A 523,948-nucleotide genomic window follows, 5' to 3' on the forward strand; every position below is an offset into this window, starting at 1 on the left:
ATTATATATTATTTCATTTTCTATACTTTTTAAATTGAAATATTGTCAATATAAATCATAAATATTGAAAGTTGTGATTATCTTTGCAGTATAAGTATGTAATGAACAGGCTTTTTAACATTTAAAGGCACAAGGTTACCATCTTTAATAGCTTTTCAATGTGACTTTCTTTTGTAGACTTCCACCGGGCCATATAAATACAGGCAAAGGGCTGCATGTGGCCCCCGGGCCGCACTCTGGCCATCTCAGTCCTAGAGTCTCACCTCTGCTTTCTCTCTGTCTCTGTGTTCACCTCGCTTTTGCATGAAACATAATCTCATCACTCTAAAGAGGAGGGATGAATCAGGTGTCTTTCACAAAGACACCAGCCCCAGGGAGGTGTAGAGGACAAAAGCTATTTACATTAAGGTTACAAGATACCAATGAGATTCCATTAAAAATGTATTAAACAGCCACCATTTAGTGTATCTATAATAAGCATTTTGTTTTCCTGTGCATTTCTAGCTGCCTCAGGCTAAAGATGAGGGACACCCTGGACAGGCAAGCAAATCCCTGGCACTTCAGCCTACAGACATCTAGTTTTTAAATTTGAGCTCTTGGGGGCCACATGAAATAAATGTTTGGTTTCACAGTGGCAAGGTTTCTCATCAGCCATTGCGTTTGTAACAAGGTGATTGAATGAGGCTGAAAAACCTGCTTTTGCGTGGTCAAACAAAAGCACCTCGCTCTTATGTGAGTGTATGTCTGTGAGTCCCAGACCATAGCAAAGGAAGACCACAGCAGAGGAAGACCACAGCCATTATCAAAGACTTTGCAGTGTTGTACACACACCACACACCACTGCTCTTATTGTGGTGGTCTTGTTTTGTATGAGATCAGTGAGAGTTTTGAGGGCTCAAAAGACACTGCAGCCTCATGACCACACCCAGGGATCAAGGCAGCAAAGCCACGGTGGCTAACCTGTGGTCCAGGGCCGAGTCACTCCTGTAAACATGGCTGTTAAATGGAGGCTGAAGCCTCCAACTAGTAAATGTCAATCAGCAGGAGAGGGACCTCGATCCTGGTGTACTCATGCAGTACACAAGCATTTATTCCAGTGGCTTAAAGGAACAATCCCACCTCTGACGCCACATTCTAAAGCGAATATATGCACCATGCAGACCTCAAACGTTGGTCTCCCATAGCTGAACCCTACAAGTCGCTTGACTCATCCATGATTTTAAACAACAGAGTCTGAGTCTACTGACACTGGTTTGACTTGTGTATCACGTTGCGTGTGTCGTCTCAGCCTGTAGCCACTCGCCCTCCTTGGTGAGCACTTCGGAAACAATCTGAAATGTTCTTCATGTTCCATGATTCAAGTGTCTTAAATAAGTTACTCATTTAAACTCAGCACATTTTCAGAGGCGATGGTCCGTACCTGCCCACACATGTCAAAATCACACCCTGCTTTGTCAGCGTGGATCGCTGCGCTGCCTCTCAGGTAAGTGCGAGATATGACAGGGAGGCTCCCGTTTGCTGGCAGCGATCTGGAATGTGTGTTTGGAAGAATCGTGAGGAATTATCAACATAGGTGGGAGATGAGTGATGAAAATAGTGGGGAACAGGGTTAAAATAATTCATGTTTCTTCAATAACGCCATACAATATCTCATCCAAAAGATTTCAGAGGCTCCCAGGTGAGGAAGGTGAAGCAAAAATAAGCCCCAACATGCAGAAAAAGACCAAGACTTTTTAGCTGAACATCAACCTGCCACTCCCTTCTTCTCCTGAAATCCTATACTCTTACCCACCCTCACTCCTCCCAAGATCCCCCTCCTCCCCCCCAAGTGAGTGCTGACAGAATTCTCCGGTAATTAAGAAAGAAAAACGTATTAAGGTGTGCATCACTGCTGACTGGACATGACCCTCCCTTATTTGCTATATGCTCCTGCCGCACCCTTTTGATTGGCAATGGGCACAATAGGAGGGAGCGGACACCCGCCCGCCAGATGGCCCGTGTCCACGATTCCAATTGTCAGTCAGTGCACAACCAGTCAGTCATACTGAAAATAGTAGCCGTTTCAAATAAATCATCATAAGCCATGTATATTATGTCAAAGCAAACACTCAAGTCATTTTAAAATGTCGTTCTAAAGTCGCTAAAATGACATGGAATATTCAGTTCTTAACTGAATCTTAAAATCATAACCTATTTACATAAAATTACTTTTGCATGGTCACTTAAAAAGCTATTGAACGTCTTCAACTGAAAAACAAAATGTTATTAAGGCCTATATTGTGGTTGGGGACGCGGGACATTGACGTTAGAAACGGCCTCTGCTGACATCTAGCGGACTATATCATTACTTCCCTATGTTTGTTGGACATTCACCCTCATTCGTTTGGGTACTTTTTCAGCTTTGTATGAGGGCGGTTGATGGAGAAAAAGTGACATATCTTGGACATCTTCGACTTCATAGTAGGTTAAAGTTGATTAAATATGGCCTGTATTGTTTGTTTTATTCGTTTTTTTGTTGGCAACCCTATGTGGTACATTACATTGGCACTTTTCTACCATTAATTCATAGTATTTTGTGGCTAAAAAAACTAGACAGGCTAGATCAAAACTGCATCACATTTACTTTTACACGTCCACTTAATTGTTATATGTCATATATGTCGGCAAAAAATATTTTCTCCCTAAAGCAAACAGAAACTACCTCAGAAATAACACTATTTTATTCAATATTTACAAAATATGCCACATTTCTTTTTATAAACAGTAGACAATTGCAGTGCATGGTTGCCATAAATAAAACCACAGTGGTTGAGGTTCATGTTGTAGCCTCAGCAAGTGAGAGACAGGTGTCTATGTGAACTTTCAGGTCACCGATCGTTCTCTTCTGGAAGTTTGGTGAGAATCTCCACACCGTCAGCTGTGATGACTACGGTGTGCTCAAACTGAGCAGATCTGAAGGAAAGAAGAGAATTGAACTTAGAGGACATAAGTGACTGTGTTGAGATTAGTTGGTCGGCTCCACAGTACCTTTTATCGTCTGCTGACACGGCAGTCCACTTGTCCCTCAAGATTCTGAACTCAGGTGAGCCCTCCATCAGTATAGGTTCTGTGAAAACTAGAGGATGTAGCCACTTCCATTTCATAAATATGTAGACTTGTTTTTACCTATTGTAAATGCCATCCCTTCCTCCATAGTCATGTTGTTGTCATTTGCTGCAAGGGAACACAAGACAAATGGAATCTGTCCAAACCAAAATTCAACTACACATTTTTATGTTGAGATTTTAAGACACGTGGAACTCACCATGGTGCCAAATCTCAGGATGGCAGTGAAAGTGGGAGCCGATTCCATGTCCAATAAAATAGGGACATATTTGGAACCCGCTAGCGTTAGCTATTTCACTGCAGAACATATTTGTTGTCAAAAATAGAGCCTGGAAATGTAACACAGGAGTTGGTTGTGTTTACCTGATAGTGTTTCCTATTACGCTGAGCGGTGCTCCTGGTTCACAAACAGCAATGGCCTCATCCCGGCAGCGCTGAGCCGTTTCCACCAGTTGCCTCCCAACGTCATCCACTTGGCCAATAAGGAACGTTTCTGAAGTGTCACCATGGTAACCATCCAAATACACCTAACACAGGAAGAGGATTGAATCAGTCTGTGCTAATGTTGCTTTGACTTCTTTTCTCTTAACTTACAGTGACATCAACATTGATGATGTCGCCGTCCTGGAGTTGCCGACTGCAAATAAGGAGAAGCCTCATTGACTCTATGATCGGAGCAAAACGTCGCTTTGCCATTTAGATTTCATCACCTGTCTGGGATACCATGACAAACAACATTGTTCACAGATGTGCACACGGATTTTGGGAAGCCACCGTATCTCAGAGGGGATGGATAAGCGCTGTGCTTGATTGTCTCCTGATGTACAATGAAATCTATTTCATCGGTCGTCATACCAACCTGGAAACAGAAGATAAACGTTTAGTGTGCTTCATCAGATACAACTGCTTCGTACTTCTTACTTTCAGACTGCTTCCAGCGAGCAGCAGTACATGTCGGGCAAGTTGACAGGCTCTGGCGAGGCCATCAACCTGCTCCTGGTCCTTGATCTCAATGTAGTCTGGCCATTCTGGGACCACACCAGTACCGACATAACCTGGTTTCACAATATGCTACAGTCAACAGAAGAGTTATTAACACCAAGGCCACAGATTCTGCAACAAGCCTTAATTGTTTATTTGTACCTTGGGTACCGGGTAAGCAGGTCTAACTGTAGCTGGTCGAACCACATGAGGAGAAGTGCTATTTATCCACTTCCCCCAGAAGTAACACCGATGTCGCTGATATAGTAACGTTGAGTTTGGAAGGCTACACCCTTTCTTCAGGAGACCACCAACACCTATACACAAAGAACGAATGGCATGCACAAAAATATTTGAGAGTGCAATCAAATAAATATTAAGGAAATATAATGGAATAATGACAAAAAAAATCAAAGTCAGAGTAAAAGGTCAACACCGAATGAAGCTTGCTGATCTCGTGTTAACGGATTAAATACAGACCACGAAGAAAACGTATGCACTCGATGAACCCGAATATATATCAATAAATATTAAATATATTCACAACAGTGTATAGTTGTGGATATATTTACGGTGTAAAGGTCGGTCCTCAAATGCACCTTGAGTTTACTTGTCAACAAGGGCTAACCAACTAGCATGCTAGCACAAGTGGCCAAAAAGAAGCTAAATATCGAACGGCAGTTATCACAAGTCGTGCAGGAACGTCAAGGTGTAGCGCTGTCATCCGTTGTCAGAAGTTGTGGATCCCGAAAAGTTGCTTCAGTACCTCTTCTAAACAGAAGAGACGCAGAGCGCCGCGCCGCCATGTCGCTTTATCACGTCATTATCACATGCTTGGCGCAACGTAATGACGTCACATCAATCTCTTCTCGTCTATATAAGGCAGTGGCTTTCACTGCGGCGCGTTCACATATTCTCTGGCACGGTGGGGTTTGGGAGGCGCTCGCAGATACATGCTGGGTCTACTTTTATGTTTAGCGCTGAGCATTTTAGTGACCAAGACTGTGAGGCTGATCAAGACCCTCTTAGCCTCAGCAGAGAATGAGGACGCTCCTCCTGCAGACACACTGCGTCCTCTAGAAGTCACAAACACCCAAGCACCCGGCCATGAGTCCTTCAGACAGTCCATCAGCGGCCACTCCTGCTGGGAGAACAGCTGGCTGAATGCCACTTTGCAAGCCATCAGTAACGTTGAGGTGGTGAATCAAAAACTGCGAGACCTCCCCCCGACGTCTCTCGCCAAAAAATCCTTGATGCCCCCCAAATTTGCCAAGGCATTCTCAACCGCGCTGCAGAACCCGACATGGAACATTTGCTCTCAGGAGCTGCAGGAGCTTTTGAATGAACTGGCCCAGAGACTGCCAACGCTGCAGGTCGGAGAGAAGAACCATCCGCTGGACTTGATCGGACCTTTGCTCTGTTGGCTGAACGACTGCGGGGTCCAAACTACCGCTGCGAGAAAAGACATAGGTCGATGCAGAAATTGCGATTATTTCTCAGACATCACCACAGGGTTGGGGAACATTTACTTTTTGAATTTGCCATTGAGTCAAAGCAGCGCAGCCAGCGGCGAAAGCTCTGGAGGGAAGGTCGAAGTTGTCCCGGAAAAATGCGTGGACTGTGGCTTGCAGTTAGCAGGAATGACCTATTTCACCTGCCCGGATGTTTTGACCGTGTACCTCCCTCGCGTGTCTGAGGACGGACTGATGCACACCAATGAAGTGAAACCATCCAAAGTCATTAAAATCCTCATTGGGAAGGAGAAGTTATCCTACAAACTCACTTCAGTCATCTGCCAGAACAACTGCGGCGAAGACCGAGTGTTCTCCTGCTTCGTCCAAACCTTGAGGGAGATCGACTGCCACGGCATCATATTCATCTATGAAAAGTTCTCAGAGAAAAAGTGCTGCAAAAAAGTGGAGAGGGAAACCGATTCCGGCGCCAGCACTCAGAAGGAAGACACAGAGACAGCTCAGCCCGGCAGCAGTGCTGATGCCGCGCCGTGAGATTCATCACACCTCTGACCTCACCTCATTCTTTAGTTTCACTGGACCTGTCACCGCACCATATTTAATCCACTGCACTTTTGCTGAAACAAAGTGAACGCAGAGAAAATCCAAGCTAGTGAGATGCAAATTTGAGGGCTGTCTCCTTCATATCAAAATGAAATGTCATTAAACTTTAAGAATGAATGTCCCCACACAAGTTAGCAACATTTGCATTGGCAACACAACCTCTACTCAAATGCCAGTACAGCACTTAACTGTACAGTTTACCAGCTAATTTCACTGCACTGTATGCATAAGTTTTAAGAGCAGTTCAAGACTGTATTGCAGCATTTCTAATGTTAGCGTTTATGATGATCCGAAAGTCAAACGTACACAAATGTCTAAAAATATCCCATATTTTGCCATTAAAAAGACATCTCCCTCTTTGTTCAAAGTCAAAAGGAGATGAATAATGGACAGACTGAGAGAATAAAAGGGCACAAAGATGCTTGTGGCAAAGAGTAGCTCAGGCACCAGCAGCAGAGATGATGAAGCAGCTCTTGGTTCAAACCATTGGGCCAGTTCAGTAACAGTCATGACTAGTTACTGGGCCAGCAGCTGTGCACTTTCACAGCAAACGTACCATGTACAGAAGGCCGCTTGTCCAACTCCATTGATCTTGTCTTTTTAATCCATTCAATTCTTTCTAATATGAATCAGTCCTGGTCATTTCCGGCCACTCGCCCACTACTTAATACATTTTCACACCTGTAAAAAAGAATGACATTGAAAGCAGCGATAAAAATAGTTACTCTGAAACACTATCTCATGAGTCCATGCTGAGAAAATACAGGAGATGTTGACAGTCATGCGGAAGACTAGGGAAGACTGGTAACCTCAGTAGCCAATGTTCATTTAATCCAGTTTCATCCCGGTTAAATAGGAAAGGTCATTGCAGGTGTGTACTCAGAATTGCTTACACATTCACGGACAATTTAGATAGACATCAATCAACCGGGCGGCTGTACAAATACCAAACAGAGCAGATACAATAGTCATTTGAGTCAATATTGCTGTGAAATAAAATAAAACAAATTAAAATAAAATGCTGAAAGCAGAGCTTGAAAATTCAGCGTGAAAAAAAAAACAATAAAAAAGATGCGGATTTCACCCTATAATAATATAATCGATGCGTTATAAATCCGTCCAGCAGGTGTCCTCAGTCACTCGTAAAGCCATTTCGTCCTGGTTCGTGGGGGAGGCAACTTTCCGACCCAAGACACCAGAGAAGTTCTCAGCCGTAACTCAACCAGTGCCACGGTTCATGCCCCAAATGTGAGGCTGGTGAGGTGAGGCGCTTGACACGTGAGGGGATTCTCCGATTGAGAAGCGTCGGAGCTCGACTTGTGTCCGGCGAATGAACTTCTCCGCTGCACCACGTCAGCCCACAGGTAAGCGGGATGGAGATTTACAGATGCGGCCGCTCAGAGGAAGTGATGACGGCTCTCTACCCTCCTCGCATGGGACGATCAGCGGAGTGACACCGGTGTTGCGCCGTCTCTTAACAGTCGCCTCAGTCGTAGGAAGGAATAAAGGTCACCATGTAGTGAAGGGTGTATGTGGTGACAAATACTTGAACGGTGAGAAAACCAGAAAGATAGTGTCAGAAAAAGACTGTAGCAAAGACAAGCGGAGGCTGTTTCCGGTGTGAAATGGTAAGAGGGTGAAATGGGAGGAAGGGAGCTGGAGGCAACAGGTAGGATGGTAGGTACATGCTGAAGTGTCACTGCCAGTAAAGAAGTGTGATGGAAGATGGAAGGGAAACAAAGTATTAAAGAAGGAAAATACTGCAAATGCAGGATGTAAAGGAGTAAGGCGTTTCTATGAGCTAGATAGATATGAAAAGCAATAGTTTGGCTGGAAGAGGGAAGTAAACAGACCAATGTTTGGGTCAGATGAAGGAAATAAAGGATGACTAAACATATACATTCTAGGCTCCGACTGGGGTGATGGAAGGATTAACAAGGGCGTGATGCACACCTGTTTATATATATATATATATATATAAACTAGCTCCACCTCCATCAGTGTTTTTGTTTACTGTAATCTAATCCTTGGAAAGTGATCCTCACTCTCTTTAGGTCCGTCACAATAGCTTTCAAATCTCGGCAGACAGGCTATTGTGACGCTACTTCAGGCATGCAAGAGAAACGCGGCCTTGATAAGTGCTTCTCTGGAGATAGTCAGCCGCGGAGGGAAACCTCGATGGTTAAAAGAGCGTGGGTGTGTTGAAGGACCCGCTCCCTCAAACAGAGGGGGATTGTGCTGTTTCTGCCCACTGCTCAGCAGAGCCACGGCATAAGGAGGTCAGTGTGTTGAACACACCCCTCCTCCAGTTCACACTTTCTAGCTTGCTATACTCTTGCTTTCTTCAGCTTAGTCGATAATATTGTGTCCGTCTGTGATGAACTGGTCGATTAATAGTTGACTTCTGAGGATAACAAGAATCTGAATAAAACTGGAGAATTCCATAGGTTTGTTGGCGACTAGGTCGCTGTAAAGAAGTTAATACTTAACTCACCTGTGTTAGAAAGGACTGTTACTTCCGGTCCAAGTCCATTTCAAAGCAGCAAATGGTTTGACCGTCAAGCAATTTCAACCCCCCCTAAAAAAAAAGACAGCGACTGGAGATGAGTATGAGCTCGCCTGGGACGACAAAAGTAAGGAGGGAAGATTGTACGTCTTTGGAAATTGGTGATGTTGAAGTTCTGAGTCTGGTAACCTGTTTTCAACACATGCAGAACTGTGTTGACAAATGGCTTTAGCTTTGTGTCAGTATTTGTGGTGAGCTATAAGGCGACGTTTAAAGACAGACAAACAAAGGTGGGGTAATGGATTAGAAAATCTGTATGATCTCGTGGTCTCTCTTGGAACTCATGGAACGAAGCTTTAAAAAATGATTTATTTATTTTATTTTTAAAAAGGTGCTGGATCTCCTGGAATTGTTTATAGATTCCTCTGGTCATGATCATTGTCCTAAAACGCAGCGACCCGAGGGAAGCTTGTGTGAAAACCTGAGCCGACACAAACGCCCCCCTGAGGCTGAGCCATCAACAACTTTCTAATGACAGACCAACATTCCATCATCAAAGTGTCGTCACGTCATTGTCTCCTTTATGGCTGCCATCACCCAAACAACCTTGTAGATGGCCCTGTTTGTGGACACCTGCCTGTAAATGATAGGAATCTTGCCTCTAACTCTCTCTATCTTGTCTCCCCCCGAAGGCTCCATTGATATCCTCTCCAGGAGAGTCAGCCACAATGGTGTCGGCACACCGGCTCAAGTACATGTCTCTGGTGGTGCTGGTGTTCCAGACCACCTCGCTGGTGCTCACCATGCGATACTCCCGCACCCTGAAAGAGGAAGGCCCTCGATACTTGGCCTCCTCGGCGGTGGTGTTTGCCGAGGTGCTGAAGATTGTCGCGTGCACCTTTCTGGTCTTGATGGAGAACAGTGAGTGACGGTCCTCTTCGGTCCTTCACCACTGATGTGTTTGATGATGTGCTGTTGGCCTTGGGGCAGATTTCAGTGTGCGGGCAATGAGCCAGGTGCTGAAGGAGGAGATGGTGAACAAGCCGAAGGAGACGCTGAAGCTGGCTGTTCCTGCGGGAATCTACACGCTGCAGAACAACCTGCTGTATGTGGCATTATCCAACCTGGATGCTGCCACCTATCAGGTTCGGTGTTTCTCTCCTTGCTACATTAGAGTCAGAGAGGAGACCAGAGAGACACACACATGAAATGAAATATATTTTTTAAGTTTGCACTTTGTATGAACTGTTTTATTTGTTTTTTTTCCCTGCTTTTCTTGTGAGATTACGAACCAAACAAGGTTCTACAAGCTTCTTTTTTTTCTCACCCGCTTTCCTGGAACCTGATCTTTTCTAAAACACCCCCTGCCACAAGTACTGCCGTGGATCACTTGATATCACTGGATTTTTTTTGTCATGGCAGCGTTATTAAAGCTGTTGGTGGAGGTGTCTGGCTGCAGACTCCACAGTTACCATTGCATTTGCATATTTTTAATGGCAGTATGTTTATCCACAACAAGATAATCCAGTTATCAAAGAGTAGTAAACCAGACACTGGTCTCCCCTGCAGGTTACGTATCAGTTAAAGATCCTCACCACTGCGCTGTTCTCCGTCTCCATGTTGGGGAAGAAATTGGGCATCTACCAGTGGCTCTCCCTGAAGCTCCTGATGGCAGGGGTCGCTCTCGTCCAGGTGAGTACCATAAAATAGTGAAGCCACTATAAACCTATCGCTCTCTTTCTCTTCCACAGTGGCCCACGGAGTCTGGACAAGAGTCCGAGCAGAAGGTCCTGTCTGCCGGGGTCCAGTTTGTGGGTCTGATGGCCGTGCTGATGGCCTGTTTGTCCAGCGGCTTTGCTGGGGTTTACTTTGAGAAAATCCTTAAGGAGACTAAACAGAGTGTTTGGGTCCGGAATATTCAGCTGGGTGAGTGACAGGTGACCCTGAAATGAAGCTCAAACATTGCTCTCTTTTTGTAGCCACCACTGCCATTTTAAAACCAGACACTGGTGCAATTTTAGAGAAGTTGTAGTACTGAGTCGGCAGCATCAGATAGATCTGCGTTTTCAACCGGCGTGTCGACGGTCAGGTGTGCCCATCCAGTTTCACCTCACAGAGGTGGGTCGTACGTGAGGGAATCACGTGGATTCAGTCACATTCTTTCTATACACTACAGATCTATGCTGTTGTGTTGAGCACTCCTCACACAATTATTTTTAAACCACATGCGCCTCTAACTCGACTGCACATGTCCACTACAGAATGACGGAGCGTTCCATGTCGATGCCAAAGACTGTCTGCACCGCAGTGCGAGCAGACGCTAAGATGACTTCTCAGCTCAAAACTTTATTGACACTCGTGGACTAGCAAAGTTTGCGTCATGGTTTAAAAGTTGGCGAAAAACTTAATGCAGAACCAAAGGAATGCGCTCCAAAATGTGAAGAGAGAACGAATCATTGTTGTTATGAAACTGAGACAAATTATGTTAAAAGATTTGTCTGGTAATTCCCCACACTGCAATAAAATCATGCAAAAATATTGTGATAAGATTAAAACAGTTATTTAAAATAAATAAATAAAAAGAATAAAATAAATTATGATATACTTTTGCTGTGTAACCCACCCCTCTCTGAAGACATGTTTAAACAAATTCATTATCTGTTTCTACAAATATCATGTAAAAAGTGTGGAAAAAAGCTGCATTTTTTCCCAAATTAAAAGGGATTTTCAGCAGGACTTTTGACTAAGCACAATTGCACTTTGGCTCAGGTACATTTGGTGGTTTTCCTCTGGATTTTTTTCAATGAACGAAGAGTGTGGCGGCTTAAAAAAGGTTGAAAAACACTGAGAAAGATGGCTTTGAGTAATTCTGCTGGAAACACATTTTTGAGGGTCAAGTTTGTGCCGTTGTAGCCTGAAGCTGAACAAGTACTTTCAAATATGTGACAGGCAGTTTCTCACAAAAGTCAGTTCGTCCCGCACATTTTTGATCAGATATGACCCTCGGATACAATGTAATGAAGTTGTGTCGTGGCCTATAAAGCAGTGACTTACTCATGATGACTCTGAAGAGAATCTATTCCTGTCTATCTCTGCAGCGTCATAAGTGTCAGAAATCTTTCTCCCATCAGGAGTATTCAGCTTTATTTTTGGTTCCATCGGTATGATCATCTACGACGGCGAGCGTGTGAAGCAGGCAGGAATGTTTCAAGGCTACAACACTATCACCTTCATCGTTGTTGTCTTACAGGTTTGACCCACCTCATCTAGATACCGTCCACTGTGTAAAATTCTTACCCTGTCTGTCACCATCTCTGCGCAGGCCTTCGGTGGCTTGGTGGTGGCCGTGGTCATCAAATATGCAGACAACATCCTCAAAGGATTCGCTACCTCTTTGTCCATCATCGTATCAACAGTCATCTCATATTTTCTCTTGAAAGACTTGGATCCAACCAGGTAAGAAGAAGAGAACTTGAGTCCCTAGATATAAGTTATGAATGGAAACCTGATATATTATTATAAACGCAGTTGCTTCTTATGCCTGTGTGGTGGACTCTACAACATCATGGCAGGTCTCACTACTGATTCTGATCTCCCCCTGTCAGTCGGCATTCCACCCTTCTTCCTCACCTCTCTTCATCTCTGCGGATCGTTCATGCCCCGCCCACTTCTTGACCACCTGTCTGTCTGTCAGCTATTTTTTTCTAGGAGCCGTGCTGGTGATAGCTGCTACATTTCTGTACGGCTGCGAGCGGAAACCTGCCAGTAGCAGCACCATCAAGGTGTAGAAGGAAGAGTCTGCTGCAGTGTGTGTGTGTGTGTGGAATCGATGAAGAGCAGCAGCCTGTTTGGTACCTGCCTCAAATGTGGAAGTGTTACTCAGAAACTCCGGCAAAAGACTGAGCTGACTTTTCTCTGGGAGGGATGTGTTGAATATTTTCTTCATGTCTTGGAGGAGACTTCCCATGTCAACACACAACTTTTGATTTGTGTGACTGAAACACAGGGGGAAAAAAGCAATCGCCTCACTTATGGTTTACATTTCATCTTTGAAATGTGTCGTTTTTATTTCTGTTATTTAATACGATTTAACTCAACTGAGCCTCCATCTAGTGGAGAACCGGAGAACTGCCTCGACGTCATGAGGGATTCTTCCACTCCAAGCTGTTGAATTGTCTTTATTTTGATAAGAAATGAGGGAAGACTGCTTTGACCTCGCTGCTTGCACTCGTATTTATTTCAAAGGGACAGGCTTGGCTGCTTTTTAAATGCAAAAACGACAGTCTTTGTGTTGAAGCTGATGAATAAATTCATGCATCTTTTGTGATGAAACAATTTGCTTTTCCTTGATCCTCTTTTTGACTTCAAAGTGAAATGAATGATAAGTAGAAGCTGTGTGTGTGTGTGTGTGTCCTTTATCGCTGTCTCTCACACACACTTGAATATTTTTACCATTTGTTGCAGTGTAGATCGACAAACCAACCCCGTCTCTATAGCAACAGATGTCCGATTGAGCGACAGACACGTTGAATTATTAAAACCAATTTGAACCTCTTCGGGCGTTGACATAGGAGTAACATCATTCAACAAGGAGACGCGCATCTCCACTGCATTCTTTGCATAGTTGTGAGTGGACAGACATGGAGGGGTGGGACGGAGGCAGATCGGAAGGTGAAGCATGAACCTGGAGAGAAGCGCAGATGGAGGATGAGTCACGTGACTTTGTTTGTCTGGAGTGACAGGCAAGGAACACTACAGTGTCACATTATAAAGACACGGCAATGTAAGAGACATTGACAAAACGACAAGTTAAGTAGTACAAAAAAATGGCACCTATCCAGATCCAAACACAGTCTCTTTAATTCCATGCTGTAGAAATCAAAAGGGGTACAATCTGATCCCTGATCAAAAAGTAAGCAACCTGGCCGGGCTACTTAAAAAACGGCCTGAATAAAAGCTACTCTAAATTTACACTTAGTACAGTTTGGCCTCATTCCATCGACAAGCCTCCCGTAAACTCTGGGTGTAAATCTGTTCCACAACATTTACATGCCTTTAAAACCTTCAAAGCAGCTGACACTGGCGGACCATTGTCTTTGTCTCTCAAGTAAAAATGCAGTCAGTTGCATCCCAATAAAGTTGGTGCATCATGTTTAGTGCACAGTTAGCAAAAACCCTTCGACAAGAAGCAGAGCTTGAGGAAGAACTACCGCAAAAATATTGTTTATCTTAATACAATCGGGTGGTTTTAATCTAATCGTGGCAGAGAGTTGCCGCATTTAAATAAATCCTTTAACTCTGAGGGCCACCGGCCTGCAGGAGTGTTCATGAACCAACCGTCAAACAGTTTTATAAAAACAAATGCTTCTCTTCAGCACCGTGAAAAGACATTATGCCTCTTACAATCTCATCTCATGCAACCAGATCTTCACACGGGTGCAGTATGGGGGTCTTATTGCCGGCTAAAATCCCCGTGGTGCATCCAAATTCAGTTCACAAAGCAAGATTTGCTGCAGCTTTGGTCACTTGATCCTGCTGGACTTAGTAGTTCTGGGGTTGATCACAGCCGCGATGCATCGATCGTTGTGCCGCCATGACCACAGGAGAACTTCATGGTCGCTTTGTTCCACACGGCTATTTGGGGGGAATGACCACTAGTGGTGCCCCTCTGCGTGGCCTCCACATAAGAACTTGTGCGTCGTTGGCGTTTGGCCGCCCAAGCGCATTGGGAGGGATGGGCTCCTGGTAGTTGAGAATGTGCGGCTGCTCCTGATAAGTCCGACCCACAAGAGAAGCCCGAGACCCAAGAGGCATATCTGGGTCCACGTCAATGTCCACTCGCATCCGCCACCGCACCGTCTGCAGCACAATGCGCTCCTGAAACAAGAGTAACTTGAATTGTGTGACTGTCTTTGAATCATTTTTAAATTTTGACAATGAACTTTTTTCATTTATTCATTTTATTCTGATGATGTCTCCAGACCAACATCTTCTTTTTCTTATTTCCCTTTCAGTTTCTCCCTTCAGGGGTGGTCACAGCGGATCATCTTCTTCCATCTCACCCTGTCCTCTGCTTCCTCTTCTCTCTCCATGTCCTCCTTCACCACCTCCATCAATCTCCTCTTTGACCTTCCTCTCCACCTTCTGCCTACCAGTTCCAACCTCAACATCTTCATCTACCAATGTACTGGCTCTCTCTCCTCTGTACATGTCCAAACCATCTCCATCTAGCCTCTCTGACTTTGTCTCCTAAACACCTGACATGTGCCGTCTCCAGACCAACATCCTGTAGTTAAACATTATTATGGTGAGGATGAATGTGCGTATTTTGAAACACTATTGACGTCATCATGAGCGCTACATTTCAGGTGTTGTTTTACCTTGGTGATGGAGTTCATTGCCACCAACCAGGTGATGAAGCTCTGGTCTCTTGTGATGTGTGTCAGCATGGGCGTGTTGCTGTTGCTGATGGGCACCGCCCAGGTCACACTGGGGTAAAAGTTGTCGTTCATGCTGACCGTCAAACGGGAGGGTTTCGATGTGGGCCCGGTCAGGGTGACCGTCTCCGTGGTGTTGCCGTACCAGGGGTAGCTGACCCCATCCGAGTCACTGATGGCTTTGACTCGACCCTCCCGCAGCTCGGGCAGCTCCCAACTTGACCTGAGAGGAGAAGAAGAGTCTGTGAGAGGCTTGTTTGTGGGATGGGAATCAAATATGCAGGCGGCACACGCACATGCCAATATCACCATATGTGTTGTAGAACTCCATCTGAGTGCAGGCTTGGATCCAGCCCACCACCCATGTTTCATTCCGGGGCACGGGCGGCATCACGACCCCCGCTGAGGCCCTGAAGTAAGGCGTCTTGTACCGAAGCACGATGGGTGAGTTCTCCTCGATGATGGTGGGACACTGGTCAATGGAGGCTGACACCTCATACACCACAATGTTCTCCCGTCGGATGCGGGGCTTGCACGCGATGCTCTGTAGACAGCCCATGGTGCAGGCGACCAACACGATGAGCAAATAAGAAGGGAGCAAATGACACCTGGCCAGTCTGCACATCAGTTCCAGCTAGGTTCCACCCTCGCCTTAAGAGCAGACCTGACTGACTGGCACATCCTCCGCGAGGCAACACATAAAAGAGAGAATGCCCAGATTATCATGTGGGTTTGAGGCGGCAGCGGGGACTAGAGGGGGAGCATCACAGATCCCTGCAGCCTCCTCCCCCCGGTCTGCCTGCTGACTGCCGCACTGCCCTTGGAGCTCGTCCCCACAAACTGCAATCGGGCCTCCCCGGGGCTGGTCCCGCTCCTCAGCTCCCCGTTTCCTGCTGAAGTCTAAATGTCCGGCTGCACGTCGGTGCCCCTTGGTCCAGCTCCTCTGCTCCCGGTGCTGAGCTGTCATGTCAGGAGGCGACAAGGCAGCCAGGTGCGTCGAAGGAGCCTTTTGTTGCTTTGCTTTTCCCTCCGCGGAGCAGCCGAAAGGCAAAACGTTAAACGCGATCCATCAAGCCAGGGGAGTTTTGAAAAGATGAGGCAAAAGCGGCGGTGTTCTTAGTGGAACGCGACCGTTCCTGGGGACGCGTGAATGGTGCATGATGAATGGAGGCAGCGGAGCGGGAGGAACCGTGACATCACCGCGCCGACTCTCCACTAACCGCGTCGTGGCTCTGTCGGGTTAAAGAGCATCTTTCTCCGGGCTCGGTTCGGCTCTGTAGAGGTGCTGATGCTGAAGCAGCAGAGAAGAGGCGTCACCTCTGCATTGAAAAAAAAAACAAAAAACACCACCCTACGTCATATCTCCGCGCCTTGCGATTGGTCGCCGAGCCTTAATGCGGAAGTAGTGTCGTCTCGTTCGGCTGACACGCATCCACCGGTCAGGCTTGTTGTCTCCACCCCGCCGAGTTACGTCTGTGGCGACTGGTGCTGGTGTATGATCGGCCGCCTGCTCTCGAAGGTCTCCTTCAAGGTGCCGAGTGTGTTGTACAGTATGTCGTCGAGGGAGATGCCGCAGGTCGTGTTCGTGCTCGGCGGGCCTGGCGCCGGCAAAGGGACACAGTGCGCCAAGATCGTGGAGGTAAAGCCACAATGCTTCTAAAAAAAGTGCATCCAAATCCTCGTTTTTTCTGTATTAGTCTAAACCGCAAACGCCAAAGACGTTGCCGAACTTTTCAAACATGCATTTTAAAATCGTCTTATCGTCATGTGAGCGCCCCCCGTGTGTCCTCCACAATGAATCAGTGTATTAGCTGCTAGCTTGTTAGCAGCTTGTTACGCTCTGGCATTTGTTTTACGCATATTCTGAACCGGAAGTTTACATTTTTTTCACTCATCCGTTTTCAATGTGCGCGAAGCTGGTGCAGTCACTCATTTCTGTTTGGCACAAAAAGAGCAAAAGTTGGCTGTGAGCGAGTGTAAAGCATCCAAAAGTACGCGGAACAGAGGGCGAATTGTACGCGTCAGATGTTAAACATGGGCGCAGGCGGTGCGTATTGTGCCCGCGCGTGTGTGTGTGACACGTCACTAGACAAGTATATGATTCTCATCATTACAATTATTACTTACAGAAAAAGTTTCTCTCTCATTTTTAACTGTACATCTAATGCCTTTCAATGAAATGTATGCTATTAAGAAATAAAAAAATGAATATTTAGTATTCCAGTAATGTGATGTTTTTTTATTATTTAAAAAGAAATAGCTCTATAAAACTACAACCGCCCGTGTTCCATCAATGAAATGTGTCAACTGTAGAAATTTTAATAAGTTGTGCTGATAAAATAAGAGAGATTTTGGCAGAGCACTTGACTCTTATTGTCCAATATTGAATTGTACCGTTGATGGTTAAGCCGGGTGAAATGCCGCTACTTTTGTTATTGCAAGGTTTGTTGCCTTGTAGGTTGCGTCTGAGCTGAGTTTCTAATGTTGAAAGTAAATGCAGCACACAGCGCCGGATTTGGAATGTAGTTGTTGGGCTGTTCTTTGAACGTCAATCCAGGTGAAAAAGCAACATCCTGCTAATCTGGAAGGCGTTGGCTGCCCTTTGTTTCCTCTGCTGGTTCGGCCTGAACGACCTGCCACGCAGTGCGACACTTCTGTAACTCGCTAGCAACAGAACCCATTCTTTCCTTATTCAAATGCTCATGAAAAGGCTTTCTTTCCCTCATGCTTCAATTCCATCATGAAAGCTTGTTTGACAAGATTACGCTGCATCAACGTTAGTTCTTCTGTCTTCCAGAATTACAGCTACACTCACCTGTCTGCCGGAGACCTTCTGAGGGAAGAGCGAGCCAGATCAGGATCCAAAGATGGACAACTCATTGCAAACTACATTAAAGAAGGCAAAATCGTACCAGTGGAGATCACCATCAGATTACTCAAAAAGGTGGGCGCTGTGCTTCACCTGTCCTCGGCCCTCAGAAAAGTGTCCAAAAAGGTTCTCTAATCGAAAGGAAAGGCCAAAACCACAGCTTGTTTTGTAGTCTTGGTCATTTTTATTTTGTCCTTGATCCCAAGGAATTATTTATGAGGTGTTTCCGCCTCTTATGTAAACCCCTCGCCCTGTGCAAGAACAGTCTTCTCCATATCAACAGTGTACTTTGGTAGTGTGGAAACAGCGTATGATGACTGATGAGAGAAGGATGTCGGCCAAGCTGAAATGTTTTTTTCTGCTCTAGATTTAGGAGAAACTCCACGGGTCAAAAGAATCAGCAGCAAATGGTCTATGGCAAAAATGATAGTTTTTATTTTCATGTTTTGATCATAGGTTTTAATTGAGATTATTTCAAAATAAAATATATATGTTATTGCTTTACTTAAAAAAGAACCGTTTGCAGTGAAAAAAGACACTTAAATGATTATTGAATAATAATAATGATAATAAATTCTATTTTACGGGTGGTGCAGAGCTGCTAGCCAATGGATCTGACCCAAAACACTTTGCTTGTTTCTGTCAGGCGATGGAAGAGACCATGCAGATGGACAAGTCAAAGTTCCGTTTCCTCATAGACGGCTTCCCCCGTAATGAGGACAACCTTCAGGGCTGGAACTCTGTCATGAAGGACTCAGCGGATGTGAAGTTTGTGCTTTTCTTCGACTGCAGCAGTGACGTACGTGGTGCGCTGCCCAACAGGCACCCTGGAACTTTTTAACACTGAAGCCCTCTTTCTGCAGATCTGTGTGCAGCGGTGCCTAGAGAGGGGCAAGGTTAGCGGGCGCACGGATGACAACAAAGAAAGCCTGGAGAAGAGGTACACACACCCCACGTACAGTAGCGCCAGCTCCTCGCTGGGTTTGCGTGAGACGACAGACATCGGTGCATGTGATCACATTTGGAAATCTCTGACCCATTTAGCCGTTGGTTGGATACCTGCAAAGATGTTATGACCTAATTCTCAAGTCACTTCCGTCCCGGGAGGTTTTTGACCCCAATAACCAGTCACGGTTTCCAACGCAGGATTCAAACCTATCTGCAGTCGACGCGACCAATCATAGAGCTGTACGAGAAGGATGGCAAAGTGCGGAGAGTGGACGCCTCGCCGGCTCCAGACGTGGTCAGTGAAAACAAACACTAAGAACAACCTCCTGCTTGCATCGTCTTTTAATTCAAACATTGATGTTAATAATAATGCGTTAAATTTATGGACTTGGACTCTTATTTCAGTTTACATAGGAGACATCAACATTTTAATCTGAAAAACATAAATATTTGAATTGAAACCATCTTTTTTGTAACCTGTGTTTAGCAGACACGACCACTAGGGGGCTCCTGCGGACCGCATATGATACATTGTGACGGCCAAGCTTGAAATGATTATGTGCGAATGACGCTATTTGATCTGTTTATAAACTGTTATCTGCTCTACCTCTCATTCATCTCTACTTTTAATTTGTTCACAGGTGTTTGACAAAGTGAAAGCAATCCTGGACCAGGAGGGTTGAGTCATCCTCCTCCCCCCACAACTTCAATTTTATCTTCCTTTTTTTATCATCTGCCTAATTGAATATCGGAATTTTTTTTCTTATTTTTGTTAAGTTTCTCCTTTTCCTGTCTCTTTTGTAAATGTTAAATTCTTAGTGTTTAAGGGGAAAAGTAGAGTACTTGGATCAGGTAAGATGGTTTGCTGTCGTGATCTGCCACTGGGTTCTATACAGCGTTTAAAATCTTCAAGGGATCCTTCCTGGCATCTGTCTTTATTTAATTGATATGAAATGTCTTTTACTATTGCTTTTGGAAGCAGCACTGATTGTCCTTATCATGAAGTAGGAGAGCAACAAGTAGAACCACGATGATGCGTGCGTGTAACTGATGCAGGAACTAACACCACACCAGGTCGGATGATGTCTAGAGGAAACTTTTACTCGCACGTTTGGTTAAATATGTACTGTATCTGCCTGCTGGCGGTTAATAAAAGCGGAAACACTGGCTTCTTGTGTTCGTCTAGTCCCTAACTTATTGCCATAGCGATAAACTAAAAGAGATGGAGATTTTATGTGCTTGAAGAACTAGCCACAAGATGGCGCTGCTTCTTCATCGGAGATCCGTCAGGGAATTGCGGCGACCCGTTGTTAAATTTATGTTATGTTGAATTATTAATGTGAATCAAGTTCGTCTTATGAAAGTGAGTGGATTTAAATTGATGGGAACCTTTTTTTTAATTTAAGGCAGCCTATAATGGGACATATTCTGAATAAATAAATCATAAACGATTGAGCCCTTTTTACTTTTAATACCTATAAACGAGATGTACAGTAAGACAGCGGCTCACGACAGGCCTCCAGGAGGAGCTTAGCTTAGTCCACTCCTCAGTGACAAAGCCCACCGGTGACTAATATTCTGCGGTTGGTGGGCAGCAATCCGCTTTTTCAAATCCCACCTGGATTTAATACAGTTTATGGTTCAACTCAGGTAAGGGTGATGACGTCATGAAGGTTTTCTATAGAAGTATGAAACATTTCAATATATTAAATGTTAAAAAATTACAAATGAATGTGAAATGCGAATAAATAAAGTAATTAAAAATGGAATACATAAGACGGAACAGATATTTAATAAACCAAAATTCAGTTGATTTAAGAGTATTAAGATGAATTTCCAGTTGAATCAATTCTGATCATCCAAGCATCCAGTAAAAAGTAATGAGTGTGTTTCCTCCTTTGGATCGTAGTGATCAGCTGGTGAGGAATCACAAAACATTTTCAGAGCTTGTGGTTTAAAAATGAATTCTGTTTAAAATACAGAGCACCATCTCTGTCATTCTTGCAGCAGAAGAACTCAGAGGCAACAAGTTTGGGGGATGCACATTTATTTTTTTTAATATATATATATATATATATATATTCTGTATTCACAAAGACATCTGCTTAAATATTTCTATCTTTCCTGAGCGTTTCAGCTTGAGGTCTGGTGATCAAAAAGCTTAATGATGAAAATCTGCATAATTCTTGACACATTTTTAAACATATCAAAACAAAGACGCGTTTAAAAAAAAAAAGAAAGAAAAGCAGTTGGTGTCTACATGTGGCTTCACATTGTCAGCATCGTAGCACATCATTAGTTTAAGTGGACAAGTGTGAATATAAGGCACTATATGTAAAGCAGGTTGTACAAATTCATAAAAGTTAATACCGTCTCTGTGGTGGGTTGCAGCACCAAAGCTGTCACAAAGTGCTGGGGATACTTTCAGGAATATTTGAAACCATTAAAGTGATCAGCTTTTATGTGCAAATGACCAACCAAAGCCTCTGTAATATGGAAAATATATACACTATAGACAGCTCTGTACAGTGCACCATGGCAAAAATAAAACCTTAATGACATTCAGTGAAGCCCACTGTAAGCAGTTAATACGTGAATCCCATGCTCTGCCAGCAGATGGCGCTCCGAGAATATATTATTTTATGAACAATTACGCTATTTAAAGCATCTTACAGTCACATTGAAACGTACATTCAGTTGTTAGACTTTCACAAAAAAGTATAAACTCTATAACTTTGAAATAGCAAAGACCTTATATATAATATAATGAGCTTTTTTTAAACAAGGATATATTTGCAAAATATAATTTTTTGTGTACATTTTCAGAAGAGGCTCAGCAAACCGGCGCCGTGGCGACCTCACTGGCGGCCCGCTGGTACTGCGTCTTGGTGTTGGTGACGGCGCCGTGCTTCTGTCGGAGGTGAAGCCTGAGCTGACTCTTGTGTCGAAAGTGTAGGTCGCATTTTTCGCACTGCGAATGACAAAAAAAAAGACTTTATGAAAGTGAAAAAATCCCCAGTGCTGGGATTACAGAGGGATAGCTGACAGCAGGGCGAGAGATTAGCGGGTTTAGCCGGTGGATAAGGAAGAGGGAAGCTTACATGATAAGGCTTCTCGCCGGTGTGAATGCGCATGTGACTCTTAAGGGTCTGCAGGTGGCGAAAGTGCGTCCCGCAGGTCTCACATGGGTATGGCTTTTCTCCAGTGTGAATTAGGACATGGGCACGAAGATGAGCCACCTGGACAAAGCGCGAGCCGCAGGTCTCGCACTTGTACGGCTTCTCCCCGGAGTGGATGCGGGTGTGGGTCTTCAGGTTGGCCGGTCGGTTGAACTGGGCCCCGCAGATGTTGCAGTGATACGGTTTAGCGCCTACAAGAGGAGAACCACGAGGCTTTTAACGGACATGCTAGCATGCTAAATGACACAAGGCGGCGAGGAGCGCACCAGTGTGGACCGTCTTGTGGCTGGCCAGGTTGCCCTTGTAGCGGAACGCGGCCTGGCAGCAGTCGCACTTGTACGGCTTGTCGCTGTGCACGTGGACCATGTGCTCCTTCAGGGAGTCCTCGTCTGGGAATTTGGAGTCACAGCTGTTGCAAAAGAAGTTGGTTCCTGGAAGACAAATGGTTTTTAGTTGCGAGCGAGCTGCCTTCAACATCTGGAGGAGGGGAACCTACCACAGCTGGAGGTGGAGAAGTCCAAGTGCCTCTTGTTGGCGGCGTCTCGGCTGTAGGCCTCAGGGGAGAGCGGGTTGGTCTCCAGGCAGCGGGGGCTGTCGCAGCCACAGGAGGAGCAGCGGCAGGGGCTGTGGATCAGGTTGGCACCTTCACATCTGAGCATCTTGGTGACGTGAGGGTGGTGGGAGAGTGACCTCACCTGACGCTGCTGCTGCCGTTGCTGCTGCTGCCGTTGCTGCTGCTGGCCCTGGACACGCAGGACTCCTCCCTCTGCTGGACGCTGGCATCCTCGCCCTGGACGTCGGCGCTGCGCGACACCTCCTCACTCTCTCCGCCAGCGTCCTTGGCCTCGTCGTGAAGACTTTGGTTCATGATGATGAACTTGTACTTCTTCCAGTTGCGGGCCTTGCTGTCTTTGGTGCAGTCGGACGATCGCTTGAGGCTGAGGGAGGCGTTTCTGCTGCTGCTGGACTCCGTCGGGGAGTTGGGCTGGCAGTCGGACCTGAGGGGGCTCTGAGGGCTGCAGATCACACCCTTGTTGAAACCTGGGGAGAACCTCAGGCAGCTGGGCTGAGGACGCTGAGCTGCTTCTTCCTCCACCGGGGCAGCAGAACCTTGAAGGTTCTGGTGAGGGCCTGACTGTCCGTTGTTGGGAAAACTGGGCACTGAGTAGAGCCTGTCGGGCACCTGGGAGCACATGTTCTGCGCTCTTCTCATGCTGTCCTCCAGCCTCGGGGAGGAGGAGATCTCAAGGTCACTGTAGACGTAGCAAGCACCGGTGGTATTGATTCCTCTGAAAACATTGAACGTCTGACTCTCCTGGCGCGTGGATGCCGCGTGCTTCTGGATGCAGTCTGCCTCCTTTAAATCGGGAGTTTTCTCATGTAGCACGCTCAACTGCAGCGGTTCCATGTTCACACAGGTCTCCCTGGAGAAACAGATGCGGTGGATGAGACTCAGTTCACCGCCGACTACTTCTTGGTTTTCCTCACCTGGATTTGATGAACCGGTGACAGGTGTCGGCGACATGATCCATCTGGAGATAGACGGCCGCCTTCATGATGCCGACGATCATGCTCTCCTTCAGGGTCAGGAAGGACGTGTACATGAAGTCCAGCAGGATGGAGAAGCTCTTGGAGTCAAGCTTCGGGTCCAAGGTGATGGCGTGAAGATTCGCATTCTTTGGCTCCATGAACACTGAGTAGAAGAAGCCACTGGAAGGACACGGATGACTTGACATGACTGTGGCAGGGAAAGACAACTGAACCCGGCTGAGATCGGTACCTGCAGGCCACCAGGACGGCTCTGTGGGCGTAGAAATGTTGTCTGTCCACCTGGATGGTGACGTCGGTCAGGATGTTCCTGCTGCGGAGACAGTTGAAGTTGTGCAGGACGTCGCCCGCGTGCCGCGTGAACTGAATGCAGCCGTTTGCAGTCGTGGCCATCATGTCCAAATCTGTGAAGAGTGAGAGTGAGAGGTGACATGGGGTTCTGAGATGCAACAGCTTGTCAGGTCAATGACCTGCAAATGTACCAAGACAAATCTCAAAAGATTGGACAAATACTCAGGTTATTAGTTGGTGACACACAAGTTATAAACAAAAATGTCACGGTAATGTAAAGTAAAATAAGATGTGTCTTCATTTCCTCTTAACTTTGTGGTTAGATTTGTGTCAACGATGGAAGTACAGTTCATAAACGCAATAACATACAACGTAATAACAGCGGACACCTGTCAGACCAACTGAAAAGACTTTCACCGAAAGAGGGCGCCATCGCAAAACTAAAAAAAACTTAAAGAGTTCTAAAGAAACTATTATACGCCAATTTCTTTTAACATTTAAATATCACGAATAAAGACGTGCTAATACTCATAAAATATGACGCTATAATACGTATATATTTGCATGTATATATGCAAACAATCCGGGGGGAAAATGGTGATTTTTGCGATAGCTAAAGATATTTCTAAATGTAACTACAATAAGCAGTTTGGGGAACCACGGCGGGTTTGCGAGCTCCGGGCTGAACATGAGCTCGTGGAGGCGGCTGGCAGCAACAGGCTGTCGGTTCTAAACCTGTTTGACGTTGAGCACATTCCGTCCTCGCCGCTCAGATTATGTTGCCAGCACAGAGGTTTCCCCCGACAGAACACCTCACCTACTTTGACCCACTTACATTAAACCCCCCTCTTAATCTCGCGGATTAAACCATTAATAATCCAGATATCAGCTATTTAACTTGTATTTGACCATTAATCCGACTTTAAACGTAGATGCACTTTACACTTCTGACTGATGTGAAACCAACGGGCAGTGACGCGCAAGCCGTGTCTGCTTTTGAAGAATCGAAAATACAATAATAATGCGCCACAACCGCGCCTGTTGCGCCACTTGTGCACGGCAGATACGCGCCGAGTGTCTTGCTGTCAGAGGCCCAAACATCACAAACTCAAGTCAAAGAAAGATCTGCGGCCATTTCAAAGCCCGTCGGCGCACGAAGCGACACTCGCAGCAACACCTCCAGACGGCAACAAACAAACTTCAGCTCCACGGCGCTCAAAGTTACGTGGTTTATCATAACGTATATCCATCCCCGGGGATGCCACGTGAACTCCAGCTCCCCTCCCCGTACTTCTGGTCTAACGCTGGGGAAAAGCAAGGCAAAAAAAAAGTCACCTTGTGAAAGTTTCCTCGAAACTCTGAGCATCTCCAGTTCTGTGAATCCAGTTCTAAGAAACGCAGCAGCTCAATTCTCGGAATTTCAACACCGGGCTGTACCATATTTGCAGTGACGGGGTGGACGCTCGTCATCAACCGACTCCTTTAGCTTATCAAGTTAAAAACAATAGAATACCCCAGTTACTAATTCATATACACTTAAAATACTTGCAATCGACTTACAATAATTTGTAATTCTACGTATAAGTGAAATCCGGCTACAAAAAGATTGAACCTACCCCCCCATGTGATGGTTTAGTCCAAGTGCACGGTCAGCTGACCGAGTTACTGCGTGGAATATGAGAACTTGTTGTCCCTGTAAACCAGCCGGAGGAGAAAAAAAAACTCACTAGTTGTTTGTTTGTAATATTTCCACCTCACGAGCTAATTTCACTGAAAAACTTCAGCCAAATTCCCGATCCGTTTGGACCAGTCATTCACCGAGTTACACGCTCCTTGCTTTTGCTTTCTTTTAACGACTAATTCGGCTGCGGCGGTAAATATGAGTCAAACGCGTATGTTTTTATTCAGTATCATTGTGTTGGTCTGGAGCGATGACTAGTGAGCAGAGTGATGCTGGGGAGGCAGGTGAGTCCAAGTGGATCAGAGCACTGGAGGGAGGCGAGGTTGTCACTGGGACTGGCAAGACAGGACACGGACATAACGGAGTATAGAGGAGAGGCTTGGAGACCAGATGAGTCATGAGGCAGGGAGACGGTGGGGATGGAGAGTCCAGGTCAGAGGGGCTCATGGATGAGAATAGGGGTGATGGGGAGGAGGATCAAGTAGGTGGAGGAGGACGTGACTACATTCATATATATATATATATGGCCGGAACTAGACAAACCAGGCTCAATGAGAGCCTCAGAAATGTGACGATTCAGCCATGCTGAGAAAAATAAACATCATATATTGTAGTGTAAAATTGTAAACAGAAGCTCAAAGAATTTAAGCTACATCTTTAACTATTTTTTTTAAATCCACATTTGTGTTATTATCCTATCATAGTTAATAATTGTGAGTTAAGTCATTTAAAACTATTTTAAATACGTAAATGTAAATATTGAATTTAAAAGTATATGATGTGAATATTGAGCCACAGCGCGAGTAATGCTACAGTATATTAGAGTTACCAAAATTCACAAATTTTAACATGTTCCACTGAACAGCTTGAATAAAACACATTTGTGGTATTCTAATGGAGAGAGAATATAAATATGAATGTGTTCCATCTAACTCTGCTTGCTATGTAATGCGGTTTGACCACATCCTGCTGTGATGAGTCAAAACTGGAGAAAATGCTGACTGAAGTTTAAAAAAAAAAAAAAAGAAAAAAAGAAACTGATATCAGGGTGATTACTTTATGGGAATACTGCATGAAAACTACATTAAATGATTATTATAATTATTATTACTGGTCATAATAGTTATATTATTTTTATCTCAGTAGAAACTGAGATTTGTAGTTTTTATTTTTATTTATATATATATTTTTTTTGCGATATATATATATATATATATATATATATATATATATATATACATATATATATGTTGTGAGGCTTTCATGGCTAATCTACAAGTGGTTGATACAGTATTAAACTGCACAAACATCATTTACTTACAAAATATCTTGACGACATGTCACAGTGAGCTTTAAAATGAATTGGTCTCCAAAGAGACATGTGCAGAGCCACTCTGCAGGTCGGAATTACTGCTGCTCAGGTGACTATGGCAACAAAGAATCTATTTCTAGTTAGTGTTTTTCTTGATGTTATTCCCCCTGTGGTTATCTCTGGTGGCTAAACTGTTTGTGGCTTCTCTCATCTCAACATCCGTTTGAAGAAAACGCTCTCTTCTGTTTCCACAAATCGTGTTCAGTTTACATGAATAGAGCGTCTGATGGTTTGGCTGGTTCATTCACATGCAGAAGACGACGGCTTTGATTGAACACTTGTAAGAAAAGAAAGTCGTCTGCGTTCACGGCGACAAATTGACAGCTGAGTTGCGCAATGGCCTGGTCTTTTCTTGTTGTCACAGATATGACTCCAGCTAAATGTAATGTGCAATGAAAACCACAGTTAAATGAATAATTTATGTACTACTTTAAAAACTCTCTGACATAAACAAGTCCCCCTTCTGGCTCCTTTAAAGAGCAGCGAAGGTGTCGGTCATCTGCCATGAAGTAAGAGGCGTGTAGTAACCCTGAGCTGACTGAAAAAAGTATTTGGCTAGTTTGACTTGGGCTCTGCCACTTTTAAAAAAAGACATGATTGAAATCTCACTGAGGGATTGGAACCCAAGGCACGCAGGACACTAATATTGGAAATGTGTGTCAGTCCCGCGAGGGAGGGGGAGATGTCTGGACTGAAACTCAGCGGGGGACAACAAATTATAAGTTCAACATCCGCTGCTCTTCAGACGCCGACACGTTTCATTTGCAGATTGGCCACACCTCTGCCACTCGCCTTGTTTGCAGGGAAAAACAAGGAGGATTTGCAGCAAGACCCCTTCTGTGGAAAATCACTTGCAGTTGTGCTGCTGAAAATGGAAGTTTCGGAGCAAGCGCTTCGAGAAGCCTTATCTTATCTGACAAAACAGTCACAAGCACTGACACCTTCCTGCTGAATTGATTGACATGTGGACCATTGACAACCTGCTGTAGTTTTTGAGCTTAAAAAAAAAAGTATCCAGGTCAGACGTGTTCAAAGTGTGGTTTATGTTTTTTTTACTGACCTTGAAAATACATTTTAAGATACTTTGATGATACTTTTGATAAAAAAATAAATTTTCCTTTATTTCAATTATTGTTTATTTAGGGTTGTCAATAGCTTTTTTAATCTAAATTAATCACACTAAAGCTGATTTAACTCGCGATGAATTGCAAATCATTCACACATGTTGAATCTACTGTAACTGTAACATAAACTAAAGATTTCATCACAAGAGGGACCATTAATGCTGACAATTATATGCTGTTGTCATGTTTTTAACCTTTTCAAAGCACCTGAGGTTATTCTCAATAATGTTCTTGATAATATGTGTTGTTTTGGGTTGTTGTTCTAACTTACATATAACAACTAAATCGGCGTGGAGATTTCAATATGACTGCATTGCAAGACTTTTGACTTGTCTTTTTTATTTGGTTTTACTTGTATAGGTTTCGGAATAAAAATAAATTCACGCAGAATTCTGATATATTTAAAAAAAAAAAAAATTATTTTAAATCTCACTGAAAACAAATTGGTTGAAGCCCGCACACTCATCAGCTGATTTCACACATGTACTTAAATATAGATTTATTGACTATTTAAATTCAAATTCAAATCATATCATTTTACTAAAGCTAACACAGAACAGCTAAGCACACTGCAGCTGAGTAAGAGTTGAGTTTTTGACCCCAATACAGACCGCCCAAAGCAAAATAGCTTGAAAAAGACATTTCTTTTAAAATATTTATTAAACAGCTTCCGGACTGTAAAATATTACTATAAAAATCTTGTTATAAAATCTTACATATTAGTAGTATGATGCAATAGATTTCACATTCCAGTGGTCATGTTTGTCACAATTAGGTGTCATTGTTGTTTCGGAACATTTTTGCTGTCGCTAATTTCAAGCTCCGTGACGGAGGATTAGTCACTTCCTTCCTGTTCAGAGCCGCGCTCAAAGACTCGCAGGTGCGATCGGGTCCATTTTTCTGCCGCTGCCGATCCTCAAATCTGCTCACTTCAAGTCGTCCGGACTCTCATTTTCATGTGCAAATGTGGCGGCGGTGTAATGAAGCCGAGGTGTCTGATGCGCAAGCAAAGGCGTATTTTGTTTCCCCTCATGCAAACTGCCGGTGCCTGAGACAGATTTTTTCATTCACTCTAAAGAATGTATTCAGTCCCCGAGCGTTGGACAGGCAGCCCTGGAAGACATTTGCTCTCCTGAGCGTCTCTGTGTTAATAAGCTCTTCCCTCCCCCCCCTCAGTGAACTCATCTGACCTGAGCCTGAGACACAGACGGATATCAGCGTGCCTGTCCCAAAACATGACCCAGGCATGGTTGCCTGACAGAGGTCAGAGGTCGTGTCGGTTAAATATGACTCTGAAACTAGCTCAGTCCTCAAAGACGTGCAGCCAGTGGGGGGAGAGGGTCACACTGGTTTCTGACTCACGTGGCACTTGCACTTGAATTCTGGCAGTATTGACTCGCTCAAGCCTTGACTCTTTCATTAATACAGGCGTTATCAGTTTCGCTCTTAATAACGCTGCGCTTTTTAAACTTTGAACGTCTCTGACGGCGGCTAAATGTATAGATTTTGGGCCGTCTGATAGTAGCTGAACTTCACATGACCCTGATGACTCAAGTGCACCGACGCCTCAAAGTGCCGCCGGCGTGTTGTTCTGCACAGGGAGTGAGGACCTTCGCCGTATGTTTAAAGAGAAATATGTGCGCTTGTGTGCGTGGAATTTAACCTGAAGGGACCTAAAGCAGCACAAGACGCAGGGCAAACATTTATCAGATTGGGATTAAATAGAATTCAGCTGACTGAGATGCTGGTTTTTTTTGTTTTTTTAGAAAAGCTCAAGTATTTTTACAGCACTGCCATTACGCAATACAATCTGATAACACCAGAGAAAAGAACAAGTGAAAAGCTTGTATTTTAATCCTGCATGGAATTTACATAAAACATTATGACCCGAGATGAAAGACATGTGAGCTAAATGTTAAACAAGAGCACTGTTATCTTACCATGTCGCTAATTCACTTACACTGTTCATAACATTGTAAATACTTTCCAAAAAGGAGCCGATACCATGCTGATATTTCTTTTCTAAAAACAAAAGTGAGTAAAAAAAGAAGAAAATCTGGAAGTGCCTGTCGTGTCTGTGGTGAGCAGCTCTTCTCCAGAGAAGGGAATGTGCTTCTGCATGCTACGTTTTGTAACACATCATCTGCTTTTCTTCTGGCTCTCACTTCCCCGGCGAACAATCGATCTGATTTCCTCTTCATAGTCTTCATTGAGTTTATCAGGATGTTGCAGGGAGACCTTTAACAGTTTGATTTATCTCGTCCTTTTAGGTCAACCGAGGACAACAGTGGTCATGAGTTAAGAATAAGATTGTCAGTGAGGGCGCAAGAATGAGGGCTTTGTGGCGCCAAAATAAAGCATTCACCCTCACTGGAAACTGGTTTGACCGATGATACCGAAGAATGGTTTGGCATCTAAGATCTAAATGTAGATATTGCTGTAAAGAAATCCATGTACGCACACGGTCCGGAGCGATTGCTACCTGTCCCCCCGTGGAAAATTACCAGGCTTCACTGTGTCAACCCGCTGGACCGGGCTGTTGTTTTACGGCAAAGCCTCCGGGATATGAGGGGCTTTGCTGTTGCCAGGACATTCTGAACAGTTTTTCTGGACCATATTTCTTTTTACACAACATGTGACAACATGCGGAACGGGAGTTGCCACTTGCCATTTTTCTATCAGCCATGGGTTCTGCCTCGTGCCATCAGCTCCAAGTCGCCGTGATGCTTGACTGATAGTCACACACGCTGCTTTTCTACCCTCCAGTATCCCTGCTAACATATTCAACAAAAACGCAGCGCTTGGTCAAAAACAAACATGGCGGTTAGGTATTAAGTATTAGTATAAAAGGCTGCATTTCAGTGACCGCTTTCTGATGCCCGATGGGCAAAAATCACAGGATAGACCATAGCAAATCTTGTAAACGCAGTGGTTGAGACAAGAATATGTTTTTTGTTTGGGAAGACTGGTTGCTTTTCTTCAAATCCCAGACCAGTCCTTTACTCCACAGCCACCATCTTCAGCTTCCCTTCCTGCCAGAAAGTCTGGAAGGCAATGTGTTTGACCAACTTCAATCCAGGATATCACATCAGAATCAGAATCAGAATCAGAATCAAATTTATTGCCATGGTCAGTGGGGAGCCCACTGACTAGGAAAGTGCCTTGGAATAAAGTGCAACAAAAAAAATAAAAAAAAATAAATAGAATAACATTACAACAAGGCTGTTCATGAATTTAACAGTCTGACGGCCGAGGGAAAGAAGCTGTTCCTGTGACGGGAGGTTCTGGTCTGGATGGACCGTAGCCTCCTGCCAGAGGGAAGAGGAACAAGCAGTCCATGTCCAGGGTGAGAAGGGTCGGCTCTGATCATCTGACATCGCATCCTTCTGACCTAGCGAGCTAGTTTCCATGAGCTAGCTATGATAGTATGATAACTAACTAGTTACCATAGCTAGGTTATGGTAACTACATAGTTATTATACAGTAAGCTAGCTATGGCTTATCGTAACTAGCTAGCTAGCTAAGCTCATAGTATTTCCTACTCTTGTCTTCAAAACTGCATCATCCAAAAATGAAAAATGATAGAGATATTTTTTTACACATGACATGTACTTTTAAAAATGCCACTGAATTACAGCCATATTATTATGTCGACTTGACCATGAGTTCATTGTCCATGAGCATTCTACGGGCTTGAGAAAGCAAGAAAGAGAAATGAAGGCTCGGACGTCCATCATTTCATATGACCACATGATGATTAGCTACAAGTGATGTAACTGAGTTAGATAACCTGCACCTCACAAGTCCGTCTCATGACTCACTCAGGGTGAGATTCACCTCAAAAATTGAAGAGCAACATGCCCTGATTTTTGTTTTTTAATTTAAAAAAGTACATTTATGAGTTGTGTTTGGCCCGGAAGCTTGAGAGAAATGTGTGCCCCAGTTGTCGTTCTCATCAGATAAAAATCTTTCCATTGAGCTCTTTATATTTTCTCCGGGGTAATAAATGAATGACTGAATCATTACCTTATTTTTATAGAGTGTAGAAAACAAGTCACAATAAGAAATACTATGGGGAAACTTTTGTCGATCAAGAGCAAAAAGCATCCTGGAACAAATGAAATAGTGAAGTAACTTTAAATATATATATACCTATACACTAAAAATGCAACATGGAGAGAAGCAAGGTTGGACGCACCAGCCTTGATATTTGATGTTGAATTTGTCCTACTAGACTAAATAGTCCGCTAACAGACGCACTGCTAAACAAAGACGCACTCGCTGGTTTTACGTCAACTTGAACTCAGTAGCCTCGCGGTAAACAAAAACAGGTCCACCTTGTTCACACCAATGGTTGACCTTTGAGCTCCAGAACGGGTTGCGCTTCAAGCAAACATCTCTGTGATAATTTGTTCTGAGCTTCAGCCCAAACTATGAGCGATTGTCTCCTGGAGCAGGGGGCAAGGCACGTGAGAGCCTCATAAAAGCTGTCTCTGCGCTGATATTTATGACAACTTCAAAACCGTCACGATGGTGCAAACGTATTTGTTTATTGTCATGGCACGATTCAGCTCAGACCTTCAAAGCCACGTCGATATGAAGGCACTAAAATCTGATTTGGCAACTGGAAAATCTGGCCCTTTAAAGGCATAAACCTCAAGACAGTCCAGCGAGGGAGAGACGCTAGCGTGAGATGCTAGCATGAGACAATAGGGCGCCAATTTCATAAATGCTTGCGATAATCGATGCTTTTCACTGGAACATAACGTCATGGACATGACGCAAACATTGCACAACTCCACTGAGAAAATGGGTGACGGCGTCAACCAAGTTGGTCACAGTTTCAGTTGCAGAGTCGAAGGTCTAATGGTCAAGTCGAGTCTGAGAACATGTGATGAAAGCGACCTGTCAAAATAGAATCAGCAACTACATTGTTTTGTTTGTGAAAATACTATTTTTGCCTTTTTTTTTGTAGCGTCTAGGGAGCATTTTTTTCAGTGGGGTGTTGCTCCTTGCTTTGAACATTTTTTCAGCCTCCCAAATATCAGATGATTAATTGAAGCAAAACATCTGTCGCTGATCTGTTTGTGAGTCCAAGCGCTTCCCAGACGACGTGGTGCGTCCCAGCGGTGGTCGACTGCTCTTCTCCACAGGGTTGTGTGGGAGATTCACGTGGCATGATCTCTTCTGACAGTTTAAATATATGTGCTGCAGCCTTCAGGAATGCTGGTGTAACACGGAGAGAGGGGGAGCGCAGCTCGCCGGGCAGATGTTTTGGTTTTTTATCTTACACATGGGATTACTATTTTTTTCGGATGAGGACTGGTTCAAACTTCCAGCTTTGAGGGCGTTCTTCTCACTAGAACAACTTTCTCGAACATAGTGCTTCTGATTTACTCTTTTAATGTAAATATTAAACATAAACAACAGCGTCAAACACAAGGCCCAGGGGCCAAATGCAGGCCACCAAGCCATTTTAAAGGGCCCACATGTGCTACACATATGATTAAGTGGTTCAAAATTAAACTTTAAAGTACCGTAGTTTCCGGACTATAGTGCCGACCGAAATATTAGCCACACCCACTACATTTAAGACGGAAAATAGATCTTGTTCATACACATGCTGTGGGTACAGTGGTGCTGTGTGTGCCGTAGAAAGGTCAGTGGTCAAGGTCAGTCCACCTGACTTAAAAAACGCTTTTCAAAACTAGTTTACTCTGCAATGTTCATGAACTGCTCACATCTTTCATTCACATTAAAGTGCTGAAAATCCACTGTTTTCGCTCGCTTGTCTGAAGATCCGACACCACAGCTGGTCTCAGCTGCTGCTTCTCGATTCTAGACCTCCAGGATGTCGGCTCTGTGGCCGGAACTGCGGACACGCGGGCGAAAAACAGCGCATTTTAAGGGTAAATAAAAACCTTCCGATGTAAAAATCCATATATTAGCCGCGCTGTTGTATGCGCCGCAGGGTTCAGACCGTGAGAAAAAAGTAGCGGTTTATACTCTGGAAAATACGGTACACAAAAAATATAGAAAAAAAGATTTAAAGTCAAATTAAGCAACTAAAAAGTTGTTGCAAAGAGAAAAGAATTGGATGATTTTAATGACAAAGGCAGCATTTATTAACCTTTAATAACCAGGTCATTATGGTAGATATGAGTGTCTCTCTCTTTTAGCAGGACTGTAATAACCACTTAAACGGCACACACACGCTCATGGCTTGCATGTGGTCCCAATAGTCTTACTGTATTGGTAAATAAGCAGCAGAGGTGGAATGCGCCTGAGGCAAAGCGCCTGCTGGCGGACGCAGCACACGCGCACTCGCAAACACACCATGTCTTGTCGCCTTAGACACAGCGCTCACATTAATATCAGCGCCACGCGTTTATAATGGAGTTAGCCCACTTTAGATCTCAGCCATTGTGGCGACGCACTTGAACTCAATCTAACCAAAGATCATAGGAGATGCGTAAAGAACACATGGCCCTCATGCAGTTGCGTTCCCTCACGAGTAAATTAAAACCGTATAATCCAGTTTTTGGAATATGGCACTGTAAATCCATAACTTGAGCTTCGTTGTAGACAGTGGGAAATGAGGCAGGAATCATCTGAGTGACAAACATGAGCCGTAGTGTTGCTGCTTTTGGAGACGTACACTGAGAACGTTCTGGAAATCCTCAAGTTTTTTGCTGTTATTGGCATCAAACTGAGGGAAATCATATGTGGCCCTTGACAAGAAACCACAATTTCACTGAGGCACTTTCTGTATCGTGTCACTCACACACCCATAATGCACTGCAACAGTCCTAGACAAACACTATAAAACTCAAGAATTGTGCAGAGTCTTAGAGGTAAGAATTTATGGTTTTATTGGCAGAGATCTTCTGGGTCCCAGCAGCATTGGATCCAAGGAGGTTCTGAAGGAGATGGATGGATGCTCAGTGACGGAGGTTCAGGTCTGAATATGGATGAATTTATTAAGAAGTTATTTTTGAAATATTCCAAACCAGTCCACCTTATCTTCACTTGTTTATTTTCAAAAACATGTAACTTTGTGCAATCCCATCTGTTCAAATGAGCTTAAACAATGACATTGTCATGAGGCCTCTCCGCGATTTTATTCTCATGTGTTGATTCCCAGGAGGGAAATAGTTTGTTGTAACACACCGACTTGGTTTTTGTAAATTCCCGTTGACTTTTCTGATATGATTTGCATGTTCCTTTGCTTCTGTTGATGTGTGAGCGTGTTCTCACACGTCCAAGCAATTAGATTAATTCAAGTTGGGTTTTTTTTTATTTTTACGATGAACCCAAAAGGACAGGAGGATATTGTGACGGGACACTTTGCAGGTTTAAATCCCAACCACTTGTTTTGGATCTTCTCTTAGAATAAAGGATAAATGCTGCTATGTGAACTTCACACGTGAGTTCAGCCAGTGGAATCCTCACGGTGTCGGTGAGAGCCGCTGACCTTTGGCTGAGGGACCTTTTCGTCATTCCCCTGGTCCGCCGGTGCCACCTCTCCGAGCATATCTAACCTGACTCCCCTTCAAGGTCAGGTGATAGACTGAGGTGGAAAATCCGGTTAGAAAAGTGTGACATGAAACCTGATGCCATGTGTGAAGTGAAGCAATGCCTCCAGTGTTTTCCCATGTTCTCCAGCGCATAATAACACACACTTGGAAACAATTACTGAAAACAAGCCGCGGCTCTTTTTCCTCTCATCAGTCTTTTGGGTTATTATTGCGGCTGACAAATGGTGATCGACATGTTCTAGCAAGGTTTCTGCGTCCATAAAAAAAGGTATTTCTTGCTTTTGTTGGGGATCAAGAGGAGGACCAGGCATGTGTCTGGTCTTTTGTTGCCCCGTAAAATGCCCCCTAAAAATAGGTCAGTGCCTCATCAATAACCCAGTGTCTTGATGCGGACTACCCCTCTTCAGTCTGTGCAATAGACTGTTCCACGATGCGCCTCTTGGAAGTGAAATGAAGCGAGGCATCAGCGCCTCAATGTCCCGATGGTATATGCCTTTTCCACGGCTGTGTTGCCTGCTCCAACTGAGTCCAGTGGTCACAATCTGTCTGGTCTTGTATGCTCCGTCCTGGTTCCGGTTCCTGAAATGGCTGCTGCCTTCAAACTGGCTCATGTCAGAAACCCTAAGAAGTCGGTTCAAGCTTGCGAACTGCGTCATCATTGGTGGGAATGTTCGACAGTCACAATGCAAAACACATCGGCCAATACACTCACACACTTGCCACCTCCCGGTTTCCTGTGTGATCATGGTATACATTTCTTTATTTGGATCTGAAAATATAGGTTGGCTGCAAATACTGACTGTGCCTGTCATGCGTGAAACGCTGCCCATTGTCAGCAGCGTGTTGAAGGGAGATTGATATTGGTCTCTGCCGTCACATGAGGAACGTGATGAATATAGATATAGTTGATTTTAATGGCTGTTCAGAGCTTGACATAGCGTTTAGTCCTCTAGAGTCGGCAACTGACAATGCCAGTTCCACGTGGACAAATGGCTTATCTGTTGTCCACTTATGTATTACCTATAGATTTCGCCTTGCGCTGCATAGCGTGACGCCGTGGGCAGCGCATCATGTAAGTGGTTGGGTGAAGCCAGGAGGTGGCGCTCAAATTCGCCCTGTTTTATCATTTATAACACTTGGTATGTATGGCACCTCAAAGGGTCAAGTGGTTAAGGTGCCTTCTTCAATGTAGTGATGAGAGTTCACGATCGACACACTGCATTCGTCCTATCCTCAATCCCCCTTTTCAGAACGGCACGGAAACACCTATACACCAACATGCAACGCTGAATTTGGCGCCAATCTTTGACGTCCACTTGCACTATTTGAGGCCTTGGGAGGGAGAATGTGTTGCCGCGGCATGTAGGTAAGTAGCAAGTCAGCAAGTTGGGCGACGGTTTATGATCGTATTGAGCCACTTTGTTGAGTTTTGTGAAAGAAAAAAACTCAATATTACAAACCCCATAATGTACTGCATCAGTTAACATTTTTATAACTGTTAACCTTAGACCAAGGTTCCTGAGAATTTAAATAATTCTATTTTGACCTCAGTGTTGATATGGACAAGCCTTGGATGGCAGTTCTGCATCACTATAGTTACGTTACCTTTAACATTCTCTTTCTTTGTGCAAAGGAATTTAACAGTTAATGGAATTACGTGTTCAACGATAATTTTTCAAAGTGACAGATTGATTGATGTCACCTCCACGCAAGAAGTATCTTTAACTCCGGGGTCAGCGGACACCCTCCCACCTCCTCATCTCCAGTGTAACCCGAGCATGGAGCACATAACAAATTCACGCCGCAGCGTTTGCAGAGGTGTGAAGAGTGGCAGCGCAGCGCAGGTGACAAATCACCCCAGTTATTTAGGTACTGGCCCTGACACTGTCTCTGCCTCCCAACATCTGATCCCTGCGGCTGACAGATTTCCAGTGATGGCGAGGGTTCGCTGCCAGTATCGGTTTGCAGCGCGGTAAACAGAAACATAATCACACCTCAAGTACCGACTTCGATGTCGTACACCGAAAATGTGTTACAACATTACTGAGCAGCAGCAGTGAAGTCACAAATGATCGAGTTGATAAATACTATACTCGTGTGTGTCCTTTTTACACCAATGGTAGAAAAGTATTTGTCAGATAAAAAAACATTTCTTGAACCACTTTAACAAGCCGCTTTAACAAGTATGAGAGTGGAATACTGATAGTAACATAAAATTCTAAATAGAAAAGATGCATCTAGATCAGAATTGGGCAGTTAAATTTCCTATTATAAACTGTGACTGTTGTGAGGGGCCATCATGCCAAAAGAAAGGCGGCAAAATGTGACGGAAATAAATCTTAAGTAACAAGGATGAAATGGACCATTAAATATGTAATGCAAGCAAGGATATTAATAAGTGTAAATATGGTATGAAGCCAATGAAAAATCATTTTATACGCATTTTATTTGAACAGAAATCATAATAAAACTATGGACCAAACATCGAAGATGAAAAGGAAATTTATTTCAAGATATATTTTCAATTTTCTTTCATCGAATTTTGAGGAAAATACTAAAATGATAAAATCAAAAGAAGAAACAATAATTTAGTCGGGAATGTGTTGTATTTACTGGCTAAAATTGATCGCAAAAATACTGGCAAAGGGCCGCATATGGCCCCCAGGCCGCACTTTGCCCAAGTCAGATCCAGATTGATGTTTCTAAAGAAAGATGACGCTAAAAAACAGCACTGACAGTTCTGACTACATCTTGGTTATAGCTGGTTGGTTTGGGTTTAACTGGTTCACTCTTGGAAAAAGAACTATGACATATTTATGATCATTTATTTTTTATTTATTTATTTTTTTTATGAGAGCCGTTGACCAATGACATGCTTGAAAGGAGATGGACAGCAACCTATCACACTGCACTTCTAAGATGGTGGAATTAAAAGCATCTTTTCAGAAAAATGCAAATATGATCGAAGACAAAAGAGGCCAAAATCTTGGGCACTTTTTTTTAGCTCTTAAAAGGAGGACATGCCCGGGAAAAAGAGGACGTCTCCTCGCCCGGTAATTCATTACGATCAAGCTTCCCCAGCCAAATCTGTTGCGCTCTCTCTTTTAAAGCTGATGCCCGGGTCATTACTTCTGAACCTCTCTGCGGTTTCGGCCCCTCTCACCACAAAACATGAAGCTAAAACCAAAGCACAGCAACACATATACTGTATTTAGCGGCGTAACTGCAAAATGCTATTTCTGTTCAGCCTTGGTTCCATATGTGACCTGAGTGTGGAGGTTCATGATCCACATCTAGGTCACACAGTTCACACACAGTTCAGAGTCTGCCACAGGAGATGAGGGTGAATAAACAGATCACATTCCTCTCCTCGAAACCTGGGCGGGATGGAAACTTTCACACTCGTGAAACACGTTCAGCCAATGTATATATTTACCATCACTCCTGAAGCTTTGACACAAAAAAATGAGTCAGCAAGTTGTTTCACCAGGCCTTTTAGGTATGGTCTGTTTTGCTATTTTATGTACTTATAGCTACTTTTTTGAATATCGGGTTGATGTTTCGGAATCGGACGTCGTGGCCTGAGAGAGCCACAGAAACATGTTTGATGAACAGAATAAAAGAGGAGTCTGTTTCAGTACCGCGACGGTGCCAGAGATTTATCGGACAAAAAAACACGATTTCAGAGCCACGAGCATTTTTTCATCAGCAGATAACTGGAGGCCTTGTTTTTGGACGTCTGATGAGTTTGACTCCAAGCTCCAAGCAAAGCGACCGATTTTCTCCGTGCACTTCATGTCTTGTGTTTTTATTCTGACCCGATTAGTTAGTTTAAAAACATAGAGACGCTTCACTGTTGGCACTTCTGTATTACGATTATTTCAGAAGAGATATATGAAATTTAAACAAAAACAAAATAACAAAATACATCAAAACACAAGTTCTGAAAACTGAAGACAGGATAGGTCTGCAGTCCTGACTCCACCAGCATCTACAGAATTAAAGCTCAAGTGTTTTGCCAAAAAAGGGTTGAAAGTTAAACAGATTACAGACAGAACTCAACAAGTTATGAATAATGAAGTTGCATAATAACAGTTGTCCAAAGTTAAGAAGCAAATAAGGGACTACATTGAGCATAGTCTGTGTGAGAGAGGAAATAAATAAATGTGGGGATGTGTAGTTTAAATGTGCTCTTTAAAGAGCTGGAGTTAGCAATGCTCTGAGGTTGAGGAAAGTATTTACGGGAAGATGCCAGTAAAGACAAGAATTTACAGGAAAGGCGAAGAGACAGTGAATCTTACATAAACGTCTGCATTGTAAGGAGAGCTATTAAAGAGACCTCTTGTTCCAATGTGATGCTGAATTGCCACAGGGAGAAATGTGAAATATTCCGCATTAAAATCTCCTTTTCATCTTTCAACAAGATCCAAGGAAACTCAGCGACAAAGATCTTGTTCTACTTGTCTGGAAATAGTTTCATTTGTTATAATCATTGTTATTGCTTGATGGTTATTAAGTGTCAATTTACTGGAAAGTACAGTGTTTAAAATAATGTTTACAATATTATTGGGAATTGTTTGATGTGTCTCACATTAATTATTGACTGGTTAACTATTAAGAGTTGTTAAAGTAAACTTAGTAGATTGAGGTGAAATATGTGTTTTGAATATAGTATATATAAATATAATATATATAATATATAATACTGCATATATAAATATAATATTGTGGTTATTATTATTTTTTTAATTGAAATTGAGTGACAATGGCGCACAAAAGAAAATTTCATTTCATAAAATGAAACTGTATAAAAAAAAATCTTTCTCCCTGAAACTCTTTACCAGAGGCATATTTAATATTGAAAAGCAGAATTCCACAATTAACGGTAATTAACACTTATTTTCTTCTTTTTTAAGATATATATATATTTGTATATATATATTTTTTTTTTTCAAGATGAATAACACAAAATAATAAATTGCACATAAAATTGAAATGAAATTAAATGAATTATTTTCATAAGATCTAATTCCAATTACAAATAAATCAATAAGTTATACATTTATGATCAAATAATTGCTATTTGTGCCAAAGGGTATTGTCTGAAGAGCTGCTTGATAAAAAAAAAAAAAAAAAAAAAAGAGCCAACACATGCATTCAGTTCACCTGTTGTTGGGTATTACTGTAAATCATCAGCATAAGTTTGACCTGAAAAATCAAATCAAAATACTGAATTTCAATTATTAAATAAAAATAGCAACATTTTCAAATTTAAATTGTTGAATTTAAGGGTTCTAAAACGAATAAATAAACAAACCTTGGACCGCCTCTCGCTGACCATGTTGCACGGTGCCTGTGGAACAAATATGAAATGACTACATCGCGTCACATGTTAACACAGCAATTTCACGCATACACTGGTTCATGTTTGAAGTGTCATTCACATCCAAGAACTTCCATAAAGGCTTACGTACGTATTAATATTGGCTGAGATGACCAGTAGCATCTTGGTGACGCAGGGATCACAACACAAACCGACAGGAAGATGAGGCAGTAACATGGCGATGTGAGTTAGATAACCACACTATAGTCTTCCTCAGGCCAAAAAGCAGTAACATTGTTAAACCCTTCACCTAACTGAATTATCGTGTGCCTTTCTGCTTGACCTCCTGGTGACACACGCGTTGCCTTTGAATCACATGATGACAAGCCAATGTTCAGTCGCTTTAGTGAAAGTCACAAGAACACCATCAGTCAGGGTGATGTCAAAATATTTCCTCATATATTTCTAAGTTTCCTCAATAGATTTTATTTACCCCTCTTTACTTTGCTTTTATCGATTAAATGACAGCCATTTGACTTTGAAGAACCAATGTACATCTGTTTTAGCACAACTGTTTCTGATTTGTTCAGTGACTTTACTCTCAAACGCTCTTATTTGACTCAAAAAAAATCATCAAAGAAATCTGATCTGATCTTTTCAAATTGAGCTGGTGCCGACTGGGGTAAACAGGCGGCTCGTGTCAGGTCAAAAAAACACAGATGAATCTTTGTTTCAAGCCACCTCCTCGACTGAACTTGATTCAACAGGCGGCTTCAAGCGACCTGTGAGGCTGTGTGTGGCTTTTATATCTGTTGAAAATGAGCGTTTGTCTGGAACACGGCAGTGATAAAGATATGCAAACACGACATAAATGAAGACAGAGTGGGTGGATAAATGAATTAAGAGCAGTGGAAGACGTGTAGATCATGTGATGCCGTGGCCCTTCTCAGCGAGATGCAGGAAGCCAAACAAGATAATTCATTTCACGTTTCCTGATTCGCTGCATGTGTCAACAGCAGTAAAAATACTGGTCAAAATAAAGAGCCTGCGTCACAGAAGAGGAATATTTCTAGCAGTTGTCACCGTTTTGGATGTGTAGCCAGTCGCCCAGGAAATCGAAGATTGACATCCGCATTTGGGTCAAATGAGAAATTTGTTGCTGAATTTGTGGTAAAAGTTGAAGGTTGAAATGCTTCATTTGTGGAGGAGAATGAAGGATGATGTGATAGAAAGAGGTCGGCTCTTGGCGTAGGAGACATAGGCGGTCGCCCATGTGGCGGAGGGGCGTCAACTGGCGCCCTCCCTTTGCGTGTTGTCTCAAGATTAATGAATAATAAAGCCCTCGGGAGCCATGTTTGTTTGTGTTTCAAATTGTTCAGTTTGCCTTTTGCTTTGTGTGTGTCGCACGGATGAACTGATCTAAGTTTGGTTTTAAGCTCCATGTCTGTGGACGCAGCACCCCACAATGCATTGCAAGGTCACATGTCCTTTGAAGCCCTACACTAGCTAGCGGTCGCTACATTAGCCTATGCTGCTTCGCACGCTAATAATTTGTGTAACTCGCTCCAGTTGCTACTAAATTTCAGGTGCAGAAGGACAGCTCGTATCAAAGATTGAAGATACGCTGGTAGCTATATGTCTTTAATATTGTGCCGTGGCAGCTGACCCACCCGCAAGTGCGCACTTGTGTTACACAACAGTGCACGAAGGGGGATGTCACTCTCCACTGCAGGATGTCACTGTGTGTACAACAGACAGATACCAGGTCCAAGTCAATATTGACATTTTTCACTGGAACACAAACTGAAAAACACAACTATTGCACTTGTTAAGAACTATTTTGCTTCCTAAACTAAATGTTTTTAGACTGAAGCTGCCACGGAGAGACTGGTGTTTCATACAGCGCCTCCTGGATAAAATGCCTGTGAAGACTCATTTGTCATTGGTCAGAACAGACATGTAGCGGGTCTCATTCCTCGCTGCCGGAGTGGAGGAGACGAGCACAGCGTGTTCGGTTGGACTATCATATCTGCCTTCACATGTCTCATGATCAAAACCATGTGTTCGCCACGTGGAGCCTTTGGGGATTTTTCTTTTTTTTCCCTTTTACTCTCAAAGTCTCATCAAGGACCAAAGACCCTCTTGCACAAAAATAGGCTTCATTTTGTTGTTGTTTTTTTTTTTTAAGTAATAAGTTGGGTCTGACGCAGGAAGCAATTTCAGAAGCCAGAAACACATGACTCGAAAGCGATCTGTCGTAAACCACAATCCAGTTCAACGGAGATCAGGTGTGGTCATTATAATTTAATAACAACGTCATGATACTTTATGTAACGCGGCCCAGACTGTGTTATATAAGAGTGTTCACCGTTGCAGTGCAACATGGGACAGGCCCCGGGTGGTGGTTTGAGCGGACGTTATTCTATATGGGACGGTGAATGCCAGAAAGGTCAAGGCAGGTTTGGCAGCGTGCACCAAGATATAAATACACCAAACCCGCCGGCAGGGCCTTGGCATGGATTAACTTTCCAGGTATCCTAAACGCTCAGTCACCGCGATATTCCACTGGCTCATAATACTACGCTTAGACACACAGCTGTCTTTTCTTTGACTCATGGAACATTAGCATGGTCACTGGCATGGTGATGCAAATTACAGCGCGATGAAGAGCGTTGGATAACACCTGAAGAATGTAGCCAGATGAGTCTGCGCTGTCGCATAAATGCAGAGAGGACTTCAGCGGAAAGTGTAGTAATAAGTAAAGGTACAGTATATTTTGTTTCGGCCCACAAGTTATCATGAAATTCCTTCATCTTTAGCAAAATGCTAATGTTATATTCAAGTATAAGTGTAATGAAGTAAAATTAAGGCTATAAATTAGAGATGTAACAGTACACAGGTTTTTGTTTTTTTTTCAAAAAAAGTATAAAAAAACAAATAAAATAAATTTGAATTATGTTGTGACCTTCAACCCAATGTTGCAAGATGATTCTTCATTGATTTTGGAAAGAGATTCCAGTAATGGGAGGAACATGAAGGAACTGCTGCCTCCTCGCTCACTATCATACGTTTTGTTGAGTGGCTCAGCGCTGCTGTTAAGCACAGTTCTGCTTGAGTGAACTCTTAGTCTGCAGAGAAGACGGGGGGGTTAAGGTTTTGTCCCATGATAATCGATAGAAAACAGAGCCTCAAAAAAAGGCTGTGCACACCTGTCCTGACTTACTCTGCCGGAACTTCCCAGCACTGTTAACCTGCCTGCCTTTTGTCCTTGAACCTGTGTTCTGCTCCCTCCTGACTTTTGATTCTTCCTTCGACCCCTGGCTTGACCCTGACCCCACTCCTGCTCCATCCGTGTCACTGCCTTTGGCTTGATCTCCGGGCTCAAGCGCCTGCTCCTTCACCTTGACCTTTGTTCTCTGCCTCAAAAGAAGCGATGCAATGTGGGTAGAATGTGACGTGGAGATGCTCTCTTATTGGTTTCTCTCCTCCCTTAAAATGTCCCATTTAAAAGCAAGGTATACGGTGAGTGAGTGTGCCAATGTGGCAACAAAAGTGAAAATATGAGTAAGTTTACTTTGAAAATGAAGTCAATTTGCAGGGCTTTTACTAAAAAAATTTAAAAAAATGAATTGGAGAACGAAGATGAAGAAAGAAAAGCAGATCAAAAGTGTTGAGCTGAGATCCACCGCACCATTATACACGCTAAAATATGCAGCCACTGTTTAACAGAGGGATTTATCTCTCCTCAAATATACTACTTTGGTTATCAAATAAATGAAAAGAAATTTGTCTTTCCAAATAATGAGCCAGGAGAGTAAACGACATCCGCAGCTTTCCGTTTTTTAACCGTTTAGAAATATTGTTTTTCAGACCTCACTCAAGCCTCACTCAAGTAGGAACTAACCCAAGTGCCGCGCGTGAGCTCACCAGTGGAACCACATCCTTTCATGATGATCAGTGCATTGCAGCGCTGCATGGTTTCACATTTTGGGGCTCGACGTCCAACCGGCAGCTCTCAAGAGCATTCGGGAAGCCCTGTGGTGGACAGTTTTGCCCGTCATGTTTCTGATATATTGGGAAGTTGAGGGCAACCACTGGGGAGGCCTTGGAAATTATAAGTGTGTGTGTGTGTGTGTGTGTGTGTGTATGTGTGTGTTCTTGCATAGCTATACTTGTGGGGACAAATTCTTGGCAACATACTTGTTGGTAGGGAGCCGTATGCATCTATGGCAGAGGTGCAGAAGGTCCCAAGTTATATGTTGCAACCATCAAACGCAAAGAAAGGAGGGTAAGAGAAAATTGAAAATAAAATATGTGTGATTATGAAATGACACTTTGCGGAGAAAATGTTGGTTTGTTGAGTTTTATTTAATTAAAACCACATTCCATTTAAAGATTCTCGATGTGTCATGTGACATTTCAAAATCTACTTTCAATTCCGATGTATTTTAAGGGACAAGAAATACTCCTAAAATAGCCAACAGAAAACAATTAATAAAAATAATCAAACAAGAAAGTCGTGCTTCAGTTGCATCATAATGCACAAAAAACAACGCACAAGACAAAAATGTCACAGAGGAAAACAATGTCCGTTTTATTTATTTACTCTGACTCCAGGAGGGCCACATAAATACAATCAAAGGGCCACGTTTGGCCCAGGGGCCGCACTTTGCCCAGGTCTGATCGATGGGGACCTTTTTCAAGGTTAAGTCTCATATTGCATTCATTATAATTGAATTTAAGTTTGGGTCAGAGTCCTGGTTAAGTTTATCCATTAGTTTTAGATGGATAGGTTCAGGGTGGGAGCTATTATGTCAATGAAAACATAAAAACATGACATGTGTACTTGTTTATCCTGCCTTGTGCGGACCAATTCATGGAAAAACACCATCTTTCCTGGGGATTTGACCGGACCCCACGAAGTTAAACCTGAATTTTAGGATGAAGACTTCAAAACAACCAGGTTCTTCAGTTAGGTTTAAGTTTGAGTCCTGGTTAAGTTTGCTTAGGATGGACTAAGTTAAGGGGGAGAAGCTGGGGAAAGCATTATGGAAATGTCCCCAGAAGGGCAGTAATACAAGGCATGGGATGCCATCCAGAAACAGGTGTGGTGGGTTGTCCTTGCCGATAAGACACCACCAGGTGGACCCAGCATCAGAGCCCTCATGGGACAGTTCAGTCTCAGCAGCCTGATGTGGTTGAGAACTGGCAAGTCCTGTCCCCCTGTGACCTGCTGTACTGTATGTAACTAAAAATCCAGAGCTTATGAAAGACGTTCTGTTGAGATGTTGGTTCAGTCTTAATGTCATAACTGCAGGCTAAATTGGGTTCTCAACGATTATGCAGGCTGGTTGCCAGTTTGCAAATGCTACGTTATTTCTTAACCTGTTGTCTTTTCTTTGAGAGCATGGGAACCAGAGGTAGTCAGGAGGATGGGAAACCAGTCGTGCCACTGCCTGGCGGTGGTGTAGCTAGGAACACGCTGAGCCTTGTGAAATTCCAAAATGAGTATGAGAGAGCAAGAAAAGAAAGGACGCTAATTCCATATAAAAATGGTATTGATGTGATGAGGTAAAGAAGTAGATCATCCATCCATCAATCCCCAAATAGCTACTTCCTGTTCTCACTGTGCCTCAGAACCATGAGAGGGAGTCAACGCGTCACCACCAGCACCGTGTCGTTGCGTTCGTCTCTGTGGACTCTTACTTCCTTAGCAACAGTAGCAAAGCTGCAGTGAAGCTCAGTTGGAAGTTTCAACACCAGACACCTGCAGCTCCACATCTGCTAGGCCTTAGTGACTGAACATGCAGAGTTGGGGTCTTCACTCCGTCGGTTGAGATGTGTGGGGACATGGTTTAAATATTAATGACGAAGAAAAACCAGACTCATCATATTAAAAAAATGGTGGAAATTGTTGAAACTGTATAAATGTATCTTCTTTCCACCGACAAACCTGTCCTTTGATTCAGATGGTCTCACTACAGAGGGTCCAAAACATTGTCACCATTTGTTTAAACAGCACTTTCCATCAGCAAATCGTAGCTAGACTTCCCCTGCCTTATAAAATATTCCAGGACACGACAACGACTGCCGAGGATGGAGTTTACCATCTGTTAGCTCAAAAGTGAAAGACATATATTCATTTAATAGCTATATATTTGAAGCTTTTGAAAACTGTTTCTTTAAATATGACGCAGTTTCACCTCAGCCCCTGGAAGTTGCCTCCCAAACCAGGAGACTGGAGCAGCCTCCAGAGAACCTTGCAACAGTGAAACAGGAAACAACATAAATAGTAAAAGTGCTTGCAGCACAAACAGCGTTGGCGCCAAACACGTTTCCGGGGGCGTGTAGGCTACAGCGTGACACACTTGGTAAGATGTTACATCCTTTTTGTGCATCTCTCTGTGTGTGTGTCGATTGAGGTCATGACGAACCACAACTTAAGTCATAAATGGCCGATCACAAACTCAGTGGATTGACGCTTCAATTCCACACTTGATCCCGAAATGATTTCATCCGCAAACTCCCTCCAAAAACGCGATCTCACACAAAAGGCGAACGTGACAAAGCGGTGAGAAACTCCGTTGAAAAACACGTTGACGCAGCCGGTCTTGCGTTGGCGCCCTCTGGTGGTGACAGAAATCGCGACGCCCGAGACGAACGAAAATGTATCGTCATTGTCAGTCACATTGGCTTCTGTGTCTCACAAACATCGCGTCGAACATTTTTTATAGACATATGAGATTAACCAAAGTGAGTCAGAAGAAAGTTAAATATTATATATAGAAGGCTGTATAAATTGTATAATAACAATCGTATACCAGCCTGTTATTGATTATTTGCAACATATTGAGGCAAAACAAGACAAAAAAATGCTTATAGAAATAATATATTATATTATAGAAAATATATATTGAACAACCAGAATGTTCCGGTGCTGCAAATCCTCATTTTGCAATGAGATATGATATGTTTAAATGAAGACATCATTAGATGGTTTTAAAGTGTCCCGGTGCCTGGTCAAGAGGAGATGGAGAGACACTGGTCGCCATGGCGATACCAATCTGTTGTGCTCTGACGTGCACCAAACACTCGGTGGAAGGCCAGTGCGGTCAGAACAAGTGATAATGAAAGCAGTTTGGTCCAGATGGTTTTATTTAAAAGCTGGAGAAGGACATCAGAGCAGATATTGTGAGGCCTGGAGACAGATTCGCTCTGGTGACTGTCCTGTCTGATATTTAAAATACATACATGTTTCCATTTCACCGCAAATACATTGTCTCCTGTTGCACTTTTATTGGTGATTTATTAAGAAATTTAAATGTCTCTGGTTCTGAGGTGGTATTTCCTCTTTTTTATCTCTCACTTCACCTTTTTAATCGAATTTGTTCCCTTTTTTACCCAATTTTGTCTTTTTTAAAATATATTTATTTATGTCATGTTCTTTTTTTTTTAATAATAATATATACAGGGTTGTGCAAGCTTTGTCTTTTTTTTCTTTCCATAGTGCAAGTCTGTTTTTTCTTAAGTCAACTTGACTTGATTTAGTCTATTTACTTTAGAATAATGTCGCATTTATTTTGATTTTCTTCCTGGTGAGTAGCCTCATTCTATCTACAAACATTGCCATTCATTTTTTTAGGAGAAATATGTAACTCATTTAGCCTTAATAGAAAGTGAAATAATAACTGCATTTATCTTTTTTTTTTATATAGTATGGATGTAATAATAATAACAACTATTCATCTCATTGCAAACTCCTTTTTAGCCTCTCCATATGATTATAAAAGCGCATTCAAGCGCACGCATTCAACCGCAGCGATGACGTCACAGGCCCTCACATGGTTTTGTGATAAATTTACACATGACAAATGTGCGTACGCGGCCTAAACAACTGCTCCCTTTAAACTCAAGTGATTTTCACACTATTACACAAACACAAGTCGCCTCACAAAGTGACGTCAGATTAAAAAGCTGAGTCATGGCGACCAGATTAGCTTAACTACAATGTTCCTCTTACATGTTTGTGTGTGTGTGTTTGGTTAGATAAAGTCTAATTCGCCATCCGCTGGTCTTGATTTGAGCAGTTACGTGTTAATGGAGCAGGATTGGATCTGCGAATGCACTGACAGGACCCAGAGCGCTGAAGTCCTCCAACTCAACATGATTCAATTTACTCATGTTCTTTTGCGAAACGGTGGCCTGATGGGAAACGATTTATCGCCTCCACTTCCTCGCTCTTTGACTGGGAGCAGCGGGGGGGAATATAAAGACCAGACACCTATGAGTCAGCGGGAATCTTGTTTTCCCCGGAGAGCTCTCTCTCTCTCTCTCTCTCTCTCTCTCTCTTCAAAGCATCCTTTCATTCAGTTCGACAGGTCGCTCTGTACATACACACACATCCTCTGCATGTATATATAGCAGGGTGTGATGAGATCAGCGGCTTGGCCAGTGTTGTAAGTCCTGGCTGCCGATTGGATTATCAGATCAGGTTATTCTGATCCACATGCTTCAGCCTCGCTATTGAGGTCAAATGTCGCAGATTAAAGCCTGTAGTTTCTTTAGGGCAGCCGTGAGTGTTTAACACCACCACTGCCAAAAATTGAAGGAGAAATCTGCGCTTCTTTCTAAATCGGATCTTGTTGGAAGCTTGTGAACTAATACACGCAAAATGTGTTGACTGTTATTGAAGTTCTGGCGTTTAACTCTACAACAACAAGATGAAGAACTGTCTTTTTTTCCTGGTTAAACACGGTCACATCCTCACAGAAGCTCAGAGATCAGGTGAGGTGAAGAAGAGGGTGCAGGCAGGGTGGATTAAGTGGACTGATGCGAGTGTGAGAGGGAAGCTTTAGAGGACTGCTGTGAAGAAGAAGAATGTTTGAACAGTTTCAAATACAAGTAAATAATGTCTTCTGCAAGTCACTGGCACCAATAATATGAATATAAGTGTGTACTTATTCTTCTCTTATTCTCTATTTTTGTAACTTTTCCCTATGGTCATGTGTTTTAGTTTGCTCCTGACCTCTTCGTAAAATTAAATTTATGTCTATTTATATCTATCTATTTAGATTAGATTAAATATCCGAATGATTCATTCAATTAAAAAAAATCTTTAACATTAATTTCGACTCGAAGTTCTGACCCCAAACATGCTGGTGCAGTTAGTGACATGTTCTTTTCTGAGTCCTACATGACGAAACTTCAAGAAGCGAAAGCCTGTTTTAAATGTAGATTCTCCTGACCTCTTCCGGTCGATTGCAATACTGCAACAAAGTTGCCATCGAATTTTGAGTATAATATGAAGCATCAGAAGTTGATATGCATATATGTGGATAATATTTAATTATGCTGCGCTAATGTAAATGAATGCCTGAAATTAAATGAATTTTTAGTAATTTTAGTTTAGTTTTTAGGGAAATTAAATCACTAGACCTGACGTTTTAAACCTTCAAATATATATTTTTCTCTCAATTCAAACATATTTTATCTGACTCATGACCTTTTAAATGCATTTAAAATAGTTTTTAATAATTAATTCAACATTTTTTGGTCGTTTCCAATGCGTGCCTGAGGAGGGCGCTGTTTGCGTTTTAATTCCAGGCACAGCATGTTGGGACTGGAACGATGAAACGTCCATCACTGCCATGTTTGTGTTGCGTCCTTGTTTGTGTCTAAAAGAAGCAGGAGGGAGGCGGGACGATCGCAGCAACACACTTGAATGCACAGTTGTAGGCAGTCAAGTCCGGACCTGCAGTCTCAGGTATGTCAGCTGCCTCTCCCAGGTCTCTGCAGTTTTAACCACCCCAGGCTACACATTTCTGAGGGAAACAGCCCAGAACTTTCTTTTGTGCAGAAATCTACATGAGAACTGAGAACATATTGAACAAGAAAATTCCAATCACTGTGGCCATTTTTGAAGCTACTGTATATATACAGTGGTACCTCGGTTCTCGACCACAATCCGTTCCAGACGGCCGTTCGAGAAGCGTTTTGTTCGAAATCTCAATCGATTTTTCCCATTACAATGAATGGAAAAAGAAATAATGCGTTCCCAGCCTTAAAATAGTCTTTTGTAGGAGTGAATGTAGAGTGTCTGCTGCAGGTGGCTGTTCCTCTATGTGTGTGGCCGCTGCATGTGGGAGGGGTTGCCGAGTGAGTGACGTCTCTCCAGAAGTGAAGAGGTGCCTGGTGCGTGTCCAGCTCTGAATGTGCGCTTCTGTGCAGTTTGGCTGTGACAAAGTCATAAACCAAGTCACGCTCTGTCCCAGACTCGCCTCATCCCTGTCCCAGCTCCAGCCCACAACAGGACATCAAACCCTGGAGTGGAGCCTCGGAGGTGTGGAGAGCGAGCACCTCCCCTGTGACACTCTACCACGGTCCAGTGCGGAGACAGGAAAGGTTTTACACCTCAATATGAAGAAAAAACAGTCAGTAAATGGAGCTAACGGGACACGTCTGCATACAGAGGCTGCGTTATACACAATAACAAAGCGCATCGTGGGTCAGCTGATCGGTCTGCGCACGTTGTGTTTTTTCCTGCTTTTTTCGAGGGCGTTCGAGTTCTGGATTTTATGTTCGAAATCCGAAGCAAAAAAAACTGAAATTTTTGTTCAAAGTAAGGGACGTTCGAAAAGGTACCACTGTGTGTGTATATATATATATATATATATATATATATATATATGCTCAATATTTCATCATCATTGTGGAGCACATGAAGCCATCTCAATAAACCGTGCGAGCACTATGGACCCTACTACCTTTTTATTTTACAATTATTACAATGTTTAATTGATTCACCAGTTACCATCACAAAAAAAATCATAAAAAACAAACAAAAAAGCTCAGCGAGAGAGAGAAACACAACATCAACAGTATATATTTATACGTAGTCCTTGGCCGGCTGGCTGGCAGGGTGGGACTTGGGGTAGCGTGGACCTCTTCCCGAGTCCTGTCCAGAGCAGTTGCAGCAGAGGAAGCCTCCTCCGATCATGATGAGGACGGCTGAGCCCCACCCCACGTAGAGGGCGCTTCCAAACTCATACCTGTCGATGTAAAAGGGCAGAACAGTTCCCTGTGTTCTCGACTGCTGCACATCATTCTCACTCACTTGGCGTTTGTTGGGGTAAACGGGTTGTAGAAATCCTGCGCTATTCTGTGACCGTACCATGAGGTTCCGACCAGAGCCAGCAGACCTGGAGACCAAAGCATCAGAACAGGGTTAACAACCACAACAACCCCCTCTGGTCCATTCCTCTCTGGTGACATCATCCGCTGCATCGTGGTTAAGAACTATAATTTGCGGTTGCCTCATAGCATGTCACCTTTACAAGTGATAAATACTGTGATTTCACAAAAAAAACCTATATATATATATATATATTTTTTTTTTTTTTTATTTGAGTAATATTTCATTTTTACTTGTATTAATACAATACTTTCGATTCCTTTATTCACTTTTATTAAATAATCCTGTTGTTTTTAACTGTATATGACATTAACACATAAATGTAAATCCATTGTACCCATTATTACTATGTACTACTCTGTAGAAAAATGTTTCTTTCCACTTTTCATGTCATGTATTCATTTGAGCTCATGATAAATTCCTATTGTAATGTGAAAAGGAAACACATATATGCTCTTGTTTGAACTCTCTCACTAGGGATGTATGGATGGCCCTATAGAGGGGACTCTGTTGCAGGTATGAAGTGAAGCTGCTCTGACCAGCTATGATGAAGATCACCCCTCCAGTCAGCGCCACTTTGTCCTTCTGCTGCAGCTGGTCAGCCAAACAGGTGGTGCACCTCATGCCGACACACGCCACCAAGATGGAAATGAGACAGAGCAGAATGGCTGCCAGCATCAGGCCTCGGGTTCCCAGCACGATTGCTGCAGAAAGATGAGTTAAAAAAGTCAATAACTGATCATAATAAACTCAACATCGACATTTTGCCGTATTCAACTTTCATTGATGCTCAGGGATTCGAACCTCCATTTGCCATTTGATGTACATTTGTCTACGAAAGCTGACTTTCGTTGTCTTTGTTGTGGCAACTGCTGGTATTCAGTGACATGCTTGTACACGTCTGTGGCCTGAGCGGAGGCAACCTGAGGAACTTTCTGGGTTTTGTGTTAAAAAAAAAACTTTCTTCTAAAACATGATCCAAACTATAGTAAATAGTAACTTTTTATGTTGTCATTTTAGTATAAAGTTCCTCTGTTAGAACCACAACACACGTGTAAGAGTCGTACCTGGCAGCTGAAGCAGAGAATCATAGACTTTACACTGGATCTGACCAGTGCTCTGCGACGCACACGACTTCCACAGTCCTTCATAGAGAGCCTGAGCGGTGATGATGTTGTCTCCAGCGTAGGATGAAGCTTTCCACTCCACCATGATTGTGGCGGCGATGGATCCGATGAAGCCCAGGAAGGCCAGCGTGAAGCCCAGCAGTTGTATTCCACCGTTGGCCATTGTTAGACGTCACAATGTCAAGATGAAGAACTGACTAAAAAAAAGTGTCTGGGGAAAAATGAAGAGGTATTTTCTGGCTATAATTTAAGAAAAGTCATTCAAAGAATGCTTTTCCCAGAAGTTGCGTCTGCCAGCGCATCTGCAGGGAGTCACCTGGAGGAGAGGGAGGATCCAGAGGCGGCTTCACAACGGTTCACAGTAACTGCGAGTAGCGCCACCTAGTGGCAAACTGAATGAGCTACACATTTAGTATTTTAATTTACTTATTTATTTATTTTATTGCCAAAAATTAAACATACAGTCATAAACACGCCCGTTGCCACGTCAAACCCCTGTACAGGTATATGTGGATGGATGATATACGTTTCAGAAACATAAATGAAAATGACGATTAAAAAAAATTACGAAACAAAAATAAAAATAAAATGGAATGCAAAATACATTATACATATTAACGCTAGGAGGTAAATGATTTAGATAAAGAGCAAGCTGTTATTATTTTTTTGTGCTTTTTGTTTGGTGGAATGTTTGATGGAATTGAAATATAGTTGCGTTTCAATGTAGAAACCAATTGAGGAAGGTGATCTGTGAGCATATTTCGATTTTTGGATGTGGAACATGGCAGAGATTATAGTGAAATTAATGATACAATAAGGCGGAGGTCAATTAGCAGGAGGCTCCTCATATAAACTAAAAACAACATTCTTCCAAAATAGTGAAAAAAATAGTTATTACATTGTTATTAATGAAGTCAATGATCTCCGGCCAGAAAATCTTCACAACCAGCCAAAGCCAGAAGAGATGTAAAGTTGAGTGGATGAGTTACAAAAATTGCAAGTGGTGACGTGACATGCTTTCATTGATGCTTCTTTGATTCACACTTTCATTGCCCAGAAACGCCATCAAGAACGTGAATTTATTAATGTAGCATTACTAGCACTGTGACTTGGATAAGTAACTCAACTTGGATGAGTGGCATTACTGAAAATGGTACCTGGAATAAATGTCTGTAGCTGCTCTGACAGGCTCAAAATGAAGACGGAACTGAGCATCTTAAATTCAAGTCAGTGTTCTGGGGGGTTTCTATTGACAGAAATGGCAGGGATTGACCACTGGCCAAAGGTTTTTTCTCTCTCTTTCTCAATTTGGACTTGTTGTTTGCGTTTCAGTCGGCCGGTTCACAGATAACTGTTTTCCTGCATGAGACACAGGTATGTCGAGGAGCATTATGACTCACACAGCTTCTGCTTTTCACTCATGAATATTTTTTTTTTTGCAGAGAAAATGAGGAAGCTTTTGAGTTTCATTTTCCTCTTGGCCCTTTTTGGCCACAGAAGCTGCAGCAACATGGAGCCAGGAGGAAGCGTTTGCCCGCCCCGATGCCAGTGTTTCACGCCACTCCAGGTTCTGTGTGCTGACGACAGAATGACATCTCTGCCTCAGAACATCTCCAGACTGACGAAGGAGGTGATCATCATGACATCCGGCATGGAGTATCTGTTCCCCAACTCCTTGCGTGGGAACCCTGCGCTGGAGAAACTCATCCTCTTCAACAATGTGCTGCGGAGCATCCACGCCGATGCGTTCCAGCAGCTGACGGCGCTGCAGGAGCTGGAGATCAGCGGGAACCCCTCGCTGGACCATCTGTTCCTGGGGACATTTGCTCAGCAGAGCAACCTGACTCGACTGGTGCTGAACTACAACAGGCTGAAGACAGTTCTGCCCGGCATGTTTGACAACCTGAAGCGTCTGGAGACTCTGCAGATGAAGGGGAACGTCTTGACCTTCATACCGTCGCTTCTTTTCCTCAATCTGCATCATCTCCGCGTGCTGGATTTGTCGCTGAACAAAATTGAGGAGGTGACCAGGGAGACCTTTTCTGGTCTGGCCAGGCTTGAGATACTGAAGTTGAACAACAACAAGATCAGCAACATTTCTTCAGACGTCTTCACCGACGTGAGCCGGCTGAAAGAGCTTCATCTGGAGGGGAACTTCATCTCCCAGCTCAGCGACGACTTGTTCTCCGAGTCAAGCCGCCTGACAGTGCTGAATCTCCGCGGCAACCGACTCCTCAGCTTTCCAGAAAACGCCTTCGGTCCTGCAGGGTCCACTTTAAAGGAGCTGAACTTGAAAGGCAACAGGTTGAGAGAGCTTTCCTCACTCAGCAGTTTCACGTCTTTATACCATGTGATTTTGTCGACCAATCAGCTCAAGTCTCTTCCGGAGGACGTGTTCAGAAACGTCACCGCGCTGGAGTTTCTGGATCTCTCTGAGAATCAGTTCTCCAGGCTGCCAGAGACCATTTTCAAAAACCTCTCCAACATCAAGGTTCTTGACCTGCACAAGAACCAGCTGGATGAGCTGGACGCTGGCCTGTTTCAGGATCAGGAGTTCATGGAGCGGCTCTATCTCTCCGACAACCAGCTGAGGAGCCTCCCCACCGGACTCATGGACTCCTTCAGCCTCCAACACATTGTGAGACTTCACGGGAACCCTTGGAACTGTGACTGTCACATGTCATACCTGCACAGCTGGGTGCTGAACAACAGCTACGATGTGGAGATGTTAGACAGGGTGACGTGCCAGAGCCCGGGCATCCTGAGGAGGAGAACCGTGGCCTCCATCCAGGCAGAGCAGCTGCAGTGCAGGACGCCTGAGGACAGCATGGACCGCTGCAGCCTGCACTCGTCTCCACACTCACTCACCATCAAGTGTAAAGTCGAGAAACAAACCAAAATGAGCGTGAAGGTTCTGTTTGAGGATGACCACGGAAACATTCAGGAGCATGTAGTGGGAAGTGAAGTTGCCACAAATGATGCTGTTAATGTGAGTGGAAAGGTGAACCAGTAGGTTTTTTATTTGTTTGCTGCTCTTTAGACAGAGAGGTTCACGTAATGCAGAATCAATAGTGTCAACAAAAGTGACTCCTGAGTGGGTGTTCGGAAGGTCTTGAAATTCATGTGCACATTACGCCATCTTCTACTGTGTATCCTGAAGCATGTTGTCAGCTTGTCAGTGAATAAACCAAAAAAAACTGACGTTTTTCTGTTATTGGTCAGTTTGTCTCAGTCAAACAGTAAAGTTTGGCTCTTGTTTTTTCGCGAGAAGCCGCCAGCTCTCGTCCCATGAGACCCCTCTGCTCACCCCGCTGCCTCTGAATGCTAAGAGGGACATAAAGGCAAGAGACGGGTGCAGGGAGGAGACATGCCTCCACAAAACAAGGCACACAGATGGCTACACCTTGAATTCAGCACTCTAACCCACAGTTAATAAGGGTCAGAGGTCGCGGGGTCGATTAGTTCCTCAGACCAGCTGAATGACATCACAATTGACATGACAAAGTGGGAGCTGGAGGAGAGTTTGACGGGATTGAGGGGGGAAATTGGTGGAGGCTTTTAGGAAAGATCTAAACACCATTTAAAATAGTCGGCCTGGTGGACTGATGATTCAAAATAGTTGATGTCTATTTTGCAAATCAATACATATGTGCTTCGATAAGTCGTCCAGGCAGCTCAGTTTCGTAGAGACTGGATTTCCAAAATTGTTGTTCTGTTTTTATGGTTGGGGAGCAGCATCTTGTTAGTAATGTAGCCACCGTTGGTGAGGTCATCGGTACAGAAACTTGTTTTATTGTAGAATATTTGGAACAAAAGTGATCTCTTGAATGCAGTATACATAAGTTTAGCAGGGGAATCACTGCATATGTGCCCTTCGTGTGCGTCAAACATGAAGAAAAAAAATATATTTGGGACTTGATGAATGATAGGCTTTGCTGTCCCAAGCGTCTCCTTCCTCATGGATGCTTTGGCTATGACATCACATTCTACTATGTGGAGGACCTGGAATTGGTGACTGAAAAATGCCCTGTACGCAAGCAAGTTTATTTCAGTTAATCTGTGATATGGGTAGATTTTTTTCTCTATTTAATTAATTTAAAAAAAAACACACATAAAAGTCCCAAAAAGTCACCCAAGTCACCAGTCAAAAAATAAAAATAAAAATAAAAATAAAAATAAAAATAAAAATAAAAATAAAAATAAAAATAAAAATAAAAATAAAAATGTTTGGACAGTTTTAGTGTTAGACATCTATTAAAAGCACCTGCAGGCCACATAAAATTATTTGGGCCTTTTATTTGGGATATTGTTTATTTATTTTAAATAGACAGAGTTAGAATCTACAGCATTTGTAAAAGTCATTTATCAAGGCTTGAAATTAATGTGCACCTCATATCATCTTTCACTCTTTATCCTGAAGCATCTTGTCAGTTTGTCAATGAATAAATCCAAATAAACTGTCTTTAAATACAGCTTTTTCTGTTATTGGCTAAGTTTTTTTTTCTACTTCTATTTGTAAAAGTCCCTGAAGAAAATAAAAATAAAAATAAAAATAAAAATAAAAATACTTATGATCTAATATAAATTACAATAATAGTTCTATAACAATGGTCAGGATGGAAAGAACCAAAGAACATCTCCAACGCTCAATAAAGATATCTGCACTGTCAAATCTCATGACACCATCCATCACTGCTTCCTTCCCTGGTAAACATACAGGTTCAGGACCCGCAGGCGCTTGGATAAAGCAGCCCTCACCCCACAGGTCAAATCCCTTAGTGGGCAGTTAGTGGCGGACACCATGCTCCACACAGCCGCTCCGAAGATGGGAAAGAAGAGTGAAAGAGGGGAGGACACATTATCTGGTGAGACTCACAATGTCCAGGGAGACACAAAGCACTTGGGGGGTTCCCACAGAGTTTAGTGCGGCCAGTGAGGTAGGAGGTGACAAGGGCACAAAAGGGTAGAGGTCATCCGAGACTTGATGCCTGGGGCAGAAGCTCAAGAGGACGGTTTTAGATTTAAAATACTCCTGATGATTATCAACGTACCCGGGCTACATTTTACACATGCAACAGTGGAACCTCCTGGAAGTCGAGACAAGACTTTGATCGACTTCTGATGTTTCGTCACTATTGTTTTGTCTCCGGCGGCTCAGCGTCAATGTGTTCAGTGAGTCGCGACGTGATGACCAGTAGCAGGGACCTTTATTCTGACAGGTGTCAATTAGATCCTCGCTCTCCGCCCATGAGATCGTGACTCACACCGTCCATGATACAACAGAACACTTTACAAACTCATCCAAACAAGGGGTCAGCGCACGCACACACACACACACTCCGAGAGGAGTGACCACATTAAGAACAGCTGACCTGACGGAGATGTTAAGTGGATGGGAAGATGTCGCCAGAATGGTAATCTTTTTGCATCGTGGCACTCCACGCTTTGTCTTGTCGCTGCCCATTGGCAGATAACAAGAGACGATAAGCTTCTTATCATCACATTACAATCATGGGAGATGAATCAGGAGCTCGGGCCCTGCAGACCTGCTCCTCTGTTTTGTCCCAGATGGAGGGATCGATTATGCATGCGAGCAGACCTTCATTGTGCATCCCTCGTCCCATATATGTTGCTGCAAAACAATCCAATACCTCCCACACTTCAACATTCAAGAGCGCAAAGCAAAAATCTGAAGAGGATTTTGTTCGCGACTGAAAGCCGCACTTGAGCGTTTTGCTTTGTGATGATGTGAGTCGCTTGTCTGGATATTTTTAAAGCTAAAAAAAATGCTAAGATTTGATCGAACTGTGTCTCTTGAACATATGGCTACGTAAAAAACAGAGCCCTTTTTTTCCCACATCCCTTCCAAAGGCTTGTTTTTGTGTGTGAAAGTGCCCCTCTCGAAGGTTATAAATTTTCCTTTTAAAATGGTCTCTGTTCCGGAAGCTTCCCTTGTTTGTTTTCCTCTCACAAACAACTTTCTAAATCAACACCGACAGAAATCGCAGATGCTTTAAAGAGCATTGTTCATTCACCATTGATATTGAGCGTGTGATCTATTCATTAGCCTCAATGTGAACCAGCGCTAACTACCTCACCCCGCCGCCCCCCACCCAGCCCCATAGCAACCCAGCTCGCTGATTCAGCTGTGGGGAGAGGGAGGTTTTCCGGCGTGTGTCAGAGGGAGCGCTGCTGTGGCCATCAATCATCAGGTGGCGCATCCGTCCAGCCGCGACGTTGGGAAAACGCTTCATCAAGGAGTGGCGCTGAGGGCTGAGAAACAAAAGATGGAAGGAGGCAACCTCGCCCAATTCTTCTCCAACACAGAGTGATGAAGCTTAAGAGTCCACTTTCACTTTCCATCTCATATTTCCCGGGCTTTTCTTAGCCAGAGTAGCACCACTTTAGCGGTTTCACTCTTTACTACAAAAGCTGTCTTTAGCTTCACCCCTAGTTAACACATGACCATGTTCCACTAGGTAAGACCTGGGAAAAGTGCGGCCCGGGGGCCAAATGCGGCCCTTTGACTGTAGTTATGTCGCCCTCTTGGAGTCAGAGTAAAACTATAAAACTGAGATTTTTGTCTTGTGCATTGTTTTTAATTCATTACGATGCAACTGAAACATAACTTTCTCATTCGATTTTTTCGGTTGGCTTTTTTATAAGTATTTCTTCTCCCTTAAAATATATCAGAATTGAAAGTAGATTTTGGAACATACAAGACACATTGAAAATCTTCAAATGGAATGTGGTTAAAATGAAATAAAATACAACAAACTAACAGTTTCTGTGCATTTTTTTAAAGTGTAATTTCATGTGATCATTTGAATTTTATTTTAAATGTTCTCTTACCCTCCTTTCTTTGGGTTTGACGGCCCATTTCAATGGTCACATTATATATAACCTGGCCCCTTAGGAAATCTAGCTGACCGGCCCTGCGCTAGCTCAAGTTATGCCAAAGAATTGCTCATAAACAGATGAATTTTGACAAGATTATCAGGAATTGAGGACCTGGTTCCAAAAAGATGATCAAGAATTGGGATTGAAAAGGGCATTTGTCCCTCTAAAACTGAATAAATGTCACAGATGTAAATAAAATTTCAATCGCTGGCCTCCAAGCAGTGTGCGCTGTAATAGGTAGGATAACTAAGTCTTCAACCTAAGTTAATGTTCACCAAGAAACAAGATTCTCTACTCCAGAGGTGGGCCCCTGAAGGGCCACATTTGAAACAGTAACCATTGTGAGGGGCCATCATCAAAAAGAAGACAGCGATGACTACAAAACATGACGGAAAAATATCCAAAATATATACTTCACTAACATGGACAAGTTGACCAAAAAGGTGAAATGTAAGTAAGGAAAGAAAGAAGTGTAAATATGCTATGAAAACTATTGAAATATTTCTTTTCGTAAGCACTTAATTTGAATATAAATCAACATAACTATGGACCAGACGTTCAAGATAAAAAGGCAATTTATTTCAAAGCATATTTTCAGTATTCCTTTAATGTATTCTGAGGAACTAGAAAAATACAAAAATGGCCAATGAAAAGAAGACATTTTAGTCTTGAACCAAGAACATGCTATATTTAATGCTGAAGTGAGGGTGGTGACTAAAAGAGAACAAAAAAGGCAGAAAAAATGCTATGTACTTTATAAGTAATGGTTTAAATCTGACGTTGAACGGGCCAAAAAAACACAGTCGTCGGGCCGCATATGGCCCCCGGGCCGCACCTTGCCCAGGTCTGCTCTACTCCAAGCTCAGGCCAGATGCCCTCCAATCGAAGGAGCCCCATTCATGCCAGCTTAGCCCTAAATCTTTCTAGATGATTTATAATTTTCCCTTGACCTCGCAGCGCCGCACAAAGGTCCACACTCAGTCGCACAAGCAGCCTTTTCACAACTTCACAGCTCTTATCTGAAGAGCTCAGCCTTGCCTCAAGAGTTCCCCCAAAACCTTTAAAACCAGGACCTCGGGGAGACGTAAACAATGCTTCTTTGGCACCAAGAAAGTGACGGCGTGGTTCTCCACCCCCCGAGCCAATCGACCTCCTCCTGGATAAACAAGGAGCCGGGCCTGAATGAAGATGGAGAGGGCGACAAAGGGAGGAGCCGCTGAGAGGCCTGGCTTTGTTGTCGTGTTTACAGGGGCTCCTCAAAGGATGCTCTGATAGCTGGGGGAGCTCCATTTAGTTCTCTTTAGTGCCACTCTCTCTCAGCACTGCCAAAACAAAGATGTAAATTTAGGCCATATTAGCCAAACTCATGGGGAGAAGTGGCGATAATTATGTCTTCAAATCCACGTCCGAGCTGCTGACTGTAAAGACGGAAGTCACTCGAGTCTGACTGCATCACTCGCTTCAACTTAAATCACACTGCAGCAAAATTAAAGACCTTCATTTGTAGATAAATATGAATAGAATTACGAAAGTTGGTGAGCTCAGATGGTCTCGTTGCAGCAGTGAACCAGGTGGTGATAGCGACCTGAAAATATCATGAAAGCAGCTCATTTGTTAGCAAGCTAGTGAACATTAAAGCATGAACCAAAGGACAAAACTGAGGGTGGGTTTCGATTAAAAAAATAATCTAGTTAATTCGGGAGTTTGTGATAAATTAATGTAAATTAATCGCAGTTTAATGGCATAAGAATATTTGTCATAAGAAGCCACATTTTTCAATTTGAATGAATTTGGTATATTACTGAATCAAATGATGGAGCCATACATACATTTAAACAATATATTGTTTATTTTGCATCACGTTGACAATAGCACAATACCTCACCATGGTGGCTATATTCACGTTTTTACATCACCTTATTTAAACTACAGCTCTTTTAATGTCTTGAAAATATTTCTATAACAATTTCAATTTTATAATATTAAATTAATACTTTTTTTGTTGTAATGAATAACTTGTTAAAGTCCCACCACTAGACAAAACACAAGCTTGCTGAGTGTTTATTAAATGAAAATAAAGGTTTTCATCTCTGTAAAAATGTATATGCAAATGAAACTAAATGACATTGTAATTCACTTCTTTATCATTGACTTCTAGCTCATTCATTAGCATTAGCATTTCATGCATGTCATTCCAATCTTAATATTTGCGTTGCGTTTTGCATCCATGAAAGGCACCGACACATATTGGACGCCGCCTTTGTTGTTATGGTTTGATGCCCTAAATTCCATGAATACTTGATCAGCAACAAATGCACATGAGATTAGGAGTGTGTTTGCCTGTGGAGGAGTCTGTGTTGGATGCTGTCAAAGGGAGGCCCTGTCTTCTGGGTGATGGGCTGCCAGCTCCTGTGATGGCCTGTCAGATTTCAAGCATCACGCCGCTGTGTCCGGGCCCCGTGAATGAGGGGCACCTGTGACCTCTGGTCATTCCCTGCTTGTGGCCTGCTGAGCGAGCACCACGCTCGGGACACACGCTGAGACGGCCAGCGCTTCCACCGTCTCCTCCTGGGCCTCGATATGACGCCTCAGCATTGTGCTAACACGCTTAGCAAACAGATAAAAGCCGACTCCAGACTGATCTGGAAATGCACACCTTTTAACTCTCAGCCATTGTGGCCCATTTACTCTTCATTCTTAGGCAGAGAAAACAGTTGGACTAGTTTAGAGATCCACGTTGGGTTTGTTTAGAGTGACTTCACAGGAAGTCAAAGTGTTGTTCCAAACAGTTCGCTCTCAGTCATGACTTAAACAAACAAATCACATGATGAACACCTTATTTTTTATTGACATAATAAACAGATTAATGTAAAATCAATTTAAAAAAGGGACAAAAACAAACAAACGTGAGTGAGTTCAGCAGCAGATTAAAAAAGAACAGGGTGACAGATTTAAACAAAGATTTATTCAGTGCTTTTCAAACATATTTACCTCAAGAGGTAAACATTTGTGCTTTTACAAAAGTAAAGGAAGTAGCATCCGTATAACAAAACAATCTCTTTATGTACAAAGTCCTTTCATTTCTGCGTCTCACCAGGGCCGCCACACGGAGTCAGAGGTCAGGGGAGGGGCCAGCGGGGACATGTGACAGCTCTGTGCAGGTGAGAGCGCGGCGCTGGGCACCAGGAAAGCAAACTGTCCGTCCGGCGTGGGCACCACCTTAAAACCTCCGTACACCTTCATGGCTTCTGGAGAGGCTTGCAATGAGGGGCCGCTTTTGCAAGGGTTCTGAGGAGACACGGCGCAGTAGGGCGGGGTCTGTGGGAGTCCCGCGGGGTGGGGGGCGTAGAAGTTCACTCCGTTGATCTGGGTGACACAGGAGGCCAGGTGGCTGAGGAGCCGAGTCCTCACCTCGGCGGTGACTCCTTCGCAGGTGGAGAGGAACCGAGTGACTTCTCCGACACACTCGCTGAAGCCTGCTCTGTATTTGCCCATGATGCCGGGGTCAGAGGTCACAGCAGCTGCAGAGGAAACAGCACTTTTTTTTAAACGCTTTTTAAGGCGACGAAGCAGTATAGACGGACGTGGAGCTACCTGTCATCTGCAGCCTCTGCAGGTTCCTCAGGTGCTTCACAGTCATCTCCAGGATGTCGGCTTTCTCCAGTTTGGAGTGTCTGGAGCTCTAAAAAAAAAAACACACTCCACGATGAGTACAACTGTTGAGCAGCTCACACCAGCTTCTTCCGAAGGTCTTACGTCTTTCTTGAGCGCGTCCAGGATGAGGGTCTTCAGGTGGCCCAGACTCTCGTTAATGCGCGCGCGTCTCCGCTTCTCCATGATCGGCTTGGAGGACTTTAGATCACAGAGGAGAACCATCAAACACACGTGCACACGCGCTACACTCTCTCATTACGACAGGGCAGTAACGAACCTTCCTGATCTCTGACTGGATCCGCGGCTTCTCCAGCGCACAGTCGTCCCTCTCAGCCATCGCTCTCTCCAAAGTTCCTGCTCGAATCCTTCCCACTAACGTGTCCAGCGGTCAGGAAGTGGTCACTAGCAGGTGTCTGACGAAGAGTCACACGCGCTCCCTCCTTCCTCCTGACGAGCCTCCGGCCTGTGCGCAGCCGCTCACTTCTGCATCACTGGCGAGCGCCCTCCTCTATTTATAGGCACGTAGGCCGCACGCGAGCGGCTCGCGCGCGAGCTCCCGGTGTCGTCGGCGTGTCCAATGAGCGCGTGAGCACGACGTTCGGGTGGCGTCGGGCTCGTGCGAGCAGGCGCTGCTATTGGCTGCCTGACAGGACGTAAATAACCCGGCAAAACCGCCACACACGCGCTCACAGCCAAAGTTCGTCGTTCAGTTATTTTTTAAAATATTTTTAATGCTCGTCTTTTAAAGATGTTTAAATATGACAAACAAAACCCAGATGTACTGTATTGAAGCAGCTGTTGTCGAGATAAATAAAATTATATATATACCAGGCAAAAATAAACACACTTATATGCGCCTGTATGGACATAAATAAATAGAATGAAATGTAAAAAAATAACACAACAGAACAAATAAAATAGAAAAACTGAACATCACTAAAAAGCAAGTGGGATTCTAAAAGTGTGTTAAAAGTAGAGATACATCTATTTTAGAGCTTTCCAGGAAGGCTGTTTTAAAGTCTTCACAATCTTTAAAGTTAATGTTAAAGTCATGTGACGTCAACCACACAGAAAGAACCAGGGACACACAGTCAACTGCTTATTGTAGGGTTTATAAAGACATTCGAAAATCAGAGTGCATAACTGTATAAAAGTGCCGACCAGGGAATATTCCACTCCACTCAAACACATTTTTTTAAACATTAGTATCTGCTAAATAAGATTTCACTTCTGGGTTCTGGACCTTCTCGACCGATGGACTTCAAAGACCTCTAAGCTGCTAATGCCTTAGAGGTGAACTGACCCTAAAAGCAAGGTCACAGGTTTGGCTCAGCTGACGTGTCCATCAATCCCCACTAAAGTAACTTTCAGTGCCGTATATTCAAACTAGGGGTGGGATTCGATTAAAAATATTAATCTAGTTAATTGCAGAATTTGTGATGAATTAATCTCAATTAATCACAGTTTAATGGTAGAAGAATATTTGCCACAAGAAGCCACATTTTTCAGTTTGAACGAATTTGGTATATTGTTGATAGAACCATACACAGAGTTAAACAACAAAATATTGTTTATTTTGCATCAGTTTGACAACAGCACAATAAATCAGTGGCTATATTCAAGTTTTTATATCACCTTATTTAAACTAAAGCTCTTTTCATGTCTTGAAAATATTTGTATAACAATTTCAATGTTATAAGAATTTCAAGTACATTCAGAGTTGTGGAAACCCTGGCCATTGTGTAGTGAAAAAGATCCCTGAACAAAAGCAAACAGATGCTTTTGTTTGCTTTTGTTCAGGATTCCTCCATGTTTGTTGTTGTTGTTATCATCCTAGCTGCCACGTGTCTTGTGCATCAGTGGGATCAGTGGAGCAGGAACTCCTGCACTTATACAAAGGTTCCCTGTTGTCTGGAGAGCAAACTGTGAAATTAAATATTTTTTTTGGTTGTAATTAATTAATTACTAAATTACTTAAAGTCCCACCGCTAATTCAGACGCAATGTACCTGACAATGTCATGAAAAATGGAAGAAGTTATTGAAGCAACCTTCTAGGGAGGTCAGTGTCCCATGCAACAGTAGAAACCACTGTCCCATGCGATCTCTACTTGTTTTGTTGACAAACTTTAGAAACTTAAATAGAAATGTACATTCACACCTGGATTTACATTATTATGATGTACGCTTGTTCAAATAGCCGCATTTTGGACAGGTATCATGGGGGTCGTGATAAAAAAGTCGGTATACACTGTAAATATAGGGCATTATTATTCTCAGTCTGCAGTCCTGACTCCACCAGCAGGCTGGTGCAGGATATGCACAGTGCAGAGGCTGTGATCTGGCTATTCCTTCTGAGGTAACACAGGGAATTAAAACTAGAACTGCCACACGGCACACAGGTGGATAAGATCTAAGGCCTTGCAGCCACTTCCAGACACCCTCTTCACCTGACTGTCATGTGAGCAGCGAAATGATCATCAAATACTGGAAAGGCTCTTTTTCAAACGCCGTTCTTTAAAACAGCTCAGGCCAGGAGGGGAGGGCGGACACAAGGGATCACTTTAACATCTTATCCAGAGCTCCACTCACTCTCCGTCCCTCCTGCTTCCTTTGAATTGGCCCTTAAAGAGGCAGGGGTTGTGTGTGTGTGTGTGTGTTGGGGGGGGGTGGGACTCCCTTAGCAACTCCCAGCCACGGCTCTGCCCGCCTTTTGTCCCCCTCCCGCACTGCAGTTTCTGCTCCAGAAGCCTTAGACAAGGCCTCCATTAATTGCGGGCCTGTGTGGAATACACCGGGGACAATGGGCCCAACAGAGTGTCCAGCCCCCAGACAAGGCTGGAAACAAGTGGTACAGGAATCCGGCAGAATAGAATCGTCCTGGCTGATGTCACTGAATACATTTACCTACCTCAGAGCACATTCACTCCGCGCTTTGTTTTATTTGGACAAAAAAAGAAGATGGGGGGGAGGGAGGGCGAGGCATCAATGGAGATGTGGTGAGGACTCAAGGATGGGAAATAACTGGTCGCCATGGCGACGTGCCGACTCAAAAATATGGTCGAATTTAGTGAAGCCAGGGATGTAAAAGGGGTAGAGGGCGCTAGATTAAACCCGGCCTGAGATAAGATACAGAGGCGCTTTAGCTCCCCCGCCTTCATTCAGGCCTGTTTTTATGGCAATAAAAAGCGGATAAAGGCGGCGGAGATTAGGAGTCTCATCCAGGCTCATGTTTGTCAACAACCTGAGCGGTTTCAAGTCAGCTTATTCCAAGTCAGTAACCCAGCCTCCGAGGGGGATGCTCCGCCAGAGCAAGTGTGCTGCGGAGGATAAGGGCGCCATAGCAACTGGTATTTTCCAGCAGCACAACAAGCTGCCATCTGTCACCTAATGTGGCCCTCTTCTTCAGAAGCCACCATTAAGACCTTCAACTTGGAGACTGTAGTCTTATTGAACCGCGGGTCTCCCCCTTTGAGAAGCACTGGCCTTATCCCTCATCAAATTGAAAAAGAAATGCGAAGAGAGGCCTCACGTTTAATTTTTAAAACCCTGACATGAAAGTGCTTCGGAGCCACATTGGGCAGTGGAAAGTCTTTAAAGGACTAGTTAGCATGTAGATTATATGCATTTCACTGAATCCTCAAAGTATCTATGTGTATTTACATGGTAATATGCCCAGGGACAGCAGCGTCCTGAAAAGGTGTTGGGGGAGGTTGGTTAACTCTGTTTTCTCTCTATGGGAATGTGATCTCTTTGTGGCGTCAGAAGTTCAAACACATTCCTGTAAGTTCACGGACATTACGAGGATTGACTCCTGGGAGCTAAACACAATCCAGATCTTGGGGATCCTCCCTTTAAATGAGAGCTTCGCTCCCTGCATGTGAAGTGATGCTGGGTACCTGTCAAACTATGTACCTGTTGATGCAACCTCCTGGCGGGAAAACAAATGTATAAATCCACAAATAAAAGCGTGTTCGAGTTGTTTATTTTAAGAGGATAGATAGATAGATAGATAGATAGATCGATAGATCGATAGATACATAGATAAAACAGTAATATAAAAAAACAATATGCTACTCTCCATACATAAATAGAAAGATCAAATTCTACAGTCCAAAAAGCATGTGCACTGACATTCTATCTATCCACGTTGACCTCCAGGCTTCAGGACATGGTCGGTCAAAGGCAGAATGTGGTTGCCATCTTTTTTTTCCCACAAAGCGCCACTGAAGCTTTTTCAAGCCGAGCTGGTTCTGCGCCATGCGGTGCGGAGCCTTCCCGCGCCGTGAGAGTGTTTGCATTTGGATTTATGGTTGTGAAGATGCTCCATTCTTGCCAGTCAAGATGACTCACAAGACCGGCGTTTTGGCCACTTAGTGCAGTGAAAGCCGCCCGGGGGATGGCCTTTCAGCACTCAAGGACCTCTGGCTGAGTCCCCTTCACTGGGAGATCAGCCTCACTTGGGAAAAAGTCCCTGCTCTTTACGGGGCGCTGTCCAGTGGAATAGCACGCTGCTGGTCCCGGGGCCTCTCTTCTTCACCTGCTGGCTTAGTGCTCATCACTTATGCACATAATCCCTGGTTAGTGCATGTGATCCACAAGCTCGGGCCCGGGCCCCCGAGCCGCCCCTGCTCACATGCTTGCTGGGTGGCTCCTGGGTGGCCATGGCAACTCACATCTTCTCATGACAGTTCAGTCATAGCTCTAAGTCTCTCTTCTGTTTCTGTTTGGCGGAAGCCGTCCCCTTCAATCTGTTCCCATGCTGAAGCCTGAGAAACCAAGGGTGGCACCACAGAAGTGCGTCGGCGCTGTTGCGATCCTACACTTAAAGACTGGATCTGGAGAGTGAAACCAAGAGCTGACCTCATGTTATTGTGCGTCTGATTTGTAAGCTGAGATGGTAAGATACACTTGTGAACTTCTTTTCAGTGGGGCCGCTGAGTGCGGATCACCTTACGCCACCGTGGCCCTGCAGCTCCGGCTATTAGTTTGCTTACAGCGGCGGGTATCTCACGGGGCCCTTTGGGAGAGGCTACCCGGCGATGTTGTGTGGCCCCACACTAACAAGTGTCACAGTGATCCGGGCAGGTCCTCCCCCTGTGTGAACGCCATGTGAGAGGCGGCTCCATCCGTGCCCCTGCCACCTCCGCACAAGGCCTTCCATTGACTTCTAACCTGTTGAGGGACCACGGCAGACAAAGCACAGCTGGGCGGGGCCCGTCCCTCCGACAAGCCTGTGAACAAACGTTAACACGGCTGCAACTGTCCACCCCCTGAATCACTGGATTTATTGACCAACCACAGAGCCCATTCAGGCCCGGAGGCTCTGATAAAGGACGGGACAGAGAAGCCGTGAAGGTCCAAGGATGGATCCTGTGCTGAGGGGACAGGAGGGAGGAGAGGGGCTTTGTGGCCGTCTGCTGGGTCACAGACCTTCCAGCAGACGCTTCTGCTTTTGTATCGCCCCGTAAAATGAAGCTAACCGTAAGTGAGCAGCAGGCTGGCCTTGTGTGGCGACTGTAAATCACTCGAGAGCACAACCAGTCTTTTTATGATTTAGAGACGCGCGGACCAACAATCCTGATGTCTTCTTTACTTTAGTGTGGAAAAGATACTCCAAAATAACTGGATTCCAAATGATTCCGTAGACATTATACAGCAGCAATGGCAACTACTGCAAGATATAAATGAATTTAAAACCATTTCAATTAAATTAAATTTAAAACATTTTTAAGTATATATATATATATATATATATATATATATATATATATATATATATATATATATATATATATATATATATATATATATATATTATTTATTTATTTATTTTTTTTCAATTTGAATGAATTTGGTATATTACTGAATCAAATGATGGACCTAAACACACATTTAAACAACACAATATTGTTTATTTTGCATCAGTTTGACAATAGCACAATAAATCACGATGGTGGCTATATTCAAGTTTTTATATCACCTTATTTAAAATAAAGCTCTTTTAATGTCTTGAAAATATTCTTGAAATATTTTATTTTATTTAAAATCCAACAAAAGAAATCACTATAAAATTAGGAAACTGTTCGATGAAAAATAAGGTTTTATCATTTATTAATCTCAGCTTCTTTTTTCTGTTTTTTTGGAATATGTTTCTCGAGAAAACCCACGTATAAAAGAACCTCCTTGCTGTGTGGACCACCTCTCCACCGTGAAATAATCACAAGAAAACCCCCCCAAAATATAGCTTTGGTTATACAGAACTATTTTTTAATATGCAAACCCATTTTTACAAATAAAAATATACACTATAGAGGTATTTATACTGAACATAGTTGCTAAAATAAGTCAGAAAAAGTCAAATAAGTCACTTTAATACTTAATATATCAATATAAAAAAGGGTAATGAGTTAAAATCCTTTATAGATGAAGCTGAAATTATAATAAAATAAGTTTTTAAATACTGTAAGTCTATGTAAAGGCTCACAGTAAACATTTAGCGCAGCCTGGACTGTTCATCTGGAACATGTGATGATTTAGAAGACAAAACCGAATCTTTAAATCCCACAACATAAAAAGCAGAGGCTCAAGCAGAATGAAGTCCAAAATGTATAAAATGGGACACGTCTGAGCGCAAGCTTGGGAAAATCTTTTTCACAGAGTAGCTAGCTGTGAGGAAGAAAGGCTGTGTGTTTTAGCGTCTTTATGCCTCCGCACCAGCCTCCATCTGTTGCTCCGGAGCCACAAAAGCAGTACAGCAGAGTACACAGAAACCCATATTGCTTTGTGAGGAAGCAACACTAACTACACAAAATACATGGCAAACACCGACCCGCTCAGCGCATCCTGTTTCGGCACACACGGCTGTTTACCGAAAAGATGATCTGCTCAAGTCACAGAGAGACACATGAATTCATGACGCCTTCTCATCCTCATCATGAATATTCCCAAAAAGGCTCTACCCTGATCTTTGGGAGAATCTTTTCTTTGGGTACAACTGAAGACCCCGTCCCTCATTCAGTCCCCCCCAAATCCACCCATTCACTGGCTACAGGCGCTGATCTCCACATGAAATGATACCCCTCTTTCTCCTCCACTCTGGCGCCTTTACACACCCATATGCCAGGCAGCGAGGAGGCTGGGAAAGCCTGTAATTGATCAGTAAGTCTGGGCTGAAAAAAAGTGTGACCAGGGTCAGCCCCCCACGACGCACGCCAGAGTGGCTTAAGATACAAATTTATTAAAAGCCTCACATTTTCATCTCACAAAATTCCAGAAACTACTTAAAAACATCGTCCCTCTTTATAAAACATAGCAACACATTGATACACTTGTACACACAAATCATCAGCAGCGTAGGATTCACTTTGCATCAGTAAATGTTGGCTAAAAATAACAGCTAGGAATAAAATATTTTCAGAATATACAGACAATAAAAGCATTCAAAACATTCATATGTTTACAGTTGATCCTGAAACTACAAGCTAAGAAACAGTTTTAAGTGGGTTGGACTCGTGACACTAACCAGGGTGTAAAACTCCATCACGTAAAGGGCCAAAACACAACTTAAGCTGTGGCCCCCGACTCAATCATTACCCTCATGGTGGGCTTATGAGGCTTCATGAAACAGTGTCGCATTTTCAGAGTCCACTAGATGGCACTCTAAAATCTTTGGATTTTCAACAACCATTTCAATAAAACATTGCATCATTTTTAAACCATGAGCGCCGCCTACTGAGCTCTGAAAGCGACGACACTGTTTCACAAAGTCTCATCAGCCCGTCACTACTGGCACGCTCAAAACCTTTCAGGCTAATATTAGCACCACCGCTAATATTACTGGAACAGTGTCTAGCTTATCTGTTGACGTTGATAATCTCCACTTGTGAGAAGGATAAATCTTGAGCGCTGTAATTTCTATATTCCACATGCTATTGCTATAGCTAACGCTCTACAGGGCCACATAAAATGACAAGGCGGGCTGGGTTTGGGCCCCAGAGATGTGTGTATCGGACTGAATAATACTGTGTTGAAGCTTCCTCGCTTCACCAGCCACTCCATTCCTGTCTTGTGTTAGCAGTGGTGTTAGCATAATGCTAATCTGAGTGGTGCGGTTGTGTAGTAGATGTCGCTGGTAAAAGCATGCATTTCAGTTTAAAAATAAGGGTTAAAAAAAGGCAGTGCTGATAGAAATACAAAGCAAAAAAAGCAGGAGTAAATGCAAAGATGACACTAGCTTCATTGTAGCACCATGAGACTGAGAGACGTGTTAATCTTTAGCGCTGTACCACTCTCTTCCACAGGAAGAAGTTAAAAAATGCCACCGTTTGGCTCGTCACATGGATATTATCACACTGGAATGTTTCCCTAAATCAATATGACTAGTAGGAGAATTATAGGTTGATGATGATGATGTCATAGTTGTTGGAAGTGGATTTAACTGGCTCAAGTACTATGGTCCGGCGGCATCTCAAGCATCCGTGAGCTTGACTGCGACCTCTGTGAGAGCAGTCTGCACTGGTGGCTGGTTCCGGGTCAGAGGTCATTGGAGGTCTGGGAAGGGTTGGCGTAGGTGACCGAGCAGGGAAGCGGCGGCCAGTCGGCCTCGTCCTGCAGCTTCAGAGCCAGATGCATGTACTTGACCTTTGGTGGTTTGTGGCGGCGGCAGAACAACCAGGGGAGGAAGCGCGAGGCCCAGCGCTCATTGGAAGTCTGCGGACGCCATAAATCAGAGTGAGACGTTCGGGAACCACACTGTACTACGGTTTAAGAGCGTTGCCAAGTCTGTATAAATACACATCTAAAGCTGAGTTTTACTCCACTCTCGGTGTCATCATATAGAGAGGAAGGGAAGACTTTATACTGCTCTGTATGAAGTTTTCATTCAGTAAATGCACCACATTCTGGGTCACAAACATAAGGCAGAAACAAAGTTAAGTCAAAGAGGATTAGTGTGTATGATTTAAAGGCTCTGATATGGTCAACTCTTGCAGACTCCTGCAGACTTTAGTTAAATCATCGGAATGAAAGAGAAGAGGCTGCATGTTAGAAGGGCAGAGAAGAGAAAAGCTTTGCAAACCTGCGGTGCGTTAGGAGACGTGGCCGCGGCGGTCCGATTTACCGCCTGACTCTCTTTGAAAAATAGCCTCCACAAGATGATGTCAAGGATCAAAATCTACAGATTCAGTCGGCGACAAAAGAATCAGCGGATCACAGATTGGGTTCAAAACGGCGGGAAATATGCAACAGTTTCATTCAGGATTCAGGTCTTGATCAGGAAGAACATTGTAAATATCATAGTTTCGTTCATCTAATGATTTGCATCTGAGACAGTGGGTGGGGATGGACCTTACCTCCACTACGAACGACACCACTGTGTTGGTTAAGATGATGATGACGAGTGTGACGCGCCAGTCGTGAGGGACGCACACGATCTGGAGAAGGGAGCAGAGGGTTGGAGAACCTGACACCTGACTGTGAATCGGCAGGAACCACAGTCACCTCCAGGAAGTTGTCGATGGCGGCGAAAGGATTCAGCATGATGAGCAGGAGAAAGGCGTACAGGCAGAGGCAGGACAGCATGAAGGGCCCTGCAGGGGACACGCAGTATCACACGCACTCAGTAGAACTCGGGATTTCTTACCTTTGAAAAGTACTACTTGAAGAACTACTTGACAAAATAAACAGTTTCATCTTATTCCGCTCTGATTTAGATTCTTCCTTCCTGTTAGGTTTACAACTGCAATGCATTATGGGGCTTCGCATAGCAGGAGCCAGGGGCCCCTCAGATTAGAGTGATGATAAAGGCGGGGCCATGGTGAAGACGCAGAAAAGGGGCTCACAGTTCTTATAGCTGGGCTGTCTGAAGGGCTTCCCCTTGGAGAAGACGATGGCCACGGCCAGGTACTGGAAGGTCGAGACGTAGAAGAGCGTGGTGTTTTCATAGTTCTTGATGTTTTTGTGGTTCACAGGCGAAGTTACATTCACATTGCTAGCCAGGACGGAGGAGGACACATTGCAGGCGCTGCGGGGGGAAGACATCTCAGTGTAAATACTTTGTTTGTTTAAAACAGGAAGCGGTAAGCAGTACTCACTCTGACTGAGGCGTCCAAACCTCGTACCAGTTCTGCTGCTGCACCAGAAGGAAGGACGTGACCTGGAAGACCAGGCAGGTGAGAATCTGGGTCAGGACTGAGCAGAGCAGCTGCCCGGAGATGAGACTGGACGGAGGACGACTGGGCACCAACTTCTTCCACGCTGGATTCAGACTCACTGCCAGTGAAAAGACAAGTTTATTTGCAGAAACCAGGAGGAGGAATAGATCCCGGATGATGTCACTGACTTGTGAAAGCAACGACCAGAATGATGGCAATGTCGATGAAGAGGAACTGAAAGTCCCCCAGGTTGCTAAGAATCTACAAAAAAGATCTTTGTGTTATGTTCATTATTTCACATTAAGAGCGAATCTAATAGCATTAGAAACAAAGTAGGTGACTTACAGAGTAGAGCAGAGTGACACTGAGGTACTGGATGATGCTGTAGAGAGCCATGAATTTGAAGACGCAGAACGATGTGATGAGAGCAGCGCGACCCTCCCTGCAGGGGAACAACAATCCACCTCTAAGTGGAACTTTCTTTGTTCTATAACAGGCATGTTAAATTTGAGGCTGGTGGACCTCATCTGACCTGCAATATAACTGTCCAGAGCCCCACTAGCCTCACAATGTCTTTCAAAACACTTGCTCACTCAAGTCCCTTTCACTTTAAGATCTCTGACAGAAAGACAGGATGAAGCACAGATGGAGATTTGTTTCACAGGTGAGAGACCATGGCAGTCAATTTCAACTAAATCCTCTGGACAAACAACAATCCATTCGGGGTGTTGACCATTTCAATAAATTCTAACTGAATTACAAGAACTGAGCATAAAGCAAATTAGACCGTGACTGTCTCCATTATTAACAGTGGATGTGTTTTTCTGTATTTTAAAAATGACTTTATCATTTTATAACTGAGAGAGTGCAATAATAGTTACTATTTACTAACCTCATGCCAAAATTAAGCTAAAAAAAAAGCATTTTTTAACATCAGGATTTGAATAAACGTGGCTGAAAAATAAAAAAAACTTTTGGTTGAGTCAGTGTAATGTGACTTTGTTAATAGATCAATAATTTTTTAAATGAAATTCCTTGTCCACTTGCGGAGTTACCTGATGAGGTTGGGAACACAGGAGATGTTGGCGGTGGAAGAGGTGAAGGGAGACGCCACAGAGGCCTCCAGCTCCGACAGAGAAATGCCGCTGTGCGCCCTCTTCAGGGCCTGAGAGACAAAAATAATTATATCATTTCAAAATAATAACAAATCAAATTGATGTAAAAGTATTTTTCGTTTATCATTCTTCGTTTTTGAGAGTACAAAACTTACTCCACAGTCGTTCGCACCGTCACCACACATTCCCACAATGTAACTGCCAGATTAAAAAGAAGAAGAAAACAATTCATATTGAACGTGTTGTTTTTGTTTCGTTCTTTTTGAGACTTAAAATTGAATCAAAGCTCACTCAATGTTCTGCAGCGATTCCACCAACTGAGTCTTCTGGTCCGGAGACATTCTGGCGAACACAGTCGCCCTTAACAGAAGCTGCATCGCCCCCAAGCGGAGAAGCGAAGTATCACACCAACAGTCAGTCAACCGAGAAGCAACAGTGTTATGTTCAGCCTGTATCTTCACACCTTAGGGACCAGATGAGGGAAGTGCTCCGTGATAACCGCGAACGCTCGACCGTTCATGGCAAAATGGTAGCTCTGCTCGTGCTGAGTCATCTGATGGCCAAACTCGCTGTCCTCTAAGTTGATCTGCACAGTCTGAGGATTTTAACAGCAGATAGAATGATTTTAGAACATAAATTAAGTTGCATGCTTCGGTTAGTAGGTTTAAAAAATAAAACTATGGCGTAGGATCATCCTGCCTGAGCGTCTTTAGCGTCCTCGGTATAAGTCCAAGTGATGCTGGCGGGACTGTTTTCCTTTGCAGGCGCAGCGTCTGCGATGATGACTTTCTCATGAGGACGAACCATGCCACAGTCTCGAGCCACCGATATTGCCGTCAACATGTTATCACCTGCAGCACACAGATCACGAGACTTCATTGAAGAGCGATGAGAACCAACAGAGGTGAATCGATGTGAGCGAACCAGCTAACCTGTGACCATCAGGGTGCGGATGTTAGCGTGCCGTAAATCAACCAGGACACCTGCAGTCTCTTTTTTGATCTTGTTTTGCATGACGATCAAACCGAGGAACTCCATGTTGCTTTCTATGAGATCTCTGAAATAGAAAGTCTTTGATTCGGATTCATTGGAACAGTAAAGATTCAGTAATATAATATAATATAATATAATATAATATAATAAGTTATATATATATATATATATATATATATATATATATATATATATATATTACATATAATTTTACATATTATATGTAATATAATATGTTATATATATTACATAGTAATATGTAATATATAACATATTACTAGATAATATATAACTTAGATAATATATAAACAACAACATGGTAGAAAAGCAGGTAAATGTAGTGGACATGAGCCAGACAGTTTCCTCAGTGGAGGGAGTCCCACCTGCTCAGACTCTGTACTTTGTGCCAAGAGAGTTTGGACTCCAGCTGGCGATGCGCCAAAGCTATGACCCGGAAACCCTGCTTGGTGTAAGTCTCCAGAGTTTCAGCGAAATCCTGCGGGACTGGAGGAGTCACAAGAGAGATTTCAGAGACAGAACTCTATACTGAGGTGGATTGACTTAGATATGATCTTCTGACCTGTCTGTGGAGCGCAAAGACCAGCCACGACCTCTGGTGCCCCTTTCAAGTAGGCGTCCATGTGCTTCTCCCCCAGCTTCCTGACCACGACACTCATCCTCTGTAGCGTGGAGGAGAAGGGGAACTGGCGAACTATTCCAACCTCATAAGACTGAAGAGCAAAAAAAGAAGGCTAGAGCATAAACAATGAAGTTTGAAAGGAAATGACAACAGAAAGTGAATACTTACTGATAATGCTGACAGCTCCTGCTCAAAACAAAAATATACATAAACACATCATACTGAACACGATTATTACATTGTTAAAAACACATTGTTATTGCTCTTGTCATATGTGGCGGTGTGATTTAAGATAAAAGACGAGGACCTGTGAGATCCAGGGGGCGCTCCTGAGAACAGTATGGTCAAAAGGCTTGTTCATAACTTTACCTCCAGGTTCACAAACAACATCAAAATAGTGTCTTCGTACCAGATTCTCAGTGTGAGGGTCATTCTGGTTGGCCTCTGGGATGACCTGTCGGGGCGGTCGCACGACGGTGGGCATGATGGGGTTGTGAAGCGCCGTCTCTTCCTCAGTGGCCTCTTCCAGGACCTGAACAAAAATGTATCAATTAGTGTTAAAAATGAGCGTGTTTATTTACTCTGAGCCACTTCGGCCTTTGGAACCGAGTCCAAGAGGGATTTTCCAAATGTCCCCGGTCACCATGGTACCAGACTTGAACCACATTAGCCAAGAAGAGCTGAGGCTCAGCCAAGTCAACAAGACGCCTGCTGCATAATTCATGCACTGACTGCTGGTCATGTCGGTAAAAGGTCACCCTTCTCCACACACGGACTATAAAAACTGGTGGCTTACCCAGCCTGTGGCGTTGAACATCTTGAGGTCCAGAGGGTCTCCAGAGAGCTCCCCCTGTATTTTGGTGAGTGAATGGCAAGAAGCCATGCCGGTGACAAATCTTGTCTTCACCAGATCTTCCTTCGACGCCTCGGTCTCCGGCGGATAAAAGCTACAATGATGATGCAACAACCAGACTAGTTTGTGGGATCGGGAAGAGAGTTTTAAAACTCCAACTTCCTCATGACGTGTCTCCATATTACCTGCCAGCTTCTGCTCTCTGAATGCCCCGCAGGTCCAGGCCATCCTCTGTGAGAGTCCCAGTCTGACAGCAAAACCAGATGCAATTGAAACAGCACGTTGACTGATACAGAGTAATGTATTTCTATTAGAAGCAGGACTCCATTTAAAAAAATAACCAGATGATTTAGAGGTTATATACTGAAGTAAACATGATTAATTACAAATAATTTTTAAAAAACTTAAATTATAATTATTTTTTATTCTTATATAAATATAATAATTGGAGTAATCTCATTCAGTCACCTAATGCATGCATGTTTCGGTCACAACATCACATTGTATAATGTGGAGCACTGAAAAAAATTGCATGAAATAATATATTTTTCTGCAATAAATTAATTACAAAAATTACAATAAAAAAAATATTGCCCACAGACACATGGTCTGAAAAGGTGTTTTAAACGCTTCAAAATCTGGCTTTATTGCAGCACATAATACATACTGTCATAATTGGGAAATACACGGTGTGTAATAGTGAAATAAACTGACGAATAATAAACAGGAATGTACCGGAATGAATAGGGATATCTGTGAATACATAACTGCATATATTTTTTGAATGAATTGGGGATCAGAAATTCCCATATTCATCCAGTACCTTGTCAAAGCAGACCACGTTGACTTGACCGCACATGTTGATTCTCTGAGGGCTGATGCAGAATATGCCGACCTTCTTCAGACGCCGCTGTGCGTAAACAATGCCGGCTGTCATGGCCGCCGGGAGAGCGGGAGGCACAGTGATCGTGATGATGTCCAGAGATTCAATGATAATAGTTTTCGCTGGCACCTGTGCGAGAGCCAGAGATTGAATTGAGATGATATTTTTGTGCTGGACAGAGAGGCAGACATCACCTTGCTCATGACGCTGAGGACGATGGTGTATATGAAGCCGATCCCTGCCACGCCCACCAGACACAGAAGGAAGAGATACGCGTCGCGGTACAGTTTGAAGTCAGTGGGTTTCGGGTAGAGGATGGAGCGCACCAGTTGGCCCTTCTCTGTGCTGAAACCTGCAACACCGTTACAGCAAAAATCAAAACCCAAAACAGCTTCAAGCGGAGTCCCTCTTGTTTCCTCACCAGTTCTCACCACCACAGCCTTGACCACCTCGCCGGCATAGAAGCGAGTCTGGATCACTTGAGTGCCACAGAAGAGAGTGTGTCTCTTGTGTTCCTCCATATTATACATCTGGACTGACTCTTCGCCGGAACTCGGGAGACTGGTTTTAGTGACCGGAACACTTTCTCCTGTGATCAACACACACACACGTTCAGATTTCTCTCCATGTTAGGACATAGTGTGGTATCTCCATCCAAAACAAATGGCTAACCTTAACCAGGACTTGTAACTGAACTCCTCACAGGGAGAATGGGTCCTCACAAGAGTAGATAAACCAAACACTCACACATACACTTTTAGATGCTTCCCCCAGGCCTCTCACCTCCCATCCTTACCATCCAAAACAAATGACAATTTTTAACTAGATCAGACTTAACACAATTATAATTAAGTTTTAATCCACAAACTGAGGCGTAAACTTGTGGGGACCGGCAAAATATCCCCACGAATCCATAAGTGTCATGTCCGCACTTTGTTTGTCTGTTTGCCTTTGTATTTTCCGTGATTGTCTCGTGCTTTTATTTTGGGATTCCTGGTTGCTCCTCTGTTTCCTCTTCCTTCCTTCCCTCCAGCTTCACGGGCGGCACAGCTGGTGTCCGTTTCAACCTTCCATGGATATGACGACGCCAGCTCGTGCTGCCAGATGGTTGCTCCACGCTCCGTTGCGGTAACTCTTCCACGACTTCCAAATGTCTCGTTCCATTCCCTGAATTCTCTAAATCCTCTGCACGCTCCAATTCCTATTCAGCCGCTTCCTTAGTTCTTCGTTCTTTCTCGCTCCGTTTGTGTTCTCTCCTTCGCTATTCAGCCCGCGTGTGAGCATTTTTCTAGTCTTTTCCTTTCTTCCCGACATAGTTACTTCCTTGTGTGTGTGTGTGTGTGTTTTTCCACCACCGAGCGCTTAACGTTTACTCACTCAGCATCGGGCAGAAAACATTAAACCTTTCCTATGACTATACGTTGCCAGCAAAATCTCAAATACATGACTTAAATACATCCCTATTATCACGTAATAGCTTCCTGTGCCTGCATGTGAATGCTATAAACATTTTATGGCTTTTGTAGCATTCAAAGCCAAGACTGAAGTCCAGCATTCCGCAGTTACTCTCACATCATGATGCATATGCTCACCGGTCAGCATGCTCTCGTTGACTATGCAGGTTCCGCAGATGAGTGCAGCGTCACAAGGCATGATCAGACCATTGGCCGGAATTGCAATGACATCACCCGGCACCAACTCCGTCGACATGGCTTGTTCAAAATCTGCAACCAACACAAAGGGCAGAGACAGAATCTCAACATTTACACAGCAACAATTGTATGATGTGACGAACAATCCTCTCGAGTCTTGCCTTTATCTCCTCTGCAGACCGACACCTGGACGATGCTGTGTGTGGCCACCATGTCGTGAAGCATCACGTATTGCTGAAAGCACAAAGCCAAATCAGAAATGCAACATCAACAACATCCAACTGTGTAAACTCACCTTCTTAATGGTGTAGAGTGAAGTCACTATTGAGATGACTGACATGAGAACTATGGCGGAGGCATAGTAGTAGTAGTCCTCAGCGCTCCAGAGAATCACACTGAAGAGCTGAAAGATGTAGAATGGATTCAGCACCTGAGGGCAGGAAGACAAGACACGTGAGGTGCAATACAGTGGAGTTAAAATAATATTCATATCACCTCTTTTATGAGAAGCTTGAATAATGACGGAACTCTAACCGCAATCTCATTCTCTCCGAAAAACAGTTGCCTGCGGCAAATTGCATGATCAGACAGATTCAGAAACAGTTGAACTCCACAGGAGTCAAACACGTACCTGAAGTCCTGCACTGTTTTGAAAAGTCCGGCGCTGTGGTCGGAGTGAAGAGCAGCACACGTCACCTTCAAATCCTCCAAGCCTCTAGAAAAGTCATTCAAGGTTACTCCTCCTCTATTTGACCACAATGTTTGTCGTCTTTTTATTATTGAATTACGCACAATTAAATGCTGCAAATATTTCTGCAACTGCTGATATGGAATAACATTCTATTGAAGAATAAATCTGCCATTTTCCCGTAATATTTCCTTTTATGCTATGTAATGTACAGTATATAAATATATAATATCCGCTAGTGTTTACTTCATGTTACAGAATCTTACTTGTGTACTTCGAAGGTTTGCGCCGCTTCGTTCCAGTAGTAGTTCGTACTGTGGTGAGTGAAGTATCGGATCTAAAGAGAAGAAATTCAGTTCTCAAAATGAGAAGGAAGAGAAGATAAATCTCCATCTTTTGAATCACTTGCCTTAAAAGTCTGGCTGAATTTCTCACAACGTGCCTCGTGTGCAGTCGCTGCGTCTCCGTTTGGTATTTGTGCCGCGACCTTCGAATCCACTCTGTCGAACGGAGATCGACCTGGAGCCAGCATCACACTGACCCTGGTCCGGAACCATTGCTTGAACTCATCCTGCAACATATTTTTTTCAATTCAAAGTCAGTAAAGTTATTTATCGTGTCTGATCTGAATTGCTCTCCACAGGCCCATTAGCGACCATAAAACCACTAGCTATCTGCAGGGTGTGTAGCCGGGATCAAAGTCTTCAAAATCATTTTACATGTGTGGGTGTCAATAAAACAGTCTTGTGTGATCAATAACTTCCTGGCAGCCAATAAATCCTCAATCAGTAACAAGACTGAGGAGATCTGAGCCAGTGAGACGCAGACCCCCAGACCTTTGTTTATGTTGTGCCACTGAAGCTACATTCAAGCCTTATCGGACTTATTCTTTCTGTTTCACAATCACATATGTATCATTTAGTTCCAGTAAAACTGATACGAGAGGAATTAGCTTGAGGGTTTAAGGGAGTTTAAGGTTCTGATTTCCATATTTTCACTCTTACTATTGCAGTCTGGCTGTGGTTCTAGCATGTGGTTGGCAGAAGCTCCTCCTGTGATCCTGCTCTACATTTTTGACATTGAAAAGTTTTACAAATTTTATAAAATTGCATATGCTAAAATATTGCGAAACTTGATCACATGATATTGTATCTACAGATATTGCAATACTTGATATCATAAGTCAGCTATATAGATGAGTAATACACAGATACATGGATATACTGCTGTATTTGTGACACGTGTTTGATATTAACGTTTACTGGAGTTATTTTGAAGATGAAGGGAGCTGTTCATTCCTCTGTTGGACTGTGAAATTTAACTGAAAGTCTAACTAGACTGACTTCATGACAATTAACTTGTTTTCATGCTCATATTATTATACTGTATTGTCTGATTTTTCCCACTTAAAATGGCTCTTGTTAACAAATATTACAATATATTGCTGAGTGTGGCAATATATCACAATGGATCGTATCACCACTCCTCTATCGAGATACGTATCGTATCGCCAGATACCTGAACATACGCGGCCTGAATAAATAGAAAAAAAACCCTACATAATCCCAAACTTTTCATGTCAAACCTAGCTTTTGAGCATAACAAATATGAGTATCATTTGTCAACGCTGGAAAATCCAGCTTCATAAGCATTCCACATCAGTTAAAAATGATCCGATTGCTGAGAAGTTGAGCTTCTCTGAACTCAACCTGCTTCTGCACTTTGATGAGGAATGCAGAAATAAGAAAGCTACCAGATGATGTCATGAAACCAGACATGACCTTTTGACCTTTGTCCAAGTTCAGTGAAAACAGTTCCAGCATTTGATCCAGTATCAGCTGTTATATCATAACATTAATCTCTAACACAGTTACATATTCCCAAACTGAGAATACAGTGACAAAATATTTTAAAAAAATCAAAACTGACCAATCACCTGTAACAAAAGCGCATATTAAAATAAGACCCTCTTCAGAACAAAAGGGTTTATAGTTTTCTTAAAAGCTTTCAACATTGTTCAGACAGAATACTGAAGGGTTATTACAACTCAAACTGCAGGGTGCCACCGTGCCAAGGCATAACAGCGGTCACCAACAAAGCCAGAGCAATTGTGAAAGGGATTTCTGACTTTGTTATTCCAGTCTTTCACATCCTTAAACGCTAAACATACCCGGCAACAGACCATGATACACTGAGTTAAAACACATATCAATCACTGATACTACTGAAGTGTACCGTGCTTTGCAGGAGGAGAATCTGGGCCTCCTTTAGTGAGGCTCGGGTGCAGGTTCCCTTGACGCCCCACTCAGGAAGCCAGTAAAGCAGCAGGAGGAGGAGACCGCCGGAGCACACGACACCAGCACCCACCAGGACCCTTTTCCACAGACAGGGCTGGTAACCCCAAACCTCCTAGAGAGACAATGTAAAGTTGGTGACCATGAAACTGGAATGGAAGCTTGTTCATGCGACAATTACTGGGGCTTTGAAAGAGCATGCATAAAGTCACTTTTGTTTCTTATTCAGTACATCAGTCAGTTTAACTTGAAGGAAAGACTTGTGTCCAGCTTCTGTGAGATGGTGAGTGTGCTGATGTCCAGTTTTAAATAAGAGATAATGGTTCAATTTGATTTTTTTATGTGACAAAATGTTGCATATAGATTTCAATTGAGCTTTCTTTCATTACATGGAACTGTTACGAAGAGAAGCACTTGTTCTGGCAAGTTTTTTTGTCAATGAACGAGTGGAACTGGTTTACTGATGAACACTCTTTAATTTTCTTTCCACGCTTTCTTTTTTCTATTGAGATGTCAGTAGAAAAGACAGAATGAAGCGGGCTGAAGTGGTTACGGTCGTAAAACCATTGCTTTTGCGGTGGTTACAATTTTTTTTTTGGTATATGTAGAATGTTATGACCTGAACAACAGGTCAAAACGTTTAACTACATTGTAAAGGAGTATTGTTTTTTTTATCAAAACATTTGATATAAAAGCAATTTATTGACTTACCACATTACAAGTTTGTTTAACAAGTTAAATCCATGATACATCTGAATTAAAACTTTGATAACTGTCCTCTTTTATGTGAAATTATCAAGTTAAATTGCAAAAACTGCAGGTTCAACTAAGGTTTTCACACTTTGGAACGACAACATTTTAATACTAATTTCCATTTTGACATGAGGAACTAGGACTAGTTGATAGCAATAACACTTTTTCACGAAAAAGAGATTGTTTTGTCGCGTTTGCCAGTAAATGGCACTGCTGTGCTGCACTTTAAAAAGGGGATCAATAAACACTTATCTGAAACATTACAAACAGATAACACCCAAGTCATTTCAAAGTTCACCGGTGGATTTTTTAAATAAATGCCGAAGCTGTAACACAAACAGACGTGTTTTAAATCCAATTCTTCCATGAAGATCTTTACCATCTCGTCCTCCAGGCCCTGGTTGAGAATCTTGCGCTCCTCGGTCTTCATCTTGCTACGATCCCATCAACTGAGGTAGGAGAACAAGGCTTTAAAAAAATTTGATCCACAACCCGCTGCTCACGTTGTTTCAATAATCGATTGACTCATTTAATCCATGTAAGGAAGTAAAATGGTGGCGATGTCAAAAGAGCATGCGCCCTCCTAACTGTGGCGATGACTCTAGTTACGGCGCCACAACAAAAACAGGACAAGATAACACACCTCCCGCCTTATCCCTCGCATTAACATTGGCGGCTTACAGGTTCTTTTTCGGTCTTATCAGGTAAGAAAATCATCAACTAAGGCAAAACCGCTCTAACCGCAGTCTTGGTCAACGGCACCACAGATTCATTTTTATGGCTTTTCAAACAAAAACGGGTCAAAAATGTTAATAATTGATGGTGATTTATTCCTACACATGGGAAACTTGTATATTACGGTGCTTGTTTTAGCTTCAGCACTATGATTCAAGCAACTAGTCTACTGAGATCATTGTACTTTGTGAGCATAAGTGAAAATAGCTTTTGCTGCCTCCAATAATCATTTGTTCATGATAGATTCAAGGCAGAGGCAACTACTGGTTGAAAATACACACATTTACATGAAAAGAAAAACACATTAATCGACGTAACGTCTCTGTTTTCTGTGCTGTAATATTGGGATTTAAGTCATTGTGAATTTTACAGATGAAATTCGGACCTCAGCAGACATAGTGTAATTCCATTGTCATTATTTGTGCAAACAGTATGCTATGTTCATGCTAGCAAAGGAGAGCATCAATGAAAGAATGCACAATAAGAGGGGAATTGGAGCAGGTACATAACTGTAAACAAAACTATTGTACAAACAAACAAGTCTGCAGCAAAACACACCGATATCGTTTGTTATTGTGGCGGTCAAACACTCACTACAACACGCACAAATGGACAATATATTAAGAGTATAATAATAAAGTTGGAGTGCTTTTCAAGTGAAAAGACTTTCTCAAAGCAGCGAAAGTTGCAGCGCCACATCCACGGTGATGCAGCTGCGAGCTGAAGACACGAGTTCTGCAGATGATGTGGAAGAGAGCTGAAGAAAAACACGTTGCACAACTTTCTTACCCACGTCGCCACTCGGTCAGCAGTCGAGTCTCCTCATAGTTCCTCACAGTCAACGTGTGTGTGTGTGCGCGCGCGCGCGTGAGCGTGTGAGCACCGACACGCCGCCTCTCATCAGATCCACGCTACAGCTCCGACCGTCCCGAACCGGTCCACACAGAAGGAAGTGGTGAGGGAACAGGATGTGAGGTCATCGGAGGACACTTGAAATCTCGGCATGTTGGGACTAGTCGACCCCCGGCAGCAGCAGCAGCAGCAGCTCCGACGGAAGGAGTCGACTTCATTCGACTTATCAACACCGTGTCACTTTCGAGACAAAACAAGATGGTGTTCATTCACTAAAAAGCTGGATGGAGTTACATATCAGCCGCGTGGCTGAATGAATCAGGACTAACTGAATCCCTTTCTCCATCCTGCCCTCGCTTTAAATGTCAGCGCGATGTGGCGCTGTGGGGAGAGGACGTGAGACGTTCAAGGAACAATGTTGCGCCGTGAATTTCTCACTGACCGAACAGTAAGAAAGAGGTTCACAGCGGATAAGACACGCATGGCGGATATATCTGGCCGCCACAAACTTTGTTTATAAGATTAATTTTAGTGTTCAGATTTGGTGGGACCATTATAAACAATAGAATACTTGAAACGTATGCACTGAAATTTAAATCCTAAACAAGAAAAAGCATGTGAACAGCAGTAAAGTGCGTGCAATTGTACCTAAATGTATTTTTTTAATAATTGGCATCAACGCAGACCAATTATTGATGACATTTCTTTGACAAAAGACGCCACAATCTTGTTTAAAACACATTTATCTTCAAATGACTTTCATGCAAAGTTAAAAACAAATCACAATCAGGACTTTTCATTAACTTCAGAACTCTTCGGTCCTGCGGAGAAAAAAAAACATCACATCAGAGCAGTGAACCAAATGATGCTTTGATTTAAGAAAAAAAAACTTCTTTTGCTCATACGGACTTAAACACATTGTTCTGACTCAAATGAAAATTAAGTTAGTGCTTACATGCTCAGTTTGAGTATCGTTTTACAGTTAACTGTTACATTGCCTTTATTTACCAAAGTGGACAAAAGGCCCAAATGTTTCTTCAGAACATTTCTCCACTAGATTCAGGGATGCAACACATTTCATTTAAACTGATTAAAAACCGGCGGTATGGAAAGGTCGACTCACGCACTGTTGTTAATGCTTTGAAAGAAACACGAAAAGTATTATTAAATAGTATACAACAATACACGCTCTCTGTTTTAACAGCGTTTGTTTAGTGCTACTCATTACACTTTTTGGCCTTTAAAACAAAGTAGTGAAAGTCATTTGGAGTCCTAGTTGTTGCTAGGCAACCAGACGGGTCCCTGGGAGGTGTTTTGGCAGCAGCCAAGCAGGCAGAAACCAGCACTAAACCTCCACAAAATAACATTTTCATTCATTTAAAGCAGCTGATTAACACAGACTCAACACACAAAACACAAAAACTGTGTGTCAAACAGAGCGACTAAAGTTCAAAAACAGTGTGTAATTGAGTTTTACCCTGTTTTTTCCCTTTTCCACGACGCTTAACAGTCTGGCCGGCTCCATGACCAGCAGGACGCGCCACTGAGCCTTTTGTTTTGGCCCGCCCTGTTGCAAAAGCCACAGTGACTTTGCTCCCATCGATCTCACAATCCTGCATGGCCTCTTTGGACGATTTGCAGAGCTCCTCATCTTCAAACCTCACAAATCCATACCTGAGAAAATATGACAAGATATTAGCACAAGACGATTATTTTAACAACTGCAGCGCATACACGACTCACCTTTGATCATTGACTGTGCGCTGATGGGAGATTTTAGCATTGACTGCACCCTCAAATGCAACTTGAAGGGTCACTGTAGTTGTCTTATCATTGAGGCCCAACACAAACAGTGTCTTTGAAGAAACTGAAATGTTAAATCAGAACATGAAGAATACCTTACATATATATACATATATATATATAAATATATATACAGTATATATACACACGCACACAGTGGTACCTCGGTTCTCGATCACAATCCGTTCCTGACGGCCGTTTGAGAAGCAAATGGTTCGAAATCTGACTTTTCCCATTACAATGAATGGAAAAAGAAATAGCGCGTTCCCAGCCTTAAAATAGTCTTTTGTAGAAGTGAATGTAGAGTGTCTGCTGCAGGTGCGCTGTTCCTCTATGTGTGTGGCCGCTGCATGTGGGAGGGGTTGCCGAGTGAGTGACGTCTCTCCAGAAGTGAAGAGGTGCCCGGTGCGTGTCCAGCTCTGAATGTGCGCTTCTGTGCAGTTTGGCTGTGACAAAGTCATAAACCAAGTCACGCTCTGTCCCAGACTCGCCTCATCCCTGTCCCAGCTCCAGCCCACAACAGGACATCAAACCCTGGAGTGAGCGCTCCAGGAGCACCTCCCCTGTGACACTCTACCACGGTACAGTGCTGAGACAGGAAAGGTTTTACACCTCAATATGAAGGAAAAACAGTCAGTAAATGGAGCTAACGGCACACGTCTGCATACAGAGGCTGCGTTATACACAATAACAAAGTGCGTTGTGGGTCAGCTGATCAGTCCGCGCACATTATGTTTTTTCCGGCTTTTTTCGGCGTTCGAGTTCTGGACTTTCGTTCGAAATCCGAAGCAAAAAAATCTCTAAAATTTTGTTCGAACTCTGATTTGTTCGAATTCCGGGACATTCAAAAACCGAGATACCACTGTATATTAAATTAAATAGAGGCATAACGTCATCTAGAATGTTAATAAGAAAAAGAATATATGGCCAATAGAGGGCGATGTCCAACTAGTTGACAGGTTACTCTATGTTTAAACAAAGTAAGTGGAATGAAGAAAGTTTCTTCACCCTTTCCGTTCCGTTCTGGAGCCTTCTCCTCCTCCTCCTCCTTCACCTCCTCCCTCTCTTTCTCCTTCACTACTTCCTCAGTCTTCACTTTTGCCTTCGCAATCCTCATCGGTCGGTCCAATAACAGCTCACCATTTAAGGTCAACGCTTTTGTCAAATCCATTTCCGAGGCGAGGTCCACAAATGCATGTTTCCTTGAACATGAAAACATCCGATTAAGCAAGTCAAAAGAAACGTATATGAAAAGGAGAACTCACCTGGAACGGTCTAATCTGACATCTTGTACCAGTAGACTCTGTGTCATTAAGTATTTCCCCAACGAATCCTTCACATTTTCATATGTGTTGTGGTAGTTGAGGTTGCCGACAAACAGACAATAACCTATGAAAAGAAGCAACAGCTTTAAATGAATGTATCTAGTCAAATAAATTATTTACATATTGTATACATTTCATACAATACCATCATTGAGTGATTTAGTTTTCTTCAACGGCGGGGTTTGAACTTTGGGTTGGGCTTTTCGCTTCCGGTTCACTGTAGCGGAACAAACAATTCATGGACAATACTTAAATGTAATTTAACAGACACTTTATCCAAAGCAAAGTGCATTAAGCCGTCATGGTGGCTCAAGCTCAGAAGAACGAGAACCAAACACACACACAAGCCGTTCAAACATGTCGCACCTGGAAGGTCTCAATAAAATAAAGGACAACAACAGCAAGTATTCCCCAGAAAATAAGAAATCCGGGCCTCTATATTTATGTTGCTGCCCCCGCAACCCATACACAAGTCCGTAGCTATTCTGAGTTCTGATGGAAAGGTGCTGTCTGCCTGCATGCAAGCAAATAGACAGAAGGATAAACTCGTTGGACCATCTTTTTAATTGTTTTTGCTTTACCTTTTTTCTTGGCTTTAACTTCCTGGTCCACTTTCTCTGAACTTATGGTGGAGGTGTCTTCTGTCATGGTGCAGTCTTCAGCGACCAACGTACGTCTGCAACAGTCAGCACAGTTCATGTGTTTTTGTGTGTGTGTGTATGTGTGTATATATATATATATATATAAACGTTAATCGTGTTAACTGCATATACAAATATCAACACCACACACTCAACTTACAGTTGCAGCAAGCGAATGTCAGGAGTGTTTGAAGCTAAGTATCCGCTATCACGCCAATAACCTCAGTACTTTTAAAAAGAGCAGATTAGCACCACACGTGGGAAGCTAAAAACACTCGCATGCTAGAGTGCTAGAGGCGGTTCCCGGATCAGTGCGCATGCGCATGTACAGTCACAACTACGGATAGCGAGTTGAGGAAGAAGGAGTGTTTTCACAACACTTACAACAAAATAGTCTGGACGATTTTGTGTTATTCTCTCCGTGTTAACTAAATTTTACGTCCTGATTGAGTCCTTTTGACTTTTTTTTAGATTACACTTTTAAGAGGTGAGGTACTAGCCACTTAGCTTGAGAAGTATCGCTTCTAAGTTTCTCTTATTTTTACTTTCGCTCTGTGATATTTATCATCTTGCATTATTCGTCATGGGAATTCGCTTACAACAGCGCATCGTAAACCATACATAACTGTGAAGTCCAAAGGTTTTAGATAACGCGGCACGTTGTAAACAGGACCGATGCCAGTTCGCCACCATGGGCGACGACTTGGAGGAGAGCTGAAGGAAAATAGCAAAGATTATTGTCCACAATGGGGAGTCAGAGAAATGGGTTCCACAAGGAGCGCTTTGTCTTGTCTGTGGATGTAGGTACTACTTCCACCAGATGCCACGTCTATGACAAGGAGGCAACTGTACGAGGATCGTGTACAACGAAGGTATTTAATAACCGCATATTTCAAATCCGTCAGATGTGTCGAAGCATGTAGATGACGTTACGCCTGTGTTCAGATTGTTCTCCAGTACCCTGAGGTTGGACATGTGGAAATCGATCCAGAGAAACTGTGGCAGGGATTTGTCAGTGTTGTGAAGGGAGCAGTTCAAGGTACGGGACATCACTGACATCTGTTATTTACACACCTGTAGTTCGTGTCATAGTCATTTTGAAATGCGTATTTTATGATTTCAAAATGTTCTCAAATGATTTATGAAATATTCAAAGCAATTTTGTGAAGCAAGATTATTCCTCAGGTGTACTGCTTTCCACGGCAGTAAACACTTTTCTTTAAAGCTCAGCCTCAGTGTGGATGTCAACTATTTTGACATTTGTGAAAGCTGAAACCAAGGTGGTCCGGTTGCAAGTTGCTTCCAAGTACCGGGTCTTGGGTTAAAAAAAAATTCAAGGGCACACAACTATGTCGGCGTTTCAGAAAACACAGCACCATTTTTATTAAACACTTGGAATGACTCTTTTTCAAACATGTTTTATTCCGACGTCTCGAATTTTGTTGTGAATCAGTTATGAGAAAATATGGGCTTGGAAAACATAGCTAAAATATATGACTTTTCTTTGCTAGTCACAATAATATGTCTTTTTTTTAATCAGATGCAGGTATACAAATGCACCAAGTAGATGCTCTCGGCATCTCCACACAGCGTAGCACCTTCACAACATGGGACAGGTGGGCCATCCAGTATTCTTGCTTCTAACCAAGTTACATCCTTAGCTGTTCTCAAGCCTCAGACTCTTGTTGGATGTATTGAAATAGATAAATAAGTGGATGACCACTAAAAGATGTGCCTTTTGTAGAACAACTGGGGTTCCTTTCCACAACTTCATCACATGGCAGGACCAGAGAGCTGCCGGTTTAGTCAAGTCCTGGAACAAATCTTGTACATTAAAAGTGAGTTTACTTGACTTTTTTAACTGTTTATGGAGGGGATAGGTGCTCACACATTCCCGCCTCTTCAGGCCATCCATGGTGTGATGAAGGTGGCCCACTTTCTGACCAGACAGAAGCGACTGCTTGCTGCAAGTCTCATCGTCTTCTCCACCCAGCATGTAACCTTTCGCCTCGTCTGGGTTCTCACTCACTACCGACAGGTAATAATCTGCTTTGTCTGTTTGTGAGCGCTTATCCTGGATGAAGATGTTTTTCATTTCTATTTAAAACCATGTGATTGAATCTTAGTCATTTCAGCTATGTGAGCCATTAAAGATTTCTTGTTTGTGGGTGTGAAGAACAAGAAAAGTTTGTTTGGAAGCGTAACTCTGGCGAAACGCAAGAGCTGGTTAGTCCAGTGGGATTATTATATTAACCTTTGTGATTAACGAACACTCGCTGGGGCAAGAATGAAAGGAATCCCAGGCAATTCAGAAAAAAAAAACGAAGCTCAATCACCGTCTGAAAACATTGTGAAGTGGTTAAAATGCTCAGTGGTTGTTTATGTCCACAAAGATTTGCTGGATTATGTTGGATCATACCAAGTCAGTTCTGGGATTTTTAACTTTAAAATTAAGATTGAAAATTTGTACTTCTGAATGTATTTTTGGTCTTTTTATGCTTTTTCAGTATTCAGGAACACTTCTTAATTTGCTCCTTCAAGCCATTATTACTGTGAGACAAACAAGACTTATTTGGTCTTGAGAAGCAGTGAATGTACATTTGTTAGACTTGTCGAATTCAAGTTCTTCAAACCATGTTAAAGTCTTGTACACCTGTTTGAGCATAGAGATTTAAATTCCATGGTTTGGCTTACCACTTAAACAACAGCACTGTAATATGTTAGAGCTGGATGAGAACCATACACTGCTCTCTAATAACTACAGTGCAACTTAAGAACTCTATATTTACCTTTCTATTGTTCACGTTCCTCTCCTCAGGTAGCTCAAGCTGTGGCTGAAGGCAACTGCTGCTTTGGAACAATAGATACATGGCTCCTCCACAAACTCACAAACGGTGTGTGTCAGATACTAACTGCCATATACATGGTGTTTCCTGGGATAAATAAGATTCACTACTTGGTGTTCTGTTCGTGAGCATCCCTGTCTTCTTTACTCAGGGCGTGTCTTTGCTACCGACTACTCCAACGCTAGTGCAACAGGAATCTTCGACTCATACCAGGTCTGTCAAAAAATTTTTTTTATCTATTTTATATAAATTACACCTCTTAATTTGCTTGTAGATGTGCTGGAGCTCCTTCCTGTGCTCCTTGGTCTCACTGCCTTTCTCTATTTTCCCGAAAGTGCTGGATACAGGGTGAGTCTTTTTTTGAATTCCAAGTTAAAATTTTAACATGAGGAAACTACCAGTCAAGAATAGCTCATGTATTACTGTTGTCAACCTCAGTTTGCCATTAAATAAGAAGTACACTCATTGGATTCATGGCTGGCTATTTTTTTTTTTAACATTAGCAAGTCCAAACTATGGCGAGCCTCTTAATTCTACACAGTGAAGAAGCAGAACTAATCTGAATCAGAGGCTCAGTTTTCTCCTGAAAGAATAGGTAGTTACTTATGAAAAATAGTGTTGTGCAACTTAATAAAATGAGGAAATCTTTGCTTTATAATAGCAACGCTAGTGTCACAGAGTTCATCCGAGAACCATGACTGTTTGTCTTCCTCACTAGTTGCGACTTTGGCTCCACTGACCCGTCTATCTTCGGAGTATCTCTTCCCGTCAAGTCGGTGGTGAGTTATCCATTTCTCAGTGCTCTTTAAACTGATAAGAGGCTTCAGATCTTGAACATGCCAGCGTGTCAATACTGCTCTTCTCCAATAAAAAACTAGTTAAGTATCGATTAAAAGCTTGTCTTTGAACTTGCTGACCTGGCTCATTTGTGTACGCTTTTAAGCTCTTCACAATCTCTTTGGTAATAAAATTCACTTTTTTGTTTTCAGTTCATCTCTCATAAATGTTTGTCTACAACCGTCTATAGATGGCAGACCAGCAGGCGGCCATGTTTGGGGAGTGTTGTTATGATGTTGGAGATGTTAAGATCACCATGGGAACAGGAACCTTCATGGACATCAACACGGGCTGCAAACCACATACCTCTATAGCAGGTAGAGTGCATGTCAGTCGAGTGCAGAAAATACTTTTGAGTTCAAGTATTTAAGAGCCATGTTTTGGACGTAGGTCTCTATCCTATTGTGGGATGGAAGATCGGTTCTGAGGTGGTCTATCTGGCTGAGGGCAACTCTGCCGATACCGGAACAGCAATCAAATGGGCTCAAGAGCTAGGTGAGTTTTTTTTACCGTCCCCCTGTGAAAACCAGCAGGTAAACATCCTGCAGCGATCCTGCAGCCTGAGTTGACTTTCATGGCTTGTGAACTGGTGTGTGTCATGGGAAAATAAGGAAGAGTGAGTTTGAGTGCGGCAAATTTTTAGTGTGTAACATCACTGCATCCTCAGAAAGAGGAACGCATATTCAGCTCTGGAACTCCCCTTGTCACCCGCCTCTTTTTGCTCCTTAGAAAGATTCCCCCTCTTTATTTAATCCCTCGGTAGCATTATTCAAACATCTGTTTCTCCCGTGCTTCATGAGGAGCAGCCTTGCCTGAGTTGGTTTTTAAGATTTCATGAGCACTGTTTTTCTTTTCAAAAACTAAAAGACGTGGGTTTGGTTGCAGATCTCTTCTCGGATGTCCAGGAAACCAGTTCAATGGCTTACAGTGTCAGCGACTCGGATGGAGTGTGCTTTGTCCCGTCTTTTAGCGGACTGCAGGTAGATTTACATCTGCATCAAAACATTCATCCTGTCACACGTTTTCCAGATGCTAACATGCTTTTAGATAGAGTAATATGACAGTCTCACTATAGGCTAGGATGAACCCTTCTCTCTGCGTCTGGCCAATTTGGCCCGGTAGTATATATAGTATATATAGTAAGTGTTTTTTAACAGGCTGTATTTGCTAAATAATTCCAGTAGATGTCGCCCTTTCTTTTCTCCACTCCGCCACATCTTCCTGTGACCTTGCTGCCCGTAACCTCCGTCATCTTTGGACCAGCACCATTTTAAAAACTGAAATGTGTTTATTATTTTCTACTGACTCCCTTAAAGTGGTCAGAAGAGGAACACATCTGAATATTTAACTGAAATGCTGCTTTTTATCATGTATACTGCATATTTAGAATTCCGACTTTTGTCTTCTCAATTCAGTAACGTTGCTGTTTTGTCTCTTTTCTTATGTGCTCCACTTGAGACAGAGCATTTGTAAGTTTTGTGTCTTGTCCACTTTTGTTTTTATTTTGCTTAGTTTGTATCTAGATGATATTTCATGACTAGAATGATTAGTATGTAGTTGAAACTCTGTATTGATTATTTCCCTTCTGCACTTCAAAGGCACCGTTTAATGACCCAAAAGCTTGTGCTTCTCTAATGGGCTTGAAACCGTCCACCACCAAATGCCACCTGGTGCGTGCCATCCTGGAATCCGTAGCATTCAGGTGAGCCTCTCTCAGACTAAATGGCGCGGCATCTGCACCACGTCCTCTGAGACGGATTGTTTGAGTCCAAAATGTGTGGCTGCTACACAGCTGTGGAGGTGGTGTACTGTAGCATTGATGTAGAAAATACTGAAACAATGAGGAAACCTCCACCAAACCCATTGTCATTTTCCTGCACGCGCTGAAGTAGCGTCACAGCACTTCTTTAGTAAACACAGAAGAAGAGATCGTGCAAAAGACGAACTAATGACAAGACCTTCATAACGTAAATCCTTATTTTTCACATGGAAAATTGTTAAATGCAGTAATATAATTGTATGTAGTGTTTAATAAAGGGTTTCTGGTCGTCTTAAACAAAACAAAATCCCTTCTGAAGTTTGACAGAAATATATCTGTTCTGAACAAACTAATGAACTTACAGTGCCCTTATAAGCAACATAACAATAGTATAACTCCTTATCTGCACTGCTTCATGCTACTATGTTTACATCCAGTGTCAAATACCAAGGAACTGCATTCTGACTCATTTGTTTTCTTCATTGTTGTCTGCAGAAATAAGCAGCTGTTTGAAACAATAGTGCGAGAAACTCACATTCCCATCGTCAAGATCAGGTGAGTTCAACTAGAAGGTTAGACTCCTGCCTGACGGAACTAATGTTTGGTCCCACGTCTCTAATTCTCCTAGAGTGGACGGCGGCGTTTCTTCAAATGATTTCGTCATGCAGCTGACCGCAGACCTCTTGGGCAAAAAGGTGTCGAGACCCCACAAGTACGAGATGTCGTGTCTCGGGGCAGCGTTTGTCGCCGGACTGGAAGCTGGTAAGTGGATGCTGGAGTAACCACAAACCTCAAACTTAGGACTGCACTTTTCCATCTCTTCTAACCGAACCTAAGGTCCATTCTTTAAAGTCTGTTCTGGAGAGAGGCTAAGTAAGAAGGCAGTTTAAACTAGGTCAAAGCAGCAGCTATCGTCATCGATTCGCCTTCTCCAAGAAGTGAAGCGCTGATATCTTGCGGTCCCATTCGTAGGTTTGTGGGAAGCGGTGCATCACTCAGCTGTGTCATAAAAGCAGCAGAGTCAGCAATGGAAGTCAGAATGAGCCACTGACGTATCCCGTGCATAAATGTGAAAGATGCTTCACGCTGCTGTCGGACTCGCCAAGCTACACGTGAAATGATATGCTGCAACGTGTCATGTGACATGCTTAGCATTTCATGATACGACTGGTGTAATGGGAGGGAGACATCAGTCAGTGTCTAATAAACTCTGTTTGTCGTCCTTTATGGCAGTCAGTCAGTCCAAATAACTGGATAACAATCCGTATAGAAGTAGCATGTAGAAGCAACTCAAGCCAATCGTCTGCGTCTCCAACTCACTTCAAGCACACATCCTACTTCTGACACCATGCGTGGTCTTAAAATAGGTTGGAACCCTCATCTATTTGTGCTACAGCCAGCAGTGGTGGTGTCAATGTTCATGACACTTGGACTTTCTCTTTGCTCCAACCTCTTTCCATTCTTCACCGCAGGATTCTGGAAAACCAGAGAGGAGCTGAAGAGGCTGCACTGCACCGACAAGGTCTTCTCCCCTCGTGACTTGAGGAGTGGCCACGGCCAGAGTCCCACTTCAGAGTACTCGTCCGTCCTCCAGAGCTGGGACCGAGCGATCCAGCGCTCGATGAACTGGTACAACAAGGCTTGACCCCGGACAACACAGACAAACTCTTCATATTTCATGTTCACGCCGGACTCATTTCACTCCACGACTCTGCTGCAGATGATGTGGGGCCATTCTCATGTTCTTCACTGGAAGCCACTTGTGCCTTCACACACACACAGTGTTAGCTGAGGCTAAACACCCCTGCCAGTAGGGGGCGCTTTGTGATCAAACTCCTGTATGACGCTGTATTTTTCACAGTTGACTGGGCGTGTCTGTGTTTATCTAATTTTGCACTACAGTGAATTAATGACCAATGTCATTTTAGAATATTAACTTTGTGGGTTGGACTGGAAAGGCCTCTCTATGATTTTACATTTCAGTCTTTGCTTATGGTGTCTCAAAGGTGCTTACCTTTTCAAAGGACCAATGTGTAGACACTATAATCGGGTGAATCCCTGCTTCGTGATGCCGCAGTGCTCCGGGGCCATTGTCCGTGGGACGACAGGAGGATTAAAGTTCCCTTGAGATCTGGACAAAAGAGCTCAGGATTGAGTTGCATCAAAATCAATGCAGCTTTGGAAGCTTGCTCCACTATGGAATTGTATCCAAGTATTGGACCAGCTTGCTGTCCCATCAGTATTGGCCAGGGACGGGCGATAACTTATCGTACACCATATACCGCCAAACACAATCTCCACATGACAATTCTGCATTTCACGATAAATTCGATACGATATTCGATACACGAACATGACTAGACCGCGACGGCGTGCCGCGCTCTCCAGCTCTGCAGTGCTTGACAGCCGACACATGCGTGTGACAGCTGTGGAGAGTGTGGTGGATTTCGGTTCACAATCGTAGTTTTAAACTTATTTTTAATACAGGGAACCGTTCGTATGCTTTGGTTCACATCAACACATGCAGGTCTCCCGCTGCGCTGGCGCCTTGGCGAAACACTGCGGTGAAAATAGTTGGATATTGCACGGAGCTCCGCTCCGCTATTGGCAGCAGCGTCCCCATTAGGGTTCACTGATCACGGACACACTCTCACAGGCAGTGCTAATGCTACAACCCGGCATCAGTTAGGGACCGTCAACAAATTCTAAAGCGGTCAAAGTATTAGCTAAATCTTCAATAAGGCAATGAAAAACAACCATTTTAGGAAAGACAATTGTGAAAAGCTTTTTCATCACAAAAGACAAAGGTCTTGTTTGTATAATGATTTCAAGAATAGAATATGACTAAATTATCATTTATTCTCAGTTTTACTAATATTTCTTCAGTAACATCTAGGAAATGTGTCCAGACTGGTCCATAGTTAAAGTCAACTGTTAAGAGACATGAGATGCAGCAGACCAACGGCTCAATTATGTATTTATCACGATAACTTTTTTTGTCCATAGTATTGGCCCATTACGAACAATCTGCTGGGATTTTCCTTGACTCTTAACTTGACGTAACTCAGCAGACTGAGTGAGAACACACCTCATGTTCATCATGCTTCGATGTTCGTCCAGATTATAGCTGTTGTCTCTAACATGTTTTGTGATGGCATTAAAGTGTTTGAACCCTCAGCACTTTCTGGAGTCGGGGAGATCACGGGTGAGCAGATGCTGTTTGAAAGCTTCCTCCTCCACTGGGGAATAGCTGTTGTCTGGGGAGTGATCAGGCTGTGGATGGGTGTAGGGATTGCTTTCCATTGATGTGGCCAGCCTCCCTGCGAGGGTTGCTATGGCAGCTCGCTGATGGAGTGACTGAGAACAAACGGGGTGTGTATTCCTGTTCATGGTGCTGGTATGGTGAAGGGGGCGCTAATTGAGTGCACAGAAAGGGGGTTTCCTAACAATGGGATGACTGTGCTGCTTCCCCATGAGGAAGAGGGAGAGAGTTTTCCGTAGATCTTTACAGTGTCCTCACTATCTGCTGCGACCGCTCCCCCTCCTGCTCTGAGATGGCTGTCAATCCTCTGCTCGGAAGGGTTCTTTGTCCGCAGTGAGATTCCTTCACGGGAGGGGAAGTGTGCCGCTGAGAGCCAGGCCAGCCCGACAGACAGACGGGACGGGCCCATGAATCAGTGCAGCCTGCTCTCACACTAATCACTGTTGTGCATGAGTTGAGGTGGACCCTGCCTTGCACCAAATTCGACCTGACAGCGCTTATACTGGATCCGCACACCCCCCCCCCCTCTCTTTTGAAGTGAACCCGGCATCAGAGGTCATTATATAAGGTCTCCGCTCATTTCTGGCTGTGACACTGCTGTTGTTTTCTCTGAGTGTCAGGAGCTATTTCCCTGTCGCTACACCTCTTTCAAAATTTGTCACATGAGCGCCGCCATCTGTCTGAGACTCAGATTATATCACCGACATACTGTCGCGTTTTAGTTCATGTCCTCAGATGATGATCATTTGCATGTTTTGGTGAGATTCTGTTGTCTTTTAGGTTTACTTTTTCAGCTTTTTGGAGGCACTTGAATGCAGCATTCACATGCAGATATCAAAATACCACAGGAAGCGTACCATATAGTCAGATAGATATTATATTTAGTACTCCCTCTGTGGGTTGTGCATCTGGAAACAGTCTCAAGCCACAAAAACCTCTGTTTTCCTACAACTTCGATTGCTTTGTTTAGAGGGTTGATGGCACAAACTCCAGGCTCAGGGGCCAATTCTGGCCTGCCTGGTTATTTGATGTGGCCCTAAAGAGCTAAAGCATTTCATAAAATGTTAAGAATGTGTTCCGATTCACAATGTTTGTCAATGTAAACCCCAACACAAACTCGCTCCTTCACGAGGAGGGGGGGGATACTTTAGATGCCTAGAGCTGATCTGCTGCTTTTTCACTTTGTTTCTACACTCTTTAGTAGTTGTACTCAGCTTGTTCCTCTGAAATCTAGCTGTTTTTTTCACGCACTAGCAAAGTTCAGTGGTGTAACTTCAGTCATCCCTAATGAATGAATACCGTGGACCAAAATGAACAATACTGATCGGGGGGACTGGAGTATTGTGGGCTGAGAATTTATATATTTTCGAGCATCATAATAATGTATGATCTTCAATAAATATCTTTATTTTTGTCCCCTTGAGGGGATGGGATTACATCAGATCTCGCTTTTGTTTAAGCTCACAGATGACTGTGGTGGAGATAAGGGAATATCCATTGTGGGCCCTTCGCCAAGGTCCGTGGCCTTACATTGCTATCTCATGAGGATAAGGGCCACAGCTATATTTACAATTTGCGTGAGAGATGTCATCAGTAGCACAGAGATAAGGTGGAGAACCTCAGGTAGGACAACTAGAAAGTGGTCTCCTCGGTCGCTCAGCAGCACCTGAGAAGGCGACCCAACAAGCCGGGACACAAATGCCACTCGTATCAGTGGAATTAAATAAATAAATAAAAGATGAGTCCACCTCCTCATTGAATACAGTGCTGGCGTTAGAGTCTGATTGGCTCAAGGGCACTTCGGTTGAGAAGCATCTCTTATCAGCCATCATGAAATCACTCTGACTTTGGCACATCTGTTTACAAGCATGTTCCCACTCACACGCTGAAGTGCGGGGTCGCCATGGCAACAAGGACGGTGAGATAGCACAAATCCCAGTGACTCACAAGCCACATCCGCTTTAGATGCGCTCCGTTTTTTTTTGCGCAGCTGCTAGAGTGGCCCGATTAAAAAAAAAAAAAAAAAAAACCTTAGATGATCGTCTCTCTGTCAGATTCCTCCAAACAGCGAGCCGTAAATCTATTGTACGAAACATCGTCGTGCGTAACGCTGCGTCGCGCCGCCACGAGCCAATCTCCTCCCGCCTGCTCGCTCCACCACGTGTCGACGTCACTGCCTTTCCCCCCCCTCCATCCTCACCTTCTCTTCTTCTTTTTTTTTTGTTCCAACTGAGCATCTCTCCTTCTGCTCTCCCTCTCACTCTCTCTCTCTCTCTCCTCCGCCCACCACCATTGATCCGACCACTCACCGCCGCCTCGCCGGCTTCTTCTTCGCCTCATCGCATCGCCCGCTGCGCTCCTCCGCATTTTCCTCCCTTTATTTGTCCATAGCACGGTGCTTCCCCCCCCGGTCTTTGGAACCTCGTTGGACTAGATCATGGCGAGCACAGAGGACAAACCGGCCAGCAAGGAGAACGCATCCAGCTGGAAAGACTCCATCTACAACCCGAGGACCGGCGAGTTGCTGGGTCGCACGGCCAGCAGCTGGGGTAAGACTCCCCCGCCCCTCCCCCTTTACATAGCTATATATAAGTCATCCTCTCCATATTTGACTGCGACCATATGTGAGACCTACATTCCTAATGGATCACTGGCAATCACACCTTTCATCCGCGCATCCGGGGCTGCAGACATTTTTATGTAATAGATGGGCCAGTGATTTCCACCGCGAGGTAGTAACACGCCTCCTATAGGCCAGTGGGCTGTCATGCTGCCTGGGCCCCTGTGCTGCTGTGCAGTGGGATGCTCCATTGCAGTTGCATGGCCGCCCACATTAGCATGGCTGTCAAGGTCAAATGGGATTCCCTCTCTCCTCTTTCTCTTCCTTTCACACATCAGGCAGGTGCATTGTGGGATACGGTTGAAGAGGGATGACAGGAGAAGGGGGTGTGTTGCTGAAAAGCCGAGGGGTTCACCCCCCTCCTTTTTTTTTTGGTGGAGGAGATCCGAGCGGCCGACGGTGGAGAGGCCGGCAAATATTTGTACAGGAGCACACGCAGGCCTGCAGAGAGATTCGGGGGCCCCCGACGCCCCTTTACGTTCACATCCATTGACTTTCCTCGTGCTTAAATGTGTGGCTCATTTTTACGCCCCCACAGTGAGCTATTATATAGTGGGGTGGTTTTACTGGCCAGACCTTGGATAGAGCTTCACACTGGAGTTTGCTCCAAAATAACAGTCAGGTCCCTTAGATAACAACTGGAAACACGTGAGCATGAAGCAGCAAAAGGTAAAGGAAGAAACAAAGTTGTTGGAGTTGACCTTTCTAATATGGCTGCACACGAAGGCACGTACTCCTCATGAAATTGTGGCTGGATTTCTGTGCATCCTGTCGTCGTCAGATGCTGGATTATTTCCATAATTCCACCATTTCCAAGGTCATACAGAAATGGTGGGGCAGTTTTGGAGGTGTCAAACTAGGTTCTCGCCTCCTTCACCCCAAACACAGGTGAAAGCCCAGGAAAGAAGCCATGTTTTAAGGCTAAGCTAAGTGAAGTAGTCCTCCATTAAAGGGCCAGATGGTTGGGGGGGGCGGCGCCTCTCCACACACCTCCGTGGCGTCTTCCACTCCTGCTTTTACTTGAATGACCTCACCTTTGTCCCACGGGGAAAGTCTACTTGTAGTGGGCCGCAAAACTACTGCTCTGTTGGCCATAACTGGCCCACGGACCGTGGGGTTGAGGCCCACAATATCATGGTGATTTTCATCTCTTTTGTCCAGTTGTGCTTTAAAGATCATGTCAAATTGAAATGACTGTCCACTTGACATTCAAATATGGCTGCCATAAATAGCAAAGCATTGTAGCACCATGGCTGACCTTCCGTGTGCTGTCATGACTCAACAGCGTATAAATGAGATGCTGTGCACTGTTTATGGTCGTGTTGCTGATGGGAACGCTCTGCCCTCTGAGGTGCCTCTTGGGAGAAAGAGTGAGGAGCGTCTTTACTACAACTGCTGCCCCCATGACCTTGTGAAATCTCCATGCTCATGGAAGACCTGCCACCAGTCATTTATTCATCGTTTCCTGTGTTGAAATACGGTGGTTAACCAGCTATTGCCGATAATGTGTCCACGGAAAACACAGTCAAGCGAGTTTCCTCATAAATCGCAATAGCGCTGTTATTATTAAGGCGATTCTAAGTGCCAATAAAACTGCCTGAGTGAGTGAGTGAGTCTTCCTCTGTCGGCATTTCCTGCCGGCGATCGCCACAGCGCTTTCCTCCACCTGAGCCTGTCTTCTTCTTCCTCCCGAGTCACATCACATCCATGAACCTGGTCCTTCTCAGTCAAATACTTGAACTCATCTTGTCATAAGTTCACCGTCCCTCCTGCCTCGCTCTCATTCACTCTGACTGAGCTTCATTCCTCATCTCTCCAGCGTCTCCACCAGCTCATCTTCACGCTCACCTCAGATCTCTACATCATCCACAAACATCATAGTCCAGGGAGAGTCCTCACTCACCTTGTCCGTCCATCTGTCCGTAACAATAGTAGGCTGATGGACTCCTCCTCTCAGACACCTCACCACCGTCCTCATACATGTGCTTCACAACCCTCACATGCTTCTCAGAGATGCACCTGATTTCCCCCCAACAATACCACACTTCCTGTTTAATTCATTTTTATGCAACATTATCGCTAAAATATAATACATTTTTACTTTAAAAAAGACTATTTTTGGGAGCCTCTTCAAATGGGACTTAAATATTATCCTTAATTCTATACTTAATCTTATGAATTCACAATTAATAGAAATAAAAAAAACAGTTGTTATTAAAATACAAATGAAGGGTTTAAGATGCATAATAAAAGGAAAGAGGGATCTGATTTAAACATGAGGCACATATGAAACAGTTTTTCAGTAGAAATATTGTTCAGTTTATAATTTATTATTTGTTTTGTCAGAAGACCAATGACAATTTTCATCCAAATAAAACTATTCTTCATAGAGTCACCAGTTCCAAGCAAAAAAATCGAAATATTTTGTCTTCAACTTAGAGTGTCAGTGAATGCACCACACTTACCAACCATGCTTAATAACAATACTGTAAATAAAGGACTTTTTTTGTGACGTTTAAGTGTGTGAGCACCAACCGTTATTGAAAGAGCATTGAAACGTAGCTGTCGACCACCTTAAAGAGCTTTTGATCTCCTCCTTCTGCAGCCTTCATCTTGTTGTTCTACTTGGTCTTCTACTGCTTCCTGGCTGGAATGTTCGCTCTGACCATGTGGGTGATGCTGCTGACGCTGAACGAAGACAAGCCCCAGTACCAGGACCGTGTTACCAACCCAGGTTAGCGCCTGTTTCCATGCTGGAGGAGCGCCGCTCTCAGCCTCTCCTCCGCTGGGTATCCATTATTCATGCCGCCGAGACGTAGCCGCCGTGATGGGCTACATTGTGCTTTTGCTTACTCTATTGATCTATTTTCCATGGGCTTCCTGAGTGATATCAACAGCGGCTGTTTGGGAAATGTTTTTCTGTGTTCCGACACACCCTTCCACCCTGATGACTCTGTTGTTTTCCAGGTCTGGTGATTCGTCCCAATTTCCTGGACATCTCCTTCAACAAAAGCGTCCCTGCGCAGTACTCCAGCTACGTCAAACATCTGGAGGGCTTCCTGCAAAGTAAGAGCCTGTGAAGTGTGAGCCATTGGTCCAGAGCCGCCGGGGTCAAACTCTTCCTTTTTGGTTTTCGTCACAGACTACAATGAAACCCTGCAGGAGCAGAACGAGGACTGCACTCCAGGGGAGTACTACATGCAGGAGGACAAGGCGGAGAAGATCAAGAAGGTCTGTCGCTTCAGGAGGAGCTCTCTCAACCTCTGCTCCGGACTCTCTGACACCAACTTCGGATACTCTGAGGGGAAGCCGTGCGTGCTGCTGAAAATGAACCGGGTAAGTCAGACTCTCGTGGCTCTGCTCGCCTCCTGTTTGAGTCTCACCCTCTCCTCTCGGTCTTAGATCATCGGTCTGATGCCGCGCGGAGAGCCTTACATCAACTGCACAGTCAAGGTAGGCCCCGCCCCATCCCCCTCCGTCGGTCTCGTCCTTTCTGTGGTTTATGTTCCATAGATGACTGTCCAGGTCTGGCCTTTTTTGTTGATCTCATCGTCTCTTTTTTGTTTTATGTCTGTCTTTTTTTTCTGCATGCTGTCACCGATGACTTTAGGGTAAGCTGATGTGCGATATCACCACAAATGTTGACCAGTTGGGGGCGCTGGAATGTCTGAGAAACGTTTATATCTCACTGATGTCTAAGCCAATACTTGCTCATTGAATTGTCAACTTCAATACACAGATATTCTGCTTACATTTATACAGAATACTTTCATTTTTATCGCAATATTTAGCTTAATTTAATAAATAAAGTGACTTTCCCGAGTAAAAGCCCAACCTACTTTGTTGTTTCCTGTCACAAAATGCTCTTTTCTTTTCTTTGCATCTTTGAATTAGCAAAAGATTTAGAGTCAGTATCACCCAGTTTACCCTCATTTATAATTAATATTGAAGTACTTTATGATCTTATCATAAATTGGAGTCATATTGACTCTAGTCATCTCAAAATACTATAGATTTCTAATGCTAAAGCTCGAATTCTGAGTGACATTGAAACAAAATTCAGACTTACACCCACACATTTTTATCTCTGGATCAAGCATGAAGAAATTCTGAATATCGCAAAATTCAGATGTAATATCTTGAGTTTTCACTGAGTCATAGAAAAATTGACTTGTCTCAGTATTTGTGATTGTTATCTTCATATTTCATAGTCCTTAATTCTGAATTTGTTGATGGCAAAAGTCTGACTTCCTCACAATTCTGCCTTCGGAGTCTCATTGATTTTTGACTTTTTCCTTCCAACCACAAACTTAATATCTTCGTAGTCAGATTTATTTGATGGAGTTTGCATAATATTTATTCTTATTGTCCTAAAATGTAGTCAAAACTCTTTCAGTATACTGGTATGCTAATACTCTTAGACAGTCAGAACTCTGACATTTAATCTGAAACTCTGGAAGTGTATCACAAATTGCAGACAAATTCTGACTTTCACATTCAAACGGAGCTTCTAAAGCTGAACTATTCCAAAAATATCGATCTCACAATGTTGAGTTGGTGAACCAAAATGTAGTATCGCCAAATCTGCTCTTATAACCTGAAAGTACTTTTAATATTTTGACTCATCGTTTTAAGAGTTTTAAAGCGACTCTCAGTGTTTCGACCTCAATTTCCTCCCACAGCTCCTCAAGACGCAGAGCTTAAACTATGACTCTGAAGTGTCTGCTCGTGTGTGTGATGTTGGTCTGCCTGTGTATGTGCTCTCTGTGCTGCCCTCTGTACTTCACTTTGGCCTAAAGCCATGATGTGTGAAGTTTCTGTACCTCACCACAGACAACACCTAACTGCCTTTGGTGGTTTCAGGGGTCAGATTCAACTTTCTCATTTCATCTTTAATTCACCCTCTAAAGCAAATACAATGAAGCTTCACGCAGAAATCACATTTCAGCGTGTCCCACCACCAAATGAACATGGGCCCATGGGAGGGCGTCATAGGGACCACATTACACACCGTGAAGGTTGCAAGGGGCCGACAAGCCATAAGAAAAATGCTAAAACATTATAAAACTGGGAGAAAGTAAATGTGTTTTTGCTTGTATATCATTTAATGTTCAAACATTATTATGCAAATACTCTTAATATAAACCTAATTATTGTGCAATATTTTTAAATGTGACAATCCTGGTATATAAAGGTACTTTATTATAATGTATTTTATTAATTCATTTTCAGGGACAAGAAATACTTAAAAAAAAAAAAGATTTCATGTCTCAATATGAATATCAATAGCTATGAGGGAATAAAAACAAATGAAGATATAAAAAAATATTTTCATTAAATATAAACATAGAAATGAATGAGGACAATAGCATGATGTTATTTTGCAGTTTTGCCATGAACAAGAGGCCATGTGGCCCCCAATTGTTTTAAATGAAACAAATACAGTAATTCAGAGGAGTCAAACCCATGGCCTGAGGGCCAAATATGGCCTTCTGAGTGACTTTATGTGGCCCACTAGATCACGTCAAAACGTTTTGAGTCCCAGTCACTCACTTAAAAACACATGGAAGTGTTTGGCCCCGGACTGTGTCTAACCGCCCTGAGTGAGTCTGCTTGTGGTCCGTTGCAGAAAGAGAGCTCAGTCCAGATGTCATATTTCCCAAGAGAGGGCCGGATCGATAAGATGTATTTCCCCTACTACGGCAAGAAAGCCCAGGTGAGTAGTCAGATTAGCGCCACGGCGTCGCTCCGCCACCAACGTCGGCTGTCGCTCTGGCTTGCAGGAGAACTACGTGCAGCCGCTGGTGGCTGTCAAGCTGCTGCTCTCCAGTGAGGACTACAACAAGGAGCTGCCCGTGGAGTGCAGGGTAGAGGGCTCCAACATCAAGAACAACGACGAGAGGGACAAGTTTCTGGGACGCGTGACCTTTCGAGTCAAGGTGGTCGAGTAAACGCGGAGAGCGGCCGGTAAACGCACCCCGACGCCGCGGCTGCCCACGTGTGCTATGGATTTACAAATCAGGAAGGAAGTGTCAAATCCGTCTCAAAGGCAGAATTGGTCGCGAGCGGCGCCACCCAATATTGCTTTGACGACATTTCTGACCCTTCTTTCCCTCGAAATGACCTCCTGTAGAGAGCAAGGAACCTGCTCCCGATCCAAACCATCCTTCCACAGTTTGCACTGTCCACCCGCCACCCATCCCCATCCAGCGACTATAGCCATTGCGAGCAAGCCATTCGACGCCGTGCGATGCAAACTCTGTGTCATCATTTACGAGCGAGGGGGATTTCCTTCCTGCCGTGACGTTTAAATCGAAAAAACCTAGATCATTGTTCGGGCACATTCCAAGAGTAACTCACATGTCACCTCACCAAACGTCCATATGTTGATACTCGATTATAGCCACTGTATCCTTGTATATGAAACGCAGACTACAAAGACCCTTTCTACATATAAATACATTGTGAACCATATTTAGGGAATTATAGGTAGATCTTTGTGTTGTGGTCCGCGGGTCCACAGCCCCAGTCTTGTGCCGTCGTCCGTCCGTCTGCATGTCTGTCTGTCTGTCTGTCCGTCTCCCTGTCTACACACCTCTCCACTGCAATAGCCGACATGTGGAAGAGCCGTCCAGGACTAGATGAGTTGCCGCGTTGCTGTACATTGAAGGTAGCTGAGGCCACACACACACACACACACGAGCTACAGTGTAAATTGTGAGGTGAGAGGAGAGTCTTGCAAAGAGAAGAGTTCACTGTAACTATGTACTGTATATCTCTACGTGCTCTGTATATCTATCTGGGTCTCAAAGATTGTTTGTTAGTTTCTCTCTCTCTCTCTTCTTCAGCCTGTTGATCTGATTGTCTGCCAATCTATTACTCTTTAATGTATATATCTAAACACTATCTACCATATTTACTTACTTCACACTGTATTTTTGTCACGAAAACACAATGTCTGTGCACTGTAAAGAAATAATTTAAGCAAAGATTTACAGGAAATTATCTTATTCAAAGCTATGTTTACACAGTCTTCAAAGGAACCCGCGTTTGAAAGAACAACTTGTAACATCTCTTCAGGGTGCCTTAAGACCTGATGAAATAAATTGTGGAATAAAAGTGATTTTGAAGAAAAAAAGAAACCAGTTCTTATCTTTTTTGTTTGTGTTTTTATGACATATATATGAGCCGTGGAACGTAAGAGGTCGCTATTGTGACAGACAAGTCTAAAAGCCGTACAAATTTTAAGTGAAGAACAAGAATATAAGATAATATAAAAATGAAATAATGGTTCGGCAACGGACCGCTTCTGGAACCAGCACTAGCCTGAGTGTAGTACGAACTCGCGGCCACACGAGGGAGTCAAAGATTTCAACCTTCATTTCAGAAAAATCACGGCGTAAAGACAGCATCAGTAATTCATATTTGACTTTTTTTTCCATTTATTTGTTGCTCATTTCTGTTTATTTTTCTGTTTTTAAAACAAATTTATTTTATGCTGTTTTTCCGATTAAAAAATATATGTATTTATTCATTTTTGCGAGTTTCAAAAATGTGTTAAAAAATATTTGTCTGAATAACAGGATGAAAAAAAATGCTAAAAAAAAATACAGATAGAAATGCTGTGGGAAAAAAATAAACGTCAGAAAAGCAGAAATAATTACAAAAAATTGGGGAAAAAGTGTTTTTGATTGTTTGTTACAAAAGATTACCCTGAATAAAATCGTTATCTTTCAAGTGAAAGCAACTGGCTTCTGTAAGATGCATTGTCATAACATGATCAAAATGGAAAGCAGAGCTGTGGAAACATTCTGTCATGGCTGCCTTACATCACTTCAACTGTTGTTGAAGTGATGTAAGTGGGACTTGCTACAGTTAAACTCCACAGAATTAGAATGAACTTGGGTGTCTCTGTTATCTGGTGCTAACATACCACCCCTGCTAAGAAGTTAATCCTCCTTAGCAGGGGCCCTGTTTGCTACTTCATCGATGGCTTGAATTGCAGTATTTGCTCCTGATCTCACCTCTCAACATCACCTCTCTTTAGGTCAGTAGCAGCAGTCCTTTGACCTTCACAGCCAGCCGTCGCTCTCCTACTATATGTGAGATAATCTCTGGGGTTTATCAGCAAGAATCCATTTTAGCGCCCCCTAAGCTCTTTCTGTCCTTGAGCTGGACCACTGTAAACAAGCAACAGAGAATATTAGACTAATCTCTGCTTTCCCTTTTCTGCAGTCGGGATTGGTCGGTCCTTCTCTGCCTCCACAGTAATGACTTACCTCAGAGATTTCCGGTCTCTAGATGACTTTGCACGAGACCCAGGAGAGGACCAGCGAGTGATTCACTCGACCTTCATCCCATCATAAACATCACTCTTTGATCTAGACTCTCTCCTTCCCATTTAGGCTTTTTAGCCATCACACCCATGACTGTGGGAATCCAGCCACGATACTCGGAGAAGATGCCGGGACTGAAGCCCAGCAGGGCAGACGAAAGGATAACTGGTTATCGCCTTATGGGCTAAGAGTTGAACTTGGCAATTTGCTGAGACTTGGAGTACGTCCTGACCCGGATTAAAGTTGGACTGAATTAAAAATGTGTTTTATCAGTAGCGTATTTCACCCCTAATAATTCACAGCTCCTTCCTCCTCTTTCTTATCATATAAAATGTGTTTTGACAAGTCATAAACACACACACACAAAGCTTTTAAAAGACATATTTTTACTTTATTCAAATGTTCTTCATATCTCATAGTTCTATGGTGACGCCGGGCGCCGACCCTCTTGCGTTTTATATGTACAGGTACAAGCATTTACACTTGTGGCAAGAACTAGCGTTTGGAAACCTCCCAAACGTGATTGACAAGACAAGAAATGGAAGAATTAAATTGCTAGTTCAAGTGTCTACGAGCTCAGTGCAACTCTGGTACCGTGGCCGGCTGCTTCTCTCAGTCGGGTCCATAACTACTGGACTAGGTAACGCCTCATAGCACCAAGAGCAGAGGGGTATCCGCTTTCAAGCAACCATCCGTTCCAGACCTCCTCTCTCTATTTGCATAGACAGTGACGTAGTGTATCTCCGTAGTATGTACAATATATACATCATTATTTTATAAAACTCAAATAAACCATTCGGACGTACGTATGAGGTCAGCTGCTAAGGTTTGGGTGAAAACTACTGTTGTCGTTGAAAGCACTTCTCATGTATGGTAAACCGGTGACGTTCAGGAACGGCTTCAAATTCTAAAGATCCATCTCTGTACCGAGCTCCTCAGAAAGTCCCACCATTTTGACAGCCTTGTTGAATGCGACATGATTTCTGGCTTCTTCAGTTGCTGTCATCTGAAGATGTTGTGAGGCCCAGGATTTGATGAGCGCTGTCTAGAAGTAGTCAGAAGTAGAAAGAGGATGCTTCCAAATCCTCTTTGTCTGAAGCCTCGGGTGCAGGGGATCCTCAGCGCCCCCGCAGGAGAGCAGAGTGGAACGTGGCCCTCGCCTCAGAAGAGATGCTCAGCTTTAGCTCAGTCGTGAAAACCATCTGTGATAGCAATGTGAAGCTGCATCTAGCTGAGGAAAGCCAAAGTGCTGTGCGTGGTGACTTTGAAATGGCTCACAGCAGGATGCACGTGCCGGACTTCTTCCCGTCGTCGGGGTCTCCTCCTCCTTCTTTCCTGTTGGGATCATTCAGCTCGTCAAACAGTCCTGTTTCGATCATCTCCTGCTGCCAGGGGATGGATACGGCGCCGGTGCTGAACTCCTTGAAGAATTTATCATCCTTGGCGTCGAACTCGATGCCTTTAATTTCAGAGAATTCGGCGATGTCGCCAGTGTCTTTGGCGTAGACGACGTTGGGCTTCGGCGTCCATGGAGGCGGCACTAGTCCAGCTTCCAGACGCGGGAAGTTGATGGTCTTGAACCACTCGTGCTTCCTGGGGTCCTCCTTGTTGTTCCTAGTGGTCAAATAAGAGACGCGACATTGATAAACAAAGACGTTCCCCCCTCAATCTCAAACCCTCAGGAGTCTACTTACTTCATGCCCAGGCGCTCCTCCTGTTTCTTCTTGAGGAACTGCTGGATGATATCCTTCGTGGTCGCGTCGAAACACTTGTGCTCCCACTTGGGCTCTTCGTTGACTATACGACGCTGGACCTCTTCCTTCTCTACCTTCTCCTTCTTGCTGTCAGGGCCTTTAAAAGGGGTATAGCCGGCCACCATCTCGTAGATACTGCAGCCCAGAGCCCACCAGTCCACCGACGTCCTGTAGGGGGTCTTACTGATGATCTCCGGGGCCATGTAGGCGTTGGTGCCAGCCTGGAGCAGAGACAAGTGTGTGGTGAGGATCTTTGAATGGGCACAGCCTGGTGTTACATCTAAGATAAAGGATGGTGGAAGACCAACTGGTGCTCACATCTGTATGAGCTCACCATCCGTCTTATGAATATGTTGCTCAAAAAGTCCATCTTAACTCACTAACTCATCCAAATTTACCAAAAACGCCTTTATATCGATAAGCAAAGAATGTTGTTGGCAAACCAACATGCTCTGCATTTTTACCTGGGTCTGTCAATCTGATCAGGGACAGACTTGTGTAATACCCACAAAGAGGATTACGGGGCCAAAGCTAGCCTCCAGCGCAGGAGGTTAGCCCAGTCTCCTCGGCTGGCTGAACATCATCAACGTAATGTGTAATGAGCTTAGCGGACAGTCATAGAGCAGCGGGCTTACTCGTTGCTACGGTGAGATGGAGGCGAAACACCGCGGTGCTGTACCACCACGATATGGCTAATATACAGTCACGGCTGTGTAACAAGAGCTCTGTTTTTTAAGGTGGTATTTCCCATAACAGCAGCGGAAAAGTGGAGTGTGAAGCGCTAGGTGGTATATTACCGATATATATATTTTAACTAAAATCAATGGCTCCCAAAAGGAGGTTTAGTGAACTTGGACCTTCATATTAAGAGACAAAACAGAAAGTGTTGAATTATTTGAAGAGATGGGTTCATTTCCCAACCATCTCATCAGTAAAAAAAAAAAATGGCCGCCCACTAAAGCAGAGTTATATAACAGGTTCAAAGGCTACTGTTGCAGTGATCTTTTGGAAAATCTAGTAATCCCTGTCCGGATTTACGGTGAAACCCCCATTGGGACTGACAGCTTGTCCAGGACGTTCAGTTTTAGCCGCAAGCTAACATAGACAGGAAGAGATGAAGTGTGGCTTTGCTGACGGTGGTGTCCTCAAGATGACTCGTCTCGATCCATCATGGATGTGATGTCTGCTGACTGGACACTCGAGGTGGCAAAGGTTACGACAGTCGATCTTACCATTTGTGTGACGGTCTTCTCCGGGAGAATCTCAATGGCCAGACCCAGATCGGAGAGTCGGCACTGGCCTTGACTGTCGAGCAGCACGTTCTCCGGCTTCATATCACGGTATATGATGTTCATCTCGTGCAGATGCAGGATGCCGGTGGTGATCTGCGCCGTGTAATGGACGATACGCTTCATCTCGATGCCTTTGTCCACTCCCTTGCCGTCATAACCAATGTTGTAAATATGGTACTTGAGGTCTCCGCCGTTCATCAGGGTCATGACAAGGCACAGGTGGGTCTTGTTGTCGTAGGCGTAGGCTAAGTTGACCAGAAACAGGCTGTTGACCTTCTCCAAGATTTTCTTCTCCAGCAAAGCCATCTTCTCGCCGCCCTTCTTCTTCAGACGCTTTTTACACAACTTTTTGCAGGCGTACATCTGTCCTGTGTTCTTGACTTGCACGGCGCACACCTGAGGAACATCATGATGTCACGTTACGAGGCAAGCAAGGACAATGAAGCTTCAATTTTACTGGAATTTACTGGGATCACAAGTGTATATTTAGCAACAATGCTAATGAAGATCATGTACATTTATTTTCAAGGTCATCATCTACTAATGATGCACTTTGGAGAAGTTTTCCTGGTGCAATATATCTAAAATCGAGTTTCTGTCCAGCTCCTCAGAAGGACGAGGAGTTCCTCAAGGCTTCACGCTTGGTACTTTAGCATTAGCATAATTCAACCCGAGCTTCCCATGTCAATTGTTTTCCATTGTAGTTTCACTCATTTAAAAAAAAACCCAGCTATGACTAGCCTTCTTCAACTATTCAGTTTATATCCAAGGCTAACACTAGCGCTTCTCAACCAAGCTCCAAAACGTGGTTGCAACAATTACACTCACATACAATTACCCGGCAAATACGTCTTTGAGTATTGTGAGTTTACGGTCCCCTGTAAATCCCTCTAAATCCTTTGTAAGTATGAACAACATCTTAAAGTTTCCCGTCTTTTAAGCTCCCTTTGTTGGGAGTGTGTGCTAATGCTAACAGTTGTAGCACATTTTAGCATGTGACCATTTCTTCGAAATCTCTCAACTTCCCTCTCCCAAAACATGTCTGTTCTCATGACAAAGCCAGTTTTAGCTGTCAGGGTACGGAGAGGTACTTTCCCGCTAGGTTGACTTACCTCTCCGAAGCCGCCTTTTCCGAGGGTTCTGAACTCGTAGAAGTATTTGTCATTGATGGGCTGCTTCTCATATTCTTTCCACTGCAGAAACTTATCAAAGAAGGGGCTTGCCATGTAATCTGTGAACGGCTTCCCCTTCAGATACTCTCTGACGTTCTCCTGAACCTTCCCTTTCATCACTTCTTCAAAGTTGGCCGTCGTCACGGATTTGCACTTCTCGGAAGCCTCCCCGGTGAGGAAGACCAGGAACGTCTTGGAGTCGGCCTTGCAGAACTTGTTGATGATGTTCTGACAGGACTTGTCTTTGGTCGCCCCTTCGGCCAGGTCCCAGTCGTACAGCTCGTCCAGGAAATCGGCAGCGAGCTTGTACGCAGGGTTGCTCGCCAGGAACTCCCGGAAAAACTTCTTCCCGATCGGCTGTCGTTCACAGATGGTGCTAAAGTCCTTTTCGATGGCGGTTCTGGTGGCGGAGCACTGTTCGCTTTTGGGCAACGCCAAGCTCCGACGCCGCTTCTTCATCTCCTTGTCGTCCCCTCCTTGGGCTTTCAGGTAGGCCGTGTTGGCCACCAGGTTATCCAGTCCCCCCATGTCACACATTTTGGCAGCTGTTTGTGGTCGTTCCCCCCCCTAGCCAACCGGGTTCTTCAGCAGCAGCACACCAGGGAAGCCCTCGTACAACTGCCGCTGTGCCTGTGATGGTGCAAGGTCGAAAGTGAGCTCCTCTGCCCAACCTACCTGCAAACCTAAGACACACTGACACACCCAGTAATTACTCATTTAGAATTAAATACCAGGGAGGGATTTCGACTTAAGGATCTTTGTGCGGTCTATTCGAGGATGCAGTGCACGGAAAGGGAAGCATAAGCGGGCTCTGCCGTAAGAGGCTTTGTAGCTCTCTAAACTTGTTCACGGTGCTCATAGTCTCTGACAGTGCTCCGGTGACCTTTTACAACGCTGAGAATCACCTGATACACCAGCAAATGAAAACACTCCAATCTCCCGCTGCATCTTTTATTTGAAGAAAGGTAGCGGTGGTCAACACGTAGGACTAAACGCCTTCCTTATCGAGTTTCTCTCCCAGTTCATGTCTGCTCCTCCCTCTGCTCTTTCATCCCTTCAACCACCAGCTTTTGGCACCGCTGTAGTGATACAGCGAGTCAAATTTCAATGTTTTTTAACGGCAAAAATATAAAGGCAGAAGTTCATTGAACGTAATGGCGGCCCGACTGGTACATCCCAAATCTTCATGCCTTTGAAGTTGGATTGAAAGCAGAGAGATTTCAGAGGGATGCAAGGAGGAGAAAGAGCTGAGCTAAAAGACAAAGCCCTTCATTTAGTCACATGCTATAGGTACATCACTACGCCTCGCTCTAAGCAGCGGAAGGTTCTCCACAGCGACTCTCTCTCTGAGATCCAGAGAGGAACTCCTGGAGAAGCGAGCTGAACCTCTGCTCCCCATGCATTTAGCAAAGCCAGTTAAGGTAGCTCTGGCGTCTTGCCACTTACCTTTCTAGTACAGTGTTACAGGCCTCAGTAACTAGGGGGAGGCCATCGTGAAGACCCAGAACCACCCAGAGCGGGGAACATCATCATTCCCACAGGAAGCCTGGTCTAAAAATAGGTTATTTCTATCTTCTGGTGCATCACCCAGTTGCCGTGGAGACGCCTCTGGAATTCCCCAGGAGTGGAGCAGGTTCTAGTTCAAGGGAAGTCTGGGCCTCTGATAAGATTCCTCTGACCAGGCGGGTGGGAATTTGCGGGAAATGTAAGCAACAAATGTGATACTTTATCATGAGTACAAAGTAGGAATGGGCTTCAGGAATCTGCGTCCTCTAGATGGCGCTCCCTGCTCTAAAATCTTTTGAACCAATGAGACATATATATATTGTGAAGACACTAAAGTGAAGACACTGTTTCATGAAGCCCCATCATGAGTAGAAAGACCCTTTCGTTTCGCATCACCGATACATTTCAGAAAAGAAACAAACCACTCTGCCAGCATTCATGAATTCACTTTCTAGACATTCAGACAGAAAAGAGGGACCATTGTGATCACGACCATCAGATCATCAAAAGAGCAGGACGCTTCCCTGCAAACCCACATATAATCTGTTGCAGTTTGACCCTGGATTTGAGGTTAAATCCTGACTTCTGGAACTCATGATGCCTGACACTGAGCCGAAGGCTTTGACACGATTTGCTTCAGTTTCTTCTGTGATAAAACTTTGATATTGAGTGATGTCAAGCATCTCAAAAGAGGGGTCCACTGCTCTCCAAAACTGGAACACTGGGGCGTGAAAGAAAATTGAATAAATAAACTTAACTCCGTGACCAGAGTCTTTCTGGACTCCTGGGTTTCACGACCCTTTGCCATAAATATCTGCTAGCCAAATGCTAATCATGTAAATGGATAATAGTGTCAGTCGGGTACTTTTAAGCTTCTTGGGGTGACTTAAATAGACCACCTTTTTTACCAAGTCAGAGAATATGTTGTCACAGTATGACCGGAATCCAGCTCTCAGGGGAGAATTAAAAATATCTTGGAAAATACTGAGCAAAAGGTTGAGGGAAGAGTTGGACTCCAAAACATGCAAATGAGGCTGTGATGCTTGAGGCTGAAGCTGAAATCCAATTTGACCCCGGCGCGAGCTCAACAGGCGGTTCAGGCAGAGGTAACAAGTCGGGCATTTTTGACATCTTGAGATCTTTGTGTGGCCTGTTTCTGTGCAGCTAAAGGAGGATTAGCTCCATCTTAGGGAGTAAAGGTTAAGATGATTTCATGTTCATCTTAGTGCCCACGTGATCACCTGCATGGTCTACGTGGTCTGGCTCCATCCTCTTACAGGTTCCCTCAAGCCAATGGTGACGACGGCTACTGGTTCAGAACCAGCTCTTTATTTCAACTGGAATCCAGGTTTCGACCAGTCAGCAATGTGAGTCAAACAGTCTCTGCGTGTGGCTACGTTTTAAGAAGCCGTTTGCAGGAGAATACGTTTGAAAGGTGAAGCCCACAGAGTAGAACTGGGTGCCGGTTGCTGCCCCCTGACAACACAAACAAGGCGTACATAACAGCAAAGCCAGCTTAAGCGCTGACAGAGGGTTAATCTGCTGACTCCCAGGGCAAATTACACGGGTTCCAACTCTCGTTCCCGCAGACGACAAAACACCTGGATGGCAGAGCCTTGAAAGCATGGCCTCGTACTTCTCAACCACTGGAATTATCTGATGTAAGTTTAACATTTCAAATGGATTTTGAGTCATAACATTTGAGGTACAACGTTTAACTCACTGTGGAATTCAGGATGTAAAAAATATGCAGGAAAAAAAGCTCTGTTCACATCAACATGGGAGTACGAGCTCTTTTTACTTATTTTCTTCACATAAATATCCATGAACTAAATGGCTTTGGCCTCTTACACAATCATAACTACAGCGGTAGAAACATACTGATCTCTTTTTCTAAGTGCGCCGCCTTCAGGAGAGACTCGAAATGCAGACGACCTAATCCAGTTAGTCGCCAGAGGCAGCGAGTGTGCTGATATAAATAAATGCAGCCGGGACACTGACTCTTATATAGACAGCTAAGAAGATAGTAAGTCTTGCTAAATATACGGAGGCAGGAGAATTGTGGAATGTTTTGTGGAGTTTTTATACTGGTACTAGAACAGAGGTCCAGTCGCATGCGGAGACAAAATGATCTTTCAATTATTTATTGCAAAAAAAAAATAATAAAAATGTATAAAAAGACGTGTCAAAAATAAAATGATATTTTTTTTAATGGAACAAAGACTAAAACATTCTTGGGTTACAGAGTTTAAAAACAAAAAAGATGGCATTGCTAATGCCAGACCTGAAAATAAACTTTTTTGCGTCAAGAATCTGTGCAATTCACCAAAACGTCCATCTAAAAAAACTGCACTGTATTAATGTGATGTCACAGTTGTTTCTGAAGAAAACCAAACTTCATTGTTATTTTGGTGTTTTTAAAGATTAAAGCTTATGAACAATGTTCCATATTTGTTTTTCATTGAAATTTTATGGTTGGCTTTTTGTGGTTTTAATGGCAGCTTTTTGAAGGTGGACCTGTTTCTCTACATCTATTTCTGTTCTAATGGGTTACTTAGAATTCCAAATGGGACGTGCTTTAACATAGACAAGATGGCCGCCTGCTCCATGAAAGAGGTGATGGCTCGACCATGGACAAAGCCTTGGGTCAGGAAAACTTGCTGTAGACAGCCAGGTTCATCGATTCAGTGCACATAGTTGTTATATATATATCAAAGCGTCCGTAAGCTTATACTGCAGAGACCTTCCCCCTGCCAGAGTATCAATGACCACTGCCTTTTTAACCTGGAGGAGCAGTTGCTCAACTCCAAGTCTCAGGCAGACGACAGCTTTCCCAATGTGTCACCCAGGCAACTGAGGAAAGCTATTACAGCTGCAACCTAGTAGCGCTTTGTCTCTCATTTCCTGACCGTTTTTTTAACTAATTTTCAATTACATTTTACGTTAAGAGATCACAAATATATATATCTTTTACTTTTGTTTTTGATGCATGCTGAGTGACTTTCATTGTGCTAGTTTAGCTGTATGGTCCTTAAATTCCTGAGATATCTGGGATATAAACTTCTCAAGATGTCAGTGCAGAGGATGGAGATCGCTGAAGGCAGCAGCTCATGGTCTGCTACAGGGTGCGGAGTGGATCTATACACAAGTGGTTGTCTGATCCCCTACATATATATCCACAGCGTCACAGATTGACTGAATCCTAGTGAGAGCATCATAGCTTTCTAAGATGTTTTTGGTCGGCATTTAGGAATCTGGCTCAGGATTATCACCAGGTTCAGGGCTCAGGGGTTGGAGTCTGAGCTGCTGCTACTGGACACCTCCAGTTTGCTCTCTTCTTTCTCCTTATTTGCCTCCTGTTCCTTCATTTCCCTGCTGCGCCGGATCATCTTTTGCAGCTCGACTTTGTTGGCGAAGAAGATGCTGCGCCAGCCCACCTCGCCCGCCAGAGTCTCCACGTCCAGGGGCAGCGTGCTGCAGCGTTGCCTCGCCACCAGCTCCCAAAATTCCTCCGACATACAGATCTGAAGCCAGAGCAAGACAATGAAACAGAGAAGTCTTGACTGTAAAAGCCCCTTCTCTGCGTCCAACTCACCCGTCTGAACTTCCGCGAGGTCACAGCAAACTGAGCGATGTCCTCCAGCTCAAGGTAACTTAGTATCCGCAAGATAAGCTCGTCGGACAGATGATTTATGTAACCATAGGAACCTTCACACAGGCCCTTGACGTACAGCAAGATTCCTGATCCAAATATCTTCTGGATGAGATCTGAAAAAAACTGCTTTTAACCATCATATTTGTGATCAAGAAAGCAACCGTCCTCTCTTAGAACCCAGTGTACTCGAGTTCTTACTGGAAGACAATGTACCCTACAACTACACGCCACTGCGTCACGTTTCTGTGAAAGATCTGCAGTGAAGTAATCCCCTGAGAGGAGCATCAATCCAGGCTTTAAAATACCACGTACTGTGCAGTGGCATGTCCAGTAGGAAGTCTTCATGATTCTCCTTCATCTCTCCAGGTCTGGCCATCCGGTCGATGACTCTGGGTGAAATCTTCCACCATCTCCATATTACCTGAAAACATAGGTATTTCTTCATCTATTGCTCAACAAGTTTGGGTGGTGTTTAAACGCATTTTCTATAAACAACGCACATAAAAAGTTTATAAGGTCATTGTGTAACAACACAATTATTTATTCATATTATTACCCATGAATATATATGTCTTTGAATCGGAAATATATTCGTGAAGACTGCGTGTTTTTAACATTATTAAACCACTTTTGTGACATCAACACGCATCCTCAAACATTTTCCTCTGGAAATGAAAGTTTTTTTAATAGTTTAAACTAAAGAAGCGTTAAATTTTACATTGTATTTAAGGAAAATTGTTGGCAAAACTTCATTAGCTTGCTAAACAAAAAAAACAAAAACATTGCCAAAGTTTCCAAACAAAGCTTTTGCGTGTGCGTGGTGAAGTTAGCGCCACTTACCTCCGTCATAGAGACAGTGAGGCAGTAGAAGTTCTTGTCAGGTGCAACACCCGGACCTGCAATTTCCAACAGCGGGTCTGGCAACATAGACGCCATGTTTGTTACCCGTTGCCTTGACAACTGCCTCAGGCAGTCAGGTCCTGAACTGCAAGACGGAGGAGAGATAAACCAAACAGCAGGCTCTCCATTTAAGCCAGAAGAAAAGCGAAATAATAATCATGTTACAGACAAATCATTTGTTAAAAATCCTTTAATTTATTTATACATATATTTATATATGTACACATCACTTACCTATCCTTGCAAAGCCAAGAGACACATTAACAGTTAGTTATTGGTGGCACAAATGGGAACCCAAGTTCATTAAAAGTCAGTAAAACAAGTAAAAACAGAATTGTCATTTCAGCACAGTATCTTTTAGGTTAAAATGGCAGCTATATTTCAGCTACAAAGACCCACGACGGACACGACAGTTTGTATAAACGGACACCTCTCCAGGTTCGAGCCGCTCTCACCTCCTGTAGTGAGACAACCGAGGTGTCTCGGACTCCTCCGCTCATGCGAGAGGGAAATTTGGTCAGGTGTCACCCGCGACACCTTTAACCATTGCTGGAGGTCTGTAATAACCTTCCATTCATGTTTGACTTACAGGACAAAGCGGGCGTGGCCTTGATGCCTTTGATTTGTGCTTGCAGAAGTTCGCAAAACTGGTGGCCTCACTTTCAACCGCTCAGTCGGCAGCGTGACCTTTCTCTCATGGCAGTTGTAAATCTGCATCCCTTTAAAAAAAAACTGCATTCCCACACTTTCATACAACCACAGATGATGGAAAGAATATTAAAATTGGTTACTTGCAATAATATGCAGTGGTTTCTCCACAAGGTGTGTGTATACTCCCCATAGTTATATATATACTTATGTCTGAATACAAATGATGATATGCACAAAGCTTACAGTCATGAACAAATAATAAAAAGTATATAATATTCTATCATATATAGTCCAAACAGTACATCCCCCCCCAATAACAGTCTAGTATTCAATATAGTCCTTTGTCCTCCTTCATCGCCGTGTAAACTTGCTTGAGAAAGTCTTTTCAGGAAATGTACTGCCACTAATAGTGTGACAACTGTGGAATATGTGCTGCATGCTGCCCTCTGCTGGTGAGGACTGGGAGCTGTGCTACAGGAAGGGGTTGGTGGAGGAAGACCCTGTTGGGAACGGCCCGGCTGGAGCTCCCGCCTGCCAGTGATAGAGGAACCATTTAAAGATGGACGCAGATGCCTTCAGGAACGTGCTGCAGATGCTGAGAAGACTCACCATGAACGGATTATTGGACAGGCCAGGCGCAGCCATGGGCTGGACAAATGGCGTCATGGAGGCTTTGTTCGGACCGTAGACTGGAAATGCTGGACCTTGTGGCGCCGTGATGAAAATATGACACGTTAAAATTCTGCATATGGGGAATAACTAGAGCATGATGTCTGTGTCTGATGACTCTTGCTAAGGCATAATAACAATAACAATCATAAAGGTTTTTATTTTTTAACATGAATTGTTATATTTTACCGTGACCTAATACTTATGTGTCTTTAATTTAAATGAGCTCTTTGCATTATAACCTACAGAGAAAAACATTTCACCCAAACTGCGATTTTATGCAATTGTCCGTCATGTATTTGATCTACATAATTTGGGGTAAAATATCCTTCACTTAGTTGACTTATTTCACTCATTTTACTTTAGTATATTTCCTGTTATTGGTAACCAACACCAGCTTTATTACACTTTTTTTTAAATTTGATTCTGTGCCAATGAGCTCAAACGGACAGTAGGTGGCAGTAGCGTTGAGGAGGAGGGAATGAACGAGAACGCGCTGGAAAATTTAGCAGAAATCTTTCAGTATGGATTATATATATTGAATGTCATAGAGTCAAAATGTTGGGTTTATGTTCACAAAATGAGCCATCCCTTTTCTTACCAACCCTGACTGTTTTATAAAACAAATCAATTCAGTATGTATTTATTGGAAATCAATATAGATTGATAGATACTTCTCAGCCTAAGGAAATGGCTGGGCAACTCGTGCCATCAGTTGTTATTGACCTGCTGAGTTTAGCTTCCCTGTTGTGCCTGAAAATGACCCTCCCAGTGGAGAAATGTAAACGGCATATGTGCTTTGCTAACACTCAGATATTGCTCATCTTATGGAATTTCATTGATAAAAAGTACCTATTTCTGACTATAAAGAAGGAAACAGAGTGTTGTGTCCGTCACTGTGACATTGAGGGCGCAGCTAGGGTCAGAGGTCACAGGGACACGGAGGTTACTGACCATTGGACTGAGGGTGGTAGGCCCCGGGCTGAGAGTAAGGGATGGGAGCCTGGCCAGGGAACTGCTGCTGGAAGGTTCCGCTGTAACTGGTTGGGAGGCAGTAGGAAGAGGCGTTTCCAAAGCCGGCGGGCATGCTCATAGAGCCCGTACCGAAGGAAGCTACAAAACACACACATGTGTACACAAGGAGCCTTCTAAGGACCCAACGCAGGCGGCCCGTACCTGCAGCCGGCCCTCTTCCATTGGTCTGGAACGGATTGGTGGCCATCTCCGGAGCCACGGCAGCGGCAACAAAAGGGTTTGTGGACGCGACGGCTGCAACACGATTTAACAGTCAGATCAAATGGGAGAGTCGTGACAAGCTAGCGCGCCGTCACCGGAGGGTTTACCGCCAAATCCTGGCTGCATTCCAGGTAGAACCGCTGGATTCTGGGCTGGGGAGGAACCAAGCACCGGCCCAAACAAATTCCTGGAAAGATAGCCTTCAGATTAGGGAGCGACAAAGGCTTTTCCACGCTCTATTTTTAAAGCTGCTTGCTCGCAAGATGTGTGTAATGAGCCACTGAAAGTAGCAGCTGTGTACTTTGTGCCCGAGCAACAAATAGTAGATGCTCCTTCAGCGTCTTTCATGGCGCTCCCCGTCGTCCACAAAAGCCCAATTTGCTCATTTCACTGACTGTTCCTTTCGGATGAACACCATCAACAACAGTGCTATTGTGTGCGAGTGTGTGTGTGCGCGCGTCACTGAGAGAGGAGCTGGCAGTTCCTCACCCCTGCACACTGCTGCCCGTGGATGCCGAGGAGCTGAGCTCGTTGTCCAGCTCGGCCAGAGCAGCATAGCGGTCCTCTGTGCAGCTCCCGGGCTGCGACTGGGCAGGAACAGCACTGGACAGAGACGGGATTGGCACGCCACCTCCTATTGATGGAGACATTTCGGAACGTAAATCAGCCGCGGACAGGAATCATCGCCAAATTTAAGGACATTTAAATAAACAACAAGCCGTTCAAAAAACACTTTAAAACTATTTAAGTTTCTTCTACATAAAATTCTGTTGTTGCCAACAAGTTAAAACAAGAGCGCAGGTTCTGTCAATGAACGCCAGGTTAAAGCTCAATTCATCTTCAAATCCAGAAAATATTTCACACAAAACCAAGAAACGTATTCATTAAATCGACTTAAAAAACCAAAGCCAATAATAAAAGACAGTTTAAACCAAGGTGATAAAAGCCAAGCTAAAGAAGACCCCTATGAGGCTAGAATGCGGCCAGCTTACATTGGCATTGAAAAAAAGAATATTGGCTGAAAAAAAGAATGTTGGCTGAAAAAATAAATATAGAAATATATTCTTATTTTGAATTTTTGTACATACATAGTTTTCTACCTCAATGCAAAAATGTTTCATCCAATATTCCATTTTTCAAATCCTATATTTTTCTCAGCCAATATTTTTTTTCAATACCTATATTCTTGTTTTCAGCCAACTTTTTTTTTTTCAATGCCAATGTTGGTCTTTCGAGTTCTCTTCAAGGTGGCACCGTTTCAGCGTGGAGGGCGAGGACGATGCAGAGGGGATGAACGGGGAGTGGGAAGGGGCGGGGTTTGCGCCGTGTCTGCATGTCATTTGCATATTGGTGTTTAGTGTTCGATGAAGCGCCCCAGACCTGACATGGCTGAAAAATATGTATAATTCTGGTCACGAAATAAGTAAAATCTGAGGATTTCCAGTGGAATTCAACATCTTCGATGTGGCGCATGAACACTGTTGAACACTGAACGCTACAAGAATATAGGCATTGAAAATAAAATATTGACTGAAAAAAAAGAATATAGGAATGGAAAAATAGAATATTGGCTGAACGTATTAAAATTAAAAATAAGAATATATTTCCATACTTATTTTTTTCAATGCCAATGTAAGCTGGTGCCATTCTAGCCCCATACAAGACAGCAAGTGTAAACTGAATTTGAAGTACACAATTATAAACTGCATTTTCCATGTAAAATTGATCCAAAAAACCCGCTGTTCTACCCTCTGTAGACATTTTGGTTTCACATCCTCAAATATGAAGGCAACCTGAGCCCCAGCAGGGGCACTTGTCCTACATATGGCAGAATGGACTTTAACTCTGATACTGAGAGGAGGGATCCTGTTGACTTGAGCTGTTAAAGGCTTACGATGACAACGGAATATGAGTCAACAGAGTGCCGCAACATCAGAAACACAGAGGGAAGTCACACAAGACACACTGGACATGGATGATGGCGGTACCTGATGAATGGGACTTTGAGGGGGGTGATGTGCTCAGATAGGATGGAATTGCAGTGTTTCCAAATGCATCAAAGTTGGCAAAGTTGGTGTTTGAGTTACCCTGAGGCGGCGCTGCCACACGCACACACAGACACACAACATGAGTGAGGTCAACACAAGGATGTGTAATGTGCATGGAACATCTGGACTTGAACCCCCCCCCACCCGGACCGACCAGGCGTCCTACCTGGCTGGCTCTGAAAATGTGCAAAGTTGGCAAAGTTAGTGGAGCTGGCGGTCTGACTTGGCGGCGCGGCAAAGATGTCGCCCCCCAGGTCCGACAGCAGGTCGAACTTCTTCTCCTGGGCGGCGCTGTGAGCGTGGGACCGGGCCAGGCCTGGAGACTGCAGAAGCAGGGACTTTAAAACGGAACGTTGTGATGAGAGGAACAGGACGTTTGCGCTTACTTGACGGAGTGGGGTCTTGTTGAGGTGAAGAGTCTTTAGAGGTTGGACTTCTGGGGTGCTGCCAGTGCTGCTGGCCGAGGAGCCAGACACTGAGGCCTGGACGCTCGCTACCGCCCTCGCCTGGTCCGGAGGGACGTACCTGCACAGCCACAGTTTTAATGCATAGCATTTTGTTTGTTGTTGCCATCATGGATTATTTAGCCTTGGATGAGTTGCACTCTGAAAACATATTTCACAATCATACCATCTTTTCTTTTCATATTTTTCCTGGAGGAACTCTTTGACTTTCTGTGGCTCTCTGAAGTCTGGAACAACTGATGTCCTGTCGTCATAGAGGCCCAACCAGATGTGTTTACAGACCTACAGGGATTGCGGGGGGGAGTAAGAAGAAGAGTGGGAATTTAGGAGGGGTTTTTTTTTTGCATGGTGTGGGGGGGGTCATGAGTGAGGTGAGAGAAAGTAAAGAGGGGGGAGGGGATGAGGAGAAACAGGAGTAGAGGAATTCCAATAAAGTTGACGGAGCAGGAGGACTCCGAAAAAAATGCCCGAATACCACGTTTAAATTAAAGACAGGTGGAGGTGATTGTGGAGCTTTTTTTTCTGGCGACGCAGGTCTTACCTCGTTGCTGTGTTTCTGTAGGAACTCGATTTCTTGCTGTGTGAATGTGGTCATCGAAATGGACTTGACTCTGTGTGGGGGGTTCAGCCCTCGCCTGTGGGAGGAAGTCGGATCTGTTAGCTCGACAGAACCACAGTTTCATTTCTGTAAATCACACAACAAAGTATTCGACAGCGCCGGATCAAACACAACCGCATGAAGGGAAATAGAAGTGTTGGCGGCGACAATAAACACCGTCCTGAATCTGGTGGAAAAAGAGCTTAAAGAAAGCTTTCAATATTGTTCACTTGCCTCATAACTGCAACAGGAACTGGCGTCACACCTACTTTAACATTCCAGTTGCGCCCCACAGGAAACATGCAGAGCCCACTATACACCCATAGACACAACTTTCACACAACCTGACTCTGGAGCAAGAGTTTTACTGACCACTTTGGAGTAAAACGGACGTAAATTACATGTCACTTTTTTCCAAAGCAAAATGACGCAATCATACAGGGCGTTGCTTAAGGGCTCAGCACCAGGATTCAAACCCACAATTGTTTAAATCTCACTTGGGATTAAAAAAAAATAAGGACCGAGATTAACAACTTCAATAAAAGCAGTATGTTTAACATCCAGGTGTTCAGCCTTCTCCAATAATGACTGCAAAAGTAACTTTTAATAGCATTTGTGTCACAAATGTAGGCCACTGAAATGTAAAATAAACTGAACAGCATGACTGAAGTAAACTTTTAAAACACATACTACTACTGCATTGATTAATCTGGCACTTTTAAAATCCAGATTTACACTTTGATGCGCTTACTAAGTGAAGAGATTTTATATGAATTCTCTAGACACTGAACTGCTTATAGGGGTGGTGAATGGCTGTTTGACCCCATGGGTTGACCCTGTTGAGGAATGCTGATCTGGTCTGGGGTGTTTCTCCGCCTCCAACCCAAATGCTTCCTGTTACTCCGAACAGTGTATGCTGTAATAAATGGTTCAGAAATCAGCTGTCAGAACCCTCAGTGGGACTTGGAGGTGGTGTCTGAAAATACAAAACCTGACTCAGCTCACGTGTCTTCAGTCAGTAGGTCAAACAACTTGAAATGGAAGAGACGAAAGAATCCGCTAGGATGTGGGTTTCTGGCAGGATATGGGAAGTGCTGCTCAATGCATATTTGCCAGCTAATTTTTCCACAAAAAAGAGGAAAGCACAATAAAGATGCCGCATCGTTTTTGAGTCATTGGTTAAGAAAGCAACCTCATTTGGAGCTCATTATTCTTGACGACAAATCCATTTTGTTCAGGCAAAATAACTCTTGAAAATCAAAACACAAGAGTGGGGCTTAATATAAGAACATTTATATATCAATTGCAAAAATAAGTGGAAAAAATAAGACAGTTTATGTACAATATGCCCATTATTCTGGATCTTTTAAGGACAAAACAATTAGACAACAATAATTAAAATAAAAGGTTTAAAAATGTATTTCAGTGTTGCTATGTTTTATCATGTGGATTTGCTGAGTTAAATTCATGTCTCATAGTTTATTTGAAGAGCCACGCTGGAATCATTCAATTTACTTTTTGTGTTTTGTTTTTACGGATTAACACCATATAGTTTTGAACCGTTATTTGAATTCAAAATGTGACCAACTCTGGTGTGTGGTGACTACACGACTTGCGTCATTTGCTATTGCTCAAGTTTATACGAATTTTCAGTCATGATTTTGTAACAACTTTACGGGAACATTCCAAACTCAGCCCACCACAAACACTCATGACGCGTTCAGGGACCCACCCGGCTCCTTCTTTACCTATAGGAGAGTATTCTGCTCGGTAAAGTTCAGCTCCAGGAGGTTCCCCGAATAACGTCCTGCCTTTCACCTGGGCAGCAAAATACACCCCACGTTGAGCGCTGAGAGTAACAGGCCGCCCGCATTTATATTCATATAAGAGCTGATTTAAATGCCTCGTCTCAGGGACACAGCTCAAAATGAACGGCCTCCAACTAAACGGTACCTGTCTGGATGTATCAATTAAAGCTAGCACGCAGGCTAACGGAGCCAGCGCCGGGGGAAGCGGCAGGCAGACGGCAATGTTCATGAACGGTGTGATCGGCAAAACGATAACTGGACCCGGACGGAACTCACAGGATGCCAGAGCAGGTGGTGCAGACGAAGGAGCCCACTGTCATGTTGACATAGGTCGGGCCGCGCTGGTCGCAGTCGAAGCATTTCCTATTCGCGGGCAGGCTCGTCATTTCCCGGAGCATCTTCAGATGAGTCTCCTCCTGTTTTCGCTTCGCACTCGTCGCCATGACCGGGAACGGCTTTCTGCTGCCACGGGAACGGGGAGAGTTCGGTCCAGGACCCGGGAGAGGGTGGGCGTCTTCGGGCAGACTTGCCGCGGTGGCCAGGCAGACACTTGCCGAGACTGGGCGATTGACAAATTACTTCTTCTGGGACTCAACTCATGACGAGTCAACCGGCCTCTCACGAGCGACGCGCCACCTACCGGTTTGGAATTGTTCCTGCTGAACAATGTACGTAAAACACATCGCCATTCAACCACAGACTTTTCAAATAGACTTGGACGAGACATTAATATTTCGGAGTGTGGCGAAACGTAGTAACAAAAGCAGGCAAACCTCCTCTTTTCATATAAACCCAAGAAACACCAGCTTCATGGAATAGAGTATGATCTCGTTCCTTTAAAGTGAATTAAAGACAAAAAATATGACTTCATTTATAGATTCCATTTATTAAAGAAGCACTGACATTGATCAGTTTTTCCAATATTTTTTACTTTATATTATGGTAACTTAATAAAAAATATATATATATCGATTTCCAAACACTCATGGCTCCATTGATAATGAATGTATTAACACAAGTTGTGAATGAAATACTTCATTTACACATTACAAGTTCTTGCTTTTTTGTCTCTTTTTGAATGTACACATGATTGGACATATAACATTCCTTATTACAACCATGATTATGTACATAAAATAATACAAATAGAAATACGATAATACAAATACAAAAATACATAACATTATGTAATAAAACAAAATAAAAAACGGTTTCTAACACCTCAAACATTGGTTCAACTTCAGTGAATGTTCAAGTCTTGGGCCTCTGGGCTTGGCATCGAATGTCCAACAGGTGCACATTAAATATGCAGTCATAAGACATCCCCTGTCTCTGGCTTGGCTTGAAGGACGGCCCCCGTGACACTGACCGCACTGTTCTCTTTCACAGCCGCCCAGCTTTTTAGTGGCTTAACAGGAAACTGCGGGATGCTGAAAACATGATCGTGTGAATTGCATTGTGGAGAATTTGGGTTTTCCAAACGGGTCGCCGCATCTGAGAGCAGTGGCGCTTCATTACTCGTCAAGGTTTAAAGTGACTTTCTGTCTCTCCACCCCACTGAGATCAGCAGGTGTCCATGGTGGGCCTGGTGATCTCACTTGAACTTCTGGTTCGTTTTGTTGAAGATGCGTTTTCCAAAGGCTGTAGGAAAGAGAGCAATTGGTTCGTGCATGAGTGAGAGTTGAGTATGTACAGTATCAAAACCTCACCTGAGTCCTCTTCCTGGTGCATTTGAAGAAGTCCTCCATGTGAGTCTGCTTGCTGGGTCCTGCTGCTCTGGCCTTCTCCCTCTCCTTCCGCCTGAACTCTCGCACCTCCCGGAATCTTTCCATCCGATTCCTCACTCTGTCCTCCCTGGAAGCACACAGCCATGAATCATGGCGACCTAAGCCTTAACAAGGGGGAGAATTATAGCGGCGAATATTTACTTGAAATATTTGGTGCGACACAGGAACTGAACCAGAGCTTCCTCGTCAGGTTCGCTCCAGGTTAACTCAGGAGGTTCCGTTTCTGGAAGACCCAAAAATAAATCCCTCGCCTCCTTGTACTTCCAAAACTCTGGAACAGGATGAGTCTGAAAGGAAGAGTTAAGACAGAAGAGCTCGGAAAAATAGGTCGCAGGTCTCAGCTGGGGGAGAAGAACGCAGAGGTATCGCACCTGCTGGTTGATGTGCAGCACTATATTCTCTATAGTGCGGTGCTTCTGGATCAGAGTCAGAGCGCGTTTAGGACCAAAGCCAGTGATCTTCTCACAGTAGTCACAACCCAGCAAGATACACAGGTCAACAAACTGGTGGGACAAAACCATAGGAGCCAACATCAAAACAAAGCGTTTTGGGGGAAAAATAAGGGAAGAGAAGCAGATACGAACTTCTTCATGAGTGATTTGAAGCTTCTCTAACAGCTTTGCCAGCGAGTATTCAACGATTTCTCTGAAAATATAAGAAGAGCGAAACATCAAACATGAGTTCTGTGAACAAGTTTTACTGCAGTTTTAAATGTTTTTTTCACAAGGCGCTAGAGACAAACATGAACAGTTGAACTTTCACCCGAATTTATTGGCGTTAAACTGACGAATCAGAACCGCAGCTCCGAACGGCAGCGTGTCCATGTCCTCTGAAGCCACACCGTGCACCAGGCCCTTCTTCACCAGCCACGCACAGAGTGCCTCAGCGTCCCCTGGAGCCTGCCAACACATGACCCATTCTTTTAAGCATGCGGTCGGTGCGCCGACTGCAGAATTCAACACACCTGAACCACAGGGACCCCGAGGAGCTTCAGGAGGTTCTGGCAGTCTTGGATATGGGATGATTCTGCATGAGGCCAATTCATATATGAGACAAAAGATGAAAAACATGAGCGTCTGAACCCAATTCAAAAGTAGCTTTGAATAGCTAAAAATAAGACATATTCACAAGTTAAGTATATATAATATATTTCATTACACATCTAATATTTGCAATGTACATTAGATTGAAATGAACAAAATATGATACAATAAAGCCATTATATCAGTTCAAATTGGAAAACAAATCACAGCCCGTGAATAATGCTGCAATGTTTTAAAACACAAATGCAACTTATAACCAGTAAGATAAAGAATTTGCCTGCAGAACAAACCAAAACAGTCAAAAATGACATGTTACTTCTCACCTGTGCTCGAGAGTTTGGGAGAACCCCAGCCTGCATTCTTGGCTCTTTTCTCAAGCTAAAAAACAACAACTTCAATGAGGATGTTTTACAACATTTGTGAAAAGACTTTTTCGTCCTTGAAAATGTCTTGCTCAGAGCTATTGGATAGAAGTGTCACCATTACGGTCATCGTGACCTGCGAGGGACCTCAGCGAACGTCCGGTGTTTACAGTGAGGCTGAAGTGTGACTTACAGTCAAGCGCTTCTCTTCCGGAGGCTTTCCGTCAAACACAAAGACAGGCTTGATGTCATGTTCCAGGAAGCCAATTGTGCGGTAGAAGAGACCCATCAAGGGACTTGAGTGAAGAAGAAACAGATTAACTGACAGCTTTTTTAATGTAAATGTACAGCTTCATGAAAATTTCAACTCATGCTGAAGATAATTTGATAATACTCCATTGGCTCACTTCAGTGTGGAGGGAATTGCAGCACGGAACTGGTGTAGAACAATGGACGTATCCAGGGCGATGGCTTTTCCTGAGAAACGACACATGATGGTTATTGTCCACATGTGACTCATCCACTCTTCATTTGTGGCTTGAAAGTTTGATGATTTCCTCCCACATTCCAGCAGAGAGAGGGTGGTAATCCCTGTCCTGACCAGGGTGCCCACTGCCTGTCGCCCCAGGTAGCCGGGACGGCAACCAAATAGCACATCAACAGCAGACAATGAAATAATTACATTGATAATAAACGTATAAACTTTCCAGTATTTAATATTTATTAATAAAAATCCACACTAATAGTTCAAAAGAGATGAGTTTGACAGTGGATCAGGGTTTGTAACTTTCCCAGATTTAAGGGTCTTTAATTCATCTGCAAAATATGTTTTATTTGTCGCAAAACAACCATTTCACGTTGGTTGTTCATATATATATATATATATATATATATATATATATATATATATATATATATATATATATTTATATATATATATATATATATTCACATTTATTCCGGTAAAATTGCTGGTGATGTGTCACAATGACTCAAAGTAAATGCACCTAGTCTCAGTGCTTCGTATTTATTGACATCACTCCAACGCTAGCGCGTGGCTACGTTAGCCAGATGCTAATAACAACCGATGCACACACAGGTCGGTTGAAGAAGAATCGTCTTTAAAACGACGACACACACCTGAATAGTCACTGATATCTTTGTGCGAAAGCGCCTCAGGAACGTCAGATCGGATCAACTCGGCGAGTTTAGTTATTCCCATTGTGATGATTTCTCCGAAGTTTGCTTCCGGGTTGGTGACGTAACGCGCACTGGTCGATGTTCTCACGACATTTCACTTGTTTGGATTATATGGCCTGAATAACGATAATTACTAAACTGCAGAAAAATATTAACGTGCATTTTCATTTGGTTTCATCTCATTAAAGCAATTTTAAAAGTATGTAATCAACCAAGTGTTCAACCTTTAGTTTGAAAAAATGTCACCTTCTGTTATTAAAAAACGAGTACAACACCAAATGCATGTAACATACACATTTATTAAAAGAATATTTACAAACGATTACAAAAATAATAAAATAATGAAGTCCTGGTGAAAGCAATAGGTGCCAAAGAAAATAGTTATTATATTTTTTCTCTCATAAATTGATTTCATCTGAATATAAATATGACACACAATTGCACATTGAAAAAGACGTGGAATTGGAATGTGGAACTATGAAATGGAAAGGAAGTCACAATAATTTCGCACTTTGCACAAACGTTTTCAGTAAACACGCTTAATCAGAAATGTAACATTGCCAATAAATTTTTTCTAATTTATAATTTACATTGGAATAATACATCGAAGTTTGGTCCCACTTTGACAATCCTGCTGTCACATTTCATTCATGGATTTTGAGTCACCTGAATACAGCAGTTGTAAACACAAAGAGTCCGAAATAGAATCATGTTACACAAAAAAAAAAAAAAAATTTAACTATATTAGAAGCTTGAATGGTAAAAGTATTTTTAGAGGCTGAATGTATAATGGGACACCCACAACAATGTGCAGTGAAGGTTTTGAGCCTTCACCTCTGTTGTTAAGTGCAAGAATGCACATCATTTATCAAACCATTATTGAAGCTTACTTTAATATTTTATATATTATTATATATTTTATAAGTAATTCCATTACTCCGATGCACAGATAAACTGAGGAAAAGTTTGCTTAACACCACACCCACCGCCCTCATAGCTCAACACACCAGGTAAATCAAAAACAGAGACAATCCTTTGAGAGGGAGCTTCACCATCTTGTGAGAACGTGCCAGGTATGTATGTGTAACAAAGGTAGCACTGAGGATCATGCTGAAGAAACTCCTAAAAGTACTATTTAAATACTTAGTATTGCACCTTCCACAGGGACGACAGTGCCTTTCCATAAACTCCCATGTTAACGGCGGAACCAGACCCAGGTGTTGATCAGCCAGAAGGCGACAGTTGCAGAGTAGAGGATGACCTCTCTCCTCGAGCGCTCCTTGTTCTCCTCCTCCAGCAACTGCAGGCGGCGATTCAGCTTCACAATCTGAAGAGACACAATTGAGAATGAGGAGATTTGAGAAAAATATATCCTTGGTTTATTTAAACTGATAAAATAATCTGTTTGAACGAGCATAAATTTTAACACAAAAATATTCTCAGATGATATTAGATGAAACATTTTTGTAAGACTCCCACAGCATTTCGTGACATAGTGAATACAGCTGTTATCGTTTGAGTCCATCATCCCAACATTTGAATGCTGTTTTTCCAGTCCATCATGAACGAAAAAAAAGATGTTTCGCTTTAACTTGCGGCATCCGGAACAAAATAGAGAAGCGGTTGAATCAGATCTGCAGTAGTAAAGACAAGGAGAGATTTACCTGCCGCCGGAGTGAAGAGGCGTCCACTAAGCCAGATTCATCTGGGTTTATTTCCATTGCCAAGTCTAAATGTGACCTGTGACAAAAAGAGCAATGCTCAGAAAAACAGCTGACAGAGGCACTTTGGTGGCTTCAGATTGTGAAACACCTCCACCAATGGCATCTTTATTTTATTTTTAAAAGCACAAAAACAGCATTCTGTTGCTCTAAATATCCTGATCCATCCATGTAAACGGAAGAAAGACAAGGGCATCTTGTATGTCGTCCGTAAATGAAACTGAAAGTCAACAAACCAACCTTTAAACATATTACTACGCCTTTCATACCTCATAAGGGAGCGAACACACACGTAAATACTTTCATTTCCTCACTCATATCCAAATCCAGATTGATTCATAAACTGTTATTATCACTATGTCTATTTTGGAGGTCGTCTTTTGCTGATGAAGCTTTTCTTTTCCTATCATTTGACACCATGAAGCTCAAGAACTAAAAAGTATCTTTTGTTGGGGGTATTTTGTTTGGTAAATACATGTAAACAGCAGCTGGCTGAGTTAAAAGTACTGATATATATTAAGAGGTGACACCGAAAATTATAGGAATTCTGATACCATTATAGTCAAATTTCAAAATACCTGCGATGGCCGTCATCTAGGATGTCAAGGACCTGCTGGTATGCACGGCGTGTAGTCGACTGGACATAAGCCAGGAACCCAGCAGCTGTGAACAGGTTGATGTTCACGTCCTCAGGAGAGCAAAGAGGAGGACACAGACGGACGGGGGGTGCAGACGGAGACGGGGTAACACTGCTGAAGAAATGTACAGGTAAGCTAAATAAATACAGAAATTAGAAGATTGAGAAGAGGTTTGTTGGATCCTCACCTTATGTCTCCTTTGTTTCCCTGGCGACCAGAAATATATTCACTGGCACTTCGTTCCCTTCGAGTCCGAAAGTTTGCCTGTGAATATTAACACACGGTAGGTGTGTAGAATTCAAATTAACAGAGAGAAATATGAATCTTTAAATGGAGACGACAATGTGAGTATGGCAAACTCACTGTTTGGCTGCGGTTATTGTGTGCATTAGCAGTTTGCTCTGTTTCAAGGGAATCCAGAGGCTGTTCTGTGAGTGTCAGGATGCGCGGTGGAGCCTTCATGTCCAGGATGTCAATCGGAGGGACAGACTGAATAAGGTCCAAGTCTCTGGGTCGTGAGAATCGAGGGTCTGCATCGTCCTCTGTGTAGAAAACGGCTTTAGTCAGCGGTGCTTTTTTACACGAATGACTCACATGCGGGATCAAAGATCTACTTCTTTATCATCAAAGCCAAAGCGATGAACTCACCCGCCACGACAATTCGCTCAGGCACCTGCATCAAGGCGGGCACCAGGTGTTGCGGTGGCATGGAGCCTTGTTGGTTTTCGGGGGCCACCTTGAGCGTCTCTGGGATCCGCATGCGCTGACTGATACCCTCAGTGTACTCCAGCTCATAGTGGATTCGGTTGATTTCAGCAACCTCTGCTGAGGGAGGTGTGAAGTTTGGCCCACTCATTCAGCCTGCAGACAAACGGGGCATTAAATTACAAGACAGCATGACAGCAAAAATAAAAACATGACACAGTCACACTGATGCATTATATTTATGGATCACAAGCTGGGAAATTACAGACATATGACCATGAAAACCACGTTATTTACTTGAATGAGTATTTTCAACAACAAATCAAATGACTATATATATCTTAGAAATATCTTCCAGTCGTAATTATCAAATGTAGCATGTTTAATAACTTGATGCATAATCCATCATTTCCAAATGTTCTATCAACGTTCTGAGTTACCGGAACGAACCACCCATATATGACTAGCAGTGGGATGAATAAGCATTTGACCCCAACGCCTTCGTATATATTCGAAGTCATGTGTTAGCCGTTCAAATAAATATCCTTGCATGTTATTTTGCTTACCTATGTGTTCTTTCAAAGCCAAAACGAAACGATTTCAATGGGCGTTCAAGCTAATAATGGTAGCCTGTGACGTTACAGAGTCTCGAATTACATAACACAAGACACGAGGAGTTGCTGCTGTCACACTGGACCTCAATGTCAAACAGAAATTGGAATTAAAAGAAATGTATTTTGATATAAATGCTCTCCGTTTCAGATGTATGAATGAAAACGACGTTTCCGCCGAGCTAGCTTTCGCTATCTTCTTCTCTTCTTGCTAGCTTTAAGATGCTGACAACCTTGAGAGAGTATTGTGAATTATGCAGGAGAAAGAACGGCTTAACTCACCAGATTCAAAGTGTCATGGATAGAAATTAGAAAAGGTGTCTGGTCTGAATATATAAACAACAACAACGAGCCGGTGGGAAAAAACAGCGAGATCGAGCCACCAAATGAAACTATCGAATAGTAGCTTGGTTCTACTTCACCATTTCAGCCCGACGGGGCGGAGACAGCAACAGCTCCTTCAGAGGAAGCGGAGTTGCAGAATAGGACAAACAGCATTTCACAACAAGCGCACCAAATTCTTATTATGAATTTATCACTGTGCGGTGCAGCAAATATTTAAAGTTCGAGATATTTCACAACCAAAGTACAATGGTGAGATTAAAAAAAAATCTATGTAGTGTTGCGCTGGTTTATCGAGTATTGCATTAGTCTTGATCAACCAGGTTTAGATAAATATTGTTCAGTAATTTGCGGCGTTATTTCATATTTAAATAACCACCAACATAGATTTAATCTCAGTGGTGGTTATCAGTAGGTTGAGCTTCCTCTTAAGGGCAAGAGGACTGAGATGTTCATGAACTACTTGAAGACAAAAGGTACCTGAGATCGACATGACTTACTTCAGATGTTTAATAACTAGTTAACAATAATTATTCCGGCAGTTACTTTAATGCCTTATTTGTTGGTGCCAACATAATGATTACCCTTTTTATTCAGTGTTTTTAAACACTGTTTAGCTCACAATGCAGGAAATTAGACCGCTTTAATTAATTTCATTTATACTCAACTGTTAATAAATAAATAAATAATAATAATGAATAAATAGATACATATTTTTCTCTTAGAAAGAATACAGTGGCTTGACTTCAACTATAGAGAAGGAGAGTTTGAATTTCCTAAGGGGCCACATTATCGACTGTAACAAGTGACTCATAAAAGTGTGTGTTTGATTAAACACAATTTTAGAAATACGTATAGATCAATTTATTCATCCATTTAAATGGTCAACATATTTGAAAAGAACGATGAGTAAAATATCTACAAATAATTTAATGAAAATATTTTAAAGAAATAGTCACAAAATATCACTTGTTAAAAGAATATACTGATATATTCAGTGTTAATAATATTATTTAATTATTGTGGGGTGAATCAAATCTTAATTATTAGACTTATTCATATTTTTAAAAAAGGCAAAACCTGATCATTCTAATATTTTGAGACGTGAGATATATTAAATACGTTTGTCGGAAATTTCTATCCTGTAATCTATTTAAATATAAACATTTAAAAAAAATAATAAAGAAATAATATAGCTTTTAAAAAACTATGTAAAGAAAAATTGCTGTTGCTTTAGAAAAGTAATGTCGCGCTGGTACACATGTCCCACAATTCCAGCGTCCGCCACACCATCGCGCATGCGCACACCTCCCTGGCCATTATTTTGTCCTCAGCGCTGGAACAACAGGCTGAGCGTTTCTGAAAATGAATTAAATATTAAACCGCGGAAGGAGGATTCTCTTTTTGTGCGCCACCTCAGGCATACATGGAGCCTCTGGGTCAGTAGCTCGCTGTCTCGCCGGGCTGTGCGGTCCTCCTGTGGAGTTGGAGGCCGAGAACTGCGCGAAGTGACAGCCCCGTTAAAGCCAGCAGCTCGGCTGTTTATCTTGTTGGCTTAGCCGCCTAGCTCGCTTCCTAGACAGCAGAAGGAGAAACAGGGCGAGGAGCGGAGCGGTTCCTCGAAGCGCTGGTCTGCGCGAGGATGGCACATCTACGAGACATGCAAAACCAGGTAATACGGCATTATTTCAAAGTGTCACTTTCCCTCTTGTGTCAAGTAAAGCGGCTGTCATGACCAGGTGGGTGTGGGACCCTGGTTTCTGATGTTCTCACCATGTTCTAGTCTGTCACGGAACCGCTCTCAGTACACGGAGTGGTCTGCTCATTTTGTCCAACAAGATCTGGAAGTGGATCTGGATCAGGTCTAGATAAAGTCACGAAGATTGTTTTGGATGAAGTTGATATGTACTATTGTGTTGTCAGTGTCATGTCGCTTTGACCTTATAGTACATAATATGGTTGTTATTACTTATAATTGATGTCAACTGAATAATATTGACCCATCAGAATCTTATCATACAGTTTTACAGCGGCACCACCCTTAGCAAGATTGTAATTACTCCATAAAACAGCACTGATGTGCGACGCATGCTCTGTAAACACACTGCATCTTTTATCCTTCACCAGAACACCAGGCTGGACCCCGAGGAGTACTTCACCAAGCAGGAGCGCATCGGCAAAGGCTCGTTCGGAGAAGTTTACAAAGGCATCAACAACCGCACCAAGGAAGTGGTGGCCATCAAAATAATCGACCTGGAGGAGGCGGAGGATGAGATCGAAGACATTCAACAGGAGATCACAGTTCTGAGCCAGTGTGATAGTCCTTTTGTCACCAAGTATTATGGCTCTTACCTGAAGGTGAGACTGGGGAAATGTTTGGATCAAAGGATCATCACTTCTAAAATCGATGTTGTCGCAGGGAACCAAGCTGTGGATTATCATGGAGTATTTAGGAGGCGGTTCTGCTCTTGACCTCGTAAGACTTTAAGATTTTGAAAAAAAATCCTTTGATCTGTCCTTGGTGTAGGACCCTTTTTAACCGCCTCCAATCTTTCTTCCAGCTGCGTCCTGGGCCTCTTGAAGAGACTTACATTGCAACTATACTGAGGGAAATACTAAAAGGGCTGGAATATCTGCACTCGGAGAGAAAGATTCATAGAGATATCAAAGGTACTTTGGGATGCCTTTTCGGACTTTTGAGATGTTCTACGCATCTGCATGTGTCATTTATTCATTCCATTAAGAATGTGGTCTTATTTTTTTGTCATTTCTTGATGTAACTTTTGAAATATTTCTCTTTCTTTCAGCTGCTAACGTGCTCTTGTCGGAGCAGGGTGACGTGAAGCTGGCGGACTTTGGTGTCGCAGGTCAGCTGACGGACACTCAGATCAAGAGGAACACGTTCGTTGGAACGCCATTCTGGATGGCACCGGAAGTTATTAAACAGTCCGCGTACGACTTCAAGGTATGTATTTGGATTGGTTCCTCACTTGTGTATTTATTTGGCAAGTGCTTCAGGAAGCATCAGATGCACCTCCATCACCTGTTGCATTTCTTTCACTTTGCTTTTTCTTATAGCTGTGCTCTTTCTTGATGTGGTTTCATGTCATAGAGCGTTCAGGTTTCTGCACAGTTTGGAGAAATGCATCACAAGATGGGTGACAGAAACCACTGTTTAAAAAAAGCTTGAATACAGGAGAAAAAAAATGTGGTTTTTCTTCATTTCCCTCATCTTAAGTGTATGTTCCAAGAGTCTTTACTGACAAATGTGGAGCTGAAAGGAGTGTTGATGTTTCACACGCACACTTTTAAGCAAACTACTAATGTGTTGTAAACCTGTGTTCTGTCCACAAAGGCGGATATTTGGTCTCTTGGCATCACTGCCATCGAACTGGCGAAAGGTGAACCTCCGAACTCTGACTTGCACCCGATGAGGGTCCTTTTCCTCATCCCCAAAAACACACCACCCACCCTGGAAGGTCCTTACAGCAAGCCCTTTAAAGAGTTTGTGGAAGCTTGTCTAAATAAAGACCCTAGATTTGTAAGTACACTTTTGTGGATGTTTGTTTTCGTTCCTGAAAATAGCACTATTGCGCTGCCTCAATGTTTAATAGGACTGTTGTGGCAGTTAAAGTACACTTTTTTTTTTCTTCGTCATTATGATTTAGGAAAAATACTAGCAAAATATTACACTACATTCATGCTACTCGTGATTATATATATTATTATTATTATATATACACACTATTTTACCTGCAGAGGCCGACAGCCAAGGAACTTCTAAAACACAAGTTCATCACACGTTACACCAAGAAGACAGCGTATTTGATGGAGCTTATTGACCGGTACCGCCGCTGGAAATCCGAGGGCCATGGAGAGGAGTCCAGCTCTGATGACTCGGACATGTAAGAGGATTCTTTTGACCGGCCTAACTGCTGATATCTTGATTTAATTTAGTTTTTTTTTTTCTTTTTTCGTTTCTCTCATCCAGGGATGCCGATGGGGACATGGATCCATGTCCCATGTGGACCTTCCCCACAGTCAGACCCACGTCACTCAACAAGCTACAGAAGGGCTACACGCACTCAGAATCTGAGGTAAAGAAAATCATTCGAACGTCACAGTATCTATTTCTGCGAGTATCATTTCTCTTTTTATGTTCAAGTATATTGAATAAATAACTGGATTTACAGTCTCTAGCCGGAAAAAAAGATCACATCAAACCGTATTCTTTGGTTCTTACACTCTTATCTATTGTGACCAAATTGAAGTGACATGCCTTCAAGTGAGTTTTAGCCACTCTGTGACTCAGTTTCTGAATCCTTTCTCCCTTCAGTCTGTAGATTCAGTGAAGAGACAACCCAAGTCCCAATGCTTGTCTGCACTGGTGACGCCCATCTTCAGAGAGGTAAGTAATGCCTTCACTGTCCGATTATCCAGATTAGAACAGAGTTGAGCGGTGCCGGTGCCAATCCCAGCCGGGACTTACAGCTCACCACTGGGCTCCTTCAGACAGCCTCTTAGATTAGCCTGCACACAGACGGCGACAAATGGTTCAGTGGAAATGTTAAACTGAGATGGTTCACTTCTACCAGTTGAAGGAGAAGAGGCGAGCAGGCGGAGGTAGTGTCGGAGCCATCGAAGAGCTGGAGAACGCCTTCAACCTGGCGGAGGAGTCGTGTCCAGGCATCTCCGACCGCCTTGTTACGCACATGATGGAGAGAGTCTGCAGGTGATGTGGACTCCAACTCTCCTAACAGTCCAGTTTGAATTCATCACAACGGTTTGATCTTTCCCTCCAGGTTTTCTTTAAACGGTAACACCACGCCATCTTCACGGTGAAGCACCTGCTGGATGGACCTCTCAGACCCCACTCCCCCGTCCTCATTTTGTGTCTCCGAAACCCGACGGAACTCGCTCTCCTCCCGACAGAGACCTTTTAATTAGTTATAATTAAATATTTTTACAGTTTTACTTTCAAGAGCGGAGAGTATTTAAAGCCATGAAAATTTAGCACGTTCTCTCAGATCGAAGAAAAAAAAATAAAAAAATGGAATAATATCTTTTGTCTGACCCTTGTTTGATTAGTCCCTCACTGCACTTCAACTTCCACCTGAATCTACCTAGTTTCACCTTTCCTCCTCCTCACCTTGTCTTCTCCTCACACCTGGCACTTCCACCTCTAAAACTCCTCATCCAGTCTTTATCTCTTTTACAGTGTAACTAGAAACAGAGAAGAACGTTCAGCAGACTTCAGTTCACAGTTGAAAAGTTTATTAAATCTTATTACAATACTAGCATCAATAACTATATTTGGTTCTTTGATAACAATATAAGCTAAAAACAGCACAAAGGAATGTCAGCTTACATTTTGGCTATTGAGGGAAACACTGGCTACAATGACTCAGTTTGGGAATTAAAGTGCCACAGGAGGGAAACACACCTGAGTCACGGCTTCATTGAGGGGGTTTGTTCAGTCGACCAAAAGCACCGAAGCGGAGTGTGGCGCTCACACTCCTTGTTTGACTGTCCTTCATTTTAAGGTCTACGGGAAGACGTTTGGAGGTGAGGGCTCACAGCTTGCAACTCTTCAACAACATCTCATCTCAACATGGAAACATCAGTCACAAATATCCTGAAATGACACTCAAAAATCCACCCAAACTTTTTCCACAAGCAGACGATTAACACTGACGGGGGTTGGGATTTTAAATGGCACGCTTGTGTTGTCTTTCTCGTGTGAGCGGATCCTGCCACTAGCCTTGAATCCCAGAGAGGCAAAATCAACTAAAGCTACAGTCCACAGGCAGGTTCTGACCAGATGTAAGCAGCAACAGATTTGTTTCCCAAATAGCAAAAAGCAGTAACAAAATCCGAATCATTTGTATTAAAAATATAGTTCACCGTTAAAAAGAGTCTTCAGAGAGAGTGGCGAAAATGACAACTGTTCTCCCACGGTCAGTCCCAAAACATCTAGATCAAACCAGTGCAGACATAAACACAGATAAGATATGAGAAATATAACCGTGTGTTTACATTTGGATTTATACATATATTTAGTCTGAATGTGTAACTGAATATATTTCTGATATGTTTAAAAAAAGAAGAAGAAAAAAAAGAATCCATACACCCAGAGAGGGACAGATAGAAAATAGTGGCAGTGTGAGTCGCTGACCAGAAGACATGAGACTTCTGCTGCTGTCTGGCTCTCTGGTCCAACTCAAGCAAGTGTCTCAAGCACCTGCAAGCAACAAAGAAGATTCAAGTAAGTGATGCCTTTCAATGACACGAGACAGACGGGGCTTAGGCAATATTTTTTTTAAGTATTAAACAAATGAACAGCCACTTATTGAACAGTTTCAGGGCACGATTTGTTCCTGTATTTGGTGGTGTCCTGAACACACCACGGTGCTGTCAGTTCCATGTCTTTGGCGTCATCTTCTGTCTCCCTCTCTTTGAAATGTGTCCTGCCTGTGACAACATCCTCTCCACCGCCAAAGGATGCAGTGTGTACGATAAAAGCTAGCGGTAGTGATGGGCTCATGACGCTTCATTAAACAGTGCCCTCATTTAAAACACCAGTATATGACACTGTAGTGCTTTGTTTATAAAAATATTTCAGTTTCTTCCATTTTAAGTTGCTTTTTTTGTGGTGGATTTCATGTTCTGATATACACAACAGTTTCACACACAAACATATTTACGTCACTGTGTCCGTAAGAGAAAGAGTTAAATGGTTTTCTGAAGGATATCTGTACTGCTTATTTCACAGAATTTTGATAAAATAGATGGGAAAAAAATCATGTTCCTTTTGGCAAACAATGCAAAATCACTACTATTACCACTTATTTAAAATAAATAGTTTTAACCAGGGCACAGGTGCCTTTTGGAGTTTCAGCAATGAGAAACGATACATTGGACTTCATATTTTTTCATTTGCTTGTTTAGGATCAAAGTATCTATATTTTCCAATCAATACTTCCAGCAAACAAAAGTTGTCATAATTAAATTACAGTAAATGTAAGCAAAAGAAGCACCCCTAATTTTTTGCATGAAAGGTGGCAACCCTATCACTGAAAATGGCAGATTTATATACATGAATAAGAATTAATTTAAACTGGTGTTGGAGTCTGACACTTCCTGTGTGCTCATTTAAAAGCAACAGAATCAAAATAATTTACTGTGTGAGACTGTGTCTTGATAAGAATGTGGTTTCCTTACCGGAGTCTTCTCACACGTCTTCCCCTTCTCCCTGCTTCTGCATCTGAGCCTGCATTTTGGCAATCATCTCCTGCATTCGTCTGAGCTGAAGACAAAAATACAGAACCCAGTTAGCAAACATGAACATCAACATGTACGCAGTGAGGAAAACCCAACCAACAACTGAGCTCACCTCTGCCTCCTTCTCCTGCAGGATAATGTCTTTGTCCTTCTCCTCTGGTTCTGGTCCCTTTCTGCACCATTAACAAATAAGTCAGAACGCGATTTTCCTCTTTTTAATAATTAGATAATCTAATTTTCAGGAGTATCGTGTTAAACCATTATTAATTGTGAGCACAACGTGTGGGTCAGGACGCTGCCAGCGCATGTTGTACCATCCGAGTATCATAGGGCAAACATGACAAAAGCAACACGGAAAAGTGAGAAGGGTCAGTGGGTTAGTGTTGTTTGTCTTTGCAGCAGGAGAGCAGCTCATGAGAGGAAAGTGTGAGTCTACAACAAATAACTACAGGAGAGGGGAGAGTCCAGAGAGAAGCGGCAGCGGCCAGGGGAAAAGCGATACCTCCCCCATGTGGAAAAACAAACAGTACCTCCATCTGGTCACTCATGGAATTGGACCAACAACCGGGCTTGGTTGGTCACGAGTGGAGAGAAAAGTCAGCCTCCCATCCTGGGGAAGGCTGGGAATATACGTCTGACTACTTGACGGGTTTAATGATGGTGAAAGAACTATGTTACATGGAACATATTGAACAATGAAACTAGATACACATGCCAGCTAGAGACCGACTATGTCGAACTTTACACCCCACTGGAACAGAGATCTACGTCACTGCTACGACCAGTGTGGAGACATGCACGAGTCAATGACTAAAGAAAGTCACACCTATTGTCTAATGAGTTAAAGATTTGACTTCCTTAAAATGCATTATGACAAATGTAAATGCTTTGACTCTACACTGCATTTTCAGGCCCACACAACTATAGCTTGTAGGATTTGGGGGATAGTTCCACTTAATCATTGGTGTTATGAATGACAGGTATAGATATCACAAGATGTGTGAACTTCATAAACCCCTGTATGCATTGCTAAATTTCTAATAGAAGACTCTGATGTGTTTGTGGTGGGGGAGGAGCAGAAAGGCAGGCTGACAGACAGGTACGTACACAGGAGAGAGAGGCAGAATGTAACCATGGGAGGACAACCTGCCGCCACGTTTGAGGCGGTCTGAGCGGAAGTTCTCATAGTGCAGGTCCTGGGTCACTTCCTGGAGATCCTGCATGTGGGTGCTGTGGAGGAAAGAGGAAGCCAAAGCTCAAAAGTATTTCAGAGCCAATTTACAAAACCAAATGTAACAGTGGGTTCATGTCAACTTGGATTCCAGCATCACTTACATGAGCATGGTTCGCAATTTGAGGAAGTCATTCTGCTCAGGGTTCTCGACCTGCACCACTCCCCAGGGGTACAGGCGACCCCGCAGCTTCTTCCCATTGGCTTCGATCTGCTGGTTGGATCCGACAACAGCAAACGGCACGCTCGCCTGCCAGAGAGGTTTGTCAGTCTCATTGCAGATAAACCGCAGAAATAGTTTGGAACTTACCTTGAGGATCCTGGTCTGCTCTTTGAAGTCCTCGTCCTCATCCGACTCTGCATCTGGCAGGTGGTAAATCTTGATGCCATGTTCGTCAATCTCATCCAGAATCTTCAACCAGGAAAGGAAAAAATGTGTGCTCAGATTGAGAATAAAGAACTTGTGTTTATATTCTGTTTGATGATGCGATGATTTTCTAACATTTTTTGGGCGACTAAAACAGCTCTGCTCGTGTCCTCACCCTGCGCTTCAGCCTCTCCCGCTCTCTTAGTGTGAGCGTGTCAGCTTTGGCAATGACAGGAACCACGTTGACCTTATTGTGGATGGCCTTCATGAACTGGACATCCAGGGGTTTCATGCTGAAACAGCAGCAACCCGGAAAAATATTACAGCAAAGAAGAAAAAGTTCTAACCTTTCCATTTGTCGTCTACATGACTTGTGCCGGACTCACCCGTGGCCAAGCGGGGAGATGAAATAGAAGCAACAGTGGACTCTGTTGTCAACTATATGACGACGATTGAGTCCACTTTCATCGTGAAGGTAGCGCTCGAACTGGTCATCGATGTAGCTGATGATAGTGCTGAAGCTGGGTACAGAAAATAAAGGATGTACCTGACTCGATTGTATCCAGTTAAAACCAGAATTGGAAGGAAGTGCAGTTACAAACAACTGGCACACAGTTGGTCACTGGTCAGGTGAATTAAAACCGAGGCACAGGAACTCGTACCAGTCCTGGCTGTTGATAGCATCTCCATATCCTGGTGTGTCCACCACAGTGAGGCGGAGCTTCACTCCTCGCTCCTCGATCTCAACAGTAGACGCCTCAATTTGGACTGTCCTCTCAATCTTTTCTATTTGAAGAAAAATACTTCTGTAATATTCACCGGTCATTTATTGACAAACAGGCTGCTAAATACATGAGTAAGGCGCTTTGTACCTGCAGCTCCTGGGATGATTCTCTCTGGGTAGAGATCAGTAAGAAAGAGACTGTTGATCAATGTGGACTTCCCAAGTCCCGATTCACCTTTAACAAGAAAAACGCAAGATGAGAGAGAGAGAGACGAGATGTTTGGTTTTGGGAGGACAAAATAGCATCACCCCATTATTGGAAGAGTTTATATACAGCAAATGTTAACATTACACAGTTTAGTTTGTGCTACATTAAGAGAACAAAAGTCCAACACAGTGAAAGAAAGGAAAATATTGAGATTCTGCCGATAAAAAAGGAATCATTTCACAATTATATGCTGGCCTTTCTGAACTACAAATAGAAGCTACAAATAAACTTATGGCAGCATGGGAAGAGGATCAAGACATTTCCTTAAATGAAAACATTTGGAATCCCACTTTAAAATTGGTAAATAAAACATTGTTCTGTGCACTCCATAGTTTAAAGTTGTACATAGAACCCACATGTCCAAAGTCAAGCTTTCACATATATGCCCAATAACTGCAATGGAAGGCACCTTAGGCCATATGTTTTGGACACTTCCTGGACTGGAATTTTTGCTTCCCTCTCAAAAAATCTTCATATCAAAATAGCACCAAGTCCACTTATCGCCTTATTTGGTTATAGTGGGGAGATTAAAAATGTAACATCTACTGTCTTTTTGTTGTCTGCTCAGGAGGAAGGACGCTGCCCCGCCTACACACACCCAATGGCTCAGAGACATTATGTCTTGTCTCAAATGGAGAAAATCTGATATTCTGTGATTAAATCCCAGAGAACCTTCCATGAAATATGGGACACCTTTATGGAACTGTTTAGGACCCTTTAGATATTACTGAGTGAGGAAACGGTACAGGTATTAACTTTCATGATGGATAGACAGTGACATTGCAAGGATTGTTTTGGGGGTTGATATTTGTTTTTTATTTCTGTTTTTTTTAATTCTCAGTTCTATTTTATTATTGTTCAATTTTATTTATTGTGAGTTGTGGGGGAAAAATTACTTATCATTACTTTCACATTTAACTTTGCAAGTCATCACTCTGACAAGCACATCTGCCTTTTTGTATAACGTACACACAAAAGGATTGTGTCTTTTGTACCCAATAAAAATATTTTGAATGGAAAAAAAAGGCGGGACAGAGAAGCATTAAAATATTAAATCTACATTAAAATTTAAAATGTAGTTTTTGCAACTGAAGGAACACAGTTCTTGTTGGTTGCAATTTGTTGCAGCAGTTTTCTTCTGCAACACTGGCGTTGCGTTAGCAGTCCTGAGGCCTAGACTAGTGTGTGATCTGGTCCCCAAAGGCCCGCAGGCTACATTCCTCTCTGGTTTATTTTAAAGCAAAAAGGATGAGCAGTGGCCACTGGCGACCTGCCCCTCCCCCGTCCTCCCAACATTTAGGGAGGTTCACACGCCGTCAGAGAGAACTCACATTAAGAGTTTACACAGGAGCAGACTCCAGCTGAACAACTCCAATTATAAGTCACTTTAAACAACACTTTAGTGAGGGCAGGTCAAGAACTAGAATGATCTTCCCTGATCTTCAACAGCAGTTGCTAAGGACAAAAAATATGTGTAAAAGATCCAGATTAAATCACAGGTTTCCATGGGCTGGTTAAAAAAAATAAAGTTTAATATCACTGTGATAGCAGATTAATAACACCAAGAAGAAAAACAGGTTTAGACTGAAGTGAATGTTCAGGGGAACTGTGTTAATAAACTTACCAACAACCATCAAGGTGAACTCAAAGCCCTTTTTGACTGATTTGCGATGAACCTGATTGGGCAGATTGGCAAATCCAACATAACCTGGAGTCTCAGGGTTGGTGAACTGGCCCTGCTGATGGATGTATGCAACACATTATATTAATAAATTACAAAATAAGATTTCGAGATTGTTCTAAAAACAGAAGATTAGGACAAGAAGGAGTCAAATAAATCAGAGTGCAGTCTGCCTCTACTCAAGATGCTCAAGTAAAAGACCATAGCGAATAAGGACATGGATTTATTTGCAGCCATTTAATCTGCACGATTCTCAAACCCATTCATCGCAGCTGAAACCACAAGTCAGATGACCAACATGCTACTATACAACTCGTGTCGCTGACCATGTTACTGTCACTGTTTGAAGTAGAGACAATTGACAGCAGCATGGAAATCTTTGCATTAACACATTCTTAATCTAAAGAAAAACATTTTAATGACATGGTTTGGTCATCATGTTTTACACTCCTTTAAAACCACTTCTGCAAGTCATGGCAACAGTAAACCAAGTCGATCTTTAGACATCACAAAAATGCAGAAAACAATGTGCATCACACACAGAACAGACGACGTGGATCAACGGTAGATGAAGAGGCGAGGAAGATCTGTTTGGTTTTACTCACTTTCATTTTGTCAGACTGGGACATCTTGTTAACGGATCTAAAAGGGCAGAAGACAGAATATAACTGGACGGTCTGGTTAATAAAACAATTCCTAAAGAGCCTGCGTGGGAGAGCTCTGCAGCGAAACTGCACAGCTACGAGCCAAATAACTTTGTGAGACAGGAAGTCTGGTTGATGTGAGAACGATGTGTTTTCCTGGTGATTCAAATGGTTCAAACTAAAGAAGCGTGAGAGACAAAGGATACTATAGCGGACGACATTGAAGTAGTTACACGATTTGAACGGAAGAAGATTTTCAATAGCGAAACCGACCACATAACGAGCAGTTTAAATGAAACAACAATGTAAATAAGCACCGCCTTTTGGCCAACAGCTTTAAAACCTTGCATTAACATTAACCAAGTGTAGAATTCTAAACGTTTCCCGCAGCATTTAGATAAAAACGGTGCGTGTTCGGGGGCAGTTAAACTACAGCAGTTAGCTTGTAGCTACGATGCAGCGACACCTGAAACCCGCGAGCTTAGCAAAGTAGCTGAGCACACAGTGACAAACGACGAACCCACGCAACCGAGTCGCGAGTGATACACTACTGAATTATTCATTGTTCGCTTACAGCCTGGAAGTCAGAGGAAGGCGTCTGGAGGCGCAGAGGGGACCGGCAGGAGAGAGGACTTGTTGGCGGACACCTCGGATTCCTCAGATTCCGGTGTAGCAGCAGTTTCCTCTAGCTCACAGACCACAATGCACTGGGCGACACGGGACTGTGAAATTGCGTGTCATGCCTGAATGAAAACACTATTACTCGCAAGATGTACAAAACAAGACGACAGTTAAGACCAGCATAAAAAAAGATGTGTTCTCGTCTGAAGCGTCCTGGAGATGGTCCGTAAATCTCGGGTAATAGTGTCAATATATTTGTCTGCTTAACTGCATAATGTTCGGACCAAGGTGAAACCGGACACATTAAAAACAGAAGATCATGTGGAGTATAAATTCACAGATTTGAAAGTGAAATCAATCGTGGGGGCGATATTCTCAAACGCCACTAGATGCCGTCCGTTTGACTTCAACTCCTTCACTGCGATCCCCGCTATTTCGCCGTTAACGCGTTTCTTATTTTTTTCTCTGGATATTACGGGTCATTTTGAATCGAGACATGAGTGTTTAGGAAAGAAAAGTTTCTACCTTACAGCCAGAATCCACCAGCTTATTAACGGAGAGATTGCTTTTATGGCACTTCTAATGCACCTGGAACACGCCACGAATCTAGCTTTCGGTACGTTATAGCTGGTTAAAAATGAGTCTGTGTTTTTCATTACTTAAGAATCACGTATGAATCATCTGAGCAGCTCTGTGTTGTGTCTTTATTAATGTAAAAGTCGAAAGCATTGGCATGTGGCTCGTTGGTCTAGGGGTATGATTCTCGCTTTGGGTGCGAGAGGTCCCGGGTTCAAATCCCGGACGAGCCCACCTTTTTTTTTTTTTTTTTTTTTTAATAATTGTCATTGATCCTCATTCAACTTCAAATGCCGCGAAACACAAATTTCATGAGCTTAAATCTGTTTAGTCTTTTTTGTTAAATGTATCTAATTTATTAATCAATTTGTCTTTCACTTTCCATTCTCTGTAGCCGATAATGTTATGGGCGCTCAATATCATTATTTTAGACAAAATTATTGTTATTTCTGTGATTTTGAGACTAAGTGAAGGCTGACATGGTGAATGAGGTTATGAAAAGAATAGGGGCGGAGGAGGTGGACGCACTATAGGGTAATGCCCAAAGACACAGAAGAGAAATTAAAAGTTTCCATTTCTCCTACTGTTTTTTTAGACTGACCCGGGCAACTTGAAAGACCAAAGTGGCTGCAAGAGCCCTGAGCCAGTGCCTGCCCCCTCCCTTCACCCATCAAGCCCTCATCACCAGTAATATGAAGTAAGCATCCACCTTCTTATCTGGTTCCTGTCACTTTTCAAGAGGCATTTAATTTACAGCCAGGCGTTTTAAATCTCTGCAGCCGAGGCGCTGACAAATGCCTGGTTGCAAATGTATCTGCTGACTCGGGTGTATAAGAAACCGGGCTGATAGTTCAGCGTCCCTCTTGGTTTATCCTCCGGCGTCATTAGTTTAGCCAAGATGGAGCCGTAATAAAATGATCTGGCAGGCAGAAGGGAGTAGATCTCTTCCTCTCTTTCTCTTTCTGTCGTCTCCAGTTGGACCATCACCAGAGCACCCCCAGACCATCGCTGTGTCAGGGCAAGGCTATTAAAACCGCTTGACTTTTCATGAAAATAAGCACACGATTTAGTGAAATCCCCCGCAAGCACTTAAATCTTGGGGATTTTGTGCCAGAGGCGTTGCCTAATGGACAGCTCAGGGGTGTCAGAGGCTCGTGTTGGGCTTCAATGTATTTTATGGATTTAATATTTGAAGCTGAAATGGCGAAAGGGAAGTTTTAGCTTATCAGAACTTTTCCCTATTCTCTATTATATAGAATCTCATTCATTGGTTTATTTTGAATATGGTTTCTTGTTGCATGTTTAGAAACACAGGTCGTTTTACTGAAGAAGTACACCTCAAAACAACTAGAAAAATACTCACACAGTGCAAACCTCTACCAATAAAGAAACTTAAAAAAAAATCCTGGATCCTGACGGTGATCCGGGCCACTCCCAAAATTTAATGCTTTGTTCCTTGTCCCCTTTCATATATTTCCTGACAAGTTCATCCAAAGACCTCTTCTGACAGCCGCGCCATCCTTCACGCACTGTCCCTTCCCCTGAATGTGTCATGGGGATCTGCCCCAGGACCTCCAAGCAGATGGATCACAAACACCTCACCAGGATAGATGCCTGATGTGGGAACTGGGGATATCAGGACGGAAAAAGGAAAGAAAACAATTTATTTATCAAAATCTTAAATTAAAATCTTTATTTTAAAAAAGTTAAAAGAAGTGATTTACCTGCAGAGACAGTATAAAACTTACCCATTGTGGGCTGGGTCGAATGCTAACTACAGTAGATTTGTTTTTTTTTTATTAGTTTTCTCATGTTCCTTCCTGACATTTTAATATTTCTGAGGATTTCTTGGAAAATAGAGGAAAAAACAAAGTTGATTAGATTGTTTTTTTTTTTTTTTTTGCAATTCATGTGCAAATAAAATTATATCAGATGACAATTCATGCTTTTTTTCTTAAAACCACAACAGAGACAAAAACAGTCACACTATATTGTGTGGCCCTTCAGGAAATTCATCTCCATGGTCAGTTTTAAAATATGTACTTAAATCTTAAATTCACAATTCGTACATCATTGATTCTACCCCACATCATGAGACATGTAGATCTCTCCCAACTGAAGGTCTTTAAGTCTCTTCTGGGCCACATAAAGTCACACGGTGAGCTGGATTTGGCCCCCGAGGCCTTGAGTTTGACACCACTGCGCTAATCCATTCAATAAATGTGCTCCTCTTTATTAATCACCTGCTTCCTGTCATCTCGCCTACTTCCAGGAGTCAGTCACTTCCTGTTTAATCCACCTGAGTGCATGGATGACAGTTCTGACCTAAGAAGAAAAGATGGAGTCCAGAAGAGAGGACCGGTATCTTCAGAGCCCGAGAATAACCGGATTATGACGGACATTTTGTGCAGCTGGCACTTTTTCTTATTACCCATTCCCTCACCCCCCCTTCCCCTCCCCTGCTACCCTTTTTAGTGGAAGTTGCACCAAACACTGTCAAGAACACGAAAACTCTTTGTGTTTTCACTAAAACAGCTGAAAGCTTTTAGATAACTGGAGAAATAATAGCTCCAATGAAATGGATTATTTCCACCCACTGCTTCGGGTCTAATCCTTCTCTGGTCTGCGGACAAATTCTTCTCGCTCCTCTGAGGAAGCAATCATTGTCTCTGTGGTGGACGGAGCCTCCCGTGACAGATAGCAGCACAGTGGCCGGGAGACAGATCCGCAGCCTGACCCCTGCGGCCGCTTACTTTATCCCCCTGGCCTTCAAAGATGCGGACCTCCTCCACCACCTGATCTCTTATGTCCATTTATTTTGCCTCATATGAAGACATGTTGTGCATTGGATTGTGGGGGGTAAATGAAATAAAGACCCCCTTCATCTCCGGGTCCTGTTATCTGTGGTTATCAGCAATGGCTAGCGCCACAGGCATGTTGACAAAGAATCAAAAAGTCTGCAGTCATGACGGAGTAAACTTAAACTTGAACTGAATTGGCTCATATAGAGGGAGTCAAGAGAGCATATTATTCGCACACACCTTTCTGTATTATGGAATACGGACTTCCGTATGGGATCTGACGGCATTTTACGAGATTTTTTTTTTACCCATATCAATGAAATAAAATTGAGCTAGTTATGAAAATGTTAATGTGTATGAAATACAAATTGAAATGTGGGCGCTAAAATTAAATACGAAAGGAAGGATTTTGTGCTTATAGTTTTGTTAAACAAAGGCACAGACACTGAAGCGAGTTGACTCCAGTGATAGAAAGGACCACACATAACAGAGAGTCACATCATCTTTGTCATTAATGATAAAAGTTGTAATAGCTGTCATAAACTGTAACAAAAGGAAAAAGTTCAGAAAAAGGCAATTGACACTTGATGAGGGGCCACGGAAGGCTCCCGTGCCAGAGTTTAGGCAACTCATCCTTTGAGAAACAAGCATTTAAGATAGTGAAAGAATAATACATTAGCAAACAACCATAAAAAAGGTTCAGTGAGAGCCTGTTTGGAGGTCCACTGTGCTCAGGATTGAGAAAAGGCTCAGCCACCCTCACAACTTGAGTCTTGCGAAAGTTGTTCAAACATTTAATTTACCTAATTTTAACCCCAAAAAGTTGATATTAAAAATAACTTATATTCAATCATTCTTTTTCAGTATTGTGCTTGCACACTTTGATGACGACAGAGGTTTTTTTGAGCAGTGTGCTTCTCCTCCTGAAGGACTAAACTCCTTTTATAGAGGGATCAGTGTACTCTCTCTCATTGGCTTGCCTCCTGTGAAGGGTTTACCAACAACAACAGCTTGCTTCACGTCCTCTGTGTCCAAGAGTAGCTCCCCACATCCCCACAACAAGCAAACTTTTCTCTCGGACTCTGAGAGAGAATGAGAAATCCACTGAGGTGACCACTTTTGATGTTGACGCTGAAGATGGCCAAACCTCTAGACCACATCAAGAGACCCATGAACGCCTTCATGGTCTGGTCCAGGGGTCAGAGACGGAGGATGGCGCAGGAGAACCCCAAGATGCACAACTCGGAGATCAGTAAGAGACTGGGCGCGCAGTGGAAGCAGCTCACCGACACCGAGAAGCGTCCGTTCATCGACGAAGCCAAGCGGCTCCGGGCTCAGCACATGAAGGAGCACCCGGACTACAAGTACCGGCCGAGGCGCAAACCCAAGGCTCTTCACCGGAGAGAGCGCATCGTGTTCCCGCTGCCCTCTCTGCTTGGAGACGCGTCACAATTCAAGAGCTTGCCCATGGACTCCATCCTGGTCCATGGAGACGAGACGGCGACTCTCTTCGCTCCAGGTTCGTCGTCTCACCCGCTGCTGGAGCCGGTCGGTCAGTTCAGCACCGGAGCTGTTCAGCGAGGAGCGGAGTTCCAGCGTCCACTGGCCGCGGGAGCGCCGCCCTACAGCGCGCACCCGTTCGGGTACCACCCCGGCGGGATTGGGGGTCTGACCTGCCTGGGTCATCACGCGCGCACTCCCCCGCCCAGCCCCGGGTACGTGCTGCCGTGTAACTGCGGACACTGGAGCTCCAGTTTACAGCCGCAGGTCGCTTACATCCTCCTGCCGGGAGGAGTCAGCAAAGTGGACGCCTAAAGTGGACTTGGCCGGACATGACTGAAAATGACTTCAAAGTCTCATACTTATTACCTATATTTGTTTGGAACTGCGTTATAATACAACTGTAAAAAAAAAAAAAAGTACAAAAGTTATGGCGAGGCCGGTTTCCGAGCATTCACGGAAAAGGCCGAACATTCTTGAAATACTTTTTCTTACAAAGTTTAATAAAACAGTTAAATAAAAAGTTCATAAAACGCGTGCTTATAAAAATACATAAAGCATAATAATAATGAAATCCTTACAATAGTTATGTATCAGACGAGCAAACCAAGCGAGATAAAGTGTGGATTCCATTCGATGCGATTAGTGAATCCATTTCTCTGTTTCACTTGAGGAAAAAACGAACATAAAATCTGACTATTCCCATATAAAGTCAATTTTGAAAGTCAATATGAAGTTAAAGTCCCAGCAGTGCTCATATCTTGCAACAGTGGGTAAGTTGTAGTTAATTTATTTCTATTATTATTCAATGTGTGTCGTCATAGAACGTTTTTTCTGTTAATATTTGCAGCAACAATTTGTTATGGATGTACATTGTTTTTCTGCTCAAGCTGATACTGTTAAAAGTTGATAACAGATGAGCTGGTAATCATGTACAATGCAGTCTAAGCATGTCAGTCTCACCCTTTTTGTGTGAACATAAAAAATATTTGGAGTTATACTTATGTTGATCTCATATCACACCTCCCATATGCGATTATTTGTGCTCCCTAAATCGGATCCAGCGGACACTTAAGAGAAATAACAGCTTTCATTTACAACTACTCTATTTTTTTAAGGTCAATTTGACACACGGGTACAAACTGAGATGAGAAATAGTGTTGACTTCTTTGTCAAATATCAGCATCTACAAGGTTTACAATTAAAGACAGAAGACAATTGCGTTTTGACGGAAAAAAAAAACTCAATTATAGCTTAAAACTGATGGACCAAAAATGGTTTGATTCTCTCTTCAATCTCGATCTGACGGAAGCACAAAAGCTTAAAAATGTTGTCTCTAATATGTCTCCATCGTTTTGCTGTAAAATCATTCTGTTATGAACAATATAAAGCACAACCGAGTGTATTATCCATTTTATGAGTAAAATTTTCATTTGTATTCCCGACTTTGCCTGATAGTTAAAACATAGTTGAAGACTGAAGGAGCCTTTTCAGATTGACTCGGAGTCAATGTGTTGTACTTCAGCGCCACGACACCAGATGTCAGCACAGGAGCGTTTTTATACGCAGCACCTTCCGCTCAATGCCTGAATTTGTGCAGAAATAATACGTTTAAAAGAAATGAGAGACAAAGGGACTGCCAGTCTTTTCTTTACATTTTTATTTATTGTTGCATATTTGTATCTCCACTCGTTTAAAAAGCAGTCTTCAAGTCAAACCGAGTTTCTCCTCCCTGCAGGAGATACTGAGGAGCAGATAAACATCAGAGCTCACACACCAGCAACTGGTTTACTGAGAGCTCTTCACCAACATGCTCCTCAGTGGACAACGCCTCCATGGGCTGAGAACCTGAGTCCATCACCGTGAAGACCTCCATTGATCATAACATTGACAGTTGTAAAAAAATATTTTTACAGAAATATGACAGCAAAAAGACAAAAATGGTGTTCAAAATGAAAGAATCCTATCTGGTTCAGTTAATGTCTTGTTGAATGTAACTTAAGCAAATGATCAAGGCCCAAAGATGTTTCACCCCGAAAGTAAGGTGCCTTGGCAATGTTGGTGATTTCACTCGCCTAGAACATGAGTTTTCTTAAAATCAGTTTTAACATTGAATAATTACCTGAATTATTTCCCCACATGCTACTGGTCAAGGTCACATGGAAACAAGATGAAGCAGCCCGGGACGGATCAAACCACATGGCCATTCGTATAAACAAGGATCTTTCCACCGCCACAAAACCAAATTCCTAATTTTCACACTGCAACTCAGACAAGGAAAGCTAAATCATCAGCAAGGTCAAAGACAGATAACTTAAACAAACCATCTGAGTAAGAATAGACGACTGCAGAGGTGTTTCTCCTTCTAAACTCAAGACAAAAGATTTCTATATCTGTTCCAATTTCTCACTCAAGAACTCCTCCACACTGTCTGTGTTCCACTTGAGGATGCTGAGTTCTTCAGCCATGTTCCCATGATCGTCCAAAAGCTTGAGCACAGGATCCGAGCCTCGTACGTACTGAGGAGGAGAGGAGGATGGTAAACATTCAGGGGTAAAATCTGAGTAGTATAGTAGTTAGTATGTTCTACTGCTGATTCACAGCTGTGTTAATAACAAGGAAGAGAAAAAGGTTGAAAACACTTCCCAAATAGTGAGTTCATATCTGCTCATAGAGAAATGTGAATTGTAAAACAAGGATTTTTAGGGGGGGAAATGGTGCCCACCCACCTTGATCTGAAGACCTCTGAACATCTTAGGCTTCTCGCTCCTGACAAAAGCTGCCGAAATAACACAAACATGAGTCATGAAAAGGCCTCTTGTCATTAGCGGCACACCTCGAGCACGAGTCGACAGTTGAGTAAACAGCCGACGACCACCATTTGGCTCGGCTCCACTCGTCTGCTGCCGCCACAGGTGAGCTCAGAGCCAGCCGACACTTATTTTAACAAATGCTGTGGCGAACAAAGAGGGGCAGGAGGAGACATGAAAAGCTTGCCTGCCCTCGGCTGTTCAGACCACCTGCTGCAGAGTGAGCCATTATTGCCGTGTCTGTTCCTCTTCACCCTCCTTAACTTAAATGAACTCTGCTTCCTTGAAGCTCCGAGCACCAAAACACAACTGCTAGTTAAGAGGAATGATTAATTAAACTTACGATGGTTTATTTCAGGAAATTTCCTATCATTGCTAAACGTTCTGCAGACAGTAGATGTCACTAGATTAAGTTTTAGAGAACTTGGATAGTTTGTGAGGCACATTGAGGGCCCAAAAAAAAGCAGTGTGTGTCATAAACAATGCACAGATTGTGCGTGTTAAACAGTACTAAAACATCAAGCACAGTCTGGACCCCATTCCTCAGAAACAAAAGTTTTAGCACACACTTAAAACCAAACTCACCTTGGACTTGAGGGAACCTCCCCAATTTTCATCCGCACACCTCCAGGATGGCTCCAGGGTAGAGCTGTGAGAGAAGACACTCATCATCAGAATGGACTTCATAAAAGAAAGGAAAAAAAAATTAAGCCTCTTTCCGTTGAATGAGCACATGCTGGGTAGCGGTGCTGCTCGGGGGTGAAGACTCCGGTCCTGAGGGAGCCGTTTAACTCTAGCAGACTGATTCATAAATACATCCAGGCGGGCTGCTCGGGGTCATTTAACTACGAGTCCGTGGATATGGAGATGAGCTAATGGAGGGACTCACTGGTGATCAAAGCTGCAGCTCAAGTGGACAATAACTAAGAGGAAATTAGAGTGTCCGTCGTGTTTGTAGACACAGACTCAGCCAACTTTACTTTTCACAGTGAATGCCCCAACATGCTTCCTGGTTGAGAATTTAGGAATGAATTCGGAGAACTGGCATCAAGAAATTATGAAACCGAATCAGACAAAATGCCACAGCAGATTTTAAGAGGCCTTCCATCACGTAATGTGAACTACAGAAAAATACCAAAGAGCTTCACGGCACTCGGTGAAGAGTAACTAAAATGGGTCCCATGCTGTGTGTACGTCTCTGATCCACCGGGCCGTGCAATAAACTATTTCTCAGAGGGATTAATGAAACGACGCTGATGTGAAAACGCCAAGCGCAAATGAATTCTTAAGGTAGATAATTGCAGCCGTCTGAGGAGAAAATGCATTTTGTGACACGGTTGGTCCTAATGGGACCCTCGGCGCGCTGTGCAGCCTCAATTCTCAAGTGATGCTCCGGCTCAAATTGTGAGGAAGATGAGTTAGAGAGCTCATCTTCAAAAGGTGTAATGATCTGTGCAGTAACCTTCTTTTTTTCCTTTTACGATGCCGTTGCTAGGATACCATCCAGATTGAGGGGACCTAATAAAACATCATTTAGCAGCAGTTCAGCACGACACTAGCGTTTCAGGGGAAAGAACGAGGGGCTTTCACTTTTAAGTTAAGTCTGGGCTCAACACTGAATGTGCTTATATCAGGAGTGCAATGTCATTCAGCTACTTTTTTTTATTAACTTTAAAAATCAGATTACAGGTCAAATTTAATCGTCTCTTGCAAGGTCAACAATGAAGTGAAACTTTGCGGGGTTTGCAGGAGAAGCGGCATCTCATTAACTGAATAAACTTGTTTAAAATTCAGTCTTCTGACGTCCCCTGAAAGTGGTGGGGGTTCAACGGCCAAGCATCACTCTGCCCTCCTAATGAGGCTGCAACATCACTGGGAGGCAGGCAGACTGATCAACAGAGTATCTTTTCTGAGTGAAGCTCTCAGACATTTAAGTCACAACTCGCCGATGCTCTCTGCTATTTGGAGTCCAGCCAGGCCTGTTTGAAATGGAAGTCAATTCATTTTACTTTTTGCAAAGTAATACCAATTAGCTTTTCAGATGTAATATTGAATTTCCTCAACTGTGAGATTAAAAATCTTGAGTATTGAAAGGACTCTGTGTCACGGTAATAGGAGCCGAACATTTTTCTGTAAGACCATTACATTCTGGGGCACAGTAGACAGTCCAACACCAGGAACGAGCAGTAAACACACTAATAGACCCTATGACAGTAAAATGATATTGTGTGATGTAATATGTAATTGTGATGGTTGGAGATCCCACAGTCCCACAGTCTTCAGTTGTGTTAAGAAGTAGGGATGAGCTTTGTATTTGCTAACCCCAACACATACTTGAGTACAGTGGTACCTCGGTTTTCGAACGTCCCGGACTTCGAACAAATTGGAGTTCGAAAAAAAAGAGATTTTTTTGCTGCTGATTTTGAACGAAAATCCAGAACTCGAACGCCCCTGAAAAAAGCCGGAAAAAACATAACGTGCGCGGACCGATCAGCTGACCCACGACGCGCTTTGTTATTGTGTATAACGCAGCCTCTGTATGCAGACGTGTCCCGTTAGCTACATTTACTGACTGTTTTTTCTTCATATTGAGGTGTAAAACCTTTCCTGTCTCCGCACTGGACCCTGGTACAGTGTCACAGGGGAGGTGCTCGCTCTCCACACCTCCGAGGCTCCACTCCAGGGTTTGATGTCCTGTTGTGGGCTGGAGCTGGGACAGGGATGAGGCGAGTCTGGGACAGAGCGTGACGTGGTTTATGACTTTGTCACAGCCAAACTGCACAGAAGCGCACATTCAGAGCTGGACACGCACCGGGCACCTCTTCACTTCTGGAGAGACGTCACTCACTCAGCAACCCCTCCCACACGCAGGGGCCACACACATAGAGGAACAGCGCACCTGCAGCAGACACTCTACATTCACTCCTGCAAAAGACTATTTTAAGGCTCGGAACGCATTATTTCTGTTTCCATTAATTGTAATGACAACAATCGATTCGGATTTCGAACAAATCGCTTCTTGAATGGCCGTCTGGAACAGATAGTGGTCGAGAACCGAGGTACCACTGTACTTAATTCCTTAATGTCAGTATTTTTTAATTTGTATGCCTGTTTTAACAACATGCCATTGAATCAAGTCGAATATAAACTGAGTTGTATAATATGCAAATAATAAGGCACAGGCAAAATAAACAGTAGTAATGTCCACGGACTTCCATCTTCGGTGATGTTTCACACTGACTTGAAACAGGCGTAGTAAATAGTATGTCTGGGCTGCAACTTGTTTATGGCATCACACATGGTTCGAAAGACAATTCAATGCAGTACAGTTGACAAGGACTCACTTGACACCCGTACAGAATAAATATAGTGGATGCAATGTTTGCACTTCTCTGGACTGAGCGGCGAGGTGGTGAAGGTGGCTATTAAGTCGAGTTATTCAGTCACCAAGGACTTTCAGCTTAACTAGTTTCAAAAAGGAAAGAGCCATTTTCACTGCTTAAAGGTGTGTGAACAAGATATATAACAGGATGATGAAGGTTTGAAGCCTTGAAAGTGTACTCTCCTTGTGATATTTACGTTTTATGTCTTGAATAACTTCAGTATAATGTCCAGGCTCCGCCTATTGCCAGGGTCTATTACCCTTTGATAATCAATTTTATTATGATTTGTAACCACTGATGGCATTTACCTTACGTGCTTCCATCTGGGCCTCCTGTTGGCAGCATTGTCTGCAGTCAGGTTGGAGTTTCAAGAGGCTGAACTCCACCAGTTGATCACATGAGCTACAAAGCAGGTTGCTCGAGAAGCCCAAATCTCTGCATGTCTCTGATGACACTTTGGCTCCGTACGCTGAGAGCTGGAGGGAACAGGCGACAACACAATGAGATGCATCATTAAATAAGTAAAAGGTGCATACATGGAAGTGGTAGGGCTTTTTGCATGGTCAAGTTGAATGTTAAACGGTTTACTTTCAGATAGACGGCCTCAATGTGAAAGTAAAAGAGTCTAAACTCGAAGAAGTAGTAATATGAAAATAAACTACTGCGATAATACTCTCACTAAGGCAACTCATAACCTCTAGTGATAAGCTAGGGGGTTTAAATGCCCCCAAGTCCCTTCGAAAATCAAGATAAAACACGTAAAGAAAAAAATAGACAGGAAATGATCCCGGTTCTACAGAAAAGCCACGTCACTTTAGCCACACATCGCGGTGCAACGGATGAAACGAGCCGGCGCTTGTCCATTTCAAAGGCAAATCGCGTTTCTGTCAAAGTCGATATATTTTCTACCAGTATACTTTATCATCTCAAACCCGCTTACCGTTTGTAAAAGTGACAGAAGCCACAGGAGATACACCTCTCCCGACATCTTGGCTCCTGCTTTGTTAGCACGAAAACTACAATGAGGACCCTTTCTTTTACAAAAGCGCTGCCTTGCCGCGCCTGACTACAATTCCAAGTTACCGAATCGCTTTCAAATATCTGCATTGATGGACCCCTTGGCGAAAATATTAACTCTACTTTTGTTGGTCTTCTATTGAAAAAATCCATTCAGTGAAATGAAGCTAAAATCTTACATAATTACAATATGAATAATGTACAACTTGTAACAACAACATTCACCATTCCTCATTAATATCTGGAAAACGACTTTTACATGCTGGTAAATTTATTATAATTATTATATATCTATATTAAGCATTTCCTTTAATTAAAAAAAAACACAAATTTTGAATACTACATATATTGACTATAATTAAACAAATTAAAACTCGTTAATGTACGTGACGAGTAGAATTCTTACACAATATGATTTAACTTGTGAAAATTGAGATGAGACAAGTTACACAAACGATGCAAATTCCTGGCACTGGCTCTGTATATTTTGGCGCCTCAATTTTAGTTAAATAAGTCATTGGTTAAAAAAAAGAATTGTTTACTTCATCTATTCTTAAAAGCAAAATAAATAAAGGCACGGTCGCCTTACTGAGTTTTTCTTCGTGTGTGTTCCCTTTTTGTTATCACAAAACAGCGCCCCCCAATGCTCAAATTCATGCTCGCGCGCACACATTTGTCCAATCCCAGTAGAAACAGTTCCACTCGACGAATAGAAATCCTCGGCAGCGAAGTGGTCTCGACACACATCCAATGGACCGAGTGGTAGTAGCGGTGTGGTGCGCTGCTGGTGGGCACACTGGCCGGGACAGAGGAGCGCTTCACGGGGGAGTCAGACGGCAGCGGCTGCAATAAAGAATCGCACCTTGAATACATTCCGCGTCCAGTTCTAGTGAGGACGGAACCCCGGCATGGCCGGTGGTGCGGCGTGAGCGCGTCTGTCAAAGCGAAGATCGGAGGGATCCGAACACACGCACAAACATATACCGAGGGCCATGCACGGAGGCGCAGACGCTTCGTAGAACCGGTCGTAGAGCTGCGTGTGTTCCGAGCGTCTCCTCCACCTCGGGACATGGACTGACCCTCGTTCTCCGGATGATTTGATGGGGCTGCTCAGAGTCATGATGCCGCCCAAGTTGCAGCTCCTGGCGCTTCTCGCGTTCGCAGTTGCCATGTTCTTTCTGGAGAACCAGATCCAGAAGCTCGAGGAGTCCCGGGGAAAGCTCGGTAAGTTGGTGTCCAGCTTTTTTTGTTTTGTTTTGCGGGGGTTCAGTTGAGCCCCACGCCGATGTCCGTTTGTGGCCAGATGGCGCACGCAGGCTCCGTCCTGGATAACTGTGCATATGGCAGCCTTTTGTCCACATCTGTGACATCTTGCGTGAACTTGACGTTGGGTTTGGGTGGAAGAAAGCGCACTTTTAAAAAGAACCTGCTGGCAGGATGATAAACAATCCATATTCCAAAGCAAGGTACATACGAGACGTATCCCATATGTCTGTAAAGGCTATTATTAACCAGGTTATTTACTGAAACTTACTGGTCTTTTCTGGCTAATTTCCCTGAACAGTTTGGCACAATGCTCTCACAGCTTCCTCCTGCTACTCTAGTGTTCTTCAGTGGTCCAAAAGGTGCATTCTAAATCACACACCAGTGGCCAAGATCTTTAGGCTGCAGGCAGAAATAAAATCACATTTATTGGGGTATAACAGGATCTGGCAACCCAAGAATGATGCAGTAACAGTCAGGCCTCTAAGAGACTGAAGTTTGCTTCATTGTTTCTGCATTTAATGTCAAAACATTCACTCTTCATAACACAAGAGACACATCCCTTCTGCATCAGTCCACCTGTCTCAGGAAGTTTCTGTGGAATTGTCAACATACACATGAAGATAGAGTGGATTTATTTTCTGCTGTCCATTGAAAACGTCTTGGTCGACTCGATTCGTCCCCTGGACCTTGAACCCGACACTGAAAATGGGCAGCGTCACATCCATGAGTTACTCATGATGCATGTGGCATTCCTTAATCCAGAGTGAATGTTTTCTCACTCCACCTGGTCAAACTTCTGTTGACTTACTGTGAAACAGGTGACAGCTTCTAGACAAGAGAATACTGAGTGACGCAGCTGACTCTGGTGAGTGGTTCTACTCAAGAGTCTCTGCTGAATGACTTCTATTACTGGTGAGGTCTTGACGTTTGCCCAGACTGTAACATCACCAAATGTGACCCAACTAATCTGTTTTAAAGTCAGGCAGATCCCCAAATAAAATTCAAGTGTTCAAAATGATCCAAGCTGCATTCCTAAATTGCATCTGCTCCCAATCGTCTTCTCCTCCTTCACCCAAGTCTCATGCGATTGAAATGCGGCTCTGTTCAAGCCTTGTTGCTGCTTCCCATTAGGAGCAATGTTCCCAATAAATATCTGGGACATTGAAGGATTATCACAGCGGTGCCGTCACTGAGGGGGGTTTGAGGAACGGCGCAGTTTGCGCGGGCACCCCAGGGTGCAGTTATCGTACCTCAGGGGTTCACCCACCACCTTTTGTGTTGTTTGCTGCGTGAGGCGCCCTGCAGAGGGTTTAGTCCTCCGAGGCCACAATAAATATTTCTGAGGGTTGCAGCAGGGAGCACATGTGTAAGTATTAACATTAGCATCTGCTCTCACATTTTCGTGTGAGACTTTCGAGCGAGTCTGCCTCCTTCATCTGACCAGGATCATGTTTATCATATTTGATTTTACATCAGTATCAAACGTCCAGGCAACAGAGTGACCAAAACAAATTCACTTTCCACCAGCTAAATACATGAACTTTAACATGATTCGCTGAATAGCAACTACTTATTAAACACATTGCCTAAAATATTCCCAATTATTGGAAGCAGAAGAAGAGCCCTTGCTCAATTTATTAAGTGTCCATCACACAAGTTGATCCATTGATCAGTCCCCACTGGTCATGGCTAAAGAAAGAAGGTCACAAAGTGAATCATTTAACCTTTTTTATTCACAAAACAAATGTTTATTTTCAGTGTAATTCTGAAGCTACTGTTAAAAAATGAATTTGTTGACAAGTGTAAAAGTATACTCTGTAGTGGTGCTTAATATTTTGGAAGCATCTGTTGTACATGGGGAATAAAGTTTATCCTGAGGCGAAGCAGATGCGTAAAGATGCCCCGCTCCAGTTCTCCTCACCAAATTTTTGCAGCTACGAAGCTCACTGGAAACAAACCTGCTTCTCCATTAGACTTCATTCATTTGCTGAATAATGTATTTTAGTGTTGCAGATGACTGTTTGCAAAAGTGGAAGTGGTTGACTTTCATTTCTTGTACGTTTCATGCGAACTCAAGACGATTTTAGAAGCCGATCTGGGTTTGAACTATTCAGAGTTTTGATGACTGTATCGGCCCCTGACACGGTTTACCGCCGTCGTAAAGCTCTTTACGTTACACTGTTAAAAATACAATCCCCCTCAGGCGGCTCACACACACGTGGAGCAGAAACTGAGAGGCCTTTCCCCCAGCTGACCACCGCCATGAGAATGTGTCGACTTGGCACAAAGCGCTGTGATGGATAGCCAGACGGAACAGACGTCTGTATATTGGAGCTGCAAAATATGTGCTGCCTGGCCAAATATTTGAGACAGAGGCGTTTAGTGGCACGGTGCTGACTGATGCCGAAACACGCGACACAGTGGCAGATACAGCTGGCGCATCTGTGGGACCCTCAATTAAGTCGAGATTCTGATGCCCAAAACAAAGAGGGCCTTGTAAATGGGAGGCTGATTAAAGGGACTTGATTTGGAATCATCAACTTTGAATTGTACCAAACAATGGGTACAATTAAAACTACAATTTTCATCATGTTCTTTATGTCAAGTTTCTCTTCTACTTATTTAGAATTTGTTTCATGTGTCAGCACAGTTTGGCTCATCCATATTGTTTAATTTCTCAGATAAAGCAGTCTTCTACCCCATAAAATAAGTCCAACGTCTGGCCCGGGGGCCATGTGTGGCCATTGATCAGATGTCATGTGGTCTCATCTTCAGTCAAAGAATCTGTTATTTGTTGTCAAGTAGAAACAAACAGACACTGTCAGTCAGGCTTTTAGCTAGGATTTTGAAACCCAACCCATGACCCCGCCCCTAACCCCACCCCCCCAACACACAACAACTAACTAACCAACTTGCTTTGTAAAAAACAAACCTGTAAACATCTACTTGGCCATACAGGGCAATTGTTTGGCTGACCTTGATTCATTTTAAAAAATAATAAAAGCTAACATTTTTATAATGATTCTCTCCCTTGCTACAAGCCATCATGTGTACAGCCTAGTGTCTACATCCTTTTTCATACATTCATGCAAGATAAGCATGCAGTTGTATCAGCTGTCTGCGAATTTGGATCACATTCGGCAAAATTACCGGGCGGAAACATAATTCAATGTAAAACCAATGAGATGACACTAGGAGTTGGGCAGTATACAGGTACTAATAATACATTTAGGGCATCCTGCTGAGGAAACGTGACGTCCATTTTTTCATGTTTTGCAGTTTGGGGCCTCCGCCAGACGCGCAAGACGCCCTCTAGTTTAAAGCCTGCTGTCAGTCAAGTGAAATTGCCTGTGAAGAGGCACATGGAGCTTGATATCCGCTATGCATGAACTGTAAATAAATTTAAAATGGAACTCAGATTTATATTCATCTTCCACAAGGTTGTTTTGTCTCACGCAGTCATTTTTCTTCATGCTACATATCATTCAGACATCAGAGGCAGATGCATTTTCACTTTTGACCTTTTATAAAATTATTATAAAATAGTGTGAATCTAGTTTATATGGTTTGATGAATGACAGATCGGATATATTTGATGAGAAAAAGTTTTTTTTTGTTGTCAAATATCAGCATAGGGGATTCAAATTAGCATATGGCCGCAGAAGTTGGAGAGTTGAACCTTGTTTAAGAAGAAGCAGTTGGAATCTTTTTAATCACCATGGAATTGTGCTGCTGTAGACTTTAGAAAGTTGTAGCAACTTATCTGTCAGCATCATTGACAGACTGTACTTGGGCTTGACTGAAGAATGTCACGATGCAGGATCGAAGTGACACAGGGATCTGTGACGTGCAGGTGGAGAAACTTTCCTATTAGACATCTCCCACAGGGCAGGCAAGCTGCGATCTGCTTCCGAGCTAATCGCCGTCCCAAGGTTTTCGCCGCGGAGTCTCCTGCATCACAATCATGGGGCGATGCAGCTGTGACTCCTGCTGTGGCCTAATCCATTATTCTGGCAGCATTTCTCTCCAACTGCTGCTGCCAGCTGGGTCAACGCTAACGCACAGACCCGGAGATCGGAAACAGCTCCCTCCGATAAACAGCGATTACAATTTTCCCTCTATTTCAGTTCGGAAAGGCTCGCAGGACTTTTTGACCCCTGATTCTACACCTCGGGGCGGATGATTCCTGTGCTGAGTTTCACTCAAATATTTGATTTCACCGATCACATTTGAGGAATTTAATTGGTGGGCTTAAAGGTGGATCTCCCACTTGGAGCCAAACATAACTCGGCTTCTATTTCCTTCTAAGCAGGATGGAGTACCGTAAATTCCGGACTATACAGTGCACCAGAATATTAGCCGCATCCACTAAATTTAAGAAGGAAAATAGATGTTCATAAATAAGCTGCAGCGGTCTATGAGCCGCGGGTGCAGTGGTGCTGTCTGCACTGTAGAAAGGTCAGTGGTGCACCCAGCTTAAAGGAGCATGAAGATAAATACTAAACTAGTTTTGTAAAAATCCATACATTAGCTGTGTCGCCGTGTAAGCCGAGAAAAAACAAGAAAAAAGTAGCATCTTATAGTCCGGAAATTACGGTGTTTTTTCGACATCTCAACATACTGAGCATATTTTTATTTCTGCGAGTAAAAGCTATGACCAGAAAGGATGGCGTATTCCGAGTTGTGTCAAAGAAACTCTGCTTATTAAGCCGTCACCTTCTGGCCTTTGTAACCGGATCTGATGACCTTTGACCTGCAGTTCCCACTAGAAATATGCGTCACTCCAGAAGAACTTTCCTCCTGCGCTCAGTCCCGTTTAAAAATAAAGCCATTTCCATTCTGCGAATGATGCTGCACCGCAAACACAAGCGTCTTCTGTGAACTGTGCTAAGAAAGAAGCTGTTGGAAAATGGTTAGGATTTTATCCTCCCTACTCTTCATCATGTCGCCCTTCATCTTATTTCTCACAATCGATGACAGATGTTTGCAGTTTATTATCCTTAGAATTCCATGATAGTTAGCATCAAATGTCTCAATACAAAGCCATAGGCTCTTATCCAACGTGTCTGACACCATCAGGAGCAACGCTGTGTTCTCATCAGCTCACTGTCCTGTCATATGCAGACAAGTAACCTCAGATAACCCTGATCTGAGGTCTTCCCTTACGTCTCCTGTGGTCACCGTTATGTTCCCCCCAAATCGAGAGCAGGTGCGTCTTCTCCTAGCTATGCTTAAAAAGGCACTTTTCTAGATTGAACTAATGGCAGGGAGGGGTGAGCTGGACCCTTTGAACTGACTCCCAGCGTCTCAGCTATCCTCAGGAGTGCATGAGTCATTTGCTTTTGCTTTGCATGTGCTGCCTGCAGATTCCCTCCATGCAAGCGTCTCAGGAACATGCCATTTGAGCGTCTAATCTAGTGACGCCCACTGTGGAAATTGACATGCTCTGGAAGACGCGGGGGCCGTTGGTCTTTGTTAGATGGAGGCTGAGAGGATTTATGTCTGGGCTGCGCACTTTGTCTGAGAGGGAAGACGTCCCTAGCAAAGTGGGACACGCGGCGGCAACCGGAGCCGCTGTAGCAGGATGACAGACAGGCTAATCAGTCTGTTATGGACAGTTTCATGCCTGGGATGTAATTGGAGGCAGTTCCAGAGGAACACGCTGATCCAAACCCACCCATCACTCCTCTTCTCTGGCGTCGCTCCACCGCCGCTTGCACATGTGATTCAGCTGTCTTTATTTTCCGCTCTTGTCACTGCCGGGCAGAGGTGTCATTCTGTTGCCCGCCGTGCCGCCGTGGTCTGTTGCACCAGGAACCCTGCAGATATCGACCGCACATGTGGATCCAAGTGGAGATTGACTGATAGCTATTGAGCTCTTGGATGGAGGGATAAACCTCCGGCTGACATTCATTGACGAAACCTGCTGTGACTTTTTGTCGATACGTTTTCATTCCTGTAACCTCATTTGGTCGCTGTGTCAGCGAAGTCTTCATATTGTAGCAGGCTCCGGAATATGGCACAGCAGACATTCCATTTCATGTTACTTCAAAATATTGCGTTGTATTGTCTGATGAACAACGTGTGATGTTAGGCAGGGATGTGCTTTTTGTTTTGTGGTCATCTGTCTACTGAGGGAAATGGTGCCAAAACAGATGAAAGGGTTCTAAGAAAAGTTTCTGGAAATATTGACAAAGGGAGAGTCAGTGGTTCAGAAGGAGTTCTACAACTCCTGTCCTTTATCATGCATGCCATACTAAATACGACTGCCACCAACAAAAAGGGGGTTTTAGCAGAAATCTAAGCTCTTCAATTGTGTTTCCTGTCAAGTTATTTCCAGACATTTAAATTTGATTTTCAAACAGTCTGAAATCGAGTTCTTTGCACTTCATTTCAGAGCAGCAGCAACTCTCAGGAGGAGTAGAAGAGTCATTCCAACTTCCCTCAGCTGAGGAGAAGTGGTGGTGTCTGCTGATTCAGCAGAATGCTTCATGAAAATACATATTTACTCAAATGGACAGTGTTCTAGAGCAGTGATTCTTAACCATTGGGCCAGGGCTGAGCACCTCCTAGAGGGCCGCTAAAAGTTTTTTGGGTTAACACCTCTGGTCCGTGAGGGCCGCGAGGCGCTCAGTTTTAATACATTAGCCACGTGTGGTGGAAGTAGAGTGTCACTGAATTGACTTGGACATGGATCGTCCCCCAGTGATACTTTTATTTACACTTCACTTATATCTTCTTTGGAGTTTAAATAAAATACATTATTTTCATTTTATGATATTTAGACATGGTTTCATTTTATGTATTTTTTTCAGAATTTTATTCAGTTTGTATCAAGTGCACAAAGAAGTGACAAATCTATTAAGGACTGTTATTTATTTTCTGTTATTTATTTTTTAATTGTTTTCTGTGATTTATCCATTTCAAGGGTTGAAAGCTTTTACAAATGAAAATATATTAAACAATTTTTCATTATTAACATAGTGTGTATAATACGTTGTTTATCTCAGAGAAAGGCGTCTGTTAAAGGAATGAAAGAAGTGTCCTTGGACACAATGAAAAGTGCTTTTCAAAGGGCAAGAATGAGGTTGTTAGTTATTCCTGAGAGTGTAACGCTTTGAAAGATGATGCACCTTGAGGTTGTAAACTCAGACAGCAGGCACTGACTCTTGGTTTGGACTCTCTCCCAGCTATGACATTCGCAGCTGACGATTGTTTGTCAGTGATACACCACTGATGATGGTGGAAGATGGTTTCATGCTTGTGATCAGCTGCTAGTTAAATTGATAGACTCTGGAAGGGGATTTGGAATGAAGAGCTATCAAAGTAAGATTCTGTGGTGCCTAGTGAGAGCAGGGGAAGGGAGAGGAAAGCACCAACATGGTGGGTGTAAGAGGAGTAAACAGATCAGCCTGGCAGTGTTCTTACAATTCATTTCATCAGAATGGAAAGAGAGGAATTGTAGGATGTTTTCCAACACAAACATTTGCACTTGAGTAAATGTGTGTTTTTATCCCACATTTTCTAGTCTGATGTAAATAAAATGTTGCTTTAGGGTCAAAACTATGGGATGTAGGGGAGAAAACAACCAAAAACACTGGAGGAAATGCAGAGGGGAAATGCATAGGAGGTAGGTAAAGGGATTAAATATGAGGCGAGAAAAGGAGGAGACATAAATGATGAGACAAATGGTTAAGAAGCATCGACAGCGGAAAGGAATATGGGAGAAAGGGAGAAGAAGGCTAAAAGGGCATGTGGTGTGCAGACGAGGAAGGGTGTTATTTAAGTATATAGTAGTAGTGAGAGGAAGTAGACGGTGATGGGAACTCGAAGGAAAATAAATGGGTAGACTGACGGCGCATAGGGAAAAGGAAGGTAGGAAGTGTGAATGGAGTAGTTGGGGTAGAAACGAGAAAGGCATGGGGCTTGAGGGTGATAGGAGGGGATGGTGGGCGGTTAAACAGAAGGAAGGCAAAATTAAGAAGAGACAGGATAATGGTATGTGAATGTGGTTTGATGAGGAAAGGGGGAAGGGACATGATGAAGGGAGGCGGATGGAATGATGGGTGCCAAGTGAAAAAGAAAGCCAAGAAATGGATTAACAAGTGGGGAGAATGGAGAGGAGATTGGTGCTACCTGGGAGCTTGTGATGCAAGAGTGAAAGGAAGGAAGGAACGTATGAACGATAAAGGTAGAAAGGTTAATAGAGAAAAGGCGGATGGGAAATGAATGAAAACAAACAGATTAAGATAACAGGAGAAGAATGAGAGGCCAGTTTGAAAGAAAAGTTCAAAGAAAGACAAAGGAATGAAAGAATCGCAGAACGAAAATAAGCCTCGCTGCCGTGGTCATTGGCAGTGTGTTGTAAACATGGCATGAGAATCCCAGGCGTGCCCAGTCAATCCCAGTAAACATGAAGGACACTTGACTGCTGGATGTTGTAGCTTGTCGCGAAATGGGAGATGAAAGACAAGAACAAATACGGCAGTAAAGATGAGAGGATGACAAGTTTAACAGGCTCAGATGTTCTGCCGCGGCGGCGACAGGATCACCTCCTCTCATCATTAACTCTGTGAATAGCCGTCCTCTTTGCTGTCGAACAGGAGACGTGTAGTCGTCCCCAGACTCCTTTATATGCATTATTAATTATCTCTATCAGTGCCCAGGGACGGAGCTGGAAAGCCTGCAACCAGATCTGCGATGTCATTCTAAACATTGGTGGGATTACAACGGCTGATCAAATCAGGCAGTTTTTTGGGGGGCTGCCGAGGCTTTGTGTCACTTCTTCCTGTTACGAATCTTAGAGCTTTAGAAACTTTCTCTGATGGTTTGTCTGCCATTTAAAGAGCAAATGCGCCAGAAAATGTTGTCTAATTCCCTGCGCTCAGATATCGACACAGTGTGCCAGGAACAGATCTCCTCCAATCAATCCCCGCCGCCCACACCGCCACCTCCTTCTCCGTCCACCTGTCAGCCCTGCCTTTACTTAACAAGGCAGAGGAAAGATGGGATCTGCCATCTGTGTAAATTGCTCCATAATCTCATCTGACGGCTGGTTTCTGATGAGGGAGACAGAGCGAGACCCCTCTCCTTCTTTTAAGTCTCTCTGTTTTCCCAGACTTTATTGGCTCATCTGTCAGACGGCACTTCCGGCTTCGACCGCAGCCGGGATATATTAGTGGAGAAATGGCAGGTTGAATCACGGCGATTATCCTGTGCATCCCGCGCTCATTGTTGTCATTAGCGCCGAAACAAGGCTGCCTATTTCACGGTGAATTATAAAGTGAGCGTGTTATTTGTTTGATGAACACCTGCGACCTGGAAGTGTGACATCAGTCATGACTGGGTGAGTCGTTTGTGGATGATGTGGAAATAATGGAAATAGACTGACTGAGTGGTGCAGCGTCTCCAGTCACCAAAGAAGAGCTGAGCAAAAGGCAAAGCTCTTGATTTCGCGGTCGATCTTGGTTCCTCCCCTCACACATGGTCAGTAGGTGGTGACCGTAAGATGAAGATCAAGCGGCGAGAACAATGCCGTTGTAGTTGGTACAGTAAAATATCAGTGTTTAACCTTACCCTGGCCGTTTACTAGCAAGAGTCTGAATTTATTAATTTTCAAACCATCATATACAGTCGGTTCTTGACCACAATCCGTTCCAGACGGCCATTCAAGAAGTGAATTGTTCGAAATCTGAATCGATTTTTCCCATTACAATGAATGGAAAAACAAATAATGCGTTCCAAACCTTAAAATAGTCTTTTGTAGGAGTGAATGTAGAGTGTCTGCTGCAGGTGCGCTGTTCCTCTATGTGTGTGGCCGCTGCATGTGGGAGGGGTTGCCGAGTGAGTGAGGTCTCTCCAGAAGTGAAGAGGTGCCCGGTGCGTGTCCAGCTCTGAATGTGCGCTTCTGTGCAGTTTGGCTGTGACAAAGTCATAAACCAAGTCACGCTCTGTCCCAGACTCGCCTCATCCCTGTCCCAGCTCCAGCCCACAACAGGACATCAAACCCTGGAGTGCGCGCTACAGCCTCGGAGGTGTGGAGAGCGAGCACCTCCCCTGTGACACTCTACCACGGTCCAGTGCAGAGACAGGAAAGGTTTTACACCTCAATATGAAGAAATACCAGTCAGTAAATGTAGCTAACGGGACACGTCTGCATACAGAGGCTGCGTTATACACAATAACAAAGCACGTTGTGGGTCCGCTGATCGGTCCGCGCACGTTATATATCTTTTTTCAAGGGCGTTCGAGTTCTGGATTTTTGTTCAAAATCCGAAGCAAAAAAATCTAGAAATTTTGGTTCGAATTCTGATTTGTTGTTTCCGAGATGTTCCAAAACCGAGGCACCACCGTACTGTATGTCCCATAGGGGTGTAACAAAATACCGATGTGCTCAAATATCGTGATACTTGACAGAGTGATATTGTCTTGATGTATTAAGTTGGCTGTATGAGTATTTAATCCATACATTCTTAGATATGCTGCTGCATTTATAACTTGTTTAATTTGAATAACATTTTCTTTCTGTACACTGAAGTTATTTTGTTGATTAAGGAAGATGCTCATTCCACTGTCGAGCTGTGATATTTTGCTCAAAGTCTAATTGGAATGAGCATGTAACAGTAAACTTTACCTGGGACCTTGATTGTTGTGTTTTCAAACATTGGTGGAAGCATCTGGGACAACAGAAGTATCTACTATGTTCCGAAGGATGCTGTGTCTTTGTGGGACTGAAAGAAGATAGATGAAAATACTGTCTTCTCCTCGATGCTATTCCATGAGACATAAGGAAAAGATCCAAACTGCATACTTCTGAACACATTGGAGTCTGCAGCAGATTTTTCAGAGAATACTTTCACACCCTAGGTGTCAAGTGAAAAATGGCGTCAATGTAAAGGCCCTGGAATGATCACTCCCCAGTCCATCTCGCCATCACTTCCTCCACACCGTCCTGTTAGCTTCCGACATCAAGCTGCACTTCCTCACTAGCTTGTTCAGCTCAGCCACCTCCTGCAATATTGATGCCGCTTCTCCATCATGCCACCTCAGAGAGCAGCGCTGCCTGCTGCAGAGAAGCTCCCAGGGAGTCTCACGCCCAAATTTACAGCGTAACAGTTCATTGTTTCACTGTTCACTGCCACCCACCATCTGAAAGATTGAACTAGATGTAACAATTATTTGTACCGTGAACTTTTTACTTGCTGTTAAAGGCTGTGCTCGGACAAATGTGTGTCAGATTTATTAATGTGCATCGCTACTGCTGCTGCTTTTTCTATTGACAGATCATCTTTCTTTTCAAGACAATCGAATTACTATATGGAATTTATTGAGTTATTGTCAAGCCCTAGCACTGATATGAGTAAATTCAAATTTGTTATTTATTAAGTGGATGAATGTGCGGGTTCGTCCCACTCGAGTGCGAGTAAGTGCTTCAATAATAATGAGCCTTTCTGTCAAATTAGTGTTCCTTTTTAGAAAATTTGTTAGCAGCTCTGAGGCATGTGATCATGTGTGAGAATCAGGACGGGTCAGTGGGACTCCTCCCTGGAAAACTCCTCATGCGGGAGCAGCTATATTTTTAAAAATCAGAGGGAGTTCAATTTTCCATACGAAAATTAAACCCAAAATTCAAAAATAAGTCATTCTAGACAATTTCCACCAAGAAGCACAAGAAGATTTTTGTTTTTTATTTTTGTTAGTATCATTTTTTTTCTAGTATTTCGAGGACCTAAGACGATCAATTGCTACCACAGAAAACAATGTGCATGTTACCAGGTAATGGGCCCCACTTATTTTGAAAATCCTTATGTCAAGTCAAAGAAAAAGGATTTGTTTAGTGTTTGTTTAGTGAAGGATAAATAGTGAATTATTCCTTTTGAATTTTAAAAGCAAAAAATGTATTTAATTGACTTAAGCTTAAAACTTGAATGAATCTGCTCTGGAGGTGAGTTTCGTTCATCTTCTACCGTTTATTCCCTTATGGGGGTCATGCTTGGGCCCCAGCAGCTTGGGGCAGAAGGCGGGGGATACCCCAAACCGGTCCCCAGCCTGTCACAGGGCAACAAACCCTGTACTCACAAACAACTTATGTATGTTTTTGGCCTGTGGGGACAAACTGGAATAAACCCAATGCGGAGAACATACTAACTTCCCACAGAAAGGAATGAGGTTGTCCCTAACTGGAAGCGATCTGCACCCCTCTTGCCATGAAGCGGTAGCGCTAACCTCTACTCCATTGCTCCCCCAGGAGAACTTCTAAAGCCCGAAAGATACTCTGAACCCAACCCAAAGTAACTTATTTTCCCATGTAATCTCCCTAAATAGTTTTATTTTTAGACTTCTGTTTCAACTCCCCTCAATGACCCTCACTTGACTCATGATGGTCTGGAGGCCTTTACCCTAATCCACTTACACTGTCTGTGCCTTGTTGTCTGTCCAAGTGACAAGGGCGGCGCTGTCCTGCCTCCGTGTCAACAGACCACTTAGTGGAAATTTGCCGTCAGGATCAAACCCGTTTCCATCGTGATGGTTGATCAGGGAAAAACTAAAAGTCATTTGGAGGTTTTTCCGGACAGGTGACCTTTAAACCGAAATGGTTTGCTGGGTTTAATCATCGCTCACAGCAGCATCATTTTTCTTGGGAGTGTTGCAAACCCCTTCATGCGTCTGCGGCAGTGTGTGTTGGGAAAAGGCTTCCTCGTGACCCCTCCAATCCTGCCACCCATGCTGAATTTTTCTCTTTCTGTATGGAAGCAGAACCGGCGTGATAGTCATAACAATGAGAAATCCTCTGGTATTTCGGGAAGCTGCAGTTCCTCGACAGGAAATATCACGTCACCATGGAGCTTCATTATTTATCGGAATCTACGATGATATTCCCACACACATACACAGACACTCACACACAAGCATATATATATATGTACCTTGACTTCTTTACTGCAGCCGGTGCATCTGTTGATTAGAATTCTAATAGTGCAGCTTTTCCATTGCATATATTAGAGTCAGACTGTGATTCATAGCTCAGCAGCTCTTTTTGCTTTCTAATCAGATTTATAAGATAAATCTAGAGGGTGAATGCGTCGCGAAACCACCACTGTCCTGTGTCGTTTTTTTTTGGTGTGCAGCTTTGGATTTAGTCATCAGAAACCATATCAGAGCCAATGTGAGCCCATAATTCACTAGTTTTTTTTACCAACATACACTGAAACAGCGTGTCCCAGTTAGCACAAGGCTTTTAGCTGGCGTGTCCCCAATACTGAAGCCCCTCTATGTCTGAGATCATCATCTTTTCCTTATTTTAGCTATCAAATCTTCAAAAAATAACGTTTTTTTAAACTCATAAAATGTAGTTTTCATATCATTCAGGACAGTTATCAACTGGAAATGTTAATGGTGAAAGGTAAGCATGCCGTTCTGCATCCATTTTTATACTTTTTTGACAAATTTTGATCTCCATTTTGTCTTCTGCACATGTCCTGCAGTGTGGATGTAAGGAAATGCCAGTGAAGAGGAAGTTGGATATCTGACAGTTTGGCATTTATAGAGAGAGTAATATTTGCTACAATTGACAACCAGGAAATATGTAACAGACTATGCATTGTATCCCCTGCTGTTCACTGTTCACCAACCCCCTTGTGTGCTGTTAATCAGGCCTTGTTTGTATCCGATTGTCAGCTAAAAATGTCCATAGCCTGAGTGGGAATTCTGAATTCTGAGTCGACAGTGAGGTCACTTCATCTCATACCCAGCTGTTAGAGTGCATGACCAGAGTCTGTGGTCACAATCCGACCTCCTCGCTCGGTTTCCCTGCTCCCTCTCGTCACCCAGCTGTGAGCTGGATGTCAAAGAATGAGGCTATTCATTCATGTAACCGTGGCGACGTTGGTCACTGTTGAATTCATGCTGCTGTTAAATATCGGTTCTGAAATTCTGCAGCGTGTTGTTTTGTGATCACAATGGTGATGCAGGTTTGGAGCTGAAGGCCAACGCAGCGCCTCTCTCTCTCTCTCTCTGCCCCCTGTCAATCCACTCCCTGAATTAAAATCATTTGTAAGTGCACATGGTGTCCGAATGACTGCCAGTGCTGCAGTGGTGACATAACTGTCCCCACGGAAACCTGGCACCCGCCAGCACCGGTGTTTGTTTTCTCGACTCTTCATGGAGGGAAGAGGGAGCGACAAGGAGACAAACTTAATTTTTGCAGAGCCTCGACTTAGATCTTCTCCCTGTCATCCTCCATTGATTTTGCAATTCAGCGGCGTCCAAGCAGAACCGTACAAGCCATACACCTTCAGCCGCCGCCGATGGCCGATCTCTATTACCATCGTGCCCGGGTCTCCGGGTTGAGGAGCCTCGGTGCAAAGAGAGCCTTGACCGTGATCAGGGCAGTGATGGATTTATGAGCTGGTTGGAGAAAGGATCATCCGCGCTCCCCACTTTATTATGCCATCAGATCGAGTGTGATGGCAATAAAACACCACTGCCAGTCACGAATGGCAGATCGCGCAGCTGATATGAATGATGGTCTGGAATGGTTGCGTGTGATCAGCCGCGAAATTGCTTCAGTAAATAATTTCAACGACGGGCTCGTTCCCTGCCGACTCCGACTGAAAGTCTCGGTAATAGGCTTGCTGTTGTCACAATGTTTAAGACCCGTGTTGGCTTCACGGTTCGTAATTAGCTTTTAATGCGCGGAGACGGCTGGAGGGAAAGCCACCGACGGAAATGTGGAATGAAAAGGCGCCCGCTGTGTGGTCGCAGTAATTCAAGCTTTTGTTCTCTAATTAAATGACCTCAGAAGGGAGAGCCCAGCTTAAGTGTGTGTGTGCGGCCGCTGATATCAAGTTTTCCTGCCAGGCCGCGATGAATGGCGCGCAAAGCCCCCTCCGCGGCCGCCATCTTCAGACTTGGCACAAAGCACCCCAGCTTTCACAAGGGCTTTCTGGGGGTCTTAACATAGTTTGGGGTCTTGTAGTTAGGGACACAGTAGCCGTGGTCCGGGGCAGCCTCTCACACTTGAAATGTCTGAGGAGAGTTGATGCCTGGGATCAGATGAGATGCAAGATTTAAAAAAAAAACGCTCATTAAAGAAAGGACCTTGAACAAAACTTTATTTCTCAAGAAGTGCTTGACGGAATAAAAAAAAATAACAAAGATACACAGACAGACAATGTCAATTTCTTTAGTGTAGTCCTGCGCTGTTTAATAAAATATATACCTAACTTTTATTTTCATTTTTGCTTTTATTTATATTTGTATTTTTATTTTGTATTTTCATCTGCACTATGTATGCGGGAAAAAAATAAAACTTAACCAACTTGAGTCATGTAACTGTGAAGATGAGATTTGACTGCCATAGTTTTGGTTAGTTTTATTAAGATATTTTTTCCCTCATTAATTATTATACATGTATTATATTGTGATTAAACAGCACTGATGGTTAGCGAAATAGATTTGAAAGAACCTGTGTCGCTTATTGCGGTGCACTAACCCATTTGCTAGCATAATAATATGATGAAGGATGCGCTAAAGTTATCACTTCCAATTGACATGTTGGTACCGTTGACAGAAGGGGAGCTAAGAAAATATTGATGCAGTCGAATATCGTGATACTTGATATCACAATACTTTATCGCTATATTCATATCCCTCCCTTTAGCTCTTAGACAAGATTTAGCAAACCTGTTGTTGTAATGTCAGCTGACCATGCTCCATCACATGACCGGAAGTAATAGAAATGAATGGGGAATTCTTAGGAAAGTAAATCTAAATCAACCAATTCAACAGCAATAAGTTATGATCATAGTAGTTGTAGTACTACTAGTAGTAGTATCAAGAAGAAGAAGTAAAAGAAGAAGAGGAATGGCCACAACAGCCCTTTTCTTGGCTTGAACACCTGCTTCCAAAATGTCTCTGCATGTGGTTGAAGAAGAGAGTGAAGGCAGTGCGGAGTGGGTGGGCTGAGACAGAAGAGTAGCTGCATCTGCAAAAGAGAAGCTTTGTAGATGGGACATGCTCTGACTTGATATGTGGATAAAGAAGAAGATAAGTATGTTATCTAACAAGTTCAGTGAAAATATACTTCATAATGAATGTAGTCATTCACAAATAATAGTTTAGATTAGAAGAAAAAATAAATTCGGTCTGCGTGGCCAAGTACACCCTTTGTGAGGTTTGATCTGGGAGGCCACCTGCTGTACTACATCACACACCATTTTACTACATAATTCCTCGAATCTCTCCGTCTTTCTCGGCCTCCCTCCTAGTCATAAAACCTAATCCTGCGCCCATGTTGGAGCTCAGGCATTGAAATTCCGGCATAGCAACGTGGCCTGCTGTTGTTGTGGGAGAGTGGCAGCTCTGGACGGATGTGTGAATCAACGTCTCCATTACATTTGTCCCACCGCAGGGAGGTGACAGCCTTCAGCAGTAACAACCACCTGGCACGTCCCCGCGCCGCCCGTGTGGGCGCAGCGCGCCACCAAAGGTAACCGGATCCAGCTTTGATGAGGGGACATTAACAGCTGCTCAGGCTGGCGTAAGACAGGGGGCAGTGAGAGTGTGTGTGTGTTTCCTCGCAGACGGAGGCGAGGCGAGATGACGTCTTGATCGGTCCTCAGAAGCTGTAACAGTAGCCAGTAGATTGAATCAATGCAGAGATTTAGAAGCCCGTTGGCTCTGCTCAGGGCTCCCACGGATATTAGGTGCTCTTGTGTTCCACACACACACACACACACACCAATCTTCCTGAGCTCACTCAAGCATTGTCAACGCCAGTCAATCTGAGATGAATTCAGATGGGAAAAAAGCTCAAGGGCAACAAAAGCTTGTGTTCCTTTGTGTTTTCTCAAAATGAAGAGTGCAAGTCTTTTCAGCTGCTTTGGCAAAGTTGATATGGAGGGGAGGCAATTAATTTTCCTCCATAAACACAATGGACTATTGTGCGAGGCCATGACTTCAAATCTTGATTTGGTGAAAGTACTATGCAAAGTATAGTTTAAAATACTATCACTCCGGAGAGCAGAGGGAAGCGAGAGGAAAGAATATGACTTTATTATATGAGTGATTCATAGAGCAGCCATTCATCCGGTTGCTACCATTTGGCTAGACCCATGATGCATTGGAAAATGAATATGATAACCTTTTATATTCAGGCGGAAAATGAAAAAGTAGGAAAATAATAACAAGCCGCAACTCAAGGCAGACTTTATAAAGTCATTCACAAGTAATACAGCTGTGTATGCGCTATTGAGAAAAGTCCCAAAATTATTTTTTAAATATTCAATTTGGGACCCCAGAACTCAGCTGGCGACCCTTACCTTGCCTCACGCTGCGTGGTTGGAGGTTGGGTCTGGGTGAGCAGGGAGCTGAGGTGTTCACACCAAGCGGCACCAGTCCAACCGCTCACACCCACAGACAATTTAGAGCCTTCAAATAAGCAGCTATGAAAGCAAACCAGAGTGGCGGAAGGATGCCCCCACCAGTAGCAGGGGAATGTATTAATTGTAATATTTAGCACATGAATTTTGGTGCCCAAATCACCGCTATAATTAATCCCAGTGTTTTCAGTCTCCAGCCCCGAGCTCTCATCTGCCGTATTACCTCGATAATAAGGAAACAGTTTTCCCACAGGCAGCGAGTGAGTTTATCACCACGATGTTCGGCATGATATTAAAAAAGTGAACACGCTGCAGTTTATTACGGAGCTAAAAGTGAAGGTTGGGGACTCATCCCGAAGTCTCTTCCTTAAACTGTCTGTAAAACGGGGAACAGTCCTCTGTGGCATCATTCTGAAGTAATGTTAAATGGAGACGAGAATAGAAAGGTTTTGGATATGACTAGCTTTCACTGTGGCGCTTTATCAGAATGAGAAAATTGCCAAGTTAAACATGAAACTACCTTGTGTGCTAAAATATTAAACATATATCAAGTAGTTCTAGATTTCATAACCGAAGCACCGAAACCTTTGGAATGGAGGGTATGCTTCATTGTGACTTTATACATGCATTAAAATACAAATAGTTTGAGAAAAAAATGCAATATTTTAATGATAAGGGTGGTGTGTTGCATATCTGAACATATATATTAGAATTTTAATCTGTCATTAACTTGATGTAGCTCTATAAAGAGAAAAAACAAATACATAATACGAGTGTTGGGCACATTTAGCCCCACAAATTCATCATGAAGATCTTCCTTACAGACACAAAGCAGAAGTAGAGTTCAGTTTGCCAGCGCTGTAATGAAAGGCTCCCTCTTGTAAATCCAGCCTCGCTCTCTCCGTGGAGTCAGAACGTTCCTTTAAGAGCTCAGAACAATTTACCTTCATCAAAAGTTCTTGCTCTTGCGTTTGCTTAGAATGTGCAGCACGTTTGCATTGATTCTTGATAGTGGTGTGATGATAAATTGACTCAATCCATGCGGTTTAATCCGCAGTAATGGAAGCACTTTCAGCTCTCTTTCTCCTTCACTTAGTCATGATGGTGGAGGCAGCTGTTGCTGGGGCAAAGCTGGGCTTCTCAAGCAGCGCTTTACCTTGAGAGTGATGGCTATTGTAAGCCAAGCTGTTAACCTAAGTGGCAGCACTTTTTATTCCTCTGTTGAAAACTTTTAATCATTTCCATCCAATATCCTCACCAGCAGTCGAACTGTAGAAAGGTAGTGTCATGGCTGTCTATGAGATCAGACCCAGTTGCTGAATTGTTGTTGGCTGACTGGGAAGATCGAGGGTAGATTTAACAAGGTTTTTTAACAATTCCATGAGAACTCAAAAGACGAACAGGAACAGAGAACCAAGGGTGCTGATACCAGAACACGGAACGGGAAATACACTCAAGGGCAGGGTAAAAACTGTGAGGACATGAAGGAACCATCTGGCAGCGCAGACTGGAACTCAGGTGTAGAAATCAGTGGAGTCTGATCAGTGGAATGGGATCCAGCTGCGCTGCTGTGAAGCTTAGGAGAGAGCGGGAAAAGGAAATGACACACAGGAACACCGGAAATAACAAAATTAAATCTCAACAGAAACAAAACACGACAGGTGGGAGAAGAAGAAGAAGAAGAAGAAGAAGGATACATACAATTAACCAGTGTGTGAGAATATATACAACAACAGCATGAATGTGATATGTGTTAATATATTATTATATGTGTGCAGTCATTTAAAAATGTCACATTTAAATGTGTCATATATATCAAAAATGTTAAGAATACTGAGCAGGGTAATCTGAGTAATAATGGTGTAATTATTAATGGATGTGAGGCAACATTAAGATAGAAGTATAATTGAAGATTAGTTTCAACAGAAATCTAGTAGTACGGGGGACAAAAGGGGCCAAGTTGCTGGCATGTATGTTCAATATTTGAACATGTATTTTATATTATACTTAATATAAAATAAAAAAGGGGAAATATTCTTAAAAAAAAACAAAACAATAATATCGCTGAGTAAGTTAATAAGTAGTTACAAATATCAATTTTGTGAATAGCCGCACAGATCTGAGCTGCGGTTTCAGCTTATGTTGCACAAACAGTGGACGCTGTGATGGCAGTTCATCCTTTGTTTCAGACTCTCACTTGTTTTGTGAAATGACTTGCTATTATCCACTTTGTGAAATGGCAAAAATGTCTCCTACAACTGTGGAACTCCTGACAGAGATGAGATTCTGACCTCGACTCAGCATTTAGCATGCAACGAAATGGAAGATGGTAATGCTAATAACAACAACATAAATTTCTTCATGTCTTCAGAGCGAGCCATCGCCAGACACGAGGTCCGAGAGATCGAACAGCGCCACACGCAGGTCGGCCTGAGAGAGCGAGAGCTGTCCCTGTCGTTGATGTCCGAGCAGGACGACGACGTGGTCATCATCTACAACCGGGTGCCAAAGACGGCCAGCACGTCCTTCACCAACATCGCCTACGACCTGTGCGGGAGGAACCACTACCACGTCCTGCACATCAACACCACCAAGAACAACCCGGTCATGTCCATCCAGGACCAGGTCAGTGAGAAGAGCATGACTGTCGCCGACTGTCTGTGTCGTAACACTGTCCTGTACAGGTTCGCTTCGTGAAGAATGTGACGGAGTGGAGCGAGATGAAGCCTGCTTTCTACCACGGACACGTGTCCTTCCTGGACTTCACCAAGTGAGGGACATTTATCAATCATTTCCATGTTGATATTCCAGTCTTAAAAACTGTAAAAACGTTCTTGCTATCCAAAAATCTATTTACATTTTCAATTAATCGTCGCAACCCGACCCAGCTGAGGAACATTCTTCACTCTTTTATTACAATATATAATGTATATAATCATAATTCTCCCTCAGATTTGGTGTGAAGAGGAAACCCATTTACATCAACGTGATCCGAGACCCCATCGAGCGGCTGGTGTCTTATTATTACTTCCTGAGATTCGGGGACGACTACAGACCGGGCCTGAGACGGAGGAAGCAAGGAGATAAGAAGGTGCAGATGATGATGAAGCTGGCGCTGTCTTAGACTTGTCAATATTCCTCTCAATCACAATTTCTGTGTTTCAGACGTTTGACGAATGCGTGTCAGCTGGGGGGTCAGACTGTGCCCCGGAAAAACTCTGGCTGCAGATTCCCTTCTTCTGTGGACACTATTCTGAGTGCTGGTGAGTAGCAAGGCAACAGTTCTGTTAAAGAAGTAAAGAAAGAATGAAAGAATGAAAATAAAATTTAAAAAATGTACAACTGAAAGTGTTGGTGATGTGTATAAAAATACATGAATATGAAAATGAACTGTAAAATGGAGGAATGTATCTTTGAATAAATGAGGAAATAAAAAAAAAATTACAAAATCACTTTATTGCCATGGCACTCAACCACGCCCTTTACCCTATATCATGATCCAGTCTATATGTCATGATACTATTTTATTTCCATATTAAATATTCTGATTGTAATGAGCTCAAGCGGACAGCAGATGGCAGTTGCACCACTTTAAGACAAACAAGGGGAAACACGAAGAAGAGTCAGCTATGCAAGGACTGAATGAGAAACTTTCGTTGTTAATGGCCACATGAAAGTTATATATATATTTACAGAACACAGCCAAATTCAAACCTCTGTAAAAGCCCCATTCGTAATTATTCATTGGTAAAACACTATAAATAAATTAGGGTCTATATATGTAAATAAATAGTGTCTGTGAATGAATTTTTAAGCAGGAATCGGTTTCTCTCCAGATTTGTTCCGCAAACATCCAACTTCTTCGTCCTTGCGCTTCCTTTTTGTGCCTGTTATATTTACTCTTCCCTCTCTCCCTGTGGTGCTTTGAACGTTCTATCAGGAGAGAACTTTTACGTCTTCACATCCCTGGATTGCAGCATCCTTCCTCACTTGCTCTCTAAAAAGCCTGCAGAATCTGTGTCAACATGAACGTTTCTGGAGACTTGGGGCAGCCTCAGATATTTCATTGTTTATACACCGCCTTTGGAATATTGTTAGATTTGATCTACATATACATAAACTCTGTGATGTTTGAATATCATTCCTATGTGCTTGCTATGCAAATGTACAGCTATACAGTCCATAAGCACTGTGTCTGTATATATAAATTCCTCCCCTCCGGTGCTTTACTTTGATTTAAACCCATTTCTTTGTTCATTATTCTCCCCCAACCTTGGCTGTACCTGGCTCTGGCTTTTATTGTTCTACATTTATCCTTGGCTTGCTCTTCTTTTTTTCAACAGTCGGGTCTGCCTTTCTTTTTTTTCAACAGCCGCTCAGTTTTGTTTCTGTGTCAGCCTCCGTTGTCCTCCACTCGCTGCTGCTGCTGCTGCTATTTATGTGATTTTTTTTTTGTCCTCCTTGTTGAGAACATGTCTTTAAAACCACTGTGTTTTTAGGAACGTGGGCAGCCAGTGGGCTCTGGAGCAGGCTAAATACAACCTGGTGAACGAGTATCTGCTGGTCGGTGTAACAGAGGAGCTGGAAGACTTTGTTATGATGCTGGAGGCGGCGCTGCCGCGCTTCTTCAGAGGCGCCACTGAGCTGTACAAAACAGGTAATGCACAAGCATTGCTGGCTGTCAGCTTTAATATTTACGCTCCCCGCACTAATTTAGTTGCACTGAGATTGATCTCCTGATAAGAATGTGTGCGCACTGGTTGCATATTTACATCCTGAATTGCTCCCCGGAGAGTTTGACTCAGATCGATACACACTCCGATGGAGTCACAGATTAGTTACAGTCATTGCTGCCTCCATGAAGAATGGAGACGCGGGAGTAATTAAATATTCCACTGCAGATAAATGATTCGCCCGTCAGATAAGAGTTGATGCATTTATAGATTTAAATTGGTATTTATTTCAAAACAAATTTTCCTCTGACATTTTTGAATAATTGCTTGGAATTCTTTCAAAATCGAAAGTGTTGTTCTTTGTCGACTACAAGCTGTAAATATAGCTTTATTTACCGTTGGAATTGGTTCAAAGAGGCAGACTGTGGGTGCTTGTACACAGAGCGCAGGGTTCAAACTGGAGCACCAGCACTCAGACAGACACAGAGATGTGTGGAACTGAGACATGAATAGAGCAACCTGCTCAGACAGAGGCAAAGAAGTGCACTCAGACACAAAGAGGTTAAAACAGCAAAATAAAAGGCCAAACAAGAGATGTGGACACAAATCCAGATAGTGGAAAAAACAGAAGATGTACAGATCAAACAAAGAACCAGAGAGATGGAGAAATGGACTCCAGCAGAGACACTGGCATAAAACAGAAACACAAACTGAGACTAAGACACAGTAAACGGCAGAAGACGTAGACACAAGCAGAGGTGTATACAGAGTGATAAAGAAACATCGCCACGGACACAAGAGACACAGACAAAAGGGGGAGACACAGACTCAAGAGGACGGAGGTATAAAGATGCACAGGCCCAAACAGAGGCAGGAGACATGAATAAACAGAGCTAGACACTAGTGAGACGGGAGACAGAGACACACACAAAGCGACAATTATACCAATACAGTTTGCAATCACATTTTGTTTCATTCAACGTTATTAAACGTTGAGACGTTTGCGCAGAAATAGACACAAGTACACACACACACAAATTGCTTTTCTACTCTCTGTAAATGAAATTCTGCAAAACACGCGCCTGTAGATGTGTCCATATCGTTCCTATTTGCTGAGCTGCAACCCAATAAACCACTTCTCTGCTCTCGCTCCCGACCAGGAAAAAAGTCCCACCTGAGAAAGACCACGGAAAAGAAGCCAGCCACTAAAGAATCAATCGCAAAACTGCAGCAGTCAGCCATTTGGAAAATGGAGAACGAGTTCTATGAATTTGCACTGGAGCAGTTTCAGTTTGTCAGAGCGCACGCTGTCAGAGAGAAAGATGGCGAGCTCTACCTGCTGGCACAGAACTTCTTCTATGAAAAGATCTACCCCAAAAACTGAGACACGCTTGACTTTGTGACATGAAGGGCAGGACACTTGCCAAGAGTGACGGAGTGAAGTGAAGGGCCGGGCGCAGCTGCTGTGAGTCTGACCGTGGTGCAGACCCTCCGGCAAGCAGACTGGTGCCGGCACTCCTCAAATCTGTGCCTGCCAACTGGACCAAGAGCTTGTGTTACTTCCGTCACGTCAGCAGCTTCCCAGCAGCCCCCTTTCTCTTGAGTGTCAAAGGTCGCCTGAGCTCTACAGAACCAACGGCTGATCAAGACTTAGTTTGGGTTGTCCCCATGTACTTTCACTGGCTCTGTACTGTTTGTGTTTGGTTGTGTTTTAACTCTATTGTAAGTGAAGAATGTGACAGCTTGATGGTGACACGACGCTGCCATGACTCATCTTCACTGCTGTATCAGTGAACCAGAACCTTTGAGGTTTTTATTACACTTTCTTACTGGTCCATTTTGTTCCATTTGTTCAAGAAAGAACGCTTGATGTTATTGAGCGGCAGATTTCAATAGAAACACTTTCTCTCCACATAATTGTGACTTTAATTTATTTATTTCATGGCAGTCAGTTTGAACTTGCTGCCAACCTCAGCTTGTTTACGGTTTTTCCACTTGAGCCGATGACATTTACAAGGTGTGGATATTTCTGTACATAACGGTTGTTCATTTAAAGATTTCTAAACCTGAAGGAAAAGCATTTTAAGAAGAAGGCAACTCTACATTAGATTCATATCCATTTTAGTTTTGTACAAAAGAAGCAAAGTGTCCGGTGGGGTAGGATTGTTTTTAACTTTGTTATTCTACTACACTAAAGGGATCATCCAGGCAGTGACTCATATTGCTAGATTGAAGGATTATTAAAGACTGCTCTTGAGTATCTGTGTGCCTTCTTTACCACCAGCTTCATCAAAACTGCTCTCCTCTTTGACTGACACAACACATTAAACACACAATATAGAACTACTTTAGTTTACTGTGTCTTTCTGCAACTTAACATCTCCATAATAATAATGTTGATCATAACTACTGAGTGGTGAGTCTTAATGTTCAAGTCAGGGTGAGTCATATTTTTGACCTCCTGTTTGACCTTTCCTCGTGTTGGAAGTGAGCTGCAGATTCGAGCGGACAATGAAATACGACAGCAATATGACGTGTGGATGCGTTACTTAATTCGACCTATGGAGGACGCTAAAGAGCAGTATTGGTTGCGACTACTGGTCCATACTTTTTTGCAGTACTCGGTGTTCAGAAAATACCACTGAAGACTTGAAAATAATTTTATTTATTTGCAAAATTACCCTCCATATTTTAGATTATGATGCTGTCAAAATATCACTTAAATTCGTTTTTTTGTACATACAGATAATATTAAAATAAATTAAGTTTAAATATAATGTCATATTGGGGACATAAGTTTGGAGGTGACCACAAAGACATATCGGTTTCAGGACTGCATGTTATTTACTAACAATAGCATTAGTTTTCCCCCCCTTTTACAAGCATAAGTAGCACATATAATCTCCATATATAAACATCCATGCATTGGTCATTATATAAAAAGTTATTACAGTCCCCTCCATTAAATACTGAGCCGTTTTGGCGTGACGACAGATGCTCAGTGTTCAGAACATTAGGCCTGTGACGACAGAGTCCATGTGCCTTATGTAACGCAGCAGTTAGTCTTCACGCTGAGGTGTGACATGTCATGCTGCAGCACCAGCAGAGAAGAGTTTAGAGCCTGTCCTGTCCTGCGGTTTCTCCATAGCAACTCCTCCCGCTTGAGCTGGCTCGATGGCTCCCGAGTAAACGCTTGACTCTTATTCAGTATGACAGCACATGTTTGCTCTGCAGCGCTGGTTGACACTGCTTCTGCATGATAGTGTAGATTTGAATGTCAATCTCTGATCTGGATTACACACCTCTTTCTGTGTTTGACTTTCACGTAAATGTCATCCAACTGTCGGATGTGTTGACTCCCATGAACAGTATGACACACCAGACAGCAGCACAATAATAAAATAATCCATTTAAAATTTACTGCCTTGCAAACTTCAGAGACGTTTTCCATATGCCAGATTCTTGCTGTTTGTTTGAGTTCCAGAATGCTGCTGCCACTACTGCTACTTTGCTACTAAAGATATGTTATGGATCATAAATAAATAACGGGTGAAAACCATTTTTTACATACCTGGAAATGAGCTTGCTGGTTGAGGTCTGCACTTGCCGATTGCTTTTCTAGTTGTACAAAACAGCCTGTAGTACTTCAGCATATTAAATAACTTGTGTGGCCCTTTAAATGTATCGCTTTGATCTTCATTCAAGTCAATGTTAGATTAGAAAAAGAAGGCAACTGTTTATTGTCCAGTTTGTGTCATTTTATGCTAATACAGTTTGTCATCTGATTTTAAAACAATTGTTTTTTTTACTACATTTAAATCCTCGTTCATCAGTTAAAAATATACATTTTATTAATGTAATTTCATGTATCAATGTGTCCTAAATGGTATGTACTTTCTCGCGATTAATATGTATTATTTATTATTTTCGCAGTCGTTATTTTTGTAAAATATATTTTCTGTTTTAGATTGGTGAGTTACTTATTCCATAAAAAAAAAACTATTTTACATTTTGAGTATTTTAAGTTTGTTATGTTGTTGTTTTTAAATTTTATTTTAATTATTAAGTTTATAGCTAACTTTCAGTGCCACTATTGGTGTAAACTTCATGTGTTTTTTTAATTTTTTTATTCCACATCGGACCGTTCAACGGTTTTGGCGTAAGTTTCCATGTTTTCGAGTTGGGAGGTCACGTGTGCGCTGGTGACCGGGCCCAGCAGCTCCTCTGGGCGGACTCTTCCACTCCAAACCACCGCCTCTCTCTCTCCAGCTGCACTGGGGAACATCTACTTTTTTCTTTATTCATGAGCGACAGGAAACCCCCGGGACCCCGCAGCAGACCAGTGTGACCGCCAAACAGCCACGAGGAGTCGACATGGGGAGCCCGGTGTATCCGAGATGACCGAGGGTTCGGGTCCAAACAACCCCTTCTTTTAAAGAGGGAACCGCGCAAGGCTTGTTTTTGGACTTCCACCTCTCCTCCTCTCTCCCCGTAGGATTTGATTCAAAGGCGAAAACCAAGATGGCCGCCGACTCCGTGCAGGTAGGAAAAGTTGACAACTGTTGCGAAAAGTGGACAAACTTGCTCCGGGACTCGTTTAAAGTCTCACACAAGTTACATATAACGAATATATACCTGTGCTGCGGGCGAGCTGCGACATTAACGCGTGGCTACTTCTAAATATGCCAACCAACGGGCTGTCTGGGAATGATCCATGGATCGAGGCCTGGGAAACTATTATCCAAACTTATCCTGTTTATAGCAAAATAACACATCGCTGCATTGTGGAAGCAGAAGTTGCACTTTCTTTAGTGAACGTGATTCTGTAGTTACACGTTTAAAGCTGTTCAAGTTGTCAGTCGTCCCTGCGCCTGCAGGCTAACGTTAAAAGTCGTCCACTTGTGAAAACATTCGATTTTATTAGTGTATACATGTTTAATGCTGTCGGCTACAACTGTACAACCGCGTCTTTTTATTGAGCTTGTAAAGCCCCACTTGTTACTGGTGTTTTGATACAGACCTATCAGGGCAGCGACAGATTTTAATTTGAAGAAATAACAATGAATAATAACAGTGTTAATGACTCATTTTGCGCTTATAGTTTCACCCCTGTGACGTCACACCTGGCCTAAATCCCTGACAATAACAGTGTTCAGTCGCAGTCCCGTGGTTTTTCTTGGTCCTTCTGAAAGATCTGCCTTAACAAATTCAAACTAATTCCCATTGAGTGTTATTGTTTATCAATCCAAGGAGTGTTGGATTAAAACGGATCGCTCTCTGGACAGGTGACGGTGACTCACCGAGACGACTCACTGATACCTGTGAGTAATCTCAGTCTATGAATGAAAATGGCCAGGAATGACAGATACACTCAGGACTCAGGCATTCCTGCTGCTATCATGAAGCAGTGGTTTGTCAGGTTGTTGACTTCACTGGCCCCTTTAAGGCCGGGGATCAGGCAGTTACAGTAGAGCAGGTGGAAAGAGCCATATGCTAATCTAGATTTACATTGTGACAGGTCTTCTTAAACTATCAAACAAGTCCCTATTGTGAAGACTCTAGTGGCCCTAAATGTTAAACAATGTTTGCGTATATATATATATATATATATATATATATGACGACTGAATAATAAATAAGAGCCTCTAATGTTCGCGTCTTCTACTAAGATGAGATAGTAGCTAACCACTAGTTAGCATATAGGTCAAAAAGGGAGGACACACTCTGCCTGGCTATAAATAGTTTTCTGTAAATTGAATTAGTTTTCCATAGGTCCAGTTTCTCCTTTTACAGTAATCAAATCTGACTCAATAGAGTAGCTTCATATCAAAATGTTAATGTTTGTAATTTCAAACTAATAGCAAGTTTAAGTTAGCAAAAATTTCAAACTACAAATGTGGGGCTTAAACTTCTTGTGAGGCGCTTCAATCGACAAAGCATTCAAGACGGCTTAACCAAACCTGTCAATTATATTAAAAAAAACAACAATGTTTCTGCATTTTAACAGCGGCAATCGGTTTGTTGGTGTATCATATGCTTGTTGACTCACACGCATCTGGTATTGTAGTCCACGTGAAGGGACACGTTGTTGGGTAATGCATGCACTTCCAATGTGGTCAGTAAGTAGAAAGGCAGGAGTCGAACCCTCTTTATGAGTGGAGGTGAGCTTTGCTTATGTATGCTTTTGTAAAATGTTCTGGAGGAAAGGAAACCAGCATAGGGAGTCATTCGTGCGTGTTGTGTGCCAGTTGTGTGGCTGTGTATAGGCTAGTGTCTCTCGAAGCGCTGTAAAAGTTCAGGTTTGCCCTCAAAGGTGTCGCACTTTGCCTTTCAAGTGACCATGAGTTGAGTGTGATGAGTCTTTGTGCTGACCTCTGGACATGTCAAGTAATGGAATAGGAAGGATGATGAGGATTCTTCTGAAATATTCACATACTAAAGTTGACCACATCTTTGGCTGCCTTGTCTCCATGTCATGAATGAGAAAGCAGTTACTTCGATTGATATAAATCAGCAATGATACGAGGGTGCAGCATTAGAGGCTGTGTTTTGTGGTTTCTGGCCTCCTGATAGGGTTTCAATGTGGCTCCAACTGATGGACATGGGGTGAGACAGCTGGGTGTCCGGTTGTGAGGTTGGACTCCATGTGAAAGTGAGTGTGGGGTGGGGAGCTGGTGTCTTCCTAAAATATTCATTGTGTTGTTGTCATACTGGGAGCCTTTCACTAAGTCAGAGGCGTTAGCTGACGTAGATGTTTAAATTACAACAAGTTGTTTTGGAATTATTACCTCCACCAAGGACTCAGTTCTCAGTCAGTGTTGAAAAGTACTTGAAAGTTTATGGACAGATTTGTGATAAATTAAATAAATATAAAATATTAAGCGATCCAGAGCTGAAGGTGCTTGGCAAAGGTTTGTGTTCTCTGAGTGCTTTTCAAGTTCCTGTTGTGTTTATTTTTTTGACACATGCCTGCAACCTTTGCAGCAACTTTCATCGGGAAGGTTTTGTGAACACGAAGATGGCCGCACTTTCGTCACGTTTGCTTTGACAATACAGACACTACAAAATATCTTCCTTCAGTATCATAAGCTCCACGGATTGGTCACATTTTTTAAGTTGGTATTGTGTATATGTGCACAATGTAGATAACTGCAATCAATTATTGCCCACTTATTGTTTGACAATTGGCTGTGCCTCGTTCCAGCTTGTCATGAATTGCTTTGTTTTGGTGATAAACAGATTTAAATGGAAAAAGCAGGTGTATTCATCTCCATTTTTCTATTGTTTATTGTGTTATTTAGTCCTTGTGTCCAACAGTGTCCTTGAGTGTTTAGAAAGGCACTTTATTTACTTTTTATTATTACGTGATTGTGGAATTGTTTTGATGTCCTACATGTGGTCTTGTTTCTCTTTGGTCTTTAGTTACAGGTTTTCACCCAGGTTGTTCTTGCTTATTTAAGAAGACATTTGGTCTTGTCTCTAGTCAAGGATTGTTGACGTGGTTTTCATCTATTACAGCTGCATAGTCTGCATTAATGGGCGAGACACTTTTTCACTGGAGGAGGACTTGGTCAAAAGAACTGAGGCTGGTGTTGTGTTTTGCTTTGCCCTCACTACCATGTCTTCATTGTAAACCAGTGGAAGTGTTCAATGTCTTCTCTATCTGAAGTAGCTTGCATCATTGTCTTAATAGGCCAAGTATGACTCGCATCTGGCTGGTGCTTACAGGAAGTTGATTGTCCACTTAACAGTTGAGTTTCAAGCTTTCTAAAAATAGTTTTGTGACCTTGTGACTTGCAGCAGCTGAGTGCAGCAGCACTTGTTTCGTTCGTATTCACTTTTCGCTTTTAGGATCTGAAAACATCTGTTTATAAAGTGGAACTGCAGAACAATAGCAGTGTCTGTTTGGATTTAATTGAATTGAATTTTTTTTTGCATGAAAAAAATCGTATTTAACAATATAAAAAAAATGCGTGCAAATACAAATCATACATAGTAAGTGCTTTATAAATTACTAGAAGTGAGTCATATTCCATTGTAATGATATGAAATAAAAACACTTGAAGCAGAAACCCTTTGTTGCAATGGTGCAGTGACTTTAAGAGAAGTCTATGGAAAGATTAGAGCTGCGCAGGTGGGCGGATCAACTCCACCAATGGACTTCTATTAAAAACGCGAGGTAATACTAGAACTGCAGCAGAGTGACCCTCATGTTTCTTTTGTTTGATCTCGAACCGAGACTATGTAGGTCTGTGCGCTGATATACAGTATTTCCTCCTTATCTGATTGACCTTTCTTGGATTTCCGTGCATTGTTGCATGGTAAAATGGACCCTCTGGGTGTCCACATGCTGCAGTGCACCATTAGGCTAATATATTCAGAGTTTAAACAGCGTTCAGAAGAGAGTCTCTGCCCTGTATTATACTTTACAGTTTGACCCCATTGACCTTAATTTCCGCTGAGCCAGCTAGGAGCCTTTGGAAGAAGAACTGTGCAAACTATTGATTTTTCTGTGAGTGCTTCTCATGTAGAGAGGGTGACCTTTCAGAGCCTTGAAGGAATTCTCTTATTTTCCTCTATTAATGTTTCATCTATACAACATTTGAGGTTTTCTGCACAGTGATGTGTATAAGTTAATTTCGTTGTGCAAATCTTTCATTTCCAGTGTTTTGTAGCCACTTCCCATCTTCCTTTTTTGTGGTGTCGTTCAGTTTCTAGTGTCTAGACTTGCTATGATCTGGTGGAAAATACGTTTAGGTCCTTTGCGGTCGTATTTTTGGAGTTTATGATGTTACTTTCAAACAGCACAAATGTTGCTGTGTCCTCAAAATGTCTGACTGGTCACCAGCCTGGAGTGATGGACAGGTGATTACCTATGTGTCTAACATCATTGAATAAGAAATCACAAATACACCTTGTGTAGGTGATGCTTAACAACTTGGTTCCAAAACAGATTAAATACTTAAAAGCAGCTTGATTTAGAAAGGACAATTAAATGGCATCGCTGTATCCTCTGCTCTCTGCTCTTGTAGGCTGGAATGGAAAATAAAAAAAAAAAATTGTTGTTGTAGAAGTGGTGCGTGTCTTTTGTGTCTTGATAAATCTTTTTTTTTTTCCCACAATTCATCAGTGCTGCTGTTTCAAAGAATATTTAATTGCCACTGCACCGATGATCTGCATCTCAGCTTATTTCCGCAGAGAACAGCCTCATAAATTAGTGAAAAATAAGAAAAACAACAACTCCTGATACTCTAGGAAGGAGTACATTAAAAAAAGACAGAAAATACAATTAAATTACAATGAAACGACAAATAAATATGGACTTTGTTAGCATCATCAACCGCCCACAGCATCTGTTTCGTCGTCTGTTTAGGCTTCCCCCCTTATGGAGAGGAGGAAAGTCTGAGCAGATGAGTTTGGATTTGAAGAGAACTGATGCACCATTACACTTGTACACACTCGCACACAAACACCCCTCTAATGAGTCCCTCTCACACACACATGTACTGAGCCAGACCAAAACATGTTTTGCCTTTGGAATTTTGAAGTCCCAAATTACCTGGTGTCGTTTTGATCTTTAAACACTGATTCGGTTTGTAGGTGTCTGAGACAAATGGTCAGTGAGTTACTATTACTGTGCACTGAGAAGTAGAAAAGGACAGTTTATAAACAATATCATGTCATTGTTCCTCCTCATCACTTGATGTGACCACAATAGCACTGTTAAGTTAAAGTTATTTTAGACGCAGTGGGGTGAGATTAGATCCCATTCTGGGCTGCTCTGACCTAACGGAGTGAGAAGCTAAGAGGGATTTGGCCATTGCCGCTCAGACAGTTTATCCTACGCTGTTGATGTCAATGGTTTGTGTGAGAGCGAGGGCTGGAGAAAATAGGATTCCCCGGGACTGAATGAGTAGCTTTGAATGGAGCCGCATCCAGTTTAAGCACACTGCCCCGGACAGCCACTCTTCTGAGGCAAGAGAACTAGACTTGTGCGTTCATTCAGTTAATGAGCACAACATGCGGGGACAGGACAGTTTTGCTGAGATTGACATGGATTTCCCTGAGACCGACGACGCAGCGGTAAGAGAGTGGGATGGCAGTGAAATAGGCTTCATGACTGAATCAAAATTTTGAAAAGTCCTACCTAGATTTGTGTGAGCGACTAGCACGGCGGCTAATGGACAAATGTAAAGCTCAATAATTGAATTTTAAAGGGAAGTGTTTTTGATCCGTGTTGGATTTGTTAACGTTCTTTATTTGCTTTTGTTGCCGATTAACCATGTGTTCAAACAACGTGTTGTTTCAATTGTGTTCTGACTGTAAACTTGTTGTTCGCAAAACAGTTGTATATTGAAAAACAGTTAGCGTAATTTCTCCTCAGACTAAATGACTCTTCAAGCTGAATCTGGATCTCAAACACAGGAAGTGGCTCCTAATCCGTCTTTAGGTGGTTTAAGGATGCAGGTCACTTGTGAATGACAGCAGCAGTGACAACCTGAAGACAGAGGTTGGCCCAACACATTACAGAGTTCTTCTTATTATTACTATTTTCAGTAAACTGTCAACAATTAATGTTGTTTTGTGGGTCCTTTAAGATCGTATTCATATTGACAAAAACTGAGGTTTTCTGATCTCAGTCCAAAGTGCGAGTTATTGAGCTGTTCGTGAAACGAAATGAGCCTAACTTTTGAATGAATTAATTTTTATCTTTCTCCTCTAACTCTGGCCATACGTTACATTTGACATTTACGCCACTTACATAACCTCTTACCTCGCCCTTTGTGTAATCGTGAGCACATAAATACACTCGTAACTTTTGAGGATGCCTACACTAAATAGAATGAGTAATGACAAGAAAAACAAGTTCGTGGTGGGAGAAAGTTGTGTTTGTGGTAACATTAATTTGCTAGTCTGAGTGTCCTTGTGTCTGGTGAGAAATGCCACACTGATAAAGTTTTCTATGACGAAGCAAACCGGGGTCTTGAACTCTTATCGACATTCCATTTCTATTTGAAATGGAACAACTCAGACCGGGCAGCTCTTACGCCACAAACTTTAATCCGCACATTGATTTATTTTCACCATAACACTTTCTCCCCTGTGTTTTAGAGAAAGTCCGACATCCCCTTATCTGTTCGCTTCATCTATTCTTCATGCTGTCTGTCGTTCTCTCACAGGGGGATGCCAGGGGCCAGCTGGTGGCAGAAAGATTAGGTTTGGGAAATAACCTGGACCTGTCAGACACCATGGTCCAACAGAAGCTGGATGAGATCAAGGAGCAAATTCGCCGTGAGATAAGAAAGGAGCTGAAGATCAAGGAAGGAGCGGAAAACCTGCGAAAAGTAAATACGTTTTTATGCTTTAGAGACATTGCTTAGTCCTTTTACTTAGCTGACTCAGCATTATTCTCATGACTGTCAACTTCATCTGCAGGTCACCACAGACAAGAAGAGTCTGGCTTATGTTGACAACATGCTGAAGAAGTCCAACAAAAAAGTTGAGGAGCTTCACCAGGAGCTGCAGGAACTCAATGCTCATATCGTAGTGAAGGACCCCGAAGAACTGCTGGGTAAGTGTATCGCACTCCAAAGCTACATCTGTCATGCACACGACATTACATAAATAATTTGAGTTACTGCATCATTGTTTCCATGCTTAAGGCTAATCTGACTAGTGCAGTCATAGTGTTGCATCACATCACATCACATTAGTCTTTGCTAACTTCTAAAAAACAAGTGGCAGATGTTTCAAAATACAGTTTTGATGTGTCAATCATCGGCCTTGCTTTTTCCTGTCAAGTCGTGCCTGTCTCTTTCAATGTGAGTGCTGTGAAATGAATCTTATATTTTGGGAATTTTTTATCAGAAAGAGTGAATTTAAAATGCATATGCGGCTGAAAGTTTTATTTATTTATTTTTTCAGTCCCTGTTCTTAGGTTCTTTTATAGACACATCTTAGCCCTTATTCCTTTCTCATGTTGTGTCAGACGAGAACACAGAAACACAAACTGACAGTCTTTGGAGGTGACTCACTCTCTGGAGGCCGACATTGTTGCGTTCCACATTCCACTGACAGCTACAGTGAGTTAACGAAAGCTCGCTCCTGTGCGTTTGTCAGCAACAATGGAATTTGGAAACAGTTGATCACGGCAGCAGCAGCAGCAGCACAGTTGTGCTAGTATAGCTGGAGTGGCTGCTGGTGGCAAGTGGCCAAGTGAATTCTGAGGTGAAGGAATGGTGTTTGTCTGCCTCTGGTTCATGCATCCCTCCAGTTAAGTTGACACGAGGAAGTAGACCAGAGGGGAAGTGTGCTGGGGGGAGGGAAGGGAGGTCATCATGGTAAATGGTTATCTTAAGTGGGAACAAATTTAGCCTGACTTTTTAACCCTGTATCTGATGAAGGAGGGCTTTCTGTTTAAGTGGTGCTACTGGAGTGTCGCGGGACGAATGGATCCAATATTCCTATAGTAGACAAGAAGTAGAACTAGCACATGCATGAAGTTTTGTTCTGCGATGGCCACCCAAGCCAGTTTTATAGCTGCTCCTCCTCATCATGTTGTAAGTATTTAAGCAGAGTTCCTGGCATTTTCCCTCTGCTCCCTCTTTAGATCTTAACATTGGTAATTCCAGGGAGTTTTCCCTTTTGTCAGCCAACCAGGGGTGACATCATCTCAGCAGCTGTTCGGTATCTTGTCTTTTTCAAACGGGGGTTTGGCTGGAACACACTGACAAGCAGGAGAAGGTTCTCGAAGTCTTTATGATGGCTCTGAGGTGAAGTTTGAAGAACATGTGAAATGAATTTAAGACTGAAGAGTAGCAGTATCAGCCTGACAAAGTTCAAAGGTCATCCCTTTTATTTTATGTATTTCAGAAACTCCCTCTGGCTACAGGCCTCTTAAAAGTTGTCTGTAGTTGCCAACAAAAGTGTTTCGTGTTAGTCTTCATCTTTATTGCAAGAAGTTGGCGCTAGTTTCAAAGGTTGGATTATCATATGCATTAAGACCAGTTTAATATATAAGCAGTTAAATATGCAATAATGTGTTTTGCCTGGCAACTACTGCATCTGTCCTTGGACCTTCTGATGACCACTGACTATGAGGTTGGCAATGGAAGTTATGGCAACAAATTGGCAACAATTTGCTCCCTATTTCTTGTTGTTTCTAATCTCAAACATGTATGCAGGTTCTGTGTTACATACAGAATATAGACCTTGGACTTTAAGAAGTTAATTTTTTATAAATTAATTGCAGGCAGACAATTGATCAAAATAACAGATTCATCACACTTAATGTTTTTTTGTGCATCAGTTCCAGCTGCTTCGCATTATACAAAGTGATGTCATATTATTGCTGAGTAATGGTGACTCGATGAGATTGTGCTGTTGGCCGCAAAGTTTAAGATTGAAAACCCTCTGTAGAGAAGCATAAAAAATAATGGAATTCTGGTCACTGGATCCCTGTTTAATTATTATAATTTAATGTCTACAGATGCAACTTAAATTTGATCCTTCTGATGTCGCTATTTGTTATAAAACCTTGAATCAATTCATCTTTTTAGATGAAGCCCCAAGTGAAATGACGCCAGTGGAATGTCCGTTTATTTATTTAAATAGACTGATAGAAGTTTTAATGGTAAGAAGCCATTGAATATGGCATCACCAATGAGTTGGCAAACGGTGAACTGTTCATGCCAGCTGTCATTTCTCATGTGAAGTGTGAATTTTTTTTTTTTTGTCAGTGAAATCTTCAAACGGGTTGACTTGCCCAGGTGTTTGGTGTATATTTGGGGATTTCTTCTTTGATTTAAAAAGACTGTTGAATGAATGGGGGGAAACCTGTCGCCTCTCTAAATAAATATTAGATAAGATCTGCCTTGTCCACTCTGACTTCATCCACTTTTAACTCCTCAAGACAACGAGCGATTATCTCGTTTGTAATGCTCTTGGAGCCTATCACGGGTCTTAAATTGAGTCTCGCTGACGCACAGTTCAAAGCCTCTCTGTTGGACTTCTCGATCAAAGGAATCATTAGTCAGTGTTTTGTTGACTCATTGGGAGAATGGATGACTCATTGCTGCTTGGTGCGGATTGTTCCGTCTTATGGTAGATTTCAAGTGTCAGAATTTAATATATATATATATATATATATATATATGTAGCATATTTCTGACAAGACAGTCGTGACTCCATACGAACTGAACTTACAAGTCTAAAGAGGTTTGGCAGGTTTTTCTTTTTTTCTTCTTGCCCACCGTTTGTTTGAACGAGAGACAGGATGTTTTGTTTTGTGCTAAAACTGATCACTCAGGGAGGAGCTTTCTTTGCACCATTCCAGTCAGGACATGATCCAAACCACAACTGAACTGTGAGATCATCTGGCAGCACTGCGATCCAAGTGAACGTGAAAGTTGAACATTTGGTAAAAACATGACACAGCGTTCCATTGAAGTTCAATGTCGGTTTCAGACAACAACAGTAACAATAAATAGCTGTCAAGCTTTCATAGTATCATGCCGTCGTGTAGGAGCAAGGTATAGTTAATATTTCACTACATAAGAAGCCTTTGATGTCATAAATCATCATGTTTTTCCATGCGCTGGGTTCGTATAGGGTCAGGACTTTTTTTTTTTTCGCTCAGAGCTAGTAGTGATTGATGCTGGAATCTATTATATTAATATGATAAACACTTTCATTTTTGGGGTGTTGGGATTTGCCTTCTGTCCCAACATCTTTGGAACGGTGCTATGAACACGTTATTGTTAGCATCACTCAGATATGAAAGCTGCTGCTTAAAAAGCAAATTTTGTGTTTGTAAATAAGTCAGTCACAAACATGAATATGCTGGTTGATGAGTGATTTTTACGTTTCCAATAAGCTAGAGGTGAAATCAGAAAAGAATTTTCTGTGTTAGAGTCACGCCTGTGAACACAGACAGAGCTGCACCTCAAATGTAAATATTGAGAGGAAACCATCAGTGTTTTGGTTGAAAACCAGAGGTTTAAATTTTAACTCGAACATGACTCTGTTGTTGCAGACTGCGCCTGGAGGATTGTAAACAATAGAGCTCTGATGTAGGAGCTGTGTGTTCATGCTGCATTTTACTGACTGAATAACGAAAAGTTACATTTGTATCTGTGAGACTAGCCTCAACATTTCTAGCTAAAGATGTTTGAGTGATTTAGGTGAGGTTAATAATCTAAACGTTTGTTAGCCATCTCCAAACACAAGGTCATTTTGGATGCTCTGTCTGGCTACTGTAGTTGCGGGCTGACAAGTTTTTGTAAGCACTGTTCAGGTCGTTCAGCCGCACAAGTGTGGAGCGAAGCGCAAATGGCCTCGTGCCAAGAGAAGCCTTTTGTGTGCCGTGTTGCTATTTGCGGCCCTTGTGTATTTATGACAAAGTTCAGCCAAACACGCTGCGTCAAATATCACGGGATGTTTCCAAAGATCCTGAACGTACAAGCATTTAATCTATTTTCTCTCCTCAGAATGCCCTTTGACCCCAGACACGCCAAACAGTGAGGCCAGAATGTGCACCAGCAGCAGTCGACTCGCCGCTCTGAAACGGCAGAATGACATTGAGCTCAAGGTCAAGCAGGGAGCAGAAAACATGATTCAGATGTACAGCAATGGACCCTCGAAGGTAAAATGCTTTCTACAGTCCTGTGTTCTATCATTCCATATGAGGTAATATTATTGTAAGCTATGGATAGCTTCTATTTTCAAGTCGCTGAAAAGCGAGGATTCATGCATTCAATCCATAACATATCATACATGCATCATTACGTTACGCAACTAGTTGTGAAGGAATAAAAGAAAAATTAAATAAATTTAATATAAAAACGTTGACTTTTAAAGGCAGAATAATGGTGATTCAGCCAGCACTATCAAGTTAATGAGCTTTCCTTCTGACTATTTTTCTATCAACACAGAGGCAGGCTGTAGAACATGAACACTCTAGTGGACGCTTTTACCGGGAAAAGGTGTCTTTATCTAAAAAAAGAAAAACGTCCGGGAGATACCATCCTTGTTATCTTGCAGGAGCAGGACGCAGCTTGTCCTTATCTCTTTAAATGGTGCCTTCAAATGCACCTTCAGGCGTCCAATTTGTCTGCTACGTTTAGCGACTGTTAATAGAGAGCTTAATGACTCAATCCAACTATAATTCTCTTTACAAACATTATTTGTTGTGTTGACATTCTAGCAAATCCATTACCGCCTATATTTTCCAAAACGCAAGTGAAAACGAAGCGAAAGGAAGTGGCTCTCCGCGTTTTAATTCCCAAGTGATTCTTTGGTTGAGCCGCTCAGTGGAAATATGAGAAGGTGTTGATGCCCCGTGTTTCATGACCGCTGCCGCATGTACACAAAACTTTTGTGGTCATGTGGGCAGCTGTAGTGCTCATGCGAAGCAAACTATAATTAGGTTGTGTAAATAAACACCCGCGTGAGTCGAAAGCAGGCAGGTGTTACAGACTATTTTTAGTGGAAACTTCACCTATCAAATGCTACATTTCTTTTACTGCTTTTATGTCATCATGAAACGGCTTGTTGAACACACTTAGATTCCGAGAGGCTCCATCCATGACATAATGTTAACATAACACAAATCAATGTGAGACTTTAGAAGTGATTTTACCTCAGAGAACATGTAAGCCTTTTACAAAGCTTCAGATGAAATAGTGACTTTTGTCAGCTTTAAAGCTGCAGTCATGTGTAGACACACTTTTGAAGACTAGTGCTTGTACATCCATCTTTAAAGTGATTTAAAATGGCTGTATTTTGGATTGTTTCCCTTAAATTGAGACTGTCTCTGTACCACTTCTATACTTTACTTCGCCTGGTTTCTTTGTGCAGGATTATTTTGTTGGTAACAAAAACAGTCTAATACAATGCTGCCTCCAGTGCAGAACAAACTCGCACAGTTAAAGACAAACTGACACACGCTAGTGAGATCCTGTTACTGCTGACTGGATTTGACATTTGAAATTACCATTATTCCTCAAATATGTGTGACAACAGAGCGAAAATAACACATACTATATGGTAGTTTGTCCATAAAGGTGAGATTTGTCTGTCAGATATATTTGTGTGGGATTATGATGTAGTTTATTAAAGGAGTAATTTAAGAATTATATGTTGTAACCTGTGTATTTATTGATGCTTGGATGGTTTGCAATAAATAGGAATTACAGACACACTGACATGAATCAGCAAAATAAATCTGAAGTTATTATTCCGTTTTTCTGGCAATTTTTGAGAGCAACGTCCAGGTGTTCTTGTCAGAGTGGTTAGGACTGAGCAGCCTGGTGGTCTTCCCTCTGTCTGTGACAGCCAGTTACACTTGCGCTAAAGTGTAACTCAATGTTGTTAAACTCTAGTTTCACTGCGAATCCAAGAACTATTGCAGCAGGGTTTGCAAAGCTGTTGATACGCAGTGGTGCATCTGTTGTGACCGGTCGCGTGGAGAACTTCAGCTTTCACAAAGCATCCGCAGACCTCCGCTTCATTCACGGCGTGACCCCAGTCCGTCTCTGAGCACAGGAAGCACCGCGGCGTCATTGAAGTGACCCCTGTCAGACATGAGACACGTTTTCACTGGAAATAGCTGTGAGGTCCGGAAGGAAATGCCTGTTGGAAAGAGATACTTCCTGAACACCATCGTCGCCAACCAGGCATCAAGCTTTAGAGGAGCTCAGGGTGGAGCTTGTTTACTCTGTGTGCCCATGAGAGGGTCGGCCACCACACACAATGAGATCTGCACCGGTGACTAATGGTTTCCATGCCGTCACATCTTCTTTCGCTCCAATTACAGCTCCAAATGAGCTGTTTGCCTTATGAGAAACTTGCCTGCGAACTTTGATAAACCTTTATTTTCAGGATCGGAAGTTGCTGGCAACAGCACAGCAGATGCTCCAAGACAGCAAAACAAAGATCGAGTTCATCAGAATGCAGATCCTCAAGGCTAGCCAGGCCAACGAGCTGAGCTTTGAGAGCAATGAAGTTATGGGTGAGTGTGTGTGAGCTTTGCACTGAGAATGTCTGGCCTTTTTCATTGGATGGTCACGTCCACCTGTGTTTCCCAGACAAGCAAATCATCAGTCCGTTGGATCTGCGAGTGGAGGAGCTGTGTCACCACGCCAAGATAGAGTCTGCCGTGGCAGAGGGAGCCAAGAATGTCATGAAACTCCTGGGATCTGGGAAAGTCACAGAAAAGAGAGCACATTCGGAGGTTCGTCCAAAGTCCTGAGTGTCACATGTTGTTTTAAGTTGTTCTCCAAGGGCAACTGCACTCGATCCACAGCTGGTTTGAGGAGGTCTACTCCAGTTATAGGCCAAGTTGTTTTGGAGCCGCTGTTGTGGTGAAAGCAAATGGTTTATCGGAATGCATAGCAGAAGTCCGTCCATCCATCCATTTACCATCCATCCAGCCATTTACTTTCCATTTGCTGTCCATCCATCATCCATCCATCCATTTACCTTCCATCCATCCATCCATCCACTTACCATCCATCCATTTACCTTCCATCCATCCATCCATCCATCCACTTACCATCCATCCATTTACCTTCCATCCATCCATCCATCCATCCACTTACCATCCATCCATTTACCTTCCATCCATCCATCCATCCACTTACCATCCATCCATCATTTACCTTCCATCCATCCATCCATTTACCATCCATCCATCTATTTTAACCTTCAATCCATGTGTTTACTATCCGTCCATCTATTTACCATCCATCCATGTACATTTATTTACCATTCATCCGTCATCCATCCATTTACCATCCTTCCATCTATCCATTTACCATCCATCCATTTACCATCCATCCATCCATTTGAAAGCTCTCATAGCTTCTTCGTTCTGTCCATCCAATGGTCTGCCTCATGCATGTTTATGACCAACACTAATGGACTCCCCTCTCGTCTGCTTCAACTCCAGGCCCAGGCCCGCTTCAACGAGTCCAACCAAAAGCTCGACCTCCTGCGCTATTCCTTGGAACAGCGTCTCAACGAGCTGCCCAAAAACCACCCGCGTAGCTGCAGCATCATGGAGGAGCTGTCCCTCTTGTCCACACCAGTCCTCAGCCCCAGATCCAGCATCATCTCCACACAGAACCAGTACAGCACCGTCACCAAGCCCGCAGCACTCACAGGTAGTGTGTTCAGAGTTGCTGTTGGTCCATGCAGTGTGTTGACCGCGCTCTTTTCCTTTCAACACCAGGAACCTTAGACGTCAGGCTCATGGGCTGTCAGGACCTTCTAGAAAATGTTCCGGGTCGTTCCAAAGCCGCTTCTGTCCCTCTGCCCGGCTGGAGTCCCAGTGAGACGCGCTCATCCTTCATCAGCAGAGCCAACCGAAACCGCGGCGTGAGCTCGCGGAACGTGACCAAGAGTGAAGAGCTTTCCAGTGAGCCGCCCTGTTTACTGGCTCTCTGTGCTAAAGAGTCACCGTTGCTAACAAACCATTGTTTTGTGCGACGACACAGATGAGATTAGTGCAGTCCTGAAGCTGGACAACACAGTGGTCGGCCAGACAAGCTGGAGACCAGTCAGCAACCAGGCCTGGGACCAGAAGTTCACTTTGGAGCTGGACCGGGTAACACCCACACATTTCCACCACGCTGATGTTTTGGTTCTCATGGTTTGTGTTGGTGTTGAACCCTGCAGTCGCGGGAGCTGGAAATCTCCGTGTACTGGCGCGACTGGCGCTCTCTGTGCGCCGTCAAGTTCCTTCGGCTGGAGGACTTCCTGGACAACCAGCGCCACGGGATGTGCTTGTACCTGGAGCCCCAGGGGATGCTGTTCGCTGAGGTGTGCTGGCTAGCTGAAGCAGCTTCATCCGGGATGATCTGCATCCAACACTCACATTTGCTTGTTTTTCTGTATAAATGTTGGAGGAAAATAATCCTGGTCAGTGAGGTCATTCACTTTACATCAGTGACTGCTGAAATTGAGTTAACAGCCTGAAGGGATCTTCAAAGCAGCTCATTTTCAACCTCTTTATCCATCGTGCTTCTGTCGCTTAATGCCAACTTTGTTGAGGGTTAATTTGAGAGCTGATCTCCCAAAACACCACACATATGTGCATCCTCTGCAAGTGTCGATTTACTTGGACTTCTGCAAAACATGAGCCAAACATTACCCAACATCACATTTGTTTTACTCAGGTGACATTTTTCAATCCCGTCATCGAGAGACGACCAAAGCTCCAAAGACAAAAGAAGATTTTCTCCAAACAGCAAGGTGATCAGTCTGCCACACACAGGCTGTTCCCAGGCCTCATTCTGCGGTTCTAAAACTGAAATCCTGCTCAGGTAAAACGTTCCTGCGAGCGCCTCAGATGAACATCAACATCGCCACCTGGGGGCGACTGGTGAGAAGAGCGATACCCACCGTCAGCACCAACTCCTTCAGTCCACAAGCTGCCGAGACTGGACCCAGCAGCCTTCCTGGTTCACCCTCGCCCTGCAGGTGAGCTCACTATTCACGGCCTTCTCATCCCTAATCCACTTGCTATTCAACATGTCGCTCAATCTTCCTCACTCAGTGACCCACTCGTGACCAAGCTGGACTTCGACAAGGAGCCCACACCTGGACCAAAGCACTACCCCATACCTGAAGAGATCCAGGAGCCCATGGTCCAACACAAGATTCCAGACAAGGACGATGTTCAGGTGCAACATTGTGTCCCTGTCAAATCCTAGAACAGTAAGTTTCACCGTTTGCTGTGTTTCCATTGCGCAGAACGCTCTCGCCTCCTTCGACTTCCTGAACAAGAGGAACAGCATTGCTGTGAAACCAGACCTGGACGGGGTGCCGGAGCACATCCAGCATCCAGACCTGGAGCTCACTGCCATCCAGAAGGACACAGACATTCGGTACATTATTTTGTTCTTCAGGATTTATGCTGTAACTTAGAGGGAAAATGGCGAGTTCATCAGATCTTTATTTATTTATTTGGAGCCTCTTAGTACGCTGCAGTTAGAAGTGAAAAGATGTGAACCAGCGCCCTCTTGTGTTGACTCTATAACAGTCTTCTTTAATATTTACATTTCCTTCAGAGAAGAGGAGCAGTTCCACTTCAGTCTTCAGGACTTCAAGTGTGTCGCGGTCCTCGGGCGCGGCCATTTTGGAAAGGTGGGTTTCCTTTGATTCATACGTGAAAGTCTTCTGATAAACTTCCCTTTGTCAGGTGTTGTTAGCTGAGTACAAGAGCACTGGAGAAATGTTTGCCATCAAAGCTCTGAAGAAGGGAGACATTGTGGCTCGGGATGAAGTGGACAGGTGACGGACGCCTCACTGATGGGTGTTGGAGTGGTTCGAGTTTGACTCTTGACTGTGTCTCTCTGCAGTCTGATGTGTGAGAAGAGGATATTCGAGACGGTCAACAGCGTCCGCCACCCCTTCCTGGTCAACCTGTTTGCCTGTTTCCAGACGCAGGAGCACGTTTGTTTTGTGATGGAGTACGCAGCCGGGGGCGACCTGATGATGCACATCCACGCTGACGTCTTCTCAGAGCCCAGAGCTGTGTGAGTGACCCCCACCGTCCGAGTGTGTTTGAGAGGCTCACACCTCACCTCAGACAGCATGTGGTCTGGAGGCTGGCACCCTCTGCAGCAGGGGGCCAGACATGACATGCTCTTCTTACCACCCGTCTCTCCACACTGCAGGTTCTACGCTGCGTGTGTGGTTCTGGGACTGCAGTTCCTGCACGACCACAAGATCGTCTACAGGTGAGCTTCAGTCACGCAACCGTCTTCCCCGCCGTCGCTCGGCTTCATCAATTTTTGGACCGCAGGGACCTGAAGTTGGACAACCTGCTCCTGGACACGGAGGGATACGTGAAGATCGCTGACTTTGGGCTTTGCAAAGAAGGTGCGGAAACCTGAGGTCGCACTCAAAAGCGTGCGGACCTGATGTTTTTAAACACGTCTTGTGTTCAGGAATGGGCTTCCGAGACCGGACCAGCACGTTTTGCGGGACACCGGAGTTCTTAGCTCCCGAAGTTTTGACTGAAACTTCGTACACCCGCGCCGTGGACTGGTGGGGCCTGGGTGTGCTCATCTTTGAGATGCTGGTCGGGGAGGTGCGTGCCAACGCCGCCGCTGCTGCGACAACGTGATTTAGCTGCTTACGCTCCTGTTGTCTTCCTCTTCCCACAGTCCCCCTTCCCTGGTGATGATGAGGAAGAGGTGTTTGACAGTATAGTCAACGATGAAGTCCGATATCCTCGGTTCCTCTCCACCGAAGCCATTTCCATCATGAGGAGGGTGAGTGCAGTTCGACACTTCATAATGCACTGCAACAGTTGAAGACTTAAAAGTCTCTTAGTTTAAAACCCCTCCGCTAAACTACTAAGAACAACTTGGCTAATTTTGTTAGCTGAGATGCTAATATTTATAGGGACCGCAATTGCACCGGCAAACTCCAAAGTCGGAAGAGAGAGTCTTCTTTATTTAGTCAGTAGCAGTTGCAGTGGAGAACCAGACAGTGATGAAGGAGCTCGGTCACTGCACAACAAACTTCAGTTTAATGGGGTGCTGGTGGTCATAATGTTAAGGTCAGAGCTATATGTAGGTTGTTGTTGTGTATGTTTCTCAGAGAGGGTGTGAGTGAGTTGATCTCTGAACTGTTGTTGTATGGCAGCTATTGAGGAGAAGTCCGGAGCGGCGGCTGGGCGCAGGAGAACGCGACGCGGAGGAAGTAAAGCGACATCTGTTCTTCAGGGTGAGCCACTCACACGTCAGTAGGTCGCATCTAAGAACGGCTCACTGAGCTCCACTCCCCGCAGAACATGGATTGGAACGGCCTCCTGGCCAAGAGGGTGAGGCCGCCGTTCGTGCCGGTCATCCACGGCGCCAACGACGTCAGCAACTTCGACGACGAGTTCACGTCCGAGGCGCCGATCCTGACCCCGCCCAGGGAGCCCCGGATGCTCAACACGGAGGAGCAGAACATGTTCTCGGACTTTGACTACATCGCCGACTGGTGTTAGCGCGGCGCCGCCACACACACACTGTGAAAACAACCCCGGGACTGATGCCCCATTTTGGCCCAAACGTTGAGGGTCTGAATTGCTGAGGGGAACGGTCAGGACACCCTCCTGTCAAGACATTCACATCGACATGAAGAACTGTTTTTTTTTTTTTTTTTTTTTTAAAGACGTTTGAAGGAGGAGGGAGGCGTGGACGTCGTCTGACCACTGAGAATGTTCCGGACTCTGCAGACGTCACCATCATGTTATTCTGCATCACTGTCAATACTATGGTCTTGTGTACAGATTATATTCTGTCCTATATTTTATTGTTTTCGTCTCTGTGTAATCCACATAGCTTTCACTACAGCATTAGGAGGCTTTCCTCCAACATGAATTTTCCAGAGAGGTTAAAATGCTTTCAGATGAGAATTGAACCCCCCCCCCCCCCACATCTTGTTGGTGCAGATGTCCACGAGCAGTTATACCTCAATCATATGCTGCGTACAACTGAATCTTTATTTATTCACTGATGAATTGGAGCAATTCAACCCCTCCCCGTCTCTTCTAGACTCCATGTTTGGGGCTGCAGCGACACCTACCTTGGTTTTCCTCCCTGTCAGGACTGGCCGACCTGTTGAATCACTGCAGGGTGTTTTTATATCCACATTACTGTATGTACACAAGAAGAAAGCACTAATTTTATCCAGTTTTATTTACCTGCATTTCGTAATAATGGAAAAGGATTGTACAAAGTTTTTTTTTTTTATTTCTTGCTTGTGCATGTTTATCCCCGAACAGAAACTTTTAGGATGGTACAAACATGGATGACTCCTCAGCCCGGTGTAAAAGAAAAACAATCGTGTTTGTTACCTGTCGTAAATGCAGATTAAACATTTGTAACAGTGGAACATTCATCATTTTCAGATTCAGACCATGATCACACCATCTTCCAGTGAGTTGGGTTTTTGTTTTTCACTTTTAATCAGAACTGTTGAAACAAACAAACTAGAGCCTCATGAAGCTACAAAAAGGTTTCATGTGTTAAGATGCTGGGTCTGGTTACATCCTCGCGGGGTGTACAGACGCTCGAGTGACGTCCCGGAGAAGCTGATTTCTGGAATGTGTCCGTGTGAGTCAGGAAGAAGAAGAGAAGGTGGTGGTTTCACAGTTGTGGTAATCTGTCCACTGGCGTGTCGAATTTGAAATCGGGCGGGAAAAGTTCAGCGGCCCGTGGGTAGATGAGCCGGTACGACTGTCGGATGGTGACGTCGGCGACGCCGGCGATGTCTCCGATTTCTGCAAAGTGGAAATAATTGGTGAATAATCTCAGACGGCTTCTAGAAGACGAGTCAAGAGGTGATGTTTGCACCTCACCCAAACACATGGCATCTACTGACCAAAGAATTTCCATTCATTCAAAATGGTGGCACAGATTGACGCCTGTGAGTGACCTGGTTTCACCTTGAACCTGAGACTTCCCAGTGCTGTGCTTCATCATGTGATCACAGTCATAGAACCCTGCTTATGTAGGTTCCATAATCAAATAAGATATGAAAATAATAACCTCAGACCTGCAGCTCCGTACTATCATGTCCATCCCCTGCTCACCTTTCTGTGTCTTCTTGTCTGAGGAGGCCTGGGAGGCCATGTAGATGGCGGCGGCGGCCACGGAGATGGGGCTTCTTCCAGGAACCAGGTCCAGCTCCACGGCCTTCCTGGCGATGAACGTGGCGCCCATCTGGACTTGCTTGGGCAAACTGAGGTTGGAACAGAAGCGCGACATGAAGTCTCCACTGGTGATGAGGTCCACGCTGGTCTCCAGAGCCTTCAGGATGAGCTTGAAGCAGCGGCCGATCTCTTTCTTGGAGATGCGTGAGACGGCGCAGATCTCTGAAGGGGAGGAACAAGAGGGATAAATCTGAGCCCAGATCAAGACCGGTTCCTCCTGAACCCTGCCACATCAGCATCTTGAATTTGGTAGAAGCGGGCCTAGATTCGGTCACCGACCTTTGAAAGTTCTCGGAACACCTTCTTGCCTGCAGGCGATGTAGAGGCAGGCCGAGGCGATGGCGTCGTTCGCTCGGCCCTTCAGACTCTTCTGCTCATACACCTGTTTGAACAATTGGTTCGTTCTGTCCTGTAAAACAAAAACAGAACTGCGCTGAACATTTCCTCCGTCTTGGGTTACTGGCTATCTCAGTCGTGATCAGCGGCACTTACCACGATGTTCCTGGGCAGGTTGATGCGATCCGCCATAGTGCTGATTTCTTTGAAGGCGTTCAACATGGCGCGGTCCGAACTGCTCATCGTCCGTCGGTTCTGGTACTTGGAGTTGCCAAACTCATCAAAACTGGCTGCTCCTGTGCCCTGTCGGAGAGAGGTGCCGAAGCTCGTGTGAGTTCAAGAGTTCAGTTGACGCCACTGCAGCTGTGGGGGGCGGCGGCACCTTGCTGATCATGGTGGTCAGGTCTCCTCCATTCAGCAGGGGGTTCTGCGCGTCTCCCACTCTGGACGGGTCTTTGAGGGCTTTCTCGTTGGAAAACGTCCTCCACTCCGACCCCACGTCGATGACTCGATCGCCTCAGGTGAGAAAACCATATGTAACCAGGAACGTAAACACAAGAGGGCGGTTAAAACCAACACATACCAACGACCAGGCCACACTCGGGGCAGACCATGTCCCCGGCTCTGTAGTCCTCCACCAGGATGGCATCAGGGTGGTTGGGGCAGTGGATTCTCGGAAGAGCCAAGCTCTCTCTGTTGAAACAACAACAGCAGTTTCATAGACTTGATCTCATCTGGATTGGAGGAAATAAGATTAGAAACTTTCGCTCAGTAAGACAGAATAAGATGCAGAAAAATTCCAGTCCGGACTGGATTCCAAGTCTGATCTAACATCAGCGACCTAAAGCGGCTCTGCTGTCCCTTGTCCAGCTTGCGAATAGGGGGCCGCACAGAGCCCTTTGGTTCGGTCCTCATCTGCATCTCGCGACTCTGGGTCAAGGAAGGTTCTGGTGATCGTCCACCGCCGGGGTCAGGTGAGAGAGCAGCGTCAGGTTTGGCGTCTGGTGCGAAACCCGGAGCCAAAATGAACGACACCGATCGGGCGCTGTTGTTTATATGACGCCGGATCAAGGGCGCACGGGGGCGAGGATGCTCGCTTTGAAGCGCTTGGTTGAGACGCTTTTGATGGACGGAAAACGATCGTAAACAAAGTGTTTGCGCAACGGATCAAGGCAGGGTTCGGCTTAGATGCCATTATGACCACCACGCTGTGACGTTAACAAAACAAAATACAAAGATGTATTAATATTATGGTCATTCCTGTTCAGGAAACACATTGAAGATTTAAAACAACGTTTACATTTACACATTTAAACCTATGTTAAAACACATTTAAAAGTTCAATATACGAATTACGTGGACGGACAGCGACACGTAACCAAACGTGTTTACTAAACACGGTTGAGCTTCCGTCCATATTAAAGCGTAACAAGCCCAGGTACCGTGTGTTCGGCTATTTGTGGCGCTTTGTTTGTGAGCACATCAGGTGACTGGCGACAGTTTTGCGAGCTGCTGATGCGGAGGGACTTCAGGCAACAAGCTAACCGGCTAGCACCGTTAACAAAACACCGACAAAGAGACAAGCCACCCGATGTTAAACTCGCAGTTTGCTGCGTCCAACTCTCGCTATCGGGAAGAAGTACGTCTTTAAATCGGGTTATTTTCGGCAGAGAACGTTAGGGGAAACTCACTTCTTTGGAGACGACATGACACCTCGTAACCTCTCCGGATGGTTTGGACCAGTAGCGGAACAACGCCACCTTTATTTATAGACATCCAGTCACGTGGTGCTGCGTCCATACATCACTTCCGGTTCTTTGTTCTTCCTCTACTCTTTTTCCGGTTGCCTGGAAACGCTGCTTTTTGTGTCAACTGATGCCTGGTATTTTGAATATTAGGTCGAACATTCCTTTTGCCATTTAGTCTTGCTATTGATTTCCCCAGGTGAATTCGCAAACAGCCCTTGTTGTTTGCAGTTTATTTATGAGTTACTTCTGTATTGTTTATTTATTTTTATTCATTTTTTTTTTGTTTGTTTCGTTCATTATTGCACGCTGTACCAAAGCACTTTCCTAGTGTGATCCTCACTGACCTTGGTCAGTAAATCTCATTGTGATTCTAATACACTCACAAACAATACCACAATTATTGATTTTAGGTTTTAGTAAAATAAAAATCCTTCACATTAGATTATATTGTAACTGATAGTTTTATTTGTGTTTTCAGGAGATTTGTTTTGTTTATCTAGGGTAATAGCCCTTTTTTTTACAAGTGTAATTTGTGTTTTTCTGACGTCAATAAAGGACAAATGCCGTGCTGAACTAGCAGCAATAACAGGACCAATCCTGTTAATGTTATGTAACTGCCCAAGAGCTGAAACAATCCTTCTCGTGTGAAGAGTCCGTTTTACAGCTGAGGCAAGCAGTCCACCGGGGTGTCAAATTGGAAGTCCGAAGGAAAGAGGTCTGCAGCGCGAGGGTAGATCAGGCGGTACGACTGACGGATTGTGACGTCCGCCACTCCGGCAGTGTCTCCAATATCTGTAAGAGAATCCCAGACACCATTTCTTCATGCTGGCCTTCATGGAGAAATGCTCCTGCTCCCCACTAAACCCCATAATAGACACAATTTTCACGCACCTTTCTGAGTCCTCTTGTCTGAGGAGGCCTGGGAGGCCATGTAGATGGCTGCTGCAGCGACAGAGATGGGGCTTCGTCCAGGAACCAGGTCCAGCTCCATGGCTCTCCTGGCAATGAAAGTCGCACCCATCTGCACTTGCTTTGTGAGTCCCAAATTGGAGCAGAAACGTGACATGAAGTCACCTGTTGTAATGAGGTACATGCTAGTCTCCAACACTTTGAGGATGAGTTTGAAGCACCGTCCAGTCTCCTTCTTGGAGATGCGTGAGACGGCACAGATTTCTGGAGGAGAGCAGAAAGAATGGGCTTCATCTACTGTGGCATATGTCAGGAAAACATTCTTGTTGTCTGACCTTTGAAAGTTCTTGGAACACCTTCTTGCCTGCAGGCGATGTAGAGGCAGGCTGAAGCGATGGCATTGTTGGCTCGTCCTTGAAGAGTCTTCTGTTCGTAAACCTGTCTGAATAACAGGTTTGTTCGATCCTGGAAGACGAAACAATTATTGATGTTATAATGGGAGCCAATGTATGAGGTCCCGACCAACAGCCCTACAAATTTATGGTAGGTCTGGTAGGTTGGGGGTGAAAATTCTGTCAGTGAGGTAACAAACCATGTGACCTCCTGACACCAGATGGCAGTAGTTCATTCATGCATTTATTTTTTAAACTAATATGAATATCTGTGCCTTGTTTAATGCTGCATTTTCTTGTTCGTTGTTCTAGAAATTTAAAACTTTTCTTTCAACATGTGACTTAGATTTTAATCTCATCTACTCACCACAATGTTTTTCGGCAGGTTGATGCGATCAGCCATGGTGCTAATTTCTTTGAAGGTGTTCAGCAGCGCATTGCGGGAACTTCTCGTCGCCAGGTGCCGGTACCTCCGGTTTCCAAAGTCATCAGATGAAGCTGTAACCTATCAATAACATAAGCCATTACTCAGCTAAAATTAAATGTGGGTATATTGTAGTGATGGAAATACATCTTTATAGCGTCCCTTCACCTCTCCAAATATCGTAGACAGGTCCCCATTGCTCAGCAGGTTTGGGCCGTCTCCAACTCTGGTTGGATCTTTAAGGCTCTTCTCACTTGAAATCGTCCTCCATTCCGATCCAACGTCAATAATTCGGTCGCCTTAAGAGAAGCGGATTAAGCAAGAGAACGGAAACACGACAGATCTCTATGACAGTTAGAATTAGAAGACGCTTGTTCAAAACTGTGGGAGGGTGCAACTCACCAACGACCAGACCGCATTCGGGGCAAATCATGTCCCCTGCACGGCAGTCCTCTACAAGATGGGCGTCGGGGTGGTCTGGACAGTGAATTTTGGAAAGAGACTGATCATCTTTTCCTCTACTGTAGCAGTGCGACAGTAAACTAAAATAATGCTGATGATTGAAATGAAACACTCTGCACAGTGACGGAGAAAGATGGGTAAAAATGTCAAAACAGTTTTCCTTCAAGAGAGAAATCATCCAGACTTTATATATGAAACATATTTTCATCATTTTCTTTTTTCATAAAAAATGACTATTAAATTAGTCAACTGGTCATTATGTCATTGTTCTCTTTCACAGTGAGCAGCAAATGGAGAAAAGGCTGAGGCAACCTTCGTGACCCAAAACCTCAAATGTATGGGACCATTTCAAGGGCACATCAAAGGACACATACTTTTCATGGAACATTTTGAGCTATTAAAACTCAAAGCTAAGGTTTCAAAGCACCCCTTAACATTATACAAGTGTTTACAACAATTTACATGCATTTTTCTATATTTATAATTGTTAGTTGCAGCCTTACATGGCTAAATGAGGCTAGTTGTCGTATCGTAACAGTCTGCTTCAAATTGGAGCACAAACACCCCTGTCACCAAAGCAAAAGCATTTTGTGACTTTAATCTATTGCCCTTCCACCATAGCTGATGTCTGCCCATATCACAACTCTTATCACGAGATCAAAGAAAGATTGCCGCTATGATAAACAAACATGAACCTTCATTAGCTATTTATAGTTCATTGCTAACCCCACAAAGATTCCTTACTTGTTTGCGGTGTCCATGGTACTTATTTCAGCAGTTATGAATGAAATTTTAAATGTCACCGATATTTATAGCCTTTTGGCTCACCTCCTGAGAGCATCTTCGCCACAGTCAACATGTCGTTCTGCCTTTGATGTTGTTTGTTAGCTTTGATCTATCATGACCACCAAAGGCCAAATAGATTGAAGATGCTAATAATGATCACCTTTTAAATGGTCGCATGATGACACGCTGGTCTTCATTCCGCTGCCCGCCAGCGAGCCGATTGGACGGAAGTAGACGCTGCATGCAGGTAGATCAATACCGGCTGAGTGGTGGGGAAACGACCGCGATGTAAATCGAGTTATTCAAGACATCAATCCGGCTCAGAGGTGTAGGCTGACTGAAGGTCTAATGGCTGCCAGCCGACTCTGCGTCTCCATATGAAGGGCTTCGTATCAGATTCTGTTTTTGCAGGAGAAACACTGGGTGACAAATCCTTTGAAACCAACATGGTAACCATCACTGTGCCTCCAATCTTCATTAGCTTGATATTCTTTTCTCATTTGTGGTCTTTTCTTTATGGCTGCTTTTAAAAGGAAGTGGAAAGGTTGTTTCGGGTTTTGGTCCCGGGCTCTGTGACATCAACGGACCCAGCACAGGAATCCACTTGCCGAGACCATCCAGCATCAGCATGCACCTTTGCCTTCTTCCCAAACTCAAGTGTGTTGAGCAAGGTAACATCACACATTCATCCAGGTCAAACTCCCTTCACAGATGAGATCTCAGTTCTTCAGCAAGCTCCCAAACTTTGCTAGGTTCCTGTTTAAAGAAGGCCATGGTTATATGCCTGCTCTCCATAAGAGGGCGTCCTCCCCACCTTCCCATCTCAACTATTGGTTTTAGAATCTGAAACTCCTCTGAGGCATTGACACTTGCTTGACACTTTTGATCCACACGCTCCACAACAGTATTCTATGCTACTTATATACGTAGCAGCTCCATAACTAGTTGGATAGGTGGAAATGTTGTCTTGTGTAAACCCTTTGACTTTTCTACTTCATATAATATATATAATGTATAATACATATTCACAGAAACAGTACACCTTTTTACCATCTCACAGAAGACAAAACTTATACCTTTGTCTTTGCTGCACTGCAGCCAATATATTCAGGGAGACTTGATCTGAACCAGCTGTGAATAGTAATCCAAAGTATTCTGAATAAGTTACATTTGAAAAGGATACAGGCCTGTGTTCGGTTATCTGTAGCGGAATACATTTCAAAAGAAGTGAGTGGGCCAGTGCCTTCACACCATCTAATCTCAGTTCCTCTACGGAAACTTGATGCTGCTGCTTTCAGCTAAAATACTGCGGCTTTTTAAAAGTTGTTTTTCAGTGTAATTAGAACTAACTTCTTCAACCCGACATTCTGATGCTCTAAGCAAATTTCATGTTTATTTCCAGAGCATTATACTCAGTTAAGCCATTTATCTTACAGGAATTGGAAGTTGTTTCCTCACAGGACAGACAGCAGGTAATTGTCTCATATATAAGCATCTTTATATACAGTAAGATTCTGTTTGACTCTGGTGGACTCGACTGGACCTAAGATGTGAATTCGAAGAAGTGTCATTGCTTTATAAACCAGATTGTAAGCAAGAGAGCTCAATCCGCGTATGGGTCTGTGAATGTTTATCTTGGTGCTAATGCCATTCATTCCAAAAAAATGACAGCACTTTTGTCCCCAACAGTTCAGTTTAATGACTATAATTCTGGTAGTTGGTTAACTGGGGTGTCGAACTTGAAGTCTGGGGGGAAAAGCTCCACAGCTCGAGGATAGATGAGTCGGTATGACTGCCGGATCGTGACGTCAGCAACCCCAGCGATGTCTCCGATATCTATGCAGAGAAAATAGTTGCAGATCGACAAACAAGATCGAATGTTTTGGCTCCAGCTCATCACCTTTCTGTGTCTTCTTCTCAGACGAGGCCTGAGAGGCCATGTAGATGGCGGCGGCAGCCACGGAGATGGGACTTCTTCCAGGCACCAGGTCTAGATCCATGGCCCTCCTGGCGATGAAGGTCGCGCCCATCTGCACTTGCTTGGGCAGGCCCAGGTTGGAGCAGAAGCGGGACATGAAGTCCCCCGATCCAATGAGGTACACGCTGGTCTCCAGGGCTTTGAGAATGAGTTTGAAACACCGGCCGATCTCTTTCTTGGAGATCCCTGAGACAGCACTGATCTCTGCAGCAACATAAAAAGATTATAAATAACTTTAAAAAATGCTTTTGATTCCTGAAGCTTCAGACCTTTAAAAGTTCTTGGAACACCTTCTTGTCTGCAGGCGATGCAGAGGCAGGCTGAAGCGATGGCATTGTTGGCTCGACCCTTCAGACTTTTTTGTTCATAAACCTGCTTGAATAAGTAGTTTGTTTGGTTCTAGACGACAGAGAAAGTGCATTTGAGATACTCCCATCTTGTATTCCATCCGTCGGATAGATGAATTCGGAGCTCACCACGATACTCTTTGGCAGGTTGATGCGATCCGCCATTGTGCTGATTTCTTTGAAGGTGCTCAGCATCGTGTGATCAGAGCTGCTCATTGTCATGCGCTTCTGGTATTTTGAGATGCCGAACTCATCAAAACTGCCTACCCCAGTTCCCTGTAGGGAGCAACATGAAGCTCGTGAGCAGAAGCAACGTGTGGCTCGCCAAAGGAAGCGTGACTGAAAGGGTTAAGCGGCGCTTCACCTTGCTGATTGTGGTTGTCAGGTCTTCTCCATTCAGCAAAGGGTTGGGAGCGTCTCCGACCCTGGAGGGATCCTTCAGAGCCTTGAGGGCTTTCTCGTTGGACACAGTCCTCCACTCTGACCCAACGTCAATGATGCGATCGCCTGAGGGGAAACGGTGAGCCAGAGTCCAACAGGTCTTCATAGTTACTGCTTGGTAACAACACTCTGGGCTTTCTGATGTCCAGTAGTGGGTGGCGGTCACGGAATGACCAGCTCAACCGACCAGCCTTCGCTCACTCTGCTGCCAAAAGTACAGAGACTCTTCCGTATCGTATTTATTTTAGCTCACTATCGTATTGTTCATCTTCCTCTGAGAGATTGGTGAGCTGTGATGTCACCATGGGCAAGATAAGCTGATGTTATCGTCCCGTCAGTCGCAGCACAAGTCTGCTCCTGTCAGTTGACGAAATTTAGGTCATGAGAGTAAGAGCACGTAACAGGTTAAGAACCTGATGGCACTATCACGGCTCCTCTCTGGCTCGGCGTCTGGCTCGTGCCATAGAAACAGCCGTGTACCATGAAGCCGCTTCACTGATGCCAATTGAAAAGAATAGAATGATTGGTTACAGCTTTTATTTTATGGAGATTGGAAAAGACAAACTGCGGTGGCTTCAAATCCACTTACCGACTACGAGGCCACACTCGGGACAGATCATGTCCCCAGCTCTGTAGTCCTCCACCAGGGTGGCGTGCGGGTGGTCGGGACAGTGGATCTTGGATAGAATCTGAGCTTCTTCCCCTTTGCTTAGGCAGCTTGACAGTATGTTGAAATAATGCTCGTGATTGAAACGAAAGAACCTGGAGAGGGCAACAATCATAAACAAAGCATTACACATACTGTATGTACGCTTGTATAGTTATTTACAGTTGAAATAAAAAGGCGCAGGAGCCCACAAGATCCATCAGGATTTCATGCAGCTGGACACCTGGACACCAGAGTAAATACATAAAATAGGTTTATGAACTACGACAAACACAATATACTGTTATACTAATATAATAATAAACTGATCTGATATCGGTTAATTTGTTTTCATTCCACCTTGCCAATGTTGCAGTTACATAGATATTGCTGTCTTAAATTCTGAAGAAAAATAGAGAACTTGAGCTAATACTGGAGATAATGTATAGCTACAAAAATCTAGAGTCATCTCTGGACGGCTGGTCAGTTTGCACCAGCCGATTCACTTGTCGGGGGAAGTAGCTTGAAGTCTGAGTGCAAAACACATATTTCTGTGCACACAACCACAACATTTGTGGGTCAAGATGGCTAAACTTTGGCATCATGAGATGCAGTATTCCATTTTCATTGTGAAATGACGTTTCAATTGAACATTTTAAAAACAATTTTCACGACACATGGAGCATTTATATCTGCAAAAAGATGAACCTTGTGAATTAATCCGGGCTGGGAAATATGTCAGGGCTGCCGCTTGTTGATGCCGTCACGCTATGCATGGTTCATGGTCGTCAATGCAGCGCAGTTAGCAAGACTGTCCTCGATGGCTGTGCAGTCACAGAATAGTCGGATAGATGCAAAACACGCTAGATGGAGGTCGAGTTATCCCGCCACGACTACGTCACACGACTTGTAGGCCAAAATGCACACATAAACAACGCCTCCACACACGCGAGACATGGCGGCTGGACAGCTCATGGCATTTCTTACTTTTTTTTCGAAGCCATGGCGCTTTGTAACATGTCTGGATTATTAAAAAAGAGGGGGCACTTCCTGTATTTATAGATTCCTCGATCATGTGGTCGAAGCAAGGCAGCTTATTGGATCTCCACCAGCTCTTTGTTCTTCCTTTATTGTGGCTGACATCCTTAGCATGAGTCAAGATCAAAGGCAAGCGCAGTTACGTGCATTGATTTTGAGAACTGAGTGGACTAATGTGATGTTATTATGGTGAAAATGAGCTATTTTGGCGGTGAAATGTCTGCTTTAGTATCCACTCATTGTGTGATCACTAGCTATTGACCTCACTTACCGAGCCATTGGCTGCACATGACTCACTAATTGGATCAATACGGGTTCTTGTTAGGGGGGCGTGAAGCAGCAGTATCTGCTAGTGACATCATCCTTGGCATCAGCTATTTATAAGGAGCTCCCTTGAAGGTTATTTTTAGTGGGCAAGTTTGGGGGCTTTTAGCTGGCTTGCACACACAACCTGACCTTGCCCAGTGAAACACGCACGGGTTGTTCCAAGCTATTCACTAAATTATTGATCATCACTGTGAACCTGAACATGGTGCAGGCACAGTCAGCTGACAGTGAGTGGACAGGCAGGGATTGACTGTTCACCCCTCACTGGCCACAGGAACACTGACAACCACTCAGACCTCCTGGTCTGAAGCAGGAAAGCTGAGTGACAACATGCATGCTGATAAACACATGCTGAGCCCAGGTGTGAGTCGCTGAACACTGTTTTGAAAATAGATGATTTATTACCAGCTATTTTGTTTATTCACTGGTAACAATCTAGATTACCAGAGGCCGACTGAAACTACTATCAATAAAACAGCTTACTGTTTAAATATTAATATGGCCTATTTATTATCACACACCTTTTAAGTAATATTTTGTCTTTGTGTTTTTTTTGGGTACACTTTTAAAAACTGCTAGAACCAGTCTGAGACAACTGTGCGCTGCAATGGTGGAAGTAAAAATGTGGAACTCCCTGACAAAGGAAATGAAAAATGTAAACATGGTGAGGGGTTTTCAAGAGAACGGCAAGATGACTCCTGAGGAGAGACGTCCCAGACTAGAACAAACAAGCAAAACAACTAATAAACACACACAAAACTGAGTGTGACAGAGCGCCGTTGGCAGAAACAAACAAAACACAAAATAATGGGCTGAAATAAAAGGAGCCATTCTTCACTCTTCTCCTTTTCTGACACTGTGGAATGTAAGAATAAATATTGCATGAACTGTATGCAGTGTAACAATAGTAATTGAGATTTACAATGTATTAGAGGAGACTGAAATAAACATTCAGAAAGTTTTAAGCCATTTTTCTTTTACTTTTGTGCACGATTCTTAAATATTTACGCATGTTATTACAATAAAATGTCTTAAATATATTCTGCTGAGCAGACACCTTTTCTTCTGTCATAGTAATACGCAGGAGTCACTTGAAATGGTTCCAGGGTCCAAACAATAATACCGTCGCACCTCCCTGTTCAAACATTTCTTCCTGAAAACAAACAGGCTGCGGGCTTTCTGTTGTTGAGCGTTTTCTTCTTCCCCTCCTTCCTCTCAAAGTGCGAGAGTGGCATGTGAGCGCGCGGTGCCAGCAGCCCTGGACCGGTTGGAACCTGTATGTGGAACAACTGAGGAGACTCTTCCTGTTGCACGCGCATAGTCAACCTCATCCAGACGAAACTGGAAATGACACGTGTTCTCTGCACTTTATTTGCACTTGAATTTAAATGTATATAGTGATATATTCTGACATTTCCGACATCACCGTGGTGCTTTGGGGGGAAATACAGTCCCGGTATTGATCAATTATTCATAAATGCCTTGCAGAGGAGACAGAAAGCGGCAGCAAATACAGGCAGACATTGCGTTTGTCTCGTACAAGTACAAAGACCGCGAGTAAAAGATGAGCGGCGCAGGAATAACTGCCCGCTGAGGAGTTTCTGACATTAGACAGTTAGTCATCATTTCCGGAAACCCGTGCAACACTCAGGTGTCAGGAAAGAAGCTGCGTCCAACTCGGGTTAGACGATAAAACTATATAATTATGATAACAGTGTGACCAATAATACACCCGCAAATTTGGCTTTGATTTCTGCGGCTAGAGTGATTTATCTGTCCGCATTCAGAGGATCCGTGTGCATTGTGTAACTAGTGGGAATGTGAATCCCTGATGTGCCGTAAACGCAGCATCAGACAGGGCAGCAGGCGGTGTCTTCGGGAAGTTGCAGGATTGTCATCCGCCAATGAGAAGCGCGCTCTACACCCACAACAGCGCTCGACTCCGCTCCATATTGGATCCGACTCGTCTTAGAAAAACACGTCTGCCGCCGCCACGACGACCCCGAAGCCGGCTCTGCTCCCTGGCTCCGGTGTGCGAGGCTTGAAATGGCAGCATCCGACGGGCTCCGGCTCTTTGTTCGCTCCGTGGCGCGTCCTCCCGGCGCTTTTAACGGGGCTGGGGAATTAATGTAGCGGCGCACCTGACGACCGAGTGGCATGCAGGTTGACAAAGAAATAACTGGATTGAGTTAACGCCACGCGGCCAGTGAGTATTTGACTTGTTTGGAAAGATGATCTCCTCTTGAGCTGTCGTGTTGCTTTAATATCGGTGCGCTAATATTACTCTTTAAATGACGGTTCTGCGTTCTGTGTCAAGTCACCTGACCCGGAGCGAGATAACTTACTGCGCAAGAACTCATGGAGAGAAAAGTACTTTTATTCAGTGCCGTCTCTGCCTTCGCGTCCGACTGAGGCGTGGATGGGCTGTTTTGAAAGATAACACGACAAACGCACAGATCAACACGAGCTGGAACCTTTTCATCATAATGTCATATTGTAATTTACTTTTCCTCACCTAAACTAAGATTAATAAAAATGTATTATTTTATTATTGTATGCTTTAAATAATGCACATTTGTTTGTCTGAAGTCAATAGGCAATAAATGGAAAACCTAAAATAAAACGGCATTTATTAAGATATTAAGACTAGAAAGAATAAATACCATTTTTATTCTGCGTTGACAAACACATTTGGTTGTTTTGTTGTAGTAATGTGCGTAGAAATGATACAGTGAAACAGGAAGTTTAGGGATTTGTTAGTGTTTGTGGACGAAGTCTGGCGATGAAAGATATATTATTATTATGGTTATTACTGGCAGAGGATGAAGGGTCAACATTGCTTCTCCGATATGCTATAACCAGCTTGTTTACATTGACAGTGCTTGGCTCAGCTGAGAATGTCGAACCTAGAAACGCAGCGTGTCTCAGGATATCGCAACATAATGCCAAATATCGGCGATGTGGATGAAATACGATAATTTAGTTCCGGTATCATGTCCCGCATCCGTTCACAAACTCAATCAATATTCCCCAGTATTTGAGGAATAACTTTTTTTTACAGGGGTCAGACTTCAGTGAAAATGTTGGTCTTGCTTTTCCATTAATGTCTGAAGCCTGACCAAGTGAAATCTTGCTGTTACATATTTCTACTCTACATGTTGAACAACAGGTAACAATGGGACCAGGAGCCGAGTCCTATAGCCATCAGTTAAATTGCCGTTCAGTTATATTTTACCTCAAGTTGAACAATCATCACCAGTGTTACATATTTACAGTTTCTAACCTGACTTAAAGCGCTTACTCAGCAGGATGTGGTTCTCTGCTGGTTTACCCAAAGAGCTTTGGTCTTAACCACACTGTCGGCTGAACTTGGCGATTGCCATCACGCTGTGATTCAAGTTTTGGTCGGGAGCCGCCAAGTTCTGTAGTTAAAGACGCAGACAAAGATGTTGCCTGACCATTCATGTGTCCTGTCTTGCATTAACCTACATAGTGTCCAAAACCCTGTTGCTTGGTGGATGACTGATCATCTGCTTAAGGCTCTTTATTCTTCATGGTTGGCATGACAAGACATGACCCTTATATTATTGTATAGCTAGAAAATGGACTGCAACAGATGTAGTATAGAAGATCTTTTCTTGGAGCCCTCACAAAAATATCACCTATGGTCTATCTATCTATCCATCCCTCCTCCCTCCTTCCATCTATCCCTCCCTCCATTCCTACCACCCTCCATCCATCCATCCATCCATCCATCCATCCATCCATCCATCCTTCCATCCTTCCAAACCAACTCTTTGGAACCGAATGGTGGTCACACTTCTTTGCCCCTCCCCCCCATCACTACTGCACAGGTCTGAAGGCATGTCTTCAGGTGATTCCTGAAGAATGATGGTCGGAATATGAATTCAAATTGCCGCTTGCTCTGAACTTTTTTTTTCCCAAGTTCACCAACCCTACCTTTAGTCTGGTTCTGATGCAGGCTTTTAGCTAGGAGGGCGTCTGGGCATCTGCAAAACATGGAAAAAAAATGGACGTCCGATTCTCGACCGTAGCTTGGCCGCCAGATTACGCTGGTATATGACGAGGATTGGGTGTCCAGATGCCCAGACGCTCTCCTCACTAAAAGCCTGTTCTGATACAATCAAAAGACATTAAAGTTTGTGTTGTCATGTTTGTAAGTGTAGTCGCACTACTAAAGTCTGATCTAATGGTTCTGGTCTTTTCCAGCCATGTTCACCCTCACTGAGGTTGCATCTTTGAACGACATCCAGCCAACGTACCGCATCCTCAAGCCATGGTGGGATGTCTTCATGGACTACTTGGGCCTGGTCATGCTAATGCTGGCCATATTTGCCATGACCATGCAGATCACCAAGGACCAGGTGGCTTGCCTCCCTCATCTGGAGGAGTCGCAGGAGACGCCGGGCTCCAAATCCGATTCTCACTCCACTGGCTGTGGACTGGACGCGGCCGTGACGGAAGCCCCTTCGGCAGCTACTCCTTCTCCAATCGAAACCCCCTTCCCATTAATAACTGACAACATGCCTGACATGGCTGGGGATGAAATGTATCCGACTCGGCAACAAACAGCAGCGACAAGGGTCCAGTATGTCAATCAACCTCAGCCGACAGGCGTCAAGACCAATCTGGACTTCCAGCAATACGTCTTCATCAACCAAATATGCTACCACGTTGCCTTGCCCTGGTACTCTAAATACTTCCCGTACCTCACACTCATCCACACCCTTGTCCTCATGGTCAGTAGCAATTTCTGGTTCAAATATCCCAAAACCAGTTCAAAGATTGAGCACTTTGTTTCTATTTTGGGTAGATGCTTTGAGTCTCCTTGGACGACAAAAGCGTTGTCAGAAACCGCCTGCGAAGACTCGGAGAACAAACAGAGACTCACGAGCACATCTGCAGCGCCCAAAGAGGTTTCTGCAGAAGGGAAGGAGGAAAGCTCCAACGCTAACTCGTCCGTACCGGCGCTGGGGGTGAAATTCTCAGCTGATAAGCCCATCGCCGAGGTCCCCAGCAACATGACCATCCTGGACAAAAAAGATGGCGAGCAAGCCAAAGCGCTCTTTGAGAAGGTCCGGAAGTTCAGAGCTCACGTCGAAGACAGCGATTTTATCTACAAGCTCTATGTAGCACAGACCATTGTTAAAACGGTCAAGTTCATCCTCATCCTTTCCTACACATCCACCTTCTTGGTCAAGATCAACTTCAGGCACGATTGTGAGCCGGACATCAAGGAGCTGACCGGATACCGGAGGTTCTTTTGTACGCACAACATGGCTTTCATGCTGAATAAGCTGCTTATCACCTACATGGCTTTAATACTGATCTATGGCATGGCCTGCTTGTACGCCCTCTTCTGGGTTTTCCGCCGACCCCTGAAGGAGTATTCATTCGAAAAGGTCAGAGAAGAAAGCAGCTTTAGTGACATTCCTGATGTCAAAAATGATTTTGCATTCCTCTTACACATGGTCGACCAGTACGACTTGCTGTACTCCAAACGCTTCGGCGTCTTCTTGTCTGAGGTGAGCGAGAACAAGCTGAGGGAGATCAGCCTCAATCACGAGTGGACCTTCGAGAAGCTGCGGCAGCTGGTGACCCGGAACGCGCAGGACCAGCAGGAGCTGCATCTCTTCATGCTGTCGGGCCTCCCCAACGCGGTGTTCGACCTCACCGACCTGGAGGTGCTCAAACTGGAGCTGATCCCCGAGGTGAGGTTCTCCGCCAAGGTCTCGCAAATGACCAGCTTGCAGGAGCTGCACCTGTGTCACAGTCCAGCCAAAGTGGAGCAGACAGGGTTTGCTTTTCTCCGGGACCATCTCAGATGCCTTCATGTCAAGTTCACGGATGTCGCTGAGATCCCAACCTGGGTGTACCTGCTCCGCAATTTGAGGGAGCTCAACTTAATCGGGAACTTAAGCTCTGACAATAACAAGATGATCGGCCTCGAGTCCATGAGGGATTTGAAGCACTTGAAGACCTTGTGCTTGAAGAGCAACCTGACGAAAATGCCCACCAATATCACGGAGGTCTCACCTCATCTGATCAGGCTGGTTGTGCACAACGACGGTACGAAACTCTTGGTACTGAACAGCCTGAAGAAAATGACCAACCTTGTGGACCTGGAGCTGCACACCTGTGAGCTGGAGAGGATTCCTCACGCAGTCTTCAGCTTGATCAACCTTCAAGAGGTGGACTTGAAGTCCAACAACATCCGCACCATCGAGGAGATCATCAGCTTCCAGCACCTCAAGAGGCTGACCTGTCTTAAGCTGTGGCACAACAAGATCATCACCATTCCGTCGTCCATCGGCCAGGTCAAGTCTCTGGAGTCCCTCCACCTCTCGCACAATAAACTGGAGTCCCTCCCCCCGGCTCTGTTCACGCTGCCTAAGCTGCGGCACTTGGATGTGGCCCACAATTCCATCACGGTCCTTCCCCCAGACGTGGGTCTGCTGCACAACCTCCAGCACTTGGCCATCAACTCCAACAAGGTGGAGATGCTGCCCAAGCATCTGTTCCGGTGCACCAAGCTGAAGGCGTTGTGTCTGAGTCACAACGCGCTGACTCAGCTGCCCGAGACGGTGGGCCAGCTGGTCCAGCTCACTCAGCTGGAGCTCCGGGGGAACTGTCTGGACCGGCTGCCTCCGCAGCTGGGCAACTGCCGCATGCTGCGCAAACACAACCTGATTGTCGAGGACCATCTCTTTGACACGCTGCCCGTGGAAGTGAAAGAGAGCATCAGCCGAGAGTCATTTCCAAGTGGCTTATAGCACAAACGCCCCCAAAACAGTGGCCAAAAACAGGCTGGCAGCTCTGGTGGTCTATTTTGTTTATTATTATTATTATTATTTGTCTTGTTATGGTCATATAAAAATGAATGCATTTCAAATTTTGTTGATCAATTTAGTTCCATTTGTTGACTAGACGCAGATTGTTTTTTATGACGTTGGCTTTTAGTATTTTTACAACGGAATAATCTAGTAAAGTGTTAGCTTCTCTGTTTGATACTTGACCAAAACTGTCCACTGGTACAACATCCTTTTTCGGTACTTACTCAGGTATAATAATTCCAATGGGGATCAGTTCTGTTTCTGTTTTGTTTTGCCTTATTTACTGCATTATTTGTTTTCAGTCGGGGCATGCATGAGCAAAAGGCCAAAATATTGTGGATCACGATGCAAGACTCAAATCTACGACTTAAAATCCGACCTCTGTTTCTTAATAATGCGGCGAGGAGGCAAAGTCTTTGAGTTGCTGTTCTAGAGATTGTATTCCTCTGTTCATTTGCACATGTTCGACCTGATCGTTTAAAATGACTGAATGTTCTTAGGGTAAACTCTTTCCTTGACCAGCATTGACTATTGAAGATGATTATTTTTCACAAAAGCGTTTTAGATCAGAGCTCTGTTGATTCTCCCACGTGTCGGCATCTTAAAGTAATGCATTGTTTCCTTGTATCCAGTTTATCTGTGTGTAGACTTTAAAACGTCTTCTGAGCTGCTGTATCATCTCAGTGTCTCGTGTTCAAAATCCACGGGTTTGTTTCAATAAAACACGATTTGAATTGAAGAAGAGTGTTGGCTATTATACAAGTAGTCAGTCAGTTGAGTGAGCCGTGACTCACTTGTCTTGTCTCTGCAGAACAATCGCTTCTCTCTGTCACTGTAGACTCTGACCGGGTCAAGCTGGTCATGCAAGTGTGTCATGTCTGCTATCTAGATTCTGTTGATAGTAAATACAGTACCTGTTCAGTAATTCAACGTACTGTTGGTGAGGTCTTCTTTTGATCGGGCCACCGCCTTGGTCTGACACTGAAATATAGTTCAAGATGGTGATGTAAAAACAGACAGGCCAAAATGGGGGGAAAACGAAGTTACTCAGATATACCTTAGATACCGTGACAAATTTCATCCTTATTCTAGCCAAATTTTAAATCCACAAAGTGAAATATGCCCCCCAAAAAATCCACAAATATGTAATTTTTAAACAAATCTAACATGAAACATCATTAAAAGGACCTCATAAAAGCCCTTGATTCTGAAATATTTTTAGCCCTTACTACTAGTGATCCATAAGCCTCTTATTATTATTACATTGTTTTTTACTTTACCTTTATTTTGTGTATTGACCTTATTTTCTTGTATTCATGATTAACATTGGACAAAAACATTTGACATTTTCATGTATGTATGTCTAATATGTAATACCATATTGTTCTACATAGTTGTTTTATTCAAAAATAAGTAAATAAATTATTGGTGGGACTGTAATGAGTTAATTACAATTAATTACTAACGACATCATTACGATAAATTAATTACAACACAAATTAATTTAATTAGTATTATAAAATTGAAAATCTTATAGAAATATTTTCAAGACATTAAAAGAGCTTTAGTTTAAATAAGGTGATATAAAAACTTGAATATAGCCACCATCATGATTTATTGTGCTATTGTCAGACTGATGCAAAATAAACTATATTTTGTTGTTTAAATGTATGTATGGGTCCATCATTTGATTCAGTAATATACCAAATTCATTCAAATGAGATTAATTAATCACAAATTCTCAAATTAACTAGATTATTTTTTTAATCGAATCCCACCCCGAAAATAAATAAATATAACTTAGATACCTTGCATGAGAGTCTCCACAGAGGCAAATTTTGTCAGGAGGTGATCTATTTTTACGACCTTAAAATAAGCATGAAATTGAATGTTGAGTGCAGACCACACAAAACGAACCGGCAGACCAGATTTGGCCCCTAAGCCATGACTTTCACAGACATGGGCTACTGAATACATGATGTATAAAATTCCTATAGGTCACAAATGTCATGAACCGGTGACCGCTGGTGGATTTGGTGGCGTCGTTTCCACAGAAATGGCACATTATAAACCACAAATATCCCTGATCCAAAACGTATTATTCATAACTGGGATCTCTTCATTGGCTATTATATTTTGACATGACCAAAATAACTGCTAGTGAATATGTTTATATTTTATCTTTGTCAGTGTATAATATTTCTTTATAGTTTCATTTCGCACGAGCATATTTTTCTCTTGGGATTTTTCTTTTTAACCCAGTGTTGGGTCTTGCTCGCCCCCGCTGACGTCACGGTACTCGCCTTTGGCCTTCGCGGCCACTGTAGTGTCACAAAGAGCAATACCGCCCTCTATCTGTTGGGAGTCCACAAACTCATACAGAGCATTGTTCAAACAATTTCTCATCCGTCAAAAGACACATTTATGAAATGAATATGAAGCGTTTCGGAGTTGGGCCACCGGTTGTAGCACAACCGCCTGCTCATCTCGCTCGAGCGGACCAGAGGGGGAATGTCAGGTAACTCTTGGTTCGACTTCAACTAGTAAGTAGTCAGAATATAAACATGTTTATATGGACGCTGGCCGTTCCAGTGTTACTCCGACATACCTCCGATACATCCGTTCTCAATTCTCGCTTTTTGAAGTTCGACTTTGCAGGTTACCAGTGTGTTCGCTCGGCTAAGCTGCTATGGCACTGTTAGCATTAGTGTTCATCTTCACTCCTGTGTCCAACAGAGCGACTGAAAACCGAGATGAACAACTTTTACTGGCATCGCTGAAGAGAGTCGCTGGGCCTGGGAGCAGGACTCCTCACATTCCTCCCGCAGCAAATCCAGACATGACACATACAGGTAACATCCAGACGTAAACATCTCTTGAGCAATTTCCTCTGGAAATATGAGGTGATACTTGAAATGTGTGGGAAAAAACGAAATGTTTAATGCACACAAATGTCTCTGACGTGGTTGTCCCTCTTTGTGTTTTGATGAGTCAGTTCAAGAAAGCGGCATCAAAAAATGGAAGTCGTCCTTCAAACCTCTGGATGGAGAAGAGCAGTCCGCTGAAGACTCTCCAGGTCAAACCGCTCACGGTTCACCAGCCACACTGTATGTCAGTTTCTGGCACGTTTTTTTTGTGGATCTTTTTCGTGTGACTACGTTTTTCTTCTCTTTTCTTTTCTACAAGTCGAGCACCTGAGGACCAGAACATGAATCATATAGACAAAAGTTCTGAAAGCTACGAGCACAGCTCACCCGTGTGTGACCCTGAGCCCGAAAAGCCCAGTGAGTGTAAACTTGAAAAGTGTACCTCTATTGATAAGCTAATCTGCTGTTGTTCTTTATTTCCGTTGCTACTGAGACGTTGGAGGTAGCTGAATGTCACTCAAAGCTTGTTTATCTTTGGGAAAAAAGTTGATTATTCATACAGTTATCTTCCGCAGAGAAACGACTCAATAAATGGAGATCAATGTTTAAATCGCTAGACGAGCAAATAGCTTCTGCTGAGGCAGCAAATTCAACCGGTAACAGGAACAAGTAGGTTTCACTTTTTGCTGTCCATTGTTATGAATTAAATATTAGATTTTTGGATCAGTCGGAAGGAATTTTGAGCCATTGTAAAGGAGTGTATAATTGTGCCATATGCTTCTCCGTCAGGACTGAACTTTATGACCCCTTTGACCTCCATCATTCCGACTCTGATCCGGAGAGTCCCGAGCAGAAACGCTTCCCCTTGGATCAGGTTTACCGCGGCTGTCTGTCTCCAGCTCAGAGCCACAACAGCAACAGTTGGGACTCCGGCCGCCCGCATCAGAGAAACGACTCTGTTCCCGATGGTTCCCGCTTTAAAGACCCCTGGTCTTCCAGCCCCCCCGCAGCATCAGAGCGGCAGGAGCTCAGAAGCCTGAGCCCTGACCAAACCATCAGCAGATCCTATCCAGAACGGCTGACTTATAAAGAAGAGAGGAGGGAGGAAGAAGAGGAGCTAAATACGCCTAAATACAGAAGCGAGGTGACGCATTTTGCTCATTTATTTGTGTTTAAAATACAGGGAATTTTGACTTGCATCTTTCCAGATTGCCACTCGGGTTCGATTGTCTCCTCCTCGCTTAAAAGAAGACTATCAACAGTTCACAGCTCATAAGATGAGAGGTAGCTGTAATGTTTTCATGGTTGAAGGTCATGAAGCATAACTCAGTCTGACTTTGTAGGAGTCGACCGCCTCTCACCGTCCACTGTGGAAACCAAGATCAGGAAGAGAAGTATCATAATGGATAAGTAAGTGCACGCACAGATGTTCTAGCCAATATACCTAAGTGAGATTTCTGGTGTGTGGTTGAATACTTTTGGACTCCATAATCCATCCTATTTGTATCATACTGTAGTGTCTGTAATCTCCTTCTTTCTCTTTCGGCTTCTCCCTTCAGAGCTCACCACAGCGGATCATCTTCCTCCATCTGACCCTGTCCTCTGTTTCCTCTTCTTTCAAACCTACAAGCCTCATATCCTCCTTCACCACCTCCATAAATCTCCTCTTTGACCTTCCTCTCCACCTTCTGCCTGGCAGTTCCAACCTCAACATCTTCCTACCAATGTACTGGCTCTATCTCCTCTGTACATGTCCAAACCATCTCCATCTAGCCTCTCTGACTTGGTCTCCTAAACACCTGACATGTGCTGTCCCTCTGATATACTGCTTCCTGATCCTATCCATCCTGCTCACTCCCAGAGAGAACCTCAGCATCTTCATCTCTGCTACCTCCAGCTCTGCCTCCTGTCTTTTCCTCAGCGCCACTGTTTCCAAACCATACAACATTGCTGACCTGTCCACCCTTTTGGACACCTTCGCTTTCATCCTTGCCGACACTCTTTTCTCACACGTCACACCTGACACTTTTCTCCAATGATTCCACCCTGTCTGCACCCGCTTCTTCACCTTTTTCTCACACTCTCCATTCCCCTGGACAGTTGAGCCTCAGTACTTAAAATCCTCCACCTACTTTATTTCTGCATCCTGTAACTTTACCTGTCCACTTGGGTCCCTCTCATTCACACACATGTATTCCACCTTACTGCGACTAACCTTCATTCCTCTCCTTTCTAAGACAAACCTCCACCTCTCTAGCTTATCTTCCACTTGCTCCCCGCTCTCACCACAGATCACAATGTCATCTGCAAACATCATCGTCCCAGGGGCTTCTTGTCTAACCATCATCTGTCAACCTGTCCATCACCATGGCAAACAAGAAGGGGCTGAGAGCTGAGCCTTGGTGCAGTCGCACTTCCACCTTGAGCTCCTCTGTTACACCTGCAGCACACCTCACCACTGTCTCTGTCTCACCACTAGTCTCTGTAATCTCAGTCAGGATAAGTGTGATGAACTTATGCTGAATCTGAAGCACAGTCATTGCTGTCTGCGGTCCATGAATAAGGTTTCTGATCTGGTTCAGTTCAGTGATCCGCTTGAGGTGGTGACGGTTTCTTTTTCCTATGCTATGTATACTGTTTGATTTCACCTGTCACATGTATGTAATTGTGCACATATAGAAACAATATCAGATTTTTTTTAATGCTGTCTGACAGAAATCCTATCAACTGTGAACTCTGCGACATCGAACTAGCAAGTGGGCCGGAGCTGGAGAATCACCTGGACAGCAAGACTCACTGGGACACGATGGAGTTCATCCAGAAGGAAAACCATTTCGATGATTTGGTTATAGCTTTTTTACAGGTAATGTTTCCCATTCTCTCACCAGCCAAGTGTTGCGCCACTGATGTCTGATCCTCCGACAGGAAGTCATGCTGAACAAGTGCTCCAAGTGCAGCCCAGACGTGGACCCCAGAGCCATTCAAAGTAAATCATTACAGCCAGCCAGAGAAATGTTTGTCTTTTATTCAAGCCAGAAATTCAACGTGACACTCATTGTCAGCGCTTCAGGAGAAGGACCACATGACAAAGGTTGAAATATTCCACTGCGCCGCGTGTCGAGTGTTTGTGTCCACGTCCGTCGCCTCGGTGCAGAAGCACATCACCTCGGAGGAACATCTCTTCAACACACAGGTACGCTCTTGTCAATATCACCACCAGTTTTAAAGAAAAAAGAAGGAGGACGGTGCTTGATGAATGAATATGTTGCAGGACTCGGAAGTGGATCGGAGGCAGGCTTGTCTTGAAAAAGCAGATTCAATGTTGAAACAGTTGAAACCAGAACTAGAAGTCTTTCTTAAGGTACTTAACTTTACTAACTGTACATTATATAGATCATAAAAAAAAGACAAAATACAAAGCCAGTGTTGTGCGTTTGAAGTACATATAAAAAGCATTTGAATTTATCTAGTTATATTTCCTGTAATGGTGGCATCAAAAGTGAGTTGAAATAAGGTCCAAGTGACTTATCTTGCGTGTCAGAAGCCGGTTGCATCCGTGTTCAGTTAGAGGAGTGGTGAATGGTGGTGTTTAAACCTTAAGAATGTAACAACACAACTCCAGATGAGCTATTTTCTAAGGGAACAATCTGCAATAGAACATCTTCCTCCAACACCAAACCACTTGTTTTATTACCTACAAATCACAATTGAAAGAATGGGTCCTTGTAAACAGCCTGTGAGTCAACTTGCTATAATTTATCAAACTTAATTGCACTTAGGATTTATCAAATCTTGCTTAAAAAAAAAAACCCGACTGGCTTTAAGTGCTGAACTTTTTTTTTTTCCTTCCAGGGCGGCAGTCCCTTTCAATGAGCAAAACAACAGTCACATTTTCCCCCTCAGATCCAGAAGAGAAAAACAAACAGAACACTCAAACGTGATGCCACTGACCACTGAAGGTAAAATCTCTACGTTCAGGACTGTACAACATGTAAACGGAACCCTTTCAGTCTTCATGCTTTTACAAATAAATACTTGCAATTGGGATATTGTTTTATTGTTTTTGAAACAGAGGATTGAACGTATGTGACTGTATCAATTCCAAACCGGATTTTAACTTCTGTGTGCAACAGAGCCTGTTGCGCTTCTGTTGAAAACCTTTTCTCTATTACAACTGTGAACTGAACTGATGGATGAAATAAACCTCTTCTCTTGGACGCAGACTTGTTTCTGTTTGTCGTGTCGCTTTATAAACGCTGAATATCAAAGGAAGTACGGTTAAAAGCAGAGTGTGTTTTGGACATTTTCTACCATGAAAATGTGAGTGTTGTTACAGTGGAGAGGTGCTCTCACTGAGGGAACTGAAGCTATGAGGAATCTGAGGTAAAGGTTGTCTTCATAAAAAAATGGACTCCACATGATACTACTGCATAAAACAAAAACAGTCTGTTAGGAATTGCATTAAAAATGGACCATGTCATAACAGAATAATGTAACAGTATCCAAAATAACTGTCTGTGTCCTTGTACAGTATTTCCCACCCGTGTGAGCGATAGTGTACTTTGGCCAGTATGTTGACAAAACAAAAGTGAAACGACATCCACCTACAGTTCAGTATGTTCTAAAAAAGCAAAAGCCTTCACAAGGCTGCGTCGGAGGCAGTCCACGAGCTGTCCTGCTCAGTCTTTTGGCTGGGGGGGTCCGAGGGCATGACGTCTACCATGCCTAGTCCAGTGTGGGGGACACTAGTGTTCATAATATGTCTTTGCAAGTGTTTGATCCAGTCCTCCTGGACCGACAGAGGACCCTGGAAGACAAGGTCGCAGAACCTAACAAAAAAAAAAAAACAAGAGGAGGTGATTGACAAGTGAGACAAGTGTTAGCCAGGTGAACGGGGCAGAGAGAAGGTCACTGACCGGCATGTGAGTCGGTACATTTCCTCTGGAGTTTGGGGTAAGGCAGGTGTCTTCTTCTTTGAGCCCGGCCGTGAGCGCTGCTTACGGATTTTGCAGTCGAAGGCTTGAAAAAAAAAAAAAAAAAATCAAGATTAACCTTTTGAAAAAGGCATGTATTTTTAGAAGCAGTTGGTGGTCAGCGAACGCCTCATCAGGTATTGAGGTCACCTGCTGTTTGACTGTGATATGAAATTCTTTTGGGCGTTGAATAAATGTGAAGACTAATAACCATTAAAAAAATAAAAAATAAAAGCGTGGCACTTACTTGTACCCTCTTGTAAGGCATTTCTTTTTCGCTTGGCGTATGCCCGCAGATGGTTGGACAAGCTAACTCCGCTGTGAAACGTGGCGTTGCAGTGGACGCACACCTTCCTGTTGAATTCGCCCTTCTCTGTGGACGCAACACATCGTACAGTCAGAACTTTGAATTCCAGTTGCGAGCGTTGGTGGTCGAGTGTTACTCACCACAAACAGAATTTGGCATCGAAGAGGCGAGTTTAGACCCTGGGCAGTGTTCTGTGTTTGAGGGAACTAGCTGGAGATTTTTGGACATTTGAGCAGAGGCCTTGGGTTTGGACTCTTCCAGACACTTCCGCTTCTTTAAAATCCCTATCAACGCGTTGGTGCCGGACAGCGAATCTTTCGCCTCCTTGGCTGGTACCTCTTTTTTATCTGGTTCCAAGTCCGGCACAGTAAACGTGGGCGTCGCTGGTGTAGCGTCCGCGCTAACGCTAGCAACGGTTGGCGTGAAGTAGCCGTCGTAGCGATAATGGTTGCGCTTCCTTCCCAGAAGCTGGACGGCCCTCTGGAATTCTTTCTTGTCCTGCATCAGCTCCTGGAGTAAGACAACTGGTGATTTGCTCTTGGAGATGAACCTCCTTCCGAGCTTCTTGAGGTGGCCACGTATGTGGTTGGCCTGTCCTGTCCTGTTATCAAACGAGTCCCCGCACAACGGACAAGAGTGGATGCTCTGTAGCGGGTCAATGCCCAACTGTATTTGGGCCGCTGAAGACAGAGGATTGGAAATACATTAGAAACGGCCGTGTCTGCTATGACAATACAGACACAATACATGCAAATACAGAGAAGAATTGAAGCAACCACAGCCCAGTGGACGATACGCACAGGACTAACGTTTCAATTGGAAACAGGTGTTGCCAACACTGGAGTAAACCGAGCCAATCGGGCACTTACACCCAAAGTAGAGGGGCGGGTCCACCCAAAAGTGTAAGGAAGAGAGTCAGCTGACTATTTCCTGGAACTACGTCCGCACCCGCCCGAGTCAGTTTATTCAAAGATATTCAAAATATTCCTTGAAAGTTAGATGAACAATAAAAATATATAGCATATGTTTTATTTCTATTATTATTCTGCTCTTACAGGGTGCAGCAAAAGAACAAAAACACAGCTAGGGACGGGACTGTTGACAAGTGTTTGGGGTCCAGACCGGAGAGGTCTGAACCATGACTTTTCAGCTTACCGCATCATTGGCGTGCGGTTGAAGTTCCCTGTCGGTAGGGATGGGCGATATGGACAAAAAAAGTTATTGTGATAAATGTTGTAATTTCGGTGAATTGTCACGATAAATACATTTTCATCTACTACTTCTTCTACTACAAGTGTTGAACACACGACCGTCTCTCTGTTTTATGATGAAACGTGTTAGTAGACTTTGTCTCCAACATCATTATTTATTCATGTTTATTGTTAATGTTAACTAAGTGTAAAGATGAGAAATTCAATGTTTCACGTCTCTGGTAGAAGCCGCTGGTGTCTGACAGACTGCTCTGCCAGTTTTATTTAGGGGTTAAATTGCGCCGTCTGTCTGCTGTATCTCATGTCTCTGAACAGTTGACTTTAACTATGGACACATTTCCTAGATGCTATTGAAGAAATATGAGAAATAATGTGAATAAATGATCACTTAGTCACATTCTATTCTCCAAATCATTAAACAAACTGTCAGTCCTTTGTCTTGTGTGATGAAAAACCTTTTCACAATTCTCTCTCCATAAATGGTTGTTTTTCATTGCCTTATTGAAGAGTTTGCTAATACTTTGACCGCTTTAGAATTTGTTGATGGTCCCTAACTGATGCCGGGTTGTAGCATTAGCGCTGCCTGTGAGAGTGTGTCCGCGATCAGTGAACCCTAATGGGGACGCTGCCGCCAATACCGGAGCGGTGCTCCGTCCAATATCCAACTATCTTCACTACAGTGTTTCGCCGAGGTGCCAGCGCAGCGGGAGACCTGCATGTGTTGACATGAACCAAGGCAGACGACCGCGTCAGAGAACCTATGAGGACCACTCCATCTAATAAAATAAACACTCAGAGTTGACCAGTGTCATTATCAAAGGTTCCCTGTATCAAAACTACGATTGTGAACCAAAGTCCACCACATTCTCCACAACTGTCACATGCCGGTGTTGGCTGTCAAACGCCGCGGAGCTGGAGAGCGTGGCGCGCCATCGCGGTCTCGTGATGTTAGTGTATGCAGGTACAATGCAGCGAGTGAGCCGCGTGTTGATCGAATTTATCGTGAGATGCAGAATTGTCATCATGGAGATTGTGTTTGGCGGTATATCGTGTAAGTTATCACCCGTCCCTACCTGTCGGAACAATAGACCTTTCCAGGACTCATTCTTAACCTTCAGTTTTTCAATGACACAGTCAACTATGATACCATTCATTCAAAAGACCGTAGCTTGGGATTGGTTTAAGAAAAAGGGGTCACTGTAAAGAAGGAAAATCATGTGTTTGCAGCGCGGCTTGTTTACACACCACAATGTTGCTGGTCAAAATTTGCAGACAGCGGCACCTACAGGGTTAAGACTCCAAGAAGGATAGGTACACCTTGATCTGCCATTTGGCTCACAAGCAGCAGGACCTATCCCTGAATCTGGAAGGGAGGGCAGGGTTCGCCCCAGCACTTTAGCAGCATCAAGGTCCCTACACTGGGACCTACTTTATTCAACTGTTTTTATCAACATGAAGCGCTAACAACAAGGACTGTGACAGATGCGCTTAGTCGACCTGTCTTCACCCCTAAACCCCATTCAAATTCCGACAAATTTCTGTGGCCTCGGCTGCACCAGAAGCACATTTAGGGGATTTTCATGGACACAATGTGTTGGTGGTTTGGGAGTGGCCCAGCAGCTCCCTTGGAATCCAAATCATCCAGAAAAAATTCATTAAAAAAAAAATTTTTTCAGCCCTACACTTTTACTTTTTCCAAAAGCCATTTAGATGACGGAAAACGACGTACCTCTTTGTAGCTGCTTCGCTCTTGACATCTTCCGTCGCACCCTGGGCCTCCTGTCCTGGTAAGCCACTTGCTCGGGAGACACCTCGTGACGTGCGTTGTAATTTATTCCCACTCGATGAAGATGCCCCCGGATGTGATTGGACAATCCCACGCCAGATTCAAAAACGGCAGGACAATACGGACAGTTCTTGCGGTCGACCTCGGCGTCTGGCGGGTCGTCTTCAAACGATTCTCCAAGCGGTATGGTGTGTGGCTCAAAGGTATCAGGGAAAACCTCGGATTCGATGCACTCTTCTTTTATATCAAGGCTGCCCTGCTGTTGCTTCTCCGTCTTGATCTTCTCAAAGAGCCTCTTGGATGCTTGCAGGGCACCTCTCATTGACATCCTCCTACTGAAAGTATAAATGATATTTTGCTTGCTCTTCTTGATGCCATTTTCAAAGATGTTCCTGTTCGACTCTTCGTCGTCAAAGTGGAAAACGTTGGCGTTTTCCGCGTCCACATGGTTCAGCGTCTTAGTCGAGGGCTTAGGCAGGATGAAGCGCGTGGCTTGGTTTGAAGTGTTGCGATACGGCTTGGACATCTTCCTCTTGGAAGGTGACTTTCTAAAAACGGACAACTCGTGATTTAATTTGGGGGCGCTGTTATTTGAAGTGGGGAATATCCCGTGGTTCTTTTTCTCGGATTTTGAATCTCCAGCTTCCGCAGTATTCGTTTTTGACAAGTGGTCGGTTTCCTTTTCTGTATAATCCAGACCAGATATCCTGCCATTGTTCTTCTCCTCCTCGATGACCTCCTCACTCTTCTTTCCATCTCTTTGTTTGGACAGGAGGATGTCAATAGATCGGTCCAGTTTGGAGTGCATCAGTTGGGACTTAACTCGTTTATTGTTGCTATTTTTGAACAAGTCTGATATTTCATTGGACTCCTTGGGCGAGCCGGCTTTTTCTGATGTCATGTGTTTATATATAAGTTTCGATGTAAACTCTGCGTCTTGAACCGGCGAACTGTTCTGCTTCTTGGACAGCGGTGCTTCTTCTTCACCCTGGTCTAATTCATACTCTTCGTATGAAAGGTCGTGTCGAATCAGGATGTGATTCTCGAAAATGGTTTTGCTGAACGTTTTATAGGAACAAATATTACAGGAGAACGAAGTGGGCTCCTCCTTTAGAGTCTTTTTTCTTAATGTTACATCTGTGTGATTCATAATCTTATGCCTCTTAAGATCACTCTCAGTCCAAGTGTTAAAGCTACATTTGTCGCATCTCAGCTTTTTCTTGTCCTTCTTGTGTGTTTTTGCGTGTTCAACAAAAGTGTTTGGGCAGTTTGTTACGAATGTGCATTGAGGGCAGCACAGTTTAGCGCTTTTGCTTTTGTCCCTCTTCTTGTCTGTCCGTACTTTTTTGTCATCAGGTCTTCTACTCTTTTCTTTGTGTGTGGACATGTGTTCAATGAGAGACCCGGATTTCCGAAATGACTGCCCGCATTCTTTGCAAACGAATGGTGGAGTTGAAAGTTTTGCAGAATTCTTAACCTTGATGGTTCCATTGGGATGCTTTTTGAGTTTCTCGGTTGGTAACGGCACTGATTTCTTCTCTTTCGTGATAATGATGGAGTCTTGGTGGTTCTCCGGCTCAAACGACTCTTCAGAGAGCTCCTTGGAATAGAAGTCCTCGGATGGATCCACCATAACAACCATGTCCATTTTCCGTTTTCTTCTCCTTTGTTGGTCTGTCAATTGGGCATCTTTAGACTCCTCACTGGGGGAATTGCTTTGACTATCCCACAGAAAGTGCATGAACTCTTTATGTGGGTCCCACTTCAAGTCTCCATTATCCAAAGAGTTCTCGGGCGACTCTGTCTGAAAGCCCCATATTCCGGCAGTGTCGATATCTTGCACCGTTTTTAGTTGTGTCATGTCCTTTTCCTCCTCTCTTTCGTTGGACATGCTTTCAAGTTCGTGAGCCTCAGTGGCGGGTTGTGAAGAAGGTCCATTCTCCAAGCCGATCGGAGACAAGATCGCAGAGTTTGAAAGCACATCGAGGGAACTGTTATGTTTGAGAGCGTTTTTTTCAAAAGAATTGGTGCAAGACACTGGATCTTGGGCCATTCTCATTGGGTCTTGCAGGAGTGTAAGGACATTAATCTCAGGATGCCCGTCTTGATCCTCAACATCAACCCCCGCAAGACACGCCATTTCAGTCGCCATGACCTAGAGGTCAAAAGAAAATTATGTTATGATCTTTAATATTACGTATATTACAAGTACATAGTTATTACAAAGGTATAATGCAGTAGACACAATTTACTTCCTTATAACTAGTGGCACCTTATTACCGGGCCACCTCAAACTAACTTGCCACTTTTTTTTCCAACATTCCGACCCTGATAGTAGAAGTAGATCAGGCATTTATGTTTTGTTTTACGTCTTTTTAAATTTAGATTTTATTTCCAGAGAGCTATCAGACTTAACCCTCGAGTTACTGTCATGTTAGAGACACAATAGCAGAATTGTAAAAATATTTTCATTCAACAGATGGAAAGAAAACCAGAAAATACAAAAAGACACAGTGTCACGTCATCATTGCAGTTCAGCTATTGTCACCATTCAACCTAACACCATCTTAAATTCCGTCCGTAAAAGAAGCAGCTCTACCCAGAGTCTTAGCAGAACGACTGAGCTCTGAATCTCTCCAGAGAAGACACCTACTTCAACCACTAGCATCACTCTCACACTACTCAATGGCGGCCATTTATGAACCACCAGAAAACAGCTACTCATCTGCTTTTCATTACGAAAGATTGAAACCAAACATACATGATTCTAAGAATGGAAGGGAAGTCACAATGCATCGATCCACATTGATACATACGTTTTTGTAAATAAGGATCTATTCTTGCGAATCTGCATCACCATTGTTACATACATAGATGTCACAATTTCCGCACATGAGCATGAATTTCTCAAGAAAAACGCCAATATATTTAGGTTCTTTTTTGCAAGATGATGTAAAAGATAACGTCAGATGACATTCCAGTGCTACTGAAGTGAACAGAAATGATGAACTTTGTGATATCGGCTAGTAAAGCATCATCTTCCAAACACATCAATTTATCGAATCGTGTCAAGATTGTAATAAATACACAGATTATCGCGATACTTGATACTGGATGGAAGACTTATTGTCCACGTCACAAATGTGTTAGCAAATCCATTGTTTTTGCAAAACGTGAACGTGTGTTTTTGACTGAAATATTCCGCATCTACACATTTAAAAAAATGTGAGTTGCAATAGAACAATGGAAATTCCGGTTTGGTTATTCAGTATAACTGGGCTTTGTTTGTTATCAAAGGTCTGCTCGCACCAGGAGACGTTTCTGACCTCTTCATAGCACCAGACCTGCAAATGGATGGACCTTCTGCATGGATCGTGGTAATAAGCCGTGAGGTGAAACTTTCGGCACGGTAGATCACACAAACATTCGCCGACGTAAAGTTGGGGTATCGCCACAAATGTGCCAGCGTATCGAAGCTACTCCTCGGTTGGCTGGGTCTTTTCTAACAGAGGTTGCAGCGCATTTTCTCGGCGTTATATCACGCTGTGTTGTTGGATGCTGCTTCGGGAGCTGCAGACCATAAAGGCTGTTCCAAACCGAACCCCAAATAAACTACTGGTCATAACGCCCGGCTCCTTTGCTGCCCCTGCGGAACATCAAAGTTGTGAAAACAACAGAACGTTACCTCGAAAACGTGTGGTAGAAGACAGAACACAATATAATCGCCGCATTGGATAATTTCTTAGTTTCGTCTCTCATCTATTTCACAGTCGCCATTTTCCGTGGTCTGGCATGGGCCCGATCATGTCATGAATGGGTGGACGTCTGCACAACTACCGCCGCATTATCGTGTTACATTTACAGTTCGGTGCTTCTAACGTGTTATTATTTTTAAAAATCAGCCTTTAGTAAAATGAGTATTTAAGTGGGTACAGTTTAATTCATATTGTTAGGTGTCGTCACTGCGCACCCCCACAACACCCGAGAGTGGTACGTCCCACACAGGAGCCTTAAAAACACCGTGTTAATGAATATTCCTCTCTGGTAGTAGAATTCACCATCAAATTAATTTCAAATAAGTGAATGAAAGCGAGACTTAGCGTTATTTCTGTTGGTTATATAGTTGGAAACAGTAATTTGTGAACACATTTGGCACAGTCCATTGTACAGTAGGTCATTGAGGCACTTGGGCGTCCAATCTTGGAACACAAAAATGGACGTTTTTTATGGATTTTATATATATCTAAGACTTCATATGCACTTCTGACCTGATTAAAATAGTCTTATGTGATTAAGTACGAATGAATAGTGGGTCAACAGAAAAGAAGGTACCCCAATATTTAAGAAGTCGTCTTTTCTTATGTCAGGTAGGTCAACGCTTGGATTTAAAATGTTAAATGTTTTATGAATACAGTGGTTTGACCTCCCTGTTGCTTATCTATATCAATATTTACTTATTATAATATCATTTTTATTTGGTTTTGGGTAAGCTTGTATTCTATGCTAATATGCTAATTAATATTAGCATTGTTTATAGCCTGTCTGAATTTAATATGTAAGAATTGGCTTAATTTAGACAGCTTTTTCTTGCTAAACGGGACTGTTAATGTGGAAAGGATCATGTTAAGTTGAAATGTCCACTGTGAACTGTGAAAAAAGAAGTAAATTGGTTACATAACTTTCCTGTATTTCCAATACAGGCAACCTCAAAACAGAAAGGTTAGCATGTCAAAGATATAGTCCAAAGACTTTGTCTGCGCGCCTCTGTTGAGGAGGGTTGACAGTTGACATGGGAGTTGCATCATGGCAACATATAAACAGGTTCTATTAGCGCCATGGGACTGTGAACTCCAGTTCTCTCTGGACTACTTTAAATGAAATTCGAAACAGCTACGACGGGGATCTGCTCCTCGAAGTCTGGTCGTCCTTTGTTCCCTGTGAAAGGATCATATCAGAAAGAAAATAAGCTAAAGGGTAGATGTTTTGAAATTTCATCTGATGATGTTCGTTGCAGTGGCAGGACACGCCCTGGATCAAGCAGAAGATGATATCTCAGATTGTTTTTATCAACTTCAACATTTTGTCAGCCTTTGTCAAAGCCTGGAGAACTGGATCTTTCTCATCTGTATTTAACAAATCGTGTGCTCAACAAAAGGGCAAAAGTGGATGATGCACATTGCTTTGTCTCTTATGATCGTGCAAAATGTCGTGCAGTGATGGGTGCCTTGTGAAACTACATGTATTTTAAACAAATACAATTTCTATCCCTGTGGAAATGTGTACTATAGCTACCTAACAGCAAGCTTTGGTGACAGAGCATGTGTTGGTTTCATGTATTTGTATCTCTCCAAAATGACGCATGTATATTCTGATCGTAAATAATTTTTAACTGCTCTTGCAATCTTATTAAATCACCTGCAATTTGCGGTTGTTTTTTTTTAATCCAGCAAGATGATCTCGCCAAATGAAATGCAGGATTCAGATGACTGCACCTTTTCCCTGGACAGTCTATTTTTTCAGAATCCCAGAGTCCATAAAGTGTACGTACACAAAACAGCTATGCTTCTCAGTTGTATGTGCTCCTGTTTCACATGTTGAGTATGTCTTTATTTGACAGCAAGCCACTGGTACAGGAGCCTAATCCCTGGCTCCTCAGCATGCCGCCATTGCTCTCTCAAATTCCAGCAACCCCAGTCTTGCAGAAGGAAGCAGAGTCTTCGATGACGGAATACAGTATGTACAGTACATCTGCCTGAGTTAATCCATTTTCCCTTTGAGGTTTATTAGAAGCATACATTTAATCGTAGCTGGCCATTACAACACTCTTCAGGTATTGTCTTCTTTTTCTTTTCTCTCCTAAATTCTTCACAGGTTCTTATCAATGCCTCACAAATGTCCAGCAAGTGCCCAAGGCAACCAGAATTATTGAGAATCCAAGTCAAGCTGACCCGTTTCAAGATGTTTTTTTGCCAAAAAATGACTTCAGGGAGACGTCCTTGGCATATGATGTACAGAGCTCAGATTTGTCTACAGCCACTGAAAGATGTTTTCCCTCACAATCCAGCCAGGCGCCGCCGCCCTGGAAAAGAAATGTGTCCAGGTGAATTCCTATCCTGAGATTTTTTGCTGATGAGTGTGTGAAATTTCTGTATTGATTCATATCTGATTTGAACGTTTATGAAAGCACAAATGACAAGAATATTATTCAGTTCTATCAAGCGGTGGAAAAAGCAATACCCTACATAGTCACAAAAAAGAATGATAACATTTTGAAAGTTTTTACTTGTGCTCTGAGCTTAAAGGCTTTTATCACAGTTATGTTATACTACTTTACTTAAATATTCCATGATACTCTGACTTCTGATATTTTATTGATATGATTTTATTGATAGTACTTTCATTGTAACATTACTTTAATGTTACAGTGTTTGTGACAGACTTGATGCTCTTCATGTTTTCAAGATAAGTGTATGAATGTGTAATACTGCATTTCAATTTTCATTGTTAAAAAATTATTTATTTATTATATAAAAAATTTAAATTAGATTAGATGTCGCAGTATATCGCAGTATATCGCAGTATATCACAATATTGTGGTGCATATCTTATCGTGACCCAAGTATTGTGATGCGTATCGTATTGAGAGGCTCTTGCCAATAGTTATCCCAATACTACTGTGCCTTAGTACTGCTTTATCAACTGGTGCAGAAGCTGACTGGGGTAGATCAGCGCCTGCATGTCTGAGTCTATTGTTTTTAGCAGCTAGCCAAAGTGCTCACTCCACATAATGGAGTAGAAGCATTGAGTTCCACATGGAAGCAACGTCAAACTGAGTTGACCCACTGGTGTTTGGGCATGAAGTTAAGATCCTACTACTACATATGCAGTGAATCTGTCTGCATCTGGTTATGAGATGGCCTGAGGTACGTCAGAGCTAAAGGATTTATCTCGTATTCTGTGTCGACCCAACAATGGATACACATTCGAAGGTGACTCAAGTGGATTAAATTTCCTCCTGTCAACTCCGCGTGGGCGATCAGGGATTTTTCTCCCACTGTGCAACAATCTCCAGAGAATATTTACCTAGAGCAGAAAAGGAATTTCAGAATAATCTGCCTGAAATGGAGAAGTCTCAGTGACGTCCTCAGGAATAACTGTTGGCCCTACACAGCGAGATTCCTTCTGCCGGCTGGAAAGCGGATCGTAAAAAAAGCTGTCATTTTTCAGAGGTGCACCCTGAAGGGGGCCACAATGATTCAGAGGATGTGTCATAAGATGCAAACATAAGATGCTATTTTTGTCAGCGTCAGGCTTTGTTGACTGGAGCTGCTAATCTGGCAGCAGCAAATGTGTACTTCACACCGTCTCATACAAGTGTCCTGTTTCAACAGCCTGCTCAAGGTCCCGTCATTTATCCGTGGAGGCGATTCATCAAACACAGATGATGTCAGCGGAAGCCGTCACGCTCAAACTTTCTCCAGTTGGGTTACTATGGCAACAATATCTCCGTGTCACCCACCTCAGACAACTGGTAGCCAAGCGCTCCCCCCTCGCCCACCCAAGCCTCTTCTCCCCCCCCCACCTCTGGGCTCATCTGCATCACGTGGACGACCCCAGCCGCAGACGCCACACGCAGAGATGCAAGACAAGGGCACAAAGAGGGCTTTCGTCCCCCCCTTAACGCCGCAGCCGCTTCACATTCCAGGTGCCGCACTAATCTGACACGCTCGCTCACGGGCTCAAGTGGTCACCATCAGTCACATGCTTCCAATCAAATAATGCTTCTAAGCTCCTGCTGCTAATGAGCATTCACTTGCTCTGCCACCACAGCAGCGGCTGCCATTGTGTGTTTGGGTGAGGTGAGGTGAGGAGAGTTCTCCCCAATGACCGCTGTCTCGTAATGATCACTGCGGTCAGTAGGTGGTACCTTGGAAGTAACCAACCAGGGCTGGCCATGTGGAGAAATGTGGCATGTCAATGAGTCAATTCAGAGAGATCATCTAAATTAACAATACAGTCTTTTACAATATAGAGATCAACATTTGAATCACCAGTTTCCTTGGACCTATACCAGTTATGTAAAAAAATATCCACAGTTTATTACCGTTATTATCATTAACTCTTTCTATGCTTGGTTTGTCACATTTTAGGACCGTCGGGTTCTGGAGTACTGCGTCCAGTGTCTGAGATCCGTATCCTGACTCTTATTGAATAGAACTGTGTCTTTCTTCTCGACCAATTTACTAAACTGACCATGTAGCTGCAAAATTTCGATCGGTCTTTGATGAGTTCCCCTTTTTCAACTACATTCAGTCCAAGGCCATTGATGACGTAAGTATGGATCTACAGATTTGATCAACTTGTAATACAAGAACAGTGCAACTTAGACGGTGTCTCTTGTGGTGTCACAGGTTCTTTATACGGATAAGAACTTTGTAGCTTGTGCGCCTACTGGGTCTGGTAAGACAGTGCTCTTTGAACTCGCAATTATTCATCTACTCATGGAGTCATCGGAGCCCTGGACAAACGTCAAAGCCGTTTACAGTGAGGATTTTCTTGTGCATTCTCCAAACTTGTGTTTGTCATCTGTAAAGTATATGTCCACGCTAGCAAGCCCAGATTTGTCCGATTTGTCAGATTTGTCAGTTACAGTAAAGGGGAAAACAATAAGAATAATTTTTAATATATGTATTGGTAAAACATTCAAATTTCACAACAGCAAAAGGTAGAATTGCTGTGTGAGTTGAGATTGGTGTGAAAATCATTTATTATTTTAAGTTTGTTAATATATTTTTTCAAAGCAGAATAAGGGGATTAGTCCAAGCATCCTCCCACTTAGACAGTGATACAAAATATGCGAAAGCGACTTACACAAATATGCATAGTAAATATCTAAATTATTCCTGAGTTATTCCACATACTGGATATATAAACAAGTGTCCAGAGGGAGACCATGCTTTGCTGTTTCTACTGCATAGGCTTTTTATATCAACCTTCAGAAAGGTATAATTGAACTGATACTGTTTGTTTTGAACCAGTGGCCCCCATCAAAGCCTTGTGCAGTCAGTGTTTTGACAACTGGAGTAAGAAGTTTGGTCCTTTGGGGGTGAATTGCAAGGAGTTGACGGGCGATACAGAGATCGACGACTTATTTGAGATTCAAGACTCGCACATCATCCTCACTACTCCTGTATGTATTTTTCATTAATATTTACTAATGCAAGCTAGTGGGTTTATCTTCAACCTTTTTTTATAGGAGAAATGGGACAGTATGACTAGAAAATGGAGGGACAACAGTCTGTTGCAACTTGTCAGACTCTTCCTCATAGATGAGGTTTGTTTCATCTAAAATGTCATTGTTCAACTTTTTGAGAATATTTATAATTTTATATATTCTGGTTGACTCAGGTCCACGTGGTTAAGGATGCCACCCGTGGTGCCACCCTGGAAGTGGTGGCCAGTAGGATGAAGGCTGTTGACTCTTACAGAACGGCCCAAAACCCAGACGCCGGCCTCTCCATGAGATTTGTCGCCGTGTCGGCCACTATACCAAATATTGCAGACGTAAGTATTTGAGTTTATTTTGATGTGTAATTAATGCGGAACGTTGTGGGTAAATACTGAGTGAATACTATCTGTGTTCAGATCGCGGACTGGCTGTCCAATGAAAACGGCCCAGCTGCTTTTTTGGACATGGACGAGAGTCATCGACCAGTCAAGCTGAGAAAAGTGGTGCTGGGATTCCCCTGTGGGCCAAACCAAAGCGAGTTTAAGTTCGATCTGTCTCTGAATTACAAGATGGCCAGCATCATACAGACCTACTCTGACCAGAAACCTTCTCTGGTGGTACGCTTGACTGTTAACTGTGTTGACCTTATAGAGTCACCGATGTATTATAATGCTCACAGCTTGATAATTAAGTTATAAAAAATATTTTTTGTTTTATCTTATCCACAGTTTTGCTCCACAAGAAAAGGAGCCCAGCAGTCAGCCACTGTTCTTGCCAAGGACACCCGCTTCATCATGGGCATCGAACAAAAGCAAAGGTTTGATGCTTTTAGCTTCTCTTCTCTTCTTCTCTTCTCTTCTCTTCATACATTATGATTTTCTCTCTGTAGGTTGATAAAATACTCGCAGTCTGTAGCTGATTCAAAACTCAGGGGTAAGTTGGAGCAGAATAACAGTGTGTAAGTAATTTTTATTTTCTTATGACTTAGTTTTATATTGTAATTCTAAGGCATTGCTATAGCACAGCCACGCAAGGGTTCATGTCCTCATTATTACTGTGAGACTTTTGACAAGCCAAGCACGTGCGTGTCGTGTTCACACCATGCTCCGCTGACTGGAGAGGATTAATGTTATTCATGTGAAATTATTCTTTTAGTGCTGTTCTTGACTTTAAATCAAGTGTGTTTCTGATCCGAGGCATTGATTGAAAACTTCATGTATTGCGGTCAAATGCACATATAGAATAGAAATTGTGTTACTTCTGTTGGAATTTTCCTTAGAACTCTTTCACTGCCTCCATGTCAACAGAACTGGTTCTTCTGGGAGTGGGCTACCACCACGCTGGGATGGAGCTGTCCGACAGGAAGCTGGTGGAACATGTCTTTTCTCAAGGAGATCTGCCAGTTCTCTGTGAGGGCAAATGAAACTTCACATTGTTTTCATCATTTTCAAGTGACAGTCTTGCAAGACTCACGTGCAACTGTCCACAACATGTGACTGTAATAGTTTTGGTGTTATGTTTGATGTCTCAGTTACCACCAGAACCTTGGCCATGGGGGTGAACCTGCCGGCACATCTGGTGGTGATCAAATCCACCATGCAGTATGTCGCTGGCTCTTGTGAAGAATACAGTGAGTCAGACCTGCTGCAGATGATAGGTCGGGCTGGAAGACCTCAGGTAATGGCAGCATTGCTGAATATTTCTTAAATCACTATTTACAATAAATGCTGTGCAAGGTCAACCCAGCCATGTTTGCCACGGAAATATGTCGTTTTTTATTTCAGTTTATAAAACCTGTTTTGTGAAAAATGTTCTAATTTTTCCGAACTAATAATTTCATATTGTTTTGGTTAACAAATATTTTAAGTAGAGGTAGCACAAATTATATCTTTTTTCTTTTTTGTTATTAATTTATTGAGATTAATCACATTATAAGGGACAGAAATTCTGAAATATAAAATTATTAATTGATGTGCTTTTTTGGTTTGTCTGTTTTTTCAGTAAATTTTTCTCAAATTCTTCACTCCCTGGCGTTATTATTAGATAGTAACTACACAGTAATTATTGCAAGAGGAGGACAGACAATATACTGCAGACATGGGGTCTTACTCAGTCTGTAATGGACATTCTCTCTTGTTGTTCTGTTTTTAAACGCCACTGATGCCTTAGTAAAGACTTTTACTAAGGATAAAAGCACCTGCTTCATGTGTTGTTTCCTTCCAGTTTGACTCCTCTGCCACTGCAGTCATCATGACTAAAGCACAAACCAGAGACAAGTACACAAAGCTTATGAGTGGGATGGAAATCATTGAAAGCAGGTGGGGTCCATTTTGACACCTCAGGAGAGACATAGTATCATGTATATTGTTTTCTTTGCTAGTTTACACGGTCACCTGGTGGAGCATCTGAATGCTGAGATCGTGCTTCAGACCATCAGCGACGTCAACATGGCTCTGGACTGGATCCGCTCCACGTTTCTCTACATTCGCGCTTTGAAGAATCCAACACATTACGGTGAGAGTTTATAGCAACTGTTTGTAGCTCTGTCACTGAGGGTGTCAAGTAACCAACGGAAACCAACACATTTTAAGGATTTTCTGCTGACATGGACAAATTTGGGATTGAAGAGAAACTGCAAGGTGTGTCGCTGCTGCTTTATTGGCTGTCGTCATGCTGCACTTCACAGCAACTAATGCCATGGAAACCTCTCCGTCCTTGTGCAGAGCTGTGCCTGAAGAATCTCAACTCTTTGTCTTCAGTCGGTCTGATCGAGCTGGATGAGGATATCAACATCAAACCAACAGGTTAAGAGGGAGTGCCTGGAGTTGAACTCACAGAGGGGCCAAACATGCTGCTTAAATCAAAGCTAAACTGTTGTGTTTTCTGAAACTGACCTGTTAAATCAGGACAAGCACTTAAGTTTGAACATCTGCCTCTTTTAACAGCTTCAACTGCTGCAGGGTCTTGCAGTGCTTTTTGCAAGTGGGTAATAATATTAGACATTACGGGATTTATGTGGGGATAGATCATTGTTCCGCCCAACAGATGTGCCCCAGCTGCCTTGAGTTAAAGCTGTATTACATTAAAATGGCAATCTATCTATCAATTTAAAACCATTTTCTTCTCATATTCATCAGAGGCTGGCAGATTGATGGCAAGATACTGTGTTGCCTTTGAGACCATGAATCTGTTCAGTAAAGTGTCTGAGACAGAGGAGCTCGCTGATCTGGTGGGTTGCTTAAAAAGCCTGTTGACCGGTGATGATCTGAGTCTTCAAATCCGATTTCCTTTAACAGGTCGCGCTCTTGGCGAAAAGCAGAGAGTTCAACGTCATCCAGCTGAGAGTGACGGAGAAGAGGCAGCTGAATACGTTTAACAAGGACAAGAACAGGGTGACCATTCGGTCAGTCTTCTAAAGATTCTTATTAAAAGATTGAGTGATGGTGCAGGAAATTTCATTGGCAAACCGAGCAGGGTCACACTTTCAGATACAACTGTTTATCAAGGTCAGAAGTATATGCAGCCTTGACCCAAACATCAAAGGAACACAAATGTTTTTGTATTCTCCTTTTATAACTAAAGTTCAGGGATTTGCTTTTCACTTACTAACAAGACAATTAAACTTCTCCCTTGCATGAACAGATTTCCCCTCAGTGGAAAGATCAAGACCAGTGAGATGAAGGTGAACTGGTGAGTCGGTGAAAGAGCTCTGTTGTTTGCTTTACAGTTTCAATTGTACTGTATTATTGGTTTCATTACACTGTGTTTGAAATGTCTTGCAGCTTGATTCAAGCTCAGTTGGGTTCCATCTTAATTCAGGATTTTGGCCTGGTACAAGACACAGCGAAAATCTTTAGGATTGGGATGCGTATCAGCAAGTGTATGTTGAACAAGTGGAATTTTACTAAGCCGTATCTTGACGTATCTTGATTGTTTTGATGAGGAACAGGTTTGTCCGAGTTCCTCAGTCAGAAGCCTAAAAGAGGTTTCTGTTCTTTGCTCAACTCACTGATCTTGGCCAAATGCTTCCGAGCCAAACTTTGGGAAAACTCAATTTATGTTTCCAAACAGCTGGATAAGATTGGTAAGACAGTTATATTAAGAACATCTCTTATTTTGAAGGAAATAAGACAGAAAATGAATCTGTGTTTCAGGCCAGACGCTTTCCACGGCCATGGTGAACGCTGGCCTCACCACATTCAGCAAGATAGAGCAAACCAACCCACGAGAGCTAGAGCTGGTATGTTTTTGTTGCAGTGAAAACTAAAAAATTGAGAGGAATCTTCGGAAATGTAATGTTTTCTAAAATATTTCAATAAATCCTTTATACAAAATCCAAACAGATTAAGCGCAGAGTACGTTTTAGTTTACTTTCAGAGTACTATTACAAATCATTCAGGCTGAAAAGTGGTTCATCACCTGTAGCTAAGAAACACAACATTACACCATTACAACCAAACACAAATTAAGATAATGGCAACCCCTCCATCATATTGACTTTTATTTTTGAAATTTCAAAAACCCTATTCTATCATGAGAGATCACATCCTTGATATTCCAGAACAGAAGCAGGAGGAGATTCTAGAGACAGTCTCATTTCTCTACCTGGGCTTTGATGTCCGTTCATTAGAGCTCCCTTAAGTGAAGTGGACTCTGGAACCACTATGGTGGTGTCCTCAGTGGGTCCCTCCAGAACACTGGAGTGAAGTTCACTCAGAATTTGAATGATGCAGATTATTCATCACAAAACCATTTACCTTTGTTACCATATATCGTTGCAGATTCTGAACAGACACCCGCCTTTTGGAAACCAAATAATAAAATCTGTCATCCACCTCCCTCAGTATGGGCTCGCTATTGATCAGGTAACGGTTGGGAAAAAGAATCGTGACACAGAATCACTTCAGTTAAACACTATGTTTTTGACTGTTTACAGCAGCACATTATTGTCTTAAACCAGGTGTGGACAAGTAGATTGGGACTGAGGTGAAGCCAAATGAAATGAGAAATAGTGTCTTGATATGGTGGGGAAACTTTATTTAAAAGAAAAAAACTATAACTATAAACAAATACTATTATGATGTGGAATTTTAAACAAAATGTCATTGGATTGTGCCTTATTTCATTGTATATATGTTTTATTTAAATATTTGTCTTTATATAAATCCCAAAAGAACAATGAACAAATCATAGTTTTATTTCCGCCCTAATGAGGCCACATAAATACACATTGCTTTAATATTCCCCAGCTTCCAAGGTACAGTTGCACCACTGCAGAGATTCTTGTCAAAGTGAGCCTGAAGAACCAGACACAGCTCTCCACCAAGAGGACAGCTCCTGATCGCCACTATATCTCTCTGGTGGTTGGCGACTCTGACAATAATGTGGTCTTTCTTCACAAGCTCAGGTGAGGCTGAATGTGTGATGCCTAGCATTCCACAATCTGTCCTCCAATTCTTCTATCGATGGTATGGTTTCCATTTGAAGTGACTCCGTGCTCCTGAAATGTGGCACCTGGTCAAGGAAGATAGACGTGGCCAAACCCTCCAAGCTGGATGAGATCTGCGTGAACCTCATCAGTTCAGAATATGGTAACAACAGCCAGTCTCCCTTGAGCTGATGCTCTCACATACATTGTAACTTCTTTCAGTTGGCCTCGACATCCAGCAGAAGTTCAGCCTTTACTTTTCTCGGGAGCAGAAGTATCAGCCTGGTAAACCACTTCAGGGTGCTCAAGTCCAAACTGGACCACAGGCGCCGAAGGCTTTGACACAAAGTCAAATCACATTTTCCTCAGACCAAGGTGCTACAGTTGTATTCAGTGTCAGCAACGATGCACCTATGAGACATTTAGAAGGTTTTTCTTTTTTAGCCGAATCAGATGGAGGAAGCAAAAGGCGATGCAATCACCACTGCAAGAACAAGCAACAGTGCGGCCATGAATGCTGTCAGTCTTCTGCGTCTTCGCTTGCTGCTCAAGTTGATACTTACTTGATAGAACTGTATTGACCCCATGCTGGGAAATGCTTCCTCAAGCTGCTCAATATTTGCAGTGTGGCTTTTACGTTTCTTCATCTAGGTAAAGTTGGGGTCACTGTGCCGCAGCAGAAGCAGAGCAGTCAGGACTCCAGGATGTTCTCTTATCTCAGGGATCTCAGGGACAGACAGGAGACTGATTCAGAGACTCCTGCCAAACGTCTGAAGGTGAGCAATACCGAAATCCAAACACATACAGTATGTTTGGTGCTAATGTGAATCACCTTCTCTGCTCAGAAGAAGGCTTTGGAAGACTCATCCAACCTGCAGAGGTTTTCGTACCAAACCAAATCCAAATCCAAATTGCCGTCCAGTTCTAGGTGACTTGGTTTCTTTAGTTCTCTGAGCAACTCGGATGTTAAAATTGAGTTACTGTGTTTGTGTAGAAGTGACCAGTACTACGCACCTCCTCCACACATGGAGTCTGTGGATGTGGCCGAGGACAACTGTTTGTCAGGTATCACAACGTTTCCACTGCACAAGAACCACAAGCTTCCCATCGTCTCCCTCCCAGGTTATCAGGACATTGATGACTGTCAGCTGATGATGGAGGAGCCAGTTCCAGCTGGAACTACCACTTATAAACCAGGTGCTTTTAAAGAGCTGTGTTGCTGGATTCATTGCCTCTTGTTTTACTCTGTCTGGATCCGATGGTTTACTTGGTGCTCCGTTTGTGTAGATGCCAGACTGTGGTTTAATCCAGCGTTTAGCGTTTCACACTCTCAGAAACCGAAACTGAGTCACTCGGTCAACCTGTACAACTGCCCCGCTCCGGGAACATCCTTCAGCACCGCCAACTCTTCCACCCAGCAAATACCAACGGTCAACTTTAACCTCATGTACGAACATGATGACTGGAGCGACTTTGATGACGAGAACTTGGTACGCGCCAGTGAGACCTCCATGACCTCATGTGGGAGCGCAGCTCCTCAAGTCCAGCAGTATGGAGGTATAATCCAACATCCAGTCTATGGCAACAATCAAAGTTCATATGTTTTATTTTGTCTTTTAAGTCACCAGTTCCACTGCACAACCTCCTTTGTTTAGTGAGTCACAAATCCGAGGCTGTGCTGCCTCAGCGAGGACCCCACTGAGGTAACCCTGCCTTCTCCTTCATGCCTGTCTCTGAGTAAATAATGCTCAAAGCTTGCTAACATTATGACCCCCCTGCTAACTGCAAGCGCTCATGTTTACTAAATCATATATTTGTGGGCTGTTCAGAGTCTGCTGTGGACAGAGAAGTCAAATCCATTATTGGCCATCTGCTCGCCTCAAAGGGCAGTTATTAATAATAAATGAAGCCCTGTTGTTTTCAGTGGGTGAAAGCAAAATGGCTGGCTATCGTACACAATACAACGCTATTACAAGTCAGCTACATTAACTACAGCTGTGTCTGTAAATTCATGTCACGTGTGGTTGATGGAATTAACCTTCTTTTTTGTTTGAGGTCCCTTACAACATCCAAGCAGCCTCAGAATGTAGGACCCTCCCCGTTAACAGTCAAAGACCAGAGCAGAATCACACTTGACTGTTTCAAAAAGGTGAGTCTTAACATCAGATTACTTCACTTCCTTGTTTTTATGTGGCGTCATTCTTCCCGTTCCAGTTTCAACTGACCTCATAATTCCGAAAATTAAAGCCTTTTCAATTCCAGACACAAATACTTCCTGTAACAAAATTTTATAAATGACTTACTCAATCATTTCATTATTTCTATATTAAACATCAAATATATTGAGTGAATTCCATCTTATTGTGCAGAGGCCCAGCGGTTTGGGTGAACAAGTCGCTGTAAAGGCGGCAACCCAAAATCCAGTCTCCTCATCGAGCCAAAGGTTTGATTTCTTCTTGACAAACACACCGGCTAACAGCAACATCACTGCTGACAGAAGGTCAGTGTCAATTTAAATAACTATAAATAAATAAATAAACTACTGTTATATGGTGAATTGTAACATTACATTGTTTTGTTTTTTCAACAGCAGCTTGGAGGAGACCTCTTTTGGAATATTTGATGGTATATTTTAGCATTATGTCTTGGGCATAGGCTCGATCAGTGACGTTCCACTGACAACGAAGTTTTCATGCTGTGGTTTGTTTATTAGAGATAGTAAAGGATAAAAGTTGGTTGTTGCAACACATAGTTTGCTATAAATGTGTTTAATTTATTTAAAAAATAAATGTAGTCATTGTTATTGTCACTGTTAATTGTAGTTTCATCTTTGTCATCAGTTAACAATAACATATTTGTCTGTGCCATTTTAATGTCATGCATTCGCAAACTGATCCCTTGTTACAAATGTTCACTGGTTCATGTTGGCAGACATTGAGACTTTTTTGTTTCATATTTGGAAATTAAACAGCTATCCAGGTTCTGCTTCTGTTTACTTTTGATTCACATCCGATGTATCGCGGGCTACGAGCTCAGATCAAAGATGGTGAGATGAGGATCGAGAGTCAATCTACTTCATAAACATTATCGGCATTTATTCAAAGAATGAATAGACGTCAGTAACCATTCAGCACACGGACAAATAGCAGTTCAACTATCGCGAGATTTCAGTGACGTCACTTTTAGCGCGGACTTTGTTGTTGGCGGAAAGGCTTCCCTTCCGCGTCCAAGTCGCCTCTTTAAGGTGGTGTTTTTTAAGAAGCTTTTAGCCGTAATATTTACTTGTAACGCTGTTTTTATTATTTTTATGAAGTGCCTGCAGTCGACCAAGGTAAGACACACGAGTTGACTTAGTTCTCGGAAGTGTTAGTCGAACGATAATGCGTTATTGCCGTTTGTTTGTTCGTCGGTTTCTAGACGCTGCTTCTCAAATGGACGTTCAAACCATTGACACGGAGGAATTCTCTCACATTCCGGGCAAGAGACGGAGAAAATCCAAACTCTCTAGTAAGTTATGTTGTTCTCCAGAGTTGTTCACCCAGTTGGCGTGATGTGTCGAAGGTTCATTGGCGTTTTTTTCGTGATAGCTTTAGTGTTTGGCAACGTTTTGTTGAGTCCTGCTTGTATGACAACACAGTGGATTATATTCTGCCCTTCAGAGAATGTAGAAATGGACATCGCGTCGCTCTACAAGGCGATTCCTCAGCTCGCACAGACCTTCCGCATCATTGACAAAATAGGAGAAGGTTGGTTCTTTTGAACTGCTCTGATTCGTCCTGTTCCCGAGCCTGCTGTCATTGCACAAGTGTCCTTCCAACTGTGACCTGTCTGGAGTCCACTGTGTGACGTACTTCTGTGTTTGCCTCAGGAACCTTCAGCTCCGTCTACCTTGGCGAGGCTCAGATGCAGAATGGGACGAAAGAAGTGTTTGCTCTGAAGCATCTCATCCCGACCAGCCATCCAACTCGCATCGCAGCTGAGCTTCAGTGTCTCACGATCGCTGGGTGAGTCCATAAGTGACTCAGTTACAACAGTACTTATTGTTGTTTCTATCCCAGAGTACCCACTTATTTGATATTTCAGTATTTATTTTTCAAACATGGCAATTGATCTTCCATGTGTTGGGAACTTGACTGGCACAAAAAGGGAAAATGCTCAGTTTGAACCTCGCCAGCTAGTTTTTATTATTATTTACATGTATATTTTAGTCTGTAAGTTTAAAAGTAATTTTCCTGTCAATTACTTATGTAATCTATTGTGGGTGACTCAGTCTTTAGCCATTGATCACTGAATTATTTTACTTTTTTTTTTACTTTGCAAAACAGGTGCAAGAAGACTATGAAAAGACTGTTTTTGTAACAGCTTCATATATTTCTTGAAACTCTTTCTGGTAATTTGTTTTGGCCATATTTACTTCGATACATCTGTAAGGTTTATGTATTTTGGGTTTGATTTCACTTTTCATAATTCAATTTTGAATTTGGCTTCCTTTGCAGAGGGAGGGAGAACGTGATGGGTGCAGTTTACTGCTTCAGGAAGGAGGATCAGATTGTCATTGTTATGCCGTACATGGAGCATCAACCGATCGTGGTATGAACAAACACATCAGTGTCCCCACTGTTGTCTGGACCAGGGGTTCTTAACCTTTTTGAGCTCGGGGCCCACCTTTCCCAGATCAAGTAGTACGGGGCCCTTACAAGTAATCGAACTGATTCATGACTCTTGATTTCATTTGTGATCAGTAAGCATATTTAATCGACTTACATGTAAACAAACCAAAACCATGTGATCATTGCAAAGATATTTGTCACTGAAAAGTGCAACCAGCAGCAGAACCAGGTGCAAGTCATATTCATCAAATTTACTCAAGAAACAAAGATAAAAATAAAATAAATATACATTTGATGTAAACTGTTAAGAAAATGTGAAGAACTTCTAAAAAAAACTTCTAAATAATATACATAATAAAACCATGTCTAAATATCATAAAATAAGAATGATAGATTTTATTTCAACTCCAAAGAGGATATAAGTAAATGAAACTATCACCACAAAATGTTCTAATTATTTTCAAAACTGCTTCAACGGGTGCTTTCATGAACAGTTTTTACTTTACCACTTCTTCTTTTCAAGAACTTCTCCATAGTTGGTAACTCTCGCAGATTTGCAGCTGCCAGGTCAATTCAGTGACACACTACTGCCACCATACGTGGCAAGTATATTAAGGCTGAGCTCTCACGGCCCAGAGGTGTAAAACAAGAAAACTTTTAGCAGCCCTCTAGGAGGCGCTCGCGGCCCAACCATGGGCCCCTGGCCCTATGGTTAAGAATCACTGGTCTGGAGGTGATGACTGAATCTAATCCCACATGGCTTTCCAGGACATTATCAGCTCACTAAGCTACGAAGATGTCCGCCAGTACGTTTATCACCTGCTGAAGGCTTTGAGTCACATCCATCAGTTCGGCATTATTCACCGGGACATCAAGCCCAACAACTTCCTTTACAACAGGAAAACAAAAACGTGAGTCTTAGTTGTGAAAACAGTCATTTTACAGGAGCAGAACTCATGTGGTGTGCATGTGCAGGTACGCCCTGGTGGACTTCGGCCTGGCTCAGGGAACACCAGACACCCAGATCGAGTTGCTGAAGGTGGTGAGACAGAGATCAGCACCAAAAGGCCGGGGGCACACTGGTGACACAAGAAGCAAAGGCCCGTCCAAACTGACCTCTACGACCTCACAGCGTCCACGTCAATCCGCTGCACGTCCATCCTCCGCCACATCCTCCTCCTCTTCCTCTACCACCCACTCACCCTCCTCTCGGAAATCTCTGTTGGAAAAATCACGTTGTATCACGGCAGTAGGCCACGCCTCCTCTCGCACAAAGGTGTCAGCACCGTCTTGTTTTTTTGTTCACTGGTGGTTTTAGTTGTAGGTTTGAGTGTGCACACGTTACGTTTCTACACTTCACTGGCTGCCATTTGTGTAGGACCTGGAAAGGATACGAAGAGTTCAGCGACCTGTGTTCGGAGAGAAAAGCCTCAACAGCTGCGCCCAGGCTGCCCACAGCAGAAAATCAGATATTAGGCCCGAGGTACGTCTTTAGCCGCACTTTTTTTTGCAATGTCCTGAGGCACTTTTGTATATTTAATAGACTGAATATGGAGTCATATTGCAGGAACACTTCTGTTACTTGAAACACATTGCAAACAACTCTTATTTCTCTGTTGTATCACTCCAACTGTTCATTAATTTAATGAACAAAAGAAAACCAAAACTATACTGTAAACATGAGGCACAAAGGCTTCTCTTGTTGTGATATGAAGAGGGTGATCCACAGTTCTGCTAGTGAAGAGAAACAAGCCAGTTCCAACATCAGGTCCTCAACCAAGAACGTAGCAAGAAGCTTCAGCTTCAGTGTTTTGCACCGCCGCCTTCATAACAGCTCGATTCTCCTGTTGATCAGCTGTTGAAGCGGAAAACCGAGTCGCTGACTCATCGACGGTACGCCGCTACCAGTCGAGTCTCCCACCCGTCGAAACCTCAGAGCAGCAGTGAGAAGCCCCAGAGAAGTGTCCCCAGCACACTCACCTGCAACTGCTTCATGATCGATCGAATCTGCAACATCTGCATGTCCAGGTAGAGTCTGACCTTCCCTCTGCTTGTTCTACACTTCTCCCTCACTCCCGATCTTGGTGCCGCCACAGGAGACAGCAGGTGGCTCCGAGAGCAGGGACGCCTGGATTCAGGGCACCAGAAGTCCTGACCAAGTGTCCGGAGCAAGGGACTGGTGTGTATCTTAACACCGTGGCATTGTTGTTTTAGTTCTGACTCATGTGTTTGACCTTTAACCCAGCCATCGACATGTGGTCAGCTGGTGTGATCATGCTGTCCCTGCTCAGCGGGCGGTACCCCTTCTTCAAGGCCAATGATGATCTGGTTGCTCTGACTCAGATCATGACAATCAGAGGTTCCAATGAGACCATCCAGGCGGCAAAGACTTTCGGTGAGCCACCCAAACCTTCCTCCACCTGTTGGACGTGTTACTAGCGAGCGCAGACCGTGCAATGCTAGCTGGAGATAAACGCATTTACATGTGTGAAAGGAACATCGTGTAAAAAAGATTTGGACGTCCTAATGTGCCGAGTAGATTCTGTTGTGTGATGGTAAAACAAAATATATTCAGATGTTATAGTGATAAATAGAGCAGAGGTTCTTAACATTTTTGATCTCGGGGCCCAATTTTCTGAGAACAAATGGACCTGGGGCCATTTCAATAGAACTGATTCATTATACTTGATTTCATTTTCAGTCAACAACCATATTTAATCTACTTGCACACAAAATAACTAAAACGAAATTGAAATGACATGACACCATGTGATCATTGCAAAGATATTTGTCATCGAAAAGTCCAACCAGCAGCAGAACCAGGTGCAAGTCATATTCATCAAAATCACTAAAGGAAACAATATTTTAAAATATACACTTGATGTAAACTGTTGAAAACTTCTGAATACAATAAATATAATAAAAGCCTGTCTAAATATCATAAAAATAAAAACAGTATAATATACTGAAACTCCAAAGAAGATATAAGTAAAGTGTAAATGGAAGTATTGCCATAAAACGTTCTAATTAATTTTGCTTCGACAGGTGTTTTCATGAACAGTTTTTACTGTTGGGGGCGCCATCACTTTATCATCATTTCTTTTCACTCCTCCATAGTTGTTAACGATCACAGATGAAGGCGCTGTTACTGGTTTTGACCACCACGTGGCGCATTGACATCAATAATGGCTTGAGCTCAACCTTCACAGCTTGTCACGTGTGTCTGTGGTTCTTCGTTTTACTAGAAATTCAGTGGACAACTGTGTCTCTTCTGCAGGTAAGGCATTGCAGTGCAGTCGTGAACTTCCTCGGCAGGATCTCAGGGTCTTGTGCGAGACCTTGAGGGGTCTTAGAAGACCACCGTACGAGGACGACGACGAGGACCATATCACATCACCGAAGGATCGGAGCAGAGACTCCATTCCCTCCCGTGACCACATCAAAGGCGAGACCTCCACCCACAGCCCAGCTGACAGACTGCAGTCCTCACACCACTCGGAGAGGACTAACACCTCAAGCTCCCAGTACATGAAGGAAGAAAATCAGGGTTGGACTCAAGTTCCAGATGAGGCGTACGACCTACTAGATAAGCTGCTGGACCTGAACCCATGTACCCGGATCACAGCAGCTCAGGCACTAGAGCACCCCCTCTTTAAAGACTTGAATCCCTCAACTTGAACTTTTATTTGGTGCATTTCACTAGTTTTTAACATTCTTCCCCTCATGGTTTTAATAAAAGAGATTTTATATTTTACCCTGCTGGATTTTGTCATGGTCCTCACAAGCTGTCTGCTCAGAACGGGTCAGAATGACTCATTTTGGAGTGACTTTATTTCTCTTCAGGAGTATGAAGACAGTTTATTTTATAAGAGTCACCAGATCATGTTTGACTGTAATGTATCCTTCATGATGAAACGCCCCCGTCTTATAGTGCTTCATGGTTCCTTGTTCAGTGTTGGTGTCATGATTTATTTTCTCCATCATCTCAGTGCCCCCGTCCTACTTCTGGTCCTTCGTCTCCACCAGCTCCTCTATTCGCACCAGAACACTCTCCATCATGTCGAACATGTGCAGGGCCGAATGCAAAGCCTGGCGGAACACACAAACGTTGGCCTCACACACAGACAAAGTGTAAGGCCTCACACGAGATCTTGTTTGCTCACCTGCATCTGAGAGTCTGGAGTCATCTGAGGCAACGTCTGGTCACCCACCGACACATTTATGTTTTCCGCTGAAATGAAAACTATAGCTATTATCTCGGCCCAAATATGACTTATTTCACAGTGCTTTGTTTAGAGCTTGCATTGCATCTGACCTTTGACCTGGCTGCCCACCATAGTCCCGCTGAGCTCCTTCTCATAGTGAGCTCTGGACATGTTCAGTCCAAATCTCAGTGGCTTCAGGAATGACTCCTCCATTTGACTGAAGTCAGTCCAGATACCTGTCTGGAGGAAGTGAAGAGTAATGATCAATGCATGATCAATGAAGTCGGGATTTCAGAACTCACTTTGTTGTCGGCCACTTTGTCACGGATGACCAGGTATCGCAGCAGGTTCAGAGACTCCATCACTCTGTCGCAAGTATCACATGACTTTTTCAGCACATGAGGTATTCACTTTCTCTTTCACATGTTCAGATTTGCCTGTTTCTCAACCTCCAAAAACCACCCCATGATTCGGACAAAATAGTCTGGAGCCAGCTGAGTTCACCTCATGTTTGCAAGATTCTACTCTGCTACTTCTTTTCTGGGATCGTATCGCGATAGATCTCACCTGTCCAGGAACTTCAGCAGGTCCGTCTCTGGGCCGTCTGGAAGGATGAAGACAAATCGTAGCAGAGGAAGCAGATGAACCCCCCCGAACCAGCTGTTGGTGTTTCCTGGCTGAAGACAAAACGTTGAGCAGGACCAACAAGATAAACCTTTATAGATCCTCTAAGGAGGAAGTTCATTGTCGGGCACCGAAGCACGTGGACATAAAAGTCCATTTAAAAGCTTCCACGGCTGTCAAAACTCACCTGTAGCGCAAAGTCGACTTGATTTTTGATATTTTTGATGATATATCCTTGAAGTCCAGAGTGTGAGCTTGTCTTCAGCACCAGCCTGAAAGATCCAGGCATAAACCAAACCGGACACGGTAACGCCATGTGTCAGGGTCAGTCTTACTTAAAGAAAGTGTACTTGGCTTCATGGTCAAACTTATCGATGGTCAGCTGGAAGACTTTCAGCCCTTTAGTTCTCTGGCAGCACAACAAAGAGACGTGAACACACCAGCATCGCACACAGATGAACACAACACTCACCACTTCCTGTTCTGGGGAATAGGTCATGACCTTTTCCAGCTCCTAAAATGAAAAGTTTAATGCAGAAGTGAACAAAAAAAGGGAAGACGTTGTGAAGTACCTGAGAAAGTGTGAGGAAGGTTTTGATTTCCAGCAACTCAACAGGCAGACTGTGGTCGTCCACCCGCTGCAGAGTCTTCTCAAGCAGATCCTGTCGCAAAAAGAAAGCAGGGAGTTCAGTCCGCTCTTTATTGGCTCCTGAAAACAATAGAAAGCGTTTAGGACTCACCAGTCCTTTTTGGATCCTGGTACTGTTGGTGCTGAAAACAAAACAGTCGATATTATTATGAACATATGTCATTAAAATGGAATAATAAACGTCTAGCGATCATTACGTCACCTGGACAACAGGTGGCAGACGTGTTCCAAATTCACCCGTAGAGTGTACACTGGACTGTGGAAACAACAGGGATGAAACGGCAAACTTGTCATTGTTTTTTATTATTATTTAGTGAAGTATTTAGTGTATCTGCCATGTTTTAATTGTATGTATTTATTCTGTTTTATCCTTATTTTACAGTTGTACAGCACTTAGTGACAATCTTGTATTGCTTTTTAAGGGCTTGATAAATATATATGGTATGGTAAGTCGCAAAAACTTGTAAATGTAGAAACAAGGTCCAACCTTCTTACCTGAAGACGCACGGAAATGTGTCAGTGGCCATGTGATGAACATAAACCAGGTGAGCCAGACTCGCCAGAGCATCTTTGGGATGCCGTGTCTCTTCTTCTAAGAAGTCTGGAAGTTTCTTCCTCCTTGTGAGCGGCAGGAACACCAGGCCAGGCAAGGACACTCCGATGGCACTCAGATGTTTCTGTTCACATGTGGAGGAATTATGAGTGTTTTCCTGGTCTGTATATGATTGTACTGCTTTTATATGGTTACCAAAATATCTGAGGCAAAACTCCTGAGTGGAGACAGTTCAAGCGTTTCGGGATCTTCCAGTCGAACTTCTAAGACGATCCGTTTCAGTGCGCTCATGAAGCTGCGAGGCACAAACACAGAGGACATCAGGCGCTCTGGTCAACAAAGTAAGACGAGGATTTTTCTCACAAAATGTGAAGTTCTGCTCGGACTTCCTGCTCGTATGTGCTGTTCGAGGGCTTGTTGTTGTGGGCGGCCTCTTGGATAAAAGGCCGGACAAACTCCATCAGCTCAGAGCAGCAGCGACAAAGAGAGAAGACGTCATCCTGCTCTTGCTCTTTGGTCTCAGGTAGAGGTAGCTCTGCCACATGGTCCATCATGGAGGACAACGTCAGACCCAAGGAGGACGCTCGCCGCGGTGCGTCTAATCGAAGCAGCGCTGGCAAAGGAAGACAGGAGCGTCACCTGGATTTAAGCTCAAATGACACACATTTGCTGAGGGAAATGTACTTTTCTGTAGCGGCTGCATGAGCAGAAGGAGGCGCTCCACTTTGGTTTGGGCATCTTCTACTCCAAGCTGCTCTTGCAAGCCAATCAGCAGCTCTTTTGGTCTGCAGGTCTGCAAAATAGGAGAAATATTGTTGACTAAAAACACAGGTACAATGAGCGTGATGAACTGTGAACCTGCAGAAGGTGATTGAAGATGGCGAGGTAGTTGGGATGGTCCTTGTCTTCCTTCCTGAGCAGACCCTCAACCAGAGCAGGGAACAGACTCCAACCGATCGACCTCACCAAGTCCTGCAGAAGACAAGGGATGTCAGAGATATGCTGATCATGGTTTACTGACACTGCTCTGCTTTGGCTAGCACACCTGACTCTTGTCATCCAGGACGATGCTGAGCACCTGAGCACTGTTCCCTTCTTCAATACAACTGCGACCTGCTATCATGAACAAGTCATAGTCCTCTGGGGTGTAGCCATCCTCAGGCTGGGCTTGCTGCGGAGTTGAGGCACACAAACTATGGTAAACTATAGCGTTTTACAAAAGGCAACTCATCCATAAATAAATCTATAAAGAAGCAGAAAGCTTTGAGTTAAACAACGGTGTTTAGAGATGACTAAAGAAGTCCTCGTGGAGACTCAAAGGTACATGACCCTAAACGACCAGAACATGACAGACCTATTCTGGATTCAGCTGGGACCATCACAATGGTTATAATACATAAGAATAAGGGCGTTTATGTTTTGACGTGTCCACCGATGTATTGATAAAATACTCAGCTCAAACTCACGCATCTCTCCACAACATTGCACAGATCTTCCAGAGACATCTCAGCTGTCTCGGATGATGTTTACCGCCCCACGTAAGTCCTGAGAAACGAACAAAAACGTCGCTTTTAGAACGATTCGAGCGTCGTCGTTCAAAATATCCACGTAACTTGATGAATACTGTGATTCCATAGAGCTCGGACAGAAGATGCTAATATTGCTAACTTCTTTAAAACGCGATTCGTAGTTCAAGAATAGATGCTTACTTAATTCATAACTTGAGAAGATCGTTCTGGAAACCAAGAATGAAACATTAAAATCACCCACACCTTACGGACATGCGTCTTGGTGATTAAAACTGTCCGCTAAGACTCGCCGTAGACATGCTTACGTCAAGGGTCAAAGTTGAATTAAAGCAAAACAGGCAACATGGAGGCGCGAAGCGTACGTGCTTCGAAAAAGTCTAAAAAAGGTATCTGAAATAATACATGTCCTTTTTTTATGAAGGTTGACATCTTGCATATAACACTCGTAAGCGTTTTATCAATTTTACACTTTTACTTTTTGGGGATTTATTTCTGAAAATCACGTATTACAAACGACTTATCAATGTCATGTAATGTTTTAGATAGATAGATAGAGAGCTAGCTAGATAGATAGATAGAGAGCTAGACAGACAGACAGACAGATAGATAGATAGAGAGCTAGACAGACAGACAGACAGATAGATAGATAGATACTTTATTGATCTCCGAAGAGAACTGATCTGCGTTATGTTTATAGTTGGACGGAAACTATAACAGAAGAAGCAATTTGTTTTAGTTAGCATGTTCTTACAAGAGTTTCATGTACCATATTCCCAATACTGAAATGCTAAGTGTTCAGCACTGTTTCCGTCGTGTCATTTAAATTTGAATGCTATGCCTCTTTTCAACCATCATGTAGATCTTCCGAAAGCTTTCAGCCATTCATTCATTTATGGCGTAGTTGGAGGTTTGCGCCTGGACATCTGTGGTCTAACTACCAGAGCATGGTCCTCCCCTATAACCCCTACGTTTGATGGAAACCTGCTCCACACTTAGCAATAACATTTTGTAATTGTCATTTTGTCACATTTTGTTAATATTGTATGTTGGATTTTAAATTATGGTTGTAGGTGATGCTCGTGTCAAAGCCCTGAGTGCCGAGGAGGAAGCCAGAAGGTGAGTAGTGGCAGCCCGTTTCAGGAATATATGCTTGTATATCCTGCACAAACTTTGTCTTATAAACTCAGCCCTCCGCTCTCTTTCTCTTCTTGGTCTGCTGTCATCAGGAGAGAAGCCATCAGGGAAACACTGAGAGAGAAATTGGAGCTTGAGCAAAGAGCTTTGAAAGTGGTGGAGAGTCTTATTGAGGAAGGCATTGCTGAGGACTTCCTGCTTGAATGTGTAGGTATAAATCTACATCCATGTGTCGATGCATTCAAATGAAACACAGCTTTATTACGCGGTGCAACATGTGTTTACTCCTCTTTTATTGTTGTATGATATTCAGGGTCCACACTGTAATTTATCGACCGAAAAAATATTTCCAAAATTCACTTTTACATCTCTGACTACAGGCCTGCTTGATCACTCCTGCAAATTACAAAGATGTTGTGGAGGAAAGGTCCATTTCTAAACTGTGTGGTTACCCGATATGTCCGAATAAACTGTCCAAGGTAAGCTTTTAGACTTATAAACAAATACATGTAAATACTTTCCTCTCATGATTTTATCTGCTCATCGCACAGGTTCCTAGTCAACAGTATAAAATATCAACAAAAACTAATAAGGTGTACGACATCACAGAGCGAAAGGTACATGTTCGTGCACGATTCTTCTCCCCAACAATCACACTCTTGTAATACCCCCCTTTTCCTGTGGTCAGTGTTTTTGTAGTAACTTCTGCTATAAAGCCTCCAAACAGTTTGAGCTGCAAATATCCAAGACCCCTCTGTGGCTTCGAAAGCATGAGAGGTAAGGGAGCTGCTTCGTATGTGAAAGGTGACTCACAAAAACAATTGCTGTGAAGTTCATAGAACTTTGCATACAAATGTATCTGCTCAATTCTGAAGTTGAAATGTTGAATTATGTTACACAACAGTGACAACAACAGTAACAATAATGTACAAATGTATAATAAACATATCATATGCCAATATATTTGTGACTTGGGATTTTTTTGTTGTTGTTCCAGTCCACCACATATCAAGCTAATGAAAAGAGGGGAGAGGTGAGTCATTCCAGTGTCGTGTTTTCTGCAGTCTCCCTTTGTTAAACTAACAGTCCAGCTGTTGTGTGCAGTGGGAGCTTTGGTGAGGAAGTGTTGCTCTCAGAGCGCAGGCTTCAGGAGGATGACATTGAAAACCCTCAGACGGCTCATCCTGCAGACTCTCAGCAGCAGACTGCCGCCGACCTTCCCTCTCACAGCGACGGCAGCGAGGATGAAAATGATCAGGACTTCGTGTCCAGCGTCGTCTCCCAGAGACCAAAACCGAAGGTGCACTGGGATGACCTGCCGAAACGTTCTGACAAAAACAATGGGATGGTTAAGAAAAAGAAGGAAATCAATCATGAAAACACACCCTGTCCAAAAGAAGATCAGGAAGATGAAAGGAGAGAAGATAATGAAAAACCCCTGTTGTTAGACCCATCAGGGGAAGAGAAGGAAGTCGATGTTGCTACCAGAAACATGGAAAAGGTCAGTTTACAGACTCATGTTCAGTGTCAGACAGAAATCAGTCCAAATCCAGCGCTGCCTGTGGACAGCGCCCCCTCCTGTGACTCAGGGCTCAGTATTGTCCAGGTGAGTATGAGCAGACGAGGTGCAGCGGGTCTTAGGAGTCTGCTGAAGAACTACTGCGCTGAGGTGAAGCCCGATTCCGTCCGGCTGAATCTCCTCAAGTGCCTGAGAACAACAATAACCGAATGGGCCACAGACGAAACCCTGAAGTTCTTATATGGCGATGAATACTCAAAGAAAGACTCCAGAGTGACAGAAGAGGTGGAAGAGGAGGAGTTGGATGAAGACGACCTGGAAGTTGAGGATGTGACTCGCGAGGAGAAAAAAGCAGCAGCCGAGGGGCCACCATCAGGGGCCACCCCAGACTATGACACACTGAAGCGAGAGGCTGAGCTCAGGCAGCTGCAGGTCAGAGAGTTCTATAAAGGAACGTGGGTGTTGCCAGAGGAGAGTTCGGATGAGGCCTGTCAACGGACGCCGGCTCTGCCTCTGGTCGACTCAAAAGCTCAACATGCCATTCAGAAGCGAATCACAGTGGAGAAACTCACCAGCTGGTGCGTGTCCTGTTTCTTTTTAAATCAGCTTTCTTGCTGTTTGTTTGATGTTTTTTTTAAAGTTACCTGTAAACATATTTAGAAAACTCTGATGATCTTGAACAATGAGACATGTTCGTGAAAGTAAAGTTTCTGTTTGTCCGTCGTTGCAGCTTAAGAATCTTTGTTGGTCCGCTGGGCCTCACCATGACTGACGTCATCAGCGACCTCAATAACCTGGTCAGAACGTTCAGGTGAGAGATCCACAACACTGAAGTCTGTTCCCGCCTACTCACACTAAAACACGTATTTAAAGAACATTGACAGTACACAATGAATTTGAATTACCACTATATTAGTGGTTTATCAGTGCTACTAAAAGGGAGACACAAGATTAGATACTGTAGTTTATGATAGGTTGTTTCTTAAGAACGGGAGTCATTAAATACTTTCACCAATATATGTTCAATGAAAATATTCTGACGATTTATTTGACGTCATCACTGAGTGGCAGCCAGAACACGGTCGGAAGGCGAACACATTTTGTCCCTGCAGAACACTGGGTTATTTGCGACACAAGTTCTACTGCCCTCTGCCGGTCGTTTGAGCTCCATGACCTCTGAATATATAACATGGAATATACTTTTAAAATACGGGCAGGGAAATGGTTTGGGGTGAAAAAATGCGAAGTCAACTGAAAGACACCAAGTTCAGGACCTCGGACAGCACTTGTAATGAACAACAAGAGTGATGTTTAGCTTGTTCAACAACAACAATAATTTTACACACACAAAAAAACTTCACCAAATAAGACAATAGTTGTTGACCGACACTAGTTACACTTCTTTGTATATCAAGTGTTTTCTTGTCACTCATGTTGGTGGTGACATCGAGAGCAAGTGCAGTAAACACAGAGTCAAACCTCGAAATCACAAAGTCGCAGCCAAACTGCTTGCTGTTCCAGTTCTGAGGGTTTCTGACAGTTTCGCTTCCATGGCATCTCAGCGTTCTCGCTGGGTTGTTTGGCACCTCCACACTTCCAGGAATTCTTTCTTTCTTAGCTGAGAGGCCCCAACGACGAGGGCCTCGGACCCTTGAGTGTATAGACTCCTCTGACAGAAGCACATTCATCACCACAATATAGCAGGTCTTGTTTGTGTCCAACCACGCGCTGTTTGTTTTTCCAAAGCACCTATCAGCTGCATCAGGGGGATTGTTTGTGTCTGACGCCTGCCAAGGGAGCGGAGGAGATGAATTTACAGGCTGTGAAATGACTTTTTCTTTCCCCCCCTCTTCCACCCGTAACAGATTCACCAACAAAAACATCATCCACAAAACCCCAGAGTGGACCTTGATCGCCGTGGTGCTGCTTCACTTGTAAGTTTCTGTTTTCTTTAAGTAGCTCACATAACGCTGTGAACTTGGAAATACAGTTGATTTGTGTTACACAGTTCCAGACTGCATTTGTTGGAAACGCTTCTGCTCAAAATTGTATTTAGTTTGTTCACAATACTTCTGCAATATTTGCAATCTGCGATCTCACCACTGGATGGCAGTGTATTTTATTGCTGGCGTCCGGTGAACTTCAAAACAAGTGGCCTAAACTAATGCATGGCTTTTATGAGCGACAGTCAAATCCTGCAGAACCTCAATCTGGCTGGGATTCTCCCTGAGCCTCATAGAGATTTTAGCACTTGCAGGCCATATGGAGATCCTCCCATCCAGAACACACACTCCACACACACACGCCTTATCTACACCCGACTGCCCGTGTGCAGATCCGTGATGTGAAGTAGGAACACAAAGCCTGTCCTGTCCTCAGCAGTAGGTAAACACACGCACACACTCCAGTCTACTGCCCAGCATGGAATTTGGAAAAGCCCTGGATGGGAAACCCTTCACCTGAGTCCAGATGTGGGGCGATTGATGGCTTCCAGTTTGACCTCCGCTCAATTGGAGGACTAGTTTGGCCTCAAATAAACAGATACCCTGGTTAAAGGAGACAGAGCTGCAGGAGGAAAGTTCACTGAGTATTGGATGGTTTCATTCTGTCCGACTTCATGCGACTCCTTTGGAGCGGCATGAATAATTTGGTGAGGTCTGGTATCTATCTGCTGCCTGGCAGCTGCGGAGCTGCTCCGGCCTCCATTGTTCCAGTCAGCTGAATAATAGATGCACCCCCCACTGCAACACTAGACCCCAGGGTGAACCGGAGATTAACTGATGGTCAACCTGCACACAGGTAGAGAGCAGGACAGGTAGCTGGGGGAGGGGGAGGGAAAAAAGTGGCTGGGGGCGGCGCAAATAGACCTGAATAATCCTGATAAATATCGAGTTTTCGATGTGTCATAATGATGGCAACGCCTTTAGTCAGAGGTGTCAAACTGAATTTACATCTGCTTTCACAAAAGTTCCCACTGTCTGCTTCACTACTTTTGGAAGTTTCCAGTTGAATTGTTCTCATCGATCAGCAAAGCTTTGTGGGTCCACAGTACCGACCCACTCTGGGCTCGTTTGTTCTGGTCTGCTCTGCAGTTTTGCAACTCACATTCTTTTATATGAGGATAGTTGTGAAGTAGAAATTCACATAAAGGATCTGAAGTGCAGAAGGTTTAGGAGCGTGGTGATCTGTGCGACTGAATGCAGGATGCTAATTCAGGCCTCACTTGAAAGTCCTCTTGACCTGTGAGATCTTATTCGGTTGCAGGCTGTCTGAAGTGTCGCCGGTGATCATGGAGGCGCTGAAGACGACGTCATCTGTGGAGTATCTCAGCACCTTGATGGAGGAGCTCGGGCTTCAGGAGCAGGACCTCCTGAGCCTGGTTCAAATGTTGAAAGTCCCCTCACATTAATCTGTGCACTTTTATTAGAGTAAAATCATGTGTCTAGTTTTGAATAAAAATCTTGTGTTTCATTCTCCCATCTGTTTCTTATGAAGTCAAGTGCAGGTGACACAATCTGGAGGGTTAAATCACATCAGGTTAGAGCTGCAAGTTGAACCTCTATATGGCCAAATAAATCACACCCAGTGAAAACACCATGTGGACTTGCTGATGCTTGCTGTTCTTAAAGGGCCGGCGCGCCATAAAAGTGACGCCGACTTCCTTCACTGGCGGCTTTATGGCCCCGTAATGGCATTTGTTATACGGGTATGTTAGCATTGTATCTCTCAGAAAATGTTTGGTTTTGACCAGGTGGCACTCACGGCGGAGCATTTATTTTGGGTTTTAATACTCGGCGTGTCCGGGAGATTAGGGACGTGATTGATGACCAGGATTGTTTTTCTCCGTCTCCATTCCCCTCTATGTCACATCACGTGTGAAATTAAATTTAAATCGTGTCCTAACTTAGCTCGAGAATCTTAAGCAGACCATGTGCAACAGACAATTTGCCGAGGTCAGTCGTGGCTCAAAAAATCCCCAGTGATTTCAAGATTAAAGCAAATGAAGGTTTATTAATATTTCAGAACAAAACAAGGCAAAAATAAATACAACTTAAATAAAATACTGCTTATAAATTCATGTTAAATTACAGGTTTGATCAGACAATTCAGTTCTCCTGCAAATGGAAGGCTTAATAATATAAAAACACAGCTAGTTAGCAGGAAACATCCCTTCATACACGGGGAACAGGCATCGTGAAGAGAAAGTGCAGTTTGAATTGAAAGCTCATTTGAGTCCGTGCTGCGTCTCCTTATGTCTCCTCAGGTCCACTTTCCTCTGGAAGCCCTTCCCACAGAGGTCGCAGCCGAACGGCTTGAAGCCGGTGTGTTTCCTGCTGTGTGTGATGAGGTTGGAGCTCTGACTGAAGGCTTTTCCACACACCTGGCACTTGTGCGGCTTCTCCCCTGCAGATCACAGACTCACGAGTCAGATACACATCTCAGCCCAGCTCCCGTAGACCACATCTTTTATCATCTACAACGCCATTTTAATGTATTTTTCTGTTGAGTGAAAATCACTCGCACCAGGTCCCATTATGAACTGCAGCAGTTTTTTGTCCTAAAACACTAAAAAGATCAGGATGCACCTAAGATAGTGGTAGACAAGGGTATTGCGCCCACTTTCTTTAGCTGTAGAGTGTCAACTTTTACTTTTGAGTTTCTTTGGGAGACAACCGAACTTGACTTTTTTGGGGTATTGAGGGTAGAAAAATCTCACAAGCAAATGGGATTTCAACCTAAGACCACGTTTTTTAACCTTGAGCAGAAGTGGGCTGCAAGACAACCAGAATCTGGGGAGTTTAAGGTGAGAAGTAGCCTTTAAACTACACATAGGTGTCTTGAGTTGTTACTTTCTCCATCCCTGTGGAAAGCAAAGCAATGTACTTCCCTCTCGCAACAGTGTCAGCCCTTAATACTTCTTCACCCTCACATAGAAGCTCTGTCCCCATCATGCCAACTTCTCTTCCTTCAGAGTGAGTTGGGAGTGGTACCTGTGTGGATGAAGGTGTGCTTCTTCATGTCGGACTTCTGGTGGAATCTCTTCCCGCAGTACTGGCAGGGATAAGGCCGCGTGTCCGAGTGGATTAGCAGGTGAGTGGACAGAGTGGACGAGCGCTTGAAGCTTTTGCCGCAGATTTTGCAGCTGAAGCTCCGCTCCTGTTCAACAAGAGAATGGAAATAAAGCTGTGAAACTACCAGTAAAAATAAGGTCACGTGATGAGTGTATGAGAATGGAGACAGAAATTAATAAATAAAGATTTTGCAATGGATTAAACCTTTTTTTCAGGCAAATGCTTTAGGTTTTCTGTATTTTTTAAGAAAAAAAGAAAGAAAACAGCTATGACTTCACCCTCTAAAACATAAATAATATATTTGGCAAATCCTGAAAAGCATTTGTTTTTATTTTTCCTTCCTTGTAATGATCGTAAAACATTCAATACATTTCAATATTTTACCCTTCTCTTCTAGTTTCCTTATTAAATGTTTCCGATATGTGTTTTTATCTTGGCTGTGGACGCACCTGAGAGTGGACCGCCCGGTGCTGATCCAAGCTGACGGCGTGTCCGAAGGTTTTCCCGCAGATTCCACACTCGAAAGGCCGCGTCCCACTGTGGGACCTCCGGACATGAACCTCCAGGCCGTGGGGAGTGGAAAACACCTGCGGATCACTCATGTTTAGATCACAACTATCCACACGGTACCGTGGATGTTGAACCGCTACGGAACCTTGTAACACTTGATACACTTGTACGAGCCACTGGACTCGCAGAGGAACTCGTCCTCGGTCTTGATCTCGTGGTTCGGATCCCGAATCCTGCACATCTGGCCTGGAGTGGGAGAACAATCCCGGAAAAACCGGCGGTCCACCGAGCCGGCGTAAAGAGGTTCGGTGCCATTGTCGCGTCCGTAGAGGCCGATGCGGGCTCGAGGTTCTCTGGGGCCAGCGAGGTGGTGGTTCTGGTGTCGGTACTCAGCGTGCTGGACCAGATGCCTCAGCTCGGAACCGGAGTATTTCCACGGGTAGGAAAAGAGCGGGAGGTTGAAGTGGGTTTCGTCCTCCTCTGCGGCTGGACTGTCCGAATCTGAACATGTGAGGGAACCAAAATTAGCTTTTGAACATTTAACTTTAAATTCCTTTTATTTCTAAAAACAATAATTTTTGAATTCAATTAAAAAAAAATAAATGCGTATTTATTACGTGGAAAAGTAAAGTTTTGATCACGTGGGCCGGAAGAAGCGATTTGTCTACTTGAAATGATGCATTCAAAGTCCGAAAACAAGGTGGGTAAAATCACCCGAAGTTACAAATCAAATAACAGCTATCAAACTATAAATTAACAGATGAATGTTAAATTCAGAAATTATTGGAAACAGGCGCTAAAAACGAGGAAATATTTCCATAAGTTCCACGGTTTAACATGTAAATACGTCGAATAATTTCGAAATAAAGCGCGTTTTTCATATTCATATTCATTATTAAAATCTTTAAAATGTACCTGATTTTCTTTGTAAATATATTAGGTCTTCAGGAAAATTTAATCAGTTATACAAAATTTATTTTGCACAACTACATTACTTTAATGAACAGATTTATTGAATCTCGAGCGCTGTAAAGTTATTTCTTGAACAAGCGGTGTCAGACCTGGGGATGAGGACGGGGAAGGCGGTCGCCAGAAATCACAGTCGGACGGCCGCTCACTGTCCGCGCAGCTGGCAGGTGACCCGGAGGACAGCGAGCCCGGAGACAGCAGCCCGGACCCGGGGGCCAGGAAGTCCTCCTGCGGGTCCTGCTTGAACTCCACTCGCGACTTGTTCTCTGTCGGGACGAGCACGTCGTCACCAACGGCTCCGTTCCTGGGTCAGGTGCAAGGTTCGCTTACCTGCGCTGACATGGGCCAGAATCACGTCCAGACCGCGGCAGTCCTGGTCCAGAAGCCGGGGCTGGTGGTAGCTGTGGGCCCGTTTACTCTTGACCAGGAAGGACCTCGGCATGTTCCCCCTCTGCTCTGTCGCTTCTGGACTGTTGCTCTTCAGTTGAGATGCTGTTACTACGGGCTTTGGCAGGCTATTACGCATGCGCAGAGGGGCCAGATTGTTTACCAGGTGTTGAGTAGCAGGTGGAAAGGAGCAGAGGACTGTTTTGGGGTCGACTGAATGGAGAGTAGATTTAACTCTCAATATATTAATAACAACATTGACTTCACCACTTTATACTTTATTTATTTATGTCAACTCCATATCTCTTTTTACAACCAGTTTTTCTTCGTTCTTTATCGCAAATCAAAGTCTGTATTAAAACAACTACTGTAAAAAATATCCGTTTGAATGCTATTCTTGTTCAAAATATTAAAAAGTAGTTCAACAAAAATATTTAAATGTATTTATTTATTTGACAGAAGAACATATTCTGGCATAAAGTACTTAAACTTAGGTTTTAGGAGTGTTTAACTACCAAAAAACAGAACTTAACAGTGTAAAATAGAGCAATAAATCTTATTAAAACATATGTGCTTTAAGGTGGTTCTTTTTCAAAAACATGCTCAAAATAAGTATGAATCAATGTATATTATTTTACGCTAAGAAAGAAATGTGTCTGCTGGTGTTGTGTGTGTGTGTGTGTGTCCAGGTTGTAAATCGACCCTGGTAACGGGAGCGTGCGTGCAGCAGCCTGCTGGTGGAGACTGCAGGTATCTCTTACACTTCCCCTGCTTCAGACCGATTGTCTTACATCATTAGAGCCCGTCCGACGGTCCACACACTCCGTCGCTGCGCAGATGAATCACAGACCAATATGAAGCTGAAGATTTGTAAAATCCTTTGGGCCCCGCTCAAGGTCACAGTGAAGCAGAGAGTCAGTGGGAAACAAGTGTGTTTGGTGAAGCTGACACACCAGGCTGGAACACGTGTGACGATACCACACTGAACTGATAGTGAAGCGAACACTGACAACACACACACACACACACACACACACTTGACTGAAGCATTTTATGACAAGGTAAACTCACATAGCAGTGTCTGTGTTTCGCTGCAGTATGATACAGATTTTCAGGGCTCCAGGTTCCAAACTGCAAGCCACTGCTTCAACCAAAGTTCCAGTACATCAATGCATCCAAACATGTTTGAAAGTAAATCTCCCTGCACCTGTTACACACCAGTTATGTTCATATTGGGCTTCCCAAAGTCTAGATCTGATTTCTTACGTATCTGTGATACATTTATCATGTCTGTCATTTCAACATAAAAGCAACAGGGTGGAAACTGTTGATGTTTCGCTGGTGTTCAGCTGAAGCCTGAGAAGAGGAACGCGGCACGACTGAGTCATGGCAGGAAACTCAAGTCAGACTTGAGACTATCTCTGCTGCCGCAGCTCGTCCCCTTCTGTCTGTGCGCCTTCTGCTCTCCACCACAGGTTTGATTCTAAAACTGTGTGATTGATGAAGCAGCGATTGGCTCAACAGTCGACAATCTCTGAGCTGCTGTTCAAACGTTATACTCTAGTAGCTCATGACTGACAAGCAAGACACTGCCTTAGCTGCCGTCACCAGTGCCGCCAAGTCAGAGGCCAAGTGGATGTTTATTTTGCTGGAATTCTTTCTCTTTTCCTTTATTTTTGCGGTGAATATCATGGCAATAACGCTCCGTGATTTGGTCATTCGGTTTTCCCTGTCTGTTTTTATTCCCCTGTTTGAATTAGGTTCTTCCATAGGGTTTTTACCACTAGTTCTGTCCTAAAATATATTTTGTTTCCCCATCATATATATGGGGAAACAAAATAAATAAAAAATAAATAAAAAATAATATATATATATATATGAGAATGTTTAAATAGAACCTGTATAAAATCAAAGACTATTATAACCAAATAATGTATCTATATTAAGCATATAATACCATGGCACAATTACACTTTCGTATTTGATAATGCTGAAGTGGCAAAATCGTTGAGTGCGTTGCGTGATTTTCTTAGTTTTCTACAGCATTTTCTGCAGCATTTTTTTTCCAATTTAGTCATAAGAAAATAAATAAATAAATCAGCAATAAAGCTGACCATAAAGGATAAAATAAACAAAACAAAATCTATAATATATTTTTTTATTTTGATATTTTGTTGACACCTAATGTTTCTGTCATATAAATCCTTTTCTAAATAAGTAAATACGTTGTTGCCGCTTTGTTTCATTTTTATGACCTTGCTTTCTCTTCTGACTGACACAAGTGGAGTTTCTCTGAACTTTACTAGACTTTTTTCAAATCTAATTTACTGACTCGTGTCGATGAAATTTTGGGAAATTCATCACTGTCAGAGTAAAGATGACGCTTGCTGTTAGTCACATTGTGATGATGGAGCTTGTGGGTTCTGAGTGTCAGTTTTCCTCCGAGCACATTCTCGAATCCTCCTCTGGTCATTGCTGGCATCAATTGTTCCCTTTAAATTGCTGTATTGTTTGTGAACCTGTCGACTTCAGGCAAACAACATGTCAGATGTGCCAATCAGGCCCAACTGACTTCCCTGGTCATTGTTTGGACCCGGGTCGTTTATCCTGCCGCTCAGTGGAAACCACATCATGCTATCTCATCTCCTCACAAGTTCCTCTGGCTCCCGAGCCCAAACCGCACTCTGACACCCCACCTCTCTCCTTTAAAAGCCTCTCTGCTGCTTTCCTTCTTGCTTTCATCGGATTTGAGCGTCTTTTCTGCAGTTTCGACCACAAGCCGCCCCCGTGGGAGTGTCTCACCGAATCTCGCCGAACTGCAGGCTCCAGATAGGGGCAGCGTGTGAACACAATGAATATGATTTACTGGAGCGGACGACGACATGACAACCCCTTTTTTTCACGTGGCGCAACTGAAAACATCTTGTTCTTTCAGGTTTAGATTTACTTGTTTGTTGATATTAGAGATGTTGAAGGTAGGTGAGAGAAGCTGTTCAACTCAACTAGTCTTTGGATTTTCACCTTCAACAAACCACAAATCACTGTGGTCATCCATCACTGCTCCCCTTGTTTCTGTTTCTGGTTGTAAATTTCCCCCACGAAATACTCCGAATCTCATGGGGGGCTGGTGCAGCGTGCGTGTGAGGAACGCTGCTCTCTGCTTCCTGGTCATTGTGTCTCTAACAATTTCTTTAGCTGGAGGTTCAGTGGGCTGTCTGATGGGTCAAAGGTCAATGTTTACATTTGAAACCTTTTATTTATCTGTTTTTGGAACTTTCATCTGGAAAATCTTGTTAGTGGGACATGAACTCTCATTGTGTGAATGTGAATACAAACGTGTTGACTATGTTCAGGGTGTGCTCTTCCTGTCTGAGGTGTGACTGCTCCTTCTCATGACACCATTTCTTTAAAATGAAGTTAACACTTGTGGCGTATTATTTTCTTCTTCTAAACAACGGCCTGCAATAGAAGAACTAGATACAGGCAGTGTTGTAAGGGGCCGGCCACCAATTCCACTGAACAAATGTCCTTGTTATTTATTAAATTATTTATTTATTAAAAGACAGAAAGGGAAAAAGACATATTTATGTCATGTGGAATCATGTATCATGTGTCAATCTACATTTTAAATTTCTGAGTATTGTTATTATAACTAACAACAACAACAACAATAATAATAAACTGTTTTAAAACATGGTTTATAGCTTCACAATAATCAAATAAAAGGTGGTCATATCTGGAAGGCATAATCTCACCAAGTATCTAGTATCTAGGACAAGAGCTACAGCTAAGGGGTAAAAAATGAAACCAAAATTTTACAATTTATTTCATTACAAACAAAAAAAAAAATCACTAAACGCTCTAAAGTGTTACTCAATGGCACAAAACTACTTCATATAACATATACATTTAAAAAGAAACTTGACATTAAAAAGGATATCGGGCCAGATTCATCCACAGAAAGGGCCACTTGTGGCCCCTGGGCTGTGCTTTACCCATGTCGGAACACTTATCTTTGCGTATTCTATTTATTAAACTGACAAAAATACCAAATATATTTGATGTTTTAATGACCGTGCCACCAGAGATATGATCTAGCACATTAAAACCAGCAGTACTTGAACCACTGCAGGAAACCTTTGAGGCAGAAACCTTGATCAAACCAGACTCACCACAGTGTAATGATAGAGATGAGCAATTCTGAATTTTTGAATCTTTTCAGGATCTGGAATTTTTTAACCTATTTGGAATGGAGCGAGGCCTGGAGAGCTATTTGCGCCGTTGATCCGACCATTGTGAAATCAGTTCTGCAGAAACTGAGCTTGAGTAAAGAAGCTATCCACCCGAGTGACTCTGACTTTCTTTATCTGACACCTCGGACGTCAGGCCACAGTGACAGCGAGGGATTTTATCGCTCTTGCTGCAGCAGAAAAGCAGAAGGTTCTGCTTCTGTTTTTCCACGTAGAGAGATTTGACTGATAACACTTGGGTTGATTTCCAGTCAGGGTTTGCAAATAAGGCACAATGATGACGCCTTATTGAAAGATGGACTGAATGTGAGGATGGACCATGGATGCAGAGTTAATATGGAAAAAACAGAGACATTTAAAATGTGAATAACCAAGCAATTCATTTGATAAAAAGTAAGGTTGGTTTTTTAATGATCTCTAAATGTATTTGTGTATATTTTTGCAGGATTAATTTGAAAAAACGGAAGGCGGACTTTTGTGTAACGCTGCTGTCCTCTGGCGGTGCGTCGACACGCATCTTCTCCCCCGGAACATTAGGCGGCGCTGTCCGCTCACTCCACTACTTCCACTGTTGTAGACGACAACTTCCGCAAACCGAGACAGCGCTGAATATAGTGAAAGACTCGATTTCTTCCCAATATGGTGAGTTTTCCGCATTAATGTCACGTTTATGGCGTGAGATGGATTGTATGCGCACATATTTGGTGTTATGTCTGCGTATAGTTGGGGGTTAAGGAGCAGATGGAGCTGGATGCTTGCGGTGTTACCCGCCGGTGAGCTGCCGTGTTCCAGCGTGGCCATTCTGTCTGCTGACTATTTGCCGTCCTGGTCTTTCAAATCTGAAAGTTTCGGATTTATTTAAATGATTTACTCCTCAGGCATGACCGTTTGTACTCCCAGCAAATCGTAAACGTATTGTTCTTTGCAGGGTTTTGTGAAAGTGGTGAAAAACAAGGCCTATTTCAAGAGATATGAAGTGAAGTTCAGAAGAAGAAGAGGTGAGTTCTTTCTCCACAGTCCTCGGTTGTCTGTCAAAGTTCACCTCTCAATGGTCACCACGTCTATTTCAGAGGGCAAGACTGACTTCTATGCCCGCAAACGCCTTGTTGTCCAGGACAAGAACAAGTACAACACACCCAAGTACCGGCTGATTGTTCGACTGTCCAACAGAGACATCTGCTGCCAGGTCAGAGCGAGAACAATGCATCCGAGTTAACGTTCAATAGCGGACCATGTGAAACATCTTTGCTTGGATGGTTCCTTTCAGATCGCCTACGCCAAGATCGAAGGCGATCACATTGTTAGTGCTGCTTACTCGCATGAGCTCCCCAAATATGGCATCAACGTGGGCCTCACCAACTACGCTGCGGCCTACTGCACCGGCCTGCTGCTGGCTCGCAGGGTGAGTTTTTATTATCCGAAATATTGGCGCAGTTAATAATGTGCGGAGTGAAACTTAAAATATTAAAGGAGGATTTGTAAGGTTTTTGATCACTTAAATCCTTGTAGGTGCTGCACAAGTTCGGCATGGAGCAGGTGTACGAGGGCCAAGTGGAGGTGACGGGTGACGAGTTTAACGTGGAGAGCGTGGACGGACAGCCCGGCGTCTTCACCTGCTATCTGGACGCAGGTCTGACCAGAACCACGACAGGAAATAAAGTGTTTGGAGCACTGAAGGGAGCAGTGGATGGAGGCCTGGCAATTCCTCACAGGTCAGTGGAAGAGACCTGCTGCTCAGTGCTGTGTGGTTTTCTCCTCTTGATGATGTTACTGAACAGGCTGAGCAAAATGTAGTTGGTCCTTCATTTGCATTAGCTGATGTTTGTTGTCCTTTCAAGACGGGGCTGAGAGAAGAGACAGACCTTATCACCACAGGCTCATAAACAGCTATTTGGTAACCAATGAACTTGACTCATGTCTGATCTCTAGTGTGAAGCGCTTCCCTGGCTACGATGCTGAGAGCAAAGAGTTCAACGCAGAGGTGCACCGCAAACACATCATGGGCATGAACGTGGCCGACTACATGTCCTACCTCATGGACGAGGACGAAGATGCCTACAAGAAACAGTTTTCACGGTTTATCAAGAACGGAATCACGCCAGACACGGTACCTGCACACCCTCTATCAGTGGTTCACACCGCCATAATTGTATATATTTTATATATACATATACATTTCAGTTCTTAAAATATATCGATATACATCGATATATAGACATCGATATCGATGGACATCTATCTAGAGATCGATAGTTATCGATAGACATCGAGGTCTATCGATATAGATATATATCTAGAGAGAGATAAATTCATGCACTGCAATATTGAAGTGTTTAGATTACATGCTTTAAAAAAAACTAGATCTTCTGGTGTTCTTTCGCTACATTGATTCCTTGATTCCTGCTTCTCGATGATGAACCAAAGCTGCTGAGCAAAATGTAGTTGGTCCTGCATTTGCATTAGCTGATGTTCACTGTCCTTTCAAGACGGGGCTGAGAGAAGCACAGGGGCCAAAGAGCAGCTGAGCAAAGGAGAATGAGAGTGTGTGCGATTTATTGTTGTCCTGTCTTCCGCTCAGGTCGAGGAAATGTACGCAAAAGCACACGCCGCCATCAGAGCCAACCCCGTACACGAAAAGAAACCCAAAAAAGACGTCCCAAAGAAGAGGTTGGTAGCTTCGTAACATACTAAAGGGGAGCGGACACTTCCTGCTGCCGTCGTACTGAATGCTAATGCTACTCTTGTTTGTTCCCGGACAGATGGAATCGCGCCAAGCTATCCCTGGCACAGAGAAAGAACCGCGTCGCCCAGAAGAAGGCCAGTTTCTTACGAGCACAAGAGCAAGAAGCAGGCGACGGTTAGCACAGAAGCCGAGGACTCCATTCAAGCTAATAAATTTAATGCAGGTTCTAACTTTGGTTTTTGTCCTTCTTGTGGAGTCAACAGCGAGGCATGGATAAGTGGTACATCATTTTAATTGTGCAAATTCATGCTGGTTCCTTCATACTCAGCAGCAAAGACAACAGGATTATCCAACCAGGTCACGTCGTCCCCAAACGCAGTGTAAGTGGTGATGACCGCGGTGACTGGATGGTACAGCTGTCACATGCTGTCATGTGACCGTAGTGATTCAGAAGAGTACAGCATGTTCTCGATATGGCACTGTGAATTCAACCAAAGTGACAGTACAACGATAAAGGTGAAAACAGAAGCTGGCCACATTCACATTATAAATATCTGTCTGTGGCCACGGTGCAGCATTCGTGTGGTGAAACAGCACGGTGGAGTGGGTTCCTCTGTGACCTTCACACCCCTCTGGTGCCCAACTACATCCTCAACTAATAAGACACAATTGCAGAGTGCAAATCAAGTCTCTTCACTTGGTCCCATATTCACCTTCCTCCTTCAAAAGGCTCCTCCTACCAAGATGACTGGAAGTGTACAGCTTGTAGTGAAGGGTGCAAAGTGAGCCTGCTTCAAATTCTTGCCTCAGTCTTAAATAAGAAACAGACAAAAAAAAGGGAAAATAAAATACTAGGTCGATTACCTTACACAGAACCTGTGACCTTAAGTTTTGCTGGCGATTGCTTTATCCACCTCCAGAGAGGGCACTTTTCAAAGGCAATAGATCTTTAAAATTAAAGGATTAAAATAAGTGCCAAAAAAAGTTCACAAGTTTTAGAGCCGTTTAAAAAAAAAAAAAAAGTTGAACGAAATATATAACTCTCCAGTTCTACTATCCACCTTACATTCGGAGCAGCGTCAGTCCATAGGATTTCTATACAAAATAACTTCATCTGGTATCACAGGCTGGACTGGTCAGGAGTCTTTGGTGTGTGAGATCTGTTTCCACAGCAGCGTCTTCAGGTTGTTGAGGATCAGCGAGTGCTCCATGTTCATCTGTCCGGCGGTGCCCCTGAGAGCGATGCAGGCGTACAGCTGACGCTCCAGCTCTTCCGTCAGCGCTGACGGCGCCCCCCGCAGGAGGTAATCCTTGAGTGTGTGGCAAGCCTTCGCCAAGTTCGGTCGCACCGGATCCTCCCGGCACCGTTTCTGAGACAGGTCGCACGAGGTCTGGCAGTCCGCTCTGTACACGCAGTCCTCGTCCGTCTCGCACTTCAGAACGCGCATGGAGCGGCGGAACTCGTCCTCCGCCACCACTGCTCCGGTGTTGGTGAGATGGAGCTCGTAACGGTCCGTGTAGCCGAAATGTACCGCGGCCAAGTCGCAGATGAGAAAGCTGCCGTAGGTGCCGTGAAAGATGTCTTCCACCAGCTCCAGCAGGCCCATGGCGATCTTGGCCTTGCGAGGCCAGGACGGGGTGAACCACTGGTCCATTGTGCGCTGGAGCCCGCTCGGCACCCAGGACTCCAGCGGCCACGGAAGAGAGAAACCATACAGCGGCCCATTTGGGACACGTTCCATCATGTAGAGGTCTCCGCAGTATCCGAGGAGACGTGGAGTGTGTCCGTGGTCCTGAAGCAGCAGACCCAGCAGCACCTGACCACAGCATCCATTGAAAATTTCTCCTTTTAACAATCAACTTCCTTCCCACCTCATCGATCTGCAGGAGAGCCCACGTCGACCGAGCCTCCGGCAGCGACACTCGCCCGTCTTTGTTTCCGTCGGCGAAGGAGAGGATCCGAGCGACCAGGCCGGTGAGGCTGGCCTGTTCCCCGAGCTTGGACTGGGGAGGAGGACCAGACGTTAGCGCTACAGTGTACGTCTGAGCCAGAGTTTCCACAATAGAAACAGAAACTCTGCTGAGCTGCTCTGACCTTGATCTGAGCAGCAGAAGAACAAGATGTGATTATTCATTTACAGTTCATGCAGTTCCAGGAACAGCGGAAGAACAGATGAAGTCAGTTACACTGTCATTATATTTCAATCCAAATAGTCCTCCTCCTCATAGGTACCGAGGAAAAACACAAGTTCATTTGAGCTGCAGTCTCAGATCACAGGTTCTATTCCAGCGTAAGGCAACTCAGGGTCACGTGGGGTCATTTCTTGAGTGTGTTTCTGCCTCTGGTTTCTTCCCACAGTACATAAGGTTAATGAACTATCAGTGGGTGTGAGTGGTTGTGCGCACCAGGACAGGCTCTTGCCTTCAAGTCCAAATGAAGGGAACCACATGAAATAAATACATAAAAAACTCAGCTCTACCAGGAGCCTTGAGCAAAGTAAGCTCCATGTTTCCTACACTGCTCTGGAAAGCCATATAGTCTGAAGGACAGAAAGGCATTACCTTCAGATAATTGAAGACCATCTCTTTGAACTTCTCCGCCGACGTGCCTTTGGTGGGCTTATCAAAGGTGGGAGGGTCCTTCCGGGGTTCCGGCTCCTCGGCCAGCTCAAAGTGGGCCACTTCTCCCAACTTGCAGCGCACGATTCCATCGCGGTCGCCCCAGCTCCCCGTGTAGACCTGAGGGACGCTCATGAACTTGAGCATCAAGCTTCTTCTGTGCGTCTGAAAGAGAAGCTGGGGAGTCTCTCACCTGATTGTTGGGCAGTGTTGACAGGCACCTGCTTAAGTAGAAGGTTTCTTTGTCACACAGACTACTGCAGGCAGAACCGCCGATGATTCCTTGTCTGTATTTGTCACACTGCCGAGGAGACAGAGCTTGTTCATCTGGGCTGCCTCGACTTTACAAGCAGACTTTGACCAACAGGAGGAAACAGTCACAAACTATGATCAAGCTGAGTCCGTGTTTGACTACTCTGTTCATCTGGAACCTTCATACGACGAGGGAAAATGAAGATACTGTATGTTCATCACAGAGGAGGTCATGTGATCGTCGGCATGTGTTCACTCTAATAACTAATAAGTCCCTGATGTGAATAAAAATGCTTCATTTAAACACGTCTTTCGGAATTAAACGACCCAACAGAACTTTATTCCGAGACACTCGTGTTAGACTGGTTGATGGTCGGGTCATACGCGATCCAAGATGGCTTCCCTGAATGTAAACAGGAAGTAGAAGTTTTGAATCAAATGTTTGACTATAATAACTATTAATGGTTCAGAAGAATTTCAATTTCAAAGCAATTTCAGTAGTAGAAACCCTGGCCATTGTGTAGCGAAAAACATCCCTGAACAAAAGCAAACAGGTTGCTTTTTTCTGTTGTCTAATTGTCTAATAAATGTTTATTCTGTGTATGTGAACTACACTGCAGCCCATGCAAACAGTGGCTATCGCGGGTCTGGTTGAGGACTGTGACACAGTTTTTGGACTGTCTTCCTTTGGTAACTGGAGCGTGTTGAACTTGGCCCTCACATCTTTCCGAGGCAGCTGGAATGTATATGGAGCAGATTCCCTGATGTTAAGTGAGAAGGAGATGATGTTCTTTTTCCAAACCTTGACAAGCATTTGAGAATGAGCATGAAACGCACAAACAGATTGATCACTCACAATGGTGCTCTTGCACTGGTGACCTCTGCACAGCTCAGAGTACGCAGAGTATTGCACGTAGAGCACCCAACTCCCCACCAGCACCGTCAGCCATGTGATGAACAGATACTTCACCCGGACAAAGGAGATCCGAGCCTGAAACCAAAACCACTGTGAGAAAACAGAGGAAAGAAAAATGGCCGTCCTTCTTGTATACGTAAAAAACGTAAATGGGTCAGATTATGATGAGTCAGCATTCGCGACTGCTAATTGGGAATGGCTCGCGGCTGCTTTTCCAGTTGTCCCAGCGTGTCATGAGCATCGCATGGTCTGTGAATCTGACGACAGAACAGGTCACAGCATGCACATATCATGTGACCCAAACTCTGTCAGACCATGAACCTGTCAGGAGGTCAGTAGTGTCAGTACACAGAAGGTGCGAGGGAAAGTGTCCGGCGAATACAGAGACACGACCTGGTTACGACAGTTGATAAAAATCGCAAAAGGTCCAGGAACCTTGTTTAATCCTCTCCATAAAGCAGAAGGCACCGCAAAAATAGGTTCACTTGTATAGAAGTCAAGAACAGTGGTTAAACAAATAAGACTATCAGTCACAAGGAATGAACTATCCAGACTTCTTATCTGATACACTAAACCACTGCAGAAAACTGTTTAAAGATTTAAAAAAATGGACCACCCTTTGGTACTAAATTGAACCAAGTTTAAAATGTCTCTTACGAGTGGCATCTGATCTGTAGAGGGCGCCAGGGTGCGACCCCACCCCTCAAACAATGTTGAATAAATGTGTTCTAAAGCGAAAAGAGGAGAGAGATGAATATTATATAGATATTAAGGTCACCAGTGTGTTGAATATTTGATGTATTTCCGCCTCGAGGTGCACAACTGTCGACTCTCCTGAGAGCTCCGCACGTGCAGTATTGAGATGATTCTGAAGTGGCCTCTACAACAGTTGGGTATCAACAGCACAGTGTTCCATGTTCGAAATAAAGGTATAACAAATTTTGTTATGGGTTATTCATCTGTGACGCACAATGCAAGGCACGGAGGTCAATTTTATTTTTGTGTATGGTTAGCTTGAATTCAATAATAATATAATACAGACCAAAAACTACTGTGATCCCTAAAGAATGCAAGAGAACTTAAGGGATGCCGACAACCTTTAGCAGGTTTTCCCCTTAAACAGACCCAGTACTTCAGTCAAGATCTGTTTAAATTCAGAATATAGTCTGCAATTCCAAAACATTTAAGAAGTGGAATTGAAGTCGCCCTTTTAGCCGTTTAATCTATGAAATTATATATATATATGTTTATCCTGTATTTGTGAACCACACTGCGGACCATGCTAACAGTGGCACCGTGATCCGCAAAGAACACAGTAGAACTTAAGGGATCCCTTCTCTTGACCGTGTTAACCCTGTACTGAAGAAAAGCAGGGATCATTGGGGTGTCATTTACCCGACAACCTCTGAAGGTTTTTCCCCATAAACAGGCCCAGTACTTGAGTCAAAGTCTGTTTAAATTCAGAACATAGTCTGTGATTCCAGAACATTTAAGGAGTGGAATGAATGTCGCCCTTTTAGCCGTTTCATATAAAGGCATGACAGAAATCACCACTGCTAAACTCCGGCCATTTGGGTCACACATACTTGAGACTTTGACCAGAACAAATCTGCAGTTTTCCTTCCGAGATCACGTCACACGCCCAGTGGATAAAGTGATTTGATTCCCGCTCTGATCACATGGCAGAGGCAGCTCATGTTGTGTGTTTTGGCAGCGACTTGTGCTTCTTGATTCAGCCACAGCACTGCAGTATAAATCCCAGCAAAACAGGCAGCCGGCAAAGCAGAGGACATGTTTGTGTGATCTTTGATGTGCTGTGATTAGTGAGCAGAGTAAACACGACAAAAGAATTGTGTCACAGCGCCAGACCACACACACACACAGACGCACGCACGCTGGTGTAATTGAAGTCGTCTGTTAGAGTTTTTATGGATTTCCTCCGCAGTTTGATCGTGACTCTTGTTGGTGAGTCCATTACTCCTCACAGCCAGTGACAATACTTTTACAACACAATTAGGTGGGCGCTTGAGAGACAGTCTAGTTTGTTCCGAGGAGATAGTGTCAGGCCTGGAGGGAGTGAACCTGCAGCATCAGGGAGGCACAACACCACCACACCACTTCCATTGACTTTGCAAGATAAACAGACCGGCACGGAAACTTTGATTACAGAACACTGCCTGTAACGTATGGAAATCCCAGAGACTTAAAAAGCCAGTGGTGTTGACATTGCAACAGATGACTGGCAGTCATGAGTGCATGTTTGCGTGTCTCCATTAAATGGCGTAACACAAGCAGCAAAGAGACTAATGCCTCAATTACTGTCTCTTCTTCTACGGAACCTAATACATCTCCTTCACGACAGACGGACTTCGATATTTTGCTGCGGAAGAAAGGGCTGTGTTTAAGAGCTGTTGAAGAAAAACAGAAACAGGGCAAATACCGGGATGTTCCCGGGACAACCATGAGATGTAATCTCTCTGGTGTGTCCTGGGTCAGCTCAGGAGGCCTCCTCCTCCCTGGCCTTGAACAGGGAGGCATCTTGGCAACAAAGCCGAGCCACCTGAACAACAGCGCTCTGAGCCTCTCCTGGATGACTCTTATCTCCAAGCCTAGATCCCATCGCTTCAGCTGCCCACCCCACAGGTGACATGGATCAAGTGGTCAATCATCAAAAGCTCCTAGTGACTCAAGAGGCTGCACCGAAAAAACAGTAGGAAATTCTGTCTTTGACTCATGAAAAGTGCCACACCATGGGAATCTCTAATAAACTCATATTTCAATTGAAACATTTAAATGCATCAGGACTAAAACAGATCCTTCCACTTTCAAGTGTGTTAACACCAAAAAATGTTAAAAAGAAATCAAGTTTAACAGTTGGGAGATGTGTGCTGCCTTAAAAGTTGTGGTGCCAACAATAGACAAATAACATGACATGGACACTCAGCAGCACCACTACATTAAATAAACATCATGATTCAGGGGTAATTTCACTCATTCTCCTAAGCAGAGACGTGAAGTTTCACTTCATTATTTTGATGTCGTTCTAGTTTTAAGTCAAGTGAAGCAGCACAGGCAGATGTGCAAATTGCTGTGCTAAACAATGCAGTAAAGAAAAGTAGAATAAGTTTTTGTCCTCTAATAAACACATTCGTGTACATGTGAGGTTCCTCGAATTTAAACTTTCGTTTGTTCATTTCCAGTTGGGAACTGGGAGGACTGGTTGTACGAACAAATAGAACATGAATGAGCATAAAAAGTTGACTATATTCATGTGGAAATGATAAGGCAGAATTACTTCATGTGTGTCACCTGTGTACAAAGTTGTGACTATGAAGGGGCTCAACATGAGCCCCAGTGTTGCGGCAAAATTGATACTCTAATATTTGTATGCTAAACATCTGTGTTGATGTCATAACTGCCGATGGTGCGTGCGTGCATGGAAGTGTGTAATGTGGAAAGCCCTCCTGGACCACAAGTGAATTCCAGCCTGTAGAGTTACCAGCTGTCAGCGCCGATCTTCGATTACTCGGCATTAAACCATCATGAAGTCATTACGTCCAGACTCGGCACAAAGAGCTGCAGTATCATCTTCAGATGCCGGCGCAGCCTGTTGCTGATGGAGTTGTTTCCTGAGCTTGCCAGAACCTCATCAGAGCGTGAGCTTCCTGCCGACTTCCTTGTTTTGACATCCATAACCGTGGTGCTACTCTTTAGGGAACCCAGGAGTGTTGGTGACATGTTTTTCATCTTTCATGAGGCTTTTTCTTTTCAACAAAAAAAACAAATAAGAGGGCCAGGGATTCAGAAACCCACTGCATGATGTAACAACTTCACGTCTTAGTGTGGTAGGAGTCGCTCCTGGCAGGCCATCTGCAACAGATTACCAGGTTCAGACTGTACTTCTCATCCAGAAGGATTCTTGGCACCACTGGATGGCCAGACTCAGAGAGAGCCAGACTCTTCACTCATTGAGGGAAAAGCATGATCCCAGATTGGGTGCTACAGAAGCATATGGTCAATGGAATCTATCAAAGTGACTGTCCATTCTATGATCTGATCATGAATGGAGGAGCTCTATCGACCCGTCCCAGCAAGAAAACAGCCAGCTGACACTCACTCTCTCGCTCTCTTTAGGTGCTGTATTTTACAGAGACGTGATCGTTTACCTGGAAGTAGAAAGACTTTTTCATCCAGGCCCGTGGAAACACCCCCTTCGCCATCACAGAAATAGATCATCTCAGTTCGTGGACCTGGTTGTGGAAGACCATCCAAACACGCCGGATGAAGCGTCCCCCGATCGCCGACAAACACCGCTCCTCGTTCACCGAAAGAGCCCAGGGTCGGTGCATGTCATCCGGTCATGCGGTGGTGTGATCCGGGGCGTGTGGTGAGTCTTCAGCAGCGAGGTTTCACTCTACTCGCGCCTCGCCGCTCCGCAGCAGCTGCTGCTTTTCACACAAACCAACATACCTCCAGCAGAAAAAAAAAAAAAAAAAAAAAGCTCAACGCGCAGGCGCAATGTAAACGTCTCACATACATCTCCAATTTCCTCACAGATTACGGAATATTTGAATGAAATACAATGATACATTCATTATTAGGAGAAAATAAATGTAGTCACACGATGTTATATATTAGTTTCTGTGACTTGTTTAATCGGAAGTAAGAGCGGACCGCTGGGTTTTCATAATAAAAGACATACCTGTCAGTTAATTTCGTTTTATCCGGATAATGATGGAAGTCGCCATTCCTCGTCAATTGCCGTTTAGGGTTTAATGGATTCCTAATATTTTTTATTAGTAGTTAAACAAATCATCCTCAATTGTATCGCAAAGTAAAGGTGAATTGTTTTTGAAACACAGGTTCTCTCGCAAAGCTAGTCATCAACATCAACCCGCGGAAAAAAATCACTAAAATAATGAATGGGTTGTAAAAAAAAACTTTATTATTTATTAAGTGACAGGCACCTTCGAGCATAACTTCCGCTAATATTTCAAAATAATAGCTCAACTAGCTTTGAAGTAACTATTTCTGTATTTAAACAGTGACACTTTTTAAAATGTAATTATTAACAAGTCAATCACGCTATGTTTATGATGAGGCGTTACCTAACATTTTAATTTTGTCAGTTATAATTACCATGAGCAGAGCCTTGTCTCTAGCTCCGTTTAAAACTCTTTTTTTTAATTCTTTTATCTCAATACTAGGTGCACAATTTACCATCACAATAAGCTTTAAAACGCGTTTGGAAACATTGGGTACATCTTTAAGGGGCGGATATAACACGACCAGCCTACAATTTCAAATGTTTGAAAGCCCCAAAACAGGCAGCCGCGCTTGGTCGTCCCTTCCCACAATGCACTCCCCGATCATCAGCGGGAAACCAAAATGGCGAGCGTGCTCGGAGAAAATCAACCGTTTGTGATTTTCTGAAGAAGCTTCTCGCGTTTCAAGTTAGCGCGGTCTGCTTTTGAAAGTAGACGGTAAACGGACGAGGCGGAATTGTGCAGCTACGTGTATCATTGAATTTTAATTTCACTGGCGCTCGGGAGACGCGGAGTTGCCCGAATGAGGTATTGTTGTCATCCTGTCGGGGGGTGTGGGTGCGCTGGCCACTGACCTGGCCGGGCCCGGGTTACTGCTTAGCCTGCGGATGCGTCGCGCTGACACTTTCAACGTCTGCCGCTCTGTCGTGCTTCGAACCCCCCTGTTTTATTTTTAGAACATGTGACATTAACAGCCAATGTGCCACCGTGCTAGTGGCCTGAACAAAGAGCCCCCCTTATTAGACTGACGACCCTGGAAATTCTAGTTTAGTTTTCGTCCAACATAAGTCTTTAAGGTTACAATTTAATTTATATGGGTGGAGCCCACGACTGTCACTGCCAAGGTGCTTTTAGGAAAATGAAATGCAGCGATTGTGGTGAACTATTAGCTTCAACCAGCAAACCTAAATCTTCCTCTTTGTGTCGTCAGAACAGGAAGTGGATTTATGTATCTTTTTGATTGCGTTTTAAAGATATAAAGCTAACAAACTAAGTATGGAATTCTGTGTTATTAATTCTAAAATACACGAGTTTATGTTCTATCAGTGACCTACAGTAGAAGCTGTGGCTCTGGGAAAGTCATTGGAGATCTTCAAACGTCCCTTTCATTCAGTTTTATTGTTTTAGTTACTTTGAGAAATTACATAGGACTGTGGATGTGATGATGGCTGACTTGAAGTTATGACTCTAAGCTTCAAAGTACTAAATGGATAGACGACTATGAAAAATGTAATGACCTGAACAATTTGTTTCTCCCACTGTCCTTTCTAGAGACTCGGGTGTCGTGGGCCGCTTGTCTGTCCATCAGAGGGCTCTCCCTCAGAGGCAAGTGGTCTCGCTGTCACCATCCAGACTGTCCCGGGTCGATTATGGAGAGGAAGATGATGGGTCCGAGAGGTTCACCGAAGGACAGGATGTCTTGGCTCGCTGGTCAGATGGGCTCTTCTACCTGGGGACAATCACAAAGGTTAGTTCTTGATATCAACAAACATGTTGATCATCTTTTTTTTCACCACTGTCAAAAAAGTGTCTAATAATTATGTTATTCTAATATCTCTTTAAACTCCTCAGATAGACTGTGACAAACAGCGATGCTTCGTGGTGTTTGAAGATCGGTCAAAGTCCTGGGTGCTCTGGAGTGACATTCAGACCGGTAGGTGTGAGATCGATTAATAGTAAATGCATTTGCGCATGTGATGTAGGCCAGGTCATTCTTTTTTATGGTAATCTAGGTTGTGTTGTTGAACGTCACCATGCTATCTATACTGCTGCCTGTCTTTTGCAAGATTTATCTCCCTGCTCTCACACCGGCAGTTAACTGTCCCTTGACCTTTGAGGTATCAGGACAAGACCAGAGAAGTGCTGACATGGCCTCAACTAGCATTATACCTAATTGAGATAACTGTCAACACGAACGTTGCTCTAAAGGTCATCGAGTTCAGCAGTGGGGCTTCACTTTCAAAACATTCCAAGTTTGATACGCTCATCTATTCTTCATATCTTTTAGGAGACGAAGATGATGATGAGGATGACGATGACGACATTGTATGCTCCATATGTCAGGACGAAACCTCAGAGGAACCAAATGAGATTGTTATATGTGACAAATGTGGACAAGGTAGCGTTGACACAATAGAGTTACCCCTTGACTGGTTGTTGCCTTTTCTATTTAGATAAACCTCAGTAAAGCTGTTGACCATTTTTTTTTCTTTGGAAAGCTGCTATGATTATTTTCTTTCACTTATGCTAATTCATGATCACTAAAGCTTTATGTTTTTGAGGTGTGAAATTGAATATCATTTGCCACGTCTTTGTCTTTTATGAATGACTGCCCACTGGAATATACACATTAAAGGGTTCATGTTTGATAGGCTACCACCAGATCTGCCACTCACCCATCATTGACGCAACAGTCATCGACTCCGATGACAAGTGGCTCTGCTCCGAGTGTGAAATCCCTGCTCCACCTGAGGTGAATACATATTTATATATACAGTACATTTAAATACACATTTCGGGTTTGTGTATAATATTCCTTTTGTCTCTGGACTACAGAGGGCGCACTTGCACATAAAAGATGAAGAACATGAACGCTTCCTGCCTCTTGAGCATCAGCAGCAGAATATGGAGCTGCATTTGTCCCTGCCCTACTCCCTGGAGGGCCTGGTGTGGGACCAAGGTCACAAGACGAATACTCAGCGCCGCTACTGCTACTGTGGTGGTCCAGGAGAGTGAGTATCTAACTCAGGGTTAATTACAGCAGTTTAAGAGTCCATCTTTAAATAAAACATTCTCTCCGTAGATGGTATCTGAAGATGCTGCAGTGTAACAGGTGTGAGCAGTGGTTCCATGAGGGCTGTCTTCAGTGTCTAACCAAGCCAATGCTCTATGGAGACAGGTATGACTGAATGGTATTATGTTTGTGAGGTGCTCCCCAAATGTTGTTGCTTAAATCTTCTATTTGTTTTAGGTTTTATTATTTTATTTGTTCCGTTTGCAACGGTGGACCTGAGTACATCAGGCGACTTCCTCTCAGATGGTGAGTTGTTGTATACGATCCCAGAAAAGACTGGAGGAGATTTGTGGCGTTCATTTCTATCAATCATCCATGTGGTTGTCTGGATGTGAATTTCAGGGAGGATGTTACCCACCTCAGCTTGTACAACCTGAGTGTCATCCACAAGAAGAAGTATTTTGACTCTGAAATGGACTTGATGTCATACATCAACAACAACTGGGAACTGCTGCAGCTGGGAGAAGTAAGAGACTTCTGAATATTGAATTGAATATTGATAAAAGAAAATCTCATTGTTAAACGTACCAGACATATGCTTTGGAACCGTCAATGAATGGGTAGGGTTGCAGCAATTGTTATTTCAAACTATTTTATTCAAAGTTATTATAATTTAGTGAGAAATCACTGCAAACATTACAGCAGTGTACCATAGCAACATTAATGTGATCTAAACTTAACTTGTGTTACATCATTCAGTTGCATATAATGCAGTACACTCACTGAAAGGTGTGTGTGACTGTGCGTCAGTGGGTTCTTCATTTAATCATTAATTTACTTGTGTCCTCCCAAAGCTGGCAAAAACCCCTCGGTCGGAGCGATACGAGAACATCCTGGATGCCTTGAATAACAACAGCAGCATGTAAGTCGGCAGCATGTAGCGCTTGTTTCTAACGGATACGGCATCTTTTAACCTCCTGTTGCGCTAATTTGTCTCCAGGTTCATGTCAGGGAAGGAGGTGAAGAAAAAAAAGCACTTGTTTGGCTTGAGGATTCGTTTTCCTCCAGCGCCCCCAAGTTCAGATGAAGCATCCAACAGAGTGTTAGAGCGAGCATCCCATGAGATCACTATCAAAGGCTGCAAGTCCAGCAAAGCTCTCAGTGGCATCAGGTGAGAATTGACCTCTGGTTATTTGTGTCAGTGGAATTTGGTGTCCAAGTCTTTTGAGAATTCTAACTGGTTTCCTGTCAGTACAACTGAACATGACGGCAAAGTTGCAAGTCACTTGGTCCATAGCTGGCTTCATTCTGGAACTTACAATGGTTATCGCTCAATTCCCAACTGGAATTTAAAAGATAAAAAGTTTTTGCAAGATCTTTCCACAAAATATTGATGCATAAATGCATCACTGAATTAAGTAATTAATGGCAAAACAAGAACTTGATCAGCACTATATGAAAAAAAATATCTAATGCTGGGTAGAATAAACACCTTCATATATAAAGTATGTGACTCAGATTGCTAATAATAATGGGATTCTGAAAATATAGTCTCTCGCAACCCTCTCTTGCCATTTACTGCATGTCCTTATATTTGTGCTTTCAGTGTTTATTGACGTGAACTATTTTATTTGTCGTCTCCAGACCGTTGACAAACGGAGTTGGAAAGAAATCAAAGAAAAAAAAGCGGAAACAAAGAAAGCGCTCTTTTGCAACTCTGGTGAAGTCGGAGCGCTCTGGCGAACTTCTGTCCCAGGTGCGTGTCTCCAGGACTGTGTGGACGTGCCTGTGCAGCATTTGCACAGGGAACATTTGTGGCTTTAGTGGATGGTAGCTGGCTGTTTTGAATTTGTGGTCACTGTGGAGAGTCTGAGATGCCGATTTACAATGCAAAGTGTAAATTCATGAAAAAAATTGAAGGTTGTTTTTTTAACCATAATATAGATGCTCCAGTTAATGGCAGCATTTCAACAGGTGGTCATGAAGCTGCTTACAGCAGGAGTGCTTTCATTATTGATCAACATTAAGTCAACGTGTTGTTTCTGCATCCAGCAATCAAACTCTCCTCCAGACAGCTTCAGATTTACCACAACCATTTCGTTTTGTGCAACCATTGTTTTGTCTTTATTTAAAAGCCACATTATTTTGAACGTTTTTTTAACTAAACAAGGGGCTTCCTGTGCTTAATATTTAAATGCTTATGAATAAATTGTGTCTTGCAGGAGCTACGAAGGTCATCACACATGGAGTCACGTTCGATGGATCACTACCCCTCCATCAAGTGAGTCTGAAATTATCCCTCAAGTGAAACTAGTCGATGATTTTGATCTGAAATGAAAACATTTCACAATGTATTTTACATCGCAGAGGCATTGCTCAAAGGTGCAGTGTCTTCTAAGACATGAAAAGGAAACCTTGATATGATTTTGCTGGTGTAGTCTTGAGATAGTGTGGCGTTTTATTTGGTTTCGAGCCAAGTGTGCACCCAGATTGATAGATAGATCTGCTGGTCAGGGAAATCATGGTGTGGCATGCTGAGTTGAACTTGGTCGCCTAATATACACACTTGCGGCTTGAAAGAAAAATAAGTTGCTGCCTTTGGTACTGAAGTAACTGGGATTCATTATAGTATCATTTAATCTCAGATAATCCAAATTTGGTCTCCGGTCACTGAGAAATCTACTTGAAAAATGAATGTAATTTTTTTGTTATCAAAATGCCTAATATTTACCTGTGGACGGTGAATTAGTTGAGCTTTTATATTGTGCTTCAAAAGCTGATTTTGGTATGTGTAATGTGATGTATTTTTATTTATTTGTTTATTTATTTTTGGACATAAGGAGCGACAGGTCCATGATGTTATCGCAAACCTCAGATGTGGAATCGATAGGAGCCTTGAGCACCACTGAAACTACCTCAACTAGCATTTCAAGACAGTCCAGGTAAAGAGCTGACTCACAAGTTTTTGTTTGTGTTAATTCTTAGCACTGTATTTTTTTTTTTTAATTCCTTCTTTCAGCCTCTGTAGCTCTAGCAAGACCCGTTCGTCAGCCAACATCATGCCTGCTTCGCCCCCTCCAATCAAACGAAAGCGTGGACGTCCACGAAGGGTCGTACAAGCTCCCAACCCTCGGAACCCCCCTCCTCCCATCCAGGCAGAGCCAAGCCCCACAACAACAGAGATGATGACCAATCTTCCAGGGCTGCACTCCATGGACATAGTTCACAGCATGAACCCCAATAGCCAGCTGTCCCACCTCAAGAGCTCCATCAGCAGCTACTTTGGTGCTGCTGGTCGACTGGCCTGTGGAGAGAAGTACAAGGTTCTGGCGCGCCGGGTCACCTTGGATGGTAAGGTGCAGTATTTGGTGGAGTGGGAAGGAGTCACTGCCTCGTAGACTTTGTCACCCTTGCCTGCTGGTCTCTTAAGTTTAGACTGGAGAAGTGAAGAGCAGAGCAAGCCCCCGTCTCTTCTTCTTGAGTTAACCTACACTGATCGAGTGAAACGGTCATCCAACCAGCATTTTGGAGTTTTACCTTTCACTAACTTCACATATGCTTCTTACTGATCGGTGCTCTGCACTTGTAAGCTTTCTGTGAACTTTTTTTTTGTCCTCTAATGGATTTGTTTTATCTTTTTATATCAGTGAAAGAAGGTTTTGCGGTTTCTAAGTTGTCAAAAGTGTCACATTTCCAAAATGCTGCATCTATTCAGTCAGAGTTCAATATTCATTTTTTACTTTTGACACACAGTGGGGAAAGTTGGGTTCCCATTGTCCAGCCAAACTTTTAGGTCGTGAAAATTGAGTTTGGAGAAATCAAATGCTGCTGCAAATGTGTATTATTTTCTATATAATTATTATCCTTCATGTATTTTTTGACTATATTTACCTGTGCTTGCTCAAGTCTTTCTTCATTGTGTCATATAGATTCATTTGGTTTTCTTCTAATCATAGAGAGCATGTACATTTATTTCTGCCTTCTCAGTGAAATGGCATAAGCTGCATATACAGTATTGTGTATCAATTATCCAAAACCCCCTACAGTTCTTTAAGAATAGCTTCCTGTTCCATTTTGCTGCATTGTGGTATTTGGACAACACTGATGAAACTTGCTTGAGCCAGTCATGAAAATGTGCTCAGTATTTATTTTTATATAAATTTGAATTTATTTTTCTCATCCATTTGTTAAACCTGCTCTCCACAGCCAACTCTTCGATGGCCATTTATATTAAAATATGATATTGTGATGGAGATGTTATAAAACAGTCATTTCACCTTTTGTGTTTTTAAATTATGTTGGAATGTAGTGATCAGAGATGCCTTTAAATGTAGTCCTGTCTGCTTTTTGTCTAACCCACCAGTGTGAACACTGTCATGGCCAAAGACCTCTTTTGATCATAGAAGGGGACAGTTCTATCCATCAATACGTGTTATTTCTCAACTGGTTTTGTTTGAGGACGAATTATTGTAACATTTGCTGCTGATGTCTATCACAGTTCATTTATGCTTCACATGAGAGCTGAGTTCTTTCCTGTCAGATATATTTTCCTCTTAAATGTTTAAAAAACAATAAAATTTCAGTGTTATTTTTGAACCGTGTCTATTCACTCTTTTTATTGTAAACAGTAAATAGTAACTCGGCTGGTTGTCGTTGGTTACAGGCTTCCGCGCAGGCGCCAAAGAGCGCGGTTTAGTGACGTAGCCACTGTTATGCGCCAATCAACTCACAGCTCTTAGAGGCTGAGCCAATCAGAAGGCTACCATTAAAAGCAGGGCGGCGATTTCCAGTTCAAGCTCCATGACCGAGACAACGTCTGCTACTTATCAACAAATTGCCAAATATAACTTGAACGAATTTGCGTCTAAGCCAAAATTTGCACTATTAGAACTGTATTGCGACCCACGGGTGAAGTGACAGCGTTCCTTTTAATACGACGTTAGGTACTCCGTGCTAGCCACCCGTTGAAGCGCACTGTTTACATTTATCGACTAACTTTTCTGCAGCATTAGCTGTCACTCACTTCGAGTGCATTAGTCAACGTTTGCCGTCTTTTTTCTGTTGAAAAAATGGTTTGGGGCGCTACGTGTAGTCTGGGAGTATTTCTGCAAAGCAGTTGATACTTCGGTGGAGACCAATGGAGCACAGAAAAAGGGAAACACTGGTAAGCTAACAACGTAGCATTAGCAAAGTGTGATATTTTATTGACAGGTTTCTATGCTTCTGACCCCGTTGCACAGATGGGAGGATGAGTGTATATAGACGGAAAACCCCAAATACCTCAATAGGGGGAGCCATAAGGGCTGTTGAAGGACTTGCTGCCCAAGGTCCACTATCCTCCAGGTCTAGGGTAAGACGTCGCCAACGATTTTACTATGTATGCAGTGGACTGTTTTTGGTTTACAAATACTTTCTTTGCCAATAGTAAAATGAGTTAAAGTCTAAGTGTTTATTTCTGGCTATTGCACTTTGCAGAATGGTGCTGTTAGAGAAGTATAGAGGTCAGTTTCAGTGTGTCTTTGTAGGTCTATCTCTCCTACAATAAATTGATAGAAACTGTGTTGCTGTCTGAAAAAAAAGCCCCAACATAAACTTGTCTTGGGCATGGATTCGTCACTGGTAAATAGTACAAGTAGTTGTAAATATTGTAATAGAATTCCCAGTGAGCAATTGTGGCTCTGTTGGAGAAAGTGAGTACCATCAGAGAAAGTATGAGAGAGTGTTGTGCTGTGGTGTTTGGGAGTAGTCTCTATAAATGATGATGTTTGCCCATGATGTAGTGATGTACAGTGAGAGGCAGGAGGAGAGAAAGAGACGTTTGAACTGAATAGAAGAGTAAGTCGAAGGAGCACAGAATACATGCGTGAATGTGAGGGAACCAGAAAGAACAGTGAAGATACAGGTAGTTGACACATGTTAAAAATGCAACATTATACACTGCCTGGTCAAAAAAAAAGGCGCCACCTGGATTCTGGATCTGGGGTTGCTGCTGTTGGTCAGGTCTAGGTTCAGCAACATTATGTGCACAAAGAATGAGGTCAGCTGACTACCTGAATATACTGAATGACCAGGTCATTCCATCAATGGATTTTTTCTTCCCTGATGGCACGGGCATATTCCAAGGTGACAATGTCAGGATTCATCGGGCTCAAATTGTGACAGACTGGTCACACATGGATTGGCCACCATAGAGTCCAGACCTTAACCCCATTGAGAATCTTTGGGATGTGCTGGCGAAGGCCTTGCGCAGCGGTCCGACTCCACCATCATCAATGCAAGATGGTGGTGAAAAATTAATGCAACACTTGATGGAAATAAATCTTGTGACATTGCAGAAGCTTATCGAAACAATGCCACAGCGAATGGGTGCTGTAATCAAAGCTAAAGGCGGAGTGTATGACCTTTTTGTTGGCCAGGCAGTGTATTATTATATGACCAAATACAATGACAAAAATGCTGTGTAATCATTAAGAAATTCTTTAACAATAATCACTGTGTGTAGACCAGCTCAGAAACGATGGAGATGGGCTCCTCCAGGAGAAAACAGGGAGGACTGCGGCAAGAGAACGCCTGTCTGACGGAGCAAGACGAAGAACTCATCAGTGACCTCGCTGTCATCCCATATGATCTGTCCACCCCTGGTGCTCAGGTGTTATCTTCAAATAAATGAAAAGTTATTTTAAAATGTTTCATCTCTCAAGTGTATTGTTTTTCTTTTTTTTCTATGTAGAGAAACAAATATGTGTGTAGTAAATCTAGGATTTTAAATGCTGTTTCTCGTTCTTCTTGCCTCCAGGTTTGCTCCAGAACGCCGAGGGTTGATGTTCAAAATAGTGTTGTTGTCATGAGCGAGCAGATTCATCACCTAGAAGTGGAGGTGGAGAATAAAGCTAAAGAACTAAAGTAATTGTTAGCACTCACCATCACGTAAAAAGAAAACTGGAGTTCATGCTTCATCAGCACTTGTTAGTCACTTCAGGCAGCGTCACTGCTAATATTTGTGATCTCTCAGGGCAGCTGAAATCCGTGCTGAGTGCAGCCAGGAAGCTGCGGTCCACAGCGAGATAGTGGTGGCCAGTCTCTCTGAGGAAATGGAGGTGCTGAGGGAAGAGCTGGCCAATGAGGTCGCTCTTTGTAAAAGGTTCTTTTTGTTGTTTTTATTTTGTGTTTTGCTAAGTGACTTTATTTAATGTCTAAAGTGCATTGCATTTTGAGACATTTTCGTTTGTGGTTCTGTTGCTTTATTACACACAGGGCTGAACAGCAGAGGAACCGAGCACTTGAAAATGCGGAGAAACTCAAAGATGCTTTCAAGGACTACAAAACCAAAGTGTCAGTCAAACTCAAGGAGGTTAGAATATTGTTAGAACAATTTAAGTGTTATACACATGCATTGTCATGATTCTAATTGCTTGTGTTTTAGGTGGTAAGGAATGAAAACGCACTGAAAGAACGTTTCACTAGCTGCAATAGAGAAAGAGAAGCTTTACAAATGAAGTTTTCTCTACTGGAGAGGGAGAGAGATGAACTGAAGGAAAGAATCAGGTACATGTGGCAAACTGTTGACTGGTGTATGGGTTTGAAAAGCAAAATAAATTCTTATCATTTTCTTCCATTCGCACAGTCAGCTAATGGTGGAAGTTCGGCAGGCGAATACGTGCGCCTCCGAGCGTTTGGACCTCCAAGCTCAGCTGGAGGAGACGAAGAAACAGGCTTCACATCTGGATCTGCTGCTAAGAGAGAAGAACGCCGACAGCAGAGAGCTGGTCTCACTCCGAAGAGAAGTGGAACACTTGCAGACTCTGACGAAGAATCAAGAGCAGCAGGTGACTCAGAGCTGTAAGGATGCTCAGCAGTGCCGGGCAGAGCTCAACAGTTTGGAAGCCATAATCTCCCTGCTGCATCTGCGAGAGGTACAGAAACATGGATCTCATGAATGTACTTTGTTTTTTTTCTCACCATATGCTGATGCCCTTTGAATAACTTTCCTCTGCTAAAATGTGATTGACAGGGTGCCACTGGCCAATTCTGTGTCAATCCCTGCATACTGCCCCCAGTGGATTATTCAAGAACTGCAGAAATACTGCGGCTCAAGCCAGGTATGATTCATCTCATTACACATGGCAATTATTTGTAGATTACTAAATCTTTGTTGAATTTCTTCTTTTGATATCAGGCATGCACAGGCCATGTGCGATGTATGTTTCTAAAATACCAAACCTTCACTCTCTCCAGGTGAAGGTTACCAGCATCTTCTCCCGGTGGTGCAGTTGATGCAGATAGAGCGGAATAAACACAACAACCAAGTGGAGCGGCTCCAGGAGCGTCTGAACAAGGCGCAGGAGGAGATTCACTCCTTGCAGAGCACCATGGCCCAGAAAGTCTCCCACCACCAGAACCTCCAAAAGCAGTTGCAAGACAAATTGAATCAGTCAACAGATGCAGAGAAAGAAGTGAGTACATTTTTTTATTAGCATTATTTTCTGTCCGTGTGTAAGTTCAAATCTACCTTATTCATAGAAGAGCTTATATTTGTTGTAGGGCCGCAAATTGATTTAAATTGTTTAAAACATGTTTGTACTTTATACTACCCACAATGATCAAATTTGAGTTGAAAGTGGACACATAAACATCATGGTGGAAGTGACCCAGTTATTGGCGAACTCTTCTGTATAAAGTGTGACATTGTTTATGGTTTTATCCTGAAATTTTAAAACTTTGATATCCCTCCATTGGCACAATCCCATTTGCTATCCTTTGTCATGGATGTTTTTGGTCCCGACATCACCTTGATGTAATGTGGTACAATGAAAAATGCTCCTGTGAAAGATAGTTTATACGCGTTATATGCATAAATATTATTTTTGTCTGTAATTTCTCAATTATTGTGGAATTAGTGTGTAACAGTGAAAGATTATTTACAATAACCACCTTTGTTTTCCTTCATCTGCCAGTATAAAGTGGATTCATCATGAAATACACGTATATAAGTGGCAGTGAATTATGATTTACTGATTGCAACATGATTTCATGTTTGGTATCTTCGGTTCTTTCTGTCTCTGTGTCGCGTTCCTGTGGCCTCTCTAGTTTCCTTCCATAGTGCAAAAGGTCATCAGAGGTGCCTTCAGTCTAAAAACATCATCAGACAGTTACATAATATTCACATAAAGAAAATCATTTTAGATCACTGTCGACCGCAGGAAACTCTGAGGGCATGAAAAAATATAAGATTTCTGATCTTCAACGGTAGTTTGCCTGAGTTATCCTTCTCAAGCAGAAGAATTATTCTTTTGTCTTACAGCATCTGCACGTTTTTAAAAATATAAAAATAAACAGACTGGGCCTGAAGAAGGAAAGAAAAAAACAGTATGTTCTGCTTACTTGATGCTAGATTTTTTCTTTTTCTTCCTCTGGCTTCCGATAAAATCTTTATTATCTCAGTTTCTAATAAGCAAGTGTTCTGTGGCGGTTTCAGCTGAAGAGAAAAAGTGCTCGAGTGGCGGCGCTGGAGAAGCAGCTGCAGGAGAAAACCACAGCCTACGGTCAAGCTGCTCTGAAGAACACTGAGCTGGAGAATCAGTTGCAGGTAGAGGAAACTGACAGGTTGCACTCTGAAGACATAGTTCACCATCTTTGTGGTACAATACGTTATAAGATGCACTGTTGTTTGAACTTGTGCAGGAGAAGACCAATACTCTGCAGCACTACCAAACTCTGATGAGCAGAAGGCAGAGGGAGTATCAGCAGTCTCTGGACAAGTGTCAGAAATCACAAGACCAACAAAGCTCAGAGCATCAGCACCGAATAGAGATGGTGAGTTTTTACAATGGCTCCACCAGTCGCATGGTTGAATCCGTGTGAGCAATTTACATAATGGTTACTGCCCTCAAGGTTGAGTCAAGCTAACAGATAAATTAGTCCAGTGGTCAGAACTAATATATATATTAAACACAACTTTAAATGTACTTTTATTTGTTTTTCTAGTTGCAGTTGTCCATGGAAGAGGCTCATTCTCAGCTTCTTGAGATGGAGAAGGGGGTGACGTCGCTTCAGCAGGAGCGGGATGCAGCCAGAAGTGTGGCTGAGCAAATGGAAAGACTCAAGCAGGTCAGGACACCTTGTCCTCAACGCTGACTAATGCAATAGAAGGAAGATACCTACAGTGAGTTGCTCTTATTTCAGGAGATGCAGGTGGAAATGAAGCATAAAGATGAGCAGCTGCAGAACTTCAGAGAGCAGGTCGCCCAGTCTGCTGACAAGGTCGGTGCTGTGAAGTCTGAACTCAGTTTGCAGAGCAGCTGTTGAAGAACACCTCCGGCTTCTCCCTTCAGGGGTGGCCACAGTGGATCACCTCCCTCCATCTCACCCTGTCCTCTGCTTCCTCTCCTCTTTGGTCTTCCTCTCCACCTTCTGCCTGGCAGTTCCAACCTCAACATCTTCCTACCAATGTACTGGCTCTCTCTCCTCTGTAGATGTCCAAACCATCTCCATCTAGCCTCTCTGACTTTGTCTCCTAAACAGCTGTAACGTCTGCAACATAGGATTTGAATAATTTACTGGAGAACATTTTGTCTTTCTTTCTTTGATTTCTCTGATCATCAGGTGTTCGATCTTCAGTCCACGCTGTTGACATGCAGGGAAGAGCTGAACTCTCAGAAGCAGCAGATGGAGGAGGCCAAGAGAAGGTGTGATGCTGAGCTGCAGAAGAGCAATGACAAGGTAAACTGCTCCAGTTCATCATTCCCCTTCTGTCTCTCTTACACCCATGTCTTCTCTGGCAGGTGTCCTCCCTGCAAGAAAAGCTTCACACGTCCAGCCTGCTTTGTTCTAGCACCAGCGAGCAGAACCTCCAGCTGCAGCTTTCTCTCCAGCAGCAGCAGAATATGTTGACGGAGAACATGGGGCGCATCGCTGAGCTGGAGGAGAGCCAGAGCCTGTTGCTGTCACAGGTACGCTGCAGAGCAAAACGTGTCTCAAGTCTGTTAAAGCGCTTAAAATACTCCAAACTCAACAGTGCGAAGTTACACAAGGCACAACAACAGCACAAAACCACAACCCAATTTTAGAGGTTTCTGACTTGTTTGACTCGAGTCACTTTGTGCACTAGGGACGATTTGATTTGTTCCAAATAGTTAGTCAGAGACATTAAATTGCTGCCGGAAACCGTGATCTATCTAGTTTTTGTTTCATTGTAAATCCTAATGAAAAAATATCATTGAGTGACTTTATTTTTTGGGAGTTTTACAGGGTAAAATGGCGGATGGCACGGTAAATAGATGCAATACTAGACTTGTTTTGATGTTGACTTGAGTTAGAGACCCCCTGAGCACTGTCCAATACATCCAAATAAACGTCTCTGATCTGAGTATTCCTGTGCAAAAGCTGTTATGTAAACTCTGTCTGGAGGGGGAAGCAGTTTAGTCTTGTGAGCTGTTGTGTAACTCTGAGTAGAACTGTGGAGGTACATTTGGTCCTGAACAATGGCCCACATTCACAGTGCTGTAGGGACCTACTGCAGGCCATGTCCTGTTTTGGATTTTTGAAAGTAATAGGTCAGATCCTTGCGTGTCTGTGTTGTTATTAAAAACCATAATGATTGGTTACGAAGATTAATCCAGCAGAGATGATGGCAAATTCTAGAAAGATGTCTTTTCTTATTCTATTCTTATTATTTTTATATTTTCCAGATTCCATTCTTTTGAATGGATTTGTGTTTGTCAATTTTGGAAAGCCCTTTTTTACAGTACAAACTGTTCCCACAAGCTGCTTTTGGGTGAAATAAAAACGTTCTGGGTGTCTTCGTTTGAACTTGAAGTTTGTTTGCCTCAGTGGTTATGAAGTCTGATCTTTGTTTATGAGGGAGTTTGAAATAATCTGATGGATTTGACAAGGTTATTTAACGTGGCAAATGTAATCGTGACAAGGCCAGAATCTTTGTAAGACATCCCCAAAATCTGCCCTCAGTCAAGGTGAGAGTGTGAACACTGTGTGCCTTAATAAAAATGTAGCTGCACTTGTTTTTCCTTTTAAACTGTATTTAAAATTGCCCAATAATTGATGTTAGTTTAAAATGATGCTTACACCCACCGTTTTTTGTGTTAGAATGATAAATGAGATATTATTGCCTTTGTTTTGTCTAAATATTGCTGGGTTTGATTCAGGTGTCCAGTTTGGAGCGCGAGTTGGAGCAGGCCCGGGCTTCTCTGCAGAGCGAGGTGAAGACAAGAGAGGAACACACTCAAGTGAAGGCCCAAGACCTTCAGCTCATGAACCAGAGGAACACCGAGCTGTCTGAGGCTGTCAGGTGAGAACCTCTGTTCTCTTTACCCTGGGATTCACCTGCCTGAAGGGGCCCCGGGTCTGACTGGTTCTAGCTGGTGTTTACCAATACCTTTGCTGTTTACTACTTTACATGTTGTGCACGACTAGTATTGTTCTCTGAGGTACCTTTATTACCATCTAGTTTACTGTTTATCACTCCAGAGATCCAGTGAAAGCAATTCACCTGCATGTGTTTTGGGTTTAAATTGCTTCACAATTCAGCAATAACCACAAGTTTATGGGCATTGGCTGAATTGAAATGACGTCATAGAGATGGAGGATGAATTTAACACACTATAAACAAAAGTTCAAAAGGTAATTCTGATCAAAGTTGGTGATCAAAACTCATCTGGACAGATGCTCGTTCGCTGGCAAATGCAACACTGATTCAGAGCGTGTTCTTGTTGTTCTGCAGTACACTCACATTATTTCAGCTCAGTGCTGGTCAAACAGTCACAAAATAAAAGCGTCTGGCTACCTTTCCAAAATAAAATAAAGCCAGAGTTGGAGTCCTCCTGGTTTTGCCGCCTACATCAGCTTCTCAGGAGCCACTGTCATAGCTGGCGAGGTGAATGCCCCTGTGTCCTCAGTGTGTCTGTGTAATGGTGATGTGTGCAGCTTTTGTCATTCAGTCGTATGATTACACCACATCCCCATTTCCCTGTAGGCTACAGTAGTCCGTCCCTCTTTACCCGTGACCTGGGAAAAGCCTTTATAAATGTGGACTGCTGTTGTTAGTGTGAGATGCTTAGGTGTTAGTTTGTTTCCTCACTCAAAGTCAGCCATGGGAGCTATCCTCACTTTAAGGTGAGTGCCACGCTGAGACTTGTGTTTTGATGCTGTTAATGTTTTGTCTTTAGTCATGTGACCATCCTTCTCGTCCACACGACAGCAACCTGACAGCGGAGGTGAAGACGTTTAAAGGGGACCTGTCGATGAAAAATTCCGAACTGCAACGGCTGAGACGAGACGTGACCATCAAGTCTTCTCAACTCTCCCACCTGGAGGAGAACCTGCAGCACACCAAGGCGATGCTGGAGAACAAGAGTCACCTCGGTGAGGTTCTGTGAGTGTCGTTGAATCGCCCCAGGTTTGATTCTCCGCTTGCTTTTTTTTCAGTGGCAGATCTGGAAGAGAGGCTGCATCGCTGCGAGGCGGACAAGCAGAACTCCTTCCAGAGGGTCCACACTCTGGAGGAGCAGCTGCACACGGTGCGGCTGGAGCTGAGCGAGACGTTAAACCAGCTGCAGGAACTGCAAGACGTTCTGCAGAGGACACAAACCATCGCCGACGAGAGACGAGTCTCCGTCGAAAAGCTGACTATAAAACTTAGGTGAGGACAAGAATGTGACGAGAGACCAAGTCATGTGACTGCACAAGCGCTGGCCATGCACTTTTAATTCAATGTTTCGTGAGCCCAAAAAATGATGTTCATTTTCATATGTTGATGAATTTTTGTACGTGTGTAAATTTTCCTGATTTTTTTTTTCCCCTGTGAATCTGCTGCTGTGTCATTTGTGTAACACACTACTGTCATATGCTCCAGTGGTGACCCGCACTACAACAAGAAAAATCAGTTTGTTTCGGCTTATTCATCATTTTCACACCACCTCTCTGTGTTCCTTCTCTTTATTGGGTTTGTCCCCGGGACACACCAGTGGTGGGGGGGCGGGGTCACATGATTATGCAACACAAGCGTTTCCATCATTGTATTAGTGTTCAAGATATCCTCCATATGTGCGATACAAAATAAATAATGATTTCGTTGGGTGTTCTTCTCGTGTGGCTTCACAGTGAGACCCAGAGGGAGCTGGAGCACAGAACTCATGAGGTCTTAGACTTGGACAATGCACTGAAGGAGAGGCAAGGGGAGCTGCAGCAGAGGGCCAAGCTGGTACCACACACACACACACACACTCATTCATGTGGCGCTTGAGAGCCGCTCACTTCTGTTGTTCTCAGCTGGGTCAGCTGGATGTGGTCATCAGAGACCACAGGCAGGAGATGGACAGGAAGGTGGAGTCTCTGCAGCAGCAGCTGGAAGACAAGGAGCGGGAGCTGAGAGATGCACAGCGGGAGGTTGCAGGCACACGTTCCAAGGTCAGAAGCTAAGAGTGATAAACACAGACACAAGCCAAACTAAGCTCTGGATCAGTGTGTGAATACCAAGTAGAAAGAGGTCTTAAATAAAAAGGATTTTTTTTCTGAGTGAAAGTCATATTCCCAGAAAATGTGATGTCTGGTTTCTCCACATGAGAGCTGTCAGGGTCGCCACCTTTCTCCCTTTAAATGGACAACGAATAGTCGCCCTGCTTACTGCGTGTAAACTTCATTCAGCGTATTTCCGTCGGTGTCCTGCTTGCTGTGCACTTGGCGGTCCACCGGAGGGCGCCATATTCAGCCTCTAGTTTTCTCTGAACTGTGGTGAAATGAACGCGGTCAGTTGAGCGATTGAGAAGAGAGGTAATAATGTCCGCGTTTATTTGCAATTCATATGCTTTATTATTGAGAATTATAGGTCACAAGAGCGTCAATATACTTGGTTGTGTCTGCCTTTGATGCCTTTTTGACTTTTTAAAAAAGAGACATGAAGCACACAAATCGTTTTTTAGTTTTTATTTGACAGTGACATTTAATATATGATACCTTTATTTCAAATATGTGTGTATTCTGTTTGTGTTAGTAGTATAACCTTTATTATAAACTGTTTCATTTCATACTTAATTATTTTTTTTATTTTATTTAAGTTTTCCAGAGAATTATTGGCTTATATTATAATATAGAAACAATACATGTAGAGACATTCTCCTTAAATGTCCTTAAATAACAAAAAAATGTTATCTAAAAAATTCAGGTTCACGGATGTGTGAGTGTAGCTTCATGTTGCGTGTGTTCCAGGATTCTCAGGAGCTGCGACTCTGTCTTCGGAATGTTCAGACTTTACACAAAGATCTGGAGGAGACCCGACGTGAGTGTAGATCTCTGACCAAAGAGCTGGACGACACTAGAATACAGATGAGGGAGAAGGTCAGTGGAGCAGTGTGATGTCACAAGCGAATGTTGTGACTATATCTACTCATACTCCTCCAGGACGTCAAGCTCTGCTCTCTGAGTGAGGAGCTCGACCTGAAGGGGGCGCACTGGCAGCAGTCGGAGTCCCGGTTGAAGGACATGGTGGCTTCTTTAGAGCAGGAGCTGGCGCAGGAGAGGGAGCGGCACAACAAGGAGGTGAGGCTGAGAAAGATGACAGACCATTGTGCGTGCAGCATGTGCTGGTCCTGGATCAGTTGGTTTCTGGTTCTGCTTCTCTTTCGTTCTCACACTTCCTGTTTAATTCACTTCCCCACTGCATTTCATCTCACACCACACAGATGTTTTTGAGGTGTCAAGGCCACCTTTTATGTAACGAATGGAAACCATATGCATGATAATAAATGCAGTGTAATATCGCAGCACAAGACTTTATTTTCTCCTGGAAAAGATGGATATTTTTGTGTCCCCTTCCACACACTGAGTCCATCTTCTGTCTCCTCCTCAGCTGGAGTCCCTGCAGCAGACGCGGGGACAGCTCCTCAAAGTCTCGGAGCAGATGTCCTCCAACATGCGCTCGTCCCACGACCAGCTGGCAGCACAATTCCAGCAGGCCGAAGCTCGCCGTCAGAACACGGAAGCCCAGCTGGATCAGGCGCGAGCGCTGGCAGACCACCTCCAAACGCAGCTGGACCAGAGTCAGAACCAGCTGCGCCAGAGTGAAGCTAACGTGGAGAGAAGTCGGACCTTGTACCAGCAGGCCCAAGAGCACAACGCTCAGCTTCAGTTCCAGTTGGAGGAACTCACAGTCCAGTTGCACACTGTCCAGACAGCTCAGCCGGGCAGCAAGGTCTTCTCTGCTGAAGCCGTGGAGATGCCAAGGACGTCTCCTCTCATACAAGTAAGAGCAGTCCAGGATCACCCAGCTGCTGCCCACCAGAAGAGTCCAGATGAAGACCAGAATCGACTGGGCATGGTGGCGTCATCTTCACCATCACAAGTCAGCCACTCAGGTGAGAGAAGCCTGGTGGTCTGTGAGTGGCTGCAGGACAGTCACGTGGACTCCTCTCTGGACCTTCCTCCGAGCCTCAAGGCCTCTCTGAGGAAGGCTCTGGCGGCGGCGCCCTCCGAAAGCTCTCTCCAAGACAACACGGTGGACTTCAGCTGGCACGCTCTCATGGACGCCACCTCCGACGGCTCCTTCGACCCCCTCACGTATAACGTCACGGATGTGAGCACATGCTTGAGCCTGGTTGAGGGCACGGAGCGCGAGCACGATGCTGAGTCCAGGGAGTCCACTCTGGTGGGCGAGGACGGAGACCTGAGCTCGCTCTCTGGGATGCTGCGGTTTGTCAACCAAACATTAGCCAAGCAGGAAGTGCTCTCTCAGTCTTCTGGGACGTCGACACAGGTAACCGTTCAATGTTGGTTAGACGGTATTTCAGTCTGGTTGTTTCTATGTGGAGTTTTGGAGAATCCAGTATAAAGTACTTCCACTAGAACCAGTTCCCATGATGACCAAGGTTTTTGCAAAAAAAGCGGCATTCGCATCAAAAGTAGTTTTTTTCAAAGCCGATGTCAACAAGCTCAATGTTGCTAAATGCTGCATTGGAGCAACAATTTCAAGTTCCTCTTGCCCAAGTTACCTCTGGTTTGTTTGCCCTTCAGAGAGAGGATTCACCACACTGATTCAGAGGAAGACGTGAGGAAGGAAGAGCACCATGAGAGACATCCATGTCATCTGAAAATGCCTCACACAAACCTGTCATATAAATAAAGCTGGAATATTTTTTATTTGTATAAGGAGTAGCATGCCAATTGCATATTTTAACCTGCTTTTGTCTGTCATTTTTTGTGTTTTTCATCATCTCCTCTATGAAAGTCTTGTGTAAATCCCGTGCCACTGTTGTGTTGCCCCAGGTTGCAGTTATGAATGTAGTTTTTTATACCAGCTATCATATGTATTTTCTTAATAAACAATTTTCTACATTTGATCTGATGTCTTGTGTACAGAATGGTCTTGTGTTTGAGCCAATATCAACCGAAGGAGTCTGGAATTGTTTCAAGATTTGAAGTTCAGTTTCCTTTATGGGTCAGTTAAAAGTTAATTTCATCAAAAACAGATTCTGTACTAACATTTAACTGGTTGTTTTGTAGTAGTGGTGATGAAACTTTATTTATAAAACACCTCCCTGAAAGATATTCACAAAGTCAAGAATGCAAAGAATAGCTTGTCAACACATGCACAGGTATAAACATGAGCAGAGGCAAGAATGTGGCTCGATATTCGGTGAAAGCAGAAGGTAATAGCTTTATAAAAAAGGTGGAGGTCCAGGTTATGTTTGCGCTCATTACTTTACTGTCGGAATCCTCGCTGCTGAGTTCTGCTCCAGATGGAAGCTTGATTTGTTGTGGATATCAGTGAGAAGAGAGTTATAGTTGTTGAAGCAGGAAAATATGAACTCAAGTTTGATTGATAAATTTATTTTTTGGGGAGGATTCAGGACTTCAGGGGTTTGAGCCACCAATATCCCGAAACCGATACCACTTTACGGCAGCACACAGTTTTTAAATCTCAGTCAAGAAAAACAAACTGAGGAATGTTGTTCAAATCACAATATATATGGATTAATGTTTTTAAAAAGTAACTTAATGTGTAATGGCGTAAGCACTCTGTATCGGTATCGCTGAGTTCTAAAATACAAGTACTTGTACACTACTCAGTATTGGTGCATCCCTATAATTTTTGACTGAAGGAAACAGGACTGGATTGTTTATTTAATGTGGGGATCAAATAAACGGGAGGCGCCAAATAGGACGCTGAGATTTCTTGCTATAGGAGTTACGTTTCTGAGGATGGAAGTTTAGAGATTGGGAGTGTCGAGAGTGGGTTTCTTTAAGAGAGGTTGGATCCTTGTGGGTTTAAAGTTGGTGGGAAAGTAAAATCTCTGTCAGTAAGGATATACAGAGGCTTCATGTAGGAGGTTGAGTCAGTGAGGTGGAGCCGCCTAATAGTTTGGAAAGTATTAAAGTAGGTGGAGATTGCGTTGGCGTTTTCAAATGATCAGAGATTAACCTCCCCGGTAGAAGCTTCTTCATCTTCTCACCTCTGAAAAGCTGAGTCAGTTTTACACTGACAAGGTGTTATTAGCAGGTGATGCACCATTTGTAAGCGCAGCTACACATAAGTGCAACAGGCGTGAGTAGAATGTCAAACCAAAAGCTTTTTTTCCAGCATCAATTTTCCCCTAAAAGCACCTTCCTTCTGGTTTTAGTCAGACAACATCACATGACAGTGGTTTCAGCTTCACTTCCTGTTTGGTTAGCATCAATTCTAACATCTCAGTGTTGACTCCTCAGTTCTTCCTCTCTCCATAAATCTCTCTGCATCTATAAAAGTGTGTTTACGTTTCCATAACAACTGAAACTCTCGCTTCACTTCCTTTAACAACCACTCACACTTCTGTCAAGCTTATCTCTGTTTGTCACACACCCCCCCCTCCCCCCCGTGTCACATGACCTTGCGCACTCTCTGTAACTCTATACCTTGATATTTTACCACAGGTCATGCAAATCCTTCAGAACTGTTTGTTTTGTCACACTGCGCTTGAGAGTTGTTTACCATCGCTCAGTGGGTGATTAGCGTCGCGTCCATGATGGGGGCGGCGTTTATGTCCTCCAGCACAGCTGTGCGTGCCAGACATGTTCCTCTGTAGCGCTTGGTCTGCTTCAGTCTGAAGACTCATTTCAGGGATGTGGTTGGTCTGGTGGTTTGGCCTGCGCCAACCTCTTTGTCTCTTACGTCCTGAGCAGATATTTAAAATGCCGACATCATCATCTCTTTGCTGCTTTGTATCAGTAGATGTTGCCAGAGCAACGTGAGAAGGTTTTTAGGAAGCCTGGTCGTGGGGGCAGCAGCTTAACTGAAGAGGCCCAGAGAGTTCTTATGCTGGAGTGGATGAAATGATTTGTAGTTTAAAGCACCGCAGGAAGGGGGCGTGCCACCTAAGATCTCACAGGAAGACTGGTTCACAGAGGAGAAATGAGTCTGTTGACACGAGGATAAAAGGAACCAGCAGCCATGTCGAAGCTGCATTGTCGCCCTTCAGCTGGTTCAACAAAGATTTTTTTATATTTGGCTTTGTGTGTTACAGATGCTAGTGGCTGATAAGGTTATCTGCCCCTGCAGCCACTCACTTCTTTATGACTTTAATGGGGGCAAATGTCCAAATATACCGGGCCATTCTTATCTGGCTGCACATACTCAGAAGCACCTTTAGCATGGAAACACTTTGGTTCAGGTCTGAGACATGCAAAGGTCTGAGGGAGCATTGTTTGCCTGGTCATGAGCCGTGGTTCTTGCTAATGTTCACACAGAATTTTTAATTATTTATAGTGTAATATAACAGTCATAAATTACTATATGAGTAGCAGAGTGTAGTGACTCACTGAGGTTGAATCAAAGACTCTCATTGAAGGGCAGCGTTTATCGCTGGTGTTTAGAAATAACTTGGACTTTATACTGTTTATGGCTATGTTATATTATGGCACCTGCCGTGAGATGGTTTCAAATACAGACTGAAACGTCAATGTCAAAGGGTTTTTTTGTTGTTGTCATGACTGATGGGAGCAAACACGTTGTTTGCTTAAATCAGCATAAGCTATACAATGACTTGTGATGGTCAACCACATTTCATGTGTTCCAGTCCAGCTACTGTTTTATTGCCGACGGAGGTTTGCTCGCTAAAATTATCGCAACGTATTTAAACTGCCTGTAAGAATAACACGTTGGTTTGTTCATATTTGGATTGCAACAACAGAGGGAAGTAGCTTGCTAGCTAATTTGCATAGCATATGCAAACTAGCTCGGTCCACTGCAAACACCTATTAGCTTAATTTAGCATAGCAAATTTGTTGCGATCAGAGAAAGCAGCTTTTAGCGTTAGCCAGAATAATGAATTGGCCGGACACTATTTAACTAACTGCTGCAAAACAACCGCTAGTTTGTCAACTTGAATAAGAGAGAAGCATTGAAGCTCTGTAGAAATCGGAGAAAACTCTTAAACATCTCATATACTGATTTGAGTGTCTTTTAAAATATTGGACTCCTATTGAACACAGCATTATGTGTCTGTGATTTTAAATATTTAGAACCTCCATTAAACGCCATGGAAAGCTAAATTAAACGGCACTTGCAAACTAAAATCTCTCGCAGCCAAAGCCCCACTTCCGCATCAGTCCAGACAAGCTGACGTTTACCGTCCACTTCTACTTCCAGTGCAGAGCCAAACATTCCTAATCCTGGTTTCAACATCTGGGTTACAACCAGGGTTTCAAAATGTACCTTACATCCATAGTGACATTAGGATTAGGACTAGCTTGGATTCTGGCCAGGAAGTGAGGAAATGGAGCCATTTGCAAAACAACATTCAATAAAGACTGTGCAATTGTATTTGGACATTGCAGCCTGTTAAATATACAGCAATTCGTGTGTCACATTGGAATTAGCACGAACAAACCAAGGATGTTTTCAAAGCAACTATCACCTCCAAACAGCCATTTTTAGTCTTCATGTACAGAACAATCCCAGACAGCTGTTTGTTAGCCTAAATAAGCAGGAGAGATTTAAGCTAACCGTGCTGCCATCCGCTTGTTAGCTCATCATATTTAAACGAACAATCCCAGAAAGCAGATTGTCAGCCTAAATGTGCTCATGATACAGAGAGGATGACTTCAATTCTAGAGAGGAAACTATGAAATGAACTTATTTCTAATACTTTGAGAGGCAGCGTGACATAATATATTAGAGCAACAGCCGTGCTGCAAGTGAAGTCTGCAGTCAGCGGTTGCTTCGGAACACTTGGTCTGTGGTAAACAGGCCACCAACTTCCTGTTGCAGGAAAGTACTGCCTATGTGTAAATATTCAAGTCTAATATCATGTTTCCATGCGTGCTGTGCAAAGAAGGAATCCAACAAGGTGGCTCTACTTTTGACTGCAGTTTGAAGTGTGACTCTTGCTTTACACTGCGTAACGTAAGAGAGACAAAACTTAACTGGCATGTGTGTGTAAATATTTCTTTTCTAAAGTTTGTTTTTGTTTCTATTTTTTTGTCGGATTTGTCAACAGCGATATCCGTAACCAAATATTACGTTTGCTTTAATGGCATTTTACAATAAACAAAAGACAACTGACAGACGTAGTGATACATTGTATGTTTTGGAGAATTCAGGAGCAGGGATATTTCTGTTGAAGAATAAACTAGGCTTCAACGGTTGCTGTACGTTATGGGATTTGCTCTTAGGTTTATATGCGTAAAGGTGATGTTTATAGCATTTTCAGTGGCTTATTTTTTATCCAGTTTTGTTTCTCAAAGAGACAAGCTAAGTCTCCAGTGTACAGTTGAAGGATATGAGGGCGACGTGTGCAGCTTAGGTAACATCTTTGCTTGTGTAGTCACCTGTGGACTGATGATTCCAGGATTACAGCCCTGCCTTGCACACACATCAAATAAAGAAATGTCAAATGATTTTTACCAGCAAACCATTTGAAACGGTTTCGCTGCGTCGCAGCCAAGCTGCTGACACGGCACTAATGAACTCAGACAATGCTGCTCTGTTTCGTGGGAAAATCCACCGACTGTCAATCGTGCGTGTTCCTCATCACGTTAAAATCACCTGACTGTCTCTGGCGAAGCTGCTCTGCCAGAGTGTAAACACTGTCTCATCCTCGCGTCGGTAACATTTGAACATAAACACGTTCCTCATCACCTGGGATCGATCTGTGCCATGGGTATTAGGCGGGGTGTGTCCTGTGAGTCGGCCTCCGGTGCAAGCTGGGATTTGCTTTGCAGCAGGTTACAGTGCTATTATGTGGCTTAGTAATGTGAGGGCTGGTGCAAATGTGTGTTTTCCGTCTGCGTATGATGTCCACAGGTGAGACACCTAAACATACGTACAGAAGGTCAAGTGAATTTGCATTTCAATTCACATTTACATCCGAGAGTTTTCCATGTATACTCAAGAGCGACACACCCTGTGGTGTGGAATAACTTCTCAAGGGCCTCTCATACGAGACATTTTTAGAACTGTTTGTCTCAAACTCGTGTTCTCTCACAAGCAGAACTATTTTTTCCTGTTATTTTGTGTGACGTTATTTCATTTCTTTCTACGAATGGTGGCTCAGAAAGCAACCCACTTGAAGTGTGGTCTGCCTGCAGTCACCTGAACCTTTGTTGGAGGTTGTTTTGTGATGTTTTAAATGTTTTTATAGTCTAACTCAGGTTGTGCATGAACTTTGGATTGACTGTTGCTGTTAATCGTACCATGGCGACTCGACGTGCAGTGGACTGAAGAAGTAAAAAAGGAAGTACCGTGACCACTGTTTAAAATAAACATCATTATTCTGCTATTTTCTGAGGTTATATGGTTCTCACAAGAATCTAACCGGCCAGAGATTCTTCCGATTTTCCCATGACATCTTTGTCCCCACAACATTGACAGCCACTTGTGAGATTCGAGTGTCATCCAACTGTATTCAGTCACTAAAGGGAGGCGTCTCTTCATCACTTTTCCTGCTGCAGTCACAAGATTTTCAAACTCCTCCCACTGACGGGAAGTGAGAACTGAAAAGTGATCAAAAATAGACTGCAATTTCAGGAAAATCCGTCTGCACGAAAACACTGGCAGCATCTTATCATAGGGCGACTGCAGCTGACCAATCCTCGCTTCCTCCTCTTGGAAACAGCGCCCCCACCTCTCCGTCCTCCTCTGCTTGCACGGTTAAACAAAAACCACTGACTTGAATCGAACACTCCCACTTCTTCACCATCCGCCGTCGCTTCTGCACCACATCGTCCTGCGAACAGTGAGTCGTTTTCTTCAGAAATGCGTTCGTGGCGAACTTTGCGCTTTTCTTCCCTCTCTCTTATTTTTCTTGTTGCAAACTCTATAGATCGTTATGTCCCAATCGCTTCTTCTTTTATTAACCTTGCTTCGTTGAATGAGATTCTTCTGAACTTTCGCGCGAGAAGAGAGCGAAGTGCAAGTGGCAGGCGTTATGTAACACAGTAAAGGAGTAAATACTGGCGCGGAAAACCGCTACAATACCAGTAAATAAAAAAATGCAGACATGTTGCAGTCAATCGATTGTCTTTATTTTTGTGTTTTCTTGTCGCGAAAACGCTTTATAAACACGCGCTACAGCTTGTGTGGATTCGCACGCAAAGAGAGAGTTAAATATTAATCGAGATTTATAGCGAATTATTATAAAAACTACAACACAGTCGTTCGCTGGAGAACAAGCAGGAAACACTGCTTTGGAGATTTTATTTATTTATTTATTTTATGTTTTAAAAAAGTTTGTCCCAAAATGTGTTTTTTTTCTGGGCCTAAAAAAAGGTGACAGATGTAAGTTGTGACCTGGGCGACAAGACAGTGACGTCATACAGCTGCAGGAAGAAAAGACAGCTGGTATCTTTCTGCAGCTGCTGTCTCCCCCAATGCAATGTGTTGGATGTGAACATTTCTGTGAGACAGCGAAGCCTATTTAAAAAGGTAATTAAATGAGTGCAAACAAGCGGCAGAAGAGCGAGTGGAATCCATTAGAGTGTCATGCTGTGTTTTATGTTGCAGAGCAGAGGCTAAATCAGGACAACAAGGACAAATTGAAATACGTCACCAGCAACTAAAACACACTGAAGAGGAACTTTCAAAGCAAGTTAAAATAGTTTAACAAGAAAAATGGTTTAGCGCTATGTTAATGGAGGCTTCCACCGCAACCCTTTACCTAGTATTCAGAGAGACAATAGCTCAAAGCGATGTGTAGGTTTATTTCTCTGCTGCAAGCTTCCGTTAATGTTGCTGCAGTCAAACACTTCCAGGCAATAACACAAGGAAAGAGTTAGTAATGTAATGACATGGAAGCACTTGACTGCTCCTCATTATCGATCAGCCCGTTACAGGAAATCCACTCGCTGCTTTCTCCGCTGAAACATGAGCTTCCTACTTAACAAACATGCAGCTGAACAAACTCAACTGTCTCCGTGACGGATGCTTTTTGAGCAATGTCATTTCTGCAGCTGTGTAATCGCAAGGCTCTGATGGGAAGAAATGACTTGTTTATTTACTATAATCACATGCGTCTTGTAAATGTTGACACTCAGCTGACAGGTTTTATTAAAAGACAGGTTTGGAATGGGATTTTGTGTCGTCACTCAGCGTTTGTACAGCGTGACAGCAGCCAAGGGCTCAGCCTCTCTCTCAGCACTTTCCATGCATATATTTACCTCATTATTTTGTCTGAACCCGCTACTCTCCTTTGGAACGGTTTGAAATAAGCAAAACAGAAGTGCGGAAACTACATCATAATAATAGTGTCATCGTATTAGAAGAAGCACTCCCACCACTGATACTGTAGACCCCATAATGCACCGCAACAGTCCAAGTTTGTTTTGTTTTTTGGCATTGCATTTGCTATCTTTTGGTCTAAATTTACTTATGCGTCAGCTCTCTGTATGACCCGATTTAAGGATGCAAGTCATGACAACAGCAAAGACATGATTCATCACTTGCAATAATCCTGCTGTTGCATCAACTTGTAATCTAGCCATTATGTAATCTGGGGCAACTGTAATCTGCATAATCTTGCAGTCACACTGGAAGATAGCGAAAGTTAAAAATGAATCCCAAAGATGTCTAACTTTATATATATATATATATATATATATATATATATATATATATATATATATATATATATATATATGTCTCAGCAAAACTATTGACTCATCCCTGTGGTGACTGCGGTGGTAAAACCCCATCCTCAAGTACAAGAGCAAAACAGAAGTAGAGATTTAAACTTTGTATCTTCATTCAAATGTTACGCCTCTCTTCACTGTAAAACACAAATATGTTTTTGGACTTGGCCCCTGTCCAGATATGAACGCAGACGACTGTGAGAACGTCTGTGTTCAATGGAATGAGCGACAGTGTTTAAGAACACGTTCGTCTGGTTTAAAACGACCGTCGGCTGAGTACGACGCCAGGCTCCGGGTTAGATGTTTGAGACGGCTGGTGTTCAACCTTGATCTCCATTCCCTCTTCCAGACTGATCATGGTGTCCCATAAGGAGTTCGTGGGAGCTGGAAAGCAGCCAGGTCTGCAAATATGGCGCATCGAGAACTTGGACCTGAAGCCGGTTCCCAAAGCTCTGTTTGGCAGCTTCTTCACCGGGGATGCTTACCTGCTGCTGTTCACCACCTCTGCCCCGTCATACAACATCCACATGTGGCTGGGTAAAGGGCACACACACACACAGATGAATAGCTTGGATTATTTAGCCTGGTAATCTCTTTTTGAGACGCCATTTTGTTTGTTTACAAACGACTGGTTCGCTCCAAACCAACTACTCCTGCGGAACCTACTGTAGCCGACTGAGACTAATGTGCACCTAGGTAAGGGATGGGACGTTAAAAGTCTGGTCCCGGGGCCATCTGCGGCCACTGATCAGCTCCCATGAGGCCCGCTTGCTTCACATGTCTCGTAACATCCTGAGAAAATACAAATGTTGCTAAGTAGCAATGCTAACTGCCTAGAAAGGAGCAAGAGTTGGTTTGTTTTGATGTAAGCTAGTACTTGATACCCAAAACCACCATCAAAGGTTCCAAAATGGAGGCAGAGGAGCAAAACAGGGGGGAAAGAAATGCATATGACCGGGTTCTCTCGGCAGTGCAGCCTTTATTATTAATGACCAGCAGTTTAAAAGCATTTGAAGTGGCACGGAATATTTAATAGACTATTAAAGTCATTCAGAAATGAGTGATGAAGACTTACTGAGTTTGGGGATAGGACAGCGCACAATGGAAATGGTTATGAGTCCTGATTCCCGAATGACTCACCGGAACGTTCTAAATGTGACGGCAGGCTGTGAAAACTCACTTGGCCACACTGTTTCCATTCTTCAAGCGTTGTGGTTTGGTAGATTATTTTGAAAATACATCTCCTCCCGCCGCCCCCCCCTAATGTTACATAACCGAATAAACCCACATGTGAAACCCCCCTGCAGACCCGGGAGACAGACACTGGAACCTTGTGCTGGTTCCATGGCAGCAGACAGACGGGCCTTTAAGCTCCGGCAGGGGGACTCACAGAGGAGCATGAATAATCCTTTTGGCCCGGGTCGTGGAAAAGTATGGGATAGTTTTGTCCGTGTTGTGTGCCATCCGCCAGACTGGAACTGCTGCAGATGTGGTCTGTGATGCTGCGTGCTGACTCAGCGGTCTTCTGAGGTCACTCCAGAAGCTCCGTGTGAGCGAGCGTTTTGGGTGCTGGGCATCTGTTTATGCCAAACATTGCTGATGTGTGATTAAAAACTGGGCTTCAGTCACCTGGTTTTTCAGCCGATAAAGTTGTAAATGATCTGTGGATTCTCACTAGGAGACATGTTGTGCACTACGGAAGAGACAGGATCCTCTCATTGGAGGAAGACTTTTGCAGATGTCTCTCTAAAGGGAGATTTCTTTTTTTTCCAGGGGAGGAGTGTTCACGGGATGAGAGTGGAGCGGCGGCCATCTTTGCCACGCAGCTCGATGACTTCCTTGGCGGGGGGCCGGTGCAGTACAGGGAGGTGCAGGACTGTGAGTCCAACACCTTCATGGGATACTTCAAGTCTGGAATCAAGTACCAGGTGAGAGGGAGGGATTGTAACCCCCACTTCAAACCAAGATTTTACCTTAACCAATGATAAATCCATGCTGCAGCTTTTGCACTTGTCACAGATGTTTATACAGGAACTCCTTTATTTAGAATCCATTAGTTACACATCACATCAAGTGCAAGTTTGCACAAACTGGAACCTGTTGTCTTATGCACCTTTACTGTGTCAATACTAAAAACAAATTTTAGTCAACTCAATCATGAACTCAGTCTTGAAAGTCAGGATCAATGTTTACAGTAGTCAGTAACTTGTAATTTAGCTTAACTTTGTGCTATGCTTATGAGGTCTTCCCCCCACAAGATGGCAGTGTTTCATTTTGCCTTGGTAACTTTTTTTTATTTTTTAAGTTTTCTATTTTCGCTGTTTTTTTGCGCTATTAACATCCGAGTGAGCCCATTTTACACTCTGTTTCTGGAGATATTTCCTTGCTTAATCTGTGCTGTAAAGCCAGCGGGTGAAGTGGATGCCACATGCGAGTGCTTAGTGAAAGAAGGAGGATCACCCAAATCAGCTTTGAACTCCTAACTGGGCCAAACTCATCCTTCTGGATTGAAAGAAGGAGCAGAGGTGAGATCCTCTGATCTCCATCGAGCTTGTAACATCGACTGCTGTCGCACATTTGAACTGAGCAGTACCTGGTGAACTGTGTGGCGGAGCTGACAGGCAGAGCACCCATCTGTTTCCCATTGCCAGTGGAACCCTCCCCTCCTGGCTCTGTTTAATGTAATTACCCCCAAATACTTGTTTACTTCTCTTGCAGTGGAAACTCTTGTGCATGTGGACACACTGTTTCTACACATGCACACACACTGATAGCTCTTGAAAATTTAGAGACACACTCCGTGCAAACAGCACTATAGACTCAACATTAAAACAAAGACTCAAACACATATTGTCTTCTAAATCATATGAATACACACGGATCATAACACTCTTTGTGAAGGACATTGACACCAAACGTGTGCTCAGACACTACTGCACACACACACACACAAAGGCTCCCGACAAACAGATCAAATCCTGTGTGACTGTCTTCCACAGGCAAACATATTGAAAGGGAACAAACAAAAACCAACCGGCTCTGTTTCCATGGAGAACTTTACAAGCCAGTCTCTGAAGACATTCTTGCAGATGTTTACGAGACTCTGTGGCTTTGTGGCCGGCCGCTGCGCTCCGATTGGACAGACTTCCTCCTTGTTCTCATGAAGCTGCCTCTTCAACATTGCTGCTTCCTCATTTGGCTGTGATAATCGGAACTTTATTTTTACTTTGCTTGTCTTTTGTTTAATGACTCGACGAAGGACGGCACATTGCGGGATGATTCCGCCCCCAAGGTACACCAGATCACACGTCATTTTGGGCCAGAAACATTTCGACTTTCCTTTGTGGTGATCATGTGTTCAAACACACCCCACTGTTCCATCCTATCACCACCTTCCACTGCCCTCCTGACCTCGACAACAGCAGCTCCAGACTAAACACGTCTTCGTTTTCTTTGCTCTGCAGAAAGGAGGCGTGGCTTCTGGATTCCAGCATGTCGTCATCAATGACATGAATGTCAAGCGTCTGCTCCACATCAAGGGTCGCAGGGCCATCAGGGCCACAGAGGTGGACATGAGCTGGCGCAGCTTCAACAAGGGGGACTGCTTCATTGTTGACCTGGGAAAGGTGACTCTCCTTCAGCAGTCCTCTTATCTTATCTGAACAAACGACCGTCTCACTTTATTGCTGCACAGCTGACCATGTCGTAGCGGGGGTGGCGGGTCAGTAGGGGGCGCTGGTTCACTGCTTGACACCTCATGCATGAAGCATATGGTGCATTTCTTCATTTTTTTTAAATAGTACTTCATTAATCATCATCAATCATTACTTTTTGTATTCTACAATAAGTCACTATAAATGCTTCCTCTTCAATTACATCCAAGACATAATGCTACTTCATTACACCACCGCTACCACTGCTGCTACTGCAACTGCTCCCATTACTACTACAGCCATTTACTACCTCAACAATCATCAATGGCCTGTTTTAGATACATAAACTAAACTAAATACATAAACTAATTCCACTTTTACGACTTATAATCCTACTTCTACTTCAATTCTACTTACACTACTAGTAGTATTGCTATTTCAACACGTATGGAAGCAAATACTACCACTCCAACACCTACTTCTACAGCATTTATCTTGCTACTACCTCTATTACTTCTCCTACAACAAATGCTGCTACTGCTATTTTCACTTCTCCTACTTCTACTACTATGTCTTATGCTACTTCTTTAGTGAAAGTACTCGATCTAGCCGTCCTATGCTGTGTCAAGTTCATGAGTGAATGTGTATTTTGCCCAGCCTCCCACTTTTGATCCAGTGTGTGTCATGTTTTTTTCCGTGGTGAGTTCCATCCTGTCTTCATCTCCTCCTTGACTTCCCTGCAGGACGTGTACCAGTGGTGCGGCAGCGAGTGCAACCGCTTTGAGAGACTGAAGGCGTCAGAGCTCGCCATCGGCATCAGGGATAATGAGAGAAACGGCAGAGCCAAGCTGCACATGGTGGAAGAAGGGGAGGAACCACAGGCCATTGTTGATGTAGGTCAACTTCACACATGCCTTCCGCCGCCCCTGCTGGACACTTGTAGAATCTCTGTTTCTGTTTGAGGCTTTATTTGCATCTGTGATGCCTTTCATGCTCAGTCAGCTGCTCAGCGTGGGAACTTGCCTTCACAATGGCATCCTCTGTGGTGTGAGGCTCCTGTGCCAACTGTGTGCCACGACGGCATGCTAGCTCTTCCTATGGAAACTGAGAAAGTAACCGGCCTTTGTCTTATTGAATGCAGGCTCTGGGACCCAAGACCGCCATCGCTCCCGCCACTCCAGATGACGACAAAGTGGACACCGCCAACAGGAACAAGGGCGCCCTCTACATGGTTATTACTATTACCGCCTTACCGCTATTCTCACTTTCACACCTTTAAATTATTATTTCAGTATCCCAGTGACGCATGAAAGATTCTTAGTATTATTTTTTGGTACATCTACAAAAAGTGCCACATTTTCTAATGGTTATGGCCAACACTTATGAAGTCGACCTTCGTTTCTTGCAGATCTCAGATGCTTCAGGGTCCATGACTGTGTCCATGGTCGCTCCGTCCAGCCCCTTCAAACAGGCCATGCTGTCTCATGAGGAGTGCTACATCCTGGACAACGGCGTGGACAGCAACATCTTCGTGTGGAAAGGTATGAGGGAAACTGTGATGATAGACAACAGATTCAAATTTGTTTTGTTTATTTCCTTTTATTACCCACAAAAAATGTTTTTTTTTCAAGTAAAACTCATGGCCTGCAGTAACATTCAGTTCATGATTTTATAATGTCTATTATTTATGTATATGAACAAATGCACACACTTGCATTTCTATCCTTGTGGGGACAGTTATTTTAAAGTCTTCATCCTCAAATTGAGGCTTAACCTTGTGGGGTCCAGCCAAATGTCTCTGCAAAGTCATACAGTCCTCACAAGGATAGTGTCTTGTCAAGAATGAGTCCCCACAAAGTAGGATAAACGAGCCCACAAACAGTCACTCTTCACACTCTTATAATACAGCCCACCAGTAAAGCACACACCCTACATTCCTACTTGAATTTCCATAGTGCACTGCAACAGCTGAAGCTCTTATAAAAGCCAACAGTCTTTGTTGCTTTAAATGAAATTGTCTCGACCCGTCCCCAGGTCCCAAGGCCAACATGTGTGAACGCAAAGCAGCCATGTCTGCAGGCGTGCAGTTCATCAAAGACAAGAACTACGCCAAGAATTGCCAGGTCTGTTTGTTCTTTTCTGGTCCATACACGCAACATCATCCAGCCAAAACTGATAATCCCACACTTGGTTGCGCCACAGATCCAGGTCCTTCCAGCAGGAGGTGAGACGACTCTCTTCAAGCAGTTCTTCTGCGACTGGAAGGACAAAGATGAGACGACAGGTCCCAGCAAGGCTTACACCATGGGCCGCATCGCCAAGGTGGCGAAAGTCCCCTTCGACGCCTCCAGCCTGCACGCCAACAAGGCCATGGCCGCCCAGCACGGCATGGTGGATGACGGCAGAGGCAAGATGGAGGTAATGGAGGTAGATGAATCGTGACTGAATGAGACCAGTCTTAACCGCATCTTTGTGCACGAAGATCTGGCGGGTTGAGAAGGGAGCTAAGGTGCCTGTGGCTCCTGCTTCCTACGGCCACTTCTATGGTGGAGACTGCTACATCATTCTCTACAGCTACAGTCAGGGACACATCATTTACACATGGTGAGCATCTGCTGCCGCGCACCGACCCGGCAGTGACTCATTTCTCACCCAGCTATTTTGACTGTGTGTGTGTTGTGTTGTCAGGCAGGGACTGAAGAGCACCCAGGATGAACTGGCCGCCTCAGCCTTCCTCACCGTTCAGCTGGATGACTCAATGGGAGGATCCCCTGTTCAGGTTAGAGCTTGCCGACTTGTCCGAGTGATTAATGGATAAAAACAAGTCGGTACAATCACAGTATTACAGCAACATACCAACCAGTGACGAAAAACTCCATTACATTACTTTCATCTAAATGAAACCCAAGCAGAAGTGGATTTTTTTTTTTTTACCATTTTCTGGGTGACAATATTTTAATAGTGTGAACTTTATTGTCCAGATTTAAGAGAGGTCAGTTCTTACTCTGAATAAAATAGATTATTGCAGCAAGGAGACTTAGTCAAGTGTTCCAAATGTTACTTCAACACTGTGTTTTAATGGATATTCATTTTATCATAACCATGGTACATTCGCATTAACTTTCTATAAGTTGAAAAAAATGTCTTCCTTTGTCATAGTTATGAAAGATATTCAGTAAATTTCACTGAATAATAACATCGCAGACAATAATCCTAACACATGCACTTGCAACGATCATCCAGCAGAGAGCAGTGATCGTTTTATTTACAACTCCAAAGCCGTTGAGTTGTAATGCACAATAATGACCAGTGAGTGGCGCTTTTTAGCAACTTAGACTATGAGCAGTGTTAGGACTTCTTCTACAACGCGCATACTTAAATAAAACTTCTATTAAGCCACAAATGCTTCTACTTCCTATATTAGTTTTACTAATACTTCTACAACTTTCGCTTCCACTACTACTACACTTCAACTATGGTTCCCACTAGCCACGCCCACCCATGCTTTACATCAGCTTTTGCTATTTTACTCCACTAGAACTGCAGTTTGTTCTACCACAGCCACTACTACAGCTATGTTTACTGCTACTAGTGCAAGTCCTAGTCACTGTGACCTCCACCACGTCTCCTGAGGCTACACCTAGTGTTAGTGCTACCACCAACAATAATGTCGGGAAACCTTTTTCATAATGGTGCACAGGTGAGGGTCACGCAGGGTCAGGAGCCGCCCCACCTCATGACCCTGTTCCAGGGCAAACCCATGATCATCCATTCTGGGGGAACCTCTCGCCAAGGTGGCCAGACGGCTGCCGCCACCACTCGTCTCTTCCACATCCGTCAGAGCTCCTCTGGCGCCACCCGGGCGGTGGAGGTGAGTCCTAGTCTCGGGTGCGTCGACATGAAGGCGTCCTTGACCTCCGCTCCACCTGTCCACAGGTGGAGGCGTCTTCCTCCAGCCTGAACAGCAACGACGTCTTCGTGCTGAAAACCCCGACGAAGGTGTTTGTGTGGCATGGAGTGGGGGCCAGCGGCGAAGAGGTCAAGGCTGCCAAGCATGTGGTGGACTTCTTTGGTGGTGCTGCCACTGAGGTCTCAGAGGGCAAAGAGCCAGGTGTGTGGCACCTAAATCATGCGACAACAGTGCTCTGCATATGCCACCTGACACTTGTTGGCTATAAACAGAAAGCATCTTCCTCTGTCTATACTTGTCGGCAGCTCAACTTTGACTTCAAATGACTATCACTCTAACATGACACGTCCTGTCCTCCAGCTGATATGTGGTCCGCTCTGGGAGGGAAGAAGGAGTACCAAAGCTCTAAGAGCCTCCAGAACATGGTGAAGCCTCCACGTCTCTTTGGCTGCTCCAACAAAACTGGAAGACTCATTGTAGGTTTCCTTGTGAATTTACCGCTCACCTCACTTCAGTCAGCTTCGGTTCTCACGCATGCGTGTGCATCATGAATTTGCTGTCCAAACTTCTGATGGTGACATTTGAAATGACTTGTGTTTGAGAAAAGTCTTAACTCTCAGAGGGAGGGAAGCGGGAGTTAATGTGGCTGCCTTGACTCTTGCTGTTCTGAGGTGTCTGGATTTCATCCTGCGACTCATTTCATCTCCGACTTGTGCCTCAGGTGGAGGAGGTCCCTGGAGACTTCACCCAGTCAGATCTGGCCACTGATGATGTCATGCTGCTGGACACCTGGGACCAGGTATGTGTAGGCTTTTTTCAAAATAAACTAGGATTCAAAATGTTTGAGCGTGTTGTTGCTCCTTCCTCAGATCTTCCTGTGGGTCGGCAATGAGGCAAATGAGGAGGAGAGGACCGGAGCCCCTAAAATAGGTGGGAACACTTGTTACCAAGCCCTATATGGGAGTTTATTATTATAATATCATAACAAGTGTTTTGGTTTCTACAGCTAAGGAGTATGTTAATACTGATCCGTCGGGCCGCAGCGGCCTCCCCATCACCACCATCAAACAGGGGTCAGAACCCCCCACGTTCACCGGCTGGTTCCAGGCCTGGGACCCGAAAATGTGGGAGACGGATCCACTGGACAGAATCCGTGCTCGTTTTTAAGCCAGCTTTTCTTTTGCTCTTCCTTAAATCTTACCTGCACTTTTGACCTCAAACCCCCAAGTGCCAAAATATCACCACTCCAGTCAGGTCGCAGCGACGCTCCTCGTGTCATTGACAGAATCCACTCATCCTATTTTAGACTAGATTCAGCGCCTCCGGAACAGGAAACTTGATTTTAAAAAAAGAGGTTTGGGACAGTGGTTTACATTGCTTTGTCTATTGTGTTTCTTTGTCGGTACTGAAAGGTTCAATGTTTACCTGAAGTTGCAAACAGCATTCTTTACTTTGTGCTACAAGCTAGCGTGATGTGTCAGCGCCAACTCTCGACCCCGGGATGCTCACGTGACCACTTCAAAATAAAACCGCCAGTATCATAGCGCCTCTGTGTGTGTGTGTGTTTTTTTTTTTTTTATTTCAGACAGCCACAATACATTTGCAGTATTGTCTATAGTGATTTGTCGGCGCACCAATGTCACAGGGACTGAACGGTTGCATGCTGTGATGCTAGTCGGAGCTCCTAAGAAATAAAGAGATAAAAGGTCTGATTCCTTTGATCAGACTATGATGTGAGGATGGAAAGGTATTTTTTCCTGCAGCTCTGTCGAATAAAAAGTGCAGTCTTAACCATTTATAATGAAGAGTTGTTCAGTAAATTTAGTTTGAAATAATAAAATAACAGATTTGAATTTCAACCATCTTTCTAGTTGTCTTTAAATATTTTTATAATATTCCCTCTTCAAACATACTTGAGTCTCTGTACTTAACTTTTGGTTGCGTATTTGGGTTCGGTTCATTCGTTAATAAACGGAATAACACTAAAACTGATGAATTTATTAGTTATTGCTATCACTTCCGGTCACGTGACCCGCTCCAGTTTTAAAACGAGCACTGACAGAAATCTAGACTTTATAAAACACAAGACAATGTACTGTCGAGTCATTCAATTAAACCATCTCTCATGTGTCTATGGAGACAACATGTGGAATTCCCAACGTTTTGAAGGTTTAATAAATCGTTGCGGGTTGGCGGAGCACAGCAACGCCACTGCCACCTGCTGTCCAATAGAGCGCATTGCACTCCAAATATATTCAAAGCGAATTATGTAAATAAAAAAAAATAATTTAGGTCAATAAAATCAAAATACGATTTGGGTAAAAGCGAACAGCTCCACTGCCTTTCTGGATAAAGAATCAGAATTATTTTTAATTAAGTTAAGTTTAATACACTGTTACTTTAACTAATGCGTATTATTGGAATTTATAAATTCATTCATGTGTCATCAGGCAATTTTGGGGAAATTATATTTATGAACTTGCTGCTGAAATAACGACATTTTTCATCTGTTGGAGTAAGAAATATTTTTCCTTGACCGCTCGACTTTTAGTATTCTGAAATGTTTTGTTTAATTTTGCTGTGTCATAAACAGATAAGCGATGACCAGCGACTCCTTTTTCCATAGTTGTCTTCTCATTCAGAGTGGATGCGAGTTCGCGTCCCAGATTTTTCAAACTAACATGAGTCACTAACGTGATCCGGGAGCTAGTTTACATGCCGGCGGTGGCGCGCCACTCCTCCTCCTCCTGGCCGCCCCGGTGCCTCCTCCTCGGGGATAAAAGCGCAGGACTCCTCGGTCATGTGATCCACTTTTTTTTTTCCTCCTTCTTCTTCTTCTTCTTTTCCTCCTTCAAGTTGAGGCAGCGGGGGGAGCGCAGCTCGAGTTGGCGCTGGATGCCGCAGAATCGAGTCGTGTTTTCCTGCGTGTTTTCGTCTCGTGTGATTGTTCCCCACCTTCGCGTCGACAATGGCGGGAGCCATCATCGAGAACATGAGCACCAAAAAGTTGGTGATCGTGGGGATTACTCTGCTTTTGCTCCAGGTGTTCGCCTTCATGGTCGGCGGGTTGATTGGTAAGTTTGAGCTCGCAAGTGTCCGCCGTGATTTGCTCCGCGTTGTCGCTTTAAAGTGCTCGGTTAGAACAGTTGGAAAGCGACTAGTTAACACGGTGAACAAGTGTTTCACCTCCCCTCGCCAGCCGTAGGTATCATTTGAAGCCGCACATGAGACGCATTCTTCAGTGTTTTTTCACTTGAATGTGGTCCTTCCCTTCTAGTTCCTCCTCCTCCCCCCTCCTCCCAGATCATGTATGTCAGCTTTGAGGGGCCCCCAGGCAGCATCTCTACCTCCTTGTGTCTCTCTTCCCCCCCCCTCTCACCTTGCAGGCAGTGCATTATGGTTCCTCGGTTTCATCTACTTTTAGCTGCAATGACACACACACACTCCTTCCATCGCTTTTCAAAGTTGTACCTTGCCCTGAGGAGAGAGGGAATTTGCTGTCAAATTTCTTCAAATCCTCCCACTCTCTCCCTTCCTCTCCCTCACCTATACATTTATGCATGAAGCCGCAAACTTGGTGAAAAGCTTGGGTTCGGCTGTGGGCAAATTAGCCGGTGTCGTTGCTTCCTGGTGGAGATGGTTTTAATGAAGCCGGATTCCTTTGTGTTTGCTCTGTGGCTGGAGGCAGCGAGGGTAATTGAGTAGAAAAGGTTTTTTTTTTCCTTCAACCAATGTTTCCCCCCACAGACCCCAGACCCCGGCATGGGGTCCGCAGGCTGAGGGGACACCTATTATTGTGGGTTTAGACAGCGGACACTCAATTTCCCTGTGAGGACTTATTCATATACTTCAATACTAGGCTTTCTTTTAATCTTTTAAAGTATTTTGAATGACAGATCAAATCACGGCTGGCACAAATAATACCACATCCAACTCATGGCCTGGAGATCTAATCCATCCCTCTAAATCTTTATTGAAGTGTGGAGACCAGGGAGTAATGTAGTCTTCTTTTTCTGAAAAGTCTGGAATCTAAATTTTACTTTAAAGGTCGAGGAATATTATCGAAAGTAGGGTGCAGTACCGGAGTCCAACAGAGAGGCAGCAGCTGCGTAAAGTAGTCTGCATGCAGACTCCCCTGAAGTGGTAAAATGATGGAGAGAACAGAGGGAAAAAAAGACTACGTTATGATGGAAATAAAGTGTTACCAGTAGTGTTGATAGCAGAGGCTGGAGCTCTCTGGATGACTGAGTACCAAGTGATAAAGGAAAGTCATGCTATTGCTAGTAAACTGTTCAGTACAGCCAGTTAAACTGTGACAGATGCATGTTAAAAAGGGCCTTGGCTCTCCTGTCTTTGCCTTTAGTGCACCGTACTGTGGTAAAAATACACACACACACAAATGTGACCATAGTGGTCCTTCACCTTATCCATCCCTGTCTGGTTGCAACTGTTTTCTCAATGAAATATCGCTATTTCCAAGGTTGTATCTTGACATTGTTTTCACTGAATTCACTTATATTACACTGTCAGCAGGCTCTATAGTGAAATATATGTTTCTCTGATCCACTGGAGGTACTCTTCCTCATCTCTCAAGTCACAGTTATGTGGATGGTGTCTACCATCTGCCTGTGTCATGAAGTAACTAGATCAGGCTCTGTATTTGTGGCTTGGCTTGTTTAAATGCTGCAATGTTGCCAGTCGCAGCACCACTTTGATGCCTAAAGGGTTGAATGAGCTCCTCTGCAGACTTGCTCAGTCATCCTCAGTTCACCTTTATTACAATCATTTCTACTGCGACTATATAACGGACTGTTTCCCCCGGCGACGCCGCCATCCTGAGCAGACGACCCTCGCCAGTCTCATGAATCACAATGGCGTGAGTGCTGCCTGAAAGCTTTCAAGCAATCGCACCCACCATTCCCTTCCCAGGGATATAAACGACCTGTTCCCAAACAAAGTAATTCCAAAAGTGTTTTGGCTCCAGCTCTGACCTGTTGACGCACTAAAAGATTGGTACTGTGGCTGCAAAGTTTATTCCAGCGCTCAAACTTTGTGATTTATATATCAGACTGCAGCAACCTGCAACCGAGTCTAATTCTTCTCTTTGTTTCCTCCCCCCTCCACACAGCTCCCAGCCCCACCACCACTGTCCAACACTTGGCTTCCAAGTGCATCGACACTGTCAAGCATCGGCAGGAATCCAAATGGTTTGTGCCGAACCAGTGCGACAAAATAAAGTCCTTTAATGAGGCGATTGCGAAGAAGATTGAAGCCAACAACATTGTGTTTGCTGTCCACATCCCTCCGCCTCCCTACGAGATGAGTCCCTGGTTCCAGTTCATGCTGGTCATCCTGCAGTTCGACATCGCCTTTAAGATGTACAACCAGATCGGTGAGCTCATTGTTTATGAACGTGGAAGGCTAACTGGCCTTGTGGTTCTGCAGTTATTCTATTTTGTAACAAGGAATTTAATGCAGTTAGCATTGAGTTCTTAAACGAAACACATTTATCGCCAGTATTAAACCGATATTATTGGTCAAAATATCAGTTTTTGATTTTTGATTCATTGAGATCTTAAAAACAAACACATTTATTGTCAGTATTAAACCGATATTATCGGTCAATATATCGGTTTAATATCTTCAGTTCAAGGACAAGACATTGCCCTCTTCCGTCCCCGTGCTTCTTAACCTCTAGACATTTCTTCATTTCACCATCTACAAGCAAGTGTTTGCAGCGGCCTGCTGAGCTTCTGAATTATTCACCTCCTCTGTCAAGTCCCATAACTCAAACTGCACGTTCAAGTGTCGCACAAGTTTATCGGCGACACTTCGGCTGAGCAACTCTGACTGCTCTGTTCCTTCCGTTAATTCCCCCTTTGGACGTCCTGGCGAGCTGCTGTCTCACGTTCTTAGCTCGGCTTATCGTCAACGCTTGAGGAACCCGCAGGAATTCCTCTCTTTCCCGAGATTGGATTTCTGAAAGGCGGCGGATGGTGATTGATGTCTTGCTGCTTGTTCTCTAGTTAAGTAGCTCCGGGGGTTTGTAGGCGCTTGACAATAAGTGATCAGGTATTAGGCGAGGTGTTGTGATATGGGTCACGCTGCTGCCTCTCAGCACTTTAAGGACCTGCTTTTGGGAGATAAACAAGTTTGATTCTAATCCGTCTGTCTAATGGTGAGACAGTATACCGTAATTACCGGACTATAGGAATATTATTTTATTTATTATTAGGAGTATAGGAATATTAGCCGCACCCACTAATTTTAAGAAGGAAAATAGATCCTGCGTTCATAAGGATAAATAAAAAGCCTTTCATTGCCTCCGATTTAATCTTATTTCAGCCTGTAAAAATCCATATATTAGCCGCAATTTGTATAAGCCGCAGGGAGGAAAAAAGTAGCGGCTTATATTCCGGAAATTATGGTAATCAGGCTGTGGTGGTATGAACCAATCGATACCATGTCTGTAACCGACAAGAGATGACGGCGAGTTCACCTCAGAGTCGGGACGTAGCATATAGCAGGAAAAAAAACCATGTTGTGTTTATAACATTACATTTCAGCTCTTGTCCTATTTGAAAGGCTTCAAATCAAGATGTATTGAGGAGTTAGTAACGCTACAGCTAAAGAGCAGCTAAAGCAACAAAGCATGAGATTTGCTTTATGTCCTCCTGTGGCCACCGTAGATGGTGGAACCCCGACTGGAGTTCTGCAGTTTGTATTTCACTGTGTGCAAAATACCAATGTACTGTAAGTTCCAGACTATAAATCGCTACTTTTTTCTTGCACTCTGAACCCTGCAGTTTATACAACAACACAGCTAATGCTAAAAAGCATCATGCTGCCAAAGTATTCATCACATTAAACCGATTAATTTATGTGTTTTATTGACTTTAAAGCACTCAAATGAGCTGTTTTTGCTCACATGTCTTCATCTCCTGGATTACCGGAGGCAAGAAGAAGCAGCAGCTGAAACCGGCTGTGGTGTCGGAACTTCAGACACATGGGTGAAAACGGCGCATTTTGAGCGCTTTAATGTCAATGAAAGATGTGAGGAGTTCATGATTCAAATTCAGAACAGTTTGCTTCATGAGTCACTCTCTTCAAAACTAGTCTAGAGCTCATCCTGGTGCATTTTTAAGCACCACTGACCTTTCTACGGCACAGACTGCACCACTGCACCCGAGGCTTGTAGACCAGATCTATTTTCCTTCTTAAATTCAGTGGGTGTGGCTAATATTCCGGTGCACTCTATAGTAGTAGTAATTCAATTATCAGCAGTAAATTGTAGTTGGCCTGTAGTTTCAGTCCCCCCAACAGCACCGGGAAATTCCATTTTTGGGTCACACTTTAGATTAGGAAACATATTACGGTAAATAAACTACTTATTTGCATGTGTATTAGCATCTTATGAGCCAGTAATTTATCATTATTGTACTGTAGTAGTGTCTCCTTATGTCTGACTACGTGCTACCCAGGGCTTATTCACACTAAACGGCATTATAATTCCCGATTATTGACCATAAATAAGCAGGCAATTTCTTTATTATTAGTTAATATTCACCAATCTTTGTGTACATTTTTTGTTGTACAAAGCAGCTTGTTCCAGAGAAGACTTAATCCAAAGTCATGGACTGCTGATAGTGCCAGTGCCAGTCCAATATGTTGTCACATGCTCCCGCAACACAACAAAGATGGCGTCTCTTATGTGCATTCTTGGTTTAAAATTGAAGTTGAAACTTGTCTCCCTTTCACTTGGGAAATCTATTTGTAAGTTCCGTCTCCTCATCACTGCCATGTTTGCTGCCTCCTGTCAGCTTTGTTGTGGTGAGCAGAATGTGCTACACAGCTGCAGCACGAACAGACAGTTGATCATCAGAACGTCTGCATCATTTCTGGACCAAACGTTTGTGTCATGAGGGAGACTCTGCCTCGGTGTGGGCTGTTCACAGAGTGGCTGCCACACGGACACTGTGGTTCAGTCTGGACCTCCCTCCTTCCCTCTCTGATGTTGCTGAGCTATAGGAAGAGCTGCTCTCTCAGCTCAGGAGTGGAGCATATGGCAGCAGCCGGGCTGCCTTCCCACTTGGACTCAGTTTTAAAGTGTACATCATAAGCTTGTGAATTATTGTTTATATATACAGACATACCGGCAATGGTCTGTATAATGAACACCCAGCACTAGGTCCCTGTTGGTGTGAAAGTATGAAAATTAATAAGCTATGAAATTGATATAATATTGCTTGAAAGTTATGTTAATATGCGATGTACTCATGTCATGTTCATGTTGTCGTATTAGGTCATAAAGGAACCATTGGCATGAACTGTATTTGTGACGACTGTGTAATGGATGAAGTTTAGACTTGAGAATACACAACGCAGGTCATATTGCTGTCGACTGAAATAGGGATAAAGGTCTTTTTATACAGAACAAATTATTCATGCAATATGACATTGTTCTTTTATTATTTATATATTTTTCGTTTTGCTGGAAAACTGATCATTTTAGGGTTAGTTCAACTTAATGTTTGAGTTGTGTATTTTACCACCCAATATCATATTTATGTTTTCTCCTTTGTTAATGTCTAATATTTTGCTAAACTGCACAGTATTGTCTGAGACTCTCTGAGCTTCACGGCCCATTATAGCGGTCACTGCCTCCACGCAGGAAAAGTGACTCCTGTTATTTGTTGATATTGAACTTGTAAAAAAAAAAAAAAAAAAAAAGGCATGATCTTATTGGTGTTGCCTTGTTAGTAGTGAAATAGCATTACCCTTATTATCCCATCACCTACGTGCCCCCCCCTCCCCTCCCCTCCTCTGGCACTGCTCCAGCAATAACACAGCTGTTGAGCAGGCTTAGTTTCTGTGGCGATGGCGGCTGGACTGGCGTGGAATGTTTTTGCGTGAAGTGAGCTGACATTGTGGGGCGTCTGCTTCCACCAATGACTGAGTGAAGGGCACCACATGGTTGCCGCTGCCAGTTCTTTCTCTTCACCACTGTTGGCTCCGGATAAGAGGCACTCGGGACAGCAACACTCTGGAGACCCAGGTTTATTAGCATGGACTGGTCTGCTTGGGGTCAACTCAGTGGTATGTCCCGGGTTTCTGCCTTGTCATAAGGGCCGTTCATCCAGTGAAAGACCGGAGCTGTCTGTCATCGGAACTTCATTTTGTCATGTTTAGACTTCTTCTTCTTTATTGTCATTGCACAAAAACATGTCACTGTATTATGGCAACGAAATTTCGGTCTCCTCCAGTTTCCAAAAACAGAAACTATATGTCCAAAGTAAATAAATATCAGATAAATATTAACAAAAAAATAAATAAAAATATTGAAAAAAAGAATATATATATATATATATATATATATATATATATATATATAGCTATATATATAGCTATTGTCCAACATTCAGCAACCTGACAGCACCAGGAACGAAACATTTGTGCCGTTCATGTGTTCAGAGGACGGAGTGATGGTCACGCTGGATGTGGGCTTGGCCTACAGAGACGACACAGTCAGTGAGTGGACAGAGATGGCTCACTCTATAGAGCAGAGGAAGCTCAGCTGCAACTTCACGGCACCCAAGGTTTGGAAACTACCAATGAGATCCAGTGTTTATTTTATTTTTATTTATTCTTTCTCCTTCTCCCATCCTGAACTGACGCTCCCTTGGTCGTCCTCAGACGCTGGAAAATGAGGGTCGGTACTACGAATGTGACACGCTGCCCTTCATGGAGCTGGGCAGCGTCTCGCACAAGTACTACCTCCTCAACATCCGCCTGCCTGTCAACGAGCGCAAGAAGATCAATGTGGGAATCGGTGAAATCAAGGACATCCATCTGTTTGTAAGTGACCCCCAATATCTCGTGTTGTGTTTTCAGTCAGATGAATCTCCATCCAAACTCCATCGATCCTTGCTTCTCTCTTCCAGAGCATCCACCAGAACGGTGGTTTCACCAAAGTTTGGTTCGGTCTGAAGACCTTCCTCATGCCGAGCATCCTCATCATCATGATCTGGTACTGGAGACGCATCACTCTCATGAGCAGGCCGCCCGTGCTGCTGGAGAAGTAAGACCTCTTGTTTCGAGCAGTGGCTTCATGACACCGAAACTAGGTGGCCCACTCTGCTCTTCGCAGTTTAACTACCTTACTTCATTTTTAAAACCGAGAGCGCCTCCTATTAAGCATGAAGAATGAGGACACTGTTTCACGAAGCCTCACGTTTGTGTGATCCAGATGTGAAATAGCTGGTTCAGGAAACATGGCTAGTTTTCATTGGCTTTAAAGTAAGAGAGTATTGTGTCGTAGCTGTAAAAAAAAGACCCTTAACATTCTCAATATACGTGTCTCTAGTTCAGCCTTCGGGGCCTGAATGAGTGGCTGGAATATCTAAACTTGGCTCTCTGTTTATCTAACCTCTTTCCATGTTGAGGAAGAGGGATCAGCGAGAGCTGGTGTCAGAGAAAGCAGCCAGTGATGCGTGAAGCGAGTTACAGAATCTGCAAGCTGGCGCTAAACTAACACACACACACACACAATGTCTCAACTGTATTGTCATTATCTTATAGCTTTTTTTTGTCCCCATTATTGATGATCTGGAGTCACCGGACAAAGCTGCTTCAGAAATTTGAATTCTAATGTCTAAATTGTGTCTCATGTTTTATTCAAAGCCAGTTATCCTTTTAAATTATAAAGCAATCTCTTAGAAAGCAGGGTGGAAGAGGCACGGCCATGTAGAACTTTGGGAGCAACACTGTCTTTGTGCCTCGCACAGACGGCCTGAAATTTGCTCTAATCTTCTTTCACACAGATCAGAGACGGTTTACTCAGCACACATTCCTTAGATTCCTGCCTTGGTCAGTGCCATAAAGCATCATGACGTATTAAAAAAGTCAGACTTAGAGCTGTATTACTTTGTTTTTTTTCGCTGTGAAGTGGTAGTTTACTCCTTTTTTCACCATTGCAATGGCGTTTTATCTGAGAATAATCTAGCTTTAAACAAGAGCTGTGTTATCTTATCTGATCTTGCCGAGCCCTTTATGTCCTTAAGATGAAACCCTTGTCCTGTTACCTCGCACACGGTCGAGGTAGCAACAAAACACTTCCTAGTCATGGCCCTCGCTGCTCAGGAAAGCTTTCCTTTGCCCTCTTTCTGTGTATTTACCGTCATCCAGTCGGCTGCTGGTGGCAAGTCCAGACTAGTCACAGACTCCAGCGGCAGACAGTTGTTGACACTGAATTCTTTGACTGTACTGAGCTGTGTTCCTCTGTGTTGACTTTAGGATTGAATGAGCTGATTAATAATTCTGTGCAGACAAGTAAATCATATTCAACTATTGTCCACTGAAGTTCAGTTTAAGTTCTGGAGGCTTTGCTTTTGAAAATTAAAGTTTAGGCATTTAAACTACATTCAAAGGTCAGTTTTGCTCCGTTTTATGTTTCCTTCCTTAAAATACTAAATTTCTTTTTGTGTATTGCAGTATATTTTGGAGTTGGTTACTTTTCTACAGAGCACGTGTTAAATGAGTAAGATATGGGCAAAAAAAACCATTTTTGTTATCATGATTATTAATAACATTTATATAATTTATTGCTATACTTTTAAAACGTATGAACAGCTTTCAGCATAAAATGAAACTTTTGAATATGGATACATTAAAATTAAATAAAAATTATCCTGGAATATGGGATATTCTGAGGATTAGTGGAATAAATATGCCGTTACAGAGAGCAGTCATAAGTGGATACAGGAAAGAAACAGTTCCTTTCCCCTGACCTTTCGTGCTAGCATGACCGTTTGGCCTGTGAATTTGCAAACATAAACAACATGGCTATTAATGTGTAGTAAGAGTCGTACAGGTGAGTTTGGTTCTGTCGCTGGGATTGTATTTTTCTTCTCCCAGTAATTGCCAACTGAAGCCACAGCGCACTTGTTAGTCTTGTCAGACTCTGTCTCATCGCAAATATTGCAGACAGTCATTTTTATTTAGTTGTATTTAGTTTTATTTTTAGTCATCTATTTGGTTAAATTCTCTTCCAGTCTGTGTTACAAGTTAGTGAGCCAAATAGTTTCCCAACAAGCCAAATGGTTTGACTCCCGTGACGCAGAAGGTCACTGACCTGAGAGCTTGTGGTTTGCTCCATCAGGGTCATCCTGGCTCTGGGCATCTCCATGACCTTCATCAACATCCCAGTGGAGTGGTTCTCCATCGGCTTCGACTGGACTTGGATGCTGCTCTTTGGAGACATCAGACAAGGAATCTTCTACTCCATGTTGCTGTCCTTCTGGATCATTTTCTGTGGCGAGCATCTCATGGTACAGTACTACTATATGAAAGTTTTCAAGTACACCATCACTGTTTATAGGTATCGCACTCATCCTCAGAGGTTTATAAAAGAGCAAGGCCTCCAACTATTCTTCATGTCTCAATCCTGTTTAAATCCAGAGCGAAGGCTACTGGCTCTGCACAATGCCAGGTTGCATTAACCGTCATGTGTCCCCACTCCTGTGCTATTTCCAGAGCACATTGTGAGCACAGGGTCGTCCACGTTGAGATTATGTGACTGCTATTCTGGATTTATTTTTAAATTGACCATGGTAGAGACACTTTTAAAGGGTTCCCCTGTTCATTGTGCGGCCTGGGGGCCACAGGCAGCCCATGGACAGCCCATCGGTTCAGCCCTTGTGAGCCCCACTTTTTAAAAATTGATTTGGTTTCAAAATACATAATTTCCCATTTAAATCGGATTTGGTCATAGGTTTAGTTTTTTTTATTTTATTTTATTGTATCTTCATATTTGCTCCTTTATTTCTACCTATTATGTCCATGTAACCTGCCCAAAAAGGTCACATCTAGTTTATCTCAATGTACTGTCCATCAGTTCTTTTTGTAGTTTTTATTCCATCAATGAAATGTCCACTTTGTAGTAGTAGATGTTTATTTAAATCCAACAAACAACAAGTCTTTCATCTTAATTTGGTCTGAGGGATCAAAAAGGAGCAGATGGAAAAACAGTTCTTATCATTTCTGCCCCTTTTTTGTATTTCTTTTTTGCCACACTTTTTTTTTTCTTTTTGAAGACCATATTGGTTTTCAGAGCAAACCTAAGCGTGGAATGTTGGGTGAAGTACGAGCACAATTGCTTCATCTTTTCTGTCTGTGCGTCTTCAGATGGTTTCTGATGGCACCTCTCAGTCATTACTCCTCTTCAGCAGCCTCTTCTTGTTGAGAGTTGCTTAGCTGAATCTTCCTTTTTAGTGAGATCCTGGTGTGGTCATTCAAGAGCTCCGGTTACACGCCACCATCTTGTCTGGTGACTTTGATGGAAAAATTGTGACCCACAAAGTAGCATATAGTTGATATGTTTCTGTCTCCGAATTGTTTGTTTCAGGACCAGACGGAGAGGAACCGTTTCTCCGTGTACTGGAAGCAAGTGGGACCCATTGTTTTTGGATCTTTCTGTTTGTTTATCTTCGACATGTGTGAACGGTAGGAACTGTATTCAATGTAGACTTACGTCTTCTCATGAGTACCTTGTCACTGTGGTCGTCTCTGCCCCCTAGAGGAGTCCAGCTGACCAACCCTTTCTACAGTATCTGGGCGTCTGATGTTGGAACTGAACTGGCTGTATCCTTTAAAATAAAGAAAGTTCTGTCATGCCTCCCTTCAGATCAGCTATCTGTCATCATGCTAAATCTCTATCAGTCTGTGGTGGTGAAGGAGCTGAGCCAAAAGGAAGCGTGAGGAGGTTTATTTATGTATTTGTGGTCGACTTGTACTTATTTGGAGGACACATCTCCTCAATAGCAAGATGCCGAATAATTCAGTGAGGCCATCTGCCTCTGGAGCGGCGAGGTCCATGTCGACTCCACCCCAAGTCTGTCGGGTCAATGAAATATTCACACCTTGTTGGAGAAGAAGTGCTAAAACGCCCCTTTTTTTCGGGACATCTGGAGTTCCAGTGTGGTTTTAGCATCTCCTGAATGAAGAGGTCGGGGACTTGGTGTATAACCAGACTCATCCAATTTTTACGAGGCCTGCAGACGAGGTTCTGCTCTTCCATCCACAGCACTAAATGTTTGATAGAGCGACGTGTAATATTTTACTGGTCGGATTTGATTTGCATTTACTAAGGAGACAAGTTGTTGCTGGGTACTAAGTCTTGTGTGTGTGTCACTGTCTGTATGGTGCCTTGATATAATAATGAAGTGAGTTTGTATAGCAACACTTAATAATAATTCTTATATGAATGTATCCAAATGTTTAAAAGCTTCAAGCTTGTATTGTTAAATATTGTTTTACTGCTGTCATTGTTTTTATTGATTTCATTTTATTGCCCTATGATCAGAGGTTGCCAAACTCATTTTATTGTGAAGTGCATCTGTTAGACTTGGTTAAGTTAGGGCTTAGCCATAGGACTCCAGTGATCTCAAACTAGATATCAATTCATTTGAGTCCAGGATTTCTGCGAGGATTTGTTGAAACTGAATGAAGCAGAGGGGAAGGTTTTGACATTTACTGAATAGTCAGCATAAAACGCTAGATTTTAATCATGAGAAGTGAATCTCTGTCTAGTCTGCAGCAGTCTGTCTCTTCATATGTCCAGCCAGAATGTGCGACTTGAGTTCTGTGACGTCTTTCTTGATTTTTCCGCTTAAAAACAGGCCAAAAAACGGCGTGTTCATGTGCTTCACAATGGTGCCTTATGTGTTATCCGCTTGATGTTTCCACTTCATTTTAATACATTTGAGCACATGAGATTTTAGCTTTAAAAAGATCCTATTTTCGGCTCTCATTTAAGCTCATGACCATTTTTGCTAGTAGACGTTTGCCCTCTACACCGATTGCTTTTCTGAACATGCTCTCCCAGATGGCATTTATTATCGTGGCCGGCATCTGCGCCTGCCTCTACTTCCTCTTCCTCTGCTTCATGGTTTTCCAAGTGTTCCGCAACATCAGCGGGAAGAGATCCTCCCTCCCTGCCATGTCCAAGGCCAGGCGGCTGCACTACGAGGTTTGAACTACGAGCTTCCAACTGTTGAATGGATGTCCGTGACTTCAATTGTTCTTCTTCATCCAGGGTTTGATCTTCAGATTCAAGTTCTTGATGTTGGTCACTCTGACCTGTGCTGCTATGACAATCATCTTCTTCATCATCAGCCAGGTGCGTTCACTTTTGCCCTCTTTTGGAAGGAGCTGGGTTTAATTCCCTCCAAATTGAATGTTGGTCCAGGTGAACGAAGGTCACTGGCACTGGGGGGAGCACACGGTGCAGGTCAACAGTGCGTTCTTCACCGGCATCTACGGCATGTGGAACCTCTACGTGTTTGCCATCATGTTCCTGTATGCGCCCTCACACAAGCGATATGGAGACGAGCAGTCAAGCGGTCAGTGTTTCAGGATTCATTGTTGCCTTTTGTTATGCTCCACAGAAACACAGCGACGCTTTCACTACGATCTACGTGGGTCACTGTATCCAGTTTTAAGCCAACCATAGTTGGATTTATTTTAAACCTTTCAGTGTGTTAAATACAGAAGGAAATGCTTCATCATTCATTGCGTCAAAACTCATTTTCTCAGGCAGCATTTTTCAGTGCTTCAAGTCCAGGTGCAGCACTAAATGAGATTGTGCTGATAGGTTGGAAGGTAAAAAAAAAACTTAAAAGTTCTGAGCGCTGACTTAGTTTTTGGACAGAGGGAATGCTACCAAAACTGGGATGAATCAGATGGTCATAATGTTCCAGTATAATGTCATGTTTTATTTCTTAAGATTATTTCCTTGATATGTTTCCTATATTTTTAAAATCATTTTAAATGTTAAAAAAAATGCTGACTCACTCAGTTTTAATGCAGCCATGTGACTAGGTTGCGTCAATGTAATTGAAAGAATAAGCTGCTGCAGAACTGCTTATTAATAAGTTGGTTTTTGGGGGGCGTGTTGGCCATCAAAAGCCTAGACATTCCCAAGGGAGAGAGGGTCTGACATGGCGATTCTAATGGCTTCCCAGGCTCACATCCAGAGGGATGAGGGAGGGAGTTGAGAGAAATAAATAAATGTTTTTAGCGCTGCATGTTGAAAGTACAGGCTTGACGAAAGCGGCTGACTTCCTTTTGTCTCATGTGCCATGGAGAAGGTGGAGCCAACAGTGGCGAGGACATCCAGCTGACCACAACCATCACCCACGTGGACGGTCCCACTGAGATCTACAAGATGACAGGCAAAGAGGCCCAAGAGTAGATGACGTATCTCCTACTGCTCCCAGCTCCCCCTCCCTCATGTATGTGTATTATCCAACGCAATATTCTTTTACATAAACATTGCATGGACTGAGAAGTCCCTGATAGTTCCTATTGTCCTGAAGACTGAACACTATAACCCCCTCCAGTCGTCTGTTCCATTTCATCTTAGTGTTTTTTTGTATTTTTTTTTACATTGCCTGATCCTTTCCTGGCATAAAAGGTGAAAACAACTGCACAGACTTTTGAAAGCTGCTTATGGGTTTGTTGTGTTTAGCAGAGGTTGATCTTTCCTAAGGCTCACCCTGGATTTCTGTTGTGTATCTACACTGTTCTATATCCATAAAGCCTAAAAATATAAACAAACTCATATTCCACGACACCATCATCTGGGAGAAGCTTAACTTTTCAAATCCATGTTACACTTTTGAAAAACTGGCCTACTGCTCATTGTGTGTTTCTTTGGTCATGTTTTTTTTTTAATTGTAATTTAAATAAAATAACGTTTTCCTAATTGTTGTGTGCCGAAGTTATTGGTGACTTTTCTGTTGCAGTCAATGGTTTGACAGAGAGCGCCCCCACATGGCGTAAAGACGAAGTGCAATTATATTTTAAATCGCTACAAGAAATGGCAAAAACACCAACAAGGAATGGACTGAGCGTTCGATTTCAAATGTTCACACGTGTCAGTACATGTAAATCTCTGAAGTGAGGTGACGGTAGGTTTCCAGATTGTTTTTGTGCGCATTTCTTTTTATTTCCGGCAACTGTGAAAACTATTCAGAGGGTCGTAATCGTCACAAATTATGGCTTTAATCAATACGATGTTTATTGTTAAGGATTCTTTACCGTGAACCGTATACATGTGCGTTTAAGCGAGATGTGGCGTCACTTTGTTTTATTTTGAAAATCCGCGTAGGACGTGGTAGCGTCAGCACTAGCCAACTTGACGCAGATGAACATCCGCCAGCCGTGTTTGAGTTGGTCCGCCTCTACTCGCGACCAAATTCGGGAAGCGAATGTCGTTGACCGCTGTCGTCGGGCGAAAGAAAAAGTGAATGAATAATTTCGGGAAGTGAACGTGCCACCACTCGGCTCCGAAGTGTGTCACGGCGGCTGCTATTCCTCAGCGCGAGCTGTAAACACCAGTTGCTGCGAGAGAGAGAGCGAGAGAGAGAGCGAGAGACAGTAGCGGGAGAGGTCTCCTCCCAGTCTGTTGGGCTCCGGTGAAGAGGAGACACGACCAGACGTGACTGTACTGTACATCCACCCGACCAGGTAGGACCCGCTTCACACGCTCGCTATAGAAGCCGAGGCCAGCAGCCTCTGCTGGGAATCAACAGTTGGTTGTCGGTGTCGCTGCTGTCAGTTTTCTCAGGCTGCTTTTATGCAACACTCGTGTGTCGACGCTGATGATAAACATCCACGACCGACCGTGTTTCTGTGGAGTTCTGAAGGTGACAGGATAGGTTCATTCAACAGGTGATGTGGAAGGCAGATGTGTGGAGCTTCCAGGGGCCTTGTGAAATAAGATTATTCCCGAAAGTTATTCCTTAAGGCCCCACCTATATTGCGTTTTCTAATGTGCTGCTCCGTGTTCACTTGACAACATTTTGTTTAACGGATTCATTCAGCAATTTAAGACAGATATGAGCTTCACCAACGGGTTTTTTAAAGACAATATTTGACGATGCGACACCGCACACGGGACCCGGGGCCGGCCCTCTCATTAGGCAAACGCTCGCACTAGGGGCGCCATTTTTATTTTGCCCTCTTATAACATTCCTGCTCCTGTTGTTAACTAATCCGTGCTTTTCTGCAACCGAAAGTACTTCTTTCTTAACCCTATCTAAACATTTTTATTGATGCACCTTATATATCAGATTATTTATTTACATAAATAAAATATGAATCTGAATTCAATTGTGTCTGCAATTAAAAGGAAGCATATTTAGTAAGCGTGTCAATGCCAGTTTACATTTATAAACCGGATTCTAATATGTTTTCTCGATGCTAAATAACACAGTTGCTACACCAGGAGCTTCATAGGCTTCAATTATGGTGACTGTTATTTTGCATGGAAGGGGACTGATCCTACATTTGGTGTTTAAATACTGCAGTGGCAGACGAGTCCCACCACACAACCACTTTTTCCACTGACATTCAATATTGTCTGGCACCTGTGAGCACTTTTGCAGATGAGAGCTGGTCAGTAGACAAAACTGTTTTATTGATCTTTATTTAAGATCTCAAAAAATTGAAATGGAATGCTGTGTTTTAGCTTAGCCCCTGCATGAGTCATGTTCTCACGGCGTATGATGCTTAGGGATCGGAACAGTGCTCTGTAGAGCTGGTTAGTCAAACTCAAGGCTGCATTACAAATGCCCATGACATCAGTGCATAATTTGTATTAATGCTCCCCCTGTATATATAGTATACATGGCCCATAATGTACTGCAACAGCCTCAGTTTGAATGTTAAAAGGGTTTAATATTGAAATCAACTTTGTTTTTCTGATGAAACATCTCTAGATTCAGTAAATTCCATGAATTTCATTCCATTTGGGCTTCATGCTTTGTGACGATGATGTTTTTATAAGGTTCCGAGAGCTTCTCAGCTGCCCAGCGACATCAGCGATGAACCTATAGGGTAAACAATGACGGGGAGGACAATGATATCAATGAGAGTAATGGCAGCAGATAATGGTGAGAGTCATTAGCAAGGCCGAACACAAACCCACCATTGATAAGTCCCACTCATTAGTAGCCCATTCGTCGCCATCAAAGCCCCCTCTCAGTCAGCAGCTACACCAGGGGCTGGACGCTCAGGGACCTTCACACAGCAGAACCAGCAGAACTCCCTCCGTCAACTACAAATGTTCAGGTTCCAGTCCCGTTCCGTTTTGTTTGCATAGCCTTGATCCTAAAACATATTATATATATGAGATTTTGTCTCTTACATAAATAAAATAACTTCACAATGACAACCATATTTTGTTTTCAAAAATATTTTTAAAACTGTAATCTGCATTTTTTTTAGCTTTACAATTCTTGCTGTATTCAGTGTTCCTTTCTGGCTTCATTATTATTTCTATTATTATTTTTGTGTGTGTCTTTAAATTTGATTTTATATTGGATTTTTCTCATAAATTAAAATATTTCAAATAATTCCTAATTCTCATTTTTTTGTTTAACCTTTCCTGGGAAATAATTTGTATTATTTTATATTACTAGTAAGTCATATTTTTTATTTTTTTTCCCCTGAAAATTGAACCGGACCCTCACATTTTCCATTGTATCCAATCCTTTTGCTTTTTTGTCTCCCCCTTTTTTTTTCAAAATTATTTATCCCAACAAAGCATCTTGTTTTGTGTTTCATTGCCTCTCATATCTCGTCCTCCTTTCGCTATCAAATACATTGATGTGGCAGTTATTGCCAACAAATCGAACGTGGGCGCTTCAATCGATCAAATAAGTGGACGGTCTCTTCAGTAATTGAATTTCCTCATAAGAAACAGAACGACGTCCCGGAAAGAGTCTGTTTGTAGTCTTGAGTTTAATGATGGAGAAGGAATTCCCCTCTCTCCGCCTCCGAGGACGTGGGTTGCTGTGTAAATGGGGTTTGGGAGGAGGATTGCTGGCAGGACTTAAGGTGACGCGTGACGCATGTAAATTGATTAGCAACAAGAAGAGGTGGTCGAGATGGCAACACTGACTTACTGAATGCCAGGATTAGTCCAAAAGGGACAGGACTCTCTGTGCAGCGTGTGGATGAGGAGATTGATTTTATCTCCGTCCACTCTCCCGATGAGTTTAACTGGCGGAACAATGGAGGAACTGTTTGGATCATGTGGGAAGTGGCGCTCGCACAGCTGTAACCGATGCTTTAATACCTTATCGGCGAGCAGGCTGATCTGGAAGCAGCATGTAGTGTCGTGGACAGAATGTTGCTGAGCTTGACTGGCAGCTCCATGCGCAGGTTTTGTGCAGCAGGTGAGGAACCTGCATGGAGCAGGCTCTTCCAAAGCTTTCACTTCTCTGTCCTCGATTTCCTTTATTGGTGATTCAACATGCTTCCACCCAGACGCCGGTTTTCATTGGTTTTAGTTTCTGCTACTTCCTGGTGACCAGTCATGTGACTTCACATAGAGAAATACATTGATCATTAACCTTCAGGAAGTGGTTTCTGGTTTCCTCCCACAGTCCAAAATTGATGTTTTCTTTTTAAATCTCCATCCTTTGAATTCAGATCAACCACCAGGGTTAAGTATGATTCAGTCCAGCTTTTGTTCATGTGAATTTACTCAAACAACAATTGAATTGGGGCCTTTCTCAAACTGACTTGCCAAGTTAAATAAACCACCAGCAGCTTCATTAGAATACACAAATAGTGCTGTACAATTTTGACATACCAGGAGCCGCATTCTCTCTGTTCAACAAACCGGCTTCACAACATGCCGCTCTGAGTGAATCATTGTTGTGAGTCGGCTCTTTTGCTCCAGCAGGAACATACGACGCTCATCAACACGCTGTGGGCGCTTTTGTCTGCCACTCTGTACTCATCAGTGACAGTAATAATAATAATAATAATCATAAAAACAATATGCTGATATACCACCAAACCACTGTTGTTTGTAAAACAGTGCTAAAAGAAGGTCACGTAAACAGACCAAAAAGACAACACTGATAAAGAGCACCCAGGCAACATAACATGTTTTATCATAAACATGAAACTTGCTCTAATATCACTGAAGACATGACTGATGCCGTCAAATGGAGCAGTACCACCGGAAACCCTGGGGGCAGTGTTGCTGTTGCTACCCGATACGTAGCTCTAATGCGACACAAAGAGGACATGACAATGGCGGAAATTCTCCGTCCTACAGTTGCAATATATTTCCTCACAACGCAGCCTCTGCTTTTGTGCGGTTGGTTGGTTATCAATACTTCTTCCACAGTCACTATGTTTGTTGTGGCTGCTCCCCCTGGTGGATATATTGGTGAATAGCAATACCAACATAAAGTGGAAGCATGTGGCTGTAATGTTGTGTGAAACAGAGGGGTACAGTTTCGTATGTAAAGGGCGCTTAAATGGACCATTAGAATGTGCTTTAAAACACTCTTCAGCTCCAGAGGAGAAATGCCAAACCCTTGCATGACAGCTGGATGTGCTGTTGCCAGTGAGCTTGGAAGCCTGTTCTTCTAACCAAAAGATGAAGAGCGTCATAAGAAATAGGTGAAGAAAGACGACAACCATTGAGCAACCATTATTTTGCTCTAAAGTTTGAAATGGGTTTTGAAACCCACTGCAAATACAGACGGTTTTCGAACATAAGCAAACAGGAAGCAATGATGCCAACCTATAAAACAGCAGTGAGACGCTATCAAAACACCGGTGAGGAGGCTTCAATCCTTGCTGGTAAAACACTGAGTTTGTCGGAGTATTTACCCACACGCATTATGTGTTTTGTACGGCTCACCCTTTCAGTTTTGCATTTACATTACTGTCATGTTCAGTAACTTCATCTTCATCACAATGCTCTCATTCGCTGTGTCCAAATAAAAACAAGTCCTTTGTTTACAGTTCTTCCTCAGAAACCGTTTGCTGACAGCCTCTACTTCCACCACTTCAGTGCACAGGTGTTTGTTGACGTTGGCTACCTGCAGTGATGTCACAAGTGTTTGACCCACTTATGAGAACCAGAATCACAATGCATTTGATGGCAGTATATGGAAACAAAATTCTAGTAGGTCCAGTGGCTCTTCTTTCTGATTCTCTATTGGTTGATGTTTGTGACACTTTAAGTGCACAAAACGCGAAACATCTGACTGTATAGTATCAAAATAAAACCCACGTTAATCGAGTTTAAACTTAAAAGAACTGCAGTGTCTGGTTGTTTTTTTATTAAACATTTAGAACGTACTCTTACTGTGAGGGAGCAAACACACTTCCAGCGCAGCGGTTGGAAAAAGTGGTGTATCAGGAGCGGCTCCTGAAAGGATTACATAGATTTGCCCGACAACAAAAACAGCCCCTGCAGGAATCAATGATAAACACAGAGTACAGTTATTAAAATGGCAAAAAGTGCTTCATTTATATGATGTTTTTCCTCTTTGTAACTCAATCACAACGTGCTATTTCTTCTCCGTCTTTGCTCATCACAAGCTGTTTTTGGACTTCTCATAGATAAACTGTGCCCCGAAGGCATGCTCTGGTTAGTGTTTGTCCTATGTGTGTGTGTGTGTGTGTGTTTGTGTGTGCGTATTCTTGGGTGTGTGCGTGTGTTCGCAGTCACAAGGTTGAGCCTATACTGGCAGCTTCTCTTAAATTCTTCCCTCTCAGGAGCAGCGAGGGCTGGTGGTGACACTGCGGTTTCATGGTCACACCCTTCTGTTGGTTTGGCGGCAGAATTACTGGCTTTGTTGAAATACCGAGCATTTCTGCTTCTTTCCTGCTAAGAAAAGATTCTCTCAATTCCATGTGAACCAATAATCACCAGTTGTGTTTCACTGAAATATCACACACACACACACACACTCTTCTCTTCTGTTTTTCACTGCTGGTGTCCGGATGTCAGCGGTTTTGCCACTTGCAGCCTAATCATACTCACGACTCTAGAATCTAGATTTTGTTAAACATTTGAGGAAGTGTCGCCATAGCAACCATCACCGTTGTGTTGAAATCTAACTTAACTTATCGACTGTTAACTATCTAATGTTACCGCTGCACACTTTCAAGGAACGAAAGCTAATTAAAAAACATATAAATACAAAATAAAAATCATTTTTTGTTGGAAATAACTAGAAAACATTTAGGAGAAAATATAGTTGTCATGCTACATTTCATCAAATTATTTTCTGTGATCAGTTTAAGTTTTAAAAATGATTTAAATACAAAATATTAAGTTAATTTAAATGTATTTAACTGGAAGTATATTTATTGAATAATACAATCAAAACACAAAACCTATTTTTTATGAACATCACCATGAAAATATCTTAACTAATTATATTATAAAATTATGAAAGAAAATTAATTAATAATCATGACTGTCTTGCTTTAAACACGATGCATTGATAGATGCAAAATATATATTTAAAAATGCGACAGAAACGTGAGACTATCAAAACACAAAGGAATGTAGTGCAGTATAAGGAATAGATTCAAAATGACCTCACAGTGGCCAGATGAACACAATCCCGGGCCCCATTTGGTCTGCGAGCCTCATTTGTTCTACTCCCTCAACAACTGTACCAACTCTTAACACAAACAGTTGAAGAGTATTGCAACTGTTTACACACTTCAGTCTGAAAGGAGCGCTTGACTACACGGCGATGACCAGCGGACAGAACAAACGTCGCCCCTCCTGCCTTGTGATAGCTATGTTTGTGTTCATGCGGAACGTGACGCTACAGCTCTTTGCAATCACTGTTTAAATGTGTGTACTTTCATTTGTGTGTGTGAGTATTGCACAACCTTGCAGAAATCTGTGAGGCTTTTAGGATCTTATATGAAGTGGATAAGTAGGGTAAACAATCCTTTAACAGCGTTTTGATATGTAGCTAGCATCACTTTCAAACGCTCTTTCTACGCCTTGGAATCGCAAGATAAGAAGTTCCACGACACGTAATGCTGCAGGTTTCTAAATGTCTCATTGGAATTATGAGTCACTTTAAAACTCCTTTCTCCGTTGATATGTTTGTTTGTTAGAAAAGTATTTGTGCTTATCCATTTTAACCAGCTAGCAAGCGCAACATTTCCCCCAAACTCTCCTGGGCTGGGCCTCAGTTTTCCCTTCCGCTCCCTCCCATTCTGCACTTTGATTGGACGGACAGGATGAAACCGATAAGAGTTATGTGTTTGGAGTGTAAACTGTGTCCAAGGTTGAAGCTTCTCGTAGATGATAATCGCCTGCTAATGTTTTAACACACTTCTGAGCTGTCAAGGTTGGATAATGGTTTGATTGCTGAGGTGGAAGCAGGTCAAAGTTGACTGAGAAAAAATGTGAACTGTGAGTTAATAACAGTATTTCCACTAGTAGGCAACTGGATCTGATGCCAACGTGCGCAGGTATTAGACCTGAGCTGTTGGGGTCAATAGTGTCCAGCGGAGTATACCTTATATTTTATTTCCGACTGCTCAGCTTGGTGTTGTTGTTTAACTTATGTATTTTACAATACAACTTTTAACCTTCTTCAGGTTAGCCGTCGAGTGTGTTGCACTCTCTCCATAGCTCCGTCCACTTCTGGTGGAGGTAAATTATTCTCTCAGGTTCTAGAATTTTCTCCTGAGACGGGGCCACCAGGCATTTTCACCGACAACTGCTGATGTCACATACATTTATTTTCTGCTATTTACAGCAAACAAACAAATAGCAAAGCATATTCACAATAAAGTGTAAGTGAAGGCACCATTTACGCTCTTAGATATACAACATGAAGGGCTGAGATGTTTGACAAATAATAGGAAAATAAATAGAGCAAACATAATTATGAGATTAAATACAGTACAGGATGCGCAACAGGTATACTGTACACACAAGTACTATGGTAAAAATAAACAAAGGACAATATTACAGTATTTAATATTTAGTCACAAGCACCAGTGACTTCAATTCTTGTGGTGACAAGCTGAATTTGTGGTCCGTTGAAATGAAAAAAAAATACAATGCACAGTAGTTCCTCATTTATCTTTGTTTGTGTTCCAGAGCCTTCTGCAGAAAGTGAAAATCCACAATCTGGGTCTTCCATTTATGAATGTAGTCCATTCTAAACTGTAATAATCATTCAATTTTCAACATTTAAAACACATTGACATCAGAAAATGTGTTCCTCTCACATGCTGGAAAGCAGGTGTTTATTTATTGGTGCGTGTGCTTGTGTGTGTGGTGGACAGTAGGCAGGAGAATGTGTGAATGAGTGAGAAGAAAAGGAGGCAGCGCAGGCTATTTTTAGACCAATAGTGACATCACATGCTCTGTTTTTAGACTCACTGTCATCTCCAGACTGTCACAAACAGTCTCTCTGTTAAATATCAGCTGTTGAAGGTTTTTCTTTTCAGAGGAAATGGGACCTGACGCTCCCGTTTAGCCCCGAGGCTGGTCACGGGGCTTTCATATTCAATTTCTCAGGAAGGGAACCAGGCCATTATTCCTGCTTGTTTCTACCTGGAATTTTGAACCAATGTTTAGGGATGTCCTAGAATTTTGTTCTGTAAAATGAATGCGTTGAATTTTCTATTTCATTTTAGATTGTTTCTTTCATAACGTTGAAAACATAAAACCTAGAATTGATTTTATTTTGTTCATTTTGGGGTGGCCTCACAATTGAGGGACCGTAATTAATTTTGTTTTGTTGGTAAATGCTTGACTATATGTCCATATAATAATGAAAAATGATATTTGAGTAATGCATTTAAGGTAAAATAAAAAAAGAAATCATGCAAAAACAGCAGTTTGAACTGCATTCTTTGGGTTTTAATGTTTGCTATGCAGATTATTTTCATCGTGTGATATATATTTTTTTAGATTCAAAATGGAGGTTGAATTATGAAACTTAAATTCAGGACGACAAAAAGCTACCGTTACACGTCTCGCCACACGGTGGCGCTATTTGTCCGTGTTTGACTGGCCCCCGGCTGATGAAGCCGTTGACACCCAGCGACAATGAAACTAATAACCATCTGTCAGAACAGCAATACCAGGTGGCCTCGCTACACTGGCGGCGTTTATTCAGCTCTGCATACAGAGGCGCCTCGGTTCACACGAGAATGAAGCCCCGGCTGTGAAGCGGACGCTTGTTGCTGGAGTGTTCGGTGTCACCTGCACGACACTTGTCCCACATGAGATGTTGGTCCAGAGGATCATGTTGCCGTCTTCATTATTTACCGTACAGTCTGTCTCCCCAGTAACCACCACACACACAGTGGTTACTGCTCCCTTCAAGTCATGAGACCTTTACACCGCGCTATTAATAACACCTCACGTTATTCGTGTTCAAATCTAAGCTTGGGAATGTGTCTCAGTATTTTTGTTTTTCCTAAAACGTGAGCTTATTATCTTAGAGGTTGTAAATGTGACACAATAGGCTTCTTTGGGCGAAATGGTAATATATGTTTTTGTTCATATTAATACATATTGATCATCTCTTACATTCTGATTCAACTAATGATGCTTCATGTTTACAACCATTTTTCTTGTCATCTTTTCAATTGCATTATAGAAGTTAAGTGGCTTGTTTATTCAAAATTCTGACATTAATTGCTTCTCGTGCACGTTGCGTTAAATGTGACTACGAAGTTAAAATTGAAAGAATGTTGTCATGATGTTTTCATGAGATCACACTTGTCAGGATAGTCAAATACTGTCTTCTAAAATAAGCACTGTGGCTGTCATTAAAATAGTCTTCTGTTTGTCAGCAGAGAACTCTTCTTCGGCATTATCCTGTGATCAGCATGTTTCCGTGCAGGTTCGGTTGAACAGGTTTGGGTTTCGTCTCCTTTATTGTAAGGCTCATTCACCCACTCACAGGAAGACGCACCTTTTATTGGAGCCATATTTTCGTACTCCCACTGAGTATTTATGAAGTTCTCGCCCTAATATGGGCATTTCCTGCGGGGTACAGTCCAGCGCTGCTTCCTGTCAGGACAGGTATGACTGAGTAGCACATGACTTCCTCTCTCGTGTGCCAAATTCTTTACCATCAAGTAGTGTTGTAACAACTGGCTGTCTGATCTTGCTGGGAAAAGACATGTCTGTTTGACCTCAAAGTGTAGCAATTCAGATCCTGTTTTAGCTCTTATTTACCTTGCACAACTTAAAGAATATTCCATGTCCTTTCGTGACTGATCCGTTCTGGTTCACCGCTTCATGCATGACGGCTCAATACACCTTTGTTTCTGTTGCTGCAGAGTTGCTGTGGTGAAACCACAGTGTCGCTATTGATATAATCAACACAAAGGGTGTGTAATAAATTTACTTTGACTGACTAATGGCGTCAAATAGTCGACTGCTCCATCTTTGAAGTGCTGCTATGCAAACAGTTATGTTCCATTTGAAGCTCATGCATCATTTTGGGTGTTTTTTTTTGCCAAGCTTTTGCATTCTAATGCTTCTTCTGTAACTATCAAGGATGACCACATCCGAAAAACAACCATAAAAACGTGATATTTTTGATGATGAGGAAGTAGAATAAAATATCTATGTGTTAATTGCGAATTGCACCGAATGCAGTCATATTTTTCATTGCTATAAAGTGGGAAACAATCATTTCTGGTGTTGTTTCTTTCCTAACATTGAAAACATAAAACCTAGAATTGATTTTGGTTTGCTCATTTCGGGCCATAATTCATTTTGTGTTGTTGGTAGATGCTTGATCACTATATGTTTTAATAATAATGAAAAAGAAGGATTTTTTTCCCCTGAATATTTGGGTAATAACCACAAAAAAAATATGTGCTGCACTTTAAAAATAAATAAAATACTATTTAGGTAGCTGTTCTTTTCTGTTGATTTTTGGGAGGTTTCTGTTCATCAAGAAGATCAAAACTGCTTCAAAACTGGATCAGTTTGTTGCAAAAGGTGTGGAGAAATTCTGATAACAAGGTATGGTCCAAATATTTGAACTCTTTACATGACAAACTATTCAGCAAACATGTTCAGAAATGATAGAATAAGGGTTTAAAAGCCTCATCTTATTTGTACTTCTGAGCAGGGCATAAGTTGGGCAAGTTTTTTTTTCACAAAGAAGTCCGATCTTGAGTGTTAAATTTCCAGAGTTCAGCTGGATGTCTTGCTGTCTGTGAAGCATGTGACTAAACAAGACATTCAAACAAGATATTCTTGCATGTTCTGTCTCCGTGCTTCCTGCCAGGTGTCTCATTCACACTGTCAGTTTCACTCAAAGTTATTGTTGGCAGGACCTTATTGTGCCCAGGATAAAGGGCTCTTCATCAATGGGAGTGCGCTGTGAATATGTCACTTTGGTCGCGTCTTCCCAATGAAGTCTCTGTTCTGCTGAAGACTGAGGTGAAGACCGGCGGGTGTCTGAGCCTCCGCCGGTGCCGAGAGCTTGACGTAAAAGGAGAAGCTTGGAGGAGGAGTAGGAGGAGATGTGAGGGGATTGAGGGTGGGCTGGAGAGGAAGTGGCCTTGTTGTGACCCTCCATGTCAGGTTCTCACAGAACCAGTTGGGTCTTTGAAACTGTTAGAAGAACAGATGAGGAGGGAGGAGCGGCGCTACATGTGCAATGATTAATTGTATGTTAGACTCTGCGTGCACATGTGGGCGTGCGGAGGGGGGTGGTATATCTTTCGAGGGAATGACTACGGTTCACGTCTGACTGTGAGTGTGGAGAATCAAGTCATTAATAAAGCGAGTGGTCTTTCATCTGAGCAGGAGTCTCGCTCAAACAAAAAGGCTTTGCTAATTCATCAGTTAGGAGGTCAGTCATGACTATGGAAGTGACACATATCTGGGGCACGTGTGCGGAGCCTTCAACTTTGACACACTTTGATAGCAGAGTCAGTCACCTGGCCTGTGAGGTGGCAGGACAGTTCACGGAGGTGTTCCAAGGCTTGGATTGGATTGACTCTTCCTGTACACATTAACTTGAGTTTGCTGCCTTCACATTACCGTAAATGTCCTGCTGTTTTTTACTGCGAGCTATTAACATACCGATGGCCTTAAGAGGTCACACGCAGGTCTCTGTCCGCCGTCCACATGCTTGTCATTCTTCTCAATGTTTGTTCAGAACCAGCTTCTTCTGCCTTGGACGAGACAGACTATAGCTTTAAGTTCAGATTCTTCACTGCCTCTGCTGATCCATGATCTGTCTTGGGTCAGGGTTGGCTTTCACCCTCACGCCGGTGTTGCCTCTGTAGTGACTGAGCTCCAACATTCTCTCGTGTTGGTCTTCCTGTGACCTTTGCTGACCTCTGTGTCAAAGCGGTGGTCACACATTTTGGGTGAAACTTGCTCAGACTTCAGCCGGACATGTTTCCTCTGCCTGTTGAGCTGTTGAACTCCGACCTCAAGGTCAACTGTTTGCAGACAAATTATTACACCTCTGAGTTTTAGAAGACAATTTAGGGTAATGGCAGATTTACTGTGTTTCCAAATACTGTGAATTCCAAAAACCACATCACAGCAGTCTGTAAAAGTCCACGTCTCAATTTGCAGATTGTGTTGGGGACCTTCTAGTCTGTTTCCTGCAGGCTTGTTTGGTCTATAGCACAGGGTTAAGCAACGGAGGCTGCATCTTGTGCGTGTTTTCTTACAGTACGTTATGTAACAAACTGCCAACACCACACAAGTACTTGATATCGTCTTACACATTGTGATTCTAATGGCACTGACCTTCTACACAAACGTTGTGAATGAGGAATGAGTCGGGCTGAACGCGTGACTTTTAAAACTTCACTTGATTTGGGAGACTTCCGCAGCACTTTGACCTTTTCCTCACCTGGTAGTGCTGCAGGGAGCTTGAGCCCAACTAGGAAACCAGTGGGAGAGCAACTTCATTAGCTTTATTTATTTGTTTTCAAATATCATTCGCTGATTAATTTAGAACCCAAAACTCCGGGGCACACTCTGATTTCCTCCCGTGGGCAAGCATACGGACGTGAACCGCTGATTTTAAATTGTCTATTGCAGCGTGCCGCCATGTTTTCACTGCAATGTGGCGGCGACCGGTCCAAAATTTCAAATGCAAATCAATTATATTTTTTGAAAGATGGTAGGAGACACAGTCAAATGTCATGTGAGAATAGTGTATTTTCTACATTTTCTAAGGTGCTGGGGAATAAGAGAAAAACAATCAAGTGATGACATCATATGTGAGATTATGAAATGACACATTAAAGAATGCGCAGAAAAATGTTGGTTTGTTGTGTTTTATTTAATTGAAACCACATTCCATTTAAAGATTCTCGATGTGTCGCCTACATTTAAAAATTAACTTTCAATTCTGAAGTATTATAAAGGACAAGAAAAACTCCTGAAACAGTCAATGGAAATTTAATATTTAAAAAACAACAACTTAAAAAAATGAGAAAGTTATGTTTCAGTTGCATCATGATGAACAAAAAACAACGCACTAAACAAATATGTAACAGACACATTCCAACATGATCAGTTTTATAGTTTTACTCTGACTCCAGGAGGGCCACGTAAATACAGTCAAAGGGCCGCATTTGTCCCCCGGGCCGCACGTTGACCAGGTCTGCTCTATTGCAAACCACATTTTCAATACTGGCCTTAAAATAATAATCCAGTAAATGATAGCATCAGAGGGTTCATTTTGGTTTCATTATAGTTAATTTAATCTCAAGTCAAATTTATGTTTTACTCAAAGAGGAACTGCATGAAATCGCAGAAAGCTTTGACTAGAATTATAATAAATGACTCTTGCGTAAGTGAACGTATGACTGAGGCTGGGACTGTGATGCAGCTGCTACTGTGCAGTGAAGCGACCATTTTTTGTGTCATGCATTCATGACATGCAGGAGACTTTTGGTTGTTTTTGTGTTGTTCCCGCCATCTTTGCCTCCACCTGGTCACTCTGCTGACCTCATACTGGCTCATGTCACCCTGCGTCCCCTTTGCTCCATAAACAAAACCCTCTTTACAACCTTTACGTTGTTTTATAATTAGCTGCATGACGTCCGCCGCGGCTACTATCAGTTATTCCGTCCCGACGCGCTGTTATTTAACCCCGCATGCATGAGTGCTGGCGACCGTGTGCCCTCCCGGCCCTCGGCGTGGCACCTTTGCCACAGTTCTAGCTTGATTCCACCCTGCTCAGGGTGGGGACTGGAAAGAGTGAACTGGTTTGTTTATTGTTCCACACAGGCCGGGCTGTATTGGGCCAGAGATTGAGATCCATTGTGTGGTATCTCTCTGCCTCCGTCATGAATCGTAGCTTTCAGAGGTGGGAGGGGGCGAGGCGGCGGGGAGGGGACTCACAATAGCTTTAAGTTTAACCGGGTTTCAGCACATTCTTGGCCTGACACCAGATTTAGCATACACACAGCTGCATGGCAGCGCCCCCCTCGCCGCACACACACACACACGCGATTATCTTATTGATCTGAGCTGCATATCAGTTACTACAAACGCACCTTTTCCACTGCACCGCGCTTCCTTTTGTGTCGTCTGTGACAACAAGGCTATTTGTTTTCCTCCGAGAAGCTGCCCAGCAGGCTCCAGGCCTCGCTGCCGTGGCTCCTGCATGTCACCGTGTGTGCGTCTGCTGTGACGTCTGAAGACCATTATCAGCCACAGGTCTCTGTTTGTTTTGGCCAGCGCTGAATGTGATAATGGCCCATTACAGGGGGAACCAATAGCTGGTCCGCAGTGGAGACCTTGAGCTAACATAGCTGCTGCTGCAGTAGCGCCAGAGGCCAGAACCTCACACATCGACTTAGTGGCCGGCAACAACAACCTGCCGGCTATTTTTAGTGAGAACTCCAGCTGCCGATGACATCACTGAGCCACTGTGTGTGCACTTTTGTTTCCAGACACTTGGTATGCCGCGCATGGAGCCAGGGTTGTGTCGACTTGTCGAGCATCAAGAAAGTCATTAACACATCGGGCTGCATTATCTCGGGCCTCTCCTGCTGTTGGAATGTGAGGCGCTGAGCTGTCTGATGCATCGGCGGAGTAAACATCCGCGTTAGTGTCGGAGGAGACGTCTCAAGGCTGGTCGTGTGCAATTTAGGAAATCTTTTTCAGACACTCGCATGGCTTCAGTAGAAAGACGAAAGCATGAGGATATTAAGTAAGACTTCCTGCTGGGCCGCTTCACACATCGACTCATGCCTTAAGTACTCAAACTGCTATGCTGCTATGCATCATTGCACAAGCTAATATAGCGCACATGACTGTAGGGCTGCAGGATTGTGGCCAATATGATAATCACAAAGGTCATAGGTCACTGTATCAGCATGAATCGTAGCCTGCATTTGACTTGAGCCAACCATCTTTCTGGCCCTATAAAATGTCCCTGTGGGCCAGATGTGGCCCCCAAGCCTTGAGTTTCACACACAGATTGACTGAAACACGCAGGATAATACATGCAAACCAGAGCTCTATGGCATCTGCAAGCCACGGATGATAGCACCAGCCTCACCTCTGCTCTCATGATCCCTTCACCTGCGTCTGAAGTTCAGCTCCCCTCTGCAGCCAGGCCCTCATTTACACTCCCTCAGCTTCAACTGATCATTTGGAATCCCAACAACAGACGACCCTGCCAGCTGGAAATTTCCTACTCAGCATTTCCATGAGCGCATTTCGGCTCCCGAGTCCCAGCTGTGTGGACCAGTAGTCAGAAGTCAAGGGCATATCTGCATAACATGTCTGCTGAGGTGCATTTTGAGTTCAGAGTCGATGCTAAATAGGTTACGGAGATTTGAGTGTCTTCCTCACATGCTACACTATCATGGGCTTGGTGTCCCTGACCCACATGTGGCTGCTCATCTCTGTCATATCACCGACAGCCTGCGCCCATGTTCACATCCGAGTATCAGACCTTTTATCTCCCTCTTCTCCGCAGCTCACTTCAGCGAATTCCAGACAGCAGTTCGTCATTCTGAGTTTAAGCTTCGAGTAATTGCTCCTGAGTCTTGCCTGTCTAAAAAGAGTCCAGTCTAGTCTCATGTCTAGACAAAGCTGTGTTTTTCCCGACCAGACCACAGGTTTTGTGCAGGCTGTTCGGCCTGTGGCGAACTGCTGCAGTTGCATTTGCTTAGGCATGAATGTATTCTCAGATGCACCTCCACCTATCACCAACCAGAGGTCTGGGCTCTGACGTCGACAAATTTCCTCTGTAGAGCGAGAGAGCGGGCGGTGGGCCGGGTGGGGTCCTGTCAGCTTCACTTATCTCAGCAGCCAAGCTCAGGGTGGAGCTGCAGCGCTGCTTCTCATCATAACTCGCTGGCAAAACCATAACAAGATCTGCTTTTCTGCCTCCATCAGCTGTCTGCTCCTCACCGCTGATAAACCCAGTCTTGTTTCCACTTGTCCGGCACTGAAGCAAAATACGTTTTATCAGGAGAACATGGATATCAACTTGATACCGTTACACACAGCGCAGCTGAGGCGCAAAGGTCGAGCTCCTTGTGTTAAATCACTCTGGCTCTAGCTCACATTAGAACCGTGGAAGCTTCAGTTGCATCGCACCAGTGTGACTCTTCCTTATTTTACTGGGTTAAGACATGGTGCCCATGTTTCTGACTCACATGAGGTCATGAAACTGAGGAACACATGGAAACTATGAAACTAATTGTTTTATTGAATTTTTGTAACTGTCATAAATGAAATATACTTTTTTTTCTCACACATTCATCATTAATTATTATTATTGTATGATATTTCAATGCATTTTTTTTGAAGATTTAATATGTTTCTTTCACGTGTTTACATTTATATTATTATTAGGATTTTTTTAATCTAATAAACCTTGGTTATTTTTTATTTTTATGTAAACTGCAATGTGCAATTGCAGTTTACATTACTATTTATTGCTTTGTTTATTTTATATCATAACCATGTGATTTTTCTTAATGTCTAATAATCTTTTTCATTTAATAATCTAATCTTTTTCTTTTGTATTTTTATTCCAACTTGGATTTATTTTTTGCCCCACTGTGTGTATTTTAGTTGCTGAAAAAGTTAGCACTTTCATTTTTATTCATTTATCACAGGAAAAAAAAATGCAGATGCATATAATGCAGATTTATCGCACAGAAAGTCCCTTCGCAGGGAATATTTTTCAGTACCAGGTGCACCACGTTATTCATTGTCCATAACTTCCATGATGAAGAAGTCTGAATGAGCCTGCACTGATGCATGGAAAATTCAAGTTCATATTCCTAGTTAGGATATTGTGAGGTTCCCCTTTCCTTGACCTTAACCAGGATTCTGATCCGAAAAGTTTTAACCCTCGAAACCTTATGTGGATCGGTCAAAGTGTCCTCATAAGTTCAGTGTCTGGAAAAAGATGTGTAACTCCGCCTGAGCCAGTGTGATGTACAGTATGTGTAGCGTTGGGATTGTTGGCTGCTGGCGTATATTTTGGGAGGCGTGAACAAGCATTCATGCTCCCCTCAGTCGCCGCTTCCTCAGGTAACAAGCCTCACCACGTCACTGATGTCATCCACGAGACTGCAGTTGGCAGATTTAGCTCCCATTAAACAACATGGTCTTTCTTCCCTCTCGGTGGGAAAGTGATGATGTCACTCGCCTCATTCTCACGGTGAGAACTTGCTCCCGACTCTCCCACCAACCCTGAAAACTGATGACCGAGTTCAACGGCAGTGTTTACTATCATGAGTTTGATCAGCAGGGAGGGAAGCGTTTGTGCTGGAACCGGAGACTTCTGTTCACTGGGCTGGAAAAACGGCTGATGTGCAGGATTCAGTGAGTCTTGAGTTTTCTCTCTGAGGCGCCTGTCTGTGGAGAGGTTTGGCTGTCGAGACCTACATGTGTTGCAAGTCTGCTTCTGCAGAACGACTGACTGGTTTGTGGCCAGGTCTCCACTCTTTGAACTCTCTTTTGTTCCAGGCAGCAGACGTCTGTCTAGACTCGGAATATCGCCTTTCCACAGCTCCGTTTCTCCCTTGTCAGCACACTCCTGGCAGCTGATAACTTTTTAGCACCCAATTTGCTGCGGGCCACGTTTGGAAAGACTAAATAGGTTTGTGGATGACAAGGATAGAAGTGTGCAGTCGAGAAGTGCGAGTGCAGCGACTGTCCTCTGGGTGGCGGGGGGGTCAAAGGTGAATTAGGTTTTAGATTTATTAAATACAGGTCTTAACCTCAAGTGTCGTCTTCATCCAATACTCCCAAATGCAGAGGCCCCTGCAGGGGGCAGTAGAGAGCAGCTGCTGCCATGTAGCAAATATAGCAACTTTCTTGTGCTAACAAACCTATTTTATTTAGACAAATAAAAAGCTCCACCCCCCTGGAAAGGCCCCTCCCTCTGACCAGAATTTTGCTTCAGGTTCAATGACACATTTTTTCTGGCGTTGGAGAAAAAAAAGTGATGACAAAAAACTGACTTAAATTGCTGTCCAGTGAGCCCCTACTCGTAGTTTCCTGATATACTTATTCAAAATGATTGATCAGTGATTTTAAAACTTAAACAAAATCATGCCAAAAAACAAGAAGGTTGAGAAAGCTTATAGCACTTTGAATCCATCCACAAGTTGAGTCTGCATGTTGCTAATACAGAGTGAGTGAATGAGTTGTGTTTCCAGGGTGAATCCAAATCCAAACCAAGAGGAAGTGAAGACAAACGTCCAGTCAGATTTGTCTCCTGTGGAAGACGGGTTACAGATCTTTATGTTATGGAATATTTGACTCATCATGGACGAAAACAATAAGATAGTCGGATGTAAATGAAGAAGAAATGATCTCTGAGGAGTCCAGTGTTGCGCTTTACGTGTCGATGATTGTGTTGGAAGTCAGTCTCAGATATTCAAGTCTTCTCGCAGTTGTGTCTTGGACTCACATGAAGTCTCCTACTTTGAGCTGCTGCTTCATGATGCTCTGGATCACACGCTCGACTGTTTCCTCTCTTGTTATTGGAGTCATGAGGGTTGCTAGTTTGAGGACTTTGAACGCTCCTAATGGTTCGCATGTGTGTGATGCATAGTGGTGCCATGCTGCTCTGGTGGTCCCGGTGTGTGAGTCAGAGGGGGGAGGGGCTTGTCTTCTTTCTTTGTCTGTCATGTTGGTGGCAACCTCACACACACATCGGTGCCCTCCCAGAGTCTCGGTGGGGCCGACTGGTCGCCGCTGGCATCACTTCACAGCAGCTTCACAGTTTAACTGCGACCACTTTACTGGGCTCCTCTCACAGCTGCTGGCTGTAAGACGTTTTCGCCACTTTCTCGTGGTGGTTGTTCTGATGTTTCGGCGCCAGAGTTTGGAGGACTGTAAACCCTTATTGCAACACTGGAAGTTTTTATTGTTCTGATTCTGTTCAAGACCTTTTTTCAGTGCACAAACCTACAGAGTCTCTTTGTGAAATATGTGGATATTTTCCATGGATATGTGAGCTTCTGGAGATTGGATAATGACATATTAAGAATATTTTTTTCACCTTTTTATTTTCTTTTAAAGCCAAGTTGTTTCCTAAAATGACGTAAAAATACACCCAAAGTAACATTTATTGGTGATGTTTTTGTGATGATATCAGGCAGCATAATCTAGTGCAACTGAAATTGGCGCAGTGAAAAAAGCAGGAGTCTCAAATAGACATTTGTCTTCCTTCCCTTTTCTAAAAGTCGCTCTTCTTCTCCTCAGTGGAGCACGTGAGGCGTTTCCAACATCAGGGGGAATTTGATGGCCGGCTCTGCACGGGCTAATATTCCGTCTGACATGTGCGAGGCTGACAAATAAAGGCGTCTGGGGAGTTTACAGAGCCTTAATTTGGATGTGACGGGAAGGACGTGAAATTCACACACACTCAGCAGAGTTGTTCTAAAAATGATCTGTGAAATCTGGTTCTGCCAGAAACACCTGGCTGGACTCTCGCGCTTCACAAGTGTGTCTCCGAATACAAACAAACAGCTACTTTTCCAGGAAGTCAAAATGCAGCGACATGGGTGGGTGTTAGTATTAGTAGTAGTATTTATAGTATTTGGTAGTATTTGGTAGTAATAATTATGGAGAATTATATTATTTCTCAAATAATTTCACATTAAATTTACCAATTTTTGTTCGTTCTCCAGAAAAAAACACTATTTTTGATGTTCTTTCGGGGATTTTTAAAATTTGTCATATAAATGCAGTTTTATATATTTTAATCCCTGCAAGCATAAGTAGAAAATACACCTAAAATTCCTAATAATTTAATTTAATTTTTTTCATAGATTTATTGCTTGTTCCTGCAGTGGTCTATCTATCTGCACCTATTGTACCTATTGTAAGAGGTCAGGGAGAGGTCGTGGAAATACAGGCGAGAGATGGTTGTTGTTTTGGGTGGGACCCCAGTATTGAGGGGTCAATTCCGACAGGTACTGACTGTAGACAGGAGCCACCGCAAGAGTCTTAGTCCGGACTTGTAATGTGTTTTCATTACTTTCCTCCAGTCCCATAATGCACAGCAACAATTGAACTCGAGTAAGTCCTGTTTTTTCAGATGACAAGACGTTCCTCTAGCTTCCTGCTCTGTTACCAGAAGGCTTTTGACAAAAGTTGTTGTGAAAGCTGCAACACGGTGTGTGTGTTGGGAAACTGCTGGCAGAGAGGTACTGACTCTCCGCCTCGCTCTCTCTCTCTCAGCGTGGGATTTGTCTCGGCTTGTTCCCATCAACTGGGTCAATGATTTTACAGAACCTCAGCAGCAAACATGTCAACACTCAGATCAGCTCACACAGCGTCGGCGGCGCCTTGTTCATTCATTGTTTCTGGAGTTCAGTCTCTGGAAGAAAAGTGGGAAAAACCCTCTTTAGCTCGCTGTTTTGGATGGGAGCCAGGTGTCGGTGAGCTCACTGCTGGGAAGACGAGAATGAGGAAGTCATTGACCCACATTGAACTGCTGTAGCTTTCCACACACAAGTGGCCATTTATGTCACTCAAACCTATATGGGATCAGAGTTTACCATTTGCTTTACGCATCGGAATCTTCCAATGTAATCTGGCTTCAAAGATTCTTTGTTGCAAAAATTCTAAAAGAAAGTAGCTGCAAACGTGTTCTGATGCACCTTTTTTTTTGCTATGGATGCAGCTAGGAGTGTAAGAAAATATCGATACGCTCAAATATCGCAATGTTGTATCAATATTTTTTTTTGACATATTGCAATACTTGACTGTTTTATAATGTCTTCATACTTAAATTATATATATTGATATTAAATGCATAAAGAATGCTGCTGCATTTGTGACTTGTTTAATACTAACATTTTCTTTCGTACAATAGTTTGGCTTCGTTCCTCTGTTGGACTGCGATATTTAACTCAAAGTCTAACTGGACTGACGTCATAAAAATAAACTTGTTTTCATGCACATAACATTGTACTGTATTATCTGTTTTCCCCCCTTAAGATGATGGTTCTTATGACAATATAATGCTGAGTTTACAGTATCGTATCACCACTCCTTTATCGGGATACGTATCGTATTGTAAGATACCTGCCAATACACAACCTTACAGATGCACACTGCCGTTGAACTCTGTTACACAGATAAAGAGTGTGTACTCTTGCATTCCTGGAGCTGTGACAACTATTCAAGTACAACAAGTGCAACTCGGGGAAGCATTCAAAGGAAAATATTTCCCTCTGGAAACAATTACTCAGCTTTGAATCCAGAAAAACCTGCAGCTCAACCTCACACAAGTGGCGTCAAAGTGGGATGGGAAATTTGACAGGAAGTGAAAAAATGCCTTTTGTAACTTGATTTGCTCGCAAATTTCCGTTAAAAAAAAAAAAGGTGCAATCCTGAGTCTCCGCCTCTTCCGTTACAGTGTTAGCTACCAAGGATGTCCTCAAAGACACACAGCTCCAACAGCATCGCTCACGCCCGGCGGACTGTGCAGCAGCTGAGGATAGAGGCGAGCATCGAGCGAATAAAGGTACCACTCGTCTTCCGAAGACTCCCGATTCCTCGTCTGACCCGAGCTTGTTTTTTCCGAAGGTGTCCAAGGCCTCTGCGGACCTGATGAACTACTGCAACGAACACGCTAGGAACGACCACCTGCTCATGGGCATCCCCGCCTCAGACAATCCCTTCAAGGACAAAAAGCCCTGCACTATATTGTAGTGGACGCCTCTTAGCCTTAATGTTTTTGCTTATTCATGTTGCCGTTTTTGTCAGGGAGGGGGAGGGGGAGTGGGCAACTCATTTATTTGTGTTTGTTAACAATTCTACCACTGAAATTGAAAAAATAGAGTATTTTACAAGCCGAACCAGCAGGCTCTCCCTGGTCCGAGAATGTTAGCGAGAGGGCATCGCGCCAGCGCAACACCGGAGATCATCGCCTAAAACTTTGCTCGTAACAATCCTTTGTTTGGCAGCGACTGTTATGCCAGCTACGACGGACACTATTGTGATGTGGCTCCAGATTATAATCCCAGGGTTTCACAGGGTTAAACTGCGTCAGACGTGAAGGCAACGGTGGCCGTAAACGCACGGGGGGGAGTAGCAGCTAGCATACGGCAAAAGGCCCCTCATTCTTTGAAAAGGTGCTCCATCTTTGATGTTGGTGAACGAAAGAAGGTTTTGGCGTGTTTACATTCTGCAACTAACCTTTCTTGAAAGCTAACATTTGACTCTCGGAACCAATCTTTCTTAAAATGTATTTTATTGCTTGCGCACGGATCGCTACATGTGTTGCTAAAATCCGACACCATTTTTAGAATTTACGACAAATAAAAGCTACTCTGCTTCGTGCGCACTAGTTGAGGAGTTGTGGCGGAGGTGGGTTGTGGTGGAGGTGGGTTGTGAGTTGCCTGCTTGTAGTAGCTGCGATAAATTACATCCGTACACTTGTGGTGCGTTCGCTAACCTTATTCCACACATCCAGCCACCATGAATGTCAAACCTGCGTGAGTTTACTCCACACCACCTGGTGAGAATATGTCTGACTGAATATGTCTTTTATTTTAAATGAGTTTTATTCTCCTATTGATGGATGATTTTAAAGGTTCCCTCTGAACAAATGATCCCCAAAGATAGCCAACAAGCTTGGTTACCAGTTAAGGGTTGAAAGGATGACCAGAATTTTTAGCCATTCCTCCCCAAAACATCGCTTTTTATGGAACTGATGATACGAATCGATCACTGTGAGCTGCGTCTTTAAGCTGCAGATGCCTCTCGCCGCCGCCTCCGCTTCTGTCGCTTCATTTTCCAGACACTCTGAAGCCTTACGCGTGATTTCCCAGGAACTTTTTCTCTTCCGGTCAGAGGGAATTGCAAGGTGCCATCTAGACGTGTCCGCTGTTCGATGGTGTTCCACTCGCTCGGTGCTCCTCCTTCGCGCTCCACAGGGTACTATCAGGTCTTTGAATCCGAAAGACGCCGTGTTATTATCCAGTTATACTTTTTGTTTCCGATTTGTTTCTAACCATCTTTCTTTTTTCGTACCTGCAATAAAATCATTCCTGTTTGCCTCTAAAGGAGCTCACCACTGCCATGTCGTAACTAGTCTGTGATCAGTGTTCATTTTACAATCCCGAGAAATAACTTTAATAATGTATCAACCTTTGTAAGAAGTACCATGAAGCATTCCTACCGTGAGATACTGAAATGATAAACTCAATAAAGACGTGTTGCTCTGCACACTTTTCTGGTTCCTTCTTTACTGAAATATTTCACTAGGTGGTTTCCTACTTGTGTGTGTGTGTGAAACAGGATGTGGTTCTGAGAGGTCCAGACTCCTTTCATGTCTAATGGAACCAGAACAAGCAGATCCATAATGCAAACCAGAACCTCCTCAGATATAATGGCATTGTGTTGCCATGTTACCTGCAGGCCTGGAGCGTGGCACCCGCCGCACCACAGAGTCGGTAATCCCGGTTTAGAATAGTGAGAGCGACGTGCGTCCGACCGCCGGCGGTTCAGCTCACTGGCCGAGCGGCAGCGCTGTGAACACCCGCCCTAGCGGCTCCAGTGTCAGTGGGTTGGAATGTGCTGATCAGGGGGAGATAGGGCCGGACCGGAGGGTCCGGGACTAACTGCCGGGCCACCTGTGTTCCATCTGCTTTCAGATGCCGAACCAGGATTTTGCCCCGGTGGAGCGATGATAACAAACAGAAGCTGTGGAAAAACCAAACCCAGTAAAATACAGTTCAAACAGTTACCATTTTAAGGACAGTACTTAGTAGTTGTACACCCCTTCCAGTTCCAATGTATTTACCTATCAAATGTCTTTCCACCATTTCCCATCTGCATGTCGAATGTTTATTCATTTTTTATTACCTACTCAAATTTTCCATCCCTTGTGTGGATTTTTTTTTTAATTCCTCTGTAAATTCCTCACTTCCAAGTGGGAATTCCCGCTTTCCACTGAGAAAACCAACTTCTGAGTGTATTTTTCTTTCATATTTTTGCTTTTTTTTCCCACCCTTTGCATATTGTTTCTCTTCTGTTATATAGTAAAATACATTTGTCTCACTTCACTATCGATTTTATGTGAAAAGAGTGTGATATGATGGACATAAATAAGGTCACAGTTTGGGGAATTTTTTTTTTCCAACTTCCATGACGTGTTTTCAGTCATATTCAAAAAATATATAAATAAATAAAAGACTTTCTTTTACATATATAAATATATGTAATTTTTATAAATAACATTTTCAAGTAACTATTTCGAACAAGTTTTCCGTCTGTGATTTTCCCATTCCTACTCTCAAGTATGTTTATTTCCTGCTTCTGAGTGGAAATAAACACAATAGAGAAAACAATAAGTCCACGCCAGGAAACGGAGACTGACGTGAGAACACTCTGATATTCGGCTGGCTCTAATGTAACCACACATCCAGTGAGTTTCCCTGCCATTACAAACTTACAGACTCAGCAGTGATGTAAAACTGTGAACTACATAACACAATATTACATCAGACAGAGGAGAGCCAAACACTGACAGTGTTTCTGACAGCTGCATTTCTAACTGCAGAACTAGAAACGATGAGCACTTCTGTCATCACATGACAGGCCTCACGAGAGAAACCCGTGATCCTGTCTTCACTCTGGCCGGGATTTTCCGGCTGATGACATCACAGACCTGCGGGATCACCTGTGCCACAGTTCAGTTCAGAGCGGCTTACACAACACCTGGCGCGTCACAGGCTTGTGTAAAGTGTCATGTGTCCTGCCTGAGCCGCGTCACACTCTGAGACTTCTGTGTTGACTATGAACACATGAAGAGTGAGGGTTTTTTCCAGGGTCGTGAGAGTCAAGCCTTGTGGACACGGGAAGGTTTGTGCTGAATGAGCGTGGTAGTGCTGAGCCAGGCAGAGAGAACGTGGAGGATTATTGTTCTCCTCCACTCAGAGATGACACCGGGGCCAGCGAGGCCAGCCTGACCCCCCTGATCCACACGTGACGCCTCTTTCACAACCCGCTAAAGGTCAGGCCCGGCTCGGCCCAGTTTCCAGAAATGAAAAACACTCAGCTTTGGCTGAAAAACATTTTATTAAGAGCAACACGTTGGTAAAAAACGTCAACATAAATACACTTAAATATCATTGCAAATAACTTAAATAATCGTAACAAAAGCATGTGAAATGCAAACAGCCCTTCCCTTTTTAAATTACGACGGCAATATCCAACAGTCCAGTGTGTCATCAAGTGCTTCTGCAGAGGACTCGGTCCACTCAACGGTCACAGAACCAACACATGAGCTCATCCTTCCAAACACAGTCGGGCTTCACAGTGAAAAGCAAACAGGCTTGTTTTTGTCTCGACTGTCGACCCCAGGGCGGTGAAAGTGCTTGGTCCTGGGTGGCGGCTGAACGTGCAGGAGGAAGCCCTCCCTGCTGCTGTCAAACATCCCATGTTGATTTCGGGCTCTTTGAAACCTCAACTTTGGAACTTGGTATAACAGAGTCCTGTCCTCGCGCGGGGCCGGGAGCCGGAGCTTCATCTCTCCGGGAGGTTGATGATGGGCACCCACTGGTCCAGACACCGGCTCTCTCTGCAGAAGTGGTTCAGTTTGCTCAACGCTGGATCCTTCCAGGAGGAATGTGGACTCTGGTGGACACGGAAAAGGGCTTTTAATTTTAAAAAAATAATGCATTTGAGGTCAAACCCGGGGTCCAGGGGCCAAATCCGGCCGGTCAAGTCATTTTAGGAGGCCGTATAAGGTTTGCCCGAAACATTGCACCCAATGATTCTACGTTTTTTAGAACCAAGCCAGTTCTTCTCCATGCATTTCACAAGTGTCACGAGTTAGGAACGGACCAACATGAAAGGCTCACCGTGACAAGGACGCAGTGTGGGTCCATGGGCTCCGCCCCACTCTGTTTCCCGGCTCCTCTGCCGAGGATTTCCGCCAGGCGGCGGGTGTTGTTGACCCGCAGGATGCTGATGTCGTTCTCGCAGCAGAAAGCTTGGATCAGCGTGAAGTGGATCTGCAGCGCCACGTCCTTCACGTCGTCGTCGTCATCGTCTGTAGCCAGGATGCACAGCACCACGTTGTCTGGGTCTCTGTGGAGGCAAGGACAGATCCACATGAAGGCCCTTCATCTTCAGCTGCATCGGGACAATAGTAACTTGTGAAGCTAAAATACTTATAAACTCCTGTTTACTTGCCTATTGAAAGTATTTTATCTTCACAAGTTTTACTTTTAAACTCTTGTCTAGTTGCCTATTGAAAGTATTTTAACTTCACAAGTCATACTTTTAAATTCTCATTTACCTGCCTATTGGAAGTATTTTAACTTCACAGGTTATACTTTTAAACGCTTGTTTAGTAGCTTATTTAAAGTATTTTAACTTTACAAGTTATACTTTTAAACTCTTGTTTACTTGTCCATTGAAAGTATTTTATCTTTACAAGTTACACTTTTAAACTCTAGTTGCTTATTGAAAGTATTTTCACTTCACAGGTTTAGCTCGTTTACCTGCCTATTGAAAGTACTTTCACTTCACAGGTGAAACTTTTAAACTCTCGTCTAGTAGCTTATTGACAGTAGAATAACTCCATAAGTCATCACTGCCCCAGTGACATGTATGATAGTTGGCGAAGTGTAACTATAGCAACAGGGACTAGATACGTTATTGTGTGAAAACAAGAAAGACAAGTACTCGATGCTGCTGCTGCGGGGTCGGTGGTGATGCTGGACTTACATGTTGAGGGACTTTGCGGCCTCGTACACCCCGACAGTGATGCAGCCCTGGGGCAGTGCAGAAGTCAGCACTTCTTCCAAAGCTTTGGCTGCCGAGTCCATTCTGCAACACACACGCACACGCATTAGAACCATGCTGCTGCCAACCTTCAAAACACAGCGGCACTATGCATTGACACGACTCCATTTAGCGAGTTTATGGAACTAACCATGTAAAAGCATCTCTGAACCTCTGCAGCTAGTACATTAGCTTGAAAGCCGAGGTGAAAAAATAAACACATCTCATCTAAAAGTTCCTGCCATAGCTCGGACTCTGCAGCGTGCGCGCCTCCGTCGCTTTACCTGTCTTGAGAGTAGTCGCCATTGAGCTCCTCAAACGTCATGTTGTACATAAAAGTCCAGAGGGAAAGCAGTAAAGTCCGCGACAGGAGTCGAGTCCTTCTTAGTGGCGTCACTGCGAGTCGGACCGCGGAGCTCCACAATAAGAGAGGCGCGAGCGCATTTGCATGAGCGCGACGATTGGTCCTATGCTAATGAGGAGCGGGCGTGGGCGGGGCCACGGCAGGAGCGCGCGCGTGTCTCCCGCGACTGGACGCTGCAGCTGCAGAGCGCTTCGTTCAGCGCTGCAGCAAATCATGGTTCGTGTTGCTTGGGTGTCATTGACACAGCAGAATGAGTTTCCTGCAGGACTCGGACAGAGAAGGACTCCATGGCAACCGGACCCTCCCGCAAGAAGCTGTCTTCTGATTGGTCGAGACTGGAGCAAACTCCGCGAGGCACACACCTGTCAATCACGTGTCTTAGCCATGAATGGCACATAGTAATGTTTTTTTTTTTTTTTTTTTTAACTATAATGAACAGTTATTTGAAACATAGAAGTTATTGCATTAGCTTTTCTTCACTGTTTATACGAAATATATGCAAGTGCTTAGTAACTATTTACGTATAGCATGGTATTACGTAAACAATGGCAACGCGAAATAAAATAAACACACATGCATATGCTTTCACGTTTTGTGTTCTCAGTGGGTGTGCAACGTTCTTGAATTTTACTTTTAAACCGTTTTGATAAAATAGCGTCAGTGACAGGACTACTCCGAAAGACTCGATATAAAACGAATCTATTCACCTAAGAATCAATTTATTTCGAATATTGTGCTTTATAATAGCTATTTATTTATCTATATTACAATTTACCGTAAATCGTTTTAGTTTTTATTTTACTTTTGATAAAACCATGAGTGAAACACAACATGAATTCCCGTTCCATATAGATGCTGTGTATGACAGAGGGGCCGAAATGCTATGTACAGTACATGCATGTCTATATTGTTTCTATAATTCATGGGACAACCGAACATATACAGTGTTTAAGAGATGCTATGCTGCCCTCTTGTGGTCGCTCTCGTTTAGTTACTTATTAAAAGCATTTCACTAAATTCACAAGTTATTATTGTCCCAGTAACATTTATAATAGTTGTTGAAATGTAACTATAGCTATAGGAATAAAATAATTTCTAAAAAAAAACCAAAAAACAGATACAAATAGATTTTTTTAACAGAAAAAAACCCGAATGGCTTTATATTTTTCTTTTCATGTTAACAGATGCTCAGTTAAAGCACCTTAAACAAATAAGACAAAAAAAGAAAAAACTAAGCCCAAAACTAGCGCCTCCTGTTCATCCACACAGCGGCCCATGTCTAGCTGCCCTAATACAGGAACCTCTGTTATCAAATGTGGCTTTATGGTTCATACCTGGCCTCAGTTTGGTAACAATAAGCGGTTTTTCTACAGTGTGTGAAGACATGACATAAAATAAACATTGCTGTGAAACAATACATGCAGACTAGGACGTGATTCTTTAGGGACAAGGACTCTATGAGGACTCAAGTACAAAGAGTCATATTTGACTGCCACAGTGCATCAGATAAGCCTCATGGATCCTACAGAACACAGTTGTGTGAGTGTGACTGAGGAGTTTCCACTCTCTCACTGGATGCTCCTCCATCTTGGACAGCAGGAGCGAGCAGAACCTTCAGCCTCTGGTGGGAGAGTGAGATGTCAAGATGTCATGGATGAGAAGTGACTCTCAGGCCTCACCTGTCTCAGGCTTCCTGTGGAGACCTTCAGGACGTAAAACACCCAGACTGGGATGATGTTGATGATGGACACTGACAAAAAGATACCGATACCATAACCCCACCACGGATACTGGTACACGTTGTTGTACTTGAGAGGAGTGAATCGGATCAGCGAGAGCGTGAGTATGACCTGTCAATCAAACGTACGTCACTCCTCCGTCCCTCCCACAGAGCAGTGCACCAGCAGGAGCAACTCACAGTACAGAGAGTCGGAGTGACAAACTTCCAGCAGTACTTCATGTACGGCGAGGGACGGTAGCCGATCATTTGCTCCACATTCTTGTAGTAGCGGTCCGCACCTGGGAGAGAAACACTGAGGCTCGCTGAGCATCATTCAGAGTCACACTCGTCCAGTGAGTCCAGGATGACTCTGATGTCACATGTCTAGGTCAGAGGTGGCGCTAAGCCTGGGGCGAGCAGCGACAGTGGCCAGTTTAAGGCACAGAAACATGTCTTCATGATTCCAGGGAATGTGGTATTTGCTCCTGAATAACAACCAGTTCTCTTTGTTGTCGACATTATTGATGACGTCAACTAATCGTTGCAGCCCTACACGTGAGCTACAGGTCAGCTGGTTGGTCACTGGGCATCAGGAAACAGGAACTCACCGTACACCCATCCAATACAAACAGACTCGATAATGGCGAAGAGCATGCGTGAAACCCCATTGGAGCCGTAATAGTCAGAGAGCAGGAACACGTACAGTCCTCCCTGCAGGCAGGAGACCACCTTCACGTGTCAAACTAGGTATTGTACGTGGCTAAATGTTATGGTACATATATCAGGATGGAGATTCATGTGATAATATGAAGATCAAAATAAGTATTTTAGAATGAAGGAAAGAAACTCTAAAGGTAAGTGTTGATGGTGGTGAGTGTAACGCTCACCTCAGTGACCATGCAGAGGCCCAACAGATAACACACAACACACGTGGAGACCAGGAGGAACTGACGCCGGCGTCCGGTGTAGAAGAAGGTGAACATGTCCGATATGGACGTGACCCAGGCCTCCAAAGACAGAAACTGAAGACCATAAGGTCATTCATGAGGTCATACCAGGCTAGCAGACCTGAGACAGGCGGCGGTCACCTGACTGTCCACTCCGAGCAGGAGGATCATGATGAAGAACAACGACGCCCAGAGCTGAGGAACAGGCATCAGAGCAATGGCACTTGGGTAGGTGATGAAGGCCAGACCTGGACCTGAACAAAGAGTTGGACCCAGAAACTGACAAAGCTGAGACTCCTGATGTGCATATGAATAAAGAATACCTGAGTCAGCAACGACAGAAATGTCCTGGTTGAGCTCCCTGGACATGAAACCCAGCACAGAGAAGACTGCAAACCCGGCGACCAGACTGGTGACGGCGTTCACCAGGCAAAGGTAGATGGCGTCCCTGACAACAACATGCGCATCTTTAACATGGAATAACTCATATCACAGTCCAGTGTTTTGTACCTGTAGCAGTTGTTGTTGAACTTGTTGTAGCTTCCCAGCACTTGTAAACATCCAGTACACAGAGAGAGGGAGGTGAGGACTTGGTTGCCAGCATCCATCCACACCTGAGGAGAGGCCAAGTCACATGGTAGCAACGAGACGCTGCACCCTACTAGCATTAGCTAAGTTAGCTCAGTAAGCTAATGTAGTCACAGTGGAATTCTGACAACTGTTGCATGACATTAAGTTATTTATTATTATTGCACATCTGAGGAGGGAAACGGACAAATAGGCACTGAAAACTGAGAAAACACATAAAAAATGAGCACATTCTCTTGAGTGGGGACCTGTATGTCTGTGAGTCTCGCTGGCTCTGGGTACAGATAAAATACGAGTCCATCCACAGCTCCAGGGAGCGTCAGTCCTCGGATCAGCAGCACCATCAGCATTAAATACGGGAACGTCGCGGTGAAATAGACGACCTGTAGGACACACAAGTCATCACTTATTGAACTAGTCAAATGTGTTTGATGACTTTTGTATGCAGCAAAGTCTCGTGACCAACCTTGCCGGAGGTCTTGACTCCCTTCCAGACGCAGAAGTAGGAGAGGATCCAGCTCAGCAGCAGACAGCCAGCCAGCTCCCAGTGGACCTCCCCCATCTCCTCTATACCTCCGGACAGCCTCAGCACTCGCCTCCTGCAGGGGGCAGCATCAGTGCTTCCACCAGTTCAGTCAGCTTTGACTCACTTCAGGTGACTCACAGCCAGAATTCTGTGCTGGCAGACGTCGCGTTGCTCTCCGAGGTGAAGTTTCCTCCGTAGTCAGAGCAGCGATCTTCACGAGACACTTGTTGTTAACGTGAGTCGGTGTTGACCTGTGAGGACCTGAGTACCTGTGTTCCATGTGTTGTTACACCTGCTCCATGGAAGTGTTGCACTGAAGGAGGAGAAGAGGTAGAAGAAGGTCCAGGCCAGGATGATGGTGTAATCCACCAAGGAGTAGAAGATGATCAGTTGGCTGCTGAAGCCCAGACCTTCAGAGTGAGAGAGGAAACTCATGAGGAACTTCTCCTAAACCTCCCGACAGGTCTCCGGTTACCTTTCGCCAGCAGACAGATGCTGGTCCAGCATGTGATGCCACCTTCTTGAGTGAACTGTCCCAGAGAGGTCTCAGCAAAGAAGAGAGGGACCCCACAGGTGAGCAGGAACACCAGGTACGGCACCAGAAACACACCTGACAGCAAGCACCTCCTTAGGAATGGGCCATCAACTTTAAAGAGTGTGGTGCAGATACCTCCTCCATTTTTGAAGCAGAGGTAAGGAAATCTCCAGAAATTGGCCAGACCGATCAGCTGCCCGAGCACAGCCAGCACAAACTCTCTCTTGTTGGCCCACTGGCCCCGGTTCTCCCGCGTCCTCCTCACCTGCTTCACCTCCATCCTTCCTGTGATGCTTCAGCACCTTGACTCAGTAAGGACCTGTCTATTTATCTCATCCTCCAGGCTGGTGTCTGAGGTGTCAAAGGCTTGGTCTGGCATCACGCTAACATCCTGCTAGCAAGACACATCCTGCCAAAGCAGCAGGATGTTTGAGTCATGACGGCAGCCAGGATCTTTCAGAGAGAGGGGGGAAGAGAGTTTCCTGCCACCCATTTGGTCTGGTCTCCTCCAGCAGCTCACAATGAGCTTCACTCACTTGAAGGAGTTGAGTTGAAGGCTGCACTGATGGAACCTCAGTCACAGACATACTGGAGCTCAAAGCTTCTGTAACGTCCTGGCTCAGCTCATCGAAGCCACTTTAACTTCTTCATCAGTACCAGCAAGAAGTGCCAATCCAAATATAGCTGCATCCTTCAGTAGGTTAACATGGACAGAAGTCTGGTGGGTATTTACCTGCCGCCCCCCTTGAGTGGAACAACAATAATAATAATGAGGACAGCTTCAAAACAATTTCAAGTTCATGTACATGTTTTGTGTATTTTGAGCATGTTTACAGAGAATAGGTGCTTTCCAGGATGCTCATTTTGTATGACAAACTCGGCATATTTTTTACGTTATTTTTTAATTATTAGGCCTCATTTGGTTTGGTTGAGTGTTTATTAACTTCAAAACAAACATGTTTCAATAAATGGCCTGGTTGATAACTAGCTATATTGGTGGTGTTCTGGAAGTTCGTATTGAATTTACATCAGACACAACATACAATCGAATCACAGCAATAAATAAATAAAGTTTTGTGGGACAAGTTTCCTGTCAAGAAGTTTCACCTCTCTTTCTTCTTCACCTCTCTCGTGAGAGATTTAATTTGAAGTATATTACTAAAATACACGTGAGACAATGAAATGTTTGTTGAAAGGAGTAAAATGAATGAATGAATAAACAAAAGACATTCACATTTTGCTCGGACTTTATCATCAAATCACAGCATGTATTTCTGCAGTAACTTTAAACATTCCCAACACAAACCCGCAACATTCACGTGACAAATCAAATTTGAAAAAAAAGGGAGGAAAACGGGCTCCCATATTTATTAATGTTGCTGTTGCAGGGTCGATTTGTCACTGAAATGATCAACATGAATGTGTCTATTGTGACAAACATATGTCATGTGTCCAAACTTTAGAGCTTTTTTGAAGTGTGATTTGACGGAGACATTGCAGTAAGCACATGTCCTGAGGAACCCGTGCCATCTTTTAAATTAAATGTATTTTACCCTGAGTCAGTTTAAATAAATAATAAGGCCATTTACGGCTCAAGCACGACGAGAGCTCTGTCTCTGACTTCTACTCTGGTTGTCCGGCAGGCAAGTTGTGTCATACTTCCTTCACCTATTGTCCGACTGAGGTCATTACTATCAACGGTAGTTTTAAAGCCTAAAAAGATATAAAATTCACTGAATAAAATAGATATAAGGCCATAATATTGGGTAAAAATAAATTATTTATTAATTCAATTCTTTAAATTTTATTATTTTTTTATAGATTTACATTGATTTTCTTATTTTTTAAAATAGAAATGTTGAACATTTACTTTGCTTTGTCGTTTTTATTATTTATTGTGCGTATCATTCCAGCGTTGCTCCATCACATCTAAACTCTACAGAACACAGTTACGAGAGCTTGAGGGAGGAGCTTCCTGTCTCTTGTTCTGAGATGCTCCATCGTGGACGACAGGACGGATCAGTGTGTTCAGCCTCTGTGGGGAGGATGAGACCTCAGGAGTTAGGACTTAATGACCACCGTAGCACAGTCTGGATGGCAAATCCAGCCATGGGTTTCTGTGTGGATACATGTGTATGTCCACTTGATGTGAAAGGCTTCACCTGTCTCAGGCTTCCTGTGGAGACCTTCAGGACGTAAAGCACCCAGACTGGGATGATGCTGATGATGGACACTGACAAAAAGATACCGATACCATAACCCCACCACGGATACTGGTACACGTTGTTGTACTTGAGAGGAGTGAATCGGATCAGCGAGAGCGTGAGTATGACCTGTCAATCAAACGGACATCACTCCTCCGTCCCTCCCACAGAGCAGTGCACCAGCAGGAGCAACTCACAGTACAGAGAGTCGGAGTGACAAACTTCCAGCAGTACTTCATGTACGGCGAGGGACGGTAGCCGATCATTTGCTCCACATTCTTGTAGTAGCGGTCCGCACCTGGGAGAGAAACACTGAGGCTCGCTGAGCATCATTCAGAGACACACTCGTCCAGTGAGTCCAGGAAGACTCTGATGTCACATGTCTAGGTCAGAGGTGGCGCTAAGCCTGGGGCGAGCAGCGACAGTGGCCAGTTTAAGGCACAGAAACATGTCTTCATGATTCCAGGGAATGTGGTATTTGCTCCTGAATAACAACCAGTTCTCTTTGTTGTCGACGTTATCGATGACGTCAACTAATCGTTGCAGCCCTACACATGTGAGCTACAGGTCAGCTGGTCGGTCACTGGGCATCAGGAAACAGGAACTCACCGTACACCCATCCAATACAAACAGACTCGATAATGGCGAAGAGCATGAGTGACATCCCGTTGGAGCCGTAATAGTCAGAGAGCAGGAACACGTACAGTCCTCCCTGCATGCAGGAGACCACCTTCACGTGTCAAACTAGGTATTGTACGTGGCTAAATGTTAAGGTACATATATCAGGATGGAGATTCATGTGATAATATGAAGATCAAAATAAGTATTTTAGAATGAAGGAAAGAAACTCTAAAGGTAAGTGTTGATGGTGGTGAGTGTAACGCTCACCTCAGTGACCATGCAGAGGCCCAACAGATAACACACAACACACGTGGAGACCAGGAGGAACTGACGCCGGCGTCCAGTGTAGAAGAAGGTGAACATGTCCGATATGGACGTGACCCAGGCCTCCAAACACAGAAACTGAAGACCATAAGGTCATTCATGAGATCATACCAGGCTAGCAGACCTGAGACAGGTATCTGTCACCTGACTGTCCACTCCAAGCAGGAGGATCATGATGAAGAACAACGACGCCCAGAGCTGAGGAACAGGCATCAGAGCAATGGCACTTGGATAGGTGATGAAGGCCAGACCTGGACCTGAACAAAGAGTTGGACCCAGAAACTGATAAAGCTGAGACTCCTGATGTGCATATGAATAAAGAATACCTGAGTCAGCAACGACAGAAATGTCCTGGTTGAGCTCCCTGGACATGAAACCCAGCACAGAGAAGACTGCAAACCCGGCGACCAGACTGGTGACGGCGTTCACCAGGCAAAGGTAGATGGCGTCCCTGACAACAACATGCGCATCTTTAACATGGAATAACTCATATCACAGTCCAGTGTTTTGTACCTGTAGCAGTTGTTGTTGAACTTGTTGTAGCTTCCCAGCACTTGTAAACATCCAGCACACAGAGAGAGGGAGGTGAGGACTTGGTTGCCAGCATCCATCCACACCTGAGGAGAGGCCAAGTCACATGGTAGCAACGAGACGCTGCACCCTACTAGCATTAGCTAAGTTAGCTCAGTAAGCTAATGTAGTCACAGTGGAATTCTGACAACTGTTGCATGACATTAAGTTATTTATTATTTCTGCACATCTGAGGAGGGAAACGGACAAATAGGCACTGAAAACTGAGAAAAACACTTAAAAAATGAGCACATCCTCTTGAGTGGGGACCTGTATGTCTGTGAGTCTCGCTGGCTCTGGGTACAGATAAAATACGAGTCCATCCACAGCTCCAGGGAGCGTCAGTCCTCGGATCAGCAGCACCATCAGCATTAAATACGGGAACGTCGCGGTGAAATAGACGACCTGCAGGGCACACAAGTCATCACTTATTGAACTAGTCAAATGTGTTTGATGACTTTTGTATGCAGCAAAGTCTCATGACCAACCTTGCCGGAGGTCTTGACTCCCTTCCAGACGCAGAAGTAGGAGAGGATCCAGCTCAGCAGCAGACAGCCAGCCAGCTCCCAGTGGACCTCCCCCATCTCCTCTATTCCTCCGGACAGCCTCAGCACTCGCCTCCTGCAGGGGGCAGCATCAGCGCTTCCAGCAGTTCAGTCAGCTTTGACTCACTTCAGGTGACTCACAGCCAGAATTCTGTGCTGGCAGACGTCGCGTTGCTCTCCGAGGTGAAGTTTCCTCCGTAGTCAGAGCAGCGATCTTCACGAGACACTTGTTGTTAACGTGAGTCGGTGTTGACTTGTGAGGACCTTAGTACCTGTGTTCCATGTGTTGTTACACCTGCTCCATGGAAGTGTTGCACTGAAGGAGGAGAAGAGGTAGAAGAAGGTCCAGGCCAGGATGATGGTGTAATCCACCAAGGAGTAGAAGATGATCAGTTGGCTGCTGAAGCCCATACCTTCAGAGTGGGAGAGGAAACTCATGAGGAACTTCTCCTAAACCTCCCGACAGGTCTGCGGTTACCTTTCGCCAGCAGACAGATGCTGCTCCAGCATGTGATGCCACCTTCTTGAGTGAACTGTCCCAGAGAGGTCTCAGCAAAGAAGAGAGGGATCCCACAGGTGAGCAGGAAGACCAGGTACGGCACCAGAAACACACCTGACAGCAAGCACCTCCTTAGGAATGGGCCATCAACTTTAGAGAGTGTGGTGCAGATACCTCCTCCATTTTTGAAGCAGAGGTAAGGAAATCTCCAGAAATTGGCCAGACCGATCAGCTGCCCGAGCACAGCCAGCACAAACTCTCTCTTGTTGGCCCACTGGCCCCGGTTCTCCCGCGTCCTCCTCACCTGCTTCACCTCCATCCTTCCTGTGATGCTTCAGCACCTTGACTCAGTAAGGACCTGTCTATTTATCTCATCCTTCAGGCTGGTGTCTGAGGTGTCAAAGGCTTGGTCTGGCATCACGCTAACATCCTGCTAGCAAGACACATCCTGCCAAAGCAGCAGGATGTTTGAGTCATGACGGCAGCCAGGATCTTTCAGAGAGAGGGGGGAAGAGAGTTTCCTGCCACCCATTTGGTCTGGTCTCCTCCAGCAGCTCACAATGAGCTTCACTGACTTGAAGGAGTTGAGTTGAAGGCTGCACTGATGGAACCTCAGTCACAGACATTCTGGAGCTCAAAGCTTCTGTAACGTCCTGGCTCAGCTCATCGAAGCCACTTTAACTTCTTCATCAGTACCAGCAAGAAGTGCCAATCCAAATATAGCTGCATCCTTCAGTAGGTTAACATGGACAGAAGTCTGGTGGGTATTTACCTGCCGCCCCCCTTGAGTGGAACAAGGGGGGCGGCTGAAATGATCAACATGAATGTGTCTATTGTGACAAACATATGTCATGTGTCTAAACTTTAGAGCTTTTTTGAAGTGTGATTTGACGGAGACATTGCAGTAAGCACATGTCCTGAGGAACCCGTGCCATCTTTTAAATTAAAAGTATTTTACCCTGAGTCAGTTTAAATAAATAATAAGGCCATTTACGGCTCAAGCACGACGAGAGCTCTATCTGTCTCTTACTTCTACTCTGGTTGTCCGGCAGGCAAGTTGTGTCATACTTCCTTCACCTACTGTCCGACTGAGGTCATTACTATCAACGGTAGTTTTAAAGCCTAAAAAGATATAAAATTCATTGAATAAAATAGATATAAGGCCATAACATTGGGTAAAAATAAATTATTTATTAATTCAATTCCTTAAATTTTATTGTTTTTTTGTATAGATTTAAATTGATTTTCTTATATTTTAAAATAGAAATGTTGAACATTTGCTTTGCTTTGTCGTTTTTATTATTTATCGTGCGTATCATTCCAGCGTTGCTCCATCACATCTAAACTCTACAGAACACAGTTACGAGAGCTTGAGGGAGGAGCTTCCTGTCTCTTGTTCTGAGATGCTCCATCATGGACGACAGGACGGATCAGTGTGTTCAGCCTCTGTGGGGAGGATGAGACCTCAGGAGTTAGGACTTAATGACCACCGTAGCACAGTCTGGATGGCAAATCCAGCCATGGGTTTCTGTGTGGATACATGTGTATGTCCACTTGATGTGAAAGGCTTCACCTGTCTCAGGCTTCCTGTGGAGACCTTCAGGACGTAAAGCACCCAGACTGGGATGATGCTGATGATGGACACTGACAAAAAGATACCGATACCATAACCCCACCACGGATACTGGTACACGTTGTTGTACTTGAGAGGAGTGAATCGGATCAGCGAGAGCGTGAGTATGACCTGTCAATCAAACGGACATCACTCCTCCGTCCCTCCCACAGAGCAGTGCACCAGCAGGAGCAACTCACAGTACAGAGAGTCGGAGTGACAAACTTCCAGCAGTACTTCATGTACGGCGAGGGACGGTAGCCGATCATTTGCTCCACATTCTTGTAGTAGCGGTCCGCACCTGGGAGAGAAACACATCCACAAAATTGAATAAATGAAGACAATTTAGCTTTTAGTGATGTCGCGAGTTATTCAACAGCTAAAAATGTTCTAGCTACCATAAAACTTAAAGTAAATATCAGATAGTAAATAGAAACATTTACATTTTAATTTTGATGCAAAGCCCCTCTATGTATCAGATTCCATTGTTGGGGAGAACAAAACAATAGGGCCCCTTTCGTTTCAGCGCGGTCTATCCATGCTTTCCAGATGGTCATAATGTTATGGCTGATCGGAGTATTAGAAGGTGGCAACTCACCGTACACCCAACCTATGGAAACAGACTCGATGACGGCGAAGAGCATGAGTGACATCCCGTTGGGGCCATAATAGTCGAAGAGCAGTAACAGGTACAGTCCTCCCTGCAGGCAGGAGACAACGCTCGGTCACTGCGCAATGACAAACTTTGGTGCATTGAATATTGACATGATTAATTTTATATCACTTCATTCTACTATTGAGTTGGCTGGAATGCGTATTTATTGGAACAGTAACTGCTCATTCACTGCAAACGACGGACATAGAACTGAAAATAAACTTTGATTTATTCCCTCAGCTGCCAGCAGAGTTCACTGTTGCGTAAGTCTTCAGATCGCATGTGTCCGACGCGCACATGCGTGCACGCGATCAAAATAGATACACGGTTCACTATCAAGACGCACGGAAACTGAGTAAATGATTTGTGTTAAACGACACAACACTCTGTTTAAAAAGATACACGACCGCGCCATGGCCACATTCCACAGACAAAACCAATTTAAAAGACAATGCAAGTGTTTATATTAAATATATTTCAACAACAATTTGATTCGCATGGTAGTTTAAGTTTGCCAGAACGATTCAAGGACAATATTGGCTCATTTTGAACGATGAAATTCGAAACCATTCCGTGACTGGAAATCGATTCAGTCGCCAGAAAGCCACAGATTCTAACCAATATAACTGAATTAGAGACTAGAACATGGGAGGTTTCCTAGATTCCACTTGTGTCTTTAAAGAGAATTAAGTATAAATTCATTCTGGATACAAACAAGTCAGCAATTCAACAGGTTTCCCCTCCACTTCAGTTTTGTTTTTCCCAAGGTAAAGTTGCACCTGCTACTACTCTCATCTCACCACCAATGTTTAACATCAGTCACGCTGCTGGAGTTGGACTGACACTCGGTTGGAGAGATTTGTCGTGTTGCGCCGCTGCAAATCCATCAACCTGGGAGCGACCTGTTGAGAACAATCTCTGTTCTTGCAAAAGCCATGTTTCCAAACACTGGAGTTCCGCTCCTTCCTCTCGGCTGTCCGCGAGCTGTTTTCATGAAGCGCGGCGATGCCGTCACAGACTGGCCGACAGAGTCGAGTGACATTTAGCATTTTTATCATTGTCAAAGTGCAACTCTGTCGTGAGGAATTGTAATGCATTATTTTCTAGTGACAATTGATTCCAGTTGAAAATGATGTTAGATCAGAATTGCCTCGATCTGTCTTCAATATACCAGCTGAATCGTTACATTCCGTGATTCTTCAAATCCTACTCACCTCAGTGACCATGAAGAGGCCGCAGAAGAAACATGCAGCACATGCTGCGAGCAGAAGGAACTGACGCCGGCGTCCGGTGTAAAAGAACGGAAACGTATCCGATATTGATGTGACCCATCCTTCCAAACACACGAACTGAAAACACATACAACAAAGGTAATTCATGAGGTCATACCAGGCTAGTAGACCTGAGACAGGTATCGGTCACCTGACTGTCCACGCCAAGCAGGAGGATCATGATGAAGAACAACAACGCCCAGAGCTGAGGAACAGGCATCAGAGCGATGGCACTTGGGTAGGTGATGAAGGCCAGACCTGGACCTGAACAAAGAGTTGGACCCAGAAACTGACAAAGCTGAGACTCATATTGAGCACATGAATAAAGAATACCTGAGACAGCAACTGCCGAAATGTCCTGGTTGAGCTCCCTGGACATGAAACCCAGCACAGAGAAGACTGCAAACCCGGCGACCAGACTGGTGACGGCGTTCACCAGGCAAAGGTAGATGGCGTCCCTGACAACAACATGCGCATCTTTAACATGGAATAACTCATATCACAGTCCAGTGTTTTGTACCTGTAGCAGTTGTTGTTGAACTTGTTGTAGCTTCCCAGCACTTGTAAACATCCAGCACACAGAGAGAGGGAGCTGAGGACTTGGTTGCCAGCATCCATCCACACCTGAGGAGAGGCCAAGTCACATGGTAGCAACGAGACGCTGCACCCTACTAGCATTAGCTAAGTTAGCTCAGTAAGCTAATGTAGTCACAGTGGAATTCTGACAACTGTTGCATGACATTAAGGTATTTATTATTTCTGCACATCTGAGGAGGGAAATAGACAAATAGGCACTGAAAAATCTGGGCAAAAATATATGAACAAAACACAAAAAATGAGCACATCCTCTTGAGTGGGGACCTGTATGTCTGTGAGTCTCGCTGGCTCTGGGTACAGATAAAATACGAGTCCATCCACAGCTCCAGGGAGCGTCAGTCCTCGGATCAGCAGCACCATCAGCATTAAATACGGGAACGTTGCGGTGAAATAGACGACCTGCAGGGCACACAAGTCATCACTTATTGAACTAGTCAAATGTGTTTGATGACTTTTGTATGCAGCAAAGTCTCGTGACCAACCTTGCCGGAGGTCTTGACTCCCTTCCAGACGCAGAAGTAGGAGAGGATCCAGCTCAGCAGCAGACAGCCAGCCAGCTCCCAGTGGACCTCCCCCATCTCCTCTATTCCTCCGGACAGCCTCAGCACTCGCCTCCTGCAGGGGGCAGCATCAGTGCTTCCAGCAGTTCAGTCAGCTTTGACTCACTTCAGGTGACTCACAGCCAGAATTCTGTGCTGGCAGACGTCGCATTGCTCTCCAAGGTGAAGTTTCCTCCGTAGTCAGAGCAGCGATCTTCACGAGACACTTGTTGTTAATGTGAGTCGGTGCTGACCTGTGAGGACCTGAGTACCTGTGTTCCATGTGTTGTTACACCTGCTCCATGGAAGTGTTGCACTGAAGGAGGAGAAGAGGTAGAAGAAGGTCCAGGCCAGGATGACAGTGTAATACAGTAGAAAGTAGAAGATGATCAGTTGGCTGCTGAAGCCCAGACCTTCAGAGTGAGAGAGGAAACTCATGAGGAACTTCTCCTAAACGTCCCGACAGGTCTCCGGTTACCTTTCGCCAGCAGACAGATGCTGCTCCAGCATGTGATGCCACCTTCTTGAGTGAACTGTCCCAGAGAGGTCTCAGCAAAGAAGAGAGGGATCCCACAGGTGAGCAGGAACACCAGGTACGGCACCAGAAAGACACCTGACAGCAAGCACCTCCTTAGGAATGGTCCATCAACTTTAGAGAGTGTGGTGCAGATACCTCCTCCATTTTTGAAGCAGAAGTAAGGAAATCTCCAGAAATTGGCCAGACCGATCAGCTGCCCGAGCACAGCCAGCACAAACTCTCTCTTGTTGGCCCACTGGCCCCGGTTCTCCCGCGTCCTCCTCACCTGCTTCACCTCCATCCTTCCAGTGATGACCAACATACCAGATTCCCAACTTTATTTCATCAACAGCACCCTCAGGACGTGCCAATCTAAATATAACAAACAAAGTTCATACTTTAATGGGTCAACATTGACAGAAGTGGGCGCATTTATCGGCTTGAATGGAACAATACCGGTGATAACAAGGACATTTTACCGCTGATATTTTCAGGAAAGTCATATCCAGTAACAAATTACAATTGTTTCTATAGTTCCTCCAACAGCTCACAATGAACTTTATTGAAAGGTGCCCTGTTCAAGGCTGCACTGACGGAACCTTGCCGCAGACATTTTCTTTTCCTCCTTTCTTTGCTTCCTGGCTCAATATTTACTTAATTTTTATAATTAGTTATAAAATCCATTTATTTCTAATCTTCTTTATTTGTATTTTGACGACTCTTTTAAATACATTTTCTTTATCATCTACCTAATAATAAAATGTGCAAAATATATACTGTATTAAAAAAAGTATTGTCATTTATTAATTTTCATTTATGCGAAATCATCACCTATATTTATCGAATTGCTTTTAATTGTTTTATATATGTATTTATTGCGTTTTTAAAACATTTTATTTTAAAATCAACTGGCAGGTTTGAGGCAGTGTTACACTCTCACCACTAGGAGGCGATAAATAGACTTGCAATGGACAGCTCACGAGACCAGCGCACCGGACGGAGCCTGACTGACTTCGCATCAGGTGGAGAACACGGAAGTGTTAGTCACAAACACGTTTCCGTTTCATTTAAAATAAGAACAGAAAGAGAGACTAAAGCAGAATCGTGCATTTTAAGCTCAAAATTCGTTTCTTCATAGTCCCATTGAAGTTCACTCGTCATTAAACACCGTTTTCTTTTCTTGAACTCTGCCCATAGAACTTTTTGGTTCTGTCCTGTCGTTTCTCAACTCAAACTAAACTTGTAAACTACCACTTGTTTAGATTTAGACTGATCAATCTACAGCCGAATGTTAGTAGAAATGCTACAACTGGAAACCTGGCTGGAGCCATTTGAAATATATAAATAACATAATAATGACCATCTATTAAATTACAAAACCGTTTCTTTTAAACATGATTTCTCTCCAAAAAAAAACAGTGGTTTTCCGTGCAGAACAGAGGATTCATTTTACAAACTCCTACTGAACAGGAAATTGCAGTGAGTAAAAGAAACACTTCTTTTGGTATAACTACTGAACTATGCAAATATGTTACCGTAGTTTAGCAGATTACTGACCGAGGTTCTCCGTTCAAGTGTTTGATCTTGGTGAACTTCCATGCTGAGAGAGAAATGGGACGGGGTGACAAGCGTGAAAAATGCGGCAGGCGCTGACACAGCTACGGAGGAGAGACAAAAGATACCTTTGTCTTGTCACAATAATCCTAATCTGTGGGCCACATTAGAGACAAAGACAACAGAGGGAGAGGAGAGTGCGGCGGCTCCTGATGATGAATGTCGCGACATCCCAAACATGGCTGCCTCTGATGGCTCTCGCTAATGGCCTGACTGCTCAATTAATTCTGCGGCCCCTTCTCCGTCGGCCCCCTTGCACGTGGAAGCCTCTATATTTTGTCCCAGATTAGTATAGATACCGGCTGACAGTCTGCACTGCTCAAGGTATTTGGGAGGTATAATTCATTCATAATGCCACAATGCGGCCCATCGATCACGGCAGGTTTTTCACCCGCTAACTCGCCGCTCGCTCCCTCTTCTCATTCCGGGCTGCTGGCTCCTCGGGGGCGGATGGAGGTGAGGGAGGGAGCTCAACTCAGCCCTGCTTTGTGTGAGTGTTTAGATGCATGCATATATGCCAGTGAGTAATGTGGGAGGGTGAGATTTGAGATATGAAGTGCGTGTGTGTGTTAGTGTGTGGGAGGCAGGGGGGGACGGGGGGTGGTGAGGCGGGGCATGCGAGGTGGCGAGGTCGCCGGCTCCTCTTCCTCTGATGAATTATATGCAAGCGATGAATTACCAGGCAACAGAAGTCAATTATCCAGAGGAGGAAAACACGGACACTGCTCCCGTGGCCCCGGGGTCCCTTTTCCAATTCACATAGTGATTTCCCCAAAATGTAGAAGAGTATGATGATTTGAAAAGGAGAATGAATGGAGAGTGCGGGCGCCCTCCATCGCACCCTCCTCACCTCCTTCTCTTCTTCGCCCTCTCTCAGTGAGGAAATGCAAAAGGCTATTATCAGGTCTTCAGAGTGTAGCGACGCCACTTATGATGGATGAGAGTGGGATTTAGAAAGGCCTCCTGTCAAACTCCACCCCCCCCCCTCCGCCACTGTACCTCACCAATTCCAACCTTGTCTCCAGAATCAAAATCAGCCGCCCCGAGTGGACGTTAATATACTGACCAGACTGCTCACGTGGTGCAGTAATGTGCTCCGTCGAAGGTCACACAGTGGGTTTCTGAGGGAAACCAAAAATAACCATGCAGATTAGAGGTGAGAAGTTTCCAGTATGTGCATGTTTTTATGTCCAGGGCCATAATGATCAGGTGAAAACTCAGAAGAAACAAAGAAAAGTATTATAGTAAAAATGAAATGTACTTTAAAAATGAAAAATAATTGACAGAAAAATGGCACAAAAAAAATAATAATTATATGCAGAAAATGCCCAACAATGACAGCGAGTCCAGTCAGAGTCAGAGTCCATCCTGACAACAGTGGGCAGGAAGGAACCTCGCAACTGCTCCCTGTACAAGTCTGCCACGGTCGCATCCGCCTCCAGCAATGGCTCCAGAAGTAGCATCGCGCTACACTCTCCCACCGATGCTGGATCAGCGCCGCTAGCTCGGTAACTCCAAGTGAAAAACATTTTGAAAATGTCATACCAGCTAAAGCAATACGGAAATTCTAATAGTTACTAAATGAAGAGACCATACTGTTAAAGGTTTTACCACAAAATTACTCAAAAACTATAACAAAATAAAACAAAAACAGAAAGAAGCTGTGGGCCGCATTGACTCTGCTCAGGGGCCACAAATAGCCCCGAGCCAGACTCTGAACTGCACACTAACATTACGGGCAGAACCAAAGTCAGTTTAAATACTTGAAGCTCACTCCTGCAATGAGCATTGCAACTAAAATGAGGTTATATGTAAATATAAAAAAATAAGCTAAATAAAACATCAATTGGTTAATTTACTAAACTAGGAACAGAGTTTATTTAAACATCTCTGTCTTATAAAACCCCACACAAATTATACAAAACATATTCTAAAATAAAGAGGGAAAAGGACAAGAAAAGTGTGTTTAAGTGTGGCGACAGAAACCTGACTCTGTCTCAGCAAAAACCAGTGTCATATTTCGTCATGGTAAAGGGCCGCACGTGGCCCCCGAGCTGAGTTTATAGCTACAAGGTTCAGTTCTAATTCATCATGAAAAGAGGAAAACTGCAGTCCACTGGCTACTTTGACAATTCCTTGCTTCAGTTTTGGGATGACACCACATGGCCCTGACTCCTGTTTATCTTCCTCCCATTTTTGACAGCAGCTGCTCAGTAGAAATGGAAGCTTCTCTTCAGTTTGGACAGTGAAAGCGTGACTTAGGCAGGGGGTCAGCTCAATGTCACCCTCAGAGAAGCCGATGAGCAAAGTGTAGAAATGAGGTCTGCAGTGGACGTCCTACTTTGAGGAGCAGAAGACAAAAGAACGAAGGATCAGATTTCACACTCGCGTTGTGTTCTGCAGATGAGGACAATTAGAAGTTTCCGGCAGAGAAATCCAAATCGCCGGTCAGCCCCATCATCTCGCTTGTTCTCAAGACTCAATTGAACCACAGCTAGAGCGGCGCTGCCGTCCAATGTCTTAAGAGCATAACAGCAAAGAGGATAACGGAGGCCGGCGCTCGCAGCCAGGAATCATTAGCGGTTTTAAAGCAGCAGCGCCGCAGCTGCCAAAAACAAAATACTATTAACAGAGAGAACTTAAAATGCAGATACAAAAGAGCGAATTAAAGACGAGGTCGGGCTCCACATAAGAGCAGGCGGAGAACAAACAAAAGTGAGTCCTGAGATTTAGCGGGAACAAAGATGGCGTTAGCTTGCTAACACTTGAAAGGAGTTTAAAGACTCTGTTGCCATCAACTTTTGGGGTCGCAACAGCGGACGTTCATCTTCCAACTTGGAGGAGTGCGTGTGATGAACCTGCCCGGGTTAACCACTGCCTCTCGCCCCGGCTAGCTGGGCTAGTTAGCATCACCAACCAAGGGAATAAGTCGAAGAAAATGAGCTCTATTTGAATAGTTATCAGTACATTGCTTAGACATTATAATGCAATGATAAGGTTCCTAGTTGTGTCAAGCTAAGAAGCTACTACCATGTCGACAAGAGCATCTTAATAACAGTAGACGTATGATCCAACAAATGCTATCAGAACACAAATAAAGATATCAAGCTCAATACAGGTCTTGGAAACATCACTCTCTCAATCTCAGGTCTTTCACGGAGGAAATCCTGGACACACAGATTCTGGTCAGACTATCAGGCGCTCGCTGCTGCTCGCTGCTGCTCTCTGCTGTCAGAGTTTTCCTGCGGGACCATCAGCCCCTTCACTTCCTCTATTACCCCCTCACACACCCTTACATCCTCCTACACTCACACACACATCACCTTCCTCCTGCCCCGCGGCGACATTCGCTCCACAATGGAGAACAGAGTGGTTTGGGAAATGATAGCCATTTATAACTGCCTGGCGCTGGATCTCGCCGCCGCCGCCACACACACACACACACACAGGTTTGTGGGAACACGAAGATGGAAGACAAAAACTGCACAAATGAGCTCTGTGTAAACATCATCCTGAGGTTAGCAGAGTGTGTGTGTGTGTGTGTGTCCTGTTTCTAAAGCCAACAACATTAAAATATTTTGATGATTCAGAAAAGTGTTAACTAACTAGTACTGATTATGAATGATACAATTCAAACCGTTGTAGCACTTGAATACTGCGCCAGAAAGGAAAATATTTTCAAAAATATTTCTATTAATCACTCCTTACTTTTAATAATCATCCTGAAATATATATTTTTTTAAATAATCAAAAGTTAAAAAGTCATTTGATTGGTTGTAAGCACCAGACAACAGATGTTTGTTGTACTATAGTATTTGTTGTGTGTCGGCATCTTTTGTGTTTTCTGCAGCTAGATTTGATCTTTTGATGCTAAATAACCTTAATATATTATGTTCAGATCATTTTTCTTTGCTCTAAACCAGAAGTGAGCACAGTCTGGCCTGTGGGCCAGACATGGCCCTTTGCTTATATCATTGCGGCCCACATGAGGCCAGGGCAGGATGACAAAAATGACACTTTTTTTCATCATTCACTACTGTTTCTATTCAAAATAAAAACATTTTTAGGCTTTTATTTTTCCCTGTCCTTTTTTTAATACTTCTGTTAATACTCATTTTGGAATGTTAAATTAGTTGACACATCTTAACACCACGTCTTGTCACTCAGGAAAAAAAAAAGATATTATAGAACAACCTCCTAATACAGTGCCTTTGCATCATGCATATTCACATTGCTCAGATATAGTTTTACTGCCAAGCTATTCACCACTTAAATATGGTCAACTATATATAAAATGAAATTATATGTTTTGAATATTTGTGGCATGGAGTCATTACACCTTTATTATGTTCAAGCAACAACATGAATGTTCTATTGAAGACTATTTTTCTTCCGTCTTGTGGCTTGATGGCTCCTCACAACAGTCACAGCATACACACACACAATTTCAATATGCACCTCTGTTCACTGGTGTTGATACATTACACTCACTTAAATAACCAAAACTTTTTTTTAGTTAAATTCGAGCTGAATAACTCCATAAACTGTCACACCTGCTGCCATAATCGATGAGGTGCTGAAGCCCTTCTTCCTGTGGAAAACAGGAAGTGAGCGTGCGGGACACATATCCAGTGATTCACGTTCCTCAGCATAAAGCCAGAGAAAGTGCGGTTTCCCAGCTCCTCCGTGTGAATGTGTGTGTGAAGCTGTCAGCGGGCGGAGCGGCCTGTCACTTCCTTAATTGCTTGAGCCTGACCCCGCCCCCTCGGCTCACCTGACTAATTACTGCCAGTCTGCAGCCAAACCACAGGCCTGAATTGGACTTGGCTTAAGCGTCACTGGCATGAAAAGTGAGGTTAGTGACACTGTCATCGCGCTTTTGGCAGATCTGTCCTCCTGGTGACGCTGTCACTGACAAGAGAGGCAGCGCTCGGAACAGACTAAATTACTCATGTCAGGGAGGTGAACTAGAAACACATCGCTGCGTTGGACACGATTTCTGACTGAGGTGCATTTCTCGTGTGTTTCCAGGGTAATATTTTCCAGTTACAAGCATTAGAGCTCTGTCATACACATTTTCAACTCACTATCTTTCACTACTTTTCTTTCTCTCAAACAAGAGCATATGTTTGCTTTTGCTCAGGGATGTTTTTCACCACACAATGGCCACGAGTTTCCACTACTCTGATTGTACTTGAAATTCTTATAACATTGAAATTATTATACAAATATTTTCAAGACATTAAAAGAGATTTAGTTTAGATACGGTGATATAAAAACTGATGCAAAATAAACAATATTTTGTTGTTTAAATGTAAGTATGGGTTCATCATTTGATTCAGTAATATACCAAATTCATTCAAATCCCATCCCTAATATATATATATAATTATTAAAAAAAATATATTAAATTATTAAAAAAATAAATCAAATTAATCTCAATTAATCACAGTTTTTTTTACTACTAGTTTTACTATTTTAACAGTTTAAAACCAGATTTCCCCCGACACATTCAATCATTTCTATCTCCCATGAGACGTGTATTTTTGCTCTCCACAGCTCTGAAGTAGTCCATCGTTTTAGACTCTCTATGTCACTCAAGTGAAGGTTAAAAGATGGGAACTTCAGAAGTTGGAAAGGCAGATGTGAAGAAGACGTGATGTAGCCATGTGAATGGATGCTAACATGAGCAGAGGGAGGGGGAGACAGGTAGGAGGTAAAGTTTGGTGAGCGAGCTGGCGGGTGAGGCGGCTGCCAAATGGGTAACGCTCGGGTGAGCAGTGAGCAGACTCCCCATCGTGCCAGGATGAGAGTGACACACTAAGTGGCAGGAACAAGGACGTGAGGAGAGGAGGCGCTGCAGGCTAATGCATGCTGATCAATTCTCAAATTACATTTCACAACTTTGTGTTTTCAGCAAACGCCATCCAAGCCACTGTTCGCTCCAGTGTTCCTGTTCCAGTTGCTTCACGACGGAGCTTCTAGCTTGGGCAGGGCAAGTCACAGAAAGGGAAAGTGGACCTTCATAGAAGGATAGATGGATGGATGGATGGATGGATGGATCGATGATAGATAGATAGATTTTCTTTTATCATTTCGTCAAATGAAAAATGACATTCAAATAAAGTGTGTTCTGGGCCTCTTAAGTGATTACGTCTTGGCTGAACTTAAGTTCTGATTGAACCCCGTAACACCTGACAAGCCCAAATTGGCACCACCTTGGTTCCACAACTGTTTTCAGCCAGAGTGTCATCAAATAACACGCACATTTTGGTAACAGATGGCTCTTAGCTCCGCCTACATAAACACGAAAGTGAGCGTTTGTACAAAAGTTTTGACCACCGTGTCGGAAACAACATACTGTATCATGTAACAGTCGAATCAAGTTAAGCCCAATTCCGATGGAGACACACACTGGCCAAATATACGAGTGACGGTCCATTTTTTTCTTTAGTCAATGTGAGTTTTAACGAAAAAAAGGTACTTCTCTCACGTAAAAAACAACTGCTCCCTGTTACACTAGTGGTGAAAACGCACCGTACGAAATCCCTGTTTACTAACTCTGAAAGGGTCTGTATTCTAGGAACTTGCAACTTGAAAAAGTGGCGAACAGAAGTGGAAGATATCAATACTGGCACCAAAACTTGTTCTGAAAAACTAGAAAAAGTCCTTTAAAATGCCAAAATACAATCTGGACCAGGTGTTATGACCAGAAACAAAGTTCCGGCTGCTAAGTTGTGGAGGGCTTGTGCTACATTTCCCACTCGAGAGCAGCAACTAGAAGCTGCTTTGAGTCCCGCCATTGAAGGAGCAGTTTTAATTCCTAGCCTGTTTCATCAGTGTTGTTAAACCCGGCGGACGTGGACAGAGCCGTGCAGCTCCAGGATGGATAAGCTGTTCAGGATGAGATGAGAAAGTGCTATAAAACATTCGGCTGACCTGTTTTATTTCCTTAAGCTTTCACAAGCAACACAAACATCAACAGTGGAATTTCATGGCCCGTGAGGCGCGGGTGAGGAGGTGAGCGGGAGAGAGAACAGTGATGTTTAAAACAGCAGACTCCATTTCCCTCTGAACCGAATATTAATGATCCTTCATTTGGATCTCATCACCGGCGCCGCGGCAAAATTGCATTCTGTGTGGCAGACGTGAGACAGGATAATAGCCAATAGGTGTTTTGAGAGGGCGTCAGAATGAATGAAGGAGGAAGACATAAGAGAAACAGAATTCCCATGATGGGTGGGAGAGCCGGGGGAGGAGGGTGGGGGGGAACAGACGAACAAGTAGGGGGGGGAAAAAAAAGGGCTGAAAGATTGGAAATTGAAATTTATGACATTGAAAATGACTATGACGGAGACAGAGACGAGTCCCTCTATGCTCCCGCCACTTTGGTGGCAGTCAACCTTGCAATGAGGGCAGATCAAACAAAAATAGGCTGCTGGCGAAGAGTGGGGGGGGAGATCGAGGGATGGTGAGGAGGTATAGACACAAGTGCAGGACATTAGAGGAGGAAATGATGATGTTGTCAGTGAGCAATGTAAATCTGGGCGGCCACGTTGTCAACAGATACAGTCGGCTGCTTGTCTCAGCTGCGCTGGCGTTGACAGATGGAATATTTTGGGACGACTTAATCAGAGCAAAATGGGCTTCCACGTGCTGCCGCTCTGCCGTTTGCACACGCGAATGATGGCCCGTCGCTCGTCCCCCGTCTGTCAAGCGGGGGGCGCTGAACCCTGCACAGGAGGATCCGCAGCGTCGCGCCTTTGATGTGCCTCGACTTCCGAAACATTCAGTGTGTGCTGGTCGGTTTAATAAACAAGCCCTGACACTTTTAAAAACAGCACACAACTTCACATCCCATTCCAGACTTCTCTCCGAGACAAGACCAGTCGTGGGTCATGTGTTTTCTGGACGGTCGAGCCGCACAAACGCCGCCTCACGCCCCTCTCCACAAACCTATAACCTGTCATGGACACCTCATTTCCTACACTTGTGTGTGATGAAGCACCGTCACTGCCACCTCCGCCAGGCCCACAGCCCAAACACGCAGACCCCCGGAAAGTAGCGACCCTAGTGACGTGATCTATTTCCCTCGTGATGAATGCACCAATCTGCGGCCCCGCTGCCCTGCTGGACTCATTTGTCACCATGTGACGCGGCGAGGACTCTGCGTGAAGATGAAGCTGCTGCGAGCCTCCACCAGCAGCTAAGTGGGATGAAAGTGTCATGATGCTCTATGATGCTACTTAAGATCACTCCTGCGTCTGCTGAATGACGTTTGCCTTTGTTGCCCGGAAATGAACGCACTTTTTGGGGTCAAACTTGGAGAAAATGATATTATTATGACCACTAGCACATATTCTGTTTAATGGTATCGGAATTGTTTACTTTTCTTATGATTCCTCTCGCACTTCATGGCTACTGAACAGGCATAAATTTGAAGTTTTAGATGAAATTGGATTTCACTAGGAAGTATAATTATTGCCAGTTTCTTCCATAGCACGAGTTGAAAACAGAAAAGTTCTAAATTTGCCAAAAAATAAATATGTAAAATTTAAATAATTGTATTTATTTTCATTTTCCTAGAGTCTCTTGGTGATTCATTGAATGTGTGTGTTATATTTAACTGAATCTATGGCTTTGAATTTAGAGGATTTTGGTAGCCTTGAGTGAGAATTCTAAATAAAATTCAGCCTTATTTTTATTATTATTATTATGACGTGTTCAGGGGCTGGATGCTTGTCTGTTGTGGTATTGACTGAAATAAAAGTTGATCTCTATTTGGATTGCGCTGCAGGCTTGACTGAGCAAGATGGGTGAGATATGAACTCTTCATTTGGACAGTATTCTGAAGTATTCAATGTAACAATGGTTCAAAATACTCAGAGAGATCCAGATTTGAAAGCCAACCCAAACGCTAAACTCTAACTGCACCGCTAGCACAGCTTGAAATGATGATGTTTGTGTTTGTAGGCTGCAACTTCAGCCCATTTTTCACATATTTAAATCCCATTATAAGAGTCTGAGAGTGAAAGGGGCAGAGCAGGTTCGATCGCTGACACCGAGGTCACGTGTATCCATCAGCGCCACTCGGACGCAGCGGGAAAGCGTGACAAAGCAGAGATCAGCCGGCAGCGGTGAGGCAGAATTAGTCAGCGGGAGCGGATCAATGATCATTACCTGGCTGACACGAGTACAGTTATAACTTTACAGGATCAGCAACAGGAGAGAGAGGGAGAGAGAGGACGGAGGAGAGGATGAAGGGCTCAGGGCCACAGCTGCTCGATACCGGCCGAGACATGATCGTGAGAAGCCCCACAGCCCGGACTCGTGGCTGCTCAACAAGCCATTACAGCCTTCGGTCACAGCGCTGCCTGCTGCCACCTGTGTGTGTGTGTGTGTGTGTGAACGTAAGTGTGTGTTCTTCAGATGCACAAAGGAGAAATCCATGCTGAGGCAGCTCACACATCAAGCGTATCAATAATTTGGACTAGGGTGAAACAGTAACCCAGGAAATGTCAGCGTCTCCAGCAACTAAAGTAGCTGCAGTGAAAAATTCAAACGGAATTGGTTTACAATTTTTTGGAGCTTCTATATAAAATATATTACTGTCAACAGATATATCTTTCAAAATATTCAAGTTATCTGCTGTAGTTCTGGGAGCATCTTGAATCAGATGCTTGTATTAGCAACATCCTGTCAACTGAATCGCCAGAAGATTTTAGACAGATTATTATGCGAAATTGGATCCGTTTTCCAGAAGATATGATGAAAAACCGGATGATAAAGTTGCTCATCCAAAAGCCGCTAAAAATATAGAAGAAAGAAAAACATTTGTTTCTGTTTTTTAAATAATAATAATGGAGCAGTTTAGTACTGATTTGGACCCCACATTGGTGCATATTCGTGGAAACATTTCAGTGTCTCTTTACAGGAGCTGAAGCTTCATGCAAGCATATGACCAGGAGCTGCTCTCTTATTGGTTGAACTACAGTTCAGGAGAAGTTAGTGACTTCAACCGATTGAGTCACTGAAAATGAGGCGCTTGACTGCAAGGTCAGGTTCCATATCACACTGCAAGAGTCCTAAATATGAATGGGAGAAGAGAAGATGGCGGCTGGGCAGCAGTTGAGACAAAGATTTTTTTTTATCAGTTTGAAATCGATCAGGTCATATGAACTGGTCCCATCTCACTTGTGGTCATTACAGTCCAGCTGAGACTTCAGAGAGACACAGAAGCCCTCGGTTTCAGAACTACATGATGTAGTTCTTAGCCCTGATCCTCTCAAAACGCTAGGTTTGTGCATGAAACTTATCATATAACTAAACATACCTGGTCTTAAACAAAGGGTTAGTCTGGTCCAAGCAGAGCTGATATCTGAAGTTAGGAAAGAGGGATGAAAAGATAATGAACCCTTGTGCAGGTGGTCAGTGAAAGCTTGGGGCGAATCATCTACCTATTAAATGTATCCTCAGAGATCTGTCTCCATCTTTTCCTCTCCCTCTCCCTCTCCCTCTCTCTGTCTCACACACACACACACAGTTCACAGGGTTAGAAGATGAGGACGGGCCGTCTCAGCCTGGATTTGTATTGTTCAGCCAGAATACCAATCTGGGGTGTCTGCTACTGGAAGCCTCTTGATTTGAAGGTCGAAGATGACCTGGAGATATTTTCTCTTTCCATGATCTAGATTTAAAAGGAGTTTTATTTTGAAAAATGTTTTCTATCCTTGCAATTCTAAATGTTTTCTTGACCAGTGAGCAGACTGAGCAACGCTCTTGTCCCATTCATGAAGTAAGTGTCCACGAAAGAGGCCTGTTGAACAAAAGTATTCAAAACACACCGTATTAATTTATAAAACACTTGAAAAACAACAACCCAAGACCGTCACTAAGTGCTGTCCAGACTGTAAAATCTGGATAAAACAAACATTGAAAATAATAAACCCATAGAATTAAGACATGACAGGCATCAGAATAACAACTAAAATCTCAGCTTATTCTCCATTTTTTGGGACCTCCAGGAGCAGCTGGTCAGCTGACCTTACGGACCGTGGAGGAACATAGGGGGTTAAAAGATTTGCTAGACACAGTGGGGCAAGACCATTTGAAGCAGCCGACTCAGCACCAAGGACAGTGACCATGCAGAAACCTGAATTCTTGCCTGATTCAGTCTCAGTTTTTTAGAGAGCAGATTAAGGGGGACAAAATCATACTTAGAAGACTAAATGACACATCATCAATTCCATCGCTCCGATGTGCTGATATGTCTTATTTATTTAGTTTTCTCACGCACAGTTGACTTCTGTCTGGGTTGAAAACTTCTGGAGGAAAGTAAAATCCTCTTCTTGAATCATTGATGACTTTCCAGACTAAAGCCTCACTTTAACTACTGAGGATTTCCAATAGGCTCATTTGGCCACGACACACACACACACACACACACACACACACACTAATCTATAGCAGACAAATGAGGCTGGCCAGCAGAGGGGGGGCGGCGGCGGGGGTGGGGGTGGGGGGGAAGAGCCTAATTAGCACAGACTCATTAAGAGTCTCTGTGATTAGGGATGTTTGTTCACACAGCATGTTGCTGCTGGGCTCAATGGCCCGGACTGATCACCAGCCAGTCTGGCCTGCAGCGTGACTGGGGTTCGGACGGCTTGAAAGCGTCGGCAATGTTGACCTCAGATTACAGTGGCAACTTTGATCCACTGTGCCATCGAGAGCGAGAGGCCAAGCTAATGTCAGCATCACACCGGAGCGGAACCCGAGTCAAGTCTGATCAGGCTGCAGTTATGCAACAGCAAGGGCCGACTCCGAAGCGTCGAGCGGAGTGGTGCAACGCTTTCCTTCCCCCCCGCTAATCTAAAAGTTTACCAATGAGCTCAAGCTCTGGGCGTCATAAACCCCCGCAGCCCTTCTCTTAAATCTGATATGAAGCCAAGCACTTTTGTGATACGATTTTCTCTTGGAAGTCCGTCCATGATCCTGCCTTTCCCTGAGTCCCTCTCGTTCCACTTCCTGAACCGGGATGGATTGTCTGGAATACGCTCCAATCCTCCTTAAAAGAAGACAGAGGAGAAGTGGAGGGGGGAAGAAAGCTGAGAGGATCAAGGATGCCGGGGCCAAAGCGGAGGATCCGACAGAGCGGAAAGTAGAGTTAGCATCTCTGTCTCTGTTCCTTGAATTCCCCCAGCTGCCGTCCGATTATCTTCCTCATCATTGTCCTCTCGGACAGTCGTCGCCGCGCTTCCTCCCCCGGCCAGCAGGCAGTGCTGCAGCCATGTGGCGGTGCTGCGCTTGGTCTGCAACAATCCATCTGTTTGTTTTGTGAATGAGGGATTTGCAGAGATAGATTAGAAAACAAAAGCATATGGGGAAGATAGAGAACACTTAGGTAATGGATTTAGGAGGCGCGCCATCCCAGAACTCATCCTCTTTTAACCCCTCATCTCTTCTTTAGCTCCAAATTTGTTTGTTGCTCTTCTTTGGTTAATCACCAGGCACCGCTAAAGAAGGACGGGCTGTTGTTTATGAGACTGGAGGAGTGAGCAGTCTGTTGTTAGCGCCTGTTGTTAGCGCTAATAAAGCATGAAGAAAAGTTCATCATGTTATATTTAGCTGAATGACGTATAAAAATGGGAAAATAAATGATAAAATAAATGACTCAAAGACCTAAAAAAATCTATCTATAACTTTCATAAAACTAGTAAATATCTTTTTTTATACATATATTTTGAGTAACAAGAAGTACTTACAAATAACTGCTACTTTGAGGGTCAAAACAATAACAATAACATAAGGCGCTAATGGCGTTCATGGTGCCTCAGTCACCATATTATCACAAAGTTTTTAGCTTCACCTCAACCATAGTTTGACATCAACTCCAGCATTATATCCATCATGTAAATGCAACAGTAATAGCTCCATATTTCACTTTCATAATGTGAGTTGACCTAATAAATAATGGCTTTGGGTTGTGTGAACTTTGCTGTGTCATGCTAGCAAGAAGAGGTGAGGAAAAACACTGTATAGTTCTAATAACCTTCGTTTAAATAAACTAAATAAGCAAAGACCATATAAGTTATTAAAAATGTGGATTTCTCAGTGTGACAGTTTGTTTATAAAGACAGTTGTTAGCTTCTCTGTATTGGTTAGAAGCGTTTTAAGACAGTCAACACTTGTTAAGTAATATTATCATGCTATACATCGATAGTTTCCATTTAAGTTCCACACAAATACGATTTATTTTTCCTCTGCTAATGGAGTTTATTTAATTAAAAGAATTCACGTTTGAGGAACTTTCACTTAAAGACGTCATGATTCATTTGAAAAACCTCGGTTATGTTACATTCGCAGCAGCACATTAGCATTACAACTCATTTAGCGGAAGTTTAAGCAATATTCGGAACGTAATTATCACGAGCACGAGCACGGCGCCACACGTGGAACCAGAGTTCGGGGCTTTTAAATAAGGAGCAGGGAAGAGCGGCGGCAGCCGCGACGCCACTCCTCTGAATTATCACCTCCTGGCTCGTAGCTGTTTATGAATACAAATTGAATTTCCACTGCAACCTTGTCGAAGTCACGGCTCATTTGATTTATTCCTTAATGAATATTTCCCCTTTCAACTCAGGAGATGGGAAACATTTCCACGGCGAACGAGAGCTTTTATTGTAGCCCATTCTCTCCGACATGGAGAGGAACATTACACCAACAGTGGTGTCGCCACTTCATGGATTGTTTTTGGTGAAGGCGGCTGAAAAGCTAGCAGGTTTTACTTCAACACAAGGTCCAACTACTTCCTTCAGCAGCTGTCTTTTCTGCCTTAAACTGAATTAGGAAGTTGTCATGTAAGTTAGAGACGGATAAGACGATCTGCTCATTGGATTCCCAGACTAAAACCCCAGCACTGACCGTCTGCTGTGACGAAGCTGCTACAGGCCGCATCGTTCACCCACCGCTGTGAGACGGATTCCACGTGAAGCTCATTGACCTGTTAATGTTGTGTAGATAATGTGCAATTGACTGTAGGACTGCTAAATAATGCAGCGGCTTGTTTGGAGCCATAAGGAGAATTTAAAGAGTATCGACGAGCTAAGCTGCCAAAGTGCGGAATGTATGCAGTCACAGAGCTCCACTCGCTATTGATCCCTGAACAAGCTGAGAGCAGAATCGCTCCGAGTTCTGGAACAAATGAGGAGAAACATGGAAACACGGAAAATAGTGAGGAGAGATCCGTCAGTGTGTTGCTCTGTTCAAACTCAAGCCATAAAGACGCTGGTCCTATTAGACCTTTTCAATGCTCCTAATGCCAGTAATTCAAAATATATGCTTGTAAAAAAGTCAAAATAATCTGACCCTGGTAAAAAAAACTCTCATTTCCTCTGGAAAAATAAATCAAGAAAACAGAACGGAAATGTTGATCAATGGATGAGGAACATATTATTATATATTTTTTTGGATTTTCATCTGCATCCACAAGTCTTTTAAAGGATTTGTCACGCCCAGAGGAGAAAGCTGCTTTCTTGTTACCTCTGTGTATGTTCAACGTGCAATGGTACGTCGGTTTTCGAACGTCCTGGACTTCGGACAAATCGGAGTTCGAACAAAGATTTTAGAAATTTTTGCTTCTTAGCTACATTTACTGACTGTTTTTTCTTCATATTGAGGTGTAAAACCTTTCCTGTCTCCGCACTGGACCGTGGTAGAGTGTCACAGGGGAGGTGCTCGCTCTCCACACCTCCGAGGCTGGAGCTCACTCCAGGGTTTGATGTCCTGTTGTGGGCTGGAGCTGGGACAGGGATGAGGCGAGTCTGGGACAGAGCTAAGTTACTTGGTTTATGACTTTGTCACAGCCAAACTGCACAGAAGCGCACATTCAGAGCTGGACACGCACCGGGCACCTCTTCACTTCTGGAGAGACATCACTCACTCGGCAACCCCTCCCACATGCAGCGGCCACACACATAGAGGAACAGCGCACCTGCAGCAGACACTCTAGATTCACTCCTACAAAAGACTATTTTAAGGCTTGGAACCCATTATTTCTTTTTCCATTCATTGTAATGGGAAAAATCGATTCAGATTTCGAACAAATCGCTTCTCGAATGGTCGTCTGGAACTAGATTGTGGTCGAGAACCGAGGTACCACTGTATAGGGCAATAAAACTGGGTAAAAAAGGTCCATGCACCTGTGTTTTTAGACTTCTTGATAAATTCTAACAACATGATTTTACTTCCATTTTCATCTGCTTGTGAGCAGACAAGCTTGTCCCAGCTACCTGGGCATCCAGGGCAGATCACCAGTCCATCAGAGGGCACATGCAGACTACAAACTACATACACACCAGACGAATTGAGTACCCAGAGGAAACCCATACATGTAAACAGAGGAGTAAATAAACTTCTCACCTCAAGGTAGAAGTAATAAAAAATGTCATTGAAAAATAGTGATAAAAAAAGAAGCATCTTACAGTAGACTATCTCAAGATAAATGTATACATATATATGTATAGATAGATATATTTTAGCCAGACTAAAACAGGATTTAAAATGGTGTATGAGACTATTTGCAAGTAATAATCATAACCAATACAAGTAATCCAGCATCAAAACAACACACGGGTCAGACACTGATTCAATCTTATTCTATCTTTTAAATTCACTTTCAAAGGTTTGTTTTCCTGCTGTCATAAGGGCATAATATTTATTCATCAAGTCACTCTGCTAATCTACAAAATAATACTGGCAGGATTATAAGAAGCCCAAACTATCATATCATGTCATGTCAGGGGTGATTTGCTTTCTGTCTGACAAACATCTCCGGGTTAAAGCCGCTCCAGCCGCCCCACAAACACAGATGAGTCGCAGAAGAAGAAAGTTCCCAGCTAATCTGTTGTGGTCGGAGGCATGAAGGAGAAAAACATGTTTCCGTGGCCATCAGGCTGCTGCGGGTGTGAGTGCGGCTCGGGGCCGTGCTGCTTAGTGAGGATTGGAGCTGCGCAGATTTGAGGAGGGATTAATGCTTTTGGGGGAAAAACAGACGGTGAAGAAAACAAGACTTAATTAGTGGGGACAGAGATGATGAAGATGCTCATCATCATCATCATCAGGTTTGGAAATGTTTTACCTGCTGAATCACTTTGTAGTCAACGGCGGGCGATTGACCACCCAAAGCATTATGACCACTGTCATGTGGAATCCGATAGTGGAGCAGTGAAGGTGTCATCGAGAAGAGGTCGAACCTGCAGCTTCACGTCGAGAGGCGTCAGGTTTGGAGTCTGGAGAAACTAGTCCATGTTCGTCCTGAGAGCACCACCCTTGACACATAGCATTAAATATCTCTAATAGTTTAGATTTAGAATTTGACAAACTTTGCATGAGTATCAGCCTAAAAATATACTTCCTAAACTGCAAGCTCTTCCTCCACATTGACTCTGTTAGGTTTAAGTTTTTCCACAATTTTTTTTTTTACTTTTGATGAACATAAACACGTATAGCTGCTAATTTTGTTCATGTATGTTGCTATTTTCACAATTTTTCATGCATTACTTAGAATTGTGTAAATGTTTGAATAGACTTTTCAACTGATTTAAAATGCTATAGGTCTCTTCATCTGTTTGCACTTTGTTCAGGTCATTTTAACTGAGTGCACAGCTCCTGTCAGTCCAAGACATTGGGAAATGGGTGGAAAGTTCTGCTCAGGTTGGAAGAGAGATCCTTGCTCACTTGGAGGACAGTGAGTATTTTGGTCTTGTTCACAAGTGAGGGAAGAAAGACTGGTCCGTGTGGTGTGGCGAAGCAGTAGCTGAGCTAAACGGCAAAGCTCTTCACCTATGTTTACCAAGTGAGGATGCTTCTTCTTTGTTGACCTTGTAACACTTCAGTCTTCCTCTGGAGGTGCTAGAGGAGGTTTCTGTGTCGAAGGAAGTCTGGGCCTCTTTACGCCAGCTGCTGCCCCCACAACCCAATTCCAGAAAACACATTTCAATTGGGCTTCTTACTTTGCAACTACTATCTGTATTTTTGTTCTCTGTACTCTCCATCAAAAACTTTATTTCAGTGACTAAAATTTGCAGCCCCAATTTCCTCCCTCTCAGTCCATAAGTTTATTTAAATGGCAGAAATTATTATTATTATTACATATCATAATCATTTGCCATCAAAAATGATCAGATTTTTTCACTCAATATCAAACATTTTTCATGCAAAGTCACTCCCATTTCTTCATAAAAGGTATATTTACACCTAACCTGGACACATAACCCAACACTTTTGGAACTCCTCCAAGTCATGTGAGCAAGAAGGAAGGTTATCCATGGTCATGTGATGTTGGCATGCGCTGATGTACAGTAGGAGTGTAGTGGCCCATATAATGGCCTGATACCATCCACATCAGGTCCAATTCCTTCCATATTTTAGCTTAACTTGAGAAGCTAAAAGTGACCAGTGAATAAGGCCTCAACTGTGCCCCCCTGCCCAACCCCCCCGAAAAAAAACAAACAAAACAAAAAAATGGTGCCTGATTTTTTATACAACAAAATAAAAGCCAATGGATTAAGCAAAGTCACATTTTGTATTATAACTCAAAATATAACTACTGTATACATTTTTTATCTGTAGTGTAAAAAGTGAAAAATACGAATTATTTCAGCTTTATATTTCCTTTAATTTAATGTTTATTTTAGGAAGCGAAAGTGCGTCTCAGCTTCAGCTTTTTCTTCTTGTCTTCAGCATCAAAATAAAAAAAGAGTATTCCTGTGGCTCTTTAAAGTTTTTATTCCCTTCAGTTTCAACTATGTCAAAGCATCACAAGTTCAAATTAAATTTTCAAATTCAAAAGTAAGTGTTGTGGCTCATCCTATTTTAGCCACCTCCCCTCTTCGCCTCTGATGTTCTTACTTTGCATGATAAACAGCTTTCCCTCCCTCCACATTTATTCATCTGTGCACTCTGTGAGAGCAGAAGATGCCGCTTTGGGGAGAGAAATAAATAAATAAATAAATGTGAAGGAGAAGTCGAGAAAGGCAGCGGGGGTAATAAGGTTAACTATTTAGATTTCCCTGATATTGACGCCTGCTGGTGGAGCGACAGGGGCGGAAAAAAAAAAAAAAAATTAATGACAGCAGACATAATGCCTTGGCGATACTTAGGAGTGTGTCCAATACTTTAAGTAATAGCGTTAATGGCGAATTTGAAGGAGTTTAATTTCGACATCAAACGCCCTCTCGCCCTGTTCTCGAGCTTCTGAACTGGGAGGAAGTGATGCGCTGGAGCAGGCGGCTCAGAACTTCCAAGCAGAACAGCCTGTGGACTGGCGGGGCGACGCTTGTTAGGCTCAGGCCCAGAGGAGGCGGCGTGGCCAGTAAGTAAGGTTATTGGGAAATAATTAGCCTAGCGCGGGAATCAGCGGGGATCGCAAAGTCCTCCGGGGTGGGAACGCCGCTGCTCCTGGCCTGGTTTCCACAGCTAATTAACTTTGAAGAGCGACTATTAATAAGGTCGTCTTCAGAAACTTTTGGATGCGGAGGAATTCGATTTAAACCCTGCCGTGGACAAAACGCTGGCGTGGAGAAGGCGCCTCTGCAAGGGAGAGGAACCTCTCGCCGCGGAATCACCTCCTCCTCCGGAGATTGTCAATTTCGAAGGAAAATTTTCCGCGGATCAGCCGCCTCCTCCGCGCTCCCAGCCTCAGCCCCAGGCGGCCACTCGTCCCCCTTACCTGTCAAAGCGCCGCGGTCGCCGGCGCTCAGGTCCGGCTGGGCTCTGGGAGGAAGGCAGCGCTGCCTGAGGCTGGTGAGGGGAGAGCCAGGCGGCCTAATCACCCGCTCCCATGACAGCACTCATCAAGACAGCAGCTCCAACAAATCAATCTCCCTCTGACAGTTCATTTAGACTGAATTAATTTGGAATTAGGGGCCATTACTGCAATTGGCAGCCATGGATATTCCCCTAACACGGGCCCTTATCCTGCTTTGGGGATGGGGAGAAGGAGGCAGCTTTTCTGGGGTTTTTTTTCCTGCTGTAGGATCGACCGGATAAGGTGTTTTTCTGCGCTGATCGCAGGGCTGAGGGAGGCAGCCATTGGATTTCCTCTTTAACTAAGTCATCATTGTTCTCCATCGGACACTGCAGTGCAGCTCACTAACAGCAGATAGAAGTGTTTAATGGCTGCTGCTCGCTCTATCGGCTGTCAAATTGTTGCCAGGGGCCACTTAAAAAGTCCAATGGTCGGCAGCGAGGAGGTCTGAAAACACTGAGGCTAGGAACATTATAGTGAGAATAAGAAAAAAATGAATTCATCTAGACTTATTGGGAACAAAAAGTAAGAATACTGTATGACAAGATGGCGGGAAAGAAAGCGGACTGACAAAAAATAAGCAAATTGAGAGCTGAAATATGTGTATAGTTTCATCCAGTCATTTAAGCAATTGAAATCTCACACACTAAAAATACCTTTAATGCCACTACGCAGTCAGTACTTTCAACAGCATGTACTAAAATACACAGTTGTATTATTTACGATGGTGTTGTGGCCCTCACGCTGCGTCTGATCTGCTGAACAGACAGACCTACTCTCTCTCTTACTGGGAGGCAGTAGCTTGAAGTTTACCCAGGGTTCACGACCCGGTGACCCGCGGGTTCGACCGGCACCGCTCAGCTCCATGGAGACCCCGCTTTGAAAAGATAAACACTCCGACATCACACATGCCACCGCACACGAGGTGGACGCTGGACTAAAGAATGAAAATGATCAGAAGCATGCGCTAAAAATATTCTTTAGCTGCATAGTTAGCTGTTGGTTAAAAACATCTAGCTATTTCAAATTTTTACAGCTGTTTCAAAGAATGAAACTCAAATATGGCTACATCATCAGTTTGAATTTTGCAGTGAGAGGAAGTTTGCTAATCACTGCTAGCCATAGCTTTTTCTTTAGCTTTGCCTTTTCCAGTTCAACTTATAGTGTTGAAGCAGTGATGAAGGACAAAAACAGTTTGCTAAATTCGGGATAGATAGTGAAATGCTAACAATATTAGCACATCTCTCTAATTACAAGCGAATAGCAGCCAGGGAGTTCACATTAGCATTAGCGGGTTTTAGCAGCAACAGAGATCTGACGCAAAAAACCTTTGCTAAGTTCATTGAAAGCTATGTGAACAAAGAAAAGGAGAATATAATTGGTCATTTTTCGTAACCTGTTAGTTATGAAAACATTTTGCATTACTTCAAACACTTATTTTGAGATTTTATAGGTATTTGTCTTTTAATAAAAATGATAAAGGAAACACTGTCTTTTATTGAAGATATTTAAATGTAAAAGTATTGTACTCCCACACTGCATCAAGGGTCACGAGGGCAGACACGGTTGGCGGTGAGTCGCAGCGTAATGAGCTCCAGTGTCCAGCACTGAGATCAGAGTAAATATTAACACTGACACGCTGCTGTGGAAATACCTGGTCGACTTAGAGCGACTGAGGAGGATCAGCGGCGTGGAGAAGAAAGACGAGTGGATGCAGACATGGAGGGGAGCCAAAAGGTAAATTCTGGGTCAGCACAGATACACAGCGCTACAATCTGAGCCTGGCCTTCTGCTCCAGCTTTATCCCTCCGATGACATGTTCCCTCAGCACAGACAGAGAGATCACAGCGCACTTGCACCTCGGCAAGCAAGAAATGGAGAAGGTTTTGAAAGACAACTGCACATCAACAATACGTCAAAGTGATGCCATCATCCATTTCCAGGGGGTCTGTTTGGGCTTCCTTCAGTTCTACTCAATTCCTCACTGCTGACAAAGCAGTCAGTCCAGGAAGTGAAAGTTCTTTTTAGCTCCAAGAATGAATGATAAACTCTTGCACCTAACTAGAAGCTGAAGGCAGAAAAGATGAAGAAGAAGGAAGTTCTTGTTGCGTATTTGAAGTATGGGTGCCACATTTCAGCACCGGGCTGATAATAGCGTAAACACACTCTGCACAGGTTTAGAGGCAGAAGGATGTATATGAGGAATGCGTACCAGTGTCAGAGGAAATCCCCGATTCACTGCCCCTCAGCGAGATTTTCAGAATGATTCGGCGAATGTTTAACGCGGAGCCCGCTGTGACAACCCGTTTAAAAACAGCAAGACATCAGTGTGAAATACACATTAGGCAAGCTCATTGTTTTTATGGGATTTTTACAGCATCATCTCGCTGTGAGACAAACAAGATTGGAAGATTATGATGTGCAGAGATCCTGGACTAATCGCAGGATTAGTTCGGGAAAATGCTCGAAAAGCTGCAGATTGTTATGTTATGGTGGAGTTGTTAATCCACTGAGCTGACGGTGGTTTACATTTCTGAATGCCTGACCTAAGGTGAATCGTTCTCTAAACTGGTCGGGTCTCACAGGATTACCATCAGGAGGGCGCTAAAGAATGGAACCTGAAAATAAAGAGTGAATTCCTTTCTTGATTCATGGTCTTATTTTGGTGCCTAAACTTGAGCAACTAGACACGATAACAAGTCCCTTTCTTTCCTTCCACTGTCTTTTCAGTCAAGGGATTTTCCTCCCAACAATCCTTCTTGTTTGCTGCTAGAGGAGTACAACACCACCCACAGGCCTGGAATATGTACTGCATCATTTGCTCTCCTTTTCACTGAATTTGTGAGGCAATGGTAACGGCTCTTTGTTGATACTAGGGATCCGGATTGTCACGATAATTTTCATTCTATTCCACATGTTGGACACTACAGTCTCTCTTGCAATTGTTTTATGATGAAACCTATTCGTGGAGTTTGTCGCCAACATCATTATTTGTTTATGTTTACTAAGTGTGGAGACACGGAAGAGGACGCCGCCGCCAATACCGGCGCAGAGGTCCAACCAATATCCTACTAGTTTCACCACAGTGTTTCGCCGTGAGGCAGCGCAGCAGGAGACCTGCATGTGTTGATGTGAACCAAGGCAGACGGCCGCGTCAGAGAACCTCTGAGGACCACTCCATCTAATAAAATAAACAAGGATCCAGAGAGTCAGAGTCGACCTCACTCGCCACAACTGTCACACGCTGGTGCCTGCTGTCACACACCGAGGAGCTGGAGAGCTTATAGTGTTCTCGAGTGTTTATCGAATTTATCGTGAGAGGCAGAATTGTCATCGTGGAGGTTGTTTTTGCCGTTATATTGTGCGCGATATGTTATCGCAGATACTGACAGAGAAAGTCTTTCAGCCGTTTTTCATTTGCAAGTACATGGGCAGGTTAAGACAAATCATCAGGAACCTACAGTTTTTTCATCACCTAGCTTTCAGTGTTTCATGTGAAGTGTTTCAATGGAGTGAAATGTTTATCCCCCGGTGTGATGTTTCAAAAGGTGTAGTTGGGGTTAGGATGGGATGGCTCTTATTAATGTTGCCCTTCAATCTACTCACATTGGTGAAAATGACAAAAAACAACCCCATGGCTGTTACCGCCATCTTTCCTTTACGAGACGTGTTGCCCATGGGGTCAGGACATGTGACAGAAGGTGAATCGTGACTCAACTTAAAGCCTCACGTGTCGACATGCAAGACTTCGGTGTCACTCTGGGATGCTAAATCAAACAGGCTAGCAAAGAGTTGCTAGCCTATGCCCATAGTAATGGTCTAATCTACAATGACAACCAGAGAGACGGAGATGTGCAGGAGACGTATTGTGAAATGGAGAACACTTGAGAGCTCCGATGTAGTTTTGATACAAATTAAAATCCGTATTCATCTGTTTTTATGATTAACATTCTGAGAAAAATTTGAGTAAAACTTTGATTTTCTGAATGGAAAAACACAAAACAAAACCCTTTTTTGCAACAATTCAAAGTTTACTCGGGTCCATTTGCTCATAGGCAACACTGGGATTATCTCGCAGTACGTGAAGAGGCACCATTGAAATATGCTTGTCACACGCTGAGCTGCCCACATGGCTCACTGTGTACCAGAGGCCAAGGCTGAATGGTGACCCCGGGAATCAGGGAAGAAAGGAGACCCAAGGGAGAGCAGCCGAGCAAACATGGAGGAAGGAAAGGGGTATTAGACACTTGGGAATGAGATGGAAAGAGCGTTTGGGGAAAGAAAGGAGCCTCTGAGGTTCTGGGTGGACAGGGAACGCAACGCTGAACCACCCAGGGCCTTGTACTAGTTAAATCATATCAATTAACCATGGGCTGTCAGGGGATTAGGGGTTAATCTCCCCCCTGAGAGGGAGACACTGTAAATTATGGAGGAAAGAGAAAGGAGAAAACCATGAATACTTTCAAACTCTACCATGATGAATTACCGAGCATGTAATTCCAGAACATGTTGTGCATAAATACGGCCGAAGGACGACTCATATTATTAGAGCTAAGATGCTAAATTACGGCGCCAAAACACGCATGCAGCACATTAGCATTTTCCTCGAAGCTGCGAGCAGGACTTGAACAGAATTTAGGGATTAAAAACAACACAAAACAGGAGCTAATCCCGCCGCTCGGCCACACCCGCCTGGGAACTGACTTACGCCTTTTTTTTTTCATTTGGAGGAAGGGACCACGTAAAGGGAAGGTTTGAATATTTTAGCCCAAAGCCTCCATAAAATTGCCCCATCAGATTTAAAACCCGCCTCATCTGATTGAATCATCGACAATTGGAGAAAAAAAAAAGCAACGGCTCGAGATTCTATACTTGGCAGGATCGGGGGGGGCAGGGGGAAGAAAGGGGGAGCCCCTCTGTCTTTGGCGTATATGCAAAAATGGCTGAAGTGGGTAATGGAGCCGTGAGGTAAGAGGATTAAGATCAGCATTGGGTCAGGACTGATAGAGAGGAATGGGTGACACGGCGGAACAAAAAGATGAGAAACTGAGAGGTAAAAAAAGAGGAAATTAGGCGGAGATGGAGGAGTGCAGGTAAAAAAAAATGAGCTCTTTCAAGACCCGGGGTGGGCGATCATGTGGGATCTGCGCCTCTGCTTGGCAGGAGCATCTGGATAATACTCATCAATAGAACTCTGATTGTCGCCAGAGAGAACGGATTTGTCGTGACGGCCGTGACGACTGGAGGATGCAGTTCAAACGTGGATCCGTGTGGAAGAACCAAGCATTGGGAGGCGATATGGAAGGATTCGGTCCTCAGGTTTAGAAGATGGGTCACTTTTGGAGCCAGCATTTAGCTAAAGACTCACATACATTTCCATTAGAAAATAGCAAACCTGTGTTTTCTCAGCGCAAATCCTTCAGGGGAGCGGGTCTCACCACGACACCGGGAGACGGAACTAGTGCGTCTTGAGGCGTTTTTTAAGAGCGATAGATCACTGATCAGCCAGGAAATCTGGCCTCTGTGTTGGCTGATCTACTATGATGATGTAAAACCTCAACTTCTTAGGTGTCCTCTCCAGAGATTCCACCTGACAGTGAGGGACATTGGGAGCATACATGTATTCTGGAGGTTTGCTAGACGTCTTTGTTTCATTATTTGATCTTTCCCTCAGTGGCCAACACATTCCAGCTCCTCAGGCCAACTGACAGTTGTTGTTTCTCCGACTTAAGCAATTTTTGACATTCAAAAAGAAGGATTTGGGCTTGAACCAGGATGTTTCCTCAGAATCATGGCATGAAAGACAAGTCTCAATGGTAACGCCCTCTCTATGAGGCAGAAACCTTCAGAGAACCAGGCACATGAAAGACAGAGATACATACCAGACTGGGAAGAAGGCAAAAGGATGGAGGAATAAAAGGTGGCACCTCTAGCAGATGCCCTCAAGACCTGCCAAGAGAACATCACACTCCTTGATACGTGTGCATCAGAGGTCAAGCTCTTCCGTAAAATACTGTTTCCCTCGCGACTCAGAGGGGTTGAAACTCAACTTGACTTATAAGTCCAATTCTGTCTAAACTTTCCAAACTTCCTCCGTCGTTCCTGAGCAGTTTTGTAGCCTGGAAATCAGCCTGAAGAGGCTGCGGGGCCTGGTCTAAGCGCCGCTGTCACCGACACTTCTTTCCTTTAGCCAATTAGCTCCATCACAGGATCAGACTAGGCTCCTATTTGCCAGCCAAAGAGGCTCAGCTGCTCGACCTCGGCCTCACGAGGCACATCGCCTCCGCAGCCTTCCTGCCTCAGCCGACCCGTCCCAAGTCTTAATTCACACACTTTGAAGTATCTTGGTCTGTGGTGAGGAGCCACTCAATCAATTACCAATGAAATAATCTCCTTATGATTTAGAGGTTTCTTCAAATGGGGGGCAAGAACAGATTACAGAAGCCAAATCAGTCTCTCAGCTGCGTCTCATGTGGCAGAGGCAGAATCAGCTGAGAGGATGGTGGGAAATTAAATAAGGGAAAAAAAAAAAGATTATGTTTCAGTGTGTCACCTCCGAACACTGCTGTGAAATCTCTCACCTGATCCATAAGGAGGTGGCGGTGCAGAAGTGGAGGAGCGGCAGTGGATTATTGCAAGCCTCCTCTAAGAAGCAGAAATGGTTGCCTTAAAAGCGTTTTTTTCCTGGGAGACAGAACGCACACGGTAGCACCGGAAATATGGGCACAGCACGTCTGCAGATGACTTACTGTGTTCTTTACATTAGATGTTTAGATTTCATCAGATCGATATAGAGGATCAAACCACTGGGACAGTAAAAGACACCATTATCCTTTTGTCATTTTACTTCCACTTCCAAAGTACTAGTTCATCGTTTTTTTAGGTCCTAGTGACCACCATCCTGTATCATTCACTTCGCAGCTGTACTGGAAGCATCAGTGTTTTTTTCCCTATAATTTTACACAACTTCATTGACACACAGACATGAACAAAACACACTGTGAAGGACTTCTGGTTCATGATGCCATTTGCGACATAGAGTTAAGGTTAGGGGTTAGAGTTATATCATGCTCACATTTGTTTTACTTCCCAAAGAATGTGAGTAAAATTCTGAGACAGGTGATGTGCAATGAATGAAAGAGGAGGGAAAGAGTGACAACGGAGATGTAGTAACTGCACGTACAAAGATTTGGCTTGACTGAGGTGACGCTTGTTGGGAATGTAGGAGGAACTTGACTCAAAAAATCAAATAAAAGCGGAATTATATTAATGAAACATTAGCACGTTTTTATGGTATTTTTTTGGATGATAATGGCAACCAATGGACATGAGAAAAATATGAGTTTAAATGAAACTCAAGCACAGTTCTCAAGTATAAAGTATATTTACTTGGTTGCTGGAAGTAAACTTTAATTGCTACTATAAACTATACAAAAGAAACATCCTATATATACATATATATATATATACATATATATATATATATATATATATATATATACATATACATATATATATATATATATATATATATATATATATATATATATGGCTTTTTTGTCTTTTGCTGTTAAAAACACGCAGAACATGTCTGTGTAACATTCGAAAAAGGGGGGGTATATAAACAAAGGTAAGTTGTGAATGGTTAAGTGAAAATATAAATAGAAAGAGCAGCTGCATTAGTGCAATATTCTCATGTATGAAACACTGAAAACCCTATTTACAATCAAAACACTGTGGCTGCCATCTTCAGCACAAGCTGAATGAGTTATCAGTAGCTTCTTCATAAACACTGTTTCCTTATTGGATACAATGTGAATGAGTTGTGTTGGAAAAAACATCAATAACTGAGGAAAAAAGACCTTCTTTTTGTTCGGCTCGCGCGACTGGCCTGCAGCCTTTTTGATTTTCTCCATGGCTGACTGTTGTTTCTGCGACTGCAAGCTCAGCCCTCAGCTAGCATCGATCGACCCGTTCATCCTCAGCATCCGCTGCCTTATACCTGACTATGAAGCCTAATTCCCCCACACTCACCCCTCTTCATCCCAGATTGAGAGGGTCGCAGGAAAAAAATCAATAACGGTGCCAAGTGGGGCGAGGTTAGAGGTCAATGAGGTTCTTGACAAGTGTGACAGGGGAAGGAAGTGAAAGAGAGAGAGAGAGAAGTGTTGATGTTGAGCGAGGAGTGGTCAACAAAAACTGTGACCAAGAGCCCTCGTGGGTGAAAGCGTCAGACTTGTCACAGATCAAATTTATGACCATTGATCGGAGCGCTGTGTGTGTGTTGGTGGTGAAAAATGTGGGTTGGTGGGGATCATGGTGGAATCTGACAGAGGTGAGGAGTCATCACCATTCAGCCCACTGTGACCTCTTCTTGAATCAAAGAAAAAAGTTGTTTGATAAAAAAAATCATGGGGAGCTATTACAGAATGTTTTCCTTGTAGCCAGGGGCTTGTCAGACCTGGCACGGTGAGAGGAATGCACACAGTGTATTGTCATTTTCACTTTAAAATGAGGTCAGTTCATGGCACTCCACAGATCGCTGAGATAGCATCAGATAAAGGAGACGATTTCAATGGAGCATTATTCAAAAATTGGAAGACAACCCTATGGCCTTATGGCCATTCCACTCTGGAATAGAAACGTATCATCAGAGCTTGCTTAAGTTGCAATTCGCTGAGGACTCACTTGATCGTCTAAGGACGTGGCCTCAGGTTCAGGATGCTCATGAAGACTGAGCACTGGCCCTGGTGAACATGCCACGTCTGAAGATCACCTTGACAGTATTGTACCACCGTCAATAATATTTGTGGCAGATTTGCAAAGGGCATTCTGTGTCTTCATCGCAACTTTGTTTTGATCATCCATTGATGTCCACAGCTCCAAAGACGCTCACACATCTGTCCAAAACTGCCCAACGCAGGTGCTTTCAGGTTGAACAAAGTCAAATATGTGGCAAGTTAGTCTGACTGCACAAATATGAAGAGTGTAATGTCACTAGCAACAGACAACCAGAGGAGTTCAACATCCAGGAACTGCACTGCTGTTGACTGTGACCAGTCTATCAACACCAATGCAGAAAGAATAACTATTTAACTTCCATTACTTGTCTCGATTGCAGACTTGTAAACAAAACGACACACACCAGCTGCGAAACTGAAGACGAGAACTCAGAGAAATCCATTTGCAATTTAAATGGAAATGTAATGAGCCCATGTGGCGGTGAATTAGCCGCCGATCAATTGATCATGTCAAGGACAAATAGGTAAACAAACATATCTATTAGCGTTTAATAGCTCCACCTCCTTCTCCCGCAGTGCTGCCACGTGCTTGTGTACAACATGGAGAAAGCAAATACGCCATAAATTTCTCTCGCAGGAGGAGATTTTCCTGCAGAGAAAGAGGCCGGCTAATGTGCTCGCTGCAGAGCCAAATGTAAACAAACCCAGCTAGTAGCGTCCCCCACTGAGACGGCCCTGCCCAGTCTGTTATACAGACAGTTGGGCCCAGCGAGGTTCCTTTCAGGGGCGATGAGGAGAGCAAAAAGAGAGGAGGAGCAGGAGGAGGGTGAGAAGGGGCCTCACTCACTCAAACAAGGGACGGGACACTTAAAAACAAGTGGGAGATCAAGTGAAAAGGCCAGCAGTAGACAGAGAGCTGAAACTGACCTGCTGCCTGGATGACCTGACCGCTAGTGTGGAAAACATGCAGAAACTAGGCTCCTGTGAGGTTTGAAAAATGTAGCATAGATTAGCAGCTGCAGTCTCTGTATGTATGTAAAAAAACTAGAGAAAAATCTGAAAAGCACTTGGAGACCTCTAAAAAGTCCCTAATTTCCATCATAATATGATTTATTCACCTGACTATTGCTCTACATTTATGCCACCTATATGCTTCAATAAGTTTTTTTCAGCATTTGAAATGTTGTTGATCGCAATAGGCTAAAGCCGACAGCGCTCTCCACCAGAGAACATGATGCGGATATAGATGGTTCTGTCATTTTGAACACCCCAAAATTGAACCATCAGTTCTTTGTCTTATTTTCAAGATACATATAACATTTAATTGTTTAATTGAGTTATTTTACTCACAGACAGACAGAAAAAAATTGATTATAAAATCAATTTTCCATTTATCCATCACCAGGTTTTTATACAGGAAGAGCTGAACTGTGAGAGTAGCAGCATGGCCAATACATTTCCTCACCATTGCTCGCAGTAGAGTTCATGCTCTTTCAATACAATTGTGCCATGGAGTTTCACGGATCGGATCCAATTCTAACCGTGTATATAAGAATTCCTCCAGATAATGAGTGAACATATGTGATTAAAACAAAGAGAATAGATTACAGAAGATTATCATACACAGGAGCAGAAAAAAATGTACTGAAATCTATTGACTGAGACAGTGGAAGTGGTAGATGGTGGAGTCTGGACTACTCAGGACAGCAGGAGATCCTGCTGGACGCGAGAGCTTGGTTCAAGATTCAGTGGTTATTTATAAAACCATTGTGGTAACTATCCAGGGCGATGGAGAGAGTGAGAAAGAGGTGAAGAAGAGGGTGCAGGCAGGATGGAACAGTTGGAGAAAAGGGTCAGGTGTGATGTGTGACAAAAAGGTGTCAGCAAAGATGAACGGGAAGGTGTCCAAATGGGTGGTCAGGCCAGCAATGTTGTATGGTTTGGAAACAGTAGCACTGAGGAAAAGACAGGAGGCAGAGCTGGAGGTAGCAGCAGGAGCAGGATGATGATAGGATCAGGAAGCAGTATATCAGAGGGACAGCACATGTCAGGTGTTTAGGAGACAAAGTCTGAGAGGCTAAGTTGAGATGGTTCGGATGGAGGAGAGATTCTGAGGTTGGAACTGCCAGGCAGAAGGTAGAGAGGAAGGCCAAAGAGGAGATTTATGGAGGAAATTTATTGAGGACATGAGGTTTGTAGGTTTGAGAGAAGGGGCAGAACAGGGTGAGATGGAGGAAGATGATCCACTGTGGTGACCCCTGAAGGGAGAAGCCGAAAGAAAACGAAGATTACTGTGATAAACAGCAGCAACAATGAAATGCATTGACATCAAGCGCGACCCTGAGTCCAGCTTCATTATAAAAGCGTCATTCTAACTGACAGTGTGGCCTGCTGAAGGAATTTAAGATAAAGACGTGAAGTATTACTTTATGAACGGTGCTGACAATGTACTGTACGGTCGCAATGGGATGCCGTTGCTTGTTCCGATTGCTATCTGGTCACAGCATTGCCTGTTAGCATGAGGTCAATGGAGTCTGAAAGAGGGAAGGGAGAGAAGGCATCCTACACTTGTGCTGACCCTTTGCATACAACAGGGAACCAGCTGTACTCACTGAAATCCTATTGCTGTGCTCTTGCAATGGTAGTTATAAGGTGCCACAGGTGGTCACAAACTCCAACATTCACCCAGAGCTGCCAGCTTCTGAGAACACTATGGCTGGAGGGAGCAACATGCTGCACCAACTGCGCTGTTTCGAATGGCTTGAATTTAAAAATAAACTCGACTAGAAATGCATGAGGAATAGCAAGTGTGGCGTGAGTGCATGAGACCAGCCTTATTTGGGGGCCGATTGTTGGCAGTCTTGGTGACACCATCCTGATCAGATGCCATCAGAACCCTAACTAACCATACCGCAGTCACTCACAATGTCATTCATCAATGGAATTTTCACTATTGGATCCCTCAAAAATTGGGCTGCTGCCAAACCCTTGGACCTTGCTCCTCAAGCAGTAGACCCTCAAACTATTTCACTTGGCGGTAACTTTATTTGTTGCTGTAAAAAGGGGGTTTTAAGCAAGGTAATATGATGGTAACACATACTTATTCTGTCGCTGCTGTGCACATGTTTAGTATTATCAAACATGTCTAGCTAAACAGTCGAAATGACCACTCAGCAAAACGCAAACAATAAGAAGCAGTGTGGCGCTGTCCTTGTCGAAGGAGCGTCTAATGGCTTCATCCATGTGAAGACTTGTGATGACATGTCACATGTGATCTGTCGACACGGCTCGGTAAAGACGGAGAGGTTGAAGACGCCATGCGGGATGACAGCTTCGACATCTCTTTCAGGGATCATTTCATGCCGGCTGCCTGCTCAACCAACAGAAAAAAGTGCCGTGAAACACTTCCAGAGCAGGATCGGATATTACCCTCAGCTTTGGCGGGCAAGGACACATGCAAGATATTGGGGAAATGATAGCATATAATGTGTCTTCTAGCGTTGGCAATGAGAAGTTCACTGGAATGCAGATGGGAGAAATGGAAAAAGCAGACTGATGAGGTTAATACAGGATGAAGAGAGAAAGAGAAAAAAAGATTTCCACAAAAGAATTAGCTTTTTTAAGGAAGAGAATTTGTAAAACAAGGAGTTTAAATCCAGATTATAGGGCAACAATGACCCAATCCCTTATGTTCATTCCTGTAATACGCTGTGAAGAAGGGGATTTATACTTTATTGTGAAGGAATGCATGCAGGCAGTGTAGCGTCTTGCCTCTTTGGGAAACGTTTCCCCCATCCTGAGGCCAGGTGTAATCCCTGCGTGGCACAAACACAGACGCCTTCAGCCAACTGCTGATCAGCCCTTTAATGGTTCACGTATTACCAGTGATACCACCGGGGGGAAAATTCCTCAAATCCAGGCTGAAGCCTCCTCTCAACTCTGGAGAGGAGCAGTAGTTTGGGCGGCGAGTTCTCAGCGCGTCATCTCTGACCTGCGCTGAATTGGATGGTCTTAATCGACTGAACAGTCCCAACTACCTGCTTCATTAGCTCGGTGAGCTCTATTAGAGGAGAACGCGGCGGAGGAGGAGACAGCCATCGACGGCGCTAATGAAGAGATCAATGACGAAAGCAGCTCAAATTAAAAGTCAATAAAAGTTTATTACTGCTACAGTCAGAAGCCTGTCGTTTCTAGCCAGAATTTATGACCGAAAACCACCATCCGTCGCTGAGCTCCAACGCAGCAGTAGAGCTAAAACTGTTGGGATTATCGTGGAACCGTCCGCAGTGAGAAGATACAGAGGGATTTTTGGCGGTGAAGACAGATGTTTCAGAGGGAGTGAGGAGATTCCAGCGCTGCTGTGGAGCTTTAGCATTGTCATCTCTGCTAAGACTTCACCTCGCAGACTTATTACTGTAATAAGGAGTGTGGGTGAACTTCAGCTAAACCTTTCCGTTAAGCTACTCCGACAAGAACAAACAAAGGAATGAGACTCTTGATCCCATTTAATACCATGTGGCATATTATACCTATAAAATCTGGATTTGAAGACGTGTGGGCTGTATTGCCACTGAATTATTCCGCCAAATGCTTCAATATAAAACGTGGCTCCAGTGCCTTTTCCCCAAATGGAGTGCCACAAAACTCATCGAAATGTGAGTATAATTCTCATAATGCACTGCAGCAGCTGCAACAATTGCTGCCTGATCAGACATTGCAAGTTTCATAAAGTCTAATGGATATTTAATCTGAATCACAACCATTATATGCGGAAAAAAAAGGTGAACCAACGCGCCACACCTCTTCATAATACTATATAATACAACTTTTGTCCAATTGAATTACTTCAGATTTTACAGCACTAAAAACATAATTGGAAATGAATAATTTGCTCAATCTTCTTGACATTTGGAGGACTGCACTGACATAATATTTTAGGGATGAAAGGAATACATACTTGGTGATTTAACATCCATATTCATCGCAACACTTCTTTAACAATATTGTTATTTCATGGACACAGCATCAGTAACGCTAATATGCTACACATTAGAATCTATAAAGATATATTCAGCAGAAAGGGTGATTTATATATATATAAATTGTGCAATAATATAGATATATTTTTTAACTTTCTTGAATGTTTAATAAACTTCAGTTTTTGCGTCCAATAGGTAGCCCTCAGAAAGGTGAGCAGGATTCGCTGGAAAACCTCAGTTCAATCTTCAAGTGTGAGACTTTTCCTCTTGTTCTCCTTTTCTTTCTCCCTCTCTGTCACTCTCTCCAGTTTTCCTTCTTTTTTTTCCAACACATAGGTGGATTAAGGCAGAGGGGCTTTTGTTTAGATAAAGCGAAGGATTAGGGAGAGATTTGCCCCCATAAAGTTGTGGGCTTGATGGGCCTTTTATCCCTGCATGTCCCTAAAGCTGTGTTGCCTCTGGATTAGGACTATACAATGGGGCCCCTTGTGCAGAGGGATCCGGGCCAGAGAGAGAAAGAGGAAAAGAAGTGAGACAGAGGAACTGAGACTAGGAAGAAAAGAGGGCAAGAGGAAAAAGAGAAGGAGTGGACGGAGAGAAAGAGTCAGGGAATTATACAGCTTTCAGAGGAAACTGACAGGTTGAAAACTTTCTGATGGGGGATTTGCCGAAGAGATCTTGAGATCTTGTCACCAATAAAAAGGGATTTGGGAAGGATTCAGAGGCGTGGTGCTGGCAATAAAACCGCCGCAGTCTCTTTCCATTCATTTATCTAACACAGCCATTTAAATAAATAAATAGGAGAGAGAGGGTTTTGGCGCCGGCGCTGCTAATAACGTGTCCGAGGTGGCTCCTGGCAAATTGCTTTGTTATTCTTGTCAAAAAAAAAAAAAAAAGGTCTCCAGCAAGTAGTCGATTTTAAACTACACATCAAAATGATTAATTGCCGTGGGATGAACAGATGCTGGAATACCCTTGAATGGTGCCAGTGAGGCCGAGACGTGCTGGATTTCAGCGCTAATGTATTCATGAAGTTGCGGAAACATCATTAAGAGTATTCATTAGCTATTAGTGGTCAGAAATAGCATCTGCATCATAAGTACTCACAGTTTAATTTCAATTATTTCCTGATCACCAAGAAATAATGGGTGATGCTTTACCTTCCACTTAAAGGTCATTGTTCACCCACTAAATATCCCGCTGCGGGTGCAGAGGGGTAAGGGGAGCAGCTTTTTGGGGTCTAAGCCCCTCGGATACGCTGGACAGCTCTAGTCGCTCTAAGGAGCTTTGGGTGGAGAGGCGCAGAAGAAAACTCTTTCTCGCTTTAATTGCTTTAGAGACGGTCCTCACAAAGAGACAGTGGCCAGATTTACCTCCCGTTTAAGTTCTTATTTCCATTGGTTCACAAGTTAATCCTCTTTTTTTCTCAGACCTCGCAGAGAACCCAGCGATAGGAGCCACTGAGAGCTGCACTGAGACACACACAAGTTTCACTGACAATGGCACATGAAATACATGCTTTTCTGTTGGTGTCTAGAGTGTAGTTAAAATGACGTATACATTTTATGTGACTCCTAATTGTGATCATTTAAATATATTTAACTGGACAGAATAAGAGGAAGAAGAGAACTCAATTGTTAATTTAACCAGATTCATTAAGCACTTAATTTAAGCCTAGATTATCCTTTGTTTGTGACTCAGGTGGGAAACTTCAACATTGCCACACCAAAGTGGATAAACAAATTAACACCTACCACAGTTAAAAAAACAACCTATAGAAAGGTTAAAAAAAAAAAACCCAAAAGATATTCTCTATAAGAAAAAATAAATAGTTAATAAGATAAAATGTAAAATAAATTTAATTAGCACCAAATTTAATAATGTTTTTGCTTGTGCCTCACTAATATTTACGTCTATATTTCAATATTTAAAGAAAATAATGTAGCGTCTATTAATCTGACAGCGTCATTTTTCTGACATCACAGTTCAACATACACACACAACACGCTAAATATGCACATTTTTTCCCTCACTCCCAAGACAACGTCCGATTTTTTTTTATGGATTTCCACACCGGCCAAACACTTTCCCAAAGCACCTCCCAGCCAAAATATGCAAGCTTTACATTAAAAGGCTACTTTGCGCTGCCCTTAATTCCTCACCTAAACGGTTTTGCTCTGGGAGAAGAAATCTTCTCTAAAAACCCTTCAAGAAGAGAAGGGCATTATTGCCATAATCCTCTTACCCGCAGTCATTTTAAGACAGGGGTTTTTGGAGGCTGAGATGGCGTCTTGTCTTCCCCTATCCCGTCCCAAATCCTCCCCGGCCGACAGTGAAGGCAACAACACCACGCATTTATTTGCCGATTCTTTCATGACGATACGCAAATACATTCAAATATCATGAAAAAAAAGAGAAACTATATCAACTTGATGGCTTCACTATACAGTTGAATATACAGTAAAGTCGATCTTTCATTTACTTAAAATATATACCTATTAAAGTACTAAATAAAAGGCTGTTTTGGGGGGGGTTAGAGAATTACAACAAATCGAACGGTTAATAGATGTTTTTGGATAATAAATCCTGAACTCCACGTAGCGTTTATTTTTGATTGACGTCCCCAGGAGCCAATAGGAGGCCGGTGAGAGCCCCTCCTCGCCCTCCTTATAATCCCTCCTCTAGGCTGCGGCGGGAAGCGCAGACGGCAGCTGGCAGGTGGAGCGCGAGCGCTGCGGAAGCTTGACCTCCACGGGAGTCAGAGACGGAACCGGTGTCCTGGTGGCAGAACCGAAGGGGCAAGTGGCAGAACCGAGTCGAATTTGGACAGACGCGCTAGAAACGAGAGTTGACGAAGAGCGTTCCGGAGAAGTTTCGGAGCTTATCGGCGCAGCGCGCGGACCGAGTGACAGCGACCGTCCCGAAGGAGGTAAAACTTCTGCACATCTGTTCAAATACGTTACAACTAGTGCTCGAGAATCGTACACGTTCACAACAATGGCTGGCTTGTTGGGCATTATCTTACATTTTTTTAAAATACCAATGTAAAGTTTGCCGTCCACGTCGCGTCGATAATCTTTAAAAAATGTACTGTATTTTTCACCATGAAACAAAACACCCGCAAACCACTTAAAGACAATTTTTTTTCACAGCCTTCTATTCTCAGATTTGTCTTAGTTTAATATTTTTAATTAAATATACTGACGTTGTAAAACCATATTTTAAATAATAGGCATAACAGGACAGTAACGTTTACATACTATTTTGTTATTTGTAGAAACTAAAAGAATACAATTAAATGATCTTGCAAAACACTGCATTTTTTAATGTCATAGCCGTCTGCATTTTAACTTTTCCATCATCTTCAGACGTTTTAGGATCATAAGAAAGAATTAAAAAACAAAAAGTTAAAAAGCGCTTGTTTGCTACATTATTAAACGCCGTTTGAAGTAGTATCAAATTAAATGGCAACCCAGAATTAAATATAAGACGCTGCTAATAAATTATATCGTTTTGCCTGAAGATGAATAATTTCATACGTCAGAAAATATACGCAATACATCGACACATACAAATATTGATCTAAATAAACAAAAATGCAATATAAAAATAAAAGCTGACCAAAACATTTTAAGTTCAAATTGTGTATTTATTTATTTTTTATTTATTAAAAAAGACTCAAACTCTAAACTGAATATATAAATAAGATCATTATTCATTAATAACAATCCAGAGATGAGCCGGTCCTCGGCCTCTGACCCCGACACACTGTCGGGTCGCCGCACGCGCCCTCAGGGTTGTTATCAAATAACATTTTTCCTCATTGCGCCGGATAAGAGTGTTGCACTGTACATGCCAATTTACATAATGACGCTTTGATAATGGTAGAAAGGCTGGGAGTCCAAGTGCCCGCAGCACACATGAATGTCAATCGGTGGCTGACGTGCGCACACATGATGCGCCATTGTGCTCGATTTGATACGGGAAGAAGAGTACAGATGTTCATCTCAATACAAATAGAATACAGAAAATTGGATGGTTTTCTACTGGGTACTGAAATAAACTTGTTGTACTCGCATTTTCCAACATGACTACTGAGAGTTAACTATAAATATAGACGTGCACCGTAATTAAAACGTTAACATGAATTAGAGTGATGAATCGTACTAATCTGAAAGTGAAATTTCGTTAAGACACATAAAACTAAAGTTATTCTCAATTGCTCACGTGTGTGACGTCATTTTCAAAACATGAACTTTATCTAGTTGCGGAATCAAACGATTAAAAACATAATCGCTATGCGTTTTTTGGCTGCTTGACGCGGTGACGGATAACCTGGAGCGCAGTAGCGCGCATGCGCACCCGGCGACCGCGGCCCACCGCAGAGCCGCTGTGCGTCTGTCCATGTCAGCGGTGATGATAAATGGAGGGCCTCGCAGTCGAAACCTATTTGCACTTCCATTAGACGAAGTGCCAAATGGGGATCAACATGCATATTTTCACCCGCAGAGAAGCCATACATCTCAGCCAAAACGTTGCCTTGGGGCGATGGGATAAGAGGCCGCCAGAGAGGATGGAGAGGGGGGAGACGGGCAGGGGGGGGGGGGGGGAGCCATTCAACTCAAATACTTGAGGGAGTAAAGTAAATGTTTAGCGAAGCACCTTCTGTCCCGGCGAATTAAACTATTCCCCACTGCCCTCTGATCACATCCATCAGCCGCTGCAGAGCACTGCGGACACACACCTCGTCTGCACCTGTGAGGACCCTAACATCGCTCTATTATTAACACTTAACACATGCAGCTTTCCTGACTGATCTTGAGATTATAACAACAGGAAAATATAGCTACCAATTTTTGACGAGCGGAAATAAATTCCTGTGACTCTATTTTTCGACAAAATACAGTTAAATTCTCAATTTTCAGAAATTAGATGTCGGTGTTATGGTCGTTAAATTATTGCATGCTTAATAGTTACCTTATAAGGTGAAGGATGTTTTTCCAGTTAATTTTACTTAATTATATTTTTACATTATTTGCACCACAAAATAAAGACATAGATATCCTCTTATTTATTATTATTTTAACGTCGCTTGCAATTGTACAGTAGACAGTCTTCAATATGGCAAAAAAAGTAGAAAAACATAACCGGAAAACAACGCTTTCAAATCCACTTGAACTCGCCAGTAACGTTTGACGCGTCAGAGTCCCGGGAGGCGCGCGGGCCTCTGCGGGACCACACTCATGAATAAAGGCGCCGTCACGGTTCATTATGGGCCCTGAGTGATAATTACCTCAATTACGAGTCTTTTGTATAATTAATAGCATGGACAGAGGGATAATTGGATGTTAATGGATAACACGCTTGCGCTCATTCAAATCAATCGGCCCTTGAGCGTGTGAAGCCGCGCGCCGTCATTTGTTTCGCAGCGCTGGAATAATTGATTTTCTTTTTTTTTTTTTTGGTAAATATGTTCATATCAAGTGTTTCTCTCCGACGTCAGGCGCAGACCCGTCGACATGCAGCACTACGGGGTGAACGGCTACTCTCTCCACGCCATGAACTCGCTGAGCGCCATGTACAACCTCCACCAGCAGGCGGCGCAACAGGCGCAGCACGCCCCCGATTACCGGCCCTCGGTGCACGCGCTCACGCTGGCAGAGAGACTCGCTGGTATTGAATGCACGCGCATGCACGTCGTTTCTCAAACTGGCGTTGTTTCGACTTTGACTTAAACGAAGCGTGTTTTTTGCTTTCCAAACGGCCTGGCATGTCCAGACATCATCCTGGAGGCTCGCTACGGCTCGCAGCACCGCAAGCAGCGGCGCAGTCGCACCGCCTTCACGGCGCAGCAGCTGGAGGCGCTGGAAAAGACCTTCCAGAAGACGCACTACCCGGACGTGGTGATGCGGGAGCGGCTGGCGATGTGCACCAACCTGCCCGAGGCCCGAGTTCAGGTCAGCACCCACTCCAAGAACTGGCCTAATAATCTGACACCTGGGGCCTAGGTTTGAATTGAAAAACATATCTTCAAACCTAAGTTAAAAACAGACATGGAATATTTGAATTCAATTACCAGTGAAAATATACACCACTGAGTTTTTCCCGCCGAGCGACTACTAATATTTTCAGAATAATCGTAACACATTTCCAAGTACAATAGTTATCAATTTAAAACTATACTAAATAAATATTTTTCAAATAAACAGGTGCAATAGGTGCACTTTGAATATGAATATTTGCTGCATTAAAATTCAATTTAAGTCACATGATCGAATTATTATAATCCAAGAAATATGTGTTGCACATAAAGCCATTCATTTCTTATTTCTGAAGGGGGCAGATTTTTCCTTTCCTGAGTTTATGGTTAATAGTTAAAAACAAAAACAGAAAAAACAGTTCTGACAAGTCACCATAAAATGGTCACAATAAAATAGAATGAGAATCACATTCACAGTATTTAAGTTGCCTGAAAACAGTCATACACTAAGAGGTACTTAATAAAGTACTACACAAGTTTTATGGTTGTGATGAGCACCTGACATCTTCAGAGTATGATAGATTGTGTTGTAAGCAAATTCATTTTCAAAACTCATCTTTTCCCACCAGGTTTGGTTCAAGAACCGCCGAGCCAAATTCCGCAAGAAGCAGCGCAGCCTGCAGAAGGAGCAGCTGCAGAAGCAGAAGGAGGCGTCCGGCGAAGGAGAACCAGAGAAGGAGGAGTCCTCCCCTTCAACCACCGTCCTCCCTGAGGCTCAGCTGCCTCCATCATCGTCTTCGGCCCCTGACGCAGACAACACCCTGGTTCGTGCTGTGCCCATAGACATGGAGCTGAACGTGACGTCGGCTGAAAACTCCGGCAGCGAGTCGGCGACTGAGGACAATGCCACGGATAAAGAGGAAGAGAGTAAACCTCCGAGGGAGGAGAACCAAAGTGAGAGAGCGGCGACGCCCGGGGATGTGTCTCCGAGCTGCAAAAGACTGAGCCCTAAACCAGGTAGGACTTGACTTCAGTCTTGGGTCTTCATGAACTGAAGATATATGTAATAATGTCATGATGTATGTGATAAAAATCAATATTTATGATCCATTTTTCATACAGACTTTTGTCTCCGCGCTCCTCCAAAGACTAATTCAAAGTTTCGCCCCGCACAGATTCTCCCCTGGTCTCTCCATCGGTGACCCCATCCTCCTCCACCTCCTCCGGCCTGGCGAGCAGTGGCCCCCTCTCTCAGGGCCACTCCTACTCCTCCTCCCCTCTCAGCCTGTTCCGCCTGCAGGAGCAGTTCCGTCAGCACATGGCTGCCACCAACAACCTGGTGCACTACCCGCCCTTTGACCTCGGCGCTCCGTCCTCACTCCCATACCTCGGGATGAACGTGAACATACCCCCTGCCCCTCTGGGCTCGCTGCCCTGCCAGTCCTACTATCAGTCCCTGTCCCACCACGCCCAGCAGGTGTGGAACAACCCGCTTCTGCAGGCCTCGGCGGCGGGCGGACTCAGCAGCCACAGCAGCAAGACCACCAGCATTGAGAACCTGCGGATGAGGGCCAAGCAGCACGCCGCCTCACTGGGACTGGACACCATGTCCAACTGAGGACTAACACAGGACGCACCCCAGCATGCACCAGCCTGCTGAGTCCCACCTCAGCTGATGCAAAAAAACAAAAACAAACAGAGACTGAGACACAAGCTTCGACATATAATAAGTCAGAGTCAAACATAAGTAGTTGACTATGTACTTTTCAGTCCACAGAATAACTAAATTCCACTGTTCTGGTGAGCAAGAAAACAAAAAAAATATTTAAATCCCTTTCACCTCCCCCAAATTTTGGTTGACTGGAACCTTCTCCTGCTTTATTGAATATATATGAAAAAAAGCAGCACTCGGGAGGAAGGTCTCCGACTACTGCACAGCTGAAGAGTAGCCATGTATTAGTTTAATAGCTGCTTTTTACAGACGCCGCCTCCATAATGAAGCCAGTCAAGTCGCACAGCGTTTAATTACATTTGGCCGCAAGCAGGGGGAGCAGGGGCGAACGCAATTATGACCATATCGTTTAACACTCATCAACTCAAACGCTCCCAAATATCACGCCGCTTTTCACCGCGCCTCCCTCAGACGGCACTTGGCACTTGAGACGATGAATCAGCCGTCTGTTCTGACCCTCCGAAAGGGAGAAATGCACATTGTTTTAATATGTAAAATACACAAATGTCTATCTAATCCTGGTGTAAAGATTATGTTGTAAGATTGTACTTCCCCACCCCCACCACCCCACATGTTTATGTGTTGATAGTTTCAATGTGTTTTCTATGGCGGGAACTAAACGTGGAAAACTGCAAATGTTGTATTTAACACAGAGAGAGAGTGTGTGATTTGTCTCTGTGGAACTGCAGTGGTAGATAGACGTGAGGAGGAGGAAGAGACTCCTTATCCTCAACCCATGTAGACTTGAACCAGTGTTGGTGTAAATAATAAATAAAAACATTGCCTGAGAAATCACTTCACGTCTTTTTGATGTATTTGACACAATCCTGTTAATGTACATCAAACTAGTGTGAAAAAATGACTTCCATCTTCACCCTTTTGATCTATTATGCTACTACTTATCTTTAAAAGCTTCTATTCGATACTCAGTATTTTTCTGTGTGTTGTAGAAGTATTCTCTGCCTGTCAAGTTTGCGTTTACGAACAAGGAATTCATTTATTGTCTTTAAATTGTAATATATTTGATAGTAACTGACAGGAAGTGAAAGCTAGTTACTATTGGAAACACGAGAAAACTTCATGCGCAAGAGGAGAAAACTCTTCAATGCACAAAAATGGTCATCATGAGAAGAAAAAAAACCCAAAATCGATAGCATACAGTCAGGAAACTATTCAATGATAAAAATAAAATAAAATAAAATAAAAATTGACAACTAAAAGAATTAAAATTAATAAAATAAGCCATAAATAATTCCATTTTTTAATGATATAATATACACACACACACACACATATATATATATATATATATATATATATATATAGCAACTCTTTGAAAACTCCTACAACCATGCCTCAATTAAATAATTTATATTTATAATAATTTCAAAAGTCTAGTCAAAAACAACTGACAACAGCCAGGCAGAAGTCCATAGTATAAATGTCTAAAACAACCTCAAAAATCATAACAAGAAGTTTTAGTTGTCAGTATGATTTACGACTCTGACTACCTATATTTGTCTGGCATCCGGGAGAGACTCTGTGTAGAGCATTGGTTGTTCTCTGGTAACGTGCCCCTTCTTGAGTAACGTGCTATGGATACGTCCAAGTTTGAGGAGGCCCCGGGGCCAACCCAGGAAACATGACAGCTCCTGGATGACCTGGGAACACCTATAGGTTACTGCTTCTCGGTAGAGGGTGGTTTAGGATTTTCTCCTTTGACTCTGCCTCTGGGATCCGGTACGAAAAATGGAAGGATTGAATTTTATAAGAACAGATCAAGCAGAAAATGGCATTGAAAAGGAGGAAGGCTGCTGAAAATTTGCTTTCCATATTACAGGATGAACATCTACCTCAACCCAAAAGCTGTTGCTGAGCATTTCACAGCAACTCCGAGACGCCATGGCAATGAAACAGTGGTGAAGCTCAACACGATGTTAAGTGCCGCACCATCAGATTTATGGTCGTTTTATTTCAATTAACTGCGATTGTGAGCGGCGAAAGCAGCAAGGAGAGCGGGAGAATCAACACCCTGGAGGGATATAAAGGAGGTTAAATTAAAAGCCCTACAATGTGTTAATATCTGCAGATGAAAGCAGCAGAAATAAAAGCGCAGCCTAATCTGAAAAATAAAAAAGCTGAGTGGAAACATAAACCATCCCCAATGAATAAGCAGCCCATTATCCTGAAGAATGGGGCCCCGGGGCGGTGATTATGCTGCTATTATATCTTTAACAGCATGGTTTGTCAAAGAGGAGACCCCCACCCTCGCACTCACACACACACACTGCTGCTCTCTCACAGAACACTGGAAACATCACTGTGTTTTCACAGGCTCCAGAGGGGGTCATTTTCAGAACTGAGTGACCACTGCACAAACTGAAGGAGAGATTATCATCTGGACAGATTAGCAGCATTAATGTGGCTCCAACATGTCACCTTGTTGTCACCAACACACACACACACACACACACACACACACACACACACACACACACACAAGCGTGTCCTTGGCCATGGGAGTCTGGATAGTCAGGGATACTATTGTGAGTGGATGCACGGCAGAAACTGATGTCCTTGTTATCCAGAGAACATGCTCACGGACACGCCGTCACTCCGCTCCCATGAGGCTCCAGGCCAGTTAACATAACACAATACTTGTGTTCATAATGTTCTGGGCTTTCTTAACAACCATCCCTGCCCCCCAACACACGCACGCACACACACACGCCAGAGGGTTTAGGAGGGATTGCTAGACTGCTGCTCAAGTGCTGCAGGGGCGCAGCCAGGACTTTTGGGCCCCATGGACAGATATAACAATGGGCCCCTATGTAACACACTTGTATATATTGCTACACAACCCACAGAACTTGATGAGGCCCACCACAAGAAATGAGCCGGGGCCACATCCTACAGTCAAATGTAATTGTCACGGTAATAATGATGTAATAATCAATAATAATAGCAATGAAAGGGTAATTTCTATTTTAACTGTAATTAATAGTATGAAATTATCATTTACACATCTATTTCCAAGTTGAAAAAACAACAATGGCAGGTTGAACCATGAGTCCATAAGATAATATGGTCAGTGTCCATGACGTCAGTAGGGGATCCCGTTCCTTCCTCACTCACCTTCTTAGGAGGAAGATGCTGCCCTCATTTCCTTTTCTATTTTGAAAACCTGACTCCATCCTTGTACAATCATTGATGTAGAAAACTAATGGAACGCAGGGGCCCTGTGAATCGGCCTAACTACTCCGCCTTTTATGATGCCACAGAGGTCAAGTGTGTCGGGACCCTGATGCTGGATAACTTGTTCTCATGTACCACAGTCGGCATGTGATTTAATGCTTGGCCTATACCTGGTGTTAAGATTCTAAATTACACTGAAGGCCATCGGACTATGAATAAGTAAAACACTTTTATATTAGTCCTTTACTAATATTCAATTACAATGGATATATATATATTTTTTAAAAATTAGTTGAAATAAAATGATACGTAAATCTACCAACATTTAAACAGGTCAATAACAAAACTAATAATATTAATCTTTCATCTTTAATATATATATATATATATGCGTGTGTGTGTGTGTCGCGGTAAAGACACGTCATATTCCCCAAAACACAATATGACTATGACCATGTTGTACATTAAAGGTTATGACTCTCATGATAACAATACAGCATGAGGCGAGTGCTTCAGCCTAGTTACAATCCAGTCCAGAAAGAGAAGTCACATCATATCAAAATTGTGGAAGGAACTTCTTAAAAAAAAAGTCCTAAGAGTCCAACAGTTGAAGTTAGGCTGCTCAGTGGTGGTTTATATTTACAGTTAAACATGATCAGTATCAGTATAAGGTTCCTAAACTATTATTAGATTTGTTACATACCAAACAGTATTTTCAGAGCTCAAATTAAAAATATTCTGGTTCAGTTTGTGCTGACAGTTCAGTATTTCTGTCGCATGGCGATTACTCTATTGACACTGCTGTGTTATGATATGTAAAAAAAAAGAAAACACTGGATAAGGTGAGAACTGAAAGGCAGGAGTGGTGGAGAATAAAAGAATTAAAGCTTCTTCCACGCACGCATTGTGGGGTTCAATCAAAGCGTCCTGGCCCCCTCCCCCTCCTCCTCCCCTCCCTGGTTCTCCTAAAGGTTTTAACCACGGTGAGAAAGGAAAGTGCCAGCGTAAGAAACCTCGGCCAATAGAGGAGGTGTCAGGGTCTGCCAGAATATGATCCTAATCCTGTTTCCAGCGCTCTTCAGGCCCACTGGCATCGCCACTCCGCCGCACATTCTGCGAGCTGTCAGGTCGGGGAAATCCCTCTAATAGCACATAGCTCAGATGCACATCAGAGCATCCTGGAAACCACCACCAGCAGGACTCTGCAGCACGGCGCGCAGCTCCTACTGACAGTCGGGTGCAGAACTCCAAGAGCTCCTTATTTAAAACTATTGTTTTCTAACCCTCTGAGGGCGTCAAGACTGTCAGAGGAGCTGAACAACAGGTGGTTAAAACTGTGTCCACCTTTTCTTTCGTGGCCCTTCATCTTTCTCTCTTCAACCTTTAAACACCCGGACCGCCATCTCGCCCCGCCCTGGATAATCTTCTTACTGAGAAGAAAACCCCCATTCTCTGCTCTTAATCTGGCCGCGGCCTAAACCTGAGCTTGGATTTCCAAAACTAAAGAGGGAAAGCTGTTCGCCTGTTTAGAGCTTGTCTGATAGGGACGGATGAAACTTTTGGAAGTGAGTCATCGGACTCTGGAGCAGTGAGCAGAAGGGTGCGCCTCGATAAAGGGGTCAAAACAAAGCAGGAAAAGTGAAAGACTGAGGCAGTCTGAATTACTTTTGGCAGTGGGAGAATTTACACTGCAGATGAAGCTCACATAAGAATCTCAACAGTTAAATGCAGCTCCCAGAACACGTTTAGTTTGAGGGGAAAAAAACAAACAACCGTGAATCATCTTAGTTATTTTGTCTCTTCTGAATTAACAAGCTGTTTATTTTTACCAATAATATTCGGCTAATACAGAAAAACATTTCATGCAATTGGCACAATAACGATGAAGCAGGAGAAGGACGTCACGATTAATGCTCTCTAGTGACCCCCTCAGGCGTCTCTTATATCACTATTAAATGTCTCGGTAATGTAAGTATATAACGTAAACAAAGAGTTTGACAGCTAACATAGAATTTTAGAAAATACACATTGGATTTAAAAAAAATCTATTTAGCGTTATATTTTTTCTTATTTTAAAATAAATTCTTAAATAATATTACATAAAATAATAAAATATTTTAAAGATTTGCGTCAAATTCAAATACGTTAGATCAACTGTCATGTTATAATCTGATTTAATACATTTTAAATCCAAGAAATCAGAATTTATTAACACACAGGAGTGAATTTATTGATACATATCTAGTATTTTCTCATGCATTTAGTTCTCCATTTCAAGATATGCAAATACTTTCCTACTTTTTTATTTTTATACACACTTTTTTTCACAAAATATATCTTGCATTTCCTCGTCACTAAATCCACATGCATTTGACAATTGTGGCACTTCTGGTTCCAAATTTGAAATACAGGTTGGGCAGATATTTTTTACTTTGAAATATAAAAACACTGACCAGTTTTTGCTTTCATGCTTTCAAGTCAACCATCATTTCCTGTCAATTAATGCTCTCAAATGAATCCATTTTAATATTTCTGATCACAAACATACGTTTCAGCCTTGTTAATTCTTTCCTCACGCTTTCCTGAATGAAGACTGTTTGCTGAGATTTGCAAACAGAGAGGTGAATCCCCAGTAAATGGTCCCACCCCTGTCTGCCCCTCGGCTGCCGTCCTGCTGGGCTCAATCTGCAGAGAGCATCTGTGACAAAGACCCTGCTCTGCCACTCCCAGCAGGGACACATGTGATCTTCACCTCTGGGCTGGGAAACTGCACTATCATCAGTTTACAAGTCCATCGCTTGTTTTTAAATCAGCGTCAACACTCATTAATGGCGCACCAGCAACAGGCGCCACTGTTAAGAGGCTTATCAACCCATTTATCTTGGACCTGATCGCACCATCACAGACCACCATGCAGGAGGCAGACGCTTCCTCATTCAGCAGTGAGGGGCCACGCACCACATCCTGTCTTTATACCACTGAGACATGAAGCACTGGCAGGTGATGCTACCAAAAAATATCTTTTCAAAAGCTTCAGGATCAATGGATGGGAAATACAATTGTTTTAGTAGAAATAAAAATACACTACTTCTAAAAATAATTTGTTGTAAACATTGTGTTTATATATATATATATATATATACCCCGATCATTGTGTAGTGAAAAACATCCCTGAACAAACGCAAACTGCTTTTGTTTGCTTTTGTTCAGGGATTCCTCCATGTTTGTTGTTGTTGTTATAATCCTAGCTGTGTCTTGTGCATCAGTGTGATCAGTGGACCAGGAACTCCTGTTATTCATACTCATTATTAAATCACATCTTCCTCTTTGAACTAGTTAAATAAACTTATAATGGAAAACCATTAGTTTAGAAAGTAGGTTCCTGTGACATAACTGACTAAACAGACCACAGAGGAGAGGAAGAACAACATGAGAACCAATGTAGTAGCAGCAAAAGCAAAATGACGAAGTAGAGTTTGAACATATAAATATATAAAATAAACAAGTGTGCGTCCCTGAGCACGGGTGCAGTCTAATGAAATATAACCATCTTTTAAGTGAGACTGCTTCCCACATGTTGGCAGGAAGATTTTGGGAGGGTGATGTGAAGATTTATTTGGCACAGCAGAATCACTTAGACGAAGTGAATCGGCTGCTGAATTCAGAAACCTTTTCAGCCCCTCCATCCCCGACTTGATGACTTCACAACTTCAGAACTAGAAAGCTCATTTGCTCAGCGACTTGTGCGGCACAGAGGGGTAATGCTATTCGGATGGTTTTGTCTGTTTATCGACAAAAAGAAAACATCAAAATTGAGGAGACGGTGGGCCGCGCGTCTGCGTCGCTAAATCCATAATATCCATCTTGATAATACACGGCATGCCACTGACAAAACTCTGGGCGCTTCATTGGCTGAGTCAATAATAACACAGGCAACCGCTCGAGTCCAAAGACAGAATGGAGAGTAACTCATCTCTAACCGTCCGCCGTCTCCTGAGTGTTAAAACATGTAAATTTATGGAGGAGCCCATCGGAAACACATATTTACAATACGTTTAGGTAATCACAAGACGTGCGAACAGGCACTGCAGGCCCCGCGGACGAAAGCAGTCAATACAAAAATAGTTTTTATGTGTCATTAATTCCCTCTGCATTCCCCGATACATCCCCCTTTTACCGCAGTAATACAGTAATCACTCACAATCGCACACAAAATTATCTGCACTCATCTGTGGAATCAAAAAGCGGAAGGGCAAAACAGGGCGAGACGTCCCATTTCAGATCTCTGCTGCCTCTTTAATGTTCATCTGAGAGCCGCATGGCTGCCGTCCGTCCCCGCGCGGGGATGGGAGTCGGCTTCTTAATGACACCCCTCTGTGCACTACTCGTTAGACACACACACATCGACGCACACACCTTCTTCATGCTACATTGCCTGGGCAGGACAACATAAAGGGTCATCGCTGGTGCGACGGGAAATAGGTATCCGGGCTCATATTACCAGGTTTCACCTCTGAGTGATGCAAAACAGAGCGACGTAATGAAAGTTGCAGGGACTGAAAACGGTCAGAGGAGCTATTACCTGCCTCTTCATTATGGCCTGCTGCCACATTACCAGGCAAAGGCATCAGAACTGATGAATAACCGAGATGTTTTCAGAGGAGAGAGGTTTGCCTAAAGGAAATGAGAGTGTCAGTGAAGTCCTTTGCTAAATGCTCTGCATGCGTTCATCGGAAGCCACCTGGCAGGTCAGGAGGACACTTCAGTTACGGATGTTTTCAACTGAAAAGACATTTGGCGACACTCGGGCCTGTATCTTTGAACAACCACAGCCATTATTAATATTATTACTATTGTGTTTTGTTCATTATTGCGCCTTGTTCCAAAGCACTTTCCTAGTTGGGGGGGATCCTCACTGACCTTGGCAATAAAGCTGATTCTGATTCACCTATGGGGAAGAAAGATTGCTACAAAAAAAGTAGGAAAAGTGCACTAAAAGACTGTATAATATTAATTTACAAAATTGTTTTACTCACCTGTTAATTTTTAAAATGCGACTGAAAAATCATTAAAACATACTTTTGTAAGGAAATAAGTGTGAACATCGAAGAAAAAATAATGTGGTGAAGGAATTTTGCGATAGGATTTTGTATAAGTGACAACATACGGTGCCCATTTTGGTGACAAACAGGGTCGAAGTTACAAATTTAGGAGACTTTTAAGTGGTCAGAGAAAATACGTTTTGTGTTGCTCTGTGCTGCCACCTCCCGGCCATATATAAAACTGCATGGATTTAAAAGAATTTTAAACACATAATAATGCCTAAAGCACATTTTATTTATTTATTTTTAAAATTCTGTAAACAGATCCAGAAAAGTAAATTCAGACCTTACATAGTTTCTTGACCCGACATGGATTTTATTTGTGTTTTTGTGTATATGAAGTCCAGAAGCCGTTTCGGGGGATGGTCAGCGTGTGTGTCCTTAAAAGTTCTACGTCAGCCTCCTGAGTTTGCACATATAAATAGGTCCAAAGTTGGCAGCCAAGTGCGGAACCACCATCTCACCCAGTGGAAGGTCGGAAGCAAAGTGAAAGGTTTTTCTGAACGTGTGTGTGAGTGACTGCAGGTCCACAACCTGCAAGTGGGTGCGGTGAGGGAGGAGGAAAGAGATGTGATGCGAAGAAGTCAGTTACATTTGGAATTCAGCATCTTTACTATTGGTGCTGTTGCGTCTCACTCACCTCAACCTTGATGCCACAGTTCTCGCGAGCGCTGTGGATGGCTTGTTCGACCACAGACACATTCTGCGTGTTGGAGAGGGTGCAGGTGGAGTAAACAATCTCTCCACCCGGACACGCTGCTTGGATTCCAGCTCTGCAGAGAACATGTTATTTCTTTACTCAATATAAAGTAAAATGAAGTAGAAAGTAGTACTGCATCTATCTCTCAGTAGATAGTCACAGCTGTCAAAATAAATCATAACAGCAGCAGACATTTTAAATACAGACCAAGCCACGGTCCAGTCATAGTGTATATTACGCACATATGCACTGTAACCATAAAGTAGTTCAGGTCCATACAAACTTACAAAAGCAACTCCAGCTGCAGCGCAGGTAACCTCCGCCTCTCCCCAGTTCTCATTTTACTGAATATATTGTTGTCTTCCTCCATGAGGGAGTGTCTGTCAGTGGTGCAGGGGACATCAACAAGGACCTAAACATCAGGAGACAGTGGTTTTATACAAAGAATTTAGTCTTTTTAAGTGTCAAGTCTCATATCTTCTTACACGATCAAATGTGTTGCTTTCTATTTCCCCCCATTTAGTGCCATCAAAAGAGGTGATTCGCAGGTTCTCATCGGTCAAATACTGTTTGGGAATGTAGCTATTGAGGACGCCTCGCAGTCGTGTTGTCCGGGATACTGAAGAATCATTCACACACAAAAACCCTGCAGAGGACAAGAGTAGGACATGAGGGCGGGATCTATGATGTCGCAGAATAGAATCTGGGATCTTACGGACGGACTGGGTCTGCATCAAAGCCAAGGTTTTCCCGCCAGGAGCTGCACAGAGGTCCAGCACACTGTGACCCTCCTGGACGTCCAGAGCGAGACATGGAAGCACAGACGCTGCATCCATCAGATAGTAACCCAACAATCCAAACATGTCTGGTCTACGGGAAGCAGAGAAAAGACTTGAGAATACGAAGAGGTGCAATGAGATCAGCCATGGAACAGTTTTACTAGCACACAAACTTACTTGGCAGGTTTGAAGCGTGAAATATCTCCTCTTGGAAACACCAGACACTGGATCTTAGGACTGAGAGCTGATGGTGTTTCATTGACAGATTGATCTACATATGAAGGGCGAAGGCTCCCTTGAAATTCAGCACCAGATGCTTCTTCTGCACCTGACTGAGCTGTGAAAATCAGGAAAATGCTTAATAACCTGAATGTAATGCTTAGCATAGGTATTAAAACAGTGAACGACACCCTGTATGAAAATACACGCAATGATGATTCGAACGAAACATTGAGGCAGACTGAGGAAAACTGCTTTGCACAGTGTCTAATCACTCAAACCTACCGACTGACTCGGTGTCACAGAAGAAGTCGACGCAGCCTTGCTCTTTAAGACTCTCCAGCAGACTGTCATCATGTGAGAAATTGTTGATCAGAGCTCCATATTTCCTCTCTGAAAGCAGAGCTACTCGGATAGATGGCCACATGTCCCCCAGCTGGGAACCGTAGTTCACATCACAGTGCTGGAGGGCGACAGTTGTGGGAGGATACTTGGGACGTGAAGCCGCCTGTTCCCAACACACAACATCAGCTTTTTATGAAGCATCATTTCATTACTTTTCACTGGTCAGCATTCGATTCCGGTTTTATAAAAGGCAAAATTCTACATACCCATTTCACTTTCACTCTGTTTCGCCTGGGAGTGAAACATCTGATGTCTCTAATTTTATTCAAAAGAAGTCTTGAGTCCAAGAGCAAAACCATGGCGCTGGTGTGTCAGTGTTTTCAGTCCGGCTTCGCTACCGTACCTGCTTCTAACGTTCCGTGAGCGTGCTGACTACAGAGGCGGGGCGTATAACAGATTCAGTACGTTGATTGGATATAATCCGTGTCGGTGTTAATTTAAACCAATTGCTGCGAGTTTCCGGAAAGCGTGCCTAACGTTTCCTGCGTGTGACCGACCTTTGCGTCCTCAAGCGAAATTAGCTGCGACCACGGGTCTGGGCTACGGTCCTGTCAGGGAATATCGGAGACTAGTTTAAGTCTGTAAACATGGTTTATGAGAGGAAAATGATCGGTAACGGGGATCCCGAGGAGGAGGTGAGAGAATCTTTGTCGAGATGCTGTATGTTAGTCAGGGTTACACAACTGCTCTGCAGCGACACCAGTGTGGTCACTAACACCTGCTTTAGATCGCTGTTTGAATGGCAAAGTCATAGATTTAAATAACTGCGTTCCATTTAGATCAAATGGGACTGTCGTTTTAATTGTTTATCGATCTATTGTCTACAATACCCTTTGTTATTGATAACGAAATTTTATCAGAATTTTCTAGATGATTAAACTCAAGCATTTTTTTGATCTGTTCATGTTTTTATGTGTTTAGGAAGAAGCGGAGGAGGAAGAGGAGGAGGAGGAAGAAGAGGAAGAAATGGTGGTAAGTTTGCGTTGTGTCGCCTTTTAAATACGGGTTTGTCACGTCACATATTTATTACTTCTGATGTCCATGAACGGTCATGAAACAGGGGTCATGTTAGGGGTTCAGCTGTTCTCATGACCTTATTGTGCAGCCAGCTTTGATTCTCAACTGTACTAGTGGTTTGTCTGGTTGTGCTTGAGTAATCTTCTGACCTGTGATTACTTTTGGTGTCGCTGTGCCCTAAATCTCTTTATGGTGCGGGATTATGACTTCTTAGCCTTTCCTTACTTAACAGTCGTGTGAATCATGAACAAAGTTTATATCCAGACTGGAGATTGATTAAAAAAGTAACCATTCAAAAAGCCTCAGCCTTTATTCTCCAAAAAAATGTAAAGATTAATGTATTAAAAACTGTAGTTTATTGTGTCCACATTTCCCTGCAGAATCTTCCGCGTAGTTCAAATAGCATAAGTTGCACATTAGTGTTTGAATAGCAAATTATTATGGTGAATAAACGGAGTGATGAGCTGCTTTCTACACCCTCAGGACCCGCTAGAAACAATCCGGGCCAAGTGTGAGCAGACGGAACACTGCGTCCACTACAAGGAGCGTCTGGAACTGTGCGAAGCCCGAGTCAGCTCCAGATCCAACACCGAAGAGGAGTGCACTGAGGAGCTTTTCGACTTCTTGCACGCACGGGACCATTGTGTAAGTGAGCCCAGATAGAGAGGAGCTGTGCTTCAATCCAACCTTTCATCGTGTATTTGTTTCCCATCCAGGTGGCACACAAGCTGTTCCATAATGTCAAATGATCCGGTTCCTCTGACTGCAGCTGAATTCCCTTTGTCACTTGTAACATAACCTCACTGGTCTGTCTTTTATTCTGTTGCTGTAAATGATGATGGTTGCCATGAATAAAAACATCCAACTGAACAATGAAGGATGAGTGATTCTTCATTAAATCAGATATTTGTGTGACTCCAGAGGACGTAATGCGATGTATTAAAATTTAGTCGGTCACCCACAACATGACGTCCTTCTGCCGCCTCTAGGTGGCAGTGTTGAAACATTAACACTAGAATGTGCATATGTTGGCCCTTGAAAGGGACAAACGGGGTTCTGTTTTGCTACGTCAGCTTAAAAGAACTCACTTTGCCATTTAGTTCAGTGGATATTAAGAGGTTAAATGTTCGCTAACCAGAGAGCTATTTAAGCTATATGCTTGAGTTTTGATTTCGAGTTTGGAGCCCCAGATAAGGCAGTTACCCCTTGAAACAAACTATTAAGACAAATGTTCTGGTTCAAATCAAAGTTCCTTGTATTCAATGGAACTATTAGAAGAAAATGACATGACCATCTGCTGGAATGCTGAAAGGATGAAGGGCTGCTCCAGGAGTCAAGCTCAAACTAAATGGTTTTTGTTGAGGATGCAGTGATGTGGTGCCAAGATTAACTTCCCACACATAGCCGAAGAAGAGAGAGAGAGAAAAAAAAATCATGTTTTGGATTTGTTTAAAAATTTACTCAAAGTCAATAAGTTAGTAAAAATATATTCAAAAGGAAAAATATCACATTTGCACACAAGATGGCAGTAGAACAGCATAGTCAGGGTGAGGTCATGGTTGGGGGATTAAAAATAAAAAAAAAGTCTCTGTAAACCCATGATTTCTGTGCAACATTATAAGGAAGTCGTTCAGCAATCTTCTTCACCAGGAGTTTTCCTTGTCGTTTCCAATAAAGTCGTCCATTGATGCCTGACAAAAAAAAACCAAACAAACATGGGATTTAGAAAGTAAGAGACAGGAAGACATGTTCCAAATGTCCTTCCTCGACTGACCTGCATCATCAGCCTCTCCTTTCTGAGTTTCTTATAGAAGAGCAAAACATCGGGGTCAGCCCGGACCACATGAGGGTCGAAATCCATCACCCGTAGACCTTCCAAACTCCGAGCACGGGACAAGGCGACGTAGGCTTGGCCACTCTCAAAGACACGGGCGAGTGAGATTTCCACACAGTCCAAGGACATTCCCTGCCACCAAGCACAACATGAGTCAATATAGGAAACAAATGGTGACAGAATCAGGAATACTTCTTAAAAATAGTTAAACATTTCTTTAAATATATTGCAACTGGAATGAGCAACTGTTTCAGTAAAAGCCAGTCTACAGTACAAGACTGGTTCAGCCTGACTGACAGGTGGTCAGCTCAGATGGAACAGTTCATGGAGGACAGTTCCAGCAGGAGACATTGGCATATGAGGCCATCCCACAGAATACTGAACAGGAAGCCAATATGTGTCAGTGGCGACTGTTAAACATTGACTGTACAGAATCAAAGACTGAGGAAAGGGCCATGTTTGGTGTTTCGCTTCACCACAAGTGAATCTCTTCAGCTCATGAAATATTCAGGATGGACGCTCGCTCTGCAGCTTAATATTGAGACAGACTCACATTACATCTTTGGAAGCTTTCAGTTCATTAAATCACAAGATATTAAACTTCTAGTATTTCATCGCACTGAAAAACGACTGTACAGTGGCATGACAACAGAAACACAGAACACTGGCAGCACTTTATTTCACCACAGATTCAACAAGTGCATCGGCTGTTTAAATAGAGCTGCGTTTGGATGATATAAAAACAAGCTAGCACACAAAAATGACGTGAACTGCAGCTGGATAGCAAGTCGCTAGCATTTGCTATAATTTCACAAGTCAGCATTCGATGCTAGCTTCTTGTGTTAGACAGCATTTGATGCCAACTTCTGAAATGTAATACAGTAGCCATTTTCATATCTGTGCTAGCTATAGCATATTTCAAATGCTTGCAATGGGCACCGTTTAAACATCCCATAAGCCAGGTAAAACGGGTAAATTCATGACAAACTTAAAGATACATAGCAAGTCGCTAGCATTTGCTATAATTTCACAAGTTAGCATTCGATGCTAGCTTCTTGTGTTAGACAGCATTTGATGCCAACTTCTCAAATTTAATACAGTAGCCATTTTCATATCTGTGCTAGCTATAGCATATTTCAAATGCGTGTAATTGGCACCATTTAAACATCCCATTAGCTCTTAAAAACAGGTAAATTCATGACAAACTTAAACATACATAGCAAGTCGCTAGCATTTGCTATAATTTCACAAGTTAGCAGTCGATGCTAGCTTCCTGTGTTAGACAGCATTTGATGCCAACTAAAGTATGAGTGCTTTTAAGTGAATACAACACATCCTCAACTTCTGAATTGAATCCAGTAGCCATTTTCATATCTGTGCTCGCTATAGCATATTTCAAATGCGTGTAATTGGCACCGTATAAACATCCTATTAGCCCGTAAAAACAGGTAAATTCACAATAAAACTTAAACTAACACCTACATATGAACTGTATATAAACGTATTAACATTACTTTGCGCCAACCGCCATTATTCCACACTCTTAAACTGTTATTTCCTCTGCAGCGTTGTAGGTGAGAGGCCCGGAACTGGAGTTGGAGCTGCACACCAGCAGGTCATGACCTCAATTTCTCATGGGGCTACTATCTGTCACCAACCACTTCCAGGACCAGGATATTAGGAGCACAGTGGAAGCTGCCGGTAAAATTCCTGATGAGGGACGACGATGGAGCATGGATTATTCATGTAGTCCAAGGGCTCGGCGTCGACAGAGCAGAAGAAAGTGGCCGTATTCGGAACCATTCGCACTCGGAAAAGACCTGGACTCGAACATCGTCGCATACAGAGGCTTCCTGTCCGCGCAAATATTCTGTGAAACCACTTCTCCTCTTTCGTCACTACTGTCTCCAGCCAACTCTGAATTCAATGAGACGATACTGTGAAGTGAATCATCAGGTGGAGTCAGGTCCATTCGTGTCATCTCTGACTCATACCTCCAGAGCCAACCTTCACTCACTCATTCCCTGCTTCTGCTTCATCACTTTGTGTCACATCATTGATCGAAATGGGGTCCCATTTCAATTTCCACCTCATTGCCTCAACATTTATAGAAAACACAGAAGAGCAGTGAGCAAGATTTAAGATTTATAATAAGGCATCGTAGTTTGGGGATTCCAGTTGTGGTTAGCTTCACTATCTCCCGCTCTTCCTGGAGAGATCCGAGGCCTTCCAGAACAGCTGGCACTTCACCATTCATGAGAGGCACTGACCACTGCAGGGAGTCTTGCAATAGTTGGGAACCTTCTCACTATTACGCTGAACAGTACGATGGAATTATTTCCTGGTGTCCTACAAAAGACTTGACTGTTTGAAGACAAAGCTCACCTGGCTTTTATGGATGGAGATGGCCCAGGCCAGTTTGAGTGGCAGCTGCTGACGGCTCAGGTGGATCCCGCCCCCTGACTTGAACACCCAGCGCTCAGGCTTCACCACCTCGGTCACGCCGCACCGGAAGCGCACACGTGGCAGACCTTCAGGCAGTGAGAAGAGTCACACGGTCAGTGCTCAGGGAGACATTTGTGCTGCTGCTGAGCTGACTTCTAAACAATAATGACAATGTGAACAACTTTGTAGATAAGGATTTATATTATTCCATTATCATTACAGCACTTAGGATTTTTCCATATTTATTATAGTGCTAATAAAGATGGAGGCAAATGGCACATTAAAAGCAGCACAGTAAGTGATAAAGCCAAATTATGGTCCACATTCTGACAGCATCAAACCCACATTTGCATTGGCGTCCTGCAAAGTGACATCATGTTAGTGTCTGAATATGATTCATACAACAGAGTAGCTCACTCGAGCTATTCGGTATAACACAGGTAGGTTTACTGACATGCCGGTGAAATGTTTGCTTGATCAGGTTGGACTGAAGAGTCCAGTTTATTTGACTTTAACGTGAAGTTTGCTCACTTTAATGCAGCGTTGAATCAGGGAGAAGAAACTTTGATCACTGACCGTGAGCTCCGGGCTCAAAAGAAAGGACCACCCCTCGTGCTCCGTTCACCAAACCTCCAGCGACATCCAGGTTCTTTGTCAGCATGACCTTGGAGGGAAGAGGTGGTTAGACAAGTCTGTGACTCACCAGACTGATGTGTATTGATGGCTGCACAAAATAATGGGGGGCTACACAGCAGGTGTGTGACAGAGGTTTATTAACCCTTTAACTGCCAAGTCAAGTGTCCAGCTACTTGATGGAGCCTTGAAATATGAAATGACAGTCTTCCATCGCTCCTTTTCAATTTTAAGTGCATAAATGCAGAACAAAATGGAAGTTGGATGGTGAGAAATCCCCGCAAAAAAGTCAATGTTGTTGCACAAGGGGTTACATGAAGATTAGCAGTGAGGTTAATACTATAATAACCAGAAGCATCCACTATGTTACCTGAGCTCCCACTTTCAGCTGGATGACTCTGTTGACAGGACTGTGGGCATCGATTGTCCTCACCAACGCTGGGTCGCTGTCATGGGCCTCGAAAACACGCACGGCCCCTGAAAACATTGAAGCAATACAACTCCACTTGACAGTCTGACGTCACCAAAACACAGACGGCAGTATTTACGTCATGAAAAGCGGCTTGTGATGTCCAAGCCAAAGAGACGTGGCCACAGATTTGTAAACCGCTTTACAACACAATTAGAATCAAATAGAAAATATCACATACAACTGAGGTCTGTTCCGAACAAGTTACTTTATGGCATTTAGAAAGGAAAAAAACAAAACAAAAACAAACCAACAATTATGGAACCTGTGATAGTCACTTCTTCAAGGAACTGTTATTCGTTCATATTTCACTCATGTTTGTATGATTTAGAGAGTATGAATAATAGGTGAAACACATGCCATGTATTTAGTTTAGGGAATGACAAAGTGGAACTAAGCCATGTAAATCGTATTGATCGTGGCTCTGATGGCGGTCCAAGTCTTAGGACCGTGACTTGGAGCACATGTGGCGAGGTTCATTGTTTATGTTTCAAATTTAAACACAAGTCTTTGAACAATATTTTGACATTTCGTATCTTATTTTCATCTTATTTCCTGTATAAATGATCATCTCCATAGCAACTTCAAAATCGCAGCCCACTCCAGTGGTGGGGTCACGGCTGCTGGTCTGGATCTCTAGTGTTCTCCAGTAAGAATGGATCTTCTTAAAAAGGGACTGACTCTATGCTAGTGTGACATCACGTGCATCTTTCCATCTGCATTGGCACTGACTCTGCTGCAGATACACTCATGTTGTGAATGAATGACTAGTCATGGATCAACATGTCATTGAAAGACGCTTTTCACTGTCTAGACTGAGGAGCAGCCAGTCAGCTGCATCTCAACTCTCCGTGTAGTAACAGCCCAGAAGATCTGAGGGAAGCTATATTCCTTCAACAGGAAGATAAAAGTCATGGCACCACACACCAATTACAGACATTTTGGAGGCAATTTTCACCTCGATTCATGTCCAAAGCAACACGAGTACCGAAGCGGGAAAGATGTCAGACCTGGCAGCTGCTGGAGCCTGTTCTCATTAGTGAGCTCCACGTCATCCTTGTGCGTGCAAAGCCTGGTGGCCACAATTCCATCCTGGTCGATGTCGTGATAGGCGCTGTCCAAAAGTTTTGCAGTGGCTTCCTCAGTCACCCTGGATGGCAGGATTGAAATGAAATGACGTGAAGCAAACCAAGGTCGTGTTGGTGTCAGGTCAGGATTGGACAAAAAAAGTTATTGCGATAAATGTTGTACTTTCTTCGATAATGATAATTACGATAAATATTTCCATTCTATTCCATGTGTTGAACACAATACAGTCTCTCTTCAAACTGTTTTATGATGAGTATGAGATAAGTATAATAGTAAGTATCAAGTATATAGTATAGAGAAATTCTGTGAGAGTGTGTCCGCGATCAGTGAACCCTAATGGGGACACTGCCACCAGTACTGGAGCGGAGCTCCGTCCAATATCCAACTATTTTCACCACGGTGTTTCGCCGAGGTGCCAGCGCAGCAGGAGACCTGCATGCGTTGATGTGAACCAAGGCAGATGACCGCGTCACAGAACCTCAGAGTCGACCAGTGTCTTTATCAAAGGTTCTCTGTATTAAAAGTAAGTGTAAGACTAGGATTGTGAACCAAACTCCACCACACTCTCCACAACTGTCACACGCCGGTGTTGGCTGTCAAACGCCTCAGAGCTGGAGAGCGCGGCGCACCGTCTCGTCATGTTCATGTGCGCAGGTCCAATACAGAGAGCCGTGTGTTTATCAAATTTATCAGGAGATGCAAAATTGTCATCGTGGAGCTTGTGTTTGGCGGTACATCGTGTACGATAAGTTATCGGCGTCACCTGCCCACTCTGATGGCCTGCAGTAGAGAAATGAAGAACTGGTCAGTCTGTCGCCGCACCTCCGTCAGCTCCATGTTGAGCTGGATGACTTTGCGCCAACTTCTGCCCTGTGGTGTCAAAAGAGACGCAGAACAAGGAAGTCACCACCACATATGATCAAGGCAAGAGATGGGAACATTGTAGAGACTCAACCTTTTATTGACCTGATTTCTAAAATCATACCAAACACATTGGGCCGACTCTGACCTGGAAGCAAAATTTGGCTTTTTCCTTTCCTTTGGACACAGGAGGTAGCTGGAGGAAGTCTCCACAGATGATCAACTGGATGCCTCCGAACGGCTCCGTGGACCTTCTCACCGACCTTCCACACAGCAGCCGATTGTTATCGTTCTACTTTGCTATGGTTCCTTAGTGCCTTAAACTATTATAAAGTCAGAGACGCCAGTGAGCTCACCGAGCCACCGCCTCCAGCTTGTCGAAGAACTCCGCCTCCACCATGGAGATCTCATCGATAATGAGGTGCCGACAGCTGGTCCAGTGCTGCAGGACGCCGGGCCTCTGGGCCAGCTCGATGCACTGCTCCAGCGGGGCCGAACCAGAGCCAATGCCTACAAGAGAGCAGGAACAGAGGAGAACATCTGGTCAGATTGATGAATTAAATGTCTGCGTGCAATGGACTTCACATTAAGATATAATTAAAAGAATCATTCAGCAGAGAGAGACATCCAACACTGGAACTCATGAAACATTCATCACATGTGCCGTCAGACCATTAGACTGCGGCGCTGCAGAGCCGACGGAGACAAAGTGACTCTTCCTATATATACAGTTCATCGCATTCCTGCTGCAGGTGTTGATGGTTTATACAGTCTGCTTCATGAGAAATGAGGACAGAGATAAGACTTTACAGAACTGACCAGCGAAGTTGTGTAACGTTGTTCCTCCAATGTGGCAGGCGGCGACTCCCGTGCTGGCTGTGGCAAAGGTGCTTTTAGGAGGGAGGGACCCCAAAATCCTCTTCAGTAGAAAGGACTTGCCAGTACCTTAGATCACATTCAACAGGACAAGAGGAGCGTTTCAAAACACGGGTTCAACATAGCTTCACACACACTTTGTTGATGGTCCCTAACTGATGGCGGGTTGTCGTATTAGCGCTGTCTGTAAGAGTGTGTCTACGACCAGTGAATGCTAAAGTAAACTCATATTTGGATGAAAAGGCATCTTAAAATTGTCATGATAAACAGTTTTTTAAAGACAAGAACAGCATGTTTTTATGTTGAATTATAAGAACCATATTTCCAGGAGAGTAAGCTGGAACAATCTTCAACAAATTTAATAGAAATTAGAAAAATAAATAAAATTTGGGAGTCACAAATTTTCCAAAGAATTTTATTTCTGTCTTTTCTTTTTTTTTTTTTTTTTTATAAATATGCTCATGCCTTGGTGGTCGGATATTTAAGTGGCCTCCAGGCAGCGTCACTATTCATGGTTCGACAACGCTAAATTTGTCCAACAGCAGAGAATGTATCACAACAGAAAACTAATTTACACCAACATGAATAGCATTAACAACACTTATTCTGCTGTGCAGCAAAAGACAACCGCCAATATTGGCGGTTCAATATGACAAAAGCACAACTTGTTTAGTAATTCAATGAGTTCGTGGGCTTCGCTCTTTATGATTACTGTATCAATATTTAATCATGTGAAGTATTTAAAATGCAATATAAACAGCATCCATGATGGGTTCAGGCACCGTCTTGTACAGTAAATATTTCAAGTGTGTGGATGGACAAAAGAGAGAAGAGTCAAGGTTGCTAAATTATTCATAGCCGTTGCACTGCTCCGGCTGATCTGCTGAATGAGTTTGTCTGGAACAAATCTGTTGGTCTCAAGATTAGAGTTTTTTAATAAAGTTATGAGCACACAGAGCGAAAGATGAGCAACCCTTGTTTGTTTCTTCTTCATGTAAAAAGGCCTCAGGAATGGTACAGTTTACAGACAACTGGCTGTTTTTTCCTTGACTTTAGATGACGATATGACAGATGTTGCTCTTAACAGTCGTGAGTCACAGTAACCAATGATCCACAGATGCAAGTCTGAGAGGCAGAATTCTTACCGGCACTTCCTGTGAAGAAGACGTTCTTGCCACTCAGCACAGCTTTCAGCACGGCCGCCTGCTCCTTGTTGAGTTTCCGTGACGGCAGAGAGAAAGTAGGCTTCTTGCTGGGGTTGCCCTTCACCTTGAATATAGAAGAGAACAGTTATTCACCGCAAAATGAAAATACACAGTGGCGCTTGCATGTCACAAGGAGAGCTCACCGGACTGAAGTTGGTCTCACTCCTTGACCTTTTGACCTGCTGTCCTGACCCCGCTACTGAGGTCCTATTCGTACGATCTGAAAGTCCTTTAGGAGGCTCTGTACATCGAAGCTCATTAATCTTCTGAATGTCTTTCAGCTGCAGTGGGCTGATGGTCTCAAAGCTGCGAGGCAGACCAGCCTTGAGCTTCTCCCTCATGGTAAGAGACTTGCTGCTTTGCAACACTTTATGTTTTACAGAGAGAGTCTTAAGAAAGAGGCTGAGTCGATCTGGTGGACAGTTGGAGATGAGGATCTGAATGTTTCCCAGCTTGATAGTGCATTTGCCATCCCTGACAAACTTTGTGAAGAGCTTGAACTCTTTCAGGTCATAACTCTGCGGGACTTTTCCATCGTAAAGCCGCAGGATGATCTCCTGGAACTCATTCCTGCCCAGAACCACAGCGGCTTTGCGGATGACTTGTCTGCGAGTTGCTTGTCCGCAGGGGTTGAGATGTTCCACGGTCACGCAGCACTGCAGGTCGGCTCCAGTGTCCTCGGCAGACATGTTAACTACGAATACATGACACTGCGAGTAAGTTCTGGGACTATTTCCAAGTCTGGCATATATACATGACTACATATGTGAGATGCCAATTTAAATATCTGATTTATGAAGCACATTGGTCCCAAAATAAATAAATAAATAAAAATATTTGTCATAGGCAGGGTAATATTTAATTGTTAACTAATGGAAGACAAAGTACTCAAGTAACCAAAACCAAATTCAATAACATTGAGTTTTAAGTACAAATAAAAAATAAAAAATGGTCCAGTTACACATTACAAAGGTGACATCCATTAGCTTCGATGTCCTGTCATTTTAAATGAACAACATCAAGTTCAGCAAAAGTGATGCTTTAGTCTTGCATCTATCTCTGCAACTGCAAATCTAGTCTTAAAATCTAGTTTTAAAAACGTCGATATTGGAACAAATGCTTTCACCGTGCACGAACAAACCAGCCGCGATAACAAAACGACACATATTTCCGACACGATTGACACTAAAGAAGCTCGTTACAGAGCGTAGAAAGAACATTCAAATACGAGATTTATACAGAAATTACTACATACATAGAAAGATACGAAGGATTCCTACCTTTCCTGTGTTTGTCTGCAGCTGCATCGGCTTCCCCACTCAACACAGAATTCAAATATACCCCAAGCGTGACCTCAGCCAATGAGAGAGCGACGTTGCTACCAATAAGAACGAGGCGATTTAACACAGTAACCTATCAGAGTAGAGGAACAGCTCCCATGCGGGTAAATCCGCCAATGAATTGTGGCAACTTGCCTGACGTCAGTGCTGCGTAAAGAAAGCGGAAGTGGATGCGGATAAGCACTTTTTAAAGGGTTTTTGGCCATTAAATATTGATCTGATTTGGCGTTTGAACATGTTTTATATTTTAATTATATGTTGTATTTCATTTAGAAAAAAAAATAGTTGTCAGTTTAATTGAATGAGACACACCGAAAGTAGTGAAGCAATCAATTCCTAATTTGAATTAGAACGAAATATATAAATAAATAATAGAATAAATAAATAGGAACATAAATATTTAACAAAACGTTAGGAAATATATATATGATTTCCTAATCATATATATATTTTATATATATATATATATATATATATATATATTATGGGTTCACGTCCTGACCTTTCATGACCTGCTCGCTGAGTACTTTCAACTAAACTTCAAACCCTAATAAGTAGTACTTTTCCAGCGGCTCTAAACACAATGTGAGCTGAATAAAAAAGACAGAAAAGTTTCCATCTGGAGGGTTATTTATCAGGATACTGAATGTCCCTGTTATGAGAACTCACATGTCCTACGTCAGGGTGAAGTCACCAACAGTGAGCGACGACAGAAGGTTGTTTTTGTTCTCGGGCGGTCAAGTCCAGGATGTGGGTTGAAAGCTGACTGGGCTCGTGTGACCAGATTTATAGTAAACACTGATCGAATCGTGGCTGTGGACAGTCTGGATCATCTGCTAGCTGTGTAAACAGCAGACATCTTTAAGGAATCTTTTGTTCATGCAGAATTTTCTTTTATGCAAATGTAGACTGTCGTCCACGGCACAAGTACATTTCCTCCGACGTAACACAGCACATTGTTATTCAGGTTGGCCTCTCTGTTAATACGATTGAGTTCAAGCACACTCCATCACACTTTAAAAACAAAATGTAACTGTTGTTTTCTTCACATTTAAATGCCCTCCAAATGAGATCTCGTCCATTAACCGCTGAATTACCGCGGTCAGTCTGACGACTCTAATGGATGTTTGGTTGTTATGACACACTGCCATTAAGTGCATAGGTCCCCAAATGAGGCATGAAGCAGACAAATCTGTCCTCATCCTGCTCTCACTTGTGTTTCTGTGCAGTAATGGAGCTACAGGCACCTTACATGTCCGAGGAAAGGGCACATCTAGTCTGCACACACACACTAATGGCCGTCCACCTGGTGATGAAGCTTCAGGCCGGAAAGCCAATTATCTTTCTCCTTTTAAATGGAAAAAAACCCAGGGAAAAATATATATTCACTAAGTTAGATGGTCAGAGGTGAGTGAAGTGGAGGAATCTTCATGCGTGGAACACCGGACATAAAGGTTGCATTTGAAACGGCGAACACAAAAATGAAAACTGATTCTAAACATGTCGATATTAAAGGAAAATGGTGTGTGATATTTGCCATAATCTATGGTGTGACTGACGAAAAGATAGGAGCAAAGTTAGAGCAGATGGAGGTCAGGATATCACCCATGGTGACTTGATTAAAATTGAGTATTTCCAGGGGAATCCAAGTTAGAGGGGTTCGGCGTGTGCAGAGGAAAGACATCTTGGATGCAGAATGTTTGAGATGGAGATATCAGGCCGGAGGAAGTGACCCAATGAGGTTCATGGATGCAGGTAATGAGGACATGAAGAAGATAGGTGTGTGGAAGGGTGGTGAAGATACAGATTCACTGGAGATTCACTGTAGCAAAACCAGAGGGTGGATACTGAAGAAGAGCGAGCTCCTGGAAATGTGTAAGTATTGAAGGAAATACACGAAAATCTATGGACTCTACACTTAAAAATGTGGGAAAAAATGTAGCAAGGGAGTAAATGTGCAAAAATGGTGAAATATAGAATTTAAAAATGTTTCCCACCTGGAAATTAAAGATGATAAAAATGATAATTTCCCAATATAATAACAGTGTTATATATCATTTCCCCTGCATTTATATGAACGTTGGTCTATGATGAAGACAATCCAGAACAGATGACTATATTTTTACAAAAATTTTATTAAATATAGGGCAGTATAAACAGGCTTTTCTATTTAAGTCAAATACAGAAAAAGAAAAAATATAGTTGCAAAAAAGAACCAACAATAATTTGAGCATATTGAGCTAAGTCAACATATTTTTTTTAACTCAGTTGATATGATCCACGTCTCTGACGGACAGGTTACACAAGAGGCTAGTCTTATCTCGTGAGTTTGTCTTGTGTGTTTGTGTTTTGGGGCGGTGAAACCCATGACCATCAGCCTCATCGAGGAGGAAGAGGCACTGTTTTTTGTGATTTTCTTGTATTTGCATTGTTCAGCACGTAGCTCTCGCTACCTGCAGGCATGCGAGCGACATGAAGCCCAAAGTTTACTGCAGCACTACAGTCACTTCAGTCAGCAAAATAGGTTTTACTTCACTAGAATATCGTACATTTAGTCTCGCAGCTTGAGATCTCAACACATGCCGATATGTCAGTCCGGCCTGTTTTCTTTCACCAGGGAGTATTACTATGTAAATTCAACCACTACACAAGCTCAGAGTTCGGCACTATAATCCCTCCACAGCCGTATGGCCGAGCTCTCATAGTTTAATTTGTCTGAATCCAAGGTTTTCTCATTTCCAGCCCTGCGTCCTGGCGTTTTGTTCGTCTCCATCTCTACATTAATACACAACATTGTCGTGGCTCATTATTTTTCTGCACCTCATGACTCACCCGGCTACAGCATCCACCACACAAGAGCAGAAACCCCGACCCCCACCAGCAGCAGCAAATTACTCCTCGGCAACCAGGAAGGATTTGAAGTGTAATTGCAGGAGCAAACAGAAATACACTTTCAGGTTTTAGCAACAGGTAGATGGTGCTCCTCAAGACAAGAAACATTAGTTACACACCACTTTATCATCGAAACAACTAAAATGAAGGCAGGACAGGGTGATAGCTGGGGAAAGAAATATAGCTGAATGTTACTACTCTTGAAAAAGGGCAAGAAAAACTAAGGAAAAGATTTTGTCTCTGAGTTGGGAGCAGGGAACTACTGTACCTTCAGTGAGGACATACACAAGGACCCTCGACGCTCAGTCAGCAGCACAGTAGAGATGTGTGGTCCAATGCTGAAGATATAGTGTTCTATGGTCGTAGATTTGACAAACACACACACACTTGTGGGGACCTCTCACTGCCTTTCCCCAGCCTCTCACCCCAACCCCAACCATCCAAAACAAAAGGCTAACCTTACCCAGGACTCTGAGCCAAACTGAAACACTTTGAAGTTTATTCATTTATTTTGAAGTTTTCATCCTCAAATTGATGCTTAACCTTGTGGGAGCTGGCAAAAATGTCCCCACCAATGCATAAGGTCCCCACAAGGAGGGATAAACACGCACACACACAGAGTTATTGAGTTATTGAAGAAAAAAAAGGATGATTTGGTTCTTGTGAACACAGACAGTCTCTGAGGCTGAATTTTATTGCTCTGTGTCGCCGTCGGGAACCTTGGGAGGACAGTAGGAGACAGCAGGAGACGGCAGAGCTGACAATCTATATCTCCATAAGTCAGTATTGTGCAGTGAACCTGTTTCCTTCAAACGTTTGTATCATTGTGTCTATCCATACAACGTTAGCAAAGGAGGAAGATGGCGACCGAAGTGGGGTTCATTAAATATTGATAATGTTGGCGGTTAGACTTAAAGCAAGTGTTCTGCTGGTGAAATGTGGAGTTTGGATAATGTCTTCAGGAATCAGTGAGACTAGATGGTTTAAATCAGACCAGGGCAAAGTGCGGCCCGGGGCCATATGCAGCCCTTCGCCTGTGTTTTTGTGGCCCTCACGAGGTTAGACTAAAACTATACAACTGATAAGTCGTGATTTTTCTGTCATTTTTTAAAATCGTGTTTCTGTTTTAACCAGTACTGGTTTAACAGTAAATACAACACATTCATGACTAAACTTTAGTTTCTTCTTTTTGTTTATCATTTTAGTGTTTCCCTCAAAATTCTTTGAAAGAAAATTCAAAATAGATTTTCCATTTTATTTCAGGTGTTTGGTCCATGGTTTTATTGTGATTTATAGTCAAATAAGATGGATGTAGGGGTCGGAGGGGATCCGGTTCGGGAACTACAGAATTTCATCGAGAGGAGCCAACTGAGGTGGCTTAGGCATCTGATCCGGATGCCCCCTGGACACCTCCCTGGGGAGGTGTTCCGGGCATGTCCTACTGGGAAGAGACCCCGGGGAAGACCCAGGACTCGCTGGAGAGATTATGTCTCGGGTCTGGCCTGGGAACGCCTCGGGATCCCGCGGGATGAGCTGGAAGAGGTTTGTGCGGATTGGGAAGTTTGGGCTTCCTTGCTCCGAATGCTGCCTCCACGACCCGACCCCGGATAAGAGGCAGAAGAAAGTGAAGGTGAAGGTGAAGATGGATGTAAAATAATGTTTTATCAGTTTCAAGCCATATTTCCACTTCTTAATATCCTTGCTTCCATTGAGTATTTAATGGTTCATTTCGTCCTTGTTTTAATTCCGTCATCTGCGCCTTTCTTTCTCTTTTTGGCGTGATGGCCACTCACAGCAGCCACAGTCTATAAGGAAATTGAACTGTCCACCTCTGGTTTAGCTGCATCAACAGGTGAGGTGGAGAAGACGAGTCAAGTCTGCATGAATTAATCACAGCAATTTACAGGGCTCACACGCTGAATTAACGAAAGCAATTCTTTGCCTTTTTCTTCTACTTCTTTTATCATCTTAATTACCTTTTACATCACAGCTGTCTACAATACACACAGTAGCACTTGTGTTTCTCTCCTGTTGCCTTTTGTTCATCTCCATCACAGTCTCAGTCATTTACGAGCCTAAAATCATGATTTTTCTTTTTTTTTTGTTGGCTCGAGCCATTATTATAATCACAGTCTCTGAAAACTCCTTCCATAAACACCTCCTGCTACTGTCTCTCACGCGTCTTCTATTGTTCCATTTATGGCTGCAAGTTTCTCCATGTTGATACGACTTGAGACAAGGAGCTTTTCCTGATGAATGACAGCAAAACCACTTTCTCCAGTTACACTGCTCTTCCACGGACTGGATGAAGGTGGATCGAGAAGTCAGCCGGCTGTGTTCTGTCTGCGTCCAGGCAAAGGTTAATTCAAACACTGCTCTCACATTTAGCATTCCGCTTCAATCTCTGCTCAATAAATGATGTCCTCGCAGCCAAGATTTATCTCCTCTCCTCCAGAACTGTGCAGGAATTATAGCGGCACATTGCATTTCTGGCTGTTTGGACCATCTTATTTCAGAGTCTACTCACCATTTGTTCATTCAGTTTTCATATTGAAACAAAAAAACTTCAGACTTTTAAAACAATTATTTCTTTTCAAAACAGATTCCATAAAATGGTCATAGTTCGTTTTTTTGTGTGCTTTTATTTTGTTAATTCCTGTGTTCCAGAGTCTTGCTTCCTATTTTCATCCTATTGTCTCTTGCTTAATGGCAGCACAGCTGGATCTCATTCCACTGATCAGTCTGCAAGGATTTCTACTCCTGGGTTCCAGTCTCTGCTGCCAGATGGTCACTTCGGGTCTGATGGTAAATACTCTCCCTCTCGAGCCACCGATCACTGGTGATTCAGATTTATATATCTGTTCCCGCGTACGGTGTTTTATTGGTTCATCTCACTTGCCTTCGTTTAGTTTTATTGATCGCATGTGAGTGTTGTTTGCTGTACTCACCTTTTCTGTTTCTCGGCGTTAGTTATCCTCAAAAAATATACAGTATATGCATAAAATAAATGGCACACACATTTCTATGTACGCCGCTTGATATTTCGAGGAGGATCACGGTAAAATGTATGAATTTTAAAAATACCAGCAGCCTTGTGACACACAAGGATGTGCTTCAACCGCTATACTGCCGCTAGGTCACGTGACCAGCTGTTCAGGTGAGCCTTACAGCCTCACATATTTGTAGGATGTTGCTATTTTCCACAACACAATGCGGCTCTAAGCCTCTGACTGGTTGGCCAGCCCTGCCATAAAACAAAACCAAAAATAGTCATTTTTCAGTTGAATGAAAAAGAAAAAAATGACTGCAGATTCTAAAATGGATTCCAGTAATTTCTGAATTATATGCCGCTACATTTTTCTTGTGGTCTGAACCGAGTGGCTCAAACAATGACGCGGCTAATATATGGATTTTAACTGGCTAAAGAGCGACAGTGGGCCAGAACATTGACATCAAACCCATGAAATCACAGGCATTTTATTGATCTTGAAGCGCTCAAAATGCACTGTTTTCGCCCGCGTGTCTGCAGCTCCACCCACAGAGCCGATCTCCTGGAGGTCTGGAATCGAGAAGCTTCTGCTGAGACTGGCTGTGGTGTCGGCGCTTCGGATACATGGGGGGGAAACAACACATTTTGAGGGCGTTAATGTAAATAAAAGATGTGAGGAGTTCATGAATCAAGTTCAGAACATTGGATGTGCCAAACCTAATGCAAAAAGGGAGAGTGTCTGTAGACCACGGTGTAAAAGTCATTTATTGAAGAGTCTCCTTCAACAAGAAAACTTGTTGCCGCTCTGCCACCGGAGCCACAGCCACCACAGATGCCAGTGAAGTGCTTCACCCACTTGTAATCTAACTTGCAAACCTACAGGAGGAGTTTCCAGGAGAAACCTGAAAATTGATGCCAAAAAACTCCTGCATTCTGGGGCTTTTGTGGGCTGTATCACTTAGCCTCCTGCCTTTTTATTGTAATTTAGTCAAGTACTGCCTCCAGCACTTGGTAATATTGCATATATCATCGAGAGTGACTTTTAGTTTCCCAAAACGGGCCACATGAAAGTGCTTGGCGGGCTGGATTTGGCCCATAAGCCTTGGGTTTCACACAGATTTTTGTCTGTGAATGATTTGGTTGTTTCATTGCCCACCAAAAACCGCAAGTGAGGATAGGAACACAATCAACTGCTAAACCAGGAGCTTGCCTTCTGGCTCAGCTCCTTCCCCAGCAAGAGAGTTAAAAGCAAAGGTGACATTTTCAAGCAACCAAAAACATTCTGGCTGAGAAAGGCTGTTCATAAAAAAGGCTGAGAAATGGGACCAGGAACTTGTCCACTGAGACTAAAAGACTGTGTGAACAAATTCCACACCTCATGCTCTCGGAGCTTCTCCCACAAGACGCCCCAAGGAAAACTATTTTCATTTTTAAAATGATTCTCCAAAGAGGAATATTCCATTGAAATTGTGCTGCTCCCAAACATTCAGATGCTGGAGTCGAGATTTTCAGACAACTGTTCCCCAGGAAGACAGAACAGTCCCAGATGTTCTCTGACAGTAACAATAGCTCAGCACAATGTTCGTCCCCATTAATGACGTCAAATTTATTTTCTCTGAAAACACTGTGCATCGTCGCCATGGAAACACTGTAGACTCTGGCCCTTTCAATTTAGACCAACAGCCAAATCAGGTTTCATTTGTACTGTGAAGATTCCTGGGTTTGTTTTGAGGGTGAAGGACACAGAGAAGAAAATTCAGCCAGGCAGATCGATTTATCTTCCTCCTTCTGTGTTGTCAAAATGCCACTCGTAGTTGTGCTTTTAGAGTTTTCTCCTCCCCAGTAACAATTTGTGTCAGGAGTAGGATGGTGACTGGAGATGTGTACCGAGTGTGTTTTATGTGTATAAAGTACACAATAATGAGTGAAGCACTTTGTGTGGCACCTGAGGGAAATCTAAGTTTAATGAGTCACATTGAGGTCCAAGTTATGTTTTAGATAACATCTTGAGCGGTTTATCTACTGTCAGTTGTGTGGGAAAATTAAAGGCTATTCTTCAATACCTTCAGTATTACGACGCGAAAGTGAAGCGGTCAAGTTTATAGCCTGAAACTCTGCTCTCTGTTGTACGACATGTTCATCTCAACCTCCCACACAGGAATCGAACTCTCCGACACCGTGATTCGGTTTCACTCAACACAGATGAGCCATCTAATATGCTCAGCAGCAAAGGTAAATTTCCGTTTTATTAAAAAGAGCTCTCCTCTCTTCCAGCTTTCAGCAAGTATAACGGGATTTCTCCTTTTCAAGGGTTTTATATTCAGCTCATTATGATGGCAGGTAATGGATACATCAAGTAATGGGCTGAACATGAGAAAACTAATGCATTTTTAGTGAGTGGAGGTCAATATCTGCTTCTGCTAAACAATGTTACGAGAGGAGGATGGTCCGCTACTGTGATAGTAATGATTTCGCTCAGCGTATAAAGCATTCTATTTTTATTTTTCCATCTTATTCACACTTAAGTCTTTCGCCAAGACGTGGATGTCATGAAGCCATTTATTACAATTCAAATTCTGACTCTTTTCTGCAGCTTATCGCAAGCTGTTTTACCACACATTTTCATCACCACCATTCTTACTTGTCAGAATCTGTGGTTCTTACAGGAACATCTACCTCCTCATGACACCAAGAGTGATATAATCTACTGTAAATTTTCCAACAAGCAGTGTGCTCTAAACGCAGGACATATTGGCTTAATATCTAAAACGGAGCATTCCGGTGTGGTTTTAATGTTTTTTTTGTTGTTGTTGTCAAGCTGTCAATTCACCCAGCAGTTATTCCAGAGACATCTGCCTAACTATCCGAAATCCCTGCCAAGTTGTGTGGACCCTTGACGACAAATTTATTTTGGTTCAGCAACTCTGTTGTGAAAAGCTCCTCGTACGTTTGTTTTGCTTGATTAAATGTTCAATATGTGGCAGCAGCACAAAGATATGAAGCCTCAGTAGGACAATTAGAGACGGCAGCCGCTTCACGCGTCCCTCTGAGAGACGTTGAGAAGCAGAGTCGTCTAAACGTGGAGGACAACAATGACATTCAGATCAAGCAAATCATTGGCATCAAACAATGCTACTTTTATTCTAACAGCTTCAAGGCTTGTATATTGTTTTGTTGTTTATTGTCCTCTGGCGTGTTTCCATTTCGGTCTCCACAAATGTTATATTTAGGATATTTGTAACAGTGGAAACAGATTCACCTCCCTGAGCCTGCAGTCCAAGATGGCTTCAAGATGGTAAACAGGAAGTAGAAGTTTTAAATCAATTTAAAAAGTATTTAGCATCGCTAAGTACACTCACATGTTAACACAAAGGTAACATTCAAACTTGAGTCATTTGTCTGCTGTAAGTTGTGTGGGTCATTTTAAATCATTCTCCAATACCTTAGTGTAATATTTTGTATGAGTCAAGCTCTCTGCTAACATCGCACACAGTCAACGACTGTAGACTAGGCTACTTCCGAAGTAACTGGAAGGCAGCATAAGTAGCACAAACTAGCTGAGAGTTGAAATACAGTGAGGAGCAGAAACAGCGAGTTAACAGCGACGACAGCTCACTTTAAGACACAGTGAGCTAATGATGCTAACCAGCATGCCTAGCATCGCAAACTGCACTCACACTTGAACGCAAAGTCGGGTTCGAAAAGAATTTGAAAATGAAAGCAATGGAGGCAGAAGTAGCTGAATACATAAAAGTATATCAATCTAGAACCCGTTCTGGGTGATTCCAGCCACCAGGTCGGCACTTCTCAGCCGCCGTCAACAGCGCCACCGGGCTTCTGCCAACACACTGACGCACAACAACAGCTAGCCTACACGACCGTCCATCTGAGTGGGAGGAACCTCTTTGGATATGCGATGAAAAACTCAAGGACTGAGTGTGATGGAATGTGAGCCGGAGGGCAGATGTGCAGTTTATTACAGCTGTAATGTCATTGAACAAGGTGTGCCTTTCAGGCTGCCTGCTGCCCTCGCCAGGACTTCTATCCACGTGTGCGAGGACAGGAGGAGAAAAGAAACCCGACAAGAAGTGAGGAGAAGCTGACGACAGAGAAGCGAGAGGTGATGAGCCGCAGCACGGCGACGGATGACGACACTGAGTGCTGTGACGGCACCGGCACAGCAGCGCGTCACTGACTCTGTAGATCAGCAGCTGCACTGCAAATAGCTATACTGTAATAACTACTGCAATAAAAGTGCTAGAAAGATGGCAGGGCTGAAGGCACATACTTCAGTCCTGCGTGTCCATGAAGGCGCTCAAACTCAGCCTTACTACGAAAGTGAAATTGACTTCATTATGTGCAGTTAAAAAAATTAAAATAATAAATGAAAAGTATTTTTTAAGAATCCTTTCTTCTGGAAATGCGTGGTCAAGTAAACAAGCCTTTTCATTTTGACAGGAGAGTGATGTGTTTTGTTCCTGTTTCAATGGCTCAGATTCAGGGACATTTTGCAGTCACATCATTGTTGTGTTCTAGTTAGTTGGCGACGCCTCACTGCTGCAGAGATAAGAGACAGATGGTGGAGAAGTTTGCACCAAACACTCCCTAAGATATATCACCTTACCATGCCATATATTGACATTCATTTATTGTACTTGTGTTATCTTTACATACTGCTGGTTTACACCCATGAAACACTTCTGTTGGTCTGCAAACATCAGCACTCCTCAGATATGTCTGCACCAAGTGTTGAGAGGACAGAGTCCTGGAAGTTCTGCTCAGTACTTCATGGAATACACACACAAAAAAAAACCCTTCCCTTTGACACGGCGGATAATAACACACAGACAGAAACAAAACCAAAAAACAAGGAATATTCTAGAATTCCAGTGGACGTCTAGGTTGCCTGGCAACATATTGGTGAAAACCTGGAAGTTGCTGCTGCAAGCACAAAGGTAGTGAACCTTGAGGTGCTGCGAGATGGAATGTATTAGTGGTGGACATTTTGCCTTGGTGCTCTTCTTCACAGATGGCTGCCACTGCGTGACCATATGGAGGGGACCTGCCTAATAGGGTCATTTGGGCGGTTCAACAGCCTCTTACAAAATCCTCACTCAGACAAAAAGATTTTCAACAGACAGCAGAGTGTAGTCATGCTGATGCAGATTTTCTAATAATAAGAATAATAATAAATGTTGCAGTGATATGACTGCGGCTGTCAGTGAAAACAGCCATCAAAGCCAACGCTTGCTGCGAGTTCTCTACACTCCTACATGATTCACAAACATCTGGACAGGTGTGGCACTGTTTCATTTCCAACATAAGTAACATGTATGTGAAGTTCTTAACTCCTGGCCTCAGCAGCTTTATGACCCAGAAAGAGCAATCCATGCAGACAAAAGTAAACGATCAGCGATCAATGGCTATCGACATAGTCAACAAAACATTCTCTCCTCCTGTTTAGCGCTAGTCATAATTTAAGTTCATTTTATTTGATTCACAACCTTTTTAGCTAAGTTTGATGATAGCTAGCTTCCTTCCTCAAAGCACTCTGGTTTCCTCCCTGGACTAAAAGCAAACATAGGCATGGTTTGTATGGAGCCATGGAGAGGCTGGATTTGTTTGGCTTCTGTGAGCGTATTCAATAACCGACGTGTTGAAAGCTTGACTGCATGACTGGACACGTCTACCTCAGGTCCACCTTCAGGTCGAGCCCCGCTTGAAACGGAAAGGTCAAAGCCACAATTATCGTTTGATAGAAAATTGATTAAAAACAATTTATCTTAATTGCTGGTCTTCCCAGCATCCTAACGCTGACGCTTTAATGGGCGATATACCGATCAATAGCCCATTCACGGTAAGAAACAAAGGCTCCGTTCAAGCCAAACAGCACGACCCATCCACGTTTAATTAAAGTGTTAAACCCGATCATTTGGCTCCACTGAGACCTTCAGCGAGGATTCCATCGTGTCCCTGCTGGAGCCTGAGGGGAGCTTGTTAGACAGGAGGCTCCTCTAAATCACAAGGTATAAACTTTAACCGTAACACCCACCTCCTGCCTGTTGGGTGAGTGGGTGGACTCCAGGTTCCTCAGGTCGGCCCCGCGCGTTCTTCCTGAGGGGGGTTTGTACTGTATGTGTGGGCATCACGGACACTGACGTCTGTTATTACACTCAAGGAGAGCAAACCCACCACTCACCCAGGAGGCACTAGTCCGCGAGAGGAGTCACAGAATCCACTTATAAAAGAGAGACGTAGAGCGCCCAGTTACCTCTCCTCCATTATCGATGATGAATTATTTCATTTCCACTGATCTGATTTTCCTGCTGCTGAGCTCACCGCGGCTAGAGCGGCTGTCACAAACCTGTGGCTTATGTCTGTTTACAGGTGAACAACAATGTGCTTCCTGAATTCACTTTAGCTTCTGCGACTTCCTTTTCCTGTTCTTATTCCAATGAAAAGAGCATTTAGCAAAATTAGCAAGATGAGTCGGCAAATTTCTAAAATGTCAATTTTTAAAAGATTTTTTTTTTTTCTGTTTAAATGTGTTGCAGAGCAACTAACATCCCAAACTATTTTGATGTCTTGCTCAAGGACAACACACCTGCTGAAAAAGGGGAGTCAAACCTGCCAAATTCTTATGGCACCGCGGCCTCTAGATGTCACCCTCGCAAGGATTGTTATTTTCCCCATCGACCCACTTGTGAGCAATGCATTCCCGAGCGTCCCCTTCTGAGTCACACCCTCAAATCACATCTTCATGATATTGTTTTCGGTCTAGCTATGACTCACGTCACATGATGACGGAGTCAGTGGAACCCCCCCGGACTCATTCTGGAGGTGTTTCAATGTGATTTAACTCTTGATACACAACACAAAGAATTAATTAACTGATAATCTCTCCATGTGTTTTATTTGTTTTATGACCATAAACTCCGCTGATCATTATGAAATCTATTTTTGGATGGAATATTCTTGGCTGAAATGACGAACGCAGAAGGCCTTTAAATAAAGACAACAAAGAACTGATGCCTGTTTTGCGTTGCAGATGAGGTGTGAAAATGACGTCTTCACGTAACAGGTCCTTCAAGCAGGATTACTGGATGCTGCCGTCTCACCTTCCCAAAAATCACATAGTTGCAGAATTGTGAATGTTTCTGACGATTTTGTCACGGTGTTTCGTTCTCTGAGGAGTCACATTTTCATGTGCGTAATCCCAAAAACATCAAAGGGAACAGCGTCCATAGGGCGGACGTTGATATCAGGACCACAGGTTCCTGGGATGGAGGCGGCTTAATACTGTACTTTAGCAAGTAGCTCAGTCACACAGCGTAACTGAGTGGAAATCCTTATATGGATCGTGGCGTCTATCAAAAGGGCTCAGGGGTGTTTCGCTGAATCAACCGCGACATCTTTGCTGAAAAATAGCTGAGGCGCTCACTGTTAGCATTGATGCTAAGCTGCGCTCAAATGTTTCTATTCACAATGTGCTGCCTTCGATGCATGAATATTAGATGTGTCGGCATATTTTAAGGAGTGAAGGAGTTCAGGTGTGATGCCAGCAATTTCACACTTTGGTGAATTTCGTATTTTAATGAGCTCATGAAGAATCCGCCCTTTTTGTGTACTTGTTTTTTCTTTTCACCTGCAGTGACTGTGGAACTGTAACGCAGACGCACTCACTGACCTGATGCTGGTGCGTAAGTGACGAACACATACTGAAGAGCCTGGAGGGTTCCGTGCAGAAGAGCAAGTCATTGATGGCTCTAGTTCAGTCGCAGGTCACTGGACGACAAGCTCTGTGACTCGGTTCCTTCAGAAAGCCTCTGTTTCTTAACGTGACCTTTTTCTCCTACTCTGTTTCACCAGTTTACATGTTTTAGTCATTCATTTTCACATAAATTTCATGGTTCAGCATTTTATTGATTTTGTTTTCAAATATTCTTATATTTATACACAAATTTTGATGTAAACTACATGTAACATGTATTTCATGGTTTTGTTTTATGTTATTAACAAGTAATTATAATAGTCATAATAAATAATAGCCATTTTTAGAGTTTTTTTTGCCTGTAGAGTGTATTATTACTATTAGTATTACTATTACGATGTGTGTTACTTTCATTTGTTTTTCTGTAGTAATGCAGATTAAAACAAATTATTATATTATTTATATAGTATTTTATTTTCTATTTAACTAGTCATTTACTCAACTACTTTTGCACTCATTTAATTTTTTTTTTTTTTAAACCGTTGGTAATCTTTTCGCAAGTTTATTACTTAAAAACTATATCACATATTTATTTATTGATTTCATCCTTTGGAGTTTTTAGATACGTTTACTTTATAATGTGTTTGTTTTGCTATTGTTCAGAATTGTAAATAACAATTACACCCTTGCAATATTAAACACATACTTTTTCGATTTGCATTTATCTAAATGACGTTTTGTTTTATTGACAACAACTTGTGTAAAATGTAGTTCTTCCTCCAACAACGTTTTTTAAATCAACAGCTCCCAAACCAGTGTTCTGATGTACTATGAGTTTATTTGATCAATGATTTTGCAGGTTTTTGCACAATTTGAGCATTTTTATTTTAGCCATTAAATGACGCAAGCGATCTGTGCCACTGTAATTCTGCTGGAAGTCATTTTTTCATGGGAATGCAACTGTCGCACTGAAGAGAGACAGCTGGTGCTTCATAGCCTGCATTGTTTTTCTCAAATCATATATTAATAAAGCTTTATTGAACATCTGCAGCCATGTAATGGGACATATTTCAGCATAACTGTAAACATAGGCAGCTCCTGACGTTCAGCTCCAGCGATGAATATTTGTTCCGCCTTAAAAACCAGGGACTATTAGTTTGGATTTTTCAATCAGTATGTTCAGCTGCCGTCATGAGTCAGAGGCAGAGAAGCAGGGAGTGGACTTCCAACGACAGGTGGGACATTCAGCCCCTGTCACAGATGAAGGGCAGGAGAATAAAATCAAAGGACAGATGTGTTGCCCGCAAGAGGACACAGTTCAGACTTCTAGACGAGGTTATGGCCTTTCAACGTGAGCAGGGAGGAACAGTTTAGTCTTCAAGACCATATCAGGAGGCAGGACTGTGAGGAGGCAGTGATGGAGAGGAAGACAACACTGAACTAGCCGCACAGAAGAAGACCACCAGTCGCAGTGTCGACACAACACTCCAGCTTATCCACAAACCAGGTAGTTAAATTTGTTTGTCGAGATACTTTGCATTTGAGGTGGATGGACATGGTTTTGAATGCACAGAAGCAGAGATGCAATTGGAGGAAACAGTTGGCGAAACACCTGGAGTCAGTCACTCGGTCACCTGCATTATGCTGACAGATGGTTAGCATCCTGTGACGACACCATCATATAAGGAGGCATTATGAGTCGCTGTATGACTGTCTCTGTGCTCGTGGTTTGCGCTAAACTTGGTTTTTCCTTTACAGGATCAGTCTGAGGGTGACTGAGATCAGGAGAAGCAGGGGGAGAGTCACACACAGTCACAGACCAAAAAGGAGAAGGAGAAAACATGACTATTGTTCAAATGTAGCTGAAAAAAAACTGAACATAACATGTTGACATTTGTTCTTTAAATATGGTTATCGATTAAAATGACATTACTACAATCAAAATCCACTTTTTTCAAGACCAGCTTTCTGTTTTATACTGGTGAAGTACAAGTACATATTCAGGAGTTTTGAACCTGAAGCACATTCATATTTCTAACAGTAATTCTACCTGAATTTTACACCCTACAGCGGGTCGTCTGCTTTTGCCGCTGACCTCGGTGCTGAAATATTTCGGGGCTCGGGGTCACATGACGAATGAGGTAGCGAGTGTTGATTATGGGATGTGCGTAAGTGCTTTCGTTCCTATTGTCCTGGAACCATCAGAACTGTCACATAAAACAACCGTTCATAATAAAATCAACTTTGATCATTGTGCTCTTAAATTCCACCGTTAGACAAGTATGTGCTGTGGCTTCTAAAAATACGCGGAATATGGATTGGTGACTCCAGGAAATGTGATCCAGGGAAGTGTGGGTCGCAGTGGAGCTTCCAGCCCGCACGTCATCACCGAGCTTAAATACCAGTGTCAACACTCCTTCCCCGGCACACGCACCTGCGTCTCCCTCACCATGTGAGCAACTTCACGTCTCCTACTTTAGTGGACGCGCGCGTTAGTCCTCTTCCGAACGATGATCAACGACTCCGCAGAGTTGGGAGAAGTGAACGTTTCTCTGATCTCCAACCAGAGCGGCTTCCCTCCACTGCGCCTGGAGTCCCGCTCCCTGGTCACTTCTGCCAGCATGTTCGCCGTGGGCGTCCTGGGGAACCTCATCGCCATCGTGGTGCTCTGCGTCTCCAAGAAGGAGCAGAAGGAGACCACCTTCTACACGCTGGTGTGCGGCATGGCCATCACCGACCTGCTGGGCACCTGCTTCACCAGCCCCGTGGTCATCGCCACCTACGTGTCCAGCCGCTGGCCCGGGGGACCCCTGCTCTGCCACTTCTTCTCCTTCTCCATGCTCTTCTTCGGCTCGGCGGGGATGTGCATCCTGTGCGCCATGGCCGTGGAGCGCTACCTGGCCATCAACCACGCCTACTTCTACTCGCAGCACGTCGACCGCAGCATGGCGCGCTTCGCGCTGCTGCTCACCTACTTGGCCAACATGGTGCTGGGCATCATGCCGAGCTTCGGCTTCGGGCAGCACGTCCGGCACTTCCCGGGGACCTGGTGCTTCCTGGACTGGAGGGCGGCGGACCCGCTGGGCGCCACTTATTCCCTCCTGTACGGAGGAGTGATGCTGGTTCTGATCGCGGTGACGGTGCTGTGTAACCTGGCGGTCTGCAGGTCTCTGCTGGGCATGAACCAGAGGACCGGGGTCTGCGAGCAGGGGGGGTCGCGACGCCGGTTCCTCCGCCTGCCCTCGGTCACGTCCGCGGCGGAGATCCAGATGTTCTGGCTCCTCATCTTCATGACCATCGTCTTCCTCGTCTGCTCCATCCCTCTAGTGGTGAGAACTCACAACTATATTCGCAAACTGGTTTCTGTTTTAGTACTGAGTTAAAAAAAAAAAAACCCGTAGTAATCTAAAGTAAAACCTGCACTTTTCAAAAGTCACTTTTTCTAACGCTTTTTGTCCACTTCTCAAAACAAACTGACGCCCTTGAAGCAAGGATTTAGTTTGCAAAACGCTGAAATGCTAAGAGTCAACATGCTAAGAGAAGAACAGCAACAGTCATTTCAAAGTACAAACAGCATTTGTTACCTAAAGCTAGATTTGTTTTATTTAAGTCAACACTTCTATTTGATTGTTGCGACGTGTAAACTGCCAAACTTTGCCTGCATCACAAACAAAGTTAGTGATGAACAGCTGCAACCAGTACCTCAAAAATGGCGGCACGCTTTTTCTTTTTTAGTGCAAATTAAAAACCAAAACATCTTTTTGCTCCGGTGCACCACTAGTTTCCTGTGTCGTAGGTGACTTCTATATTTTAAATTGTGAATCTATAATCCTCAAATAAGTCCTTAAATAACTGCAGAAAAGTTGGTTGCTAGAGATTAGCATAGCGTGAATGGCTCATTAAAATAACACAAAGGGAAAACACTTTTATTATTGTTGAGAATAAACCATGAAAACTATGTAAAGTAAAGTGAATTATAATGTGTTTTGTTTCCCTCAGGTGCGGATCTTTGTCAACCAGCTCTACGACCCTGCCTACATCTCCGCGGGCGGGAAACCAGACTACCGCAGCGACCTGCTAGCAATCCGCTTTGCCTCTTTCAACCCCATCCTGGACCCCTGGGTCTACATTCTGTGTCGGAAGAACTTGCTGCTGAAGGGCTGCGAGCAGGTGAAGAGGACGGTGTCTGTGGTCAAAGGAGCACAGAGGGAGAACATTGTGGAGAGCCAGCACTCTCCTCCGTCCCTCCACAGCAACGACACCAGCTACGCCTCACTGCGCACGGCTGGCTACCGGAACAACGTGGACAACAGAATGTCCATGAAAAACGAGTCGTTCATGGACTTCACCATGAGACAAGCGTGGGAGTTTGACACGGCGCAGGTCAACTTTCACCCCTTCTGTGTGGAAGCCACCATGACAGAGCAGGAGGTAGTTGAGGCTAAGGAAGCCGTGGTGGGAAGGACGACGCCTCTGTTGTCTTCACATGCGCATCAAGGAGGCGTGGTCATGTGCACGTTCAGCACGCCGAGTTCATGTCAGTCCGTGAAGTGTCTTTGACGGACAGCACTCACTCATTCTAGCACATTTTATTATATGAACATATAAAATTAGACTCATGTGATGCAACAAGGCTGCGCTCCAGCGTCACCTGGTGGAGAAAGTTCAAATATCTTCATGAGTGAAGGATGGAGCCTTTTCATCATGAGGTTCAGCCTAGAAGAAGGAGCAGAGACTGAAGAACAAGACACAAGCCTCGATGTCTCCTTGATGCCTGGTATTCTGGGCATGTCCAACCCCAAGAGGAGGAGTCTGGTCCTCTTCACTTCAGCAGCTGCCCCTGCGACCTGAAAATGGATGGATGGGGACCATAAAAAAATGGAGTCTCTTTCACAATTCTGAAATACCTCCACAAACAGTGAGCCCGCATGTATCTGAGCCGTCCAACCTCTCATCCTACCTCATCTTTCTGGCCGCTCCAGGATCCCTGAGGCCCCACGATCACCATGCCGATTATCGGCGGCTCCTTCTAAGTTTAAAGTGTTTAAACATTTTCATCTGTTGCCTTATATAAGAGCATCGTTCCCCATACTGTTAACTTGAGAAGAAAAACTGAAACCTTTTGTGACTGGACACACGAAACTGTCTCACATCTTAAAACACCTTCAGATGTGTGGTCTGCTACAACACATATAGTTTGTATGCAACTTCATCTGCTCAAAATTATTTCTTCCAAACATGGAACGACAGGCGATGATGAAATCATTTTATACCCCATGGGTACAGATAACTGTTGTGTGGTTGTGGTGGCTGTTGTTCATGAGTCTGCTGCTATTATTGTGTAACTCTCCTCACGCCACGTGATGCAGGGAAGACCTTTTGTCGAGTCATGTTTTGTACATTTCATGTTTGGTGATGGACACATGTAACAACTGTGATGTGAAATAAAGTACCGTTTGAAACTCAACCAGCAGGGGGCAGTGCATACCTATAAAAGTGCATGCAGAACGAAGGCAAACGACGGGATTTATATTAAAAAGAACTTTATTCCCTTCAAGGATAATGGCATAGAAAAATAAAGGACATTTGTAATAATAACATTTATAATAAGACATACTGGTCGCGTGGTACTCGATTACTCGTTGACTGGGAGGATGAAACGTGTTGAGGTTCTGTTGTTCATGTTGTTTGCACTTCATACAGTATCATTCTATAAAACAGACAGTAACATATATATATATATTTTTTATAAATCTGAGGATGGAAACTTGAAGAAGAAAGTCATTCCACTAGACATCAGTGGTTCAGTCCGGGTTCTGAGGCAGCTGAGAAACATTAACAGGTGTAACATGAAGTGGGAACATGGAAATAAATAGAGATTTGTTTTGCTATCGAGTTCATAAACCGGCTCCCATATGGAGCCATAATAAATAAATAATTTATCTGAAATAAATATAGTCCACTTTACATATACAGTAATACAAGAAGATGCACGGCATCCGTTTGACTCCAACACTGAGGCGATGGCTGCGTTCACATGAACAGGAAGTGGTAATTTTATGGTTTTACGGTGTAAACAGGATTATGAATGGATGGATATTCGACAAGCAGCTCATGAAAACACTGTCTTTACTTGTAAACGCAGCCAGAGGGACTCATTGCTGTCTATTTGATCTAAAACTAAAAGTAAAATTGAACTTCTGGGACGGCTTCAAGGTGAGTGTATCGGTGGACAGCTTTTCTTCAGTTTCAAAATAAAAGCGCAGTCCCTTTAGCTGCGCCGCTAATTCACATCCGCTTGTTGAAACAATTGACTCTGTTAGGAAGCCATGATAAATCCACACCTGATGACCTCACATTTAAACCTTTGACCTCAATTAAAGGCTTAACTCCACACAAAAACGCGCTCCATATAATTGTTTACAAATGTTTTGACCAAGCTTTGGTCAAAGTTCAGAGCTGCAACTGTGGCTCAGTATCTGTCAGTTTTAGCATTTCATCCTAACTTATTTTACAATTTATAGGGCAGTCACTTGCCATCAACATGGACAGTGACTTCTTTTTTTAAAGTAGTCTATGAATGACTTTCAACAACGTGTCATGTCTTATGTCTTAATGTCTTAAAGTGGCCTCCAGTGCCCAGAGCAGCTTCACAACCCCTCTGCTTCAGCTCGCCCTCCTCAGCCCGTGCACATGCAGCTGGCCGCGGACACCTCTTCGATGGTCTGCCACTTGGTCTGAGCGTCCATGAACGTGACGGGCTCAAAGCTGTCGGGCCGACAGCACGGGTGGTTGCTGACTCTGCGGGCCGTACGCCTGGGAAGCGACCCGTTCTCCATCATGGTCTCCAGAACCAAGTCATAGTTTTTTCTAGAAGACTGGCAGGAGCCCACACAGAACTTAAAGAGGACGATCTCGTCCGAGTCGTAGCCCAGACCCAAGTCTCTGACCTTCATCTCCTTCTTCTCCACGCGGCAGTCCCTGCTGCTCTGCTTCAGCCCTTTACCTTTGCCCCTTTTGCCGCTGCGCTTCGTCTCTTCTTCTTTCTCTTTCTTCTTCCTCTTCTTCTTTTTCTTCGGGGAGACCTTGGTTGGAGGTTCTGAGGGGTCAGAGGAGCGTGGGGAGCGTCCTACCCAGCGACTACTGGGGTGGTCATCCACCTCCTCCATTACAAAGGGCTCTGAAAGAGTCAAACAGTAAAGTTTTATACTATTTTATCAAGAAAATTCTGAGCCAAGTAGATTAATCCAGTTGCCAAGGCCATATTTATGTCCTTGAAATGACTTTGTTGACATAATCCGAAACAAATGGCTAAACTGAACCAGGACTTAAACTCAATTATAATTATTATTTTAAAGTTTTAACCCTCAAACTGAGCACGAACTGAAGGACCACCTACCGTATAGCGTGTGCCAGGGTGAGTACGGATCACTGTCTTCTTCCTGCTCCTCTTCCTCCTCCTCCTCCTCCTCCATCAGCTCCGGCAGCCTCACAGGAAGTTCTCTTTCCTCCTGACCACCCAGCAGATCCACAACGCGGCCGGACTCAGACCCAAACCCTGCGCTCATGTGCGCACCCTCCATCACAGGTAGCAGCGACAGAAGAACCCACAGCACCACCTACATAAACATTGATATTTGAAAGCTTTAAAAAAAAGACAATTAAGACCGAAAAACAGCATGGTTTTCCTATGAATGTCTTTCATACATGATATTTCAGGAGAGGAATACATTTTTGTTTGGGTTTGTTGGGCCACTTAGCTGCTGGCCTAGATTCTGGACAAACTTTGGACAAACATCATTATTAGAGCTGAGTTGTGCTGCTCTGCGATGTACTGCTTCAGTTAAAGGGATTTTAAGAGTGAGACAGTGGGTTGCTTTTTGTTAGCTGCCCACCATCCAGTCTGTTAAGACGCAGCTAAAGGTTCAGTCACCTCATAACCTTTCTGTTGGTTAGTGTCATGGAAAACGGAAAGGGAAAAATGACTAATACAACAATAATCTTCAGCGTTTATGTAGAAAAACCCTAAGTACAGTATTGTATTCATTTAAAACATATCAATCATACAGTTTAATTTTCCACAGTTCCTTGCAACATCTCCAGAACATGGAGTCGCTATTGGCTTGTGATTAACCCGACTGACCGTAACTTGGTCCTGAGAGCAAAGTAAAAATAAAATCCGTCCTGTCTTACAGACTCTCAGTGGGCTGTGAAGGCTGAAGATGAAAGCTGGAAGGTTTTGGGAAACAAGCATGTTTGTGACTGACCTTGACTTTTGCTGACATAACAGAAGTCCCCTCCTGCCGACTCTTCCTGGCAGCCCTGCATCGGCTCCCACCTGGAGAGAATCAAAAGAGGAAATGTGAGAAGAAGAACAAGGTTCCTCTCTTCCTCCTCCTTTGTGCCGACTAACGTAAACTAAAGCCATGCGGGCGATTTGATGTCTCTAGCTCACTCAATTTACACACACTGTAAATAAAAAAAGGCAGGTATGGGCCCCAGAATGAGCGAACGTGTCACATAAATCACGTCCTCAATGAGCAGCGACATTGTTTGTTGTTCCTCTGTCGGCCAGTGTCGGCTTGTCGTCTCTCACAAGCGTGTGAAACATCTGCAGCGGAGCTGTCAAAGGCATTCTTCAGGTCCTGTGGCTGAGGTGCAGGTCGGGGTGCAGCCGACGCACTCGGAGGTCTGGGGTGAAAACCGCAGACACGCGGAGCAGGTGATAAGAGGTGTCATGGACGCAGATGTTTAGGTTTAGGCCTGAAAAACACCAGGTCACCGGGTTCCTTGGTGACCTGGAGGACCCCGATTTAAGCATCGCTTTTGTGGCTAAATGACATAAAAATCACCCCCCTGTTCCAGCTCCTTATATAAATAACACGGCGGATTACATCAACTCTGTTTGAACATAACATGATGTTAATCTCCAGATAACCCAAAACGCCTCGCCGCTGGTGAGATGCTTTGTTTACCTGTGCAGTGAGCTGCAGCATATCGTGGCGTTCAAAGCGCCCAGATCCCACCGATTATTCGAGTCTATCTAAAGCAGTGCAGAAGAAACGTATCACGACTCTCCTGGTAGGTCGAGTGCACTCCATAGTTCACATGGAAGTGAAGAGAGGATGGTCTCTGGATGTTGGAGGAGGATGCATGACCAGCTCGGACTGAGACAACCAAGACTGAGGCCAAGTACGTGCTCACTTAACTGCAGGACAAAGTACTTTGCAGTGTAATATAAGCAGTGATGCCAGTAACACGTTACTCTTACATCTCAACTTTTTTCAGTAGAGTAAGTTAACGCGTTACTATTTCAAACAAAGTCATCGAACGCGTTACTTATCTAAGTCACCGTGCGTTACTATTGTTTCATTGTCGGGAAGCGAATTGTTACCATTCGCTTTCTACAGCTGCGTCTTTATGCGACCTGTATGTCTCCAGGACCCAGAGACGTGCACGTCGGATCAGAGCTGACCCTTCTCACCCTGGACATGGACTGTTTGTTCCTCTTCCCTCTGGCAGGAGGCTACGGTCCATCCAGACCAGAAACTCCCGTCACAGGAACAGCTTCTTCCCCTCGGCCGTCAGACTGTTGAATTTGTGAACAGCCTTTGTTTTTATTTTTGATTTTATTCATGTTTTTATTTTGATTTTATTTTATTTTACATTTTTTATTTAATTTTACATTTTTTTTAATCTTCTTGATAGGTCAAGTTAAACAACACTTATGATAGATTTTTTATAGATTATTTTTTCTTTGGTGCAGGAAGAAACGGTACTGATGCAATGTACTGATGTTGCATTTTCTCCACTTAAGCAGCCACTTAAGTGCAACTATTGGCGGCCAACAGGAGACGTATATCTCTCTTTGTTTTGTTTTTCATATTTTTCTGTGTGGTTTTAGCTCTAATGGGTTATAGTGTGTCAAAGTAAAACATTGACTGCGCATTCATATAACTGAGATATGACCCCAAACATGGAAAAACACCCAAGAACTGGAACCTCAAAATTGACATAAAAGATATTGTTTAGGCAATGAGAGCTGTAGCCGACTGCCAAATGTAACTTGACAAGTAACTTGTAATCTAACTTAGTTACTTTTAAATTCAAGTATTCAGTAAAGTAACTAAGTTACTTTTTGAGGGACACAGTAACAGTAACAGTAGCAACACTGAATATAAGAATGAAGATGGTGACGTGAGAAAACACGGTGAGAAATGCTCCAACGTGACGCAACACTACGGAGCGCTAAAGAGAAACAGAAACAACAAAGGTTGTATCTCTATAAAAGCTGTTGATGTAGCAGAGCCAGTGGAGGAAAACTCGGGGCAGACGGTTGAAACCCAAAACCAAAGTGTCACCTCCCTCCACATGTGAGCTGATTTAGGACCTGACAGCAGGAGGGACTGCTCCCTCCACACCGGTCCGAGTTGCCCTCCTGAGTCCCGGGTGTCACAGCTGGGAGTGTTTAGGCGCCTTCAGATCAGGGAGCCGTCCGCTCTGGAGCTGTTTACAGGCCAACGCCTGCAGCGGCCAGGAGGGCGGGAGGTTTGTAGAAGCTCGGAGACTGAGGAGCTCCAGACTGGTTGATGATGATGTGTGTTTGTGAGCTACGGGATGATTAAAGTCTCTCAGAACTCCTGCTTGTCACCACTGCTGTGGACGCTCACAGTTGCTTTAAAGTGGCAAAGAGATCAGATCACCGTTTAACACGACCTCCAATGATCTCGCTCCCCAAAAGCATCCCAACATCATAGAGGGCTTCGACTGAGCTTCAGTTTCAGAGTGGTTGAATGGGCCTTAAATCCAAGTTCACGGAGCTGTTTTCACTACTGTCACTGTGAGGAGCAGAGGGACAACTGAATATTCACAACGATAATAATATAATAATACACACACCATTATACAAAAATATGTGTCTTAGCTAGTCAAAACAACAATGGAGGTCTTGCTACGTGATGTGGAATAAAATCAACACTTTATCTATTTCTCTCAAGATCAAGCCAGAGTCAGGTCACTGTGCTGTGAGCTTTCAATAAATACATGGATGGATATAAAGAGCAGTGATGGGCAGAGCTAACCTGTTGTTAGCTGCAAAAAAACACGTGCAAAAACAGTCTGAAAATGACTTTTTGTTTTTATGATACTTGCTCAAAGTCATGCATTTCGTGATCCATACAGCTGTAAATAAGAACAAAAGAGAGCCAAACCTCTCTGATAATGACCTTCCATTACTGTTCGCACACACACACACACACACTCTGACCTCCAGCTTCAACCTGTCACTACTCCGCCGCGTGATTGCAGCAGGAAAACAGAGTACAGTAAATCACCGCCGACTCAATAAAAGACACCTGCGCTGTAAGAGGAGAGCGAGAACACCAGGAGAGCCCAGTGATCACTCCCAGACTCAGAGAACAAGAGCAGCGGAGGTCCAACTGGGTAATAACATGCAGCTCTGCCAACGCCAGTCCACCACTGTGACAACTTGCTGGTGCACTCTGTCAGGAGTGGAGGGGAGATGGGGGGCTCTGATAGAGTCTTCACCACGACACGTGTCCCACTTCACTGAAGAGTTTAATATGGAAAACAACTCGGATAACATGCAGCAAGAATGCTAACATGTCGGATCAGTGAGTAAAAGTGACCGAAGACCAAGAGCTTTTTCTGGTGACGTCACAATGTCCTCCTCAATTTTGGTTCTTACTTTGTCATTTGCAAATCTGCAGAAGATAAAGCTACTGTTCTTTATTGGAATCTTTGTTCACTGTCGCTCACCGTTCCTCTCAGTCTGCAAATTCTGTGCGATCATTTTTTTTTTTTTTTTTTTTTTTTTACCAGTGTGGACATCTAAAAATGACAGTTCTAAAAGGGTTTTAAAGGTTCAGCGAATGTATTTCGTGAGACTAAGTGGAGGCAAGCGACTGCTAATGCTGCATGTAGCGACGTCGTGCCACTGGCTACGTGTATGTAGACCGACAAAAACACCTTGAGTCGGTGTGTGAATGTGACCTCGTGCTCAAACAGAAAAACTGTGTTTGTTTAGGTTCAAAACAAGCAAAAAAAAATGCATGTTTTTACAGAATAACAGTGTGATGTGATGCGAGCTTGGCCGAAGAGAGACGCTGAGGAGCACAGCTAAGGTGAGGGGAAGTCAGGAGGGAGACGGAGGCCCCGTCAGCCAGTAATCCCATAATCCCATGCAGGCCGGCAGGATGTAATTGCTTGTTAGTGCCAGTTTCCACTGTGAAGCCTGTCACTGCTGGAAAACCACCGAGCGCCGCCAAAATGAGAAACAGATAGCAGGTCCCATGCATGGGCTCAGATAAGTGGGCAGGCCCCCAGCCCCCCACCAACAACCACCAGACACACACACACACTCTCTTGACTCTGACGCACACACACTCTCCGTAACTATGCACTTGAACGCGATAAAGACACAGAGAGATATGCACTTGTCCCCGTGCCATATCCCCCTCTTACGCTCTCTGTCTCTCACACACACACGGGGTGGGAGATCGGGGGGGCGGAGGTGTGGACACTGATGGGCCTGGAGCAGGATGGTGCAGAGTGGAGGCCGCGCCAATGAGCTCACCCCTCATTTCTCCCACCAGGGGGTTTTATTAACTCTCTGACAACATCTGAGCCCCCGAGGTGCAGACGTTCTTCCACCATGTAGAGAGACTAAATCACGGCATTATCTGGAGCAGGGCCCGCGGGCCGCATGAGGCCCTTTGCATGCATTAAAGCGGCCCTTGTATCATTCATAGCTACTTGAACTGTTTATTTATTGAAACTTTTTCTTTTCCCCCAGTTTTTATTTTGTTTCCTCTCCCATACCTGTTCATCATCATAGTGAAACTTAGACTAAAGTCGTTTATTTATTATTATTATTAAAATTTTGTAATAGCTAAGATTTACAATGTAATTTAATAAAATGTATATTTATATTATATGGCCCGTTATTTGTCAGCCCTTACAAGATTAAAAAAGATGTTAAAAAAAATAATACAATACAAATGAGTTGATATCAAGGATAAGGATAAGGGATAATTTCTCATATCAATATTTAAATATATGTGTAAATATTAAAGCCACAGTGTACGCACAAAATGGATAAAGAGAATATTTTCTTGATAATTTATCTGCTTGTTTGGGGGTAAAAAAAAAAAAGCCTCAAAAGTAACGTTGTGGTTCACGTATATATGAAAATCCATCAAACAAAGTTCATTTACAGTGTATGCCATATATTATCTGCCAAATATATCATATTTCTGTTGAAAAACAGGGTCCAAACTAGTCATATACATGTCATACAAATACAGCTGGGGGCTGAGCAGGTCACCTGTCACTTGACAGATGTTAAAATAAATAAACAAATAATAATAATAAATCATAAATGGTTTGGAAAATATGTACTAAATTGTCTCGCTGCCAAAATTATTTAGCTTCAGCACATGAAAATAAGGGAACATTTGAAAACTAACTTTAGGACTTTAAATTAAATTATTCTGAGAAATGTAAGCAAGCACACTAAGATGGATTCAATGCTCTTTTTGTGTGTATTTTACATATTAGATAAATATATCTAGAATGTTCTGGGCGCCCTCTAGCGAAATTGGGAGGCCAGTACAGGGCAAGAGTCTCAAAAAAGGGCAAATAAAACCGGTGTATTTGAAATGGAACTGCTGTAGTTTGCACATTAATTTGAGGCTGTGCAGCATTAACCCATACATATCCTGGCAGCGGTGTTCTCGGTCACACAGCCAAGTTGTCGGCCCCACAGCAGGTTTTAAACGCTGCCGGAGACGTAACAACCTGGAGGTCATTATTAGCAGCTTTTAGAAGCAAACCTGCAAATAAAGAAAAGTGATTAGTGCTTTACTTCACTGACCCCGCAGCTTCCTCCTCTCCAACCCAACTCCACAGAAACGTGTCTAATGGTCCTTCCGAGGGATAAACGACGCACTTTGCCCGGAGAACAAAAGCGTTTGAAGTTCAACAGTTCTGGATGGGAGCGCTCGCACATGCAGGTTGAAGTTGCCAGCGGTCCGGCGGAGACTTACGGCGGGTCATCAAAGAGGGGAAGAGGAGATCATTGGGTCAGCAAGGGCCCAATAAAAAGTGTCCACAGTGAATAAATGCCTCTCTCTGACCTCGCAGTTGACCCTGACCCACACCCCTCCAACACGATTAAGACAGAAGGAGCTGCCGCCACATCTGAGAAGTTAGATCTTCAGACATCTGGAGACGCTTCATACACATAAACATTAATGACTTGGACTAACAAAAATATCAGGGTCAGTGTGAGACAGTGGAAGAGACTTCCAACAACAGCGCTAATGGCTACAGTAGTAACTGTTTACCGGTAATATATTCCTTCCTAGCGAAGCGATCGAGCCTGGATAGCCAAAACAGAGACTAAAGACAAGCTGAGATTTCGACTTCCCCCTCACGTCTCCTGTGGTCAAACCCGCGATCTTCTCCCAGTGTCAGTGAAGCTGTCGAAGCTAGCGCTGCTGAGTCATGCAGACACAAAATGCAACCAAACTAAAGCGTTATTCCTCCAGCATTCGTTGCAGGATTGGCACACGGCCACGATGCTTCCAGGAAACACGTGTAACCGTCTAATTTTAACCGACGCAATTGTGCTGTTATTGACTTTAATAGAAGCCTGCTGCTTCTACAGCGCAGCACCTGTTGACTCAGAACACCGACGCAGATATATGTGTTAGCTAGGAGCTATAGAAAGAGCAGCTTAGTGTACGAACAAAAGACCATCAGACTCTCACACGCATGTAAATCGAACACTAAAAAGTGATATAAAAAAGCTTCTTATTTTCTGTTAGCTTGACAAGAGGCATGGATTTTTCATTGGAAAAAGTAGACTGTGATCACGCAAAATTTATGAAAATTGTTTCTTGTATGATGGTTGCATTAGTTTTTATTTGTTAGCGAGCTAGGCTTACTTCTGTTTAGCTAAGTAGATGGTAGAGGTCACCAAGGAGGTAGAAGAGCACCTGAAGAAGAGCACTTTGTCCACAATATAGTCCACAATAGGCAAAACAGATCAATATTTGTGGCCCCTAAACTGGTGTTCCTTCACCCTTTGTCACCCACCAATGTGATTTCAAATGCATATTTTAAGCGGCCAAAGGAAAATTCAAACACCATCTGTAAGGACAGAACAGGGGATTTTGCACTCATGCACTTTTGCACTGTGACCACCCAAACACAGAGGAGATATACCAGTGTAGCCCACCTCATGGTTCAAGAGTGATGCGAGCTTCTCAGTACGGTTCCTCCTGAACTGTCGGTGCGATACAAAAATTCAGTCAAAAATTTAAATGTATTTTTGACTCCAATGTGGCGAACACTCATGAAATGCCATTATATTTACAAGCAATAACAACAGGAATCAGTGCAACAAACATAAAGCAATGGCATGATAAAGATTTAGCCTTTTGCTCTCAATTCGTAAGACACACCATTTATTCTGCAAATCCTCTCATACTGACTGCAAATATCGCGTTTTGAGTGACAAGCTATTAAAAACTAAATTGTATGAAATATAAAAACCCATTTTGTGAAGCTGAAACCCCACAGACCGACTTGAATTAATGTTTTTAACTATAAAAATATTAATTATTAATATTAATATTAATAACAAAAGCTACTGTAGCAACGCAAAGCCAATCCGCTAGCTTTGATGCAGGGAAACATTTTAATGCTTTCTTCACACATTTTCTTTAAATGAATAGTTTATGAATCTGTATCAATAACCAGGTGGTTCAAAAAGGTAGTAGCTAAAATGTGAGGTTTAAATGTGTTGGAGCGTATCTACTACGAAGACCAGATATTAGGCTCAGTTTTTAGCGGAGCCCAGTTTAACTGGCGTCCTGCAGCTGCTGTGTATATAGTTTGGGATTAGCCTTGGCTTGGAAGTTCAGCACTTATTATCAACAAAGAGGCCCGTCACGTGAGCCGCCAGGTAAACCAGAGAACACCATCGACGGGAGAGTCGGGGTGACGTGACACATCTGTGTCTTCCCGTCTGACTGGCCCTGCTCTTTGTTTCCCGGTGTCCCTGACCCTAAAAAGCCAAATTCCTGCCTGATTGAGTTGGTTTTAAAAGGACGCCACACAGAGAGCGCTTGGTTGAGCCTCACCTTAAATGGGAACACATTGTCGCGGCGTGGGAGCCACGATCAGAGGCTACGATTTCACATGGGAGGAAAGTGCTTAAAAGGCCGACGACGGACAAAAGAGATGGGCACCACCGACCTGTCCCTGCTGCCGTGTTTGAAGCTCACGCTGAGCAGAAACACCGCGACACACACTCGGGTCATTACGAGTGTGTCTCGGCTCTGGAGCGAGCAGCGCTCTCCAAAGTGTTTCCGTGTCGCCCGCTCGCGCCCCAGACAGGCCGCCTCTAATGACCTGGCCTGATGGTTCAAAGCGGCGCTCAGACTCCATGATTAATGAACGTGACCTGCTAATTTCAGAAGAATACAGCGTATTGTAGCGAGAGGCCAGTTAACATTCTTCTGTTTTGGGGAGGAAAAAGTTGTTTTAAGGGCGGAAGATTTGCCGATAAAGACGCTAGCTTTATTTTTCCGTGGGTATTAACGGCCGCTTTGTTCTAAACAAGCCGAGCCGTTTGAACTGGGCAACAAGTGGAGATCGGGGGGGGGGGACATTTCCCCCGCAGTTGCACCAGATTGTCCCTTCGCCGCGGCTAAAAAGCAAACAAGTAGCATGGGAAGCCTCGGTCGGCAGAAATACATCTTACAAATTGAAATTCCTTTTTGTCAGATCATGCCTCCTTCAATTTGGCCCCCAGGACTCACGCAGGTCGCGGCGGACTCTAAGCACTTCCAGATTGGAGTTGCCCTGTGGCCCTCCAGGTTGCATAATCAATCTCTCTCACCGCGCTCGCTCCATTAGTGTCGCCACACAAGCGCCTGAGTAGCGTTACACGCCGACCACGGCGCCCGCCACTCGGCGCACATTCATCTTTGGAATACACTGCCTCCGCTCATCTCAGAAGACGGTGCTCCATTATGGTCGGTTTATCTCGATCTAATTTTAGGGCACGTCTTTACACTCTGAGCTCCATTATTCATATTTGGCAGTGTAGCACAGAAATGACATGACAGCTGAGGAAGCCTGGAGTGTGAATTGTAACCAGTTTTGTGACGTTATGCTCAATAAACTACCCTGAAAGATTGGCAATACGGCACTATCTCTGCAGAGCAGACCAGGGCAAAGTGCGGCCCGGGGGCCATGTGCGGCCCGATGCCTGTATTTTCGTGGCCCGTTTGATCTCAGACTATAACTGTAGCTAATATGACCAAATTTTCTGTTCTGTTTTTTTGTTCTTGCTCCTTTAGTCACAACCACCACTTCAGCAGTAAATACAGCATGTTCTTGTATTAACATTAAAATGTTCTTCTTTTCATTGGCCATTTTTGTGTTTTTCTTGTTCCTCAAAAGACATTGAAGTAACACTGAAAATATATTTGGAAATTAGCTACCTTTTTATTTTGAAGATCAAGTCCATAGTTGATTTATATTCAAATTAAGTGCATATAGAATGAAATATTTCAAGAGGTTTCATGGCATATTTACACTTCTTTAATATTGTATGTTATTTAAGTATATATATGGGATGTTTTTCCATCATGTTTTGCCGTCATCGCAGTCCTTTTTTTGGCTCAATGGCCCCACACAACAGTTACAGTTTCTCATGTGGCCCTTCAGGAAATTGAATTGCCCACCTCTGGGGAAGACAGACTGTGGTTATGTGCCTAAAAATGTTTGTGTATCAGAAGTAGATCCTCCAGTTGATGCCATTTTTGCTATTAATGTTTCACTCTTACAACGCTAACAACTAGCATCACTGTAACTGCTAAGCTCTAAGTTAGCGGAGCAGCATCAGCGTTGCTATTGTTTCAGCTAGTTCTCTGAGTCCATAGGTGACTTCTCACTTCAATTCTTTTGCTAGTTTTGTGAGTAAGTAGAGAATTTATGACCCAAACTTTAGCAGTCAACAATCACTTACGACCTCTTCATTTCCAGTGACACACAGTAAAATTAAACATCCGAGCCAGAAACAAAATAAATCCAAAGCGAAACTGCAATTAAAGGTGTTTTATGGAGTTTGCGCAAACTTGTTTATACTATCTCTTTTATCCATTTGGCAAGTGCCTCGTCTTAAATCCATCTGGCAAATTTCAACTGGAGCAAATCGACTGTTTTGTAGCTCCAAGTAAGTGATTTTCAAAACTACGAATCAAGATTGTGTAGTGTTTTTCCCAGGGTTATTGATGTAATGCTCCCATTCCACCACTGGAGGCAGATGATCTTTAAACTAGGGCTCCAGCACGATCTTGATCAGATTAAATTAGACTGCCTTATTGCCTTATGTTTTCGGCCTGTAATTCCTCAGAGAACATTTCAAGTTCTGCGATCTAGAGCTCCAAATCGTCCTCAAGGGCAACGTGACATATCCTGAAAGACTCAAGGATTGGACCCTCCAACTGACCAAACGTTTACGACACAAACATCAATGAGATAAACTTTTACGAGTGAAAAGATAATCTAAATAAAAACTGCAATTGAAGGTGCACTCAGCGTTTTACAGCGCTGAAGGGATTTGGCTAGTTTCTTTGATAGCGGGTTGTAAATCCATTTTATTTTGCGGTAGCATTTTGCCGTCCAACCCCGCCGAGCTAGCATTAGCTACTCCGCATGAAATGAAGTTTTTGCTAAATATGTGCTAATATGCTAGCAATATGACTTCAGTGTCCACAGTAGCATTCTAATAGCAACTTAATGCTACGTTGGTTAGGAGCTATATTCCACACAGAAGGTGAGGTAGCATACAAGCAGGGAAGAAAAACAAGACATTTGACTCATTCATGAGAAGGTTATTAGCGTTGACTTATTGTGTCGTTTTAATTCCAAGTGTTTATTCGTCTCTCAGCGGGCCAGCAGCGCGGCACACGGGGTTCGCCTGGCGAACAGCAACAAACGCTCCGCTAGCTCTCGTAAAACCACATGCCAGTTTAAACAAAACAGACCACACATCAGGAGGCCGCGCCGCGCCGCTGTACCTGACCCTCGGCGGGGCCGCTCACCCCGTGACCTTTGACCGCAGGAAGTGAAAGCCGTGGCGGGTGAGTGTGAGATGTCTGAGGCGGGCGACGCTCTCATGTTCCGCCTGAGAACAAACCTGATGTTTTCACAGACAGCAGCAAAGAAAAACAAGGCTGTTCCCCGACATGCGTTCGGACATTTCACAGAGCAACTGACACTTTTCTCACACAAGGGAGACAACAACCCCAAACCCGGGTCTACAACTGAGCCTGTTCAGCGGGGACGACTGTGTGTGTGCGTGTGAGTCAGTGGGTCACTGAGTCAGCCACTGCAGCCTGAAAGTTCATGCTCTGATGTGTGAGTCACTGAGGCGCTGAGTTCTTTCTTCCTTTCTGAGCGGACACATGACCAAAACGCTTTCAACAGAGTCATCAGACTCACTCGTCCAGACCCAAAAATCTCAAATCAGATGAAGATTAAAATACTTTCTCAGCCCTGATCCACTTAGTCTAGCGAGTGAGTGTGTGTGTGTGTGGATTGGATATGTCAGTCTGTGTGGTGTAAACATGTGTATGTGTGGAAATATTTGGGCTGATTGTGTAACATTACTTGTGAGTGAATGGTGCGGAGTCTGAAAAAGGGCACTTTATCATCATATGTGTGTCTTCCAGGTGAGCATTAGTGTGTTGTGCGTTTTCTTTCCGATCTATGTACTTTTACGAAATATGTATGTGCCTCTATGAAAGCACATTGTTGCTGTGTGTTTTTTTGTTTGAAATGTACATTAAAATATGGGCCATGTTTGTGTGTTATTGGATACTTAAGGCAGAACATTTGTACATTGGTATGACAGTAGAAAGGTGTGTGTTTGTGTTATATATACAGTCATGTACAGTGGTGTGTGAATATGACTGTGCTCTTATATAGAAAAGTTTCACGCTAACATGAATGGAATTCTGTGTATTTGGCTGGACAAGATGTCAGCTGATGTTCCTCATCTCCAGAGTCTGGAGGACTCACCACGCAGTGACCTGACCTGACATGAATCCCTCTCCCCGCTGATCCCCACCATCACCTCCCACCACACCTCCTAAATTCCTCCAGTGACAGAAGATGATTCCGTCGGGTCGCACTGACTCGGCGCGACAGGCAGGTGGACCACCTCAACTTCCCCAAACAAATCATCTCCAGAACTTGTGAAACCGCAGAAGCGTCATCTCACCGTGCGTCCCGCGCGCCTCCTGTCCCGCGCAGCGCGGAGCTCCAGCAGCGAGCGGGGCGCAGCTCCTGGTTCTGATCCATCCACCGCGATGTATCATGTCTTTCTTGAGCGTGTCACGGCGCGTAACAGTCCACGGCAGCCTGTCCCTTCGGCGGCTGAAGACAGCATGAAGAATACATGTGAAGCGGCGCAGCTTCAGGGACAGAGGACACCTCCTTCTCCACCTCCTCCTCCTCCTTCTCTCCAACTTTACGCGGCCAAAACCACTTTCGCCGCTGCGCCTGCTGCTCGTCAGAGAGCTGGTGTGGAAGAGATGGAAACCATTAGATAATCATGACAAACCAAAGACTTCAGAATCAAATGAGTGACTTAGTTGGAAATAAACTTTACAGCAGCGCGAGCGCAGCGTGTAAAACCCCAAAATAGACGAGCACTAGTTTGCGGCGAGATAAACACGGCAGCAAAAATGTGTCCCTTTTTCTGTCCCCGTGGAAGAAATATAAAGCCAGTTTTTCAGGCACGACTCTCCTTCTTACCTCCAGCAACCTGTTCGGTCTTGTCTCCAAACAGCTCGATGATTTCGATGCGTAAACAAGACCGCGGGAATACGAGGGCTGAAGTTGTTTTTAAAGTCCGCCGAGCTTCCGATGTTTGAAGGTCTGCGCTCGAACGATGGCTTTCTGGATGAAATGTCCGTGCGTAAAGCTGTTACGCATCCTCTCCCGCTGCTTCCTCTGGGGGGAAATCCGTCAGAAAGTTGTCGTATCCAGTCATCAGAGAGTTTCCCAGCCGCTGCGCACCTCTGCGCGTCTACAAGACCCCGGAGGGCTGGAAGCGATGCGTAAAAAGAACGCGCACCTCTCCGCCTGTCACACACTCAGTGAAACCGGAGCGCGTCGAAGATTTTTCCTCCCCGTCCACGAGATCATGTGTCTTTTTGTGTTCGTCCCCGGGAAGGAGGGGTGAGTAGGAAGGGAGGGGGCGACTGTCATATGGGATGGATAGATATTTAAGTTCCAGAAGGGAGGAGGAATTTCAGTGGCATCTGTGCTCCGCCAAGCACTCGGGATGAGGAATTTTGCCTTTGTAGTCCACGGCTCCACACCTGCTTTCGAGGTCTTCTTCTATGAAGGTGTTCCTCCTCCCTGCCAGCTGGGACACTCCCTGCAGGGCAAACACTGAGGCCCGGGGCCAAACAAAAGCTGGGTAAACAGCTCCAGCTCTGCTCTGCTGGGCCACAGACGCATGTTGGGAGGAACCGAGGTGTTACCTGCGACAAAAACACTGCGGTGGTGAAGAACAGGTGAAGCTCTCCAAGACAACGCTTCAGTGTGGACTCCAAAAGCGCCACAATGAATAATAATAAATGCGCCAGTCTTTTGGACACAACGCACCGGTTCTACTCTGAATATCTGCTGAATGACGGAGCTCTCTTGACAATAATAGTTGAGCACGAACAGACACCAGGGAGCTTCATTGGTCCAACCTTCTCTGAGGACTCTAATATCAAGTCACAAGGACAGTGTCGGCGGCGGGTCGAGGCTGAGCAAGTTTGTCTACAACATCCATCAGTGTGAGCGACGGCGATGGACTTGTTTGTCATAGTGAGAGTCTTTACAGCAGCACGCTGTTTGTACAAGCCGCAGTGAAAGAACAACACACACACAGACAGACCTCCTCCTCCTCATCGCTGGCAGCAAATCACGGCTGCTTCTTTTGCAGAATTCTCTCAGAAGCACTTCAGCAGTAGAGGAAGGCTGCTGGACGCCATTATTAACAGGAGGTTGATTCTTAAAAAAAAAAAAAAATGGCGGCCACTAGGCCTGGTTCAAGTTCAGGGGGAGGTGAGAGATCATGAGCTCAAGGTTTGTCCAAGAGGATGATTCAGAAGCAGACGAAAGAGGGCCGAACTGTGATCCCTGTGGAACCCCACTCCATTGAAAATGTAAAATAATAATAAAACAAAATCTTTTTTCATCTTATTTTTCAGGTTTTTATGAAACAAAATTCATATTGCAACCTCACGCTTCCTGTTCATGTAGAGAGCCTCCTTTTTAGACATCCTGAATTCTGGGAAACAAAACTATCAGTTTTTGTTCACGGATTGAATCTAGAACATAAACACAACATGCATACCATTTTTAAAATGATTTCTTTTTTTTTTTTTGGTAGAGTGACCGCTTAAAAAAAGTGTAGTCAGCCAGTTCTATACCAAACAGACATAGCGAACACAGGAAATTACGTAACATTGACATACAATAAAGAAAACTCTTTTTCATTATTACACTATTTTTCATTACTGTTTATTCCAAGGAGAAAGAAAAACTATTAAAATCTATAAAACAAAAGCATATTTTGAAACAAAAATATTTTTTAATTGACTCGTTTCTTAAGAACAAAAAAACTAAATATATTTTTGCACATTTTAACTAATTTAAGCCTCTTTTTGTAATTTATTTCTTTTCTATTGAAATAATTAAATTATTTCAATATTTTTCCAGCATGGAGAACAATGTTGGGTGCAGATTTTCTTTCATGAGAAAGCCGTAGACATAATTGGAGGAAGTATTTTTCATTTTAAGAATGTAGAAAAAATAAGTTATAAAAGATGATGAAAGAAACATTCTTGTGAACATTCACTGGTTTGGGTCTGACTCGGCCAAGCCGACAAAGGTGCAGTGACTTTGGGATGGAGAGAGGCGAATGGTGGTTCTGTAAGCAGAGAAGCAGAACACCAGTCGGAGGGAGTTCTTTACGAGGAGTTTCAGTTTCAGGCCCGAAGGTCTTGGCCCCTCAGCTCCAGCCCAACCGAGAGGAGGTGGGGCCGCAGAGCTGTCGCTCAGAATAAAAGGCCCATCAGCTGAAGAGGTGCAGACGTGCTCAGGGAGCAGACTCGGCCGGACCGGGGCGTCCAGCAGCTCGCACAGCTGCTTCATGGAGGTCCCACGCCGCAAGGGGAGCAGGGTGGACTCTGCCTACAGGAGGTCAGCCATGCTGGAGACGGTGGTGCTCACGTGAGCTTTGAGGTGAGAATTTGGGGTTTCTGGCACCCCATTAGCAGCAGGACTGGACGGTCCAGCAGAGCTTTAAAAAGCCCTCAGCGTCCAGCTGTGTCTGGGCTCACACCAGCGCTGCCTCACAGCAGCTGCGGCGCTGTCATGAGTGTGTGCGCAGCAGCTCACAAATGAGTCCCTCCGGACTTCACCATTGAAACCAGATCGGTTTTGCAGGTGAGAAGAAGCAAATTTGAGACTCAGAGTAACAAAAGCATCGAAGACTTGAGGGACGTTAGACAGGTAACACCATTGCCAGTCGTGGAGGAGGAAGTGTTTCACTCGGGGAGGTCCAGCTCAACTAACTCAGTTTGACTTTGGATTCCTGAGCCAGAGTTGAGCCTCTGGCACAAGTTATGGGTCAAACAAAGCCTCCAACAAGCAGACGTCCTTCGCAGAACTGCACATAAACCCAGTAGAGCTTCATTCAGTTGCTTTAGTCAAGACCTGCACAAGGTTCTGTGCCACAAATGGTGTCACATGTGGGGTGGCACACCAAGTACCTTCAGGAATAATTGACCCCACATGCAAGAGAAACGGTGCAGCTTGAGCTGGGGATGCAGTGATATAAAGGTTGGGTGTCCAATACTCTACTTAACCTTCACAAGATCCACTCTTTGGAGTCCAGTTCAGGTTTCTCCAACACCAAGTTCTAACACTGCAGTTGCTCTGCAACTGGTGCCAGACGTGTGAAGTGTATTAGGGACAAAGGAAGTGCAGAGGTACATGCGACCGAAAATGTACAGAAAATCGCCCCTCACTCAAGAACAAGAGTCAGGTCTGAACAAAATTCCTGACGTTTACTCAGTTTAGATGCTCCTTCTCTCCTGAATGCTTGCTCTCTACATGAAATTAAGATTAGCTAATGCGGGATTCTACCTTGGCTTCAAATAGCTGAGTTGCTGCAGTGCATTATGGGACTTGAAGGATGAAAAGTCATGTTGCTTTCACCTGCAGGGACTTAAAAGCAGACATTAGCAAGTGAGACTCCAGCGTCATGTGACCACTTGACCTCATGCTAGCTAACTTGTTGATCCAAGCGAAGGGTCACACAGCGCCATGGTTCCGTAACAAACGTGTTTATTGGAGAAGCACAAAGCCGTTTGTATAGAAAAAAAAAACACAGTCTGATCACTTAAGTTCCCTCTGATGGACGATCCCATGGCGATTAACGAAAATTAAAGTGTACAAACACGATGATCGACACAAATACATTCTGCCTCAACACCTGATCACTGGAGGAGGGGATTGGGTCTAACCGACGAGAACCATCCAGCGTTCCCGAATCTTCCATGACCATACAGTCGGTTCTGAAAATTTCATCAAAAAAAAAAAAAAAAAGCAGCATATTTCATTCACTTCTAGCACTAACTGATTACCTTCCAGTTCGGAATCAAACATTTCCATGATATGTTTTAGATAAGAAATCAAATGCTACTGCAGATGGGGGCCACCAAATACTTGCCGTTCTAACACGTCGTATTTACAGGACAGGTCAGGTGATCCTCATACGCAGCTGAAGGAGACCACGCACCAGCGCGGTGCAGGAGGTGGATCAGCAGAAGAGCTGCGACTCAGCTGACCCGCAGCGAGGGACCGGATCAGCTGTGTTGGTTCCTCCACCTCCGCGCTACAGAGTGAAGGTGATGAGGTGTAAGGCACCGAGCGCCTTCAGCTGCGGCCGCCAAATGTGACCCATTTTTACAATCCCACTCCTCGAATTTCCCGCGAACATTTACAATCAGCTGCACCTTCTCAAAATAAAAAGGGACAGACGAGGGCCGAGCATTCACATCCACCTTCCGCCAGAGGAACAAAAAATGCTGTTCAAATCTGATTTTAATAGATGGAAATATTTTGGACTATATTTTACCTTACTAGACACTCCAAGCAAGGATTGATAAAGTCAGTGAGAACTAGAATTTGGTGGATAGACACGGCCAACAAGGCAAGTGAAGACAGAAGAAAGTGAAACGCTGCCTACTGCTCTAAAAGTAACTAAAGTAACTAAGTAATAATGTGTCAAGCACAAAGCTTTGAATGATCTGAGGGGATAAATATCACGTAAAATTTGCTTTCTGCAGACACAATTTCTTTTGTTCGTCACGGCATGTACATCAAAATGAAATAAATAGACAACAAAATTGACATCACAACTTCAGGTTCATATAGGACACTACTTTCTAGCTGAATATTACTGAAAAATCCACCCCAAATTGATGGAAATTTGACTTTGTAAATGGATATAAAATGCAAGTCTCCCATCGCCCAGCCGTGCTACCACAAACACTAACTTTTTTTTACTTAAAAAAAAAATGACGTTTTTTGAGTTTCACATTTTTCGTTCCTCAGTCGAATGGTGAGTGGTGAACGGACCCGACAGCAGCATGTGGATTAAAATGGCATTGCGATTGCGTGCACTTACAGTGATGACGCACGTGAAGAGAAGACAGACAGACAGACAGACAGACAGACAGAAAGAGAGAGACAGAAAAAGGCAGAAATGCACCTGAGAAAGAAAATGTAAATCAAGTTGTGAGAGCAAGTCGGCCTTGCTTTGGTGGAATGTCACAAAAATAAAGCTGATGATGCCAGAAGTTCTGACCCCACTCCTGGTCTGGAGCCTGGCTTGGACACGATGGTAACAGATATGAGAGCAAATCACTTTTTGGGTCAGCGAGACGTTTCCCGTGATTCGACCTGTCGCACCGTCGACACATAAGAGCACAAGAACATGAAACATTTAAGCGCACGAGGGGCGGGAAACTTCTGAGGAAGCCCGAGGTGACGACAGAGAAGCAGGCCTGTCTGTGATCAAGGGAGGTGAGGGAGGGGGTCTCTGTAGCAAAATAAATAATTAAAAACAAATATATATATTATATATATATTCATATTGATATATAATCGACAATCCAAGAGTCACCAGTTATTGAAGATCTAGAAAACCCGCAGCAGGACGAAGGACCTGACCGTCTCAGAGGAAGAGGAGCGTGGCAGAGATGAAGAGGTGGAAGATAAAAAATAGAATAGATGCATGTTGATTCAACTTTTTTTTGCTACTGATCTGCATAATTATCTTTCATAAAACTTTTGACTTTCGTTGTGAGCGGTTTGGGACTGACACGAGCGGAGGGAGAGGACGGGCGGAGGAGGGGCTGCTGCAGCTTCTTAAAAAAAAGCACAGTAAAAATCTTTGATATTTACACTGAACAAATACATTCAGGCAGCTGGAGGAGAGGACCAGCACCTCTCTCCCGAGTTCGAGGTACGTTTGGCACTTCTACTTCGCCACTTCGCATTCGTCCTTCCCTCGTGGCGACACGGCGGGTTGAAGTGGCGGATTTCAGGACAGGAGGAACCGGGAGGACCCGCTCGTCCCCGTGGCGCTCGCTGCTTCCATCAGCAGGAGTCTTTGGTTCTGAAGGCACGTGTGTGTGCAACTGTCCCGTAGTTCTCCAAAAATAATCTCCTTTGATATAAAAAGCCGGCAGTGTGAGGACCGCCCGGACTCTAAAGGGTTCTCTCTCCTCGTGTGATCGTCCCTTTCCCAGCTTCTGGTCCCGTGGTCCGGTGGGAAAGTGAGAGGATGTGGGTGTAAACTCAGATACCTTTGGTCAGGTCTGTGATGACGTTGGCCTTCACCAGCTTTCGGAGGAACTCCTTCTCCTTGGCTATGTTGTGTGTCCACGACTGAGAAAAGAGCAGGGAAAAACATGTATTGATACATGCACTCAACTGGAGGGTGGTCCTTTGTTTTTAGTGCAAAATCTACTGCCTGAAAAATGACTTTTTTATGGAATCAAATAATGAAATAACTATAGTTGGTTACACTTTAGACCAGACCTGGGCAAAGTGTGACCCGGGGCCATATGCAGCCCTTTGCCTGTGTTTTTGTGACCCTCATGAGGCCAGACAAAAAAAATGATTTAATGATTTAGCCAGTACTGGTTCAACAGTAAATACAACACATTCATGACTACATTTTTGTTTCTTAAATAAATTGTCTTTTTATCATAGATGTTTGCTGCATAGTTTCATTATGATTTCTATAATATGTGCAACATTTCTATGGTTTCATGCCATATTTACACTTCTAATATACTTGCTTCCCGTGAATATTTAATGGTTCATTTCTTATTGATGTGTGTGATGCCTGTCTTGTTCAGCACCACAATATTAGACTCTGGAATGGTCACCAACGCTTTAGGATCCTCAGAGAGCAGAACCATAAAATGCTCTCCTGAAACCGACTCCTAACACAACAGATATTCACCTAGAGCCTCTGTCACAAATTCGCTTTCTCATCTGCAGCTAAATTATCTCCCCCCTGCACCTCTTTTTCAAACTTTCTGGATGAATTATCGACAGCGATAATCTGTGAAAACAGCCCACTGAACGACAAACTTTAAACGTCAACGTTCAGCATTGAACTTCACTTTGAACCACCAATGCACATTCCTGGCCATGTGCCAATGACTTTGTGGACTGAACTCGAACCCTCAGAACTCAAGTTTGACACCTGCTCTTTATGGAAAATACAGACATATGACTCATGAAGTATTGAAGGGCAAAACACCAAACATCAGTCATAGACAATCGACTCTACTGGATCAAACTTATTTGTAGTGAGGGACACCCTTATATGTCATGCAGATTGGTAGTAATACTTAGAGTGGGCGGAGCTTGAGTGGCCAAACCAAAACAAATGGGATTCCCATTGATGCCTTTTAGCCAGACTGATGTAGAAGACATGGGTCAAGCCTTTAGACTCATCAGCTAAAACAGTTGTGAATGACTTGCGTGGGCGTGCATGTATGAGTAAAGCCATCTCTGCTCAGCTCAGATGACTCTGGAGAGTAATCCGTGAGTCTGTGGTTCCTGTGTGCCGGTGTGAGCCGCAGAGACAAGGAGCAACAAAGGAAGGAGACAAAGTGTGGAGGACGCAGCCGACAAGTGGGGATAGAAGAATAACAGACGTCAAGTGAAGGCTGGTCCCTCAGATGTGAGCAGAACTGCGTGTGACTGGAAACAATACGCTGCTGTAGCACAAACACAGGAAGTAGACATTCGGATGCAGGTGTGAAGAGGAGCTATTAAACATCGTCCTCTGAGTGTGGGGAGATACGAGCAGCCATTTTCTACTTTGGATTTGGTTTGACCGGTGGAGACAGACTGCAGTTATTATTTAATATCTATTTAATATTCGTGCCTGGTGGTTGGTCAGATAACAAGCAGCGACGTATGACTACAAGAGAAGCATCAGCTTTGCACTGAAGACTGTTAGAAAAAGGGCATTCATTTTGGAGGCTGTTTGTGTTTCCTGCCATGGACACCAGGCAAACAAAACCTCCCACTTCTCCGATGCTGACTTGACATCTATCATTAAAAAGAGGGTTTAAATGAAGTGAAAACTCAATCCAATAAGGTGAAAGATCAAATGTAACTAGTGACTCAGAGTACACATGCTCGATTTTTGCAGCACAGATGACTCACATTATTATTATGTCTGAGTGCTGTATAGTGACGCGAGCTCAGGAATCTCTCGGATAAAAACCTCTCTGCCCTACCTAACCTCATCTCCAACCCCAGATTTCTGATCTTGTTCTTTGAAGTCACTGCGGTAAACAACAATGAAGAATTAATTTAATCCTGTTTCCATTTTAGCAACAGCAAATACAACACATTCACAACTATGTTTTTGTTTTTTCTTTTCATTTGACATTATAGTATTTTCCTCAAAATTTGTGGAAAGAAAATTCAACATATATTTTGAAATAAATTGCCTTTATATCTTCAATGTTTGGCCCACAGTTTTATTATATTTCTATTCACTTAAGATGCATGGTAAATGTTTTTTTATAGGTTTCATGTCATACAATATTCACACTTCTTAATATCTATCCTTGCTTCCATGGATTCATTTTGTCCTTGTTACTCAAGATTTTTTTTCGTCAAGTTTCGTAGTCATCGCCGTCACAGATTACATGTAACACCGGTCGTAAATCAGATTGGACCTAAACTGAATGCCATTCAAAATAGCAGACGTGAGGGTTATAGTTACTACTGTCGAGGTAGTTCACTGTGTGACAGTGAGATCCTGGGATACTGTGCTGCCGTAACTGCCATACGTGCTGCCGGGCTGCTACGTGTTGTGGTGCCAGACATTGAATTAAAAAAAAAAAACATAAATACGGGTGGGCATAAGTCGAGCAGGTCGTAAGTCAGATGTTAGCGCCCACCTCTGCTCTACAGCAAACGTCTTCATCTTCAGGTGTAGTGGAAACACATATGAATGTATCGCTGGCGGCTTACACACTCACCTCTTTGATCGCAGACATCTTGACGGCCTCGTAATAGTGCAACGGCGCATGCGGCTTGCTCATGTCGTAGCCGAAACCGGCCACCGCTACCTCGTCACAGTTGTGCAGCGCCATAGTGATTGCAACTGTCCCCAAAGTTGGAATGTTCTGCGGCCATGAAGACAACATAGGTAGGTGTGAGACCAGGACGTCAGCAGAAACTGGGGTAACAACACTTTTTGGGTGCGTCTAACCGCCCCCCCTTCCTTCTGTTAGGCGGCTGGCTGCGCTCCGGCAAACTGACTTTGAACACTTGGTGATTAACTAGTACCTCGAAGACGCGACCCCTGCAACGCCGCACTCGCCGCCTGTGCTTCACTAATGCCGTAGGCTCACTGAGATCTGGGGGTACGAGCGAGGGAGGCCCTGCTTAAATCATTACCCTGATTTCCAGCCCTCGGGGACGGTGGAGCTGCGGCACGACCGTTCATTTATTCACACAGCTCTTCATTCATTTCCACATTTGTAAAGCAGGACGGTCAGGGGCCAGACAGCCGAGCACTCTGGGAGGAACTATCAAATCATAAAACACGGCTCCTCTACTGGACACCGCGCACCGACAAGTGTGCACCGAGGAGTGACCACATGTTCAACACATGTCGAGTTCATGGAGGGGTGCTCTGGTGGCCCCAGAGGGCAGTTACAGTGATACCCCCTCCACATGTCCCCAGCAAGTCCCCCAGGAATATTATCCCTGCCCCACTTTTCAACAACATACATGCGATTAAAATATAATGAATGGGTCAAGCAAACATAAACATTCAACTTGTTTCACTTTGTTGACATTTGGAATCAACATTGTCACGATTCCGCCGGTATAGGATTGAAATATATACAGAAACATTGTCGGCAATGACAACGCTGGTCTTACCCCGACCCCCATGTAGCCGTTGTTGAAGGGCAGGCCTATGAACTGGAAGGCGGCCTCCTGGATGAAGTACGGGTTGAGTATTCTTATCTCAGATGGCTCCCGAGGCACGAACTGGGCCACCGATTTCCAAAAACCCTCCGACCCCCTCTGATGGAAAGGAGACAGAAAAACGAGCATTAGTCATGTCGAAGCGAAGACATCTCTGGCATGGAGGGAACATCAAAGCCTGAATATCTTATGTAGCGTTGACATTAAACACAGAAGCAAAAAAACAGGAGCCAGACCCTGTCCAGCGCTGATTAGGAAAATAGTTTTTGGACCCTTTAATGGATGAAGTCAGGGCGGGGTGGGGGGGGTCCCTGGACATCGGTAATTAGGACGTCAGCAGGAGCGGGGCAGTGGGGGAGGGAGGCAGCAGGCTATGAGTGCTGACAGTGTTCTGCTGTACAGAACAGAGTTCCATTGCTGGGAAAGCAGGCTGGTAATCTGACCATCAAGAACGGGGTGCCACAGGGGTCAATCCTTGGACCGTCGCTGGTCACTTCATAAATGAAATGATTCTCTCAAACTTGTGCTTCTGGATTTGTGCCACATATGCGCGTGCTTTATCACCAAACATCTCATTGCTCATTTAAATTCTGAAAGAATTTTTGTGCATAAGTTCTGACATTAGACAGAAAAACATTGAAGGGAAAATAATTTTATTGAGGAGGAGACCCCTCATGTGGTTGAAAAATCCAGCAATTTACCAGTGGCTCAGAAAAAATGGGATGCCAGATTGAAATAAAAGAGGGAAGTATACATTTAAAAATGTGCAAAATAACCAGTTTGTAACTCCATAAAGAATCGTCTTTCATTGGCTGGAATTCAGACACACCGTCAGACTGCACACTCGACATGTCACCCACTTGAGCCAGAACCGTGTCACCTAAAGAATGCTGTCTATACACCTTATAAACAGCAGATATTCGCAAACAGTCGCACACGCCCGACAATCAATCTTCTTCGCAACAAACGGAAAAATTCACCTGCAACGAACTGTGAGCGCACAACTGTGAGATTTCGCAAAAAGCTATGAAAGCAAAAGGATCAGAAAATGTAAATGGCAATCACCTGTTCAAATAGTGCACACTCATCCAGCCGCCTTTGATTCAGCTATGCATGACTGTATGTGTGTTCGTGAGTGTGTGTGTGTGTTGGCAGAGGCGGTAGCAACAAGTCTGCTGGCTTTGTGGCTTCCACGGTGGCGGCTCTTTTTGAACCCCGGCCCGATTCTGAGCCGGCAGCAAGCTGCGACAAGAAGAGCAGCTCATCGCTCCTGTCAACACAGCTTGTGTTTGCCAGGAATCTATTTAGCGCTGCTGCTGGGCTGCGTGCGTGTCTGTGTGCGCTGAATAAAGATAGTGATGGTGTACACATGTACACAGGCATGAATGTGACTGGGTGGGGATCGCTTTGATGGTATTGAGACAAGCAAAAAAAAAAAAAAAAGTACAGGTGGCTTTACGAAACGCAGTAGCATTTAGTGTGTTGGAGTTCAGGTCTGTCAGGGAAAGTGGGCTCTGCGGTGAATGTGAGCAGCTGTTTACAGTGGATGTCACCGACTCAATTGCGTACCAGTTAGAGGAGCCAGTAAAAGTTTATGATTGCACTCCATGCTCTTTATGCTGCAACCGCCAGGCTTCTTGAAAAGCACCACTGAACTTATCCCACTACTGACGGCGTACTGGACCTTATAGGAAGCCAAATGGAAGACTTTTAATGGCCACTGTGATTTTATTGAACATCTTAGACGGTTTCTTAACATGTCTGTGAACATGTCTGAGTCACACAGAGGAAGGACTGGAGGCCACTAGTAGCCATTAGCCAGTTTTTGTCTGGCCCACACAGTGGAAAGTTTCAGAAAATAGTTTCATTTTAATAGTTTTTAACTTTTAATTTGTCATTTTTATTACTCACCATCTATAGACATATCTCATGAGCATGATTTCCTCGGGTAATTTTACTTTATTACTTCACAGTTTGTTTCAAACTATAAAGGATTATTGACATTTATTTATATTGCATATCTTTTCCAAACAGACTTTCTATTTTACAGTGTTTTCTACATAAAACATGCTCATTCTATGTTGATATTTTGGTCATGGATATTTATTTCAGTGGCACATAATAACGCTATATTTTCAGTAAATAAACTCAATTTTCCAGAGAATAAATGTTGGTTAGGAACTGTCATACACCAGAGATACGGCAGAGTACGGCTGCACCACATCACATTGAACTGCTGAGGTGGCTCACAGTCAAACAGACTTTTGGTTCAAGGCTTTTCAGGACAGGGAGTATCTGTCACACTGAGACATTAGCTATCGACTCTGGCCAGTGAACATCTCTAGTGTTTCACGGCGGGTCCAGGGAAAGGTATTAATCAAAGTTATTGACCCTGCTGCGATCAGATGATTAAGGCCTCTATCCAGCACACACATTCATTACGTCCCGACCACAGGAGCAGAAGGTTTTGCTCAGAAATCTGACACAAATGTGGGAAAGATATTAAAAATATTGATCCCCAAAGTTGTGGAAAGCAACGTTATCTATTAAAAATGAATTTGACCAGACCAGAACTTTGGCATGTAGACTGTTAATAAGTGCTGGAAACAGGACTTAAAGGCTTCTAACAGCCTCAAGGGAACAGGATGTGGCTTCCACTGACCGCTAACCCCCGCCTGAGTGTGCGTTGGCTGGAAGAGAGAAGCAGCCGTGTGTGTGTGTGTGTGTGTGTGTGTGTGTGTGTGTGTGTGACCAGCATGGAAGCCAAAAGAACAGGAAAGCACGGAGTGGTCCTCCACACACTGGGCTCAGACCAACACGTGTGCAAAGGTGAACAAAAGTGTGCAGCGTCGGTGTTTGGGCTGTCGCTGGGTTGTGGTCAGGGAGGAAATGGCTGTTTCCCTTCTCCTGTGACAGCTTTATGGTTAAATTGGCTGGGATTATTAGATTTAAGTGTGTGCGCACGGCCGTGCACTCCAATAAAGCACCTGTTAAAACAAGCTGAGAGGGTAGAAATGAAGCTAAATCTTCATCACCCCTCCAGGAGGAAAAACTAGATCTTTTAATTCTCTTTTTTTTTTTTTTTTTGCTTCTCGAGAATAAATTTTTTTACAGCAACATTCAATATCGACGTCGTGAAATTGTGACCAACACGGATAAATCTAACATCCCAGCAGATGTGTACCGGAACAAATGGGACACAAAAGCATTTTTTCATTTCCTGAAGAATTGTGCTCATGTTAAACACATTAGCGAAGCAATGCGTCTCTTATTTACTAAAGTTTATCGACACTTTACAATAAATAAATGGATCCATATGGAACGTGTTTCTGAAATAAACACATGGAAGGTTACGGTGTAAATTAAATTATCCTACACAAACTCTGAAAAACTTCATATATTTTTAATTTCATATATATATATTAATTTTTCTTTTTCCCTGCTGTGTGGGTTTTTCAAAGGACTCTGCACCTAGTCTGATTGTAGAATACTCAAGGGCAGCAGAAATTTAGTTTCCAATCATATTGGTCAGCCATGACATCACTCTGAACTCCTGGTATCGACTTTCAAGGGAAATGGAATGCAGCCGTAATGTCTTTATGTGAAGATGTCGCTCTCATTTTATTCCACAGAACCAACCCGCCCTGCTGTTGCAGGAGCGCCACATTGAGCAAACATAAGTGAACACATCTTGGGGATTGCATACATGCGAGGCTTTATATCACATATGTCCTCAGAGGTTCTGGAAGGTAGGAATAAATAACCCACTTAATGGCCCACAGATCAAATATATTGTAAGACTGTGTTACACCCTGCGGCAGTACACTTCCACTGAGTATTTATGAGGCTGATCCAATGTTTTCCAGGGCTCGATTTGTGTTGAGACTTTAAGTCAAACATAATTTAAAACAGGTCTTTTGTCTCTTTAAAGCTCACAAATTTCTTTGGAAGTGGAAAACTAAATTGATTTAATCCCTGTTCAACTCAATTCAGCATCAGAATAGGCGGCGAACAGATGTAAAGTCTATTTGACGTGCAATTTCACAGCTGGAGGAGAATCACGAGCATTCAACCTATCAAAGAATCTTAATGCCTGGGATTACAGCCAGATTACGTTACAGGCTGAAGAGAAGATGACATGTGAGCCGTTACAAGCAAGGGATCAAACAAATGGAAACGATTAGGAGAGGATCCAGACGGACGAGTAAACACAAGTGATCGAGAGATTGTGGTAAATATGTGGATGAAAAAAGGCAGCAGGTATTCATCAGAAAATACATACAATAAAAGAGTCATTAGTTCATCCAGAGCAAGCCAAAATAAAAAAGTTTCTGGTTTTAGTTTGCAGTGGTTTGGTTCCAATCTGGCATTAACCCATGAATCCCTGCTCCCCTTTAAACCCCAAACGTTTCACTGCACTGAATAAAGAATCCCTGCGGAGCTGTAAACTTGGCTACAGGATACTAAAGTGAGGAACAACATGATGTTTCACATGTGCAGTCATTTTACAAGTCCAGAAATGTCACTAATTCAAATCCGACAGGGATGGAAGTCAAAGGTGAAAGTATGAAGTCTTCTGTAACAGAGGGTGAGACTACGTTTTTAAAACAATGTTATTTATTATTATTATGATTATTTACTATACTTGTCAAAAAAGAGTGTAAGGTTTTTAATGCGTAAGACTATGGCCGCCTTTTTCCAGTTTGCCACTTCACTCCACCAAAACCACCATCTGAGATTGTGACTGGATGCTAGATTGTTTATAACCGACGGCACGAGGAGGTGGGCTGACTCCCGGAAGGAAGACTTAAAGCAATTTAGACGCAAAAATGGTAACCCCAAAACTGCTACCAATCACAATTAAAGTTGTCTGGAGGTCATTAGCTCGGAGAGCATGGTGTAGCTATGAGTTTGGCGCACCATGGAAGCGCTCCACTCTGAGGGGAGGGGCCATTTTTTTAAAGCTTGAAAGGTGTAAAGCAGATAGCAAGCAGATCGAGAAGCACAATAAATACACTGCAAAGTAAAAAGGTTTTGGGCTGTGGATTAAAGAGGACCTCAATACTGCTACTACCCTACAACTCCTGAGGAGTATAAACGCAGTAGAATTAACATTTTCAAGAGTAACTACACAGTAAATTACCTGCCAATAAATAGCCAGCAAAACATACAAGCCAAAGAGCCAATGGTGTATGGTATTACTAGGGATCAAAGATTAAGATACCAAGTGCCACATTTTTTCATTACAGTGTTGGACAACTCAAGCCACAGTGTGTGTCTGTTTAAAGCACATAATCCACAGGAAAATAAGACGCATTTAACACACATCCACTGCATCAGTTTCCAAAGGAAATCCACTCCAGCGTGTTAATCGTCTCTAGCTCAAGAGGTAGTCACTTGTGTAACGCAACACTGGAGGTAATCAGTGACATCCGGATGAAAGTGAGTCACTCGACTACATGTGAAAATCCATGTTTACAAGCATGTAAATGTTTACGGAGATATGTATTCATGCTACTTTGGGATCCAGCACAGATGTTCAGCCTAAAGTTGAGCCACATCTGGGATTAAGGTAATCCAAAAAATATGTACCTGTTAATGAGTGTCGCAGCTGGGTGGAAGTTTATCCGACCAAACGGAGGTAGTGCCATTCAGGGATAATGTTTTTTCAGAACGATTGCTATTTCTACTTCCAGACACTAATGGACAAAGATCCTGGCAGAACCTCTATGAAAGGAGAAGCGTCTTAAATATCTCCATCCATCACCTATCGCTGTGGCGCGCAGAAAGAGTTCACTGATCCTGTAAACAAACAGGAGAGACGAGACGTCGGCAGCCCACCTCTGTTTACCGCTGCCTCTATATCCACCGCCGACTCTGTTTGAAAATATCCCTCCATATACAAACAACTGCGGCCGTGAACCAAGGGCAACAATTAGACACATAGGAGAAGGACAACAATCCTCGAAATTATGTTTGAAGACATTTGTAAACAGCAAGTAAAAACTGGGCAATCAACCAGCCGGCTGCACATGTGAGGCCACTCGCTTCACCGCGGAGTGACAACGGCGAAGCAGAATCATGTAAACCTGCAGGATTAGGACGCAGAGGAACACGAGGTTGAAGAAACGCTAGACTCAGGTTTCACGAAACTCGGCCCTCATTCGAATGAATGTGGGAGGCCTGGTGTGTCAGTCTGAAGCTTGAAATAACAGATAGTAAACATGTCTTGCTATTTGCCTCCATTTGAGCCTGCAGCAGAGTCCAGCCCGCAGTCCCTAACCTTTTAATGTGGCAAAATACACTTGCTTTCATAACCAGTGAAAGGGACTTGCACAGGCGCTGGTGCTGAATGGGCAGAATCCCGCAACCCTTGTGGGGAACGACAGTGAAAGCTGTTGCATCAAGTCTACTTTATTCAGGATGAATAGGCGAATGAGAGATGCTGCACTGCATAAATAAAGATGCATCAGAATAACCTGTGTACAAAGCTATCATTTGTCACTCTGGTATTTACTGGGTTTAACTGGAAATTCAAGGAGACCTACCCAAGACTGTTTCCTGCTACATTAGCATAGGTCAGATACAAGGACAGTAAAGCAAAAAGGGAAACTAAAAATACTTTCTTTAACAAGCTCTCTACAGGAGCAGGTTCATTTGACTTTTTATCCACATCTTTGGGTGGAACATCAGGTGGATACATGGTAGAACCACCCTGAAGAAATGGGAACCAAAGGTTGCAGCAACATTTCTGCATTTAAACAAGCAAATATGAAGCCTGATGCAGATACTTTGTGATCTCATAATACACAAACTAGATGAGGGAATTCAATCCCATCTCAAGCTTTGGGTCACACTGAAGATTCTCCTCTACTACAATTTACCTTTCTCTCTGACAGTGCTCAAGCTGCAGCCTTTTGAAATAGTGCTATCAAAGTGGCCTATTTTATATAAAAAAAAACACCTTAAGGGTTAAGTCAAACTTCACACTGCTGATGTCTTCTACACTCCAACGTATAACATTGGATTTTGAATTACATTTTTCTGGTGAATTACTTCGCTGTGCTAGTCTTTGTTTCCCTCAGCTTTTTGGCCATTTCAGAGACGAGCAAAGCACTGCCGGCGCTCTGCGCTAAAACCATTCATTTGTACGATAGAAGTGCAATTTGGCCATAAAAAAATAAAACAGGGAAACGTCTGGGCACTGACATTTCAAGAAAACACACTGCTCTTTTGATATCTTTTGTGTGTGTCCCCATGAAGAGCTTTTCATAAGTACCCTTTTGTCCCTGTGTTGAATGGACTCACAGTAATCCCTGTCCAAGAGATACTGGAGACTGTTTAACAAGGAGAGAATGAAAGTGCTTATGGTGGCTTTTCACTACAATAGAGGACTTTAAAAACACTACTTTGTGTTTGACTGAGGAAAGGCCACGGTGACCGTCCGATCCTGCTGATGGAGAAATGTCAGAATGTCAACGCGCCGACGGTAATTGGGTTTGAACGATATGAAAGAAAAGCAATTCGGAAACCATGAGGAGCTCCCTATCCAGAACAATGTGGGTTAAGAAGGTAATTTGCTTATATAGCACGAGTCAAAGGAAAAGAGGTGCAGGGAAAATTGCCTCAGCAGCCACAGATTAAGAACAGTCCCTCACTACTCCAGACGGTGTTTTCCTCCTCAACTGTACTTTCCATATCAAGGCATTCTAAACATCTAAAACATGTACTGAAGAACCTTGTTGTCCTCTTAACAGCAACAACTCACGATTCCACAGGAAAGAATGTGCAGAACGCCATTAGAGCGTAGGTAAGTTATGCCATTTCTAAATAAAGAACACATAACTAGAATGTTTAGGAAGGCTCAGACAGACGGGAAAAATAGAAGTTTTTCACGGCAGGCTGTTGAACAAGCCCAGGTATTGTAAACTTGGCAGAGTATTAATAAACACTGTAAATGAGAACATTAACATCAACGACTTGTGAACAAATGACTAGGGATCGCATGTGTCGCCAACTTTTGTCTGTCTAGTCTGGAAGCTTCATTTGCAGTCGCTTGTATATAAACATATATAAAAAGTTAGATTAGCATTTTTTTTACCCGACTTAGCTATATATTTTATGTGGATTGAGCTATCATTTTATATACACTGATAAATCAATATTACAAGCAGCATTATAGCTGAATAACTCAACTATTGACCAAAATATACTAAAAAAGGTTGCCATTTGTGGTTACCGAGGCCTCAAGAACATTTTTGAGCGACAGTTCAGATAGCATAATTCAAATACAGGTCTAGTTTGAACACTTAAAGGTAGGTCCATCATTGACATGTCAAGATAAACCTGACATGAACTGCAACTAAAGGATGACAATGTCATAAACAAATATCTCACCGGCAAATCCTTGATCCTCTACATGAAAACTCACTGTACTGGCCTCTGATCCAGGCCAAAATGATTAGAATCAGACCTGTCCGACTTGAGCCATAAGCCCACATACCCTCAGTTTCACTTGGTGTGTGTGTGTGTCGTCACGTTTTTTTGAGCGCCAAACAAGGTGTGTAGGTTAGTACTTCTGTTTTGTTTTTTTTATGCATTTAAAAGCTTCAAAGAAGTTGTGCACAACTATAGTGGTGTGGTCTTTACAGGTGTCACTATTAACCAATTAATATCCATTTTTGAGTGACAAATAGAAGACATCAGATCAAAATCGACCAATCCTCAAGGCAGCAGTATCAGTGTCAAGGATGATGTCCAGCAACCCTAATTTTAACCGTCTTAATGTATAAGATGTAGAAATAAGTTACCGAAGAACAGGATACAACTGCACCTGAAGAAGATCCGCATGCAGGTTTACTGGTACTGTACTAACACTTGGTAATCAAAATTCAGCGTCTGGACTTCCACTTGAAGCAGTTGGAAAATTCTATGTTTGCAAAACGTTAAATTCAACACGTGTATAGTGAAGGTCCAACAAAATGACAAAAGGTTCATCAGGTTCTTCCTATTCAATGAATTGTTAGTTTAAAAAAAAACCAGATCGGCCTTCAAACATGTTACGAAAGTGAGAGACATATAGATTTACCAGTTTCTCCTTGAAGACCATCTGTCGAAGCCACTTGAAATCCAGTGGTTTGAAGGCTGAAAAAACAAATAGCGAGTCTTTTTCATATTTATCGGGCTTCTGTATAGCTCCCTCTGGATATGTAATCCTCAAGGTCGTTTTGGTCCCCACGTCCCTGCTGTAACCAGCCACCGGAGCTTCATTCAACCTGCCAGAGCGGAAGCGCTTTCAGTGAAACATCGTAAACACAGCACGACACATTTCTAGGAGCATGATGCTGAGAAGCGATCCATGAGACGCTTTCTTTTCCCTCTATCTCTGTCACTCTCCAGCGAGTTAGTGCCCGAAAGAGTAGCTACAAAGAAACACATCACACATGCTCCACACTAACTTCACTTGGACATCTTTTCATCTTCTTTAGCGTGATTTCGCCACAAATGGCTTCTTCTTTTCTATATATATTAGGTTTTAAGTTAGACAGAATCTGGGAATTAATCAGCTCACCTCACCACGATGTCATATTCATCAATGCGAGGCCCTAAAGACTTGTTGAACAGGATTCCCCCATTTCCAACGATGATGCACCTTCTACAGCTGAGTCTGAAAAGAAGTTAAGGTTAATGACCACTGTGATGGCATGTGCTTTACCATCTGCCGCACATTTAACTTCACCTTTCCTGTTCTTCTCTGAGTCCAAAAGTTTTTGTGGTCGTCAAAATTGTGTCTACGATTCTTTCTGTGGAGGAGAAGAGAGGATTACAGACGGGTCTGTAGACCAGAAAAGCTGATATGTATCTGACAATAAGTCCATGTAGGTAGTGGGACACCATCATGGCGACAACTGCCGCTACGGACAGCCAATCCATGGATCCATTTGTTACAATGTTGAAAGACATATTACTTAAAACACTCAATTTCATCCACCCTAAACAAATATCTTCACTTCAGTAGACAATTTTAGAGAAGAAATTAAGAAACAAAAAGTGTCAGAAGTTACTCCAGTTAATATGATTAAAGTTAGGTAGGTGCTATGATCTGAGCCAGATGGACTTCTGACATCATTTGTGATAACAAATGTAAAACAAACACAAGCGTTGGAATAGAAACAAATGACATAATGACAATTATGAACATTTTTAAGATGTAAAGAGTCAACAATCAGGATATTTGAGCTTAAAAAAAGATCAACAGAGTGTCAAGAGCTTCACATCCCACCGTGGATATCAAGAACTAGGTGGTCTTCAGCAGAGGTAGAGACGAAAATGTTTATTTCTGGAATAGATAAGGAGTGACACATCTAGCTTCAGGAATAGAAAGTGATGAAAGTTGGGAGTAAAAAAAGCTGCTCTTGTAGCATCAAGACAAGTAGTTATGAAGGAAGCGGCGTGCAGGGTGGTATGTGTGTGAGGAACTCCCATAAAAGTCCTTGCAGAGGAATGCTGTTTTCAAACAAGCACATTCTCCCGCTGAAGCGAATGTTGGCTAGGTCTTGCTGCATGGCTCCTGATGCAGGATTTGAACCAGGGATGTTTAGTCATAGTGTACATTCCTAACGTGTCGGACGAAGTTTCATGGTTCCGGCAAATACTCAAAAGTCTTTCATGCACTTGTTTTATAATCCTGGATTACCTGCTCGTGGCACTGCAAGTGAACCACCGTTTCGGTAACGGAACACCATGGTCAGTCCCTTGACCCTCTCTAACCATCCTAATGATTAAGCTGCTGAGGAGAGCTGAGACCACTGTTTTGATATGGTGTGGACGTCTGGCGTCAAGCATCACCCGGAGCAGCATAAACACTGACTGGGGACCACACCTGGATCCAAGAGGGCAGCAGACAGATGACATTGAAGCTAATTGTCATAAATACTGAAGGTAAACATTTCAGCCGAGTATGTCTCCCAAAGATGAATCATTGAAGGTGCAGACATTCATCCCGGCACTGCACACCAATGATAAAAAAAATCTCTTCTGGTACGATTGGAAGCATCTCAGGAGGCATAAACACAGACGTCTTTGTTGGGAAGAGCATAGCCTAAACAATATAAAACACTGAGCAGTGAGAGAATGGTATTGGTCTGAGGCCCATACTGGGACAGTCAATGTCACGGTGAAAGAAATGAATAATGAGTTCATGATGAACAATCAGCTATAATAGACAAAGCACTGACCTCGCTTCAAAAAAGTCAGCGACTCTACTGACCTGTTAATGCTGTTAAATGAATCATGAAATTGCCCCGACCACCAAAGTCATTAGAATAAAACAGTTTAAAAAATGACAAAGCAAGTTAAATAAATGATTCTGCACTAGACACGGAATCATCTTCTACACATTAGCAGTTACATAAATATACTCAGTAGGAAGGAGGAAAGGCCAAAGGTATTTTGGGTCTACATAACAAAAGACTGCAGCGATACGATAAGGTCTTATCGCTGTAAAAATGTTCCAGATTTCCAGTTCTTTGTTGCATTCTATTCAAGATCCACACGTCTCATCTCTCCACATGAGTACCACTCAAAGGAAAATACACTGCCGTCATAGTCTGCGGCCAAAACAGAGAGCAGGTGTTGTAATCCAACGAGGAGAAGTCTTTTGATAGTCTCGGTGACAATACGTGTGTCAGCGTGGGCATGAGGGCAAGAGAACTTTCCACAGCACAAAGGTGGCCTTCTCTGTGCGAGCAAGTATAGGAAAATGTGAGAGGACAGGTCACTGGAGCCAGCTAAATGTTATCTCTGCCTGCACTCGTGTTGTGTTCTGGCTTTGGTATCCCAAGTGCTGGAGTGTGGCGAGATCACAGAGTAAGTATGAGCTGTATGGGCGAGAGTACGATGAGGACGTGACGCTCTTGAGGATTGGTGGTGAGGCATGGAATTGTGGGTACATTTACAGCATCCATTTACCGGGGGAATACCAAGGATTTTACCAAAAAGTATCATTTAATTTCAGCAGCTTTCGTCAAAAATTTGTTTGGTTCGAGAACACAAGCGCGTGTCTTCACCTGTGACCGCAGAATGAGTGTTTAAAAACTACACAACTCGAAACACACAACTCCTATTCAAAACTTGTCTTTGCAAAGTAAAAGTGGGTCTCTTGGGTCAAAATGAAGTAAAACAATCTGACATCAATGAAGAATAATCTCGCAAAATTAAGAATAACAAACTCCAGGAAGACTCTTCCTGACAACAACGAAGGATGATAAGACAAGAGATCAAACAAGACACAGATGAAACAACTGAGTGGAGACGATCTTGAGCCTCGAAGTGACATCAGCGATCACACAGGTAGATACAGGACCTCAGGGGAGAAGAATTCTCATCTTATTTGGAACTGCCATCCATACATCACTCTTCAATTCATCTCAGATTTTTTTTGGAATAACTGAAATACCAAATGAGGTTGCCCGAATAATTGTAATTTATTTAGTTTAATGTATTGTATTATTATTATTATTTACATTAATTGTCAAAGAGAATTAGATTATATTATTAAATGTTTTATTATTAAATGTTACTTCAGTGAATGAGAGAAAACTGAATCTACAAAGTGTGCCAAGGCAAAATCCAGCCAACCTTAGGTATGACTACAGTTGTTTTATTAGCTTTACTGTATTTGCCCGATGACCGATGAAAAGAAAGAATCATTTTTTCAGTGGTGAATGAAGGTTGTGTCTTACCTTGAGTTTTCAAACCAAATGGAGGCATGTAATTGCTGACTTTTGCAAAACGTCTGTAGTTCAGATCCAGAAACATGGGCACTTCATGGACAAACCTTCAGTGGACACAGGGAGACAAACATTTAAAAGAACATTTCATTCATTCCCAACAGCACTCCCTCCCCATCCTGTTCATCTTTGTGTGTTTCCCGCCATGATTAATTGAGGTTCTAAAATCAAAGAAGCCATTTCCTCTCTGTCAGGGATACGTGACACTTTAGAATAGATGAGTGTTTTCATGACCTGCAGTCGAGGTGTAGTGACACAGGAAAAAGAGATGAGTACATGTAAACGTCTTTTTTTTTCTGAGGTGATTATTCAAACTCGCATCAAATCAACACCCCTCGAGAAACAACTTGGAAGTTGTGCGGTCATTCGGAAACATTTCGCTGCGCCCACATTCCTTCGTCACCCGACCAACAATAACAAATGTTTGTGAAAATACAATTTCCTGTCCGGATTAAATTCTTTAATTGAAAATAATTTTTCCTTTCATTTGTAACACATTTATATTTTCCTACAGAGAATAACAATCCCATAATATATATAACAACATGATTTTAATGCGATTTGTCTACAGGTTTAGTGACTGATTTATTTATCCCAGCAGAATTGTACTTACTTAGTTACAAGTGAAATACATATTCTGAAAGTTACTTGATGACCTTTGGGGGAGAAAAAAAAAAATCACAGCTATCATTGTGATTTTATCCATTTTCCCGGGTTGTATTATGCCGCATCTTTCTTGCTCTACATTTTCCACATCATTTCTCTTCTATGACGTTTGCAAGTTTGGATGTACTCATGCCACTAGTTTTATTTTCTAAATGATGCTGCTATCTTCATGTCTGACTTCATTGTTAAGTGTTAAAGTCCATTTAAGACAGTGCTTGATGGGTAAGGAACATACACCTGTGTATGTCAGTGGAATGAATGAAAATACCAAGACCAAGTAACAGCAGTGACTGAAGTGAGTTGCAGACATCCTCCTGCCAGAGCAAAACAGATAGAAGACAACTTGCGGGCAAGAACCACCTTTGTCTCTGTTCATAAGGATCACCAGCCAGCACATCGTAAGAGGGAGCACCGGTTATTCCACACATACCAGTGGCTGCTTCCTTTAACAAACTGTAGATCACTGTTCTTCCAGCCAAAACACATAGCAAGCAGAGACTTCTTAGACCGTGGCATGAAGACACTCAAGTATGATCCAGCTCCTTTGGTTTCTCGGCAGGAATCCTTGTTCCCATAATACATCCCTGGGTTCACTTGAAGTATGTGGGGCTCTGTTGTACAATGACCAAACATGGCCGACATTATTGGGAGGCTTTCCGGTGAGCTGCAAGCTTATTCTGAACCACCTTAATCTGTCTGTGATACCCTCATTGTCCCGCACAGCTAAAACATACAGGCAGCAGATAAGCAACCTCCTCTCATGCTTCAGGCAGACACAGCCAAAATAAATGACAATTCGTTGAACCCGTGACTTCTGAGGCCATGAGCATCTATAAATAACCCGGGCCCATTGGAAGTCACTGAGCCTTGACCAGCAGTCAGTCACTGACAATCTAACAAAGCCAAGAGACAGGGGCTGCTTGTTGTTAAGAAAATGTGAGCGCCCCCAAAACTGCCAAGAGGCCAGGATGCATTGTGCTCATTTCCTTGACTAGATCCATCTCTCACTGGCAATATTTTCATAACCGTGCCTCCTCAAGTTCGCTGCCAACAACTGATTAAGTGCTGCAATACAAACAGTTTTTGGTAAGAGAAGAGGCGACGGGGGTGTGGAAAACAAATTGGACTCTGCCGGGTCAAGGCATCGGAGACGACAAACTTTTAGGAAGCAGAGGATGATTAGAGGGAGAGGCGCAGCACCTCTCTGCCAGAGGTTAAGTAGGGAGGCTTAGGGAGGCCGTCACACCAATTTACAAGCTAATTCATTGCGCATATATATATATAAATATATATATATCTTGTCGATAGTTCATGAAGGAGTGGAAGCTGGTAGCAATCAATGCGATCCCTATGGGGGTCCCTGTCGCGCACAGCTTTGATCGGACACGTGCAGCTAGTTAGAGGAAGCCGTGACCCAGGAGGACACTTCAGACGGATTAAAGGAAAAGAACTACTTTGTCTTGGGCACTAAGATTACACAGCTTGTCTGATGCTGCCATCTGCAGAATAACAAATAGGAAAGTGACGATTTCATTATTGCATTGTATAAAGAAATTGCTTAGACTGAGGCTGATTCTCGAATTGAACCTGTGTATATGTTGAGGCACTAGGCCGATGAAGACTCTGGGAATTGTTCGAATGCATAAACAAAGGCGATGACTTTGCTATAAACTGGCAGCACATATACAGAAAAAAATCTTTCAAGAAGCCACTGGCTTCCAGTGTATACAGTAAGACACACAGGATGAATATTATTATATTATTGACACAATTGCCTTTCACAATTTTACACATCCTTAGAGTTTTTTTTTTTTGTTTTGTTTTTTTTTTTTAACAATTGAGGATGTGTGAATGTGTTTGTCGCTTCGGGTCGGCACCATAAATCTAGAATAAAGGCTCATTCTGAGCCAAAATTAAGAAACTAATTTTAAGAAAGGATTAATGGCACTCAGTGACAGAAAAGCAAAATGCCACGTGCAATTTGATGAAAAGAACTTCCTCCAAGAAACTGCCTTCCAAGAACACTTCCCGTACAATGTCCTACAGATCAAGACAAGCTGAGTGCCAACAACAGATCAGACAATCCAAAGAGCCTATGACAACACTGATTCAGTGTGTGTGTGATAGTTAACACAATCATTGTGATGAGTCATGGAATGCTGGACAGGAAGTTGCTTGGTTGCGTTGACAGAGAAAGACTGTGAGACTCAAGGATTTGACAGCAGAGAGATGAGAGACCTTGTACTGCGATGATAAATGGTTCTTTTGTGCAGCTGGCGGATCACAAGGATGTAGTTCTGTGGCGGATGATAGAAACATGATTGAAACTTTAACCGGAATGCGGGGGATTCTCTGTCCTTGGTTCAAAACCCTTTGGGCAAACTGTGACATCATGAGTCTTGGCATGCTTGAGTCCTTCATTTCTTGATGTGTGAAAAATTGAGTGGCTTTTTGCATCCCAGACTGATATTTAGATCAACTTTCCAGATGTTTCGTGCACATTTTTCAATGTGACGTGCAGACCATCCTTACTTGGGGTAGATGACGCCCATCTTGGCTGCGGTGTATCCGGGTTTGCACGCTCCTTCGGTGAGGTTGCTATACTTGTACGCCAGCTCCTGTGGTCTACAGAACAAACAGAAAAAAAGTCATTAGACAACCCAACACCACACAATCTTAAATCTAAGCCAACTTGAGTGTGACCTGTAAAGCAGCTGGGCCTTGAACAAATAATCACTTAAACTGGAGCCTCCGATTACCAGCACAATCATAAATAACTCGATCCATGTCGAGGAGCTAGCCCAAATAAACAGGTCGAGGCCCAATTGGCCTCAGAAGCAGCTTGACCGAGGTTTGTGTAGAACCTGCTGCAACATTAAATCAGTCCATTTTCCCCGTCTGATTTATGACACATAGAATACGTTAAGTTGTAAACTAAAATTAGATAAATCAGCAGTGTTTGGGGGATATCTTTTCTTCATTTATTTAAAAGCAGAGTGAGATGAATAACATGAAGACGGTTTACATTTCGGAGTCCCTGCATTGATCAAACAGAGGGCTTAGAATAAGCATCCAGTGAAAACAGCTGTAAAACACCTTCAAACTGATGGACTTCAAGAGTCATGGAGGGGAGACTGAATGAAGAGTGTAAAACAGAGGTGGGCAGAGTTGGAAGGGACTGCAGAGGAGTGAATACGATTCCTAAATCAAAAGTATACTCTACATACAAGTGGCTTTGAACATCAAAGGTTGGCATAAACTTGTGTGGGTTTCAGGCAACAACAAGTCTTTGAAAACAATTGTTCAAATTTCATATTTAAGATTGCTTTGTTTCAGATTAACACATTTAAAGAGTAAAAAAAAAAAGTTTGTTTTTACTCACAATTTCGTGTCCAGCTGCAGCAGGAAGCCCTGTTTGTCAAACACTACAGGGGAAACACAGAGAAGACATTGTCAGTCTGTCTATGGAAAATGTACTTTCCAATTCATAAATGCTGTCAACTACAAGCCCTTTGCTGTAGTTGCGACCGTGAGCCCATCTAACAACGAAGCATCAGCATCAGAGTCAGAAGAAAAACAAGCAAAGTTAGCCAGCCAAATAAATCTGTTTAACTTAAAATGGAAAAGAAGTTAGAGATCACCTATGGACAGGGCTTGCCAGTAGGTGTCTGGAGAAGCTCTGGGAAAACGCAATTTAAAAGGACAAGTCAGCACAGATTATGTAAGAAGAGAGTGTGGAGTATGGTTGCGTTGTCTTGTGGTCAGTGACATGGTTTCTGTTAGGAGGCGGGGAACTAGTAGAGGAGACTAGTGAAGTGTAGGGAAAGCTTGTTATTGTTCCGTAAGTTGTGGATCTTGTCTTCACAGGGAAACTGTGGGAGAGAAGGTATAGAAGAAAATATGCTGCAGGACGCGGGTCAAAGTACTGTCCTGGAGTGTGAGGCGTTTCTCCAAGCAGCCAGGAGGAGTCAGTGTGGGGCTGTGTTATCATGTGGCGGAGAAGCATTAGGCAGGCCCAAGTCCAAGTAACAGCAGAGGGGCGTTTAAGTGGCAGGATCCCAGCAAAAACAAACGTCAACACAGAAGAACTGCAGCATACTTTGAAGGCAAATTAAGGAGTACCAGGCAAGGCCAGAAGAGGGCAGAGTTGCACAACAAATCGAGCTCGAGGGCGCCCACGGCAGGACTTCCTCTACAAGAATTCCGTGAGGATCAGCCAAGTGTTACTGAAGGGTTAATAACCACGGTTAGCTGGAATACATTTTTCAGCCGGGTTACATCAAGTCTTATTAGTCTGACTGGTGGAAGGAAGAGGGACAACAGGGCTGGGAAGGGGGTGCGCCGTGTACCTTCGACTAAACTCTGTCCCTCGATGGCATTCGTTTCCAACTCTGAAAAACAAAAGTGCTGGTTAGCACCATTTGATGCCAACCGACTGGAAGCCGACTGCAAATGTCAGACGCCAGAGAAGTAAGAAGGGAAAGAGACTTTAGTAGCAGAAATCCATCAAGGCAAAATCACACCACTTATTCTCAGACAAAAGCCCAGTGAAGTGGAAAAATTACCCATTGAAAGCTCCCGGTTGCACGGTATGACAGCAGTTTGATGTAGAACTGAAAAAGCACGCATGGTAATTAAAAAAAAAAAAATGAAAGGCAGATGAAAGTTAAAGCCAAGGCCGCTGCTGTTGAGGTAGCAGAAAATATACACTGAGTGGAGAATAAACCCAGGATTAAAATCACCAATACAGTTCACCCAGCAGCAGCAAGGACAGGCAGAGTCTAAGAGCCTCTACCTGCAATTGGTTTCACTTCATTCCCCTTTTTCAGGACAGGGGTTGTCAGTTCCGCATCAATCTCTGAAAACAAAAGTTGTTGAGAGACTGAACATACATCATTTCTAGATTGCAGCGGAAGCAACTGTGTGCCCAAAAAAAAAAAACGTTTCAGCCTCAGCAAACACAGACCACAGCTACAAACACAGCACACAAATCAAAAGCAGACAGAGAACGGCGAAAATCAACAACATCAAAGAGCCACCCCTAATCCTCCATCACTATTCCTAAAACCAAAAGAAAAGGATTAGTCATCAAAAACCTGCCCCACAACGACCTCGTAGTCTTGCATTAATCACACATGACTCGGCTGTAATTGCCCAACATCTTGACTTAGCATTACCGAAATAAAAAGCTTTTAGCGACCTCTTTTCGACAGTTCATGTGATTCATCGACCATTCTCCTGTGAGCCATCACTGCTTTATACTTGAAACTTATCTTCCACACTGAGCCTAAAACTGTGCTCTGTCATTTTCACCGGTTCTTCATTCTCCATCCTCCAGATAGACATTTAAAGAGCATATTTTCACTGACTGACGTAAACTCGCAGATTACCAGAAATCTTACTTTCACTTTCACATTTCCACCAAACTGACTGAGAGGAGCCAGATGCTGGTGAATGTCTATATGCCTATGTATGTGTAGTACTTGGCTGCGATGTTTCTTCTAATTGGTACACAGGCTGTGTCCCATTTCTCACCTCATTTTTGACCCTAACACTTGGTTTTGCGTGTTCACGTGTAAGTGTAGTGTGTCCCAATCCTCCTAAAGACAGACGGCACTCGCCATTCACCACCTGAAATGATCCCTTCAAACTGAGGGAGCTCCGGAGCTGACTTGAAACCAAGTGGGAATATGAGGTGTGGATAGATTTCCAGGATACCAAAGTACTTTATTTTAAAACAATGCTGAACAGGACAACAGGGACATTTAGTAACAAGGACTACTCTACTCTTCTGTTTGTTCACTTTCTTTCTTACCACCGGTTAGTGACCCAAATTGTCCACCGTGTCCGACAACATGAACAATACAACATGTATGTACAACAGTATGTTTTTATTTCTTCTTAACAAACAACAGTTGGCTACATCCAGGCTAACAATAGCATCATCATGCCTCCAACAGATCTATCAGCACAACATAGCAGCTTCGGCTGCCCATTTCTTCTCCGTTGGTTCACCAAACCAAGTGAGATTATCAGCGCCGATGCATGAGGAACGTCTCCAACACTGGATATTCAGGAAACAAAACACAACACAGCAGCCAATGACACGTCACACGTCTTTACGCGTGACATCATGAAGTGTTGTGCCAATTGTTAGGGACGTGAATCATTTCTCTTCACCATCGAGGGCACTTCATAGTGAAAACCAAGTGCTAGTGTTAGGGTGAGAAATGGGACACAGCCACAATCATGGCCCTAAAATCATTCTGAATGAAACTAAGAATGCAAGAACCTCTTTGGAGCAACGTGATTGGTTGACTCAAACCTGCCCCAGTAAGTTATTTCACAAGGCCCAGAAGAGCCCTGTTATTTCAACACTAATTTAAATGAGCACCAAAAACTGCATCACCAACTGCGACCCATGAAACTCAAAGTTTAAGCTTTAACAGGCCTTCCTGAGCTACAGGGTGGGAAAATGCCCTCTTGGCTTGGTGTACATGAAAGGCCAACCAGTAAAAAGAGTAGCAGTAGAAACACGGACGGCAAGTCAGATGGGGCAATACTCATTTGCCTACCCTTGGTCTTAGCAACATGGTATAATACAGGGGGAAAAACTGTGAGACTTGATAGCCAAGCAAAAGCTAACAGACAGGTTTTCCGCACTGATCAAATTCCCTAAATTAAGTAACCATGTTGCTCCAGACACTCTAGCTGTGCATGACCGATGACTCGAGGTCGAGGAGCAATGCGATCCCTCGTGTCAAAAAGCAAAGCAATGCGTCAGCGCATGGACGCTACCTAAACAACTTGGGGGCCTCTGCTACCTGAGTCTCCAAAGGTGTCTCAAGTGGCCACTTGTGATCAGATCTCATTTCTTTCCACCACCCTCAATTGTTGTCAGAGCCATTTGATACTCGGGGCGTCTAGGGCAAATCATGACGAAGACAGGTGCTGTTAGCCCCATTAAAGAGCTAACTTCGTAGCACAGGCATTTGAGGAAAAACGAGAAACATTATTGATCGGCAGGGAGGAAGTGACACGGCAAGAAGGAGCGCAAGCCAATGATAATCAAATGTCATGTAATTTCTGTGGCAAGTGCCCATCCCCATTCTCTGGTAACAGTAATCTGAACCCAGTATGACAGTCTGGTGCAAACATGATCATCGCCTCAACAAACGCTTGTTTTGTCCAGCTATCTTGTCGAACAGACATTCAGTATGACAAAAGGGTGTCCATTTACATCATGTAATAAATCCTTCACTATAACACAGCCAACAATAAGTGGGGTGAAATGAGGCAAACACAAGCTGCAGTTGCAAAGAGACGCTGTCGGACCACCCAAAACTGCGAGAGAAGTCATATGTGGAGCCCTGGATTGAATCTTTTTTTTCTGCTACTGGGACCACTCCGTAGGTAAAAAGGAGGGAACAAAGACACCTCGAGATTCTGACGCCCCTTTGCTTGGTTACTCTTTGAAGAGGTCAAACTGTCTCTGATTACTGGAGGGGGGTTGAACAGAGGTGAAAAAGAGCAACTTTTGATGTAGCCGGGTGCTGCGGGACCTCTATTGTATCCAAAGGTGGGGGGAGGAGGTGCAGGAGGGGTGTCAACATCTATGTCTGCAGCCAAATCTAGTTAACTCAGCCAGCTCCTGAAGCCCATCCACTGCTTCTTTGGTCAGCACCACAGGTCTATCTCTATTACGCCATGCCATGTGAAACGGCACGACTGGCACGCCGCTGTTAAGAATGCTGTTTGAAAGTGAAATCTGGGCCGCCACATTTGATTTAATGTTCAGCACACTATGCAAAAAGGTCATGCTCTATAAAGCTGTTTGAAATCAAGAAATGAGGAGCAAGAACATATTGGGGAAAAAAAATAAGACTCTGTAGTGGTTAAAAAGAAGGCAGACGTCAGAGGGCACATACATTTGAAATTAGATTTCTTTTTCCTCATTCTTTTTCAGCCAGAATCATGTGACCAATATGCAACAGAAAAACAGATTTTAGAGGGAAAAAAACATTCCCCAGTGTGACTTCATATTGGTAAACACAGCTAGCCACAGCTTGCAGTTACCTAGATATTTATAAACAATTCTAACACGTATCAAACAACTGCACTTAGCCAAAGCTGTAGTGACATAAAAACACCACCTACACTAGTTCAGGGGCATTTGACCAGAGTCTCACAGCTGCTTAAACAAAAAAGACTGGAAATCTCCTTTGACGGAATAAACCCAGGAGGTAAGTAAGCCTGATTTATTAATGAAACAGAGACTTAACAAGGAAAATGGGAACGCAGTCCTAACCTTTCGGATGTAATGGCCATCTGGAGTTCAGCTCCTGTCACAGCTCATCTTTTTTAACTAAGATAAATTATCAGAGCGAGAGCCAGATTAACTCAGAGGAAGGCTTGTCAGAGTGTACGTTCAGCTGGAATGTATACCACCAGGAAAGACAAGATGATTGCCAAGCATCACGCCATGAACATGCGCAAGACTCAGATATGACACAGCCCCCCTAAATGATCCATTTGTGTTCAGCACTTTAGGTCAAGAATAGGGAATAAAGATTATCCACGTTTGATCCTCTTACAGAGACAGCAAAGCTCAGCCGCCCAAAGCTCAGAGTCGGGCAGATTCAACATGTTTCCCTTTTACCTTTGACCTTCTTCAAGCAAAACATCTGGCACCATGGTGCTGCAGGAAGTCTCACTGAAACTTTCCATTTGCATCTTTTTCTCGATCAACCAGCTGGTGTGACAACTTCATGAACAAGAAGAGATGCATGAGCTCGATCTAATGATCACGAACTCGGCGATGCAACTCAATCATAAAGAGGAAGCCGAGCGTATTGTGGAATAACAAATGAAGACCTGCCATGAAGCAAAATGATAGTGGGTTAGTTATGGACGAATGGTCACATCAAAGAAGGAAATGACCTAAAATTCATAAGTTGATGATCATGAGATGAATGAAAATGAAATGCCACATTTACTACATTAAAGTATGTAAATCCAATCTCAAGCTACACAGTTGGCGCAACAAGAGGACAAGAATATCACCCTATTGTTGAACCATTCCAATCCCTGAGGTTGAGATTAAAAAGGTTTGTAGAGGAGAAACATGTCCTGGGTCATAGCAACTAACTTTATAATTCACATGTGTGTTATTGCACCGCTCTTATCTCCATTTATTTTCCAGGAAGACATGTTCAAGGCTAAAATCAACTCAGTGATCAGGACATAAAATTACTCTTGCCGCTTGATCAACTGGGCATTAAACATGAACACCAGATAAGGCACTGCCAATAACCCCGAAGTGGCCACTTCCTCCCAGATTTTACAATGATGCTGAACCCGGACATCATGTCGGCGAGTAATAAAGCTTTAAATCACCATCGCAACCAACCTGATTTGACTGCCACTGGTGACTTTATTAAATGGTTGAGGCTGTGTGACCAACAAGAGAACCTGCCTCTGATGCCGAAATGGTGAACTTATAAAATACTTTATATTTAAACATATTTTAAAGTTGATGATTAGCTGTAGAAGAAGGGAGGTCAAAAAATGTCATTTAATTCTCAAAATAGGAAGGTAAAGAGGAAGAAAAGTCCAATAAACCAGAGAACTTTCCCCTTGAAAAGCAGCAGACGGATCAATAGATGAGGCAAAGTGCAGAACTGGGCACAGTAATTTCAAATATTTGCAGTCTGACTAAAATAAAGTTAAAGATACAACGCAGTTTTACAGAGAAAAAACTTCCTACTATTCTTAACTTTCCTAGAAGCTATAGAAAACTTATTGCAACACCAGTGAAGCAATTTAACAGTTCTAAATAACACAGGAAGCAGTTGCATCGCAACCACCAGAGCTGAAAGTGGTTGGTGCTATACACAACATGGAACTGCTGAGCGTTGAAGTATAAACAGCAGTAGTGATAAAAAATAATATTGGACGAAATAATAAAAACAAGCATCAAATAAACAACACATCTATAGAAAATATTATGGCACATGCTTCAAATGACACACAGATATGAATTATTTCAATTTTCTAAGTTATTAAAATACTATTATCTTTTAGCAAACTTGCCCAAACAATTAAAAAACTGAATTGACGGCCTTTTCCATCACCTGAAGAAGGTAGACGACATTAATTCACAGGAACTGTAATTCTGCAAAAGCTCATTAGCATTTTAAGCTCATTAGCGCACACTTCTTTTCTATCCATTTTTTCCCCCTGAGACCTGTCAACTGTAACAAGTGCATTACTGCAGCCATAATGAAAAAAAAGAAACATAAAACAAGGCACAGAGGCAGTGAGCACAAAGTGGCGTGAAGCACAACAGCCACAAAAAGCCATTTCAAAAAAACAAAACAAATGTCGCTCATGAGTCACATTCACGTGAGACTTACGAGGCTTCTGACCCCACACGTGTTGGTGCAGCATCCCGGACGAGTAGTAAATGAAGCCCAGCACCAGCATGGGACAGAGGACAAACAGCAGCTTGTGTGTGGGCTTCATGGTCTTCAATCGTTTACATGGCCCCATTCAGCTCATCATCTGAAACCAGAGAATGATGGTGAGATGTTATCTTCAAGAACATTTCCATTCCTGCTGGAACCATCACAAGGACACATCAGAGTTTTACTAAATAAAGGCAGCAAACGTTTTAGGTAAGAATTACACGTGAAATGGATCAGAGAAAAATCAAATTCATTGTTTTGTTCACACAAAACCTGCAGTGGATGGCCATGACTAAACACTAAAAAATATAGGTTCAGTGGCTGAGGCACTTTCTCATTGTGTATGGTGGACTGAAGCTGCTTGGCAGAGGTTTGCGCTCCCTCAGTGCTTTTATAGTTTTATACAGCAGTTTGCTGTCATCATTGCTTAAAGCAAGGCTGCATAAGATAATGACTTCTTTCAATATTTTCTGTGATGATTGGCTTCAAGCCACATGTCATAAGTCGCCACGTTTGCCTATCTAGCAGTTAGAAAGCCAAATGCAAACAGCGACAGGTGGATCTCAGGTCAATTAAGCAACTGAAGCAGCAGAATCCAGCACATCCAAATGACTCACATGGCAGTGATGTGACCTGTCAACTGCAATTTGACGTGCACGTTCTTACTAGTCTGTATTTGACTTGTTGTTATACATGAACATGAGGCTCACCCACAATACAACCAAAATACTCAGCTCATCTCAGCTGCTGTTCTGAGAGCAGCGCTGTGTGTATTCAAGATCTAATTATTCAAAATGTTGAGAGAACTGTACAAACAAGGAAACCAGAAAGTCAGGTTCAGTCAATCATATGATTATTGTAAGAAATTACATACGGTCTGTGCTTTTAGAGTAACTTAAGCATGCAAGTGCTTGTTCACCTAATATATTCCCTAAAACAGTTACTTTTGAGCTCAGCTATCAGGAAGCCACACCCTCGCTGTTAGAGGAAGAGTGCCAAAGAACTGCAACTCCAACAGCTAACATTATGTTCCACTTTATTGCGTTCGGCAACACCACTGCCTTCTGTCTCTTCAAAGAAAGACAGCTGTCATCTAAGCTGTCAGGAGACAAGACACTTGATCTCTGACTACTGGCAGCAAACAGCATCTGAAAGCTGCCTTGAACAAATCTCTATAAACTCTTTAAAAGAGGTGCTGTCCAGCGCTGTGTTAGCTATTGAGCAAGGCTCTACTCAGGGACTCTCTTGTTTGTTTTCATTGAACCAAATAAAAGTGACCTGCGCTGCACTATGCTTTACGCTTCAAACATACGGACAGTGCAATTGGTGATGGGGAGAGCTTGTTTTAGATTTGAGATTGACTCGAGTGAAAGGCTTAACCAAACATGATGTGCATATACATTTCCTGTGCCACATACATACAGTGGCAGAGGAGGAGAGCGGCACGTGAAATGAGTTCGTAACCACAGGCTTCATGAAAACAGAAGTGAGAAGCAGACTGTGATGTCACGACCTAAGAGACGGACATACTGGACTGACTTTGAGAACGGCAGTGATGCCATTTCTTTAGATGAAGAAGTTGGTATTGAAACCAGCCTTAGTGTAACACATACCATAACTAAACCACAATAAAACCAGGGTGCAGCTTGATAAGTCACAAATCTCTCGCGATCACGCAGCATTAAGTGTCAAATACAACACGCATCATAAAAGTTGACACAATAACATGTTCTTAAACGCAATTTTTTTTTTTTAAATATATAACAACAAGATGAGCGGAACACTACCTCAGCCCGTGGAAGTTTTAGAAGTTTGTGCGACGGATACAAATGGCTTTGGAGGCAGACCTTTGTCATGTTCATGCAATGGATTTTGTTCAAGAAATTTCCTTTGAAGATGCAACTCATTCTGATAGGAACCAAGTCCAAGCCTCTAACAATCACCTCACATCAAAGCAGTGCTGAGCTAAGAAGCAAAGGATTTAAGGACATTGAAGACACATTTAACATGGGGGAAAAAAGTATTGCTAGGCGGGAAACCACTATATTTTTCTCAAAAGCGACAGCAAACTATATTAACAATACAGTTAAGTCACCAAAGGTGCCTCAGATCTAAGCTGGAAAAGAGTGGTAATACACTTAGAGCTGAGAGTTACCGAGCAGTGGTATGAATGAATCAACTGAATAAAGTCACATTTTTTTATATTAAGTCAACTCTCAGCCGGGTCACTTCATGACGCAACCCCCCATGTGTAAAGCAATATTAGCATTAAACTTATAGCAACAAGCAAAACAAACATAACGGGACTTTTACTGTCCAAAGCAGACAATGAACACCATAAAAGCGACAGACGACGGCACCTGGGGTTTGGTGATGTGGCGGCACTGGCGACACTGTCGTGTATAACCAAACCCAACAAAATATGAATGTTGCAGCCAAACTATGGTGTTAGCTACGGTTAGCCGCTTGCTATGCTAACAGCGCTGCGTTGGCACAGAGGGAAATTCGCCTGGATCCTAACCGAGGGCCCGAGACGGCACATCACTGAACACCTAAAACACACGCGAGAAATAATGTGTGTTCTGTACTGTGAAATGTTGCGTGTACACAGCTCGAGGGCAACCATTTCAATCTCCACTTTTGGAGCACCGGTTTGCCAAAACCCCCTACGTTGTGGAAGTAAAACACGGCGCAGTCCAAAACGTCTCCTTGGCAGTAAAGAGTGAAAGATCGGCTGCTAGTAAACATTACCTTCTCTCTTCAGCGGTCCTGGCGTTTCTCAGTTTAAAGAGAAAAGTGGTGCGTAAAACGACACGCTTCCCTCCGCAGCCATCGTGAGAAATTCCGAGATATTAATGTTGCCTTCCCCCTCTGTCTCTCCGGACTTCAGAACGCCTCTTCCCACAGACTCGGAGAGCGAGCGGTCCTCCTCAGACCTGCGGTTTCCAGTGTCTCCGCAGCTCGAGTGTGCATCCAGACCGACCGTCGAGAGACGCCCCCTCCACCATCGCCACCTCCATCATCCTCGCCACCAGCAGGAACAGCAGCGGTCCACTCACAGGGCGACACCGCGATCACATGATGCTGTCAAGTATCGCTACACACCCCTTCTGCTCTATGGCAAGAAAAACTCCCACAAACTTGGTCAAATCATCAATGAGAAGATTCACCTTCCAGTTATGGTGCAACAAGGGGTTGTGTGGATCTTGTTCTTCATGAGCCTGTGTGGGTCTCCTCACTTCACCTGAACAGGCAGATGTGACAGTGATCCAGTCAGTTTTTTTTTGCTTGTGGTGTGTCATGGTTTATAACCCAAACACAAGTAATCTGCCAACATATAAACAAAACATTTTGTATCTGCCTGCATCACAATGATATCCAGCAGACCATGAATTTTCAGTCCTCTTCTGACACATTTCCGCTTCATAATGTACCGACCAAAATTGCCCCGACCGAAATGAATCTAGCGCTTATGATGCCAAAGTACAGCTAGGCGAGATCAGGCTCATAAACCCAATGCTGTCATGGGAACGATAACAGATCGAGATGAAGCATCCATTTTCATTGGATCACAGGTTTAGTTTGAGCTGATGAGGAACTGTTGTTTCTCCCTGATGGACAAAACGTGGAACCTCATCTGGCTGCCTGGTCTGTGGAGCAGCTCTAATCCAAGTCTCTCCCGGATGGAGAAACTTGACCGCGGAGCGCTTTCGGTCGCTCATCCCGGACAGATTCTTTTCAGAGCTCGCCACGTGAGATCCCTGTGATTATCCCCAAGACGGGGATGATGAGCATTTATAGCCACCACAGTGTGTGGAGTCTGCCATGAGCTGTGGAGTCATGTTTCTGTTCCAACCTGTCCGGACAAGCTCGGCTCAGGGTCTCATTCCCATGGTGGAATTCCGACTGGAAAGTTTCTCCATCAAAACATCATTCCTTGTTATCTGTGTTTATGCTTCCTTTTGCCTTGTGTAGTTTGAGAAAAAAAACACGTATTTTTAGAGCTACAGGACGTGGACACTTGCTCAGCTTCCCTTGTTGATTTCAGGTTGTTGGAGTCAACACACAGTCCCCAGGCCTTGTTTCCTAAACTCGCACTATGAGGGCTGAGCTTCGACCGGACAAGGGTGGGGGAAGTCTTCCCCTTGTGACCTGTGGATGGTGAGGCAGAACGGCATGCGGATCTATTAATATTAAATCAGGGAGGAAATAGAATCTGCTCTCCCACTGTTGGAGTAAGAAGATCAGTGGCACTGGGAGCAGAAGCGTGCTTTTACAAGCGCTGTCGTCTCAACTGATGACTCATTTAATTCACTCGACTGTGGGGCATGATGAGTAGCCCCGAGAAAACAATGGAGTCAGTCAGAACGTTCCGACGTCTGACCCTGAGACTCACTTATTTGTTTGTCTGCCCACGAGGAGCCACAGAGGAGAGCAGTGTTTGCCCAAGCTTTGTTGCCCCTACACACTTCTTCCAAGGCAAAGTTGCCTACATCCAGCGCCTGTATGCCTGAAACATGACTCAGCATCTTACTATTGTGCTATTTCTGTAAGGCAGGAACAGAAAGGTTGTAAAATATTATCGACTGAGACCGAAGATGCAACGCCTACGGCACAGCTACCTGTGTTGTATAGCCAAAACTATCGCCAGTGTTTTCTCCCGTTCAGTTTCTCATGTCTGGTCATCTCCCTACTGTGGTGAGGAAGCCCATAGAACAGCACAGGGTCTGGGCCTCTTTGCTGTGGCTGCTGCCCCCACAACCCAACCTGTCAAGCTAGAGAAACTGATGGAGGTGCCAACAGCTCGGTCGTCCAGGAGAGTCTCAGAGTAGATCTCAGAGTGATGCCCGACTGGGAGGAGTCCCCCACTAGGTTGACATGGGAATTACATTCTCCGGAAGGTTGCTCAGACGGAGGAAGGCTGGACTTCCTGCCACCAGAGATGGGAAGAAGAAAATGGTTTACATTCGAGCAAATGATTCAGAAGTTTCCACTATATTAGCGGTGAATGTGCCGTAATAAAACGTGTTGTTTTTAGGACGAGCACTTCCACCCTGACGTTACCGCTTGTGTGTCCAGATTCAACTCAATCTTGGTCACTCACTGCAGCTGGGTTCACCACTGAGCAAGATCTGACACAGCCTCATTCTCCAACTACAGTGGGAGGGGCTGTTTGAGACATCGCGGTAGGGAAATGACTTAAGAGAAAATGGTGAGTCATTGTAATTATACCGAAAAAATGTCAAGGCGGGGCACAAACCGCGTCGGATCTGAAAGTCTGTTAGAAGAAGTCATCACGTGTTCCAAGGTGGAGTCAGAGAAAATGAAGGTCAACACGGAGAAAAAAAACAGATTGGAGAAAGTTGTTCCCAAAATGGAGATGGGGGCACAGATGAAAGATCAAAGGCAACAACAGGAAAAGGTCACGATAAAAGAGTCATAACAAAGGACAAAGTAGGGTTCTATTGTGTAGTTTTTAGGGCTGGAACTTTAAGAGCTTAATTTCCATTGATTCATTCCAGACAAAAACAACACAAACATTTTTCACCACACAAATTCCAATGTGATGTCATAACCAGCAAATGCTTCTGGTCAGTGGTCATCTTTCCCATGATCCTTTGCTGGCTACTTAGGAGTGCAGGGAATGGAAAGCAGTGAAACGTGACGCCATATTGGTTATTTTAAAACTAAATTGCTCGATTGTTCTTTCACACCTCATTCTATGTTTCGGTGACGCTTCTTCTTGCTAACAATGCAGATAACTGTTGAAGCCACTATTAGCTCACGTCGAGTTTATGAGACGCCATCAGTGTTGCTGGCAGTGCAGCTGCTGCTGTGTAATAAAAAGCAAGGTGTGTTTCACCTGCCACATTTTTAGGTTTAACCCTTGAGTGTCTGCATCGAGGCGGCATGAAGCGTTCGTGCCATTGACTGTCCTGTTGAGTCGGACTCTCCACTGAATTATCCACTTCTCCCCCCGTGTCAAACAAAGCCTCTCTGCAGTGGCGCTAACTTAATGGTGCTGCAGTCAGACTCAACGGAACTCTAAAGTGCATCGGAACTTCAAATCAATGCTGCGCCTCTAATGGAAGCAGGAAACCAACAGATGCTAATGGAAAACTGGTCGATGCCAGACCAAGATGAAAGGAGTGATCCTCAAACTTGCTGTGGACTGACAGTTTATCCTGAAGTGGTGATTCAGGACTCAAGTTCGCTGCTTCCCTGTAAAAATGGAGACGTCCGTTTTTTCCTGATTTAGCAGAAATCTTTGGCAATATTTTCACAGATCCATTGTTTAATCTCTGTAAGTGTTAAAACTAAATGCTAAATCTAAATCTTAAAAGAAAATCAAAATATTAAATCTAATCTAAAGTTAAATCAAAATATTTAAATTAAAATATTAAAGCAGCAACGTGTAGTTGAAATTAAAATAAAAAATTAAAAAAAATAACTGTTGTTATTTATTTTAATTTTATTTTAATTTTAATTTCCTATCTCATTGTAGCATTGTTTTTTTTTTTTTGTTTTTTTTTTTTTTTACTTGCTCTTATGTTTCCACCTGTCATGCTGCTGGAAATGGGAATTTCTCTTCAGAGATCAATAAAGTATCTATCTATCTATCTATCTAGGATTTGGACATAAATAGATTATTTTCAGATTTCCTGAGATGACAGGTTTCATTTTGAACAGTCCAAAGTCCCAGTACAGTCACTATGAATGGAAAAACTGAGATGATTTAATATTTAGATTTAGCATTTAGTTTTAACACTTTCAGAGACAAAATGATGGGACATAATACGTAATAAGTAGAGTGTCTCAAAAATCTGTGAAAATATTGCCAAAGACAGACAGAAGACTTTTGCTAAATCAGTCTTCATTTTTACATTCAGCGCCCCGTACAGGAGCAGAGTAATGCGATAGGCCATATGCCCCGACGTCGGGTAGCGCTGTTTTGTCCCGGCAGACGTGGATATAAGGATTACATGGGAATCATTTAAGCTTGAATACTATGGTGTCACATGGCGCATTTGTGTCACATTTCTTTTAATCTCTGGGAGTTCCCCTCCCTCCGGTCCTCATTGTTCCCCGCATGCAAGAAGTCTATTTTACAACGTGGACTGCAATAATGGGCCGCAAGTTTCAGACAGTCCAGAAGTCAACGCATGAGCGATCTTGGCAGCCGGTTCTAAACTACTACCTTTGGGCCAGGGCAGGGACCTGGCATAAGAAGAGAACTGGTTCTGTTGCAGCTATTTTGTAATGTCAGCGATGAGGTCATGGCTGCAGTTATAGACAAGGTGCTAATGTAGTAAAGGGTTAGGAATCAGTGTGAAGCCGTGGCTTCCCAACGGGAGGAGTCTCACTATCACTGAGGAGACAATGGAAAAGTAATCTCAACTTGTGTTTGTTTCCTCCAGCTGGAATTCACCTCCTCACACTGCTGTGCAAATAAGTGAGCTGGGTGTGACACGGATGATACAGATACTTCCTATTTCCTCGCTAATGAATAAGTCACAAAGACACAGTGAAATATACTTGTTCTCACCTGGTTATGAAACCAAATGTGATCCGTGGTTCATACCGAGGGTGGGCAAAGTGTTGTATATGGACCACAAACGTTTAAATTAAAAAATGAAATTGAATAAGAAACTCATTCAATGCCTGCAACGATTAAAGTCGAAACAAAAACACGACAATCTTGTGACACAGAAGGGGGTGTCCTACCTTTTGTCTTCAAGAAGAACTATCACTCACAGCTACTGATGGATTGTTCCTCCTGCGAGGAAGTTCAGTTGTCAAGGAACATTAAGGGTGAAAATATTGATAGGTATAAGGAAGGACTGTCCTAGAGACACAGTTGTCGTACTGGAGCTTCAAGTTTTGTGGCCAATTTTTTCTTTTTTTCCCTCCTCACTGTGGAAGGTAACCGTGTAACCTGGTGTTCAAGATCATGTCCGTCATGAGGCGTTGGCAAAGACCACACACAGTGTTACAAACAGAACTTTTGTTTACAGACTTGACACATTTACATAGAAGGAGAGCGTTCACATGCGGTAGCTTTGCATCTATTCAAACCCGCTGCTCAGCGGCGCGTGTGTCGGTCACACAAACAATGTAGGCATTGAAAGAATCTTGATGTTCCCTTCGTTGTTGCCCGGTGCTTATGAAAAGTCTGTCATTCCCACGATCTTTCGATGCCGTTTTACCTGTTTACACCCGCACTCTTTGCTCATTCGCCAGAGATGTCGTGGCAGATTTAAGTTTCACATCCTCTTCTCCTTGTCAACATAAACACACCTTTCGATCATCGTGTTCTTTCACGCTGAATTAAAAAAAGCCAAGATTGCGTGCTCAGTGACACATGCCTAGTTGATCCATCATGTGATAAAGTGGAGCCCGCCCGGATGAGTGAGCGAGGCCTGGAGCCCATGGGTTCTGAGAGCCGCTCTGTGCAGCTTAATGAGCTGGTACCAACAGGAAGTCCCATTAGCAGAAACCGTCTCGCCACAAACTCTCTGGAGAACTTTAAACTACAGAGAGCTGAGCACAGAATTCCAACATGGTGAGGTTACAACGTTTTCTCTGTGTTGTTTAGGTGGGAGAGGACAGAAGGAAACTCGGCAGGATATAAAGGTTCAAACGAGTCCAGTAGGAAGGTCAGTGACCTTGGAATGTCGCTGCCTAACTCCCAAAAGCGAGAGTGGTATGAATGAAATGCTCACTCCCAGAGTTTTCTGGTGGTCGTGCAGTTATCAGAGGGGAATTCAGCAGGATGTCCTTGAGAAAAAAAACAAACCATAGTTTCTTCACTATCTTCCATAATACATTGTTAAACTGTTAAATGTTTGCGTCCATTATTTTTGTTCACCTTTCCTCATATTTATGCTACTTCTAGTTAGACTTCTGAGCATAGCAGCTTTTCTGTGTTCATATTTTATGTAACAGCATTTTGGGGAAGAAGCATGCGAACAGGAAGAGCCACTGTTTTCCCCTGTATTCCAGTGAGTTTGTTGACCTTTTGGTATCACATGGTCCGTACCGCACCGTGGCCAAGATGCCAAATCTAACCTGTGGCATACTCATGATATTTGCAGACCAGAGCAACATCAGTCTAAACAATCATTACTGCACATAAGACGTTACTAGCAGAAAATAACTGGGGCGCTGTCACTTGACATCCATGTGACTGAAGGCAGCAGACCATAGTATTCAGAGCGGGGAACCTGGAGCCAGTCAGTGCTTGGGCTCGACACCGATGGCGAGATAACAGTGTGACACGGCTCATGCGACCACAAACAAAGCTTCTGTTTGTGTAGCAACTGACTCAACAACTGGAAATAATAAATGAAAAGACATTTTAGCCTTTGTATTTTGACAAGCTAAGATGAATCTTTCGATTACTATCAGGTCGATTAAACGCCAAGACACAACATGGGTGGAGGTGAACTCTCCTTGATAAGACGATGGAACTGAAAACAAAATCTCTCAGTATGGAATGTCTGAAGTCAAATATATCATTTCACTTGAAGTGTTTTCTGCAAGGTAGTTAGCATCTTATGCTAATCATGCTGCCCCCAAACAGTTAGGACAGGAAGTGGGCTAAACAAAAACCCGACTC

The 523,948-nt window shown here is 43.4% G+C and overlaps 52 protein-coding genes, 1 long non-coding RNA gene and 1 other non-coding gene across 103 annotated transcripts; 24 read left to right on the forward strand and 30 right to left on the reverse strand.

The window, feature by feature from the left end:
* Nucleotides 1–2,703: 2,703 nt before the first annotated feature.
* metap1d (methionyl aminopeptidase type 1D (mitochondrial)) lies at nucleotides 2,704–4,939 on the reverse strand. Of its 4 annotated transcripts, none has more exons than XM_053883520.1 (10): nucleotides 4,853–4,939; nucleotides 4,249–4,403; nucleotides 4,027–4,176; nucleotides 3,816–3,964; nucleotides 3,700–3,742; nucleotides 3,469–3,632; nucleotides 3,305–3,402; nucleotides 3,166–3,213; nucleotides 3,028–3,106; nucleotides 2,704–2,952 (listed from the first exon to the last, which is right to left on the reverse strand). In XM_053883520.1, the coding sequence occupies exons 1-10, from the start codon at nucleotides 4,890–4,892 to the stop codon at nucleotides 2,868–2,870; spliced, it is 1,011 nt and encodes a 336-aa protein (XP_053739495.1). In that variant the 5' UTR covers nucleotides 4,893–4,939; the 3' UTR covers nucleotides 2,704–2,867. The 4 variants fall into 4 exon arrangements, with proteins under 4 accessions (XP_053739495.1, XP_053739498.1, XP_053739499.1 ...); XM_053883523.1 differs by having other exon boundaries at nucleotides 4,027–4,160; nucleotides 4,686–4,901; XM_053883524.1 differs by having other exon boundaries at nucleotides 4,027–4,160; nucleotides 4,775–4,897.
* Nucleotides 4,940–7,275: 2,336 nt separating this feature from the next.
* On the forward strand, nucleotides 7,276–12,919 carry LOC128769983 (UDP-N-acetylglucosamine transporter-like). 2 transcript variants are annotated; one of them, XM_053884174.1, is made up of 8 exons: nucleotides 7,276–7,525; nucleotides 9,360–9,588; nucleotides 9,658–9,812; nucleotides 10,237–10,359; nucleotides 10,419–10,593; nucleotides 11,799–11,917; nucleotides 11,990–12,123; nucleotides 12,273–12,919. In XM_053884174.1, exons 2-8 carry the CDS (start codon nucleotides 9,396–9,398, stop codon nucleotides 12,340–12,342), a joined length of 969 nt encoding a protein of 322 aa, XP_053740149.1. In that variant the 5' UTR covers nucleotides 7,276–7,525; nucleotides 9,360–9,395; the 3' UTR covers nucleotides 12,343–12,919. The 2 variants fall into 2 exon arrangements, with proteins under 2 accessions (XP_053740149.1, XP_053740148.1); XM_053884173.1 differs by having other exon boundaries at nucleotides 12,362–12,919.
* On the reverse strand, nucleotides 12,903–16,408 carry fam78ba (family with sequence similarity 78 member Ba). Its single transcript, XM_053884175.1, has 3 exons — nucleotides 15,401–16,408; nucleotides 15,048–15,327; nucleotides 12,903–14,544 (listed from the first exon to the last, which is right to left on the reverse strand). Exons 1-3 carry the CDS (start codon nucleotides 15,727–15,729, stop codon nucleotides 14,302–14,304), a joined length of 852 nt encoding a protein of 283 aa, XP_053740150.1. The 5' UTR covers nucleotides 15,730–16,408; the 3' UTR covers nucleotides 12,903–14,301.
* Nucleotides 16,409–16,499: 91 nt separating this feature from the next.
* Nucleotides 16,500–20,088, forward strand: cmpk (cytidylate kinase). Its single transcript, XM_053883612.1, has 6 exons — nucleotides 16,500–16,743; nucleotides 17,902–18,048; nucleotides 18,620–18,772; nucleotides 18,837–18,913; nucleotides 19,120–19,216; nucleotides 19,563–20,088. The coding sequence occupies exons 1-6, from the start codon at nucleotides 16,600–16,602 to the stop codon at nucleotides 19,602–19,604; spliced, it is 660 nt and encodes a 219-aa protein (XP_053739587.1). The 5' UTR covers nucleotides 16,500–16,599; the 3' UTR covers nucleotides 19,605–20,088.
* An 878-nt stretch (nucleotides 20,089–20,966) lies between these two features.
* LOC128769344 (B-cell lymphoma 6 protein homolog) lies at nucleotides 20,967–25,355 on the reverse strand. The gene is made up of 8 exons (XM_053882993.1): nucleotides 25,275–25,355; nucleotides 23,881–24,052; nucleotides 23,589–23,810; nucleotides 22,796–23,524; nucleotides 22,597–22,724; nucleotides 22,367–22,531; nucleotides 22,023–22,291; nucleotides 20,967–21,892 (listed from the first exon to the last, which is right to left on the reverse strand). The coding sequence occupies exons 1-8, from the start codon at nucleotides 25,303–25,305 to the stop codon at nucleotides 21,755–21,757; spliced, it is 1,854 nt and encodes a 617-aa protein (XP_053738968.1). The 5' UTR covers nucleotides 25,306–25,355; the 3' UTR covers nucleotides 20,967–21,754.
* A 9,671-nt stretch (nucleotides 25,356–35,026) lies between these two features.
* On the reverse strand, nucleotides 35,027–41,320 carry LOC128769621 (uncharacterized). Of its 2 annotated transcripts, XR_008416413.1 has the most exons (4): nucleotides 41,129–41,320; nucleotides 40,972–41,007; nucleotides 40,821–40,862; nucleotides 35,027–35,077 (listed from the first exon to the last, which is right to left on the reverse strand). It is a non-coding gene; the product is annotated as an uncharacterized LOC128769621 (long non-coding RNA). The 2 variants fall into 2 exon arrangements; XR_008416412.1 differs by lacking the exon at nucleotides 35,027–35,077 and having other exon boundaries at nucleotides 37,201–40,862.
* Nucleotides 41,321–51,737: 10,417 nt separating this feature from the next.
* cldn1 (claudin 1) lies at nucleotides 51,738–53,581 on the reverse strand. Its single transcript, XM_053883535.1, has 4 exons — nucleotides 53,236–53,581; nucleotides 52,708–52,872; nucleotides 52,091–52,175; nucleotides 51,738–52,025 (listed from the first exon to the last, which is right to left on the reverse strand). The coding sequence occupies exons 1-4, from the start codon at nucleotides 53,456–53,458 to the stop codon at nucleotides 51,863–51,865; spliced, it is 636 nt and encodes a 211-aa protein (XP_053739510.1). The 5' UTR covers nucleotides 53,459–53,581; the 3' UTR covers nucleotides 51,738–51,862.
* A 1,108-nt stretch (nucleotides 53,582–54,689) lies between these two features.
* Nucleotides 54,690–56,461, forward strand: zgc:153913 (carboxypeptidase N subunit 2). The gene has a single exon (XM_053883889.1). The coding sequence runs from the start codon at nucleotides 54,716–54,718 to the stop codon at nucleotides 56,306–56,308; it is 1,593 nt and encodes a 530-aa protein (XP_053739864.1). The 5' UTR covers nucleotides 54,690–54,715; the 3' UTR covers nucleotides 56,309–56,461.
* A 6,710-nt stretch (nucleotides 56,462–63,171) lies between these two features.
* LOC128769657 (transcription factor HES-1-like) lies at nucleotides 63,172–64,311 on the reverse strand. The gene is made up of 4 exons (XM_053883561.1): nucleotides 64,127–64,311; nucleotides 63,952–64,047; nucleotides 63,790–63,877; nucleotides 63,172–63,716 (listed from the first exon to the last, which is right to left on the reverse strand). The coding sequence occupies exons 1-4, from the start codon at nucleotides 64,184–64,186 to the stop codon at nucleotides 63,286–63,288; spliced, it is 675 nt and encodes a 224-aa protein (XP_053739536.1). The 5' UTR covers nucleotides 64,187–64,311; the 3' UTR covers nucleotides 63,172–63,285.
* A 6,775-nt stretch (nucleotides 64,312–71,086) lies between these two features.
* On the reverse strand, nucleotides 71,087–85,545 carry LOC128769241 (polyamine-transporting ATPase 13A3-like). 2 transcript variants are annotated; one of them, XM_053882771.1, is made up of 33 exons: nucleotides 85,397–85,545; nucleotides 84,252–84,321; nucleotides 83,061–83,234; nucleotides 81,235–81,396; nucleotides 81,092–81,162; nucleotides 80,769–80,852; nucleotides 80,672–80,702; nucleotides 80,433–80,567; nucleotides 80,299–80,371; nucleotides 80,078–80,209; nucleotides 78,907–79,074; nucleotides 78,680–78,837; nucleotides 78,426–78,614; nucleotides 77,788–77,849; nucleotides 77,546–77,696; nucleotides 77,159–77,281; nucleotides 76,918–76,935; nucleotides 76,690–76,840; nucleotides 76,493–76,613; nucleotides 76,049–76,173; nucleotides 75,816–75,967; nucleotides 75,580–75,711; nucleotides 75,408–75,487; nucleotides 75,272–75,314; nucleotides 75,057–75,166; nucleotides 74,347–74,443; nucleotides 74,190–74,262; nucleotides 73,942–74,119; nucleotides 73,690–73,871; nucleotides 73,349–73,437; nucleotides 73,201–73,281; nucleotides 72,927–73,022; nucleotides 71,087–72,559 (listed from the first exon to the last, which is right to left on the reverse strand). In XM_053882771.1, exons 2-33 carry the CDS (start codon nucleotides 84,300–84,302, stop codon nucleotides 72,383–72,385), a joined length of 3,669 nt encoding a protein of 1,222 aa, XP_053738746.1. In that variant the 5' UTR covers nucleotides 84,303–84,321; nucleotides 85,397–85,545; the 3' UTR covers nucleotides 71,087–72,382. The 2 variants fall into 2 exon arrangements, with proteins under 2 accessions (XP_053738746.1, XP_053738745.1); XM_053882770.1 differs by having other exon boundaries at nucleotides 80,633–80,702.
* Nucleotides 85,546–86,185: 640 nt separating this feature from the next.
* Nucleotides 86,186–89,530, reverse strand: LOC128770025 (nucleolin-like). The gene is made up of 8 exons (XM_053884239.1): nucleotides 89,389–89,530; nucleotides 89,169–89,263; nucleotides 88,733–88,804; nucleotides 88,528–88,651; nucleotides 88,271–88,464; nucleotides 87,203–87,326; nucleotides 86,937–87,133; nucleotides 86,186–86,280 (listed from the first exon to the last, which is right to left on the reverse strand). The coding sequence occupies exons 2-8, from the start codon at nucleotides 89,233–89,235 to the stop codon at nucleotides 86,246–86,248; spliced, it is 813 nt and encodes a 270-aa protein (XP_053740214.1). The 5' UTR covers nucleotides 89,236–89,263; nucleotides 89,389–89,530; the 3' UTR covers nucleotides 86,186–86,245.
* On the forward strand, nucleotides 89,452–99,295 carry gk5 (glycerol kinase 5). Its single transcript, XM_053884238.1, has 16 exons — nucleotides 89,452–90,100; nucleotides 90,174–90,267; nucleotides 90,769–90,844; nucleotides 90,973–91,066; nucleotides 91,135–91,266; nucleotides 92,047–92,122; nucleotides 92,226–92,287; nucleotides 92,349–92,422; nucleotides 92,793–92,853; nucleotides 93,102–93,228; nucleotides 93,302–93,406; nucleotides 93,797–93,891; nucleotides 94,510–94,613; nucleotides 95,166–95,225; nucleotides 95,299–95,432; nucleotides 96,143–99,295. The coding sequence occupies exons 1-16, from the start codon at nucleotides 89,975–89,977 to the stop codon at nucleotides 96,313–96,315; spliced, it is 1,593 nt and encodes a 530-aa protein (XP_053740213.1). The 5' UTR covers nucleotides 89,452–89,974; the 3' UTR covers nucleotides 96,316–99,295.
* An 845-nt stretch (nucleotides 99,296–100,140) lies between these two features.
* atp1b3a (ATPase Na+/K+ transporting subunit beta 3a) lies at nucleotides 100,141–107,695 on the forward strand. Its single transcript, XM_053884295.1, has 7 exons — nucleotides 100,141–100,481; nucleotides 103,158–103,286; nucleotides 103,520–103,618; nucleotides 103,695–103,888; nucleotides 103,955–104,005; nucleotides 106,182–106,268; nucleotides 106,336–107,695. Exons 1-7 carry the CDS (start codon nucleotides 100,370–100,372, stop codon nucleotides 106,501–106,503), a joined length of 840 nt encoding a protein of 279 aa, XP_053740270.1. The 5' UTR covers nucleotides 100,141–100,369; the 3' UTR covers nucleotides 106,504–107,695.
* A 1,595-nt stretch (nucleotides 107,696–109,290) lies between these two features.
* grk7a (G protein-coupled receptor kinase 7a) lies at nucleotides 109,291–113,776 on the reverse strand. Its single transcript, XM_053883310.1, has 4 exons — nucleotides 113,047–113,776; nucleotides 111,875–112,330; nucleotides 110,583–110,863; nucleotides 109,291–110,502 (listed from the first exon to the last, which is right to left on the reverse strand). Exons 1-4 carry the CDS (start codon nucleotides 113,641–113,643, stop codon nucleotides 110,163–110,165), a joined length of 1,674 nt encoding a protein of 557 aa, XP_053739285.1. The 5' UTR covers nucleotides 113,644–113,776; the 3' UTR covers nucleotides 109,291–110,162.
* Nucleotides 113,777–116,685: 2,909 nt separating this feature from the next.
* Nucleotides 116,686–119,691, reverse strand: fbxo36b (F-box protein 36b). The gene is made up of 5 exons (XM_053883315.1): nucleotides 119,623–119,691; nucleotides 119,108–119,252; nucleotides 118,580–118,688; nucleotides 118,208–118,380; nucleotides 116,686–118,136 (listed from the first exon to the last, which is right to left on the reverse strand). The coding sequence occupies exons 2-5, from the start codon at nucleotides 119,201–119,203 to the stop codon at nucleotides 117,897–117,899; spliced, it is 618 nt and encodes a 205-aa protein (XP_053739290.1). The 5' UTR covers nucleotides 119,204–119,252; nucleotides 119,623–119,691; the 3' UTR covers nucleotides 116,686–117,896.
* On the reverse strand, nucleotides 119,340–127,426 carry agfg1b (ArfGAP with FG repeats 1b). Of its 3 annotated transcripts, none has more exons than XM_053883312.1 (12): nucleotides 126,918–127,425; nucleotides 124,777–124,870; nucleotides 124,402–124,517; nucleotides 124,158–124,296; nucleotides 123,938–124,094; nucleotides 123,712–123,822; nucleotides 122,213–122,357; nucleotides 121,819–121,910; nucleotides 121,664–121,756; nucleotides 121,442–121,600; nucleotides 120,428–120,522; nucleotides 119,340–120,349 (listed from the first exon to the last, which is right to left on the reverse strand). In XM_053883312.1, exons 1-12 carry the CDS (start codon nucleotides 127,082–127,084, stop codon nucleotides 120,290–120,292), a joined length of 1,428 nt encoding a protein of 475 aa, XP_053739287.1. In that variant the 5' UTR covers nucleotides 127,085–127,425; the 3' UTR covers nucleotides 119,340–120,289. The 3 variants fall into 3 exon arrangements, with proteins under 3 accessions (XP_053739287.1, XP_053739288.1, XP_053739289.1); XM_053883313.1 differs by having other exon boundaries at nucleotides 121,831–121,910; nucleotides 126,918–127,424; XM_053883314.1 differs by lacking the exon at nucleotides 123,712–123,822 and having other exon boundaries at nucleotides 126,918–127,426.
* Nucleotides 127,427–127,529: 103 nt separating this feature from the next.
* On the reverse strand, nucleotides 127,530–131,094 carry zgc:110269 (probable flap endonuclease 1 homolog). Its single transcript, XM_053882468.1, has 11 exons — nucleotides 130,974–131,094; nucleotides 130,241–130,310; nucleotides 130,027–130,129; nucleotides 129,795–129,849; nucleotides 129,393–129,454; nucleotides 129,191–129,327; nucleotides 129,013–129,073; nucleotides 128,800–128,931; nucleotides 128,570–128,715; nucleotides 128,351–128,495; nucleotides 127,530–128,282 (listed from the first exon to the last, which is right to left on the reverse strand). The coding sequence occupies exons 1-11, from the start codon at nucleotides 131,053–131,055 to the stop codon at nucleotides 128,205–128,207; spliced, it is 1,071 nt and encodes a 356-aa protein (XP_053738443.1). The 5' UTR covers nucleotides 131,056–131,094; the 3' UTR covers nucleotides 127,530–128,204.
* A 218-nt stretch (nucleotides 131,095–131,312) lies between these two features.
* On the reverse strand, nucleotides 131,313–135,151 carry LOC128769130 (mitochondrial fission factor homolog A-like). 3 transcript variants are annotated; one of them, XM_053882471.1, is made up of 7 exons: nucleotides 134,991–135,151; nucleotides 134,041–134,253; nucleotides 133,756–133,934; nucleotides 133,580–133,656; nucleotides 133,333–133,503; nucleotides 132,698–132,773; nucleotides 131,313–132,360 (listed from the first exon to the last, which is right to left on the reverse strand). In XM_053882471.1, the coding sequence occupies exons 2-7, from the start codon at nucleotides 134,246–134,248 to the stop codon at nucleotides 132,229–132,231; spliced, it is 843 nt and encodes a 280-aa protein (XP_053738446.1). In that variant the 5' UTR covers nucleotides 134,249–134,253; nucleotides 134,991–135,151; the 3' UTR covers nucleotides 131,313–132,228. The 3 variants fall into 3 exon arrangements, with proteins under 3 accessions (XP_053738446.1, XP_053738444.1, XP_053738445.1); XM_053882469.1 differs by having other exon boundaries at nucleotides 133,333–133,506; XM_053882470.1 differs by lacking the exon at nucleotides 134,991–135,151 and adding an exon at nucleotides 134,664–134,902 and having other exon boundaries at nucleotides 133,333–133,506.
* A 1,188-nt stretch (nucleotides 135,152–136,339) lies between these two features.
* Nucleotides 136,340–140,115, forward strand: stk25b (serine/threonine kinase 25b). The gene is made up of 11 exons (XM_053882463.1): nucleotides 136,340–136,722; nucleotides 137,178–137,408; nucleotides 137,470–137,526; nucleotides 137,612–137,720; nucleotides 137,858–138,015; nucleotides 138,406–138,591; nucleotides 138,810–138,955; nucleotides 139,042–139,147; nucleotides 139,387–139,458; nucleotides 139,646–139,782; nucleotides 139,853–140,115. Exons 1-11 carry the CDS (start codon nucleotides 136,693–136,695, stop codon nucleotides 139,890–139,892), a joined length of 1,272 nt encoding a protein of 423 aa, XP_053738438.1. The 5' UTR covers nucleotides 136,340–136,692; the 3' UTR covers nucleotides 139,893–140,115.
* Nucleotides 140,116–140,307: 192 nt separating this feature from the next.
* On the reverse strand, nucleotides 140,308–147,941 carry septin2 (septin 2). Of its 3 annotated transcripts, none has more exons than XM_053882465.1 (13): nucleotides 147,821–147,941; nucleotides 147,208–147,244; nucleotides 146,546–146,657; nucleotides 144,802–144,888; nucleotides 144,592–144,715; nucleotides 144,316–144,450; nucleotides 144,105–144,222; nucleotides 143,873–143,974; nucleotides 143,667–143,812; nucleotides 143,439–143,561; nucleotides 142,444–142,504; nucleotides 142,272–142,356; nucleotides 140,308–141,291 (listed from the first exon to the last, which is right to left on the reverse strand). In XM_053882465.1, exons 2-12 carry the CDS (start codon nucleotides 147,229–147,231, stop codon nucleotides 142,282–142,284), a joined length of 1,107 nt encoding a protein of 368 aa, XP_053738440.1. In that variant the 5' UTR covers nucleotides 147,232–147,244; nucleotides 147,821–147,941; the 3' UTR covers nucleotides 140,308–141,291; nucleotides 142,272–142,281. The 3 variants fall into 3 exon arrangements, with proteins under 3 accessions (XP_053738440.1, XP_053738441.1, XP_053738439.1); XM_053882466.1 differs by having other exon boundaries at nucleotides 143,478–143,561; nucleotides 146,546–146,660; XM_053882464.1 differs by having other exon boundaries at nucleotides 146,546–146,660.
* Nucleotides 147,942–148,604: 663 nt separating this feature from the next.
* Nucleotides 148,605–148,676, forward strand: trnap-ugg (transfer RNA proline (anticodon UGG)). The gene has a single exon. It is a non-coding gene; the product is annotated as a tRNA-Pro (tRNA).
* A 3,702-nt stretch (nucleotides 148,677–152,378) lies between these two features.
* Nucleotides 152,379–153,059, forward strand: LOC128769756 (transcription factor Sox-14-like). Its single transcript, XM_053883730.1, has one exon. The coding sequence runs from the start codon at nucleotides 152,382–152,384 to the stop codon at nucleotides 153,057–153,059; it is 678 nt and encodes a 225-aa protein (XP_053739705.1). The 5' UTR covers nucleotides 152,379–152,381.
* Nucleotides 153,060–154,394: 1,335 nt separating this feature from the next.
* Nucleotides 154,395–160,237, reverse strand: selenof (selenoprotein F). Its single transcript, XM_053883208.1, has 5 exons — nucleotides 159,878–160,237; nucleotides 159,246–159,413; nucleotides 156,140–156,203; nucleotides 155,474–155,523; nucleotides 154,395–155,263 (listed from the first exon to the last, which is right to left on the reverse strand). Exons 1-5 carry the CDS (start codon nucleotides 159,923–159,925, stop codon nucleotides 155,132–155,134), a joined length of 462 nt encoding a protein of 153 aa, XP_053739183.1. The 5' UTR covers nucleotides 159,926–160,237; the 3' UTR covers nucleotides 154,395–155,131.
* A 395-nt stretch (nucleotides 160,238–160,632) lies between these two features.
* Nucleotides 160,633–186,941, forward strand: hs2st1a (heparan sulfate 2-O-sulfotransferase 1a). Its single transcript, XM_053883207.1, has 7 exons — nucleotides 160,633–161,178; nucleotides 180,973–181,226; nucleotides 181,286–181,371; nucleotides 181,554–181,692; nucleotides 181,767–181,864; nucleotides 183,101–183,258; nucleotides 184,435–186,941. The coding sequence occupies exons 1-7, from the start codon at nucleotides 161,055–161,057 to the stop codon at nucleotides 184,656–184,658; spliced, it is 1,083 nt and encodes a 360-aa protein (XP_053739182.1). The 5' UTR covers nucleotides 160,633–161,054; the 3' UTR covers nucleotides 184,659–186,941.
* A 576-nt stretch (nucleotides 186,942–187,517) lies between these two features.
* On the forward strand, nucleotides 187,518–207,163 carry pkn2a (protein kinase N2a). Of its 2 annotated transcripts, none has more exons than XM_053883458.1 (23): nucleotides 187,518–187,816; nucleotides 194,455–194,619; nucleotides 194,711–194,846; nucleotides 198,763–198,917; nucleotides 201,155–201,284; nucleotides 201,361–201,506; nucleotides 202,224–202,437; nucleotides 202,506–202,691; nucleotides 202,771–202,880; nucleotides 202,952–203,095; nucleotides 203,452–203,527; nucleotides 203,599–203,755; nucleotides 203,832–203,958; nucleotides 204,029–204,162; nucleotides 204,346–204,421; nucleotides 204,477–204,568; nucleotides 204,637–204,813; nucleotides 204,955–205,017; nucleotides 205,083–205,159; nucleotides 205,228–205,370; nucleotides 205,447–205,554; nucleotides 205,931–206,011; nucleotides 206,076–207,163. In XM_053883458.1, the coding sequence occupies exons 1-23, from the start codon at nucleotides 187,796–187,798 to the stop codon at nucleotides 206,277–206,279; spliced, it is 2,922 nt and encodes a 973-aa protein (XP_053739433.1). In that variant the 5' UTR covers nucleotides 187,518–187,795; the 3' UTR covers nucleotides 206,280–207,163. The 2 variants fall into 2 exon arrangements, with proteins under 2 accessions (XP_053739433.1, XP_053739432.1); XM_053883457.1 differs by lacking the exon at nucleotides 187,518–187,816 and adding an exon at nucleotides 193,134–193,357.
* Nucleotides 206,942–210,096, reverse strand: LOC128769611 (transcription initiation factor IIB). Of its 2 annotated transcripts, none has more exons than XM_053883481.1 (7): nucleotides 209,167–209,431; nucleotides 208,909–209,018; nucleotides 208,708–208,841; nucleotides 208,482–208,628; nucleotides 208,269–208,398; nucleotides 207,870–208,151; nucleotides 206,942–207,557 (listed from the first exon to the last, which is right to left on the reverse strand). In XM_053883481.1, the coding sequence occupies exons 1-7, from the start codon at nucleotides 209,244–209,246 to the stop codon at nucleotides 207,424–207,426; spliced, it is 1,017 nt and encodes a 338-aa protein (XP_053739456.1). In that variant the 5' UTR covers nucleotides 209,247–209,431; the 3' UTR covers nucleotides 206,942–207,423. The 2 variants fall into 2 exon arrangements, with proteins under 2 accessions (XP_053739456.1, XP_053739457.1); XM_053883482.1 differs by lacking the exon at nucleotides 209,167–209,431 and adding an exon at nucleotides 210,017–210,096 and having other exon boundaries at nucleotides 206,943–207,557.
* A 159-nt stretch (nucleotides 210,097–210,255) lies between these two features.
* Nucleotides 210,256–213,342, reverse strand: LOC128769608 (transcription initiation factor IIB-like). 5 transcript variants are annotated; one of them, XM_053883474.1, is made up of 7 exons: nucleotides 213,089–213,342; nucleotides 212,201–212,275; nucleotides 211,967–212,097; nucleotides 211,742–211,879; nucleotides 211,318–211,447; nucleotides 210,965–211,246; nucleotides 210,256–210,865 (listed from the first exon to the last, which is right to left on the reverse strand). In XM_053883474.1, exons 1-7 carry the CDS (start codon nucleotides 213,117–213,119, stop codon nucleotides 210,732–210,734), a joined length of 921 nt encoding a protein of 306 aa, XP_053739449.1. In that variant the 5' UTR covers nucleotides 213,120–213,342; the 3' UTR covers nucleotides 210,256–210,731. The 5 variants fall into 5 exon arrangements, with proteins under 5 accessions (XP_053739449.1, XP_053739450.1, XP_053739447.1 ...); XM_053883475.1 differs by having other exon boundaries at nucleotides 213,005–213,109; XM_053883472.1 differs by lacking the exon at nucleotides 213,089–213,342 and adding an exon at nucleotides 213,005–213,082 and having other exon boundaries at nucleotides 212,201–212,373.
* lrrc8da (leucine rich repeat containing 8 VRAC subunit Da) lies at nucleotides 213,237–225,471 on the forward strand. 3 transcript variants are annotated; one of them, XM_053883459.1, is made up of 5 exons: nucleotides 213,237–213,495; nucleotides 213,580–213,717; nucleotides 214,483–214,518; nucleotides 214,968–215,142; nucleotides 222,054–225,471. In XM_053883459.1, the coding sequence occupies exon 5, from the start codon at nucleotides 222,056–222,058 to the stop codon at nucleotides 224,615–224,617; it is 2,562 nt and encodes an 853-aa protein (XP_053739434.1). In that variant the 5' UTR covers nucleotides 213,237–213,495; nucleotides 213,580–213,717; nucleotides 214,483–214,518; nucleotides 214,968–215,142; nucleotides 222,054–222,055; the 3' UTR covers nucleotides 224,618–225,471. The 3 variants fall into 3 exon arrangements, with proteins under 3 accessions (XP_053739434.1, XP_053739435.1, XP_053739436.1); XM_053883460.1 differs by having other exon boundaries at nucleotides 213,277–213,293; XM_053883461.1 differs by lacking the exons at nucleotides 213,237–213,495; nucleotides 213,580–213,717; nucleotides 214,483–214,518; nucleotides 214,968–215,142 and adding an exon at nucleotides 219,676–220,029 and having other exon boundaries at nucleotides 222,054–225,469.
* Nucleotides 214,731–217,472, reverse strand: LOC128769610 (transcription initiation factor IIB-like). 4 transcript variants are annotated; one of them, XM_053883478.1, is made up of 7 exons: nucleotides 217,446–217,472; nucleotides 216,402–216,574; nucleotides 215,736–215,878; nucleotides 215,501–215,647; nucleotides 215,294–215,423; nucleotides 214,947–215,228; nucleotides 214,731–214,882 (listed from the first exon to the last, which is right to left on the reverse strand). In XM_053883478.1, exons 1-7 carry the CDS (start codon nucleotides 217,460–217,462, stop codon nucleotides 214,749–214,751), a joined length of 1,026 nt encoding a protein of 341 aa, XP_053739453.1. In that variant the 5' UTR covers nucleotides 217,463–217,472; the 3' UTR covers nucleotides 214,731–214,748. The 4 variants fall into 4 exon arrangements, with proteins under 4 accessions (XP_053739453.1, XP_053739455.1, XP_053739454.1 ...); XM_053883480.1 differs by having other exon boundaries at nucleotides 215,736–216,307; nucleotides 217,167–217,472; XM_053883479.1 differs by having other exon boundaries at nucleotides 215,736–216,574; nucleotides 217,167–217,472.
* A 1,548-nt stretch (nucleotides 225,472–227,019) lies between the features above and the next one.
* On the forward strand, nucleotides 227,020–231,825 carry LOC128769607 (uncharacterized). Of its 4 annotated transcripts, XM_053883469.1 has the most exons (13): nucleotides 227,020–227,195; nucleotides 227,414–227,529; nucleotides 227,673–227,784; nucleotides 227,864–227,961; nucleotides 228,120–228,213; nucleotides 228,334–228,688; nucleotides 228,753–228,828; nucleotides 228,888–228,954; nucleotides 230,260–230,407; nucleotides 230,470–230,530; nucleotides 230,607–230,737; nucleotides 230,816–230,905; nucleotides 231,397–231,808. In XM_053883469.1, the coding sequence occupies exons 1-13, from the start codon at nucleotides 227,107–227,109 to the stop codon at nucleotides 231,415–231,417; spliced, it is 1,458 nt and encodes a 485-aa protein (XP_053739444.1). In that variant the 5' UTR covers nucleotides 227,020–227,106; the 3' UTR covers nucleotides 231,418–231,808. The 4 variants fall into 4 exon arrangements, 3 of the variants coding, with proteins under 3 accessions (XP_053739444.1, XP_053739445.1, XP_053739443.1); XR_008416411.1 differs by lacking the exon at nucleotides 231,397–231,808 and having other exon boundaries at nucleotides 230,615–230,737; XM_053883470.1 differs by having other exon boundaries at nucleotides 227,020–227,220; nucleotides 230,816–231,825.
* Nucleotides 230,466–239,625, reverse strand: znf644a (zinc finger protein 644a). The gene is made up of 6 exons (XM_053883456.1): nucleotides 239,507–239,625; nucleotides 235,765–237,976; nucleotides 232,965–233,504; nucleotides 232,765–232,890; nucleotides 232,461–232,563; nucleotides 230,466–232,373 (listed from the first exon to the last, which is right to left on the reverse strand). Exons 2-6 carry the CDS (start codon nucleotides 237,971–237,973, stop codon nucleotides 232,184–232,186), a joined length of 3,168 nt encoding a protein of 1,055 aa, XP_053739431.1. The 5' UTR covers nucleotides 237,974–237,976; nucleotides 239,507–239,625; the 3' UTR covers nucleotides 230,466–232,183.
* hfm1 (helicase for meiosis 1) lies at nucleotides 239,129–253,459 on the forward strand. Of its 8 annotated transcripts, none has more exons than XM_053883455.1 (40): nucleotides 239,129–239,230; nucleotides 241,269–241,361; nucleotides 241,439–241,554; nucleotides 241,693–241,921; nucleotides 243,213–243,267; nucleotides 243,346–243,526; nucleotides 243,972–244,013; nucleotides 244,082–244,152; nucleotides 244,233–244,365; nucleotides 244,860–245,011; nucleotides 245,078–245,155; nucleotides 245,230–245,385; nucleotides 245,467–245,667; nucleotides 245,779–245,867; nucleotides 245,940–245,983; nucleotides 246,358–246,459; nucleotides 246,582–246,727; nucleotides 247,274–247,368; nucleotides 247,431–247,564; nucleotides 247,642–247,689; nucleotides 247,774–247,854; nucleotides 248,188–248,279; nucleotides 248,347–248,453; nucleotides 248,693–248,740; nucleotides 248,833–248,930; nucleotides 249,000–249,134; nucleotides 249,205–249,290; nucleotides 249,832–249,915; nucleotides 250,300–250,457; nucleotides 250,538–250,641; nucleotides 250,701–250,997; nucleotides 251,130–251,254; nucleotides 251,324–251,406; nucleotides 251,473–251,543; nucleotides 251,601–251,675; nucleotides 251,766–252,035; nucleotides 252,100–252,181; nucleotides 252,534–252,627; nucleotides 252,848–252,978; nucleotides 253,069–253,457. In XM_053883455.1, exons 1-40 carry the CDS (start codon nucleotides 239,172–239,174, stop codon nucleotides 253,112–253,114), a joined length of 4,491 nt encoding a protein of 1,496 aa, XP_053739430.1. In that variant the 5' UTR covers nucleotides 239,129–239,171; the 3' UTR covers nucleotides 253,115–253,457. The 8 variants fall into 8 exon arrangements, with proteins under 8 accessions (XP_053739430.1, XP_053739429.1, XP_053739425.1 ...); XM_053883454.1 differs by having other exon boundaries at nucleotides 243,213–243,526; nucleotides 250,701–250,853; nucleotides 250,923–250,997; nucleotides 253,069–253,456; XM_053883450.1 differs by having other exon boundaries at nucleotides 243,213–243,526; nucleotides 253,072–253,459.
* A 193-nt stretch (nucleotides 253,460–253,652) lies between these two features.
* On the forward strand, nucleotides 253,653–258,842 carry cdc7 (cell division cycle 7 homolog (S. cerevisiae)). The gene is made up of 12 exons (XM_053883467.1): nucleotides 253,653–253,809; nucleotides 253,896–253,985; nucleotides 254,138–254,224; nucleotides 254,347–254,482; nucleotides 254,975–255,068; nucleotides 255,857–255,999; nucleotides 256,064–256,364; nucleotides 256,467–256,571; nucleotides 256,944–257,116; nucleotides 257,185–257,267; nucleotides 257,334–257,483; nucleotides 258,366–258,842. Exons 2-12 carry the CDS (start codon nucleotides 253,910–253,912, stop codon nucleotides 258,764–258,766), a joined length of 1,749 nt encoding a protein of 582 aa, XP_053739442.1. The 5' UTR covers nucleotides 253,653–253,809; nucleotides 253,896–253,909; the 3' UTR covers nucleotides 258,767–258,842.
* glmna (glomulin, FKBP associated protein a) lies at nucleotides 258,493–262,938 on the reverse strand. 2 transcript variants are annotated; one of them, XM_053883465.1, is made up of 19 exons: nucleotides 262,829–262,938; nucleotides 262,586–262,664; nucleotides 262,165–262,290; nucleotides 261,978–262,091; nucleotides 261,804–261,912; nucleotides 261,483–261,732; nucleotides 261,315–261,414; nucleotides 261,062–261,243; nucleotides 260,769–260,822; nucleotides 260,658–260,688; nucleotides 260,490–260,579; nucleotides 260,390–260,431; nucleotides 260,253–260,326; nucleotides 260,105–260,189; nucleotides 259,861–259,970; nucleotides 259,596–259,659; nucleotides 259,404–259,533; nucleotides 259,252–259,319; nucleotides 258,494–259,177 (listed from the first exon to the last, which is right to left on the reverse strand). In XM_053883465.1, the coding sequence occupies exons 2-19, from the start codon at nucleotides 262,622–262,624 to the stop codon at nucleotides 259,088–259,090; spliced, it is 1,758 nt and encodes a 585-aa protein (XP_053739440.1). In that variant the 5' UTR covers nucleotides 262,625–262,664; nucleotides 262,829–262,938; the 3' UTR covers nucleotides 258,494–259,087. The 2 variants fall into 2 exon arrangements, with proteins under 2 accessions (XP_053739441.1, XP_053739440.1); XM_053883466.1 differs by lacking the exon at nucleotides 262,586–262,664 and having other exon boundaries at nucleotides 258,493–259,177; nucleotides 262,829–262,921.
* Nucleotides 262,939–262,947: 9 nt separating this feature from the next.
* rpap2 (RNA polymerase II associated protein 2) lies at nucleotides 262,948–268,755 on the forward strand. Its single transcript, XM_053883464.1, has 11 exons — nucleotides 262,948–263,034; nucleotides 263,719–263,764; nucleotides 263,875–263,989; nucleotides 264,163–264,261; nucleotides 264,334–264,399; nucleotides 264,471–264,559; nucleotides 264,780–264,815; nucleotides 264,887–265,879; nucleotides 266,032–266,112; nucleotides 267,167–267,235; nucleotides 268,566–268,755. Exons 1-11 carry the CDS (start codon nucleotides 262,992–262,994, stop codon nucleotides 268,708–268,710), a joined length of 1,782 nt encoding a protein of 593 aa, XP_053739439.1. The 5' UTR covers nucleotides 262,948–262,991; the 3' UTR covers nucleotides 268,711–268,755.
* A 585-nt stretch (nucleotides 268,756–269,340) lies between these two features.
* On the reverse strand, nucleotides 269,341–272,361 carry gfi1aa (growth factor independent 1A transcription repressor a). Of its 2 annotated transcripts, XM_053883725.1 has the most exons (6): nucleotides 272,183–272,359; nucleotides 271,945–272,118; nucleotides 271,029–271,384; nucleotides 270,823–270,960; nucleotides 270,293–270,458; nucleotides 269,341–269,705 (listed from the first exon to the last, which is right to left on the reverse strand). In XM_053883725.1, exons 1-6 carry the CDS (start codon nucleotides 272,292–272,294, stop codon nucleotides 269,527–269,529), a joined length of 1,125 nt encoding a protein of 374 aa, XP_053739700.1. In that variant the 5' UTR covers nucleotides 272,295–272,359; the 3' UTR covers nucleotides 269,341–269,526. The 2 variants fall into 2 exon arrangements, with proteins under 2 accessions (XP_053739700.1, XP_053739701.1); XM_053883726.1 differs by lacking the exon at nucleotides 271,945–272,118 and having other exon boundaries at nucleotides 272,183–272,361.
* Nucleotides 272,362–277,032: 4,671 nt separating this feature from the next.
* On the forward strand, nucleotides 277,033–279,402 carry rpl5a (ribosomal protein L5a). Its single transcript, XM_053883929.1, has 8 exons — nucleotides 277,033–277,131; nucleotides 277,418–277,487; nucleotides 277,560–277,675; nucleotides 277,757–277,891; nucleotides 277,999–278,201; nucleotides 278,419–278,596; nucleotides 279,068–279,156; nucleotides 279,249–279,402. The coding sequence occupies exons 1-8, from the start codon at nucleotides 277,129–277,131 to the stop codon at nucleotides 279,349–279,351; spliced, it is 897 nt and encodes a 298-aa protein (XP_053739904.1). The 5' UTR covers nucleotides 277,033–277,128; the 3' UTR covers nucleotides 279,352–279,402.
* Nucleotides 279,217–287,182, reverse strand: dipk1aa (divergent protein kinase domain 1Aa). Its single transcript, XM_053883930.1, has 6 exons — nucleotides 287,126–287,182; nucleotides 282,900–283,034; nucleotides 281,985–282,092; nucleotides 281,735–281,911; nucleotides 281,045–281,176; nucleotides 279,217–280,989 (listed from the first exon to the last, which is right to left on the reverse strand). The coding sequence occupies exons 1-6, from the start codon at nucleotides 287,177–287,179 to the stop codon at nucleotides 280,309–280,311; spliced, it is 1,287 nt and encodes a 428-aa protein (XP_053739905.1). The 5' UTR covers nucleotides 287,180–287,182; the 3' UTR covers nucleotides 279,217–280,308.
* A 1,146-nt stretch (nucleotides 287,183–288,328) lies between these two features.
* Nucleotides 288,329–295,315, forward strand: mtf2 (metal response element binding transcription factor 2). Its single transcript, XM_053882994.1, has 15 exons — nucleotides 288,329–288,532; nucleotides 289,277–289,472; nucleotides 289,577–289,658; nucleotides 290,013–290,123; nucleotides 290,377–290,477; nucleotides 290,561–290,736; nucleotides 290,808–290,903; nucleotides 290,976–291,044; nucleotides 291,141–291,264; nucleotides 291,593–291,660; nucleotides 291,739–291,909; nucleotides 292,383–292,494; nucleotides 292,961–293,019; nucleotides 293,579–293,680; nucleotides 293,758–295,315. Exons 1-15 carry the CDS (start codon nucleotides 288,528–288,530, stop codon nucleotides 294,134–294,136), a joined length of 1,851 nt encoding a protein of 616 aa, XP_053738969.1. The 5' UTR covers nucleotides 288,329–288,527; the 3' UTR covers nucleotides 294,137–295,315.
* A 208-nt stretch (nucleotides 295,316–295,523) lies between these two features.
* Nucleotides 295,524–308,036, forward strand: ccdc18 (coiled-coil domain containing 18). 4 transcript variants are annotated; one of them, XM_053884315.1, is made up of 25 exons: nucleotides 295,524–295,902; nucleotides 295,979–296,088; nucleotides 297,241–297,387; nucleotides 297,535–297,641; nucleotides 297,751–297,879; nucleotides 297,993–298,089; nucleotides 298,162–298,283; nucleotides 298,363–298,651; nucleotides 298,750–298,837; nucleotides 298,974–299,191; nucleotides 300,214–300,324; nucleotides 300,420–300,551; nucleotides 300,723–300,845; nucleotides 300,921–300,998; nucleotides 301,341–301,457; nucleotides 301,520–301,687; nucleotides 302,900–303,042; nucleotides 303,952–304,115; nucleotides 304,179–304,392; nucleotides 304,854–304,953; nucleotides 305,022–305,159; nucleotides 305,958–306,086; nucleotides 306,150–306,287; nucleotides 306,598–307,500; nucleotides 307,758–308,036. In XM_053884315.1, the coding sequence occupies exons 2-25, from the start codon at nucleotides 295,987–295,989 to the stop codon at nucleotides 307,776–307,778; spliced, it is 3,978 nt and encodes a 1,325-aa protein (XP_053740290.1). In that variant the 5' UTR covers nucleotides 295,524–295,902; nucleotides 295,979–295,986; the 3' UTR covers nucleotides 307,779–308,036. The 4 variants fall into 4 exon arrangements, with proteins under 4 accessions (XP_053740290.1, XP_053740293.1, XP_053740291.1 ...); XM_053884318.1 differs by lacking the exons at nucleotides 295,524–295,902; nucleotides 295,979–296,088; nucleotides 297,241–297,387 and having other exon boundaries at nucleotides 297,588–297,641; nucleotides 297,751–297,835; XM_053884316.1 differs by lacking the exons at nucleotides 295,524–295,902; nucleotides 295,979–296,088; nucleotides 297,241–297,387 and having other exon boundaries at nucleotides 297,594–297,641; nucleotides 297,756–297,879.
* A 5,786-nt stretch (nucleotides 308,037–313,822) lies between these two features.
* Nucleotides 313,823–324,969, forward strand: scinlb (scinderin like b). Of its 2 annotated transcripts, XM_053883781.1 has the most exons (18): nucleotides 313,823–313,954; nucleotides 316,195–316,382; nucleotides 317,619–317,773; nucleotides 319,105–319,137; nucleotides 319,310–319,471; nucleotides 320,242–320,391; nucleotides 320,640–320,729; nucleotides 320,907–321,039; nucleotides 321,533–321,621; nucleotides 321,701–321,916; nucleotides 321,981–322,102; nucleotides 322,187–322,277; nucleotides 323,199–323,369; nucleotides 323,435–323,609; nucleotides 323,769–323,884; nucleotides 324,130–324,207; nucleotides 324,278–324,338; nucleotides 324,415–324,969. In XM_053883781.1, the coding sequence occupies exons 2-18, from the start codon at nucleotides 316,202–316,204 to the stop codon at nucleotides 324,573–324,575; spliced, it is 2,184 nt and encodes a 727-aa protein (XP_053739756.1). In that variant the 5' UTR covers nucleotides 313,823–313,954; nucleotides 316,195–316,201; the 3' UTR covers nucleotides 324,576–324,969. The 2 variants fall into 2 exon arrangements, with proteins under 2 accessions (XP_053739756.1, XP_053739757.1); XM_053883782.1 differs by lacking the exon at nucleotides 319,105–319,137.
* Nucleotides 324,970–326,194: 1,225 nt separating this feature from the next.
* On the forward strand, nucleotides 326,195–340,163 carry wls (Wnt ligand secretion mediator). Of its 2 annotated transcripts, none has more exons than XM_053883225.1 (12): nucleotides 326,195–326,482; nucleotides 328,537–328,800; nucleotides 332,880–333,004; nucleotides 333,102–333,263; nucleotides 333,350–333,486; nucleotides 335,566–335,734; nucleotides 336,811–336,908; nucleotides 336,983–337,046; nucleotides 338,290–338,433; nucleotides 338,500–338,583; nucleotides 338,653–338,806; nucleotides 339,551–340,163. In XM_053883225.1, the coding sequence occupies exons 1-12, from the start codon at nucleotides 326,377–326,379 to the stop codon at nucleotides 339,655–339,657; spliced, it is 1,614 nt and encodes a 537-aa protein (XP_053739200.1). In that variant the 5' UTR covers nucleotides 326,195–326,376; the 3' UTR covers nucleotides 339,658–340,163. The 2 variants fall into 2 exon arrangements, with proteins under 2 accessions (XP_053739200.1, XP_053739201.1); XM_053883226.1 differs by having other exon boundaries at nucleotides 326,199–326,482; nucleotides 339,554–340,163.
* A 455-nt stretch (nucleotides 340,164–340,618) lies between these two features.
* Nucleotides 340,619–363,939, forward strand: gng12a (guanine nucleotide binding protein (G protein), gamma 12a). 2 transcript variants are annotated; one of them, XM_053883567.1, is made up of 3 exons: nucleotides 340,619–340,934; nucleotides 362,126–362,233; nucleotides 362,296–363,939. In XM_053883567.1, exons 2-3 carry the CDS (start codon nucleotides 362,141–362,143, stop codon nucleotides 362,419–362,421), a joined length of 219 nt encoding a protein of 72 aa, XP_053739542.1. In that variant the 5' UTR covers nucleotides 340,619–340,934; nucleotides 362,126–362,140; the 3' UTR covers nucleotides 362,422–363,939. The 2 variants fall into 2 exon arrangements, with proteins under 2 accessions (XP_053739542.1, XP_053739543.1); XM_053883568.1 differs by lacking the exon at nucleotides 340,619–340,934 and adding an exon at nucleotides 357,800–358,071.
* Nucleotides 363,940–365,782: 1,843 nt separating this feature from the next.
* gadd45aa (growth arrest and DNA-damage-inducible, alpha, a) lies at nucleotides 365,783–367,957 on the reverse strand. Its single transcript, XM_053883027.1, has 4 exons — nucleotides 367,791–367,957; nucleotides 367,450–367,551; nucleotides 366,579–366,807; nucleotides 365,783–366,351 (listed from the first exon to the last, which is right to left on the reverse strand). The coding sequence occupies exons 1-4, from the start codon at nucleotides 367,838–367,840 to the stop codon at nucleotides 366,241–366,243; spliced, it is 492 nt and encodes a 163-aa protein (XP_053739002.1). The 5' UTR covers nucleotides 367,841–367,957; the 3' UTR covers nucleotides 365,783–366,240.
* Nucleotides 367,958–368,608: 651 nt separating this feature from the next.
* On the reverse strand, nucleotides 368,609–372,545 carry LOC128769363 (sodium- and chloride-dependent GABA transporter 2-like). Its single transcript, XM_053883026.1, has 14 exons — nucleotides 372,322–372,545; nucleotides 372,127–372,261; nucleotides 371,921–372,061; nucleotides 371,790–371,862; nucleotides 371,592–371,724; nucleotides 371,374–371,508; nucleotides 371,048–371,151; nucleotides 370,861–370,985; nucleotides 370,679–370,791; nucleotides 370,478–370,612; nucleotides 370,199–370,301; nucleotides 369,789–369,889; nucleotides 369,550–369,720; nucleotides 368,609–369,491 (listed from the first exon to the last, which is right to left on the reverse strand). The coding sequence occupies exons 1-14, from the start codon at nucleotides 372,464–372,466 to the stop codon at nucleotides 369,393–369,395; spliced, it is 1,713 nt and encodes a 570-aa protein (XP_053739001.1). The 5' UTR covers nucleotides 372,467–372,545; the 3' UTR covers nucleotides 368,609–369,392.
* Nucleotides 372,546–374,073: 1,528 nt separating this feature from the next.
* On the reverse strand, nucleotides 374,074–377,632 carry LOC128770109 (sodium- and chloride-dependent GABA transporter 2-like). 3 transcript variants are annotated; one of them, XM_053884371.1, is made up of 14 exons: nucleotides 377,124–377,632; nucleotides 376,929–377,063; nucleotides 376,723–376,863; nucleotides 376,592–376,664; nucleotides 376,394–376,526; nucleotides 376,176–376,310; nucleotides 375,849–375,952; nucleotides 375,662–375,786; nucleotides 375,480–375,592; nucleotides 375,279–375,413; nucleotides 375,000–375,102; nucleotides 374,588–374,688; nucleotides 374,349–374,519; nucleotides 374,074–374,221 (listed from the first exon to the last, which is right to left on the reverse strand). In XM_053884371.1, the coding sequence occupies exons 1-14, from the start codon at nucleotides 377,266–377,268 to the stop codon at nucleotides 374,123–374,125; spliced, it is 1,713 nt and encodes a 570-aa protein (XP_053740346.1). In that variant the 5' UTR covers nucleotides 377,269–377,632; the 3' UTR covers nucleotides 374,074–374,122. The 3 variants fall into 3 exon arrangements, with proteins under 3 accessions (XP_053740346.1, XP_053740345.1, XP_053740347.1); XM_053884370.1 differs by having other exon boundaries at nucleotides 374,197–374,519; XM_053884372.1 differs by lacking the exons at nucleotides 376,723–376,863; nucleotides 376,929–377,063 and having other exon boundaries at nucleotides 374,197–374,519; nucleotides 376,592–376,642; nucleotides 377,087–377,632.
* Nucleotides 377,633–378,260: 628 nt separating this feature from the next.
* LOC128770111 (sodium- and chloride-dependent GABA transporter 2-like) lies at nucleotides 378,261–382,156 on the reverse strand. Its single transcript, XM_053884373.1, has 11 exons — nucleotides 381,896–382,156; nucleotides 381,765–381,837; nucleotides 381,567–381,699; nucleotides 381,349–381,483; nucleotides 381,008–381,111; nucleotides 380,821–380,945; nucleotides 380,639–380,751; nucleotides 380,431–380,565; nucleotides 379,160–379,262; nucleotides 378,762–378,862; nucleotides 378,261–378,693 (listed from the first exon to the last, which is right to left on the reverse strand). The coding sequence occupies exons 1-11, from the start codon at nucleotides 382,059–382,061 to the stop codon at nucleotides 378,415–378,417; spliced, it is 1,467 nt and encodes a 488-aa protein (XP_053740348.1). The 5' UTR covers nucleotides 382,062–382,156; the 3' UTR covers nucleotides 378,261–378,414.
* On the reverse strand, nucleotides 381,896–434,732 carry nsun4 (NOP2/Sun RNA methyltransferase 4). Of its 3 annotated transcripts, XM_053884374.1 has the most exons (11): nucleotides 434,598–434,732; nucleotides 434,272–434,494; nucleotides 433,945–434,104; nucleotides 433,704–433,858; nucleotides 433,474–433,634; nucleotides 433,276–433,400; nucleotides 432,929–433,061; nucleotides 383,698–383,798; nucleotides 382,297–382,512; nucleotides 382,102–382,236; nucleotides 381,896–382,036 (listed from the first exon to the last, which is right to left on the reverse strand). In XM_053884374.1, exons 1-10 carry the CDS (start codon nucleotides 434,688–434,690, stop codon nucleotides 382,173–382,175), a joined length of 1,431 nt encoding a protein of 476 aa, XP_053740349.1. In that variant the 5' UTR covers nucleotides 434,691–434,732; the 3' UTR covers nucleotides 381,896–382,036; nucleotides 382,102–382,172. The 3 variants fall into 3 exon arrangements, with proteins under 3 accessions (XP_053740349.1, XP_053740351.1, XP_053740350.1); XM_053884376.1 differs by lacking the exons at nucleotides 381,896–382,036; nucleotides 382,102–382,236; nucleotides 383,698–383,798 and having other exon boundaries at nucleotides 382,421–382,512; XM_053884375.1 differs by lacking the exons at nucleotides 381,896–382,036; nucleotides 382,102–382,236; nucleotides 382,297–382,512; nucleotides 383,698–383,798 and adding an exon at nucleotides 431,246–432,822.
* On the forward strand, nucleotides 418,843–424,775 carry dmbx1a (diencephalon/mesencephalon homeobox 1a). The gene is made up of 5 exons (XM_053884378.1): nucleotides 418,843–419,208; nucleotides 421,783–421,952; nucleotides 422,058–422,236; nucleotides 422,889–423,276; nucleotides 423,435–424,775. Exons 2-5 carry the CDS (start codon nucleotides 421,799–421,801, stop codon nucleotides 423,875–423,877), a joined length of 1,164 nt encoding a protein of 387 aa, XP_053740353.1. The 5' UTR covers nucleotides 418,843–419,208; nucleotides 421,783–421,798; the 3' UTR covers nucleotides 423,878–424,775.
* A 140-nt stretch (nucleotides 434,733–434,872) lies between the features above and the next one.
* Nucleotides 434,873–436,281, forward strand: LOC128769765 (cytochrome b-c1 complex subunit 6, mitochondrial-like). The gene is made up of 4 exons (XM_053883739.1): nucleotides 434,873–435,026; nucleotides 435,313–435,363; nucleotides 435,892–436,053; nucleotides 436,125–436,281. Exons 1-4 carry the CDS (start codon nucleotides 434,979–434,981, stop codon nucleotides 436,155–436,157), a joined length of 294 nt encoding a protein of 97 aa, XP_053739714.1. The 5' UTR covers nucleotides 434,873–434,978; the 3' UTR covers nucleotides 436,158–436,281.
* A 688-nt stretch (nucleotides 436,282–436,969) lies between these two features.
* Nucleotides 436,970–446,131, reverse strand: pif1 (PIF1 5'-to-3' DNA helicase homolog (S. cerevisiae)). Its single transcript, XM_053883849.1, has 13 exons — nucleotides 446,101–446,131; nucleotides 444,964–445,514; nucleotides 444,761–444,884; nucleotides 443,559–443,684; nucleotides 443,096–443,249; nucleotides 442,888–443,002; nucleotides 442,642–442,748; nucleotides 441,800–441,939; nucleotides 440,691–440,797; nucleotides 440,264–440,351; nucleotides 439,628–439,773; nucleotides 437,183–437,374; nucleotides 436,970–437,099 (listed from the first exon to the last, which is right to left on the reverse strand). The coding sequence occupies exons 2-13, from the start codon at nucleotides 445,507–445,509 to the stop codon at nucleotides 437,052–437,054; spliced, it is 1,893 nt and encodes a 630-aa protein (XP_053739824.1). The 5' UTR covers nucleotides 445,510–445,514; nucleotides 446,101–446,131; the 3' UTR covers nucleotides 436,970–437,051.
* A 16,131-nt stretch (nucleotides 446,132–462,262) lies between these two features.
* Nucleotides 462,263–465,201, forward strand: ptger4c (prostaglandin E receptor 4 (subtype EP4) c). The gene is made up of 2 exons (XM_053883732.1): nucleotides 462,263–463,081; nucleotides 463,752–465,201. The coding sequence occupies exons 1-2, from the start codon at nucleotides 462,263–462,265 to the stop codon at nucleotides 464,310–464,312; spliced, it is 1,380 nt and encodes a 459-aa protein (XP_053739707.1). The 3' UTR covers nucleotides 464,313–465,201.
* LOC128769979 (artemin) lies at nucleotides 465,153–480,952 on the reverse strand. The gene is made up of 5 exons (XM_053884167.1): nucleotides 480,612–480,952; nucleotides 480,076–480,374; nucleotides 468,020–468,090; nucleotides 467,152–467,371; nucleotides 465,153–466,932 (listed from the first exon to the last, which is right to left on the reverse strand). Exons 2-5 carry the CDS (start codon nucleotides 480,170–480,172, stop codon nucleotides 466,433–466,435), a joined length of 888 nt encoding a protein of 295 aa, XP_053740142.1. The 5' UTR covers nucleotides 480,173–480,374; nucleotides 480,612–480,952; the 3' UTR covers nucleotides 465,153–466,432.
* Nucleotides 480,953–484,442: 3,490 nt separating this feature from the next.
* st3gal3b (ST3 beta-galactoside alpha-2,3-sialyltransferase 3b) lies at nucleotides 484,443–517,362 on the reverse strand. 5 transcript variants are annotated; one of them, XM_053884162.1, is made up of 13 exons: nucleotides 517,081–517,361; nucleotides 514,279–514,426; nucleotides 508,659–508,721; nucleotides 508,213–508,254; nucleotides 507,246–507,288; nucleotides 506,396–506,488; nucleotides 503,150–503,244; nucleotides 500,146–500,209; nucleotides 499,978–500,073; nucleotides 499,495–499,681; nucleotides 490,359–490,505; nucleotides 489,449–489,595; nucleotides 484,443–486,818 (listed from the first exon to the last, which is right to left on the reverse strand). In XM_053884162.1, the coding sequence occupies exons 2-13, from the start codon at nucleotides 514,412–514,414 to the stop codon at nucleotides 486,729–486,731; spliced, it is 1,203 nt and encodes a 400-aa protein (XP_053740137.1). In that variant the 5' UTR covers nucleotides 514,415–514,426; nucleotides 517,081–517,361; the 3' UTR covers nucleotides 484,443–486,728. The 5 variants fall into 5 exon arrangements, with proteins under 5 accessions (XP_053740137.1, XP_053740138.1, XP_053740139.1 ...); XM_053884163.1 differs by lacking the exon at nucleotides 517,081–517,361 and adding an exon at nucleotides 516,117–516,269; XM_053884164.1 differs by lacking the exon at nucleotides 508,213–508,254 and having other exon boundaries at nucleotides 517,081–517,362.
* Nucleotides 517,363–523,948: the final 6,586 nt, after the last annotated feature.

The sequence above is a fragment of the Synchiropus splendidus genome, chromosome 13 (assembly GCF_027744825.2).
Source record: "Synchiropus splendidus isolate RoL2022-P1 chromosome 13, RoL_Sspl_1.0, whole genome shotgun sequence".
Taxonomy (NCBI): Eukaryota; Metazoa; Chordata; class Actinopteri; order Syngnathiformes; family Callionymidae; genus Synchiropus; species Synchiropus splendidus.

What these genes read in the sequence shown, in the direction of transcription:
- glmna (XM_053883465.1), bottom strand. Translation starts at nt 262,624, where the DNA reads ATGTCTCTGGAAGATCTGTGCAATGTTGTGGAGAGATGC. An exon ending in GCAATGTTGTGGAGAGATGC is followed by an intron (nt 262,291 to 262,585) that starts GTGAGTTTGAGC and finishes TCAACTCCGCAG; the next exon opens with CAAGCCCAGCCTGAGGATGG. An exon ending in AAGTCGACTTTGCGCTACAG is followed by an intron (nt 259,971 to 260,104) that starts GTGAGTTTTGAC and finishes TTTTGTCTTCAG; the next exon opens with CCAGGAAACACCAACAGCTG.
- ptger4c (XM_053883732.1), top strand. Translation starts at nt 462,263, where the DNA reads ATGATCAACGACTCCGCAGAGTTGGGAGAAGTGAACGTTTCTCTGATC. An exon ending in TCTGCTCCATCCCTCTAGTG is followed by an intron (nt 463,082 to 463,751) that starts GTGAGAACTCAC and finishes TGTTTCCCTCAG; the next exon opens with GTGCGGATCTTTGTCAACCA.
- pkn2a (XM_053883457.1), top strand. Translation starts at nt 193,184, where the DNA reads ATGAGTAGCTTTGAATGGAGCCGCATCCAGTTTAAGCACACTGCCCCG. An exon ending in CTGAGACCGACGACGCAGCG is followed by an intron (nt 193,358 to 194,454) that starts GTAAGAGAGTGG and finishes GTTCTCTCACAG; the next exon opens with GGGGATGCCAGGGGCCAGCT. An exon ending in CAGAAGGACACAGACATTCG is followed by an intron (nt 204,163 to 204,345) that starts GTACATTATTTT and finishes CATTTCCTTCAG; the next exon opens with AGAAGAGGAGCAGTTCCACT.
- hs2st1a (XM_053883207.1), top strand. Translation starts at nt 161,055, where the DNA reads ATGGGGCTGCTCAGAGTCATGATGCCGCCCAAGTTGCAGCTCCTGGCG. An exon ending in GGAAGCAAGGAGATAAGAAG is followed by an intron (nt 181,693 to 181,766) that starts GTGCAGATGATG and finishes TCTGTGTTTCAG; the next exon opens with ACGTTTGACGAATGCGTGTC. An exon ending in GGACACTATTCTGAGTGCTG is followed by an intron (nt 181,865 to 183,100) that starts GTGAGTAGCAAG and finishes CTGTGTTTTTAG; the next exon opens with GAACGTGGGCAGCCAGTGGG.
- LOC128770109 (XM_053884370.1), bottom strand. Translation starts at nt 377,268, where the DNA reads ATGGAGGTGAAGCAGGTGAGGAGGACGCGGGAGAACCGGGGCCAGTGG. An exon ending in CGAGACTCACAGACATACAG is followed by an intron (nt 375,953 to 376,175) that starts GTCCCCACTCAA and finishes GCCTCTCCTCAG; the next exon opens with GTGTGGATGGATGCTGGCAA. An exon ending in TTCAACAACAACTGCTACAG is followed by an intron (nt 375,787 to 375,848) that starts GTACAAAACACT and finishes TGTTGTTGTCAG; the next exon opens with GGACGCCATCTACCTTTGCC.
- mtf2 (XM_053882994.1), top strand. An exon ending in TACTGTGGTGGTCCAGGAGA is followed by an intron (nt 290,737 to 290,807) that starts GTGAGTATCTAA and finishes TTCTCTCCGTAG; the next exon opens with ATGGTATCTGAAGATGCTGC. An exon ending in GATCACTACCCCTCCATCAA is followed by an intron (nt 293,020 to 293,578) that starts GTGAGTCTGAAA and finishes TTTGGACATAAG; the next exon opens with GAGCGACAGGTCCATGATGT.
- scinlb (XM_053883781.1), top strand. Translation starts at nt 316,202, where the DNA reads ATGGTGTCCCATAAGGAGTTCGTGGGAGCTGGAAAGCAGCCAGGTCTG. An exon ending in GGGATGATTCCGCCCCCAAG is followed by an intron (nt 319,138 to 319,309) that starts GTACACCAGATC and finishes TTTGCTCTGCAG; the next exon opens with AAAGGAGGCGTGGCTTCTGG. An exon ending in ACTACGCCAAGAATTGCCAG is followed by an intron (nt 321,622 to 321,700) that starts GTCTGTTTGTTC and finishes GTTGCGCCACAG; the next exon opens with ATCCAGGTCCTTCCAGCAGG.
- fam78ba (XM_053884175.1), bottom strand. Translation starts at nt 15,729, where the DNA reads ATGTGCAGACTGGCCAGGTGTCATTTGCTCCCTTCTTATTTGCTCATC. An exon ending in ACATATGGTGATATTGGCAT is followed by an intron (nt 15,328 to 15,400) that starts GTGCGTGTGCCG and finishes TTCTCCTCTCAG; the next exon opens with GTCAAGTTGGGAGCTGCCCG. An exon ending in CAATGAACTCCATCACCAAG is followed by an intron (nt 14,545 to 15,047) that starts GTAAAACAACAC and finishes CTCTTGTTTCAG; the next exon opens with GAGCGCATTGTGCTGCAGAC.
- agfg1b (XM_053883312.1), bottom strand. Translation starts at nt 127,084, where the DNA reads ATGGCGACGAGTGCGAAGCGAAAACAGGAGGAGACTCATCTGAAGATG. An exon ending in ACAAGACCCCACTCCGTCAA is followed by an intron (nt 124,095 to 124,157) that starts GTAAGCGCAAAC and finishes CTGCTTCTGCAG; the next exon opens with TCTCCAGGCCTGGCCCGGTC. An exon ending in TGTCCAATAATCCGTTCATG is followed by an intron (nt 120,350 to 120,427) that starts GTGAGTCTTCTC and finishes TATCACTGGCAG; the next exon opens with GCGGGAGCTCCAGCCGGGCC.
- gadd45aa (XM_053883027.1), bottom strand. Translation starts at nt 367,840, where the DNA reads ATGTACAACATGACGTTTGAGGAGCTCAATGGCGACTACTCTCAAGAC. An exon ending in GGCGACTACTCTCAAGACAG is followed by an intron (nt 367,552 to 367,790) that starts GTAAAGCGACGG and finishes TGTGTGTTGCAG; the next exon opens with AATGGACTCGGCAGCCAAAG. An exon ending in GCCGCAAAGTCCCTCAACAT is followed by an intron (nt 366,808 to 367,449) that starts GTAAGTCCAGCA and finishes TTGCCTCCACAG; the next exon opens with AGACCCAGACAACGTGGTGC.
- nsun4 (XM_053884374.1), bottom strand. Translation starts at nt 434,690, where the DNA reads ATGGTTTTGCTCTTGGACTCAAGACTTCTTTTGAATAAAATTAGAGAC. An exon ending in ACTGTGGCATCAAGGTTGAG is followed by an intron (nt 383,799 to 432,928) that starts GTGAGTGAGACG and finishes TCTCCTCCGTAG; the next exon opens with CTGTGTCAGCGCCTGCCGCA. An exon ending in CACTTGAACGGAGAACCTCG is followed by an intron (nt 382,513 to 383,697) that starts GTCAGTAATCTG and finishes TGTTATATTTAG; the next exon opens with ATTGGCACGTCCTGAGGGTG.
- fbxo36b (XM_053883315.1), bottom strand. Translation starts at nt 119,203, where the DNA reads ATGGCGTCTATGTTGCCAGACCCGCTGTTGGAAATTGCAGGTCCGGGT. An exon ending in TCACTGTCTCTATGACGGAG is followed by an intron (nt 118,689 to 119,107) that starts GTAAGTGGCGCT and finishes CTATGTTTTCAG; the next exon opens with GTAATATGGAGATGGTGGAA. An exon ending in ACTGGACATGCCACTGCACA is followed by an intron (nt 118,381 to 118,579) that starts GTACGTGGTATT and finishes AGTTTTTTTCAG; the next exon opens with ATCTCATCCAGAAGATATTT.
- LOC128769607 (XM_053883468.1), top strand. Translation starts at nt 227,107, where the DNA reads ATGAATATGAAGCGTTTCGGAGTTGGGCCACCGGTTGTAGCACAACCG. An exon ending in TCCAGACATGACACATACAG is followed by an intron (nt 227,530 to 227,672) that starts GTAACATCCAGA and finishes TTGATGAGTCAG; the next exon opens with TTCAAGAAAGCGGCATCAAA. An exon ending in TGGTTATAGCTTTTTTACAG is followed by an intron (nt 230,408 to 230,469) that starts GTAATGTTTCCC and finishes ATCCTCCGACAG; the next exon opens with GAAGTCATGCTGAACAAGTG.
- cldn1 (XM_053883535.1), bottom strand. Translation starts at nt 53,458, where the DNA reads ATGGCCAACGGTGGAATACAACTGCTGGGCTTCACGCTGGCCTTCCTG. An exon ending in TTCTCTGCTTCAGCTGCCAG is followed by an intron (nt 52,873 to 53,235) that starts GTACGACTCTTA and finishes ATCTTTCTGCAG; the next exon opens with CAATCGTGCTGGGAACCCGA. An exon ending in GGTGATCTTCATCATAGCTG is followed by an intron (nt 52,176 to 52,707) that starts GTCAGAGCAGCT and finishes TTTGGTCTCCAG; the next exon opens with GTCTGCTGGCTCTGGTCGGA.
- dipk1aa (XM_053883930.1), bottom strand. Translation starts at nt 287,179, where the DNA reads ATGGCGAAGGGGGTGTTTCCACGGGCCTGGATGAAAAAGTCTTTCTAC. An exon ending in CAACACTGCCCAACAATCAG is followed by an intron (nt 281,912 to 281,984) that starts GTGAGAGACTCC and finishes AGCGTCCCTCAG; the next exon opens with GTCTACACGGGGAGCTGGGG. An exon ending in TGGTCTTCAATTATCTGAAG is followed by an intron (nt 281,177 to 281,734) that starts GTAATGCCTTTC and finishes CCTCCTCCCCAG; the next exon opens with TCCAAGCTCGGGGAACAGGC.
- septin2 (XM_053882464.1), bottom strand. Translation starts at nt 147,231, where the DNA reads ATGTCCCAGTCTGACAAAATGAAA. An exon ending in ATCTCCCCGCTTGGCCACGG is followed by an intron (nt 144,223 to 144,315) that starts GTGAGTCCGGCA and finishes CTGCTGTTTCAG; the next exon opens with CATGAAACCCCTGGATGTCC. An exon ending in TGCAGGAGAAGGAGGCAGAG is followed by an intron (nt 142,357 to 142,443) that starts GTGAGCTCAGTT and finishes TTTTGTCTTCAG; the next exon opens with CTCAGACGAATGCAGGAGAT.
- zgc:110269 (XM_053882468.1), bottom strand. Translation starts at nt 131,055, where the DNA reads ATGGGAATAACTAAACTCGCCGAGTTGATCCGATCTGACGTTCCTGAG. An exon ending in CGGAAGAGAAGCGCTTGACT is followed by an intron (nt 129,850 to 130,026) that starts GTAAGTCACACT and finishes GTTGTTTTTTAG; the next exon opens with CTTGAGAAAAGAGCCAAGAA. An exon ending in GCACCAGGAAGAGGACTCAG is followed by an intron (nt 128,283 to 128,350) that starts GTGAGGTTTTGA and finishes TCTTTCCTACAG; the next exon opens with CCTTTGGAAAACGCATCTTC.
- hfm1 (XM_053883447.1), top strand. Translation starts at nt 239,172, where the DNA reads ATGGATGGACCTTCTGCATGGATCGTGGTAATAAGCCGTGAGGTGAAA. An exon ending in AAGAACAGGGTGACCATTCG is followed by an intron (nt 248,454 to 248,692) that starts GTCAGTCTTCTA and finishes TTGCATGAACAG; the next exon opens with ATTTCCCCTCAGTGGAAAGA. An exon ending in CGAGGACAACTGTTTGTCAG is followed by an intron (nt 251,544 to 251,600) that starts GTATCACAACGT and finishes TCTCCCTCCCAG; the next exon opens with GTTATCAGGACATTGATGAC.
- LOC128769241 (XM_053882770.1), bottom strand. Translation starts at nt 84,302, where the DNA reads ATGAAGACCGAGGAGCGCAAGATTCTCAACCAGGGCCTGGAGGACGAG. An exon ending in ACGGTGCGAACGACTGTGGA is followed by an intron (nt 75,167 to 75,271) that starts GTAAGTTTTGTA and finishes TTTGTCTCTCAG; the next exon opens with GCCCTGAAGAGGGCGCACAG. An exon ending in TGTGTTCCCAACCTCATCAG is followed by an intron (nt 74,444 to 75,056) that starts GTAACTCCGCAA and finishes GTTCCCCTGCAG; the next exon opens with GGAGGGTCGCGCTGCTCTCA.
- LOC128770025 (XM_053884239.1), bottom strand. Translation starts at nt 89,235, where the DNA reads ATGACAGAAGACACCTCCACCATAAGTTCAGAGAAAGTGGACCAGGAA. An exon ending in AGTTAAAGCCAAGAAAAAAG is followed by an intron (nt 88,805 to 89,168) that starts GTAAAGCAAAAA and finishes GTTCCGCTACAG; the next exon opens with TGAACCGGAAGCGAAAAGCC. An exon ending in AACTAAATCACTCAATGATG is followed by an intron (nt 88,652 to 88,732) that starts GTATTGTATGAA and finishes TTCTTTTCATAG; the next exon opens with GTTATTGTCTGTTTGTCGGC.
- LOC128769756 (XM_053883730.1), top strand. Translation starts at nt 152,382, where the DNA reads ATGGCCAAACCTCTAGACCACATCAAGAGACCCATGAACGCCTTCATG.
- rpl5a (XM_053883929.1), top strand. An exon ending in ACAGAGACATCTGCTGCCAG is followed by an intron (nt 277,676 to 277,756) that starts GTCAGAGCGAGA and finishes GGTTCCTTTCAG; the next exon opens with ATCGCCTACGCCAAGATCGA. An exon ending in GCCTGCTGCTGGCTCGCAGG is followed by an intron (nt 277,892 to 277,998) that starts GTGAGTTTTTAT and finishes AAATCCTTGTAG; the next exon opens with GTGCTGCACAAGTTCGGCAT.
- cmpk (XM_053883612.1), top strand. Translation starts at nt 16,600, where the DNA reads ATGATCGGCCGCCTGCTCTCGAAGGTCTCCTTCAAGGTGCCGAGTGTG. An exon ending in AGTGCGCCAAGATCGTGGAG is followed by an intron (nt 16,744 to 17,901) that starts GTAAAGCCACAA and finishes TCTGTCTTCCAG; the next exon opens with AATTACAGCTACACTCACCT. An exon ending in AAAGAAAGCCTGGAGAAGAG is followed by an intron (nt 18,914 to 19,119) that starts GTACACACACCC and finishes TTTCCAACGCAG; the next exon opens with GATTCAAACCTATCTGCAGT.
- stk25b (XM_053882463.1), top strand. Translation starts at nt 136,693, where the DNA reads ATGGCACATCTACGAGACATGCAAAACCAG. An exon ending in GCGGTTCTGCTCTTGACCTC is followed by an intron (nt 137,527 to 137,611) that starts GTAAGACTTTAA and finishes TCTTTCTTCCAG; the next exon opens with CTGCGTCCTGGGCCTCTTGA. An exon ending in TAAATAAAGACCCTAGATTT is followed by an intron (nt 138,592 to 138,809) that starts GTAAGTACACTT and finishes TTTTACCTGCAG; the next exon opens with AGGCCGACAGCCAAGGAACT.
- metap1d (XM_053883520.1), bottom strand. Translation starts at nt 4,892, where the DNA reads ATGGCGGCGCGGCGCTCTGCGTCTCTTCTGTTTAGAAGAG. An exon ending in TCATCAATGTTGATGTCACT is followed by an intron (nt 3,633 to 3,699) that starts GTAAGTTAAGAG and finishes TTCCTGTGTTAG; the next exon opens with GTGTATTTGGATGGTTACCA. An exon ending in TCCTGAGATTTGGCACCATG is followed by an intron (nt 3,214 to 3,304) that starts GTGAGTTCCACG and finishes GTTCCCTTGCAG; the next exon opens with CAAATGACAACAACATGACT.
- grk7a (XM_053883310.1), bottom strand. Translation starts at nt 113,643, where the DNA reads ATGTGTGACATGGGGGGACTGGATAACCTGGTGGCCAACACGGCCTAC. An exon ending in AGAAGACCGTCACACAAATG is followed by an intron (nt 110,864 to 111,874) that starts GTAAGATCGACT and finishes TCTCTGCTCCAG; the next exon opens with GCTGGCACCAACGCCTACAT. An exon ending in GAGGAGCGCCTGGGCATGAA is followed by an intron (nt 110,503 to 110,582) that starts GTAAGTAGACTC and finishes TTTGACCACTAG; the next exon opens with GAACAACAAGGAGGACCCCA.
- LOC128769611 (XM_053883481.1), bottom strand. Translation starts at nt 209,246, where the DNA reads ATGCAGATGAGGACCGAACCAAAGGGCTCTGTGCGGCCCCCTATTCGC. An exon ending in TGACCACCATGATCAGCAAG is followed by an intron (nt 208,629 to 208,707) that starts GTGCCGCCGCCC and finishes TCTCTCCGACAG; the next exon opens with GGCACAGGAGCAGCCAGTTT. An exon ending in ACCTGCCCAGGAACATCGTG is followed by an intron (nt 208,399 to 208,481) that starts GTAAGTGCCGCT and finishes TTTGTTTTACAG; the next exon opens with GACAGAACGAACCAATTGTT.
- zgc:153913 (XM_053883889.1), top strand. Translation starts at nt 54,716, where the DNA reads ATGAATATTTTTTTTTTTGCAGAGAAAATGAGGAAGCTTTTGAGTTTC.
- gfi1aa (XM_053883725.1), bottom strand. Translation starts at nt 272,294, where the DNA reads ATGCCGAGGTCCTTCCTGGTCAAGAGTAAACGGGCCCACAGCTACCAC. An exon ending in TCTGGCCCATGTCAGCGCAG is followed by an intron (nt 272,119 to 272,182) that starts GTAAGCGAACCT and finishes TCGTCCCGACAG; the next exon opens with AGAACAAGTCGCGAGTGGAG. An exon ending in GCACACCTTCATCCACACAG is followed by an intron (nt 269,706 to 270,292) that starts GTACCACTCCCA and finishes TGTGATCTGCAG; the next exon opens with GGGAGAAGCCGCACAAGTGC.
- atp1b3a (XM_053884295.1), top strand. Translation starts at nt 100,370, where the DNA reads ATGGCGAGCACAGAGGACAAACCGGCCAGCAAGGAGAACGCATCCAGC. An exon ending in TCGCACGGCCAGCAGCTGGG is followed by an intron (nt 100,482 to 103,157) that starts GTAAGACTCCCC and finishes CTCCTTCTGCAG; the next exon opens with CCTTCATCTTGTTGTTCTAC. An exon ending in ACATCAACTGCACAGTCAAG is followed by an intron (nt 104,006 to 106,181) that starts GTAGGCCCCGCC and finishes GGTCCGTTGCAG; the next exon opens with AAAGAGAGCTCAGTCCAGAT.
- LOC128770111 (XM_053884373.1), bottom strand. Translation starts at nt 382,061, where the DNA reads ATGAGTTTCCTCTCTCACTCTGAAGGTCTGGGCTTCAGCAGCCAACTG. An exon ending in GAGTCAAGACCTCCGGCAAG is followed by an intron (nt 381,484 to 381,566) that starts GTTGGTCACGAG and finishes TGTGCCCTGCAG; the next exon opens with GTCGTCTATTTCACCGCAAC. An exon ending in TTCAACAACAACTGCTACAG is followed by an intron (nt 380,946 to 381,007) that starts GTACAAAACACT and finishes TGTTGTTGTCAG; the next exon opens with GGACGCCATCTACCTTTGCC.
- LOC128769344 (XM_053882993.1), bottom strand. Translation starts at nt 25,305, where the DNA reads ATGCTCAGAGTTTCGAGGAAACTTTCACAAG. An exon ending in CACCGGTTCATCAAATCCAG is followed by an intron (nt 23,525 to 23,588) that starts GTGAGGAAAACC and finishes CTGTTTCTCCAG; the next exon opens with GGAGACCTGTGTGAACATGG. An exon ending in CCACAAGACGGTCCACACTG is followed by an intron (nt 22,292 to 22,366) that starts GTGCGCTCCTCG and finishes CTCCTCTTGTAG; the next exon opens with GCGCTAAACCGTATCACTGC.
- cdc7 (XM_053883467.1), top strand. Translation starts at nt 253,910, where the DNA reads ATGGACGTTCAAACCATTGACACGGAGGAATTCTCTCACATTCCGGGC. An exon ending in GAGAAAATCCAAACTCTCTA is followed by an intron (nt 253,986 to 254,137) that starts GTAAGTTATGTT and finishes TCTGCCCTTCAG; the next exon opens with AGAATGTAGAAATGGACATC. An exon ending in TGGAGCATCAACCGATCGTG is followed by an intron (nt 255,069 to 255,856) that starts GTATGAACAAAC and finishes ATGGCTTTCCAG; the next exon opens with GACATTATCAGCTCACTAAG.
- LOC128769363 (XM_053883026.1), bottom strand. Translation starts at nt 372,466, where the DNA reads ATGGAGGTGAAGCAGGTGAGGAGGACGCGGGAGAACCGGGGCCAGTGG. An exon ending in TAACAACACATGGAACACAG is followed by an intron (nt 371,863 to 371,920) that starts GTACTCAGGTCC and finishes TGTCTCGTGAAG; the next exon opens with ATCGCTGCTCTGACTACGGA. An exon ending in TCACTCCGACTCTCTGTACT is followed by an intron (nt 369,721 to 369,788) that starts GTGAGTTGCTCC and finishes TTTGATTGACAG; the next exon opens with GTCATACTCACGCTCTCGCT.
- LOC128769983 (XM_053884173.1), top strand. Translation starts at nt 9,396, where the DNA reads ATGGTGTCGGCACACCGGCTCAAGTACATGTCTCTGGTGGTGCTGGTG. An exon ending in TCATCGTTGTTGTCTTACAG is followed by an intron (nt 11,918 to 11,989) that starts GTTTGACCCACC and finishes ATCTCTGCGCAG; the next exon opens with GCCTTCGGTGGCTTGGTGGT. An exon ending in AAAGACTTGGATCCAACCAG is followed by an intron (nt 12,124 to 12,361) that starts GTAAGAAGAAGA and finishes TCTGTCTGTCAG; the next exon opens with CTATTTTTTTCTAGGAGCCG.
- st3gal3b (XM_053884162.1), bottom strand. Translation starts at nt 514,414, where the DNA reads ATGGGGCCATGTAAACGATTGAAGACCATGAAGCCCACACACAAGCTG. An exon ending in GGGACAGAGTTTAGTCGAAG is followed by an intron (nt 507,289 to 508,212) that starts GTACACGGCGCA and finishes TTTCCCCTGTAG; the next exon opens with TGTTTGACAAACAGGGCTTC. An exon ending in ACGGCTACATGGGGGTCGGG is followed by an intron (nt 489,596 to 490,358) that starts GTAAGACCAGCG and finishes TCATGGCCGCAG; the next exon opens with AACATTCCAACTTTGGGGAC.
- LOC128769608 (XM_053883471.1), bottom strand. Translation starts at nt 212,471, where the DNA reads ATGATGAAAATATGTTTCATATATAAAGTCTGGATGATTTCTCTCTTG. An exon ending in TGTCTACGATATTTGGAGAG is followed by an intron (nt 211,880 to 211,966) that starts GTGAAGGGACGC and finishes TGTTATTGATAG; the next exon opens with GTTACAGCTTCATCTGATGA. An exon ending in AGACAAGAGGACTCAGAAAG is followed by an intron (nt 210,866 to 210,964) that starts GTGCGTGAAAAT and finishes ATTCTCTTACAG; the next exon opens with ATATTGGAGACACTGCCGGA.
- LOC128769765 (XM_053883739.1), top strand. Translation starts at nt 434,979, where the DNA reads ATGGTTTATGAGAGGAAAATGATCGGTAACGGGGATCCCGAGGAGGAG. An exon ending in ACGGGGATCCCGAGGAGGAG is followed by an intron (nt 435,027 to 435,312) that starts GTGAGAGAATCT and finishes TTATGTGTTTAG; the next exon opens with GAAGAAGCGGAGGAGGAAGA. An exon ending in TGCACGCACGGGACCATTGT is followed by an intron (nt 436,054 to 436,124) that starts GTAAGTGAGCCC and finishes TTTCCCATCCAG; the next exon opens with GTGGCACACAAGCTGTTCCA.
- ccdc18 (XM_053884315.1), top strand. Translation starts at nt 295,987, where the DNA reads ATGAGTGTATATAGACGGAAAACCCCAAATACCTCAATAGGGGGAGCC. An exon ending in GAGGTCGCTCTTTGTAAAAG is followed by an intron (nt 297,880 to 297,992) that starts GTTCTTTTTGTT and finishes TATTACACACAG; the next exon opens with GGCTGAACAGCAGAGGAACC. An exon ending in GGGAGCGGCACAACAAGGAG is followed by an intron (nt 306,288 to 306,597) that starts GTGAGGCTGAGA and finishes TCTCCTCCTCAG; the next exon opens with CTGGAGTCCCTGCAGCAGAC.
- znf644a (XM_053883456.1), bottom strand. Translation starts at nt 237,973, where the DNA reads ATGGCGACTGAAATGGCGTGTCTTGCGGGGGTTGATGTTGAGGATCAA. An exon ending in AGCGAAGCAGCTACAAAGAG is followed by an intron (nt 233,505 to 235,764) that starts GTACGTCGTTTT and finishes CTCTGTCTTCAG; the next exon opens with CGGCCCAAATACAGTTGGGC. An exon ending in TGCCTTACAAGAGGGTACAA is followed by an intron (nt 232,564 to 232,764) that starts GTAAGTGCCACG and finishes TTTTTTTTCAAG; the next exon opens with CCTTCGACTGCAAAATCCGT.
- gk5 (XM_053884238.1), top strand. Translation starts at nt 89,975, where the DNA reads ATGGGGAGTCAGAGAAATGGGTTCCACAAGGAGCGCTTTGTCTTGTCT. An exon ending in CTGGAATCCGTAGCATTCAG is followed by an intron (nt 94,614 to 95,165) that starts GTGAGCCTCTCT and finishes TGTTGTCTGCAG; the next exon opens with AAATAAGCAGCTGTTTGAAA. An exon ending in TGTCGCCGGACTGGAAGCTG is followed by an intron (nt 95,433 to 96,142) that starts GTAAGTGGATGC and finishes TCTTCACCGCAG; the next exon opens with GATTCTGGAAAACCAGAGAG.
- LOC128769657 (XM_053883561.1), bottom strand. Translation starts at nt 64,186, where the DNA reads ATGGCTGAGAGGGACGACTGTGCGCTGGAGAAGCCGCGGATCCAGTCA. An exon ending in TCCAGTCAGAGATCAGGAAG is followed by an intron (nt 64,048 to 64,126) that starts GTTCGTTACTGC and finishes TGTGATCTAAAG; the next exon opens with TCCTCCAAGCCGATCATGGA. An exon ending in GCAGAGGCTGCAGATGACAG is followed by an intron (nt 63,717 to 63,789) that starts GTAGCTCCACGT and finishes TTTCCTCTGCAG; the next exon opens with CTGCTGTGACCTCTGACCCC.
- dmbx1a (XM_053884378.1), top strand. Translation starts at nt 421,799, where the DNA reads ATGCAGCACTACGGGGTGAACGGCTACTCTCTCCACGCCATGAACTCG. An exon ending in GCTGGCAGAGAGACTCGCTG is followed by an intron (nt 421,953 to 422,057) that starts GTATTGAATGCA and finishes TGGCATGTCCAG; the next exon opens with ACATCATCCTGGAGGCTCGC. An exon ending in AAGACTGAGCCCTAAACCAG is followed by an intron (nt 423,277 to 423,434) that starts GTAGGACTTGAC and finishes CGCCCCGCACAG; the next exon opens with ATTCTCCCCTGGTCTCTCCA.
- lrrc8da (XM_053883459.1), top strand. Translation starts at nt 222,056, where the DNA reads ATGTTCACCCTCACTGAGGTTGCATCTTTGAACGACATCCAGCCAACG.
- gng12a (XM_053883567.1), top strand. Translation starts at nt 362,141, where the DNA reads ATGTCCTCAAAGACACACAGCTCCAACAGCATCGCTCACGCCCGGCGG. An exon ending in CGAGCATCGAGCGAATAAAG is followed by an intron (nt 362,234 to 362,295) that starts GTACCACTCGTC and finishes TTTTTTCCGAAG; the next exon opens with GTGTCCAAGGCCTCTGCGGA.
- LOC128769610 (XM_053883477.1), bottom strand. Translation starts at nt 216,594, where the DNA reads ATGATTGTTGCCCTCTCCAGGTTCTTTCGTTTCAATCACGAGCATTAT. An exon ending in TGACAACCACAATCAGCAAG is followed by an intron (nt 215,648 to 215,735) that starts GTGAAGCGCCGC and finishes TGCTCCCTACAG; the next exon opens with GGAACTGGGGTAGGCAGTTT. An exon ending in TGAGAAGAAGACACAGAAAG is followed by an intron (nt 214,883 to 214,946) that starts GTGATGAGCTGG and finishes TTCTCTGCATAG; the next exon opens with ATATCGGAGACATCGCTGGG.
- LOC128769979 (XM_053884167.1), bottom strand. Translation starts at nt 480,172, where the DNA reads ATGATACATCGCGGTGGATGGATCAGAACCAGGAGCTGCGCCCCGCTC. An exon ending in TTATGTCAGCAAAAGTCAAG is followed by an intron (nt 467,372 to 468,019) that starts GTCAGTCACAAA and finishes ATGTTTATGTAG; the next exon opens with GTGGTGCTGTGGGTTCTTCT. An exon ending in ACCCTGGCACACGCTATACG is followed by an intron (nt 466,933 to 467,151) that starts GTAGGTGGTCCT and finishes TGACTCTTTCAG; the next exon opens with AGCCCTTTGTAATGGAGGAG.
- LOC128769130 (XM_053882469.1), bottom strand. Translation starts at nt 134,248, where the DNA reads ATGAGTGGGCCAAACTTCACACCTCCCTCAGCAGAGGTTGCTGAAATC. An exon ending in ACAATAACCGCAGCCAAACA is followed by an intron (nt 133,657 to 133,755) that starts GTGAGTTTGCCA and finishes TAATATTCACAG; the next exon opens with GCAAACTTTCGGACTCGAAG. An exon ending in GGAAACAAAGGAGACATAAG is followed by an intron (nt 133,507 to 133,579) that starts GTGAGGATCCAA and finishes ACATTTCTTCAG; the next exon opens with CAGTGTTACCCCGTCTCCGT.
- pif1 (XM_053883849.1), bottom strand. Translation starts at nt 445,509, where the DNA reads ATGTCTGCCGAGGACACTGGAGCCGACCTGCAGTGCTGCGTGACCGTG. An exon ending in CAGGCCATCAGAGTGGGCAG is followed by an intron (nt 441,940 to 442,641) that starts GTGACGCCGATA and finishes CCTGCCATCCAG; the next exon opens with GGTGACTGAGGAAGCCACTG. An exon ending in AGGAGAGGCTGATGATGCAG is followed by an intron (nt 437,100 to 437,182) that starts GTCAGTCGAGGA and finishes TTTTTTTGTCAG; the next exon opens with GCATCAATGGACGACTTTAT.
- wls (XM_053883225.1), top strand. Translation starts at nt 326,377, where the DNA reads ATGGCGGGAGCCATCATCGAGAACATGAGCACCAAAAAGTTGGTGATC. An exon ending in CATGGTCGGCGGGTTGATTG is followed by an intron (nt 326,483 to 328,536) that starts GTAAGTTTGAGC and finishes CCCTCCACACAG; the next exon opens with CTCCCAGCCCCACCACCACT. An exon ending in TCTGTGGCGAGCATCTCATG is followed by an intron (nt 335,735 to 336,810) that starts GTACAGTACTAC and finishes TGTTTGTTTCAG; the next exon opens with GACCAGACGGAGAGGAACCG.
- rpap2 (XM_053883464.1), top strand. Translation starts at nt 262,992, where the DNA reads ATGGAGGCGCGAAGCGTACGTGCTTCGAAAAAGTCTAAAAAAG. An exon ending in GCCGAGGAGGAAGCCAGAAG is followed by an intron (nt 263,765 to 263,874) that starts GTGAGTAGTGGC and finishes TGCTGTCATCAG; the next exon opens with GAGAGAAGCCATCAGGGAAA. An exon ending in GTGGAGAAACTCACCAGCTG is followed by an intron (nt 265,880 to 266,031) that starts GTGCGTGTCCTG and finishes CCGTCGTTGCAG; the next exon opens with CTTAAGAATCTTTGTTGGTC.